Source organism: Thunnus thynnus, chromosome 21 (assembly GCF_963924715.1).
Source record: "Thunnus thynnus chromosome 21, fThuThy2.1, whole genome shotgun sequence".
Lineage (NCBI taxonomy): Eukaryota > Metazoa > Chordata > Actinopteri > Scombriformes > Scombridae > Thunnus > Thunnus thynnus.
This window is the reverse complement of record NC_089537.1, coordinates 6,305,657-6,872,207: the sequence shown is the minus strand read 5'-3', so window position 1 is coordinate 6,872,207 and position 566,551 is coordinate 6,305,657. Positions and strand designations below refer to the sequence as shown.

At 39.7% G+C, this 566,551-nt stretch overlaps 12 protein-coding genes and 1 long non-coding RNA gene across 21 annotated transcripts; 6 read left to right on the top strand and 7 right to left on the bottom strand.

The window, feature by feature from the left end:
* Positions 1 to 3,462: 3,462 nt before the first annotated feature.
* On the bottom strand, positions 3,463 to 18,158 carry smpx (small muscle protein X-linked). Of its 2 annotated transcripts, none has more exons than XM_067578668.1 (5): positions 18,064 to 18,158; positions 12,309 to 12,368; positions 8,363 to 8,449; positions 7,858 to 8,010; positions 3,463 to 4,254 (listed from the first exon to the last, which is right to left on the bottom strand). In XM_067578668.1, the coding sequence occupies exons 2-4, from the start codon at positions 12,342 to 12,344 to the stop codon at positions 7,861 to 7,863; spliced, it is 273 nt and encodes a 90-aa protein (XP_067434769.1). In that variant the 5' UTR covers positions 12,345 to 12,368; positions 18,064 to 18,158; the 3' UTR covers positions 3,463 to 4,254; positions 7,858 to 7,860. The 2 variants fall into 2 exon arrangements, with proteins under 2 accessions (XP_067434769.1, XP_067434768.1); XM_067578667.1 differs by lacking the exon at positions 18,064 to 18,158 and adding an exon at positions 17,222 to 17,380.
* A 5,208-nt stretch (positions 18,159 to 23,366) lies between these two features.
* mbtps2 (membrane-bound transcription factor peptidase, site 2) lies at positions 23,367 to 40,181 on the top strand. Its single transcript, XM_067578842.1, has 11 exons — positions 23,367 to 23,698; positions 25,918 to 26,066; positions 27,008 to 27,146; positions 27,853 to 27,956; positions 29,443 to 29,570; positions 32,120 to 32,238; positions 33,159 to 33,339; positions 33,741 to 33,847; positions 35,099 to 35,297; positions 37,717 to 37,792; positions 39,109 to 40,181. The coding sequence occupies exons 1-11, from the start codon at positions 23,624 to 23,626 to the stop codon at positions 39,329 to 39,331; spliced, it is 1,500 nt and encodes a 499-aa protein (XP_067434943.1). The 5' UTR covers positions 23,367 to 23,623; the 3' UTR covers positions 39,332 to 40,181.
* A 2,248-nt stretch (positions 40,182 to 42,429) lies between these two features.
* Positions 42,430 to 61,993, top strand: phex (phosphate regulating endopeptidase homolog, X-linked). Its single transcript, XM_067578841.1, has 22 exons — positions 42,430 to 42,870; positions 46,320 to 46,376; positions 46,571 to 46,732; positions 47,107 to 47,190; positions 47,649 to 47,875; positions 49,401 to 49,469; positions 51,829 to 51,945; positions 52,126 to 52,209; positions 53,007 to 53,149; positions 53,362 to 53,455; positions 54,745 to 54,873; positions 55,055 to 55,156; positions 56,119 to 56,196; positions 56,844 to 56,947; positions 57,043 to 57,101; positions 57,567 to 57,621; positions 58,212 to 58,279; positions 58,374 to 58,504; positions 58,757 to 58,822; positions 59,107 to 59,211; positions 59,913 to 59,989; positions 60,100 to 61,993. The coding sequence occupies exons 1-22, from the start codon at positions 42,747 to 42,749 to the stop codon at positions 60,200 to 60,202; spliced, it is 2,238 nt and encodes a 745-aa protein (XP_067434942.1). The 5' UTR covers positions 42,430 to 42,746; the 3' UTR covers positions 60,203 to 61,993.
* Positions 61,994 to 72,293: 10,300 nt separating this feature from the next.
* ptchd1 (patched domain containing 1) lies at positions 72,294 to 85,701 on the top strand. Its single transcript, XM_067578398.1, has 5 exons — positions 72,294 to 72,746; positions 73,053 to 73,638; positions 76,545 to 77,259; positions 81,608 to 82,332; positions 84,040 to 85,701. Exons 2-5 carry the CDS (start codon positions 73,225 to 73,227, stop codon positions 85,138 to 85,140), a joined length of 2,955 nt encoding a protein of 984 aa, XP_067434499.1. The 5' UTR covers positions 72,294 to 72,746; positions 73,053 to 73,224; the 3' UTR covers positions 85,141 to 85,701.
* Positions 85,702 to 95,728: 10,027 nt separating this feature from the next.
* On the top strand, positions 95,729 to 119,482 carry adgrg2a (adhesion G protein-coupled receptor G2a). The gene is made up of 30 exons (XM_067578870.1): positions 95,729 to 95,822; positions 96,665 to 96,990; positions 97,561 to 97,819; positions 98,627 to 98,686; positions 99,281 to 99,361; positions 100,875 to 101,213; positions 101,321 to 101,368; positions 101,462 to 101,535; positions 104,088 to 104,121; positions 104,304 to 104,549; positions 105,166 to 105,277; positions 106,244 to 106,286; positions 106,387 to 106,421; positions 106,744 to 106,871; positions 106,967 to 107,086; positions 109,564 to 112,725; positions 113,375 to 113,493; positions 113,964 to 114,100; positions 114,194 to 114,350; positions 114,591 to 114,746; positions 115,022 to 115,144; positions 115,489 to 115,534; positions 115,623 to 115,726; positions 115,959 to 116,083; positions 116,288 to 116,556; positions 116,804 to 116,903; positions 117,412 to 117,698; positions 117,847 to 117,948; positions 118,074 to 118,193; positions 118,298 to 119,482. Exons 1-30 carry the CDS (start codon positions 95,729 to 95,731, stop codon positions 118,396 to 118,398), a joined length of 7,107 nt encoding a protein of 2,368 aa, XP_067434971.1. The 3' UTR covers positions 118,399 to 119,482.
* Positions 119,483 to 179,838: 60,356 nt separating this feature from the next.
* On the top strand, positions 179,839 to 377,925 carry dpp6a (dipeptidyl-peptidase 6a). Of its 4 annotated transcripts, none has more exons than XM_067578403.1 (28): positions 179,839 to 179,971; positions 180,183 to 180,224; positions 180,332 to 180,399; positions 322,051 to 322,165; positions 333,638 to 333,736; positions 348,862 to 348,956; positions 349,427 to 349,501; positions 351,113 to 351,165; positions 352,289 to 352,370; positions 356,814 to 356,934; positions 363,207 to 363,361; positions 363,461 to 363,558; positions 364,103 to 364,226; positions 364,335 to 364,373; positions 364,760 to 364,867; positions 365,396 to 365,487; positions 366,837 to 366,884; positions 367,007 to 367,125; positions 368,871 to 368,942; positions 371,498 to 371,605; positions 371,946 to 372,015; positions 372,942 to 373,136; positions 373,860 to 373,914; positions 374,125 to 374,224; positions 374,991 to 375,049; positions 375,143 to 375,215; positions 375,341 to 375,414; positions 376,193 to 377,925. In XM_067578403.1, exons 1-28 carry the CDS (start codon positions 179,914 to 179,916, stop codon positions 376,340 to 376,342), a joined length of 2,547 nt encoding a protein of 848 aa, XP_067434504.1. In that variant the 5' UTR covers positions 179,839 to 179,913; the 3' UTR covers positions 376,343 to 377,925. The 4 variants fall into 4 exon arrangements, with proteins under 4 accessions (XP_067434504.1, XP_067434505.1, XP_067434507.1 ...); XM_067578404.1 differs by having other exon boundaries at positions 179,883 to 179,971; positions 180,057 to 180,224; XM_067578406.1 differs by lacking the exons at positions 179,839 to 179,971; positions 180,183 to 180,224; positions 180,332 to 180,399 and adding an exon at positions 197,931 to 198,425.
* A 736-nt stretch (positions 377,926 to 378,661) lies between these two features.
* ggh (gamma-glutamyl hydrolase (conjugase, folylpolygammaglutamyl hydrolase)) lies at positions 378,662 to 382,516 on the bottom strand. Its single transcript, XM_067578407.1, has 9 exons — positions 382,285 to 382,516; positions 381,974 to 382,082; positions 381,794 to 381,844; positions 381,152 to 381,236; positions 380,936 to 381,074; positions 380,273 to 380,379; positions 380,002 to 380,092; positions 379,764 to 379,898; positions 378,662 to 379,670 (listed from the first exon to the last, which is right to left on the bottom strand). Exons 1-9 carry the CDS (start codon positions 382,409 to 382,411, stop codon positions 379,552 to 379,554), a joined length of 963 nt encoding a protein of 320 aa, XP_067434508.1. The 5' UTR covers positions 382,412 to 382,516; the 3' UTR covers positions 378,662 to 379,551.
* Positions 382,517 to 382,626: 110 nt separating this feature from the next.
* LOC137173529 (uncharacterized) lies at positions 382,627 to 384,190 on the top strand. Its single transcript, XR_010925196.1, has 3 exons — positions 382,627 to 382,793; positions 383,463 to 383,609; positions 383,710 to 384,190. It is a non-coding gene; the product is annotated as an uncharacterized lncRNA (long non-coding RNA).
* On the bottom strand, positions 383,961 to 386,078 carry LOC137173528 (apolipoprotein D-like). Its single transcript, XM_067578410.1, has 6 exons — positions 385,990 to 386,078; positions 385,594 to 385,733; positions 385,332 to 385,436; positions 385,030 to 385,151; positions 384,809 to 384,897; positions 383,961 to 384,629 (listed from the first exon to the last, which is right to left on the bottom strand). Exons 2-6 carry the CDS (start codon positions 385,606 to 385,608, stop codon positions 384,394 to 384,396), a joined length of 567 nt encoding a protein of 188 aa, XP_067434511.1. The 5' UTR covers positions 385,609 to 385,733; positions 385,990 to 386,078; the 3' UTR covers positions 383,961 to 384,393.
* Positions 386,079 to 386,112: 34 nt separating this feature from the next.
* LOC137173525 (collagen alpha-1(XVIII) chain-like) lies at positions 386,113 to 446,767 on the bottom strand. Of its 3 annotated transcripts, XM_067578400.1 has the most exons (45): positions 446,455 to 446,767; positions 446,277 to 446,359; positions 411,352 to 411,599; positions 411,074 to 411,244; positions 410,053 to 410,184; positions 404,492 to 404,566; positions 403,398 to 403,490; positions 401,603 to 401,741; positions 401,092 to 401,135; positions 400,622 to 400,819; positions 400,424 to 400,450; positions 400,009 to 400,071; positions 399,734 to 399,814; positions 398,918 to 398,971; positions 398,425 to 398,571; positions 396,954 to 397,007; positions 396,418 to 396,453; positions 395,986 to 396,120; positions 395,515 to 395,574; positions 395,328 to 395,363; positions 395,020 to 395,064; positions 394,512 to 394,574; positions 394,143 to 394,178; positions 393,921 to 394,004; positions 393,646 to 393,711; positions 393,453 to 393,515; positions 393,129 to 393,218; positions 392,904 to 392,939; positions 392,700 to 392,753; positions 392,308 to 392,364; positions 392,026 to 392,085; positions 391,873 to 391,914; positions 391,265 to 391,351; positions 391,065 to 391,092; positions 390,824 to 390,892; positions 390,429 to 390,454; positions 390,195 to 390,293; positions 389,957 to 390,110; positions 389,742 to 389,815; positions 389,410 to 389,538; positions 388,806 to 388,853; positions 388,595 to 388,657; positions 388,130 to 388,327; positions 387,901 to 388,016; positions 386,113 to 387,815 (listed from the first exon to the last, which is right to left on the bottom strand). In XM_067578400.1, exons 1-45 carry the CDS (start codon positions 446,463 to 446,465, stop codon positions 387,614 to 387,616), a joined length of 3,876 nt encoding a protein of 1,291 aa, XP_067434501.1. In that variant the 5' UTR covers positions 446,466 to 446,767; the 3' UTR covers positions 386,113 to 387,613. The 3 variants fall into 3 exon arrangements, with proteins under 3 accessions (XP_067434501.1, XP_067434502.1, XP_067434503.1); XM_067578401.1 differs by lacking the exon at positions 391,265 to 391,351 and having other exon boundaries at positions 446,455 to 446,766; XM_067578402.1 differs by lacking the exons at positions 391,265 to 391,351; positions 391,873 to 391,914 and having other exon boundaries at positions 446,455 to 446,766.
* A 63,663-nt stretch (positions 446,768 to 510,430) lies between these two features.
* Positions 510,431 to 542,203, bottom strand: LOC137172969 (enhancer of polycomb homolog 1-like). Of its 3 annotated transcripts, XM_067577621.1 has the most exons (15): positions 541,825 to 542,203; positions 540,915 to 541,035; positions 528,190 to 528,349; positions 525,778 to 525,923; positions 525,320 to 525,526; positions 524,792 to 524,940; positions 523,450 to 523,603; positions 522,414 to 522,572; positions 522,093 to 522,182; positions 521,718 to 521,866; positions 519,688 to 520,133; positions 514,852 to 514,973; positions 514,187 to 514,328; positions 513,087 to 513,519; positions 510,431 to 512,147 (listed from the first exon to the last, which is right to left on the bottom strand). In XM_067577621.1, the coding sequence occupies exons 3-15, from the start codon at positions 528,287 to 528,289 to the stop codon at positions 512,075 to 512,077; spliced, it is 2,370 nt and encodes a 789-aa protein (XP_067433722.1). In that variant the 5' UTR covers positions 528,290 to 528,349; positions 540,915 to 541,035; positions 541,825 to 542,203; the 3' UTR covers positions 510,431 to 512,074. The 3 variants fall into 3 exon arrangements, 2 of the variants coding, with proteins under 2 accessions (XP_067433722.1, XP_067433721.1); XR_010925093.1 differs by lacking the exons at positions 540,915 to 541,035; positions 541,825 to 542,203 and adding an exon at positions 537,102 to 537,626 and having other exon boundaries at positions 513,021 to 513,519; XM_067577620.1 differs by lacking the exons at positions 540,915 to 541,035; positions 541,825 to 542,203 and adding an exon at positions 537,102 to 537,622.
* Positions 542,204 to 542,384: 181 nt separating this feature from the next.
* On the bottom strand, positions 542,385 to 551,715 carry LOC137173483 (integrin beta-1-like). Its single transcript, XM_067578356.1, has 13 exons — positions 551,483 to 551,715; positions 550,764 to 550,934; positions 550,189 to 550,433; positions 549,626 to 549,781; positions 547,904 to 547,999; positions 546,576 to 546,665; positions 546,330 to 546,470; positions 545,966 to 546,171; positions 545,645 to 545,886; positions 545,313 to 545,535; positions 544,792 to 545,027; positions 544,191 to 544,357; positions 542,385 to 543,773 (listed from the first exon to the last, which is right to left on the bottom strand). The coding sequence occupies exons 2-13, from the start codon at positions 550,864 to 550,866 to the stop codon at positions 543,708 to 543,710; spliced, it is 1,971 nt and encodes a 656-aa protein (XP_067434457.1). The 5' UTR covers positions 550,867 to 550,934; positions 551,483 to 551,715; the 3' UTR covers positions 542,385 to 543,707.
* Positions 551,716 to 557,587: 5,872 nt separating this feature from the next.
* LOC137173794 (serine/threonine-protein kinase H1-like) lies at positions 557,588 to 566,286 on the bottom strand. Its single transcript, XM_067578868.1, has 3 exons — positions 566,012 to 566,286; positions 564,335 to 565,037; positions 557,588 to 557,980 (listed from the first exon to the last, which is right to left on the bottom strand). Exons 1-3 carry the CDS (start codon positions 566,284 to 566,286, stop codon positions 557,588 to 557,590), a joined length of 1,371 nt encoding a protein of 456 aa, XP_067434969.1.
* Between the last annotated feature and the right edge of the window lie 265 nt (positions 566,287 to 566,551).

Below are 566,551 nucleotides of genomic sequence, written 5' to 3'. Positions count from 1 at the left end.
AAGGAAGGAGTAGATGTACTTGCAGTATCAGGCTTCAAGTTGTAAAGTGTGTTTACAGTCGTCTGATTAATGTTGAGCTGCTGTGTGTGCTACTGCTATGTCTGATGCACTCACGCTTACACGAAAAACACACGCGCATCAGTATGCAAACGTATTGTTTTACCGTGCACTTAAAAGTTGTTGCAGTATTCTCTGCAGCGTACATTTCGCAGTGAGTTATGATCATCGTCTCTGAATAGATGCTGGCTCACACTCAGAGAGATGAGTGTGTAGTTGTGTGTGTGCGAGTGTTTGGTTTATGGAAAGGTTACACTAGTTCAAAATCCAGCGTGCAGGCTACTCGCAAAAAGAAAAAAAACAAACTCACACCTTTTTGAAACTGCAGAGTGTTTTTAATCTTTCCCACACAATGTCAAATCCTCCCATATGGTTTGTTAAAACACCAGCAGCGAATATTCCACCATGACCTGATGGAGGCTAAACTTAGCTACAGCTGCTCCGTGTGTGTGTGTGTGTGTGTGTGTGTGTGTGTGTTTGTCTGTGTGCATGAGGACATGTGATGTGTTGATGGATACGTGCTGTAATGGGGTCGGGATGTGGGGGGTATCAGGGCTTATGGTGTGTATCATGGCATGTGTGTAATGTTGCATTCCTTCCTGAAACAGATGGATTTGGAGGTTTAGGTCGGGATCAAAGTGATTCCATGCACACAGACACCCCTGACTCCTAACTAAAACCCTATAACATATGGCATATAATACAAGAATATTACACTTACAGATATCAGGGCTCTTTCTTTGCTCTTCAGGGTTTACCAGTAATATGAAAATGAACTCCAAGCTCTATTATCCATCACAGTGAATATGAAGTTGTAATTTGTTTTTGTCAGAGTTTCAGGTTATTTAATTTTCCCTGAATGGAGTCATTCTCATGTATTACAGCACATTCTGTTTACTGTCAGTCTCCTGACACCCACAGGAAAAGAATATAATCCCCTTTAAACATGTCACTTTAAAAAATGTGTGCTGTCTCATCCTGTCTTCCTATGTGGTGTCTTTGTTATCTCATACACCCCGATGATGATGTTTCCTTTCTTTCAAAATGACATAAACCAGGAAATCTTATTACATAAAGCAAGTGTTCTAAAATTGAGCAGGACAAATACAAAAAAAAGCAAAGATTATTCAGTGTTTGTCAACCAAAAGACCAAAACCAACAATGCGTTGGTCCATCTCTTTGTACTTTCTGACTTCCATATCCTGTCTGTGGCTGTCAGTTCCAAGTCCATTCACTGCTGCAGTCTCACAAATACAGTATATACTTTCTTATAAAAAAATAAAGAAGCTCAGTAATTTCCTAAAACAACTTGTCACTGTAGTTTTTAGCAAACATTACTAAAACAGAAGTAAGTAGGGCTTTCGTTGGGGACTATTTTCAGCTCTAGTGAGTATTTCTGGCAACAGGGTGGTTGATGCAGGATCGAGTCAAAATAGACTTCAGTGCCAGTGTTTATTGTAATGAAAGAACATGTCACTCAGTGCAACAGTGACTCATTGATGTATTTTTGATTGGACAACAAGTTTCAACCACCACAGACGGCTGCTAGAAGCTGGCTCCAAACGACCTCTGGCTCCAGTGGACTCCTGTTCAAAAATCAACTTTTCGCTAGAAATACTAAGTCAATCATTTTTTTCAATGAGTCATTATTAGCTTTGATGTCTGCCGCGTTGGCGTTGATTGACATCTATGATTGACAGTTGCCTCACGTACTGCTCTCCCCGGCTACGGGACTCGCACTGAGTCGGACTATTGTCACAATATTTTGGTAAGTTTAATGTTACTTGATAACGATACCTTACCTGTTAGCACAATTTAACTAAAGTGGCTGACGTTAGCCCAAGTGTGCGCCGCTTGGTTGGTTTGCCAACTTCCTGAAATGGAAATACAGAACGGCGGTGGGGGGTGGGGGTGCGAGTATATGACGTTAGACTGAGGAGCTCCAACCACTGTGGACCTTTAACAGATATTTGATTACTGAATAATGCTCATTTTGTCCCAAATGATGGGTCTTGCACCTGCATTACCCTTCCATAGTGTTATATCTTCAGATATAACATAAAAATGCCCACATACTTGGTTGTGAGGAGTCCTATCCATATTATACACAATCACTGCAATGGCTTCAACCATTTACCACAACAACTCTGGCTCTACAATGAGCAGTCACGTTAGCGAATAATAGGCAAATGAAATGACAGCCCTGCACCTCAAACAATTAACATTTATTTTTAGATACTCAACACATCATATGCAATTGGCCACATATTTAACTGTGGGATTCATAGGTTCACACTCCAAATAATTTCTGTTTTGCAATCATCTATGCAAATATTTATTCAGATCTACTTATCCCAGCAGAGATACGCTATAGAATTACAGAGTATGCTGACACATTTACAAACAAAACTCATGCTTACCTTGTCTAATTTCCAAAATAGTCCCCACAACGGCCATGTTCTCCTGTCTATCCTCCCTCATGTTTTACTCGGTTTGTCTATGACGGTTCTGTCCTTTGGCACTCCAGCGATTAGCCTGCAACTGGTTATTCTCTGCTTGAAGTACCACCCTAACGTTAGCTTGTTTAATGTCATTTTCACCACCTTGTTGGTTTTCTGGAGGTTTAAATTTGAAATTTACCATAACATACTCAACTTTACCGAGCAGTTAACTGGGTGAGTGATGTGTTTACTATGCTCTTGCCATCATCAGGGAAATGGGACGCCATATTGGTTTGACGCAAAAGACACCAATTGGCTGAGCATGTTCCTTATCCAGACTCCTACCAATGATGTAGTGACGTTACCTTCTGAGAATTATGGGAAGTAGCCGAAAGTAGAAAGTAAAAATGGCTTCATTCATGTAAATGGGAAAGAGCGCACATGCTCCCATCGACCTGCACTAAACTGATTCTCAGAAATATGGAACAAAGCACGTCCCGCATCAGTTCAATACGGAACACGTCTTTTAGATTCCAAATACGGGACAATTCTGTATTTTACAGTGTTCCCGTATTTAACGGTGTTCCCAGTAAGCTAGCGTTCACCTCCACACTCCTTATTTGGAAGGTCCTGGTTTCAAATGGAAAACATGGCGCCGACCATAAGCTACAACTCTGAGCTTCAAACAAGCTCCAATGCAAACCAAAGGGTGACGTCACACCTCAATATGTCCATCTTTTTATACAGTCAGTGTTGGATAACAATGGGAGCTCTATTGGACAGACAATAAAGGACAATAAATTATATCAGGATCAGTGTTGGTTTTGGTCTTTTTATGGGATTTGTTGATAATAGAGAAAAATATAGAATATCATCAGACTTATCCTTTAACTCTAAAAGACATCGCCGTTCTCCTTTACTTTAATAGCAGATGCAACCAGTAATAAATTGAAGAGTTTGGTGATTATTTGAACCATCTTGATTTATTGCAGTATTTTCCTGAAGATAGCAGTTTCTGGGAATCATAACAATGAAACAACAAAAATATTATAATTTCAAAACCAAAAAAGAAGTACAGTTGAACTTATATCCTGTCACCTGTTGTGAACAACATTTAGAAATGAATAATTTAATAGAAAGCATCAGTATAAATCAGTGCTGAATAGTTTGAAAGTACGGAAAAGAAGTGTCTTCATGTTGTTCATCACAGAGTTAGAAGGGGAATCACAGTTTTTGCTTTTGTCAAGGTGGATTCCTTGAATTCATGTCGATTGTCAACAAATGTCCATCGGATTTAAGATATTGCTTTTGTTAAAACAACCTCTAAAGCAAAAGTAGCAAAGAATATCCCTTTATTGCAATCCAACTTGCTTACTTCTAAAAGTCCAAGTAAAGTGGAGGCTCACCTGCAGTAGGAAGAAGTCAGATTATCTTGCTTTATCTCTACAGTACTTTTTATTTAAATGATGATTTAAATTTGGATTTAGAGACAAAACAACATCAACTGACACGGTAAGATAAACTGTATTTAGTGTTTCAACCTGTTAGAGTACTGATTGAAAGAGAGTTTGTGGATGTCTGCTTCCCGGTAGTTTTATAGGCTGAATCTTGAACACTTCCTGCAGACGTTGGCTTCACAGAGAGCTGTTGCCGAACATGTTGGGATTAGACTGTAGTTTGCTATTCTTCGGTGGCAGTGGGCAAGTCTGTGTCTATGAAGATTATCTGCCTTCCTCTCTCCGCCTGGCTGGGGCTCCTAGAAGAAAAAAAGACAGACAAAGACACTGTGAGGGCTTTTCACCATCTGTGTTCAGCTTTTTTGGACCCGAGAGACACAGCAGGACTGGGACAAGGAGAGGGCCGGGTCACTGATGCAGACCTTCTGTTAAGAAATATAAGATCTGGTTCTCTCTGTTCTTATCTCTCTCTTGACCCTTTTCCTCCCCCTCTGTCTGCCACATTTTCTGTTTATTTCTATCTCAAAGACTCAAGTTTTAGTCATACAAACACTTGTGCGAGGCATGCCTCCAGGCTTCAAGTTAAACATCAGTGCATGAGGCCAGCTATTGATATTACACTGAAGCCCAGTGGAAAAGACAAGAGGTTAACAGAGAAGCTAATAAAATGAGGCATAGGGTGCTCATTGGTTGCTGAGAAATCAATCATATTCCCATGCTAAATGATGTGTTAGTTAACTTAGCTGACCCTCCTAATTTGAAGCAGTTAAGCTAGCCTGCAGCTAAGTAGGTCCTCTGTATAATCAATATATATGGATTACATTGCCCTTTGTCTTAAATATTTAAGTTTTTTAGCTAATGATGGTTCAAAAATCTGCTTTTTAGCTCAAACATTAGCTTTGTACTACTATATACTACCAGTATAATACTAATTTTCATGGTAAACTCTTGTTGCAGTTAGTGTACTTTTTTGTTTTGTACTAACAGGAAGTGATACTCTATGATCAAAAGCATGTGGACACCCTTGCTCACATACTTTTGTGTACTTTTGGTTTGGGGTTGGGTTTTCAGTTAAAGGAGAATTTTAATACTACGGTATAAAAACAAAATTTTAGACAGTGATGTGCCTCCAACTTTGTGGCAACAGTTTGAAGAAGGCTCTTTCCTGTTTCAACGTGACAAAGCCAGGTCCATAAAGAAAAAAATTTTCCCAATTTGGTGAGGAAGAACTTTACTGGCCTGTACAGAACAACACCGACTGCGAGCCAGGCCTTCAACAACAGTTCCCAGAGTGCAGATCCCTGCAACCAGGTTCCATAGTCTTATGGAAAGCCCCCACAGAGGAGTGATCGAGGCTCTTGATTAATGCTTATGGTTTTGGAATATGTTCAACAACAACATATGGGTGTATTAATGTAGTGTCTGCATAGTTTTGGCTATGTAGTGAAGAAAATAAGAGCTGATGGACGGAATAGCTATGCCAGTTAAACTCCCCTAAAAGAAAACAAAATGTTTTTCCAATTTTTAATGTTTTCTGAGATCTTCCTCAAGCTTTTTTTATTGTATTTTTTTTTTTTTTTACAGCTGCTCCTTTTCCTTTGTGCACTGGATTGTGGGAAAAGCAGTATCCATTAAAAGCACACTCAAAAATCCACTGGTTTAGTGTGCATACTCATTTTTTGGAATATATCTAATTTTGTCACTTGTCCGGTGTGAACACACTCTTAACCTGCTTAAAATGAGTATGAACAGTCGTGTTATTTCTCTTTCCAGAGCAGCTCAGCCTGAGAGAAATGTGTCCATAACTAAAACTTCAATCATCAGCGTCTTCTTTTCTTTTTCCATCTCTGTCTCTCTCTCATTTATCTCCTACACAGCACTCCCACGTGGTTTGAGCAGGGCAGAACAACCACAGTGTTTGGATATTGCGGTTTTCGTGTCCCGCTGAGAAAGTCACAGCACAGACCTGCCCTTCAATGCACACACACACACACACACGTTTTTACTAAAACACACACACTCCTATAAAGTATAAATAGAGCCTGACTCAACCCCCTCCTGCCCACACACAGCGGCATCAACACACTCTGCTTGACCTAAACAAAGCAGCGCAGCCCACACTGACTCCCTGTGGCGGACTCCGACCACTGCATGTTATTATTGTAGAGATGAGATACTGATACCATCCAGTATCTGAAAGCATCATACTGTAACACAGATATAATGACACTGACATTGGCGTCTCATGGTTTGGTGTCTTTTATCTCATAAAATTTCAAACAGCTGTAATTCACCTAATATGCAGAGTTAAAAACATTTCTCTTTTTCATAAGTATCCCATCCCAAAGACACATAACTCCAGATTTTAGTCAAGACAGTAGGAGTCATGAAAGCGTGAACAAATATGTGTCCCTTTTCACTCACTCACTATGAACTTAGACCCTATGAAACGTGTTAACACGCCTTAATTAGTAACAGCTCCTATTTAAATGGTTTATAACACACTATAATGTAGTTGTGAACAGATGTAAGTATTTAATAATGTATTTTACAACAACTCCTCCTGTGGGCACCCATAAGTGGAAGCTGGTGTTTAAACAGATGACTAATGACAATATAGTAAAACACAGTTGTAATGATATAAAACATATCTTCATTGGAGAAGTTGTAAGTGCAGACAAATACTGTATATTATTAAACACTTTCACAACTGTTTATGGTGTCTTATAAATCATTTATGAAATATTTGTATACTGCATATGGATGTTAAATAGGAAAATGACTTATGGCTTATTTTGGCCCCGTACTGTGAGTACAGTAGGTCCCGGCTTTAAACATGACCTGGACAGCTGGGGTTTTTCTAGTTTGCATGTCGTCCCAATGTCTGAGTGGTTTCCTCCCACAATCTAATGACATGCAGGTTGGGTGGATTTGAAACTCTGAAATGCTTGTAGACAACTTCATCTCCTAGAAGTTACATTTATACGCTACTAATTTGCAACAAATTAGCATATTTTAAAAGAAAACACATAATACCGCCCAGATGTGTGTTTACAACCTTTCTATTCTTAACTTTTATCAGTAACTCTGAACAAAAGCTACTCTCTGTGTACTGTGTACATGTGGACCTGTGTTTGTAGAGTACTGTTTTAATATACATGGATTTGCATCATTCACAAAGAACCAGTGACTCAAATTGTAAACTGAGCTCTGTGCCTCTGTAGTTTGGTTCTGATTTGCATTTTTCTCTTTGGACTCTTTAAGCCCGAGGTGTCAGCACTGGACAACACTCAACAGAGTCGTGGCACAAAATTCCAATTAAGCTGTTATCATCGATGGATCAGCGGTGTGTCCAGATACCGACGATGATAAATACACAAATTACCTCAGGATTAGTTTGCACCTGTACAATCTAATGCAATCCAAACAGTGGTGGAAAAAATCCTACCTTTGTAAAGGTTATGATGTTCAGTTTTCTAACAAGTTAAATGTGTCAAAATTTTAAAAAAAGGACTCAGCATAAATAAAATATCATCAAACTCTTTGCAGTTTGTTTTTCTTAAATAGATCCTCATTAAAACCACAAAAAATACTTTTTTAATTGTTTTATCACCTTGATTCTTCTTGATTTTGCCTAATTTTTATGAGAATTGCTTATAAACATGATCAAAACAATGCATTTCTTCTGTTTAGGGACTCCATTGTGGTTAAATACAATGGATTTTCACATTATGTAAAGTATGTGATTGGTGTTGACAGAACTTTCTACGCAGGAATCCCAATTCCCAAATAAGTCTATTTGAAATTCTGTTAGAGCTTTATAACAGCTGTCGATAACTCATTTACCCCCAAAGAAAAAAAAAACCCAAATGATGTGGAAAACAGGATTCATGACCACCGACCTGTTAATCCTTGGTGACCCATCGTAGTTCGCTCTTGACGTTCTGCAGCTCTGATAGGTTAACGGCAGGCCCAGGCAGTTTCACTGCACCCGGCAACGCCTTCTTTTCCTCCGGCGTCTGGGGAGCATCCCTCTGCTGCTCTGGCGAATGAGCCTGAGGAAAAATAAATAAATAAAATCAGAATACAAACAGAGGTACATACTGTCATGGAGCTGCATGTGTCAACAAATATGTCTTCAAAATAAAATGTGTACAATGTGCATCATGGTTCTTTAAATCATCTCTCTACACTAAATATTATACATCGAGGAGGGTATTCAGTGTATGTGTGTGTGCTTTTTAGCTGCTTGAAAACATTACTTGCAATTACAAGTTACTCCATTAAAACTTATGAATATGAACAAAGTAAAATAGTGCAAAGGAAATGAGTTTGCATACAAAATAATCTATATTTTATAAATCTATAGAAACTGTATAAGTGTGTGTGTCTCCTGTGTTGTCTCACCTCCTCTGTGTCTACTGTCTCCTCTCTCCTCTTGACAGGATGTCCCGCCCCTGGACGCAGAGCTCCCATCGGGATGTTCAAATTAGCCTGACGGACAGCAAGACTAGCCAATGAGATACTTTCAACACTTACACAAATAAAGTTTCCTGTCTCTGCGTCTGTGCATGTGCGTGTGTCTGTGCGTGTGTATACTCATGCTATTTCTTAAAAACCTCTTGTTTTGATTATCACCATTACTTCCCGGTATCATCGTATCCCTAAAAGGGACTTGTGTCTTTATGAAAATAGGGACACACACACACACACCCACACACACACACACACACACACACACACACACACACGCAAATAAATACACTCACAGAGCTCAGAGATCTGCCTGCTAACTTGATGTTCTAATGCTGCCTGCCCTGAAGCCCTGTCACTTGGATTTGATTTGTGTTTTGTATTGTACTGTACTGTAATGTATTGTATATATGCTCATATTGTACAGCTGTACAGAGAGGGAGTGTGGTGTGTGTGTTACTGAGGATTCTGGCTGTTGTTTCATGAGAGAGTTTTATTTTTTTTTCCCCCAGAAGATTAAAGTTAGAAGGTTGGAAGGAAAGTTCTGGAAAAAAAAAAAAAAATCACCTCATTCACAGCATGTTTGCTAAGATTTGTATCACTGTAATGTTGCTTTGGCTGGGATTGTTTACTGTCTTACGCTTAGCGTGCTCACAGACACCTTCTGACATTTCAACAGGCGCAACCAAAGATTACTGTAAAGGAATATTTCATCCTAAATTGAAAATTCAATCATTATACTCACCCGTATGTCTGTTCAAATCCAATTAACACACCAAAAAAAAGCCCCTAAACTCTTAAGTCCATCTCAGTCTCCCCCCACATTATTAAAGGGTTATTACAACTTGTGTTGCCATTGGTTTTACTGGTTATCACAAGCAGTCAGAAAGCCACAAAGGTTAATCAAATGTATTTCCATAAGAAAATTAAAAAGATGTAATTAAAACTATCGTAAACATTCAGGTCAACTGACAGACCAACCTCTCAACTCCTGGGATTATTAGGAGCATTGTTTCTGCACTCACTTGTAGTTTTATCTCCAAATAAAGTGGTTAAGATGATCTGAATAAACTGGTCACTGGTTTACAACCTGTGTCATCCTCTGACTGCTTGTGTTTGTTGCCCCGTTGGACAGATTTTTAGCAGTGTTGCCACAATCTCAGCAGTTACTTTGGTGTTTTTATAAACAGTTGAACTGATTGCCAGAGCTACAAAAATGAGGCTCAAGTTGTAATAAGCATTCCCTCAAAGGACCGTGCCAGTGTATTTGCGAGTTTTAGTTCTTTAAAGGGGCATTCCAGCAATTTAGTAGTGCACTTACACACCATAAAGTTAGGAGACTCACAAGAGAGAGGGGGTTAAAGCTTCCCTAACCCTACATTTCCCATAATGCAAGTGGATTTTCAAGATTCTGATATGAATGAAAAGCAACAGATGCCTGGCTGAAACAATAAAAGATGTACATTCAAATTCCTCACATCACCATGGTTTAGCTGCTATGTAAAGTATATGTGATTTGCATTCTTCTAAAAATGTTTCCAAACAGCGCACAGTGTTTTATAGCCAAACAAACTGCATCGAGGGCCTAAATATCTGGTATTATTTATCATATTCATCTTCACTCCTCTCACCAGTAATGCACACGCCCGGTTAGACTCTCTTGTTGTGTGTATATTTTACTGCCAGAGCAATGTCAGTGAAAAGTAGGTGTTAGAGTGGTAAATATTGGACTTTGGCACCCGTACTGGAAACACTGGTTACAAAATGTCTCAGTGGTGCTTCTCAAACTGTTTGGATGAATTGAATGGGCTCTTTATGCTTGCTTTTTGGGGGCTATAAAAAGATGACCATTAATCTGGTGGAGGCTGAGATGGAACAGAAGAGTCTAACTGGTCAGCCAGTCCTACCAGAGCTTTTGAGTGACATGAGGGTTGAGAAAAAAAAAGTTTATTTGGAAGGTGAACTAATCCTTTAAGCTCGCCTCTTGAGTAAACTTGTTTAAAGTGTTGTGTGAACATGTGGGGAAAGGCTAGATAAGGAGGGGGAGGCTCCAGACATTTAGGAGCAACAGGGCGTGAAAAAAAAACAACAACCTTTCAATCAGGCTTTTATCCAATATTCAAGTGTTGAAAAGCGTTTTCTTCTGCCGCAGTGTCCTTGAGCAAGACACTTAATCCCTATATGTATTTAGTTAAGCAAGCAGATGATTTATCCTGCTTATTCTTTGGCCTAGATGTGATATTACCAACTCATGGCCAAACAGCTTTAATGTACTTGTGCAGTACATTTGCCAATTCTAACAGCCACTCTGGCTGCGACTCAACAATGTCAGTCTGGCACCTGTTTTCTATTTTATAGCAGTGTCTAATTTAAAATGGGGATCTATAGGAGCCATAAGCCTCTGTGGCCAACAGTGGAATCAATTTTTTTTGTTCTGCACAGGCCAAACGATAGAGGACCATACTGGTGTTTGTGCAAGTTTTAGTCCAAATTAGACGTAACTGTTTTGGCTAATTTCCTGCTTTCCAGCCAATGATTGCACTAGTTTCCATTTATTTAAGTGCAGTATAAGAAGCAAACTGCAAATACGTAATTCTAAATCAAAAAAAGGTAATGCACTAATGCACTTTTGTTGCTTCTTTAAGGGTCTAAGTTGTACTATCGCTGCATGTCAGTGTGATCATAATGAAAATCCTCACTCATGGTGTGTTCAAGAAGGCTCCGACACCCAATAATTGAGAATTGGCTGCCAAAACTTTAAATTAATCCTTATGTTTGTGCTACTGTATGTTGTAAGAAAATCAAACCCCTGATACAAACAATAAGGAAACACGGACATTGTGAATGGTATCATGTAAATTCGGTCAATTCAGCAGCCGACTCTCTAATTTTGGGATTTTCCGAGCTGTTGTGAATATAACAATGACAAAAAAAGATCCCATTTGAAACTGCATTACCACACTACAATAATATACTGATTTTCATAGTGTAGTGATTAAATGAAAACCAACACCTGTCTGGAAAAACAATCCCTTCTTACAAAGATATGGTTCATTTTTAAAAATGTTAAAGAATAGAGGTAATTTTTTGATTATTGTAATAATAATTTGTAATGACATTCAATGTGCAAAGCCACTGGCATGGTGATTAAAAGAAAGCTTTTTTTTCCTTCTTTTTGTTGAAAATGTTTTTACTGTGAAGCTGTTCTGCTGTTCTTTGCGATTAACTTAAATGTACGACAGAGTGCCGAGACTGATTCTTTGACTGTCTGCCGCAAGTGTCGGAACTAAAAAACCTCATGTTTGTTTTGTACCGATATTTCAAAATCCGCTGTCCTGATGCCTAACTCATGGTTAGACAAGAAAATGAGCACAAGGTGAAGAGAGACGACGGACAAAACCCTCTCTGACATGCACACGCAAAGCCATTAACACACACACACACACACACACACACGACACACACACATTTACAAATACAGACGGCTCCTGCATCCTTTGCCTCGCTAAAAACTCTGCACTAATAAAGCCTTGATACTGTATATGCACAGTCTGAACTGTAAAGTAAAGAACTGTATTTGCCTTTGCCAATAAATACTTAAATGTGCCATGTGGAGTCTTTATTTTAAAGAGGAGGGAAGGTTGTTTATAAGATGCTTTTATCCGATTTTATCCATGCAGAGAAGAAATCAAACCCATGCAGTGTTATTGACTAGTTGTGCCCACAGCAAGATCATGGACAAGATGTTTTGAAAGTAGTAAAGGGTTTTACAGAATTCTGCCTTCAACAAAGTTACACACACACACATATTCACACTCTGCACAACTACACCCACCAATGCAAACACTTTATTGTGCACACACAGAGGAAATTCTTTTACCTGAAGGGCCTTAACGTTGGACGATGGTTTGGACATAATCGCCCCGGTAAGTCCACTGACCTGGAGGAAGCACAGATCACAGACATTCAGCTGTGTGTGTGAGAGAGAGAGTGTGTGTGTGTGTGTGTATGTGTGCACTTCGGGGGACACTGCCACTCTGTTTCTGTGGGTTTTCAAGGCCCGGGATAGCATTTCAGTTGCTTAGCGACTCTTACAGAGAGAGGCAGGTAGAGGAACTGTTCTCTGAATCATTCATGAGAGGGACACAGAGGGACAGCAGGGAAATGACAAAATAAAAGTGTAACAGCATGTGTGTGTGTGTGTGAGAGAGAGAGAGAAAACACTTGAATTAAATATGGTGATGTATAGGTGTACGGCAGGATAACTGGGAAATGTGACTCTAAATGCTTTCCACCTTCCTTTATTGACATTCGTTCCCTCTGAGCAGGAACAGCAGCAACAGGATCTAAATTGGCTTATCGATCACACCGACTGGCCTCAGTTCAAATCTCGACAAATGAGCTTGTCCTTCCAAAAAAAACATCACTGCAGGTCGTAAATTCAGCTGCCAAAAACGACCTATAGTTATGGCTAGATAGTTGGTTAGATGGAAAAAAGTAGCAAAAGCTGCAGGAAACCGCGAGTCTCATGTGCGAGTGTCAGTTATTTTTTAACAGTGACTTGTAATGATTTTGGAAAGCGGCGTATTACGCTCCAATGGATCATTCTGGAGTGCAGGTACAAACGAAATTTACAGTTATTTATCATTATAAATACTGTATTTAGTGCTATATTTTTATGATAGTCAACAAATCCAATGAAGACCAAAACCGACAATGTGTTAGTCCATCTCTCCCCTAACTTGTCTGCAGCATCCATCCATGAAGCCAATTCATTCCTACTGGATATGTAAATCTTTAAAAATGGGTCACAAATATATAGTTTCATCTCTATAAAAGGCTCACTAATTTGCTTAACCAGCTAGCTTTTAGCAAATGTTAAAGGTATACTATGCAGGATTTGTCAGTCGGTGTTTGTAAACACGCAGCATTCAAAGTTGGCCCCTCCTCCCTGGCTCAACTAGCGAAAGAGAGAGAGCAGCGTGGGTCGAGTGAGCTAGAGAGTGAATGAAGAGAGGGAGTGGCAGTAACGAGAACAAAGCCGTGAATCAGATAAATAAAACGTTATTTTCTGATTGTTGCACAAATAAACACGCCCACACCTCTGCACAACCCTGCAGGACAGTGTCGCATTGCTGGATTTTGTGTGAATGAAGCTTCATCCCGTCCGCTGCGGCCTCTCTGCTCTGCATGTGTGTAACTCAGCCCCGCCCTCGGTCAACAGACACACAGACCTGCAGCTCCTTATATATCCATGACACAGAGAGCAAAGACGGAGACAGCGATGTAATCTGCTCGCTACACTACCAGTCCTGACCTCACACCCTGCACGTTGTTATTGGCTGCTGGCTACACGCCCAGAAGCTTCCTGAACACAGCAAAATAATAAGAAAATACAGGCAGAGGGCAGAGTCTGCAGATAAATACACCAGCACACACTTCTAGTGGGTCATAAGTGATGATTGAGAGGGATCACTTTGTCATTTTGTTGTGAGTCTATACCTTGTTTTTTTTTGGGAAAATCTTGCATAGTATACCTTTAACCAAACAGGAGTAAATAATGCATTTTTCTGTGGCATTATACCATGTGCTAGTGATAAAATTTGGTTTTGGTCAAGTCATGGGATTTGTTTACAATAAAAAAGATATACTCATGTCTGAAATCACTCCCTTGTTCACTTATGCTCATTATATCATTTACAATCAATGGTTTACTGTATAATGAGCAGCTGTAATTTAACAGGTCACTAACTTTTGGCCTCAGTCTTTAAGCATAATATGTAGCCATCAGCTGATATTAAGCTAACGGTATTCGGTGCTACCGTTAGCTTAATATTGGCTTAATATTAGCCACAATTGATAAAATCTTAAAGCAACAGTTGTCATTTCAGCTGGCTAGAAATGTGAAGCCTGTTTTTGTTTTTGAAATCAAGAACCCATTCTTTCAAAAAATAAAAAATCTAAAAATGTTCAGTGGTAACTGTTAAATCTGCCACCATTATCATTGTAATCTAAATACTGTTGCACAAAAATGGAAATCTAAACAGCCGAGGCTTAGGGAACAATCAATTGAGAAGGTTTCTGATAAAATAAAATAAAAGATTTCCTAATTTCCTGTAAATCCCTCACTGTGTGCCCACCCTTCCTCATTTCCTCTCTGTCTCTTTTCAGTTATTTTCTACTCTATCTTCTGCCACTTCACAGATCAACACTGACCCAAGTGGCTTCTAATCGTAGAAGTTTCCATGGCCTATTTAGCTTATCTACCAGTCGCTCAGAGCGGAGTGAGTGGAGGACCAGAGAAACAGAGTGTGCCTCCCTCAGGCTCTGCGGCTGCTGCATTCAGTGGCAGCGCTTAGATACTGTTTCCAAGGTGCTGTTTGTACAACAACATACAGTAAGGGCTTTGCTGTCCTTGACATGAAAGCAAAAGCCTGGACACCACACTGCACAACCGCAGACATGCACACACAGGCTCATGCATACGCACAACGTGATGATATTTATGTTGGCCATGAGTAGCAGCTGCCCCCCCCTGACGCCACACAGCAAAGCCTGACAAGCCCTTTCACTTTCACACACACACTCTGTCACACACACACACATACACACACACACACAGACGCTACGGAAGCCAAGAACGGCCGTGCTTGCATTTTTTTTTTTTTTTAATATCAATATCTGTCACGAGATCAAAAGTTAATTATTTCGTTATCTCGAGAAAACGAGCTTTGTTATCGCGAGATAGCGAGATAATCAACACCTTATCATGAGAAAACAAAAGGTCGTTTCCTCTTATTACTTATAATGTTTATCAGAGATCAGGAGCGCCATGCCAGCGTGTGTAGATGGCATCTTGACAACAGTAGCAACCAATTTAAGCTGAAAATGTCAGATCATTACGTACCCATTGTTATTGACACCACTTTTATCATCTGTGTCATGGCTAAATGGCAGGTTGATTATAATATGATGGGATGTTTCAAGTACCAAACAAAACCTTTCAAGCATTTTCATTCTATGAGACTTAATGAGAGAAAGGAAAGTGGGTTGGCGATAGGGAATAAGAACAAACATTATTTGAACCCACGTCATTAAGAGCCACCTGTAGGTTTCTTGAGCTTTATCTAAATAGTTGAGCTTTCCACGTGAGGGAGACATGGAGAGGCGAAGACAAATGGGAACGAGCTCCACCCGTGATAAATCTTGTGATGAATTATCTCGAGAAATCCGCCTTTTGTTTTCTCAAGATAACGAGATCATCAACCCATTATCACCAGAAAACAAAAGGTCATTTCCTCTTATTACTTATAATGTTTATCAGAGATCAGGAGTGCTATGCCAGCATGCAAAGATGGCGTCTTGACAACAGTAGCAACTGATTTAAACAGAAAATGTCAGATCATTAAAAGCCACCTGTAACGTTCACGTGCTTGTTCTAAATAGTAGAGCTATCCATGTGAGGGAAACAACTCGAGATAATGAGATAAACTAACTTGTGATCTCAAGATAACGACATTCAAAACAACAATTGCAAGCATGGCCGTTCTCGGCTTCCGTACAAACACAACTATTCCACTTATTCCACTATACTTTCAACTATTCAAATTTCCAAATGTTGAAACCTTTTAAATCTCTGTGCAGATGACCTTACAAAAATGCTCTTTGACGTGCATTGTGTCTGTGGGTGTGTGAACGAGTGTGTGCAGGCATCAGTGCGTGAAGTTATTACTGTACTTCAGGAACATCAACAAGAGGACATGTTTAGAGAGCTGAAGCTGCATGTACAGTATGGAAAAAAATGCATGAGTAAAAAAAAAAGAGATTTGCTCCTTTGTTGATCAATTAGCTTAAAGGATAATAAGATTGAGGATATTTTATATTCTTTTTATCGTCAGCAAATCTCAATTAATTTATCACACTAACACGTACTTTCTATTATGCTAAAGTCTGATATAGCTTATTTCTCCGTGCCATCAACCTCCATTGTCGTCCATTGTTGTCGACTGTTCCACTGTTCATTTATTACCATTAACATGACACAACAAAGCACAACAAAACTCTATGATTGTCCACCTCTTTTTAAAGCAATATTCTGATGTTTTGGGGAGTATTTTTATCCACTTTGTTGCCAAGAGACACTAGAGCCAGCAGCCGATTAGCTTAGCTTAGCATAAAGACTGGAAACAAGGATTAACAGCTAGCCTAGCTCTGTACAAAAGTAAAAAAAAATAAAATAAAATAAAAAAACAGCACCGCTAAAGTTCACCATGTTATATCTGTGTTGTTTAATTTGTGCAAAAACTTAAATTTAAACATAAGACGTTATGGTTTTAAAGGGGATCATGTGCAGAAATATAGCTAGTTTTTATGCTAAGCTAAGCTAACTGTTTCCTGGATTTGGCTTTATGTTTAGTGTACAAGTCAATCTTCTCATCTAAGAAAGGGAATAAGCACACAGGGAAGCTATAAAATACTGCTAAAATGGACTGACACATTTTTGATTTGTTGACAAACAGTAAAAATTACAGAATAATGCCAACTTCACAAGTTATTATTTGTTGAAAAAGGACTAAATCGGTATTTTGAGGTGTAAATTTGTAAAAATATGGACACAAATAGTTTTCAGCTAAACATTGTATGGTCCTGCAATTTATCTTATATTTAACTTCCACACTGCTCCATTGAAAAACTACAAAATGCTGAATGGATATTACATTGAAGGTCTAAATCTACCTGCCAATCAAACACACAGCACCTTTAAAACACATAAGCAAAGCAAATGTAACTTACCTGTTGATGGCACAGTACTGTATCGTCTAATGGTCAATTCTATACTCTTGGACCTCTCTCGTTTGTTCACTTAAACTTTCTATCTATCTCTCATACATTCGTTTCCTCTCGACTCTCCATCTCTTTCTTTTTTCTTTCTCTTTTCTTCTTCTCCCCACCCTCTCTCTCTCTCTCTTTCTCCCTGCCTCTAAGTGGTAGAAGGATTCCTCTCATATCTGGGATTTGTTCTCACTATAAATAGAAGAGTGATACACAGAAGGGACCTGCTTTCTATCCACACACACGCACACACACACACACACACACATACACACACTTTCAGGCACACATGGACACACACAGAGACGGACCAAAACATAGCCAAACAGGAGCACAGGGCACTTGAATCTCCCTAACTTCAACATCTTTTTTAAGGTTTTTGAGCTATAATTAACGTAAAAATGTTCTGATGACTGAAATAATTTAACAGTAAAACCAAACTTCATTCAAAAAAATGGAAAAGTTATGTAAGTAAACTCTTAGCTAAAGATACTTACAAATGTTAGTGATATTCACATGCACATATCTGACATATATAGTAATTTTTTTGCTTGCAGTCCTGAAAAAAACCCTTCCTAATTTAAGTGACTAAAATGGCACTGCCCTATTTCTGATCTGACACTCATTCAAACATGCTCACACGCTCATACGCAGTGAAGTAGTTCTGCTGGTATATCTACATTTATACGCAGATGCACAAGCACAAGCCCAGACGGGAACTGTGATCTCACAGAGTTAAAGGTGTGTGTGTGTGTGTGTGTGTGAATGTGTGTGTGTGTGGGTGTGTGTGTCTGCTCTCTTACCTCCTGGCGTGTGTGTCTGCTCTGCCCTGCCTGCGCTCTCTCTGAGGTCCTCTTCAGCTACCTGACCTGTTTCCGCTCGTCCTGATTGGCTCGGAGAGACACGAAACTCCCTGAGTGGAACCCGACCCAGCGTTAAAAAAGTAGAATGAGTTTTAAGCCTATGTGTGTGTGTGTGTGTGCGTGTGTGTGTGTGTGTACCTTTCTACGCATGTGTTCATCTGTTCATCATCTCATCTGTTTTTATATGTTTGAAGTCCTTCAGGAGTGTGTGTGTGTGTGTATGTGAGTGTGTGTGTAGATTCCACCTACCTTTCTCTCAGGATTTTACTGAACTTTTCCTCAAATTAAGCTTTCCACCTTCATTGCATCCAAACACAGTGAACCCTTTTCTGTCTCTACTTCTAGTTGACTGTGTGCCCAGGTAGTAAAATAAAGCAACTCAGACTGTAGGCTTGTTATATATTTCAGACTATGCAAATACAACCCACGCATACACTGGTCTTACCTGTTGGCGAGGACAACCCTGGCCTATTACAGATAAACACCTTCATCTCTGAATGTGTTTATTGTATTTCTTTTACATCATGTACCTGTATGTCATGGAACAGTTTCTTCAATGGGTAGTTTAAGTTTTGTAATAAGCCCGGGCCGGAAATAACAACATGTGAAGGTTGAAACTGCACTACTGTGTAGCTGCTCTGCAGGTCTGTGGGTGTTCTAGCATGAGATAATATGCCTGATTGTTTTGCACACTTCCTCAGGATATGCAGATGCGGATGAAGTTTTGACATCTCTTGGCTCTATGGGCATGGCTGGATTACCAATCTGGGAATGAGAACTACCTCCTGGACCCAAATCCCCAGCAGCCTTAAAGGTCCCAGGATGGCTGTGTAACATTTAGTGTGTGGACATTTGAGTAAATGCAAATTTCTTTGGTAATACTCACCACTAAAGCCAAAATATGTATTAAAATGTCAAAGGGCTTAAGGTGGCTTGTGCATTTTTACCAAATTTTAGGGCCCTGTACTGAAAACTTTAAAAAAAACTATATTATTTCAGTTAACCTTGTGCTTAAGTGGTGCAAATGTATGTTTAATTAAATCACCACAAACCACCTGATCCACAGCAAACCTGCAGTTTGTGTAATCTGCTGTGTGCACTGTACAGTACATGATGAGCATTTAAAGATTGTTGGATACACACACTATAAGCAGAGACTGGGAAGGGGCCCACTGCTGCGGGCCCCCCCAGATGGGTTTACCCGGCCCTGCCATAGGAAAAGACAGACTTATGACCTCAGTGAGGACAATGAGACCATTTTAGCCTGATTGCACTTCCTCAAAGAGCTTTTTAGGACTAGAAGTTTAAGTTTGGGACAGCTCAGGTAGGTGTGCGTTAGCCGTAGGTTTGGGGCAAGGACCGAGATAGTAATTTAAATGAGGTAATAATGACTAATGCATGATGAGGCTAGTCAAATGAGTGATGAGTCCACCCTCTGATGTTTTCATCAGAGGTCAGATAATAGTTTTCACTGTCTGACAGTTTGTCTCTCTTGTCCGCAGGCAGCTGTTGAGTTGGCAGGAAATGAGAGGTTGGAGGCCACACGTTCGCGAGGGCATCTGTCCTCTGTTTGTCTGTGCAGGCTGCTCGTGTTGTTACACCACCTCGGCGGATAGCTGACATTTTTCACTTTTATTTTGGACATTTGCCTCACTGGCTGTGAGCAAACAGATCAGGTTTTTGGTGTCTCCTCGTTGTATTTACAGCATACGAGGCTCCTGACGAACATGTTTGTCGCACAGAATGACTGATTAAATTCAAATTTCTGTCACCAGCGCTGACTGTCCACAGCAATATTGTCAATAAATAAAGAAGCGGATCAAAAGAAAAGAAAGAAAGAAGTGAGTTCCAGATATTTGTAACATGAGTCATCACATTTCTTCTATAAAACATTTATATGCTGGCAGGCTTGAGGCTCTGTGGACGGTGAATTGTGTCGATATTCATTTGCATAAACACACAAGGCTTTATTCACAAGCAGTTTTATGTTCCCTTGGCCACATTTATGGCCAAATGAGTCAGACTAGGTGCTTGTCTCCCTGTTGTCTCTGAATCGGGGCCATCAACATTTATTGGAGTCCTTTTGACCTCCTGGCCTTTTGGCAGGGTGAAATCCAATATCCAGACACTCACTTTCATTTATATTGCTGCAGCTCGGCCAAAGTATCTCTCCAAACCCTGTGATCCTGATCGATTATTCTGTGCTCCATTTTAAGGGCTGGTGCTGCCTTAAGGTGCTTTTGGTAAACTCATGCTTCAAACATATGGAGTTTTATTTCTTTTTAAATATATTTTTTCCCCTTTGAAGTCATTAAAAATGAAAAGTGAAAAGTAGCAAATGTGCATCACTTATCCATGATATAAATATACTGTACAATACAATTGATTTAATGTATAGGAAACAATAACATGATAATAGAATACATAATCTACCACTACCAGTTAAAGTGTACACAGCTTGCAGGTTGAAGCATATTGAAAAACAATCTGACATATTCACAACTTCACACAATGACTTATTTTAATGTTGACAGACAAAAGTGCCTTTCAAATGAATGTAAACTGATCGCAGTCACAACCAGGATGATTTCTCTCTGCACAAGGACACACCGGTTGTCTCGCCTCCCTGGGTTTAATATTGGAATTACACGTTGACAGTTATAAATCACATTAAACGCATCACTGAAAACATAATAATGCAATAACATTGAATTTGCTTGATTTACCACCTTGATAAGTCATTTATGAGCATTCAAATGAGCTATCAAATGAGAAGTGCAAAGTCCAAGTGCAAACTGTGATAGATAGATAGATAGAGAGATAGAGAGATAGATAGATAGATAGATGGATAGAGAGATAGATAGAGAGATAGATGGATAGAGAGATAGATAGATAGATAGATGGCTAGATGGATAGATGGATAGATGGATAGATAGATAGATAGATTAAAGGAAAAATTATATACAAGAACTTTATAGACTCATTTAAAATAGAATAAATACAATTAGAATACAGACTTGAATGTACTATTTGCAGAAAATACACCCTTTGATGATATAAATGTACGATAATACACTGTACATTTAGAATAAAACATTTATACAATCTAATGCAACAGCTCTTCCATAAATTCTACTTTTATGAAGCTTATACATTTTCAGTTTTTGTTGACATTGTCAGAAAGGTGATAGTTCTAGTTTGTTATTGAGGTCGTAGTGGCAGGTGGTCGTGGTTTACTGGAGTGAATTATATTGAAAAGTGTTCCTAATATTTTGCTACCCTCATGTATCTTAGTGTGGTGGACAAAATATTAGGAACATCTTTCAGTATAATGCACTCCAGTTCACCACCACTCACTATGACCTCAATAACAAAGATAAAGTAGAATTATCACTTTTCTGACAACGTAAACAAAAACTGAAAAACGTATAATTGCTTCATAAACCTAGAATGTATAGCAGAGCTGTTGAATTGTATGGGTGTTCCTAATAAAGTGCTTGGCGTGAATGTATGGAGATTATACTAGTAACAAATTATTAACTGACTGAGCTCACAGGTTTTAAAATCTTCTAAAACAGCTCACAAGATGCAATTTTCACAAATATTTTCCTTTTCTTAAAAGGGTTTTTACAAGGAATGTTCTGTCGTTCAACACTTGGTGGCGTTAGTGCTCTGTTTGGTTGCACTTTGTTATAAGAACACAAAGAAGTATAAGAGGAGGCACCAGAAATGGGTGGAGGAAAACAATCAAAATAATGCATTAATTGCTTCTGATGGTTTGTCAGCACTCACAAGCATCAGGCTCAGGAAATCATGCAGATAAGATATTCTGTTTGAAGTACATCATATAATACACAGATTACACAATAAGGGTTTGACAGTTTGCTTTATTTGGGTTCTTTTAGGTGTGGAAGGAAACGAGGGTGTGGATATAATGGCTAAATAATCACTTAAATCACAGTCAGTCAGTATGAAGGTTCCTTTGATTAAAACTGAGGTCAAATCTATCATTAAGAGTCAAATGCAAAAGGTGTGGCAAGAATACTGGGACATCAATGACACAGGAAGACATCTCTATAATATACAGAAACATGCTGGTACTGGAAGGAAGCTGGGCAGGAGGAGAAGGGGAGAAGCATTTCTTTCCCATCTAAGGATAAGGCACACAGGACTTAATCAAGCACTTCATAAAATAGGTAAATACTCAACTGGATACAACTGGATACTCAACCGCATTGTAATCAGCCTGAATCAGTTCAACATGTGGAGGAAAAAAAAAGTATCAGCATTAAAAAAAGCAAAGCATAATATCACATTAGAATCACAATCAGAGGAATCAGATTTATTTGCCAAGTACAAGGAATTCAATGTGGTCCAGATGTCAACAGAAAAAGCAATAAACATGAACATTAAACAGTAAACATAAACACAAACATAACAGTGTAAGAAAGGGGACAGTAATCTACATTTCTGTGTAGGCGTACTATCATGCATGCATATTGATATGATAAAAACTGTGTGTGTAAAAAAGCAGAATATAAATAGAAGTATGGATACAGATGTTGATATAAATATAAAATTGAGTGTAAATAAACTATGTGTGTGTATTAACAGGATGCATATGTACAGTTAAATAAATTAAAGTCCCCCTCCACTCAAAAATGTGTTTTTCTTCTTGTCCCTACAGATGGATGTTTGAACTTCACTGTGCAGAATGATGTACAGTATGTGCAGAGTTTGACACTGGAAAGCTGTTTTCACATTTGTCTGCTGAAGAGGGAAAATTTTTCTGTGCTCACTGAAAATCTGACTTTAAGAGGCGGGCTTACAAGCATGATTTGTGACATCACAACTAGTTTGGTAGCCAATACATGGCCAATATTCAATTTACATAAGTGTGATGTGGGAACTTGAAGCCTCCAGTGCACAAACACTGAGAATGCATTTTACAGTAAAGTATTAGAAATCTTGTATCCAGCAGTTAAACTTCTGAAATAAAATATAGAGTCTAGATTAAGGATTTTAACATGTTAATTATACTTTTTTTGTGGAAAATCAATATCAGACACACATTATTGTTCCAAGAAGAATATTTTTTAGATGTAATACATGTCTGGAGGGGATCTATAAGGAAACAGGTTTAATAGAGAGAATTTGATCTTTTTTATTTGTTTGTTGTTGTCTGCCAATCGATTATTCCACACTCCTTTCCAGCAGGTGGCGGTAATGCGCCTTTAAGCTCGTAGAAGAAGAAGAACAACCAGGAAGTGTGTGTACTGACAAGGCTAACGGGTCTTTCCCATCTTCCATTCACGGCATCTCTGTAAACAAACCCTATATCGTATTACCTCACATTTAGTGTAAAACAATATTTACACAGTAATGAAATGTTAAACATGTGTACCGGCGGTTAACTGCGGGACAAACAGCGGGCGGACGGGGCAATGGAGACGGCGCAGTTTTGGTTTCATCGTCTCCGCGGAGTGACTGTTGATGCACCATGATCCCTGTGCCTCTGCTGGTGTGTGTGGTGGCAGCCTGGTGTGCAGTGTATCTCGCCGACACACTGCTGAGGGTGAATACATGTTTTTGGTCTTAAATAAGCTGCAAGCAGCCCTACATGGGGGGAGTGTAACTTTAAAGAGATACAGAGGCTGCCTCAAGTAGCCTTAGCTAACGCAGTGATGCAACAAGATGTGCTACGTTGCCATAGGGGGGATGTAACAGGTTTAATCACCTGTATATATAAATTAGTACAATTTTGAAGGTAATTGTACTTTACTTGAGTATTTCTGCTACTTTAAATGTCCACTCCACTACATTTCAGAGGGAAATATTGTACTTTCATTCTCCACTACATTTATTTGACAGCTTTAGTTACTTTTCAGATGAAGATTTGACACACTGGATAATATAACAAGCTTTTAAAATACAACACATCATTAAAGATGAAACCAGTGGTTTCCAACCTTTTTGGCTTTTGACATCTTACAAAAAGCAGTGTGTAGTCGGGGTCACATTTCACATGTCTATGAGTTGTTAACAGCTCCACCAAATAATGATTTTTCCCTCTAAACTTCTCACATGCTTTCATTTCAATAAATGTTCAAGTGATCCAATATTTCACCAAAAAATCAAAGATTAGAGAAAAAGTCCAAAAACTGAAAACAGATTTATGTATCAGAACTGTTTTTTCTTCTTTTCTCTCCCATTAATCATCTCACGACCCCTCAGATTTATCTGCTGACCCTTTGGAGGGGCCCGACCCCTAGGTTGGGAACCACTGGACTAAACTAGCTAACTGTATATAAAGTGGTTGAAACTAGCTCCACCTCCAGCAGCTACAACAGTAACATGCTGCTCTAACACTGATGCTTCACTATTAATACTCTAATGATGTCATATTTAATAATATATCAGTCAGAGGGACCAAACCACTACTTTTATTTTTACATTGCTTTATTGGTTCTTTTACTTAAGTAAAGGATCCAAATACTTCTTTCACCACTGGTAACCAGTGTCCACCTTTTGAGGCCTTCTGTAGTTTCCCACTCAGTATACATACCTTGGTCACAAATCTTTAATAAGGCAAGTTTATTTGTGTTGCACATTTCAACAACAAGGCAATTCAAAGTGCTTTACATAGAGCATAAAAGGCATTAAAATAGAATATAAAAGCAACACAAGTAAAAAGACATATAAAAACAGTTAAAAAGTGTTAAGTTTGGAAATAAGAAAGAAGCTAAAAAGGGAATAAGACAGATAAAACTTTTTTAGGGAGACCTGTGAAGACAGCGTTACAGTAGTCAAGTCTACTGAAGATAAACGCATGGACAAGTTTTTCCAAATCCTGCTGAGAAATAAGTCCTTTAATTCTTGATATATTCTTCAGGTGATAGTAGGCTGACTTTGTAATTGTCTTAATGTTGAAATTCAGGTCTGAGTCCATGACTACACCAAGATTTCTGGCTCGGTTTGTGGTTTTTAACATCATTGATTGAAGCTGACTTTTAAACATTCTTCCTTGGCTCCAAAAAACAATTACTTCAGTTTTGTCTTTGTTTAACCGAAGAAAATTCTGGCACGTCCAATCATTGATATGTTCAATGCGCTTACTCAGCGCTTGTATTGGACCATAGTCCCCTGGTGATACGGTCATGTAAATTTGTGTGTCATCTGCATAACTGTGGTAACGTATTTTATTGTTTCCCGTAATCTGAGCTAGTGGGAGCATGTAGATGTTGAACAGAAAACCAACAGTCCACAACCCCAAAAAATACCCAGTCAACTATCATAGAGGACTAAATAAACCAGGAAATAGACCAGAATATTAATTGATTTTCAAAATAGTTGATGATTAATTTAAACAGTCAGTTTTTACATCTTTAAATTGCTTATTTTGTCCAAACAACAGTCCAAAACCCAAATATATTATGTTTACTATCATGTATGACAAAGAAAAGCATAACATTATCACATTTTAGAAGCCAAAACCAGCACATTTCTTAGCATATTTGCTTCAAAAATCATCAGTATTGCAGATTAATTTTCTGTCTATTGACTAATTGATTAATAGACCAATTGTTACAGCTCTAATAAAAAATACGTTCTAGTTTTATGTGTATATGTTAAAAAAAAGAACATCAGCTATACATTATTAACAGGAATTTTAAACTCTTAAATAGAAATCCAGTATTGATGGGGTTTTAATCACAACACTGACCTCCAGGAATGCATTGACTCAGAGAATGTGCTTTTCAATGACATTTTCCACTTTTCCATCGACTGCCGCAGTCGTCATCGACACACCGGATCAGCTACGAGTCATGGCTGGCGAGTCGAGGTCTGATGCTGTCCCCTTTCCACGTGAGATGGCAGACCACCATGTTCAACCGGCTTTTCGCGTACTGCGCACGCATCAACCCCCGAGCCCTCTACCTGTGGTGAGGATCACTCTGTAACGACTCCTTAACGAACACTTACTACTCCCAACTGTTTTTGCTTTTTTTACTGCACCTTCACTGAGGTTTTTATGCTCCTTTAGAGAGAAGTTTTAGATATTTTTAACCCTTATTCAGCAGCAGACATTTCGACTTATCGTACACAGGAGATGCGGCAGTATAACCAGAACGTTGTAAGGATTGAACCCCTTCAACTTTTATATTGTCATCTATTTTTATGTTGTATTTATTGCTGGTTTACATGTCTGTATTTATTTACTGAGTGTTGGTAATCAGCAGCGGTTGATAAGGACATGGAGGCGCTGTAACTTCCATCCTTTTATGGTTGAATAAATTGAACCTTTGAACCTTTGTAATAATCGACAAGACTGCCCTGAAGATGGCAAATTTAAAAAGATTCAAGATTTTATCAGAAAGAAAAAACAACATGTCAAGTTGAAGAATGACAGATTTCTGACAGGAAAGACAATAGTTAGACTGTATTAGAATAAAAAGTTATTGAAACATTATCATTGAGGAATCAGTCGTCAAAGTGCCCAGCATGGAAAACATTTTAAATGGTAGCCAGTCCAGTATAAAAGTCAAAACTGCCAAGTATCACACAGAGTTGCTTCAAATTTAGTCGTAGAGCTGCTGGAAACTTTTCTCACCTATGAAGTAATTCTAACGGCCGACTTATCTTCTCCAGACCCCTCTTCCTTTAATATCTCACCACTATTTGATCGTCTTTTATTGTAGAGTTTTATGAAAAAAAAAAGCCTTTATAACCTTTGAGTTGTGGATTCCATGTCTACGTCTTTTGCGCACTTGCACTTAATTTTGTTTTTCAGATGATTATATCACATTTATAGCGTAATAAAGTTCGGCTAGATTACACCTCTTGGGATAATTGCTCTGTTACATCGATTCTATCTCTCCTCCAGGTTCAGCAGCGGTCTGGTGTTCGGTATAGTTGCCATGCTGGGGTCAGTGGTGCTGCTGATAAAGACGCTGCAGCAGACGCTGGCTCAGATGACCACAGACAACCCTCGCATGGGAGGTCAGCAGACCCTGCAGGTGGTGGTACGTACACACGGTTACGCGCATTTGTGAGCATATTTTAAGTTTGTAGATTTACATGAAACATCCAACAAATTGTTCTTTCGAGCAAATATTCAGTTAAAATGGTATTATAAGGGTTTTGCGGTTGTTTTCAGTGCGCAGGGTCAGAGACTAACAGCAGCTCAGAGCAGAAATGCCTTTCAAAGTTCAAACCTATTCAATTCAAACGAGGGGGGGGCGAAAAATGCCCCCAGTTATGAGTAGGGCTCTTATTTAGCATTTCCCTCCTGTTCACTTTTTATTCATTGAGGTGTCAAATAGCCGCACATTAACATGAGCACTATCCCCATCGGACCACTGCAGGTGATTCATGGGAAGCTATTACGAGGCCATTTATAACTAAGTATTCATCCTGCAGCACACAGCCAGCAGCGGAGGAAAAACCACACAGAAACCACAGCTTCAGCAAAACATGAAACAATTAATATGGAAGAGGAGACAAAAAAAAAGGGTGGAAAGGAAAGATTTAAATACAGATTAGTCATACAAACAGAGTGTTTATTTGCCAAATCTGCAGGGCAGATAAATTACGTCATAATATGATAACAGGAAAAGATAAAATCACATCAAGAAGGTTAAAAAAAATCTCTGAAATAAGCAAAAATGTCCTCTTGAAGACGGTGATGAAGGATGTTTGTCTTGTCGTCTCGATGTTTCTCCTCTTTAGGTCCCAGGTGTCAATCTGCCAACCAGTCAGCTGGCCTACTTCTTCATCGCCCTGCTGCTCAGCGGAGTTATACATGAGCTGGGCCACGCGGTGGCAGCATTGAGGTAAAACACACACACACGTCATAACACAATCTGTTGCCTTGTCAACAAGCAGGGTGAAGAGCCTCCACCGTCCATTAAGACAGAAAAATAGGACAGAGGTGACCGATGCCAGTGCATGTAAATAAAGAAGGGGATTAAAGGGTTTTAGCTATTTTGTGAGCTTTTTTAGGTGACTATCGGGAGCAGCTACAGCAGGGAACAACTCTAAAGCTGATCTCATCCCTCATAGCTCTGTGTGTTTATTTCTCAAAACAGTCTAATTAATTAAAACACTGCGACTACTACTAGTGCACAACTGCTACTAATATTGCAAAAATGTCATGAAATGTAATTAAAAATAGCAGCTGCAGCACAAACACTCTGTAGTTTATGTGTTTATTGCTTTTGTAGTCAGACAGAACATAACTGTGGGATCTGGGAAGTAGTAAATTTCATTTTTCACTGTTTTCTGACATTGTTAGTCATGAGTTGCGTGACCAGCAGCTTTTATGTGTTTTCTCTTCATTTTTCTTTTTATTATTGTATATTATTATATCCTGTCATCACACAGGAGCTTCTTAACTTTGAACTGTAGTGATCAGTGTCCACTTATAGCAGGAAACATAACAACTGAAAACAAGTCTTAAAAGAGATGTTCCTTTCCTTTTCTTTTAATAATAATATAGACGGGTAATTAGTCTGTTCAGGCTGACAGCTCCCATCCTCTACATATACATCCAGAGTTTCAGATCTTACCTTCTGCTTCTCTTTTTAGAGTCTAATTAGCAAAAACTAACAGAAACTAAAACTCTTTCATCCTCTCGGCCGTCTCTCAGCTCTGTGAGGAGAAGAAACCTCCTCAGGACCCGAATCTTTTATTATTATGTCTATATTTATATTGTTTTAATGCGTTTTAATGTGTGTACTCTGCTTTCTTTTGTATTCTGATATTTTTATATTCATATGTTGAGTTAATGTGCTTTGTCTTGTTATCCTGTGTTACACTGTCGCACGACCGATTGCCCCTCAGGGACAAATAAAGTGATTAATTGATTGATTAAAAGCAGTAAAATATAATTACACTAAAAGCTGTACTAGCACTGATTTGTCATTTGGTTCATTTAAACTGGGAACAAGGCTCATTAGCTGCACACTCAAGTGTTTTGCAGATGTGTCACTGGTGTGTAAATAATAGTGCTGTCAAAATTAACGCGTTCATTTTGGAAATATTTAACACGTAAAAAAAAATTAATGCGATTAACACATTACTGCTTTTCAAAGGCTGTAGCGGGCTCATTTATATTAGCGCATGTAAGAAATTATTGCCTTGTAAGCTAATATCTAATTTTTAATGGCCTTGATGGTTTTGAAATTCAGAAATTAAGAAGAAAAAACTTAATTAATCGCTATTAATCGTAGCAAATTGTGCGATGAATCAGTTTTTTTAGTAAATAAACACATCCTCATCCTGCACACTTGTGCTTAACGTCCTCTCATGTTCCTCCAGGGAGCAGGTGCGTGTGAATGGCTTCGGGATGTTTGTGTTCGTGGTGTATCCCGGTGCGTTCGTGGACCTCTTCACCACACATCTCAACCTTATATCACCCACTCAGCAGCTGCGCATCTTCTGTGCCGGTGAGTTGTTTCTATGCAGATCCCTCCTGATAACTCCTCACAGCACAGACCATAATCCTGATTGTTTCGCAAGCAAATGTGATCACAACTATTAATCACAATTATTATGAGCGTTTTGTTAAATACTTACTGTTTTGCCTGTGAAGGTCACTCCAAGGTCTTTTATTTCTGACAGCTGCTTCACATCAAATCATTTCAGTCTGCAATTAAGAAAATTTGATTTTGATGAATTGATCGGTAGAGATGGCAGTTATTCATGCATGAATGTGACTTATGTCCCCTACAGGCCAACGTAGGTAACTGGCCAGTAATGGTTGATTACTTCCAGTGGTGTCTGTAAAAGAAAACTGCTGCAGTTTTTCATCAGAAAGCTTTCAAGTAGGCAGCTTGAAGAAGCAGCAGGAAAAAAATCACATCATATAAACATCCTTGAGGACCAGTATTGTTAAAACTCAGCAGTCAATTTAGTGAAAGATCAAAGAGGAAAACACCAGTACTGTCTTCTTGTGACAGTTTCCAGAAGTGGAAAAGAAATTAAAAACCTTAGTGCTGCAAACTGAGTGTTGATTTGTCAATATTGAGTTAAAAGTTGAGTAAAATCACCTGAAAAGTGAGAAAAAGCTGCCTGAAAGAGGCAAAAAGTACCCTCTGTGAAAAGTGAATTTCTTACCATTGATGGTAAACAGTTTGCTCGTTATGTGTTATGCATATTGTGGACATGTGTTCTGTTAATTGTCAACACATTTTTGTATTTTTTTTTCTCCCTCGTTAAAAATTCCATAATCTATAAATGCACAAATATTTTTCATTTCAAAAGTTTAACCGCTGGATACAACATGTCTCTCTACTGAACTGGAAAGTTCATTCTCAGTGTTTGTTTACTGGAAGCTTCAAGTTTCCACATCACACTCATGTAAGTCGAACGTCGGACCAGAATCGTCTCCAAACGAGCTGTGATGTCACCAATCACGCTCGTAGGCGCCTTAAACGCCTCAAACTCAGATTTTCAGTGAACACAGAGAAACTTTCCACTTTCAACAGATAAATGTGAAAACAAACATCCAACTGAAGTAACAATAAGCAAAAAACACATTTTTGAGTGGAGAGAGACTTTAAAGGTGCAGTGTGCAGAATTTAGTGGCATCTAGTGGAACGGACTCGGCAGAAATGGAATATAATATTCATAAGTGTGTTTTAATTAGTGTATAATCACCTGAAAATAACAATCATTATGTTTTCGTTACCTTAGAATGAGCCCTTTATATCACTGCCATGTTTCTACAGTAAGCCGGAATGGACAAACCAGCTCTAGAGAGGGTCTTTTGCGTGTTTCGTGAGTTTCATAGCCACTGTAGGTTCTTCTACCCACTTTGAAGGGGAGGGGGGTGGGGATATTTAGTTGGTTGCAATCTATAACCTCACTGCTAGATGCCATAAATCTTACACACTGCACCTTTAATTAAAAAGCAATACAATTGAAGTTCCCCTTTGCGGTCAGAAGCCTTCAGAGGGCAGTGAAGGGCTGCTGTGAAAAGCATCTGTATCTTTAGTCAGAGACTTTACTTTCCTCCAGGCTTTTCCTTTCCTTAATACAACAAGAAAATAACTCTGCTGGTGACTGCAGGCATAAAACCGAGACGTCCTATCAAGTCATATGACAAACGAGAGAGAGACAGATAGAGAGAGAGAGAAAGAGAGAGAGAGAGAGAGATGCTGTTCCCATGGGGGAGTGGTGACATAACAGCATGCTGTGTTTATTTATCAGTCTCTGTCTCCGTCCTCCTCTCTCCACAGCGGAGATCGTGCCATACGCAGGGGGGTTCTCTCACATAACATGTTTATTATTTCTTCTGGTAGAGACGGATGACGCAACTTTTAATAGTTTTGTTTACCTTATAAAGTAAATATCACACATACACATTATGTTTTATGCTGCCCTTTATGCCCTAAAATTAAAAAAACCTTTAAATCATTCTTTTTTTTTTTCCACTGTAATTTGTATGTAGTAACCAGCAGACTGAAAAAAAGTACAGTCTTTCCCAAGAGGAAAGAGTTTCCTCAAGATATCTTCAACTATTCATTTTCTTCTTACCAGATATTCTCGTCCAGCCCGGCGCCCGTTGCTGCTGTCACCGTGTTTGTATGGCGGATTTGCACCAAATCCTGTAGAAATAAGAACTAAAAGTTGTGCCTTGACTTCAGCAGGCAATTAGATTTCCCCCTCATGGTTTTTTTGGAGAGCGACTGTGTCGTCCTGTATAATTGAGATGGTATATACAGTTATTTTTAGTGAGCAGTGAGCAGTTTTTTCCATAACATCCTACTGTCCAGATATGTGGAGAACACACATAATGGTTGTTACAACAGTATACATGGACTCTATCATACAATCTCAGTGTGTTTGGCTTTTGAAGTGGTAACTTTACAGGTTATAATTCTTAACAGATGTTTTAAAAGGTCAGAAATGTCAATCCAAACAAAGAATTTAATTAAACTTAAAGCAAAAATGTGAAGATTTTAAAGAAGTTTTCTTTCCTCTCTCTCTCCAGGAGTGTGGCACAACTTCGTTCTGTGTGTGGCAGCGTTAGCCGTCCTCTTCCTGTTGCCTCTCTTTCTGTTCCCCATGTACTCCACCGGTGCTGGGGCGCTGGTCACTGAGGTCGTGCAGGTCAGTGTAACAGGTTTTTTCTTATTGTCACGTGCAGAATCAAACCAACAATGAATACTTACAAGTATTGTGTGTGTGCATATCCAAAACCTGATCCTCTGTGCTGTAGACCTCCGTCGTTGTTCAAAAACTATTAAAAACACATCAACGAGCCACACGGTTACACTGGTTAACATGTTCCTTCACCTCAAAAGGCTTTTGAGGACGCTAGTTTGTTTAGAAACGGCTCCAAAGATAAATACCAGTAATCACATCTTCAGTCCTTCTAAGACAGACGCCGCTGAACATGTGCTGGAATGCGGTTCAGTTTACAGAGCTTCATTAGCTTGTCGCGCTACTTATCGCAACCTCTCGACTTTGTACTGAAGTTCTTTGAGAAATGTAGCACAAAAACAAATATTTAGATAATTGTCGGTTTTGCTCTGCACTTGAGATTTGTTGACAATAAGAAAAATATAGAAAACCACCATCCTTTAACCCAGTGAGTCACACTGTGAGGAACATTTTATTTTCAGGTTGACATTGTGTCAAAATGTCATTTTCAGCTCCTGTGTGAGTATTACATTCCACTGCTTCACTGTTTTCTCATGTTTTTTTTTTCCTCCCAGTGTTGCAGTGATATATTATTTATTTTCTAACCTTGATCCTGGCTAGGTTTAGCAGGCACGAATGCGCATTTTCATCTTTGCACAAGCATGCACTCAGTAATTCACACAGCCACACAGAAGTAGTCCGGTGTTGCTCAAGGACTCTTTGGCAGCAGTTGGCGAGGGGGAAAAGCGTGTTTGTCAGTTCCCCGTCTACAACAGAATTTTTTTCCCCAGCGTTGCAAGATTGCAGGATTCAAACCATAAAAACAATGCTTTTTTTATTTTTTGTGACCTTTTTTGACATTTTTCTGTTCGTGTGGGTCGGACCAGGGCTCTGCGGCTGACGGTCCCAGGGGCCTATCAGTCGGGGACATAGTGACGGGGCTGGAGGACTGTCCGGTCAAAGGAGTGGAGGACTGGAGCAGCTGCCTGTCTCACCTCTCCCACACCCCGCAGACCGGATACTGTGTCCCCGTCGCCAGCCTGCAGCCCAGCTGGGCTCACGGACGAGGTGGGTGTACTGTTTGTACAGCACAAAGGTCTGGAGTGTATATATATAGACTATGCATAGACTATGTAAACCTTAATAAAAATGACAACATCTGCATATTAATAGTATATAATCAGCAAAGTCAGTTTGTGTGACTTCCTGTAACGCCTGAGGTCATATCAGAAGTCAGCAGAATAATCTGAGTAATGTCATAACGTGTGTGATTCTCTGTTCTTCTCTAATCATCAGCTGCGACTATATTTACCTAAAAAAAGAAAGAAACATCATCAGTGACATTTATCTTTTCGTGTCTGATATTTGTTTTCCAGCCCGACACACAAATCTAATCAATCCGCTACCCTCTCTCTCTCTCTCTCTCTCCTCCATCCATCTTTTTTCTCTCTCTCTCTCTCTCTCTGTAGCTTTCAAGCGATTGGATGGAACGATGGACTGCTGCAGCAACAACAGCCTGACAGACCTCTGCTTCTCTTACATCAAACCACAGAGCAGGAACAACAGAGAGAGAGAGGTGACACACACACAAACACACACACACACACAGACTGGGGCTTTTTTTGTGACTGACTTATCATATGAGCAGGTTTCCAACCCTGTTTAGACAAAAGTATATTTATATTACTTCCTTTATTCAGTGCACTTTGTGCCACTTTGTATGCAACTATGTGGATTTAATGCACAGAAAAAAAAACAATTATGACAAAATCAAATTTAAACAACACAAAGTCTTAATACTAGAAGAAAGTAAAACAAATGTCCTTCCATTGACTTTGATTTATTTATGCTTTCCTGTATGTTGGCTGCAAAATATCCCACATTTTTGTGTGACAGTGTTGCAAATGTGCTTTAAAAACATGTCAGGGTCATTGAAAAAGATAACCACAGTCATAGTCATGAAAACATAAATTAGTGTGACATTAAAACAATGGACTATTATGGATGTAGATAATGTAAAAAAGAGAAAACAAGATAGCAAACATCATGAAGAGATAAAGAGACACAAGTACAAGAAACCAGAAAACAAGAAAGTTAACAACAGGAACAATAATTTAATATAATAGCTTTTTTCATATTGTGCTTTTCAAAACAAGGTGCAAAGTGCTTTACGTACAATTTAAAAAAAACAAAAAAAAAACATACAAAACAAAAAAACAAAACAATCCAAATCAATAAAAAGCCTAAAATAGTGGGGTTTTAACGTTAAAGTGACTTAAAAGAGGACAATGTCTTAGCTTCCCTCCACAGCTGAGGCCCGCTCACCTTCAGTTTTAAGGTTTGACTGACCAGGATCGACCTACCAGAGAATCTCAGATTGCATTGAGACCAGTAGGGGGTCAGGTCAGCTATACATTCTGGAGCTAACCCCCCCCTACGAGCCTTTAACGCTATCATTAAAAATTTAAAATCCATTCTAAAACTGACTGGGAGCCAATGAAGTGATTCTAAAACCAGCGTGATGTGTTCCCCCCTGTTAGACCTGGTTATGAGTCTGTCTGCTACATTTTGAATTTATTGAGTTTATTGAGGTTTTGTTGTGTGAGGCATGAGAAGAGTGCATTTCAGTTATCTAACTGGGATGAAATGAATGCATGAGTTACTGTTTCTAAGTTCTGCAGATAAAATAACCTTTTTTCTATCCATTTTTTTTTTAGTTGGGGGGAAAAAACATTATTGGACAACAGAATTTATATGTTGGTTATCAAAGTCTCCCGCTGATCTGATTGGTTCAATTTACCTTCTTTCTGTAATCCTGTGGCCGCAGTATGCCTGTATGCCGGTGCGTAAGATGGTGACGGGGACGCGAGTGTGCCGTACCGACAGCGAGTGCGCCTCACACTCCCACGCCGCCAGCGTTTGCGTCACCCCCTCTCTGGAGAACCAGACTCGCTTCATCCGCGTCACGCACCTCCCCAACACACAAATGCTGTTTGTAGGGTATCCGCCGCACCTTCAGTACGCAGGTAAGTGTATATGTATATGTATGAGTGGTAAGAAATGATTGTTATCGTTATATTGGAGCCACAAAATAAGATCTAAAATACACCGATCAGCCACAACATGAAAACCTCTTGCCTGATATTGTGTTGGTCCCCCTTGTGCTGCTAAAACAGCTCAGACCTGTTGAGGCATGGACTCTGAAGGTGTCCTCTGGTATCTGGCACCGACATTAGCAACAGATCCTTTAAGTCCTGTAGGTTGCCAGGAGGGGCCTCTGTGGATTGGACTTGTTTTTCCAGCACATCCCACAGATCTGAGGAATTTAGAGGCCAAGGCAACACCTTGAACTCTTTGTCATGATTCTCAAACCATTTCTAAACAATTTTTGCAGTGTGGCAGGGCGCATTATCCCGCTGAAAGAAGCCGCTGCTATCAGGGAATACCGTTGCCATGACAGGGTGTACTCAGTCTTCTGTTTAGGTAAGGTGTATACGTGTCAAAGTAACATCCACATGGATGCCAGGACACAAGGTTTCCCAGCAGAACATCACCCAGAGCATCACACCGCCTCTGCTGGCCTGCGTTATTCATCAGACCAGGCCACCTTCTTCCATCGCTCCATGGTCTCCAGTTATGATGCTCATGGGCTCATTCTAGGTGCTTTTGGCGTCCCCAGCAAGAAAAAAAAATACACACCACCCAACCTCTTGGATTAAGTCAAGAAACAGCCACCTGCACTAGTCTAGATATTGAGAGTGCTGTGAAACCCAAGAATTCATCAAGAACAGTGTATAATTGGGTGGATCAGGACAGGAAATGATTATTAGAAGAATGACTGTTTCATATTTGAAATTATATTCATAAAAACATTATGTAGCCTAAAATGTTAGTAGGTTGCAGGCTCCTCAGGGTTAAACGAGGACAAACAATCTACATAAATGACATATTTGTGTAATTAAACCTGGTTAAACAATGTTAAACCTGAGGGCTGCTATTCTCAATATTGCTACGATAGCTACTCAATACAATAAGTCAACAAACAAACACTCTGGATGAATGCAATGGCCTCACAACGACTATCTAATAACAAACTAACTATCTAATTCTAATCCCACACACTGGTTCTACTGGGAGCTATTAGCACCACCAGCTGATGTAGCTGTAATGTTATACAGGAATGAATAATCATAACTTTTAACCTACATTTTCTCAAATCAAGGACTATTTTAATGCACAACTCAGAAGGTGATTTTTGCTCCTTAAGACTTAAAGTGGCTGTTTTAGTTGAGGACAGGACCTTACTTCTCCTCAGAGTAAACTTGTATGAGGAAGTCAGAGAATAATCATAATGAAAGCACAGCAGCTGGTTGACAGATCATTACACGAAGTGATGCATCATCATATTTAAAAATAATTCCACCCTAAATCTGACTTACACTAAAACTAACGCAGAGTATTCTGCAGAAGTCTAAACGAGTTACTTTCCACCGCTGAGCATTTAACTGTTTGTTAATTCAGACAGTTTGCCGCTGTGAGGAAAAGCTGTGTTCTCTCTCTCTCTCACGACGGTTTGGACTGAACCAACTCAAAGGCTGGTCTGAAAACATCAGATTACTGAAAATAGTAAAATGATCATTGATAGAGGCTGCTTAAATACAATCACCTGATCGTGGTGGACTGTATGATGAGAAGTTTATTCTTAAAAAGACAAAAAGTGAGCAAAACCATAACTTTGCTCCCCCTCGTTGAATCATGGGGATGCATTTGCTCCACTTGCTTCATCGCTCCGGCGCCTCTGCATCATTGTACCAGAGGCAGTGCAACCTTGTGGGCTTCTTTTTTTTTTTACATTGCACATCAAAATAAATCAATCAAATCAACATGTATCATGATCCTGTAGTTAAAACGATCTAGTTCATTCATTCAGTACCATTTCATGTAGCCTACACTTCCAAACCCTGCAAAACCAACTGCATTATCATTTGGCTAAACTCAATGGCTGGTACGCAACCACACGCTACAAAGACCCCGCTCTGCCCCATCCTACATGACACATGGTGTCCGTGCCTACTGTGTTTCGGCTGTTAGGCTTACACTTTTTTCAGTGTTGTGGCTGGTAGGTGTATGATTAAGTATCTGAGGTCTGAATTTTTTTTTGAGAGCTAAAAATAAAATAAAACAACTTTTATTTTCAGCGTCGAAGTTGCAACTAGATGCTTTTTTTCTGACGGTCCCACCCTTGAAGGAGGCACGAGCATGTACATGTGTAATATTCATGTAATTACTGTTTACAGTGTAGCTGTTGAGCTGACTCACCGTTCATGAACAGTGAGCGAGCAGGAAGAGGCTTGTTGTCTTGTTTGCCGACAGTCTCATGAACTGATGAACGGATTAAAACGCTGTTTATATAAACTCCTCCTGTGTTTTTTTTTTCGTTCCCAGTGAGTCTGACAAACTTCGTCCCCCGCTTCGGTTTCCTCCACCTGGATCTGCCCGTCTTCTTGGAGACCTTCTGCAAGTATCCTTTCATGTTTAAAGGATTTGGCCTCGGTCGTAATCAGATGATGGACGATGACGAGGTGGTTTTTCGAAAAAGCGAACACGACTCTTCAAAGTCACTCACCCAAAATTTAAACAAATGATGTTACTTTTTAAAGGAGAGAAGGATAATATAATCTATGTCCTTGGCTACTGCCTGTTGAATGCAAACGGCTTACTTCAAAAATGGATACATTTGTTGAATACATAATGTTGAAGGGCCTTTGAACATTATTATTTTTGAATGTCAGGCTCCTGTTTCCCATCTAATCATCTTGCTTCAGTCGAGGAACCAGATGTACTTCAAGGCTGATGATGGCTCATCACAGCCTGAATGGCTGGATGTAACCCTTAATTGCTAGCTGTGGACATTTCTGATTGCAGCCGTGCTGCAGCACTTAAAACACTTTTTGAACCATTTTTCTGTGTCAGTTACTACAGTTACTGTTTAGATATGTTTTGCACTTCTTCTCCTTTATGCACCTAATAGAGAACACACATTCACACATGTGTCCTGTGAGCTGCTGGCTGGAGCTCACTGTTAAGGTTATATTTAGTTTGATGGCAAGATTTTTGTGAGTTAAGGTGATGAGTTCAGTTTAAACATGTGTTGTATAAATACAAGTCACTGTGAGGTGAATGTTAAGTTTATAGAAAGGGTTGTAATATGGCAGAAACAAAGGCATGGGTTATATAAAGAATATTCTGTGTCAGCATGATTAGCAATTATAATGAGAGACAAAATATAAAGGGAGACGATGCAGCACTGCAGGTTTGTATAATCTCATGTAGAGTCTGTAGCATAAATACATCAAGACTTTAGAGGAATACATACATGTAACAAGTACAACTCCCAGTATAGAGCCCTAATCTTTATCCCAGTTCACTGATGATGTCATGAAAGTTACTGCAGTTTAGAGCTGACTCTGTAATCAGTGCATAAGCATGGTGCCTTCATGGTGACTCTTTTGTTTAAAATATGTTGAGTGATGAATGACGAGCAACCATTCCTACATCTGCTGCTCAGTGATGTTAAGTTGTACACAATCTCTCAATCCACAACCAAACTCACTGTCTATGTAAAGAGCATGTAAGACCTTGTTCTTCTAAACAGGCTGTTTTTTATTGTTTGTTTTTGTTAGTTTTACAAATTAGCACAAAACTAATCAAATTATCTATGTTCGTTGCCTCCTGTGACTCAGCAAAGTGTATTCAAAGGTCAGAAAGAGGTCAAACCTCTAAGATGTGAATAATGAATAATCCGTCCTTATTGTCCTTAGCCCTGCTGTCTCTCAGATACGTGGTTTCCCTCTCCGGAGCTTTAGCCGTAGTCAACTCCGTACCGTGCTTCGCCCTCGACGGTCAGTGGATGCTCAACGCCTTGCTGGAGGCCACGCTGGTTACTGTGGTAACGGACCGTCAAAAGCGGGAGCTGATTGGTTTCTTCCTGCTGCTGGCGGGCAGCGCCCTGCTGGCAGCCAACGTGGCACTGGGCCTGTGGATGGTCACGGCACGGTAGCCGCAGCGGTTAGCTAAAGTAAATGAATGGAAAAAAAAAAAAAAAACCCATGTGGACCGACAGTCGTTCTCTCAGGATGTGTCTGAGACGTGCGGACCATTAAACTGTGAACATACAGCGAGCAGACTGCGTTACCCAAAAGTGCTGCCCAATTTCCGGGGACTGTTGAGCAGAACATTAATCTGCCTTTAAGCCGTTAACTGGACCACAAGGAAAACAATAAACAACTTTTTTTTTCTTCTTCTTCTTAATACCGCCATATACACACAAAAAGCACATATAGAAATAAAAATGCACTTGCTGTTAAGCCCTGTCACATGTGACTGTTTACAAAGACTGCACAATCTTTCCAAAATTTGAACAGTATAATGTGTTTGAAGTTTGAAGGGGAAAAAAAAAAAAATGTTCCAAAACGCCATATTGTCTGGCTCCAGTGTGTTGAAGAGAAGTTAGGCTATTCTGAACTCAAGAGAATAATCCGAGACATCTGTGGAAACTGGGGGGGGGATGGGGAGTTTTTAAAAAAAGCCCTTCATTTTATTGGCGAACGCATGGCAATACCTCACTCTTTTTACTCCATATCACTGTTGAAAGAACACCGCTACCTAATATTCATGTCTCAAAAGAACTGCCTCCTCCAAAGTAAATATGTTAATTAATCAATTAAACAGACTCCTGTTCATTTCAACTTTTTTTAAATGGTCGGCATCCTATTTAGAAAACAGATGTATTCAAGTCAAGTGTCTTTCTCTTCCTCGGGCATTACAGTGGGGGAAATTTACTTTCTCTGTGCTCATGTTGTAAAAGTTGATTTGTCTAACTTGTTGAATAAAAGACTGATTTTATTTAAGTGCTGTCTTTCAAGCAGTTTAATAAGTTTCCTGTTTCATTGGATCAGAAGGTCCTATTGTGTGGTGTTAAAATAATTTGCTTATTGTAGGAAATGAAAGGTCACTATCCCATCTATCGATCCATTTTTCTATCTGCTGTTCTGCCTGTGGTCACAGTAGGTTGGAGTCGATCCCAGAATGCATTGGGCAAGAGGCTGAGTGTTCACCCCGAATGGGTCACCAGACTGAAGAGGTCACTATATTGACACATACCAATGAAAAGTTGCACTTTACCATCCCTTTAAATGAGGAAGTGTGTCCAAACTTTTGACTGCTGCTGAAGACAAATGAACAAAAACATTCACATCTGCAGGACATTTGCTGAAGAGTTCCAGTTGTCTTTGGCCTTTATTAGGTAGTTTTTTGTTCAAATCCTCAGTAGGTCACATTGACACTCTGTGAGGAATGTTGCTGTTTTTTTTTTTCTGTAGATTTTGGATTACATTCAGTTTTATTGTCATTGTTCGTTCGTCAGAGTAAGCAGCAGTAAAAATGCATCCAACAAGAAAGTGAAAACATTAGCAAAGTGCATGTAGATAAGTTATAAATGGACAGAGTGATTATAATGATACGTATTATATAAATGATGAGCTATTATGTTAGTGTAAAAGAAGCCTTTGTGCACAGTTAAATACAGATCAGAGGTAAATACAATATTTCTTTTGGTCACCATGCAATTAAAGCCCACTCACTGACACAGAGGAGGGTTAGTAGAACAAAACCATATGTTCTTCCTTCCTTTCCTGGTAATTTTTCTAATATCGCACACTCCCACTTTCTAGTATTTAGCCTTGAAGACTGTGAAACTCTGTGAAACATCCCGGTACCCTGACGTTCCTCTGGGGAAACTCGCAGAGCAGAGCACCTTTCTAATTTTATACCCGGCGCACCGGCACATCGTCTTCCTCAAGACTACACTTTTAGTAACAACTCCAGACCACAGTGTTACTTTAGTGTTTTCAATGAGTTGTGCACTGATTACGCTTCCTGAGTGTGTGAGCAAGAGAAACGACACGTTGTAATTTGGAAGGGTGTTTCCCACAGACGTATAAATATTGAATGGCCTTAAGCTCAGCCGCAGAGGTGTGTATGTGTGTGTGTTTACCATCAGAGACGAGCAGACACCTCTGTCAGCAGGTTCAAAATTGTTGCCGTTTCGGAGACTTCGTCATCGAGTAAGTATGCACGGGGGGTCGAACCCTGCTGCGTTCAGGCGTTGGCCTCTTTTGTCGTGTGTGGTTTCGCTCATGCATCCTTGCATGTTGTGTGTTTCGGTTGCTTATCTTGCACTAATGACAGCCTGGAGGCATGTTTATGTAAACAGACATGGGAGGATGATGAAGAGGAGGAGGAGAGGGCATGTCATGACTGTTTCCTACTGAGATATGGGCCCGAAATCAAATGAATCAACTCCCTCCTCTGTGTGAGGAATTAGAGTCTAAAAGAGGAGCTGAGACAGTTAAAACTTGAGCAAAGTGTCCCAGTTAAGATTTAAAAGAATAAAAATAACGACAGGACACGAGTGATTGTGAGTCAAAAACGGTGAACAATAGCATCGTGGTTGACGTGTCTGAGTGATGAATGGGTGTTTTAAGCAGCACAGGAAGTCAGGTCTATATAAGGACTTTGTGGCTGACGCCCCAAACCCTAATGAGCACCTGCAGAAAGAGTTTTCACCACAGTAGGGGGGAGGTTGAAGACCAATCAGGAGCCTCGGTGTCATTTTCATCACCACCTCTGTCTCCAGTTCTCCTCAAAGAAACTATTGATGCATTCTGACAAAAAACACTGATGTGTTTTTACAGGCAGGCGACATCATCATCATCATCATCATCATCAGATTAATCGATTGTAATCAGTGTCCTGTGTGTGTGTGTGTGAGTCTAATTTTGTTCTGGTCTACTGACTGTCTGATCTGATAAATGTTTCGAGCAGAGCACCCTGCTGTTTTGTACATGAGATTACACACACACACATTTCACATGTATGCCACTAACAAGGTCCGCAGGCTTTAATGTCACACGGATCAGGTTCTGGTTTTAGTCAATGATTTTAATAAATGATCTCTGTTTGGGTCATCACCGGGACGCCTGGTCCCTTCTTTCCTAATGGTGGAGAGGAGAGGAGAGAGGAGAGGAGAGGAGGAGTGTTGGAGCAGAGGAGGAGTGATGAGGGAGGGAGGAAGGGAGGGAGGAACAGTTTGAAGAGTCAGGGTGAAGTTAGAGTAGCTACAGACAGACAGATAGCAGCAGAGAAAGATAGATTAGGAAAGAAGTTTGTGCTGTTAAATTGGGAAAGAAGCAGAGGATAGAGAGGCAGTGTGTAAAAGAGGAAGTAGAGCTTTTTTTTTTTAATTTCAGGGAGATGTTACTGTAACTTTTTGGATTACATTTTGTAATCCACAATGATTTTTTGTTAGAATTCTTCTACTGTAGATAGTTGTGTTTTGCTCGGTGTGTTTACCCACCTGAGAGTTAGACTTTAGATTGTGTGATTGAGTGTGTGTGTGTGTGTTGTAATAAGTCATGGAACTGGAGCGTTTAGGTGGCAGCGGGGTTAAACCTGAGCGGGGCAACAGTCGTTTCTACAGGATAGCGCTGGCCATGTGTGTGTGTGTCTGTGCCGCTCTGCTGCTCGCACTCATACTGGGTAAGTCCACACACACACACACACACACACACACACACACACAGACATTCACAGAGATCCACACTTTTCTCCTTCAGTCATGCTGCATTATAATTTGTAAGGAATTCTGTGGAAACGTATCACACAGTACGCACACTGCCTCAGATTATAGTACACGCAGACTGTAAATAACACACAGAAGCGTGCTGGTGGGAGCAAAGGTCTTTGTGGAGGACTCGCGGGTAACTTGTGTCAAACTATTTTTGGTTCATATAAGGTTTCATACACGCCCACGTGCACATGCATAGTATTTGCTCTCCATAGCTCCATAGTGCACTGCGGGTGTCAAATTGAACTCTAGGAAAATAGAAAAGAATGTTTGTGTTGTCACTTTTGTGGGCTCATGTCCTGCAGGATGTGAAATTAATTAGCAGTGAATTGTGTGGCAGAGTCATGGGGTGAATAATAATTAACAGTGACATTAAAAAAAAAAAACAAATTAAAAAAAATAGATGTGCCAGGGTAAAATAAACCAGTAATTTGCATTCATAATCTGAACAATAAACAACAAAAAACATGCAAAACAGAGATCGATATTACACATTTAATGATAAAAGAGTGAAAATGAAAGTTTTACAATGCTATGTCTTGGTGTACTGAATTAAAAAATGTTGAAAGAATCAAATTTTACAGGTTTTAACCATATATTATACAGTTTTATAGTGCGTGCTGTGTCCAATGTGTAATATTTGAAATGCTGTCATAAAGAAGGATGATTGTTTAATCCTACTGTGTCTGATTGGAGCAATGCAATCACTTCTGGTAACTTTCTTATTTTTTCCTGGAATTACTGTCCATGAGCTTCAACAGACTAGCGTCAGAAAGGAAGAGCAAAATCAGATAAGAGACACAAGTATATACAAATGCTTGTGTAAAGACAGATGGCGTAGCCTAGCATACAGACTGGAAACAGCTAGCTTAATTCTGTCCAAAGGTTAAAAAAGAATCTGCATATGAGTGGCTCAAAAGGTCGCTGATTAACACATTATATCTTTTGTTTGTTTAATCCATACAAAAACCAAAGTGTTACAGTAACAAGGTGTGGTTTGTGCTGATTTTTCTTGGCTGGGCACAGTAACTTCCTCGATAATTAACACGTACAACTGTACTGTTGGATTAACCAGGCTAGCTGGTTCCCCGTGCTAGCTAACCATCTCCTGGCTCTAGCTTCATATTTAACAGACAGATATGAGAGTGGCATCAATTTTCCCCATCTAACTCTCTGTAAGGTGTGAATATATGCATTTCCCAAAATGTTGAACTATTCCTTTAAAAGTCCTTTTTGCAGACAGTTTTAAGGATTCAGTAGTTTCAGTTGTGCGTGATTGTGAGGACGGTCATGGCCGGGAGGGCTGTATGTGTGCCTCGAGTGGGATAAGTATTGTTGTTTTGTTATTGAGGGAAGGCAACATTCTTGTGGTGGCATTGAAGTGTAATTATGTTATGTGCCTATGTATGCATTACATTTCACCCACACACCCACTCTAATGGAAACTCTCTAGTCTCCAGCCATGTGAATGACCAGACATAGGAATGTCAAGTGGTTGCTTTGATTTTTTTTTTGACTTTTTCATGAGCTTAGAGAGTTCTTAAATGTTTTTTGAATGTGTGTCTGTGTACATGAATGTTTATATCAGTGGCCTGTTTGGTATCTCAGTAATGAACGTGATATCTGTATTAGCAGTGACACTTGAACCTCAAACATCAGTGTGTGTTAAACCCTTGTTTATGTGTTTCTGAAGGAGCAGTCGGGTTGGGGTTGATGAGGTTGTTCCAGGCCAAGTAGGTCGTGCAGGGTTGAAATTGTGAGTGTGTGCATTTCTACTAAAAGTGGACACAACATTAAGCAACCCTGACAAGCTGCTCTAACTAGACAACAAGACCAGTCAACCTCAGAGGTCAGACATTGCGGCGCAACTCCGTAACGCTCCAATCACCCGTGCACAATAGGGATTTGGTTTCTAAATCTGTCAGCTCACTTCATGGGCTTCTGTTCTCCACAGAGCCACATAACTGTGGTTTCTGCCATGAAGTTAGAGAAGCAGGCTTGTAAACCGGACTTTCATTCACCTTCTAGGAACGGAAGTGAACGGGTAAACCTGTGGTCACACTGAGTAAACAGTGGGTCCCTCTATTCTATCATCTTGTCACGTTCTGGTCGCCTCTTTCAGAAGTGTGTACTCAAGTAATTACAGCAGAAGTTAAAGTCAAAAATCTGATGAGGTTTGCTTGTGATTCAATAAATGATTGCTCTCAAGTGGTATTACAAAGCTGTGGGGCAATAGTAGGCGGTGACAATGTGAATTTCCTCAGTGCAGGCAGTCATATGGTTAAAAAATGAAACCACTTACTGTTTGCTCTGTATGAGTGCTCTCCAGCTGTATCAACTGCACTTTGATCTGTACTTGTCCCATTTTGATAGCTAGTAGATTGTGAGAACGTACCTATTACACCTCCGTTTGATAACCAGTATAACCTGAAGCCTGATGGAAATATGATTGCCATGACACTTTCAGTTGTCTGATTTTGGTTTATTGATTGTGTGTATTTTAAACAATTAATAGAGAATTACTTGTGTTGCAGCCTCAGGGTCACAATGTAAAAATACAGTTTTCTAAAAGCAAGACTGGTGACTAAATGGATTGTTGCGGATTTAAGATGTCAGTTAGGTCTTCTAGGCATGGTAGTTCCTTGTACATTGTAAATAGTTGCACCAATTTAGGTAGCGGTCAAAGTTAGTAGGAGTGAGAAGCCCCTTTTCTCCTGTTTTTGTTGATTAGGAGTTAGGTTATACTGTGTCTTTTGTTTCTATTTTATTTTTCGTTAGGGAAGTTTAGGATGGGGGTTTAGTTTACTTTTGTTTGTTGTTTTGGGCATTGCTCAACCGCGAAGTCTGTAAAATAAATTGCCACAGTGAACTTTGATGGTTGTTGGGCTGACCATTGGAAGAGTGGACTGCGGACGTAACAGTACTCGTAAACATGTTCCTGTCTTTTGATCTCCCTCCAGAAAATTAAGTTTATGTCCATTCTGCACTTTTCACTTTTCGTGTTTTGTGATAAAATATTCTCAATTTGAGGTCCACTTACTAGCCTTTCCCTGACCTTTTAGACTGTATTTCATAATCTTCAGTACTGGATGCTCAGCTTGTAAATGAGATCACTTTGCTGGGAAATAAGAAGCAAGAAAATCTGACTACCTTTTGGTGGCTGATCACCTTATTTCACCAATGTTTCTTGGGCGGTTTGTTGGTCTACTGTACTCATCAAGTTTCACTTTCACACAAGAATAGCGGCAGCACCGACAACTGTTTACTGTCTCAAAGCACCTTTAATGTTCTACAAAGAATAAAAAACAGCCGTTTCCGTCAAATTGTATGTTGCATCATCAGCTCTTTTCATCTTCTTCAGTTGCTCAAAGAACCAAGCAGGAGGAGTTCTGCCTGACCCCAGAATGCATTGAAGCAGGTGAGGGCAACTTTTCCATTCAACTGTAGGTTTATGCATTGTAGCTCTGAGCTTCCACTATTGTTTGCACGGTAGCTGGTTTGAGATATTTCTATTGTAACTTGATATTTCAGTTGTAAAAATACGTGTTGCTCAACAGTTATTATTTGGACTCACTGTTTTTTATTTGTTCTGTCTCTTTCTCCTGACTGTAGCGGGGTCTATTCTGAGTAAAATTGACCGGTCCGTTAACCCCTGCGAGGATTTTTATAGTTTCTCCTGTGGGGGTTGGCTAAAGGAGAACCCGATCCCTGAGGATTCCTCCTCGTATGGCATCTACCCCTGGCTGCGACAGCATGTTGACATCAGACTCAAAGGTATGTTTGCCCTTAAATTTCCCATCAGCACCTGACTTACTATCAACATTGATGAGGGCTGAGGTAACTCAAAGTACATTTATAAAGACTCTAAAAAGAGCCCTACTTCGATAGCCACAAGAAAGAGCTAAGGCCTGAATTCTTTTGCAATTGAATTTTCAATAGAGGCTATAAACGACAAGGTCGAAGGCATTTTTTATTTTCAAACTCAAGTGGCTTGGTTTATTGAACACTTTGACTCTAGCTTGGTAGAATATTATTACTGTATGTCAGTGCTACTGAAGCAAGAAGTAATATCACATATTTTTGTCTTAACAAAAGATGTGTGCAGATCAATTTCAATGTGAGGACACAAACGTTTTTTTCTCCTTTAGAGTTACTCGAAGCTCCTTCAGACCCTGATGAACTGACGGCAGTGTCCAAGGCAAAGATCCTCTACCGCTCCTGTTTGAATGAGAGTAAGTCTGACACACAGGCACACACATTTGGTTTTGTCACTAGGAGGACATTGCATTGACTAACCTTGACCATAACAACCACATGTTTAACCTTAACCCCAGCTGTAGCCCTAACCCCAACTCTTACTCTAACCTGAACCCTAAAGCAAAATCTTGACCCTCAAACAATCCTTTAGTGCCACCAACCAAAATGTCCCCACAATCCAAAAATGTCCTCACTCTGCAGGTCTACAAATCAGTCCTCACAAGGACAGATGTGCAAGAGCACACACATACACACACAATGATAGGATAAACAGGACATGATGAGATTTTATTGATCCCCATGACAGATTTAGGTCATCGCAGAAGCCAAAGCTATAAAAAAGGAAAAAGGTATCTAATCACAAAGGTGGACGAAATAGAACAAAAAAAGAAAAATAATACTATTCTTAATTGTTGCGTGTTTATTTACATAGGCACACTGGAGCGGTTGGACTCCAAACCGATGCTGAAAACACTTAAACAGCCGGAGTTTCGGTGGCCCGTTGTGGGGGAAGGGCTCGGCGGGGAGTACGAGTGGTCTGAGGGTCAATGGAACCTGCTGAAGACGGTGGCCGAGATGAGGAACCAGCACAGTAAGAGCGTCCTGATTCGCCTGTACGTCTCCCCAGATGACAAAAACTCCTCCCACTACATCATCAAGGTCAGACTTCCAAAATTATTGACAATTATTGTTGTGTCATGGAATACTTTGCATTACTGCCGATCAACGTCGTAAACTGTTCATCGCAGAATTTTTTAGTTGATTTTCTACCTTCCAGGCATTGGTTTTAGTTGATGCCAGTACAGTACAAAGACTTGCAGAGACCTGACACATTATGAGCTATAGTATGTAATCCATCACAGTAATCATCTGCTGTAGTCACCTTTTATTTTTGTTAGTTACACTGTCATTAGTTCCCAGCGGGGGCGGGAACCTTTTCCTGTCGGTGTTTTCAAGATAGCTGCAACATTTTGAAACTCGGAATATCTTAGTGTACTTGAACTTATCATCAAGGACACTTCTCAGAATGGTCCTCACGAAAATAAAATTATCCTTGACTCAACATAAAAATAATGTAATGAGTCACATCAGTTTGATTAATCTAACTGAAACATTTATTTTAAGACAAACCATTTTAATAGAATTGGGTAAATTACTAATTTAAAATGTAAAAGGTCATCTCTTTATTTTAGACCACGTACCACCAACTGTTTGATGGATGGCCTATATACTCTTGACCCTGAATCACTTTACTACATGCACTCACATTCAGCGTTTGTGAATATTTTTGTTGCAACCACATTTACTCTCAACAACTACAACAACATTGCAATTGTGGAAATCGTGGAAACATTATATAGCACAATGTAAAACACAATCACTCCAGGGCAACACGTAAAATTTGATTTGTGTTCATGAGTCTGTTGCCCTGGTGCATGATGGGAGGTTTCCTCGGGATGCTATACAATATACTGCACACGTAAACTCATACAGAGTATTAATTTGAGGTTGACTCCAATAAAGCAATACTACCAGTATCCACTATCACTACTGGCCAGTTATAGAAAGTATTGTTCATTCTCCACAAGAAGAGTTGGACAAATGACCAACCGTATTGTTTTTCACTGCCGTTTACCGCATCACCAGGAGACATTAATGTATGTTTATTAAAAAAATATTGAAATAACAAAATGTACACTGTGATAGATTACCTACCTTAAACTCCCAATCCTGTATTAGTGTTTGGTGCCATTTCTGGCCACCATTGGTCCACATGGTCCACATTCTGATTTTGGTTCATGTAGTTGAGGTTACGCAACCAGTATTCAACTGGGAACTGACCACGTGGGCTCATACACATGAGCCGAAATGGCAACTGACAAATCTAGGTTGTTAGAGCCTCATTTGACACACAAGGAAAAGGTTTTCAAAACAAGTTTTTGTCTTTGCATGTTGATTTTTATGCCACAGTGAAAAGAATAGAAGGCAGGAAACCAATTCACAAAACTTCCATGTTTGGAAAATTAGGTGCTAACGTGGGGGCTAAAAGATGCAAAACCACTGTTATGGACAGATTCAGTGCCTCGGTCATTTTTCAAATTTTTATAGCTGCAGCAAAAGTAACAAGATTAACAAGCATAAAAAGCAGCAGACACTAACCTATACTCTCTTTGTGTCCATGTAGCTGGATCAGGCATCCTTGTCTCTGCCCTCCAGGGAGGACTACATCACCAACACTTCCTCTGCCCAGGCGGTGAGTCTCTGCTTCATCTTTCACCTCTCTTACCTGTCATCGAAAAAGTCCTCTTCCTACAGCAGCAGCTGTTTCCTTCCTGTTTGAGTGATAAATTATAGTAAAAAAAAAAATGTGGCCACTTGACATATTAACAGTAATTTTCATTTTTTTGTATCAACATCTTAGAATCAGAACAAGAGCTTCCCTCCAGACTGAGAAAGCACAAATACTCAACAATCATAATGCAAACATTAATTTAATAGGAGGCAGCAGACATCGATCGCTCCGCTAATAGCTGCCTCATTAGACCAGCGTGAAAAAAGTGCAGTGAGTTTGCAGTGACTATTTTTTCTCAGCTGGAGAAACTATTGTCTCACTGTTGATGCAATATGAATAGCAGTTGTGGGGGAGACAGATATGCCTAACAATCAGTTATATTAGTAATTGTGCAAAGATAACATTTATGTCAGCAAGAGACAGTTCCCAAAGGAATTTGGGAGGGGATGGTCAGTAATGTCACAATTTTGATTTTCTGTGTGCAATAAGTGAAGGCCACTAGGCCATGTGTGTTGTGAGAAATGTGGAAATTTGCCAGGTACAATTGATACATGTTAGAGAAGTTTGAGACACCGTTTTTTTCCGAGATGAGTCATGTCTGGATTATTAGTGTCAAGGTCAAGCAAGGTGGCGTTCAGAAAATAAGCTCCACATTAGGAGAGGTTATGAGAGGTATATAATTTAATGTTTTATGATTTTTCATTAGGTTATTTGTCCCGGGTCAAAGCCTCGGTTTGCTCTGTATTTCACTTTAATGCACAGTAAACCAATTCACTTTGAACCCTCTCAGCTTCCAGTGTATTCTTTCAAGTCTTTTTCAACACAGTGTTGCTCCCTTCACCCTAAAGAGAATACTGTATCTAAAGCCCAAATATAAAAGGGCCTACATTTAGTTCTTTGGAAAATGTACACCATCTTAGTTTAGTGTGTTAGCATGCTAATATTTGTTAATTAGCATTGAACACAAAGTACGGCTGATGTTTTTTTTTTATGTATTTGGTCAATAAAGCATTGGACAAACTGACATTTTTACCTGATAAAGAGTTAAGGGAAATTTATTACGATTCATCCTAAAAGGAGTATAAATGTCTATACCTTCATGGAACACCTTCCAATAGTAGTCAAGATATTTCACTTAAAACCAAGTGACAACCTGCTGGAGAGGATCACCAAAATCAGTAGGAGTTGTCCTCTGGGAACCATGAATCTGTACAAACTATCACAGCGATCCATTCAATAGTTGCTGAAATATTTTAGTTTGGACCAAAGTGGTGGACAGACTGACTTGATTATGATCCCTAGATCCATGCTGCTAGCATGGCTAAAACATATATTAACATATAAACACATTAACATATAGTAACTGTATCTGTAAACTTGTTTTATGCTTTAGTTTTACACGTATTTTTATATCGGATTTACCTTTGTGTATCTTCATTTTGACACAAGCATTTGAACAAAGCTTAGGCTATAAATGCAAAGAAAATAAATAAATATTATTTGCTGTGTATCTGTCCCTATACAAATTATATTTATATAAAATCATACATATAATACATAAATAACTCATACTGATATAACTGTACAAAAGTGTCTGTGTGTGGATCTAAGTCCTTGTATAATGCCTGCTGATGTTTGGTAGTGATAGTCGACAGTAGCTTAAAGCAATGAAAGAGTAAGTGACATTGGTCTTTTTCTGCCTCTCTCTCTCTCTCTCTCAAATTCAAAGCTCATAAGCTGAGTAATGAATGTATAATTATCAACAATCATATTAAACACAATCAGGCATTTTTTTAACAGATGTAATCACTCAGAAACATTTACTACAGAGCTTGTTTCTCTTAGTGTATGACAACACTTCACATATTTTGCAGCTATTAGCACACTCTGACTTTTCTCTCCACATTGATACAACAGTTTCTGAGGATCAAGGAGATGAATAAACCCAGGATATATATTTATTTTTTCAAAGAAAACCTCTCTTAAATCCTTATATTTCTCACAGTATAATAGGAAGTGAGATTCTGTCTCAACCTCTCTTTTATGACAAAATGAACACACCCCGGCCTCTCCGGGTCGCCTGTTCCGCCTGTGACGACCTGTTTCTGTGGCCAGGCTGTGTGTCCACTCAGTCTCTACAATGTCAACGTTTTCCTTAGTTTTCTATCAGTCACGGTGGTCAGGTACTCTGCCGCCATGTACTCTCTGTTTAGGGTCAAACAGAATTCTAATTTACTTTGTGATTTGGTGGTTTTGTTCCAATATTTGATATAATTTTCTCTTTCTCTCTCTCTCTCTCTCTCTCTCTCTCTCTCTCCAGTATCGTGCAGCCTTGCTGAGTTTGATGGTGGATACAGCCGTCATGCTGGGCGCTCCAGAGAAAGCAGCACTGACCCAGATGGAAAAGGCTCTTGCCTTCGAGACCAAACTGGCTCATGTAAAGATGTCATGTCAGATAAATATAATCCCACTCAATGTATGGAAACGGCTTCACAGGCCTCCGTGTTTCTGGAGCTAATTACAACAAGGGATTATTATCAACCATGAAATATGAAATTAATTAGTCAACTTCACCAACAGTTGAAATGGAAACATTGCTTTCTCATCGTGCCTGCAGATCCTGATTCCCTATGAAAACCGCACCAGTGAAAACATGTACAACAAATACACACTCTCCCGCCTGCAGCGCCACATACCACAGGTACTTCAAACAGGAACTGTAAAGAAAAATCATAATACAAAAAAAATGTATAGACACTTACTTTGTTCTTGCCCTTTCTTTTCAGAAGTCTTAACATGTGTCAGTCCAGTTATGGGTGTGTACACGTTTAAAGCAAAAAAATACCACAAAACGGAGACATTAGCTCCTAAAAACAATCTGAGGAAGTGACATTCATACTCATTAAATGACTGACAGTACAGAAATGAAAGCAAATTATATACTAGGCTGATTTGGGCATTTAATTACAAAGAATATTTATGATTGATTTGATTGTTATGATGCTGTCTATTAGATTTAATAGACAATTTTGCTGCCACATGCTTTGAATATGATTTCAGATGCTTCTCTACCCTGAGAACGAGATGATAAAGGAGGCGACTTGTGTCATTCTTGTATTTTTTTGGCAGCAGAATGATAAAACTTAAAGATGACAAGAGCCCAAAATGTATAAAAATAGTTTGAGATTTAAATCCCTTCAAAAAAAACATGTGGATTCTGTTGAAAGAAATTGCAAACTAACGATTATGATCTTTATTTATTGAGCAGTTTTCAAAAGTTCCTCCCAAGGGCAGCAAAATAAAATCATAAAATCATTAGATATTAAAAAACAGATAAATCCAATTGAGTGTAAGATATAATAAGAGAGAATTTAAAAGAAATAAAAAACAGAAGGCGATAGGGGTTTGATTTAAGAAGAGATTATAGAGAGGTCACTGACTTCTGAAAATGTTTTATATGTTAAACCTTCACATGTCTCTTCCTCCATCTGTCTGTAGTTTGACTGGTTGGGTTTTGTGAGGACTGTGGTGGAGTCTAAAGGCGACCCGGCTCGGTCCATCTCCTCCTCCGAGCCCATCATCGTCCGAGCTCCGCAGTACTTCAAGGAACTTTTCAAACTCATTAATGCCACAGAGCCCAGGTACACACACACACACACACATGCACACACACATGCACACACATGCACACACACATGCACGGCCAGACAGAGAACACACACAGACAGATGAGCGCACACTGGGGCTTGAGGGCTTCTGTCTCTCATTATAAGTATATTATAGTGTATAATGAGATTACATGTAGGCATTTAATTAATGTCCCTCCTCTCTCTCTCTCTTTATCTTTATCCAGGACTGTTGCTAACTACGTACAATGGAGGACAGTTTTTTCCAGGATCACCACTCTGAGCCGCCGTTTCCTCTACAGATACCTCGACTACGCTCGGGTCGGTACAGAAAGCATCTTGCAAAATCTATGTCCATAATTGGTGATTTTTTAATGTTTTTGGATGAACTGAAGGATTAAAAACTCCTTTATGGGATTGAGAATTCTCCTATTTCATGTAAAGATGACATTTTGTTCCACTATAACTTTCTTTCTGTCATTTCTTAAATTCTTCAATGAGCTGTTTCCTAAATCCATAATTCACTCTACAGTATGTGGTACTGTATGTACACTAATTTACTACCGCTGAGGACGCAGAGGCCATGTCCTCTGTGCTGCTTTTAAGAATTTGTGGTTTAACAATGTGAGGGAGTTTAGTGGATATTTTATAGGCTGATGATATTTTAGACTCAGTATAATTAAATTTGATTACTTTTAGGGCCAACAGATAAATAAATCAATGAAGAATTTAGTACTTTCCCACCAGATTCCTTTTCATTCCTGGCATCTACTATTCAGGCCTCCATGCTGGTATAAAATGTATATATATTTGAATAAATAATAGAGTATTAAAATCCAAATATTAATTTAAAATATGAGGTTTTTATCCTGTAAGTGGGGAGAGTGAGGGAGGATTCTTGGATATATGACCTCAGTTGTTTGACAATCTTGGCTACAGCCCTGCTTGTACTGTTTTATACAACTAGAAAATAATACAAGAGTGATGCTGCCAATTTAATGTCACAAAGAGAAACCAAAATGTTTTTTGTTTTTTTCCAGAGATATAATATTTAAGCTTTTAATTTTCTGGGACTGCTCCGGAGCTTTTGTCAGTTTTGTAGTCATAATTACCTTTGTGTATTTCAAGGTTCTTCATCCACACACTCAAGAATCTAACAGACTTAGTATGCGTATATATATATTCTTACTGTTCCTGTTTGAACAGATTTTGAATTAGTATTAGTAGACACAGCTTGAGCCTCATACATACATAGATACATACTTTTTTTATCTGAGCCCTAATCAACATTGTAAATGAGGTTAAAGGTTAAAAGTTCTCAAAATGTAACAGTGACACACTCTCAAATCCTGTTTATATGTCCCAAAACTCTCATTACAGTAATTAGAAAGCAGGAAAAAATATGTTACTTTGAATACTGTGGCATACAGTATACCTTAGATACAAATAATGATCTCAAACAAATTTGTTATAATTCAAAATATATCAAATATCAGTATAAAACCACAAGTGACCCTTAAAGGCATCTTGACCATACGGTTTAGAACCTGGCTCTCTGTGGAGGAAGACACAATGTCACCTTGCATCTCCGTCTCTCACACCCCCACCAGGTAACCACGGGAACCACCTCTCTGACCCCGCGCTGGGATAAGTGTGTTAATTATGTCGAGAACTCGCTGGTTTATGCCACTGGGCGCCTTTTTGTCAACACACACTTCCAGGAGGACAAGAAACATATGGTGCGTGTGTTTTTATGTGTGTGTGTTCTAGAAATGATATCAAGCAGTAAATCTTTAATAAAAGTAAAAGTGTTTAATTGATGATTTTGGTATATATTTAGTTGTATTTTTTAATATTTCCTCCTGAAGTCACATTTAACTCTCTGACGGCTTCTGTGTCATTCGTTCATTTGTGACTCAGATGGAGGAGCTGATTCAGGGCGTTCGCTGGGCGTTCATCGACATGCTGAAGAAAGAGAACGACTGGATGGATGAACCAACGAAGAAGAGAGCCATAGAAAAGGCAAGAACGGCTGACCGCTTCGTCACGACTCATCAGTTCCTCTGTCCCATCTCACTCTGGACAATAACTCTGCTCCAATCTCCAAAACTACTTTCTTCCCTCTTCCTTACTCTCATCTCTAAATTGTCATCTACAATCAACACATTTTGCTTTAAACTTAAAGCTGCATTCATGTTTTTTTCTTTTGGCCACTTGGGGGCAGCACTGTTTTGTTTTTCACCACCTGAGGGAAAATATCTTTCTTTAGCTGCTCGACTAGATGTTCGACTTTCTGCACCAGCTAGCTGCTAACTGTATTTGTCTGCCATTTGGTGTTAGGCAGGCTGAAACCAAAACAATGAACTTAAAGAGGCTACAAAGCTCAGTAGAGATGTTGAATTAGATGATAAATCACCTAAAAGTGTCATTAATTTATTCTTAAAAGAAAACTATTGATTATTGCAGCTTTAAACCAGAATATTGACCAGTTTGTAAGTAAAATATGCTTTTGATATCTTTGGGATTCTGATTGATCCCATTTTATCATGTAGGCTCACACATTTGTACCTTTTTTTCTGTCTTCAGTACAGCAATGCCACGCCGTCCTTCACTTCACTGTTTTTGTAACCGGAGAACCATTGATCTTTAAAATGCTCCTCCTCATCATCATCTCTCACGGAGTAGTTTTCTCCTTGAACCAAACTATTCCTCATTGGGCAGCCTTCCAATAACGACAATCACATTTAGATGCTAACTCTTTATTGTCCCCAGTGTCTCTTTATTTCTTATGTAACATTTCAGTCCCATTTTAAGGACTTGGGAGCATTTTTTTTTTTTTGTCAGAGTACTGTAGCTGTGACTCTCACGGCCCTCGCTCCTTATTGCTTATATTATATTCTATCTTAGATGGCTGATAAATATATTTATGATTATGTAAAAGTCTGTTTAAACTCTCTTTAACAATGACTCTGTCGTCTCTCCAGGCTCACGCAGTGCTGGCTAAGGTCGGCTACCCTGAGTTTATTCTGAATGACACCTACCTCAATGAAGATTTAAAGCAGGTTAGTGCAACAGTGAACTGCTGTAGGCTAGTTCTATAGCGTAACTTGGGTAAAACAGAGGTTAATGGGGGAAAAATGACAAAAAACAAACAAAAAAAGAGAATAAACGAGCAAAAAAACATCTCAGCTAGTTTATTTATTAATGTGACTGTCTAACACATTGTCCTCTGTGAACCACTCTGCATTTAACTGCACATACTGTATGAGCATGTGACAAATGAAACATATGTATCTTGAATCTGTAAGTAATTTATAGGCCCAAAGCATCGAAAGAACCTCACCATCAAAACTGACAGTCAGCCACCGCATACCAGCATAATGAAGCAGAGCAGTAGGTTCAGTGGCAGGTTGCTGTCACACAGCCATTAGGCTCTTTAACTCTTCCCAACGGGGGCGGGCAGGGCGGGGGCGCTGGCGGGGGCGAGGGGGGGGGGAGTTGAGAGTTGAGTGCTAGGCCCGATGCTCTGCTCTTCTCCTCTGCTTACTATGATAGTCACTTTAATTACCGTCATAGTCTCTTCATGCACTGTTGGACACTTTATCACTTTATTTGCTGTCAGTCACTCTGTTTACGGTTTAGGCTTACTCTGAGAAGTACTTTTAAATAAGAGCGTGTGTGTGTATTTGTGTGTGTGTGTGTGTTACAGCTAGAGTTCAGTGAGACAGACTACTACGGGAATGTGATGCAGACGTTGAAGTTTATCGCCCAATCTGACATCGGCTGGCTCCGAAAGAGCGTCCCACGCACCGAGTGAGTGGTCGGACCGATCTGTACCGCGTTTTACTTCCTGTTATTCCTCGTTGTCACGGCAACAATGTGTGTATGTGTGTGTGTTTGTGTTCCAGGTGGTTCACAAACCCCACGACCGTGAACGCCTTCTACAGTTCCTCCACCAATCAAATCAGTAAGATTGATCTCTGAGACGGATTCATTACATGAGTTGATTTTTTTTTTTATCATCCGGGTATTAATGACTTATAGAGTTATGTCCAGAGAGGATGAAGCTCCACTGCACTCCAGTGATTTCAATTAAGGATCTGCCTGGGATACATTTTTTTTGGGATTATTGCTCCCTTAAAATCGCTGAGTAGGCATTTCAGTTTCAAAAGTAATTGGAAATTTGCATGAAACACGAGCTAAAACTGCTAGCGGAGGATGGAGGAGTTCTTTTTTTTTTTTTTTTTTTTAAAATAGGTCAAATGTGATCTGTTTCTACTTCCCTAAGAAAACACACTTTTTAATCACAAATATCTTTGCCTCACACAGGAAATAGAAAAACCTTCTGCAGTAAATGAATTCTGTCTGGACAGAGCTGTAGACACGCAAACAAAACAACAAAAAAAAAAACTATTTCATTCTTCTCATTCAGGATTCCCTGCCGGTGAGCTTCAGAAACCTTTCTTTTGGGGGAAGGAGTATCCGAGGTGAGATTAAAGAAATGTGACATGCTCTACTAACAGACCATGAAAATGCCACCTCACGCTTTGCTCAGCAGAACTGTGAAGCTCTGAAATAATTACAGGATTTTTCTGACATGAACCTCTGGATAGAAAAGCACAGAGAGGAGTCTAGTGGTAAGGCCTGTGGAAAAACGGCGTGATTTAATACCTCACGCTCCACAGATCATGAAATTACAAGAGGTCATTAGTGATTCGTTTTTTGAATAATAAGTTACGTTGGCTTCATTTCATCAATTTTACAATAAAGTCTTATAGCAACTGTAGAAATAATCCTCAGTTTTTTAATACATAATGAAAGATATGTCTTCAGTTTGATTGATTTGTAAAGTACAAACATTTTGCCAAACAAATAATAAAATTATTCACCATCGTTGAAGTAATTTCTAAAACTGTTTCTTTTAAATGGAGGTTCAAGCAAATCCCTGTCTGGCACCATACTGTGCTTTTATTAATACAATAAATTTAAATGACATTCCTAAAAAACAGAGCTTAGATTTCAAAGAAGCTGCCTTTTCTATCAGTCACATGACCAAACCTCATTCCCTCGTTTCCAGGTCTTTGAGTTACGGCGCCATCGGGGTGATAGTCGGACACGAGTTGACACACGGCTTCGACAATAACGGTAAATACTGACCTCAGAAAACAGCCATGATGATGAGGTGAGAGATTTCTTTTTTTTTATGTGCGTGTGCGTTTTATGTTTTTTTTCTGCACAGGTCGCAAGTACGACAAGAACGGAAACCTTGACCAGTGGTGGAGCAACTCGTCCGTAACAGCCTTCAATGAGAAGACTCAGTGTATGATTGATCAGTATAATGGCTACCACTGGGAGGAGGCGAGGTTGAACGTAAGACCTAGAGTTTGAATCCACAGATTGATCCACAGCATCAAAACTGCCCATTCAGATAATGATCAAGTCAAGAATAGTCTATAGTAATATTGTATATATTGCTTGTATGTATTCTAAATGTGTTTCAATAGTAAGGAGTACATTTTAGAACCAGGGTTGCCTGATTTAGAATTACCTGGCATCATATGAACCTTTATGAAAGAAGAAGAGATGAGGATATATGTGGATTGTGATTTTTCTCTCCTGTAGGTGCGGGGTAAGAGGACGCTGGCAGAGAACATAGCAGACAACGGAGGAATAAGAGAAGCTTTTAGGGTACAATGTCTCTCTCACTCTGTGTCTACTACATCTTTTGGCAAAAAAAAAGGCCTTTCTCGTGGCAGAAAAATACAGATGTGACTAATAACATCAATGACGGTTATATTGCATTTAGGTGTGCCTGAAAACCACTGCAGTGAGCTAGCGTGAACAATACCAGCGCCCCCGGCACTGTTTATTATTAGTTACACCTGCGTCTCACATCTCAAAATGTACTCAGTGAGAAAAGTTTACTTTCAAAACTTTCAAGATGTTGTGTTAAGAAGTCTGTTTCTGTGCAGGCGTACAGGCGGTGGATAGATGAGACCAGAGGAGGCGTGGAGGAGCCTCTGCTGCCTGGAGTCGGACTGAACAACAATCAACTCTTCTTCCTCAGCTACGCACATGTAAGGACAAAGGCGGCAGCTGTTTCTGCTGCGCTGCTGATGTTTTTCTTTAGATGATTAGAGCTTTTAAGGCTCGACGTGGTTATAGGTTTAAGTAAGAACAGGTACAAATGTCTAGACTGAGGTGTTATTAATTATAATGCTTATTAGGAGTTTCATGTTTTGTTTTATGATGCAAAAGTGCATGCATCTCACCTGTAAACTACAGTAAAAATCTAACGCAGTATGACATTAGATTTGTCCTTAATTGTCTTTTGAGTTAAATGTAGCTGAACTTATTTTAGGATTTAGTACAAAAATTGGAAATGTTCTGTGGGAGCCAGTGGCGAAATAAACCATAATGTAGCCATTATCACTGCTGCAATCTATTACCTAACTAATTGTACTCCATTTGGGTCTTGAACTGTTAATGAAGAAAATGCTGCAGGGTAGTTTAAGCAGATCTGCTTCTTGGTACTGCAGCACAGTTTTGGTTACACATTTATGAAAGTCTTTTTTACTAGACAGTACATACTTATATATACATACTGCATTCATATATTTACCATTCTGCTAATGCTGAGCACCACTACCCTCCAGTAATATGAGTGTTGTATTGCTTGGTAAGGCGGCGAAGGGTAAAAACACACATGTACACATATTTTTATGACACTCACCGTAAAAGCATCTGTTTAATGGGCTTGTAATGTGCTGATCTGCAGGTGAGATGTAACTCATACAGACCAGAGGCAGCCAGGGACCAGATACAGAGTGGAGCCCACAGTCCACCAAAATACAGGTGAGCACATACACACACACACACACACACACTCACACACACACACACACACACACACACACACACAACCCTTACAACCTGACCTTGACCATCACTGTTTCCTCCCGCAGAGTCATCGGAGCGATGAGTAACTTCGAAGAGTTCCGCAAAACGTTCAGCTGTTCCGAGTCGTCGGTCATGAACAGAGGCGCACACTCCTGCCGGGTGTGGTGACCTTTGACCTCAGCTTGACTCTGAACCAGGCCGGAGCTGTCGGCAGGGCGTCTGTCGAAAAAAAGGCTGATAGCGCCTGACTTAGCCGACACAGTTTACATGATACGGGAGCAAACGAAGCAAACGAGTTGTGCTCACAGAAATATAAACCCTAACATATAGACATGTTAGAGTAAGAGTGGAAACATTTAGAGACTGAACCCATTTTTAAAGGGTTATTGTATATTGTTTCAACAAATTAGTGACTTTTTTTTACTGGTACATTTACTGCAGATATTGCAGCTAATGCGTAAATTATGACTGAAGCCATTTGTGAAGGACCAGAGGTTATGGATGATGGAAATGTTGGGAAAAAAAAGTATTTGTTACAGGCTGTTTTTGTAAAAACTGACCCTTTTTACAACAACACACCAGTATGTACTATAAGTGTCACTAGAGAAAGCTAAAGCCTTTCTTATGGGAATAAAGAGTTTTTATATCACAGTAAAGCTGCAAAGACCAGAACTTTTTTTTCTTTTTTTTTTTAAGAGGAACATATATTCCAGATGTTACGGTAACTGTGGGAAGCACAAAATATCACAGGATAAGATCCGCATATATTCATTAGCATCTTTGTTGATGAATTTCCAACACCCCAAACCAAAGATGAATTCATATTTGTGCATAAATATGACCAAAAAAAAAGCAAAATAGAATACAAACAATAAAGTTAGATATTTACCTTCAAATTCTATCTGATAATAAGTCTCGAATCCTCATATTTCTTGAGATAATTGTGAAAGTCAGTGTCGTATTTTGTACTGCAGTTCAACAAGTAAAATTATATCAACTTGGCTCCTCTGCTACTTGTTAAGATGTGTATGTTTCGTACTGTGTGTGTGTGTTTGTGTGTGTGTGGAGGCTCTCCTTCCATAAGTCTGGGTCCTGTCTCAGTTCCTGTCCCACTTTGTTTCAATCTGGTTTTCGTGTCAGACATTTATATTCATTCTGCCTCAGTTCAGCCCGAGGCAAATAAGCTCACGGAATTACAAGCACTCAAACTACAAGATGCACTCTGTCCATTTGTCTTTCTGTCTGTGTTACTCGGCCGCGCTGCCCAGATGCACTCACGCATCAGTCCGTGGTAGTATTTGAGATCGCTGCGGGATAAAAGGGAGTATTATACAAGGCAGGATTAACAAGTAAAAGTGTGAACAGCTTTAGGGAACATCCGCCGACATGTTGTTTATTGTTGTACAGTTATCGTGGTGAAAGACATATCTGAATCATGAACCTAAATCCGATATTCAGGTTGTGTTTTATAGGTTTTAAATGAAATTTCATAACCCTTTTTACACATTTAACTTTTTTTTATTGTGCTTTTTGAAATACCCTGATAGTTTTGACATGTACTGTATAAAAGCAATCTGGAATCTGAAGATCCACCAAAGCACATAAATGTCAAAACTAGCATTATAGCATCATTTTAAAACCATCTTTGGATTATTATTTACAGGTTCCAAGTTATATTTCATGTTTTATTTACAAGATATCAACCCTTCCTCATCCACAAAGTTAATTTTTAAAAGCCGAATAATAAATATACAGAGTATAAAACCTTCAAGGTGCAAATGATTAAACTGATTTTATTTTATTATTTGCAAATGTTTTCGCTTGATATACATTTTTAACTTAATGAGATGATTTATCATTTTTACATGCTGTGATGGTGTTTCACTGTGTCACTGTTGTTTTGGCTGTGCTTCTCTCTGTCCGATTCTAATAAAACTATGAGGCTGTTCCTCCCCCCCCCCCCCCCCCCCCCGTGTAACTTTGCTGTAATTGATAAGGTGAGTTGGAAGATGTGTGTGTGTGAGAGAGTGAGTGAGAGAGAGAGAGAGAGAGAGAGAGAGAGAGAGGTGGCAGACAGTGGATGGAGGGTGCTGATGGATGGAGGACAAAGGACAAAGAGAGATATAAAGAGATTGGGATTGCATCTGAAAGCATGTCCATTTATCAATTTTTTCTTTGGACCTGCTATTACACACACACACATATCATATCTCATTCATTGATGTCAGCAGTTCCCATGGCAACTTATTCTGTGTTCCAACAGGAGGCTCTTGAACCTGACACTGTATGTGCGTGTGTGTGTGTGTGTGTCTTTTAGCTTGTCTTACATTACCAGGCAGGGGGTAACATTAATGACTTGTATCTGTGGCAACACCAGTGGCAGTCTCATCAATACACACCAATTAGACAAACAGTCCAGTGCCTGAGTCTATCATAGTGTCTGTGTGTGTGTGTGTGTGTGTGTGAGAGAGAGAGAGAGAGATGGATGATAATGAGTTAAGATCTTTTACATGATGTGTAAGCAGCATCATACAGCAGGCCCCCTGGCAACCATTCTTTCACTCAGACATTTATTATTAATAGCAGGTTCGACCACTGATAAGATAAAGACGAAACAACCGTTGTTTACTTCCTGCTTCTTGTTTGTTTTAAAAAATTACACTTAATTGTACTTAATTATAGTATAATTATATTTCCATATGCACTCATGATTAATGTACTTTAAGTGTGATGTGCCAACATTGTGCATAATGTATTAACTATATAATCAGTACATCTTAACATATGCTTAATTGCACTTACTGTGAGTGCACTTGACAATGCAATTTTGAGTTGTAATTAAGTGTAATTAAGTATTTTTTGTAGACTTGGTTTACTGTGTACCAAGTAGAAAATCAATATGTCAGAAATAGCACACTTTCAAGTACAATAAAAATAATTTTTTTACATCATTTAAGGATATTTAAATAACACATTTGGCATGAATTTGAGTAGATTCAAGCTTTACTTCCAGTATGTGTACATCTGATGTTTGGAGACCCTGCAGGCAGCCGTATGAGAATCAGTTCCTGCAGCTATCTCGATGCTCCGCGTTGTTACAGCAGTTAATAATGAGCAACCGCCTGACTTTGTGCCATTACATCATTGAATTGTGATAATTTTGCTTTAGTGGCCTGTGTAAAAATGACAACTAAGGCGATTAAACCCCTGATTTGTCTCCCGGATCTAGTCTCTGTTTAACATGGCCACACCAATCTGCACACAACTGATAAATCAAGTCACACAGAGGGGCAAATATTGACCCCGAAAATCGCTTAACAAAGAGTCGGAAGCGATTTGTGGCGCCGGGGAACTGGGATAATTTAGGTGTTCTTCTTTGAACTTAGATTTGTATCTTACCCTGCTTTAAAGAGTCCATGAAGTCAAAAAATTGTATGTCAAAATGTATTTTTATAAAATATTTTTCATTTATGATTACTTAAAAGATCTGAATAATCATATTACTTATCACTTTAAAGCTGTTAACTGATTTTTTCCGGCTGCTTGGGGGTTTTAGAACAAGCTGTAAACATAACATTGACAAATTATCGCTTTATAAAATTGTTACAGTGAACTTGTCAGCAAACAGTTGCCTATTTACTCCTGCATGCTTCAGGAGTAAATAGGCGCAAGGAGGAGCAACAGGAGCAAGATTAGTCTTTGTGGAAACCTGACAAATTCACTCTCCTTTCAGCTCTGTTTAACTGACAATATTATCTGGTTCTATACTTGCTAACTACGTCTGCAGTTGGCAGTTTGGTGCTGAGCAGGAAGCACATGGTGGGTTTAACTGCTAAAAAACAGCTACGAATGGAAATTGTTGATGAGAGCTGTGAGAGTGAATCAAAACAGTAAATTTCGGGCTATAAAACCAAAACAATGAGCTCAAAGATGCCAAAAAGGTGACCGTGTTGGTTTGGTGTTGGTTTGTCACTATGAACAATTATTTTCCAATCCATTGATAATATAAAAATATGGACTAGTGCAGCTTTAAGTTCTCATACAGCTTCTTCTTTTTTTTAGCAAGAGAAATTAAAAAGATACACACATTTGGCTGGATTTTAATATGAACCTCATACTACAGGTTGAGTTTGCTGAGGTATTTGAGAGATTAAGAACCCACACTTTACGACTGCTTTCCTGATGTTTGTGCAATATTTCCACATCATTTTATCACTTCAGACTACGATGTCCTGCTCGGCCTCTGGTGTTGATTTATCTTCAGCTTCTGCGATATTGAATTTGCAGAGTTTCTTATGTATTTTGGACTTTAGGATCTTGGGAACTGCGGTTGTGAACTGCATGACAAAGCACAGGTGTTCTCTGTTTGATGTCATTATGAGCTCTGGGACTCCCGTTTGTCAAACGTTTGCCCTGATGAAGGTCTGCTGACTGCTCGGATTTAATTATAAATATTTATAAATCTAATCTTTATCTCCATATCAACGTCAACATGAATTCTAACATAAAGCGTCAGCGTTTTGTCGACTCACCCTGCAATCATGGATGGGATGTAAAAAAATAATATAACCTGATTGTGGCCACTTGTTCTCATACTGTATAAAATGATGAGAGAGTTGTAGATACTTTGATACACCATAACCATCCTTAAGTATCTCTGCTTGTATTTGGCCATTATGAATTATGAGGACTACTTTATGGTTATATTGAATTTATAGGCTTGCAGCATTAATGTGGTGTATTAACCTGAGCATTTATTTCACTGGAGTAGCCAAAAACAGACATTCAAATCAATGAAAATGTACTATGTCACAATATTGTGTACAGTACAGCATATATCACTACTGTAATATATAATTGCATTGACTTGCCCACCCCTCACATTACGTAACCCCCACAGATCCACCAAACCAAGCGCCAAAAGGCCAGACAGTGTATTTGGATGCAGCAACATCAGCTCACAACACTGTATTTATTTCTGTTGTCAAAGGCTAAAACGCAGTCTGATGCCCAGACTTGTCTGTGGTGTCCTGCAAATTTTCCCTAAGTGGAGGTGACAGCAAAGGTGAAGGATCCTCAGCGGAAACATACTGAATCATTGTGGCTTTACGAATTGCTGTCAAAGAAAATCCCCAGCATACACAAACACTCACAGTCTCGCTTGGGGTTTAGAAAGTCATGCAGTTCTGTTTCTGTCCATTAGAGGGCAGGAAAAACATGCCTGGGGGGCCTTTTCTGTGGTGGTGTACAGATTACAGATGGGCCCGGTAATCACAAAGATTAAATTTAGCTTTCTGAGAGGTGAAAATGGCTCTTCTCAGATATCACACTCTGACCTTTTAGCAAATCTGGTTTTCCTCAGGCACTGCTGAAGTCATTTGGCCTCTCCCAGTTTTTTTTATCAAGCTTTGGGTTTTATCTTTTTCTCTGACTCCTTCTCCTGCGATTGTGTATGTGAAAGACAGTGTGTGTGATACGCTTTTTATCTGCATCTGTCTGCATTTGTCTTCTCTGTCTCTGGCGTGTAACTAATCAAATCTTTGAGTCTCTAAGAGGCCATGAAGATGACTTTACTGTATTCCTCCTCCCCTGCCCCTCCCAATGACCCACCTCTTACGTCACCGCCCCACCCCCCCCCCCCACCCCCCCACTTACAGCATCCTTCCTGGCCTCATGAGCTAATGTCCAAATGACATTTAGAAATTATGAACGCTGCTGACCACCGTGAAGATGCAGAAGATAGATGGGCATAAATAGCAGAAGGAAATAAAGATGGATAAATGAATAGATAGAAGTAGATGGCGATACAAAGGGTGGGAAGGGTGGAGCTGTGGACACTCAGACTATATATGAGTAAGGAGAGTCTGATGCCTTGACATTCTGGAAAGCAACTTGCAAAAACGTGCATAGAATAGGCACGAATAGGTATAATTGTTTTGGTAGATGTTCAGTCTCCTTTAAAGGACAGGTTTGTAATTTTTCAAGTAGGTCTTAAAACAATAGTCTGGAGCCCAAATGAAGATTGAAATAGGTTTTTCTTGCCATAATCGTTCCACCTGTTCATACTGACCATTAGAAGATCCCTTTATAATGCACTTACAATGTAAGTGATGGGGGACAAAATCCACAGTCCTCCTTCTGTGCAAAAATGTATTGAAAGTTTATCTGAAGCTGATATGAAGCCATCTAATGAGTCAAATCAAGTAGATATCTTTCAACGTTACAGTCTTTTTAGTTGCAAAGTCCCTCTTTTTGTTACTATACTTCCACCGCAGCTCAACAGGGAAACACTGTCTGAGGAAACACAAAGGGGGAATTTGATGCTAAAAAGACTGTAAATGTGGCAGATATCCACTTGATATGACTAACTCAGACTGCTGAAGACTCATATAAGCTTCAGATCATCAGCGTTTTTGCACAAAATGACTGTGTGGACACATGGTGGATTTTGGCTCCCATCACTTACATTGAAAGCATATTTGAAGGGGAACTTTTAATAGTCAGTATGTATAGGAGGAATGATTACAGAGAAGAAAACCTCTTTCACCGTTTAAATGGGCACCTGACTGTTGTTTAAGGTAGATTTGGAAAGCTGTGAACCTCCTTTAACTCCAACCATTTTGGTCCAAGTCATACTAAACCCTTTTTGGCAATGACTTCTACTGTAACACTGAACTAAACACTAAGTAAACTTTTCAAGTTTAGTGAGTCTTTAGTACATCCTGGAAAAAAAAAAACAGTTCAGACACTATCATAATTAAATATTTTCTTAAGCAGTAACCAAAGATGTGTCTGTTGCTCTTTCTTAAAACTGCTCTAAAAAATATTTTATATCAACAAGGGTGGAAATTACCATGTGGAAGGGGTCGCTCAAAGAGAGAATTCTTATGCAAATCTGCACATTTTACGCATTTTTCAGCTCGTTTTGATCTTATGACCCACTACATTATTGTTTTGGTTAACTCTCAACACTGTAATCAAGGTTGTTTTCAGCTACAGCAGGCAGCTGGTTTCAACAAACATGCTCTAAAAACCAACTTTACACAGAACTATTTAACATTTAGCAGCTAAAGAACCAGATATTTCCTTCAAGAGATGGTGGAGACCAAAACAGAGCTAAAAGAAGCGTTAATATTGGACTTACATTCATCTCAACTCTTAGCTAACAACAAGTTGACAACGTGATAGAACTCTTTGCTAACATGTTTACCACATCTACTTTATAAGGTGATAATATGTCAATGTTGTGTTACAGTTTGTTATGCAGTTCTGCCCACAAGTGGCCAAAAAAAGCAATCGATTAATGGATGTTTGGCTATAATCTCAACCAACACAAAAAACATGACAAAACCTGGACTCCATCCTACAATTAGACTGCTAATGCATTCATTTATATTATTTATCATTTAAAATTGCATTTTCTACTTGAACTTTATCCTTAAACATCAAGAACCATAATGGAAAGAAGCCTGTTTATAAAAGTTGTATACACCTACTAAACTAAGACTGGAAAAAGGGAACCATTGATATTGTAGGATGTAAAAAAAAGCACATAAATCAATTATATTTGGACCTTTTTTGAGAGCCGATATTTGGGTTAAATGCTTCTGTCTGAGAAATGATTGGCTTCTTAAATGAGCTCTATTGTAGCATTTACTCAAACTTTTGTAAAGATATTTAAGGGGGAGACAGTTTTAATGTGAGTAGTTAATTACTGTTATTGGCATCTTTAAAAGAAAACAACAAAAAAAACCTTTTACCATCTCTTAGCCATCTTCTGACTAACTCCGACCAGCACATTATGACTCTTCGGGGCTGGAGTGTAAAACTCCCTCTAATCAGGCAGGTTTGCTGCATTTGAACCGTCTCAGTCCGTGTAACACCTGCCCTCAGCAAATTTATGTCATTTAAATTACTGGAGCTGCCAATCAGCATCTCTTCTGAATGTTACTGAGGCAATTTAAAAGGTTTAAATCAGACATATTCAATTATAAACATCTGTGGATTATTTTTTCCCCCAACATCTGGAGTAGAACCCGAAGAAGTTGGCATGAAATTAAGTTTTAATTTCTCATCCTGGGCGAGGTTCCTTAGGATTTTTCTCAGTTTTCATATGCTGCATCCCAATCGGGCAACCATGGCTGCTCACCATAACTGGGGATAGATGGGTAAATAAATAATACAGAAGGAAGGGAAATAGAAATGAAAGGACAGACTCTTTATTAATGGATGGCCTCCACCAAAACAGATGGATTGGGGGATGGGAGGGGCGGAGTGGAAAAGGAGGGTGGGCAGGTTCGGAGGAGCCTTATTCACAAATATCTGCCCTCGACCATCACTGCGTCCATATAGCTGTCTTTAATAATGGAGGGAAGATGTCACGCAGATGGACAAACAGGAAAGCGAATGAAATGTGAATGGAAATATGGATTCACAGACTGACAGCCTGTTAAGTAATAAAAAGTGCTCTACTGCACATCGCCTATACTATTCCCCTCGTCTGTCCATTCTTATATGTGTGTGTGTGTGTGAATGTTAAAGTGTGTGTGTCTATTTGTTGGCCGCAGTTTTTAACCCCTGGAGTATTTTCCCTCGTCTCGCCCTCTTTCGACTGTGTAGGTGCAGAAAATAGCTCGGCAAAAATGGGCAAGCTTTCAAAGGACTCCATTTCTCATTCATTTTCTGCACCTTCTTCTGTCTTCCACATACACATACATGCGCACACACACACACACACACACACACTATTCTTATTTCTATAAATCATTTAGCGACACTAATTAGTACTTTTGTTATCAGAAACTGCCCCGAGCCCCCTATATCTTTGCAGTCTTTCATTTTGTATTCTGCTCTTCCTTCCTCCCCGGGGAGACACTTACTCATTCATTTCTTCAACGCTCTTCCCTCACTGGACTGGTAATGGGGATTAAAGGCTAATTGAGGTATAATTGAATAATGAATTAGAACATGCATACACACGACCATAAGCACATGCATGCAGATGTTTTTTTTTCAGTTTTTATGTATTTTTTTTTCTAGGAAATGTTGATCATCTGCATGTCGTTTATCTCACCACATTGATTCACCTACAGCTGCTTGTGTATGTTCACACCTCGTGGGTTGGGGTTGTTACTCCAGACCTTTCAAACAGTTATTATTAGAGCCGTATTTACTGTATTAGAGAGCAAGCAAGTATTAGCTTTACTTGTTTCCTTTCCATGTTTTGAGATCCTTGAATTGAATTGATTTGTTGATTCATTGAATTTCTTGTCTTACATTCTTCAGTCTTCCTGATTGCACTGTCAAATATACAATTGTTTCAGCTATAAATAATACTCTTTATATTTTTCCTGTTTATTTTTAGTTAACGCTTACTGTATCTGTTGAACTGACATGTACCAGAAAACCAAACCTTCTCTGCAGACCTTGGAGGGAAACAGAGACATGAGGATGTCTTGCCGTTTAACAGGATAATTAGATTATCTTTATTAAATTAATGTAATATACTAGCTAATTACCAATGGATAATAAAGATGTATGTGTGCACTGACTGAAACAAAATCAGATTTTGTCATATTTATAACAATTACGCTTATTGCTGCATGATAATTCCAATATCACTGCAATAAAATGATTTTAGTAATTTAGCTGATAATATATGGATGGGTGAAAAATAAATAATGGATGTTTGAAAATACAAAAGCCTAACTTATTAAAATCATAATGACCAAGAGTCTACAGCCAAGCTAGCAGCTCTGTGAGGCTATACTTAGTGCTTAGAACTAAATGCTAACACCAGTATGCTAAAATGCTCAATCATAATGCTAACACGCTGATGCTAATTACCATGATCACATTCGTAGTTTAGCTTTTCAGCATGCTAAACACTAAAATACAAAATTATCAAATGCACAAATTGATAATTTGTTTGGACAAATGAATAATTTGACCAGATGACGGTACTAGAAGAAAAGTTTAAGACATTTCACTTAAAACCACAAACGTCAACTTCATGGTGGCACTGGAGGAAAAGTCAGGTGATCACTGAAGTCATTAGGATTTATGCTCTGGAAACCGTGAATGTTTGTGGCAATCTAACAATGTTGAGATATTTGACAATATTACAAAATGTAAACTTTGACCCATCGATGGTGCTACATAAAAAAAATTAGTGGTTCACCAAAGTTTTTGAGATATTTCTAAGTGTTGGACTGATGGACGGGTCAGCAGCAGACTGATTTTGCCGTCCCCTAGAGCCGTAGCGTGTCTGAAAATACAAAAGTTTTTCTTTTCCATAAATCCAAACATATTGTCATTTGAAGGGAGCAAAAAAAAAAAGTAATTTTGTTCCTGTTTTTGATCCAAACAGCCTTGATTTATGATATCAGGGGAGAGGAGAGCCATTAGTGGTCTCATGCAAACAGAACAAAGGCTTTTTGGCTATTTGATTTCATGGATCTGGATAAAAAGACAGACAGAAAGGAAGAGTGTGATGTTCATCTGTCTGCACTCAATATTATCTCCACATCTCTTCCACTCCCTGTTCAGTGTGTGTGTCTCTTTTGCTTTTAATGCCACTGCATCAGACACCTCCACACCATAAGCAGATTGGGAGACAGCAGGTGTGTGTTTTGTGTGTGTGTGTGTGTGAAAGAGAGAGAGAGAGAGAAAGAGAGAGAGAGAGAGGGAGTGTGTGTAGTGTGGGTGCACCACTGTGTACGTGTGTGTGTTTATGTGTGTTTTGGGGGATGGGTGGCATCACCATCACCATGGGAACCAGAGCTTGTAAAAAAGAAAGTAATTTGTCTGGTTTCTGTGGCAACGTGCTACACAACAGTAAAACCCAGGAGCTGCTTCATGCATCTGCAAGGATACTTATATACACTGTATGTATATAATTAATGTGAGCAAAATCAAAAAGTTGCATCGGTCACATGACGTCACAGAATAAGACGTGGATTTTTATATGGCAAGAGGGAAACAGCTGGTCATAATAATCCTGACAACAGATTTTCATGTATCCACTCCCACTGGATATTATGTAAAATATTTATAATAATTCTAAAATCACTTCTCAGGTTTTTAAAGCATACGGATGGTGATTTTATATATTTTTTTCTTATTGTCAACAAATCTCATGTGCAGAACTATGAATGAATTGATGAATGAATTGATGAAACAATGAATTGATCTACTTACAAGAAACGTGTGTGTATCCAAAGCTTGATAGGATCTTATTCCTCTGTGCTGTAGACCTCCGTTCTTGTCCAAAAACTATTAAAGACATCTCAATGAGCCACACTGTTGCACTGGGGGACATGTTCCTTCACCAAGAAGATTACGGTCACAGTATTTTTTATTTGAAACGGCTCCAAAGACTAATAACAGCGATCACGTTTTCAGTCTTCGGAGAGTAGTTCTGTGTAAGGCAGACATCACTAGAGCTTTACTAGCTTGTTGTGCTACGTATCACAACCTCTCGAGTTTATACTGAAGTTATTTACAATGTACAATAAAGTCAACAGGTTGTGATATGTAGCACAACAAGCTAGCAAAGCTGTAAACGGAACCGCCTTCTGCACGTGCTCACGTGTTTACACAGAACTACTCTCCGGAGACTGAAAATGTGATCACTGTAATTAGTCTTTGGAGCCGTTTCAAATAAAAAAAATACTGTGACCGTAATGTTCTTGGTGAAGGAACATGTCCCTCAGTGCAGCAGTGTGGTTCATTGATGGGAATTTAATAGTTTTTGGACAACAACAGAGGTCTACAGCACAGATGAATGAGATATATCTGGCTTTGAATGCACACACACACACACACACACACACACACACACACACACACAATACTTGTAAGTAGATCAATTCATTGTTGTTTTGGCTCTGCCCATGAGATTTGTTGACATTAAAGACAAATACAGAAAATTGCCAGCCTTATTCTTTAAGTCAACCATATATCATAGAAAGGAAAAAAGTGCCATATAATCATTATTACAGACTACTGTTAAAGGAATATTACAGAGTAACTTAAAAACTCACCATTAATGTCTCTATACAATTTTAGTATATTACATTTCTAAGAATATCATTATCTCTCTCTCTCTGTCACACACAAGCTGCCACTCACTCGCTGTGGAATGACTGTGTTTGTTTCTCTGCATTGTAGCGGCGCGGAACCGGGAGAGGCGGGGCAGAAAAGGGGGCTCAGTGCGGGTCGTGAGGGCGGTGCAAAAGAGAAAAAAAAGGCAGAGAAAAGGAGAAAGAGAGAGAGAGAGAGAGAGAGAGAGAGAAACGGTCCCTGTACTGAAAGACTGTAATTAGTGACGTGCCTCCCAACAGGAGAGCAGTCAGTCGCTGAGAGAGCGGCCCGGTGGCAGATGATGAGGGGATCCGCCAAAACACCGGGGCGATGAGGAGAGGAGAGGACGGACGACAGAAAGCCTTCTGCCGCAGAGGAAACCCAGATTAGGCTGATTTGACAAACATCTCTACCGGCATCCCCGGTGCGTGCACACAGCGTCAACTATCCTGCGACTCCCACTTTCCAACCCACCCACCCACCCAACGACCACCGCTCAGGTTGTGTGGTGACTTGGTGATGTAGGGCGGAGCTGGACGCACGGACAACCGGCTGGATCTTGGTGTGAATGCGCTTTTAGATGATCACCGTGATCACCGAGTCGGTCTCCCCCCGTTCCCCTCTTTAGGTATGTACATACAGTTTCAGTTTAGTGCAACTACTGTGTGTCTTCTCTGCAACCTGTCCGAGTGCACAAACAGAACTACTGGCATCATTAGTCAGTTTTAGGGGGATGCTTAACAAGTCTAATGATGACACCACTTTGGTTCTGCGATTTTTCTGTTGCGCACAGAGCCATGCAGCTTGCAGAAGGCACTGAACGCAGCAGGGTTGTGGCTATTAAATGTAAAGTAGGCTATCAATATGCTTTCTAACTGCAGAGCGGAGAAATGCTGCCTCATTTATCAGCTTTCTGTCCTTTGCGCTATTCCAGTGGATGAGAGAACCCCAGGGAAAGGGGCGCCCCTGTGACCGGAGGAGGGTTGGATTCTCCCCCGGCTGGTGACCTCCTGCTCCGGGGGACAAAACCTCCCATCACCCGGCGTCACCTCTCCTCCCCCAAGTCTGAGAACGACGGCGCCCACCGATGCGTCCGGCAGCCCCTGATGCTCGGCAGTGCTCCGGGGCTTTCCGGTCGGTGGGAGAGGCTCGAGCCGCGGCCGCGCGCTAGGATGCTGCGCCAGGTGTTGCACGCGGGCCTGAGGACCTCCTTCCACGCGCTGGGCCGGTTCGTGGCGAGCCACCCGGTGTTCTTCGCCTCGGCGCCTGTGCTCCTCTCCATCCTGCTCGGGGCCAGCTTCAGTCGGTACCGCGTGGAGGAGGACGTGGAGAGCCTGCTCGCGCCCAAGCACAGCCTGGCCAAGATAGAGGGCAACTTGGTGGACAGCCTGTTCCCAGTGAACCGCTCCAAGCACGCGCTCTACTCTGACCTGCAGACGCCGGGTCGCTACGGGCGCGTAATCGTCACCACCCGAAAAGGGAGCGTGCTGGACCCGGTTCATCTGGACACCATACTGAAGGTATGCACGCCCGGCACGCGCACACACAACATACGGACACATTTCCAAACAATTTCTATCAAGTTAATGAGCCTCTAAGAGCAAATTAAGTAATAAATACAATGAAATACACGAAAAGTTCTCCAAGTGACATCAACAGATGTTTACAGTTAATCAAAAGTAAATTAAAGTAAATGAGTGAGTTAAAAAAATACCTACATAACCTATATGAGAGACACCAGGACAGATAATTATTGACTTGAACATTGTAGAAGACTCTCCTGTAAGCTTTACTTCATTTATGAATGAATGAAGGCCAAATTATGTCATGTACGTGTGATGTACATTTTGTGAGCCTATAAGGTGTTTCTAGGTCATAGTTATTGGGATTTACATGAGCCTTGTGTTTATATAGTTACCTACTGTAGATCTATGAAGAGTAATGTAAAAGCTTTGATTTAAACTATATAAGAGAGAACTACAGCTTTCGTTGTGGCGCCAAATATCTGTGTTGAGGGGCCAGATTTGGCTCACGGGCCGCTATTTGCGTACCTCTGTCCTATGGGATAACACAGACTAAAAGACTAAAAGACTCTCGTACACTGCAGCTTCAGTGCCCTTTACCTTTGCAATGCATCTTCAGAATCCACCTTTAAAAACAAATCAATTTCCTAGTTTCAGAAACACACACACACACACACACACAGAGGTCAATAACTGGAGGCCAGTGCACATACGCAGCCTGTCTTCCTCCCCTTTTCTCAATGATTGATAGTCATTTAGTGGAACAACATAGTCCCATTTCAAATAACCCTCACGACCCCTGTAGTTATGAAGCAGAGCATCTTAATTACAAAGTGGAGTCATCTGGAGCTTGGAGGCCTTTGTCTCTAAGTTGGTTATTCCTAAATGGATTTATAAGTATTAGACACCCCTGGAGCAATTAGCCAAATGATTTCATGAAGTTATGGTTGTAATCATAGTGCGCTGGCCAATAAGCCTAAGATCCCCATCGTGCCGGCTGTGCATGCACATGTTTGTATATGCCCTGTCCACATATGTTTCTGTGTGTGTATTACTATGTCAAAGACGGTTATTGTGACCCATTTTGCTTATACCTAGAACACAGTACTGGTCCGTAGAGGACTGCCACAGTTAGAGACAGGCTAGTTTAGGGCTGCGCATCATTTACTGCTAAAGGGCTGTGAGAGAGAAACAGGTTAGTGCATGCATAAAATATACTGCTGTGAAAGGCACTGTTACATAATGTTACACTGCTAAATATCATCTATAATTTTCCTTTTTTCTTGTGTCTCCACTTGCTCCCAGCTTGTTTTGTTTACCTCTACTTTAGTTTTTAAGGTCCTACATTTCTCACAATGTCTTTCATCAACCCTCCTGAAAACGGATGTGAACATGTAGCATGCAGTTGGCTGTGTGTCAATGGAGGAAGTCATATTAGTCATAGCCAGAATGAGAATTAAACACGTTTCAACTTGCAAAAAGAGTAAAATCTGTGAGTCACATCCATTGACTGCATTGCATCCTAGACTATTTATGTTTCTGTTGGTGAAGAAATCAGTAACTCTGCCAGATAAAACGGTGAATATCAGTGCAAAGTAGTAAACTCTACAGATGGTCTTTGATTATATTTGATTATTTTTGAAGTGAAAATACCATCTGAGGTTGGCCTCAGGTGTTTCAAAGAGCTGATGTTCTTGGCCCGATGAGACCCCTTTGCAGTAGCTGGCAATGTCACATTGGAGCCAGTTATCCACAAGAACAGGAAACCGCTGCCAAACAACAACAGGGGCTCAGAAATGCAAGACGTTAAATGTTAAATTAAAAGCTATGACGCACAGATTCAGAGCTTTTAAAACTGAGACAAAAACAGGTTTGTTTACATCAATAATATACAGAAATGAAACAGAAGTGGTCTTTATTTTCAGTTATAATCAGCTGACAAACACCAGAAGGTTTATATATTTAATATAAAGTCAATATGTAATTTATATGGTGAAATAGTTACTGATTATTGGGCCATTAAGTCAAATCAATGATCTGAGGTACTGTGGTCTAGGGCAGACTAGCCTCCAACTAACAATTACATTCATAATTGATTAATCTGTTGATTATGTCAGAAAATAGCGCAAAATGTTGATCACTGAGGTGGCGTCCTTAAATGTTTTGTTTTGTCCCGTCCAGCAGTCCACAAGCTAAAGATATTCAGTTAACTATCATAGAAACCAGAAAATATTCACATCTGAGAAGCTCGAATCAGACAATTTGGATATTTTTTCTTAAAAAATGACTCAAAACGATTGATTGATTATCAGAATAGCGACAAATAGTGACAAAAAATAATTTTACAAATGCATTGATCAATCTCACAACCAGCCAGTGCAATGAAGAGACTTTCAAATCCATTTTCAAGAGACACTTACACACACACACACACGCACACACACACACACCCTCACACCCTCCCTCTCTTAAGTCAATGCACCACTCTGAGATGGGAGACAGCTCTGCCCATGTACGTTGTGGCAGAGACTGGCATCAGGCCTGTTGCTAAGTAACCGGCTCTGTAGATGCTGGCACTGTTGTCCTCTTGCCATAGAAACGGAGGAGGATTCTGAGACCACTTTTGTCGAGTAAGACATACACACACACACACACACGCGCACACTCCCCCACACGCTTCTCTGTCTTATTCACACAAACAAACAGCTATAAAGTGGAGGCACACAAAGTAGCCCAATGAGCCTCACACACTCTGTTTTGCTGTGCGGCACAGCGAGGAACTTTGATGGAACTTTTATTGCTCTTGCCACAGTTTCTTCTGGAAAACTGGGCCACTGGGAAGCTGACTTAATACACTTCTCTCTTTGTGTGTGTGTGTGTGTGTGTGTTTTGTCTGCACGTAGCTCCACAGGCGGATATACCAGATGCAGGTGACAGTCCCGGCGACAGGCTTTAACAGCTTCAACTACTCCTTCTCCTACCTCTGTCTCCCCGATGACAAGAACGTCTGCATCATTGATGACATCATCCGTGCCATGGAGGAGATCCAGTCGGCTCGCACCTCCAACCGCTCCGTCCCAGTCCTGCGGTACCCGATCACGCAACTGGCAGATGGGCGGCAGGCATACATCGGCCACCAGCTGGGCGGCGTGCAGGGCTGGGGTCCCAGCGGGGCGGTGCGTGGTCCGGGGACAGGAGCCAGGGGAGAAGGTGTACGTTCTGCCAGGGCGTTGCAGCTCACCTACTACCTCCAAGCCCGTGGTAGCCTGATGGACCGGGTGGCCAGCCAATGGGAAAAGGCCTTTTGTGCTGAGTTACAACACTTTGCAGCGTTGCACCCTAAGCTGGGGCTGTACCCCTCCGCGTCCTCTTCTTTGAGGACGGACTTCCAGTTCTCGTCAGTTCTGGCACGCCGCCCACTGTTGGCCAGCTTGGGGGTGTGTGGTGTGCTGGCTGTCCTCTGCTGCTCTATGAGGGACTGTGTGAGGTCTAAGCCATGGTTAGGACTGCTGGCTTTGCTGTCAATCACACTGTCGGGTCTCACTGCTGCTGGGATCCTCAACCTGACCGGAGCCACCTACAACTCCACATACCTGGGCATCCCTTTCGTCATGCTTGGTAGGTTTATTTTATCAGTCTGTTTATGCTCATGCCTTCGTCCTCATATTTGTCTGGAACTGGTGTTTTCAGAAAAGTTCGGAACATTTTTGGAAGCACACTTTTTGAGTAAGTTATACTGTAGTGTTGTCAAGCACAGTGCAGCCTTGGAAACAACAGTGATGGGTAAAAGCAGAGAAATCAAAGACGAGTGAAGCTAATGCACTGCAGGAGGGAGCCACGGTGAACACTGCCATTGCTTTTATATTGCAGAATGCCCGTGTTCACCGTCTGCTTTTTCACTACTTGTGATGGGTTTTGCAGTTGCCAGCCTCAGGCTGAATGCCATTTCAAAGTAGACGGATCACCAAAACGACTGACAAGTGCTGGGGCGTGAACTTAGCTTACTGAGGGGTAGGATGAAGGCTTAAACAACACATTTTCTGGCTGGGGGCAAGAATTAAAACTAAAGCCTCTGATAAAGTAAGTTGGGCGTAGTGTTAGGATTCTTGAAATGGAGTCTGGAACAAATCAGAGCTGGTGCCCAAGGATTTCATATGATTTTAGAATGATAAGTATCCAAGCTGAGTTCTTGACCATTTAAATAAAAGGATACTCTCAAGGGGTCAGCTTGCTTCGAAATGATTGGGGGGGGGCCTGCGTCAGACATTTTTTGTAACTCTCTAAAACTGACAATCACAAAGCAATTGGCCAGGTGTGGAGGTGAGAAAATATTCAGGGTCTCAACTTCATGCTTTTTGCATAAATGAGTGCAACACTATGAATGCCTCCTAGAAAAAACTGTCCCAAAGCGTGAACCAGTATTCACCCATTTTCATGATTATTGTGTTGCCTTTAGACGTGATTGTATGAACTAGTTAGTTTCAAGCATACCCCGACCTTTACATGATTTCCTAAAATGACAAAAAACAAACCCAAAAAACAACAATAAGATATTTGTTGACAACTTCAATACTTAAACCATCCGTCCATCCACTTTTCAAACGACTTATACCATAAAGGGTTGTAATCTATGGCTGAGTCCTGGATTTCTCCATCATTGCAGACTTTATGGGCTCTTTTCTGAGAAGTCTGCAGTACAAGCTCCTGTCAAAATCCACTATTCATCACAGCCCCAGTGCATTTTCAGCAGATTTCCAGAGACTCCGTACCTGGGGCAGACCTCACCAGACTTTGTTTAGTAGAAGAATTTGTAGCGACATCGCAGACGTGACTTGATGAACACAACAAAATGTATGACTGAAGTCCATGAGGGCTCAGTCCCAGTTGGGAATAAACTTTGTTTCTGAGGAATTTCAGTCAAGTCTTCTTACACGTCTTTTTGTTTATATAGTTATATGTTGATGAGTGAAAAATCTATCAGCAGCTTAACAAACCATCTCTGCTGTTGAAGCTACAGTGACAGTTTCAGCAGTTTAATGCGATTGCCTCATTATGCAGCAGCTTGCATGTAGAATAGGGATGATAAAATCAGTGTCAGAGCATTTGTGTGTTTTATTCAGTATTAAGATGAAGACCACAAAGATAAAATGTACAGTAAGATACAGCAAATGAAAAATGAACAAACTAGGAACAAAATGAAAATGCACAGCGTATATGTGAAGGCGTACAGGTAGTTTATCTTGTCTGCGTGCGCGCTGGATACTGCGGGGTGTACTGTACGTAACCAGTCATGCACGCATATATAGCCTATACCATACTCTGTAATGTGGAGGAGGAAAGGCTGCTGTTAGGCTTAAAATAACAGCTGAGAGAATAGAAGAGACGGGGGAATAGAGACAGAGAGGGGGTTCTAAGAAATATCACTCCAAATGGGGGTTGAGATAAGGATTCTCTTAGCAGAAAATGAAGTTAAACTGTAGTTAGAAGGAAGGAAGGCAGGAGGTTTTGTCAGGATATAAGTGGGCAGATTAAAAAAAAAAAAAAAAAAAAAAGGTGGGAGGACGTGTGAGGAGAGAAAAAATTATGTGGCTACACAGTACGGAGGGAGATAGCATGGGTGTGTGTGTGTGTGTGTTGGAGGGGGAAGCATATTTCTATCAGAGCTAAGAAGCTGTGTAACATCGGGCTTCACTAAAGACAAGCGATGTATTGATGGTGGAAATTGTTGCCTGATGGGGGGTGTTTTTTTGTACAAAAGGAGTAAATTAATACTGAAAATATTTTAGTTTGTTTTCTGGGTTATGGGACGAAATTTAAATATATTTCAGTCATCTGTGAATTAATTTACTTACAACAATGTCCCTTTTAAAAACATTTAAATCGATAAGATCCAAGAGTTTTTAAGGCTGTGATGCTTTTTAAGAATTGATCAAAATGTGTCAGTAGCATTGAGTATGAAGTACAGAAGCTTAGTCTGGTCGACTCATTTAAATAATATTTTTACTCATTTTAGCCATTTTTTGAGGTCAAGTTTCTTTATTTTTTGTTTTTATTTTTATTTTATTAATAACTAGCCCAGAGCTGAAACAATTCATCACTCAGTCGACTGTAATGAAATTAACTGGCAACTATTAAATAGCTGAATAATCGTTTTAGTCAAATTTCCAGTGAAAATGCCAAAATTTCACTGTCAAATGTGACTATTTGATGCTTTTGTTCGTAATATATGAGAATAAATGGAATATTTTGGGTTTTGGACTTTTGGGAGAATAAAACAACACTTTGGTTTTTGGAAAATTGTGACGGCATTTTTCACTTTTTCCTGACATTTTATACAGTAAAAGATTAATCGATTAATCAACAAAGCACCCTAAACTAGAACTAGTGTTTACATGTCTGGATGTGTGCGTGAATCCGAGCACAGTATGATTAAACTGAGAATTTTCAGTATGTGAAATCCACTTTATGACACAACAGTAAAATCGAGGGACTGTGATGATCCTGGCTAAGGACACATCCATACCTCATGTATATTTCCTCATATCTTAGTGCCCGAATGTGTGTGTGTTTGTGTGTCCGTGAGTGCACATCCAGGCTCCGGTTAATGTCTAAATCCTTGGGCAAGTGCTGTGTCCTGCCTCTCTTTCTACTCTCATCTTCTCTCTCTGCAGCATTAACCTCTCCACCTCTTTCCCTGTCATTCACTCTCTAATTCTCTCTCTGTCAAATATGCACACACACACACACACACACACACACGCACACGCTACAGATCAACAGACTTTCTCAGTAGCACCCACGCCTGGAGTGTCGGTGCGTTATGCCTTTGCTGAGGTGTTAAGTGTTTCGCCATGCTGAGGTCACTGGAGAGAGAGGGCGGTGGGGTGCTGGTGGGGTGAGGAGGAAATTCTTGTGTCACTGGTGACTCACTGGTGCCATGGCAACCACGGAAGAGAAAACCATTAAAAACCATCTGCTGCATGTACATAAACATGTAGGTGCATGCATACTGTATGAGACTGGACATGCACATGAAGGTGGTGCACTCAGTCACCTCAAATGGACATAGATGTGTATTATTGAATACATGCACATCAACAAAAAATGTATTGTAACCTTATTTTTTACGTTATACCTGCTTTGAAGCTATACATCTATTTAGTTAAGATGCTTTATTGTTATGCATCTGCTGGATTATTCTAACTAACTTGTTCTATTCTCAGTTTTTTTAAAATAAGTTTTAATTAGTTATTTTCTGTCTTGAGATCTGTATAAGTTGTACTCTCTCTGGATGCAGTGCAATCCAGTTTCTCAACTAGAATTGTTATAGTTAAAAGAAAACCGTATGTCCATGGTGTCTTAAATCTGTCATCTCACATATTTCATGTTCACTCAGGACTGAGATGGAACATTATGCAGAGACGGACTGTTCAACAGCAGGCAGGCTGAATTATTACATTTCTTTGTGCAACATGCTGATTCCTCAAAACGAATAAAGTGAAGCCTCCAGGGTACAATCAAAGAATCCTAAGAAAAAGGAAACAGAGGGGGGGCTGAAAACTTGAAAGTTTTATGGTACAGTGACTTTAAAGGAATTTTGTTTTAGAGGAACCACTTGGATAAGCCAATGGATGACTTCTGGAGTCTCTGTGTGCCGTTTGGATACGTTGAGCAATGAGATTAGCCTAATTTAGCTAGAGCAGCCACTCTAACAAAACTTAATTTTGTGATTTAAGCATTTATAATTTTGCTTAAGTCACTGCTAAAATAAAATTATCTGCACCATGTGGTTTCTATTTATATGCACCCACCAGCACACTGAACAGCCCTTCAGCCTTAGACATAAAAAAAAGTTATTCTTGAGTTTGTCTGATAGCACAAATCTCTTACAATCAGTCTAGATCTTCAAGGTTTCATTTACAATCTACTGTGAAATAAACCCTCCATATCTATTTCTGTCTACCAGGTCACGGGCTCTTCGGCTCGTTTGAGATGCTGTCGTCATGGAGGCGAACACGGGAGGACCAGCACGTGAAGGAGCGAGTGGCGAGCGTTTTCGAGGACGTCATGCTGAGATTCTCCGGTTCCACCATGCTCCACCTGATGACCCTGGGCCTGGCCGCCTCGCCGCTCACAAACATGGAGGCTGTCCGACTCTTCTGTCGCACCGCCGCTTTGGCGGTCACCATCAGCTACGTTTACATGCTGTCCTTCTACAGTTCCTGTCTGGTGTTCACCGGATACTTAGAGACTGGATACAGACACGGCTGCTTTTGCCGGCGAGTTCCCAAACCGGACCGGCTGGACTCTAAACCGGCCTGGTACAGGTGTCTCATGTATACACGTTACCAGGACGAGACACAAACAACCAACACGTCGCACACTGTTGGTCACAGTCACGCTCACACGCCGAACCCTAGCCTAACTCACACGCATACGCACACGCACCCACATACAGCAAACAACCCTGCAGCGCATGCGCACGCACATGTGGCTAACTCCACGCACTCACATCCACACCCTCTTCCGCATCCGACGCCTACCACGGACCCTCATCCTCAGGACTCTCACCTGCTGCTGGGGTGTGTGAGACGTTGCTATGGAGACTGGATCACTAACACCTATGTCAAACCCTTTGTGGTTCTGTTGTATCTGGTTTACATCTCCTTTGGATTGATGGGATTCCTGCAGGTGAGGCACACACACACCATTGACTATATATAAATATGGACGTCATGACAGCTTCCCAAAAGTGAAGCCAAAACATCTCCATTGCCCCCTGGTGGCTGGCCGCAATATAGGTCATAAATCCCGCCCCCTCCGTGTTAGCGGATGGGACATGAGCCAAACTAAAAAATCATTTTACTAAAAAGTCATTTTAGGTGGTTCTTATCACGCTTTTGTTTGTTCAAGTGCTCATTTTTCTAAAAATTTTTAATGATTTATTTGACGATATAAAAAGGGGGTGTGATGTCATGATTGACAGCTGTGACAGCTGCTCTCAAACTTCCGTCAGGTGGCGGGACGGCTGAGAGGGTGTGTTACACAAGCAAGATGGGAGCAGCTCCAAGGAAGGAGATATTAAGGCTTCACTTTTGCATAGCTGCAAGGAAGTGGAGACATGTCATCCATATTTATATACAGACATTTACAGACACACACACACACACACACCACAACAATGATGACTAGAGGGTATGCATGCAATGTCACGTGGTCAGCATCTGTCATCACGCATTCACATGAAGAACAAAAACAAAAAAAAAAAAGTAAAACACTGTTGAAATGTTAAAAGTCGTTATGCAATCACTGCAATTACACACACTGCCGACGGCTAAACAGAAGAGAAGCTACATGAAGCGATACTTTCTGAAGCCTCTGGGAATATCCGCTTCATCTCTCTCATGCTCTGCAGCCGAAACTCATGTGACTGTTTAATTAAATGACGTGTGTGTTTGCATGATCAGTCAATAGAAACAATGATTTATGTAGTGTTTTTTTTTAAAAAAAAGTAATTATTCTGGCATTTATTATTATTCTAATGCCACTGCCTCCACCTTGTTTAGTACAGTATTATGCTTCCAGATGACAAACTGCAGCATTGCTTCATTGCGGATTGTTTATTAGTGCTATACTCAATATTTAATTATTATCCACTTTGGATCTGTGACATCATATCCTTTTTTGAGGCGATTTGGTTGGACAATAGACTATTGTGACCATATTTTAAGGGGCTGTGTAACATTAACTAATAAATCCCACAATTTATCTGAATGAAACATGTATGAATCTGCAGAAATTCATCAGATTAAAGCTGCATGTCTATGAATATAAACTATCTAAGACACTTATATTTTACACAAAAACTGCATTAATTGTAGCATTTGGAAATATAATTTGTGAAATAACCATTAGACTGTATGTAATATAGATGCAGACTCACTGATTGACAGATGATTATGTGTATAATAGCTCCTGCAGTTAAAAAGGGTGAATAAGTATATATTATATATTGTCCCTATTTTCTTTCACTGCTGTCTTTCACTTCAATTTTTTTTTATTTTAGCTACATATTTGTGTCATGAAACTCAATTTCTGTCCACATTTCCACTGAGAAAACCACTGAATATCTGGTACATCGTACAGATTGTTGTTGATTCTGATATTTTCCAATAGTTTTTAAGATACTTGTTTGTTTTCCTTTCAGTAATGCAGTTGTTCTTATTCATAGCTGCACAGGGGCAAGTTTACTTGGTCACTAAGTGATGTGTGGGCTGGTATTATTTGTAAAAGAGATGCAAGTGCACAGCCTCTATATCATTCAGTTGTCTTTACATTACAGACATACACACAAACGCACAGTTTAATCTTTAACAAATATCATTCTTTTGTTGACAGGTGACCCAGGGTTCTGACCCCAGTGCACTGGTTGCCATGGATACAGCGACGGTATTATACACCCGTGCCCAGCAGCGTTACTTCAGCTCATACTCTCCTGTCATTGGATTCTACATTTATGAAAGTGCCCCCTACTGGAATGCCTCAGTACAGCGGGACCTGCTGGAATACGCTAAAGGCTTCCAGCGAATCAGCTGGCTGGAAGCTTACCTGAACTACCTATCAGAACACAACCAGTCCACCAGCCAGCCGCGGGAAAACTTCACCCGCACGCTCCGCCACTCCTTCCTCCGCGAGCCGCAGTTTGCCCACTTCGCGGATGACATCATATTTGCAGAACGTGGCCAGGGTGAGGAGCCCGACGTGGCGGCGTCCCGCATCTTCCTGGTCGCCAAGACGACGGAGAACAAACGCGAGGAGATGTCAGTGCTGCTGGACACGCTGCGACGCCTGTCGCTGACTTCACGAGTCCGCTTCTTAATCTTCAACCCCTCTTTTGTCTACCTGGACCGCTACGCCGCAGCGGTCAGCTCCCCGCTCAGACACTCACTGCTGGCGGTGCTCTTCCTGTTGGGTCTGTCCTCTCTGGCCGTCGTGGAGCCGCTGGTCTCTGTGTGGCTGGGCCTCACCCTGCTGTCTGTCCAGTTCGGGGTGCTGGGTTTCATGACTTTATGGGGCGTGGAGCTGGACTGCATGTCTGTTTTATGTCTTATCTCGGCCCTGGGACACTCGGCGGACTGCAGCGGCCCCCTCCTCTGCGGCTTCGCGTCAGGCCGGGGCGAAAGCAGGACTCGCTGGGTGAGAGTGGCGCTGGAGAGACACGGGGTGCCCTCTCTACAGACGCTCATCTGCTACAGCGCCGCTCTGGTGCCTGTGGGCTCTGTACGCTCCAACCTCACACGCACACTCTTTCGCTGCCTCACCCTCACGGCTGGCTGCTCGGCCCTGCACACGCTGGCGTTCCTGCCCACCCTCCTCACCTTCCTGCCCCCCTCGAAGAGCCGGGGTCACCGGCCCGGAGGAGAGGGGCAGAGGCAGGAGGTGGAGTGCGTGGAGATGAATGACAGCACTCGGGTGGTTGACCAGATCACTACTGTCTGAGTATGGGGTGATGTTGTTTGTTCGGCCCTTTGGTTACCATGGTGACCACCGGCTAGGAATTGGCTCATTGTAGTCTGAGCAGCCACTGTGCATGCTGCAGACAAGGATGCTGATACTTGCGAAGAGAGGGGGAAAAAAAGAGAGTGTAACAGAGAGAAGAATAGCAAGAAAAATAGAGGGGGAAGGTCAAGAGAAAACATTTAAACAAGTAAACAGAGAGTGGGAAGCTAGTAAAGACAAGGAGAAAGAAAGATGGATATCCAGTGTAGTGTATCCATGGTTACCTGCTTGTTGCTAGTGCTGTGTGGCATGTGAATGAGCTCTTTACCAAACAGCCAACTAGGAGTGGAGGATCAGCTGAGGTCAGGCCTGACTGTGACGTTATTAGAGAGGAGCGCCACACTTTTCACATCTCCAAAATTTGCTTTAGATCTGATCACATTGTTTGGCTACTGCTATCTGTTTGCCATATCAAGTTGCACAACTACAGCTACAATGACATGAGGCAATCATCTGTATGACTCAAGTATTTCTACTTTAATGCTGGACAAATAAAGTCAAATTAAGAAAACATGGTCTTAAGTGGTTTTGGCTTTGATGCAGATACTACATTTTTTTATATAGTAATGGGGGAAATGATTATTTTCTCTATTATTTGATCGATTGTTTCATCTGTAAAATGTCTGAAAATAGTGAAAAACATCCATAATAATTGAAAGATAATTGGTGTACTATCCTGCACGGTAAAGAAAAGCATTACATCCTCACATTGGAGAAGTCAAAGCTAGCAATTGTTTAGCATTTTTGCTTAAAAAATGACTAAAACAGATTATTTTAATATTAAAATAGTTGGCAGTACATTTTCTGTGGAACAACTAACTGAGTAATTGACTAATGCAGCTCTACTTGTGTCTGTAACTCAAATATCATCAAGTCAAAACTGTCAAAAGGTGTCAAATGGATTTTTAATGTGTTGAAAGATCTGAAGGGAAACATGATGTTAGAGGTTAACCTTTCCAGAATACTCCGTCTACAAGGTGGAAGCTTATTGACACTAAAAGTACGAGTGCAGCTAGTTTGATTCAAACTGTGATATTAGGGTCATCTGTATGTTTTGAGTGCAAAGTGGAAGAAAACATCACAAGACTATTTTATTTATTTCTTACAGTTGGTTTTGAGCCTGAATTCTCGCTGTAAAGATTAGAAGTTCACATAAATTTCAAACCTGTTTGCTGTATCTGCTGAGGTCATGTCTCCAAGACTTCTTTTCCACTTCAATTCAGTGGAAACGAATGGATTTCTTTTTTTTCTTCACAGCACTGAAAATATTCTCTTTCCAGAAATAGTTTTACATAGCACATGGTGTCAACAGCTTCCTACAGAAGTTGTACTTCCCATGAAAACTCTTGACAGGGAGTTCTGGGCTATTTGTACTCACTGCTTTAACCATAATGCTACCAAACACAGGATGAATCTTTAAGCTCTGTTTTCTCAGTTGTGTTTCCCGACACTGACGATGCTGCACGTGGTTTTTCTCCCTTCTCCCTTCTTGGACCAGAAAGGTGGTTGAGCACCGTATGAAATTTTGACACTAGTCTCATCAGGTTTGAGTCATTCTGGCTGAACTCGACCCAAGCCAGACAGTTTTGTACAATAATGCAATGAAAACATGATCAGCTGGTTAACAGATAGCATCGATGAGCCAACATCAGTCGTCTGACAACAGAAATATGTGAAATTAGAACTGAATTGTGAGTTTTTGCTATATAGAAGAAGTAGTATGTAATCATGTGGACAGAGAACTTTACAAAACAACAGGAAAACGAGTGGTCAAATACATAACTTTCATACCTAAACTGCATTTTTACAGTGTATTTGCCAGATATGGATATAGTGTAAGATAAATTCAAGGTAGACAAAGCTCTAAAACCACAATTACAACAACTAAAATTAGTAGTGGCTAAAACAAGCATAATATAGTAGATTACAAAGTAAATTATTTAGTAAAACAAAGTAAAATCTGTCCAAGAATGTGAATATTCAGAAACTCACTCTGACAAAATACTTATAATAAAGCCCTCCCAGTAAAAGATGATTTAAAATAATTGCATCTACTAACAGGAAGCAACTGCTTCATCAATGAAAACTGAAACTACTTGATGTGACATAATATAATAATAAGCAGCACACTCAAAAAACAACATAATTCTGTTCACTGGAAGATGAATTTTCAATCAGTGCTAAAAGCATCACTATTATAATGGCTTTGAGAGCAGTTTCTTTGGGAAATGATGTCAGCACCTAAACTGGTGTTTCCTCTGTCTTTCTGATCCATAAATCAGTTTGATTGAAAGTATTGTTCTCTTTCAACCTTCTGTGATTCTCTCTCCTGAAGGGAAAGCGCTTGCTGCCTTTCCTCTTTTCTTCTTCAATTCATCTCTATGGTTGAAGGTCTGTGTGTGGGAGGGCTCGCTATTGTTAATCCACGCTCCTCTCTGACACTCGCCTGAATGAAAGTATTGTTCAGCCTCTGTTCGCACGCCGAAACCATCAGTGAGATCAGTAAGGATACGTTCTCTCACTTCCCACCACGAAAACAGCCAATTGGTTTTTCTTTTGAACACACGACCGAGCTGGAGGTACAACTAACGAGAAATTGTACTCACACAATTACAGCGCTGAATACAGATCTTCCTAAATATGAGCCGAGTATACTGCTCTGCTGCACGTAGACATGGTAGATTGTGGGAAATTTATAAAACTTGAACTTCCTGGAAAACAGGAAACAGCTACTTCAATTCTTCAGTGGTGTTCTCATACAACACCAGTGGGTGTAACTAAAAAGTTCAACTGGAGGTGATCAATCCAGCCTTTCTGCCAGCCTCTGTCCTATAAAACAGTTTTTCTTTTCATAACTGATAGCCCATTGGTGCCCACCTATTGTAAGATCAATCCCTCATTGTAGAAGCACACAGCACACAATGTGGCTGTCAAGAACCATAAACACCTTTCACACTTTGTCACCTGTGGGCAGATCAACTGTGCTTTCAATCCAAATGCGATTTATTACGGCTTCAGCTGTTGCTGCCGTTTAGGTTCACAGGTAAAATAGTTCAGTGTAGCTTTATGTCATATTATGTTGATATTAATGGACTGCAGGTAGTTCATTCATTTAGACTTTGCCCTTTGCAATGCCTGCATTCCCAGCCAGTTTGTCACGTTGGGTGTGTTTCTACTCTGAATGTCTAATGTCCCAAGAAGCCTGTTTCAAAAGGAAATGTATTACTTGAAGGATGTAATGATTCCAGTTTTATGGGACCTTTAAAAAAAGAACTACTGTCTCCTCTGTGGTCTTTTAGGTGTACTCAATTGAGTGTTAAATTATTGTACTCTGAAACAAGAATCTACCACAGTGGTGCTTTGAGCTAAAGGTATTAGTGTGCTCACATGCTCACAATAACAATTCTAACATGCTGATGGTTAGAAGATATAATGTTTATCATGGTCACCATCTTAGTTAATAGCATGCTAACATTTGTTAATTAGCAATAAACATTAAGTACAGCAGAGGCTGAGGGGAATGTCATTAGTTTTGCAGGTATAAACCAAAATACTGGAGAAATTAAAATTTTGATCTGATGATGGTGCAAGATGACTGTATATACTGTATAAACTGTATGGAAAGATGGAAGTAGCGAGGTGTGACATCACCCATTGCTTTGCATTGGAGCCGGTTTGAATCCCACAGTTGCTGCTTATGGCTCCATCTTTCCCATCTGGAGCTAAATAAGGAATGTGGGGTGTTGCATTTCACGCTCTGGAAATGCGCCCTGCCACCTCGGACCGAAGTGAATGCTAGCTTTTTGCTAACAGGGCAGGGATCATAATCGAGTAACAGTAAACTTACTGAAATGTTGCAACAATAGTCCAACTCACTGCGAGTCCTGGAACGAGGGAGAGCAGCAGGTGAGCCAACTATCAGTCAACACCCACACTGAAGACATCAAAGCTTCTATAAGTCTTCAATCTTATTAACAGAGCAATAATTTCCAAAATGACCACCAGCACATTTATTAGAGAGCAATTAAGAACATAATTATAGTATTTCTAGAAAGAAACTGATGCTTGAGCCAGCATCTAGTGGCCGTGGTAGATGCCACTTGGGGGTAACCAAAGTTTGCATCCTGTTGAATGTTTGTACCAAATTTCCTGCCAATACTTCCATTAGTTGTCAAGGCATTTAAAACCACAAATGTAAACCACATGGCGGCAACTTAAGATAACATCAGAGTCAAGTCATGTTGTGTTTGTGTAGCCCAGTATCACAAATCACAAATTTGCCTCAGGCGGCTTATCAAGAGGATCAACAAAGTTATTAAGATTCATCCTCTGTGCACCATGGATATCTGTAACAAATGTCATGAAAGCCCCAGTCTGTCATTTCCATCCATAGAGCTACACTGCTGGGGCGACAAAAAATGTTGAAAATGTTGCAAATACAAATAGTAAAAGCAACATATAGTACCACATTATATACATCAAACATCAGTTTCTCTATTAGGTTCAATACTGCAATCAGTTACCAGTTCCTGACCTTGTTAACTTCAGTTTTCTCCACAATATGTTACTGAGACCTAAAACAATTGCAGATGTCTTACGTGCTAAAACCTATTTTTTCCCCGACTTTTCTCTTTCAGCCCTTACACTTTGTTCAACATGTACTCTTTGGTATCATGACCCTCTGCTACAAGGTAACTTAAAATATTGAGAGTGTAGGTGGTAGGCTCTCTCTCAGGGAGATTTTGGCAGGACATGCAGGTGTTTGTCAGATGCTCCGAATTCCTCCTTTGAGAAGCGAGCGCCGTCTTCGCACCCTATTTTTACCAAGATGTGGTGAATTTTCAGTTCGAATAATTTGTTGTCTCCCGCCGGACCATGTGACAAGCACACATTCATGGTTTCCAACCTCTCTCCCTCTCTCTCATACACACACACAGGCACAGGTGAGTGAAAAAGAATTATTCAGTGGTTTGATGTAGCTGAAAAAAAAGACAAGAGAAGAGAAAGAAGGGCTTGAGCTTGAGTTTGAACTGTACTCTCTCTCTTTCTGTCTCTCTCTCTCACACACACACACACACATTGGCAAGTAACTCATCCAAAAGTGCTGTGTCACTGAAGAAGAGCAGTAACATGCTGCAGTTCTGCTTTGCTCCACTGATCTGGTCCTGTCTTGTTACCCATAAGTAAAAATGAACAAGGGGGGACACTTGATCCTTAGTGGTAAAAATCGCTCTAGTCTTTATTGCCCCCTTGTGGTCACTGGTTAACCACTAAGATGCCTCACGCACATCCACGCACATACACGGTACCGACAAGTGTAGACACACTGAGACTTGAAGAGCTGTGTCACCCCTGAGGCTGCTCTTGTCTTGTTTGGATTCATTTTATGTCTGACGTCAGATGCCATTCCTCAAATTCACAGCCCTGCCATCAGTGTGTGTGTGTGTGTGTGTGTGTGTGTGTGTGTGTGTGTGCGCGTGTGTGTGTGAGTAAGAGAGTGAAAGACAGGGAGTGAGAGAAGATGTCTGACCGGTTTGTCAACCCGAATCCAACATTTCATACATGAGCCTACCGTGTAATTTTTTGCCTGTTTTTGCAATTTGCTGCTCATCCCACATTCTTTAGTGTGGACGCACACACTCGTGCACACACCTAGACACACACTCACCAGATAAAGGCTAATACTCTGTCCAGGAACTGTCTGGCCCTGCATCCTGTAATACCAGCTGCTGCCCTCGAGGCTTACTGAGATAGAAAAAACAGTCATAGATGGACAGATAGACAGATAGACAGATAGATACATAGATACATATAAACATAGATACATAGATAGATACATAGATAGATAGATTATGTGTCCAGGTTTGTTTATTATCTCTCACTCTGTCTCTTCCCGCCTCCTCCTCTGTGGGGGTGTGTCATTATTTGGTGTTGTGTCTCCTGCTGGCCGACCTCACATTTCAGGAATTCTGATTTCCTGATTGCACCTCAACACACACACAGACACACGCACACACACACACACACACTCTGGCACCTGAGACGATGCTCTTGTGTAAGAGACAGGAGGATATTAGAGGAGCAAGGGAGAGCAACTGAGAACAGAGAGAGGAGCAGAGAAGAGACAAGAGGAGAAGAGAAACGACGACGAGAGGATATCGTAAGAAGTTTTGAAAGATATTTCAGTTGTGGCGATTTAGGAATTATGAAAGACGGATGAGTGAGAATCCTGGAATGATGGAGAGACACATGCCCTGTGTGACCAGAGTGAAGAGGGCAAGTCCTCCTCCTTAGGACACACGCTACATATATTCAAACACAAAAAGCACAGGCAGACTCTGCAGATGCTTTTGAAAAGCATCAGGTAAGTCATTTCAAGATTCCTATCAAAAAGTTATTACTTTCTACAGTTGTTAATCCCTTTAAATGTATTTCTAATTGAAATAATCTGCTCATTTTGGTCACACGATTTACATAAATGACTTGATTATGATGTTCACATTTTGTCTGTAACATGAATTGTACGAAAGGTTGTGGATGACACACGCAAACAGGTTTAACACTTGTAACCAAAGTCAAAGTCAAGGCCCTGACAATAAAGGAGTGGGAGAGTGATGAGCGTAACTAAAAATGTCTGGGTGCCCTTTTGTCGTCTGTGGGAACGTAGGAATAACAATAGCAGCACTGCTTCTGTGTAGCCTCGAGGCTTAAACAGGTACTGTTTCCTTCACTGACATGACACAGGACAGTCACATTCAATGAGGTAAATGCAAATACAGTATCATGTATGTATGAACAGTTTTGTTAAACTGTACATTACAGTTTAAAGTTTTGACAGAAATTACCGTAGGATATTCTATTTGTATCTAATGGAACAAGGAAAACAGTTTATCCCTATTTTAAGATTTAATCTCCAACTCTGTTATTAGGCTTTAATCCATCTTCTATTTCAGAAAAGTCTATGAACAAAAATAAATGACACTGTTGTGGTGTGAAGAATGATATGGATTAACACTATTAAACATAGATGAACTTATAAAGAGTTATGATTAGATTTTTATCTGTGCTGTTACTGTGTATACAGTTTCACTCATTATGCTCATGCTACATACTTGTGCCAGTAAACCCTGTGGATCAACATTTTTTTTTATAATCACGTTCCGAGTAATTGCAGACACTCCCTGTATTACAGTACAATCAAGACACAATAATGTGTACGTGTATGAAGGTGCACACCGACACATAATGAGACTGTATTTTGTAATTAATCTGAGGTGGTGGAGTCTAAAAATAGGACTCCACAAAAGCGAAAATTATTCCTTTTCATAAATCACCGCTCGAGCTAACTATTGTTGTAGCTGAAGTGCCGGCAGTAGATAAGTTAATGTTGTGAGAACACACGAGTGGTTTAGCTGACTGGTTTTACCCAGGATGACTTAAAGAAGAGAGATACGTGACTTGGAAAATGTTTCTCTTTATGTAACAAAAATCCTATAATAATAAGTAATAATAATATAACCCAGTGATTTGCAAAATTGTTAATAGGATGAAATGTATATAGCAACAAATAACATCTCTAGAATAATAAATAAAATACAAGAATGTGCAAACAGCAAGAGAATAATAATAAAGAAACATCCTCTTACTAAAATGAATCCTACATTCACCTCACAGACACACAACTCAAATACAGATACAGACAGAAAAAACACAACTAAACATGAGAACATTTGAACGTGGACACAGTTGTGACAAATCTCTGGGAATCAAGCAGTTTGCTCCACAGACTAGAACCAAAGAAACCATTATTTCATTTCTTATTTCATTGATTATTTAACAGGGACTAATCACGATACATTTATGGCAGCAGATGCAGCTAAAAGCTCATTTTTATCTGTCGTCTCCGGGCCGAGGCCGACAGTGATGTGTTGACTGACGTCGTCAAAGATTAAACAGTAACAGTCATGGTGAATTAAAACATGTCACCTTGGAAACAATGACAATACAAAATCACTATGACAACCAAAATTAAACCATCAGTAATTTATACGTTATTAAAAACAAAGGATGCCCAGCCACTCATTTGATACTCTCTATACTATAAAACAGAGACTGGATAGTTTACTAAGTAGTTATCAGCAAATTGAGATTTCTCTGAGATTTTTCTGGCAGGTGTGGAGTCGCACAACCGTAATTTTCACCTCTTTAAAATGCGGGGCATTGCATTGTGGGATTATTAGCAGAAAGTAGTGTACATTATATTTTTTTCATTTTGTTGTGGGAATTTTTGAGGGCTGGTGGACACCTTTACACACATAAATTAAATAAAATAGTGGACATTAAATATGGTGCACTGTGTAGTAAATAGTGAGAAGTGATTTAGTGCTTTAAAGACTGTTAGTAGACATTTGAAGTTGATTCTATATTGCACTGGGAGCCAATGAGGTGAAAGTACTGGAGTAATATGTCCGGCTTTGCATGTGCGGATAAGGATTCATGACTGTTTTCTGGTGACTTATGTATTTCAGTCAGGATACTTGCATTAAGATTTTAACCCTTTATTGTTACAATGTGCATTTTAGTTGGGCAGTGTGGGTGAGCTCACAACCCCCCCCTCTGGCAGAGCCTGAGATACAAGACGTTTTGACGAGCATGAACACATTAAAAAGTTAAGACAAGTCAATTTCATTTACGTGGCGCCGAATCACAACAGAAGTTATCTCAGGCCGCTTTTCACATAGAGCGGGTGTTGACTGTATTCTTTATTTTACAGAGACCTAAAATTCCCCCATGAGTAAGCACTTGGCAGCAAGGAAACCAGAAAAATAAAAAAAAACAACATTCAAAATCACAAACAACTGAATGCTAATACAGTAGTAAGCTGTTGAAGTGGAGGAAGTTAAATTCTGAAGCAGGAAGCGGTGCAGCAGAACTCAGCGTTGTTGCGTGCAGACTGTTGAGTGTTTATATGGACTGCGTGCTGAGAGAAGCAGGTCATGGAAGAACATTATTGGAGGGTGTTTGGGACTTTAAACTGACTTCCATGCCTGCCTGAACTACTGTGAGGCTCCATTGTTTTTATGTACTGAGCATAATCAGTAGACTCTTTCCCCCCTTCAAAGATGATGAGACCAAATGCGGCTAATTATGTCATGAGACAGTAAAACCAAAACGACTTTTCCCTCAAAAAGACTGCTGGAACATTTCTGCATAAAACCTGCTAATTTGAGACCATAATGAGTAGATTCAGTGGGAACGGTTTACAATTACACTGTTATGCATTTTATCAAAAAGCTTAAATACCTAAATCTGGTTTATGACTGATGCCATTAGGGGAAAACCCTATTTCGCTGATATTAAAGCTGATTAATGCTGATATTAAAGCTGCACTAATCAACATTTTACATTAACGATGGATGAAATGACTATGTTTAATGTGAAAGGGGTCACTCGTCTGAGAATTAGCACCTGGTGCAGAATTCAGTGATAATTCGATTTACTCAATAAAGCTCTGATAAACCCCTGTATGCTACTATACCAAGCACCAAACAGCAGACAAACAAAGTTAGCAACTAGGTGATGAATTTGGTGGAGCATTTAGCAGCTTAAAAGCCAGTCCTTGCCTTTATTGTTGTACTCTTATGAGCTCATTGAAAGCAAACCCCTGACAACCATATGATGATATGACAAAATAAATATGGAATCTTGAGATATTTTATTCAGGAGTTAAACCAAAACTTAAAGGAGAGTGAATATTGGGCTTAGATTCACCTGTTGGCCATAAACACAACTCTAAATAAATGCTAATGTTGTTCTGTGTAAATAGGCAACTCTTTCCTAACTCACTGGCCATAACAACTTTATTAGTGTTGTGTTTTCAGCTTGCTGCACTGCTGTCAAGTGGGTGAAATCTAATTATGCTGCTTTAGGAATAAGGGTAACATAAACATAACAGTGTTACATCAGGATTTTCTTACTATGGATGCTTTGAATTTTCCTTTTTGAGCCATTATATAACAAAGTACTGTATGTAGTTGGTGGTTTGACTAAACTGGGATGTATCAATAACATCAAAACACAACAAGACGCAACAAAAACCTGGAAGTTAGGAGGGTGTGGATGTGGTGAGGTGTAATCTAGTCTGATGTGACGGCCCTTGCCCTGCAGTCAGTCCGTCAGTGCAGACAAAGCCGCAGATAATATCAGCTCGTTTTAGTTTACAGAAGTTTTAGTATAGCAGAATTTTGGTGTAATCGTATGACTGGAGCAATCAGATGCTATGATCATATGCAAATCTAGAAACACAGACTGCACAGAAGGGGAGAGGATTACAGGAATATGGGAAGAGGAAGCTGGCAAAAAAACCTTTTTGTTCTCTCTAAAAATAATATGAATGAAATTTGAATATTTTGGTTAAGCCATCAGTGAATGATAGAGAAGTAGCCAACACAAATAACAATGTAAAGGCAAATAATCCCAAATTAAACTGAAAGGAGGATGATGTGTCATTTCTTGTGTTTCCAGGAGGATGTATGGCCTTTGCTCTGGAGGCCAGTGGAGATGGGCGCATCATTTCCTTCTAGCCATCTGGCTTTCACTGCTGGCAACCACTCCACCCAGAGGTAATTAGTGACTCACATATCAAGAGAAAAAAATCAAAGTAAGGCAAGGCAAGTCAAGGCGAGGGAAAGCAAATTTATTTTTTGTAGCACATCTTGTACACAGAGGCACACAGAGTTTATAGTTTTAAATTATGATTTTACTTCAGGGAAATGGAAATTTTTTGCACCTGTCAGCATGCAAATAAGTTTGTTAACATGCAGAATAGGTAATATTCCATGTACCATGGTCACTGTCTTAGTTTAGCATGCAAACATTAGCTAAATTTAGAGATATAAAGTGCATCGCTGAGGCTGGTGGGAATGTCATTAGTTTTGCAGATATGTGGTCATAAACTAAAGTAAAGGACTGCTGGTGGCACTAGAGGAACAGTCAGGGGATCACCACAGTCATTAAGATTCATGCTCTCTGGAACATGAATATCTGTGTCAAATTTCATGGCAGTCAGACCAACATTGTCATCCCTAGAGCCAGGCTGCTAGCATAGCTACAAACTAATAACCTACAATATACTTTATTTTACTCTGGGACTAATAATCCATACTTTTTGGAAAAGCTGTGATCCAAAATTCTATGTCAGAAACAAAAGTGTAACAAATGATCAGTTTTTGTCAAAGTGGTCACATTTATGAAAGTTAAAAAAAGGAATTGATGATGATACTGTAGCTGTGTTGAATCTTTTATGCTAACTAACTAGCATTAATAGTTGTACTGAAGCTTAGCCTTTGTGGATTTACTGTAAGCACTTCCTCTTTTCCCCTTTGTACTTTGCATAGTGCTAAAAGGAGTTTCTAAACAATGAGATTTAACTCAACCATATCTCTCTTCACTTCTTTAACTTCAGCGTTTGGCTATTTCCTGGGAGACACAAAGGCAGTATTAAATGGCTGTAAGGACCACTGGACCCTGCAGGACAGGGCCGCCATGCCACTGCTTTTTCAGATGACTGTGTGTGTGGACATCCGTGTGGTCGTCCCAGGAGCCTGGGTGGCCTTCTCTTACAGCTCGGTCCACGCACCCCGGCCTGAGCTGGGTCTGGAGGGAGACGATGGGGCTCTGTACGGATGGCTGCTAAGGGTCCGACATCGATTCCCTCTCCGGCTGTCCCCAACACACTGGCATAGGGTGTGCCTGAGGAGAGATGTACTGGGCAACTCATTTAGCCTGGAGGTAATACCTGTGGTGTGCTATTGCAGGCTACACAAAAACAATACATAAAAATAGATACTGTACTGTTGTGGTACAGCGGTTCTGCCCCACTGTACAGTCACTATTTAGTCAGATTATTAACCACTTTTTTTGAAGGTAAAATGGCAAGTAAGGCAGGTCACAGGTGAATCATGAAGTCGGTTTAAAAAGTATGATGTTTACAACCAAATTTTGGTTAATAATTTTACCATTTGGCTTTGTTTTCTCTTCGAAGTAAGTTTGGCTCATGTGGGGTTTGTTTAAAACCCATCTGATCATGTGAATGCTTGTTTCTTGCCTCTTTGGATTACATTTGAGCAATGTGGCCATATTACCCAGATTTCAGCAAATAACTTGGTGAGTGCAGTCTTACTGGTAGGGATGAAGACCAAAACTACAAAAATAAGACACAAGTTGTAATAAACTGGAATGAGGTAGAGCAGATTTGTGCAAGAGTGAACTGGTTCAAACTTTAGAGCCTTTATTTACTTTGTTGCTCAACACTTTCTGTTTCTGCAATAATAGTGATAGGAGCTGTGTGTGATGTTTCAGGTCGATGGGAAAATGGTCGCAGAGAGGACAGTCATCGCTCAGGCCATCCCTCCATCTGGCTCCCTGTGGCTGGGCTGTCGTCCTAGAGACAGACCCCCGGGAGTCGTGCTCGGAGAAGTGGAGGTGTACCTGTTCCGCATATGGCCGGACCTCAGTAATCATGGTCTCTGCGAGGATGGCACTGTGATTGGCTGGAATGCTCAGTTTTGGGGCCTGACCAGCCCAAATGCCAGACAGAGAGACCCCAACCTCATGTGTGGTGAGACAGACGTGTTAAAAACAGCTTGATCCTAATTGTAGATATTTGTTTTAACTTTGATCAAGCTCTTAGTCTTGTGCATATAGCATGGCATGTTTGCAGTAGTTGTTAAAGGACCAGTATGTGGGATTTAGTGGCATCTAATAGTGAGGTTGCAAATTGCAACCAGCTGAATACCCCTCCCCCTCTCTCTCCCATTCCAAGAGGGTAAACGAACCTACAATGGCTGCAAAACTCGTGAAAAACACAAAGGCCCTCTCTAGAGCCAGTGTTTGGTTTGTCTGTTCTGGGCTACTGTAGAAACATGGCGTTGCAACATGGCATCCTCTGTGGAAGAGGACCCACTCCCTTTGTAGATATAAAGGGCTCATTCTAAGGTAACAAGAACATGATTCTTATTTTCAGGTGATTATACACTAAGTAAAACGTACCTATGAATATTATATTCCATTACTGCCGAGTCCGTCCCACTAGATGCCACTAAATTCTACACACTGCACCTTTAACATAGAAGTCCTCCAGCATTCATCCTGCATTACAGCAGTCTCTACTGCAGCCTGTTCTTTCACAAATGTATCTGACTGTTGGGACATGAATTTCTCACCTGACCCTCTCTTGTAGTGCCAGAGGAACCTAGAAACATTTTTAATTCCTTTTGGGGTTTAAAGGAATGTCAACATTGCATTTCAAATGGGATTTTTGTGTTGTTGTCATCTCTAGTATTTGTTTACACTACACTATTGTAGTTGTGCATGTAGTTAGAGCATGGTGGATGTTGAATGTTGCATGTTTTTATGTGTCTTGTAGACCACAGGCGGTTGAAACGTTCGGCTTCTGGTTACGGAATCAAAAAAGCGGTGTCGTCAGGTGACTTACACATTTACATGCATGTTGTGTATATTAGTCAGAGTGTATATACTTGGGTTAGAGGAACAGATAACAAACAAACAAACTAAAAACCCATACTATAAATGTTTATTTGGTGTTTTATTTGACCTTTATTTAACCAAGTTGGCTTCTCCACATCTAAATCTGCTTTTTAAGAGAGTCATGACTAAAATTGTAAGTACAGTTAATAGTAGAAAGGGGAGGATTAAGCTGTAAAACTTCCATAAGGCTACTAAAAAATGAGTAGGTTAATTGCTAGGGAAAAATTACCTTCTGAAAGTTTACACAACTGTAATAAAAGTCAGTGAAACAGATAAATGGAGACAACAAGAGTGAAAAAAGAGAACAGAGGTACACCACATGCTTGAAGTGCAGGGATAAAATCTTAATGACCACATTTATTTTTTCAGCAACTACAACTTCATCTGGACGGTTACTCCCACCTTCAACTGGTAAGCATCTCTCTTTTTAGAGAATAATATCTAATAAAACAATATTTCTAATTTTCTGAACAGCAATGCTTCCTCCTGATTATCACTTAATACTCTCTCTACCTACTTTCACTTTTTTCAGGTTCACCTTCACCCAGTACTACCTCACGTCCTGTCATAGCAACACCTGTTACTGACACTAGAAACCAGACAGAGTTCACAGGTAAGTGATGCTGACAGTGACTTCTTATTTAGGGGGCCATTACATAATGCCACTTTAGTACAAGTGATGGTACAACTATAATGACAACTAACCCAAACAACTGTACATTAATTTATATTACTGCACAAGTTATACTTATATACATTTAAAATAGCCTGTTTTCATGGAATAGTGCCATTTTCCCAATCTGTTAAGGCTTGGCTAATGAACCCAGAGGCAGTGAGTAAGTTAGAAAGATAGTTTATTAGTGGGTTGGTAGCTAGGAGACTGGAGCACACGCTTAGGTGTGGGCTAGACCAAGCAGGGCAGAGGGAATGCTGAGGGGAGCCAGGCGGAAGCTGGAGCCAAGCAAAGCAGGGGAAATGCCAAGGAGAGCCAGAGCAGAGTGGTATCCAGGGAGCAGGGAGTGTGCTGAGCTGCTGACAAAGGCAGGCGAGGCGAGATGACTGGAGACAGGGCCGGAGTCAGGCTGAGGTCTTCTACAGGCACGGAGAGACAAGACTTAGGCAAATGCTGTATACTGACAGAACTGTAACGAATTCAGCTGGAAACGTGACTGACTGTGTGAATAGAGTCTATGATCTAGAGGGTATTGAGGTAGAAACCAGGTATATGAAGCAGAGCAGGATGATGATGACAACCGGCAGCTGGTGACCTGACTCCACTCCCGCAATCAAGCACACACACACAGAGGCAGAGGGGGAAAGGGAGGGGGAGAGAGAGGCTGCCAGCATGTTACTGAGGTGCAGATGTAATACGATCTAAAGTTGTTTTGGATACATTTTGTGCAGATGTTCAGAGAAGAACAAACTGATACTGGTACCTTTTTACTTTTGGTTGGTTCTGCTGATGAGTTTTTGTTCCTAGTGCTTGTTTGTTTATCTTTTCAGTCATGGCTATCAGAAGCCATTTTGTGCTCCTTTTGGCACTGATACTCCTGTGAATGAGAGCATTTTTCTTTGGAGAGGCGTATCAGACACTGAATTATTAGAACAAAGAATGTCATGTCAGTAAATGATCAAAAAGAAACAGAAATTTAAGGTTAATTTCAGTTTGGGTCTTGTTTTTGTAGTTTTGTCCATAATTTCTGTCAGTTATGATAAAATTATAATCACTGAAATAACTGCTATGATCTGGGAACATAGCGACATCCTACAGCCAATAGTTTAACCAGGTAATATAAAACTTCCTGTAAACTGTGATGGCTGTGAACAGATAGTTTGGTTTATAATTTCACTGTTCATGTTTGTTTTCTCTTCCAAATACATTTTGTGAACTTGGGGGTTTCAAAACCTGTATTATCATTTTGTTTTTAGCCTCAAATTTCTTTTAAGTGAGGTCGCCATGTCCCCAGATCCCACGTTTATGACACCAATACAAATATTAGTAGTCAAACCAGAATTGTGCTGTTAATTATGTCTTGGATATTTACTTGAGGTATTATACCCAAATACAATTAAAGCCACTGTGTGTCCTTCACTTTAAGTATCAACATCTCCTGGTGGCACCACAGTCTACAGCAGTCAGTCAGAGCCTCCGTCAGTCAAACCCTCAACAAATGTCACCTCACCCACCACCACACTGAGCACGCTCAACCCGACCACAGCTTCCAGTACAGATTCAACAACAGCCCAAGGCCCTGCCACTGGAGAGAAAACTAACAGCGATCCAGCTCCAGTTTCACCTGTAGCCAGTCATCAAACAGCTACTACAGACGCCATGTCTCCAACTGCGAGATCTACTCCGCCCTCTACTGCCAGTCCGTCCAATCAGATCTCAACTAGCACCAAAACTTCTTTAATCAAAACTCTGCTTGACAAGCAAACCACACCCAGAAGATCACTCACAACAGGTTAGTCTGACACATCTGACACATACACATTTGGTACATATTTGTGTGGGTGTATAATTAAAGAGTCAGTATAAGTAGTGTGTTACTAAACTTAAATTTTCTTTTAGGATCCTCACCAGTAAACTGTGACATCAGCAAACTCTGTTCCAATGAGAGTAAGCTATATTCACCTTTTGTTCCATCTGCTTGTTTGATTTGATGCATACTTGTACGCTTACCACCTTCTTACGACATATTCTCTTCTGCAGATGCTTACTTTTGGATGACTATAAGTGTGGAGGCTGAAAGAGGCACTAAGACTGAGAGAGATGTCCAAAACTTGGTGAGAGTGAAAATTTCTTAGGTTTCTCATAAACCTTTAAGCCTCGACCTCTACACCGTGTCATTCATCTAATGGCTTTAAATGTCACCTTGTCATAAACAAGTCTTGCTGGCAGAAGATTAGTTTGTTAGAGCAGCAACAAATTCCTGCCAAAAATTGCTGCACATTCCAACCCCATGATGCACCTGAAATTTAATTTTGACTTGGATTGTCAACCATCCATCGCTATTTAACACGGTGTAATTAAGAAACCTGGATGACGTGTTGATATAAACTTTTGACCTTTAACAATCTCTCCTTCTTTCCTGGTTCCAACCAGTTCAACTTAGTGTGCGTTAGCATCAAAAATGGTAGTAATGCTGATTTTTCCTTTTCTACCAGAGGTGCATATGCACAGTATATTAAGTTAACTCCATAAAAAGTAGGACACTAACATCCTTTCATTGTTTTTCACTTACAACTCCAGCACAACAGTTTTGAAATTAAACAACTGCTTTGAGGTGTTTAAGTGCTGACTTTCAGCCTTTTAGGTATTTAGGGTGTTTATATATACATATATATATATGTATATAGGAATTATAGCCCTTTTATATGTACTTTAAAACAATATAATGCAGTAGGACTAGGGTATTTTTAGGGTCAAACTGGAGGACAAAATTATAAATTCCTTTGCTGATTCAAATCATTTGTCTCAATCAAAGATTCATTTCAAAAATTCATCATCAAGTTACACAATCACATCTTAGTTCAAATGTACATCAGTAAGTGATTTTTCTGATTACATCAAGTGCTGCCTCTGTCCTCAGTTCAGCTTTTTGCTTCAGTTCAACACAAATCAACGCCTACATAAGCATGTTTTTTAAGGTTAAGAGTTGTCAGATTGTCTTTGGCTTCTCTGACTGTCTTCTTTCGCTTTTAATCAGGAAGTAATGTACTGTATATCATACAGTATCAACAGAACTGACAGTGATTTTCAGTCACCAGTGGGTGGAGCTCCCTTGCTAAAAACTATACTAATTCAGGCAGAGACACTGATATTCAATTGAGGATTTTGTGCTGCACCTCTTGGCAAAAGAGTGGAATGTTCCTGACCCACCAAGTCAGTCAAAAGACAAATGTTTCACAAACTGAGGGCAAAAAGGCCTTCAAAACAAATAAAAAGTGAAGATGGCTGCAGTGCAACCTGGCAGTAACTCACCAGTGATCTCACCATTGATCAGTTGATTACTGAGGATCACAGACTTTAAACATTTGTTGATTGCAAATTAAATCTATAGTATTAAAACATATTTTGAGTTCTGATGAAAGAGTTTGAAATTTGTTTAGAGACCCTCCTCTTTTTGCATACAAGAGGCAAAAATCTTCAGATTTGAGAAGTCGCACCAAAGTCCATGATAACCCGAGTTCTCCTTGTCATGCACTCATTGCAATAACACAACCCTAATCCCCATTCAGGACAGATCTTTAATGTGCTACTTGTGCCACCGGTGGGGTTGTTTACATGCTGTAATGCCCATGAGGCTTGATGTACAGTATGTGGGGAGGACAAAGTGACAACTGAAAATTCAGATTTCAGAACACAAAGGCACCATTAGGAGACAGGATCCAACTTCTCCTGCAGCAAAACCTTTTTCTGGAACACAGCCACACAATTTATAGTCTGCACTTTCAAGGTAGTTAGAAAGTGAATTGCAAGAAGCAAATTGACTATCTGGATCTAATGTGAAGCGTTTTGGATACATAAATTAAACACACTATCGCATCATGAACTGCAGAGCAAGACTTGAGGTATTTCCTTACAAGCTAAGTTGAACTGTTATTATTTACTTTTTGTGACTATTTGTTGGAAATTATGTTGGAATTTGATTTTTTGTTTGTTCTTTTGGCTGGATTGATTTGATTGAACCACTACTGGTACTACAATGTGTAAAGCAAAGACAGGTAACAATATAGGTGACACAGATGATTACTGAGCAATGCCTTACGTGATGTTTGAATTGTTCATTGTTCCTGTTTGGCCCCTCATGAAGGCGTAAGCTTAAACTTTCAGCTTTGATTCAGCACACTACTGCATCAGCACAAATCTGATGGGGTTGAGCTGCTTCCTAATTTGTAAAGGATTTACTAACAAGAAAAAAAAAAGAAAAACAACAAAAAACAAAAGCAAAACCCCATGGTCCTGACTTAGGGACACTTAGAATAAAGGGCTGAAAACAAGACAGACAGCACCAATTTTCAATGTGATTTATTTATTTATTATTTTAACAAACAAAAGCTGTCTGAATAATTAAAAAAAAAGACACGATTCAACCCATAATAGTCCATTATATTTTGGTGCCCTATGTATAACAAGGGTGACACTTCCCAAACATCTACAAATTCAAGCTGAAAGTCTGCACTTTAACCTCAGTCACTGTATTTATTTCTGGCATACAGAGCGAATAAAATGTGTCATTCTTTTCATGCTCAAACTGTATGTATGTCTTTAGCTCTCATCACCTCCCACACAGTAACGGTATCTCTCTGCCTCTGTTTCTCCATCTTTCACTCAGGTGTCAAAAGCGTTTGGTTGCAGCAGTAACAAAGGTGAGGCAACGGAAACAGGCTTTTTAGATCTCTGTCAGGGTAACACAGAAGCTCAGGTGAGTCTGTCCCGGAAATAACTCTTCACTTATTTAGAGTAAAGTTTCTCCTGTAAGGCAGGCAAATGACTACAACTTTCCCCATCTCTCTTTGCAGGTAATAAAGGTGAACTGTGGTGTAAAAAGCACAATCAGGTAACAGCACATTAGTAGCAATTGTGTGTAACTGCTACATACATACTTCAGATTGTACCTCCTCACAGTGGTGTGAATATTTTGTTTCTGTTTCCAGCAAAACAAACTGCTACGTGCTGTTGAAGCTCACAAATGCCGTCTCAGCGTGTGAACTGCAGCAGGCTGGAATCTCTGCACTGCAGCGAGCTGGAGTTAAAGAAATAAAAGCAACAATCATGGGAGAGGTGGAGAGAGTCGGTGAGCAGCTATCAATCAGTCATTGTATCTACCTGCCTATATATAGTTATCTTCACCCAAACAACATGCACACTCCATCACTAATACCCAGTTATTTGAGCATATAAACTGCTTGACATGTAAAAGAACTGCATCAGAAAACATTACAAACTTACAAACGTGTATTTCAAGACCTGCTACTCAATTTGAGGTGAAACCATGTTTCATATCTATACTTTTAATTACATTTGAATTACAAATTGTGGCTTCAAACCCACTCTCAAAGTCACGTGTAATAGTGCAGACTTACAGTAAACACACACAGTTACAGTGTACTGTATGAGCATAAACACACGTAGTATTTTCCAAACATGCAAAATGCACCCACGCTTAAAACACATGCAAAACACTGACAGATCAAAACACATACAAATATTGTAGACACGAACATTCAAAAATTCACGAACAAACACAGTTGCATTGTACCTCAGTACCTGCAAGCATTCCTTAACCTCTAACCTTAACTTTAACCATCACATCTAACCTCTATCCTAACCTTAGACTTACCCTAAACCTAAACATAAATCTGAACCTGAATTTAAAAGTAATAATAACCATTTAATTTTGTCCACATCAGGTCTAGATCTGTGTGGGGATATGGAGTCCTCTAGTGGCGGCTTTATGAGGTGCATGTCCTCATCTTCACTAGATGATATCTGTCAGGAAAAGCAATACTCCGATCTTACATGGTGAGCAGCCCTTTTGTTTTTCTCTATACACTCGGTGTACATGAGCATGTGTGAATCTGTATCTTACCAAAGTTTATTCACTAGCTCCCTCATAGAGCCCGACTACATTCCAGCTACACAACCTCAGACAGAACCCTGTGGCAGTGAGTACCAAAAACACAGAAACCAATAAAATCACCAGAATTCAGTATTGCATCTGCTGCTGTAATCGTGTTTGTCGTTGCCTCAGGGGAAGCACCTCGGTTCTGTAACTGCACTGCTTTCTGCAATTCTGCAAGTACGAAATTGTCTGCTTGTCTGTCTGCATATGTCTGCTCTGTAATGTCAAGAGAAACATATTTTTGCATATGTTTGTGTTCCTTTCACCCCCACACACTGCTAAATGTTAAATGTGATAAGTGAGTGTGTGCTTTGACTATATGGGATGTTATTACAATTTAAAGTGATATGTACAAGTATGAGATACCTTGTTTTCTCTTTCTTATTGTTATTTGTTTTCTCTTCAGGCCAGTTTTTTGCCATAAGAATCAATATTATCAGTGATACTGTTAATCTTGACTCCCTAAATGAAATGGTATGTACAGCCCAGTATGGTTGAACTTTTTTCCCTGATGTATGTATGTATATTGACTTTGTGTCCTTATTTGACAGTTGTCAAATCCTGTAAGTCATGTATGCGCCGCAGGGGGAGGGTAAGTCTCTATCTACTTTGAATCACTTACACCATACATGTAGACCATGTTGAAATTCAGTATTTTTGCCAGTATTATTGTACTGTGCTGTAATTGGCTCTTTACCATTTACAAATGGTAAAGAGCCAATGAGCAGTACAAAGCTAACTAAATTAGCCAAACTGTACTCATTAGTAGACTTGTTCACTCTAAATGATCTAAACATCGAATGATACCTCAATACTGAATATAAGAGCGTTTTGGTGGTAATAATTGGACAATTCTTTGTTTCTAGGTCAGAGTGCCAAGAATATTCAGAGATTTCAAAGCACTACAAGGTAAATCATGCTGCACCATGATAACGACACCATTTTATTTTATCCTCTGCTCAGAAGTAGAACTGTCAATCATGTTTCATAAATCATTTTCTTTATGCAGGTTGCTCATCTGGAATGCCATGGGACACAAGACCGGTAGAACATTATCCACTGTTCTTTGCATTTAAAGGAATTCTGTAGAAAACTGAACTGAAAATGAAAACACTACTGATTTAAAGTAAAGTTCTAGGGCCCACTTTTTGGTGGTGATGTTTTACGTATCATTATTTTATAACTGATGATAGATGCAACAGGGATTAGGGAAGACATTAGGGAAGTACAAGGGCTCAGATGACAGAAATTCGGCACACTGTTGAAGAAAATCATTAATCTTGGAATGCACTACAAACAGTAATGTAATGTATTTGATAATGAATATCGATGTAAGATTTTTTAACCCCTCTGCTGCTGGTTGTAGGTTGCACAGCTGTATGGTGATACTGGAGATGTCTGGACCTGTCAATGGTTGCTCCCTTAGTAAACTTCTGCAACAACTCATTGACAGAACGAATGACTTCGAAAATGAAGGGCCACTTACTCGCATGGGTCAGTCTGCATGTTTGAGGTTTTTTTTTACCAATATTACTGCATATTTCTTCCTGTTATGAAACCTGTATCATGTATCATATGTCTGTCCTCAGTGGTATGTGGTCCTCCTGGTTTGTCTGTTCATACTTTGTTGGCGTCCAACCTGACCTGGGTTGCCAGTGACCTGCTGACTTCTGATATCTGCCAACCTGACCGTACTCTGCTTAAATGGTAAGGAAATATTTCTATAATGATGGCTTTAGAAAACTGATATTGTAATATTTTTCTTGGGTTCTGAACCATGCACATTGTTTGTCCAAAGCTGTATTTAGAGAACAGTCTGCAGTTCTTTTATTGAAGAAGGGCACGTGAAAAACAAAGGGTGCCTCTGAAGATATTTATGATCATTCTGGAAAATTTAGGAACTCACATACTGAACTAAATTTATAGATAAAGCAGGCTAAGGGAGGATGTGAATTACAAAAAAGGACCAGCTGGAATGCATGGAACAACAGATGGATGTCACCTAAGGCTCTAAGAAGGATATTTGAAGGTGGATTTCTCTTTGTGAGACAGTCTGCAGAATGGAAACTGCATACTGGGCTCACAACAAACAAGATGAATACAACTACAAGCTACACCTACTCCACTTATGAAGCACAGAAACATTGACTGACTGTACATAGACAGTAGAAAAAATCATTTTTATTGTTTTCTAATAAATGAATTATCCTAAACTGACTAAACTGACTTGAGAAACATAGTTTGTTCATTCATTATCTATAAATTATATCCAGTAAGTTATCATCGTATCAGCCAAAGAATGTTTGAGAAATACCCATAACCTATAAAAATGTTTTGTCAGTTATTTTTTTCTGTGTTTTTTCCTCCCAAAAATTGTGAATACATGGGTCAAATGGAGACAAGTTTCCTAGTGGGAGTTAATTCATCATAACTTAATATGACTTTTATAATATTTTTCTGTTCTTTCATAGTGAGGCCAGTGAAACTCTTGCTGTGCTTCTGAGTGACAGCTGCCCTCTGAAGCCTCTCACAACCAGGCCAAGCACAATGCATCCTTCCACTCAGACCAAAAGCGACATCACTACAGCTACTAAAGCCACACCACCAACTGTGACTAATACCACCCAACAAACTAACGCAACATCTGAAAATACTCCTGCAACTCAACGAGAAAATGCATCAAAAGGAACAACTCAGCTTAACAAGACAACTCCATTTACAGTGTTTAGTAGTACACAGTCCTCGACAGCACAACCTGTCCTCCAAACCAGCTCTCAGAACACAACTGTGACTGTCTCTGATAACACAACACCACAAAAGACAACTTCATCTGATAACACAACATTGCTGACACCCACTGAAAACACAAAACTTCAAAAAACAACCACAGCACAACAAAACACATCAGAGTCTATCACGTTATCCTCCATGAACTCTAAACTACCAACCACCACAACTTCAGCCAGCAACCTAACATTACAAAACGCTACAACTATTCGCATTACGTCAACACTAAACACAACTACACTGTCTCCCAATCACACTATAGAGTACAATGTTACCACAGCTGACACTTTTGCAACTTCTCCAAATAACACAACACTGTACAATGCAACTACAGTTGATTCATTTACACCCTCTCCCAATGACACAATGGTGTACAATGTAACTACAGCTGACACATCAACACTTACTCCCAATGCCACAACAGAGTACACTATAACTACAGCTGATTCATTTACACCCTCTCCCAATGACACAATGGTGTACAATGTAACTACAGCCGACACAACAACACTTACTCCCAATACCACAACAAAGTACAATGTAACTGCAATCAATGCATTTACACTTTCTCCAAATGACACAACACTGTACAATATAACTACAGCTGATTCATTTACACCCTCTCCCAATGACACAATGGTGTACAATGTAACTACAGCCGACACAACAACACTTACTCCCAATACCACAACAAAGTACAATGTAACTGCAATCAATGCATTTACACTTTCTCCAAATGACACAACACTGTACAATATAACTACAGCTGACAAATTTACACCTACTACCAATCACACTACAGAGTACAATGCAACTACAGCCAACACACTTACACCCTCTCCACATGACACAACAGTGTACAATGTAACTACAGCTAATTCTTTTACACCTACTCCCAATGACACAACAGAGTACAATGCAACTACAGCTAATTCTTTTACACCTACTCCCAATGACACAACAGTGTACAATATAACTACAACTGACACATTTACACCTTCTCCAAATGGTACAACACTGCACAATGCAACCACAGCCGACACATTTACACCTTCTCCCAGTGCCACAACAGAGTACAATGAAACTACAGCCGGCATATTTACACCTTCTCCAAATCACACCACTACAGCTGACACTTTTACACCTTCTCCAAATGATACAACAGTGTACAATTCGACTACAGCTGATTCATTTACACCCACTCCCAATGTCACAAGGGTGTACAATGTAAGTACAGCCAAAGCATATACACCGTCCTACAATCACACAACAGAGTACAACCTAACTACAGCCAACACATTTACTCTGGCTCCCAATAACAAAACTATGTACAACATGACAACAGCTGATACGTTTACACCTTCCGCAAATCACACAACAATGTATAATGAAACTACAGCCATCAACAATGGAAAACTGCACAACAGTACAAATTCAACTGGAAATCCAATGGTTAGTGCATTTACAACATCCCCCAATTACACAACAGAGTATAATGTAACCACAGCCTCCAACAATTACACAACAGAGTACAATCTAACCTCAGCCCCCAACAATAACACAACAGAGTACAATGTGACCACAACCTACAACAATTACACAACAGAGTACAATGTGTCCACAGTCTCCAACAATTACACAACAGAGTACAATGTGTCCACAGCCTCCAACAATTACACAACAGAGTACAATATGACCACAGCCTCCAACAATTACACAACAGAGTACAATGTGACCACAGCTTCCAACAATTACACAACAGAGTACAATATGACCACAGCCTCCAACAATTACACAACAGAGTACAATATGACCACAGCCCCCAACAATTACACAACAGAGTATAATGTGACCACAGCCTCCAACAATTACAAAACAGAGTACAATGTGACCACAGCTTCCAACAATTACACAACAGAGTACAATATGACCACAGCCCCCAACAATTACACAGCAGAGTACAATATGACCACAGCTTCCAACAATTACACAACAGAGTACAATATGACCACAGCTTCCAACAATTACACAACAGAGTACAATGTGACCACAGCTTCCAACAATTACACAACAGAGCACAATATGACCACAGCCCCCAACAATTACACAAAAGAGTACAATATGACCACAGCTTCCAACAATTACACAACAGAGTACAATATGACCACAGCTTCCAACAATTACACAACAGAGTACAATATGACCACAGCCTCCAACAATTACACAACAGAGCACAATATGACCACAGCCCCCAACAATTACACAACAGAGTACAATGTGACCACAGCCTCCAACAATTACACAACAGAGTACAATGTGACCACAGCCTCCAACAATTACACAAAAGAGTACAATGTGACCACAGCTTCCAACAATTACACAACAGAGAACAATGTGACCACAGCCTCCAACAATTACACAGCAGGGTACAATGTGACCACAGCTTCCAACAATTATACAACAGGGTACAATGTGACCACAGCCTCCAACAATTACACAACAGGATACAATGTGACCACAGCCTCCAACAATTACACAACAGAGTACAATCTAACCACGGCCCCCAACAATTACACAACAGAGTACAATGTGACCACAGCCTCCAACAATTACACAACAGAGTACAATCTAACCACGGCCCCCAACAATTACACAACAGAGTACAATGTGACTACAGCCTCCAACAATTACACAACAGAGTACAATCTAACCACAGCCCCCAACAATTACACAACAGAGTACAATGTGACCACAGCCTCCAACAATTACACAAAAGAGTACAATGTGACCACAGCCTCCAACAATTACACAACAGAGTACAATATGACCACAGCCCCCAACAATTACACAACAGAGTATAATGTGACCACAGCCTCCAACAATTACACAGCAGAGTACAATGTGACCACAGCTTCCAACAATTACACAACAGAGTACAATATGACCACAGCCCCCAACAATTACACAACAGGGTACGATGTGACCACAGCCTCCAACAATAACACAACAGAGTACAATCTAACCACAGCCCCCAACAATTACACAACAGAGTACAATGTGACCACAGCCTCCAACAATTACACAACAGAGTACAATCTAACCACAGCCCCCAACAATTACACAACAGAGTACAATATGACCACAGCCTCCAACAATCACACAACAGAGTATAATGTAACCACAGCCTCTAACAATTACACAAAAGAGTATAATGTCACCACAGCTTCCAACAATTACACAACAGAGTACAATATGACCACAGCCTCCAACAATTACACAACAGAGTACAATATGACCACAGCCTCCAACAATTACACAACAGAGTACAATATGACCACAGCCCCCAACAATTACACAACAGAGTACAATATGACCACAGCCTCCAACAATTACACAACAGAGTACAATATGACCACAGCCTCCAACAATTACACAACAGAGTACAATATGACCACAGCCTCCAACAATTACACAGCAGAGTACAATATGACCACAGCCCCCAACAATTACACAACAGAGTACAATATGACCACAGCCTCCAACAATTACACAACAGAGTACAATATGACCACAGCCTCCAACAATTACACAACAGAGTACAATATGACCACAGCCTCCAACAATTACACAACAGAGTATAATGTAACCACAGCCTCCAACAATTACACAACAGTGGAAAACAAAACTGCAGCCATCGGTAAACTACACAACAGTACAAGTACCACAACAATTAGCACTTTCACAACATCTCCCAATTACACAACAGTGTCAAATGTAACTACAGCTGGCGACAACATGAATTTACACAACGTTACGATTACAAGTAACACGACGAATAGCACAGTAACAACATCCACCAATTACACAATGATGAGCAATGAAACCACAGCCTCTAACAATTACACAACAGCAGAGAATATAACCACTACTTCTATATCACAAAACAATACCACCTCAGACCATGTAACCACCGTACCCATTAGGGGAACACAACAGAACACAGCTGTTCCTTATAAAAACATCACTGTGTCTACCACAGCTAGACAAGTTAATGAAACTCTTTACAATGCAACAACATCTACAAAAACCTCAACTGTGGACAATATGACTTTTACTGTCGACAACACCACTAAAACCACAGTAACTCCACTGAACAACCAGACAACACATTACACCACAGTGAGTGTCCCTCACAACAGTATGACAACCAACAGAAAAGACACCAACTCCACTACGGCCGCCAGAGGCTTCAGTCCCATGTCCAATCTCAACACAACTGCAGGAACCAGCTTCAATCTGAGCTCAACTGCAAGCAGTTTAACAATTAATTTCACTGTAACAGCAAAAGCACCGGGAGTCAATTTAACTACAGCAGCAAATACCTTGCTTGAACAAACATCTACAACTTCAACTTCAACCACGACCACCACAGTTACTACTGCACATGGTCCACTTCCAGGTCAGGATAACACCACAACTGCTATGGTTTCCTTGCCTTCTACAACAACTACAACAACTCTCCAAACCACCACCCTCACCAGCACAACCAACACAATAGCTGGTATGTAATGTAAAAAAATCCTCTATTTTTATTACTAATTTGACTGAAGTTGCCGAGGAAGATTTGGTGGATCCAAATGAAATGGCTGGAAAAGCAACTCAGTGTAATTATTTTTAAGGTTTAAAGGTCCAGTGTGTAGAATTTAGTAGCATCTAGTGGAACGGACAAACCAAACATTGGCTCTAAAGAGGGTCTTTCACATTTTTCACAAGTTTTACGGCCACTGTAGATGAGGGGAGGGACATTCATTTTGTTGCAATCTACAACTTCACCACTAGATGCCACTAAATCTTACACACAGGTCCTTCAAAAGACTTCTGACAGCATTCTATGGACTTAAATGTAATCCTGTCTGTTAATGACTTTGTAGGGATGGAGAGTGGAGAGTGTAAAAGCCATTCTTTTAATAACATTTTCTTCTTGTTGTTTATGAAGATGTTGTGTATGTTGCTCTTTAGTTTTTATCATCATGGATGGGACACTTTTCTGTTCAGCAGCTCCTGGATATTTATGCTAATAATACAAGTGAATGTTTTATTACAAGGTTAGACCAATGCAGCGTTGACCTTAGTTTTGATTTGTTAAACCAATAACACAATCCTACACCAAAAACTAAGACATATGACTATTTCCTGTGCTCCTTGTCAAGGCACTGGAATTACTTCCAGAACCACAAAGGAGACAACAACCAGTCAATTGGCAAAGGAAGAACAAGTGGACCTGCTGCTGAATGAAACACAGGATGCATCTCAGCTCAACTCCTCACAGGTGAAGCTACTGATCTATTGCATTATGAACTATTAGATGAAGTTAGCATAAAACCATCTCCAATTTTTGGATACTTATTGAAGGTATGAGTGTAAGACTAGTTAGTATTTAGAAACAAACCAAACTGACATGAATTAATCACAGAGTTCTGGATTTCAAGTAACTATTACAGTATTTGGATATGTCTCTATTCTACTCAGTCATTCAGCAAGCTCCAATGTAAGAAAAAAAACCTTAAACCATCAATTATCAATAGATAAGTCTGTAGTTTAAATAATAGAAATATGAATATAGTTGTAAAAGTATAATTTTGCCAAACTAGAACATCTGTCAAGTACTTAAACTTCACTAGTGAATTCATTTGTTTCCTCTGAAATGTGTGTTGAATACTGTGTTATTGTAGTTACCACTCCTTTTGAATGGCAGATCTGTCATTTTGGAGGTAAACTCTAATCAAACCGATGTTACAGGTAGTGCAAGTGGTGTGGGATTTGGAGAAGCTTGTGGAAGGCCCCGCAGTATCTCAGAAAGTGGGAAAGAAAACCATTAACATAGTCAGCAACCTGATGCAGGTTGACTCAGAGGTCCTCTCAGCATCTGCAAACAGGTACAAATCACACAAACCCCACCTACATACAACCATGTAATTCCACATGTTTCAGATTTTTCCAAATCGCTTTGTCTTCTTTCCTACCAACAGGCTCATTCGAGTGGTGGATAACCTGGGTCTTAAGCTGGCTCTCACTGGTGACAGAGTGATCCTTTCTTCAGATTCTGTGGTTCTGGCAGTCCAAAGAGTGGATGGGACCAACTTTCCAACAATCTCTGTCAACATTTTCAACACCAATAATGTTCAGGTATCCCAAGCTTAGTTTAGTTCAGGTGCAAATGCATTACATAGATAGAAGTTTCCAAAAAACAATACAAAAACAGATACATCATGAACATAGTGTCTTTAAATGTTGAGGGCACTTTAAAATATTTTAAAATTCACTCAGAAAGTTAGAAAACTGCATTGCCCAACTTTAAATAAGGAGATGACAAAAAACAAGAAACATTTAATTCATTAACCATTTATTAACATTTTGTGTGTCCAGCTCCGTGGCTTAAGCAGGTCCCAGTCCAGGAGCTCAGAGCCTGCCATGGGGTCTGTATTCTTACCCTCCTCCATCACAGAGGGCCTGAGTCCTGAGGAGCAGCAGCAGGCCAACAGGGTCCAGTTCACCTTCTTCACCAAATCTGCATTCTTCAAGGTGCTTCCTCAATGTCACATTTGTAGTAATTTTGTAATGAGTCATCACCTTCAGATTTTTACACAGACTATTTACTCACGTTCATGTGTATACTGATATGCATTATTTCCTCATTTATCCCAACACTCTTGCTTCATTTATACCCTGATATAGTTCCATAGACATTATATAATGTACAAAAATATGATTTATATTAGATCAATTACTGCATTGTAATAAAACGTGAAAACAATATAGCAACTTTGTTGAAAATGATTTCATCTATCTCCTTGCAGGATGCAGCATTAAAAAATGAAACTCTTGTCAGTCCGGTTCTGGGCGCCAGTATAGCCAACATGTCAATAAGCAACCTGAAAGAAAACATTCAGTTTACCATCCGAAACACCAACCCCATACATGTGAGTGTGCACACAAAATTGTTCTTACTTTCATGAGCCTATTTATCCAGAAAAGAGTAACACATAGCTTGAATGCCACAAGTAATCTATTAAATAATTAAATTGCCAACATTTAGATTATCTAGTCTTTATGTCCTCCACTTACTGAATTCATAATGCTGAAAAGTCACAATAAAACTGTAAAACACAAGGGAAAATCTGTCATTTTTAAAGTGATTAAAAAAAAAACAGTTACCTGAAAATCACATGTGAATAAATACAAATACATGCTTTAAAATCAATCAAACTTCCTGTTTGATGCTTCTTGCCTTTACCACGACTTCTGATTTGTTCTTGCATCACAGGCAAACTTCATGGCCTCCTGTGTATTTTGGGACTTCACTCTGAATGGTGAGTACACGTGTGCCTGATTGAGTTGGTTAAGAGCCAGATTTCCACAGGTATGAATATTCCTGTTTGTTGGGGTTCTGTTGTTTAGGTGGTGGAGGAGGCTGGAGCTCTGCCGGCTGCTCTCTTGTCAATGCTACTCCGGAGGATACAACCTGCAGCTGCAACCATCTCACCTCTTTTGCAATACTGCTGGTCAGTGTCTGTTTATGTTGGTGTGAAGCTGTGATCACAACTATAACTCATTATTATCTATATACTGCTTTTCAAATGAAAATTTCAGACTGTTCTACGATGATTTACATAAACAAATGAAACGCACAGCTTATTTTTTGAGGAATTTAAAGGAGAATCCCTACAGCAGCCCACAGCTGTATAATATATGTTCATTATATTTGTGTATTTGTGTGCTCTGTCATAAATACAGGATATGTCCAGAGAAGGAATGACTAACCGTCAGCAGGCACAGGTTCTCACTTTCATCACCTACATCGGCTGTGGCGTCTCGGCTATTTTTCTCGCTGTCACCATATTGACATATCTCTCATTTCAGTAAGACTCAAGATCTCTTTACTAAGCCAAAACTAGCTTCATTCAACAAACTTTATAACCATGATAGCTTTCTAGCATTTTCAAAACTAAAATAAACTGAAAAATAATCTTCCAGAGATACAAATCACAAGATGCAGTGCAAAAAATTAATATTTACCCCAGTTTCTATTCCTTGTAGTTTTTTAACAAACTCTTTCCATGCAGAAAACTGCTCAGGGATATTCCTGCCAAGATCCTGGTTCAGCTCTGCATGTCCCTCTTCCTCCTTAACCTGGTCTTCTTGCTGGACGGCTGGCTGGCACTCTACCCAGCCACTGGGCTGTGTATTAGCACTGCCTTTTTCTTGCACTACTTTATGCTGACATCGTTCACCTGGGCAGGGCTTGAGGCCCTGCATATGTACCTGAGCATCGTCCAGGTGTTCACTCCCTACCTCAGCAGATACATGCTCAAGTTCTCACTGATGGGCTGGGGTGGGTATCTGAACACTGACCTCCAAAATGCCACTAAATGTTTAACTGAGAAGGTTACAAATATCAGAACATAAGAACATTATCTTACCATTTATAAACAACACTTTACTTTTAATGTGTGATGAGGTTATAGATAGACAAATGTATGAATCAATATACTTTTAAACTGGTTTGAAGCAACAATTTCTTCTTCACGTTTACTTTTGTTATTTAGTTGTCCTGCTGATAAATATCCTGGTGTTTGCAGGTATTCCTCTTATTGTGGTGATCATTGTAATATCAGTGGACAAAGATAACTATGGTCTGGTATCGTATGGAAAATACAGAGATGGCACTACAGATGACTTGTAAGTAACAGTTAAATCTTTATGGCCCTCTTTAAAATGACTCTTTTTGCATGTTTTGAGCATATCTGCAAATATACCAGCTCTGTTTACAGATCATATTCATGTAGTTCAAAGGGTAGAGCAGTGATACAACTGGGGCCAAGCAAAAATTTCATACTGTACTTAACTGAAAAAAATAAGTAAATTCAAAACTTTTTTTCATTAAGAAGAAACCTAAATTACAAGAACCATATCAACATGACATTCATATTTTATACATCTCTTCCTATGTTGACTATTTAACATGGAAAGTATTTTGCTGGAATAATGGGACTGACAGACAAGAAATTATCCTTTTCTTCCTGTCATTAAGACATTTGACCACTGGATGATGAAATAATCATCTTCACTGTGAGGGCTCTGTCTTTGGTGCTGAATCAGCAAAACTGAAATGTCTGTTTGTGTCTCTCTCCATGGTGCTGAAACTCAGTCTCCATCTTGTTCTAAATGAGTTTGTGTCTTCCTGTAGCTGTTGGCTGCGAAATGACATAGCCTTCTATGTGGGCGTGGTGGCCTACTTCATCCTGATCTTTGTGCTGTGCCTGCTTGTCTTCATCATCGTTATGGTCCAGCTGGCCCGGATCAAGAAGCAGAACCCCCAAAACCAGTCTCCCAACAGGGGAGTGATGACTGACCTGCGCAGCATCGCTGGCCTCATCCTCCTGCTTGGCCTCACCTGGGGGTTCGCTCTGTTCGCCTGGGGACCCCTCTACTTACCCTTTGTTTATCTTTTCTCCATATTCAACTCTTTGCAAGGTGAGACACATGAGTTTGTACACCAACATTTTAGAAAACAATATTTATTTTGAGAAAATTTACATGAGTTTACCCATATTATCCGAACCATAATGCATGACTGTGTCCTTAAAGTTTATTTATGTCTTATTTATTTTGTCCTCCATAGGTTTCTTCATCTTTGTTTTCCACTGTGCCGTTAAGGAGAACGTCCGCAGGCAGTGGAGGACTTATCTCTGCTGTGGGAAACTGCGACTGGCTGAAAACTCAGGTGGGCACCTAAAGGTCTCCATGTAGTTGTTAAAATTTGATTTGACAGATTAGACCAAATAAAAACAGCAGTATTCAGCACATTAAGAAACTCACACAAGCTCGGTCATTTACACTGTTCTGCAGAATGGAGTCGGACGGCCACCCAGAACAACAGGAATATGTCCGTCACCACAGCAACCACCTCAGCTCTCCCTCTCACCTCTCGAAGCTCCTCCGTCATCAGCGACGGCACCAATAGCAGCGGTACATTCTTAAGTTGCAATCTGCAATTTCTGACATGTTGATGTCAAAATACATACATACAATTTGTATATAATTTATACCACATCTTATTTCTCTCCCCACAGGCTCTGTGTTTATGGACAGTGGGATATCCGACGGCTCGAACAGCGACGTTGTCCTCAATGAGCTTCACAGGCGAAATCAGTCACCGCAAGGCGAGGCCTGACAGCTGTGTCAAGCATTCGTTTGTGATTACTGTAATTATCTACTCTGAGTGAGCTGAGAGGACGGTCAGAGATGGGTGATGTCTTGCGGCTTGAGGAAAACAAAAAACTAATAACAAGAGTAGATGTTAATGGGGTTCCAGGAAATCCTTGTTGTTAGACAGGATGGAGGAGGCATAAAAGGTGTTATGAAGGACAAAAGACTGAAGAGGTGAAAATGAAGTACCTTTAGCGAAGATGAGAACAGTGTGATCAATTATTGCTTGAATGCAACAATTGATATTTTCTCTACATTGACAGTAGAATGTATGTACACAGTGATAAGAGTTGTACTGTAAGTGTACAGTAGATGTGTTTTTGACTGAAAAATGCAATTATTTCACTGTTATACCGGATTGTTTGTAGACTGTGTAGCTTATTTCCAAGCTCTGCAAACTGCTAGTCTAAACATTAAATATGATGTTTACATTATCTTCAGTCTGTGAAGAAGGTTGCGGCATGTTGAAGATGCAAAATTGCATTTAATTAGTAGCCTAGAACAGACAGCTGTCTACACTGTATAGACTATTGTGAGGCTATTTTGCTGTCTTTTGGTATATTTTTCTTATTCACTAACATCAATGGAAAACATGAAGATATTCTCAATGTGTTTACAATGCTCCACTGACTGTTACCTTTATATTTTAATAAAGAGTCCAATTCCCAACTTTACAACCCACATCCAGGGGACATGAGAAGGCACTTTGGGAAGGGATTCCCAATGTATAATAGAGACAAGGTGGATTGAAGGAAACTGTATTCACCGCAAAATGAAGGAATTTGTTGATAACAAATTGATCATATATATCTTTATTAGAGTATTTAAAGTGGCATTCCTCCTTTAATGTGGATACAGTTTTATTTCACTAAAGTTCAGTGTTGATATTAGGCTCAGAGTTGTTACATTATGCGTATACATTAGATATTTTTTAAGGGTAAAAGACACGAAGTATGGTCATGCAGCATACTGATGTGAGGATTTATTTCCTGTCCTTTTTAATACGGACAGATATGGCTAATGTCCTTGTGCAAGAACATGCCATGAAAGAGAGGATAATAAAACTTCAACCCATTACCTGTCCAGTTGGTCTTTTTGAAGTCACAGCTTCACATCTGCATGACATCTTTACATCTTTAATCAAACCTATTCAACGGAAACCCACCAATTACCATCCCAGCGCACCCTCCTCTCATCACAGTGTTGTGTAACCTTCACCAGCACCGATTCAATCACAGCCTGTGAAGGTCGGCCCCAGAGGCTGACAGCAGTTAGCTATTAAAAGTTTTACATGAGTTCAAATCCCAGAACAGTGTGACCTCTAACATGAACTAAATAAGAGAGCACACTGTGTGAATAATGGAAAGAGAGAGACACAGATGTTACACTGATGAGCATGAATCGCATGAATTAATGTTATTTCTGAATCCAATGCCAGAGAAATTTCTGCAACCACTAGAATTCCATGTCAATAAATAATCAGTGTGACCTTTATTGATAACCCTGATGTTTTGTTTGGGATCCTGGAGAAAAAAACAACACTTTATTTTATCACCTTGATACTTCATGACCTTTCATAATTGTCTGAGAATTGCTTATAAACTTGATTTTGAAGTGATGATGTTGCAGAAAATAAGGATTTTCATACAGTATATCTGGGATTTGTGTTGCCACTTCTTTTTTAAGCTGCACCACCCCTCTCAGATTTCTGTTATTGGAATTTTTATTGGTAACATCATATGTAGGATATCATACTGTGTTTTTTGTTTTTTTTTTAAATCTGTGAATGAGTTTTTGGCTGAAAAAGGAATATATTTTTCATGCATACGCAAAACAACATATAAAACATGGATTATTGCTTTATTTTGTGTGATAACAGTGCTTAATGGACATTTCCATATTTAGTCACATTCATCAAATGTGCAAGCCAAGTTTATGTCAAAGGGAAGCGTTGCTACTGCAATACTTTACCGCATATTGGGTTTTAATAAGGTCAGAAGAACAGAGAAAGGAAGATGAAAAGAAACATTTCATGTAAAAAAAAAAAAGGGCTAATTTTGCAATTACACATACAGCAGTGGGATCTTTGGAACCCCCTCAAAATGAGGAAGTTAAGCCAATATCAACACAACACAAGGGTTGAATGTGAGGTGTTAAGGCATCTAATATAATATAATCTTGTGTATGAATAATGACATCATTGATAGATGGATAATTTGACTGAACTCTGCAAGCCTGAGCATCCTCCACCAGATGTCAGTGTAAGTCCATATTTTAAAATACATTTACAGGCTCAAATAAGAAAAGCATTCTGGGCACTTTTGCCTTTATAAGCATTATTCTACTCATAATTCCCACAGTTTAAAAGATTCACATGTGGGATTTGTTCAGCACAACAATGGTCGTCAGGGCACTGAGCAGCTTTTGTTCAGCAATTTGATGTTTGGTTTTCGCTTAGTGAAATAATAGTCATTGAAGAGGGAGAGGAATTTAAATCAGCAAAGCATCCCAGTTACAAGCCTGTTTCCCTAAATTTTTGGTTACTGCCACCTCATATTAAACAATAATATCGCTAAAACAAATACATGCAGATAACTACCTGAAGAAACTGACTTGCATAATCCTTCAATTTCCTGTGCTCCTGTTGGGTTCAGTATCACAGCAGCCACCTCTTGACATGAGTGTGGATGCAGAATAAATTTGTCTTTGTCTGGGTCACTTGCAGATTTTACTAACTAATCACACATCAGTCAAGGAGGGATCTCTTTTTCTTGTCAGAGTTGTAATTAGATTTGAAGTTAAACTTTTAGTGCAGCTAAGTGCTGCAAGAGGGTTTTACATGTTTTTACAACCTCACCAATAATAGGAAAAAACAAACAAACATATGCAGCAGAATCGAATAACATTTCATTTCCAAATGGAGAATTTAAGACCCATCTCAGGCAAGGAAAAAACAAACAGACAAACATAAATACATTTCCTCCTTTAGTTCATTAAGAAGGGATTGACCCCCTCATAACTGTGACTTAGAGCTGAGCCTTCAGCTCAGCCAAAACTTTGTTTTTAACAATGCAATAGCCTCAGAAAGACTAAATAAGAACAACATAAGGTTTCAAAATCAAAGACATTTATTAATCAGAGCACTCACATAAGAACGTAGCACTAGCAGAGCGCTACACATTTTTTTAATTTATGAATGATATTCTGTCAAAATCAGCAGAGGGAGGTGCGTAAAAACAGCTGTTTGCAGCTTGGAGCTCTCTCTCTCTCTCAGACAAACAAAACTACAAACAATCATGCGTGCTGTTATTATTCATGTACAAATGGAAGAAAAATACATATTTGACTCCAAATTTGTTTGGCCTGCTGCTTAGAGATTTAAAAATGCACTGCTATTTGCAAATACGTTTCCAGCTGGACTGGCTGACAGGACAGTAATCCTCGCTTAGCATGATGCTAACAGCATATTAAAGGACCAGTGTGTAAGATTTAGTGGCATCTAGTGGTGAGGTTGCAGATTGCAACCAAATGAATAGGCCTCCCCCTCCCCTTCCAAGCATGTAGGATAATCTATGATGGCCGCGAAACTCACAAAAGGCCCTCTCTAGAGCCAATGTTTGGTTTGTCCATTCTGGGCTACTGTAGAAACATGGCAGTGCAACATGGCGGGCTCTGTGGAAGAGGACCTGCTCCCTATGTAGATATAAAGGGCTCATTCTAAAGTAACAAAAACTTTTCATATTTTCATCGGATTATACACTAATTAAAACATACTTATGAATATTACATTCAATTTCTGCCAAGTCCATTGTGCTAGATGCCACTAAATTCTGTAACAGGAGCATTACCAAACAAACAATACGACAAGGGGGCCTTGAATTAAGACCTGATGAACAGAACTACAGCATGTGTGGTGAGTTCAGCTACAAGCAACATAGCTCTGGCCTGTTTTTTTGGGATGATTTTTGATCCCACCCACTATAAATCAAAATGTGATTGGAAGACACGCAGCTATGGGGGCTATGGCCTTCTGTCATGGTTATGAAGTCCTAACCAACGAATGAGCCACCCAACCTTGTCTCTGCTTAGAGACAAAAAAAGAAAGAAAAAAAATCTGATTGGATAACTATTTTCATGGTTTAAGGACAATAACTCTTTCATTTCTGAACTGACTAAAATTAGAATTATTAAAGTATAATTATTAAATGAAAGAGATTAAATAGAACATTTAAAATGCTGATATGTTTGGCCTTCTCTTAGGGTATAAAAGTCCCTAAGGGTTCCCCTCTGCCTATCCTCTATTATCGCAAGCCATCAATATTTAATCCAGGTCAGATGAAAGGTCTGTCTCTCCCTGGGGGTTGGTTGCTCAGCTTAACACCTGACCTTCATTTTCATGCAAGTCATAGCAGCACTCTTTCATTTTATTTGAAGAAAAGTGTGTAAAACTTAAAGTTCATAGATGTAAGGAATCTGATGTGAATTTTCCACTTCTGTTTTTTTTTTTACTTAGTTTTTAAGTTTAAGGATAAAGGTTGAAGTGTATTGCAGCTGTTCGTTGTTAAGCACGAGCGGAGATCTTCTACCTCAACTCTGATTTGGTGGTGGTCTGAAGTTCACTCCTCACAAAACTTATCACATATCACAATGTAGTCCACCACAGCCATTTAAGTCATGCTGGATGTCCTTTTAAGGCCAAACCTGGCCTCAGACACACAGTAACATGTCCTTTAAATGGATGTGAGGTGTACTGTTGGATAGATTGTGACTTCAGACGGTGGAGAGTGTGCTATTAGATCTGTTTTCAGTAACTTACCTATAACATTCATAACCTCTATAACCTGAGCTCACATTATTAAGTCTGAGTTATTGCAAGCTGAGGGCCAAAGATTGCATTATTTCATCTTACGTCACTTAGCTCACTTGACACACTGAGTTATGGAGTTTTTCAAGTAAAATAAGGGATCACTGGTACTCTGCATTCATAAGATATATTTAGATTGCTTCCTGATATTGCCAGACTATGGAAGCTGTAGTGGGAGTCTTAAGATTCATTTTTGACTGTCTGATTGTGTTTCTAATGTATATATTCAACATATATATATAGTATTGTATATATAGTATTATACTATTGTAGCTGTCAGGTTAGCTGCATTGTCCTTCATGGCAGAGATTATCACCAGAGGAAGAATAACATCAAGTCTCCACAGGAAGACAGTAATTAATCTAATAAACATACACATACAGTCCACAAGAGTAAAAGTCAAATTAGGACTGCAACTAATTATTTTCATTATCGATTAATCTACAGATTATATTGTTAATTAATCGATTTATTGTTGTCTGTAAAATATCAGAAAATAGTAAAAAATCCCTGTTATAATGTCCCAGAGTCAAAGGCGTCTTGTTTTGTTTGATTAACAGTCAAAAATCCCAACGAAAATCAGATTACTATCATGTTTGACAAAGAAAAACATGAAATCATCACATGTGAGAAGCTGAAACCAGCAAAAATTTGGCATTTTTGCAACAGTAACAAAAAGTTACTTCAAATGTTGTATTAGTAACATTAGCTCCAGCCAGCTAGTAGACTCACTAGCTTGGTTAGAAGAAACTGATCTTTAAAAAACTAAATTAACAAATCAACAATAACAATAATAAAAGAACCACACAGCCTCTCTTTTTTGAGGTGATTTATGATTTGTAAGAATTGTATTAAATTGATCATGTGACATCATTATGGACCTCGTCCCAGGGTGAAAAAGTGAGAATAGAATAGTGACATCTGTGGGTTTTCCATTTTCCCTATAATTAGTCACTTGTCCCTAATTTTGGTTCATCTAATACACAAAAACATTTTCATTAATGGGGACATATCATGCACATTTCCAGGTCTATGTTTATATTCTGGGGCTCCACTGGAATATCTTACTTTTGTAACATTTACTGGCCCTTTATGCAGCCCCCCAGTTCAGTCTCTGTCTGAAACAGGCCGTTTTAGCTCCTCCCGGTGAGCCCACTCTGTTCTGATTGGCCAGATGCACCTCGGCAGACTTCCAGTGGTTCCAGTGGAGGCTATGTAAACAAGCAATAGTGGCAGGATTTCACTATTTTATTTCGTTCTTTATTTGAAATTGAAACTTCTCAAATACACTTGTAGGCCTACGTGTTTGAGCTTGAATCTGAACTGATCCGAAATATGCAACATGAACAACATGGAACAACGTTGGCAACAAAGCTACCAACGGACTGCTGTTTGTGGATACATGTGTAAAATCTGATGTCATCACGAGGAGGAAGTAGAGGTAACATTGCTAACGAAGCGGCTTTTGACTTTCATGGAGCATTTTCATATACAGTCACCTCAAGCTTTAGACCTTTGACCTTTTTTTTAACATCCAACATCATGACAGTATAAAAATGACAAATCACAAAAAGCATGATGTCTCCCCTTTAATTATCACCAAACATATGACTATATTAGTAATAGTATACTCATGATATTGCTAATATATGATGTATTATTGTAATACACTTCTTTGTAACTGACACAGACACAATCTTAAAAGATCTCTAGCTGGTGAAGAATAATAAGTGACCCTATACTGTTTTTATGTGAATCTTCCAAGCATGGCTTATTTTCATTGATGCGGAGGCTGTATAATAAAGGAATTGTGTCTGAGTTACTGGCTGAGGAACAATCTGTACAAAATTATGTGGCAATGGAGGGCAGTAAAACACAAGAAACTGGAACTCAGGCAACAGAAGCTTTGATTTTTGGTGTGTCATGTTTTTTGTGGGTGTGAGCTGTGTGTGTACATCCAAAAATATATATATTTTATTTCATATCGCTTTTCTAAAGATGTCAGAGACCTCAATACTAGAACACTTTGTACCTTCCTCGATAAAGCTGGAGGTACACTTTGATATTTTAATCAGCGTTGTCCCATCTCTACCAACTTTTAGCATAAAAGCTGTAAACTGTTATCCAACCAGCATAAATAGCAGTGTCTTATTTGAAACCAAACAGAATGGCTAATAACCTCTGCACTCCCTGGCATCAGCAGAAATAAAAGTCTCCTCCGGGAACCATCAGATCAATGAGGCAAACCTTTCAATCAGATGTTGATTGAAGGGAGTCACTGAATCAGCAGGATCTTTATTGTGGAGCAAATTGGGAATTTTAAGTTGTGTTTATGAGCTTATTGTCCTCCATCTATTACAGGCCTTTTTAAATTCATTGAGATGTAGCATGTGCGTTCAAGTGTGTTAAGTTGCCCTCAAGGTTATTTAGTTTCACACAGCTCAATTTGACAAGAAAATGAGAGCTTGTAAACATATGTCAAATGGATTCCTCAAATAGCTAATTTAGAGATTTGGCAATCTGTATTTCCATGTTATCAGACATTTTGGCAGCTAAAAAGTCAGGAAAGGAAAGTCTAAACAAATTGCATTTCTTTAGCTGAGTATGATGCTTATCATATCTTTTCACAAGCCATAAAAATAAAGCTGAACAAGAGCTGAAACGCTCTTGTTCTATTTCCTATGAGTAACAGCATACTCACACAGCTGAATGTTCTGTCAACCTCTCTGGACAGATGTAGACTAGACAGTGCGGTGAAAAGATAAGAACTAAAAAGAGACAGACAGGATAGGGGTGGAAACACGGTTACACAATACATTAAGAAACAAGAAAAGTGTTGCCTAGACCCAGGGGAAGTCTTATTCAATACCTATTTGTCCGGCTTGCACCAGCAGAAGGGAGGCTGTTCATCATCAGGGCAAGAGAAATACTCAAGAAGATACTGTAGTACCTAGTCTCAGTTATGGGTTCTATTCAGAGATGGTGTTCTAGCTTTTTCGATGTCACTTCATGAGATACGTATTGTTAATAACCAGATGAGACCAAAGCAAAAAGGACAGACATGAATAGTGTCTCAAGGAGGAGGAAATGTGAATGGTCACATACATGCAGACAAATGGAAGTGCCTCCTGTTGCAGAAAACCATGTATCTCCAAAATGCCAATTTTTAATGAGATGAGAAAACTCTCCTGTTTTTAGCCCTGTGACAGTGCATTTTTAGGTAATCTAATGGGTTTTTTAACAGTTGTAAAATAAGAGAAGAAGAGACGTTTCTCAGCATGAAAACATTAAAAATCACCGAATTTGTAGATGCATGATATGCACTATGATCTTTAGTTCAAACTGTTCACTGTGTAAGGGATTTCATAAGGGACAATCATTAACATTTCTAATCATTAATTAATATTCTGCAATTGTAACAGTTTCCTAATAAAACCTTAAAGTTGCAACAGACAGCAGACTACAAACCTTTTTAAAGTCTGACAAATAACCAATCAAAGTCCAAAACAAAGGCCTCAGCAGGGGAGCTAAAGGAAATATTCAGACAGCTACATTAGCATTCCTCCTGTACAGTACTTCATGTTGTAAATAAACATGTTTTCCTCAGTCATAACAGCTACTGTGGCTACGCATCTCTGAGAAAAGCTGTTGAATTTTTTATCACACGCTTGGAAGCACCTCATGTTTAGTCAGAAAGTAAAAGATCAGCTATGTTTTCTCCAAAAAATGTGACAGTAAAACTTCGAGTTACTCAAGCCAAGCCACTACAAATAATCCAATAACGGTGAGGGTGCTGCTAGATTGGCACTCTCTCCCTGTGAGAACACACACACACACACGCACGCACTTATAATCAGAGGTTGACATTCAAATCAAGCAAAATACACTCAGCAGGAGATATGATGAACGAGCTTATAAGGAATCCATGGCTCTTAAGCGGAAACTTTGGCACTAAATTGAGAAAATAATACTTGGATAAGAACTCCTACTTCCAGAGACGGCTCTGTTAGTTCTAATCTGTACTTTTAATGAGCCGAATCTGAATGGAGAGTCACTTGATGTCAAGCAGCACTGTGGTCAGACGCTGTTTCTGCGAGCGAGCCACTTAGGCTACTGCAAAAATGGTAAAGTAATTAATTAGCAGTAAGAAAAAAAACCCATTATAAATAAACCATTGTCCATTATTTTATTTTTTTTCTTAGCCAAAAAAATCTGTTTTGTTGGTGCTGCCTGTTAAAATTTGGCTCAGCAAATGAAATATAATGATGAATATAACAAAAATTCTAGTTTATGATGAAGACAGCTCACATGATATACTGGAAAGTTTATCAATTTCAATTCTAAGGTCAATGGCAACGTCTCCTGATACAAGAAATGCTTCCAAATCCAGCACAAAGATAATAAAAAAGCCATGATCTGGGGCTCAAAAATGTATAGAAGCAGAATCAGCCTCAAAATTACCTTTTTAAGATTGGGATCATCCGTCACAACAATAACATGATTATGAATTAGGTGTAAACCTCATCAAACATCTCTTATAGAGCAAATTGTTCATTTTGTGTTGTAACTTTTCTAGGTAAATCTACAAAATACTCAAAACACAACTCAAATTACTGCACAGCTTTTAACAAGGACCCAGATTTGTTTTGGTTGTACTCTTGTCAGCTCTTTTCATCACTTAAGTGATTTATTCTCTTTTTACTAAATATTGTATCTGCAGAAAAAAAGTATAATTTGGAATAATAAAAGTACCGACTCCTTAAGCTCTACTTAATAGTTAACTTTGACATTTCAGAGAAGTCAAAACACGTTTTCTTTAAAGGACAAATTATGAAAAGAGTCTGGTTCTCTGACAAGCTGGCTCATTTAAAGTTGAGTCGGAGACGAGGGAAATTGCATCCCTCTTAGTGCTAGCTGTCAGCCGTCCTGGGGAGGGGATGTGCCGTATACTGTTGTGGCAGGATGATAAAGAGACATTTGAAATGCAGATATTAAAACGACATCAATTGTGTGTGAAAACGCAATCTGACTGCGTGTTTGTGTATTGATCAGCCTTCAAGATCTGTGGCGTGGTAGCGTCCACTGACACTGCCATTTTAACACAGTGGGATGTGCTTTGCCAGTACAATGCAGACTAAATGGTGCTCTGTAAACAGAACCAGTGGGGTTCCATGAGGACAAAATTAAGTTATTTGGCAAATAAGCAACAGAAATTGTTGTTTAACATGGTCACATTAAATGTCCAATAGCTGTAAAATTCTGGCACAGTAATCCCTGACAAAACTATGGTATTGATTTGGTGTTGAGTAAATATTAATGAAACCTTAAAAGGAGCCTCTTTCTCTTTAGAATGCATCAGATGAATTGCATGATCATGTGTTCGTGATCATAAAAAACACTCAACATATATATATTGCACCAGATATTGAAAGACAGCACTTCAGAGGCACAAATATTTATGGATGTGATGGTGATCTGTCACTGGTCCTTTTTCCAGCATAATTTACATTCCCACTTAGATGAAAGAGAGCCTCTCTCTGTCATCACACTGACATCTCAGCCCTGCAGTGAGGGCTTATGAATGTCTGACCTCTTCCTTCAGACACCCAATATGCTCTTTTAGAGAAAGCAGAAGGTCATATCAGGGACAACATTGAAAAAAGGGGGTTGACACTTTCACCGCAGAAGAAAATGTGGAAAAAACGTGACTTGAAATCTATCAGACAACGATTCTGTCAAACTATCAAAAAAGAGTTTTTCCATTTGCGAATGTCTCAAAGTGACCCCAAACTTCAGTGGTAACACATAATGTGCTTAAAGGAGATGTATTGTGCACATTTCTTGGTCTATATTTTTATACTGGGGCTCCACTGGAATATCTTTGCATGATTTACAGTTTGATAACTCCTTATTTATCTTATACTTGCCCTTTATACAGCCCCTCAGTTTAGCTCCCGTCTTTTTAAGGCCCCTCTCCCAATGAGCCCACTTTGTTCTGATTGGTTAGTTTCCAGGAAGCAGACTATGGAAACAAACAGTAGTAGTAGGATTTCACTTCCTTTTCCAGTTCTTTAATAGAAGTATAAACTTCTAAAAGACATCCATATATGTTCAAGACCGAATTTGATCCAAAATAAGCCCTGGCTTTTGACTTGAAGTTGGCATTTTTACATATGTTCACCCCAGTTTTGGAACTTTGACTATGTTTGACATTCTAACAGTATATAAATGACAGAAAACTACAAAAAGCATGATATGTCCCCATGAAGTTTCATGCTAGCAGTAAATCTAGGAGAGTATATGGATAACATATTTCCATTTAAGTTCAGTAAGGAAACACATTGTACCAAGGGGCAATGGAAAATGAACCCATTTATATAAAGAAATAATTACCTACTTTTCAAATCTACTCCATACTGAAATAGATTGTAAAGCAAATCAACTTAACAGCATGCAATCATTTTACAGTGTCCAATGATTTAATTGTGTGAGTGCTGCACAGTGTGTGAAACTGAAGAAACTGTAGACCAGTTTTGAAATATATAAATATATATATACAAAGACTTGTATGTTTGAAAAGTAAAATCAATATAAAACAGCTTGAAAACATACACATGGGCTAACCAGTGGCTTGGAAGACCAGCTATATTGACAATAAAGAACTGCAGGCAGCTATGCATTTCTGTGTTGACTTCTAAGCCTAATTGAGTCCAAGTTCAACTCAGACAAAATAAAGAAAACAAATAACTAAAACTGCTTAAATCTCTCCTATAGAAAACAGTTGCATTATCTGTCCCGTGAAAGCCTTACCTTCAGGCGAGGCTTTTATAAATGGACTTTGTCCCCTCCCTTGCGCTTTGCTTTTGGGATAAAAATAGCCCATCAATTTGACATGCTTACCATGTCAGTTAGCAGCAGATGTCTTACTTTTTAATGCGGAGAGAAGGAGCGACAGACGAGAGACAGAGAGAGAGACAGGCAAGAGAAGGGAGGGAGAGGTTAATGTGGAAGTCGATTTGGATTGTGGGGCTGAAGCAGCATCTGCTTATGTAAACTTGACTTACTCTGGCATTGGTTTTAGAACAAATTTTGGCCTCAACATGCTTGCTTCAGTATCTTGGTAGAGACACTAAAATATTTCTACAGTTTTGAGTTGAGATTTTAGAGATCCATGTACTCATTATTTCCCAAAGAAGACAGGATAATATGACATACAAAACTCCTGTGTCAGGATGATGCAAGTGTTTCATTCTCCCTCCACTGCCTCTTACGGCACACTGTGAGCTAGTTGGTCGCCCCTGACAACTGTGTGTGTGTGAGTGCTGCCGTCATGAAAATCACTCTGAGACATATTGATTTATTCTGTTCAATCAGCCATATCTGTGCCAAAAATAATGGGGAGCCGTGTCTTTATGGGTTTATAACATTTCTAATTAAGAAGAGAATCAATATGTTAACAGTTGCATTCATAATTATAACTAATGGCATTTACAGAACATAGAAAAGGGCACCAATCCAGGCAGGTGTCGCCTCGATAGAATCCACACCTGACAGTCTGCAAGAAACTTTTAATCAATGTTGAGTGAATATATAATTAGCTGGCGCTCTATTGATTAAGAGCAATTTCTCTACAGCCTCAAGCTGATTAAAGCAATTAATTTAATTAAATCTTGTGGTACATTTACTGTAGGTGCTGAACTGAAGCTGTCATTATATGGCATAGAGAGCAATAGGAAGTCATAATCTTTTGTTCTCTTGCAACATTAGCAGGATATTGTGATAGTGCAGACATGTCACAGCTTCACTGTCTCATCTAGATAAGCACTTTCACTCAGCACTTCAGTTTTGATGACTAATCTTTATGCAGATGACAGTTTCGTTTACGTTCTTTACTGCATATCTTTCCTTTCGACCGTCACACCCTTCCATCCAACCTTGCAATATCAAATGGCATATTTCTGATGAATCAAATGGCGAGCTGAAGTGTGCATAATATTGCGTGCATAAAGCAGAGCCCCTGTGTTGGGCACAGTGCCAAAAAAGAAAGGGCGAGATAAATTTGACTCTTCAACACCATTAAATCAAATAGCTTATTGGAAAAAATAAAACCTAAACATGTTCTAAAATGAGATTGTTACATGTGCTGCCACAAGGCAACAGTAGTGGTAGGACAATACCATGCTCAATGATGGAGATAATGTAAAATGATGACCTTGGCCAATGTTTTTTGTTATGATACTCATTATGATCTGTGCAATAATGGACACATATGCATTTTATGGTAGAGTGACCTTGAGGACAGCGACAGCAAGTGAGAATGGATTCCACAATTAGGTTTGAGAGACAGCTCTATGGGTTTCAGCACAGAAACCACACATTCTCTGCATTTATAGAATTAGATATTTATTTAGAAAAAAAATTATCCCTATTTGCCAATTATGATAGCACGAACAGCATTTTACAAAGGGTGAAATAGGATGGAAGTAAGCAAAAGGAGAGAATGACAAGTAGTCACACAAATATATTAAATTTGTTAGGCTTTATATTTCTTATGCAAAGGTGGATTACAGAAAATGTGATACCCACCTCAAAAAGCAACTGTTTCCTGAGGTTCCACACAGAATAAGAAAACAGAAAATGATGGCTGTGGTTAATAAAATGTATTTTAAAATATGCTGAAAGTGTTACACAAAGAAAACAAGGGGCCATAGGTATGTTATGTGTGTATGCATATGTATGTTCCATTATCGATTGCATACGTACATACTTGATTTCACCTAATAATGGTTCCATCACTGAGTAGCTTTAATATTCATTATTTAACAATCATTGCCTAATTTTTATGGGGTTTTTTTCTATGCGTGTATGATGAGAACAATAGGTTTTTTCAGTTAAATTCAAAGGTTTAAGTATAAATTTATAGTATATATATATATATATATATATATATATATATATATATATCTATATATATATGTATAGTAAAAGTCTACATTTGTAACAATATTAACTTTTTCTTTAACTTCTTGCTTTTTCTGCCTGACTCACTGTTGCTGACCACTTGCACTTTGCAGTGAGTGAAAGTCAAATAGACAGAACAAGTGGAGTGTTACTACGGTGAGACTATCCATTAATGTCTGTTCGTGTTTCAGCTTGTCTTCACAAGAAAACCAAGATCAGCACATTGCCAAGTTCAACACTGACCCGTCTTTTAGTTCTCCTTCATTCGCCTCGCCAGCTTTTACTTTTGGGCTGTCACACTTATTATGCAATCAGTTCAGTCTTGATTTCCCAAGGCCAGAAATACTGTTGATAAAAGGTGTAAGATAGGGACACATGTGCTTTGTGATAAGAGGCTCATCAGTTACACAACATGAAACATATCACAACTCCTGATCTGATATAAGAAAACAGTGTTGCAGAGATGCTCTGGATGTGTGTGATGATTTTCCCAAGACAGTTAATTAGGTCAAGTAACTGTTCATTAAAAGGAAGTAATTATGCCATCACTGGTTGATTATGGCACATCGTATTTGTTGTTTTGCTGTCACAAGGTTCATTAGCAACTCATTATCTGTCTTTGGGTATGTCCTCAACTACTCAAAAGAACTATACATATTTAAGTGTGACATCTGCTCAAGAAGATAGTGTTGAATTAAAAAAAAAGATATGTATATCGTGTTGTCATCATGTATGTCATGTTGCTGAGCAGATTTCTGTGTCAGATCAAGCATTAACTGAAAACATGTCTCTTTAAATTTCCACTGCAGATAGTTACTAATTGTAATGCTAATTATATGAAGAGAGAGTATACACTATATGTTGTAATGGTTGAATTAATCAAAAGAAGATTTGGTGAGTGGACTCTTTAAAGCCACTTCTGAATCTACAGTAGTACACATTCCAACCCAGTATATAGCCTACTTCTAATTTGTATTAATAATTAATTTTTGTTTTTAAGGAAAGTTAATGCTGCCCAGATTAGTGTGTTTTTAATGAATGCCTCTGGAAAGTTGCAAAACATTCATGCTGAACATAGCTATTATTCGAAGTATTTCATTTATTTTCCCTACAATATCCAATTGTAGTAACTAAAGGATAATTTGAACTTTTATGGTTATGTTAGGAGCTCAAAAGCACTTGGTTATTGTATCATTGTCTGAGTAAATACTGAAAAGGTCAACAGTGACTTGAGGATGGATACTGGATGTGTTTACAGTTTTTTAAACATTTAACTGAAAATATAATCTCTTCCTAACCTGAACCAAAGTGCTATTGTTGCCTAAACCTAACCACTCGCGGGAGTCAGGATGCAGACTTTGATTTCCGGTGTCCTGTGTGTGCCCACCACCCACCGATGACGTCTGCGGTCCAAGATGTAACATTTAATTAGGGAAAAAAAAAACCCAAGTTATCAGAGAACATAATCCATGCAGCAAATGGGTTTCCTTCTAAATGTATTTGGCAAATGAATTAGTAGTATATACAGTAAACATATTTTCTATGAGACAGGGTACCTATTCTAATGTCCACCTATGACCCACCAAACTTCTAACACCATTAAAAGTAAAAATCCAGAGTGATCTGGAGCACACATTATACTTTACTCACTGCTGCATCTCCTGGCTCAATTGTCCTTTCTGTGCTCCTAGTGGGCTGATGCACTCATCCACCATTAAAAGTAAATTTATACAAGTGCGAAAAAAGGTTAGAATATATACGATCAAAACAATATAACAACCATGCATATTAAGCAAAAGCTACATGCAGAAGCCAAATATGATTAGTTGCATAAATAAGAACTGATATTCTTATTTTGGCTATAGAGGTTGGCAGACTCAATCACATTGCATGATCTACTCATTTGAAAATGTATGCACTGCCTACATAACCCTGACCCTAAAGGCATCTCTGTACACACAGTGCACATCCACCTCACAAACACATCTCATATATCCTTTTATCGGTAGCCTCAAATCCTTTTATAGATTTGCCAAATCGCTGTCGGCTCTACCTTTTTAATCTGCAGTAACGAATCATTGTGACCTATGGCAAAGAAAGGAGAAACAGGTAAAGGCTAGCCATTGATTAGACTACAAACAGTCATTGTCTGTGCTATCTCTGTCGCATGTTCAATAACAATGGAGCATTTCAAATGTGAACCCAAGGTCATCTGGATGGCTCTATGTGAAGTTCAAAGTCTGTCTCATGTTGCTTTGATTTGGTGTGAGGTTACAACCTAGGATCTATATGACCCAGATTGGCTCTCATTCCTAATCTGATCACTGCTATCTGAAATATTTAAAAGCATGTTCAAAGGGTCTGACCAACTTTGTTCTCTGAATCCTCCACCAAAGCTGTCCTTTCAGTGGAGGGCATATGCAAGCCATGTGGTCAATTAAACAATATACTTAAATACATGGAAGAGTGGTTAATATTTTAAACATTACATTATAACATAACAGACGTCCTCAATGGGAATTAAAGGTTATTGTGAGAGAGCAGATTTGATTCTGGTCAGGTTTGAACCAAATTAGCTTTGTTTTTGATTCACTCTGATCCTTCTCCATCACAGTGTTTGACTTTTGATGTTTTCTGTGTGTAGATTCTCCTTGCATTGGTTCTTTTAGATGGCACAGGAAAGAATTGAACATTTGTTGTTGGTCAGTTTCAAATTAAATAAATAATGATTATCAGAAACTTAGGATGAAGTTGGACATAAGGCTTTCAAGGATTTATGACATTGTTTGTCTGCCAGACTGCTTGGAAGGTGGGGAGACACCATATAATTAAAGAGGACATAATATGCTTATTTCCAGGTGTATATTTTTATTCTGGGACTCTACTGGAATATCTTTGCATGATTGACAGTTCAAAAAACTCCTTATTTATTTTATACTGGTCCTTTTGAAAGCCTCTCAATTCAGCCTCTCTCTGAAACAGGCTGTTTTAGCTACTGTCTCCTTAAGGCCTCTCTCCGGATGAGCTCACTCTGTTCTGATTGGTTAGCTGCCCCTCAGCAGACATCCAGTGGCTCTAGAGGCTAAGTCAACAAACGATAGTAGTCAGATTTTGTTTCTTTTTCAAATTCTTTACCTGAAAAACAAAACAAAAACTTCTCAAATACCTCTATACATGTTTGAGCTCAAATCTGATCCGAAATATGCAGGTGGAAAATGAACAACCCGTGGAACATCCTTAGCAACAAAGGCTACCCAACAGACGGCTGTTTGTGTGCACTTGCAAATGTTTTGATGTCAGTGCATTGTGGATGCAGAGGTAACTTTGCAATCCAAGAGCAGGCTGAAGCCCTGGCTTTTGACTCGAGGGCAGCATTTTTACATACATGTATTGGTACTTTGACCATGTTTAACACAGACATATGACATAATAACAGTATATAAATAACAGAAAATCACAAAAAGCACAATACATCCCCTTTAAAGTTGCAGTTGTATATTTTGCTGTGTATTGTTCCCGGATTATTATTATTAACAGGACCTTCTTTTTGAAAATGACAACAATGGCCAAAAAGACATATAATATGTATATTATCATATAATCATATCATATAATATCTTGGCATTAGCAGCAGGCCGTCTTGGGGGGCCCCAGATCAAAATGTGAGCTGTGGAATCATATTTACCTTATTTGGATAAAAGTTTACTAAATACAGTTTTTTAAAGAATATATACTACAGTATGTAAGCATGACAGCAACTGAAATATTAAAGGAATTAAAAGATTTTGACACAGGGCCCCTACAAGACAGTGCCCTAAACATTTAGTACAAATGCAGGAGTCACCTTAAAGCTGTTTTTTTCAAAAAAACAAATGAATCAAATTACCACAAATTAATTGCCAAACAGTGAACAGGACGCCTGAAGGACTCCTGGGTGTTCGTATCCTGCTCTGTCCAGTTGATAATCCAGCTTTGGATATTGTGCTTTACTGGTGCATAACCCCAAACAAATTTTTAATTATATTACCACAATCACAACATAACCAAAATTACCAAATGTTTTTGAAAAACCTGGAGCTTTTAGAGCCCCTGGAGTTCTGGGGCCCCAAGGCAATTGTCTGCTTTGCCTGGTTGGTTATCCAGCCTTGGCTAGCACTCTGTGAAAGATCTGTAGTGCAAGCACCTGCGGAGGGAACAGTGGCTGGTCAAAGATAATTAATCATCATACACAGTTTGTGAAATCAAAGACCATTATTTTCCAACAGATAAAAACTAGTAGCTACTACTGTCCAACATATCGATTAATTTCTAATATGCTTTTCATTGTTTGATTCCTGACATTTTCATGACATGCAGCTAAGTTTAAAGCAGATTGTTGCTGCAGCCACTTCTTCTACTGAGTATTTATGCTGAGGAAAAACTAAAAGTCTAAAACAATCATGGCGGGAGAAGTTTAGCATTCGTAGAGTGCACATAGGCTGACTGCATTCTTAATGTACATGAATAGACAGATGTTCGGTGGACTGAATACATACTCAAACTGTCAGATTGATAACCTTGTACATGTCAGCCTCCATCAACTCATTCCTCAAAGGATGAAACAAGTTGATTCTATACCTGCAGCATGACATACTGTTCACAGCTCCCACTGACGGCAATGGTTCCTCTCCTCTAAGGAAGGTACAGTATATTACTGAAAGTGGTTGTGTTTCTTCTAGTGATTCAACAAAATTTGTAGTTGCTCTTGGTTGCAAACTGTATAGGAGTAAAAACTATTGTCGCACTTCTACACTGAAGGTTTGTAGTTTGCAGTGGAAGTAAAAAACTTCAGGATGCTTTCACATAGACATATTGTGGGTTTCTTTTATTTGTATGTCTAACTTCAGCAGGAAAAGATCCCCTTTCTCTTGATCAAAGAGTCTTTCACAAAGTTAATTGTGGTAATGTGAAATGAAGGGCAAATATTTCACAATAATCATATCAACTTGAGTATCTCCAAAGGCACATTTTAGGTTAATTACAGTTTAATGAAGCCAGAATGTACTAATCATATAGACCTTGCCATTGGCTGCAATTTCATTTTGCGTGCGCAAACAGCCAAATTATTTATTGTTTCCTCATTGCTTTCATTCAATATGACCTGGAGGTTAGATATCAAAACTTTCCCCAAAATTGCTGTGTTTGCCTGTGTTTTGGACTGCTTCTTGTATAATACATTATTTTCAATGGATTCAGCTCCTAGGGGAGCACTTGACCTGCAATTTGAAGAGGAATCATCTTTTAGACAAGAAAATGTACAGGTTCTCCTTCTTGACTGGTTGATTCTGGGCGCCTGTCTTCAAATGCAAATTGCTTAGTAAACAGGTTTTTCATACTGAATAAAAAATATGTTTATATGAAAACATAATTGAAGGAACTTTTGTGTATTTTTAGACCTAAAAGGGCACAGGCTGCTTGGTTACCTTTAATCAGTTTTGGGTGCTCTCAACTCCTGAGTTGGCTGTCTGTCTGACTAAGTTCAGCAATTCACTTGATTATTTTAGACAAAACTTTTCTATTTATTTAAAGCTTTGAGAAGTAATGAAGCTGTAGAATTGAATAAGTTTGGTCACAGTGTCCCCATGAAAATATATCAGGTTTTGATGATCAAGGGTATATAACTTCAGCTCGCCCAGAGAGGTGATTTCATATTCGTAGCCATGCACCCACCATGCACTCATCTGTATTCTAGCTTTTATCACCTGGCTTCATAAGAGTTATTCCACTCTTTGAAAAGACTGCTTTTATAAGTTTCTCGATATTGAGCAGACATCTTTTCAGCTTTTTTCATCCTTTCCATCCATCTATGACTGTTTTTATCATTCTGTCTATGCATACCCGTTCAATTCTTTCTCTGTCTGTGGTCTATAAACCGTTGATGACTGGGGAAGGATGTGTGGACAGAATTGACGAGTAAGAGCATGATGGACTGCGTACGTATCTTGTGTGAGATCTGCTGGAGATCATTTGAAGGTAAAGCTTCATCTCATCAGGTATCATCAGTCCCTGAGAGAGAGACTGCAAGTGAAGGCCAGCAGACTGAGGGGACAGACATGGACAAGGACAGTGAGAGATAAAAGCAGAATTCAGTTTCAAACCATGCATCTGTGAACTCAGTATCTACCATGGCTCAATAATCAGCAGTCAAAATACAATAGAACAAAGTGAAGATAGAGGTTGTATTAACAGATTCAGAAATTCTGATAACATATTTTATCAGCACTCTCCTCTAAGCACCCTGCCAATATATAGCACTTTGTTTGCCAACTTCAGATTTCACTGCCATCCCTCTCAGTGTGGGATTTTGTTTTGAGTGTCCCTGCTACAGTACAATATTTGTTTAACTAGCAGAGTCAGATAGAAAGTCAAAAGTGTTTTAAAATGTTATATCACATTTGACTTTGTCAAGTAATGACAAAACTCCAGGAAGTCAACAAGAACCCCCATAAAATCATAACATTTTTATACTTTTTTGTGTAGATTAGACAAACAAGATATAATGTAAAGCTCACTTTAATGTATAAAGTGGGGAGCTGGTACACAAGAAAGCATATAAGCATATTTTCCAAAACGTCTAACCATTCCTTCCAGGAAAAAGGGAAAGCACAGTGTCTGCCTTTGTTAAGCCTCAAGAGACAAAGTGTGTTGTAGTGCGTTATGCTTGAAAAAGCAAAAGAAACACCTTCCTGAAAAAGGTCTCACCACCACACACATACTTACACACACACATTTTCTTGATTCATGTTTTCCTCATGAATCCACCATCACGGTTGACTTGCCTCATATTGTCGACTCAGCAAGCCTGAAATCCAATGACTGACAACAAGATTCCTTGAGACGGCTTGCCACTGGCATCTTTTATCACAAGAGGGAAGCCAAAGTATTTTGTTCATGAATAAAGAAAGGTGTAATTCCTTGTATAATTGCTTCAAGTCTGATGAAACAGTGGCCATTTTATTCTCCAAAGTGTAGCCCTCTTGTAGGGGAAAGGTTCTCCTTGAAGTATCCCTTTGACTGGCATTTTAACCTCCAATTTGCAGTGATGCGTAATGGCATGCAAATGAAAAAAAACGGTTTCTAATCTGGCATTGGGGAAAACGCTGTCAGGTGGAATTGTAGGAAGATTGATGATGGAGGATGTGACTGCAGTCAGCCATTAACATCCATTTGAGGCTGCAGCAGTTAGTTTTCGTACTAAAGCAGCCTGGGTCTATATAACTTTTAATATGACAATCAAGCATTCTCAGACTATATTTGCTTAAAATTATGGCAGTTTTGATTGGCTTGAAGATTTTCCAGAGACTTTATTTCAGTTATTAACAATGGAGATGTTCATCTTCTGAGGAGTGAGAACAAATGCTGGTTGGGATTGTTAGAATGTGTGTGATCTTGCATCCACAATATCAAATTCAGGGAGACGCTAAAAGTAAGCCAACATAAACAGATAAATCTATAGGAGCTATAGTTCATCTATTATTCATGGCCTTTCCATAGGTCTCAGACCAAAGGCCAAACCATACATATTTTAGCATCCTCTTCCTGATCTGTCAGACTACATACCTCAGCACGGACAAAATCCCTCGTTTGTCAGCGTGTTCTTTTTCACCTTGAGACATCATCAACTGGAGTATATTTGCTGGAAATCAAACGATTTCTTCAAGAAATCTTTCACTCTGTGTGTTTCTCAGAATTGTTGTTTCATTTTTACCACAATCCTCTGTGGTCAGTCTGCTTCCAGGAATCTATAAATCTGTCCTCAGAGAGGTAAAGTAGGTTTAATGGCCATTGTTTGGTTGTAGGGTCACTGACCCCTAGATTTTGACCATTCCTGGTTCATGTAGGCCCCCAGTGGAAATGAAATGATACGAACCCAATGCTGTGGTTGGCATTTTTCCCACTATTTGTTACAACATATTCATTACAACATGTTCTGGAAGTAAAGGTTTAAAACAGGCTCACACCTTGACGGGATTCTTTTCAGTCCTCTAGTACATCATAGAAAGGCTGATTGTAGCCCCAATTTCACCATGATGGTTGATTTTTAAGATTGAGGAGGTATTGGTTGGTGGAAAGTAGGGCAGGACACCATGGACAGTAAACACACGTTGGTTTTTAGGGTGCTGGGGTTTCAGCTAAAAACACAAGACTAGTTTCAAACTACAGAGACTAAACAAACCGCACCAACATGCACAGATCGTTTTAGTTTTTACAAGTGGAAATAATTACATGTGGGATGACTGAACCACTAAAAACAGCAGACAACAGAGCATGATTATGGTCATAGTTGTGTCTCTAGGCAACACCCCAAATCCCAAGATAACATGCTCATTTATGGTACAATTTGCACAGAAAAGGCAAAGAAAAATCAAAATTTGGGTTAAATGGTTGATGAAGGTGTGGGACTTGGGCAGGACAGACTACAAAATCTACAGAGCGAGTTGGAGATGAAAAGGTCAACTTCAAATGAGCTGGATCAACTGAATTATAAAACAAAAATCATGTCATACAGTACTATTTTTACAGCGATCTTATTATTGTTGTTTCTCCAATGTTATGTCTCCCTTGTTATGTCTACTGTCCTGCGTTCAGCCATAAAAGTGACTAATTCTTGAGGTGAGAACAACCATTAGTGACTGTCCATGTAGGATTAAAATTGTACTGGGTACAAGTTAGCACTGTGCATGTAGTTTTTCCTAATTTTGTGCAGATTATTGTCACCCAGCACCTGCAAAAATTTATTGATGGCAAGTAACTCCTGTTGATTGCCTTTTAACATGATAAAACCATAACAGATTGCACTCCAAAGCCACCTTTACTGCTTTGTACTGCATTTTGTATCACAACTCAAAAAGATAAATTTTCTTCAGTGTACTGTACCACCTTAATTTGGTAAAGTGCCCAGTCTACATCATTATCACACAAATCTGGAGTCCTTGCTTTGAAGTCTCTTTTAATTTTGCTCCAGGAGACTTTTTATTACTTTAGGCTGTCAGTTGAAAAGGTTGACCCACAAGTGGCCTAATTATCAGATCACCGTAATTTGGAGCATCCAAATTGGTTCTGTGAGACGCTTTGTAGGTATTCAATAAAATATCTATCTATCTATCTATCTATCTATCTATCTATCTATCTATCTATCTATCTATCTATCCATCTATCTATCCATCTATCTATATAATAACAATAGACAATATCACTGTTGTTCCATAACTGCCCATTTTAAGTCATTAGGAGCCCTCATATGGATCTCAAATATACTCTGTATTGGGGTTTAGAAGATAAACCACACACATGATGGGTCACTTCTGGGTTCACCACTCTCCAATTCACTTAATTAGCAAACATGAGAATCAATGCAGCCTCAACAGAGTCAAATTGATTGGTCAACACAAACGCAATAACTGACTTTTAAAAAATTTAAACCTATTTTGGTCAAAGGGGTTTTTGTTGGGTATTTTTGCTAGTTCAATAAAAATCCACATCAGTAAATATATTTTTGCCTTGCTCTTTCGTGACTATACTAACAAGAATTTAAAAAATTCAAGTCCTTTGATAGAGTAAGAACAAAGTAGAGGCTTTAAGTTAACATGCTTATCACACTGTCAGAAGCTGATCAATTATATTCTGTCCTGAAGGTGTTTGAAATTTTTTCACAAAGCTTGTCGGAACAGAAGCTGCAGACAAACAGAAGACATCTCTATCATTATTCTGGTTTAATGTCTGTTCAATGATTCAACTTATTTTGGACACAATTTCCCCCCTGCTGCAGTTAGTAATGGGAACTGTCAGATGTGTTCTTTGAAAACAGAGCTTATCTGTATCAGACGAGATACAAATACACTAGTAGACCACATGTTAAGCCTTTTAAACATATAGAAGGCAGATGTAACTGTAATAATATAACATATGATGACATGAAGGTGACATTCAACCAATGTCTTTGTGGTTCTAGGGACGCAATGTTAGCCGGTCAGTCCATGAGGGAATATCTCAACACATATTTGATGGATTGCCATGAAATTTTGTACAGACATGTTCCCCACAGGATGAATTCTTTTGGTCACCCTAATTTTGTGGATTTGGGAAAAATGTCTTGACAACTATTGGATAGATTATCATGAAATCTGAGATATTCAAATTCAGATATTCAAGGTCCCCAGAGGATGAATGATGCCCTGATTTTTTTCTCAAGCACCACCAGAATGTCAGACTTTTCACACATCCAGTGAATTATCTCAACATCTACAAGATGGATTAGCACAGACATTCATGGTCCCCAGAGGATGTATCATACATAATGACAATGGGTATCCCATGAATTTTCATCTAGCGCCACCAGCACGTTGGAATTTATGATTCAAAGTGAAATATCTTTACTACTAATGGACAGATTAGCATTAGCATTAGATTAGCATTGGTACAGGCATTCATGTTCCCCACAGGATGAATTGTGATAACTTTGGTAATGATATCATACCATCTCACGATGGACATAAAATTTCAGCCTTTCTGCTTGCACCAAAAACTATGGTTCATTTTTACAGTTATACATTTCACCATGACTGCTAAGGAAAACAAATTGCAAACCTAAACCTTTATCCATCTCGTAATAATGTTTTCCTACAGTATCACAGAACTGCGAGAAAAGCTGTAGTCCTATTTTTTTTAGTAAAGTTAAAGTAGTGTAACAAAGCGCAAATTCATAAAATTATGATGCCACTGCAACTATTGATTCAAATCATCAATAATTGATACACCTTACAGAGAATCAATTCATTAAAAAACAGAATCACCACAAAGTCTCACATTATTTTTTTGGTACAAAAGTTGAATGTAGTGAAAAGCGTACAGTAGTATATATTATATAGTATTCCCTATACAACAAGCACTCATCCTCATCCTAAAAGTAGCATCGGTTGGATATAGTTTATTGAAAATATTGTTTATGTGTATGTGAGGGGGTTGCATTTTTAATCTGCTGCAGGACTTTATTTGGAGTTTCACAAGAAAATATGAGGGAAAATACAATCCAGCTGCTACTGTATCTGATTCCATGAAATGCTCTTGTTTTCCACCATATCTTGCTAATTTTATTTCTTGTGCATAATCCATCTCTAAAGTGGGCTAATTGAATTTTCATGAGATTATAGCTCCCTTCCCAAGTGTGCTTAATTCCTTGATACTCCATTCTCTGTGTACTGTTTGCAAACGTGCTTTGTGCCATCACTCATTTCTTATTAATGCCTATTAAGATGGTAATCTCAGGCCTCATTATCTGTGAAAAAACAGCACTGGGCTCCAAAGTGGCTCAGCAGAGGCTGCTAGTAAACAAAAGATTGCAGTTTGAACCAATATTTGACCAATCAAAGCAGTTTCACTTACACTGAAAGATAAAAGGGTCAAAATTGTTAGATATAAATTTACATAATAGCTTCTGAAAAAAAAAAGACAAGGTCTTTTGAATGGCAGTTTCAGTTGTAATGTGTAATTCATGAGGAAACAGTTTGGTTGAGGGATAGGTGTAAGCCCACTAGCTAATATCACCAGAGGACAAAAATACAATGTGCTTTTATACTGTTAGTGGCACAAATAATGATTACTGATCTCCTCTGGGCTGCTTTCTGTGACATTTCCAGAATTAATGAAGCAAAATGTGAAGCGTATTGAAATTACCGCACCTGCAATGACTGTAGTCCTTTCTGATGATAATAATTTTGGGAAGCAGTTGGGATGGTGTATGTGTGTGCTGTATTGCACACACTGTAGTTTAGTACAGAACACAGCAATCCAATATTATCTTGGAAAAAACTACAATTATGCCAGTTTATATACTTTTTATGAGAAATTCTGAATAGTCTTGTTGAAAAGCATGTTTTGAGCTTAAAAATAGAATGTGTTGTCAAAGTACGGACTACCTCATCCTTACCTCATTGTTCATAGTTCCCTGCTGTTTCTAGGATGATAGCTGAATTGGTTTGCACTAGAGAGTACTTTTGGATTACCTATGTCCTATGCTTTTAAAGATTTATTTCTCAACTATTTTTCAAACCAGCATGTACACTTTCTCCTGCTTGCATCTGGCAGTGGTTGAGCACAGCAGGGGACTGTAGATGAACGGTCCAAACTCTGAGATCACAATACATCTGAGTCTTGGAGATATACCAACAACATTTCCAGTTTCAATTGGAAATTTTACAATGACTGTAATAATGATGCACTAGTAAGGAGTTTTCAATACTTTTTCTTCAACCTATTTAACACATCTACAGGAAATGAATGTATGTGAATAAAAACGATTTATCATGCAATTTATTATATGATTATTTAGCTAAATTGATCTCAGATAATTATGAGGAAATCTACATGGGCGGGAACCTGAGCAATGGAGCAAGTGGAGCAAATGCAGCCCCATTATTCAATAATGTCTTTTTAAAAATAAACTTATCATCATACAGTCCCTGCAATCAGGTAATTATATTTAAGCAGCCTATATCAATGATCATTTTACTATTTTCAGCAACTGACAAAAACAAGTAATAAAAAAATCACACATTATTGGACCACCCTTTGAGTTGGTTTACTCTAACTCGTCACTCATTGTTTGCCACAGCAAGTCTGACTGTTTACAAAGGTGAGAAACAAGCCATTTAACTTAACTTCGATCAATGACTGGAAATAGAATATAGGAAAAGAAAGGCTAGCGTATGTTGAATGAACCTTCTTGACACACTGACTCCCGCCAAACATTAAATTAGCTATAAGTGGGATTGCACTGTCACCGAAATGCCGAACTGATTTGTGAGTCATCATTAAGCTAACTTTGCCAGCCCGTCCACCTAAAGTTAGCTCGCTGATTGGACAGGATTCAGCTGTGGAGATGGGATGTTCGTGAAGGAGCTGAATCCAAGTCGGCTCTTTTAAGTGCTGTTTGGTCAGTTGTTTGACATTGCCTTCCAAAATGACACATATGATCACTTTCTGATCTGGCTCCCCTATCAGCAGCAAGATGTTTTTTGTCAGTGTTCTCCTAAACCATCAGAAATGACAGTTACAAATATGATAAGTGTGACTGTTTCCATTCTGCCACCTTTGTTATTGAAGTTTGGTTATGTTTAGCAAATAACACTACTTGGTTAGGGCTCGGAAACTGTGATGAGAAAACCCCGCAGTTGTAGAGAGAGGCAATAATCATTCAAGAGGGGATAACAGTGCACACTTCACTGGAATTCACTGTGTTTGTGTCACACAAAAATGGACAAAGTATATAAGAGTGAGAGCTTTAAAGAACATTTAACAGTCCTGCAATTCCAACATGGAAAATTTGAACAAACAACCAATGCTCGTGTTTTTCTGGGTGTCAGACTTTTCCAAATGAAACAATACTTATACATATAAACATATTCAGGCAATACGTATGATACAAGGGGGAAAAGACATAAATAATCATGAATGTAGTTTATTGTCAAGTAAAGAATTGGCAGGCATGACTTTTAAAGTCTGCAGTATGCCCTTAAAATCACCTCAGAGAATTTAGTCCTTCAGCTAAATTTCTATAGCCTTTATTGAAGGGTGAGAGTGAAGGAAAGCGCAAAGCTTTAAGTGGTAAGTGTTCCAACTGAAAAGGCATTATAAATAGCCTGGGAGAGTCCTTTAATGTCTTTATAAATAAGGATGTGCCAATGAAGCCATCTCTGGTATCATAAAGAAGCCAGACCTGCCTACAGAAAAGCAGTTGTAGCTGAAATAGATCCAGCAGCCAGAGTTCCTTTTCAGGGAAGTGAAAATGAAACACATTTAATTGAACTCTGAAAATTCAGTCTGCTCCCCTGCTGACCTCCCCTCCTTCATTTTTTTTTTCTTCACACATGATCAGTTTACAATAATGTGAATAATGTAATTACTGCTTTCCTGGCTAAGGTTTCCACCGCAGTGTTCAATTCTCCACTATAGCAGTGAGACAGGAAACGACATTTGCATTTCCTGTGGTATGGATTAGTAAACGAGCAGGGCTTGGTGGTATAAAAGCTGAGCATTTTCCGATACATCAAGCTAAAGCCATCTAATTACTGGGACCACAATTATCTTTGGCGTCTATGGGTTTCCTCTTTTGTTTTAAATAAAGTATACTGCCTCAGGCTCAGAGCTGGGGGTTTAGAAGCAGCATTAACAGCAAGTTAGTTACAGATACAGTTCATCAGGAGATTTACGCAGCTTTGGAGTAATACGCTCATGTAAAAACTCATCCTGATGAGTATGTAATGCATTCATGTGTTCTACGTGTTTACACATGTAGCATATGTACAGTAAGAGCATGTATTGCATGCTAACTTTTGTGACTTATATCTTGTGTGATGAACAGGCTTACTGTATGAACTATTCAAGTTCCTCATATAACAACCAGCACAGACTGCAGCAATTCTCATTATTAGGTCACAGCCTGTATATTGTTACAACCCAGAGGTTAACTGGGTAACATTGTTTGTATGTTTGTGTATTTGTTTGTGTAGTTTGTGCCTTAACCCCCTCTGTGTGTGTACTTGTGGATCTCTCTCTCACTCTCTTTGGTAAACCTGCTGTGGTGGCTCGTCATGTATAATGGGCTGCAGATGATTAGCTGTGTGAGTGATCGTCTGATTGAGTGTGTTGGTTGTTCTGGGAAGCTGATTGTTTCCAGCCTCGAGGCTTGAGGTTTAAATGCCGGCTTCCTCAAACTCCTGTGGGCTCTCTTCTCTCCTCTCCCAACCAGCCAGCAAAGGTGTTATGAACTATTCCCTAGTAAAATATAGTAAATAGCATCCTGCAAGTATCTATAGCAGTCCTAGGATCCATAACGGAAGGTAGCTCCTGTTAGTTAATTAAGTTTGTAGTTTTAGTAAGAGATTTGTATTTTTGTTTTTGTTTGCTTTTAGGTTGATTCATTTAGCTTTTGTTTTTCTTTTGTTTTTTTGCTGTTAACCCACCCCGAAGCTAAAATGTTCCCAAATAGTTGTCTGACATAAATACTTTTGAGAGCTGTAATCTGTGTTGTTGGTGGTTCTTGGGCGCCGGGAAGAGTGGGAGGTTTCAGTTTCATGTTGCACCAGGGCTTCCCCAAGGCCAGATAACATAACATAACATAACGATGTGACAAGTAAAACAACTTCCAAATGTTCAGTTACTCTTGTCCCCCATTGCAGCACAGTACTTTAGCTGTATTTTTAATTTCTGTAATTTATTTACTTCTGAAATGCATGTTTGCTTATAAATAATAATAATAATAAACATATATAAACTTGTTTCAATGTCAAATAAAGTTGATGATGGTGTTAGATGAAAAGTCAGAGATCCCCAAATTTATTGGTGACATGAATGCCAAATGACATGAAGACATTTCACCCCCCTGTTGTCACTAAAGGAAAAGTCAGGGGGTCACCAAAGTCAGTAGGATACATCATACATCATGTAGGATCTGTGAATGTCTGTACAAAATTTCATGGCCATCCATCTAATAATTGTTGAGATATTTCAGACTGACAAAAGTGGTGGACTGACCAGATGACCGACTGACCAATAACCCGATGTTGCCATCCCTAAAGCCAACGCTGCTACAGTGGCTGAAAAGGACAAGGGATGAAGATCCCTCTACTTACCGTGTTGCTGTATAATGAATAGATCACATAAACTGAGATTTCCAGGCATCCACATATTGTACAGTGAGGGCAATATGGTCACTTTGTTAACTTGTCATTTATGTTGTAAAGAACTTCCTTTTTATGGGTATCAGACGTCAACACTGCACTGATATATGTACATCCTTTACCATCACTATCCCGAGAGTTTCATCTTGGCGATGAGGAAAGATTCAATTTGTCTGAGTAAAATAAACCTCAGTAGAGAGCTGTAAACTCTGGCTCTCTTAAATAAAAGTGAAAAAGGCATCTGCTTCGCCAGAATCACTAAATAGGATGATGCCACCAGCTGTCACACATCTGTGTGAGGTTTTACAATCCATTGTGCAATATTATGGGTGAGAGTGTCTACACAGCCCCAAGCAATGAATTAAATATTAATCTGAGGAATGTGAAGTGTAACAAAAAATCTGTCCAAAACCAAAAAGCAGGGTGCAACAAGCAGTATTTCATTAACCAAGTCCAGTATTCAGTGATAATGATAATTTTCATACACCGCCTGTTTTCATATTCTACGTCTTGTACCTCAGTGGAAAGAGTTGTTTATCGATAGCAGATTAAGATATGTTAATGTCATAAACTGAATTTCTGTGAAACGACTTAATCTATCCAGAAAACACTGTTTACTCTTTTAGACTGATAGTAATGATCTGAGCGTTTCTCCTACAGTGTGTAAACTTAATATCAGTTTCTGAAATTTCAATCAAGGCCTGTCATGTCTGTTTGGATAAATATAAACTGGCACAAACCAGAAGCTGCAGTTTTCAAACATTTTCTCTCAAATGTAAATTCAGCTTCCTTCAAGCTGCGCTGAAGATACCACAAACTGCTGTTGTATGAAGTACGAGTTCAGTATCTGCTAATTCACCACACGCCATGCTGGGAATGTTCTTACCATAAGATTACTGTTCTGTGATAATGCTTCCAAAGCATCCTTGATGTCCTTGCTGCATCAATTTTGTATATACAGATAGGAGATGTCTCTAGAATTGAGAGGATTTGATGAATTTTAGCTGCACAAGCAATGTAGCTTCTGTTACTCGCAATTTTGACTCTATTATTTCTACTTCTAAAAAACTGTCATAGATTCCCAAACAATCCAAGGCAATACACTGCTATTGGAGCTTGAAACACACTGAAGAAGATCATTGTATGATTGTTTCCATACAGTGTTTCCATTTTGTGTGAGTATTAACAATGTAAGTTTACTATTATTTTGATTTGCGTTTTATTCGACTGGGCTAGTATTTATTGGCTGGTTTAAAAGAAACTTCAGACAGTTTTTCTGACAAGCGTCTTCCATTACCAAGCTTGTCAGAGTTGTTACAGTAAACATACTGTAATCCAGCCTTAGTCAGAATATTTTCTGACAGACGTTTCTTACAGCAGACAGTTTGACTTCAAAAAGCAGAAGTGTAACGAATAACAATGATTGCTGTGCTCCATTTATGTGTCCCAGTAAACACATACACTTCTTTCTCACGGCAAACATTTTGACTTGTCAGACATAGGTGTGACTAATAACATTAATGACGAGTCTGTTCTATTTGTGTGTCTGAGTATGTCTTGACAGTGTGCAGCATGTACATCTTTACATGTTAGACATGTTGACTTGTCATAGCGTAAAATGCACAGGTGTAACTACTAACATTCATCATGGTTCTATCCCATGTACTTTAAGTTTCCAAGTAAGTCATACCAGTAAGCAAGTACTGAGTCCTTGATCTGAAACGCTTAATGGAATGTAGTTACTATCAATGCTATTAATTACACCTGTGTTTGATGAGTCAAAATGTCTGTTATGAGAAAGGTGTAAGGATAACATCACTGTTGAATGGATCATTTGTATCTCAAGATGCCAATTCTGTAAGAAAAATATAATTTTTTATGAACAAAAACATATATTGCATCAGATTACAAATGCTTTTGTCTAAAGTGATTTCCAATCCATACATGCTGGGGTTCAATGTCTTACTGAAGGTCAGTTTGACACAAACCTATATCGCCAGACAAGGACATCAATATTGGACGATTCTGCAAAACCCTGGATTCAATTATACCTTTTTCTTCTCCTTCTTTTTTTTTTTTTTTTTTACATGCAATACATAATGCAAAGTCCAATTAAAGTTAGGAAATGATTGTGATTATGGGAAATGAACTGTGCTCAAGGTATGGTTAGGGTCTGGCAACTACAAGACTTGATAAAGTTCAGGGAACGATAATAATTATGGTTAAAAAAAAAACGCTGCAAATATGAATTACAGGTCTGTGATGGAATGCAAACTCCACACCCTTTCTTTCCACCTCACCACACACTGTATAGGCCACACTATTTCCTGTACTGGTACTTAAACCTGCAGGGTGGAACTATAAATAAACGTCTGTTACTTTCAAGCCCTTGCCAAATGAGTTCACACAATGCTGATTAAGCCTATCACCGCCAGATAAATCTCTCTGTATTTCACAGTATACTGGAGTTTTTAATCTGGTGTCGGGTTTGAAGTTACCACACTGGCTGGATGAATGCATGAATGCAGACTTCAGCTAACTTCCAGTTAGCTCTCTGCTAACTTGAAGGGAGATAAAATCTCCTAGACTTTCCAAATGTTATCAGACTGAATGGGTCAATTATTGATAGTGAAACGAGTAATTTCAAAGGGGTCATGTGATGCTCAAAACAATTTATCCACCGTTTTACAGCTGCAACAGCAGCCACGGAGTAGGCTACGGAGCCTTTGACATAAGGACGTGTTGACAGTGTTTTTCTAATTACTCTCACTGCCAGAAGGGGGAGACAAAAGTTACACACTCCAGCTTTAACACTGGCATTAGACATAAATCATGATGTGCAAAATCAACCACTATGAATGCAATTCCTTGGGATGGGATAGTATTGACTTTTTCTCCAAATACAAATAGCTTATGCAAAGTGCTAGTAGGTAATTTAATTCATTATTTTATGCCAATGAGATTTTCTTCTTCTTTTATTTTCTTTCATCAATGTACACCATGCTATCCAATCAACTCCCTCCACTTTACATTTGTTGTAATTGAAATACTTCTAAGGTTTGTTCATTTACAGCCAATTGTTGTAAAGTTAATCTAAAGCTCATAAGATTTTATCGGTTGCAGTATTGTTCACTACTAAAGTAATTGTCCATCCCGATAAAGTGTATGGAAATTAACTTTGCTCACAGCACTGCATCTCCGCATCTCTGATCACTTAACATCAGCTTTGGCCAGCAATGTGAAGGTTCAGGTGTTTTGCATAGGCTGCCAAAAGTGAAAATAAAGACAGACTATATTGGTTTTTAATTAATTTTGGTGCTTCTCTGCTAATCTCTGCTAATCGATAATAATGCTTTAATATGCCCACAGGAAAGGTAAGGGGGAAAGCGAGTTAGCTGGTCCATACACCCACAAAGATGCAAAGACAGTCAGTGTTTCCCAGCTTTGGTGAGCACTGAAACATGAGCAGAGTATAGACTAAATCCATGATTATTTGATAAATTATGGTCCTTAGAGGTCTGAGGTCTTACATCTTGAGTGCTCTTCACTGGTAATTTAGGAAGGAGGTGGTTAGATGTGCAATGTATGGCAGAGGGGAGGGGGTAACACATGACCAGTGCATACACCTCAGGGAAATGCCCCGTCCACTCACCCTTCTTCTCAATGTAGGTCATACTTTTATTTTCTTTGGGATGTAAGCTCCATTATGGTGTTTGGCTGAGGGGTTAGAAACAGGAACACTGCCACAAAAGCCCCAAAGAAAATGTTACACACTTAAAACACTATAGCTACTTTTATATGAGGGCAGAAAATATGAGCTGAGGTACAATATAAACCAGGGCATCCTGTGAAAATGAACCAAGAGCACAAAGAGTATTTCTTACTGTAAGCTCTCTGAAACTATTGCTTGGTCTTGCACTCATAATCTCTCTTTTTCTTCTGCTTCATTGTCAGCCTTAAAATGATATTTTCCATTTTGTTACAACTTGTACAATCTTTTTCTTATTTCCAACCTTGCTTCATTGTAGAGATTCAAGAGCCCGGATCACTGCTGGCAATATGTGCACAGGACCAATTCCAAAAAAGTAATTAAACATGTCCTTTCAGCACAATAACACTAACACTGCAGCCAGACCATCCTATAGTACACCCAATGTATATTGCAGAAATATGTGCAGTTTGTTATATAAACAGAAATTAGACAAGAAGTCAATTACATTTACTGGGTGCAGTCTATAATACTGCATAATTGTAATCATAAAAAGTAAGAAATATCTTCTGTAGTTTATTTGGGGTTACTTTTGAATACAGCAATACATAATTTTCAAAGAATGCTCTCAAGCTCAAGCAAAGAAGGTCAATTTTTCTATTTCTGATATAACATGAGGGCTGCAGAAGACTGGCAGATCAAGCAAAGTGTAGAAGGAGATGTTTGAGCAATGAAAATAAGCAAAGTCAAAAAGCTATTATAACTGATTTTGCAGTCACATATCTATTGGAAGATATTATTGAATACTGCATGCTTATTAGAAGATATACAGTGTGTGTTATTGTGTTGAATCAGTTGGGTGTCTGATAGGTAAGGCACTCCAGTGAGGACGTTTTTAACAAAATCAGAAGTCATGATGTCAAAAACATGATTTTGCCCCAGATTGAATATAGATGGATCCATCCTTTAAATATTTACTGTAGCCTCAAACATTTACTTTGGGCCAGCCTCTGACTAATGAGTGTGGTTTAGGCTCAATGGGAGCCCCTCTAATGAATGCTAAATGAGCCATGTCTCCACCGATTGGCTTCACAACAAGTTTCCTGGAATAATGGGATATTTGGCTTAACTGGCTCACTTGAAAGTTTGAAAGGATCATAGAGGATGAGTGTTGATTGGTTTCTTTAGAAGAAACACCATGCACTGAAAGTAGTTAGCCTCTGACCATTTAGTTTAGCCATTTTGCTAATTCAGCATCGTTCCAAAACCCTCATGAAATGCTTAAATTAGATGGTACATTAATGATACAAATCCAGGCAGGGGTTGTTGTTCACTTTGGTCCTGAATCTGTGATGTTTTATTTACACACAGCCTCTGGATCTTCCAGACCTTCTTTCAGACTTCTGTTTACCAAGCAAACCCAGTGCTGACTGCTCTTAATATAGCTTCAAACCGACGCCATAAAAATAAGAAAAATTACTCACATCCACTGCTGGCAGATCCCAAACATTGTCTGCAGTCTGGGAAGAATAAAGCGTGTGAAATAAATCAAAGTTGTTTTGCATGGATAAAAATATGCTGTTATCTGACTCCTCAGTTGCACTCTTTGACCTGTGGGATATTTACACTTCAAACACATCCACCTTCCAACAGCCTTTATTCCAGGTGGGGGTGAGTCCTGTGAGTACAGGTTAGACCCTCGAAGAAAATAAACCTGAACTGTTTGGATCATCCATACTCCCTCTTGGAGGAATGGATGACTGGTGGGAAATGGGATACACAAAGTGCACAGGTATGTGGAAAGGATAATCATGGAAATAGCAACCGGTAAAACACTTTCTACTGCATTTAATGGGAAAATTTACGAAATTTTCAATTTTATAATGCATGTCATTAGTATTTCTTCTGCAAAGGTTCTGCTCGTATAGAAGATCTCTGTGCAGGGCCTAAAATGTCACTCCTGTTCCCATAAGTAACAAAGAGATGAGAGTATTAGCAGTCGACTGCCCATCTCAGTTGCCATTGTGGCTCTCAGAGGAGCCATTACGGGATGGAGAGAGAAACAGCAACGGAGGGGAAGATTGCCATTACTCACCTCAAACAGCAGTAAGTGAGGAACATCAATTACACTGACAGAGGTTCAGTCGTCTCAATGTAATTCAAATAGATGGCTAACAGGGACGAATTGTTAGCCTATTTGAGACTATTAATGATATTCACCTTACAAGTGGCTAAATATAAAGAAGCACATTTCAATCTATTCTCCGGAGCCGCTTGTTTTCTATGTATTCCAGCTCCATGTGGAAAGCCATTAGCTATTAAGGCTTTTTTTTTTTTTGCATTATTCATTCATAAAGCAGTTCTCAGTTTCATTGGGGACAGTAACATAGAAATATGAAGTATGAGAGTGCTTGTAATGGAAAGTTTGGCAGTTAGAATCCCTAACCACCTTTTTTAATTTGAATAAAAAGCACTCTGACTATCTTTAAAATGCACTGTAAAACTCATTTTTTAATCATTAAATCAGTGAATGTGTGTCTCAGAAAGAAAAAAAAGTTTCTACAGTTTAGTTATAGTTTTCTACTTCATTTTGAGTTCATGGCAATCCATCTAAAAGCATGTCAAGATATTTCACAAACAGACTGACCCACAGTGCGATCCCTTAAGCCACATTGCCGATAGAGAAGAGAAAAAAAGAAGACAGAAAAAAATGGAAGAATGTTTTAAGATTTCACTGAACTGTTCAGATACTGTAACACGTTTGCAGACCTCCCAGCATGCATATTTGCAGGTCACTCTCCAGAAACCTTTCCTTCATCACTTTAGATTCCTCGCCTCACAGAGCCGCTAGCGGGGGTGCAGACTCTCAGTATGTCCACACTAAGCTGGTTAAATTTGTAACTGCATCTTTTTCTCTCGATGTCAGCCCTCCATCCAAGCTAAAATTTTTCTCCCCTCAAAACGGAGCTTTTCAAAACTGCCTCGAGTGTGTAATTCTTAAAACATCGGCTTCAGGGTGTCCGGGCTAAATGAAGCTTCTGTTAAACAATCATGTAAGCTGCTCAGTGTAGGTCGTGGCTGTGTGACGACAGAACTTGGCTGTATTAACAGACAGTAAAAGTGATCACAGAGAGCGGCAGGAGGTTGAACAGAGGTTGAACAGGCTGGCACTCAAGAGAGTAACCGGCTGTGTCTGTAACTGCTCAGCCACAGGCGGGAGCTGTAGGGCAGTACACTTAAGAAGATAGTTTTTCTATATTCACACATTTTAAACATCAATACAGCCAAACACACAGCATAGCTGTTGTCATCAACATGTACTTATGTTGATTTTGTCAGACTTACAGGCTTACTGTCTGTCCCACTCTTTAGCGGATGTTGGCTGTGATGCAGTGTTATTGTTTGCCAACTGAAAATAGGACAAAGAAAATGAGATTTAGCCATGTTAATGTTGTATTGTGGGTCTTCAAAAATGACCTTGAAATGCTAGTGTGGATGCAAATCGTTTTCACACCGCTGCTGATTCCTGCCTGACTGATTCTCGGAAGCACAGGATACATACAGTGATTTACTCCCCATGTCAAGCTGCTTTTAGTCTAATGTGGCTTCATGGTGCTTAGTTTTGGATATCCTTAAGCCACCAGGTTCTTTTTCTGCATAACACTCTAGGGACTACTTCTAACTCTAATGGAAGTAGCTGCAAAAAAGACTACAGCAGATCCACTGTGGTTACAGTCAATGTTTGGATCCCTGTCTGGAGCACAGTAGCCTACAGCAGGTGCATAATTCCCTCATCAATAATACACCCCAAGACAAATTGGGCATGAAGGAGCCATGTTTTTATTTTTAAAATCTGCCCTCTCAATGCACTGGTGGTAAGTACAAAAGGTTGGCTTTGGGTAGATTTTTGTCTGGGGAGTTCCTTTGGGAATAACAACAAAAGCTTTCATCCATACACCAGGGAGCGCCTTCAGAGTATCCAGAGAGGGGAAAGCTCTCAGGGGAAATAAGAAATAAAGGAAGGGGAATCTTAAAATTGTAGTCAGCACCGTGTAGTCCGAATTCAAGAGGTTATAGAGAATGAACTACCGCCTCTTCGGGTTTTCAAATCAAAGGATGGGGTACCTTTGCCAGCTGTGTGTCTTCATGTGTGTTCATGGCAGTGTTTGTGCGTCTCTGTCGGGAAATGTATGCATGTGGGAGGTGAATCCTCTTTGATACTGAATGGATCTGAAAGCACGAACCTTGAATGCCACTCTTCTGTCATCCGCGGAGCAGAACATCCTTGACATTATAACATCACTCACATTAAAGTTATCATCATCAGAACGAAATGTCAAATTGGGAAGAGCAACAATCCCTGTAAAACGTGTAACCTTTTTGCTGCGCGCGCCGAGTGTTCTTGCTGAGTCCCCCGTGAGCCTTTCCTCTGTAGTTGTTTGGTCACATAGGCCCCTCTCTTGCAAATTTTCCTGACATTTATGGAATGCGATTAGGTGGGATTTTTGCCATCCATGCCAAACATACCTCTAAATCACATTATGTATGAAAGAGTAAACAAGCCTCCACGTTAGACCTGAAGATCAGCAGCGGAAAAGAACATCGATGCATTTTGATGTCCACATCTTGCCCCATTTTTTTTTTGCAGGTAGAGTGATAATAAAAGGATGTCGAGATTGAGTCCCCTTTTTCTGACACTACAGTGGCGTATGGTAAACAAATCTCTATCTAAAATCTGAAGTTCACACCTTACACTCCTGCTGATCTGAGAGTCAAAGAGACACAATATCAAAGGCCCACAAGAACTGGGGTGCACCACGGCTTTAAAAAAAAGACTTGAAAAGAATTTGTAGGCAAAAATTCAAAGGCGAATGTTCCCTCCCTTTTTTTTTTCTGAAAACTGTTCTGTGGGAACCCAACTTTACCCTGCTATAGTTGAGATTTCTATATTTAGATTGCTCCTGCCATTACTAATCAAGGGATATGTTGAACCCAGCTTTTTTTGTTTTGCCAATTTAAACCAAATCAAAAAATAGATGATCGAGGAGTCCAATAAGCACACAATCCATTAGGAGCAAGGCAAGGGCAGCTTCATCCCTCCACAAATAGGATCACTAATGACAGATAAATAGATGAATTTATAATTAAATGGGAAAAAAAAGGTGGTGATGATGACAGCTTTCCCTTTGTGTTTTATATTCAACACCAACAGAGCATCTTGTGAGGAGACAAAAGCTTAATTGGCATCCAGATGTGTATTGGCATTGTTTCCTCTGTGATCCATTTTATTGATAAAAGACAGCACGTAAGCCTCTGATGCACAGATCAATGGGCTCCCAGATGGACTAATTAGGAGTGGCTTGTTATTCACATGTATACTTGTGTAGATACCAGATTAATCCCACAACATCATTGTAGAATGGGACAAAAGTGTAGTGTACTCCATTTGTCATATATATCATATGTGTATAAGTCTTAGAGAGATATGTGGAAAAGAAAACCCTGTACACCTTCATTTGTTCTCTAGAGTCCTAAAATACTATAAAATACTAATCATTTTATCTTCCATGTACAGTAAACAGAGAGAGTTTATTTACTGTTGACTTTGGTGCAGAGTATTTCTCCATCTTAGTAATTAAGCCATTTAAAAAAATCCAAACAAGGATGATAAATTTCCATGTTGCCATTACAAATTCACTTTTTGGTGATTGGTCTAATGAAAAACAAAGTGTGCGATCCAGCAGTTCTGGAACTTGACCCATATAGGGTCTAAAAATAAGGATATCTCAGCCTCTGCTGCATCAGTTTCGATCCCTCTTTTATTTGTCTCCTGTGAGTCCCCCCTACTTTATAGAAGTTTAATACTACATCTCTGGAGTACCTCTTTCACCAAAACTTAACCATAAAGGAAGTAGATCAGGAAATGCTCATGTGAGTGGTTTTGGAGTACAAACAACAAAGTGTTTTCTGATCTGATGCTTCTCTCAAGAAGAAGACATTATTTGTATGTGCCCAACCAAATCACAAATCACTAATGATCTAACAACCCCACGTTCAAGGTTTGGTTATATTTAGGCACAAAAACAACTTTGATTTAGGGGGAGATTGTGGTTTAGGTTATTGCTGCTTCGTTAAGGTTTGGGGACCTTTGTCATTATGGTTGGAGTACTAAAAACTTGGTTAAGGTCATGGTTAAAAGAAACCAATGTTGACCGTCAGTAGGGAAGCAAACAGCAGTCTCTCGTATTAAAAGTCCAGCATTTGTTGACCCCAACCTCCTTCCTTTGTCGACTTTGTGGCTCTATAACATCACTCTACTTCCTCCTTTGAGTTTACCTATTTTGTTGTTTAGGTATGAAGACTTAAAATCATGTAACTTTTCTTTGTGTTAGTATGTATGATGACATGCCTGAAATGACTTTAAATCAGTGGCTCATGTGCTTCATGAAAAATAAAACTTATTTTTTCTTTTTGATTCTATTACAGACTTCCTTAAGTTTACATAATTATAGTCAATAACTTTCCAACAGACTAAAATACAACAATACATCATTTTTGAAACATATTTGTTCATACTTATACATCTTACTAATCCTTTTTATATACAATTTAAGTGCAAATTATATACTATACACTGTAAATACTGTATGTGCATGCTTGGTTGGACAATAAAGATAATATTTGATTTTCAGAGACAATAATTTTGTTCATCATTTAAATACTTCCAAATCCTCATGGCTAAAGTGATTACAAAACATCAAGTGATGATCCTTTATTTTCCACTTGAATATAAAACCATGATCTGCCAGACTCCGGGGTATGCAGTCTTTCTCTCTCACACACACACAACGCAGCAGGTGATGACACACTTAAGTATGCTGGTTGTTTGCTTTTAGAACATAACAGTAATAGCCTCCAAGCAGTGTTAATGTGTTTCCTATATATAAAATATGCTTGACTTTTTTCTCTCTCTCTCTCTCTTTTTCTCTTTTTTTTTTTTTGTCTGCCACAGAGAGAACCCACACAGCCCCATGAATATATTCTATTTGATATTCTCTAGGCTGCTTGATCTTGATCCTCTGCCTGTTTTCCTGTGCTATGAATATATTACAAGGACACAAAAGAAAATAATTTTATTTGGGGGGAAAAACACATGGCTGGATAGTGAGGGAGGAGAGGATAAGAATGGCTGAGGAAGGCCATGGTATTATCAAACAGTACTTTCCATAAGTAGTTTTTCGAAGAGAGAGAGAGAGAGAAAAAAAAGTGAAAGTAGGACATAGTTTTATTATTTTGTCCCAAAGCTGGCAGCTGTGACAGTGGTTGCCGGCAGTTATCAAGCCGCTACCAACTAAATATACTGTACATAACATTCTGGCGTCGTCTCAGTGCTGTTTTTATTCCACCAACTCCCAGACGAAGAAGGTCTCGTCTTTGATCACGTGTGTCCACGAGGAGGTGTATGAGGTATTTGTGTAAACATTTCATTTAAGCTCCCACATGTCAATTCAGAAACATCTCACACGCAGAAAAAAAACATTATGTAAAATAGAGTTTTCCACATTCCTGCCCACAGCTGTACGCTAATCCTATCAAAGTGAGTGTGACAGAGGATGTTTCCACGGTGATTGAGGCCATGAACACAGAAACAGTGTACTACAGCTCAGGGGGACAGTATGAAACCCATGACGTATTTGGATCATAGTATTGAGCCTAAACTCGCCAGGCAAGGGACAAAATATCAACGTTACATAAGCAGAATTTAATCTAGTACTGAATATTTATATATAATTAATTGATGAAAATGACGTGAGATACGTGAGGTACACTGTATGACGTGAGGTAGGAATGACACTCCTACTACTGGTAGTAATCAATTGAAGGTAATATAAACATTAACATGTTTTTTGGGGATTTTACTGATAATTCAAGTTGCATGACTATAAAATCTGTCTGGTGTTTTATGAAATTCTTACAAAAATAAATCAAAATATGTTGCGATGCCCCAATAAAACTAATGTTCAGCAGAAATATAAATGTGTTAATGAAGTTATACATTAATTAGTTTATTAGTCAGTAGCCACGCTTAGCTAGAATAAGTACAGTCAAATACAAAAACAAAAACAAAAACCCTGCAATAAACCCTACCTACATTAAGATTCATATGTTTCAGAGAGCTCTTGATTCAACTTTATGGCAATTTCAGAGTATTGGCTTAAGATCTGATTATCTTTCCTCTGTGTGCATATAAAGTCATCAAGAGATAATGACATGTTGATGAGGTAATGATCCCATATTATCTTGGTATGGACCACTGGATATGTTTTACATGCCTGTAGAATGTTGTTTTTAACACGGGGACTCATATATCCTACTTTTTGTCGATGCATGTGAACATCGTAACCCAGCTGATCCCCTGATATGAGAAACCTTATTGAAATGACTGTTTTTTCCCATAATAAGCAGGTTACTGTGACATTCAAATCTCCTCTCAGCTGCCACCTGCGTGCACTCGTAGTCACACAGTGTTGTAGTGAAGTACATTTCAGTTCCAACAGAAACTATTGCACAAATTATTGCATCGTCATCATTCAGTGAAAATTCCCTCAATTAGGACAGATTTTGTGTCACTTGTTTTAAGAGAGAGTAATTACTCGCTTCACATTCAGGGATCAACCGGAAATCTACAATTTATAGATTGGCTTGCAAAACAACACTTCAAAAGCTTGACACAATTTGTTATTCTGCTATTTGATTTTCTACAAACGCTCCATTTAAAACACACCACTGTCTTCTGTATTCTCTGGTTAAATGGCTCTCTCTATATAAAACTCTTCTTGGATACTCAGCCCCCTATTTAGGTCATTTATTGCAGCCAATATTTGTGGCCAAGTACAATACGCGGTCTTCCTCTTACATCAGAGTAAGTGCCTCTAAATCCAACACATCCTTTGGCCTGTTGTCATTCCAGTCAGCTGCTGTTAATGATTCAAATTTGTTACAAAAAAACACTAAAACTGGATAAGTTTATCTCAGTCTTTGCTTTTAAGGGCCTACTTATGGATATTTTTAATGATACTTGTAAATGTTTTTCTTCTATTTGATTAGTCATGTATATGTTTTACTTGTAATTGTGTACTTGTGTACTACAAATTGTGTGTAATTGTGTTTGATTAGTTGTTCTTCTTTTTGTTGTTGTTATTGTCTCCTTTCAAGTGTCTTCTGGCACTCATGCCAGGCCGTCATTGTAAATGAGAAACTGTTCTTAAAGTCTTGCCTAGTCAAATAAAGGTTAGTTTAAAAAAAAAATCTAATTTGGGAGAGAAGGGAGTGTAAGTGATAATGAATAATGAGATACACACACAAATAAAAAAAAACCCAAACAAAAAGAAAAAGCAGACAAAGTTAGGAGGTATTTACTAAAGATCAACAGCTAACATTAGCTTAGCCTGGGTGACTGACAGCACACCAGAGAAGTTCTTTTCTCTAGCTATCAAAGCTACTGGTGGCCATCTGGCAGCTAAAAGGATACAACATATAAATAGGACAACTTTTGAGTTGCCGGGAGGTACTTGTCTCCTCTTTTGATAGAGGCTAACCGATTGCCCACACCTCCAGTCCATGCACCATGCTGATGCTTCCCACAGTAGTCCTCTGAACACATAGAGAACATATTGATATACCCTCATTTAAACTCCAGCTAACAGTGAAGACCCACTGGAACCGAACAAATCACATAACAGTGCCTCCGCCACTTATCACTGGTCGCTATGGGTGTGTCAACGGCTGACAAGGATGCAGACATATTTGTGTCACAATCTCAACAAGAAAGGACCAATGAATGTTTCCTGCTAATATTTGAATTTTAGTAGATTCGAAACAGATTATATACAGTACTGTGCAAAAGTTTTAGGCACCCTAGATGTTTAGATTCTTATCCGTTATGCAATACCATCAGGGAGGTGTCTGATCGGTCCCAAATTTATTCATGACATGACAATGACCCCAAGCATACAGCTAGAGTCATAAAGAACTATTTTCAGCATGAAGAAGAATGATGAGTCCTGCAACAGATGGTATGGTTTGGCCCCCACAGAGCCCTGATCTCAACATCATGGAGTCAATCTGGGAAGACATGAAGAAGCACCTGAGACGGCCTAAATAATAAATCCACAGAAGAAGGAACATCTTTCTCCAGGATGGTGACAACAACCTACCTGCAAGTTAAGTTTTAAGCCGTAAGCTGTTTTAAAGGCAAAGCTGCTCACAGCAAATATTGATTTCATTTAGGTTTCTGCTGTTTACTCAACTTTGTGAGAAGTTAATTGATATATTAAAACAATTTATAGCAATATTTTTGTAAGCATTCTCACTTTACTTTTAGTGCCTAAAACTTTTGCACAGTACTGTGTGTTTGGAATCAGTCGTGTTTGACTCCACCAGGAGAAGATCTTTGCTGTTGCTCTGTTGTAGCTTTGTCATTTTGTTTGTCTTTGTCCCTGAGGTCTGGAAGGGAAGGGTCATATAACAGTGATTATGTCCACCAGGAACATCTTCCCAGATCATCCCGGTACTAAAATCGACAAAGTCGCTTGGTGGTTGACCAGGAAGCTATGGGAATATGTTTGTGGAACTGAAAATAACTGTTTCGGAAATTCCACTTTTATACAACCGTTCCCTACCAGATTACAAGGACAAGGACAAAATAAATGCACATGTAGATTGTCGTAGAAAGCGGTGAGTTGTTTATTTATACAATGCCTGCTCAGAAATGGCTAAAAACATAGTTTACACATATGCAGTGGCCCTTCCTTGTTGACATTGTGACATAAATATCTCTGCACCCTTGTCAGCCAATGTCGACACATCCATAGCAATGAGCGAGAAGGAGCAGAGGCGATGTTCCTCGCCTCCAGTGTTTCTTCACTGTTACAGGGATTAGTAACTGTAATTACTGACTTTCACATTGTAATCCCTTATACTACTTGTTACCGCAAAAAGTAATTGCATTACTGTAACTGTTACTAGATAATGCTTTATGGCCTAATACTGATTATTTTACTGCAGAGACTGAAATGAGATGAATTGCCAAGTGGGTCATGAGAAGTTCCCATGTGGGTGGATGGAAAAGCAATAAAACAACTTCCGCACACTCAGAGATATTCTGCTGAGAGAATAATTTCTGGAATTGATGGTATCACTTGGCATAATTTCACTTCACTGCACAGACAGACAAGTGCTGGAAAAAAAACAACATTCTCCCCTACTTGAAATCTGTTGTATCTCTTGCATTAAAACAGACTAGATGAAAATCGACTCTAGTTCTTCAACAGGAAATCTTTTTGAAAACATCCGTTCAGAATTACACAGAGAAATGTGTCTGATTGCCAGTCTTTGACGTTTCTTTTCCTGTTTTTCTGCAAGATTTATGAATGTTTCCCCAGGGTTTCATTCCCGCACTGCTTTCACATTAGCATGTGTGCACAGAGATGCATATTCAGGTTCATCATTATGATTTGCCAATAAAGTGGTCACCCTGGTAACAACTCTGCAGCAGCCAGTGGCTATTCATCTTGCTGGCAAGGCTGTTTAATTTAACCCCTCGTCTGGTAGAGAGCTTTCTGAGTGCAATCCATCACTGTTACAGTACAGATGACATTGTGACGTGATTTCTCATCAGTATCATACATGAGAACTGCTGAGCCATTTAAACGCCATGATAGGAGATATCACAGCTGAAGGGATGGGGAGAGAGAGGCTGCAAGGAGTTTAGAGGAAGAGCCCTTCTGTCTTTATCTTGAAAAACTCTTTTCAGGCACTGATAACATAATGTTTCAATTTCAGAAATGGGAGCCATTAAGTCTTGCAAGGGTCTACTTGTTAAAAAAAAAACTCACAAAAGTGCAATTTGCTTTTTCCAACTCTGACAGTTTAATAAGGAACACACTGGCAATCTATAAATGTGTAGAATGGGGCTAAAAATGTACGCCTTGTTTACATTTTTACCACAATAAAGTCACTAAAAGCACACTTTCCAAGATGCTGGAATGATTTTTATCCTTCAGGCAATGTGGGATAAGTCAGACACACTTTTATCTCCTTTCACACTGTCTTTCTATCAGCCATCAAAAGCCTCTCTGTCACATCTCTGCTAATGCAAACGGCAGGAAAAAGGCATCATATGCTCCTCATTTCAGTGTCAGTACATCTGTTGTCACTTACATTGAAAGCTGATTTTTGGACTGTAAGGTCACATATTTTTAATGTACTGAGGTTTATGAGCAAAGTTGCAGCAACACATTTAAGCTTAATTTTTATAAGCATTTCTTTAAACATACATAACATTGTTTTTTTTAAAATGTAGACTACCTTTTTCTGATCTTAGGGTGATTATTCTTGACTTGTGGTTGTAGAAACAAACACTTCCATTGCTAGACACTGGAGGATTTTCAGTCAAGGGTTGCACTACATTACACTACTGGTAGAAGAACTTCAGGGGTTTTGGGGAGTTTCTCCTTATGCACTGCAAGAGTCTAAGGTTAGACGGTATTCATATTGTACCAGTTATATTCTTATATCCTTTATTTAACCAGGTAAAAGTCTCATTTCAACCTATTTTTTAAGAGTGACTTGGCCAAGAGAGCAGCATAAACACTATTACAACAATAAATACAAACAACATAATCAGACATGCAATACAAGATTATGGACAAAATCCAGTTATGATGCCTAAAAAGGTACAATTTCCGGAGACTATTTCAGCGAAACCTTTAAGAGCAATCACACTGACTGACAGTACTATTTTCTCCATCCTTTACAGTTGACTTAAATTCCCCCATAGTAATCAGCTCTGACAACTTCAGGTCCGTCTGTTCATTATTCCAGAAAGAAGGGGAGGCACATTTAAACGTTTTTTCGCCTAATTAGGTTCTAACCGTGGGGACCAACATCTGAAGAATATCGTGAGAGTGCAGGCCATATTGATTTTTCTTTTTACACATGTATGTACACAGATAAGGAGGAACCAACCCCAGGAGAGATTTATATATAAAAGCAAACCAATGCAAAGAGTTTGACACATCTAGTAATAAAACATAAAGCACAGTGGTGTAAAGTATCCAGCTTCTTTAGGCACTGGTCAGATGCATTCATAAAGACCAGATCACTGTAGTCTAATAAAGGTAAAAAAGTCACCAAAATCAAGTGTTTCCTTGTCTGGAGGGAGAAACAGGATTCATTCCTAAACAAGAAATTTAATTTAAGTTTCAGCTTGGAGACAAGGTTTTCAATATGTGATGTGAATGGCAAGTTTTGATCAATAATAATACCTAAATACTTACACTCAAAACTGTGATTTGAGTCTATATTGTATACTAAGTTATAAATATAAATAAACTAATTACCTAATAAGTTAACCCAATAGTTATTTTACCTAATAAAATTGTGTTAAACATATTTTTCATGATGAGTTTGGTAAACATCCATTATAGAAAGAATCTAATGTACTATGTTTCTAACAAACTAATCTGATATTTCACCTTGATGCTTTCCATGCCTGAAACATTTTCTGGTGTTAAACTCAATTGTAGCTGTGAAGGAAATGTGAATTTGTCTAAATATGATCAACTCCTCTTGGGGAAAAGAGAAACCAGAAATGCAGGGTGCATTGTTTATCTCTCTCACACTCTCTTTATTTTTTGTGCTATAATCGTATGCTGTTTGATACCTTTGTTTCTCACGAGAAAGAGGTGTTAAAGAGAAAACCTGAAAGCCAAAAGCTCTCTCTCCCTGTGAAAAGAATTCCCACCCACAACACATGTAACACATGCACGTACCTCCAAAGCACACAATTCCCACACACACACACACAATCCAGTTACCCCTCAACAAAACAGATGCTTCCTCCACACTGACAGCTGTCAGTGACAGCAAATTAGGAGGTGTTCTTTTGAATGTTTTTTGCTCCAAAGAGATGATCTGAAGACCTGCTGGACACTGAGCTACATATGAAGACAAACAGTGGACACATGTAACTACAAACCAGTCTCCCTACCCCCCTTATAGTGACTGACATTAAATTAGGACCCATGGCAAATATGAACTCAATAAACAGCTCCATCTATTAAAACTGCATAGGTGGAATTGGGTGCTTTTGTCTAGGGTCCCTCAGGACCTCAATACATTGGTATTTTTTATAAAAAGCACAAATCAGAACAGAAACATTTTATTTTTATGCTGTTATGATATTGGATATCTATGTTAAACATGGCCAAAGGTCTGAAACTTGAGGTGAATGTATGTAAAAATGCTCCCTGAAATTCAAAAGCCCAGGCTTCAGCGTGCTCTCAACACTTTGTTTGCACCTCTACTTCCTCCTTGTGATGACATCAGATTGTTCTCGTACACCCACAAACAACCCTGCTTCCATTATCTTTGTTACTAAGGTTGTTCCATAGGCTGTTCGCATTGTCCACTCGCATATTTCAGATCAGATTCAGGCTCTAACATGTACGGATGTATTTGAGGAGTTTCCATTTTAAGTAAAGAATGAGAAAAAGAAGTGAAACTCTACTTCTACTGTTTGTTTACATAGCCTCCTGAACCGATGGAAGTCTGCTAAGAGGCAGCTTGTGGAAGCTAACCAATCAGAACCGAGTGGGCTCATCAGGAGGGGGGGGTCTTAAAGAGACAGGAGCTAAAACTGCCCATTTCAGGCATAAAGAGCGAGTATATTATAAATAAGGAATTTTTTGAATTGTAAATGACGCAAAGATATTCCAGTAGAGCCCCAGGATGTAAATATAGACCTGGAAATGTGCATGTTATGTCCCCTTTAATAGTCAAATTCACATGTGCCTCAGGTTGGATTTAAAGCAAAATGGATCGAAAAGGGCAAAGTTTAAAAAATCCAGAATGCAGAATGCAGCTCAGTGCACAAAACAATGAGGATGTCTCATGTATAAAAAAATCTGCTATCAGAGACAGTAATGATAAACATAATACTGCTGATAACGATGATGAAGATGATGATAGATTGAGAGGTTGGAACAAAACTGAGATATATTGTAAGTTAGGCTGTTTTTTTTGCTGTTAAATAATTTGTCTGAAAGAGCAGTGTTTCCCATTTTCAACAGTAAAATTGTTACCATATGGTACAATAACTGACTCAACAGTGCATTGACTTTGCAAAGCTGTTAATGATCTGTATCATGGCACTCTGCAATTCTCATATGTTTTTTTTTTTTTCTCCCCCTTTTCTTTCGGTTTGCCAGCTGGCAAAGTCACTGATGAAGCAGAGACAGAGGAAGCCTGACAGCTCAGCTGGTAACAGTGTCTTAGAGTGCAACACAAGTGCAATGCAAACTGCAGAAAGACGTATCATCAGAGCTGCTGCCGCCTCTGCTGGGGTATCAAGTCATCATGTTGACATCTGTATTTCTCTATTTCTTGACATATTCTTGTGAATAACTCATGAACACGTGATAGAAGTGCCATATTTGCACCTGCAGGTTCCCCCTACAGAGCAGATGATCTGAATTCCAAAGTTTTATTGAAATCTCAGATTGTCAACAAATCTTGTGCTTTGGCAGCATATATGAAGGTCTTTTTTGCACCCTAACTTCGATATAAATAAAAATCTATCATCAAACAGTTGTTGTCCTGAGACCTGAAAGTGCTAAGGACAAATATTCACACCACATACTTATAAAATACATCACGCTGCTCTAATCTATCGATGGCAAACACATGCTATTGTTGATGTAAAGACTGCCTTGAATAAACTTAGTTTTCCCCATACTACTCGTACTGATAAACCAAGTGACCTGATTCCTAGCTGGAGCTTTATCTGCGCAAACTGAGGCTTTCATTGTTCCCGTGTTGTGTCACACATTCCCTGTCTCTGTCACACAGAATCGAGAAAATAAATGTGACCTCAAAAAGAAACTTTTGAATCATTTTTATGCAAATTATGCAAACAAAATTGGATTAGCTTCTCAGTGAAATCTGTGCATGTCTGAAGATCTTAACACAGATTTAACACATCTTCCGGCAGCATAAAAAATAAATAACATCAATTTAATGCTTTTGGAAACACTGCTATCTCATGTTGAGTGATTGTTTTATCGTAGGTGTAACTGTGAAAGTATAAAATATTAAACAGTATGTTTATTGCTGCCTGATACTATTTATAAAAGTCTTCATTATTTGCTAGATCCAGAAGGGGATTTCTAGACTCCCTAGCACAGAAAAAGGCTTACTAACAATATTCTGCCATTGAAGTTTCCATTTAAAACCTAAACTGTGAGCTAATAGGCTGCAATGTGAAATCTTTAGCACCTCTTCCATTGAATTAGAAATCACTGTATCTCCTTGTCCAGGGCTGTTATTTCATTTCCTCTCTCAAGTCAATCAATACACTGTATTTTAAAGCTTAATCTCTTAATCTTGATTTAATCTTAAACTGCAGTGCAGCATATCTTCCCTTTGAGTAGAACTAATTCTGGGCATTTTCAATAGCTCTCCATTGTTGGATGTCATTGAGGACTGATGTGAAAGCTCGATTATCCTCAATCATATCTTTCCAGGATTTCTCTTTGCTCAGTCACCACTCTCTTATCTCATGCTTTTGGATCTCAGATATCAAGAATCTGTCTTACCCTTATTGTATTGTCTGCACATTAGTGCTAAATGTATTTAAGGGAATAGAAAAGCAGCAAGAGATGCCATTTCTGCCTGTTAACAGAAGCAAAAGGAGGGGAACTTTTCAAATCAATCAATTTTCTTGACATATAGATGTTGGTGAGTACTATTAGTTGCATAAAGTCTTCTGTGGCTTTGGAAGGAGCTATCTAAGCTCTTTTTTTTAACAGAAAGCCTCTGTTACAAACGGGGAGCATGGTGGTCAAAAGACATGCATGTTTAAGAGGCAGGGAGGGTCTGACAAAAAGACACCACCCAGTTGCATTATGGAAAATATACAGGATCCAGTGTTTTTGTACCTTGACCCATATAAGGGACTAAAAGTCAGGACATTGCAGGCCTCTATTTTGATCTGTCTCTGGGAAGTCCTCCAACTTTAGACATACTAGACATCACTCGAGTACCTTTTTAAGTCTCTTTATATCTGTTACATCCTACCAAATATATCTCACCTCCAATTACAGTGAAAACTCACACACTGACAAGCACAAGTCTGGCCACCAGCTAATGCTAAATGCCAAAATCATCTGTACCCTAGAAACTAGTAGTATAATTTCAGTCAAATTACATAATGCTGCTACTACTCATGGTCAAAGTTGATAGAAGCCTTTATTTACAAGTATAAATTACGGTACGCAATTACCATCATTAGCTTCCCTTTTTAGCAATTGCTGACTGACAGGTTCCACAATAAAAACGTACCTGCAATAAGATTTGGCACACAGTGGCAGCTTTGGTGTCACATCAGGCCATGAAGCTTAAATGGAGCTTCCTTGCAAAAGTTTTCTGGATGAAATTGTAAAACCTCTATTGTCCAAAACATGTGCTGCAGTTGCTAGTTTTGTTGTGAACAGTTGTTAACTCACCAACATTTTTTTTCATCTTTTTATCTTTACCATGTAAGTGAAAAAAATAAGTATGAAGTAAACAAATGAGCAAAGGAAAGGTGGAAGTAAAAGAAAGGATTCACCAAACTAAATAACTGTCGTAATATTGTAGTAATATTAAAAAAGCCCATTTCAAATACCAGCGCACAGGTCGGTTACATCACTATCTCAGTCTCTCTCCTCTGCTCCGCTGTTCCGTAAATCAGCAGGTCTCAATGAGGGGAGTCACATCCACCCGCTACATGACGCACATTTCCTAATTTGGACATCACTCTCGGAGTTGGTTGTGTTCCCCAGAGATAAAGCTGAGCTACTGACACAAGCGAAGTGCTCTCAAGAGACTCTCCATAACCTGTTGTTCCCCTTCTCTTTTCCACAAAGAAGAGGAGAGAGACTGAGATAGCGATGTAATCGACTTGCACGCTGGTATTTGACTTTTTTTTCTTACTTCCGGAAAACAAATAATTTTAAAAATATTTGTATAATATAAATATTTGAAAAAAAACAAAAAAAAACCCCATTATTTGTGCTTTGCCAAACAACATATTTTCATTCAGGCACACACCTGCTGGGACCCCACAGTTTACAGTAAGAACATGATTGAAAATATATGTTTTCGGGGCCTTTAAATACCCACACCAAGCATAGTATACAATATAATATGCAAATCCAGAGACAGATAAAGATTGCAGCCCATCCATCCTGATGTCATTTCGCTCTGTCAACCACTCATGTGTGAAGGTAGTTATCACCAATAATGTGTGTTGACAATTCACGAGATGTTCCATCAATGGAATTGAAAAGGCTGACTGATCTGAAGTAATAACTAGCCTTCTGCAGGAACGCCGCAGATTGATGGTGCTGATAACAGTGTGTCATGGAGTGGAAAAGCAAATTATGACTCTCAGCATATTGGGTGAAATTGGCGAATCTGCACCTGGATGTGAGTACCGTATGATAATGACGAGACTGCAGTCTGAGATGTGATAGAGTTGTTAGCATTCCTGTTAACAACATCTTCACACATGCACAGGTTTATTCTTATGCGCTTTTGAAAACATGCCTCCTGTTATCAGTGGCATGCATCTAATAATGCTACAACAGGTCGTTTTCAATCCTGTTACACTGACGTGTCTTGGATTAATGATAGAAGAACACAGATGTGATTGTCTCTGCACTTGGAAATAAAAGACAGCTCAGGTAGTATCTGCTGTTTGTCTGAACTACAGGGCCACTGAATTATTTCCTTCCCTGCCAGAGAACAATGTTAGACTCAGATCTAAAAACGGCAGCATGCAGACTAAAATAATACAATTATTGTGAAGTGATAATGTAGAAAATCAGACATGTTTGTTATCATGATTCTGATGTGCATGTTTTCATCCTAACTCCATATGTATTTGCTCTGGGTGAGAGCTGATATAGCTCAGAAATCACTGATAGCACAGATGATAAAGAAGCAAGCTTAAAAAAAAGAGAGATTGTGGGTTTTAATCCCATCTGGACCATTAAATGTGTAATTTGACTCTTAGAAAAAAGATATTTTACACATTCAGATCCAACTTTAATCTAGTCTCTGTTCAGCATCATATTTACATCCAGTTTATTCATTTATCATCCCATTTATGCAGTGTATAGTATATGCACATGCATAGTATACCATTACAAACATGACAATCTCATTAGGGAAGACTATAGAATAAACAGTAGTTAAATTAAAGTGAATTAGATGCACATGTTGCTGCTATATTTGTTCCCTCCAAATAACCATTAGCCAGTATTTTCATTGCACCCATAATGACAAGTAATGACCCACAAACTGAATTGTTTTGGACTCGGTTTAGCTGCAAACAAATATCCCCTCATTGTAAATAGCAGTCAAATAGCTTTTCCACCTGAGAGAATGGGATTGTCCCCTTCCAGCATACCGGGGCCAAGATCAAAATAAGATCAAATAGCTCATTTCCATATATTATGGTAGAGGGACCTTGGGCTCCAAATCACTCACTTTTCTGCCAATCTTCCACAGACACGGCTTCCAATTCTCATTTATGACAATTTGATAGTGACATAGATTACATTTCCTGCAACTATGGAAATATATCCAGCAAAGATGGAGGGTTTCTTGCTTAGACATTATTGCAATTCTCAGGAGTCATCTATTATAAAACTGTTATACTCTACAATGACATAGACCAGGGAGCAGGGAGGAGATTGAATTTCCTCTATTGTTGCAAACCGTATTCTCTGCTTAATGTTTTTAATTAGTGCTTTTCTTTTTTAAACAATGTAAACAGCATGTAAAATACAATATCTACTCTCACAAAATGGCGGATTATACAAAATCTACCAATTCGCTACCCACATAACTTAGTGAGGTACTTCCTAAAATTTTGTTTGTCTACTGTTACTGAATTTTCAAGAACGTCGTCATATTAAAATGCAATTTTGAAGCTCCTCTCTCACTGGGAAGTTGCAAAATTTCTTCAAGTTTGGCAGGGATCCAGCATGTGAATTTTCCACCCCACTATTATCTCCAGTCATGGTGTAGATGAAAACAAATCATGATAACTTAATTATATGCCATCTTCAAGTCCTTGTTTTGTAACTGACAAGCCATCCCAGTCACTGATTCAGGTTCAATAAGTGCTTTATCACAGTGGTTCCCAACCTTTTTTGGCTTGTGTCCCTTTCAATCTCATCACATGTTAAATATCATATGTCTATGAGCAGCAGTGGTGGTTCAACCAAAGTGTTTTTGCTTTTGAATTAATTTAGAGGTCAGGAAGGCTCAAACTATTCAGTATTTCACAAGAAAAAAACAAAAAAAACACAAAGCCAAGCAAAGACGATATGATATCATGATATAAAGACGATGTCATAGAAACACCCATTCATGAAACCACCACCAAGTGGAATATAAATCTGCTGTCCATAAACTGGTTCAGAATTAATTGGCATCTGATGCGTTGCCGAGCAGCCAGAGGAGTGTTAGCGGGCAGGAAGGCAGGAAGCAGATGTGTACTGGGAGTCGCCCAGCAGCTGCTCTAATCCCTAAATCTATGGGACGACATTTTCCTCCTCTGCATTCATTTCAAAGTCATACACTCAAAATTTAATACTTTTTCTAGTGAGTTTCACTTCATCTTTCATTAATACAGTTGACCTATTTTCATTGGATGAATGCTTTACATTATCTACTTGTTTTTAACTTATTTTAAAGGGGTAATTTGTGTTTTTTTTTGTTGATGTCACACTGTCTCTGGCTGTTGCTCTTTGCCTGATCAGTGATGGTGGCTTTTCATATTCATGGGAGCTAATTTAATGAATTTCAACAAATTAAAAAAAAAAAAAAAAAGAATCCTGCACACTGTCCATCACTTGTACTCAGATACATTTCATGAATTCAAAACAAGCTACTGTGTCAAAAAATCATTACTTACTTTTTTTTTTTTAAGAAACGACCCTCTCAAAACCTGGTAAATGCAAATTCTTTCATGAACTGGGCACCGGCTTAATCACTGTTCTGTTGCGTCCATCATTCACAGCAAGAAGCAAAAAAAATTGATTTACTTTGCATGAAATTATTCTGATTATTGATTTAAAACTGAACTGTGCTGAATAACCTTCAGAAAATCACCTTGTTATTTGTAAACAGGATTAATATCCTCAATATTTTAAATTATTTATTATTTGCTTAAGTGAAGGAATTACACACTGAAGTGGCACGGAATAACCTTAATTTGCTCTACTAAAGCAATTTTATGCTAACTTAAAAGTAGGAAGCTGCTTTCTAGAACAATGACTCTGACAGTCAGTTTAAACATCTAATAACACTCTACAATGTACAGTATATCACATTAATGTATGACTTTTTAACAGGTAATTACGGGTTTCAGCTTTGAAGTTAAAGTTTGTAACCTCAAATGATTACCATTCATTAGAAGTATTTACAAAAATCAATTATTGCATTTTGCAACAATCAATGCCGCAGTCTCAGAAACAGGTAGCCCCGTTCTTCTGCTCATATTTAAGCTAAATGGATGTAATCCATCCAAACAATGCAAGGACATGCAGTGCAGTCATACTGTTGTTTTGGGAGATATTGACACATAACTTAGCCAAAAAGTTAAAATTGGGCTAAAACATTGCACAACAAACACATTTCTATTTTAGATATATTTAATTATTTCCTGTGCTCTTGTATGTGTGTGTGTGTGTGTAGGCACCCGCTGTGGAGTTCCCACTACATGTGCAGTCATTCTCTAATTTCTCCCGGCTGAAAAATTGAGCACTAGCACATAGGATACCTGTCGGTTTATTGTCTAACATGTAAACTGAATAATAATAAGTAATGCAAGTGTTTTAAATTTAAAGAATGAGTGTTAAGTTGAAGGAGATTTCACAAACACAACTTAAAATAAAATAAAACCAGAAATAGCAAGTACATTAACTTGGATATTTTGGTCTTAATTTAACCTGTCCAGCATCATGGCGATAACAAAGTCTAACATGGATTTCTGATTTTCTTTTCACTTGTTAGTACAACCTGAAAATATTGGAATGAAAATAACTTAAAAGTGGGAAAAAAAATAGACAAACCATTTGCACAAATTGAACCCAGAAATAATATTTAAACAAAACAAAAAAACCCTACATAATCTGAAAATATCAGTATTGTAGTCTGAAATGCCGGTTTATGGCATCTACATCAGTTCAAATTAAACTCGTTTGATCTTCGTCTCTGAAGAATCCGCAAAGCTTTTATTGCACAGAGTTTGGAGGAGCAGAAGAAAAGCATCTTTAATAACAAGGATGCTATCAGGGAAAAAAAAAAAAAAAGAGCAGCCTCCAAAATGAGATTATCCCCACTGAACATTATTATGCACAAGTCCATTATCTGGTTACAGCAACACAGAAAGTAGCACCCCGGCATTAACATTCACAATATACAGTAGGAATGAGGAGCGTAGACATAAATCTCTGAGGACCTGCATACCAAAAGTTTAACAAATCAAGATAATCTCTGCCATGTTGATGCAGAGGCTTTGGAGAAAAAAAAGGATTCCTGTATGAAAGCCACCCACCCATTTCATTAAAGCCACACACAGAATTTTACCTCTTGACATTTAAAACTTTAATGAGAGTTAATATTTACCACTCAATATCTTTTTTGATGGGTTTTGGGATATGGATTGCTTTTTTCAGATACACATGCATCAGGGTGAATACAGCATCCCAATGAATTAAAGATACTGAAGAGGCAGCTCTCGATTGATGTCAAATGTGTTGTTTATTCCTAAAGACAGTCTTGTTTTCCCCCATCACTGCTCAGGCTTGTGATTTAGATTTTGAGTCGATTCAACTGCTGCCAGGCTGTTAAAGATGTGAAAACTGCTGTAGCTTCTCCAGTGCCTAAAGGATATTTTGTGATAAGTTTTCATAAGTTTTTTGAATATGAACGATTGTTTCTCAGCCCTAAAAAACCTTTGCAAGTAAATGAAGCAAAACAATGAACGTATGTTTGATACACCTACAGAGGAAAAAGGGGCTTTTAATCTTTCTGGCTGGAAGTTGGATGGAAGCACACTAGCTGAGACTGAAAGGGAAGTTAATTTTCACATTTCTTAATCTGTGCAAATTTGAATGCTGCAGTGTTTTTGCAGTCTGTCTTTATTTGCCAACAACATCAAATAAAGGGATTACACCCATATCGGAGGATTCTGCAATGTGCAATTTAAGTCTAATGCCACCCATTCGGTGCCAAATCAGGAAGTAGTGCTCCCTTTATGTAGCTAAGAGGAAAGTGTGGGAAGTCAAGATGGTAGATGGATGTTTATTTGTATTTGCATGATCTTTTCCCAACCCTTTACCATACCACATATGCCATGCAAATATATCGTAGGAAGAAGTGTTTTTTTTCATGTGGGCAGTGAGGGGTTTTGCTGATTCTGCCAATGTCAAAGTTCTGTTTGGCAATAAGGTTGAGATGTTGGCCCTAGCAAGCTAATGATAAGCAGTAACTGTGTATACATCTGTGTGACAACAGAGCCTCAGACAGACAGTAAAACTTACCAGGAATATAATTTATTTCTGTTATTTTCTTCCAGTTTTTCTCATTTTTCTTTTTGCCTCTGGTCATTCTTAAAGTAGAGTCCCACAGATTTGGGACTCTTGTCAAATTGTTGTTAGTTAAAACACTGTCAACTTGCACAAATGCACTTTCATTAGTTTATGCAGCCAAGAGAAAAGTTGTGCCCCCTCTAACATTCAATTCAGGTTCAGTCTGAAAACACCTTAAACACCGACTCTAATGAACACCTTCACAGATCCAAACCCAGCAGCAACTACCACGGCTTGATGTGGAAGTACTTTAATGTGCGATGCCACTGATGGCCGCTAGATACTGGCTCCAAAACATCTCTGGCGCCAATAGATTCCCATTCAAAAACATTCAATTTCTCTCTAGAAATACTAATTTCAATGAGTCATTTTGGTCTCAATCTCTAAATATAGGCTCTCTAATAAGTGTGCTAGTGGTCATTTTGGAAATTATTGCTCTGTTAATAAAATTTGAAGACTTATAGTAGCTTTGATGTCTGCCGTGTGAGTGTTGATTGACAGCTGTGATTGACAGTTGCCTCACCTGCTGTTCTTCCCAGCTCCTGGACTCACACTGAGTCGGACAATTGTCACAACATTTCAGTAAGTTGAATATTTCTTGATAATGATACATGCCCTGTTAGCACAATTTAGCTAAAGTAGCTAACATCTGCCTAAGTGCGCACCACTTGGGGATCCCAGTAAGCTGGCGTTCGCTTCAGTCCAAGGTAGCGGGGCGTGTTACCAGAGCGTGAAAGGCAACACCCTGCACTCCTTATTAGGAAGGTCCTGGCTCCAAATGGAAAAAAATGCTACAACTCTGGGCTTCAAACCGGCTCCAATGCAAACCAATGGGTGACGTCACACCTCAATACGTCCATCTATATATATAGTCTCCAAGCTGATCAATAAGTTTAACTTATGAAAAAGCATTTTACCACTCAGCATTGTTCCTTCTCCTACTTGAGTGCCTAAAGTTTGCTTCCACATACCAAACACTTCTCTAAGAGCCAGGGAGTTGAATGTTTGAGCACACTGCTGCTTTGTTGACTCTTTACATTTAGTTGGCCTGTTGTTGCATTCATCATTTTTTTCATTTGAGCACAGTCTATTCTATGGGGTTCATTTAAAATCCCTTCATATGCTGTGAGGTAGGAATACAGTCGAATGCACACAAGTTTCTGTGAACAGACTGGAGTTTAATTAAATCCAGTGGCTTCACACGGCACCTGCTGATTTCACACTAAAATCTGCACACAAACATTATAAGCTATGCAATCAATAAGGCTGTAATGGAGGTTCCCATTCACTACCATGAATAGGAATACCAAGCAGGCAAACTATTGTGAGTCAGTAGTTGTGCCGAATGAAGCATAAACACAACACAACAAAAGTGCAGCTCTTCAATGTGACCTCAAGTTGAGCTTTGACACAAATGTTTTGATTTAGAAATAATTTACTTAATATTTAAAGTTGCAAGACATGACGTTCAGCCACTAGATGTCGCACTATAGCACCAGCATCTCAGACCAAAACAAACGTGTCATTTACTTAATAAAGTTAGGATGAAATTCAGATCAAACTGTCAGACTAGGAAGTACTGATCAAATAGTGCATTTCCTGTTTTCTTTTAGTGTACTGTTCAGCTGTAATTTGAGAAACTTTGTGACGCAGCTTCCATCTTAGAAACAGATGTGAAGGACACAGAGGGACTCATGCACTAACATGCACGCTCACATGCACTAACATGCACGCGTGGGCATGCGGCTACCAAAACAAACAAACAGAGAAGCTCGGACAACAACACACACAGAAGGAGCGTGACTTCACTGCTCAGGTCGCCATTACTCCACTATATCCTTACGTAGCAGATAGTTGTTTGCTGACATCCAGTGAGGCTCAATGTCATTTATCATTTATTGCACCTTTAACATTTAGTTTGTATCTCTCTGTCTGAGCCCCTGTGGGGAAAAAAACTGGTGGTGAAATTAATTAATGTAAAACTAAGACCTCCCTCTGAGACCATCTATAAGGCTCAAGTGTAGAGGTGAACCTGAGTCCTTACCTGTCAGTGTGGGTCAGCACTGTTCACATACTGACAACTGGACTTCCAGGCTGACTGATGGTCCCGAGATAGATTATGTCAACAGGGTGATTTAAAGGGGAGAGAGATGTTCTGTAACCAGGACGATAGAGGTCTGAGATCCCTGACACAGTCAAGGTCAAGGTCTGACTATCAACAGTCAGGTATTCTATTAACGTGTCCTTGAGCAAGAGAGTGAAAGCTATCTATCTATCTATCTATCTATCTATCTATCTATCTATCTTTCTATCTTTCTATCTATCTATCTACTTTATATATATGTATATTTATACTGCATATATTGTATATATTACAATAACACAAACAACATGCATGTTTTTGATAAAAACTCACCTGCATTTTATAATAATGGTTATTATGATCTTACTGTGTTTTGATATTTATATTCAAAATGTTCTGATTGGTACAATCAAATGTATTTTCAAAAAGTATAGTATGACTCGGATCATTTTAGAAAAATACCATTTTAACAGTTAAAAGAGCAGCTTTTAAAGTTTGTATTTTTATGTATTTTTGTGCAGCTTTTAAAGTTTGTATTTTTATTGTAATTTTGTATTGTATGTATTATTGAGTTGTATTTTGTAAAAAAGCACATTTGGATCTTATAAATGCAGTTGTATATGACACTGGTTCATGCTATAGTATGTTATATAGTATGTCCTAAAACAAACATTAATAAATAATTGATCATAATTGTAATTAATTAAATATGAGATACACAAATTAAGACACATTTCCAGCTCACAGGATATAACTGAGAGATGACGCATATTGGCATAGGTGAAAAAAAAACAAAAAACCCCACACTTCACATCCAGCTACCTTTACAGATTACACTGAAGGTGGTACAGTTAATCAATTCACACTTCACACAGAATAATGAAAGGCAGCAATGCAGTTTTGATGCAAATTGTAGGGGTGATGCAGTTCGTGTGGTGTTTGCTCCTTTAAATACACCAATTACTGTATAATAGGCTGCTGGTGTTAAAAGTCCTTTCTTTAAAAGGCATGACTAAACCCACTTTTATTAAATCTAACAACAGACCCTTATACCTAAACAACAGATTAGACTGTTTAGTGAATTTTGAAAACTCCCATATGAACATTTTGATGATCTGGTAACCCCATTGACAGGAGGAGAACACACCAGTCCAGCAGTAGTTTTTTTTCACATTCTGACAGCTCTAATTATTCAGTGAAGCTTAGGGAAATACACCCATCCATCTACCTTTACTGCATACATAAGACATTTTGCAGTGGTGCTACAACATCAAGCCTAATGAAACAACCAGTGCTGTCATTTTTTTCTAGTGAGGATGGTCTAAAATCTAGAGCATTAATATATGTTGCTATTGTTTGTTTGGAGGATTGTCTACATCATTCATTTTCTATGATATTCTATGTTGAATTACAGTGTTAGACTTATGATCATTTGTTAATGTGTTGGATATTTTCTTTGTATCGATAGATATGTCATGAATTGAAGAACAAACATAACCAATGATGCTTTCATACAGCGCAGGGGAGGTGTTGGGAGTCACTGACTGGTTTGATGAATATGATCATGTGCTACGGCCTTCACAGTCACCAGATCCCAACACAAATGGACACCTATGAGAGATTCTGAGAGACTGAATTGTTAAACAATGCATTATCAAAAACACCAAATAATAGAATATCTTTTTGAGAGATTCATGTCCAATGACTTTTAAACCGCTTTGATGGAACAACTTTTGTCTAAAACATATTTTTGTCATTTGAACGCGTAAACAAAGTAATCAGCTATCTCTAATTGTTGAATCCTCTCAACGCCGCAAAACCCTTTACAAAGTGAGTGACAACAACTTTGCCACAGCTCATCACCACCCTGTCCATCTAATTGTCACACCTCAGTGGAAGCATGCCCCTGGAACACTCATTTATTATGCTATAATTGAAGCTAAACAAACTCACTTCCTCGTGTTGAGATAATGATTGTAATTGTCACAAATAATTTGTCACTTCTAATTGTCGGAGTCAGTTGATAGATGCGACTCTGAGTTGGCGTTTTGTCTACTTTGAGAGGAGTGGGACACATTTATTTGATAAGAAAAAAAGCTTTTAAAATGAAAATGACAGTTGAGACACTTTACAGAAACATACAGTATCAGTGGAAACATGACGACAAGCTTTTGTTGTTTTCAATAAACACATCTGCACAGTCTAGTATTATGTTTTTCCTCATGAAGCATGATTATGGTGTACCTTGCAGTCCCTACTGCTGTTTCTGCACTGGAGTGGGCGAGCAATGTTGACAGACTCTTTCTACAAACCCCATGTAGTCAAGCTGTCAGAAGGGGGATGCGCTTGCGCAATTGCTGCGCTCTCTCTCACACTCACTCACACACACACACACACACACACACAAACATACGGCTCCGTCAGTCTGCGCAGGTTATGTTCAAAATCAACGTGGAACTGCTTGTATACAAAGGGATTCATGTCCTTAAATACAGTAAGTGGATTTTAATCAACCAGTTTTACCAGTTGATTTGATGGGAGGAAAAAAAAAGTTCTCAGCGGATTTACATTTGACTTAGTGACAATCAGCAGCACTTTCTGGAACAACAAACAGGAGATCTCGTTAAAACCTCTGGACTACATCTAGGGAAACATTTAGTCAATTAAATGCATCTCTGAATACCAAACAAGCTCTTTCCCAAAAGCCGATAACGAGGAGCGACAGCGAGGACGATCCGGCGCACCAGGTAAAGCAAACACTCATCAGCAGCTCGCCTGTGCAACCTATTTGACTCCAACTTTGAGCCCGTCAGAAAGAAAAAAAAAAGCTTTATCACTTTATGTCTTTTTACAGAAGTTTCCACCATGAACCAAACCGCAGGAGCCACGAACGCGTACCGCAGATGCTCCAAGGGAGGAAAGGTAATAAAGAGTTATTCGGGGGGTGAAGTTGTGATTTGGAAACAGTGTCGCCCGAGCACGGTGCAGCACTGGAGGCAGCATGGCTGAAATGTTGGATGTGTGAAAGATTTGTACAGCTGTTTTTTTTTTCTTCTTTTTTTTAGCATTTTGAGTTATTGTGTGTCTTTGAGCGGTTGTAAAATCTTTTAATTGGCTGGAATAATCATCTTAATTAAAGTGAGGCTTTGGGGCTAGAATTAGTTTTGTCCACACTGCTAAGAAATAATTCATTTTTGCAAGATTTTTTTTTTTTTTTTTAAGCAACTGAGAAATGATGCAGGACAAGTGGGTTGATGCTCACTTGCAGTTTTTCCCTCCCCACCCCTGATATAATTTCCTGCTCTAACCACTTCATCAGTGACTTGATTGTCATCTGCTGCTCTCAGCTTCAACATGATGACACTGTGCCACACCAAGCCTGTGACCCACATTACGAGGCTGCTGCTGCTGCTGCTGTGTGGATGTAGTGTAGTCAAAAGGGAAGAGAGGAGAAGAGGGGAGGGGGGGGGGGGGGGGCTTGAGGATGAGAGTGGGAGAGTGGAGGTGGAGAGAGAGAGAGAGGATGAAAGCGAGGCTGGGGGGGGGGGGGAGCTGGAGAAGGAAAAGGGGACTGCATGATAGTCTTTTCAGTGAAACTATTGGAGGGGGGGGGCTGCTCTCATTCCCCACACATCTGGATCTGTCAACATGAACAATCATTTGAGATGAAGTATGCAAGCTTATTTATCACCAGCAGCTATGGAACATGGAATATCCACAGCAGATTTCCCAGCATTTGCAAATATTGATTTTTTTTTTTCAGCTGCAAATATTTCAAATTGATGTGTATTGATTGATGAAGCGCTTGTTCTCTCATAGAGGTGTTTGGAATGATCCTGTAAATGAGCTCTGATGGGTGTGAATGGGAATTAACACACTCTGTTGTACTGTGTTTGTTTACACTCTTAGTTTAACCAACACTGACAGCTTCTGTTTTTCTTCTTTTGTAGTGTTAATCTGTGCTTGTGTGGGTGTTAATCGAGGTAATGTCGCTGCCCATACTTTAGTATTTATGCTGTCCTTTCACTCACTGCTTGGTCTAATTTGGGGTTGTTTCATCTATACTTACGCATCAACTTTGAGAGAGAAAATAGATTCTGACTAAACACCTCTACAGACACTTTTGTCTCCAGACGGCAGTGTGTCCGTTTCATTATCCGTCCCATAGCCGCTTTTAGCCAATCGTCTGCAATTTCAAACTGTTTGGGTTTGTATTTGTGCCCATTTAAAGCTCAGCGCGGGGCAGGATTTCTCTTTGATGAGTCTGTCTCTCGCTCTCTCGGCGGACTTTCTATTTCCAGTCATGTTGACAGTCGGCCACAGAGACGTTTCAGCGTGGATTAATGACACTCTGATTAGGTCTGCATGTGTTCTCCAGGCCTCCCTACAGAATAAGCCCCACATGGTCATGGTCATCAGCTTGTGACAAGCTCTGACAGGTTTATAAACACCTGAAATGAGAGGAGAGCAAGTGCGCTGTGTTTTGAGATTATTTTTAGGATCCTTGAGAATTCCATCTAATCCAATTTCTGTAGTTTTCATTTCCTGTTTTTAAAAGGAAAAAATCTACCCTAAAACATTTAATTGAAGCTGTTGGCCATGTATCCTGCGCTCACGTTGTGTTGTATTTTTGTCATTCCCACATCAGCTGATTGACTAAATGGAGACAATGGAAGGAACGCTGCAGTGAGATATTTCCAGTGCAGCTTTAAGGGGCTTTGATAGCAAAAAAAAAAAAATCTGCTCTTATCTGAAATACCAACAGTATTTTTTTGTCCTTATCACAGATCAACAGCTTTTCACAAAGCTCAGGGAGAATCACAGAGGCAGACAGACCAGTTTCTCTATTGACAGTAGTCTCTATTGACCATCATGCAGTGCAGCAGCGTCTGTGAGCTCCTCCTGTACCTCAGCTGCTCCTTCCGGTAGCTTTTTTAGTAAGTTGCACTGTTCTGTTTGTACTCACTTTTCACATTTATCGCTCTCATCTACCTGCACTCGTATAGCACACAGGAACTCCCTTCTCATGGGATTGTCCAAAGCCCTTCTGGGAAATGTAGGAAGTCATTAGAAGTAGTAGAGACGAGTGATGCTGGGCACATAAAAAGAAAGAAGCTTAATCTCAAAATAATTCTTCAAAAATAACAAATTGATGATATTTAAGAATATCTAAGGGTGGAGTTTCTCTTAAGTCTGTGATGCATTCGACTGTTGACTTTTCCTTTTTATGCATAAATCCCTTAGAAAGACAACATTTTGCCTGTGATGCTCAATTAATATTCAGAGCTTCTATTTTGGATTATTCTGATTATGTAGAAGTTTATAAAAAGCATTTATGGTAGTTCATAGTCATATATAGAAAGAAAGAAGAAATCAAGGAAACTTCCATGTAAATTAATCAGCATATCATACCTCAATGATGCACAGTCACCTCTTATTTTTATCTTTTGGCACTGACACTTTTCGGGAAATCTGACTGAGGAGGATGAATCTTTATAACTCTTTTGCCATGATGAAAATAGTGTCTGGACATGGATTACCCACTAGAGGGCAGTGTGGTACTGTAATACACCTATATGTAAAGGAGTCTTGCTGTGATTTAGTAGAATATATTTTAAAAAGTGTATCATTTGGAAACAGTTCATTATTTTATTTTCTAAAATCTTGCTTGATTGGCTTGGAAAAATATCAGTCTAATAAAATCAGTGTTTTCCAGCCAAGAGCCGTTTGACTCCATGATTTATTTTGCACTGTTGTTCCACTGCCTTAATCCTTTACTGTCTCTTCTTTGGCTGAGCTTGATCAACCATTTATAACACTTTTTAGTAATAATATGCAATAGTTACACATTGGTTCTGTAAAGATTTGCGCTCTAGTTCTGTAACATTGAATATATTTTGGATTTTCTCAGTTTATAGGATTCATAGTGCTTTGAGATCAATTCAGGGCTTAACTTCCCCCCCCCCCCTCTCTCTCTCTCTACAGTTCCTGCTGCTCTTTTCTTTTTGTCTTGTCTCGGTCACAGCAGGCTAGTTTGATTATCTTGGCCCTTGACAGCCCCGCAGTCCTGCGTGTGCACACCACACTAAATCCCAATTAGCTTGCCCAGTTTCAGAGCCATTTGGAACTTTGCTAATCTCTGCATCTGCAAAGCCCAGAAAATCCCCAAATTCTTCTGATTACAGTTCCATAATGAGAATATGAATGTTTAATTTGTGTGACTCAGTTGAGACACGGGGGGAAAAAAAAACTAAACTAAATTGATGGTCCCATGCGATGAATATGTATTAACTGCTGCTGCCCAAATATAAATTGATCACTTCACGGAATCTGTGACTTGAAAGTATTGGGAGTTTTGTCCTGTCAAATAATTGAAAGTACCCTGAAGTATATTTGTACATCTCATTATTTTGTGTGTGTGTGTGTGTGTGTTAACAAAAACCCATTTGTTTTTGCAATCATGGAGCTCACATCAGAATACAAATAACCAAGTCATCCAGTTATTGCAGAGAGCAAATGTGCTAAACGGGTATTTCAAGGAGCACAGGAGCTAAGCTGAAAGGTATTTGGATTGAGGGTAGACTTCTTAATTACTGTGGCTTTGTTGGCCAACAGCGGGGCAAACACCAGTAGAAATGTGCCAAGTATTGATCCTTGCTCTCATTACACTGCGGGCCCATTGTAATGCACGTTTATCACCCCAACTCCCTCACTGGAGTCTATGGAAATGATCATTGATTTTTTTTTCTCTTCTTTTTTTTGCACTCTTGGTAAAATGGCAGGAGAACGCCTGTCTCAATCATCTTTGCACTTTGAATTTCTGTACTCGAGGCCCTCTCCCACTCTTTTTTTTTTTTTTTTTTTCTCATCCTGATGACTCTCGAAAACGGGGCCACGCCATTGGTCAATCTCAGTTTATCCCTGCTATACAGTAGTGGCTTTGCAAGGCTGCATCTTTGCTTTTGAAGTCGCTCTTTCATGCTGGTTCTCAACACATAAAAGCTGCTGTCGAGCACCGGTGTGATCAAGACTGTCTTAACTCTGTCTGGAAAAAAACAACAACACACCTTGTGCCTTTCTCTGTATTTGTTTGGGAACTTCAGCTGCTTGTTTAGAGCGTACACAATGAAATTACATTTGGAGCCACATCAGAAAGCTCTACCCGTGTGAAATGAATAATGCAATAAGAAGATGGAATACATTTTCTCAGTTTTAGCACCAGTAGGTGAAGTGTGTTTTTTTTTTCCATAGACCATACATGGGTCTATGGGTTTTCCTACAGTAAAATGTGTTACAGATTGCTCTTTCTGCTGTAGTGGCATTTCTGTTTGTAATAGCCTACTGGTGTGTGTGCACTTATTCATCAGATGCTGCAGCCATGCTCCCCTTCCTGAGCTCCTTCTACACCCCTGAAGAAACTGTAGCTTTATAACTGTGTGTCAGCACAGGGAAAAAACATGCAAACACAATATGATGCTTACACGCATGCATATCTGAGCCAAGTCGAGCACTGTGTTGGTGTCACTCGGCTGCAGCGACTCGGCTGTGGCTCTGTGCTTCCCGGGGATGATTGACACCGCAGGGAGTGTAATTGCATGAGTCACCGAGACCTTCCTGGCCCTTTTGAGTGAGCGGTTGGCTCGGCAAAATGCTTGGGTCATGACAGCCCATCTGGTGGCATATGACAAGCAAGTCAACAAGCCCCAACGAGACAAATGGCGCCACAACAGTAAACAGACGCCCGTGGTTGGGAGATAGACACTTGAGCCATATCTAAAATCACAAGCATATCCACTATGTGCCCCCAGAGGCCTCAGTACCCATCAAACTAGACTGCACTCACTGCATCCAAAGTATGGTGGTGTCTGAGCCTGCTGCAATAGCTTGAAAACACTTTCATTTCCTTTGTGTACATCTGTCACGGTCATGTAATGCAAATGAGTCTCTTTTAACAGAGGAGTCTCAGTAGGATGTTGCAATGTGCTGACATGCAGGAGTTGAGGGGCTGCAGGTCAAGTTTAAGTTTGCCCTCTGCTGGATGAAAGAGTTCATGATCTTCAGTGTGAGAGTCCCACGTCTTACTCAGCAAAGTGAGCTGGTGCATAATGAGGCAAATGAAATGGTGAAACCATTAAATTAATAGTCTGTTAATGGTGTGACTTAAAAGAAGTGGTTTGCAGAGGCTGTTTTTTTATTTTTTTTTAGAAAGATTGCAAAAATGATATGACTGTAGCAGGAAAGATAACTGTTTATAGGCTTCAAAGTGTTTCATAAAGTGACAGTCTAGCATCATTCTGCTGTCTAAGAGACACACAGCGAGACTCCCCATCTCATCATGTAAGACAGCAGGACCTCAGTTACTCTAAATAAACAATCATTTTATTCATGCTGTCCCTGTGTTGTTCTTCCTTGTACTTGAAAGGGAATATAAAAATAAAAAGAACAAAGATCCTTCGTGTTGGTGTGTTTGATTCTGCTGTTTAACTTATGTATGTACTCGAGATCCTGATGAAAAAGAAAAGGCCATTTTCTGCTTTCTCCAGTGGCGCTGTTTATCCTTATATATCCTAAACCCACGCACCAGTGCTCAGGGCTGACTTATGTGTTCAGTGGCCTTGGTCAGATATCCAGAGAGATGTATACAAATAGCTGTATCTCTTCATGGGTTTATTCTGCCTTTGTTCTCATGCTGAAGTTACCAATATTCTTTTGTTTTATAATAGACTCACACATTGTAAAAGGTTTTACTATACTGCCAACATAATTCATCTTAAGTCTTTATTGAGTCTTAAAACCTAGTGATGTAAATTGTATCATTTAATGTTATGTATCTAGAATGACCTGCTTCATATTGGAGCTTTGTGAACATTTTCTGTTATCAGTGATACCAACATTGGAAAAGAATGAAAATTTCCACTAGTGACTTGATTTTTCATTTGCATTTTTGCAAGGTGACAGACTTCGAAGACAATTAATTCCACAGTCTGTCACATTTTCAACATGTCAACATGTTAGTCTATAGATATTCAATGAGTATGAGCGCTGATAGTGTTATTCCAGGATACTCGTTCTTTCAGCCATTCAATCTTGATTGATTTGTCTGTGTGCATCATAAGCAGATATTGAATCAAACTGGATCATTTTGCAGGGAACAGCAGGTTTTCTTTCCAAAATGTTTTTAGTATTTTGAGATGTTATTCTTCCACTCTGTCATGACTCTTTCCAGTCCAGAGTTTGTCTCTGTCACCACTAAACTCAAGACTCCTGAAACATACAGATGGCTGACAAATTCAAGAAAAACTTTCTCCAAGTCTCTGGAACTCTACTACTACTACTCTAAATATATTCTTTCATTTGGTGTTTTAGGGCACTGTCTAACACATCCCACCAAAGTGTCCCAATGGTCTTCAGCTGGGTTAAGATTTGGTGACTACAAAAACCATAGCAAACCCTTTAGTGGTTTCCTGTATGGAAGCATCTGAATTTGTTATGTTTCCCCACTAATTTTTTCAGGTTTTTCCTTTAAAGGGGACATATTATGCTTTTTTGTTGATGTATGATGTTGGATGCTAATGTTAAACATAGTCAAAGGTCCAAAACTTGAGGTGTACATATGTAAAAAGTCTTCCTAAAAGGGCTTCAGTCTGCTCTGAACGCTCTGTTTGCAAAGTTACCTCTACTTCCTCCTCGTGATGATGTCAGATCGTTCCTGCATGCCCACAAACGGCTGTCCGTTAGTCTTTGTAGCGAAAGGTTGGGCACGTTGTCCACTTGCATATTTCGGATTGGGTTCGGGCTCAAACACATATGGATGTATTTGAAAAGTTTCCATTTTGTGTAAAGAACAAGAAGTGAAATTCTACTACTACCTGTTTTTTTTTCTTAAAATTGTAAATCATGCAAATATATTCCACTAGAGCCCCAGAATAAAAATAAAGACCTGGAAATGCGCATGATACTTTAATTTATCATCTGTCTGTCTTATAGGAATTCAAACCTAAAACTTCCTCCTAAAAAAATCCAATATATTTGCTGTCTTGCTTGGGGACTACGCTGTTCTATTACTAAATATATGATATTTACAACAGTTTCTTTTTTTAATTTTTTAATTTATATTCCTTAAGAAACATTCATTGGGGTGATTGTAGGTTATACTTTGTGGTTTTTTACAACAAAAATAGGTCGTAAAAAAGTAAGACATTCTAGGGTGGCAATCAGTATTGTAACTAAGTACATGTATATGTCACAGAAAGAGTGGCAGATATATCTTTATTGCAATGCCAATATGGGTCTGGAATGTATCACAGTAATGGAAACTGGTACCAGGACATGTTTGTGTTTACTGTTATTGTGATTATTTCCACCTTACAGTACCATAGCTACTATATATATGCTTGTAGATATACATTTATCATCTGAAATAACTGGTTAGAGAATAATGTAAATTCTTTGTGTGGGTGGATTCTCCTTTATAACCTTCAGATTTGGCAGTCGAATCATAGCACTTCTGCCTATCGTCCCTGCGGGATCCATAATCTAGCCTGTAACTTATTAAACACATGCACAATGAGCCTTTCCAGACCACAATGACTGAAGTGAAATGTGTGGGCTGGCATTTTAAAGCTACAGACAGATACTTCAGTAAATACATTCGTCTAGATAGTTGATCAAGGACTTCCTCTGAAACAAAATGCCTTTCATGCTGCTTGTGTGCTTTTGCAAACATTAGCCAGCCTGGTATTATAGAAGAAAAGAATCCATATAGCCAATTTATCCTCCATGGCATTTCAAGATGAGTCTGTTATTTAATATTGTTATTAGCTGATTTATTGTTATTGATCAGAGGAAATTTGGCCCATAAATCATACAAGCATGCGGGCAGTGACTTTTACAGGCTTCTGATGTTGTTTTAGTCAAGGCAGAGGAAATGGATTAATTTGATTTATTTCTAATACAACTACTTTTCCACTTCTCTTTGATTTAAAGTTGTTATGAGGGCACTGAGTGTCCTCTTTAAGAACTGCAAGGACTCGTTACAAAGCTGCAAAAACTTTTTTCACATAGACCTGTTATATGGAACCTTTTTTTGGTGATGCCATAATTCCTCCTCTTCTTCATTATAGTCCTAAGGGTGTTTCAGGGAATATCTAGTTTCTTTTTTTTTTATATCCTTTTATATCCCTCTCCTAAGCTGAGCCTTTAGGCAGTAAGCTTTTCAAGACCTTATGTTAGCTCCTGGTTGCCCATGCGTGTCTCTGCACACTGACATACACTGAGCAACAAAGAAACCTTTGGGTCAAACCCTTTAATTAGAATCACTTCACTTGATTTCAGGTGAAAGCATATTAGCTTCGTACATGCTCTGAATGTGATCTGTTAAACCCCCTGCACACTTGCAACGCTCCAATTTCCAAGGGTGTTGCACAATCAAGCAATTTAAGTTTCCCAGTATTAATACAAAGGAGCAGCCTTTTGTTTGTGTCTTGATCTCGTTCTTTTCTAGAATTAAATGACTTTCCATTTTTATGCGAACATGTATTTTTAACATTTGAAACATTTTGAAATGGTTGAGATATGTTTTTGGTCCTTTTGTAAAATACACTTTGAATGTGTCTCATGATGTCGTGCCACTATATGGGTTTGAACTGTAATTTTTGAACAGGGAATTCCATTACCACCTTTAGATGTGGGTTTAAACCCTGCTGTATTCGCTGCACATAGTCATTTGAACCAAGGCAGTCATTTACCCCTATTTGGCCTGATTGCTTGGCAGCCTGTTGGCTTGGCCATGACTTTACGTATTGTTTTCCGAGCTCTGTCCTTGTCTCACTGCACTTCCAGTGTGCAGCCTTTATTGAAATGTATAGCATGGCCCTGCCATGGCCCATTTTCATATAACTGGTGGAGGCAATTTTATTGACTTATTGCAAAAAGCTGGTGCATAACCGATCACACAAGCTTCATCTGTCCCTGTGTCCCTGGCAGTTAAAAAGAGATGATTTGTCGTGTTAACTCGCATTGCCCTAAAACAAGATGCTGTTCCCCTTGACAATGAACACTCGCCGCCTGAACATAAACAACAGTTTTATTGTGCTCCAGTCTGTGAGCCTCCAAATCAATGCTTTGTAAATCATCCTCGGGAGGCATGCAAACACAGATCCATTCTGTGTAGCCAAAACATCTATGGACACACTGGTACATTAATACAGATGGATGAAGAGCAAAGGGCCACTGCCATGTACTGTCAGCCAATAATAATGAGTTGTTTTTGTGGCAAAATGGCAGGGAATCAGAGATGAGAGGATCAGTAAAGCCATCAACCGTCTTTTCAACTCAATCCAAACCTTGAGCCATCATTAAAGTTAAACAAAAGCATAATACTTTCTGATATTTCACTACTGCTGAACCTCACCTTGCTGCCTGTTTGTATTAGTTTCACTTAATGGGTTTTGTGCCTCCAGAGAGTATGCGATCTAAAATGAGCAGCAAGCTGTAGACAACAGAAAGTGGGACAGATATGCAGGTGCAATGTTGGGGAAAAAGCCTACTCAGCCCTGTCCTTTAGGCTAACCCAATTTGGGTGTGTAGATATGGACCTGCAGTACATGCAGTGTGTTGCATGATATTCCTCATAAAGCTGATGGTCCAGGGATCATTAACTCTTCTCTTAATGATAAAGATAAATATATCTCTTAATGGGTGCACTGTGGCGCCAGAACTGTGGAGTTTAAAGTTATATTCCTTAAGATTTCCACCATATGAAAACCCATTTTTGTTCATAAGTATGGCTGGTATGTTATTTTACACGATAGTCATTCAGTGTAATTTGAATTCTGCAGCTGCCTTTCTGCAAGTTACACCTTATTACCTGGTTTCACAGGAAACTAAGCACTGGAGTACTGGAGGTGATGCAGACCTCCATTATTAAAACACATTATTGCTACAAGCGGGACTGCAATCTTAAGGATTACAAATTAGTGCACTTTAAGGTACTTCTACATTGGCTTCAGTCTCAAGCCATGGTAGTTTCTGCTTGTATGAATGTCTGACCATGCTGATGCTTGTGTCAAGGAAACTTGTCCAATTTGTGCCCTGCCACATTTTCTTTGGTCTGTAATGTGCCTTCACTTTTATTCCTTTTAACGATAGATCCAGTTTTACACTTTTATTTACCAGACATTTTCCAATTTATCTGTAATGTACACAGAGGCAGTGTGTGAAATGTGACACTAATTTGCATGCTGACAACGATTTCTAGTGAGATTACACCCAGCTGATTGATGGCCGCACTGTTGCCCCAGAAACCACCTTGGGCGATGTGATATGACTCTCCCGTTATCAGACACTAAAGCATATTCCTGTAGTTAATCTTCCCAAATGGGCGTTCACAGAAGATATCCAGCATCCACAGGCCTTGACTGGTAATGAAAGACAGCCTTTTCCAGCAGCACGTCTGAATGCAGCTCTTTTCACAGCAGTAAAAATTATAAAGAGGACGACAGGAAGGAAGCTTTACTGGCATGTTTCATTATTCACTGATGTACCATAGAAAAAACCTTGTAAGATCCAGGTATGGCTGTATGTGATAGAGGAAATTAGTGTTGCTGTTTAAGTGAATTAAATCCATTGATAAATCATAGTGTCAGGCAGGAATGCTGCAGATCTAATCTGGTGCAAAGGCATCATGAGAGGACAGAATGACTACAGACAAAGGTATTGTTTGACAATGACAATGATTTTATTCTATAACAACCTCTCAAGGAGGTAAATGGATACATAAAAAAGTTACATATGACAGAATAAAAACAACATACTCGTTAGGGGTGTGCCCACGTACGAATACATTATTCGGCAAAGCACAAATAGTGGGTTTTTTTTTTTTTTTACGAATATTTGTTTCATACAAATATTTTAAAAATTATGTTTTAAGGAAGAAAAAAAGTCAAATATCAGCGCGCAGGTTGGTTACATCACTATCTCAGTCTCTCTCCTCTGCTCCACTGTTACGCCTATCAGCAGGTCTCAATGAGGAGAGTCACATCCACCTGCTACATGATGCGCATTTCCTAATATGAACATCACTCCCGGAGTTGGGGGTGTTCCCCAGAGATAAAGCTGAGCTACTGACACACAAAGTACTGCCACTGGAGACTCCATAACCTGTTGTTCCCCTTCTCCTTTCCACAAAGTTACGTTGTAAAAAATAGGCAGTATATGAAAAGTGCAAAGCAAAGAATCACCTTTGAAGTTCTTCCCTACACGTTACACAGTGTGCTGTCTCTGTGTTATGGGTGTATAAATAGGTAGAGGTCTGTCTGCAATGAGGCGATGAGTAAAGTTTCATTTTCAGCTCAGTCATCTGTGATCTGGGAGACTCGTGTTCGGTCCCCAGTGTAGGGACCTCCTTCATAAGGTTTAGTTTATTCATGAACACTTATTGTAACACTTTTTTTTAATTTTCTAAAATTAAAAGCATAATAAAAACAAAAACAGGATTTTTAAGCCTCTTTCCACTTTTATTTGAATACAAATACTGCCTCAACAAATACAGATAAAAACACAAATACTGGGCTCTCTGCACATCCCTAGTTCTCGTGTATATTTTCTTTTTGTGACTCATTTAAGGCTCTTCGCTGTTTCAACATGACACTGCCCCCCTGTGCACAAAGCTGGGTCAATTAAAAAAAAAAAGGAAAAAAAGGAGGTTTCTTGACCTTGACTGGCCTGCACAGAGCCCTGACCTCACCCCTATCTGACACCTTTTGGATGAATTGGCACAAATCCCTGCAGCCAGGTTCCAAAATGTTGTGGAAAGCCTTACCAGAAAAGCTGAGGCTGGTGGTGTATTTGTGTCCTCAACAGCAATGAGGACAAACAAGAATATATTGACACTCATCTCCTTGATCAGCTGTCAAACATACATAAATACAGTCTTGGCACCTAATCACGCATATGTCGAAGACAAAATCCATCTTCGGCATGGATTTTGGTTGCATCCTTCTGCTGCAGATCAGTGAATCCACCATGTCTGAAGGCATGAAAGGAAAAGAAAAGTAGAGGTGCTGTGAAAATCTGCGGGCTATATGATTCCCTGATGGATAAACATGAGCCACCCAGGCATGTGCAGGGTACAGCCAACTCCACAGTGCCATCAGTCAACCTTAATGGTTGTTAGCATTACAGAGAAACCAGGTTTAATCGTTTTACAGTCTGTTGACAGTGGAGTTGGACATATATGTAAATGTTGATGAAGCTGAGATTCTAACAGGCCAACAGGGACTGTGTTTACTCTCTGTGAGAAGTGTGTCTTTTTTCCACGTTTCCACTCAGCGTGTGTAATGTACCTGAAGGGAGATAGTGAATAGGAACTGCTGAGAAACCATGAATATGAATCATTTGCAGATTCTGTTGATCCATACTGTAATGTATCATCATCTTCATTAAGAAGGCACCTATTGACTGCAGTCACATGACCAGTTTTCAGTGAACATTTCTTACTTGTCAACATGATACAAGGTTTTAATAACCAGTAACCCTCTCAAAGCAAAGTTCACATGTGTCAAAACAGCAACTACTGTTTCTGCTAGAAATGTTTTATTGCTAAGAAGATTCTTCTGGGAAAGGTCCCACCAGACCTCCTTAAAAAAAACAAACACATTTTGTTTCATGGACAAGATTTCAGTTGAATCATTGGACAGAGAGTAAAAAATGGCTGAAAAATAGAGAAGCAAGCCTCTACTATATATATATATATATTAAAAAAATTTGGAATAATTTATGCATGCATTTATTGATTTTCTTTTCCCGTACTTTCACTATACACTCACTACACACATCCTTTTGAACTGCTGGAGTGCGAGGTTGTGAAGCTGAAGCCAGCTGCTGTGCTGTGGGAACTCATCATCCATCCCTGAGCGGAGCAGAGCAGGTTAAAGTGATGAATCTGATCCAAGTTCCTGACAAACGCCTGCTGTTCAAGGCAACTGTTCCATTAATATTCAGATGTGCTTACTGGCTCTGTCACGGGGTGGAGGGAAGCAAAAGTCCCCTTAAGTTGGAAAATAATTACAGTAACTTTTTCCATCTTGTACTGCCAACCACTACTAAGAGGGAATTATGTCTACAGTTTACAATTTAGTGTATATCATATTTTATTAGGATGTGTTCAAGTCAGACAGAGTTTACAGAACTGCAGGATTCTGAATTTAAGCCATCGTAGTGCTTTTCACCAAAAAAGGGATCCAATAAGTATCGACCAGGGTTTCAGTATCTACTTAAAAGCTCAAATAAAAAAGTAAAAACTGTTTTTTTTTTTTTAAGGTAAAAACAGCGAAAATTGTGGCATTTTTCAAACCAAGCCCCACGTTAGTTCACGGTCTTTCTAGCTCTGTATGTGGCAGTGATACCGCTAATAGACCTCCTGCATCGAGGCTGCAAGATTAATGTACGCTTTACATGCCATGTGTGCCATTTTTTTTCCTGCTCCTGAATTCATTAGAGATGGTAATGATCTGTCGTCTTGACAGTCCGGGGTGGGGAAGGTCAGCACAAACCTCTTATCTAGATTATGGAGCTCCCCACCAGCGGAGAAGTGTGCTGAACGTTTTTTTTGAGAGAAATTCACAGAAAGATGTTTGAGATGCAAATCAGCTGATAGCCTACATACTGAGATCGTCGCTTCCCGCTGCTCAGTAATGGTCACAATTTCAAATGCAGCTGTTTCTGGTTTGCTTATCATTTATTACTCTTAACCTGTAGCTGAAACCTTGAGCTGCATTTGAACAAAAAAAAACCCATTTAGCACTTTTTACAATTAATCTGGGATAAGAAACTAGAGCACCTGTTCTTACTATTTTCTTGAAATGATAGAATTTACTTAAACACAATCCAGTTATATCAGGAAAGGATTTAGTTTCCTAGATTCAACTCAGCCTGGCGGTGATGTTGCTTACAGTAATTTTATTCCTATTTGAAACGAGTCCAGTACCTCTCAGGCTGTCATTAAAACAGCAAAACACAACAGTGACAGAGGTGTTGAGGATATCATGGTATCAAGTAATTAAGTTGATAATGAAACCATCGATTTGTCCTCCGAAGGTCTCGGTTGAGTTTATTGTGCTGGATGATTGCCATCACAAGAATGAAGCTTGTTCTCTGGACTCACTCCACTGGGGATCCGGGCCAATCAATCCTGGATTTGGGTGAGTTTTAATCACTTTTGTCTGAAAGGCTCACCGGCTCGTCAGAGAGTCTTGGCTTGGAAGACGCCCAGTAGTCCTAGAGACACCGAGACAAATCCTTACAAACATGCAGAGTTGTACTGTAGACACACAGCACACACTATGGGATAAAGAGATGGCATGTATACGATGTCTTACTTATCCAGTTTGGTGTTTGTGCTTAAAACAAGATTTATTTCCAGGACATAATTTAGAAGATAATATCAATAATATTGAGCTAATTTACCGCAAGTGTTGGATTTTCTCTTCATGCAGAAAGTTGCCAGTAGCAGCTTGGTGACCTCTTAATGGCTAAATTAACTGGATGGACTAATAAATGTATCAAGGTCTAACTATCTATCTAACAACACAACTCAACATATATGGATATGTTGAGTTGCGGTGCTCCAAACAATTTCAGTTTACTTTTATTTAGTCATTTGACGATGCTAATGTTCACATCAGTCATATACAAGTAAAACAGCAACACATTCTTTCATACATCATTCTGACTGTATTATGTACACAGTATATAAATAAATATAAGCTGAGCTCTTCTTGGCTGCTTTAGTTTCTGTCCTGTCTGGTTACCTGTTGTCCTGACAGCATTCTTTCAGCAAATACAGAGCCTGGTCGCTGACTTACTTACATACTAAAAGCGGGGTAATATTTCAGATTCATCGCTCAAATACGCCTTAGTTATTCAATATGAATTCTGTTTCACAAAGTTCACAAAACAAAACATTATTGTAGATTAATCTGAGAAACTAGCAGCTAATGTTAATGTTATCTCTTTTGTGTTCATTGTCTGGCTAGAAAGGAATAAATACTTCCCCTTTTGACTCTTGTCAGTCATCTCGTTGTGCGTAGTGTTTGTGTCTGCAGCTTCATTTCTGCTTTACATTTATATAAGACTAGAAAGAGTCGTCCTTTGTCCTGTTAACTGTTAAATGTGTCCAGACTTATTGTAAAATAATGCAGCTTACCAGGAAGAAGAATAGTGGGATTTACAGATTCTTTTTGTGGGTATTAATTTATTTGTGCACGCACTTGTTTGCAGTTTTTGTTAAAGAAATAATGCAACATTTTGAGAGTTAGGCCCGTTGCTTCTCAGGACACCACAAATATGTACATGGCTGAAAACCTCCAAAACCAATTACGTGGAGTTGGCACACAAGCAATGCTCAATACCAATCTAATGTCTGTACGGCAGCAGCCAGTTACCTTAGCGGTGTCTTGAGACGGCGGGAAGTTAGTGCTCCTAGCCAAGAAATAGTGCAGCACATAAACTCCTGTAAAAACACAACATGCTGTTTTTACACTTCGATTTTTGTACGGAATAAACAGATTAGTGAGCTCTAGAGATGGATAGACTTTATTGTCCCCAAAGATATTTGTTTTCACACAGCGTGAATTAGGTTGTGCTGGTACTGTAGCAGTAACAGTCCCCCCCGCCCCACCCCCCTGTTTCCAGTCTTTCTGCTAAGCTAACCGTGTCCGCAGCAGTTCACTTATTCCAGCCTTTTATTGTGGTTTTATATATTGGAGTCGGGCAGCAGCCGTCCACACTCCAGCAGATTTTCACTCCCCAGCAGAGCTCCCATGCAGCTCCATAGCTTTGGCTGCTGTCTGCTCTGTGACACTTAACTGCCTTTTTTTTTTCTTCCAGAGCTTTGAAGCACTTAACCATCCCTGGCCAGCCATTTTCTCTCTGAGTCTTACCATCAGGCAGCTGCTGTCTGCTTCTGCCTGGCCAACATTGTTGTTACAGATGTCCTTGGCCGCCACACCTGTACATGATGAATTTCAACTTGGCCCGTTTTGTCTGGTAGGGGAATAAACAACATGGTGAATCCAATATTGCGTGTAGTACAGGCCAGCTTGTGGGGTCGAGAGGAGTTTATACGCCATGTTTGATACATGAACTCTGATTAAATGTGGCGCTATTAGCAAAGCGTAAAGCTGTCATTTACGGGAGTTACGTACCATGAGTTTAAATTATGTGTGTCCTTTAAGCATGCTTTTGACAGTACAACTCGGAGTGTTTATGAAGAGAATCGGTAAAAAAATGCCGACACAGTAAAGAAGCAGTGCAGCCAGCTACCTTTCTTTGCAACTGCTATGTTCTCCCTCTGTCAGCAGTCCAACTGGAGTCTAGGGAGCCCAATGCCCCCATTAGGTTGTTTTGACAGCCTTATCCATGGTAATTAATACCAGAGACTTTTAAATGAGATTTATGTGAGACATGCTGTTTGCACTTCCCAGTTGGGCTAACCTGCTCTCTGTGCTGTGAGTTTAGGACACTCTGGTTGCCTGGATGCATCATCAGTGTACAGTTTTTTTTTTTAATCGCTTTGAGTCTAAATTCAGAAGGTACACTTTCCGAGTGATATTGATTTATGAAGCTTGTGAGAGAGAGCGGGAGCTAAGGGAGCTTCCATTCCCAAAGTTGGTAAGTAATTCAAAGGACTCGGTGTATTTCAGCTAAAAATTTACTTACACTTCTGGATGTACAAAATATTAGGAACACCTGATGATATAGAGCTGCAGGCCCTTTCACACAATCCACCTCTCAATGGTCTAAATGCATGAACATCTGCAAAATATCTCCCTCTGTCTACAGTCCCTCGAAGCGCCCATCCACTTTGCAAATTTGCAACAACTACAAGCTTTTTCCCCCTTCTTTCCTTCTTGATTAGAAGGTTTAATTCATTTATGCCACTCTTCTAAAAAAAAAAAAAAGACAGTAGGACAGACACAGCAAGCTGGAGACTGGAGCAGTTTGATCATCTCAGGGTGATATTTTAGTGCTATAAATCCCTTTTGAATATAATCAGAAGTAAAGCTGACAGTGAAAAGTTTTTTTTGGAGAGTTGGCTGTAGACAGTGAGTTACTAAAAGGACAAAAATTTGCACTCAGTAATGTGACAAGTATTCAGGAAGCTCACCACAGATCCTCACTTGCTCTCGGGATATAATTCTCCTCCAACATGACCTTTTAAGGTTTTATATTTATTACGAATTCAAATCCACCATTCATGATGTAATTTACATTCTTGGGGGTAAAAAAAACCCTCCATATCTGAGGTTATCTTTGATCAATCCATTGCATGATCGGATTTTTCCATGACTCTGTTAAATGTGCAGCTGATTACAGCTGAACTGGCGTCAGATATTCTGCATGTTATCCAGCCACACCGTCAGTTTACGCGCTGTCCATCACAGTTCAAATGATTACTTGCAGCAGCTTGGACAACACGCACCGACTCTCAATTACCCACTGACGAACGTAGGAAAAAGGGAGATATTCTGTCACTTTTTCTTTTTTTTTTTAACAGAAATAAAAACATCTACTGCGCACCAGGAAAAAGCGTTCATCTGGGCTGTTCAAACTCATCTCCCTCCTCGCTTCACGTATCGTTTTATTCTGTTGGATTTGCTGTTTTGTATGCAAGGAGGGAGAGCCCGTCCGATACACATTTTCAACACCACATCGAGGAGAGCCCCCGTTGTTTTCCCTTTTTTTTTTTTTTTTAATCAATCCGTTAGGTTGTAAGCCCACCCACTTATGAACTGGCTCACTACCCAAGGGTCTGGCTGGGAGCTGACAGAAGCTGTCCAAAAGTCTACAAATTGAACCTTTCCAGAGCAGATCTGAGCCGCGGAGCGAGAGAAAAAATGAAGGAAAAGAGTCTGATTGAGACAGCAAAAATGCAAGGCAACGTTTTGGTAAGCTGGCTTTTGATTTGCTCATATTGCATGACGCCGATTAAATGATTTTGTTCCTTATTAAAAAAAATCTTTAGGAAGTATCCCGTTTCCGTTATCCACTTGCGCTTTGACGCACGTCAGGAGCTTTTGGAAATAAGCGTATTTACCTTTTGGATTCTGCATCTGTAACGTTAATTATCTGCAACCCGGTGAGGGGATATCTGATAGTTCACGCCCTTTTTGATTTCACGTGTCCTTCCCTCTTTGCAAGTGCAGCCGATCTAAAAGACTCAGGAAGGATGTGAATCAAAGGAGTTGGAAAGTTTTGTCCTGTTTTTATGGGGCCGATTATAATGTCTGCTGAGTTTTGGCTTTGTCTCCTTTTACCTCGTGAAGCTTCTGAGGGCAGAGGTAACCTTTTGCCCAAGGAGGGTCCCATTAATATTTTACTGCATCTCAACCTGTGAGGTGCAGGATATATTACCCTGTCCGTCCTTCTGCTGGGAGCTGCAGGCAGCTATATGGATGTATGTATGAGGGGAGTTAATACCAAATGTCCTTTGGGACCCTTTCAGATATTGAAGGCCAGAATCATGACTCTTTCAGATTCTTTAAATTTTTGATTTAGGGAATATTATAGTTTATTATGCATTTCCACTTTTATTTCATGCCTTAAGACCTTCCGCTGATGTTATCCTAACATGGGCGTCTCACTGATTTTCTGATCAGCCCAACTTTGTTCCTGGGCAATTTAGTTTGATGTTAATTTTCGATTTTCCCCATGATTGCTTTATTTATAGCTGAATAAGCCATGCTCTGCACACACTCAAGGCCATTTTGGAAGATATGGGACACAGCTGTGTGGAGTCAGGCTTTTCTAAAAGACAGTCTTTTCCTCCCCATGGCCTTATTTTGTGCGGAGATGTGCAGAGTTTGTTTATCTCTTTTATCCCTGCATAATGAAAAGTAAAGACGGATGTTTATCGTGAGGATTTTGTTCAATTTCCATATAAGAAAGGGGCTTGTGCTAAGTGAGATATAAAGCGAATACTTTCGTTTTCGTTGGCAATTGTGCTGCACTTCTGTTTTGCAAAGTTTTGAATATGGCGGAGAATCTGAAGCCTGGAGCAGGAAGTGAAACCAAATCTGAAGATTCATCAGAAAGGCAGAGAAATTGTGGTGCTGATAGATCCAGGCTCTTGAAAGTTACCACTCTTTCATTTTAATCCTCAGAATGTACGAGGAGCTCAATTATAGTTTAGTAATTTTCTTATATAATGTTTTTCTCACAGTTGAGGGTGAGCGTGATGGCGTGTTGGCCTGCAGTAGCTAACACGGCTCATTCCTGAAAGAATAGTTTGACATTTTAGAAAACTTCCTGCCGACAGTTATGAGATGATCGATACCGCTCTCATATCTGTCTGTTAAATATTAAACTACAGCCAGCAGTAGATTAGCTGAGCTTAGCACAAAGACTGGAGGCACAGAGGAAACAGCTAGCCAGCCTCTGTCCAAAGGTAAGAAAATCCACCTACTAGCATCTCTGAAGCTCACTAATTAACAAAAATGTTTGTTTAATCTGTGCAAATTGTAGTTTTACAGGAGGATATGTGCAGAAGCCTTTCTTCTTCTTTGATTTATTGTTTGTTCTTTTGACTGGAGTGATTAATTTTGATTTAATTACAAGATGGTGCCATAATGTGTAAAGCAAATACAGGTATGATGAAACGATGAAAATATCCTATAGGATGCCTTGTGAGATGTTTGAAAATGTTGTTCCTGTTTGGCCTCTGATGAAGGCGTAAGCTGAAACGTTGGACTTTGATTCAGCACAATGCTGTTTGAATAAAGAAGAAGTTGATGAAATGAGCGAGTCTGTGTGCGCTCCTCCTCCTCCGAGCGTTTAAGAGTTCCCAAGGTTACCAGCACCAGCATACATTTGATAGGGTTGCTTCTTCAAACAGGACTATTTCCTGACTAGCTCCTCTGCAGCTGAAAACAAAATTTTCCGAGATGGAACAACAACACAGCAGAAATACAGTGAGCCTGCAGTGATAATGCACCTGCTGAAAATAATTGCTTTATCTCTGAAAAGGGTCTGCCTCTCAGACTCTTGACATTTGTTGTTCCATTTTGACCTCCTCAGTGTGCTCTTCAACCTGTCAGTTCAGTTTACTGACTAAATTCTGCAGGAAGACATGTCAGAAGTACACGTATTTAGCCCAGAGCCCAAGCCCAAGCCTTTCTGTAGCTCTCTAATAGCTTGTGTTGCCCCTGGATAAAACGCTTCACACACATCTTTCATTTTCTGTCTTTGGATATTGATTGATTGTTTCCATCGCTTTATTGATGTATTCATATCCGACATGCAGTATATGTGTCTCTAAATGCGTTGTTTGATTTACTGACTCAATCAGCTGTAAAATTATTTGACCTCTAGAGTCAGATTTAGCAGGTGGCGACATGGAAAGTACCTGACAGCAAAGCAGACAGTGTAGTCTGGCTTCAACATGACAGGTTTATTGCACCAAGTGATTGCTTCCTGCACAATAAGCGCGCACTCATGGGACAGAGACCAACTGTTGTGTCTCAGTGGGAAGTCATCTCAATAACAGGGAGAAATCTGCACAGCGTGATTTCTGACCACCTAACATGCCAGTCGGACAACGTCGTCGCCCGTTGGGGATCCTGTCTGCGATTGAAACAGGTAGTGCTTGAAAACGGGTGCCAAAACATCCCCGAGGCGTTGCGACTGTACAGGAAATTGCACCTAATCAAGTCTGCATTCAGACGCCTGAGGGGTAATGACAGCAAAGACGCTATCATGGGATACGCAGGCTATTATATTAGCCGTTAACTTGCAGTAGAGCGTGGTGTCGGTACCTCGTTATGTTTGATGCCTGTAAATGTATGAGTTTCTGACACAAGTGCGAAACCATTCTAAACCGCTCAGACGCTCGCCGTCCTTTATGATATTACAAGGCCTGTAAATCTTTTTAGGGTTGCTACTGTGAAGGTTTTCTACCACATGACATGTGGTGACATCATTAGTTCAATTTCTGCAAAGTTCATTTCAGGTCTGTGTCACTAGGTGTTTAAGGAACTAGGGCTTGGAGATATGTTACAAATCAATATCATTCATTACAATATGGCTCCAATATTGATAGAGTTTTTCAATATAATAACAGAGTTTCCCTGCAGATAGCGAAACAATAACACCCCTCTTATACCTTAGTGCAGTGGGTTGTGGAGATGCATCTGATGGGTTGTGAGATGATTGAAAGGATGGGAACTAGGAGAAACATATTTCTGAAACACAACATTAGGTTTATTTTCAGACTTTCCCCTAATGTTCCCAGTTTTCCAGTGAACTACTTAGTTCTTCAGGCGGCTAAAAATAATAATAGACAAAAATCGCTTTTTGGTTGAAGTGGTTACAACCGAAATTCACACATATGCAACCCAGTTATGATGGTTTTCAAGTAGACAATGTTTGTTTTTTTTGCAAAATAAAACCTTTCATTGCATCAGGATTGAATAATAAATAACTTTGCCTACATAGAATATAGTTATAAAACATTCCTGATTTATTTTAGGAATCATCTAATCAAAGAATAAGTGAACAAACCTCAGCAAACTATTAATACTTGACATCTTTGGGTTGATATCATCAGATATATAGATAATATGTATCACAATATGGTAATTGTGTGCAAAATTATATATAAAATAATCAAAGTAATGTTGAATATGATGAATCTTGTTCTACTGCTATGGATTATGTCAGACAAAACTCTTCCGACATGTTAAACAAAAACATTAATAAATCATTTTGTCAGTTTTCAATTGTAATTTACTTGAAGAATTTTTAAAAAATAACACTTTTCATGCTGTTACATAATCATATTGTCACAATACGACTCCAGTATACGTCAATATAAATGACAATACGGTGTTATTGCACAGTCCCATAGGAAAACTTCTAAAAACTCACAGAAGTCCAAAAAGCCTAAACCAAGACTATCCTTCATACTTGTTGAACAGCTGACATCATAAAGATAAGATTATTTCCTTCAGACTACAGCGATAAGCTCAGTGTACAAACTGTCACCTTTATTGAAGATCAACCTAATTTGCTGCCTGTTATCTTTTCCCCAGAGCTCAGACTGGAAGCAGATGTGTTCCTGTTTACATACCGAAGAATGCTTATGTTTTGCACCTGAAGCAGCTGTTTGGCAGGTTACAACTGCTTGCTTCAGGCTGATGAATGCATTTTGATAGAGGACCATCCTGCATGATTTGGTGCTCCGCTACACAGTTAATGTGTTTTCAATACAAACTTCATGGCTGCGGGCCATCTTGTAGGTGGTATGTCAATAGCTCACTTCACTTGTTTTCATGCCTTGCCGTTTTAAAACCACGTGAAGAAGAAGTGAAATCACAGCGCTGTTTGTCCACCTCCGCATGCACGCTGCTTTATTGATTGCTGTGCAATGCCTGCTGCACCCTGCACCATGATTTTCCAGACATCTGGTATCTGTGCACCTGTTACCCACTGTCTTGTAGTGAGTGAGTCAGCATTACCGTCGTAGCTCTTTTGACACTGTTGTTGCTGCATTCTGAGGCTTTCAGATATATCAAACAGGGTCTGAAATAAGGAGTGAGACATGTAGTAAAGACATTCTGGATAGCACTGGGATGAAAGAAAAGCACATACTGTTGCAGATCATATTTATTATCACTAAATCCACTGTCTAGTTTTTCAATTAATGGATTAAGTGTTTAATTTGTGTGAAAAATGTCCATCACCAGTTGTCCGAGCCCACAATGACGTCTTTAGATTTCTTATTTTATCTGACCAACAGTTTAAAACCTTTAGATATCCAATTGACAGTGATATAAAACTGAGAAAAGCACCAAAATCTCAATATTGAAAAGCTACTGTAAGTAGTGTAATGTAAATATAATGTAAAAACAATCAATGAAATGTCCTGTCAGTTGACTAATGGTTTGATTTTTTTGTGCCGTCTTTGCATATTACTCAAAAGTATAATGATGCAGAGTCATACTTTTGTAAAGCATTAAGTAGAAAGATATTCAACAGGTAATAAGTATAAAGCAGATAAGGAAACTTTCCCAAACACATGGTGCAAACTGAGGTGTTGTGGGATGTTTACGTACTTGATTGGGGTCAGCTTTTTTTTTTGCAAAATCAGAAATGTGTGGGATGCTCTGATGAAGGGGGTTGATTTATAGTGACCTTTATGCAGACCACCGTTTTTCAGCGGTGCCAGTGCACATTTCAGGCGGCATTTCATTAGGGCGCGCTGGAATCCATCATACTGAGTGTTTCCCCCTTCGGCTACATTTGTTTGTCGAGCAATCAAGCGCGACTGGCAGATGGCTAGAGTTATCAGCGTTTGCAGCAGAGGAGTCTTATGACAGGGCTAGTTAGTTAGTTGATTTTATTTTGTCTCATGTGAAGCCGTCTCGTGTGAAACAGGCTCTTTTACCTGTTCGTCTTTTTTGCGAGGCGTTGCGTCGCAGAGGACAATTGAAGAAACAAAATGATTGCACGTTGCGTTCAAGGATCACTTTTTTTTTGGCATTGAAATTTCTTAACTTTCAAAACTCATTTTTGTGCATATACTCATGAAAATACAGCAGTCAGGAGCTTTTGCAGAAAGCAACCAGCTTTCCAACACATTTATTTCTCAAACCAAGAAAAGCAATGACAGAATAAGTTTTGTAATTACACCTCAGTACTATAAATCACACTCTTCTTGAGACATTTTTGTCAGATCTCTGCTTGAATGAGCCAGCTTAAACATTTCTAATTTGGAAAATGGGACTCATGGACAAGGCTTATAGACGAGACAAATCATTGATTGCCAATACAGGTTAATAAATGTAAACTCAATAGCACTTTTATTGTATCCTTGGCCTTCTGTATAATTGAAATCACCTCTAAGGAGTTCACAAAGGTTGATCACTATCTCCCAGAGATTTCTTTATGTACGTCTAGTCCTTGCAGTGGTATTCAGTTCAAGGTATTCATTTTCCTAATGCACCAAGTAGTTGTAGAAGGTGGTGTTCTTTTTTTGCTTGTACCTTTTTGTAAAATATTGGATAACAGAAGATGAGAACTGCCCACTGCTGATTTAATGAAAGTTCCTCCTTGACCACAGCTACATAAAACCTCCCTACAGTGAAATCTGATTTAATTCCCACATTTCATAAATTCACTTAAAATTCAAAAAATATGTTTTTCTTCTTGTTCCCTCACTTGGGTGTTTGAGCTCCGGCGTGCAGAATGAAGTATGTGCAGAGTTTGACACTAGAAGGCTGTTTTCACATTCATCTGCTGAAAGTGGGAAGTTTCTCTGCACGCTCACTGAAAATCTGATTTTTAAGGGGATATGAGTAGGGTTTTTGACACCACAACTAGTGTGGAAGCCAATGGTGGTCCAATATACAACTTACACAAATGTGATGTGGTAACTTGAAGCCTGCAGTGTGCATTTACACAGAGAATGGACTTTACAGTGAAATAGGAGACATGTTGTGTGCAGCAGTTAAACTTGAAACTGAAGTGAAAAAATATTTGCATATTCATATATTCTGGAATTTTTAATGAGGGAGAAGAGGGAGATGCCATTTTAAGGATTTTAACATGCTAATTATGTTTTTTTTTGTTGGAAAAACCTTATCAGACACACATTATTGTTCAAAGCAGGGTATTTTTATAAGTCTTAATACATGTCTGGGGGGGAAGTGTTTTTTTTTGTGTGAACATTTATTATTTCAATTAAAATGTGTTCAAAGTGTTGTTCTTTCATCCTGGCTTAAAGAGCTGATAACAATTAATTGATTTTTGTTAGTTTGGGTTTTAAGTCTGACATGATGGTCTGTTTCAGTTGCTTTTACACCCTGCCAATAGTAGGATTCCAGAGAAAACAATGAGTGTTTGTATTATTTTGGCATGGAAAGGCAGCCATTCAATGCCATTTGAAGATTTGTTCACAATAACTGGCAATCAAACCCATGTTGTAGAAGCCCAGTATACTGTACTGGCTTTTATTGTCGCTCTACTTCTTTTATTCACACCACAAAGATAATTGAATTTCTTAAACCAGTGCTAGTGTCTTGTTTTCACTGCCTCTTGCATGGAAATGCCTCACATAAAATCCTGGAGATATTCAGAAGCGTTTTCCCCTCTTTGTGCATACAGTGTCTGCTGCCTCTGTCTGTTTTCCCCTCTCCCTGGCCCTGAGCAATCAATCACCACTTAGCCAGGCTACACCATGCTGAGTGCTCCAGCGAAATAATGAGTATACTGTAGCTGAATATTTCATACAGCCCGCCCCATCCATCCCTACATTGTTTGCATCTTGAGATTAAGGACCCGTGCTAGTTAAGGTCTGATTGCTACAATGTTCGTCTTTTATGAGGAGACGTAGTAATTGGGCTTGTTCAAGTAGCCGTGTTGATTTCTTTCTCCTCTGTTTTTATGTGTGGTTATTCATCATAGTGAAACTGAGATAGTCCCAGTCTGCTCAGTGTACACTGAATATGCAATATAATATATGAGTGACACATACTCTTTTTTTTTTTAATGAATGTATACTAATGAGGTAAATCCAGGTAAAAGCCATTATCTCTTACTGATTTCCATAATTAGTTAGATAAGTGTTTTGAAGTTCCATACTAGTAGTTTGCATACTTCCAATTTATATCACTACTGACAATTTTCCCAAGAATACCACAGGATATATACAGTATGTACTGTTTGCAGTAAAGTGAGGATGCTTTCGATAAATAATGCCATGAACAGCTTACTCTTTGTCTTGAAAACAGCACCAGTTCTCCTCTTGTCTCAGTTGCTTCTGTCTCTTCATGTTAATCCCAGACTGACTCCATGATGTTGAGATCAGGGCTCTGTGGAGGCCAAACCATCTGTTGCAGGACTCCTTGTTCTTCTTGTTCTTTATGACTAGTTGTACTTTATGACTAGACTTCTTTATGTTCTACTCCTTTATGACTCTGGCTGTATGTTTTGGGGTCATTGTCATGCTGCTGACCCAGTGGTATTGTGTGATAGATAAAAATCTAAACATCAAAAGTGCCTGAAGGCTTTGCACAGTACTGTAGATCCAAAAAAAAAAGCCAAATCAATTATCAGTGGAATGTGTGGAAATCAATTATCCTCACAATGCCCGCCCAAGATAAAGGTAAATGTCAAGTAGTCTGTCTAATTGGATGATTGAATTTACACATAATTTGTGCAGTTTATTGGACAAATGTACCACCAGCTGGGCTGCCATTGGTCTTACAAACTAGAAAAACATGACAGACCAAGCCTGTAAAATGTAAAACAATAATCAATTGTTCTACTGACAATATTTGGCAATTTGGCACCTTTACTACTGTTGAGAGTGACTTTATTTTCTTGTGGTAATGTGAGCAATAACTGTTTAAAAGTACATGTTTGTATAGTGGCATCTTTGTTAATTTTTAAAGTTTCCCAGTGAGCTCATAAATCCAAACTTTCTTCATAAATCTAAGATGTCAGGTGTCCAAGCTTTCTTAAATGCACCACTAAGGACCGTTCACAAAATAGTTGTAATGAGATAACTACAGCAATATAGGAAGGGAAGGAAGGTAGACAGGTAGAAGGTCTCTGCTTGCATTTAAAGCTGCCTGGGTCCAGACCTTTGAATCCGCCCGCTCCGCCGAGTCAACAGAGTGTAACGAGTTGACGATTCTGTCTGATATCAGCAAAGTAGAGACGGCTTTGAAAACTGTACATGTAGGTACATTCAAAAATGCTTCAAGAGATTTGAGTCAGCAAGCAAACACCTTCACATTCATGCAGCATGTTGTCAGAAACATAAACTCAGACAAAATTCTCAGCAAACAAGAACGTTGTGCGAAAAAGCAAAATGTAAATTTTCCGTTTCTCACATTATTATACGTGCTGGTATCAGAATGTGCTGCTACATGTCAGTGTAAATGTTCCAAACAAACACATTACTACATAACCTTGACAAAAAATAAAGGTGAATAAACATTCAGTGTGATGGATTACCCATCTCGAGCAAGTTTAAAATCTTTGCAAGTTGATTTTCACATAGTGCACTAAATTACTGGAAACTGCCTGCAAGGAAGGAAATTAATCTAAAAGCATTTGGTATAATTTGGAAGGTGGACAGCAATAACTGTATATGCAATTTGTATCTAATGGGCTAAATAACCCAAAGTACAGTATGGTCCCTTAAGCTTGAGACAATCAGCTGAGATGTGGATTATGCAAAAGTTGCTGCAATTTAACATCAGGACGATGAATATTTTGTACTTTAAGGCTGGTATAGTGAGTTCAGGCTGTGTTTCTGGAGAGGAAATGTTCTGATAGTGGTCTGGACAAGCAGACTTCATATAAAAAATAGACTGCATTGTAATTGGAGGCAAATCTGGCAGTCTGTTTTGGTGATGCAGGCTAGGTTATAAGGGTCGAGACCGAAGCAAAAAAGTGTGCAGAGATGGATACACACGTACAGGGGAAGTGAGAGGTGAGCCTCTGTTTCTCTAACTGTAATTATCCCAACCTGCGACGAGAAGGAAGGTCTCAGGATAATGAAAACAAAAGAGAACTGGTTTGTTTCATGAAGGCCTGTTTCCTGCCTTGCAGAGGATCTCTGTCTTTGTGCTCAACGTTAATGATGATTTCCCTCAGTAACACTCGTTAGGACTCTGACATGATAAGCTGGTTTCCACCACTTACTCATGGCGCATGAGTGTAATTGCATTTTACAGGCAGACTGTGCACGCGGAATGAGCAAGCGGACAACTCGATGACTCAATTTTTCTGAAATAACTACATCTCATTACACTGTTTACCTTCTCATGCATACAGTATGTACAGTAGGTACTGCCTCTATTTATATACCATATATAGGTATATAAAGAGAGTGGGTGAAGTGTCCTGATGCAATAATAGTTTAAACATGAGGAGAATGTATGTGAGTGATAGAGACAGGCAGAAAGAGTGAAGCGAACCGACAGACAGAGGGGCAGATGGAGAGAGAGAGCGAAAAAATATGCAATGCCAAGTTTGTGACTTTCAGATTGGACCACACAGTCCAACATGAGGAGGAAGTGTGGAAACCTATTAAAAACTAAGCTGTAGAAAACAATGTGGCTAAAGTTGTGCCAAGATTAGCTGCATGCTGTTAGACCGGGCAAATAAACATCTTTCCGACTCGGACCCTGACTTGAATCCACAACAGCGAAAGGTAGCGGAATCAGGCACGCCATGCTTACAACGGTGTATACACAGGCGCAGGCAAAACAGAGCAGGGATGAAAAATCATCCTGTCATGAATTTGCACATGGAAATCTTCCAGCTGGAACGTGTTTGGGATATTAACCTTCAAATGACATTCAAATTTCATAGTTATCATTTCCTGAATGTCCTCAAACTAGGCTGTTTTATTTTGTGCATTAGTGGATGCGAACACATTATTTCTCTTTTTCTTGCATTCTTAAATGAGCCAATACAGTATCTATTATTAATGACGTTGGGAAATAAGTAAATGTGTATCATCTTAAGAATCTTTTTTGTAATTTACAATGATGAGGTTGAATGTAAACATATAGCACTCCGTAAAAAAACAACCTTTCTGTGCATTTACCTGCAAAAGAAGATTCAAAGCTTTGCTCTGAAGTGAAGGTTGTGTTATGTGCTTTTCTGCTGCGGGGGAGTCTGTTGTAGAAGCTGTATGATCAGCCCATAGGACCATTTTCCTCTCCTCCTTTCACTATCAGGCAACCTATGATTAATCTGTGCCATTTGATTCCTGGCAGAGGATGTTGGAGGGGGGGGGGAACTGCCGGCTAGAATTCTGGGTAATGATGTACAACTCAGTCTAACAGGGTTCTTAGCTTGCCACTCTAGTCTCTGTGCAGCAGGGAGGGCTTTGTGCACGACCGTACACAGGGAATTCAATTAGCCTTTCTAGTACGCTCTCACAGTCTTGTCCATCTTGTAAGTAAGCAGCTTCTGTTACAGCTGTGACATCAGACAGATGCCCGGCCTCCCTGTTCTGCACTGTTGTTGTACTCCCTGTCGTGTGGCAAAGATGCCATAGGCAGTTCCCCGGTTAGAGTGGCTGTCTAATGAGATCATTAAAGCTAGCCAGACAGAAAATGAAAAAGCACCTGTTGTAGAGGGGAATGTTGTGTATTCCCTAAACATTAGAAGAATATTACCTCACGGTGCATTGGGAGAACGCTCTGCACTGCTAAATTAACTTTTGTGCATGGTAGCTGATGTTATGATATGGATGTTAGGGATTCGTTTGAATTAATTGGAGGCCTCTTGAATGCCTCACGGACCGCCTTATTCTCTACACAGATGTAACACTAAAGGCACAATCATGCAATTCGTATTTGAAGTTTTTTTAAACTCCGGAGAATTTGCTGCTTTAGTTTTGTTTTTTTCTTCAGAACAACTAAAAAAGATGCCTGAGATTCACTCATCTTACAAGTGAGAATCATTAGAATAGAAATAAAGAATCCCAAAACGACAAGAGTAAAATGTTTCGTGGGTATAAAACAGATGCATCTGATAGCCAGCAGTGTCTCACGGTTTCAAAGGCTGTACTACCGGAACGAATCGAGGGGGAACGTGGAGTCAAAATGAGGTGAAATGCCTCCTCATTGTAGGCAGATACATCTCTTTCAGGATTTATTATGACTCCCCCCCCCCCACTGCCAGAGTCTGCAACTTTGCAAGGCTGAGGTTATCAAAACTCTGGCACATAAAACAGCTACAGCGAGTCTGTGCAACTTTAAGGTCTGCTTGATTTACAATATTTCAGAAAGTTGTACAGTCAATACTAATAAAACACGGGGAAATGAAGTGAATTTGTGAGCTTATTTAACAGCAATTATCTTAACTGATGAAATTTGGAGTTATTTGGAGAGTGCTCCGACAGTCGCTACACACCCACGTACAGCAGCTGAAATGTTATGTTTCTGCTCAGCTACCGTTGTCTGTGTCTGACTGTATATTACACACAGATCCAGTCAGCATCATCCACACACACACACACACATACACACACTGTGTTGTAGTGTTTCATGCAGGCAGCTCAGTGAAGCTGAAATAATGGATTACAGTAGCATCCCAGGCTCATTTGCCAGTCCCTACTGATTGGGCAGATGCTCACTGGCAGGTACCCACACCAGCAGTACAATGCAGGTGGTGCATCTTGCACTCACACACACACACCTATTTACACAGGTCCAATAGAACAAGATGAAAGATTTACAGTAGCTGCATTAGGCCGGGATGTTAAAGTGTTTTCAATACTAATGCCAAGAATCTCTTAACTGTTCCTCTTTGGCTTCTGGCAACATGTTTTGTAAAAGCTTCCTCGTGTAAAATCAAGCTTCGCACATGCCCGGTGAGTGATTTTTTTTTTCCAGGATGATGCAGAGCCAAGAGGGGTGATCATTGTTCTCATGAGTGCACCCTTAAGGATGTTGCTTTGAAAAAACGCTACCCTTCACCTGAACAATTGGATCCGTCGTGCTGCTCAGTGTGCAAACATCAACGTCAGAGTTCGACATTGTGTTTTTACATCGTTGGTAACACATAGAGAGAGGTTTGACTGCATTATTGCTATATTAAAAAAATTTTGGCCACTTTTGGGCAGCAGAAACAAGCTGTAAGCACATATTATCACCTTTTAGATTGATATGGCAAACTTATTTGTGTACATGTCCAGCAGACATGGAGGAATATTATCATCCATTTGGATATGTGTATCTGTAGGCATGGTGAATGTAATTATATAATATTCACTCATCTTTTAGCTCTGTTTTTAGTCCCAACCAACTATCAAGGGAAATATCTGGTTCTTTAGTGGCTTAATTCTTCACTATGTTCACCAGTTGGTCGCTTACTTTGCCTGTCTGCTGTTTGCTGCTGAGCAGGTAGTGTACAGTTGGTTAATCAGAGCTTTTGGGCTGAAAACAGCTGACAGCTGCACCTGGAAATGTGTTTGATGAAAGCGGTGAGCCTGAGCCAAAACAGTAAAGTTGTAGAGTGTAAAAACCAAAAGTTGGGTGATCATTTGCAGTGTTTCACATACAAGTACATATCGATTAAAGCGGCTTTTAAATTCAATTTCAGCAGATCACGTCATGTTGACTTCTAGTTGTCAAGGAGATGTGATTGCAGTAGAAATCATTATGATGCTCTGGTCCGCATTCATAGTGTAAAAAAAAAAGGTCTTCGATGACTTTTGTTTGTGTTACTGTCCATCTTTTCTCTGTGATTATAAACTATAACTGGACTCAGCAGCATTCGTGTCAGTACGTATTGATTGTAAAGGAAATAGTCTGACATGGCCAATTTGTCATGAACAGTAGAGGCACACACCCAATGCCACTATACAGGTTCAATTCATCACACCGTATTGACTCGCCTCTGCTTCTTCCTGGCCATCAATTATAATCTTAGGTAAAGGGATCAGCACTGTGCTCAGAGGATTCTTTTACGTTTATCATAGAAGCTATGAAAGTAGTTTGAGCTTCTAGTTATCGACTGATCTGTGTTTTAGAGCTGGTCAGTCAGTCTCAGGATATATTTCACAATAATAGCGTCGAGAGGCTGTAGCAGTAGTAATGGGTTACTGCAGAAACGCACTACATCTCACCCTGTATCATCTCCTCCTCTCATCCTGTCTCCTTTTTTTTCCTCCCTCGCTTACAGAGTTAACCTCATAACATACCTTCCAATATTCTGCATTTACCCCTAGACACTTTCCTTTCAATGACAACTTCCTCAAAGCGTACTTTTCATGGCATTGGCATTTAATTTTTTTTTTCCTGGAGAACAAGACAGAAAATCTCCAGAGTAGATTGATAGATTTGGGCCATAATGAGAAGGCTCTGACTCGCAGGCTGTCAGGTGAGAGCGTATCTCAGCGCCCCCTGGAGCCTCGGAAAGGTCAACGTGCCTCTTAATCAAACATCAGGCAGGCCAGCTCCACTGTCAGCTGGACGTTGCTGCTCGCTCCCCGCTGAGTTTAAAGTTCACTCCCATCTGCTCCCTGAAACTTACCCCGAGCTACAAAATGGCGGCGGTTATGCTCTCATAAAGCTGTCGTTGAGGTAGATTTGATAGCCGTTTATGGTTGGGGCCCGGTGATGAAGAGGCTTTATGCTTTTAAAATGAGCCCATCTCGGCTAAACGGGATAGTGCATGTCAGTGATGCTCAAGGAGGTTTTTTTCTCTTTACTTACTTTCATAAGCTATGCTTTATTTGCAGGGTGTCATTGCACATTATGATTTGAATATTATGAAAGCTTGAAGCACATGAGACATACGGGGGAGGTAGGTGGATGCAGTCTATCAGCTCATCCTTTTGTTCTGAAACCTTGAGAGGAATTTTTCTACCATTTCTCTCGGATAAACAAACATCAGGTTGCTTTTCTTTTTCTCAGCCAGGCATCAAAAGGTTTTTTATAAAGAATTGTTACTTTTTTTTCAATATTTGTAACAACCAGAGTTTTTTACTCGTGATAATGTGATGTACCGTCTCAAACCAAACAGCCGCAGCCTCAGGACTGCCTCTTTTCGAAACTCAAACTTTAAACGCCTTCCTGAGGAGTGTCTCAATAGCCTTGACTGGGCACGTGGAACTCATTACTCATTTATCTTTTGACACATTATTCTCTGCCAGAGCGAGCCTCCTCAAAGAGATTTTTTTTGAAAATGAGTCCACTCCAGTCTCTAGCCCTTCCCAGATAGAGCGTTTAATATGAAGACAAGTCGTTCATCTACAAAGCCTGGCCAGGAGGAATGATACATTACTATGAGGCCTAATCAAGTTTGGTGTGGCTCATTGGTCCTCTGTGGGCTGCGGCACACTCAAGCACTACTATTTTCCGAAGGCAAATTGGTCGTGGGGATGATGTCCCTCTAATGATTGTTTCTAATGTAAAGCTAATGTACTGGTGATCAAAGCTTGCCTCTGGAATTTAAATAGTGTGTGTCTGTGTGTGTGTGTGTGTGTGTGTGTGAGGTGGAGAGAAGAAGAAGATAATTGCCTCTCAAAGTTTACGGGAAAGTAATTAGGAGGAAAAGTTAAAAATGTGTAGATGTTTTGAATATTAGCTGTGGTTGGTGACAATGAATGCATAGAGAGGAAAAAATGTCATGAAGGTAGCTGACGGAAATACAGAAATATGTGCTTTCAGATTGTGCTTTATTTTAATGAGATAACTTTTGTGTGTTTTGGGTGTGTCTTTTCATGTCAAAGTCGAAGTGACCACTGCCAGGGACGGCAGCCACATTTCTCAGCTGGCACTCTGGCTGCAGTGAAATGAGTTAATGCCAAGTCTCTCTCTCTCTCTCTCTCTCTCTCTCTCTCTCTCTCTTTCTCTGTCTGTCTCTCTCTTGTCCTCCATCATATCCTCTCTCTCTATCTCTCCAGTGTTCCCCAAACCCATCCCCCTCTATGTAAATAGCTCCTTTTATTTCTCCTTGCTTCCTTGGTCTGCTTAAAGAAGCATATCATGCTTTTTGTGATTTTCTGTCATGTATATACAGTTATAATGTCAGATGTCTATGTTAAACGTGGTGAAAGTTTTAAAACCTGACATGAATGTATGTAAAAATGCTCCCTGAAAGTCAAAAGCCAGGGCTTCGTTTGCAAACTTACCTCTACTTCCTCCTCATGATGGCGTCAGATTGTTCATGCATGCCCACACACGGTTGTCCATACCATACACATCTGCTAAGGCTGTCCCACAGGCTGTTCACATTGTCCACTTGCATGTTTCGGATCAGATTCAGGCTTATATTTTGAGTAAAGAATGAAAAAAGAAGTGAAATCCAACTACTATTGTTTGTTTTCCGAGCCTTCAGACAGAGGCTGAACTGAGGGGCTGCATAAAGAGCTAGTAGTAAGAAAAATGAAGAGTTTTTTGAACTTTAAATCAAGCAAAGATATTCCAGCAGAGCCCCAGAATACAAATATAGACCTGGAAATGTGCACGATACGCCCCTTTTAAAGTCGTAGCATGGACAGTTAGCACACTCGACCATGTGTAATCATATAATCACAGTTGCAGCGGCCAAAATAATATGTAAATGCAACCTTTAGACATCTTCGTGTCCTTATATACACTACATTGCCAAAAGTATGTGGTAAACCCTGTCCACACACATTTATGCATCTTTTCCTTGAGCTGTTTTTCATGATTTGGTTTAGACCCCTTAGCTAAGTTAAATGCTACAACATAAAATTATATTTCATTGATGTTACAACTTTGTGGCAACATTTTGCTGAAGGCTGGTTTATGTTTCACAAAAGCAGTGCCCCCATGTATAAAGTGAGGTCCATATGTTTTTCCCAGTTTGGTGTGGAAGTACTTGACTGGCCTGCACCAGAGCCCTGACCTCAACCCCATCCAACACCTTCGGGATGAACTGGGATGCTGACTATGAGCCAAACATCACAAATGCTCTTGTAACTGACTGTTTTGGCCATGTGATTTATCATCTGTCTGGTAACCTGTCTTCATGGTTTGTGTTTTGTTCAAATCCCCCAAATCATAATAAGAATAAAGTGGAAAAGAAAGGTATAACAACAGGCAACAGCAAGAGAGCTGTCTGTCTGTTTAAGCCAAAAGTTAGTGGCGCCCTCTGAAGCAGGGCGCCGCTGAGAGAGACGTTGTTTACACAGCTGGTTCTTCATAGATAAGCAGACATTAAGAGGAACTCATAAAGATGAGGTTTATGAGTCATATAATCACAATATCTTGCAAAATATTCAGGATTTTTTTTTTTTTTGCATAATTGTGCAGCCAATTTGTTCAGCCCTGGTAACATCAAAAGATAATATAGGAAGAGAAATTGACTAATTTGCACCAGCATCCTGCACGTAAGTAAATAAAAAGGGAAACAAAGGCATTTACTGTTGAACAATAATAATTGCTTATAATGAATTTAATCACTTAATTGAGGTTTGATGGATGTTTGTTCAGACCGTGTGTGTCAGGTCCCAAAAGAGGATGTGTGAAGTGAAGTTTGCCTCTGCTGTGGGCGGCTGTACCTCTTCCAGGCCAATCAGCTGCACTGTAATTATTGGAAACGCCAGGTTCTGCAACACAACAACTTCCCTGAAAACTGCTGACATCTCAGAGGACAGACCAAAGCAAAAGGAAAAAAAAAAATAATTCCCTCCTCTCAGAAAAGAAAAAAAAAAGTTTACCTCACTGAACACAAACTCAATGGAAAGTTGTTTTGGCATAATGGGCTTACTGTAGATGTGTTTTTTTTTAATTAGGTTATGCAAATGCTTATTTCTGTCAGTGTTTGTTTTGTTTTCATCCACTAAATAGCTCAATGCTTAACAGTTGTACTTGTCAAAATGCTTTCTTAATTGTGATTAAATCTAAACTTAGTATTTTCCCTTGTTTTAATTCATTCATACCGTAAAATGAAAATAATTTAAGTTCAAGAAAGTAGTCAAACTAATAAGCAGAATCCAAATTTTCTACCTAGAACTTTGTTAATTGGGGCTTGTTTTAAGCATTTTACGAAACTATGGACCTTAATGAAGCGAAACATCTGTCCATACAGGAAGTGAGACATTTATAGTGAAATCCTCACTTTTGTGTATAGCCTACTAATTAGCCTCCAGTTTAGACTGAAACATAACTTCAGAATTGGCTCTTATTTCCATGTAACTTAGGCACTCATTGAAATTCACAGACTGGGAAGTGAATTTTGGCACTGTGCTACTTCATCGTTAAATTGAGTAAAATGTGTTCTCTGAAAGGATCTATGCAGTAAAGAAAGCCACCCTGTCCCCAGGGAAATATATCAACATGACTGTGGTGTTCCTGCTAAAATGTAGCTATGGGCTCCCATACTCCGCCTCACTATGGCTCTGTGGTGGAATTCAGACCGAGATAATGGCGTCTAGACAAATTTGTCATTGACATTTTGCATGTCCCTCTCACACAGAAAGGAATACAAATGAATATGGCCGCCGTGTGAAGGCGATGTTTGCGCAGCGGTGACTGGTGTCTGAGGAGTTTGTCAACTGCGCCAGCTCTCAGTTATCATTAAGAAGGTGCTGTATGCCTTCGGTTTATTGTGTGTATTTATAACTGAGATATATAGTGACACCTGGAGTGAGGGATGGTGTTGAAACTCTGGAGTATCATTTCTGCAGCATGTTTATTCAGTTCCTTATCAAAAGAGAGAGAAGGCTGCGGGTTGAAAGGGGTGGAATAGTTAATCAGATGTATTGAAGTATTACAGACTGCTTTAATAAAATTCAGGATGAGGAATCTTTTATATGGGACTTGGCAAATATTTGCCTTGTTTATATTGTTTATTTAAGATATTAACTTTCACAAAATACCAAACATCTAAGGCCTGTCATGCAAATCTCCAGGGAGAGAGGAGAGTGATTTCAAACTGTCAAGTTTATCTCATGCATAATCGCTTGCACAGATAATGAATGATAAGACGAGAGCACCGACAGGGCTTCATATCTGCAAATGAAATGCTTGCCTCTGCGGTACTGTGAAAGAAAATAGATGGAGGAAAACCACAGTAACCTCTACAGGGACAAACTTTGTTAGAGCTTCATAAACAATAGCAAATAAGCATGTGTCTTTATGGCCTGGTAGAGCCACAAATAGCTTGTCAGAAGTGTGAACAGAGCAGTTGCCTTTTATTGCCTTCGGTGGTGTTACGGTGCCTTTGAGTCTCTCTCTCTCGCTCCACAATAAACGAGGAGCTGCTTGCTAACTCAGACCACGTTTACCTTTGGGGCCTGTGTGACTGAAATGCCCCTTTCATCTAGGAGGGATATGTCTGTCTCAATATCCCCATGGTGCTTATGGCGCTGTGCACACAGAGGAAGGGGTAGAGGAAGAGGAGAGATAGAGGGATGTGCTATTTCTTTGTCCACTATAGCGTATCCCCATTTGTGTACCTTCTCCCACCCTCCTTCTAATCTCTGGGGAAAAAGTCTGTAGAATGCAATCAGGACAGGGGGGGACATCTGGACCTGTCTACAAGGAAACAAGGGGATGGTTGACTGGCAGCGCCTCCAACCCTCCTCCACTACCTTCTGTTGAGCGTCACCCCCCCCTCCCCTTCCTCCACTTGTACCTGTCAACGGTGCAGTGGTTGAGATCTCCGAGGTTCGCTTGTGCTATCCGCTCGCTGCTCGCACAATATCTCTTTATCCTACGCCCCAGTGGCCCTAAAGATCGAGCTCACAGAGCGGAGCCACATTTGATATGCTACGTCAACACTTTCTGTATTCTCAAAGGCTCAACTCTGAAGTTTTGACATTGTTTAACTTGCAGCCAATTTTCTAAAACACACCCAATCAGTTTAGAAGTGCATCTGATCCATTTTAAAAGGAAGGTTCCACCTAAAAAACACTACACAGTAATACAGCTTTTAGTGAAATCCTTTGTGATCCAAAGGCTATGTTGTTGTTTATCCTAAAAGCCAAATCTAAAAGATGAGTCATGACATCGAGATACTTCCAAGAGAGCTAATATAGTTGGATTACAGAACAGATCAGATTGTGGTGTCAGTCCTACAGATTTAAAGAGCAATGCTTCTTTATGTGTCTAGTTTCTCCAGCATTCACAAATCTCTGATTAAAGTGGTCTTTAGGATGATGAAAGGGAAATCATAGAAATTCATCCTGCAACAGCCTCAACAGATCATAATTATTACAACCACAAGTTGCGAGATGCATTTCAAGTTGTCTGAATGATCTTTTCATTTACTGGAAAAGCTGCATCTCACATTACTTAGCGACATTTTACAGTAATGTGATAACCTTTTTCCAGAATGAGTAGTGCCAGTCAGTAATGCTCTGTTACTTTGACATTTGGGGTTTGGCTTGCAGTCTTACTGGGAGTTTGGAGGGTTGGGGGGCTGGAGGTGTGTGGAGGTAGATAACCTCTACCAAAAGAGCAGAAACATGATGTCTGGTAACTCCAAGGTTGTCTAATTTACATGTTGTGTGTTAACTACTGTTAAACCTAGATTCAGACATCTGGTTTTGTTCAGGGTTGGAGGGTATGTCAACCCTGCAGCTCCATTGTGAGGAATGCTGCAAGCTAATTGTTGAACTTAACATTATAGATAGTCAGTGAATCCCTTTAAATTTAGGTTGGCTGCTTTAACCAAAATGTCTCATTTTCTTTATGCACTATACATGTTAAATACAGAATACGCAACATATGGTTGTCAAGGCTTTGGTGTCATCAAGTATCTTGCCCACAGCTGCTTATAACAAACCTATAAAGACACCAACTGCAATAGTATAAGATGAGACTGGTTGAGAGAAAGTGGGAGGAAAATCCATCATTACTCCTGGTGTGAGAGGTATCTAAGGGTTGAAAATTCCCTTCACTTATTTTTCATCCCCAGGATTTGTAGCTCTCCATCCTGGATAGATGACTATTGTGCAGCTGGTGGCCAGAAGGTAGCCCTGAAAGGCTGAGGGTTTATGACACGAAGGTCATGGTCACAGGGCGACAGAAACAAAATTAAATTATAGCTGCAAGCAGTAATATGAAGACCGGGCTCCAGTCTGGAAATTAAAGGTAAAAAAGAATGTTTAATGTAAGAATTATTAGATAGATATGAAACAATTAATCATCTCATAAAGGGTTTTAAAAAAGGTTGCCATAGCTGTCTGCATCAGTTTCACTAATATCAGACCCTTCGCCCTTGCATTTTAAGTCATAGGGAGAAGAAAATAATAATAGAGATGGTTTAGTGAGAGGAAATAAAACAAGAAAAATACAAAAAGAAAGTAAAAAACCGCAAGCTGTTGGTCCTACAAACCAGTATACAGTAGTTGGCACAAGCAGCTGTTCTTGGATAATGTTGTATTTTCCAGCTATAAGTTACCTCATGAACTTTTGCTGATGTCCTCATCACTATTCTGCTGTACAAACTAAACTTTTTCCTCTGCCATTGTTTTTTAATCCTCTGGAAAGTTGGACACAGTCCATTTATCTGCCCAGCATGCAGCTGATCTGATGGTGAAGCAGAACAAATGCAGGAAACGGCATCAGCAGGTAGTGTCTGACGTTATTGTAGGAAATTACATTCCGCCTCCTGGTCCTCCTGTCATTTACCTTGAGTCACTATATGACGAGCCTTTACATTATTAACACAGTGCACATGCTCCTCCATCTGTCACCATATTGGCTTCTCCTGCCTGTACTAGCTGATTGGCTGAGGTTGTCATCAATCATATGCCGCTGAATTGGCCTTATGTTCAGATCAATGGCCAGACCGAGTGGTTCTGACCTTGGACTCATCCCTCCCACACAAACCAAACTCCATGGTGGAAGGAGGAATTCAATTCCAAAACTGAGTATTTATGAGTGCTGTAAAGTCCTCGACCTAAAGCGTTTACTCTCTGCCCATCCCTGTCTCTCTTCAGCATGGCATGAAATTAACTATATGCCAGTGAGTGGGCTTTTCTCGCTCCAATTTCACTTCTGACAAGCTGGGGCTAATGGAGGAGGTGCCTTGGATTAATGTCTCTGTGTTTTGGTTAAAACACCCTCTCAGCTGAGTGAATGGTTGAGTTGTTTGTTGATGTCAGTGAATTACTTTGCCCTTTTGCGTCAGGCAGAAGTCAGCTTAAAAGGCAATTAGTCAAAAGGGGGCATTGTCCCTCACCTATTCTGTCCAAGACAGATTTTTGTCTTGAACACAGTATTTGGTTAAGTTAATCTCTCTCTGCAGACTTCTCTCGAAATGAATATTTTGTAACCGCTGAGCTTTTTTGTTGTTTAACTGGAGCATAATCTTCCACTAAAGATTTACTTTGACAAATTGAGGTTCATTTTACCTGTGAGAAATCAAAGAGAAATTGTAGTTTTCTGCAGTTTAAAACAGTTTGTTCAGTCACATTGTCTACCGCTGATATAACAGAGATATCTCTCTAAAGCTACACACACATGCTATTTACCAAATCCACACTGACATTTTACATCCGTACCACATTTGACTTATCGTTTTCTAATGTGTTTTTGTTAGTTAATGTTTTATTTCAAGGCATGACGAGACTCAATTTTTGGCTCTACGTAGGTTTAAGATATTGGTATTGACTGTGTCTTTTAAAATTCCCAACCCCCATAGGATAGAACATGCAAGGTAACCCTGTTTAAAATGTCAAACATCCCCTCTTCTCTTACACTTGGTTCTTCAGTCATTAATTTTTTCCTGAGTATGAAATTGGGAGGGGAAAAAACGTAAATAATACAAACATTTGGTAATAAGTTGGACTCTGAGCACAGTCTGCAAAGTATAACTGTATTATGAAACATATTCAGAAATGCCAACAACCTTGTGTGAACACATAAATCAGTGTGAAAATCAATTTAAACCAACATCCTCCAGGTATTTTTAAGCAGCTCTGTGGGGCTGTACTTACCCCATGTCTACACAGAAAGCATAGCATGAGCAGCACTTTTAGCAGAGGAGCAGCAGCAGCGAGTGCTCCATCTGTGTGTCTATACGGGAGGCGTTCAGGTACAGAGTACTAAGCGTACCATGTTTATCATCTTAGTTAAGTGTGTAAGCATGATAACAATATTAGTGCTAATCAGCACCAAACATATTACAGCTGAAGGTGACTGGAATGTCAATACTTTTGCACATATTTGATCATCAAACAAATTTAAATTTGACCAGATGACGGTGCTCGATGTAAAGTTAAGGGATCTCCAATCAAGGGTGAAATCCTCAGTCATACACTGGGGGGGACCAAGTGGGTATGGGGTGGTGAATGGTGGGGGTGCATTAGGTTATTCATCGTAACCATATTTTGCTTAGAAAATCAACCTAGTTAACAATTAAGTTTGTTGTTGTTGTTAACTTTCGGAATGGAGAGATGCTACTGGAGGTTTGGGAGAAAAAAGGGGTGAACTGACCCTTTAAATGGACCAGTAGGAAAGAGGCACAGGTTTATCTGAGCAGCTAAAAAGTTCACCTCTGCAACTCCAGTCCCACAACACAATTAAAACTCCATTTCATGCGTAATGATAGGCTTATCTTGGACGTCTACTTTAAAAAAAAGTCCTGACAGCACTGATGGAGGTCAGGATTCATCCAGACCTCCATTGTTTTCTTACAAACAATTCCACTGTATAAACCTTGAATCTGTGTGTAACAGGGAACCTATCGGATGTATAGAAAGACACAGAACATTAATTACCGTTATATCCTGACTGATCCTGTTGGCGTGTTAATGAAGTTGGCGCTGCTGTGCCACATGCATAAATGCACACATCACTCTCTCAATTTGGAGACGCACTTATCGTTTCAGCTGCTGTGTGGTGCTGCAGGTATTTAATAAGCTCAAAGGAAAGAATCTGACACACAGCTAGATGTGTGCAACAAGCAGAACATCAGCGGGTCTATTTTTCCATTAAACTAACACATTTCAGACCTGCCTGAGTCACATTAATAGCTGATGGGCATTTCAATAATTTGTTATAGATGCGATACGTGAGACAAGAAACAAAATACCTGAATTTTGATTTTTGTTCAACAGAATTATGTGTGCGCACCTCTGCAAACTAAAGCCACTCAAACTGTGGCGTTTGCTTTCAGCAATTATCATTATGGACCAATCTCTGTGCTAAGATGTGGAGAAAAGACTGAAACGCTAGAAACTGCTCGGCTCGCTGTATAAAGGAACTTTACTGCCTGTGATACATCCAAAGCCTCTATGCACCTGGTTCAGCACCATATTTTTCCTCCTCCCTCGGACGCTCCACAGTGAGTTCTGCTCTGTTATATTAAACTACCAGTTTTGTGGCCCAAAAACATTCAGGGCTGAAGCAGTGGCGGCCCTCAGGATCTACAGAATGGACCCGAAGCTTTGGCGTGCACGCTCATGAATCATGCTCACAGCTGTTATGTTCACTGTCGCTGGTCGACGTGAACACAAACGAGATGCAGGAGGTTTTCTGTGAATGATACACATTCAATAAGTTCTGAAGTGAGTTAAACATTGAATATTGAGGAGATCAAATAAGATTTCTTTTACAAATTAACAGCTTTTGGGGGAGACTGATGTCCTGTCAATTACAAATACTAAGGGGGGGGGATCTCCATGTTTCATATATTGGGGGAACATGACCCCCCACCCCCATGGAAGTCTTTCATGGCAATCCATCCAATAGTTGGACCTCATGGTGGCGCTAGAGAAAAGGTCAGGGAATCATTACAGTCACTGGGATACATCATCTGGGCAACACATATGTCTGTACCTACTTTCATGTTAATCCATACAATAGTTAAGATATTTCAGTCTGGACCCAAGTAGTCACTGGACCAACAGACCGTCACTACCGCTAGAGCTTTGCTGCTAGCATGGCTAAAAAATATAGGAAATTAAGGCGGTGCAGTTTGAATATTTAAAATGGGGAAAAATAATAAATGAAACAAATCTATGGAGGAAAAGGAGACTAAAAGTATGAGTAAGCACCATTAAGTGCTTACTTTAATAATTTCTTTTTTCTCCTCTCATCTTTTTCTAAATTATCTGTGAACAGAAGCGTAGTCTGAACTTTACTCATAGCAAATGGGTCTCATTAGTGTAAACTGCAGCGAATTGTGTCTTACAACAGAAAACACTAATACTTTGTATAATATACAATACACTACAAACACACACTGTACAATCGATATAAAAGTAAGTTTAATCCGTACTCCTTCTTTCAAAAACTTTAGGCATTTTTTTTTTTCTGTGAAAAATAATTAAAACAAAAAAATGTTGAGCTATAAGATTTGCACTGGAACCAAAGTGGTCACAAGAATGAAGGACAGAATCGTTTCTTTCTCCTCTTAAACATGAGAGCATACAGAGTTTTATCTGCTGTGAGGCTATTGCTCTCCAGCCGTGATTGATTGAAGTGCTTCGTGACATTGGAGCACTTTTTTTTTTTTTTTTTTATAACACTCGGCACAGTGGAAAATGTAGGTTGAGCCTCCATATTGTGATGTTATATTGTGTTTAGGGATCTTTGTCTCTTTCTGAAGTGTCAGTCATTGTCATCCATGTATTCGAAATGAGAAATTTCCTTGAGCGTTCCACTTCGTCTCCTCTTTAGAGTGTGCTTACTGACTCTGTTCTCCTCCAAGCCGCCTCTATAGTAATTGAGATGAGCCACAAGAGAGAAGAAACTTGGAGCCAAGTCAAAACTTTCATCTTTTATTCACAAGCCGTGGCATGAATGCCATTTCAGGATTCCTTCATCTCCTCAAATCCCCCCCAAAGATTCGTCTTGGAATCTCTACATTCGGACCCAGCATTATATTCTGATAGTCCTATTAATAACAATTCCAATAAAATATAACAGCAGCGAGTCTTTCAGACACAGGTTTTATTATGAGCAATGGGGCAATTTGGCATAGAAGCATGTGGGTGTTCAAAGTAGGCCCATCACTTATCTAAATAGCACAGAGTCATATGCTGAATGTCAAGTTATTAACTATGGCTGTAATACAAATTCAATTCAGAGGCCAGATTAAATTAGCAAAATGCTGAACCGCTTCCTAATCAAAAAAATGGAAAGCTATTTTGAAATGGATTTGTGGTACATCATAGTCATTTTTCATCGAGATGACTCCGAGCAATATGTTTTGCTTCCTGTTTTTCACCAAATGATGCTCGGATTAAATTTGCCAGTCGCCCTATTAAAAGCATTCACAGCGGCCTACTGCACATGTTTTTTCTCACCCGAGTTTAACAGTTGTTTCACCGTTTTGATTCTTGATTATGATTTTTTTATTTATTTCAGGCCTTTCCTCACTACGGAGGGTAGCAATGAGTCTTACCTGGCTGCTCCAGCTCCATCCAACCTCATCCTAGTAGACAATATGTTGGAATTGCCTCCAGACCTGAGGGACTTTTTTTTTTTTTTTTTTTTTTTCATTTTGTCTCCTCGCTCCTTTCTTGTGATCTGGTGGAATTGAAAAGTCAGTGCTCAATAATGGAATAAATGTCTGTAAAGGGTTGAGGTGGAGAACCGTGTCCTTATCGAGATAACAGCCCAGACACAATATCAGGCTCCGTGTTTGATACTGGATCCTTCGCCAACTGCATATTTGTCACTCCATTGCACGTTTCCTATTATTTTTCATCTTTAAACAAGTCTTGGTACATGTTCAACTATTTCTGTTGTATTTAATGTTAATTAGTTTGTCACATAAGTTTGCACAGACAAAAAAAATGTATCCTGTATTAATTAACTAATAATCTAAAATATAACCAATTAAGCTAAAAAAAATAAATTAAAAAAAAGTGCAATAATTAATGTGTTTAGCTCTGATTAAACTCCAACACAAAGACATAAAGGAAGTTCACATGTTTGTATCGATCAAATGTTATCTCATCCTCATCAAAAGTCTGAAAAGGCTTTGGACAGCATTTGATGCACAGTCGACACATTTAATTACCTCTTTTGTTTATTCCTCAACGTAATTCAATACACAAACACATAACCCGACTAGAAAATCAATCCAGCGAATTCATTTTGTTGCTTTAGCTTTCATGATTGGAACGCAACTAATCACATGGTCTGTTGAATCTGTGAATCACAGAATCTAAGAAATTTAAATCAAAGTAGGACTTGATGCTTTTTTTCTGTGTTGCGGCAACAGTAACCGGCAGTGTGGAGTAAAACATCTGACGTCAAGGTGAAAAATGCTCAGCCAGCACCTGAGCCAGGTTTCACAATGGACCAGATGGACCTGCTGAGTTTTTACACATGATTTCCTGAAATGTCTCTCAGATATTGCTGATCTTACAGTAGGTTTTATAACTGAATATAAACTCTACAATCGTGCCCTGGGCTTTTGTTTATCTCAACTGAGTAGAGAGTCGAGATTTTACTGGAGGCTTTTATTTCAAATTTTCTGTTTTCTGTTTATTTGGTCATATTTTAGTAAGAAACCTGCCACTTTTTGTGCCAGATTTGTTCCTGTTTGCAGTTGCTGTTGCTGCTTTTGTTTTTAATGCATACTCAACCCTTTTTTTTCCCTTAATTTGTTTCACATTAATAGCCTTTGAGTGGTTAAGAGTGCATCATTTCTTCAATTTACTAGAAGACTTTTATTGTAAAACATCTGCTGGAAGCGTTGAGTTTCTTCAACAGTAACTTAAAACAAGAAAATGCAAAGTTGAATGATCTTAATTAATTAATCAGTGCATAAGAAAAACAATTCTGTAGTGTAAAGTAGGCTAAATTTAATGCTATTTTAGTGCTACTGTTTTATTTATTTATTTTATTCTTATTGTGAAATGCCTTGACATTGGACCAGCTTTTAGGGCTCTAAAGGCAAAAGAGTTTATAGCAGTTTTGATGGCTACACTTGAAGGTGGGGCGAAATACCTGCTGTCATAGCGGCCATCCCCTGACTGCATCACACCGCCTTCCTGATTTCCTCTCCTTGAGTTCTCTTTCTTTTGCATATCTTTGTAGTCCTGACACAGTGAATCATTCAGATTGTAGTGTAGTTGTGTGAAGAATGAAAAAAGGCAGCAGAGAAGTTCAAAACCTGCCTTCTCTTTCACCTCTGCCCACCTGACATTGCTGTGTGAAGTGGGTGTGATTGTCAGACTGTCTGTTTCAGAGAATTGCAAAAATTGACTGAAAAAGCCCCGATTCTGACAACAGAAAGGGGATTTTGGATAGGTAGCTATGCACCAATTGTTATCGGTGCTGATACTGAGCCATCATGTGATGGCTATTACCAGATCTTTGTATTTGAACAGTTTATGTGTCTCTGCTATCAGCTAAATTCATTCAATCAACTTTTGGTGCCACAGAAATCCCTGGCCTTATGTTAACTTAGATAAAAGTGATTCCCATGACTTCCCAGTCCTTATTAGGAGGAGGCAGGTTGGGTGGGTGGCTAGATAAATAGAATTCCCATCTCCAACCACAAGAGTCACATTTCCAGCCCTGAGTCAAGACAGTTTTTAAAAAAGTGTAACTATTATTGTCGTGGTGTTTACTGTTGCCATGACAATGAAGGTTACCTAACTTCAAGGAAGTAACTGTAACTGTAACACACACCACAATCAAAATGATCATTTTAACCCAAACCATGATATTTCTCTCACCCAAACCAAGTGCCTAAACCTAACCAGACATTAACCACAGCGCTGTCACACCATAAAATTATTTTCACTCTTAATGTGGTGCGAGCACGAAATATACTCAAGTGTACTTTTCACGCCTACACGAGGCAAAATGTGACACTGACATGGTGGACCAGTGTGTGTTTTACACACTTTGGCATACACCTGATTGCAATAGCAGCCAGTTTGTTGTTCCCTCTCTTTTCTAGACCAAATAAAGTCACCTTTGAAAGTTTGCAGCGTGGGACCAATATTGACCAAGCAAATTAAACTTGATAGAAAACTTCCAGAACTTTCTTATCACAAAAGTTTGTTCTGCCTGGAGTTAAACCATTCAATCATTTCCAGTCCCGGGCCAGTGCCACTGTTGTAGTCGTTCACTGTTTCTTTTTCATTTACTAGCCGCTGCCCTGACCAGTGTTGGCCTAGTGTACAACTGGTCGTTCCACTTTGGCACTTTGGCTCACCGCGCTGTAGCTGTAAACGCTACATAAATTTAGATTGGTCCTGGGCAAGACGCAGGACCAATCTTCCAGAGAGGTGGGGGTGATTTACGAGGTGAAATTCGTGGCACGTATATACCACCGCTTTATTACAGCCCATCACAGGACTGATTAAATTGATCTGCAGATTGGTGGACAGCGACAGAGACCTCATTCAACTGGGGACCTGCAGAATCACCAACTCTAGTATAAGCCACACAGAAAACATGTTCAATATCCAATAACTTCCACTGTAACAATTTCTATACATGTAGTTTTTTTTATATTACAGGCATTTCTGCCGTTTATTTTATCAGCACAGACATTTTTGTTGCATGTCTGTTATTCCGTTTCCCTCGCTTTCCCTTCCTCTGTCTGTCTGTCTCTTTGCCCACCTGCCAACTCCAAGCACACACACACACACAAACCTTTGCCTTACAAAACCTGTGATGGAGATGTAAAGAACGCTTCTTGGCTGTGTTTACTGGCAGATGCCTCTCCCATAGCCAACCTGACAGATTACGCTTAAACCTCCAATTTAGTTCAGGTGCTGAACCCGCCAAAAAAGAAAACAAAAAAAAAACCAACCACCCAGCCTCTTGTCAGGAAGAGCTTAGCAAGGAGGGGAGCAAGGTAGGGATAAGGCTGAGAATGAATCAGGGGAGAGAGAAAGAGAGAGAGAGAGAGAGAGAGAGAGAGTAGCCAAACACAGACTGTCTGCAGCTACTACAAGTGAGAGTTGGAGAAGATGACTTGTCTTGGAGAGTCAAAGACTGATAAACCCTAAAAGGGAGCCGAGTCAATGAGAAAGATCGAGAGGCTGCGAAAAGTCAAAGAGGGATAGGCAGAACGCTGGGGAGTGAAGAGGGGAGTAAGGGGGGGGAGAGAGACAGCCAGAGCGAGTGAAGCTGGGGAGCACACATTTCTAAAGAACCCATCCTGGCGAATGGATCACCGCGCATCAGACCGAAACCTTGTCGCTATGTGATTGATTGGCTAACGTGGAAGTGGGCTCGGAGTGTACTAGTCAGATGATGGGGGGGGCTTCACTAATCCTCCCACTTTAGGTGAAGACTCCCACTCGTTCTGCACTTGTCCAGAGGACTTTTCACGTATTGAGGGAAAAGGAGAGAAGAAGAGTATTTGAGGAGCTTTCGCTGTCACTTCAGCCATGTCAATGCTAATTGCCACCCATCAGATCGATACCACCACCTCCAAAATGGTAAGGATGAAGCTGTACTCACTATAGTTTGCATATTGAAGAACTGTTGAAGCGGATCTTTGGCTGTGACTGGAGCTTAGCGCTTGTGAGCCATGTCTCCTCTTAATTAGTGCTGTTAAGCCCATGTGGTTTGCATGATACTAATTTACTCTTAACAAGCTATGCATCCCTGCTCTTCTGTCATATTTTTGCTGAATTGTTTTGTCAGTTTACTTCATAAAATACATTTCTAAGTATTCTCTGGCATGACTCTCATTAATTGCAATCTGCAATCTTAAGTGTGTATTTGGATCATCCTGTCAGCTTGCATGAGTAGCCAGACTGGACTGTGAGCGTTATATTGTCCTGGAAAATGACAGAGGGGCTGCTTTGTTGATGGGCTAGCGCTGCCCCCGGGGCTCTCCTTCATAACTCACTCACCGTCTCTCAAGGCTCCTGGGCTAAGGTGCGAGTTAAATCAGACTCTCCACCTGTCTCGTTAAATCTGCCTCCCTCCGCTTGTGATTTTCTCTTCTTTATTTGCTTATTCGACCCCCTCATTTGAACCCTTGGAAATCCATCAAAGTTTTGTCACATCAGCAGTTCTGATATAATGTTGCTTGGGCCAAAAGTGACTGTTTTATTGCTTTCATTTACTTGTTTGGGGGTGAAATGTAACACACTACTGCAACACACTTGTCAAGTGGCCTTGGCTGCAGTGACTTGTTTTTGGACTTACATGAGTTTCAGATAACAGAGAATGTATGAGTATAATGACAAAGTTTTTCACTACAAACCTGGAGTTTCAGGGTTGTGCAGTGGTTCACTACACTCCGCAAAAAGAAATTCAACAGTTTGATCCCTTTACAAACTAAATGCCTAGAGGCACTGTGTATTAAAATGTGACTGCAATGCATTTAAGACATCAGTGCATCAAAGCGAAGTAGCTATATTAACATGTGCTGCACTCACAAAATACATTTGCATTTTTAAAACTTAATAAAGTCACCTCTTGGTGCCGTTTGTTGAACTGTTCTTCAAGTGTAGTCTGTAATGAGCTAGAACAACATTTCAGGTGATAGGAGCTGGCACTGTGGGAGCACTAAAGAGACAGTTTACTGTCACATCATATCATATTGGCCATATCATGTCAGTTCACATCAGCCAAAACACTAATAGCTGCATTTTTAGATGAGTCACAGGAAAGGAAATGTGAAGAAGGTGCTTTTGTCAGAACAACTGTAAAAGTTATGTAGTTATTGTTAAATCGTTGGAGGCTACAAACCAACAACAGACTGTGGTTTGATAAAAAATAATACAGGAATATATTAATGTTGGAGGTGGTCCCCCACTGGTCTGGTTGTACTTGTCCTGACTGCCTGATGATACTGGTAAAGTCAGTTTAAATCGAATCTTCACACTGTAATTTATGCATTTCATACTTTACGTTTTACCTTTTTACCTTTAAATAAACCAAGTTACACTTCACTATCTGGTGCATTTTCTTTGTCTTGCAATGGCCCTCCAGCCTTATACAACAAACAACAATTGCATCTTTGCTGTAGACCTCATGCCTCGTGACAAGTTACAGATTTTAGCTGTAATGTAGAGAACATGAACTTGTTTTTTCATTTTGGCAATAAAATCTCTTTTAATCAGCATATTATGTAAACAGGACTGTTATGGGGAATTGTCACATCATGGAAAGAAGATAATTGAACTTTTGCCTTATTAACATGGTAATAGGTAAATTATGTTAAGTTTGTCCATCAGCCGAATGTAAAACCATAAAATTTAAATATCAGCTTTTTAAAATAGGACCCAATTTCACTTAACTCATTTCTTTCCGTCACCTTCTTTCCCATACTATTCTTGTCATCTAAGCCATCGCTTACTGGCTTGGCTTGAACCTCAGTCTATAAATAACTATACTATCTTAACTCAGATATCAACAACAGGCAGGTTAGAAAAGAGCAATGTACATTTTACAGTGGGCAACGTGGTTACTACTGGTCAAAAATGTATTTATTTTTTGCTTCATTGACATTTTGTGATATCATAAACTAAAAAATAATGGACGTAGGCACCAGGATGTGACCCACTAGTTTGTGGATTCCTGTGTTGAAGCCTCGAGTTTGCATTTTGATCGTCGCTATCTTGGATTTTTGGAGCCAGAAGGGACCATATTTGGACGAGAGGGTGGAGCTGACCCTAACACTAGCTGTTAGCTTAGTTACCATGGTGCATTTATAGTCCATGGTCAACTGTGATAATGCTAATGCTAATTTTTTCTAGCGAAAAAACAGGCTTAAAACCATTAAAATACATTACATTACCATTGCAAAATGTACCTACCAAAAAAAAACTGAACAACCGACTCCTTAAAGGGTCTTTTAGTACAACCAAATGCTGAACAAGACTTTTTTAGGCCACCAAAATGTTACAGTCACTCAAAGCGGACGCGCCCTTAATTATGCATAACTTTAAGCCTTACTAAAATTTAAACAGGTGAGTTATATAAAAATTCACCCCCCGTACAGTTGTCATGAAAGGGGAAATTAGCTATAGAGACCAAAACTGTTTTGTTTTTTTGTTTTTTACTATTTCTGCTGTAAAGCTGGGCATTTTAATATGGGGGTCTATGAGGATGGACTCGCTTTTGGAGCCAGCCTCATGTGGACATTTGAGGAACTACAGTTTTTGGCCTCATTTTTCAGCCCTGGAGGTTGCATCTTGGATAATACATGGTCAGTATTTTATCATTTGAAGGAAGCTTCATGCTTTATATCTTTACTGGTCTCCCTTCCAGCTTTTCTTTCTGTCTTTCAGCTTGAATCCATCTGTATCTGTACATACTGTTTCATTAAGCAGTCACCACCAATGCACTTTAACAATGATGTACTGGATCCAGTGGTCTCCTCCCTCGTGTCCCGGAGCCCAGGGTCAGGCCTTTCATGCTTGCAGATCACATGGTTTCCAGTCCAGTAGCTGCAGCCAGGCCTTTCTGGGGTTTTTGATGTGGCAGATTTAATACAAAGCTCCCACAGTTCCCTTCATACCTCCCCAGGCAGACAGCACACATCACTACTCTATGTTAAGATGTCTCATTTCCCAGCTAATGTGTCTAATTCCAATCACTCTGTTACATTAAAATGGTTTCCACCTCATGAACTATTATCCCTGATGTCAATTCCTCACTTTAAACACTAGTAGTGCTTTACTTGCTAAGTAAGGAATGGAGACTGAGTGTGTAGAGGAGTGTAGGAATGTATTTTAAGGGCATTTTGACACAAATGTTATCGGAAAAACACTTGAATTGGTTTATGTTACAAATTCTACTCAGGTTTCATCCCAGCGTGAAGAAATATCTATGTGCTATGTGGCAGATTAGTTCTGTAAAAATGGGGGATATATTATAGAAAAAAAAAGCTAGATTCAATATTGATTCTTTTTGAAATGACAGATGATTGACTGCAACACACAGCAAAGGCTGAAATATGAATAAGTGATTTTCTCTGTGGACATTTGTCTTTGGCGCAACTCCTCTATGACATTTAAGTCCTACTTTTCTTCAAATAAATCAATAATTACTTTAAATCCACAGTTTTCCATTTTTTTTCGTCATTCACACAACCTTTTCACTTTTCAAGCCAGAATACCAAACCACAAAAAAAAGGTGAGTGGAGAAATGACTAATGTGGGATAGAATGTATTGATTCTTGTTTTTTGTGCTAATTAAAACCCTGGCTAACGCGTTCTGGCCAGTTCACTTGGCCTTGAGTCAAAATTGTGACTGAAATCCTCTAGTAAAACAAATTAAAAAGCCATCAGATAATGACAGCAGGTTCTTGTAATAACAACGCATTTTCACAGTCATGGGTTTGAAGTTTGTGTGTGTACTGTACATGAGTGGGAAGTTTAAATGCCAACAGTCCAGGTGAGGCAAGTTTTTTCCTCTTTAAATTCTGTCCTTTTATTCCTAGGGATTTATTCATTTCCTGTCCTCTCTGCTCTTCCTTCACCTTTTTTTTTTTCCTCCACCCCGACCTTGCCTTCTGTAAACCTCTCACAGTTATAATTTGAGGACATCTGGTGGTACAAATAAACAGAGGGCTCGGGGTGTGTGTCGTGCTGCAGTCAGCAGTGCTTGCAGCAAAACACAATTTAGAAGATTGAGTAATAAGCGAAGGAGCCGCAGCCAGACACCTGAATTCTTACTGTTTTTTTTTAATGCTTCTCACCTGGTCCAGATAACTCTTCTTCTCTTCTTATAAAGTGGTTGGTATAGTAGAAACTCCTTAACAAACAGCAGCAAACTCATACTGCACAGCCTAACATTCTGCAACCCTGCAAAACTTTTTTTAAAATTCTAGTTAAGAACTTAAATGTTCCAAAGACATGGAATATAGTGGACCGAATTTCGGTGAAAGGTGTATAAACAACAGTCCAAGGCCATGCTAGCACAACAGTGGCACAACAGTGCTTTCAGCATGCTAATATCCTCGCAATGACAATGCTTTAATGTTGATAGTTAGCAAGAATAATATTTACCATGTTCATCATTGTAGTTTAACATGTTAGTATGCTAACATTTGCTAATTACAGTAGCACTAAACACAAAGTACAGCTGTGCAGATGAGAATGTGATTAGTATTCAAACATAAACTAAAGTATTGGGCAAATTGGAATTTTTATCCAATGATGGTGCCAAATAAGAGGTGAAGGGGTCGACAAAGTTATTATTCTGAGGGGGATATGAATATCAAATTGTATAGTGATGCCTCCAATAGTTGGTGAGACATTTCACTCAAAACCACATACGTCAACCTCATGGTGGTACTGGAGAAAAAAAATCAGCCAAAATCATTGGTATACATCATCTTAAAACCATAAATGTCTTTATGAAATTTTGTGACAATCCATCAGGTATAGTTGATGTTGAGATATTTCACTGGATAAGAGAAAACCTTGACCTGCTAGAGGCATGAGAGGAAAAGTCAGACAATTACTAGACAAGTACAAGTCAGCCTCTTCAATAAATGTCATCGCAATTTCATCACAATCCATCCAGCAGTTGTTGAGATAGTTCAGTCTGGACCAAAATAGTGCACTAATTGACCAAACATCAGACCAATATTGCCATCCTTAGAGGTACTAGCATGGTTTGAAAAATGTGTCTTGAATATTTCACTCATATACTTTCAAAGAAGGAACAAGCTTATACAGAATATATGTCAAACCATGTAAATAAGATGATTTTAACACCGTTAAGATAAAGAAAACGAGACACTGAATGTTAAGTTTAAAAAAATATGCAGTTTTATGTTAATTACACACATTGTGTAGAATAATGGTGTGATTCAAGGCATTTGCTTTAAAAAGCAGTAACAGATTCAACACCCAGGCTATTTATCAACCTTGCACAGTAGCAACTCACCTCAGGATTTCACTTGCTTTTTCAGTCCACGCTACTGGATTTGTTGGGTTATTGCTGAGCCACCAGAATGACAAATCAACCCACAGCAAACAGACTTTTTCTACTTGGACCACCATCTCCACCATACGTGAAATTATTCTGCTGTCCCTGTCTGGGAAATGGGATCCAAGTCAACAGAGAAGCATGAGATAACTGAAATGCATTTTTTTTTCCTCCCCAGTTCTCTCCCAGCCTTGTATCTGCAAATTACCTTTGTGCCTCTTACACTTTATATGTGCTCGATGTTTCACCCACCGTTACAGCTCACGCCCGCTCACAACTCCTGGCTCTTTTCTGTTTCTCCCCTTCAACCCTCCTCCTTGCTCATTCTGTCCCTCTAAATTTCCAGGGGACTTTATCTCACCCATTTCAAATAGGATTGGGACTCAATTTGCCATGCTTCATGTCACTTTGCTGGAGAATTCCACAGTCGATATGGACACATCATAAAACTGCAGAATGAGCAAAATATGGTTTGTCAAAACTTTCCCCCACCTCTTACTATTTGTCATTTCTAAGATTTGTTTCTCCTTCATAACGCTTTGATTCGTCATGAGAGATTGGCACCGTGGCATTGGACAGATGGAGGTGTCGATCAAAAAATAGGTACCGTCGTCAGATTGGTGTTGAGGCGAGTAGGTGGTTTCACAGCAGCAAGTGACAGCACCTATTAATTTGGCCATTTAATTTTAAGTCCAACAGCGTCAGGCTCCAGCACCTTCAATCTCCCCCTGTCATTCAAAACAAGCCTCTAGCCAGCGGCCACAAACACACGCACACACTCTCACACAAGCAAAAAGCTTTTAATCTAAAGCTGAAACTTAGCCTGGTCCTTTCTGAAGAATGCAAGAAGCCTTTAAATCAATCAGACTTATATTCTACCACATTTTAAATTGCAGCAGCGACATCTGGGCGACACTTAGGGACAGATGTAAGGGTGTGTAAAACGACTGCAGTTGCAAATTGGGTTCTCTTGTCATAAAGCAGGGGTCCAACAGACCCAAATATCTCGGGTAATGGCCAAATTGATCCTCCCTCTGAGAAGCTCGGGTATGAAGGTGGAGGTTTATGACAGTATTCTCAGTGAGAAATGGACTGCAACAGAGAAATGTGACACCACAGTATAAATTCATGAGTTCTTGCTCTCTCTCTCTCTCTCCTGAAAGTCCAAAACTTTTCCCTTGCCGCAAACGCCCACTCCCATCACAGCTTCAATAGTAGGATTTTCTTTGCTTCTGACAAGGTCAAACTTCTCTTTTTACCTCACATATACGTATATCTTTCAGGTTTATCAGGTGAATTAATTGCACAAGTCTCCAGTGTGCACATGCAGTCAGAGAAGCTACACCATATGACTTCCCTCGAATTAAGTTTTTTCATTTTTTTATTCAATTTAAACAGCCTGTTTGGCAAAATTACAAACAATACTTATTTATATTTAATGGTATGTAGCCATGCAAATAGTTTTGGTTGAATTTGGCCAGATATTGTTTTCAGTGGAACTACTTGACACTGATAAATACATTTCTGTGTATTTTTGAGATGTAATTTTTCAATGCCGTGAGCATAAAAAATGGAATTCCATGTCCCTCCATTGTGTTGAGGTCGAACCAGAAATCCGAGACAGTAAAACCAAAACTATCTGCATGGCGAGAGCAAAACCCTTAACAAGTAGCAACCTGCAGGTGAATTTATCATCTGTCATGCTGTGCAGTGGATTTTTGGGTTTGTGTAAACACCATATGGCTTCGAAAAGTCGGGACAAGTGGTTCTAAATATTGTATATGAAAGTGTCTGACTGTAGGACAAGATTATTTTTCCCCAACTTTAACCGACATAGAGTGTAATAATAGGAAGAAACTGCAAAAAAAAAATGCTCAGGGAAAAAAATACATTGTTTTGTTTTAATGTGGGTGAAACAGCCCTTTAAATCTGTTTAAAATTTTAGCATTTTTTTATTGTTCATAACCTTTATTTAATCTCAAGAGTCAAGTTAACAACAGCACAATAAATAACAGTAAGATAGCAATGCATACACACACAAACATGTAAATAGTTGATAAAAGACATCAATCAATTAAAACAAGTACAACTTGAAATACAGTGATTCAGGATCATGGTTTCAAATCGCCCAGTAGATACATGTGTATCAAGCCTCAGGGTGTGCTGAAATTTATTCCAGGTGCTTGAGGCACAAGAATTAAAAGCTAACTTTCCCATTTCAGAATAGACACGTGAAACCTTGAGCATAAGCTGATCATTAGAACGTGCATGATAAGCACCGAGGTTCCAGCCCAGCTGTAATGTAATGTAGGGTGGTAGTTTCCCAAGAAGTACCTCACAGATACACAGATATGCTACCTAGTATCAAAGATAGTGATCATCTTGTTTAATTCATGTTACTTAATGCATGTAAGGATGATTGATCACCTCCTTATGACCCACATGATTTGCTTTCTGGCAGCCCCGCACTAAAAAATGTATTGGCAATGACACAGCTTTTTGGAGATACTTTGACCTGACAACTCCCTCTGCAACCTTGCTGTGGCAGCTGCTTCTACGCTACCTTCATTTTTATGATGGAGGAAAGGATTTAGAGACTGGAGCCCTCCAGAGTAGTTCCAGTCCGGGGAGAGACATGCGGTTTGATAAGCACAGCTCTCGCACAGTGGCATGAAATGAGAAACTATCCATCATAAATCATGTTGGTCGGCTGACAGAATGGGATGCGCCGGTAAATGTGAAGTTTATTACATGAAAGCATATTTGCCTAAATGTTTAGGGGGGGGGGGGTTCCCCCACAAGCAAAACAATAAGAACTTATTCTGAAATAAATACACATAAATGACGCTATCCACTAGATGCCAGTGTTGATTCTGTTTCAGAGAATTTCATGTCCACTGTTTCCACATTAGCCGTATTGACTATCTGTGTATGGAGTTGTACAGTAGTTTGTGTGTTTGTGGTGTTTGATGTTTGGCTTTGGCCTGAAATGGCTTTGATGTGAGTGAAATATATTTGTGCATAACAGGGGAAATAAGGTAAAATACAGACACAGTTCCCTTTCACTGGCTTCCAGGAATCCCCTACAGCGGCCCATTGAGAGAAAGTTGCAGCATGCATGATTACATGACAACTCAACGATAATTGCGAGTCAAATAAAACATAAGTGAAGTTAAGTAAAAATTATCAAGAGCAAATTTTACTAAAAACTTTTCAGACGTTTTCAGTAAACTGACTTTTTTTCTCCTCTTTCATCCTCTGGAAGTTTGTAATGTTCCACATGAGCGATATCAGGCAATCCTTTCCAGCAGACAGAAGCTTCTGCCTGGGATTAAACCACACAGCTCTGCCCTCTGCTGCCCAGCTGCAGGGCTGATCTGTTGCGGATTCCACACAGTCTGTCGTATTTAACTCTTCATCTAACTATAAGGGAGCCTCCACAAATAATCATATTTAATGTTTTCTATTCTATCTTAATCACTATGATGGGGTGCTCTAATAAGGGTGAGAAGGCAAGACAGACCTCACAGCAGGCCAGGGAAATGTGTTGCCTTTCTTTTTTTTTTTTTTTAACCAAATAAATAATCAAGTTGAGGATGTTCCACATATTCAGTCCACCTTAAATTGTACCACATCAGTCCCCTCAGGATTTCCTGCAGTTTGACAAATCTTGCTACCCAGCCTTTTTTTCTTCTTAATCACATCACTACAGTGCCTGAAAATTGAATTGCATTTCTGGGTGCTGTGCCAGAGTCTAAGATGAATATGATGTGCAGAAACACACATGGAAGCGTTTTTGTTTTTTTTTCTTTATAAAACCTTTCCTGAAAATCAATGGTAAAATGTTTTGCAGAGCCACGGCAGAGCAAGGAGTCTGTACTATCTGTATATGTGGGTTTGCAGCTGAGTAATCAAGTTATGCAGTGGTGGGGTGTGCTTTAATCTTTTTAGGAAGTCATCTTAATTGAAAGGTAAATCTGAACAGATGTGAGTTGTTTTCTGTTGAGCTGTTGGTAGGCTGTGAATATATAGGAGGAGGATGTTTGCATTTCATGAGGCTTTAAGCTTATCCTCAGAGTAGTTGCACCTGTTCCTGGAAACTTGTCTGTTATGTGGGCTGTGATGAGTGGATGAGTTATTCTGTGTTTTTTTTTACCTCTGTGAGGCTAAAATCCCAGCATGCTCAGCTCGTTAGGTACACAGAGGGAGGTGCTCTGTATCTTGTGAGGTTACACAAGATCAGATTATAGATTTGGGATCTGTTGTGTGGAAAATTACTTTTCCCTTTGCTGGATTACAAATAAAGCCGAGTGATGTAATATGAGTTCCTAGGTCAGTCATCAGTTTGATTGTCTTTTTGTGTTTTATTCTGTTGCTCATGGACATACAGTGTTTAGTGATAGAGGACGGATTCAGATCCTTCACTAAAGTACCACCATGTAAAAATACTTAATTATAAGTAAAGATCATTTAATCAAAATCCCACTTAGGTAAAAGTACAGTAGTGTAATCAGTACTCATTATGCAGAAAAATTGCGCCTGTGAGTGATATATTATTATTTATATAATTATATATTACATAACTTGATTGTAATCAGATGAATCAATATATATTTTACTGCACATGTACTGTTTTAATTCAATCTATATCCATTAATTGTATTTTATAAGCTTAACATGTTTTTTTTTTATACTCAAATATAATACATTACACTACTATAAGGTACCTCGAATCTGTGCTTAAATACATAACTCGAGTAAATGTACTTTTACCAATGATACATTTATTATTTAAAGTAAATCTGATTTAACTTAAGTTTTGCATTACTCATTTCCAAAACATGATGTGTTTGGCTTCAGTTTAGTTTTATTTTAAAGATGGCAAAAAAAAAAAAAAGTCTCATGCATGTTGCAACACAATAACTGTACGTGCTAAACATTTTTTTGATTGAATTTAAACACTAAAGTATGGTATGGGTGGAATTACTGGAAGAAAACAACCAATTTCGTTTAATTAAAACACAAATGACTTGTCAACTGTCACATAAAACCTGAAAAGAAAGAATAAATTATGGAAAGTCTTAGTGTAGGATGCCAGACAAATTAATCTTCTTATAATAGGATCTATAAAAATCTGTCCCCCTGAAAATGTGCCATGCTTGTCAACTTTTCTCTGTGGTTTTTCTCCACATGGAGGCACTCTTGTTCTCTGCATGACACCTCCATAGACTCAAACGAGGGGAAAAAAAAAAGATAGGTAACTAATAGAAAGACTTGAGCCCATTACATCTGCAAAGTCACGATAAGTTTCGACCGCAAGCCTCTGATATCTAATCTGTTAATGTTGCGTTGTGTCGTTTGTGGCTGTTTGGTACAACAGCAGGTCTCTGAGCTCACTTGTAAGGCAAAGACCTATTAGTCTGTGAACGTTTGTCAGCGGTCACTTTCTTTCCTACCACGAGGGAGGGAAAGAGAGACACGGGATATCGCTGAGGCTGGTGTCTCCGTCTTTCGGGTCCGGATTATGATCGCTCTATTCAGTCTCTTTTGACTTGTTTTTACATCAAGTTGGGAAAGTGTGGAAACTGCGTCGCTGCAGCATCGTTGAGACCCGGATCAGTGAGCCTGAAAGTACGTGCTGTGAATCCTGACCACAGCTTGGAGTGATTTTTTTTTTTTTTTTTTTTTTTTTTTGAACTGAACTAGAGCATCGTCTAATCGAATTACTTCAGCCATTACTCATTTACCTCCTCTAACTTGAAGCCAGTTTGGGTGTTTTTTTGCATTTATTGATTGAGAACAGAATAGACTCGCCAAGTTATTTATTTATTTACTTTTTTTTTTTGGGACAAATAGTCGAAATGGCGTCACTGTATCAGAGATTCACCGGCAAGATCAACACAAACAAATCCTTCCCTAACCCTCCAGAGGCGAGCCATCTCCTCGGGCAAGGTGTCGAGGGGGAGAGGACGGTGGAGAACCAGCGACCCCGGCTTCAGCATCAGTACCGTCGGCACTCCGAGGACGAGGATGTAAGAAACTTACCCTGTCATCACATTTGCTTGTCCGATTAGTTAACGCCGAACCAATGTGCTTTAATACACAGTCACTGACTTTGAAATGACAAGATATATTAATCGCAGAGCCAATAAAAGAATGACTGTACTTAATGCCCTTTGCAGTTAATTACAACTCCCCCTTTTAAAGGTAAAGTTGTCAAACTTGTGCGTCATTGTCTCAATTGGCTGGCTTGTCTGTCAATGAATGACGCGTCGGTTACGTCTATCTCTAAAGGAATATACGCTCAGTGGCGCTGTCTGGTCACTTAATAAATCTAACAAATGTTAGGTCACGTCAGCATTTTAACTACATACTGCTTTTACTTTATAATCGGCTGCTAGTTAAGCATTTTGCTGTTTTAATCCGAGTCCGCCTTGAAATTAGATTCGTCAGTGGAATTAATGCTGTCATACAAAATTCTCACGAGGATCTATTAATCATATTCATCCTTTGTGGGGTTTTTCCCCACCAAACATGCTCAATACGTGTTCGCTGTCAGCAGAAATCCCCATCTTGCATGTTTACCCTCGATGTTGTGTTACCAAATTGCAACGTAAACTGTACAGCACAAGTGAATATGACTCAGACACTGCGTTTGTTTACCCCAGATGATCTATTTTTGGAGGGATTTTAGTACATTTCAACGGGGTCACCTTGGCTCTTTATAGTGGCGGTGTTACAGTCCTTATTTGGCTGTTGGAAGCATCTGCCTGAGCCTGAAACGTTGCCAAATGCTCAGGTGGAACGAGATGACTCACGGCGCTGTCCGTGGTGCTGAAACACAGACTGACTGGCGTTACCCGCTGTTGTCTCTGTCCATGGTGCTGAAACACTAACTCAGGAAAGTAGCTTTCAGTACGGGGCTGTGTTTATTTGTCTGTTTACTTCAGTCATATAAAATACTATATATGTTGTTTTTATTGAGAATGCATTTGCATCATTTGGTGTCTTATTTGTCATCAACTGATGTAATTGACCTTGAAATAATAAGTTTCTATCTTCAAACTGAGTGGTTTTTGAGAAATTGTGTTTCAAAGCTTTCACATTCAAGATAGCAAAACTGATATAGGCTACAGGAAAGTTCTTTTATTAAGGTTTCATAGATCAGGTGGATAGATGCTACTGTACCTCTGTCTGCTGTTGTCAGCACTCTCCTGGTGTCTTTTCTGCTCCCAAATAAGCTTCTCTTTTTCCTTGATCAGCTTGTGTCATCACTGTTAGTATCTGAGTATATGGTCATTGTGTCTCCTGCAGTATACTGATTATAAACAGACATAAACCCAGTTAGGAGTGCAGTAAGTTCTCAGATTCCTGCAATATGTTTTGGCTTTATTGCTTTCATCTTTGAGGTAGCCACAGTAACTTTTAGTTATTACTAATAACTATTATAATAACTATTAACACTTGCAGTAGTATGAGCTGTGAGATTATCATTAGCAAACTAGCTGCATGGTAGCTATTGCACCGATTGGTGCAACTGGCTTCCATGCTCCTGAAATAGAAGGATATACAACCTTCTTTTTTTGTAAATTTGACCATTAATTCGTAAAAGTCTAAATAAACTGAACATTTGACAAAAAAGTCAGAGAGCACCTCAGAACCTCAGAATTCAGAATGTTTTCATGTTTAAAGTGCTTTCTTCCCAAATATCTTTGTGTCTGAAGTAGCTGGTGCAGTACAGTAAGGTGCAGGAGGTAAAACAGTGGTTGAGGTTTGCATGAATATAACATGAAGTTGATTTATTGACCGTTGGTCCTGTCTTTGTGTTTGTTGGTGCAGTGAACTCCAACATGATCTGAAATCAATACCAACAGTGATGTATGGTCCCTATTCATCAACCTGAGTGCGTGACGGGAGATACTGCATACAGGAAGAGCTTTATCAGATACAAAGAGTTTTTGTGCAGTGATTATGTTTGCAGAATGAAAGCTCCGCTCCATTGTTCCACTGGTGTTTGTTACATACTCTATCTGTTTAATATACAGTATATACACTTATATATGTGCAGGGCAGACAGGTGAAGGATCCAAGTGCAGACTCAAGAGGCAGATAAGTTTAATGAGGGGTTTTAATACTCGAACTCAGCCTTACAGGTCTCAACAGGAACAGACAAGGTTGACTAGAACGCAAATGTCCATGGAAGCAACAACGACGAACTGGCAGAGAACAAAGGAAATGTACCGTTATAAGTAGTGTGTCTGATGGGGGAAAGAGTTGCAGGTGAGGAGTGTGCCAGGTATCTGAAGGGCTGATGAGAAGTGGGAACAGGTGTGTAGATGGGGAAAGGAGGGAAAGTCCGAGGGCATCTGGTGCTTAAGGATGGCAGGTATGGCGAGTAAGAGGAAAGAACATGGCCTGGGAAAATGAGCAGGGACTGGAAACAGAGACATAGAGCAGTGCAGAGGGCTGGGGATGAGAGAGTGTGCCTGCAGAGAGGGACTGAGGAGCAGATTATATAATAATAATATAATAATATACTGTATTTATATAGCACCCTTATCCTATCCTGTACTAGTACTGGCAAGGGCTCTGTTTTTAATGTCAATCCAAGCTTTGGAGTCTATCCAGCTGTGTGGCCTTAATGAGTGTGTCTGGTGGAGGTGACATTTACATCATGCTGTGTGGATGAGAACTGGAGCCCACTGGGATGAAGAGCTCATCCATGACACAGCCTCCCCACAGGGCCACCACACAGGCGTGCTCTGCCACTTCAAAACTTTATCCACCCTTTTTCCCTCAGCTGCTACTCCCTCCTTACACAGCACTTCTCTGTCTCACATGACAATTTTATGCCAAAACTATATTCCCTAAGAATGGCATTGTTTTATCTAATTTTGGAACAAAAGCCGCATTTCACTGGAACATGTTTTCTGTTATCATACTGTGTCACTGATTGATGCTTGCTTGTGAAGTTCATTACACCTTTTGTACTCACTGTAAGTCTCTCTGGAAGTGTCAGTTAAACCCCTTAATTGTTACCTCCATGGTCTCAACACCTCCTTTTGTTTCTAACACCCCCCCCCCCCCCACCCCCCCATCTCCCTGCTGCCTTTCACTCTCTGCTGTATTAGTTTCCCTCCATATTTCCAACTTTTACATTTAGCTTAAGGTTGAATCCAGGACCAGATAGAGTGTGGGGAGCAGCTGGGGGTTTACTGTCCGGCTAAAGGATACGTTGTTATTGATGGACACCTTCACTGTGCCAGGGATCGAATGAGTGACCTTTTTAGTTGCAGAACTACTCGGATAGCCCAAAGCCAAGTTCCTCATGCCAAAATCGGCTATTCCCATACTGAGCCAGTGGTGGAGGAAGTATTCACATCCATTACTTAAGCAACAGTACAAACACATCAATGTTAAAATACTGTATTATAGGTACAAGTAATGTATTCAAAGTCTTACTTAACTGAAAGTTCTATTTGCAACATGTACTTAAAGTATCAAAAGTTAAAGTAGTTCAGCACAGAAATGTCCCCTGTCTTACTGATATACAGTATTGTTAATATAATGATAAACTTAAAATATACTTATTAATTTATTTATTTGACATTTATTTATATTTATATGACTATTAGATTGGAAATACAGATGCATCAATGCATAAGCATATTTTTGCTGTTGTAGCTGCTTGAGGTGGATCTTAACTCTTTTATATATACACTTGGTTAGTTTAATCCAGTTTCTGGGCCCTTTCCAAAGGGTCAGAAGATACATCTTGGGGGTCATGAGACAGGGTACTGGGCTTAGAAAGAAGAAAGACTAACTTCTGCTACACAAGTTTGTATTTATTTTTGACTGTTTTTTTTCTCCTTTTTTTGCAACATTGGATAATGCTACATCTTTGAGCCTCAAACAGTGATTTAAATGAAACCATTTCAGAAGTCTAGAGGTGATACCACTAACAACTCAGACATCTGAAATGTGACAAGGGGCCCCTGTTAGACACTGCTTTTTTGTAAGGGATCACTAATCAAAAAGGTTGGAGACTACTGGTTGAATCTTTGACAATATATTGTATTTTACAAAAGTATTACATGATTTTTATGTAAAATCTTAATCTGAAAAGTAACTTGTAACTATATCTGTTAGATAAAGGAAGTGTAAAAAGTACAACATTTCCCCCTGAAATCTATAAGAGTAGAAGCATCAAGTGAAGTACAAGACCCTCAGGGCTGCACTGAAATACTTTAATAAATGTAATTAGTTACTTAGCCACTGTGTATAGATATACATATATACATACATAATGTTAGCTTATACCCTCTAGGACATAGTTTTATCTCTCCATTTTACCTGTTGCATGCTACAGGCTCCAGCCCTTCCATTAGTCTTGATACATGGGAGTAAAAGATTAAAGGGGAGATGGATTGAAATATATATATGGTCAGTATATAACACATATAAGTATGGATTAATTACAGAAATCAAACTCTGTCATGCTTCTATTGTGATAAAGGCAACCGAAGTGATGCTGCAGCAATGAATTAACACCATCAGAGGCACTGAACTACAATATTATGATATTAGATTAGTTTAAACTCTCAGTCATATGATAGGTTACTGCTCAGTGTTTGTTCTAAGAATGAGGAATCCAGACAGGAATTAGTCTCCCTCAGACAGACAATGCATTTAAAACAACCCATTATCGCTTTTGTTTGGCATGAGCTTGACTTATTCTCCATTGCGGGCTAAATCCTTCTCTGTCAATACATTTGATAGTGATCTTAGTCTGAAATCCTCTCTGATGATGATTCCCCGGCTGGTGAAACAACTCATTACAATCTAATCAAACATGTTTTTTTGTCAAAGCTTTCACTCTGAAAGTCTATGTTATCTGCATCTTCTCTGGGTGTTCAATTATGATTGTTGGAGTTAGTTCCACTGACATCTTATCTGTTGACTTTCACAGTTCAGTAGGAATTTGAGGAGTTTAGCATCCGATATTGTGTAGCTTTTCACCCTCCTTTGGTCCAGTCCAAATCTATCTAGATAGTGATATTATGTAAAGCCTTTTGGTTCCTACTTGAGCCTTTGCTTTCCCCGGCAGCTTAATTTTAAAGCGTAAAGTCCGTGCAGTCTCACATTTCAGCCTCATTAGTTTGATATCCTCTCCAATGGCATTTACACCAGTGAGAAGATGGTGAAAAAGCAGAAATGGCTCTTTACTTCCACTATCAAAGGTTTGTCCCTGTGGTGTAATTTTGTTTTTCTCTGCAGACGCTATTACAAGAGTAAACATCTCTTTTTCTTCTGTCTCTGTCTAGTATGATCAGCACAATTGTAATGAGACTCAGGAGATATCTGGCTAGAAATACTAAGATTCAGACAGAGAGGTGAAAGTGTTTGTGTGATTGTGTGTGTGTGTGTGTGTGGTTTGAGTCACGTATTCCCATAGTTCTCCTCTTTACACTTTCCCAACTCATCTCACTTATTCTGCTGTCTAATGGCTTTACGCCTCCACTTTGCATTAAGAAGGATGAGGGGGGAAAAAAAGATAAATCCACAGCCACACATTAATACACACTCCCTTTCTCCTTTTTTGCTTTATCTCTCTGTCAAACACACACACACAGATGCACACACAGACAAAAAGATATTTTTTCTGTGTATGGATTATGAGACAATGGAGCCCTGAAATGCCCTTTTAATAAGCTGGCCAATATCAGATTTGGGTTTTATGATAACACAAATGATAATGATGAAGAGCGATGAAAATAAAACAGTAAAAATACAATATATAGTCGAATATTATGCTTTTATATCCTTTTTCACTGCGTCAGCAGATGTAGAGGTTATTTTGGGGTATAATAGGGCTCTGAATAAGTCATGGGAATCTTTTTTTTTTTTCCCCTCACTCAGCAGATAAAATTCATTGTTTCTTACATTATACTGCCCTGTTTTTAATTTGTATGTGTGTCTTTATTATTCTAAAAAGCTAGCACAGTGATGGCTCTGTTTTATTGGCACTGTCATTAACACAATGCAAACCCCCCCCCCTGAGGCCATTACTTTCATTCAGAGATTATGGTCCTTTTTTATCACCACACACACTAGTATGTGTGTAGTACTAGTACTGGAGTTAATGTATGTTTAACTTATTTTGTTCTGTTTCGGTTGCCAACACTAATATACTCGAATACTTATGTCTTTTAAATGTTGTTGATAATCACAAACCCTATTATACTGAGTAGCATTAATTGAATCTACTCGCCTGTATATATTTGTTGTCTGTTAGTTTTTTTGGTTTCGTTTAGTTTAACATGTAAGATGCTCTATTTATTGTTTTCATTCTGTTTCAGTTGTTTTACATTAACCTTAAGCCCTCTGCAACATATCCTCTCTCACTGTTTACTGTCAGATCTAATCATTTTAGTTTACATTGGCTCCAGTGCACCATTGGCTATGAGAGCATTGCAACATAACAATATTACAGAGTAGTTGTGTGAGTAAACATACTGTCCAGTAATGCACACAACTGTCATGGTACTGTATACAACTGACAACAGCACAAATCACTAATATATCAATATTGAGATGAGTACTTAGTGTTGTATCATCCACTTAATAATGTCACCTTTGCTAACTTGCTCATGCCCTGATCACCATCTTACTCTGGTTTTGAGAGACCCTGATCAGAATATCTCCCAGGAGCAGCCCAGATTCTGACACATAGAAAGTAAATATTATATTTCATAAAAGTGTATAAATATTTAATACAGAGATATTAGCAGAGGTTGTCTTTGTTATAGACAAAGTGGCCCAACTCTTCTATAAACACCAGGAAACCCTGCAGTTTCCACAACATTGTGAGTACATTTGGAAACACAGGGAGGTCATGTATTTGTAGTACCAGAGAGAGCAAACATTGTCATAGATTTGAACACCTTCTATGCGTGGACTTTTCTGCCTGTAGTTGTGACACAAGAGGCAGACGGCGGTGTTCTTCAATGTGTTAACTAGATTAAGTTAATACTTCATGTAAGCAGCTTAATTTATATGAGGTTAACAGCCAGGTGAATGCATGCATACTATGGTAACCACTGACTGTCTTCTATTCCCAGTAAACTTGTCTTAATTAGTTTGTAATAATGAACTGCTACTTGTCTAATTCTGCTGTGATTACAGAAACCATCTTTGCCAAGTTTTGCTTTTTTTTTGTGTCGATTAGTGAATAGTAAGTGAGTGATCAATATAGGCACTTGAAGGATAGAGTTATCACTCTACACACTCAATTCAGGGTGGCATCTGGAGCCCTGTTTGATGATGTGAGTCAGTATCTTGCAGTATCTCCTTACAAAGAAAGAAAGAAGACTGGATGAGAGCCAAGGGAATCACCGGCAATAGAGACTTGTCCAATCAGAAAACAGCAAATTGAACTGTTTCCTCTCGTTTAACAACAATAACAGAATTCATCCCTCACCTGGTTACTGTCATACTGTAAATCTTCAGTGACAAGCCCTTTTGACCCCCAGCTCTGTTTCCTCATCCAGCTAATTTCCCCTACATCAACAAATCCTCAAACACTTCATGTTGATCAAACATGACAGGCTCATATGTGCACCATTTTCCCCAGTGATTAATTATGCAGCCAGCGGGGCGTAAAACAGCGGTATGGTTTATTTATCATCAGGAAGCTCTTACTAACCAAATCAGGTACACATTAAGGAGGGGTGAAACTGTACATCGCTAAGCTGGCATACTCACGCTGGGACCAATCACAGCTGGCAGACGGAGGTCACGTGATTAGATGGAACATAGTTTGGAGGTGATTTTAATGTGTTTCGTGTCAAAGTTGTTCTATATATATATGTATGCACATTTACAGGCATGTGTCTGGAAATATCTATAATGTATAGCAGAGTACAGAAATAGTTTTGTGATGATTGCTGCAGCATTTGGAGAACATTACGCGGACAGATGAAAAGTAATGAAATGTAGAGAATTTGCCAAAATATCCCTCGTATTCTCTCTGCTTTCTCTTTAAATCTGTCCAGCAGCGATTAAACATGCACAGAGGGAGGGTTAGCAACATGAGATAATCCTGTGCCGCTCACTGAAGGGATTTACTAAATAATGGCAGTTCAGAATCAATTTTGTCCTTTCCAAAGGCTATCAAAAATAAGAAATTGCTGAATCAGAGCAACATTTCTCCTGTCTTCCCTATCTCTGTTAGACTTTTGTCATGTCTCTTGCAACTCGTGTTTTGCAGAAATGGGGAAACAAATGCTCAGTAAATAGAAGATAGGCTATAGATAACTCCAGAAAAAGGCTATTCATCAATACCAAGGTGGCATCATGTGTCTGACTGTTGACGTCTGCAACTCTCCAACTGGTGTTGTATTCCTCTTTGTGTTGCCGCTGCTTGTCTGGCAGCTCACTGACGATAACAGATGGTGGGCATTAATAACTTCATCTCAGCGTAAAATGAATTCATATCCGGCCTCTTCACAGGGCATTTTCACCGTAGGGAGAGGCAGGCTACAGAGGAGGAGGAGGACGGGGAGGCAGTCACCAAAAATGCTCCTCCACTGGGTTTTAAGCAAAGCTCTTCCTCCTCTTCCTATCCATCTCTCTGACACATGCACATAGCTGTACACTAATGCACACAAAAACACACAAGCACAGGCTTTAAGAGCTGCGCGCTGCGTTTTATGGGTCAGAAAACCAGAGTGCTGATTTAGTCATTATTTATGACCGGACGCAGTATTTCTAAGATTAGGGAGGAAACAGCAGAGAGGCAAATAACTCTGAAACATTCCTACTGGTAAACAACAAGCATGTGATTTACATGCAACTCTGTGGATCACTGATCATGAACATCAAACTGATCTCAATGTATAGATTACAGTTATCAGATGTGTTTTGGTATGGCTTATTGTGGTATTTGCTAAAAATCCTCCTATGGGGAGTCAAGTCAGCTTCTTTATGAGTTTGCAAAATTGGGCCAAAATTTAATTCTACAGGCGTGTTTACCTCTGCAGGTGTGGTTTGGTCTTTAGATGTGTATTGATGTGTTTTTCTTTGAGAACTTATATTGATATAGAAATCTGTTTCATGTGATTTGACACAAAGTTAGAGCGTATTGCAGGGAATCAAAGGTGATTTTTCAAAGCATACTGAGAAACCAAAATAGACTTCTTACAGCCCTCTAAATGTTGAAAACACCCTTTGGATTGAATCTTAATGGCTCACTTGCATATGAAATGTAACATTTTCTAATGGGTTTGTTTGCATCTGTCATTATCTCTGTTACTGTTGAGCATTATGCATCCCAGTAGGTTTGAGGACAAAAAAAAAAGCATCACTTGAAGTTTCCCCGGTGCACCACTAGAGGCTGTCCTGTTCCTGTCTCAGAGTTTGGCGTATCGTTTTTAAGGTGCAAGTGAGAAGGCTGAAACACATTGTACTGAAAGGAGGCAGGGTGTGCGGGGACTGAAGGCCAGTCATACAAAGTGAGGTTAAATCAATGATACAGGGATGAGGGATGATGAAAGGAAAGTACAGAGACAGTGGGACAAAGGTAGGAAGGGACAGCAGTAGACGAAATAAAGCATTTTGCCTTGAAGGCAGAGGGGCCACCGGAGAAAGACGCTTGATCAAAACCAGAGGGAGATAATTGAATAGTATATTATATAATAAAGGATGAACAGTGTATCTAAAGGACAATAAAGGGAGGATGTGACCCAGCCTGCTCAGACTGGAGGATCACAGCAGAGGCCTGATCTTTGCAACTGGATGAAGGGAACTACGTCACCTGATTCCCTGCCTCATGGTACCTCGGTCAATTGGAAGAAGCAGTATAATAACACCAGCAGGGTTTCACACTGGGGTCACCCCCTCCTAATAATGTAACTATACTGCAGTAGTTATCTATAGGTGTTTATTAGTCTTTTGTACTCTGCATTCAATCATGGGATGTATTTATGTACAGGATTTGAATGTGTCCTTCAACATTATAGTGTCTGTTGAATCTTGCACTGTTAATGTAGTTTTTTGGGAAATAGTTTAGTCAGAAATAGTTGTTTAGTTCAGTAGCTACAGTTATTAATTTTGTCAAGTCAAAGTCCTACTTGCAGCGAGAGTATTATCTGTAAAATACCAGCATTTGTTTATCAGCACCTTGAGAGAAGCTTATATCTCCCCAACTTTTAGCAGAAACAGACACCCAGAAATCGATCATTGAAGTAGCAGAGATGATTTCTCTTTCTAGTTTCAACAGGCTAAAATATACATCAAATATCTAATAGTGTCAACCTGAGAGTTATTTTAACACTGTGAGATTGATTTAAACACCTGTTCCAGAGCCATATCCACTGTATGTGTCTAAAAACAACCCTATTTAACACATATTGACTGAAAATGACAATAAAACATGAAAACATACCAGCAGTAGTAAATGTACTTTGTGTATTTGAAGCCTTAGCTTTAATAGTGAAATTATATTATCCGCTCAATAATGTCACTTGTACCCCTGTAATTTTACCGTGTACATGTTAATCTGGGTGGCACGGTGGTACAGTGGTTAAGTCGCCTCACAGCAAGAGAGTTTGAACCCACCAGCCAGCTGAGGCCTTTCTGTGTGGAGTTCTCTTGGGCTTCCTCTGATAGACCAAAAACATGCATGTTAGGTTAACTGGTGACTGTAATTTGCAATATTGCAGCAAGCTAAAGCTTCTACTATTGACTGGTATTTAGGTGAGTAGCTGTTGTAATAGATACACCTCCTTGCATGTAAGTTACCAATGAATGTGAGTGTGAATGGTTGTCTGTATACTGTATGTCAACCCTGTGATTGACGAGTGACCTGCCCAGGGTGTATCCCCGCCTCCCACCCAATGTCAGCTGAAATTGGTTCCAGCACCTACATGACCCTCTAGAGGATAAGCGGTAAAGAAAATGGATGGATGGAGAGGTAACTTACATGTAAGGAGGCGTATCACTATTAAAACAGCTACTCACCTAAATACCTGTCAGTAGCAGAAGCTTTAGCTTGCTGCTATATTGCAGATTTGATACAGTGTGTTGTGTCCTGGTTGCACAACCTATTGAGATGCCTCACAGAAATGAATATTTCCAGATACTGTATCTACACTACAGCTTCTGAAACAAATATTAATAGTTGCACAGTTTGCTAATGTACTCTGCAGTTTCACCTATTAAACTAATTGCTTTTGCCGTGCCATCATTGCTCTCATGTTGCGCCCTCTACCCACACGTTCTGTACAACTAACAGCTAATAACAAAAGCTTTTGTGGGAGTTGTTTAAACTTATTCTGGAAAATGTAGAAAACTTATTGGCGTTTGAGGAAGATGAAGCAAGTAGGTGGACAGTGATCACAGTAAAAAAGTTCATTCCAACACTTATATATGAATAACCTTTGCAATGCATTTTAGATCCACTTACACAGTTTTCATCAGACCACTTATCTTTCTGGACATCCTCCTGCAACATGATTCCATAACAGCTGCAGATCTAGCGTACCGTCCTTCCTCGAGTCTAGACGGTATCTGTGGAGATGGAGATGATAAAATATTTGCAGAATATGATGTACAGGCTTTAAATATGTGGGATGGTAATAGGATTGTTATTGATTTTTATCATTAATAATGTTCATAGTCGTCAATGCATTCTGTTGAGCACAGAAGCAAACTGATCAGAATTCCACAAGACACACTGTAGAGGGCAGAGTTTCCTTGCAGGTAATGACTGGTGACAGGTACAGAGGTTTACACAACAGCTCACAACAATCCACAACTGAACAAAGCATGTCTCGATGCTGTTATTTCTGCACTTTTCAGAGAACAAAAAACACTTTTCTGTTGTCTCTTCCAAACTTTGCTTTTTCAGGTGGATCCAGTCTGCCAGGCGTTGGCTGAAACACTTTCAACCACCCCGCCTTCAAAAATCTCATGGTGGGGGGTGGGGGGGGGGGGTTGGCTTTGACACGTTCTTTGATGTTGAAATGGAGAAGGGCTGCAGTTTACCTCTCAGTTCAGAGGTAGGTTAGGAATAGGAAATAGCGTGTCTCTGATTGTCAGGCTGCTCTGAGTCGACGAACATGGCAGTTCTGTATTCATCTGTGATGGAGAGGAGTGCGATTGTGCATTATTAATGCAGGGCGTCTGAAGAAACAAAATGTTGAGGATCGTATACAGACAGCGAAGGATTTTGATTGTCACTGATGAGGCCACATGCTTGTGGTGCATGTGTGAGGGAAAATACAGCTGATATTTTTCCCCCTCATGATCTGAAGTTAATTCAATTTCAGTCATGTATTTTGCCTTTCTTGCTTTAAATCGATCTGTTCATTATCTTTTCCTCTATAGCTACTTGTTCACCAATAGAGATGTTGCTTTCAGCCTCCACATACAGTAACCCTCCCCCAGTTTGCATTGCTATTTTAAGAGCATAATCATTCCTCCCCACCTTTCACTTCTCTTCTATCTTTATGTTAGCAATTACACATCATAAACATCACGATTAGACTCATCTGCTCCTCCTAGTTTTGTTACCCTTGGTGCTGTTGACCAGCAGAGCTTCAAATGTTTCTGATTTTTCCAACCAACAATAACCAATAAACCAACACCCTGGAGGTAAGTGTCCACTTGAGCTCAGAAATAATAACACAAAAACAACATCTCTCCATGTTTTCTTGTTACAGTGGTACACAAATAAAGCTGTACTAACATACAGTGATAGTTAACAGGCCCCATTTTGTTACCTAACAGATCCTTTCAATATTTGTCCTTTGATCCATCACTGATTTAGAGTTTTTTCTGGAGTTCTTCACAAACTCGAATTGCTTTCTTTTCCTTTTCACTGACCTTTTGAGAGCTTCTGAATAGAACCGAGCCCCTGGCCACCACCACCGCCGCCGCCCCTTCCTTCCTCTTCTGATCTATTTCCTTTTTTTTCTCCCCCTTCTCATTGCTCGCCATTTTGACCTGGTGTCCTGTTGAATGGCGTCGGCCCACCGAAGCGTAACATTACATCAGCAACCTTGTCTCCTGTCTCCGACACATTGCTCGGGTCGCGGCTGTGTTGTCCGCGCTTACACATCTTTGTCTTTTCGGCTGAAATGAGTTGCAATGACGTGAATGTCTATGTTTAAACCTTGTTATGCTGGGTGAGGTGAGGCTGGGCAGCTACGTTTCTTCCAGTTAGTGGACACCCAACCATCATCCGGAGGTCTTATTTTGTTTAGTTTGAAAATTAGCAGTACAGTTTCTCTTTTGGACCAATCAGCACACTTTTTTTTAATTTTAGTCATGTGTATCAAGGTAAACAGTAAGTCTCTGGAGGTCTAAGTGGTAGATGGACACGTTAAGTCTGATTTTCACACCCGCAGTTAATATTGGCTTTATTTGAATCATAACCTTAACTTAGCCCAACCCCAACCCTACTTTAACCATTACTTTAATCTATTTACTTTATCTTAACTATATCATAACCACGCTTTTAGTTCAGTTACCTAACCTTAAATCAAATACTTGTAATATATGTTGCCTAACTCTAACTGTACCTAAACAATACTGTAGTTGCTGTATGCATTTATTGTTAATGAATGAAATGAAAATGAAATGAAAAGCCACTGGAATTTAATATTTAAAAAAAAAAATGATATGGAACTTTGTAGAATTGGTCTGGGAAGAGGATTGGACAGCATCATCCCTCCAGATTGTGTAAAAATCATTCTGGTAGTTGGCAAGATATATTTAACAGATGATACAACCAAATCCTAATCCCATCTGGCACGGCATACAGCAAGAAGGAAGCACACTCAGTTCTCAGCTGTTTGGGTGGAGTTTGCATGCTTTCTCTTTGTTCGCTGTCCAAAATTTAGACAGTCCATTGGAATGGAGACACCGCATACACTTCACTATCTCATGTAAAATAGCTAAATTTTATTGCCAGACATTTATATACAAATGGGACACAAATAGTGGATTCCCTAAGGCTGGTTTCAAATCTGATTTCTCCAAACACCCTGCTTAGTTACAAACTGGGATGGTTTGAGAAAACATTTTTATGACAAAGCATTGGGTGGATGCAGTTGGATTTCTGTCTGGCTAACAAAGACACATTCATCATGCTAAGTATAATGTACACTGAATAAAATGTAATCGAATTTGGTCTGACATAATGTGATTTAAGCTGAAATTTCCCATGGGTATAAATGTGATATTAGTCAGTCAATCAATCAATCAATCAAAGACTCTATTGCAACACAAAGTGCTTAACACAATAAAAAATAAAACAATCAATAACACCACTACCACCCCATCCCATCCACGCACATGTTATAAATAAAGAAAGAATAAATAAAGGACTCAATAAAACCACGTACTATCATAGCTCTCATGAATTTGTAATGAGGAAACACCAGAGGTAGGATAAAAAATTAAAATTTAGAATAGCCATGTAAAAAAATGAATAAATAAATAAAATTGAAGTGTGAGAAAAGATAATAAAATACTAAAAGAAAGTGATGTATCAAAGTGAGTCAAGCCAGGGATGTACAGAAGGGTATTAACAAATATAAAGATAAAATAGAGATAAAGTAATATATAATAATAATAAAATACTAAAAGATAGGAAATGTGTTGAAATAAAACCAGAAATAAAAAGTAGGTTATGAAAAGGGGAACAATCATAAAAAATAAAATAAAATAAATAAATTAAATAAAATAAAAGGATATACCAAGTAGTAAAAGAGGCTAAAACATATAAATAAAAGATGAAATAAAGTTCAATTAAAAGGCAGACTGAAAAGATTGTTCTTAAGTTTGCTTTTAAAGATTCATTAAGTCATTTCAGTTTTATCAGCAGTGCCTGTTCCTGCCTCTACAGCTAAACAATGATGTTGTATTATTTTCACATTTGCACCAGTCATAGATCAAGATCGTATATGGCCTCTAATCAAAAATTGATTTTTTTTTTTTCTTCCCCCCATAAACATCATCTCTCTGGATGTTCGCCGCCTTCGAACCAGCTTTTAATACAACAACTTCATGACTGCCTCTCTGCTTCTCTCAGATAGTTCTCACATTTAGACAACATCTGCTCCTCACTGTACCCCTCACCTACTGCAGAGATCGTCCACAACTCAACTGCGCGCAGACACACATGGCATGTAGAGAGCAAGGACACGCGTTGTGAGTCACAGTCCGTAACAAATGACCTCAGCTCTTTTTATTTGTTTCAAATCCATACAGCCATTACAGGACATTGTGGGGCCGCGACTGGGCCTCACGATAAATGCGCCTCCCTCGATGTGTGTGAAGAATTACTTTCAGATATGAACTGAGGGGAATGGAAAAAATGTTCGTTTTTATTTTCAACCAACTATATTGGTTTTCTGTGGCTGTAGAGATGTATGTGCTTAGAGTGGAACTGCCGAGAAAACGACTTTATTTGAACAATAGAAATGGAGAATAATTTGATAGAGTGGTAGACAGTATTGTGATATGAGTTCATTTTCTAAGAGGTTCTACTGGATGCTGTTTGTGAAAAGAATGAAAGGCAGAAGAAAGCTTATAATGTAAGTTCATGGACTGTTCATAGACTGTCTGGCGTATGTGAAAAGCAATAAAAGGATTGCAATATTTCAAAAGTGGCTCACAATAACAAATGTACATCTATGTCGGATGTCCTGTCACAGGAAGTTCATTCAGTTTTCTAGTCCAACATAATGGTATGAAAGGTTTTCTTTCCTGCAAAGAACTCATTGTCATGTTTGTATACCATTGAATCCTAAATATCTTTGTTTGTCTGTGCCACAAAAAGGTAATATTAACTGGTTTCTAGTATCAACATGTTTCAAGATTTCTTCTGGAAATGAGTTTTGGTATCTTGGATGCCAATGGCTTGAAGAGCAAGATAGCAGCATGTGTAAACACAGCGGTCCCTACGGGTCCGACTATATATATGTTTGACTTACACTGGAACCTGTAGAGAAAACGTTTCATTCAACTATATGTGTGAATTCATGTGTGGTTGAGTGACAAATAAACTTGAACTTAAAATAAGACAGGATGAGGCAAACCCCTGCATTAGAATAGAAAAAAAAATTGGTAACATGATTTTAATAGTTTTTTAAGACTTCATAAGCTGTCAGTATGCTTTTTCAGAAGTGGTTGGTCGAGTAGCTTCAGAAACCACCTCCCATCACATATTTCTGACACCAGATTAGGGGGACTGTGTCCAACCATTTCTGTTACTTTCTGAAACTGACAATCAGACATTCACACCCACTTTCATGCCGTGGTTGTCCAGGTGTGCAGAGCTTAGAAAGGAACCAGGGTTTGAACTTCTTTCTAACTCTTTTTTTTTTCCATCTTTGCACAACTATTTCTGCCATTTTTCACATCAACAACAACAGAATAACAGAGTGCAACAATATGAATGCCCTCCAGGAGAGACTGTCTGAAAATGTGCCATTATCCCCATATCATGCCCCCCCAAACTCCCCTCTATAATGGCCTGCTTTTCACTCTGCCTTCAAATGTAGCCATTTGGAACAACCACCAACACTTCTACTTTCTGACATGGTTGGACAACACGTTGTATGAGCTAGCTCTGATTAAGCATAACTCGACCTGTCATCCCACCAATTAACTACTTAACATTAACTCCTGACCACTGGCCAAACCCTAATAGATAATGTTCTTAGACTTACAATATTTTCTACTGTATCTTCAAGGGAGATTTCGATTAACTGTAACCTTTTTAATGCTTAAAATAACTCCCAGTATACTTTCCACAATGTCCTTGTTTGCTTTTGGTTCATGGTCTGGATTTCATTTTCCACCAACATAGTTCACAATAACAATGCTAGTAAGCAGCCCAACCCTCAAATATTGTATGTTGGAGTGTCCTTGAATGCACCTCCAAGGACAGTTAGCAGAATGATCCCTTCCGGCAACTGCATTACCACACAACAACAATAACACAATCATGACAATACAGAGGACCAAATTAAATTTTCTTTTTTAATAGTTTTTATTAAAGTATTTCAAAAGTCATTCCGTTATTACACCATAGGCCTTTCTCATCATTACGCTTTCATATATTTTATGATATATTAAAAAAATATTATAATGTAATATTAAAAGAGAAAAAGTAAAGCAAAGAAAAAACAAACAAGCAGACAATACAAAAGAAACAGACCAAATAATAAATAAACTGGTAAGGCGAGGGAACAAACTGGAATAATGACAAGTTATTTACAGCACAAAAAAACATCATTTTAGATTTTAGATGATAGTGGTAGGGGAATTATTTATACCCTTGTTTACACCCTAAAAATATAAAACAAAACAGCCAGGTTTAATGGCACAGTAGTATTGTATCCATTTAACCCAATTTGACTGAAATCTTGCAGCTTTAAAGGTCAATTTCTCTCATTCATTTCTTCTCTCTTGCATAAGTATCCTTCATAATTTCAATATAGTCTTGTAGTATAGTAGTAGAAGTCAGGCTGTAACCATTTTCTTGTTAATTTTTTTCTTACTTGCAGCCAAAATTATTTTAAACAAGTACTTATGTCTTACTTAAATATAGTACATCAAACCTAAATATAGTACATCAAACCTAAATGGAATATTAATATCATGTACCCTCTATAACCTTATGTACTGTACATCCTGCCCAAAGGAATTAATTACATTGCAGGCCCAGAAAATCATTATCAAAATCATTAATGATTCACTAAACCACATCTGAAACATGTTTTTTTTTTTTTTTCCTGAGCTGGTGTGATAAAAAAGCATATCACAGACCCCCATGCTTCCTCTGACAGTGTTAAAGTACATATAATTTTTCTTTCACATGTGCCATAGAGATCGTTTTCTGGCTCAAAAATCCATTGTAGAGTCTAGAAATATTTTTTATTGGGCTTTGTGATCCATATTCTGAGTAAAATACATTCATTATGCCATTCTTTTGTGTTTCTTATGCATATCCACCTTTGATTACTAGATAGAAATTATGTCTCATTTCTAAATATCAATAAAAATCCTTCGTTCCAGTTGGAAGTTATCTTTTAGGGTTTGAAAATCTTGAAGTTCCCCATTAGTCATAATTGTACAGTGGGCTGAGAGCCCCTCCTTTTGTCCCAATTTTTAAATCTACTGTGGAAAGTATTAAGGGTAACATCAATGTCATAGAGACACCATCACAGATATTTTCCCACAGTTTTTAAATTAGCATTTTCACCACATCATCTCCATATTTTGGATGTCCTTATCTGTTAGGTGTGCATTTAACCTTTTATTTGGTATCATAGCTTGAATTTGGGTATTGTCTGCAGTCTCAATATCTTTCCATCGTGAAATATACTTGGGATGACACCAATAAATAAGTTCTCTTATTTGGGCAGCCCCGATAGTCCCTCAGGCATGGCAGTGCTTGACCCCCCTTATTTATTGGCAGTTGGAGTGTGCTGCAGCTCCTCTTTGGTTTTTTTTGGCCTGCTGCAGGTACTTTGAGATAAGTCTTTTTGAGTTCAGGGAATCAGTTGATGGGTCTGAATCTGTCCAAACTTTTAGGCAAATCCACCCCAAGATATTTCATTGATTCTGCCTGCCAATCAAGGTTATAATCAGACTTTGTTACCTGGAGGGCCAGATTTACAGGCTAGCACCTGGGTCTTCTGTATATTTATTTTATACCCTGACAAAGGTCTAAATACTAGAAGTGAATTCATTAAATTGGGAGAGAGGAAGAGGGGTTGTTCAAATAAACCAGGACATCATCAGCAAAAAGGCAAAAAGGCCAATTTTATGTGAAGAGGAGTGGAGAACAGGAACACCCCTGAGGGCAACCACCCTCAGGAGTGAAACTTTTTGTTAAATTCCCTTTAATTTTAATTCTAGCAGATGGCTTATTGTATAGATTATTGATTATATTATTTACATCATCATGAAATCCAAATTTTCCCTAAAACCTTGTATAAATATGACCAGACCACCGAATCAAAAGCCTTTTCGGCATCCAACCCAAAAATAACTGCACTAATTTTATGTTTTTGTCTTATAACATGTAAGATCCTCTGTACATTTTCCTGAGTCTGCCTTTCCCTAATGAAACCGGTTTGGTCATGTGAAATAAGATCTGGCAATAGAGACTCTGTTCTCCTTGTTATTATAGATGCATACCGTTTATAGTCCACATTTAGGACAGAAATTGTCTATAATTGGCACATTCAAGTTTGTCCTTGCCCTGTTTTACGATCACTGATATTATAACTTCTCTCCAAGAGGACAGGATTTTACCCAATTACATGCTGAAAGCAAGCCCGGTGTAAGTTGCTCTTTAAATATTTGATACCATTCTGAGTTAAATCCATCCGTGCCACTAGATTTGTCTAGCACTGCCCTCATGTAGCTCCTCTACTGTTATTTTTGACTTAAGCATTTAATTTTGACCTGCAGTGATTGAGGGAAGATTTATTGAATGTAAAAAAGAAACTGTATCCCTGTCTCATTGCTCATGTGGTTTAGCATAAAGTTGATTGCAATAAGATTCAAATATAATTTTGAATTTCCTGTAACTTGTAATGATTTGTTTTAGTTATTGGATCACATATTTTATAGATATAGATCCTTGTCAACAGCTGCGTAGAATGATGACCAACTTCATAGTGTCTATATTTCAAAAGAATGATCTTCTTTTCTACATATTGGGTATGTAAATTAGCAGTCTCATTTCTAACTCTTTTGATATCTTAAAGAACATCCTGGTTAATTTTCTGTTGTTCTTTTTCTAGACATTTTAGTTGAGACTGCAAATTACACAACCTCTTTGTTTCTTCAGAAAATAAGAGAATAATCTTCCCTCTCAGCACTACCTTACCAGCATGCCATAGCACAGATGGATTCACCACCATTCACCTTCCCGTTATCACTTTGTTCCATATACAGCTTAATCTCTTTTTTAATTTTTTTATTTAATTTGTGGATTGTTTAATATACTTGACTTGAGTCTCCAAAGAGTAGATTGGTTACCCAAACAGGTGACTGACAGTGGCGCATGATCTGAAATGTCTATTGTTCCTATTTCACGATCAGTTATCCTGAGCCTGTTTCTCCCAAAAACAAAGAAATAGTCGATTCTGGAGTAAACTGCAAAGGGGTGAGAGTAATATAGTCTTGATTTGTGAGGAGGAAGTGCCTCCATACAGCTACAGTATAATCCCTCTATCTTGCATCAGGTAATTTATTCTAACAATTGATAGTGTCTGGTGAATACATAATTTAGAAGAATATAATTAAGGGTTCAGACGGACCTTCAGATCACCTCCAGAAATTAATATACCTTTGGTTTCAGAAGCCATAATGTTGGAAATATTTTGGCAAAAACTAAAATCGCAACAAGGTGGGGCATAAACATTAAATAATGTTAGTAGGGTCCCCTCTATTTGCCTTCTTATCAAAATAAACCTTCCCTCCTTGTCTTTAATTTCTGAGGCATGTTCATAGTTTATCCTATCAGAAATTAATATAAGCACTGCTCTTCTGCAGCCAGAGTTATATGCTGAGGAAAAAATAAACATGAAGCCCATCCTATTCAGTTTATGTTCTACTTGGGAGAGGTGGGTTTCCTGTAAATACACTGTGTCTGATTTGTCTCTCTTTAATCTGGTCAGAATTTTAGCCCATTTAATAGGATTTGGGATTCCATTGACCTTAAAGGAAGTTACTCTAATTTGCTTTATTCTATTCCCTTGAAGCATAAACTGTAATAGCTCCCATCCATACTCCAAACAAAGACCCAAAAGTTGCCCAACATCACCCTCATCACTAGTATAAACCATAAAACATTAGTAAATAAACCAAAAGAACAAATGAAAAGTCTTCCAAACAAAAACATAGTAGTGACTCCCACAGTGGTCCTTCCAAGCGGACCTTGATAGAGCTTAAGTGGCAAATGAACTCTGAAGGGTAGTTCTCTCTCACTGGTGCAGAGACAGCCTTCAGAGATGCCGTCCAAAACTGTGAGATTTCTTCAATATGAAAAAGAAAATGCTAGGAAGTAAGTACATCAGACCCATCTTATATGTTGCTCCTCTTTTCTCATATTCAATCCACCTCCCGTCGTGTTTCAAATCTCGGCTGAGGATGGTGAGTGTCTGAAAGGCTGGAGCCTCTCCCTGTAGCTTGGAGCCATAAACTGTTTTTCCACGTCCAGTTTTCCCGGTCGCTGCATGCCAGGTTAGTTGTTGTATCTGCTACCACAGTGATCCAGGTGGATTAGTCACGGCAAGCCTGTATTTTCTTGCTGCCATATCTTTTTTCGCTTCCTCTGCAGCGTTGTATACTTTCATTCCATCTTGATAATTGACTCGCAGCCTCATGAGAAACAGTGTTCTAAAATGAACGTTGTTGTCTTTTAACAATCTCTTCGCCTCGGAGTACTTCTTGCGTTCCATTAAAACTCCATTAAAAATCATATTCAATATTTATTCTGTTACCTTGCCAGGTAAAGCCCTTCTTAGCCCAGGATAACCTCACAATTCCCTCTTTGACTCTAAAGCTTGCAAACCGAGCTACGATAGATCAGGCTCTAGCCGCATCCATAGATCTCTTGGTGAGCGCTTTGTGAGCCCTCTCAATTCGCAGGTTAGGAGAGGCATTGAAATCCAAATTCGATTTCAGGAGGTTCTCCAAAATGTTGTCATGGTTGCGCCATCTTCTGAGCCTTCTGGTACTCAGTAAACTCTGATATTCTTGCATCTGGCTCACCCTTCCTGGTCAGTTAGCTTAGAACTAACACTCCTCTTGCACCATTCTGATTGATGGGACTTTTTCTTTTGCTTTCCCCCCCTTGTCATCGTTTCCCTCTTTTTTTTCAACATGTAACAGATATAGCTTATTAATCAGTTTTGGTGCTTCTTTTAAATGGTCGTCGAGAGAGCGTGTTCTATGCTGCCATATTTTTGCTCGGTTCAAACCAGAAGCCCACAAAATTAAATTTTCATAGCATATTAAATTGACTGTCTGAAATGTTGAGATTGACTAGGCTATAAAAATGGTATGGTATGCTCTTGATAATGGTCAGCTTTAATGCAAAGCATATCCAGAAATTGATCTTGGCAAATGAGTAGAGGGGAAAGGATGCTGTTCCCTCGTGCTTCTAGGAGCAAACACTGAAAGGGTCAAATTAGTAGAGAGATATTTCATTTAAATCCTTTGCCGTGGAGGATTTGAGGCCTACAAATGAGTCAGTTATTAACTGGTTATAGCATCCTGTCTGTGTGGTACAAGGGATACCAGGGGATGAGGATTTGTAAATGAGCTTTGTGCAACTTGGGTCTGCAGGAGTTCAGATCATTACACTGCTGACACTCCCATGTGATGGGCGTTTGGCTTGTGTCAGCACAATCAACAAAGCAACTCAGCATGAAACGCACAGGGACTCAGAGGCACATATGTGTGTGTATACAAAAGCCGTACGAATACACACACATTCACACACTCTTGCTTACAAGTGCTTTCCACATACAAGTTTTGAATTGCTGTATGGCCTTAAGGAAGCAGTTCTCTCATCACCTCTGAACTGACAAGAAATGAATAAGCAGAGACAAGACATTAATGGCTCTTTTCGAGCGCTGGAGTTTTGTGCTTACAGTGATGGTAATACTTCAGAAGCATCAATGTGCTGCCGTCTGTCATCTCTGGCAGGGCGGAGGAAAATACACACTTCCTCTCTGCTTTGTCCCAGCAGATATTTCTCCCTGAGGGCTACCAACCCGTGCATTCACTGGACCGTTCCTCAAAATTGCCTTTGAGTTTTACAAAAGTGTCACTTTCTCATGGCTTCCTATTCATTTTCTCCTCCTCTTCCCGTCTCTGTTGCTCTCCTCTCTCATTCTGTCCCTCCCCGGCTCTCACCGTGCCCTCTTTCCTCTCTCTCTCACTAAGCCCCTATCTTTATTTCGCCTCTCTCTCCTTCTCTCTCTCGTCAAACAGACAGGTAGCAGCCTCCCCAGCGTTCCCCCCCCTCCTCCCCTCCTCCACCTCCCTCTTGCGGTAGTTTGTCTTTTTTGCTCCATCTGATCCATTAGTAATCCATTTCAGGGGCTGTCAGCCATATAGCAGTCTCAGAATGTAGCCTGCACAGTTTATCTGCACTGACTGGTGAAGACCTTGAATGGGTCTGCAACAGTGGTTGGACACAGCCTAAATTATACACACTGCTGATAAATACTGTAATGTCGTGTATGTCAAAGAGAAGGAGATAGACAGGGCTTCTTCAGGGGTTTGGTGTGAGGAACGATGTTCTGAAAGTGTACTTTTGTTTCGGTGCTGGGAACCTGAGATAGTGTTGAAACAAGAAAGAAACAAAAACTTTTGACTTTTCCAAACAACATTGCAATGCCTTCAATGTATTTCAAGGTAATTTGATCGTGACTCTAAAAGCTTTTTGCTGTGTTTCAGACATTCTGTTGTCTCTCTTCCATTTAACTCACTTTGAAAAGGACTTGGTGTACTCATTTCAGCCAAGAGACTGTACATTGAATAAATTAAGCTACAATGCCAGATTAAGCTAAACTAAAATGCACTACAACAAGTAAGCAACACCTACACTGTCTGCTGCAATTTGTACCTCGCCTTTCACTTGCTGTAATCATGCTGGCTTTTGTTTTGTAAGTTTTGGTTCTTGTGTTTTGTCTTATTTCTTTTTATTGGTTTCTCTTTTTTCTCTTGTACCGTGTTCAGTTCCAAAACAACCTTTTTAAGAAATGCAGAAGCCATATTGCTCAATCAGTTTCACATGCAGTAAATCCACACAATCTGTAATACTAGCACTTACTAGTAAAGTACTCTAGTAAAGTACTCTAGTACTTTACTAGAGTACGTCACAGATGACTGTGTCTTTAAAGCAGCTGACTCAAATGGCGGCTGTTCAACAAAAGTTTACATGGTCTCACTTTAATGTGCTTTTATAGATAAAACAATTGGTCTTTATTATTTCAGCCCTGATAAAGACCCTATGAGGCCTAAAACCAGTTGCATTTGTAGCCATGAATATGCCCGACTAAATAAATGCTTTTCACATGCATTACATGTTTTTCCTTTAAAAAACAACCTTATTGCTCATGACAGTATGTGAGCTTTAATCCTGGTTGCTGTAACAGTTTAGCTTGGTTGGTAAACAGGTTTGTGAAGCCTCAGATTCCAGGTTGTAATCCCGACTGAGCCCATTTAGCACACCGCTTATTATGAATTACAGGCTCTTTTTTTGTTGTGGATTTTTTTTTTCTTTTGCCTGTTTTGCATTTATTGCACATCCCAAAATAATTATTGCTAATCTGTAAAGAACACATTTTTCACACTAAGTTGTTTAATGGCAGAGTTTCAAGTGACTCCTAGAAAAAAAAAGAATGCTTTGTTTGTAACAGTGCATAAGTCAAAAAGTATATCTTTATACTTCTAGACTGTTTTTGCATTACAGGCGAGTATGCATAAATGTGTTTACTGTTGTTAGAAGCTTTATTTAATAATTATTGCAAACTGATTAAATGTGTCTTATTGTTATCAGGAGTAGCCTCTCAGCTAGAAGAGTCCCTAATGAAATATGCAAACTTCAAATCAAATCAGCAGTGTTAACACATCAACAAGGTTGCATTAGATTCATGTTATCTAGGCTCCACCAATATTAGCAGCTCAAGCTTTGATCATAAAAGATATTGTTTTAAACATCTATTCATGTGTGGGAAGCCGACGCAAATCAGACTACTTCGAATAAATGTGTGGGGTTTCATTAACTGTGATCAAGTATTCCCCGAGTGGGCAAATATTGTACTAGTGCACACACCCACGCATTAGTGCACACACATAGACACACATGTACACATAAGTTAACACAGATGTGCAGCACATGCAGGGGTCCAGCTGGATCAAGTGCCCTCCAAGCTCATAGAACATGTGAAGAGCCTCACCTCTTACTCATGTGGGCAATTTAAGGATGATTGCAGTAGACATCAAAAGAAGATCTGTCATATTTTATTTGGCTATGTCAATGTCAGAGATCAGATCCCGACAAGGATGAAATTGTTATTATTAGGCTTCTGTTGAGATCAATCATGTGTGCTTTAATTGATTTAATTGTATATTATATGTAATATTGATTTTCTATTTATTCTGTCCATTATTTTTGGTGATGTTTTGGTTAAAGAACCAGTGTTTAAGATTTAGTGGCATCTAGCAGTGAGGTTGCAGATTGCAAAAAACTGAATACCCCTCCCCTCCTGGTCCCCTTCCAAGCATGTAGGAGAACCTACATTAGCCACAAAACTCACAAAAAATGCGAAAGGCCCTCTCTAGAGCCAGTGTTTGGTTTGTCCAGTCTGGGCTACTATAGAAACATTCAAGGGCCCTTTATATCTACATGGTGGCCTCTCTGGAAGAGGCCACCATGTAGATATAAAGGGCCAGAGAGGCTACATGGTGGCCTCTCTGGAAGACGCCACCATGTAGATATAAAGGGCTGATTCTAAGCTAATGAAAAAAGTACAATTCTTTTTTCAGGTAATTATACACTAATTAAAACATACTTATGAATATCATATTCCATTTCTGCCAGTCTGTTCCACTAAATGCCACTAAATCTTAAACACCGGTCTTTTAAGTGTCAAAGTCTTAAGTGCTTATTTATCTTTAATGTGTCTTTAAATTAGCCCTTAATTATTTAATTTGCCTTGGACTATTATGAATACTTTAATGTTCTGTGTGGATGCCAGAAAGACAAGCTGGTACATCAGTTGTACCCAACAGGAGTCCTGAAAACTAAACTAGAAATTTTGGACTGTCTCTCACTCTGGTACAGCTTGCACTCTGCAAACGCCTCCGCTCCCAACCGCAGACTTATGATCTCAAATCAGCCACTTACCTGTTGGTACACCCCATCATGCTGTGGCTCTAATGGCTGAATAAACAGTTTAGCACTGATTGTTCCCTCAGTGGCATCTCATACAGAGGTGTTGAATTACCTCTGCTCACCCTCCATCACCCTTCTACACTCCCTCTGCATCCATATCTCCAAATTCTTCTTGCTCATTAGCTTAAGCCCTCTAATCGTATTGTTACACTGATAAGGGTAAGCATCATGCAATTTAAATAAGTGAAGTTGCTGTTTATAAGGACTCTCTTGGCAAAGGTTGTCTGAGCATAAAGTGAGAGCTAATCTTGGCCGTGACTGTCTCCGGCCTCCATTAGGGCCGGTTAATGTGCGGACCGTGCAGCAGGGTTTGGAGACAGAGGGACTGGGGGTTGTTTTGTTTACATGCAGTTGCTGGGAAATGCAGTGTAATGGCTCTGGGTGTGGCAGCTGCTTCGTAATGGGAAAGGCTGGTGGGCTGTCAAAGCAGACAGTGGCTTGTTGGCAGAGCAGCTGTAGCATCCCCAGGACAGTAAGTGGCGAGCTTAGCGGGTAGCGAGAAGCTAACTAGCTGCCACGGGCTCTTTCAAAATGATGTTCGAACATCCACTGGTGACACCGTTGGGCCTTCACAGGAAGCCCTCCAGGGTGGAAACGGCCAAGAGATTCTTGAGGGTGAGTTGTGGATTAAGTCCGATTTTGATAGATTGAAAGGAGCTTCTGCCAGTGTGTGTGTGTGCGGCTGCGTGTGTGTATGGAAGTATCGAGTGAGAACGCTGAGATATTTTGTATGCAGTGTGAAGAGCATGTAGCCTGTTAGAGAATATAAAGTGCATCACCGTTAAAGAGCTTTGTGTGATCGATTGTAGACTCACAACTCCACTAGAAGCTTTCAGAACAATTGGTGAAACACATATGTAGCATATCGAAAGAAAGAAAGGTTAAGCATGATGGAGCTTTAAATGCATTTAAATGAAGATTAAAGTAAAGATATGGTGCGTTTGGTTTTTATCTTCATCTCTTATACATGATTTGAGAAGGAAAGGATCGCTATTAGGGCAGGTTTCTGGTGTTTTAAAAGAAAGATCACTGCGGTACATGTTCTTTAAATGTCTTTCAAGTCCCGTTAAAATCTTTACTGTCGTATAGAGAGCCGTTCTATCTTGCTGATAAAGACTTGTCCTTATCGCACCCAGCAAATCAGTCTAATGAGCCTGTAAAAGACCAACTTCTGGTTCCTTTGAAAAGCTGTCCTCAGAAAAAGAAAAGTATCCCTCAGATCAGACTCGCCTCGGAGAGAAGCCAGACTCAAAGTTTGTCCATTTCTTTAAAAGTTATCCCAGGAGAGGAGAGAACCTAATGAAACTCTGCGCTGTCTGGAGGTAGGACCAAAATGCTACAGAGGGTGTTTGGAGCACCTGCTGGAGCCAGTCAATATTGCGTTCCCCCAGGATGATGGTTTTAAAAGGGTAAAGGCAGACTCTTTTTGCTCGAGGCGGGCACTGAATACAGATGCTTGCGGTTTAGGCGACTCGGCCGGGTGGCTCCTCGGAATGAAATCTAGAGTTGAATCAGGAGTATGTCTTGATCCCCGTTGTCTCACTTGCTTTGTTTTCTTTTCTTCTAGCCTACATCAATCTTGCCGTCTTCCAATACCCAGGAGCTTTCCCTTCTCTTTAATCTCTTTCACTCATCATGTGTGCGCAGGCTAAACTCTCCCCATCTCATACTGTCGACCTTTACTCTCCACTATTTGATCTGCACTATGTAGTGCTCCACCCCACTTGACTCCACTCTGTTGAGTGTCAATCAGGACAGGTCTGCACGGACACCTGGCTTAGCCCGCTAGCTCAGACCTCCTTCCCACGTGTTAGACGTGCACATTTCACATTTCTGTAAATCTGAAGAGGTGGATTTTTATTTTATAAAAAAGGAATTTATTATTTATTTATTTATTCTCACAAAAAACGCTGTGCTAGAAATCCTTGGTTTACAACACATATTTGTGTTTGGGAAACTTTCTCCTTTCACTTGAACAAAATTGGATCCTTTTGACTCTCAAACTTTTTCAAGGGCTGAAAAAAATGTACAAAATACAACCTGTGTTCACGGATGGTGTTAAGACCCGGCTCAAGTGGCCACCACAAAAGGGAAACACACCATGTCAATGTTCAACAAATGATAATTTATTAAATCAAACAAATTAACGATATATGTACAGTATGGGATGTGGATGTCAGTATCATCAGTAGCGTAGTGTGCATGAGTGGAAGATGTGTGTGGGAGTGTTGTGCAGTGCATAAAAGCAAAGACAAAGAACTAAAGCAATACAACCAAATCGAAAAGGTGTCTGTGGGGAAAAAGGGAGAGCTGGAGCAGCAGCCAAGTGCTAGAGGGTCAGCCAGAGAGAGAGAGCTGTGCTGCAGCCCAGAATTAAATAACCTGGGAATACCCTCAGGTGTTCCCAGTTGTGTTAAAGATCACCTGCAAATACAAAGTGGACAACAACCAGGTAAATTGCACAGCAAACACAGCACACAACAGGTGACACCGCAGGGGTCATCACAATGGTGAGCTCTGTATTAAAAAGAAGAATTAATATCATGCATTCTTGATTTTTAGTTTCTGTCTCATTCGCACATATGTGGTTTCTTGCAGTAAGCTTCAACTCAAGGCTAGCTGGCTACTTGGGGAAACCCAAGGCTGTTGATTGGCACATTTTTCCATGTTGTAGAGTGACGAATTGTGCAGTTCATCTGCATTTTATTGTGCAGTTGGCCTTTATATTGTTGGCAACAGCTGCAACTTAAAGGTCCAGTGTGCAGAATTTAGTGGCATCTAGTGGAACAGACTTGGCAGAAATGGAATATAATATTCATAAGTATGTTTTGATTAGTGTATAATCACCTGAAAATAAGAATTGTTGTGTTTTCATTACCTCAGAATGAGCCCTTTATATCTACATAGGGAGCAGGTCCTCTTCCACATATCCTGCCATGTTGCACCGCCATGTTTCTACAGTAGCCCAGAGCGGACAAACCAAACAATGGCTCTAGAGAGGGCCTGCTGTGTTTTTCGCGAATTTCGCAGCCACCGTACGTTCTTCTACGCGCTCGGAAGGGGAGGGTGAAGGGAGGTGTATTCAGTTGGTTGCAATCTGCTAGATGCCACTAAATCCTACACACTGGACTTTTAATATCTTATCTTGTACCTTGTTTTCTTCCTCAGTTTCCCTATAAATGTTCATAGATGTAAGCTTTTCAATTTGAGCATTTCCATTTAAACCTTTCCAGGTTTTTAAAATTTTACCTTTCATTTTCCATTTCTTTTATCTCTTTTTAACATTAAAATTTGCCCTGATTATCCTAACAAATATCAAATAATCATCAAGCATTTCCTGTTTTAAGTTCCAATTTTCTTTTAAAATGTTATTTCTGGGTAAAACTACTGTCCATATTGCAGTACTCTTCATGCCACATTTCCGATTGATTATGCAAGCCAAATCCATCATGATGATGATTACAGTCGCTCTAGGCTCTTGACAGGAAAATTACCGAGTACTGTGAAAATCCATACTTGTAACAAAGATGACTCTCAAAGTCTGGGAGAAAAACAGTTGAGACTTCAAACTTCCTCGTGTGCTCATACACCCTCCATTGTCCTCGGTTCTTTAAAGCAGCAACTTCTCCACCCATCTCAGTCAATCCACCACAACATCTTTCTCTTATCATAACAGATTAACCTCCCGCTGTCATCTTCTTCAGAATGAGAGGCTGTATTAGTCAGTGATTAGCAGAGTCCTTTCTTCTGTTACCAAATCTCCCAAGGTGTAATTCCGAGGTTTTTGATATGCCTGTATGAATTTAGACAGGGATATTGCATCTTGCTGATCCAGTAAGTCTCTTTGTTTCCTTTGGCAGTTCATAAAGTCAGCGAGGTAGAATACAAGTCATTTCAGGGTCAGTCGAGTTCTCCCAACTTCATCCCTCAGAGTTGTTGTTGTTCTCCCCCAAACTGCTTCCTCTGTTACCAGTCAAAGGCAATTTTGCACATATCCTACCGACAATCTGTTGTTACTTTTGATTATATTTAATGTTGACGAGGCAACAAGCAAAGTCATTCAAGGGTCATCCAAGTTTTCTTGTGTATTGAAGTTAGTGCTTGAAGCAGGCTTTCCCCATCATTACGTTGAACCAGTCAGCAGCAATTTTTGTTATGTGCACAGTTTGCAATAATTCTCTTGTGGTTTCATGAAAAAAATAAATAAATAAAATAAACCATTTTTTTTCCTCCAATGCATCCCATTTCAGGGTCTTTTATCATCATTTCTGTAGCCTTGAAGATGTCAGCTCGCTACAGGAGAAAACAGTGCTGATACAGTATCTGTGTAGAGCAGCGGGGTGGCTGTGTGATGCACTGTCGCAGAACAGAAAGGTTACAAGTTCAGTCCTCACAGCAGCCAATCTGTGTCAATCAACAGCTGGATACAACCTGCTACTTTTTCATTTGTTGTAAGAAGTACAGTTATGGATTTCTTACGTGTAGCTTGTCGCCTTCTGAAGCTGATTCGCTCATGTATTGAACAGTGCTGGTTGCCTGTCATTACAACTGCAGTTTTATTTTGTTAGTAGGCTCCAATGAACTTTGCATAATCTGAAAGTTTGTCCTTGGTGTATTTTGCTTTGCTAGACTTTCCAGTCAAGTCCAATGCTGCATATCAAAATTTTTCCCACTCCAAGGGAACTGTGGTTACCTTGGAAGAGAAACAAGAGCTGAATTTGAGGTCGAATAGAGTTCAACAGGTATAGTTCTTACCTGAACCAGAGTAGTAAAAGCCCTCCAGAGTTCAAAAAGTCCAGTCTGAAGTTGCTGAATGATATACAATTTGTCTGAGTTTTGGCAGGTTGATAGAGAAACCAGAATAATTGTACCCAGTCAACATGTAAGGCAGGTAAGTGTGTCACCAGAGCTCGAACCCGCCCTTCCACTCTCCATCTCCTTACAGGAGACTGGTTAGCTCACCTTTAAAGACGTGAAGGTAAGACACATTTGAAATCATAGCATGACTTGGGGTCAAAATATTGGGGCGGAAAATTACCAGTCTACCAAAGCCCCACCTTTTTTCTCAGCAAAAACAGAAATAGCATACTCTGAGATTTACTGTAGCTTTAGTATTTTTAGAGCTACTTCTTATCTGAGCAAAGAGACCAATATTACCTTAGATGTGTATTGTATTCAGTGGATGATCCGAGATATACTGATTTGCAATTCCAACTTGTTTTTCACCATTTTTCTCCCCAGTTGTATGCGTTTTATGCATGACTGCGCTCGGTAATTTGACTGTAGCTGAGAGTGGTGCAGTCTGCCTTGTACCTTGTCTTGTCTTTTTTCATCAGCTCATGAAACAGGAACAATACATTTCTCCTCATTTATCAATGCCTCCCCATACCCTCCACTCTCATTCTCCCTCTCTGGCTCTCTTTCTTCATAACTCTCCTTTTCTTTTGTCAGAGCTGGGGACGTGACAGGAAGGTTTTTTGTGTCTGATTGCAAGGAAATCTGGCAAATGTCATTTCAGTATGTCTTTGGGTTTTTTTTGTATTTTTTTCCTGTGCTAGACTCTGTGCTAATTGTTGAACAAATGGAAACCTGATGAAAATAATGAAAAATAAATAATAGCGCTGAAATAATTAGTCAGTTAATCGAGTTGTTGATCTGTAGAAAATTAACAGCAGTTTTGGTAATTGACTAATCAGTGAAGCAATTTCTCTAGCAAAAATGCCCAAAGAACAGTATCTGTTTCCAGATTCTAGACTGAGGGGATTTGCTGCCTTTTCACCTTAAATATCATAATAAATTATAAATCAGCAATTGACATTTTTTTAAAATCGATAAACAATAATATTGAATTCACCCAGCCTTAATCGATAGATTAATTAATAATGAAAATAATCCTTAGTTGCTGCCATCATGAATAAATACTATAAAGCGTTACACATAGCTACTATACCTTATAATATTCAACATTATCTTCACCAAGCTGTTGTTTTACAATAACTACAACACTGCTTTTCCAGTGGTTATCCATCATGTTTTAGCTGTAAGGATTGTAGGCTGTTGTCCTTCCTCCGGTTTTGAATTAGAGGCCATAACTCAGCTGATATGGGTCTGAGAATTAATGTGTACAGGTAATTTATGACCCACTTAGACAAGGTGCTTTATAGCCTCATACAGTATTTAGATACACTGTATATTCAACCTCACTTTAAGGATATGGTCAGATAGGGGAACCCATATGACAGTGTGTGTGAGTACTGATGGAGCTATAACGAGGAGGCAGACCTTTTTAAGAATTCACCTTTGGCTGAATCTGTCTTTGTTTTTTTTCAAAGGGGTTTGAATCAAACTGTACTCGTGCTCCATCTGATGCCACATAGCCGGGCTGTGGTACTGTAGATATTGAGCAAAATGTACATTTCCACCACACAACAACAAAGTCTCCGTATTGGAAAATTTTCCAATTGCTTCTACTTTGCCGTTCTTTCATCCAGTGTTAAGTTACTGTCAATGAAAATCAACGTTTCCTGCAAAGATTTCACATTAAAAACCAACCAGGAAAAGACGGAATCATGCTCATAAAGCTTAATATGAAACAAGTGTGTGGGAAGTGTTGAGTTTCATTGGCAGTAGCTTAAAATAGATAAAATAAATTAGAATTAACTGCAATTAATTTGTGACTGACAACAGTGTTTTATGTAAAAAAAAAACCCAAAAAACCAAAGTCAGAGCAGCAGAATGGTGACTGTGGCAAGACTCTTGTTGCACTGATGGAATTAGTGATATGGAAACTGATATTATTGTGATTGTATTAAGACAACAGGTAAACATAGAATATATGGAAGAAGTTTGCATTGCATTCAAATCACTCCTGAAATAGTTTAGGTTAGACCACTATATTAGAATCTAGAGTACTTTGAAAGATTTAGGTGACTGTCTTAAGTTCACTTTTATGTGGATCACAATGCTCTCTTATTTTATTCCAACAACCATGTCTCTACAAACCAGACAGACAAGTAGACTATGTGAAAGTAAATTAATTTACTATCACTTTGCCTGGTAGGTGACACCACAAAGAAAAACTTAGTTTAATGTGACTCCATTTGTGCCGTGTGCGAGTCTGAAACGCAGGTTCTGGTGGTGCGCTCTGTCGAGAGTAATATTGCAGTGTCAAATGTTAGATGAGATGGACGTCTGAGTGAAGAATGGGATCAGAGCAACTCCTTTATTATTCATGAGCGGGAGACTCTGGTCACTGCAGAGAAATTTATTAGAGGGCAACCTTTAAACAGAGAGCACGAGCCATTCAGGCTGTGCATCATGTCTAGTCATTCCACCAGCCAGATGTGAGCCTGGCTCTGTGTGTTAATGCAAAATGCAGGTGATGGGGGGGCATTAACACCAAACCAATATGAATGTCTTTTAGTACTTGTGGCATGTTTCTGACTGTGTGCTTTCCTTGCAAAATTACAATTTTTCACAATCTGAGTGTTCTTTTTTTGCAGTGGTGTGGATATCATTCCTATCTAATCTGAAGATAATTACCTATGTTGTTGCTGAGATCTGAGAAAAGACAGCAATTAGCACAGCTTTAGGGCTGTACCGTTTGATTACTGTAACTCATTACTTAATCTGTTGGTTATTTTTTCATGAACTGATTAATCTCTTAGATGTTAAACAAGTGAAAAATGTCCATCACATGTTATAAGGAGCCTAAGGTGTGCCTAAATGTCTTTTTTTGTCCAACTAACCATCCAAAACCCAAAGGTATTCAGTTCACTCCGATATAGAGGAAAAACAAGCAGAAATCTCTGATATTTAAAAAGCTTGGAACAGAATCCGTTAGTCAACTACAGGTTTCTGTACTAGTTGGTGGTTGTTGTTTTGTAACAGTAATGGGAATGTAAAGGATTGGCTTTGTTATCGTTGAGAGGCTCCACTGGCCTTCTCCATCCTGTTTCATGCTCAAGAAGGTCATATTCTGAGTCCTGGAGTAAACATGACATGTTAAGGGGTCAAAGGCCACATATAGCTTGGAGCTCTTCCCTGATTTGTGTCTTTAGGCGATGTAGCTCTTATCTAACATACATGTGCATGTAAATGTATATCTTGTGGCTGTTTGCCATTGGCTGTAATCCATAAGTTTGTATGATTTGACCAATCACAGATCATTTCTATGTTCCTTATGTAACTATAAAAGATTAGGGTTGTTTTTTGTTCAGTGAGACGAACTGATGCAAATATTTGTGTGTTCTGTCTCCTTATTGTACAATAATAATTCTTAATCTTCAACCCAGCAGTGTTTTGTGTATTATTTCATACGTGTTTAGTGTTTTCAAACAATTTCCATGACAATTTATGTTGTTATTATGACATAGTCTTCCATTATTCGTTTATATCACTGATCTGCAGAAAGATGTCCCTTCATGTCCTTCTCAAGGTGTTTTCCATTGTTATTCCCATGCCTAGTCCTTGACCTGACTCTGTTTAAGAAAAAAAGTGGTAAAAATGATTGTTGTTATTAATATCAGCATCTATTTGTATCAGATTTCAGTATAGGTCAAAGTTGAACCAACAAGTACTGTATGTTTTGAAGATGTGTTTATTTATAATGGACATTTTAGGTAGATCTTTAATCATTACCTTCATTTTCACCTCCAAATAAGGTGCTCAGATACCGTTTTGTAAGAGTTGCTGTGTCCCAGTGATGGTGATGTGTTGAATATTATCATAACAAGCAGGCATGATGGACAAAGCATCTGCATTTCTGCGTGTGTTTTTTTTTTTTTTTCCCTCCTTTTTGATAAGGCGCTAATGAGATTCTTTGTGAACACGCCATGATAATGATGAGTGTGAGTTTCACCGCCTTTGAATGCTGCATGTTGATCGTTGCGTGGTTCATTTAAAAAAAAAGAAAAGAAATTTGCTTCACTGGCTGTACTTCTGAGATGCATGATGTTCGTGTGAGTGTGTATCGTGTTTCATTTTGTATTCATAACATACACAGCAAAAGCAGCACAAGATGTGGACATCAGAAATTGATGAATACTCCCAATTCTGCTGTTACGCTCTCATTAGGCATTGTGCGCTAGCACAGATTTTAAGGCTCTACACTGCAGTAATCAGTGTAGATTATAAGGTTTAGGAACAGCATTTTTAATATTTAATGAGCACCAAAGAACACATTGATTTCATGCTGATCTAAAATTGTTTGACCCACTGTGGTGTACAGACATACTAAGACTTAAATCCCCTCTTTGTATGCATGGCCAGGCTAACTTACAAGAGAGACCTTTTATGTTGTGATCAAATATTTATGTTATAATGGTTTAGATGACAAGGCCTCTTTCTTTCTGCAGTGTTAATGGCACATTTGTCTGTTCCCCAGCCTCTGTTATATGAAAATTAGACAAGCTATATAAAAGTTAGAGAACATATTGTGAGATAGGGGAATGACACTTTAAAATGTCTGGTTTACAATGGCAACACTGCAGCGTGATGGGAACAATATTATAAAAGGGACTTAAGCAGAGCTTGTAAACAACACTGTTTACAAAATCGCAAAGTGTTTGGTGTAGATTGCTGTAGTTTTGCTGAAAGCTCCACCGGCTCCCCGTGTCTGAGCTCTGTCATCAAATGTCAGCGTCATCCGGAGCGGAAGGGGTCTTTGGCACAAATCGAAGCTCTGTAGGGGTTTGTTTTGTACTAATTTTAGCTAACTCTGAGAGGTGCTGCTGAGTGCATCTGGCTCTGACTGGAAAGTGTTTGTACATCTGTGCATGTGTTGGAATAAATTAAAGGAATATTACATTTATCTCATGTCATCTGATCTTCATATCATCAAAAATGCATAGAAACATATCTACTCACTCTCCATCACCAACTTCCCCATATGTTCCAGACGGTTATCATCTTCCATAAAAAAAAATCTTTAAATAGATATCTTTTGGCAGAACATTGGAGTTACTGTACTGTAGCAGGAGGCGATTGCATGATCCCGAATAGTGCACAAATGTAGTAGAGAAACTTCAGTGATTGGAAAAATTCAGCAGTGGAAGAAGAAGTTTATATAGATGTTTTAAAAGCCCATGACACCTTTTTTGTTTCTGTTTGAATCTGTTTTAACTCCTGTAAATTCCCTTAGCATTGGTTCTGGAAGATTTTACAGATAACTACAACTATTAACTGTTAAAGTTGCTCATCATCGACGTTGCCAATTTCCAGAGTTCCATGCAGATACAAAGGATCTTAGTAGTACAGTATTCTGTGCCTCCTGCAGGTTTGTGCTCTGAGCAGGGTGGAAAAAATAGATTTTTAAAGCCTCAAAAACTTGATTTCAGATCTGCTGATTGGAAAAATATATAGGCTATATATATATTTATATATATATATATTTCAGGGCCTTTAATAGAACTTAACCCACGTTACCTTTCTAATACTAGAAAGATTTTTTGATTGAACCTTTTAATGAAAGACAACGAATAAAAACCACAAAAACATTTCAACAGTTCTAAATGAGTTTTCTAGACTGTTTTGATGTTGCTAAGGTCTTGCAACCTCCATCATCCACTACTTTTTTTTTTTTTTTTTTTTTATATAAAGCCCATTATCAGCCTGAAATGTTGGCAAACAGATACAGCACTGTAACCCACTGTGTGAGTATGTGTGTGCATGTGCAGGTGTTAGGTCCTGGCTGCTGACTGTGCTGTAGCAGATAACAGCAGAATTACTGAAGGCCGACAGCTGTAAAGGCCTGTTGATGAAACCGCTGAGAGGTGATAAGACAGTGACCTCAGATGGGCGGTTGGGAATCAAACAGATAGAATGCAGGGGGAGGGCTCCCTTGATGATAACAGGATGCCGTGGTTCATTGTTGAATGCTGCTGCGCCTAATGGAAAGATGAGTCAAATTGGACAGATTTGTTGTTCTCTTTCATGCTGTCTCAGAATTGAAGGCCATACAGGATGGAAAGGTTTTCTATTGGATTTCCTTTTTTTTTATTTCGATTTTATCTGTTGCTTTAGGCTTAAATCCATATGTGTGCACAACATTGCACTAGCAGAAAGAAAGGTATTCATACCTCCTCTCTATACTGTGAGAACTGTGTACACGAAGACTCAGTTGTCATCTAAGAGCTAATCCACTACCTTTGTTTACTCTGGGAATCTATTTCCCCTCTGATCCTCTAGCACAGCTGCAGCCTGTGCGTCTAGGGTATGATATGTACAATTGGCCCAACGCCTCCCAATAACTCCATTATGCACTCTGTCTTTGGCACCAATGGCCACTAATTATTAGTCTCCCGCTGTTGCTGTGCATCCATTTGATGGAAAGGGGAGCAAGGGAGTCGGATGTGGACTTCCTGCCTCGGTGGTGCCACTGAATCAATCCGTAAACTCTGGTAGATTATTCCTCCTCAAACTTACTCTCGGCTTCAATTTGGAAGAGGATTTTTTTTTTTTTTTGTCTTGATTACAGTATCACAGCTGTCTAATGGCATTTTCATAATTACATCAATGATAAGTCGTCGTTGTCAGGGCAATCAAGGCAGAAGTCTTTTCAGCCAGGCTCAGGGAGAGCAGTTTGTCTAGCTTGCATGTCAGAACACGAAATTATTTTTGTCTCAGTGATGTAAATGGGTGCCATATTTCACTACGTCAGGCCAGGTGCTCCTGTTAGTTCTTGCCTCTCTGTGGCACAAAATCAGCTTATCTCTCCCTACGCCAAACTAACCGAGGATCTGTGAGACGGGGTATCAGGTGAGGCGTTAAATCAGGATTTATTTGAATGTTAATTGCAGCGCAGGAACCAATACTAAAACCGGATACTCACAGAATCTTCCATAAAGTTCATATTTCACGCATTGTGTGGAGTCCAAATCATTTTGCTGTAGACAGGAGGCAATAGCTACGCAGCGTACGAGTACGATTTAATGAAAACACAGCAGCACAATCACAACAGCATCGAATCTGAACCCTTCATGTGATAAATAATAAACAAGAACAGCATAATCTTTTCCATCTCCTCCCTAGCCATTATTCTGTATTGTTGCTGGAAAACATTTACTGTCTGTCCTCCCTAGATGCCTGCGTCTTCTATCAAACAGCTTGTATTTCTGCTCAGCAGGAAGCGGCAGAGTCTCAGAGGTCCTCATTGACACTTTGATCAGCCGACCATGCACTGTTTTGATTTCCCTTTGATTTGACAGTCTGAGTGCACCGTCCCCCCCCCCCTTTCTCCCCCCACCTCACCCTCCCTAGAAGCACACCTTGCTCACTCACACTGTGCACTGGTATTTCCAAACTGTCATTCACAGCAGATGGTGGGCAAAGCTGTCCAAATGCAACAGAAGTTGTCATTTTAGTTTCAAATACTGGTTTCTGATTTATGACCATCATTTTTTTTCTCTCTTGAAAGCTCAGACCTGCCAGACTGTGATGTGTGAACCGTACTGTGTCATTCTGTCAGCAGCCCAGACACACACAGCGAGAGCTGGTAGAAAAAATAAAATGTTTCAAACTAATTGTTGGTCTCTGGTGTTAATCCACTCAGGGGCAGATATTCACTCTTTCTGATCAATATTTACTTAAAAAATCTCATATATGTTAACTTGGCCCTCCTTTACTTATTTTGTATTTCATCTGTATTCATCGGTATGAACAGTATCAACTAATACTGCCGTGGATGCAGCATTTCACTTTTGTGTCTGGTTCTCTGACAAACAGTTGCTCACTAGTTCCCGTTGCACAAAGAGCTGTTCTGGGGCTTTGTTTTGTATCCCTAAAAGTGAGAGGAGAATGATACAGTGGAATACAGTGCAAAGGAAACAAAAAATTGTAATCTAATCCTTGCTAGCAGCGCTAGCGTTGTTTTCAGTTACCTTTTTACTTTGATTTTTTTTGCTTTGCTTTCCTTTTTATGTCCCTTCAGATAACCTTGTCCTTTTGTCCAGTGCACAAAGCGAGGTCCATAAAGAAATGTTTTTTTTTTTTCCAGTTTGTTGTGAAAGAAATTGCCTGGCTTCAAACCCGCCCGATACCTTTTTAGATGAACTGGAACACCGCCTGCGAGCCAGGCCTTATCCCCAACATCAGTGCCCGACCTCACTAGTGCTCTTGTAGTTGAATGTGAGCAAATCCCTGCAGCCAGGTTCCAAAAATCTAGTGGAAAGCCTTCCTGGAAGAGCAATGGCTCTTACAGCAGCATGTTAATGTCTATGATTTTGTCTATGAGATGGTCAGCAATCACATATGGGGTTAGCTGTCCAGATAGTTTGTACCCTGTAGTATATTTCCCCTTAATGTGTTATTTATTGCACAGTGTCTTCCTGAAATACTTCAGACACTCATTTGTATTCACGCCATAAAAATCATGCCATTCATACATGCTATAAAAATCACTCACATTTTATGGGCCTTTTGTGGGACCATAAACTACCTTTAGCCTAATTGAAAAGTCTGCCCATGAATTCAAGACCCCGGTAACAGTACATTAGCTACAGTAAGCTTTCTTTCTTTTTTCCTCTCTTGTTATCTGTCTTTCATTCTTTCTCCTGAGCCACCTCCTGATGTCAGACTTTGTTCCCATCCCTAACAGCCTGCCAGACTTGATATTTGTCGCAGAATGCATTTGCTCACAAATCCGTTTCAAGTAAATTAGTTAGGCAGGTTTTGCCCCGGCCAATCGGAAATCCTTCTGCAGCTCGTGTCCCTTGTCGGGGAACAGTAGAAGGTCAAGTCATCCACCCCGGGCAATTGAGCAGCTGGCCTGTTGCTTGATAGGAGGACGAGTACTGCCAGAGAGAGAGAGCATGAGAGAGCTGGCTTCTGGCAGTCAGATTTCCACTCTCCTTTACCATCTCCCCTGTGTTCTCTCCTGCTGCAAACAAAGCAGGTCGTTATGTTCAATTATATTGGGCAACCATACAGCAATTAACCATCAGATCAAACGTACCTTCACCCAGATCTTATCCAACGATCTTAAGCACTAGCTGGAAGTGTGTGAAGTCGTACGTTTGACGGGCGGCTGTGGCTCAGGAGGTAGAGCGGGTCATCCGCTAATCGGAAGATCAGCGGTTCGATCCCCGGCTCCGCCAGTCCGTATGTCGAAGTGTCCTTGGGCAAGATACCGAACCTTCAAATTGCTCCCAATGGCTTCACCACCTGTGTGTGAGTATGTGTGTGACTGTGCATTAGATTAGATCCTGATGAGCAGGTTGGCACCTTGCATGGCAGCCTCTGCCATCAGTGTATGAATGTATGTGTGAATGTTGTTGGTGGGAAGATTAGAAAGGCGTTATAGAAATGAAGTCCATTTACCATTTAAAGGCTGTAAATAATATGTTAAAACTAGTCTGTGTGACACTGCAGGGTGCTTTGTTTCCGCTTATTTGAAAAATAATACAGATGATATCGGAGCTCATTTTCTTGCCTTCAGAGAGGTTATTTGCTGCCATTCAATTTTGTTCACAATGGAAAACAACTTCTATTGACAAAGATAACTCATCCCAGACATGTTTTTTTAAATAAATTATTGTCATATAAATGTCTTTTTCTCAGGATGTTGGAACCAAAGTGTTTGTGTAGCCAACAAACTCTATTTAAATGTTTCCAACCCGCAGTAATCTGTTGATTTTACTGACAATTTAACATTGACAGAGATGCTGACTTTGGATTTCCTTTGGTTGGCAATGATATTTGTCACAAAAACTATTTTAAATCCAAACATCAATGCATACATACATTATTTAGGATTAATTAGTTAACCTCTCAACCACTAAAGCTATAGATATGCAATAAATCTCCATTTTCCAGTAAATAATAGTGACTCAAGATCCTGAAGTCATTCATTTCAACAGGGTCAAAGATTCAGGTGAAACTGTTTTTTTTTTTTTTTGTTGCAGTGATTTATTTGCACCACTTTTCTTTCTTTTTTTTCTCTCCAGAAGGAGGTTTGAAGTTGTGTAAAGTCGTAACGCAGTCTTTGTGAGAAATTGTATTTAGAGTAGTTTGCAAGAGGCCACACATTCCTTGGAATGGACATCTTAGTTTGACATCTAACCAAACATCAGTCTCCTTAAGTTCACAGAATACTCAAGACAAAATCTTAAAAAACAAACAAACAAACAAACTGTAAGACCTTTGAAATCCTTGGGCAATCATTTTCTGCTTCAACTTTTAAAATATCTCCTGAAACAGCACCTCTGGTAGGGCAGTTTTGTTGTTATGTATAACAACAGCCCACCATGGCTCTGCTTTTTTGTGCTTGAAATTTTCTAGACCTCTTTGAGTTTGACAAGACCGAAGTCTGGCTATAAGTCAAAAATCAAACACACACACACACACACCTGGAGACCTACCCTAACCCTAACCATAGCCACTACTTTCCTAACCCTAACCCTAACCCTAACCTTAACTACTGACCCAAAAATCGTCTTTTTCCCAATTGGGGACATGGCTTTTGTCCCCAATTGGACAAGCCGTCCCCAGTTAGCTGGTCCTAAGACTGAAATTTGTCCCCACAAGTAGCCTATGACAGACCACAGATGCATGTCAACTAATTTAACGATTGTAAATGGATGTCACGCTGTCATGGTTACATCATATATTATCCTTACCGAACCTAAAATTGGTTTTCATTGGTATTAATTGTCCCTGTCTACATTGGCCTTTGCTGCTATGCAGTTCAGGGTCAATACTTCATGTAAGAGGGCTTTTCAATTTCCAGTGCTCAACATTTACAGAGTGCTGCGTAGAAAATGTTGTTTCGAATATGCAGCCTCTGCACACACTTTCGTTATCATCCGCACTTCATAATCAACTCCATTCAGGCAAAATCCTTGTTATTAAAAATCCATGTCATTACTGATATGCATTGGGCTTTGACATTGAATCAGAAAAGCTCGATAAAAGGGGTGATTTTGATAACGAATCTCTGCCGTTGAGGTTATTTGGTTTGTCTTTGTCAGAATCCACCCTCTCTACCCAGTTGCTTATCTTCTGTCTTAGGAGACGAGAAGTTTTAATGAGTTATTTTATTGCCTGCTTCGAGGAAGTATCCCCCTGCTTGCAATCTCACCTTTAATATTTCGAATCATCCTCACCTCATCCTCATACAAAAGAATACTCCACGGGTATAAGCCACGTATCTGAAATACTTTTACTTCTATAATTAGCTCTTAAATCAGCTTGAGATCTAGGCTGATTTTTCTCATCTTCAAAGCTCCAGACAAAGTCATTGACTTTTAAATGTAACAGTATGGATCTGTTTTGACTTTTGCCTTTGGGATGCAGACAGAAACCAGTTTGCCAGTTTTACTTCAAAACCTCACTTCCTTCATGATGCTTTGTTACTCCGCTGCATTATTGAAGTGAAATAACAAGACACATATAGTATATCACATCAAGGGCAGTTTTTGTTAGTTTCGGTACTCGGAGGGATGTGTCAAGTAAAATATACCAGAGCCTATAAAAGAAGATCCAATTACAGCATTTCCCTGCTTGGGCCTCACTAAGTCTTCCTCGTCTTCAGGGCCCATTGTACACTTTTTATTCATCTCTCTACAGCACTCATTACACATACTGTATGTCAAGCACCATTTCAATATGGCGTGTGTCCGTAAAGTCACTGTATTCAAATTTTTCCCTGTGGCAGCCGTGTCCTACCTGTCAGAAACCTCGCCGCATAACCGTCTATTCTTCATCTGGCTGGGTTAGCGAGCACCCCACCGAGCTCCACTTCTATCTCAGAGCCACCATGCGCTGCTGGCCCTATTAGAAACCCAAGGGCATGGCTAACACAGAGGCTCAGGCAGTGACAAATTCACAACAAAGCTTTTCTGTGAGGAATGAAACTACCATGGAGGTTGAAGGAATGAGAGGCGAGTGGGAGAGTGAGAACGAGTGAGGGGAGGGGGGAAAGAGAGAGAGACCTGGTGTGATGAAAGGACATGTGGCCCACTGTGACAAATGTTCTCCCGACTTGTGATTTATCATGGTCTAGAGACTGAGAGAGCAAGACACACGGCAGCTCCAGCTCAACCATTGCAGTTGTGGATAATACAGATGACTTCTCATAGAAAAAAAGTATTGTTTTTTTGGTTTTTGTGTGTGCTGTATAAGTTTATTTATTTGAGTCCACAACTTCACAAACTGCTTTAAAGGTCATAAGGAGGTAAAACATGATTGCAGTTAAACACCAATCACCCTCCGTAATTTGGGGGACACTGGGTACTATCTTAATGCTCGGTGGTGTTTACACCATTTGGAGTCACAGTTTCCATTTCTCATTCAGGCAGAAGAACAAAACTGCTGAACCGCACATTTGGTGGCTCACTGTTATTAAATAAGCTTTAATGGAGCACACTGCCATAACGCTGGACCAGTTGCATATAATTAAGAGGCAGCTTGTGTTTTTTCTTTGTTTATGCTTTCTCTGAACCACATTATGTTAAAAAATGTTATGGAAAAAAAAACACATTTTTTTTCTATGTAGATATTTCCCAATCAAGTGAATTATGATGTGAGCAAAATGGACCGGTTGGCTTGTGACCCCTTCTGTGCTTATACTTCCAACCCCTCGTCACTGGTTGCCTATGTCTGTGTTATGAGTTAAACGAAAGAAAGTATAAAAACATAAACATAACTTGGTGCTGTAGAAATAGGTTTTTTTCTCCTTCCCCACCCATTTAATCATCTCGTGACCCTTTAGATTAGCATTGCGACCTGTTCTTGGGGTTCTGACCCTGAACCGCTGCCTTAGACAGTGAATGTCAGACTCTGTAACCTCCTTATGATTGGTTTTGGGAGGGCTGTGGGGTATTTGTGGAAGGATTTTTTTTTTAAAATTTTAAAAAAAGCTGATTTAATTGTGGTAGTAATAATTTTTTTAGCAGAATTAAAAGCTACCACTTTGCTATCAAATGTATTTTAATTAACTTTTCTGAAACGAACTCAGAAAAAAATTGTTTCTTTTTCTGCCAAGAGAGAAAGAAAACACATTATCATGCCATTAATATCTGAGTCAGGACAGCATGCTCATTCAGGAGGGTCATGTTGTCCCCTCTATTCAGTCTCTTCAGCTTCTCGGCTTGCCTTTCTTTTACCTCCTCAATCGCTGCGCCATTAGGAACGAGACGTTCCCTTTTGACAATATAGGAAATTATGGGACATATTCAAATTGTTGGTCATCACTGTCACTTCTCGGCAACTCTAAACACATTTACAATCAGTCCATATAAGGAATGTAGGCTGAAGTAATGTAATAAAGTAACTAAGTACTGTAGGAACAATTTGTAGGTACTTTGTGCTTCTTTATACTTATATCCACTACATTTAATGGGGAAATATTGCACTTTTTACTCCACCACATTTATTTAGCAGCTAGTTAATGGTTATTTTACTGACAAAACATATGATACAAGCCCTGCATACCGACACAGGTCTTTGCAGTTACTGTGCCTAATTAGACCTGCCTTGCTGGAGTTGTGCAAAGTTATGCTGGGTTTTTACACAGGGTCAAGAAACTCCATGTACTAATGAGAATGATAAAATGAACGCTGAAGTTGTAAGTTGTAATTCTGCAATAAAACTAACAGGGGTGAAAGTGATGTTTCTCAAACCTGAAATATTAAATATCATCTTGTGCAGCTGAGATCTAAAAGATCATCTTTTGGAATTTTTGGGGCATTTTGCTGATGATATTTCTGTATAATAACACAGTTTGTGAATTTTTTCTTTTGCTGATCTTTGGATCCAATTTTGAACATTTCACACTCACCTTGGACTTGTTTTGGGAATTTAGCCAAATCTTTCTGTGCTGAACTATTTATTTATTAGTTTTGGCAGATACTTAAATATTAATTGGCACTGACTTCCAGTATATATAAGAACTGTAAGCTGCAACCTTTTCATAACATATACTCTGCTATATATTGTCTCAATCCTCAAATATGTTGCTGTCAACTTGGCGTTTGCCTCTGATGTATCAGTAAAAATTTAGTTTTAGGCTTATTGCCCAGAATATTACAGCAGCTTTGGGATGTGAAGTAAACTATAGAGAATATAAAGCTTTAGATATGGTAAAAAACACATATTTTACCCTAATAACTACCTTCTTCTCCTTTTAGTAAAACTGTCAGCCTGTAGTAATCACTGCAATTAAGAATAATGAGGTGTTATTATTAAGAAACTGTCATATGAATGAATCTTTTTTCTAGACATATCAATTTATTATAATGATAGGACCCTAATGACATTTGATTCCTATTGAAGATCATTTCTCTGTGGCTTCAGCACTCACCATCTTCTGTAAAGGGGAAAAAGCCCATTGTGCTGGTATTTTTCTCTTCAGGTTTCCTTTTCTCAGTGAAAGGAGTCCTGGATGTGGCAGTGAAATGCTCCGCTGGAGCTGTCCATTACGTGGTGCTGAAATCTATTTCAGCACAGTGAGGCTTTTGATGGTGTCTGGATCAGTATTGGGAGCTGTCTTTTTTCCTGGTGCTGAAATGTGTTATAGAAGGCCTATGCTGGCCTTTTAGCAGGGTCCTAAATGTGTTAGCAGGTGCGGTTTGGAGGTGTGCTGTTATTCTAGGTGCAGCGGGAAGTGTTAGTCCTTGAAGGAGTGATAGTGCGCTGAATCAGCCGTTTGTAATCTCCTCAAAGAGCAGGTGATTGGTTTGATTTTTTTTTTTTTTTTTGTGCTGCATTCTCAAGTCAAGTCATATTCCATCAATAATATTTTCTGTTGATTTTCTTTTCCAAATGGGCTTGAAGATGACTTAAAAAAAAAAAAAAGCCATCCACTGTCAGCTCAGTTTTAAAACATTATGTGATGCAAAACACAAAAGAACTGACTTAAAGCAATCCTATGATGAAGTTGTTATTATAACACACAAAAAAGTTAAAGTGATGAATGTGTTGCTGATTGTTCTTCTTTTGTGATCTTATTCTCAGGGTCTGAGCGGTTTGGATGGGTTAACAAGCCATCCACAGTCAGCTCAGTTTTAAAACATTATGTGATGCAAAACACAAAAAGAACTGACTTAAAGCAATCCTGAATAAACCCCATTTAATGCATGAAGCAACCGCTGTTGTCATGACAATGGAGCCTTTTCAAAAACAAGATGATGATGTCCATGCGACACCTGTTAAGAATATGTCATTAGTTCAGGGAGAAAAACAGGATTGTAAAGTGAAACAGAGAGTAAAACTTTAACAATGAAATAAAAAAAAGCCAAATAAAATTCACATTTTTGGCTTTTCACTGTACAACAGAAGCCTGTACGGTGTTCCTACCACAAAATGCCACATGTGTATCTAAATATGAGCAGTTTTTAAAGCATCACTAGACAAGATGGCACAATTTGAAGAACCGGATTGGCTTCTGCTTCTGTCTTTGTCAGCAGGGAGGACATACTGTACACAGACAGTATGCTAATAAGGACAAGGCTGAAAACTCATTCACCACTATAGACGTGCTCATCAGCCCAGCACTGGAAATGCAGGCATGCTTGTGGAATCTGGCTCTGTTGACATTTCACGGCTGAGTGGTGTGAAGGCTGATGAGTCACACCTGGCATAAAGTGCTGTATGCCGGCAAGAGGAGAAACTGCATCCTGATGCGTCCCGCCTCTGTCAGGATGATGGGTCCGATCTGTATTTATGTAAGGACCTCACATAGAGTATTCGGAGGGAGTGGGAGCAGGAGGGAGAGATGGAAAAGCAATTACTTTTTTTTTTCCAATATCCCAATGCTTGCCATCATGTGTCAGACAAATAAGAACGGAAAAATTGAGGCACACAGTCCTACATCCCACCATCTGTTGGGAAGCAGAGTCTCAGAGTGTGAATCCCAGACCTTTGGTCTTGCTCCGTGTCAACACCAGAGTAATCACTTACCCATCCTCGACCTCTCTCTAAGGCGATATTGGTCTTATTTTATGTGCAAGCTTCCTCCATCATATACTATATAAGATTTGTCCGTATCAAAATTTACGTCCCAGGAAATAACACTGCAGCCCACAAGGGAAGGGATACCTCCATAAAGTATTTAATCAAAACAAGTCATGGGGTGTTACAGCACTGAACAACTTTTGTTTTCGAAACATACCATTACACTTGTTCCCCTGGCTATTCTACGCACTGGGGGCTTGCTGCATTGAAGGGTTTGATATAGGAATTAATGTAACACTGATAGATGACTTTGGCCATATGCAATGACAGAATATGTTCTGGGAGAGTGGAGCTGACTATAACTCAGGAAATACGTTTTGGTTTTTTTTTTTCCATTTTCTCCACAAATGGTTGTGTTGGGACACATTTTATGGACGTGGATGTGTGCGCGCATAAGCTTAAAACCGAAGAAGTTGTGCCGATTTTATGCATGCGTGTGCAGATACTGAAGAAAAAACAAACATAGCATAATTGGTTCATATATTTAATAAGTCAAAGTCTTATCTTATTTGAACTTAAGGTTTTGTTTTGTCAGAACGTACTGCTCCGTTCTGTCTGGGTATGATTTTTATGAGTTTCAGCAAGAGACTTAATCACAAACACACCAGATTTCCATGTAATGTGCATGATCCCCCTCGCACCCGATGGTGTTAACGGGGATTTTACGCTTTAGCTCTCCAAATATCTCAATTAAAAAGCTGCACAGCCCAAGAACTCGAGGAAACAACTGTTTGCTTTAAGCAAACTAAAACTCTTGGACATACTTTGCTTTTGGTTTCTACTTCTAAAATTAAACTGAGCAAAGATTCCATTTGTATGACAATTCTGTTTGCTATTAGAGGAATGTCAGAGGAATGTCGGCTCATTTTAATTAATTAATTAATGGAAGATATGATGGAAGACTCAAAATTTGCAGGGCTAATTGGAGACAGCTCTTTAACTGTAGCAATTATTTTTTATCTACATAATCATCACCCAGTAGCCAGGATTTTGTTTCCAGTAATTACACAGCTAAAATCACTGCCAAAATAATGCATCAGTGTATAGTATTTTAAAATTACAGCATTTATTGATTTTGTTGAAGTTTTAATTGGGCAAAAGTACTTCCACTTCATTATGTTGGCTTCTAGCTTGGCGTTGGCAGTGGGATGTTTGGGCAGGAGTGAGCGGATGGCTCCATTAGTTTCGGCAGGTTGGCACTGTCAGTCAGTTAATTCCTGACTTCCCAGGAATGTGTATTTAAACAGAGCCACTCCCAGGAGCATTCATCACTGCCGTCTCCTGTCCATTTGTCAACATCATGAGACATGAGGTTTGTACACTCACTCTGTAACACAGCCACAGTAAGGTAGTTATTGTGTTCTCGGCTGCCGCGGTCCGACCACATACAGTAGCATCCGTCAACAGCCAATAGGGCTTTGGCCCGGAGTGGCCGTCATTCGTTTGGAGCTGATTGATTGGCTGTTGAGGAGTCGTTTCAGTTTCATACATCATTCTTTTGATGGTAAACACAGGCTGAGTTGGTGGAGGAGACTTCTAATGTAGTTTTGAGTCACAAGTGGATGGTGTTGCGAACACCGGGTGGGCTTTCATTTCATTTTTCATGAACAGGTTGGCTTTGTTTGATGAGAAAATTTGTCAAAAATTACACATTTTTCATTTTTAACATTTTGAAGAACCAGGAATGTCCTAGGGGTCTTAAGGGTATCCAACTGTGGATTTCTTTCACTGAGGCTACTTTATTGAAGGACAGGCCTTTCTCTGCCTGTTGCGCTCTGCTGGTCACATGAACAACACTGCAGACTTCATTTGGGATTCCAGGTTAATTGACTTCATCAAGCTGCCACCTGATTTTAATTAACAGCGCAGCACATTCGGTTGCAAACTGAGAATATAAAGAGTCAAACTGGGAACTAAGGTATTAATTAACAATAAATACATCTCTGAGCAAATCAAAGTAAGTCATGTCCTTGCTGTGTTTAATAGGGACAGTACAACACTCATGTGGATGTAATTAATTGAACAAGTCCATGAAAGGAAATTTGGTTCTTATTGTTAAATGTAGATGACATGAGAGGTCCATCTCAGCACTGCTGCAATAAACTGAATATGCCCTTTCCCTGCTAATTATATATATACTTTTTTAGATTTAGTTAAAATCTCAGAACCTCTCTCTGAACCTTTTGCCTCAGTCTTAACAAGTTCCAGTTTATTGCAGCTATTTTATCCCTGGATCATATTTTTTTAGAACCACTCATGTCTTAAACATAATAACGTTCTCACTATTGACTCTCTGTGTTATTACTTCTGCAGCTCCTGTATGAATACAAGATTTAAGCCTGTTACATTACATTCAGCCCACTTAGTGTTTCAGTACCATCACTAATGCATGAATGCAGCAGAGCATCAATGTTTTGTTTCTAATTACAGCAAGAAAGTTATGTAAAGCAAAAATTGTTATATTCACTACAGGAATTCACCGCCGGTGGATGGAAATTCAGTTTCACTTAAGTAAAAATACTAATACATTACTCAGAGTAGCTAGACTGTCTTGCTAAAATCTGCATTCCTGCGATCATTGGTAGTGATGTGATAACGTGCACGTGTCACATGATTGGCTACTTCAGATGGTTTTCTGTGTATTGGATCCTCTTTAAATTTCCCATTATTTATTTATTTATTTATTTTGGTGTTGTCCCTCCTCGATTCTTTTAATATTGTTTTACTGCTGTAAAGTGTATTGAGACACCCTGGTATGATTTTACACTTTAAATGAGTAAACTTTGAATTTGACTTTACTTAAGTAAAAGATACCTTACTTGGGTAAAAGTACTAATGCATCAATGTATTACATTAATGTAAAAACACTCCATCACAGGTAAAGTACTGTGTTCAATCATACTTAACTAAAAGCAGCATTTTAATTTTGAAGCTTGTTGACATTGAGCTAGTCTTAACCATATACAGTGTATATATATATATATATATATATATACATATACATATACATATACATATACATAAAGTTCTGCTACAAAAAATGTGTTAATTCTTTGGACCCAGATCTGTGCTTTTTTGTGGAATCATGAATAATTTAAACTAATTCTTTGGCCACTGAGTGATTATTAAAATGAAACCAAATGAGAAGTTTAGAGGAGAAATCACTCTTTGTTCAAACTCTCAGCATCTCATCATGATGAAGAGCTTTTCTTTCTGGAATGGGTCACAATCCAAATAGACTGGAAACCAATGGTTTAATCTTGAATGACGTTATTTGATTTGCTTATTATACGGTTTCATGTTAAACCTTAATCTGAACACGTAACTACAGCTGTCAAACAAAGGAAGTGATGTAAAAAGAACAAAATGAAATCGTACAGTGCTTGAGTAAATTTACTTTCCAACACTGCTGCTCGCCCAGTTTACCAGCAGCTTTACCACAGCATTACTGAAAACCAAAGTGGGAAGGGACTTGTCTTAACAAGATACGCCTTTATGCTGCAATAAATATGAATAAACATTGTAAAGCCTGGATATCTGATACTGTTATGATTGAAATCGGAGTGTTAGAATGTCTTTCTGCTTGCAGATGCATATTTTATGAGCTTATATTCCTCATGAATTCAGCATTAAAGTTTCAGTACTTAATTTCAATGCGCATTTTTAATTGATATCCACTCACTCTGCAACGCATACCCACCCTGCGCTGAAATGCAAGCCAAGCAAGTGCCTTTGGAATATTGAATGGCTCACGCGGAGTCCCGCAATCAAGAGATGCGATGCTTCTCTCTCCCTCTCCCTCTCTCACATGTCTCCTCCTCCTCCTCCTCTTCTCTTTCGCTTCCACTGAAAAATCTTCTGCCTTTTCTCATCCTGAGCAGCGCGTCCTTCCACCACTTGTTATTTCACACCTTGGCCGCTGCAAACGCAGCCTGTAGGCGCTGTGAATAGACCTTTTTTTTTTCTTCTTCTTCTTGTGCCCACCGGTTATCTGCTGCACCGGTATACATTTCTGCATTTTTTTTCCTCTCCTGCCGGGGAAACAACAGTTTCTCCCAGCTGTAGAGAATCATGACCACGGCGAAAGAAGGCAATGCACCGTCGAAAGCGGCTCAACAAGACCAGGTACAGCTTTTCTCTCACCCCTCTCTGCCCTGGCATATTAACATAGAGCATTAACCTGTGTGTCGCCCTGCTTTGGTTGGCCAACACTGATTAATATTTGCATGCAGCGCTGCGGTGACTTTTCTTTTGACCGCGCATGTTGGTGTTGGAGGGGAGAAAATAATTTGTCCGTGATAGAGGTTTGCACTCGGAGTCAATTGTGAAAGTGATAGCCGGTGCCGTGCAGCCAGTTCATATCACGACTGGAGGATTTTTTTTTTTTTTTTTTTTTTTTTTTTTTTTTAAAGACAGCCTCGTGCTCCGTTGTGATCATCATCATTATTATGCAGTGATCAATATTCAAGTGACTTTACGCACAGGAGACAACGAGCAGTTTGTGTTTTCCATTACATCCAGTAGCGCTTCACCTTGCAGTAGGACACGCAAATCAGCTCAATTAGCCCACCGGGTAACTTGAATCAGATTGTGCACGACGAAAGGCCTGCAAAAAGTGCCTCTGATATTCATACCAACACTTTTAAACGCATTCAAATCATCATATCACGGCCACGCTTTATCTCAGATGGGGATTGGAAAAAAAAAAAACCCTTCAAAGCCTCTGACCTCTCCTGAAATGCGTGAGTTTAACTGTCTCTCCAGACTGGAGGCTGAGAGAACACTGTTGCATTTTAGTGTGGTGAAAGGTGGCTCTGCTGTGTTTCTTTGTCAACCTCCATCAGTCTCTCAGTGATGATGAAGCATCTGCTGACCCGTCTCCGTAGAGGTACAAGAGCCCAGACAGGAGGATACAGTTTTTATTTTTGAGTATCAATATTTCATGATTTGACTATTCATTTTCCGTTGTGCTGTGTTAATGTCAGGGTTGTCAAAATGATGCAACAGCTCCTCAGTCTACCTCCTATATGAGAGTAACAGTAAATCTGAGCAAGAATACAAGTCTGCACTGAGTGTCACTGTTTACATTGGGGGCATTAGAGATATTTGAGGGTTTGTGGATAAGAAGAAACACAAATATAACTTTTAAAACTTTTGAAAATCTTTTTTCTTCTTGTATGTTAAAAGATAGCAGTTATATTGAACAATATACCACAATATTCTCTTTTCATAGCATCACTTATTAACATTTTGAGGAGAAACGCTCCTCAGCAGCAGCTTTTTGTTGTGTCATTCAATTTTATTTTGACGTCTTTGTATTTAATAATAACAATTAAGAAAAGTCATCTCCTTTTGGCCACTATCATGTTTCCCCCAAGGGTGATCATGTTTTCAGAACTTCCTCTAAACCAGACAAGACCTTGAATGTCTGGGAAAGTAAGAATGTGCCACTTAAGGTCACATGCAATAATACGGTTTTAGTTTGTCAAGTTTGTAAGTCATACCGCTGGTTTTTTTTTTCTCCACGCTTCAAGCGGCTCTATCAACACAATCTGAAACTTTAGACGGCATCTGTCACTGGCAGCCTCCACCTGTGCGCTGCACCTGTCTAAAGATGACAGAAAAGGTGAGAGGGACACTTGGCTTTATCCTGCCAAGCAGACAATCTTCCCCTGCTGTGATTTAGCTGCAGACTGTCAGTCTCACCCTTGGAGACGGGCAAAGGTCCGACAGTCCCACCCTGCTTATTCTGAACACAGAGTGCAGGCTACGTTTGAACAAACATCAACATAAGCAACTGATGGACTTTAAAGTGATATTACATGGTGTTGAAAGGATTTATAGATTAATAAATGACGGAAATTTAATATTCTTTTGAATTTTAGACCAAAAACAAGTTAAATTATAACAGGCATTTGTTGCTGTTGAACCTTTTTGGAATAGATCTTCCTTATTAGCATACACACACATTTATACTTTGATGAATACTTAGTTACCAGTATTGGCTTCACTATGTAATGTAATCTTAATTGAATCACTTGATTTCATTGAGAATTTCATGCAACAGATGTATTTATTTTTAAACCTTTGCATATATTTTTTTTCCCCATTTCATTTGAAAGGTGTTTGTAATTACTGATGAGATTAGAGACCTGGTAATGCTGGAATACCAGTAAATAGTAGATGGCGGCTGTCAGTGGATATTCCTGAGGCGTGACGCTCCAGCAAAGTGAAAAATTGCTTCAAGCATATTAGGTTGTAAAATCAGCAGTGTAACATAGACATGCATGCTTGCACACGTAAGCACACATCTGGTGTATTCTCACACACACACACACAAACATACACACACAAACATACACACACTAGCTGTGATTACGTGAGGTCCTGTTGTGGCCTTCTGATTGATGGTCTGCTAGCAGGGCTTATGGTCCAGGGACAGAGGACGGAGATAGAGGGCAACTCACCAGAGATAGCAACAGCAGCAACAGCTCTCCAGTAATCAGTTAGCCACAGAACAGAAAGAGAGAGAGAGAGTCACATCACTAACCCTCATTACTGCAACAGGGTGGAGGTTGTGAAGGTGTGAAAGGTCGTGTTTGGGCTGGGGCAGTAATGCACTCACACAAGGGAGACACTTTTGGACTAATTTAAAGCTACAGTAGCACTTCTTCGTTGTCAAAATACATTAATCTTTGGATAATCGCAAAGATGGTGCTGCAACAGACAGTCCAAATGTTTGAAACCCTACAAATCTGGCACTTGAGAGAGAGAGAGAGAGCACTTGCCCATATTGGATTCTGGTACTTGAAATGAACGCTACAAGACAGTCCTGTGTCCAGAGAAAACCGTCCCCGTCCTTTTGTATCCTTCATTTCATAGACGACCTGGGTTGGTAAACATGAGTGTGCTGTGTTGAATGGGTAATTGGCATTCTCTAAGTTCAGATTCCTCAGTTACTCCTCACAGCCATTTGCAGCCCGGTGCAGCGTTCAAGCAGGATCACAGCATCCAACATTTAATGGGGAAAACTTCAGCGGAGACGTCTACCGCCATCCAGCTCCCAATAATCAGCCTTTTACCGCTTTTTTCGCATTCTGTGTGACTCGCAAACCCGGGAAGCCTTAGTGGGTAATGCATGCTAAAGGGGGGAAGACTTACATTACTGTCAGAGCTAAAGCTGAAAAGCGAGGTCTGCCCTGTTAAAGTTGAATCTGTAGCTTCTCATACTAGCAAAGCAGTAAAGGACTTTGTGGCGGAGGGGAAGGGGGAAGGGGGAGGGTGGGAGGGGGTCAAAGTCAAAGTCAAAACCTTAGATCAGGGGCCATGGAGGAAGCTTGAGAAACAGATGATTGGAGTAGCCTGTGGGTGTTCCTTAAGAAAATAGGCAACCAAGGGCCAAAAGAGGAAATAAATTCCAGACAAGCTATAGCACTGGTAGCATGATAGTGCTTAGTTCTTACTCACTTTGCAGCCTTTTGCTGGTTCCAAATCTTTTTTTTTTTCAAAATTGCTCTTAGTATTTGTGATACATGAATGTGCCTGAAAGAATTGTAGCTGTTTTTGCCCTTTTGAGCTCTTTGCTGGGAGATGATGGTGGCTGGTGTCATTATATGTAGCCTACTGGAGGAAGCAGGTGGCTGTCACATCCTCCAAAAAAAGTGCAGGGCTACTTAGCTGCATGTTGTTCAGTGCTTAGTTATTTATATACTTATCTTCCCTATAAGATACTCTGACCCCAGCTTAGTAACATGAATGTACTCAGTGTCATATACATCTCAAGTTATGAGCTCTGGTCAAATATTGATAAAATGCTATTTATTCGAAAAGGTGTCCGTCTTCTGTGAGCTGATAAATTCGAGCATAAAATGTGAAGACGCTCTCCTGAAAGTCAAACCAAAATATCGACAAAAAAGTCAGACAGGAACGTGCTCTTTTAAGACGGTGAAAGCTTTAAATATTGTAGAATTGATAATATTTGACAAGTGTGGTTTTAATCAGCCATGTTTTTGTTTCATCCACCTCGCCGTGGTAGAGCTGCCGCTTCACTGGCCTGCTGATGAATAGCTCGAGTGATAAGTGCTTTAACAGATGTTAATTAAACCAGCAACTTGCACACAAAACACAGGGGTACGAGGAGGAATCATCTGCGCGGCACCTGCTACAGCTTTGGTGTTTTTTAGCAGGAGAACTCGACTGCAGAACTGTATGAATGTGCTATATACAGCATTGCTGCAGTGATGTGTCTCAGTGCCCTGTAGGTCTGTCTTTTCAAAATCAGTGCCTCTGTATAAACACTCGCCTAATGTTGTTAACATGAATCAATCTCTATTCTAATATCCATTTCACGGTTAACACGATGAGCTTTTAATGGTGAAAGCGACCTAAACGTATTGCCAAGGTGACCTGTTGATCAGGCAGAAGCCCTCATATCTGGATGGTCACAGATTACATCACACTGAATGCAAATTTGCTCAGCCTGTCATCGCGTGTGGGAGGAAAAGACCGGCTCGCCTTTTGCTCCCTCGGTGTGAGAAATTCTGCAAAAACAAGTGTAAGCAAAATGCTTAAAATGTAAAGTGCAAAAAATAACCACCTCCCAAAAGACAGTATCTCACATGAATGAGGTTATACTAAACTCCTCCCTGTATATTCTCCTTATAATTAGATTTGTCCTCCTCCTGTCATGTCCTATAACAGTCATATTAAAGTATATTCTCTTCAGGCAGATTTTATTTGAAACCACACGATGCATCTTACACACCACACTCATTGCACTTTCTGTCTTTCGTGCACATCTCCTGTTGTGAATCGGTGGCTCGGGTGGTATTAGGTCATCCGCTGTTGTCACGCACACTTAAGCTCTTTTGCTTATTTTCCATCTGACTGTGTTGTACCTCTTTCCAGCTCAGCCACTTCTTAATGAGACAGATAAGCAGTAAGGCCAAAATAGGTTTTTAGAAAAGCAAAGAGTGACGAGATGATTCACTTTCGGAATGCAAATAGATAATAGGCCTAACTTCTCCTGTTTGCTGAGTGCTCTTGACTGACAAGAGGGGAATGGAAGATGGATTTAGAGGAGAATTGGATGCCCCTAATGTTTGTGCCATAGTTCATCTTAAGGGCAATTATGAACAATTGAGCCGTGATGTTGGGGTCTGAAGTGGAGATTAGAGGCGAGATTGCCAGGCATCCACAACAGCGATTCATCATGATTGTTGTCATGATTTAAATGTTCTTTGCCGAAATGGCTTATAACGCCGGGGAGGGGAAGGGAGAGGAGGGAGGGGGGGGGGTTGCGCTTTAATACGGCAATAAATATTCAGTGTTTGGAACAACGGTCAACTAAATGTCATGACAATCCTCTATCTCACTAATAGTGGGTGTAGACATCAGTTGTGTGCATCTGTTTGTGTGTGTGTCTGTGTGTGTGTGTGTGTGTGTGTGTTTGTGTGGCTGCGTTAAAAAAAACCTCAGGAGGAGATTCCAAACCGTGTGTAAAACCGGATCATTTAGGAAAAGGTCAGCATTTCTTTCCGTCAGGTGTTAAAAAAGAAAAGAAAAAAAAAAAGGTTTTCTTGCTTTGTTATATTCTAATTGTGTCTCTAAGCTACGGGAGTCAGCACAGTCTTTGCATACAGATCCCATTAAACACTGTTGAGCTTTTTCTATATCACCCTGAATGGTCATATTTCCATAAATGAAGCATCTCGCTAAGGATTTTAAACTATTTCTTTCTCTCCTTGTTGCCTTGCGTTCAGGTGAAAAGCATGGTTTTTACAAGAAGGTAAATAAGCTGAATGCATTTCGAATAACTTATGTCAGAATATATATTTTTTAGATGAACTACATGAGGTTTTTAAAGCAGAAATTTCCTGTTTCTATGGTTGCAGATGCATTTTGTATGCATAACAAAAACAGTGAGCATTCCTTGTATTTTTAAGTCAGATAAGCTGTCGGAGGTGTATCAGTCTGTATCTGTGTGTGTGTGTGTGTGTGTGTGCAAATATATAGCATGAGTGGATTAGTGTGTAAGTTAATATGTCTTTGAATTCTTGTCTTTGTTTGCGTGTGTTTATCTGTGCCTCGCCTCAGTCCGTTCGAGCTGTGTTTTCTGGCCTTATCGACCTGCTGTAATTAGGGGCTCAGAGCTGTAGAGCAGGAAGGCGATCAGAAGCCGCCATGTTCTGCCGAGCCTCTAATTGAAACGTTGAGCGTTGCCAGGTTCACCGTCGGCCCCCCTCGGGTCCCGCTGTCGTCTCTATGCCACCTCCACATCGGTGACAAACATTCTAAAGAGCGAGTGCTAGTCACGAACGATAAGCAGGTAATTGCCTGTAGGCTCAGATGCGAATTAGGAGAAGCTGGTGCTCTAGCTTCATTGGACATGCTGCCAGGGGTTGTTTGTGCCAGTGTCGGGGAAGTGTGACAGCTCAAAGTGATACACACAGCTGAGGTGAGCTCGGAATGTCATTAGCTTTGTCTTATTTAAGCTCCGGTTTCAGACTTTGTCCTTAACATCTGGTATAGGTTGTTAAAGTCCTTGTTTCTCAGAGTTGTAATTTTTCCTTTTAAAAATAGACACAAATGAACGACAAATTCCTCTTTCCTTCCTCCTCCTCACTTCCTTTAGTAACAGCAAATTGCCCTATGAAGCAGCACATAGAGACACCCGGTAGCCTGCAGGGGGCTAAAGGCTGTGCCCAAATCTTGGCATCTGGCTGCTCAGCCTGGCACAGGCCTAGAGGAATGAGCTTGCTTTTCAAAGCCTGGCCCTGTCTTCCAACCAGTGTTCCTGCTGACATTTATCGCCTCGAACCTTTAGTGTTATTGTTATGGCTGCAATAATTCTCGCCACAGGGGAATACTGATGGCGCTCCAAATTGACCAACTCGAGGATTTTAATGTGACAGCTCATCACATTATGGTGATGGGAGCGTGAAAGTAGGCAGCCTGCTGCAATATCATCTTTCTCTACTTGAAAAGCACGCATCCCTGTCATCTGTCTGACAGTCATGTTGTCAGCTCTGTCTTGGACTGCCTATCTGCTGGCATGCATCCTACTCCTGTTTCCTCTAGCTATATAAAAAAAAAATAAGTCTGGGTGGGAGGGAATCGGTCAGTGGCGACAATGTCAACCCCCTGCTGATTTTTCCACGTTCAAAATATTGGCAGCCGTTACATGTTTCCTCAGTGGTGTTTAGTGCCCATCCCTGAAACACTGACTTTCATCATGACATTTGCTGGGTACACTCCAAACGCCCAGTGGCAGCCTAGTTTCTATGGAGATGCTGTAGCTCAATGCGGCTTTGTACAAAGAAATCACGCACAGATTAAAACAGACAAAGTGAGTGGGGGAAAAAAATAATATTGGTCATTAATTGTGTTGCCATCTTGTTTATGCTTTTCCTTTGTTAACCGGCTACTGAAATGGAATCAAATGCTCAGCTAATGTGCGTCTCATTCTGGCAAATGAGCATGCAGTCCTAATTTCAGAGTGTTCCAGTAAATGAGGGTCCGACTTTGTTCCAACATCAAACACCGCAGGAGGCTTGATTGGGGCTTTTGATTCTGCTATTGTTCTGCTGATATGAAAATGTGGTACATTGGCACTTTGCTGGAATTGGCATTCAATGCAGGGTGCTAATTACTACAGAAAGTCTGTCCCACACACATTTTAAAGTGTTTTCATAATCTATTCATTCCCTGGGAATGCTGCAATTCATAGCCCTATGGAATATACATGTGGATGTTTTTTGTGCTATTCCATAGAGTTTGCTTGTTTTATAATCAAGAGTATTCGAAAATAGCCTACTTAAGTAATCACCCTGACGAAATTTATCATTTATTTGCACCATACAACCAAGCAGAGATACTAAAAGACCTTAAGTGGCAGTTACACAGCATGATTGAATCTTCCTTCTTTACCATTTGAGAGATTAGAAGTTCACACAGTCCCTGGGTTTGCACTCTGGAGTTTATTATCTCATTTCAGTGATCCTCAGGGTGCTGTCAATTGTCACTGAGTTATATGCTCTACCCCTACTTATAACGGTGAAATACAGGTTCTACCCCACTCAGTCATTTGCAGTCTTTTCAGAGAAGAAGAAAAAAATGACACTCCTGGGTAATCTCTGGGTCTGAATGAAGCCTTGGAAGCTATTGAGTGGTTTTTTATCACTTATTTATATCAGTTGTCACTGACCCTTGAGTCCTGGCCAATAAGATATCAAAATTAACAGTAATTTTTTCGCTTGAGTGATTCCAATATGAGTTGGGAACACTTGCTTCTTGAAGTTATTGGTCTTTCAGACCTAAAGGTGCTCATTCTACTACCTTTTACATTTTATCTACATTTCAAAGATAAAATTATTTCATGTTCAATTATGGCATGTACCGAAAGTGAAAATTATGTGTATCTTTAACATTTTACGAAGGACTTAAGCTCTTAAGTAACAAATAAAATACTCATACAGTGAATCTATGCCATACTCAGACTTAATGAACCAAGACAACGGAACAAAAATTTAAATTAACCAACAGAAACTTACAGTACTGGTCTCCCTAACCCCTAACGCCAGAGATCTGTCAAGCAAAAGTCCATTAATGCTCCTTGGGACCCAAGGTTAGCTAAATTGGTGATTATAGCTGTTCCAAGTTTGGATTAAACACCATTTTAAGGTTAAGTTTGTGTGAATTTTAGTTTAAGGGCAAGATTGCATCAACTTTAACGTCAATTCAGGATTAAGTTAAATTTAAGGTTTAGTTTTGTGATTAGTTTATAATCCCAATGGCAATTAGGAATTTAGTCGGCTGTAGTGGGGTTCTTTGTTAGTTGTTTTGTTGTGGAGCCAACATGGGTACATGTTTTTAAGGTTGTGGTATAAGATTTGGATGGGGGGGCACACTCTTATAAGAGCGAACAATTGGCTTCAACAAGAAAACAGCATCTTAGAGCCTCTCTGATGGGTTTTTGCCAATAGAGTACAAAGAACATGTTAGAAATCAATTTCATCACACTGAGAAAGTGTATGCCAACGTCTGCTTTGTGGTAACAGAATGCATTAGAGAGCATTAATGCATTAAGACCATTGAACAGAGGCTTTATTCATGTGTTCACATTGACGTGATGTACAAAGACAATTTTCAATGCAGCTTTAAAAAAAGGTATTCTCTCAATCTGTGTTTCTTCTGGTGCTGCAGCTTTTGTTTATATGTTTTAGCTAGAGCTAGCTAGTAGAGTAAGTGTGTGAAAATGCTTTCCATAGCTGTGTGCTCTAAAGAAAGCAAGCAAGAGTGATGGCATGACAAAAAAACAGCAGAGTGTGAGTCATAACTGTTTATGCCAAGACATAATGATATCGTTCCGTTTCAGTGCTAGAGGGGAACATGGAGCATGATGCTTTTGCAGCACAGGAAAGCGTGACGTCTAGACCACAGTGACGAACACTCACCTTCCTGTTCATTAGTCTTTTCCCTCTGGCCCCTGCTAGCATGGCTGCAAAGCTACGCTATCTGTGGCCACCAGGTCCTAAGTTTAATTTGGAACATGATATCTGAATGAGGAAGCTTTTATCTCCCTTTTTATGATACAGTGTGCATGCCTTCTGTCTTCATGTTTTAAGGCACTGAGATTAATAATATGATAGGCCGATGCAAGCTTGGCTTTTCATCACACCTACACTCAGAACAAATAAAGAAGTTGAAATGATCGCAGGCATATTGAAAGCCTTATCGTTTTTTCCTCAATAATGCTGAACTGAAAATGGCACCTAAAGTTTGAAAGAGTTTTCACATCTAAACATATAAAGTCTAATTTAATTGATGAAAAATACATTTAAATTATAACATACAATCAAGACATTATAATTTCCAGATACACCTTTGTAGTTATGCTCTTATTTATTTGTTGTATTGGTACAAAATATCCTGAGGTTTGGCAAGGACATGTTTTATTGAACAGCACACCTTTTCAGGTGTCAAAGGGACAGCGTGTCATACATTTTATAATTTCTGCATTTTCACATTTTTCGACATTTGCCTATTGGCACAAGCTAAGAGTATAAATAAAGGATAGATCTGTTGAGAGAAACATTAACATTTTTTGGCTGTATTTTTAATTATTGATTTCCCCTTGGCTCTCATACGTCTGTCGAGGTCGAAGGGGGCCAGTGTGCTTAAGCCAAAAACCACCCAAATGTTCCTGCCTGAGAAAGTTTCCTTAGTAAACTTTTCTTACTCTCGGTTGACTCTGTACTGATCACACTTGGGATGAACTCGCAGAACACCTGAGCTACATTTTAATGGGGCTGCACATATTTCAGTAGTGGTAGAGAGGCAATGAAAACACAAATAAGACTCTCTTTATATTCAGAGTTGTTGAGCACCAGGCCAGTGCTGGTTTTTATGATCCTGTACCCAGTATTATTTCCTAAAATGCATTACATGGACATTTGATAATAACAAATCAGTTATTTCTCATGTGCTTGTGTGGACAAAAATTTAATTCTATGATACTTTGTGCTGAACGGTGCAGCGAATGATTGTTGCTGCTTCTCTGAAATGAAACAATGCAGCGAAAGTAATATAACCTCATGAAGTTTTCCACCTTATGTTAACCCACGAATGCACCGAACCAGCCCTGTGCTCTCATGTGATGATAAGCCCCTGCAGTGCAGAAAGTCAAACTCTCTCCATCCACCCCACATATCAGAACAGGGTCACTGCTTTACTGCCTGGGGATTCTTATTGGACAATAATAGTGTCTGAGATACCCAGCAGGTGCCTGAATAAACCCTCTAATAGAGCAATTATTCTCAAACAAAAGGTCACCTCAGGCGTGACGACAGGCCCGGAAATCAATAAAGCTCCCAATTACGACTGAAGCACCGGGCCTATATTTGGTCTCCAGCCGCCAGCCATTCAGGAGAAGATCAGATTTCAAGGCAGCCTCATTCCCTCAGTACGTCTTTGAGATTAAGTTACCAAATTTTATTTCAGGAGTCTTTGCCTCACCCCCTTTAAAAATGCATAAATGATTCGGGCCCTACTGAAGTGGTCCCCTTGGCAGCAGACGCCCTGGGAGTCATGTGGCCTCTCTTTTCTTAGCTCACATGAAAGATTACAATTCCTTGTCCTTAGTTGGAAATATTTAAGCTTTGTGAGCAGTGATATGAGCAATTAAAACTCATAAAATAGTTTTGAATCCTGCAACGCCTGAAACATTTTAGTTGCTGTCAGAAAAGATGCTCAAATTCACGCTTGAATTAAGGTTGAAAAGCGGATGATGAGTTCTTTGATGGTGCTTTTGGAGGACATTGGGCATCATGCAGCAACATTCTCTGAAATTTCTCTAAATTTCTGATCAGAGATAAAGAAAAGAATACAACCTCAGATGCAACAAATATTCTTAACCATCCAAATCTGCTCTTACCCAGGTGTGCTGAAAGATGAATCCCACTTGAGCATAAATTGGAGGCTTGTGGCCGATTGTTTGGTATTAGCATAAGTAACACCCCCTAAACACTACATAATGGCAGGTGTTGTGCTGTGTGCAAATACTCTGGCACATGCCCAAGAATTGGAGAGATGCCACCAAAGAAAGGCTGTAAGAAGAAGAACTTCAGCAGTAGTTAAATCAACATATGGTTAAATAAACTTAAACAATAAACAAAGTAAACGTGTGATTTTCCAGAGTGTCAGTACTGGTGTTACTGGAAAATCAAGAACCCTGCAATGGCAAAACATATACCGTGTCAGCAGAAGGGTGCACAGTAGTTACTGACGTGAAAATAGAAGCAAAAAAAACACAGAAGCAAAGCGCTCCATGATGACAACTGGAGGCGGACAGGAGGAGGTGATGTTCTCGCAAGTAGACCTAAGAATTAAAGAAGGAGGTGGCACTGACAGGTGTCCAGTTAGACGCTCCACTTGACAGCAATGCCGCTCCAGGTGCATCGGTTTTATGAGGGCTTCCGACACAGACAATGATCCACTGCCAGGGACTCAGACCCCCACCAGCATGAATTTACAGACACACCAGCCGCTGAAGGTACATTTTGCATGTTCATGTTGGAGATCTACTGTACAAACGCCTTAAAATTAATATATACATATAACTTTTTTTCTACCTGTGGTAGTTTATAGGCTTTTTTGCTGTTATTTCAGTGATGACTCAAATGTTCCTCAAATTTAAAACTTGTGTTTCCTCGAGTTGGACAAACAATCTGTTGACTGTGAAAATTAGATGTTTTTTTCTTGTCTTCTTAAGAGACCACTTGACCACTCGTAATTTTTTCTGTTACCTGAGAGAAGATTGAAAATAAGAAAACACTGGTGAATCGTGGAAATCAATGGGTACTAACAAAATAAGAGCAAATTAAAAATAAGAGGACATTTGTCGTAAATCGCTTCCCACATGAGGCCCATTGTTACTGAATGTGCATAAATGTTCTGAAACAAAACAATGTTCTCTCATTGCCATTTTGAGGCTGATGACGACAGTCTCCCACTTTATTACCTATAATTTCACTGTTAGTGTTTTCTCAATACAGACATCAACCTGACAGTAAAACAAGGTGTATTGTCTACACAGACCTGAAACTGGATGCATCTCCTTGACTGCCTGAGCACATCACAATGTGTGTGATTCTGAACCGTTGGACGTAATGTACTCTCCCCCCTATTGCTGGGGCAACATTGATTTTGAGAGAATGGTTTGTGGGCTGGCTGGTTGAACAAGCTATTAGAGTTTAGTGCAAACCTTTTCATTCAAGGTCATGGCCAGACTAAATTTGTACCGGACTAAATCAGAGGAATTGCTGCACTTACTCCAAGGATATGTCAGAAGGCTACATAATCATTAAATTGGCAACCAAAGTCCATGCTTGGTTCATAATTCAGTGCGGGACTTCTCTGCATGCTCTAATTCTAAAGACCTTCTCTGAACAAAAATAATGCATATTTCAGTTTTAAGGCATATCTCAGTATCAATACCCACCCTTGTATACTCTTCAGTGTGTAGCTTCTCATTTCCAACAGTTTTAAAATCCAGCCGACAGCTGTCTTGAAGAGGAGTAATCCATCTTTATGAGATCAATGGTGTCTTTTGTGTTTGGAGAAATAGTTATCTTGTTCCTCTCAGACAGCGAGTTTGACAACTGGTTGACAACTTTCCAATTAGTAGTTTGCATGTCTGTGTGCCTCACAAAGAAAAGTAGAATGTATGTAAAAGTTCATATTCTGTCATTTCACTAATAACAGTGTATATTATTTTCTGATGGTGCTGTCACACCACTGCTTAAACGTGTCAAAAGCTTCATTACTTTTTAAGTACCTGCTAACAAACTTCATCATGGTTGACAACACGCAACAAGTTCACAATTATGAACCACATCTTATTGTTACATCATTGTATACATTGTACATTACAATATATATTCAATTTCATATATAATTACCTACATTTAGAACTGGGGATGTTGCAGTTATGTGGCATGTGAAGTAACCATTTGGCTATTTTGGGCACTCCCATAATGTTTTCAACTATTTTATCTAATACTGAAATAACCAGAAAACTAATACATTTGAGGACTGCCAGTTAAAAATATAATTAACAAAATTAAGTCTTTTTTTTTTTTCTTTAATCCCAACAAGTCAACATAACTCTGTTTAATTATGACTTGGCTGTAAGTTTGAACAGTGCATTGGAGTCTTGGCATAATTAGATGACAAATTGACAAAGCAACATCGATAGTTTCACCCTCTAGTAATTGACATACACTATTGACTCCGGTGCAAGAGGCATTCTGCATGAGCAAAATCCTTGTTAGCCATTTTTTTTTTCTGTGCATATTGACATCAGCGTGTGCATGAGTGCGTAAATCGCTACCGGCTTCAATGTAATTGAAGGCCATGCGCAAAACTCAGTGTCACACTCTTCACTTCACTTCAGCTATATGTTTTCTCCTTTACCTCCCCCTCCGCCCCAACACCTGCAATTCACTACCTACCCTGCAATTCTCCTCTCACCTCTACCACTCTTTTTATTGTAGTAAAACAGGGGTGGAGGAGGAGAGTCAACACACCCCAACTCAATGACAAGCAACTCTTAGATTTCTGAAAATACATTATTGAGGCTACAGTATAGTAGTTGCCTCCTCAGTCTGTGCAAGAGAGTAAGAAATCCCATCTTCATTCTACAGATGCCAGTAACCTATGTTTGAGAAATTAATACACATGTAATAGATTGTATTCTGCAGATATCTAATTCTAGTAGTGGACAAGTGAGTGTAGCATATAGCAGAAAGTCCTTTCTATACTCCTCCTATACTGTAGCACACACAGCTACACACTTATCAATGTCCTCACACCTATACAGTGCCTATAGTTAAGTATAGCTAAGTTTAGGTTTCTAAAACTTCTTGGTTGAGGTGAGAGAAGGATCGTGGTCATGTTTAAGGTTAGAGAAAGACTGCCCTCATGGTTAAAAGAAACCAACAGTGACTCTCCATAACTCCTCCCCATGATTTTTTGCGGTAGCCATGTCATGGAAATACGCTTCTTCACATGAGAATATCCCTACTACTCTCAACTATGTGCTATAAGTACAGAGCTGAAGCCAGGAGGTGACTATTTTAGCTCTGCATGGAGCTTAATTGCAGGGTGGAAACAGCTAACCTTGCTCTTTCAAAGCTAAAACAATAGGCCTTCCGACACCTTTAAAGCTCACTAATGAACTCATTTTATCTTTTTTTTGTATAATATTAATACAAATATACATGTAAAAATGACTAGTTGTGGTTTAAGGGACAATTACATGTTTTAAGTGTTTCTTGATGAACAACAGCAGGGCGCAGTAATTTCCTGGAGTCTAGTTGTCACAGTGACGTTGCCAGGGAACCGTAGCTGTAGCCAGAGATGCTCTACACAGAAACACTAAGCAGATGGATAAACTCTTTATCAAGAGTTACTTACAGAATGCAACTCCACCGGCTAGCCTAGGCTAATCACCCGCAAGCTCAAACTCACTGAGTGGTGTCTGTCTCCTTACCTCAGATTATTACCCAAAACATCGAACCGTTTATTTAAGCGTTTAAAAAAATGCTTTTGTTTTCCTGGTGAGAACAGTTTCATGTTAAGGCATCCTCAAAGCCCCCATGACAGTGTGTGCTTACCTTTTATTTACTTTATTGACGAACACATTATCTTCATTATAAAGAGACTGACGACCACTCCCGTCTCTCGGTTCAGATTTGATGCACTCACAGAGGCTAATGCACACATTTCTTTGCTACCTGACAGTCTCGCAGGAGACACACCATCGACCTTTCTCTCCACTGTAGCTTGACAGGAGAGCAAACTGCTCACTGCTTGTCAGAGAAGAGAGCACTTTCTCTGGGCTATTTTCAGGTGGAGGCAGCAGAAAGGTAGAGGGAGGAGGGAACAAGGCGGGTAGCAAAGCAAGGACGCCAGAGAATGCATGTTTTTCTTCATTGAAAAATCCATTTGGCTTCTCAGTAATATAACAGTAAATAATAAAAGGTTGCTGCGTCAGAACTGTAAAGCACTTTAGTTTTTGAGCTTCATTTATACTTTGTTGTGTGACTGCGGTTGTGTGACTTCAGTCTTGCAAGCAATACATGTCCACTTGTGGCAAATTACACGAATAAAGCTTCTCTTCGACTATGAGGCGGTGAGTGCAGTTTTCCAAGTGAAGCCGAATGTCGTTCTTGCACGATTATGCGTGAATGTGTTACTCATCCATCTGCAACAGGTCAACTCTACAGCTTCACTTGCAATCCCCCAAGCCTCGGCATCAGGGCTCATTAGCTGTGGCCCACTAAGCGTGTCCATTAGAAACGACTGCCACCTCCGTCTCCTCGATCACAGCGACTGTTTTTTTTGTGCACCTGAGGATTCGTTCAGGATCACCGATTGTTTCATTTAATGTTGTTTTTTAGAGAATTGTCCTTATTTCAGTGCGTTCTCTTTGCCAGTATTTGTCTCCTCTGCAGCTGAGGTGCCAGCCTTGAATTGAAATGTCAAGCTTTTTATCCAGGAAGATGTTATGAAAAGACTCTATGGGGGAGCGTTATGCTGTATTGATGAGAGTGGTTGAAAGCTTTTGAAACCATTTGATTGAAACCATGATTAATATAACCGGATGTAAGTATCATTGTAGACTGAAGGATGCATCAAGCAAAGTAAATGGCCTTCTGATTGTCTGTACCATGAGACGTTTACCACTATCTAAACACAGTGTGCTTCTGTAAACACATTATAGAGATATCAATCAGAATACAACGCCTTGTACTCTGTAGAGAAACTTTCCGGCACATTTCATGCCTCCTCTACTTGCATAATTTTCTTCTTAATGAATGTACTGTTTCTCAACGCATGCCACCCTTTATCTCATGCATGAAGTAAAGCAGCTCGCAACAAGGTGTCCAGTAACACGGCCCTGTTGTTTAGCTAATTGATAGGAAAATATGAATTTAAATCATTAATAGCTGACATGCAGAGAATCTCATCTGATAGGTTGATTAGATTAAACGAGTATATAGATTCTAGATATGGTCCATTTTCTTAAAAACACATTTGATTTCACATTTTCAGAAGCTAAATATGTTGGAAGAATCTCATGATTTTCATTTCATTCTAAGTATGAAGGGCAAATTTTTCTACTGCACTGTAACTTGAAGCCAAAACTGCATTTTTCTTCACCAGATCCTCACCAGATACGAAGATTACAAAATTCCAACCTTGTCTTCTTTCATATAGAGTCCAACAGCCTTGTATATTCAAAAGTTATGAAATAAAAAGGCAAAAGGTTTGTTAATATGTCACAGAAAGTCACAGTTTAATTTTCTTTAAGTATTTTTCTTTGTTGCTGGAAAAACCACTGAAATTCCATGTTAAATCAGATCTAATCAAAATGAGTTTTGCAGCCAGTGGTTTCCTACTGTATATATATGTGGTTGGATACTTGTCTTTAATCTTTATTGAACCACAGCAGAAGGTTGACATTGACAGTATAACTCCTGCTCTTCAGCCCGGCTGTGATTCGCATTCACACCATTTGAACACTCTTTACTCATGGGAGCTGCCTAGTATACTGTGCACTTCTACAGACTGTGGCTGTACTACAGTCAGCAGGAGCTGTCGGGGGTTAAGTGCCTTGCCCTTCGCTGTCTTGGCCGCAGTTCTTGATGGTGAGGAGGTCATTTTGATATTACTGTCTCTACCCTGATTTCTCAGCCAGTCTGGACTTTGATATGGCAAATTGTTAGTTATGATCCATCCATCCGTTTTCTTTACCGCTTATCCTCTAGAGGGTCGCAGGGGAACTGGTGGGGTACACCCTGGACAGGTCACCAGTCAATCACAGGGCTAACATACAGTATAGAGACAGACAACCATTCACACTCACATTAAGACCTACGGGCAATTTTAGAGTCACCAATTAACCTATTGTGTGTTTTTGGTCTGTGGGGGGAAGCTAGGTTACCCCGAGAGAACATGCAAACTCCACACAGAAGGGCTTCAGCCATCTGGTGGGTTCAAACTTGACGATTGGTGATCTGTGGATGTTTTTTTGTTTTTTTCCCTCAGTGAAAACTTTCAATTATTGGAGTATACAGCCTCTGTTCTCTGTCAAGAAGCAAACTAGAAAAGAGCGACCTTTCAAGTCCACAGGGGGCGAGTGTTTCATACTCACAACGGCCAGATCTTAAAAAAAATAGCTATTTCATTATTTGTGTAATGTTCCAAACATTTTAAAGAAAGCTTATCAGGAAAAAACAGCTTTAGAGGAATTCTGTTATGAGCGAGAAAAACAAAAAAACCCCACTTTGGTAGATTTAAAGTTAACCTTTACAACTTTACCCCTTGTGGCAACAGTCAGTGTATTGGTAGTCCTGCTCTCCTCCCCCTCAGTTGGTCAAGTTCATGCCCCGAAAACTTGATGAGCTATCCACCTTCAAACAGCATATATCCTGAGACTACGGGAACCAGCATCTATAAAACCTCCACAGGCACTGAAACAGCAGACACACCCTGCTTTTGTTACTGCATTCCCTCCACTGTCCGCCATTTCCACCTTGTTGTTGCTCTGACTTGTTTGGTTAATACAAACATACCATACCTAAAGCAAATGGCACATGCCTGTTAACACCCCTAATGTCAATGAAAATGTAAAGACGTACAGATAATGTGTATTTTACCAAAACGGACATGCTATAGCTTTAAAAGCAGACAGTTGAGGGGCGAAAGAAATGGGGAATGACATGCAAGAAATGCATGCAACAAAAGCGTTTAAACGCCTAGGTCACCAGGGCAACCAAAGGAATATTTTTCATGCATCTTAAATTGTGTCTAGCCATCAATATAGTTCATCTGTCGCTGAGATTTCTGCTTCCATCCTAATACTGTGTTCTATCATTTCATTTGTGGTGCTTACAGCATAAAACAGACAGACCGACTTCTCTTTTAACTGTTTTCATAGTGGCTATTTGTTCCAAAGAAAGTAGTTCCAATGAAAACTTTTCAGAGAAATCTACTTGTAGCTTATGTAAAGTAATGGGCTTTATCATACAGGCTGTGCAAAATCAAAGCAGAACGATTTGAAAATACGTTTTGGAGGTCAATTGTAATGTCCATGATCTGAGAGCTTATTACTAGTTATGGAAGTCCCTTCCTGAAACCACAATGACACGCAAGCTTTCAGGTGACTGTGGAGTTTCTCTGTGAACAGCTGATTTTTTTTTTTTTGGTTATTGCACAGTTTCTCTTACAAAAGAACTAAACTGACCTTGTATTGTTATTGTTTGTCCAACACTAATTGTTCACCAGACCATTATGGCACTCAGTGTGGTTGCTAGGCGATCGGTGATGCTACTGCAGAGCCTGTACAGTTTTAAGCAAACATACAGGTATTTTCCTTGGTGACGTTCTTACAGGAAGACTCATGGGTAAATGAATTCCATACAAGGGCACAATTTAGACAGTCTGTATATACAAAAAGCACTTTACACAATATGTGCATACATGCTGTACTGAGTGCAGAAGGCTGTAATCATAGGTAAGAGTTCCTATAATGGAACAAAAAAAACAAAGCCTCTTTTCCAGATGGAGTTCATTTCGGTCACACATGTACTACACACGTGCCTCAGCAAGCATTTAGAACTGTATTGAATAAGTGCTCATGTAATATGCAGCTATATGGTATATTGAATGTGGAGCACAAAAGCCTTAACCACCAATTATTCAATATAATACTTACAAACCTGTTAAATCATTCAGCGGCCACTCTGACATGCAAAGCACGCTCTCTCTCCCATTTTCAGCTGAATAGCATGAACAGTTGGGTTGTGGCAGTAACAACAGGTGGCCAGATGAGGGTAAGCGGTGAATTTTTTTTTTTTTTTTGCGCCTTTGACAGGGTTGCCATGGAGACCCAACAAGAGGCCACACAAACAAAGTGGATGGATGGGTGGAAATACCTCATGTACATAATAGCGGTACACATATTTTGATTTATTATTCCGAATGAATTATTTTTTTTTATTTTTTTGAGTCCACTGTGCCTTTATGGAGAACTCACTGAGTGTATTTGAGCATCCACTGGGCAGAGACTGGGGTGCTATTGTGTTCATAATACATGAAAGCACCCATCAATGTCCTGCTTCTTCTGTCTCACACAGCGACAGTGGCTGTGTTTGCAAGTGAAGTAGCTGCCCCAAGCAGTTGATTTTTTTTCTTTCCCTCGGAGAGAGTTGAAATTAGGTGATTCTACTTTCTTTTTTTCTTCTGAAAAAAAAAAGATTGCTCTTAACTATCAGACATTTTTCATTGTGAGAGCACTTCAGCCAAACATTATGCCAATTATAAGAGGCTGGGAGTCTATTCTTTCAACATGAATGTTCATATTTTGTCTGCGACAGCGATAAAAAACAGCAGGCCAGAATACATTAGCCTGGGCAAACATCAACAGGAGCAGCAGCCTCTTTTTATTAGACCCCTGCGCCTGGAAGCAGTGGGTTGTGGGGCATTTCATTTCCAGGAAGCGTGTGCGTCTGCCGGTGCATATTGTTTCCATGACGGCAATTTATTTTGCTGGAGTGGCGCGACAAGTGTGCGTTATGGAATGAAGGCTGATAGATAAGAACAATAGGAAATATACTTTTCAATTCTTAATGTTCCTGAGAGATGCAGCACACACTGGCACTGCCGCCTGGCCACAGTGAATACCAATCGCTCTGGGTGTGGGCTGAGGGGACATGCTGCTCTGCAGTGAAATCTTCCTGCCTGACTTTCTCTCTGCTTCCCTTTTCTTCTGGCTTTCTGTATTCTCCCCAACTCTCCTCACCACAGCGGCTCAGATGACTTTCTAGTTAGTTTTCTAGCTGCAAAGATTCCATGCAAAAACACGCTACGGGCTTTTTGACAATGCTAAGTAAGACTGAGCAGCAAACATGCATCTCATAAAACTCAAGTAAGTCAGGCAGGTGCTATTTCTGTAACAGACAGCAGCACACAGCTTAATAATGTAACATGAAATTGAAACTTTGCTGGTTTATTAGGTCTTAAATATTGAGACTTCCTGACAAGAGACTACTTGAGGTCACACAAACAGTGACATTCTCCTCTCAGAAGCAAAAGCAGAAGTAACATGACATTTTTATATCACCACAAAACCTCTTAGAGAGAAAGATGCTCGGGATGAAAGTGTCTTTAACAGTGTAGATTGCGGTTTGCATACCATCTCCCAGCAGCACAGGTTAAGTCTTACAGTGACCACAATCTTTCCCTTATTTTAACCAAGTAGTTTTAGTCACCAAATCTAAAAGCGGCTATAATCAATATTTTCATAACAACAATGGATCAAGTCAACTCTTATAATGATAATTGCACAGGGGATTGTGTGACTCTGCAGTTCCACTCAGCTCTATGGAGCTTCTTTCAGCTCATTGTTTTGATTTGTCAGAAGTGCAAATATGCAACTGTTTGCCATATTAACTTAAAGGTGCAGTGTGTAGAATTTAGTGGCATGTAGCGGAACAGAGTGGGTAGAAATGGAATATAATATTCATAAGTATGTTTTAATGAGTGTGTAATCTAATGAAAATAAGAATCATTATGTTTTCATCACCTTAGAAGGAGCCTTTTAAATCTACATTGGGAGCTGGTCCCCTTCCACGGAGCCCGCCATGTTGCACCGCCATGTTTCTACAGTAACCTAGAGTGGACAAACCAAACACTGGCTCTAGAGAGCATTTCTCACAAGTTTTGCAGCCAATGTAGGTTCTCCTACTCGCTTGTAAAGGGAGGGGGAGGGGAGATGTTGTCACTTGGTTGCAATCTGTAACCTCACTATTAGATGCCACTAAATCTTACACACTGATCCCTTAAAAGGTAATAATACGTCAATGTTATGTTTCCAATTTTTTGCCACTGCCCCCATGTGGCCAGAAAAATAAATTGCAGGTTTAACAAACTTTAATAGAGACGGCAGATGGAAAACCCTCATATGAATCAATTTTGTAAAACTATATTAGTCTGTTTTAAAGGGCACACGCAAACTACCTTTTTTTGTTAGTTAGGTTTGAGGACTTTTTTCTCTCACTCTGTTTTTTCTGTGACTGTTTTTGTGGTTATTTTTACGATTGATGTGTAGTTTGATTTTTTGGCATTTCGTCCTTACTTAACAGAAGTAACAGACTGGAAACACTGGAAGAGAGTGAAGGGGAAGACATGTAACAAAGGTCCCCAACCAGGGATGTTGCAGTTACATGGTTTACATCTTTGACCACTAGGCCACAGGGACAACCATGTCCTTTGTTTTTGAAAGGAGGTACAGGATCTAAGAGACTGGCCATTTATGTTTTTACTTCTCTGCTGGATAAGGCTATCTTTTGGTGTATAGAAATAGGCTTTGCTTTTACCCACTCTGTAAATCTCACTGGTAAAGTTTAGTTATTGATGATTAGTTCTTTCTCATATTCAGTTCTTTTGTTAGTTGAGCACCTACTTGCCTCATGAAGTAGTGACAGCACACTCTTTCCGCAACTTAGCTGAAGTTGACACTGGAATTAGCCACTAATTTCATACAGAACATTAAAATGTGTGTATATTCCGTGTGAACAGGGATCAATGTGTACGTGACTTCCAGGAGGTCGTCCAGTCAAACAGAAATAAAGGATAATGAACTGATCTGACTGTGAGGCAGGTTTCTGAAAGTGTTAAATTAACTCTTCAGAGCGGTGACATGTACCAACGATCACCTACCGTTGATTTCTACACACATTCACAGCAAACGAACACTTTAGTTTTGCTTCCTAAAGTGAATTCAGACTGAAAAGATTGTGAAGGCAATGCTACACGGCGCATTTGCAGAGTTTGTCACTGAAATTCTACACAGATCCAATTTAAGTCAGAGGTCTGGAACTTGCTTTTGCTTCACAGAGTCAGCACATCACACATTTGCACACAAGAGTAAAGCTTGAGATCCTCGGCTAATTATACGCTGGAACATTTCCCGGTGCCGCCTTTGAACAGACATCTGTCGTTAAAGCAGCAGTAACATACAACAGACAAAAGGATGACCACACAACTCATTTTCTACCTGCACAATACTCCGAACAGATCTCTGCCTCCACTAGAAGTCATTTTTACATTTGTGTGCACTTGTATCACCGCTGAAGTTAAAAGATGAAGGTAAATCTCTGATTCTGCGGAGCCGCGGCAACATTTGTGGATACATTTCGCCTCCCTTGACAGATGTGTAGGCACACACTGCCACAGCAAAAGTGATGAAATGGGGAGAAACTCTGGCTCTATTCTGTATTGTTCTCATTTCCTAAAGAAGACTTATGTGACTGACTGGCAAAAAAGCAAAGAAATATATTTGCCCTCATGCATTACACATGAGAGTCAGGTAGGAAATGCTTTTTCCCTCATGTGAGTGCCTCATCACATGTTTATCCACATCATAATGCATGTTTAAGAAGCAGAAGAGCTATAGCTAAAGGGGACTCTTGTTTCCATAGTGGCGAAACAGGAAAATGATATAGAATAGATAGGATTAATTGCCTATGCAGAATGTGCACTTGCATATAAATGGGCATTTTGTCTATCGCTGCATCAGAAATATATAAAGTACATATATATTATCAAGTATGGGATTAATGATGAGCCCCAGGGTTTTGTTGGTTATTACTTTCATCCTATGCAAATCATGTCAAAGTGTACTCTGTATCCTAAGGACCATTCCCACAAGTTTATTTCCACTATGTTTTAGCAGCTCTGTGCCACACACACACACACACACACACACACACACACACTGTTTCATCCTCTGGCTATGTGTATTCTATATGGCATTTTATAGAGATGTGATTTAGTGCAAACTCTGTAGAGAGAGGTCAGCTGGGGGTGGCGCCCTCCCAGTATCTCTCTAATGGACTGGAAGAGATTCACTCGCAAATCAAACAAACCAGGCGGAAGAAGCTCAAGAACAACACGTGTGCACACATACACGCACACACACATACACGCACACACATACACGCACAATGGCCAGTTGGAAATTAGTTCTCCCGCTGTGAGTAACAAACAAGCCCGCTTGTTTATGTACAGCCCTATCTTTGCACCTCGATGTATGACAGCAACAACATTGTCCAAATGGGTGTAGATGCAATTATTGCATTGACGTTCTTTGACCAGTGAAGCACAGAGCTGGAAGAGGCGTTTTGGAATCTTTTATTCAAAGATTAAAATTCTAATCGAGGAAGATATAAAGGAAAATCCATCTGTACTAAAAACCACTTAAACAATAGGAGAGGATTTGGATTTTGAGATTAATCCAGTCATATTTTTGTAACAATGAAGTTGGTTTGAGGAGGATGAAAGAAGCAGAGACTCCAAATCACTATATTTAAGGATTAAACTCACATTTCTGCACTGTAAAAAGGAGCTGAAATGATACCTTTACTTTCTTGTCTTGTTACAGCAGTAATTAAAACTAAAACTGATAAGGATATTTATCAAGCATCATTACCAAAACCAGTACCATTAGCATTCTTTATCAGTTTCATCTTCTTTTTTTTTTCAACAAACAAAACTTTTCGTGCAGAGAGACAGGGGCATAATTGTTTTGTTATTTGCATTTAATTTTTATCATTTATACTGTATACTTTTAATGTCGGATGTCTATGTTAAACATGGTTAAAGTTACAAAACATGAGGTGAATGTATGGAAAGTCAGCCTGCTCTGAACGCTCCTTTTATAAAGTTACCTCTACTTTCACGTCAAACTGACGTCAGGTCGTTTGCACATGCACAGAAACGGCTGTCCGTTACGTAGCCTTTGTTTCTAAGGTTGTTCCACGAGCTGTTCGCGTTGTTCACCCACATATATTTCATATTGGATGTGGGCTCGAGCATGCACAGATGTATTTAAGAAGTTCATATTTTGAGTAAATAAATGGGGTAAAAAGATGGTAAAATCAGAGTACTACTGTTTGTTTACATAGCCTCGGGAGCTGGCAGAAGCTGGCCAATCAGAGCAGAGTGTGCTCATCGGGAGGGGGGCCTTAAAGAGACAGGAGCTAAAACTGCCTGTTTCAGACAGAGGCTGAACTGAGGGGCTGCATAAAGAACCAGTATAAGATAGATGTAAATCATGCAAAGATATTCCAGTAGAGCCCCAGAATAAAAATATAGACCTAGAAATGTCTTTGTCTCACCTGTTGAAACAGATCTGCATCTTTCATCTTTTCATCATTTTTTTTTTCTCTTCAGGTGTTCATTTTCGTCAATTTAAGTTAATTTTATTATATTTCTTTCTTATTTAATGTACAGTAATCTACACATAATTCTGTTGTGTTACAGCTGTTGATATTGCAAGGTTTTTGTTGAGCAAGAGCAAAACAGTCTCAAATAACTTAAAGTTTCAACTAAATTCTTAATGATGAATGTGTCTCGGTGGTTGCTGTTAATAACTTCTGTTGCCACCTGCTGCATCAAACATAATAATAATGAAACCTCGTCATACTGAGAGACGTCACTCTCATTATTTTATGATTTGCATCTGTTGTTGGAGAGTCTGTACCCGACCTGAGGTTACAGGTTTGATCCACTTAGTTGCCGCCTTTGTTCCTGTGAACAGCTTGTGCCATATTGAGTCTGTCAAGGTGTCAGTGAACAAGCCACTGAACCTCCGGCTGCTTGTCTGGGTCTCTTTCTGGATAAGTGCATGAATTAAAAGCATATTATCAGCTAAATGCTGACTTACTCAATACTGACTGACTCATTACATTCTGTTACTGTGATCAGTTTGATTTTAGCAAAAAAAAAATACACTTCTTCGCTTGCTGCAGTCTGTCAGTATTCCTCCTCTGCTTCTTCATGATGCATTCAGCCTCTTCAGCTCTTTCCTCCTATATTTCCAATGGCACTGTGCTATCAGTGAATAGAGATCCATGCCTATTAAACAATGTGGTATTTTTGGCAACACTATTCATTTTCCATATTGTATAATTAAACAGATGGAATAATGCATGAAAGTACAGAAAAATATGCACATGCATGCACTAGCATACGGGCCCTTAAATAACAGATACCCTGCTATAGCTTTAGCGTGTTCATTGAGAGTCTGAATTAATGACCTACACCATTGCTAATGCTGGAGGCCTAAGACATTATCATTTTGTCCTCAGGGAGAATACATGTAGCTCACACACGCATAAGACATTTTAGTTTGGGCTATTAAAACACCAAAGGGAGATGGGCCTAGCCTTCATCTCCACTTCAGCATCCAATAAAGCTAGCATGAATGGAACAGTTACTCATGCTATAGAGCTTTATTCATAACTAGTTTCTTGCCATTATGCTCATAAATTTAGATCAAATAGCTCAGTTTCATAAAAAAAGAAGTGCAGAGTGCTTTACAGGGTGATTAAAACTTAGATACAGACAGATATATGAGCTAAACTCAACAGAAATGTATTGAGAAGATAGTGTTGGTGCTAACTTCAAATTAGCAGGCTGCCTGTGCTTTCGTTGCTGAATGCTCTATCATCAGATATAAAAATGAGTTCTGGAAATGTGAAGTAAACAACTGTTGGGTTGATGAACTGGAAGCATGTCAGATAATCAAAGACCAGAGTTTCACAAACCAGGAGCAGGATCTTAAAATCAATGCTGTAATGAACAGGTACGGTAGCCAGAGGAGGTGTTTGAGAGTGGAGAGATGGTACTGTAGGCGTCTGTATTTTGAATCAGCCGACGCTTTATATACACACAAGGCTTTCACAGTAATCTAGCCCGGTGATGACAAAGGCTTGGACAAGTGTGTCTGAATCAGCCCGGCACAGAAAGCGTTGCGTTTTTTGAGAGACTCCTGAGAAGACGGAAGGCTACCTTGGACTCGTTCTTGTGAATAGAAATTAAAGGTGACCATCAGTAACAACTCCTGTGTTCCTGACCTGGTGAGCGTCCTTGAAGGAAAAATACCCAAATTGATTTATTTTGCCATTTCAGTGTCTTTTTTTGTTGTTTTTTTTTTTGTGTGGAATGAAAAAACTTAACTTTGGTAGTTGTTTACTTTGTGAGACACTGGCAGAGTGTTGAGTTTTACACTCTCAGGGAGGAATCAACACTGATGATTTCTGTGCATGCTCTGCAGATTTCAACATGACAGCTACTGAAAGCTAGAAAACTACCAGGATCTTGTTTTTATTCCGGTTTGGACCTGAATCTATCTATAGTGTCCCATCCTTTTTTTTTTCTCCCTGTCTGTCATGTTTCGGTCACGCTTCAAGCTTTCCTGTCAGTGGATTTTCCTGCAAGCCTCCCAACACGTTATTTATTTACTGTTCCTGCAAACTCTGATGCCTGCCTCCTCTTATACCTCATCTCTCTTCTGCCATAGTCACTTGTAATCACCCCGTCATTACTTCAGCACATAAGGTCTAGCTAATTAGTCCAATCATTATCATAATTACAGATCACAGAGGCATGATCAAGAAGGTTAGGGAAGGATTTTTCAGCCTGTGTCTGCACCCTTATCCGGACTGAATAAGTGACTACCGTTATTCCCCCAGAGCCCGGGGAAACAGGAAAGAGATGTCACAAGTTGGTGTGTTATTGGTGAGGTTTCCGTCCTGTGCTCTTTTTGACTAAATCGTTTGTGGTCCAATTGTCAGTATGCTTCACTCCCAGCAAGATATGGATCCCGCTGCTCATTCTCTCTGTCTGTCTCTCTCTCTCAGAGGGAGCTTCGGAGGATTTTTATCTCCACCAGGAGGACGCTCGGTTACAACGCCATTACACTATTCGATGCATCTTAAAGAAATCTGAGACTATACATGCCCCCAGACACACCTGGCTGAGATCTGCTGCACTCCACTGAGGGCACTCTTCTAGTTATATATATATATTTTTTTTTTGGATAGCTTCCAATGTCAATATGTTCCCACAGAGATGCTGATCTATATGGAAATGCTGTTTGACATTGACTCTTTAGTCATTGTAACAGTGCAATAGATCTTTCAGCATGCTGGATGTTTCTGTAGCAGGAAGTGGAGAGAAAATAAGAAGTGATTTCTGTTACTGTAGACTTGCAGCCTCTATCCAATGTATGTGTGTGTGTGTGTGTGTGTGTGTGTGTGTGTGTTGGCTTGTTCTACAGCAGTAGAGTTAAGTATTTACTGTGATTGGACAGCCCCATTAACTTTTCTACTTTTTTTCTTCAACTAGAAGGAAGTACAATTGAGAGCGCAGATGATCTCTGTCTCCGTTGTCTGTCTACTAAAACAGAAAGGTCACTCATTTTTTGATAAAAACTTCCTCCAACCGCAGTCGGAAAGGTTGAGTGAATTCAAAGAAAAAATTTGCTGGAAATTGTTGGCCTGGGACACGCTGTGAGATTTGAAGCTTCAATGAGCAGCTGCGTTGATTCTTGTATAACAGATAATGGAACAAAATTGCTTGGACCTTTTTGATGGGCCCTTTACCTTTTAGCAAATCACTTTAGCTACACTCTGGAGCTTAACACACAGTGTGAGACATGCTGTAGCCCAACCAGCAAGATACTGACTGATTGATTTTATGGACATAGAAGACAATGAAACAGAGGGATGTAAATATGAGAACACTTGTTTCCAGCATGGTCCCTGATGTCAGAAAAACAGGACATATCTTCTTTAGTTTAGGATGCCCTCCAGTATATCTGAATATACACACATACACACACAGATATGAGTGTTATATTTAAGACGTTGTGATGGGATCATGCTCAGCTTCAGATTGATAGTTATCTATAGTGCAGAAATGTTTGAATAGCACTCATAACAAACAGTCATTACTCAGCATTGTCTTCTCTTTTATTGTGCATTACGCAGCTTGAGATTGCCGTCTTGCTCGCTTTACATCCCATTATTGCCTGTAAGACAAGTAGTTTCTCTCTATAGAGCCGTTTTTTTTTTCTCCAATTCTGTCACCATTTTTACATTTGTAAATCCCACTCACGCCTCCCTGCAGTCACACACTATATTGACCACAACGATCAGCAGTAGGCTCCATGCCGCTCTCATAAAAATCTCCAGTCGGATTTTCATTTCTTTTAGAAAAAAAATAAAAATAAAGATGGTTCCGGAGCGATGGCTCAGCACAGAATTGGAGAAAATAAATCATATTGTAGACTGTCAGCTCATAACCTAACTCGCTGTGGATCTGTGAAACGATCACAGCTCAACAGAAACAATTGAACTCATGAGTGAGCAAGTTTGTTGTGTAGGTTTATAGATGGTTTCATTTTGCAATAATCTGCCCCGATCACCTCGGTTACATCAAAGACTTTTGCTGTTTGTCAGTTTGATTGTGTACCTGTAGGAAAGTTGATTTAATGTTGAGTTTTATGAAGCAGAGCTGAAAGTAATTTTCATTCTCATTCAGCCTTGGTTGACTTTTTTTACTTTCTAAGAGGTTGTTGTAATGTATAAAGTTTCTGATTGAGTTCAAGTTCAAGTTTGTTTTTTGTTTTTTTCTGGTATTATTCAAAGTTATTTCTTAAACTTGTGCTGTAGATTAGCAAAGTTGAAGTTTAGGTGTAAAAAAGTCCTCCGTCTGTCCTGAAACTCTGACGGTTAAACCATCGGTACAAAAGGTGAACAACTGTGTTTGAAGAAATCTGCTTCTTTGGTTTAAAAATGTCAACAGTACAAGCCTGTGAATGTAGGACATTAAAATCAAGTACAACTCCCAAGAAGAATCTTGAAACATCCAATTACCGAGCTTAAAACGCCGTTGTATCTCCTTCTATCAGCTTTGTAGAAATCTGACAATATATTAAATCAGCTCACTTCTGGATTCTTGGTCAATTTTTGTGCCACTGTCTTCTTGTCCATATCAACGGTGGCTGTCACTCATGGGTATTGCAGTATTTAGAGCCATTCTCTATGCAATTCAGTTCATACTGGTGGCCATAACGTACAATAAACCTTATATTGTTTTGTTACCCAGAAGACTCCAGTGTTTACTGTCTGATGGAACATTAAGGATATCATTGAAAGTAAAATTTCAAAAGGGGAAACTAGTAAAACACTTTCCACTCTTTCCACTTTGAAGCTCTTTAAATATGTTTACCCTACTCAACCTGTATCATAAGCCCAGTAAATCCCACCTATTGAGAGTAAATCCTCAGCACACCTTAGCTCACTAAACCGAGCGCTGCATCCAAAGCAACATGTGAAAGTTTTCTTAATCTTTTCCGTCTCGTCTCTGCCTGAGGTGTCCTTCCTCGTAGCCGTCACGGCTCTGCAATGTGACCGTACAGCTAACTAACAGGTTTCCTGTTTTAATGAATTTAGGTAATGGGCAGTCTAGTAAATAGCTCCTATTGGTCTTATCTGCAGGCTAATGATGTCTTGGGCTCCTTTCAATTAAGGTGGGATCGAGGTCACTCAAAGGTTTGCTTCATAGCTCATCCATTCGGCTTCATTAAAGCCGTAGTGTGTATTCATTAACGACCCGGCCACAGGTCCCTGAAGCACATGCTCGGCTTCTCTTTTTATCCCCCATAAACTAATTAAGAACATATAATCCTCCACTAACAGTTTGGGCTTTGGACCCTTTCTGCAGAGTCCCTCTTGGTTAGGGTTTTTTTTTTTGGCGCTGGGTATCTGTGTGGTAGCCAATCAGGGCTGAGGTGAGAAACTTTCAGGGCTGCTTTGTTTTGAAAGTCATACATTGAACCATTTTTAATCCATCTGAGTGCTTTATTGGCTAAACTGTTTGTGTCTCATTTTCTTTCAGAATTCAAGACAATTTAACAAGATCTAATAGCGGTGTAGATATATGGCCAATCCTGGTTTTAGCATCTCTTGCAGTGTTTGCTACCATAATATATTGTGAAAAATTTGTGCTCATTAATTTGTTTTTCTGAACGCAGCCACCTGCTGCAACTCGCCATGTGATAAATGCGTTTCACCTGCACGTTATTTGATTCAGGAACGAACAAGAAGCCAGAAGCTGCTTTTCACTCCTGTATTGTTCAATTTCATATCCTGCGGTGATACTTTGTCTAGTGCCATATTCATTCTTTAAAATTCAGTTTTCACTTATAACAATATTAAACTGAAATAAGTTCATTTGTTTCTTGCTTTGTCAGTCGGCCCCAAAAAAAAAAAAAAAAAAAAAAAAAAAATCGCCTCAAGGTTTCTCATAACTCAGACTTGTTTTCCCAACCCCGGAGCCCCTCTCTACGCTATTGTCAAGCATGCAATTCAGCAACGTGTCGTGGGCTCCATTTTTATCTGTCACATTCGTTTGCGGGTGATGGCCGCTGATGCTCGGCTCATTAAGAATTCTCCCCCTCCTCCTCCTCCTCCTCCTCCCCCTCCTCCTCCTCCTCCTCCTCCTCCTGCTGCTGCTGCTGTTGCTGGTGTGTCTCCTTGAGAGCCGAGGGGCTGCGACTCTGACTCACGTTCGTCCTTGACTGACACCCCCCCCACCCAACACACACACACATCTTTTCTTTTCTTGAGTTTGCTATTATACTTCCTCTGATTCTTTCCCTTTTCCTCACTTCATTCTTGTTAGATATGGCTTGTCTCTCTTTTTTCTCATTCCCCCACGTTCCCACATATTGTTCTTTTCAATTTTCTTTCATTTGGTCCTCATCTCTTCGTCGTAAATTGTACTCTGATTCACTTCCATGATAGTCTTTTTTTACTCTTTCTAACCGTGTCTTTCTTCTCCTCTCTGTCTCTCTCTCTCTCTCTCTCTCTGTAGGAGCTGGTGGGCAGTAACCCTCCGCAGAGGAACTGGAAGGGAATAGCGATCGCCCTTCTTGTCATTCTGGTCATCTGCTCGCTGATCGTCACCTCCGTCATCCTGTTGACACCAGGTACACGGCGCAGGAAAGAGGAGGGGGGGGCGGCAGCAGGAGGAGCCGCGACACCATACACCACACATCGCTCTGTTTACACGGCTATTATTATGCACAGACATGCCCATTAGGTTTTACAATCAATCTCACCATGAACAATGCAAAGAATAATGTGTATGTGTGTGTGTGTCTCCGTCCTTGTGTGTGGTCTACGCTCTCATGCGATATTTGCAGTGTCACCCACTGTAATGTCACAGTTTACTTCCACATGGACACACTCGGTCTAACGACCACTTCAGTGAAGGTCAGTAAACCTCATTGAAGTCAGCTTGCGCAACATTGCTTTCTTTATAAATGCAGTCCCCATCTGTCTCCTCCACTTAGTCCTCCTTTTCTCTTTTACACACGCAGCGCACACATTCGCCTTAGTTATTTTTTAAGGCATCTGAGTTTCGTTTCAGAATGACCTTCAGGTTTTCTGTTTGCGGATTTACATGAAAGTTTAATCAATAGGCCATCTGTTTATATTCAAGCTCGTAAAGCCCTTTGATATGATTTTCTGCTCTGCCAGAGCCAAATCAGTCAATATAACTGCCAATGTACTATAATTCAGTTACAAAGACAGTAATCACTGTGCCCTTGTTTATGATTTCTTGTCACAGAAAATTGCAGGTAATGCTTCCCCTGAAGCCAGGGGCATGGTGGCAAAGCAGGGTCAGAGATTATAAAAAATACAGACTTTTGATGTTTTTGTTTTTCTACATAATCCTCCGAGATCTAGACAGGTGTCTGAGCGAAAATATCGCCTGCGTAGACCTTAGCACAGCAGCAGGTGTCAAAGCAGCAAGGCTTAAAACACCTTGTCACCTCCTGCCTGTGACCTGTTCCTATCCCGGGGTGTTTGTTATGGACTCAGATGAACTTGAGCTGTTTAATGTGCCACTTCTAAACAACGCGGGGCCAGTGGGAGTCGGGCAGAAAGTGAAGACCGGGCAGGTGGTGTCTCCAGCTTGTACCTCGCCCTAATCCGTCCCCTCCCCGCAGCGACTCTGTGTGCTCAAGCAGAACTACTGTTCCGCTCCGAGTCTCAACACGGGCCGGGTCTTTGCAGAAGCTCCGGGGCCTCAAGCAGACTTCCCATAATAAGGCTGTTTGTAGAAGATGTTTGGTATTTTAGAGCCTTTTGGGATATTAAAATATGTTCTGCCCTCATAAAATGCAGGTCTGAAAGTTGGTGCAGATTAATTAGGTATCTCGAGCAACGGAGATGAGCTTCAGGATGATGTAGCTCGATAAATCATTCCTCAAGGACAGAAGTTTGTTTGCACAAAGACAGTTTCTTTTATTCTTTCTTGGGGTTATCGTTGTCTGGATAGACTGTTAATTGAATCCCTGGATTCTTCAAAGTCGATTGTATTTTCTGTACTCGTTGTATGAACTTAAAGGAAACGTTTACCCTTAAATACTCTTGTGCTGTCACAGATCTTCAATCTGGGATGTTCAGCACACAAAATAGAATCATTTAAATATTTCAGACTTTTAAGATTTGATGAAACGTTCAGAGAAATGGGAATTGGTGTAATGTTGATACTCTTGATACAGATTTTACCCAGAACATCCTGTCAACATATTTTTTATATGCTTGTGGTTTGGGGCTGTTTTTCATGGTTTGGTCTTGGCCCTTTAGTTCAAAACAAGGGAAATCTTCATGCCATATCTGACATTGATGTTTTAGACAGTAGTGTGCAACTTTGTGGCAACACTTGAGGCTCTTTTTTTTGTTTCAACATGACAATGCTCCCCATGCTCAAAGCAAAGTCCATGAAGGAACAGTTTTCCTAGTTTGGTGTGAAAAATACTTGACTGACCTGCACAGAGCCCTGACCTCAACCCCATCCAACACCTTTGGGATGATGTAGAGATTATAAACCAGGCCTGGTATCCCAATGTTGGGCAGCAACATTGGGATACCAATGTTACCAATGGGAGCAAATCCCTGCAGCCAGGTCCCAAAATCTTGAGAGGAGTTGATGCAATTATATAATTATATTCTCAAATATCACATGGGTGCAATGTTAGGGGTTAGGATTGGGGGTTAGGTTAGGGGTGGCCATTAGGTATATTAACGGAACATCTTCCCTTTTTGATCCACATTATCTTTTGAACAAATCACATCTGAGTCATGAATGATACAGATTTAATCATTGAGTGGATACTGGATTCTACATAATGTACTTAAATTTCCATAGTATTTGTATAATGTTTTCACACACATGGAGGCCGCAACATTAACTTTTTCCTGTCAAGAAAAAACACTCGGAGAGAGAATTCTATAATGTGCTTTAACTGTCTATTCAAATTACAAATAACCATTGAAAAGTGTATTGTATTTCACACACCATTGATGATGGTCTTCAAAGATGCAGGTTGTGGATCTGTTGCACTCTGTGTTGTGTTGTACTGCAGACTATTGAGGCTGCTGTCTGTGGAGAAACTGCTACCTCTTAAGCATCACTTAAGACTCTGAACCAAATAGTGAGTCGAGCAGGAAGGCCTTCATTTTCAGGAACTAATATCAAAACAGACTTTTTTTTTCTGAAAAAATCTCAATTATTAAAACTTCTACTGAAGCTGCTGTGAATCATTTAAAGAATGTTTGGCCACTTATAAGTTAGAATAAGAAAAAATGTACACTGCAAAAAAAAAGAAAACTATGTAAGTCTATGATTTAGTCTCAAATCATGTCATTTTTTCAGAAACCAATCTTTATCTCGAAACAACATAAAGGAAAAAGGACAGGTTGATTTACTGGAATCAAGAGAAATAAAGCTTGATAAATACATGAAACAACAAGCTGATTTTCACTGTGTTTAAGAAAGTAATACTGTAAGGACTTAATTAGAGACAGAAAATGATAGAAAGGAATTTGTTTTGCAGTGCAAATGGGCCCAGGAGTGCAAGATACATCACTAGCATTTTTGCAACACTGTTTAAGTGCTTTAGGGAGGATTTACCTATTAAAATCCAGCAGTAAATCAGAACAACTTATTCTGCTGTAATTACACATCAAGGAGAAACATTTCGGAAACAAAAGCATCCTCCTCTAAGCAACAAACTGTTGCAATGTGAGGAGTTATGAGATAGCATGTTGTTTCCACTCAGTTAGGTGAGTTTGTTGATTGATGTTCCCCTGCCAGACAGGCCAGACAGTTTCTAACTGCTCCTGACAAGCACTTTGTTCTCACACACATGCACGCACACACACACACACACAGACACACACACACACTCAGAGTTTCGGTCTCATTCTCCTTTTTCCTTCTCTGACAACCTGTGTCTGCTGTAACTGATAGCTCCATATTACTAAGAGGTTGCTCTGTTCTCTACATCAATACAACTAGGTCAGATGTTCACTATTGGCATCTGGATATTCCTCAGACTGAAGGATGTCAGGCTGACTGACAGAGTGACAGCCCTGTGTGAAAGTTAATTCAACCCTGTCTCCTTGAAATTACAGGATTATGTTCACAGGCAACATTTTTTCAAACGAATTAAGCGCTTACTGTATATATATCGCACTGAGGTCAGGGTGAATGGTGGGTGTACGAGACGCTGGACTCTGACACCAGAGAACATTGTTCACATCCTGAGTCACATGTGGTTGTTTAGGTTTAGGCAACTGAATATCATGGTTTTGCTTACATATTGATATACATGTTATGCTTCAAGTCATTGCGGACCTTTTTCTGTATTAAACCAAGACTATGATCTTTCTCTAACCTTAACCGAGTGCTGCCAGTTCTTAAACATAACCATTAAAAGTGTAATATCACTGTAGTTTCTACTAGCTGATATTGTACAGCAACATCAGATATGCTGTTAGAAAAAGAAAAAAGAACCACGTTGTCTCTGAACAACATAATTCAGGGAGCGTTACATTTCTAGCAATTACTGTTGCTGATTGATTGATTGATTGAATTGTTTATTGCACTTTTCTGGTGCCCGGCCCATATGGGCTTACAAGACACCAGACAAAAATAACCAAGATGGCCACATGACGTATCGTAATGTACAGTTCCACAGAACATTAAGTTTACATGGAGGAAATGTCCCGTTATGATGGATACAATGTTCTCTGTCTTAGCCGCCAAGCGTCTCTTATAAATCTCGCTACGATAAAAATTTCCATATTAGAAAGCCAACTCAACACCTCAGCATCGGATAACCAAAACAAATCAGGGTTTTTCAACTACCCAATTACCAGTGGTAAAGTACCAGTTCTTAACTGAGCACACAAAGACCTCTGCCTTCTCTCTAAGTTTAGCTTTATATATGGTTCTGTATAATAATCGTCTTTAATTTGAATGTAGTTTCTAAGCTTTGTCTTCCTACAAATGTCCTCCTTCCATTGTTCCTTATAAATCTTTAATAATTTTTGTTTAATTTAGTCGTATATGAGCGCAAAAAGCCAACTGATACATCCTGTCAATCTGGTCGCACGTCCCAATGTGGAATGTGACATATGAGATATACTGTACTGTAGGTATTATTTGGATCCCTGTATACATCATTCTAACATTACTCAGTTTTCAGATCATCGGATCAGCATAGAGTGGTGTCTTTGATTCAGTGGCACCCTCGCCAACACACCCCTTAAAAATCTTTTATAATTAGTTTTTTTCATATTTTTTCCCATTTAAACACTGCCAGGACTAAAATTCTGGGGGAGAAATTAATTTGTTCATTATTTTGATGGACTTCTAAGTAGTAAAAATTAAACATATTGAGTCTAAAATTGCTGGAATCTTCTCATAAAATAGATAGGATTACCTTTTTTTTTTTAAATATATATTCAGCACTGCAGACTTACAGTATTTGACTTGGTCACATAAAGACACTCAAATTATCTTTCAAATTGCCGGGTTCAATGTTGGATCGAAGCTCCGTCTGCCATTGCATTGTGTTGAAAAGAGGTTGCGCCACATTAGCATATAAACTGCTCATGTGAGCTGACCCTGCTCGGGCTGACAGTTACTTTTTTATTTTTTTTCCAGACTAATTCAAAGTTTCAGCCTGTGATCACAGTACTCTGTGAGGGAGACATAAAGACATACTTAACTACAGGAAATGGATTTGCCTTTTAAGAGACTGTGAAATGTATAAAAATGTAAATTTAAATGTAAACTCTCACATGTATAACTTCATCTCTTCACTGACTGCCTCTGTGTTCATTCCTTAAAGTATCATAACTAATTAAAATAAGTATTTATTCCTCTTTTAAACCTCACCATCTGATGGGAGGCTACAACTTATGTGCACTATTACATCTCCCTGCAGCCCATACACAGTCTGGTAACTCTGATAATCACACTCAAAACTCACAGAGCAGATGCCTTCAAAGGTGTTTTTGTCCCCCGATGATGAAATTGTGGGAGGAACTGATTATCAGTCGGTGTCAGTCCATCTGTTAGGCACAATATGCCACATACGCAAACATGACGAACGAGTTTGATGCAAGTCATTTGTTGTTTGCTTTAATTAGGGAATCTACTGTATACTTCGTTGTCAGTGTTAGTTTACTTCCCGGATGTTGCTTTTCATTGGGTCACACACAAACCACTGATCCCAGTATGAGAGCGTTTGGTGTTGACTGTGACAGGGAAAAACTTTGTCATTCATAGAAGATTGCTTACACTTACTGTCGTCTTCTTTTATGGGGAAACAGATGCATGAAATTAATGCCAGGTAAAGTCTTTAACGCCAGCTGATGCGTTCTGCTTGAGCTAAACCAAGACAGTAAACTTCTACTGTCATAAAAAAATATATATATTTATTATTTAATCGTTTCATTTTTCTTGAGAAATACTTTTTTAGTATGGTTTTTAGTTTTTCTTCCATTTCAGTTTGATTTAATCTTCTATTGTTTTCATTTAAACTCTGTTTATGCGTCTTTTTTATTGCCTTATGTTAATTTTATATCTTGTCATAATACCTTTTTTTCTTGTTTTATGTTGAGCGCTTTGAATTGTCTTGTTGTTGAAAGGTGCAACACAAATAAACTTGCTTCTCTGAATACTATTAAATAAGGTAAAAAATAAAAAAACAACAACACAAAAACACAACGGATAGACGTGCACCCCGTGATGAGGGGTTGCAAGTGAAGTGCTCAGAATTAAAGCGTCACGACCAAAAAAAGCATTCAGAGGAAATTTAATAACAACAATTATGATAATCTTTTAAGCTTTCTGTCATTTATTAAGCAAAAGTGCAAAACATTCACTGGTTCCAGCGTTTCAGAAGGGAGGGATTTGCTAAGAGATGGTCGAATAAAACAAGCAATTTAAGGACATTACTTTGGGCTTTGGGACCTTTTCCCAGACATGTTTCACTATTTTCTGATATTTTAAAGACTAAAGGATTAATGAATTACTTGCTGCTTTAATGCATTAGAGTTGAATGCCTGAAGTGGAAATGTGTGTAAGATTTCAAGACACAAACAATCTCTTATAAATATTCCAGATACTCTTGGGACATTTAGCTGTCATTAAAGTGTGAATATTGCTCTTTGGTGTTATTTTTCTGATGTACAATTTCTTATGATCACATCCAGTTGTGGAGATCTCACGCTGATCCCGAAGGCTGACATTAAACAGTTTTTTTGTTTTTTTCAGCAGTGTGTAATGTGATGTTGTTAACATGACAAGAGGGAGATGTTTAGTGTTCTTCTGTGTCGCCAGCCTCCGTCTGAACCTCCCTTTTCTTTCCGTCCATCTGCTTTTTAAAGATGATTTCTCCGACAGCTGTGAAACACGGATCAAAGCATGTCTCAGATTAAAAATTAGGGGACGCGGTCACAGTTAAGCTTTGCTGAGGAAACGTTTTTGAGAGCTCTTCCTCCAGTGTTGTAGCCGGCAGGAAGCTTGTCCCAGTGTGTCCATCATCGACATGTTTTATTGATGTTGAGACCCGACTGTCTCCACCTCATGTCAGTATGGTTTTCAAATCAATTTTAAAATACTTTAAGATATTTGTTTTATTGTCAGTTGTCCACAGTGGACTTATGACCCTCATGTGAAGAAGACTTTTGGATTAGAGGTGAAGTGTCTTCAAGAATCTAAAGCAAGTCCAGCTTCCCTTGAATTAGATACACCATAACATGAATGAATCTTCACTTGAGAATTAAGATTTGGTTGTCAAATGTCACTCTTTTTAAAGGAATAATCAATAGTCAAGATCAATGTTACTTTCATGTCTGCATAGAGAATATGCAGCTAGCTTCAGTTAGCTTGTCTTAGCATTAAAACTGGAACTGGAGGAAACAGCTAGCCTGGTTCTTTCCAAAGGTAACAAAATCTACCAACCAGCACCTCTAAAGTTCACCAATTAACATGTTATAGCTTGTTTGTTTAATCAATACAAAAACCAAAGAAATGGTTTGCTATTGTACTGGACCATTTCTTGTCTGGGACTACTTCCTTTGTTTAGTTGTTAAGTTTAGTTAGTTGATATTTCGATCAGTTGTCAACTATTAAATTAGTCACCGACCATTTTAATAATCGATCGATTGTTTGGAGGCCTTTTTTAAGACAAAAATCTCCAATTCCAGCTTCTCAAATGTGAATATTTTCAAGTTTCTTCAGTATTCTGTGACTGTAAACTGAATTTCTTTGGGTTGTGGACTGTTTGTCAGCACAAAACAAGATTGAAGCATTTGAGGATGTCATCTTAGGCTTTGGGAAACAGTGATCAATATGACACCATTTATGGACCAAACCAACTAATCAATTAATCAACTAATTAATTAGATCAATCAGTAATGAAAATAATTGTTAGTTGCAGCCCTATATCGTTGTTGGGTAGACGACTCTGAAATTCTTCTAAATGCGTTAACATGACGAAGTTTTTAAGAAGCCAGATTTTCACCTGGAGGCGATATCACAAGCTTCGTGTTCCAACAACTTGAACATACTGTACAAATAATACATACAAGGTCATACTTGTACGAGGTGAAAAAACCTGGCTGCCTGGGAGGAAGCAAAAAGCATTCACAAATCTGAAGGCCTATAGAGCAGTACAATTTTTAAAAATGGCCAGCTGTGAAGTAAAGTGTTTGCAATTATATTTCACTGCCAGCTAAAACATGCAAAATACCAGTATGGCCTTTTGATTGCTCAGTTCTAGAGTTTCCTCTGCCACCGAACAGGCACAGGCACCTTATGGAGCTTCAAACTCACCTAAAAGCTTTTTCATTATTCTGGGTTTCAATAGACACTTTAAGTGTCACATAATAGTCTGCCCCCTGATACGCTCCCTCTCTTGGAACTTTCTTCTGTGCAAGGTTGAAAAGCTTCTTAGCTCTGGTCACTTTTGGCATGAAAATGGTCACATTTTATCAGGAGATACGGTTGAAAAAATAGACTTTCTTTGCTTTTATGTTTTTTTTTTTCTTTGAAAACAAAATCAGTTGAACCCTGCGGTGGTTTGAATAGAAGTAAACCATTTTCACTCTGCTTCTTGTCTTCTATGTTTTTCAATGCATAATTTGTATATATGCATTATTTATCAAAACAACCCCCGAGTATACAGCTCTTTTTATTAATTTATTTTAATATTATGATGTCATTCTAAACATTAAATGTTTTCTTTTTCTATTTAAATAGATAATACCACCTATTTCTTATTGCTTTCACTCCTTTTTTTCTCATTTCAGTACTTAAAAGGGTTTTTGAGCTATGTTCTTTTTATGAAGAGTGCAAGATAATTACCATTATTATTATAATTAATAACAGTACTGCTGTTGTTATTGTAGTAGTAGTAATTGTACTAGTGCCAGAGATATGTGCATGAAACTGGCACGTTACTGTAGTTGCTTAATCCTTGTGTCAAAGCACAAATAATCAAATTTAAACATACAGTTTACATAAACAATAGACACATTAGCTCCATAGGAATAAGAGGCATTTATTGCAAATGAATAAGTTGTTTGCAACTCATTCCATTTGTAAGGAGCATACTTTATAATACTGGAGAAGTTCCAGAAATACTTGTAAACAGATTGGTAAGGCTGATGTGTTTTGTTATATAGTTCATTCCTCTGCTGTCTCAGTTCTCTATACAGCCCACCTCCACTGTCTCCAACCTCCTGTAAAGTACAGGGTTACAGATTTTTTTTTTTTTTTTTTAATTCTTTGCTGTCTGTATAGACATCTTGTGAAGGAATGTAATAACCTCGGTAATCACAGAAATATTCCTGCCGTTTTCAATTCAGCAGCCGCTGCACTGTATGTTCTTTTTTTCTTTTTTTTTTATCTGACTTTACCTTTTGATCTTGTCTCTTTTTTTTTCTTATACTGTAGGTGAAAAAAATACTTCAGATGTTGTTGCAGCCAAAACTGTTGCCTCACATAGAACATGACAGCTGCAGCACGGACATAGACCAGTTTAGATTAAACATCATACATCCGATAGAGAGTCATGTAGCTAAAACATCACAGCTTTGATTCCCGTAGCAACCAAAATTTCCATCAAATAACAATTTATAAGTCACTTTTAAAGTACATTTGTACTTTTGTAAGTGCAAAATATAAGTTGAAGGTGAGAAACAAAGAAGCTCATCATAATGTTGCCTTTTTGCTTTTTATCCTCCCACCACGTGTTATGGGAGTGAAATGAGTCATATTATGAATCAAGAGATGATATGATGAGCATTGATGGATGAAATTAAGCTGAAATGAATTGCACGAGGCATCTGCTGTAAATATGCACGTCTGGTCTGATGATCAGAGGCTGCACTAGCCTTAATCAAAGCCCTGCGGGTGTTAAGACGATGCTTTGCTTTGTTATTTTCATGTTTTTTTTTTCTGTCTTTTCCCGTCTGTCACAGCTGCGCTTTCTTTGCAAGGTGAACATTTGCAGCCTACAGGAAGACGTTGTTAAGATGCTGTTGGAGATCAAAACGTTTCAAAGGATAATATATATTCTCTCCCATTTTTGTTTGTCAGAAGTAGCAAAAGAAACAAGGTTATCTGAAACTTCTTTTTTTTATTGATGGCATCTAGTTTTATTTAACTTTCACGTATTTATTTCATGATATGTGTGATATATTTCTGCCATAATATACTTTAAGCTTACAAAAGACAAAGTTTTATAATATAATGGTGAGTTGGGAAACAATCACTCTGTTTTTCTTTATATGTCACATATTGATAAGATACATTGTGTTACTGCAGCTTAAATGTAGTGCCTACAGTAACTCTCATATAGTCCTGCTGTCATCAGAACAGCCAACCTGTCGTTTTTCATCAAAATCTGAAAACTCTACTATACATGTACTATACTATACATTACCATATTGTCTCCTTTAGGTGTCCTCAATCATTGAAAATCATCCACACTTTGCTCAGGTTAAATATGGTCTGTCATGATACTTCTGGTGAAATACTCAAGATATAATTTTGATATACTGCAGTTTCCTGTCAGACAAGCTAACAACAGGTTTGGTGTGACATTATGTAGCAGTGAAACCACAGTGGCAGTGTCTTGATTACCCTCAAAACACCCTTTCAGGTGTTTTTTTATTATTATTTTGAAGAAAAAGCTTCCATTTTTCCAGAAAGAAAAAGAGCCAATTATGATGGAACAAAACTCAGTAAAAGTTTTTAAAGATACTCTGGAGTCATTGACCTCTAGAAGCACTATGGTGCACTTTTAATAACTGGTCATGATTGTTTGCCTCTTGTACATGCAAGTGATGCGATACACAGTCCTACCAATGGTTTCACACAATGTAACTAATCAACAGGTGGTGTTAATGAGCTAAGAAACACAGTAATGCACCAGCAAAGCCAAGGAAAACTTAAGTAAATATGTATAAACAAAGCAGGTTACAAAAAATCAGTTTTGGAAATGTTTCATAAAGAAGAAAACGCATTCATCAGGTTTATTTTTAGACCTCAAGAATACACAAGGTTCATTTTGGTGAGAAACATACAACAAACTGAATATAAACATGAATATAAACATAAAACTCCACAGGGAATCTTCAACTGTTGTTCATAAATGATTGTTGCTCCTTTGGTTATCGCTGTTCTGTTGCGACAAGTTTGTTGTACCGAGCAAACCAGCGCTCCTGTGGATTCTTTGAAATGTGGAGGCCATGAACAGTTAAAGGTCCAGACATGAGGTTTGGCCTTGGGAAACAAATTCTAACATGATTTTAATATAACATCCATGTTTTGATGTTTTCAGAAATTACAGTAATTGCTCTGAAGATAACTCCAAACACAGAGTTCAACACTTTAGTCTGTTATTCATAATTAGTCCGTAACGGCTTCAACATTAGTGGGATTTTGACTCAAATAATGGGGGCTTGACTAGAAGCATCAGCACAAACATGACCTTCCTGACATGTAATTGCTAAACACAGGTGCCTCTGTTTGCCTCTATTTTTAATTTTTTGTATGTTAATGTGTTTTTTTTTTCTCTTTGCAGGCGAGGATGACCGCCTGGCTCTTAAGGGCAAGGTGACTGTTGGAGACCTCTTTAGAAAAGACTTCAAGGTTCATGACCCCAACGCCAAATGGATAAGCAGTAAGTAATCCACTGAAATATACAGGTTGTGCACAGTTCAGTGAATCAGATGCTTGTTTATTTTGTTTTGTGATTATGAAATGACTGTTTATCCCACTGAGAATCAACACCAGTCTGTAGCCGTACGCAGCTTTCAGGCTCTTTTAGCTAATTGATTTGGTTTGTTGGTCAATGTAGTTGAGTACCAGCAGCTCACATAAGCAAATTCTACACTATCTAACAAGAGATTAATGGTTGAAAACCAAGATCTGAACATTAAGCGGGACAGATATTGTTTCTTAACATTGGCTGACCAAACCAGGGCTTCAGTGGAGCATGAGAAAGATGACTCCAGTAGGACGTCCATGCTGCACTCTTTCTGTTGGATGTATAAACAGTCACTTAGAAACTGCATCAAAAGCTCTGATGAGTTTGTTTCTGCTTATTCTATACAAAAAAGGCATTTTAAAACTAACTTGTTAGGCTTATAAACAACTCTAAAATCCTATTTTGCATTAGGCAGAGAGTTGGAAGATACTTTTATTGGCCAGCTAGAGGCCTCTTCGCCATCTGTTGACCAATCATAATCCAGAAGGGCTGCGTCAGTCGGAGTGAGAGGATACTCAGATACAGGGAAACAGTGAGAATAAATTACTCCTGAAAAAGAACTGATGTCAGTGAGACCAGATGTACTGTAGCACAGACAAAGTAAAAAAAAAGGTTGTGATGACAAAACTACACAGCCAATCTGTTCCAACACCTCAGGAAAGCATGGAGGGAGTTCAATAGAGAATAAAATACCAATAATCCAGTTCATCTTCAAAACCTGACAACACCTCATAAAACAGCTTCAATCAATAATAATATAAATTAGTGAGAATATTGTGCTTATTAAAGGTATTGATTGGTTATTATACTGAGAATATCACCACTTAATGGTATATTTCTGCTTTATATTTACTAAAATGATCACTGTTGTTTGTTCTTTTTTCTTCTTTTACACCATCTGTCCTTCCTTTGTCTTTGTGAAACTGCATTTCTGCACGTTGTGTATGTGTGTGTGTGTGTGTGTGTGTGTGTGTGTGTGTGTATATTTGTGTTTGTGTGTGTACCTTCTGTCTGGCGTTCCTCCAAAGGATTTATTCTATATGCTTCAATAGCTACTCAATTACCTGTAACCACGACCCTCATTTTTCTTTGATCAATGACAGTGTGTGGATGCTGCTATTGTTAAAATTCATCACCACCAATTTCAAAATGCTTGTTTTTTTTAAATGGCGGGACGGTGACAGTATAAACACACTCGCGTCGCCGCGGGAACCAATGAGAGGAAATTATATACTTTATTTGGTATCAAGGTAAAACAGAGACGTGACGCCGCCTCACATGTGTCAGAGCGGCATTGAAGAGAATGATCACAGCTCGGAGATGTGAGGAATCTGTACAGCTGAAGGATTAATGAGGTGGATTTTGTCTTCTCTCGTGCCCGACGAAGCTGTCTCCTCCAATCACAGCATCTAAGATGGCTCCGAGTAACGGTGCAGCTGTGAAATCTTGTCTCAAATCCTGAAATTGCACGCTTTCCCCTCCGTGATTGGCTATAATTAGAAAGCTGAAAGCCCATATTTATTATATTAGCGGCAGGAAGATGCCATTCCTCTGTTATCTCAGATGATACGGGCTGGGTAATCATCTGGCCTGATATGAGTGTTTCTTTTAGCTACAAGTCCCCATATGTGCTTAAGTATGAGGCATCTCTCATGTGGCCGATTTGTCGCCGCGACCCATAAAGGTTGTAAACAAATCGATTGCGCGTGAACGAGCCTCGGTGAACATCACAAACCGCTGTAGTGCTATACACATCTGGAAGCTGACATCTGTTCTGTAGCGTTCTCAGCAATACATCAAACAATGAATAGAAGTGTTTTTTTCCAAGCGATGAAGAGGATGAATTATATAAGATCATTATGAAAATTAATTTATTTGTTATAAAACATCCCCTTAAACTAAGAGTGTTATAAAGATGCACAAAAACAAAGAGAGGTGCTGTGACAAAGGAACTCTTTAATAATCTATACATACAGCAGCAGCATCCACCGAGAAACAAGACTTGTCATTAGGAAAGCAGCTTGCTCTCTTTCATCTCTTCCTTTTTGTGCTGTTGACAGTACCATCCTTGATCTCGAGGTATTTTTAGTGTATCATTAGATACAGCTGACAAGGAGGAGAGAAAAAAGGGGAGAAAGAGAGAGAGAGAGAGAGAGAGAGATCCATCAGCTGATTATTTAGTCTTCGTCGGTGTGTCATTTTTACTAGACTCAGGGCTCTACCCAACGCGCACGCTTTCAGAGCTGTCTATAGGATTTGCAATTACGGTTGGTGGGAGGCTGAAATTGAAATTTTATTTATTTTTTTAAAACCTAATTTAGCTTAGCTTTATGTTTTCTGTATCCCTGTCTGTCTCCACCTATCAATCAATTTCCAGGAGACACACTAAATACAACCTCTGGAATCCTTAATGATCATATATTAGGCTATTTTCTCCTGGCAGAATCGCTTCCTCGTGCTACTTCCTTCTTGTCCGACAGTATTAGAATAAATATACTTAAGGATCATTAGGTGCTCTTTATCTGCTCTTCACAAAAAAAAAAAAGTTTCTAGAGATTACAAATGACTGTTTGTGCAGCCAATGGATCATCGTTTAGAAGGATCATTTTGGTTGATTACAACGTGGGTCTTATTTTATTAGTTATGGGTATCATTACTAAAAAACATTATACTCATCAAGTCGATACTGAGACGCAGCAGTGACAAGCACGAGCGATCACACAATCAAATACTGGGCGTTCACACTGAATGCCAGAGGCCCGGTGTTATAAAGATGCACAGCGCTGCGTTGGTGGGGATGTGTTGCTTCAAATACAAAATACAATCTAGGAAAGATGTGTTTGATTAATAGAGCGATGAGTTTGAAGGGTTATCAGACACCAAAAATACTGCAGGGTAGTTTTAAATGATATGAGGAAGACACTCTCCAACGTTATCGCAGAGGCAATTACAGTAATTAACTCTTGTTACAAAGAATATCTCCTGTTCATGTTAAATAGTGATCTACCAGGAATGTGTACTTACATGTATTTGATTGGCCACTAGCCAGGCTCAACAGTTGCTGTCGTCTGTCAGACTTATTTAGAGAAAACAAAGGCGACAGTCGATAATCCATCACAGTTTACTGACTGACTTCCTGGTTTTAACTTTGATCTAACATGCTTAACATAGTGCCGCACACACACACACACAGTTTTCCATTGTAATGAGGGATTATTTCTGGCAGTCGGGGTGTTTTAGGCTGCGTTCAGACCAAAGACGGCACACTGCATTAAAACAACACAAGGGGTTGCATCGGTGCGGCGGTGTTTTAGGTACTGGTGAGAATGAAATGTGATCCAGGAAGTTGGAGCTGCAGATTAATTCATTTTAAAGGCTTATCAGACATCAAAAGAGAGCTGAGCTGACAGGATTTTACAGCTCCGGAAAGTTGTCACGGAGGCGACTGTTTTATCTTTCGTCACGAGGATCGCGAGGTAAACATCCAGCGTTCACGTCACACAAAGTGATCCACCGGGGATGTCCGCCTGCGTGTACGCGATTGGCCGGCGCGGCACCTCGCCAGATGACGTCGCAGCGAGTTGCAGTGAGAGTCGAACCAGGTACAGCTTGTTTACAGGACGACCCTGCTCTGTTATGCCAGAGGTCTCTGCGTCGGCAATCCCCACTGCATCACTTCCCTGCTCCCGCTCAAATGAATGTTTCATGAATGCATTGTTGAATCTGAAGTGGTTCAGGTAATCTGGCCGAACTGCTGCCCTGTTTCAGATCATCAGATCAGTCGTTTCTCTCCCTTTTAGACTTTGCTGTACCATGTTGCCCACTTTCTACATCTTAGCGATCGCTATGATGAGTATGAAATTCTCATCATAGCGATCGCTACTTACTAAACTGTCGATTAGTTCTATAATATATATAAATCAAACTCTGTAAACTACTTTACTCTTCATCAGTATTCTGATCATGTACTGAAGCCATCACTATACTGTAGGTCTCCCTGGTTAGTTAATTGCACCATTAGCAGAAACTGCAGATATCTCACAAACACATTTTTTTTTTTTTTTACCCACTCAGTCTGAATCAAACAGACACAGCATCAACATCATTCTCACACCAACGAGGTGAAGCCAGCCTTCTGGGACGCAACGCAGGCGCCTCCGAGCAGCTGCTCGCCATTTTAATGGCCGTGTTCCTCTTGTTCGCTGCTCCAGGATGCCTCTCGTCTCGCTGATTAAATATGACGAAGGGGGAGCCATTTGTAAAACGGTCGACCAATTGGGACTCCCTAAAAGTGTTATCGCCGTGACTTTGAGAGGGTCTTGTGACTGTGATTTAGATAAGAGTGAAGCATAGTGAAGTTTTGTTTTGTCAGTATGTGTGTGAGTCTACACAGAGAATTACCTTGTTTCTGTATGATGCACAGCCTCTCATCTCTAATGTGTATGTATAGCAATCACTTTGGAGAAGATTAGCCAGTTGTCTCACTCCCTTATTGACTTTTCATAGCTGCGCTCCCATGACGCAACATGAGTAATGATGTGAATGTCATTTGTTAATGGAGTTCTGCAATGGGTCTTTTTCTCACCAACGAAACGTATCAAATTAGCACGTACACTCACTGTTAGCATCCGGTGTTCATTCAGTGTCACAGGCAATCAGCGTTTTTTAAATGGTAACATTATATGAAGCAGTAGGTGCAAATATACCCTTTTGAGATGGCCCAGTTTTTTACTGCAAGCATGATTGATGTTTTATCCAAAAGGACATCTTGGCACAAACCTCCAGAAAGCAGCAAAAAGTGGTGCGACAACTAGTCTTTTGACAGAAACAAGCTGTCACTGATATACTGATGTTGTGCAGTGTTTTAATACCCAGATAAGGGACAGAACTGAGGAGCGGAAGGACACTGTGGAATTACACAGTTGCTTCAGCGCGTCTCATGACAAATTCAGCAGTCTCTTAGCTCCTTAGCTGCTAACGTCGAGGCAACATCTGAAAATTGAGACGTCATCTTTGATCCAAGTTTCAAGCAACAAAAAAATGTAGAAAAAAAAAAACAGCTGTGTTTTAAAACAGTTTTGTCCAACTTGAGAATCTTGCCAGAATTAGATTACTCTGTTCTTTCAGTGACACAAAGACAATCATACATGCTTTCATGATTCTTGTGTTGATCAGCGTATTTTGATGTTTCCTTTTTTATTATTTTCATTTAATCAGAGATCAAGCTGCTCTCATTTTGGCAAACTCGCCTTCGGTTTTTAGAATTTAATTCAAGTTCAGTTTTAAAGATGAACCTTTAAAACCTTTTATGAGCCGGAGTTTAGCCTCAGGAAGTCAGAACAGGTCTCCTTGCAGTTTGCAGGGTCAACAGTTAAATAGAGAACATGACCTTCAGGTTTTCAGTGGCCGGCGTCCAAGGTCTTAAAATGTCCTGTCTGCGGGTCTCAGACTGGCTTTATCACAGTGCAAAACTCACTGACTAGCGATTGACCGCTCATAAAGCCCAGCCGCACACAGTTATTGTCGCTAGCTCTGAATTATTGTGTGAAATACATTGATAGGGCTGAGTATCAAATCTCAATATGTCCAACATGTGTCAGTGGTGGTCAGTGTTGACATTGATTGTCTTATCAGATTTAAAGTTCTTCTTAGTTTTCTTTTTCTTTTCATTTTTTAATCAGATAGTGATTTAAATGATGCTTTTTCCAGTTTAACACTGTATTCAGAGCATTTAGATTATAGTCTTGTGTTCATCTCAACATGTTCATGATCCTCAAAACAAGATATTGAAAATAAAATGTTGTGTTAATACCAAAAGTCAAATATTATAATACAAGTTCATGGTAGCATATTTGTCATAGAAACTGGTCATAGTTTTTGGAACAATGGCTACTTGGTTTCAGACAGAATCATTATTCTCATTTTAGTCAGTCAACCTCAATTTCGCTATCAGTAGCCTAAAATAATGACTATCGTTGTTGTTTCCAGCTGTCTCTTTTTAATATTATTTTATCTCACGCCATTTATTTCTCTACTCCCACCTAAAATCATTTCCACTATTAATTCTAGTATAGCGGCGGCGCTAGTTGTAGTAGTAGTATTAATAGGATTTTCATGCGTTTAGCAATCTTTTACAGCCTGCCAGTGTAGTCCCACAGCACCATGGTCCCACATAATAGTAGCGAGCAAATGAGCTTGAAAAGCACCAATTGTGCTGTCTGGCTCTGCCTGCAGAGAGGAGAGAAGACAGGAATGGTGTTAATTAACAGCAGAAGTACACCACCCACACACACTCACACACAGAAAAACAGACATATGCTCCCACATGCACGTTGACATATAAACACACGTGCGGGGGATAGTTGTGTTTTGTCTTCTGCTAACTAGTTTGTCTAGTGTCCGTATGTGATACCCTCATGGATTCACAGCTCTGTGCACATGTGTTGTTAAGGCGTAGATGCAGTAAATGCATGATGGTATGTTTCTGCAGAATCCGCCAACTGTGTTGAGAGAGACACGTCTCTACTGCAGTCGAATGTCCAGCAAGCACGTTGACAATCCACATCCCTATTATGCCTACTGCACATGGCATTCACATCTAATCCATGAAATGGACTTACAGTCCTTTGAATTCACTTTAGCTGCCTTATCACTCAGAATTCACAGCTTAACTGTGTTTGTGTAACACAGCAGAAAGGCTGTGAGCATCCCCTCACAACAAGAGCCCCTCTGGATAATTTCCTTTCAGAGATTCTACAAACTCATTTGTTTATTCTTGTATTTTTCTAAAGAATCCACATGCAAATATTGTGCGCTCGTAGACGTTTTTAGATTCAAACGGTTGTATTATTTGGGTTGAGAATTATGAATAATTATTACAAATAATATGGAAGTATGTGTCCGGTGAGGTAACTCCTCAGAGAGTTGTATAATAATCAGCCTTCCGAACAAGAGAGCCCGATCACCGCTGTGATGTTTATTGTTGTTATAATTGCTATTTTATGGGTGCAAGCATCTCTAATGATCTTAATTATTATGAGCGGGTGCAGGTCTTTTCAAGTTTAGTGATTGGTTTGTAAGCCTGAGAAAAAACACAGCTGTGCTGCACTAACATACAGAGAGAAAAAGGGGGAAACCGGTGCACCTGAAGACTGTGGATGTTGCATCAAGCAGCGACAGGGTTAATGGATTTATGAGAAGTATATGAACAACTGGTAGATAAAATGTCACCTAAGAGGTGAGTCAAATTGAGGTTACGGATTACATAAAGCATAGTGGTTATAACAAGTTTGTGAGAGTATTTACTTCTTCTGTATTAGTCTTCTTGGAGGGAAGATGGAGTTGGATGAGCAGTGGATGACTCTTCGATGACCTTATTTTACACTTGAAATCTATTTTTTTTGTGTTTTATGCACGTAGTTAGAGCACCGCCAAAGAGCCACACAATACTAAGCCTGAGAGCAACCTGTCCTTAAATGCACCTGTGCTACTCAACAAATCTTGGCGCTTTTTAAAATTGTTACATCATTACCTTCTGCAGCTCCTTTTGCTGTGTCCTCCAGTTTTGGCGCCGACTTGCTGTTTATACCTTATTCAAGTGGTGATCATCTTGGGTTCTGTCGTCCTGTATTTGAATTTAAAGGAGGCATACATTCATGTAAGGTTTCATTTGTATGCAAGCTGACCTGTGTGCATGGCTTGATGTCAAAGGAAGGTTTTAACACAGAGTGGGCTTTGCAGTCCACAATAAGGGATAAATTGAATTGTTCTTTGTGGCGAGCTCTTCACTCTACAGGGTTGGAACATCAAAGGTGTTTGAGTCAGTCTCATCTAAATGAAAGAGGTATTCTTATTTTGAAGCTTTCCAAAAATCCAGTGGAGAGTCTGACTTGTATTTTTCCCAGCACATCGGGGGTCTTTGAACATGGTTCCGGTCCCGTGGAGATGTGTCAACAGCTTCTCTTGCACCTCTGATGCTATAAAGTATGTAAGGTCCAAGTAATAAACATTACTTGTATATCAGGAGTTAAACAGCATAAACAGCAACAGAAAATAGGAGACATATTTTCAAGTTTGTTTGTTTTTTTTTTTTCAACCGTAATGGTGAATTCAGAAACAGAAGAGGCAGTGAGTAATGAAGCCAGCAGGCACCGCTGATTGGCATCCGTGATAAACATAAATGACTTCCACAGTGAAAACTGGCCAGCAGCAGGTTGGCTGTAGCCCTGGGTGATTTCATATTCTCCCAGCAAGTTCATTCTCAAGGCTTTTGCTCATTTATTAGCACTGCCATTCATTTGCTCGCTCGCTCATTTATCAAGTCCGTCAGAAAAAGGATTCAAATTCCACTGTGCTGCCACTATAGCTTTGCAACAGTAGGCTAAAGTAAAGTACGCTAAGCTATTATATGGAATTCCTGTTCAAGAGCCACACACCAATGAAACTAAAATACTAGAAATATAAAGGGGGGGGGGGGGGGGGGGGATTTTTAATTAAAACTCCTATTGAATTTTTTATGAGCCCACTGTATATTTTACTGCACATCTAAGCTGATGGGTGGCAAAGATTTAAGACTGTATTACTGCATTGGAGACTTCATTTTATTTAGCCACAGACAGACACCATAATTCTCCCTCAGCAGCTTGTGTTGCTTTTTATCAGACCAGTCATCATCCACAGCCTTGGGCATGGACAAATGACCTGGAACCGACAAGAAAAATCCCATTTCATCCAAAACTTAACATTACAACCCCGGCTCACCTCGCAGCTAATAATATAGCCCACAGAAACTATCTATTTCTATTGCCGGAGTGGGTTTTGTAATCACATGATGATGTATTATGTGAAGGTTAGGGTTCCAGGAGAGGACCATTAAAGCAGTATCTACATTGCTGTGTTGGTGCCTACTTTTAATGTAAATGATTTTTATCTGAGACAAAAAAAGAAGAAGTTGAAGAAGAGAAAAACATATAAGAGAAGGTATTTTTCTCCTCACTTATCCATCCGATCAACCTGTTATGACTTATTCTACCAGAACATGACTGTTGAGGACTCTCACAGTGCTCACTTGGAGTGTTTCAATCCTCTCAACTGTGGAAAAAAAAACACACTCAAGAGAATATTGAATGCTGTGAACGAAGCAACTTAAGTTGTGCCATAAAGACAGGGTTGAGTGGGAATAGATATGGAAGATTGAGAAGACTGTGGAATGAGAGACATTTAAAAAAAAAAAGTCTAAATCTGAACAATTACAGAGCGGGAGAAGGCAATTTAACTTGGTCTAAAGACACTAGAATATCTTCTTCTTGAAGTAGTATTAGTTTTTCTGCACTATTCCTTCTTTTCTAATCAAATGGTGAGCTCAGTTAAAGCTTTAATGAAGCCTGCAGTACAATGAAGCCATTGAAGTACTGGAGAAAAAAAAAGGTATTTCCAAGTGAGGAGACAGAGGTAGTGTAAGAACATGTTAAAGGATAATTTAGTACAATGAGAGTCTCATTTTTATCACTGCTGAAAAATCAACTGGCCAAGAAACAGGAACAGTCAGACGATCCATACAAGTTTTGAACAAACTCAGAAGTTATCCAAACTTAAACAGAACGGTCAAATTATTAGCTGAACAATCATTTGTAAAAAATCCATCACAATTTACAGACTTTATGTTCAGTTTTGACCTGCTGTACTTATTTGTACTTGAGGGATTATAAAGGTTCTTTTCCTAAAACACAGCTCAGGTTTTTAAAGATAATCTCTCCATAACAACTCATCAGAACGAGAGATGTTTTCCAAAAAAAAAAAAAGGGTAGCCCTTACATCATCATATAATGAGCAGCAAAACATGACTTTGTCTTCAATTTCACCTAAATCACCTAACAAACAAACCCTTTTCTCTTCAGGGAGACCATTAAAAGTGCCTGTTTCTGTAGCTAATGGTAACATAACTGTGTGTACACAAAGATCCTTGACTTTTGGCTAAATTCTGCTTCACATAAGGCTCTACACTGTAGTTGTTTTTCATTATAAAATACCACCTTTATAATTGTCAGGTGAGTATATTCTTATTGCAAACAATAGAAATATACTCCAAAAAATGAGACCCAAGTTGCAGAAAAAACTGAACTATGTGGCTGTTTTCTTGGTAAATGTCTGCTGAATACCCTTCTATAAGAGGAAGTCCATGTAGCTAAATTATACAAATGGAATATATGCCATCGGTCCTTCTCTCTCACTTCCTCAGCGTGTCGCCTTGTAACTCTGCCTCGTTCTCTCACCCCTTCTCTGGCGCTCCCTGCGCCTCCCTGGAGTGAGGCTGGATTAGGGCTGTGCTCAGGGCAGGAGGTTGTATTAATAAGACATACTGCCATGGAAAGGTATAGATCAGAGGAGAAAACAGTGCCCTGGGCTAATGCACAGCAAGTGAAGACAGAGGGGGAAAGAGAAAGAGAGTGAAAGGGAAGAGAGGGAGAGAGAGCAAGAAAGAGATAGATTGAAGGGAAGTCATAATGCCTAGGGTACTGTGAAAGAATAGATGGCTCTCAGTCTTTGAAAGAGCAGAAAACAAAGAGTTGGAGAGGTGAAGGAGGGATGATAAGGTCTAAAATGATGAACTCAGCAGGAGGGCTCATAAAAGGGCAGTGATGGGAAGGATTTGAGAGATCTGAGGTGTATCTGAGGTGTCTTGGGGCGTGTGGATAAAGGAGAAGAAGATCAGCGATTCGGTGAGGAATAAAGATGAAAAAGGTGTTTTTGAAGAGATGCAGGTCTAAGTTTTTTTAAATGAAACCCCGCTATGAAAACAGAGTAAGTTGGGTATCAAAATAAAATTGAGTCCATCTCTTCTCTTCACTGATTTATCACCATATCGTCTTCTTCTTTTTACCCATTCAAGCCCCATCATCTGCAATTACCATTTCATGTATAAAAATAGACTGTTTATCAAGATGCCAAACAGAGTCAAACTAAAATAATGGAGCATGGTGGGAAAAAAAAAGCTGCACCCTTTTATATAGCGCCATGATTTCCATGAAGTAGTCCATTTTTATACCCTTGTTAGTATGCTGATGGTTTTTAACAAGGAGACAAAAGTCTGAAACTGCTCTACCAAGCACATTTTGAATTAAAGCCATTGTAATGGTAATTTTGTCACCTCTAATGGACAATTAGATATGCTAGCAGATAGGGAGCACTCTGCATAACAATCTCTGGGTTCTAATTACCTCGCCAAATGGCGTGGTTGCTTGTGTGCCTATGGATCACTAAAGCAATAAGACAGAGGAGCGTAGATAGATTGAAGGTGAAAGGGGGCAGTTGCTGTATTAAACCTATCCTTCCCTGATAAAAGCCTGATGGATGAGGAGCTGTATGAACTTTCATATATCTGTCAAATAATGGCTCCCTTCAAGGGTTTCCTGTAGCAGCATTAACTTACTGTGTTTGTGCAGGGCACTCTTGTATACAGGCGTGTTGAAAGCTGTGACTTTTCAATGGTATCATTACACACAGTTTAAAAATCCTCCTTCAAAATAACATCTTTATTTAGGGGGAAATGTTGGTCTATGTAGGTAAATGTGTATTAAAGGCCCTGAAAACCTATTTTCTAGATCCTACGTGAACACACAGTTTTCTGCCAAATTTATAAGTTTTAGTTATGTCACATTAGAAATGTCTTTGTTTGTTTTTTTTTGTCTTAGCTCGAAAAAGGTGATACTTCCATGCACCAATCGGGATTTAGCATTTGAATCAAAAATCTGATGACTGATGCTCTGGAGTCATTTACGTCTGATCAAACCACGTCCACACAGTCCTGATGAAGATTAGCATCTTTTCACTGTTAAAGTTTTAATAAATAATGTTGCTTTTTCCAAACTTTAACCTGTGTTGTTGCTTATTGAGTCATAAATAGTTAATGCGCTTAATACTGTACTTAGGATTAGTAAAATTTTAAGTTTCCAGAGTCTTTAAGTACATTTTTACAGTCTGTTGTAGCTTTAACTTATTGTATATCTGCAGCACAATTGATAGGGTGGTTGATCAATAGTAGTCAATACTATTTATGTTATTTCGCTTGCTGGACATTGCAGTAACATGCTTAAAATGGTTTTATTACCCTTGAACAGTTCAAATTTGACATTGTACCTCATGAACATATGACTAGGAGGCTCAATCACATCTTTAACTCGCCTCATATCAAACTAATATTTTGGGAGATGTCCCTGTAGCCTTTGATTCTGACTGGGGACCTTTGTTGCATGTCATCCACTTCTCTCTCCCCATGTTTATTGTCAAAAAGAGGATAAAATGCCAAAAAAAAACAAAGAAACAAAACAGTATCTTCTGTAAAGCTAAATATGAGGCAAATTGGGCTTGAATTGTGCTAATAAATATCATCAAACATTCCATCACACTTGACCTGCAGCTGCAACAGTGTTTGGGGGAGCAGGCAGTGTTTAATCACAGTGTGCTTCAAACAAAAGCCTGTTAATGGCCAGACGGTTTATGATTGAGTAGGGAGCGCTTGATTTGACGTACCAGAGCAAACGCGTTAAACATAACAAGGCTTCCAATAAAGCTTGATTAATTTTTGAGACTAAAATCGTGAGCACAATCACTGTACAGCTAAATGGGCAGCCCAGACATCAAATTGATAAGTGACCTTTTTGATATGGTTATACTTTTTTTTTGGTTGCTGATAAAACTTGAAATGATTTATTATGCTTTTTTATATTAAAAAGGTAATAAATTGTAGCATCTCCGACGATGTAATTATGCTGTCAACAAATGACACAAGACAGCTGCTAACTTCATTGAACATTATCTTTTTTTTGTTTCTCATGTCGACAGCTATAAGTCAAGTCAAACTTTATTTATATAGCACATTTCATACACAGGGCAAGACAATGTGCTTTACATAAAATGGCGATACAAGAGCAACACAATCATACAAGTGCAGAAGATAAATATGCATCAACAGGTTTTACTGCAGTCATACAAGAATCAGTGCAAATATACAGCACACACACACACACACACATATACACACACAAACAGAGCCATAGACTGTTGTGGAAAGTAATGTTTTTAACCTGCTTTTAAAAGTGTTCAGTGTGGGGTCTCTCTCAGGTCCTCAGGCAGGGCGATCCATCTGCTTGGGGCATAAATACCAAAGGCAGCTTAACCTGCCTCAGAGTCAGTACGAAGAATGGTAAAAAAAAAAGACCACTGCCTGTGGACCTGAGAGTTCTTGCTGGTTTGTATCTAATTAGCATGTCTTTTATATACTGAGGTGCAAGGCCATTTACAGCTTTGTGTACAAGTAGCAGAATTTTAAAATGGGTTCTAGTTTTGATAGGGAGCCAATGCAGAGATTTAAGGACAGGTGTAATGTGTTTGGATTCTTAGTTCCAGGAGAAATCTCTCATTCTGAAGCCAGACATTCACTTTGTACTGCCACTTTATATATGCAGGAAAGCTGACAAGTTGCTGTTTTACTTCTGACATTATTGAGCAGGGTTCAACCAAACATTTTTTCCCCACTTGGCCGGTAGATGAGAGTTTTACTGGCCCCTTGTGTGTTTTCATTGGCCCGGCAGCCAAAAAATAAAAATAACTTTTCTCCCATAATTTTAGTGATTTATTCATTGTATACATAATACATACAACAGTGACGTTCCCTTTAGATTTGGTTGTTTTCCTGTAGTTATTGATATGTAATGCTGATATATTACACACATATGCAAAATATGAAATTAGGCACATATTGGATCCGTGAATGAATGGTGTATAATTGTAGGTTACTCCATATTTTGTGTAAAACCAGACAGTGTGGAATACATAAAGAGAAGAGAACAGAATTTATAATAATGTTTAGGCGAGTAACATTTCAACCTTGATTGTATTTATTTATTGGGACAGTGTACAGTTTTTAACATAAAAGATGCACTGCACCGGAGTTAGCTAAAAGCTAATTTACATCCGCAGTCCCCCACAATCAAAACATACAACAGCACAACAACAAAAAGTTGTTGATAATAAAGTCAATTAAACAAATTAACCTTAACAACATCAACATTAACAATGAAATAAATGCTGAGAGATCTGCAGAAATGTACAGCAAACAGTGAACAGTGAGAGAAAGAACATAATGGCATTTGTGTTCACTCTGGGTTAAACCTCAGGTTAGTTACTTCAGGTTTACATATTAACTGCAGTTAATTAAACCGACAGAGCAACAGCTGTAACATCTGTACTTTAGGAGAGATTTCTGCGGTAGATGTAGACAAAGCTGGCAGGACCCACAGAGATGAAGGCTACACCTCAATAATGTCATAAAAAACACTCTTGGTGATCAGCAGCAAGCCTTTTAACTAACATTTTAACTAAACTGCATATGTTGTAATTTATAAACCTTGGTGATTAACACTTAAACAGAGAGCAGTGTGTCTCCTGCAGAAGCTGCTGCTGTCAAAGTCACACAGAAGACATGCACATAACTACACAGTGAGGATGCTAACCGGCTAGCGAGTTAGCCGGTGGCAAACTGTACAAAACATGCCACAGTCACTGTTGCCACCCAGGAGTATTGTTACTTCCATAAAAGTAGAAAGCCCCTCTTTCTTTTCGTAGCCTCATTGCCTTGCAAAAACTTTAACTGGCCCCGGGCCATGGGGCCATGGATTATATTGAACCCTGGATCCGAAGGCCAAGTTCATAACTTACTCAGCTAAAATATGCCTCGCTTCCACTGTCTCGTGTCAATGACTTAATTATCGCTCTTGTGTGTTCTGTCTGCAAAAGGGCAATGAGTGCACCTTCCCGTTCGTGTGACCCACATACCACATTTTAAGATATTGGCCTACAGACTCTGTTGTGTATTTCTACTGGGAGTAATTTGGCTTATTTTTTAAGAGTTGGGGACTACACAAGGCAATACTGTGTGATCAGCAAGGGGAATCTGTTGTATGTTGGTACGTTTTTGTCATGATTCATTAAAGAACATCCAAAATAAAATCTTTCTTTCCTTCCCCTCTCCTACTTCACAGGTAACGAGTTATTGTACCGCAATCGTGAAGGGGATGTCGTCAAGTTCAATGTCGACACCGATGACAAGACCATATTGGTGCATAACAAGAAGTTTGTAAGTCTTTTGTCATCTCCTCTCTTTATTTCTCTCTCACAATCACAGGACTAAAAGCCTGACCATGGTTGCCCACGAATTAAATTAAAACTTTTCTTATAGTGTCAGCAAATCAAAGAACCCAAAGCTCTTTTTTATTACAAAGTTTAATCAAATGATCCATTATTGCTGTGAAATGTGAACTGCATAGTTAACACTTGGGGCTCGGTTATGCTGGAGACGTCGAAATGGAGATGTAGAGCTGCGGCGGCTTGGGTGACGACACACAACATTATGTCCACCATCAAATCACCAAGCCCTGGTGCAAAGATTAATGCAACTCCCATTTGCTTCAAGAGCCGAGCAATCCGTCAAACGCAGTCATTTAAGGACTAGTTTAATGAAAAAATAGCACGCATGGTTAAAGGTTTCATCTTTTTGTCTGTTTTCTTTTTTTTTCTTCTTCTCTTACATCTGCCTGTGCTTCTCAGGAAATGTACAAAGCCAGCAAGTACGAGGTGTCTCCTGACATGAAGCATGTGCTGCTGGCCTACAACGTTGCACCGGTGAGCTTCTCATTTGTTTGCTTGTTTTTTGAATTAGCAAACTGACAGCCAAATATGTCAGCCGCCTCCGTTGGGGTGGGGGGGGGGGTAGGAGGGGTAGGGTATAGGCTCATAGTGCAGCAAAGGCAGAGGAAAGAGAGGGAGGGAGAAAGTAATCATGGCGGGGTGTGAAGGCCTGTCGCACACCGCTGCCTGTCAGCAATGGCGGCGGGGGCCAGCACAGCCGAGTGGAACTGTAGCAAGGGAGGCAGAAACACAAACAAACCCCTCGGCTGCACAAGCTTGCGGGGAGATGAGATCGACAGTAGAAACAGGAAGTAATGGCCGCCACGCTGTTGGATGTGTTGGGAACTGTGGCACCATGTTCACCTACAGCTATGCTCTTAAACGATTTCTCCGGCAGCTGAGAAGATGCTGGCTATCCACTGGAAACCTCCTCACACACTTACATGTACACAATGGCTAAACACCTTTATTGATGTGATTGTTATAGAGTTCTTAGTGGGAGGTGGGGGATATAATGTTTGCACATATTGTACATCCTCTGTATTATATGTGTATTACTTGTAATTCCCTTGAACTCCTGTAAAAAAAAAAAAAACAACCAAACATTTGATCACAAAAAAAGGAAGTATTGACTGAATTTATCATTTCTGTACAATTCTAAAGTGTCCCTTGACTACATCAACTCTGCCAGCACCTTGACATCAGAGCGTTTCAGCTCCTAATGTAGGTAGATCAAATATATTGAATTATTTTGCTAGCTGATATCTGAGTGTTTACTTCATTCTGCTCCACCACTCAGACAGAGCTTGTGCCTATTGTTAGTGTGTGAAGGATGCTGGCAGAGGAATAACCTTGTATTATTGCCTGAGATGAATAGAAAATATTATGACACACTAGAGAAGTCTGGTGTGTTGCGTGCCGCATGTGTTTGAATTTGTTATTCCAACCGAACCTCCATCACGTTGATAGATGACAGTCATTCCTCCTATAGCGCTCGCTGTAGCAGCACACGATTACACACTCGCAGATGGACGTTCACGCACACACACACACATCGGCTCCATATGACACTGTATGGAGTGTTCATGATAAACACAGTGTTTTCATGCAAACACATATTATACGAGCTGTTCTACTGTGAATGTTAATGTGTCTCTAGTGGGCAGTGACTTACTACCTTCCTGCACTTAGCAAGGTGCTATGCGTACTTTCATTAACATTCACAAGCAGTTTTTCTTTATAGAAAAGCAAGAACACAGAAAACTCTGGTGATTATTCCATATTTATGTATGAATATGTGCTCTGATATCGGCCAATATGGCTTTTGGATGCCAATACTACACCGATTATTATTCTGCAGATATTTGTGGTCTTGATGTGTGGCAGTACTCAAGATTCTTTCATTGTTGACTTCAAAAGATTCATTATAGTCAATGCTGTGAAACCTTTTTATATGATTGATTCTTCAAAAACACATTAGTATTATTTAACTGTGATATCTACATTTATTTTAATAAATAATAGAATAATAATTCTGTATAAAGCCAGATGTCAAGGGTTAGCCATACATTGTTGTGAGTCCTGCCCTGCTGTCTCTTCTTCCAGGTGTACCAGCATTCATACACGGCCTTCTACATCATCTGCAGTCTGGAGACTCCGTAAGTAGGCGACAGAGCTGCAGTGCTCCATTTGCATTGTATTTCATTATCTTATCCTGTAATATCTCACCTGACCTCCACTAACCAAAAAGAGAGAGACGCATTCCCACATCTTTTCACATCCACCTACAAGAAAGCGTCTCTTATTATGTTAACGTCACAACTTTCAAGCGTAACGCTGCGCCAGGGTATCAAGTAATCTGTGACCTCCAATGGCAGCCAGAGTTACCACAGCATCGGCAGATCTTATCCACTTCTGACTTCTTAGGTAACCCTTTAACAATAGACTTTAAATGAAAATGAAGCCACATTTGCACAATTACATCCAACATTGGCTGATAAGAGGGGGGAGATCTCACAGGGGCTACAATGCACTGCAGATTGATAATAATTATATTGCTTTGTCATTTGATTTGATGTATGAAGCTTTTTGCAACGTCAGTGTGTCTCTTGTAGCTCTCTTGTCCTTCACTGTTGAACAGTTGCCTGGAGAAAGGAACAAGCATTAGTGAACCATGACGAGTTGGCAATCACAGCCGCGATTTAATCTCTCTGATGTCGGTTTCTTTGTGTTTAAAAACACACGCGTGGCCAAAAAAACCTCCATTATGACTTCTCATTATGGTCTCACTCATGAGAACTTACACCATGTTTGATTAAAATGGAAATCATGACACACATTTTCAAAATAGTACATTTAAAAAGCCAGAAAAATGAGAACCTGGTGAAGTAACAATTAATTAATGAGTACTGACCGGCAGCCAAGACATATTATGGTTATTTTGTTGTAGAAAACCTCATTATTTCCCTTTTAAATTACTTGCACACCAGTATGACAGCACTGTCAGCAGCTCTCCTGATCAAATCTATTTGCGTGCTGCCACCCAGTGGTAACCTCTCAGAAAACCACCACAGTTGATGACCTCATTCATCCACAGCTACAGACAAAGACATAGAGGCAGTGGCACCTCTAATTCAGCAGCCTGCACTGCGCAGCACTTTTCTTAATAAGGAGAGGTGACACTGTTATAGAGCGTGGTATTTATGAATACACTTCAGTCATTCAGTGTATGTGTCTGCACTTCCATCTGATAGCATTGTTTCCTCTGTCTGTGCACCCCAGGGAGACGTGGAACCTGAACCCTCCAGAAGTGCGAAATGCTCAGCTGCAGTACGCAGGCTGGGGACCCCAGGGTCAGCAACTGGTAAGAACTACAATACCCATGAATCCCCCTGCCTCGTTTCTGCCTGCTGACCAATGATGTTTCAGCTTCTGATTTATACAAACGTTATCGCCCACCACAAAGCCAGTGTCATGATTATGTTAAAAACTGTGCAAAAAAGTAAAAGTGGACATGCAAGTAACAAACTTCAATGTGTGCAAAGTATTAGCATGCAATGTCATTGAGTGAAAGTGGGAATTAATGAGTTTTTGATGGTGTTGTTGTCCAGGGGGACTTTATATCAACTACCTAATGGGAGGAGTCGGGATGACTGATGGAGGAGGTGTGAAGGGACCTTTCTGTATCCCACGTTTGAGGCTATTTGGTCTTTACACGTGTCAATCACTGTGTAGATACTAAATCTTTCAGAGGATGCGGAAGAAAGTGTGTCCTTTAGAGGAAAGAGAGAGAGGGAGGGAGAAAGTAATCATGGCGGGGTGTGAAGGCCTGTCGCACACCGCTGACTGTCAGCAATGGCGGTGGGGGCCAACACAGCCGAGTGGAACTGTAGCAAGGGAGGCAGAAACACAAACAAACCCCTCGGCGCCGCACAAGCTTGCAGGGAGGGAAATGAGATCAACAGTAGAAACGGAAAACACTGTCAGACGTGTTGGGAACTGTAGTACCATGTTCACCTACAGCCATGCTCCTAAATGCACAAAGTTCAGTGTGTGCAAAGTATTAGCATGCAATGTCATTGAGTGAAATTGGGAATTAATGAGTTTTTGATGGTGTTGTTGGCCAGAGGGACTTTATATCAACTACCTAATGGGAGGAGTCGGGATGACTGATGGACGAGGTGTGAAGGGACATTTCTGTATCCCATGTTTGGGGCTATTTGGTCTTTACACGTGTCAATCACTGTGTTGATGCTAATAAATCTTTCAGAGGATGTGGAAGAAGGTATGTCCTTTAGAGGACCTGAAGGCTGGGTTGAACCTGCTCTTCTCCAAATTACAGTGATGCCTTATAGGAAACAAAACTAATGCTGCGTTCAGGTGCTCAAATTGCACAGTTAAATATTAAGCACATGAAGTTTGGACAAGTTCCATCATAACCAAACTTTAGATTTATTCAGTTCACTTTTTACTTAAACACATGATAGAAAACAAAAATGGCAAATGTATCCATATAACTTCTGTTTTCCTGTCTGCTAGCAAGAACAAACAGTGGATTTATGCTGACTTCCATTACTCAAATCCTGTAGTGGCTTTTTCACTGATTCACGTCATTGTGGTAGATTTACAAGTGATTGATGACCAGATGAACACCTGAGAAATATGACACGGTCACATCGCATATCCTGACTATACAAGTTGACCGAGATCGCCTGAACGCTCCATTACATTACCCAATTGACTGTTGCACAATGGATTATGGGGTGCTGAGGGCTGGAAAGGGCGTGCTGGTTGTGTCCTCCAAATCTTTGGCAAAACAAGGCAATTGAAACGGAACAGGCCTTGTTGGCCCGTTATGACAAATTCAGTCTATTGAGAATTGCGAAGCAGATAGTCTTTATCTTCCATACACAGCATTTTCCTCGAGTCAATGGTATCACATTAGTTTCTGTCAAAACAGTGCACGCAAGTCACCCTCAGGGTGTAAGTCATCATAATGATTCACTGTGATTTCCCAGTAAACAAATTTCAAATCAAATACTGTTGTTCCAGTCTCGAGAAGCAATGGTCCTTTGCAACTCTTCCAAGATGAGTCATCCGCCGCCTCCATCATCACACAATCTAACTTGTCAAATCATTAATGAGCTTCAGTCTGTTGGTTTGCAGGGCAGACAGACTATAAGTGATTACATCCTGCAGCACAATGCTATTAATTACCTGTTATCTCGTCAGTGGATTAATTAACACAGTCGCTAGATTGATATAGCCTCAAGTTTCCCACCATTAGTCATGAAGTGGTTTTACTTCCAGCAGGAAAGTTATGTTAGCGTGAAACTGAACAGCAGCTGGTCTCCCTGAAGGTTCAGATGTCCTCCGTTGAAGAGGTAGAGGTTGAAGTGAGAGATGTCCATCCGTTTAAACAAGCACGCACTTCGCAAGCTCAGGCATGTGTCGTCATATTTAGACGTCTAATACACATAAATTAGTCCACCTGTTATCCTTTTCCCAAATCCCGTATGTGCTTGATTAAATCCTTTACTTTCCCGTAGAGACATGTGCAAATGAGCACATAGATGCCCGTATTTACACTCACAAACACAGCTGTCCAGCCACATGTTGAGCCATTTGTTAGGCTAAAAAGTCAATGTAATTTGGCAAGTAAGTGGCATCCCTTTTTTCACAGAGGCATGTTTCTGTACAAAGATGTCCTTTATTGTGGAAAATTAATCCCCCAATGAAAGGAAAAGGCTTATTTTATTCATGCTCCCTGTGGGTGGCTAATCTTTTAACATGTAGCTGACACACATTCAAAGTTTGGACGCTCAGCCCCAGGACGCCTTGAGAGGGACTGTGTATGTATGTGTGTCTGTAAGATTAATGTGTAACCAAGTCCAAATCATTTAGGAGCAGAATTTGTAGTCTTTCCTCCAGAAAATTGTTGAAATATTGATTTGGGGCTTTCACTTTACCATAAAGCAACTTGCTAGCATCTTTTGTTAGACACATCCACCTGCCTGGTAAATGCACATGGCTTTTCAAACTCCCACCGTCCATTTGTAACACTGTTTTTCCGTTACAAATTTGTCGCCTCCATGTCGAGATTCCATAAAAGTTGTCGTTCTGACCTCACAAAGCTTCTCCAGAGCCGCAGAAGACATTACAGAACTGTATTCATGGGCAAAGTAGCACACCACATACTGAATAAACTGACTCTGACATGTAAAATTGGTGGAGTGCCCCTTTAAGACCAGTTAAGAACACATTAATATATTTCTAAACCCTTACAGTTTCCTTTAGTTTTTTTCAGATTCCATACTCATACCTAAACAGCACGACAATTCATCTATTTTGTAAAAGAGCCAAATATTGATGAATAAGAATTTTCTCATTGTGTTGGTGCAGTTTCAGTTGCGTTCAAGCATCGTTCTCACCAACCGAAACAAACCAAACTAGGTAGCAAACTCTGCATAGTTTGTGTAATCTGCTCCACATATTCTGGGTGAGGGTAAATGTGGATACCAGCCATCAGTGGCAGTGTTCAACCTTCCTTCAGAGAACGGGGCCAGGTCTTCTGTCTGTGCTGTGGCCTAGATTAGCTGCTATACAGAGACTCCATTTGCACCGATGTGACATCAAACCACATTGGCCCGCAGCTCACGTCTCCTCAAGAGAAACTAATTGTGGCAGATTCTGTGTTACCTTTTAAAGGGATGCAGGGTTTGCTGGAGGAACTTTAAGATAACTAGTTCTCACTGTGTGTTATAAATGCCACTTCGCTGTCACGTTTTGTATAACAAAAAATGATAAAAAATTGCAAGTTCATGAGGTAGATATGGTAGCTCCCTTGTAGCATTTGATCCTGTTTATACTGTGAAGAGAAGTAAAAAAAAAATCTACATGCAGCACGAGCATCAGTATTGGATTTCCTACTCTACATCGCCATCATTTTGTCTGCTCAAAAAAGAATATTTTTCAGGAAAATCATGCACAAACTGATACTGCGATACCAGCTTGAGGCCAAGAGTTTCCATAATCCTTGAGATACTGAGCGAACCCTTTTCTGTAATAGCCTAAGATTGATTTCAGCATGGCATTAAGGCTGTAACATTTTAAAAATCCAACCCCAAGAGCCTCCCCGCCCTGCCACGCTCACCGTTGGTGCTGATGATCTATTATTCTCTGTAATGAAAGAGTTGACCTTCAGTTATCTGGAAAGCCCCGCAGGCCTCTCCCAACATAGCACACAATGTGGAGGAGAGCGTCAAAGTCAAAATCTGGTCCCAAGGTTTGCTGTCTTATCAGAAATTGAAAAGACTTCTCCTTTTTTTTTTTCCTCTTAGGCTTTTGTCAAATTCGGACATCTTCAAATAAAAAAAGGTGCTATTGCCAATATGTGCACTGATATCTTGTGCCTGGCAGGTGAAAAAGCATCGTGCTAATGTGTGTTTCGACCCCAAGGTTGATCACGCCTGTGATACGACGACTTCTACCTAACCGAGGTCTCCCACCTGTGATATAATGAGTCAGTATAAATATCTTTAGGTTTCTTCTTGTGCATGCTGATAATAATAGTAAGGTACAGCTTATTTAATGTAAGGAAAATCCCTGTAGGAAGGCAGCAGTCAAGGTCAGCTACAGATATTTTCCTTTAGAGCTGAAAGGAATTCTGTGTCTTGCACAAAGACACCTCAGCAGGTTGAAAAGAGGCTCTCATCCTGGATTTTCCAGTTTAAAGATGGTTAGTGTCCTGTCTTGCTGTTCCCAAACTGGATTAAATTTGTTTCCTTTTTTGTTTTGGTTCCTGTAGATCTTCATTTTTGAGAACAATATCTACTATCGCTCTACGGTGGAGAGCCGCTCCATTCGCCTGGTGTCCACTGGCAAGGAGGGCGTCATCTTCAACGGGCTCAGTGATTGGCTGTATGAAGGTAAGGCAGAAAAAAAAGTGTTGCCATTAAAGGAATAGTTTCGACATTTTGGGAAAAACACTTATTTGTTTTCTTACCAAGAATTAGATGGGAAGACTGATACCTCTCTCATATCTGTAAACATGAAGCTAAAACCAGGAAATGGTTAGCTTAGCTTAGCATAATGACTGAAAGCAGGTGAAACAGCAAGATGGGTTTAAACCAAACACTTCATATCAGAAACTTTTCTTGAATATTTTATTGTGTCTTTTAAATAAAACAGCAGAGGAAAATCACTCTTTGGTGGAACTACTCACAAATCATGACACATGCAACATAGGGTCACAAGTAGACAATGCTTTATTTTAAGGGGTAAAAATGTTGGGAACCACTGACTTGTAGTCATGACGACCAATATGAAACACTACATAAAACGCATCTCTTTCTGCTCTCCATCTCCTCCCATTCCTATAATCTGAATACTCTGCAGGAACACATGTATTAGCAAGTAATGACATGAGACAGTATGACTCCCCAGTGTTTGCAGCCACATTAGTATTTTCGGCGTGTACCACTTTATTTCCTGCAGGTAAATTAAAATGGAAACTCTGTCAATTTGCTTTTGCTTTACACAGCCCCGAAAATGAATGAATGTTCTACATCAGTTGATTTGCATTAATTCAGCGGTGGTGTGCGTCGTACACACTCTGATACAGATGTCATGTTGCTCTCCGAGCGTCAACGCCACCGATCAAAGCTCACTTATGTGCCTTGAAGTAAAAAAAGGGACAGGTACTGTGTTAGCATTCAACTAATGAATTTATATCTGCCGCTCTGGGTGCACTCTCCGCTCCAGTGGAACAGTGTTTTAATAACGGCGCAAGAGGGAGATGGGGAGTGCCAGATATAGAGATAGAAAAAAAAGAGAGACAGCTTATGATATACAACAAGCTGTTACATATCTGTCTGATAATGTGACTGAATGCCACCTAGGAGGATTTAGTAGCTGTGACACGGAGGTTATCTGAGGTTACCAGAGCACCAGGACAAGAGCCGTGTGGCTGCTTTTCCCTGCAGGACCTGGTCTGTTTTTATTTAGTTGTCTACTTACAGCTCCTCTTATCTGTGCATTAGCCAAGCTGACATTTGAAACCATGTCCATCCTTCAGGAGCAATATTTATTCTCGGCCAGTTAAACATTAATCAGCGCGATATTGCAGCGTCTGACCTCCTGACTCATATTTATGCTCTGCTGAAGGCCTGGTAATTTACACTCATCATTTACTGACCGGATAAATCTTTCACTGAGAGATAAAATATAGAATGTGCTGGTTAATGTTTAGATAAGAGCGTGCTGTGGGACAACTGAATTGTGTTTTGCTTATGCGATGGTGTGATAAACTTTAAGTCCTCCTTTAGTTTGATAACAGAGGAGAAAGTTATTTTATTATCTCAAGATAACACACAATGTTTGATATTACGATTTACTGTACAGCATATCTGGATACTCCTGTGTGGTGTGGGGCTGTTTTTTTTATGGTTTTGGCCACTGGTTTGGTGTGGAAGAAAGCGAGCCCTGACCTTGACCCCATCCGATGCCTTTGGGATGAACTACAATGCCGACTCCAAGCCCCTTATCGCCCAACATCTGTGTATGACCTCGCTAATGCTCTTGTGGCTGAAGGGGAGCAAATATCTGCAGCCAGGTTCCAAAATCTGGTGGAAAGCCCTCCCAGAAGAGTGGAGGCTGTTATAGCATCATGGTAACACCAGTGGTTTGGAAATGAAATGTTCAACAATTACATGCTGATGGCATTTTGGGAGTTAAAATGCCAAAATGCATTCCAAGCAGCTGATGATGATGTCTTCATTTATTTTTATCTGGTGTTATTTCTTTATTTTTTGCTAATACACTAAAAGTCTGTTTCATTCATTTTAGATAAATCCCTTTTCAAAAAAAAAAAAAAAGGTCTATAAGCCAGTAAATAGATTTGGCAACAGCCCAGTGGTGATGCTAGCATCTGCAGGGGAGCTTAGAAGTCGTGCCAGGTTGTGTAATGTTTACATTCATCAGTGAGACTGCAAGGCAGAAGATTTTCCATGCTAATGATTCGGGCTCTGCTCTGGCCAAGGTCAAGCTGAGGCTCAGACTGCCGCTGAGGAGAAATGAGGTCTTAAGCTCTGCCTGTCGCTGCGCGGCAGATTTGATGCCAAAGGGTGAAAGGTTGGCAAATAATCTCCCTGGCTTGAATATCCTCTGGTTTGCATTTCTGTCTTAATCCTTGAATATGTGTGTGTGTGTGTGTGTGTGTGTGCATGTTTGTAGCGTGTGCACGCAGGAAATAAAGAAAGAGACGAGAGAAAAGAAAAAAAAATTAAAAGCAAAAATTTTTAAAAAGCGGAGACACAGCCAAGAGCCCCATCAGCTGTGTGTAATCGTCCGCAGCGCCTCAGGAGAGTCTCAAGTGTTCTGTCATCTGTCGGCTGTCTGATTATTGAGGCTGTACTGATACTGACACATCCTGCAGTGTGACGCAGCCCGAGGAAACAGCTGTTTATTGGGCTCTGGTGCGCTGAGATAAAAAAAAAAAAAAAACCCAGTGTTGCTTTGAGTCATGTTTGCCCCATAGATGTTTGGCTAGATGACTGTTTGCATCAAGAGGCTTGTTCGTAGGGTTGTTTCTGTTTATCACTCTGTTTGTGGCTGAGCCTGCAGGGCATTAAGTAACCACATAATCAACACTTGTGTATGCTGGAAAGGAAAAGATTAATAAAGGGAATACAAATGTTTTGGTTTTGGTGGGAATACAAGTTGAAACTGACGTGAGACACGGCACACAGTTGCAAATTGGTTTGTAGAACTTTTGGAGAACTAGTGTTTCCATGTCGCCGTACTCGTAGCTTGTCAAAATCAGGCAAGCTACAAGTAAGGATACTGATTTTAAACAATGGGAAAACAGAATCGTCTCCAGTATCTGTAAGAATATTCATAAGTTCTGCCATATTTTCCGATTTTAGGACTAATGTTTTAAAAAAATGCATTGATAGTTTAATTAACATATATAACATCTTAAAGGCAAAAACAAATTTATAGTTTTTCCAACTCTGCACAATGTTTCAGCCTGGACAGGAAGTGATGTGTTGTTGTTCATTTGTGGCATCACCTGAAAAGAGAAACGTTCAACACTAAAGAAAAACCCTAACCCTAACCCTAACCATAACCCTAAAAAAAAACATTAAAAATCTGCCACTGTAAGTACAATTTGTCTGCAGTGCTACTGCAGGATAAATACATACTGTACATGAGAGCTAAATCCTCTCATTTACTTTCTTCTCCTCCTCTGTTTGCTTAATATAGACCTGCAGAAACAAGTTACTGTAATAGCTGTTTTCATCCTTAAACATTTATGAGTGTTCTCTTCAGAGTGAAACTGAGGCGTTGTAGGCGCTCAGCAAAATCTCACCTCGCTTTATCATATGCTTCTCTGTTCTTGCTCAATTATCACTTGCACTGTCACCTCAGTCAGCACAATGGTAACTGTACTGTATTTATAGCGACAGCTGTTTCACTTGCATGTTTTTTTTGGGGGGCATGTTGGCTGTAAATCTACAGTAGATGTCTGATCATCTAAACAACTTAAGTCTCCTTGTCAGTGAGCCAGGCGGAGGGTGTGACTCTGCTGTCAACTTGAGAAAATTAGTGACATACATATTTCCCCGTGACGAGCAGATTTAGTAACATTTGATGTGATTTCATATGGTAAATGGTTTAAATTAAGCAGTTGCTGTAATTAAGTCAAGCCAGATTTTCTTGGATTTAGTTTTGTCTCATCTTCTAGTTGGCAGAGGTGACCACAGAATTGATCCAAGTGTTACTTTGGGATCGGTGAGGTGGACTACAGGCTGTAAATGTCCAGAATGCAAGAAGTTAGACAAAGAAAACACACATCTTAGTGACCTAAAACCTGCATCAGACACTAACAACTCAGAGAAAAAGCAACATTTCTTTCTGTACTTGCTCTGCTGCTCTGTTTTGTGTTTTTCAGCATGTGACACTGCTGCCCTCTGTTGGAAAGACGATGATATAGGAACAGTCATCTTAATCATCTGCTACAGTAGTATTGTACCATACGACCAATATCTCCAATATGCATTTTTTTCACATCTTTTTCGCATTTCTACTAATGGCAAGAAATTAAGAAAATACCTACTGGGACTTTTTGATTATCTTTTCTTTTTCTCATTAGTTCAGTCTGCCTGAATCAGTCACCTTGCATTCATTATTTCCCATTAGCCACTTGACTCCATGGTATTTCATGCATTAATAATATCCTTCACTCAGTGAATAATATAGTCTGCACAGCTGGATGGAGAACATGGAGAGAGAGGAGATGAGCCTGCAACAGCTCACCTGGTAATCATCACGATGAGGCGACTGGAAGAAAGAAGGGAGATCGGATCATATGACTTAAGAGAAAGAAAATGAGTCAGCTCATCAAAAGTGGTTCATTTACACTCCCTTCTCTTACTGTTACTCCCTCTCTCTTTTGTCCATTCAGTTTCTTTTATTACCACATACAGTACATATCCATAAGCTTCTAGGAATTTAACTACTTTGTCCTTGACTAGCGGATCCCACAGCCCAGCTGTTCCACTCCACATGGGAGGCTTTTTAAGCTGCTGGTGGTGAAGTCAGCAGTCAGCAGCCAGCAGCGGAACCAGCCATGCAGGAAATCATTTTCATATTATTTTTTATTTTTTTTCATTATTAGCAAATGCAGCATAATGCTGTGCTGTGTTGCTCTGTTCATCATCAGACAGTGGGATGCAACCATTAGCTCTGTTTCTTTTTATGTCACTTGCATAGAGATGCCTGGCATTATGATTAGTTTAAGGCTGTCATACAGTGGAAAGGTACTGTATGATAAACAGTGCTCTGCTGCCTTTACAGAATTGCATTAGAGAACAAATGTACATAAGTGTATGTACTGAGGGTGTTTGTCAAATGATGCTGCATATCAAGTAATTCCACCAAGCGTGCACAGTTAATGAAAATGCTAATTGGTAGTTGATGTCTGTTAATTCCCTGAAGCCAGCACCCAGTCCTTCAGATAAACAGCATTAATGAAATTTTAATTGCAAAAGTTGATATAAACGTAGCTAATGGCACGCTGTAACAATAAGCCGAACAGTTTCGATGCCGTCTGCGTTGTCGCCACAGACTTAATAATGAAGTAGAATTGTCGTGGCCATGCTTTATGCTGTCAAAAGTTCCCTCAGTGAGCTTTTATTTGCATAATTTCTTAATGACTCTGTGTGTTGACAGAGGCATTTGTGTGTGTTTGTGTGTAGCAGCAGAAATGAAGGGGCCTAGATTGCTCTTGTCCCCCATTATTTTCTCTCTGTCTAGTGTGTGTGTGTGTGTGTGTGTGTGTGTGATGGCTCCATAATTACAAACACACACACCTGTACAGGGTATCTCAAGGGAACCCTCTCGGTTGCAAGTCGTCTGAAATGATTTAAAGTGAGTTTCAGTGTTGTAGCTGAAAATGGTATTTATGCATACACACACACACACACACACACACACACACACACACATACACACAGAGAGAGAGTTAACAACAACCCAAAAACCACCGTTATCTGGTAAAGTACACCGTGTAGTTGTGAAAAATAGCTGTTTGGTTCATTTCTAGGAAATTTTGCAGAGTTCTTTTTTGGTCGATAGGCTGTACTGAGATTAAAAGCTGTTGTGATTTATGACCTCAACATTTGGTACTTTGTGTGTGTGTGTGTGTGTGTGTAGGTTTAAGAGTGAGAGAGAGAGAAAGAGAAAGCGAGTGTCCAAATATAGCAAACAGGTCAGGCAAGAGTAAGTTGAGTGTATTGCTGAAAGGGCAGAGTTTAACTTTTTGCAAGGAAGTTTTGCTAATATTCATTTGTATCAGTCCTATTTGTTGATGAAATTGTTTGTGAAAAGCTACTTTTAATGCTCGGTACTGTGGTGTTTGGCACTTTAAAACATAAAATGTTGGCCAGTTGGAGACAGCATGAACAATTGTATGAGTTTCCTTTGATGGTGAGTACGAAACAAAATGTACTTCTAATGATACAGCGTTTAATTCATTTTAGAGGATATTTTTCCCAGAACACCTATTAACCCCGGCAGATAACAGCAGTATGATTGTGTTGGCCTGCAGCCATGTTATTAACTTGCTTCTGCTGTTTGAGTTTTTATTCGCTGTCTTTATGATTGATGGCCTTTTTTTTTTTTTCTCTGATTATTTCAGAGGAGATTTTCCAGTCCCATATTGCCCACTGGTGGTCTCCAGATGGTGCCAGGTTGGCATACGCCACGATCAACGACACCCTGGTGCCAAGGATGGAGTTGCCCATGTTCACAGGCACGCCCTACCCGATAGGGAAAGAGTACCACTACCCTAAGGTTGGATTAGTTATTTTCTTTCATTTTTACTTTTTTCTAGAAGTGACTATATGGGTCTAATTTATAGCTCACTAAAAACATTTTCCTCGTCGTGTTCAGGCTGGTGAGGAGAACCCAGTCATCACTCTGTATGTCGTGAACCTTAACGGTCCTCTTCACACCATCGAGATGAGGAGACCTGATGATCCCAGGATAGGGTGAGGAGTGCAAACTGGAAAATCTATCTAGTCTATCTTGAATTCAGATATTTTGTTGATATTCATATGTTTGCTCATGTGTGTAATATCTCTCCATTAAATCATTTTCTATTGCCATATAAGTTGGCATATTGTTTTAATGTTCTTTCTACGAGTGCATTCAGCTCCTGCCGTTTTGCATATTCTGTATAGATACTGATACATTTTGGCTTAATGTGGTCCCGTGTTTAGTTTCATTAAGTCTAATGTCCCCATTTGCTCTAATTGTATTAATACACTATTTTTCCTCATCCTCCTTCGCAGTGGCTCATTATACTGAACGCTCCAATATCTCAATTTCTCTGCAAGACATTATTAAAGTTTCATCCCTTTTGAAAATTATATCATACTTTACAATTAGTAAATGGAAATATTTTGGCACTTTTTAAAGTCATTTTCTAATATTTCTGTCTCACTAATTTTACCCACTCACAATCCTAATGCTGCTGCAAACATTGCATTGTAAATTAAGTTAATTGTCGAATAATTTCTCTCTGTTTTTCAGTGAGTACTACGTGACCATGGTGAAATGGGCCACCACTACTAAACTGGCCATCAACTGGCTGAACAGAGCCCAGAACATCTCTATACTCACACTGTGTGAGGCTACAACGGGAGTCTGTACAAAGGTACGCCTCAGTCCGGTGTGTGTATGTTGTGTGTGGTGTACTGTATGGATCAGAGACCCTGTGCTTTCTTTCATGTGCAAACTGAAAACTGGCAACTTGTCTTCACAGAAACATGAGGATGAAAGTGAAGGGTGGCTCCATAGGCAGGTGAGAGTGATGACACATCCAAATATAAGTTGCAAAAGGTCTGTTTTTTAAAGGTAACTTTTTATTTGTGGAACAGAATTTACTTTTTGGTGGACAGTTTTTAAGACATGGATTCATTGTGGACATTGTTATTTTTATCAAAATGACATATTGTAAGATATATAAGGATGTAATCATCACATGTTTTTGTTGTTTTTAATGGAATTTGTTTGGTGAAATTGTTATTTGCTATATGATGCTCCTCAACTACATAACATGCAACTTAGCATGTCATTACTAATTGTAGCTTATGGCATTTTTATGGTCTTTAGTTGTGGGGGGGACTTTTTATGACTTTTTATATTGTACTAAGTAAATTATTTTAATCATCTTGTCTGTGTCTTTAGAATGAGAGGCCTCTTTTTTCCAAAGATGGACTGAAGCTGTTTTTCACCCGCGCCATTCCTCAAGGAGGCAGGGGAAAGTTCTTCCACATCTCCATGTCCATCTCCCAGGTACGATACTATCCATGTGTCCTGTATTACATAGAATTAGTGAACAGGGATGAAACTTTGAACTGATAAAGGAGGAAGGCTAATGTGAAACATCATTGAGTTTGTCATTGAGAAATATAAAATTATGATGAAACAAGAATATGACTTCAACTTTCACTCCAAAACGCTCTCGATTTATGTTGGATTAGAACATTTTAATATCATTTTTATCACACATTTTTCAAGTAGTCATTACTTAGAATAGAATAAATATTCTTTATGATAGCCAGTGCCCTGAATGATAATTAATAGTGTGTTTTATGTTCTTGTCAGCAACAACGTTACAAGAATAAATGTCATATTTTTCATTTGAGAAATGTTTTTTCAACCTAACTTCATTTAATCTTGGAAACGCAAACTTAGTATTGGGCGATAGCCTGTGCTATGTGATATTGACTTTAGAAAATGCAATCTTTTATTGTCTTAAGAACTTGTCATTATATGTAAAATTACCACATTATTTTTCTGTTTATCTCTCTGCACACAAAGCCCAACACCAGTACAGACACGCTGCAGTCCATCACGTCTGGAGACTGGGATGTCACCCAAGTCCTGGCGTACAATGAGGACAGCCAGCTGATGTGAGCACCAACACACCACCCAAACCAACACCACCCCACTCACAGCAAAGAGCTGCAGTTAATCACACTTTTACAGTATTTTTATGCAGGTCCACATTGTTTACTTACAAGCAAACAAAAGTCATATGGATGCAGCATTATCTTGTTGGACATTTATCAGGTTTTCTCAAGCTGTCCTCCTGTTACAGATTTTGCATGCAGGGGCATCAAAGTTATCCCAGTTTCTGTAACTTTAGCTAAACCCTTTTAAGGTAACACATGCAGAAAAAGCTAGCATGAGCAGCACACAGTTTGAACACTAAAGATTATTATTGGAATAATTTTGCATCAGAAAACATCTTTTAAACTTGTTTTTATTGTAAATCCTGTAAAATATGTTTTGGACATTACAAAATATCTGCTTTAACAAAATACTAATTAGCTACATGTGATGAGAAAAAGGAAAAAAAAAAAAAGTTAAAACTTAAAAGGAAGAAAATGTACATGTGTTTACTGCTTCAGTAAAGCTTTTCTAAAAGAGAGAATGGGTTGGATGTTTCAGCACCATGGACAGAGACAGAGAGGGAGACGCTTCACACTTGAATGCAGAGGTTCTCTCTGTCTCTCTCCATGGTGCTGAAACTTTCATATAGAGTTTCAACACCATGAACAGATCACAGTGAAGCTGACTGTTGCTGTCCAGCAGCCAAATGACCACTCATGTTTATCGTCAAGTTGCATAATCCTAATAAACTATGACTTGTGTGTATTCTGAGACAGGATTTTGCGACAAATGCTTGTGTATTGTTGCAGGTTTCATGGTGTGTTACCTACCCATACAATCCCACACAATACACCACTCTGAATGTGCTTGGTATAAAAGAGCGCTGCGTCTCTGTTGCACCCATGAGGAATGTGACTCATCCCCATCACTCCCAGATAATTTCACACCCACACATCAGGCCACAAGGCAACTGTGATCAAACTGCGAGCTAACATGTACACACCTGCTCTCACACGCTCAAAGACATGCAGAAACTCTTTGTACCCGGCGCTGAAGTGGCTTCACAAACTCATACCCAAAAACCTCTTCCCTAAGGGTGTAAAATTTGGCCTACTTCTGTTCTAAAAGGATTCATCCCCTTTTTTTTGCTCCATCATTCATTTATGAAACATTTATTCTAGTGAGCAGCTGGGTCAGTGCATGTATGTTCCAGATGCTTTTTTCTATCCCGCAAGCTGAGTGGTGAACACAGCTCTGTTAAACTCATAAATATGACCAAACAAACTACTGTGATTTGTACTGTGCATATATACATTGCTGTTTTAACATTACATCCTTGTTTTTTTGTTTGTTTCATTCGTCATAGATACTTCTTGAGCACTGAAGATGGTCCAAAGCGAAGGCATCTGTACAGGTAATGTTTGTCCCAATGTTTTCTATACTGTATCAGCAGTTGACTTTTTGGGATTGAAATAGGTGTACAGTTTGCTTATTCGGATGAAAAATAAGTTAAATGTCTTTTTTTTGTTTCCATAGTGCGGACACATTTGGTTCATTCAACCGTCGCTGTCTGTCATGTGCCTTGTCTGACAGCTGTGGCTACATCAGCGGCTCTTTCAGCCAAAATATGAGCTACTTCTTGCTCAACTGCCAAGGTAACCACTTTATGTAGACACATGGGGGCTCTATTTCAATAGCACAGTCATAAAGTTCTTGTGTGCAAGGTCAGCAAACAGGGATATGTGCAAAAAAGGTTGGCTAAAGCAGAGCACACAAATCAGAAGGATGTGGTTATCCTCTCATCCAGTCACAATAGTTGTCTCATATCTTTTTAAGAGCCAAGTGAGCAGTTTTCCATTTTCAAGTGGGAAGATATTCATAATAAACCTCAACACAATAATCACTCAATAATGTTTAGCTCAGAATAAACAGGATTACTGACAATCTTGCCATGGTTGCATTACACATATATTTGTTATTATATTATTGTCTCAATTAATCAATTTGTTGTTTGGTCTATGAAATGTCAGAAATTAGTGAAAAAGTCCAAGGTGACGTCTTCAAATGTTGTTATGTCCCAACCAACAACACAAAAGATGTTTAGTTTAACAGAAGACTAAAGAAACCAGAAAATATTTACATTTGAGAAGCTGGAATCAGAGAATTTGGATATTTTTTCTCTAAAAATCACTCAAAACTATTAATCGATTATCAGAGTAGTTGGATTAATTTTCTGTTAATCAACTAATCATTGCATCTCTATTTGTTATGTCACTGCTTTTGATGTCTACTGTTTGAAGAGTTAATTTACTCTACTGTACTTAGCATTGTTCTGTAGTAGCTGCACATTTCTGTAAAGTCTGCATTAACTGGAGGAATCAAAGTGACATTGTGCTGAAAACAGCAGTTTCAAAGAGCTGACTTTTACCAGAAAGAAAGGTAAAACTCCCATCTTGCTGTGCCTCTCCATCCACCTTTTATCAATGTGCGGTATCTTGGGCTTGAAAATACCAAATGACCAAGCAAAGCACTTTTAAATATCAGGGAAATATTAAAATGTCATAGCATGGCCCATAGTATCAGAAAGTTTCTGCGATTTAAGCCTGACTTGAAGCCCGATATCTTGAATATTTAATCACTGACCCAACAACTGTCTCAATCACCTACGGACCTTACTATGAACTCAATAAACTGAGATCAAACCAAACTCTCACCGCTGCCCCAGACATCACCGCTGTGCACTGATGGTCAGTGATCCTCTACCTCATACTTTTTTAATCCAGCTCTCTCCTCACAGCCTGCCTGCAAGAATTTATTCGATATATCATTACCACAAGAAGTGAGAGTGGGAAGAAGAAATGGGGGGAGTGAGCTGGAGGCTGCTGTATTTCTCAGCATACGCAAACCACATTGTTCCTGTACTGTGTTCCCAATTTGCTAAGTGCATCAATCACTTCATTTGCAGTCCCTCCTCCCCCCCTTGTTTTGAGGTTTTAGGACTTAGCTTGAGGGACTTGTTTCTGTTTGTGGCCTAGATTTGGAAAAGCTATTCCAGCTATTGCATTACATAAATCGAATAAGCAAAGAATTGCCTCTTTGTCTGCCAGACAAAAGATCTGGGATGTCTCTCTCTGGATTTTACTTTTTTTTTTTTTTCTTATTGTGTGTCATCACTGGAAAACTCTTAGGCGTTAGTCTGCATTTGATGATGAATGCAGACTTTGCTGATGCCTAAACAGTCACAAAATATAGCAGTGCACAGTAGTTTATATAAAAAAAAACCTTCAACAGAGAAGTTGAAATTGTGCAGAAAGTTTCCCAGTCACTGGTGACTTTGAAATAAAAACAATACCTAATAGAGCAGCACCACTTATTTTAAACTTTCTGATGTTTCCCTCAGGCCCGGACATCCCATTTGTGTCCATTTACAAGACACAGAGAGACGGAGAAAGTGAGACACAAGACCGAGAGAGTGAGTATTACCACCATCTAATATATGCGCATCTACAAGACTCTAAATTATATTAAAAGACATTACAAGTAACCTTGTACACATAAGCATAATAAATGCACTGAAAATGACCTTGTCAAAATGGGGCTGCTGTGTTTCCACTGTTGCACACAATGACCACCTGACTCACTGTTTGTCTATGAGCCAAGTCCAGCATGATGGCGGTAATCACATTACTCTTCACAAAGGATGCGCTCATTAAATTATGACCTGCCCATTGGCAATATCAGCCTACTGTAATGTGATTACTGCACTGTGTGTGTGCGCCAGTCAGTGTCATCTTTTTACCAATATGACGGCCCCTCCCTGACCACGGCTGCATTAAAACAAGTCTGTAAATGCAGTGTGAGAGACCTCTTGACTTCCTCTCCTCTTTGTCCTCCCCTTGAGCCGGGCTGTGACAGCAGCAATTAAATTTTGTTACTGCGGCTTATGTTGATGTATTTAACCATTTAACAGTGTTATTGTAAGTGCAGTGATGTTTCCCAGATTTTTTTGGCCACCATTTAAAGGGAAACTTTAATTCACTCTTTTGCTGGCAAAAGTCCAATTTGCCTTAGACTAGAAACTACATTTCCTCATTTTCTGTAGTGGTGCTTTCAAGAACTGTCAAATGTGGGTCTCCCAAAACACTCCGCCTACAGTCTTACACCAGCAATAGGGAAAAGCAGACTCTAAAATATCATACGACTACATACTTTAAAATATCAGCATATTTGGAAGAAAACTATGGTTTCATGATACAAGGTCGAATATCGTGCTGTGGGGTTCAGATAACAGTGTGGAGGAAGAAGCTACCACCACTGGAGCTACGTTACAGCAGCAGCCGAAAGGCGCTGCAACCGGGGTAGCTTTGCAGCATCGACCAGTGACCAGTGAGGATCGTCAGAGAGAATGAAGACAGACTGAAAACTCCATGCTTCAGCAAACAGCAACAGTGTTAAGTTAGCTATAAGTTAAGTTTTGCAGCTGCATCCAGCTTGAGCACAATCAAAATAGATAAAAAATTGTCAAAAATAGGTAAAAGAAACAGTGTTTGGTTGCAGTCTTTCACCCCTTCATCTATCCCAACATCCCAAAACAAGTTCAAATGGAGACAGCAGAGGTGTTATGACAGCTGTGCAGCTCAACTGACTCCAGCGTGCCATTTGTTTTATGATCTTTGCATGCTGGTACGATATATCCAGACTCGATGAGGAAAAATGTTTTGTAAATGAAAATAAGCCTCAGTTAAGAGATATAACGCTGCTCAGTCTTTGCTAACGGCTGCTCTGCTGGCTGTAAACACCTCAGTAGAGTCAGTCAGTCTGATTGGACGGGACGCACGCAAAGCATTCTGGTTGTTATAGGGTGAGATTCCCCGTACCCTTAAGAGCTGTATGGGGAGTCTTTTTCTCAGTTTTCTCTAGTCATAGGGCACCAATTTCAAAAATAATTGCACATTTCTACTACATAGGTGACCTAGTTTTATGAAATCATCATATTCACAGCGGTGTTCTTTCTTAAAGGCTTTTTCTACCTTAACAGGGCTAAAATTCTACTGAAATTAGCATGACTGACTCATAATATATATAAAATATGCTAAGTGCCATCAATGATCACAAAATGTCTTGTTTAAACTTTTAAAATGACATCAGACTATGACAGGTGAAATAACACTAATAAATTGTTTGCTACACTCACAGCAATAGACCGAGACATCGTCATATCAGAATTAGTCTTTACATTCAAACAGAAATGATTCTTGTGTACGGCTCCTGTCAGTAATCCAAGCAGAGTCCCTCTTCATCTCCTCCCTTTCAGAAGGTTTAATTGAAGTTTTCCTCTGGAAGCCTGACAGGTTTTATCTGAGTTTGTCAGAATGGCCGGCCCTGGTAGCCGTCTGTTGATTTCCCTCCTGGATGCTGCCTTTTGACCGCTTACACAAACCGTTCCCAACATACAATGTTTACTGATTCTTCTTTGACTACAGCAGTCATAGCAGCCAAGGATGATAAGTAAGTGCTGCGCAAACCAGCTGTCGCTGTTAAGTACATCTGGTTTGCTTTTTTAGGACAACCTCTCGAGACATGAAGTTTGCCTTAAGAGAATCCAGGTCACAGTATCAGCAGCAGTCATGTCTCTCTTTTTTTTTCATGCTGAAAGTTTGGGAGGATGAAAGGTTCTGATATTCTGTGGAGCTGTTTTATGTATTTTAGTGCACAGCTCCACACATATTCCCAAATGACCTAATTTAAATTAATAGATGAATATAATTTTGAAATATTTATTTTAAATCCAGTAATAATCATATTCAGTGTCAACGCAGTGCAGTCAGGTTTTAATTTCCAGATTTTTCAAGTGAACAGGGGAATATGAGAATGCCAAATTTAATTTTCTTTAAACCTGCCAGAAGCTTTTTTTTGCCATAATTGGGTTGCCAGAGATAACAAGAATAATTTTCACAGATAAACGTTCATACATGAAGACTCTCTAAATGGTAAACTGATCATCGGTCGATCATTTGCTGTCTACAGGTATTGCAGAGGTATATAAACTGGAGAGCAATGAGAACCTGAGGCTGACCCTGGACTCTATGCAGATGCCTATTGTGGAGTACAAGGAGATCAACATGGATGACTACAGTATGTTTCACAGTCACGATAACAGACACACAATGTACAGTAGTTGGTTGACAGCTGGAGAAAATTCCAAAACCCTAAAAGCAAATGCAGTGCTTTACATTATGCTTAACTATAATGTTATAATTACAGTATAATATCAATTTAGCTTCCTCTATCACACTTCATCATGATTTTCTACCACTCAAACATGTTCTTTATAGAGCAGCACTTCCATTAAATGAAGTACATACAATATATACTTTTATGCTCATGAATAATGACTGTAAATATATTCAGATAACAATATACATCATAGTTTGTCTGAACCTAAAAAAATAGTTGTTTCGTATCTGCGTTACAGCCTTATCGATGCAGATCCTCAAACCTGCCGGCTTCATGGACACATCACACTACCCGCTGCTCCTGCTTGTGTATGTATGAGCACACTTTTTCCACACACTCACGCAAAGGAAAAAGTTTTGAGTCGGTTAGAAGTGTCAACCTGTATCCACGCTTTCCTTTGAGTAATATGAGGATGGAGTTTTAATCAGACATATTAATCTAACACAGAGACACGCTGCTTTGTCCTCTACTCTAGCTGGGTAATAATTACGCTGCGAATGAGGAAACTTATCCTCTCCACCCCCATCCTTTCATTAGCATTCTCTTTCCTCAAGCCTGTGACTTATCTTTTACTCTAATCTAGGCTTTGCAGAATCTGGCCCATAATGCTCTGCCTGCACATTTTAGGAAAACTAAAAAAAAAAACACAATTTCCTGTATGCACATTTTCCAATCCTACGCAAGTGATCATGACAGCTTATCTATGAACATTGTCCCTTTAGTCTTACAGTTAACTGGAATACAGTTAACTTTTCAACTTAAGTGTTTTATTCAGAGGCCTGTCCCTCTTTCTCTTTGCTTCTTCCTTATACTGCAGTTTAAGCACAACAGTGGTTTAAGTCTTAAAATTATCAGTAAGATCCATAAAAGCACCAAAGACTTTGAATGACAAGACATTAAACACACTGCAATGCTAAAAAAATGTCAAATTTAACTGTTTTTTAACGATATGTCTGCTCTATGTTCAGATTTCCTTCATCCTCTGAATTAGCCTGCATATTATAGCTCACTGCCAGACATGCCCATAGAAAATTACACACACACACACAAAAACAATCAAAAATATCATTGAAAAGCAATTTTCAGCGAGGGGATGATTTTCTGTGCCCACAGAGTCCCACACAGACACATTAAACTCATAATATATCGAAATCTATTTCACTGATGTTATGAAAAAGCATTATATTGTGTTTGGAAGCCTTATTGTACTGCTGTGGTTGTTGCATGTTTGCAGCGATGGGACACCTGGTGGCCAGATGGTGTCGGAGCAGTTTCACATGGACTGGGCCACGGTGCTGGTCAGCAGCTTCGGCGCCATCGTGGTGCAATGCGATGGACGAGGCAGCGGCTTCCACGGCACCAACCTCCTGCACCGGATCCAGAAGAAGCTGGGCGTGTTCGAGGAACAGGATCAGAAGGATGCGATCAAGTATGTGCAGCGGGACACTCAATGAGAAATTAAAAAAATATATATGTAGCTTCTTACTGCAAACCAAAAGTCACTCTTGAGTCCCTTCGATGTGTTTTGAACCCTTTCTCCACATGCTTTTGGGACATTAAATGGGTTACTTATCTCTAGACATCTGAACTTTCTGGAAAGCCAATAAAATTAAGTACATTTTTATTTAAATGTTAATAGGATGATAGATTAATCAGACTGTATTCTGGCTTATTAAACAGTATCTGTGTTTACATACTGTACATTCCAACAGAAAAACACTCAATCAGGATGCAAATTAGCAAATATTTTTTAATTCTCGTTCAAACAAGTGGCTTAAGCCTCTCAAAACCCATTCAACAAATGAAAAATACGCCATGCAGACACTCTCATTACTATACAGAATGTCTGTACTCTTCATGAGCAAGCTCACCCACATGGTAATTAGTAGTTTCAGGGTGAATAAATATGGAGGGTCATTGAGGTGGTTCAACGTTTAATAACTGTAGGAGTAATAAAATAGTTTCTTCAGCATTAAAACGATAACAGCAGCATCTGAGCTGTTGTGAGTTTTTATCCCTTCTGTGGAAGTGGTGGTAGTAGTGGGATTTCTTGTAAATACTGCTATAATGTAATAAACACCTTGCTTCAGTCTATACAAAAGTTAAAATGGAAAATATCTACCTAACCGTAAGCAATGTTTCTCTTTTGCAGTATGATTCTGAAAGAGCCCTACATTGACAAAACCAGAGTTGGAGCTTTTGGAAAGGTAAGAATAGTCTCCGTCCTTCGCTGAAAGAATCATGTATGTCTTTGTTAACATCCGAACTGCACTATTTTATTCTAGGAGTGTCTGCTCAGGAACCTGACAGGTTGCAGCGAGTCCAAAAATCTCCCTAAATAGACCACTCTATGCTCCTGTGTCAACACCGGATGTTCAGTTACTAAAATAAAACATCATGCTTTTATTGTATCTCAGGTGTACGGTGGCTATGTGACCAGTTTGTTGCTCAGTGGGGAGGAATCTCCTGTAAAATGTGGTGCTGTCCTCTCACCCATCACCGACTTTGAATTATATGGTAAGGCTTGTTTGTACCTGCAGTGAATCTTGAATATAAAAATTATAGACTCTGCTGTACAGTAGGTAGAAAACAAAGAATAGTCTCTGCATAATCATTAAGGCTCCACGGTGTTGTCAGAAAGTAATAAAATGGGGAAAAAAAAGAAAGAAATCTAGCACCTTTACCTCTATAGCTATTTCAGTGTCTACATATATGTACAATATGTATGTGAGAAAGAGAGATGAGCTTGTTCACCTTATCGGTGCGATGGCGCAGATGCAGCCAGACCCCAATCATAACAGTTCCAGACAAAGTTAACTACACCAGCCTCACCTCGGCTACCGAAGGAATAAAAATGTGTGAAATGTAGGATTGTGTATACCAGGACAGTGACAGAGAGAGAGGCAGCTGTAGCTGTAGGCGCACTGAGTCAGGAAACTGCAAATTAAGGAGGAGCCGGGCGTCGCGGTGTGACTGATTTCTCATCTGTTTGATTTCTCTCGCTTTGCCAGAGGGGGTGGGAGACACGCCATGACACTGTATAAGTTTAGAATTGCAAATGAAGACGGTGCGCAACAGCTTCGAGACTAAAGCATATGTAGATGGGTGAATATATTTGAATATGGAGGGGGAAAAAAAAAAACTTGGAAAGAAATATGGAAAAATCCTTCATGACTCAAAACATCCATACAAGCAGATATAAATTACATATCAGTCTTGTTATTAATATGATTTTATTTTGACGTCGAGACAAGTATGAATTGAAACCCTCTTTCCTCTCCAGCCTCTGCTTTTTCAGAGAGATATCTCGGACTTCCCAAACCTGATCCAAGGGCATACACAGTAAGATTTGATTGCATTTGTTACGTTTCAAATTCCAGCTGTGATAGTTATTGCAGTATCCACTTGATTTATTGTAATTGAATTTCTCCTCAGATGGCAAATTTAGCACACAGAGCGTCTCAGTTCATGGACAAGAAATTTCTTATTATCCATCCAACAGCTGATGGTAGGAAAATCATTTTTGATGCATTACAAAAAAAAAAAAAAAAGTTCTGTTTTTTAAATCTTACATGAAGATAACAGACATCCAATAGCTGATATTTTGGCATCTGTTTCATTCTCTTTTCCCAGAAAAAGTCCATTTCCAACATACAGCGAAATTCATCGCCCAGCTTATCAATGAAAGGGCCAACTACACCTTACAGGTACGTGGTTTTACATTCACTCCTATTTACAACCTGCTGCTGCTGATCCATTTTCACTGCTCGTCTTTCTCTTCCTGGTTCAGTTATTCTCCAACCTTTGGGAGCTCTGTGATCTCAGTGGGATACCACAGCAGGCAGAGGATTAGCCCACACAATGCCTTTATTTCCCATAATGAGATTATCAGACCTTCTTGGGCATCCTGTATTAACACTAGGACTAATCCAATTAACATACAATACGCTGCAGCTGAATATTCATTGTAGTTTATTACTGACCGATAGACAGGTTACTGTGCACACATGCCTTAACCTGGTTTCTCAAGTAGCCTCTAATACGTTTTAGGTCAACACATTTGAACATGACACAGTTAAAATATCCTCATTAAGCTTAAATGCCAAAAGTTCACTTACTGCTTAGTTGATCAACAGAAGAAGGAAAAAAATGCATTTCCTGTTTTTCAGCACTGAAAATGTAATCTATTTGGTTTTGGACTGTTGGTCAGACAAAACAAGACTTCACCTTGGGCACCTCTGGTGACTTGCAACTCTTTTCTGGAGCAAACAACATATTTTGCATGCATCTTCTTTATGCTATGACACTGAGAAAACATCTAGAGATCTTGTGTGGAGTGAGACCTCAACAGTGATTTTTCTCACTTGTTGACAGCCTCCTATTAATGAATTCTAACCATTTGTGCAAGAAATGAACCTGTATCCCCTTCGATTGTGGCTAAAGCTGCATCTCACTAATGTTCACACCTTATTTTTTGTGTCTTAGATCTACCCAGATGAAGGCCACTTCATTCACAGTGAAGCAACAAGGCAGCACCTCAGCCAGTCCCTGGTGAACTTCTTCGAAGAATGCTTCAGGCTACCTGAAAGAGTGTTTGAGGAGACACTGGAAGAAGAGAGTGAAGACGAGGGTTAGCTTGGCCTCGTTGGGCCCCCCCCAAGTCCTTCCTGCCCATCCATCCGACCAACCGCCACTCCGTCCACATGCCCCAAGCACAACACTGGTGTCCAGTCGTCCACGATATGCAACTGTCATTTGTTCTTGCTCCATTTGTTTTGGTTCGACTCACTGCATTTGGACTCCCCGTGTCCGCATGCTGAACCCTGAGACTGCCTTTCCAGCAGACGACAGATCGACTCCTTTGCCCATCCTCATTCCTCATCTTCTGCTCCGAGTTCCGATCCAAAAGGCCCTCTAGAGAGCCAACAAAGACTGATGACCTGACATGATGTTTTGGAATATACTGATTGATTTAACAGGAAGCTGTCTCCCGTACAGCAGGATGGACCAGCTCCTCAACAGCAGTGGAGAGAAAGCATCAGCTCTCACACAGACTATCAAGCTGTAAGGAGAAGGAACACCTTATAGCACATAACTCGTGGGCTTGTATATTAATGAAAATCAGACGCCTGATGAAAAACACTGGTCGGCAGTGTTCATAAGGGGTGTCTGGAATTGTGTGGATACAGGAAATGTTACTATTTTTAAAGTTGTGAAGAACTTTTCATGTTGGACTGTGGTTGTGTCGATTGTTCTTACAGTATGTAAAATAGCACACAAACATTCACTCGGCTATTACGTATACATTTCTCCTTTGGTACATATGTTCGCCCTGATGTTGGTTTCATCTCGTTGCCTCGTTTTATGTATTTCAGTGATGCTGACAGAATTCTCCAACTGGCAAAATGTTTGGAAGACATAAGAAAAATTGCCATGGGTTTGTTATTGTCCTTTTGAGACAGTTTTATCGTGACGCTTCAGTTTTATCACGTCCTTCAAGAAAAAACAAAACAAAAGCATTAACTTGTTTTAGTCACCTTACTGCCTTACTTTGTCAGAAAAAACATCCTGCTGCGGGACTGCATTTATACACTTCAACAAGGCTATCCAACTCTATAAATATCAAGCTGCAGCTAGAAGCTGATTAGTTTAACTTAGCATAAAATCTGTCCAAATTTAAGAAAATCTGCCTTCCAGCACCTCTAAAATTATCACATTATATGTCGTTTGTTTAATACTTTCAAAAAAAAAGTGGAGAAAAAAAAAGACAAGTGGTGCTTTCACAGAGGGATATGTGCTGGAATTTCCTGGACGTCAGATTTTCTTGCCTTTGAACAGAGCCAGGGTAGCTGCCCCCCCCCCCTCCGCTTCTAGTCTGCACACTAAGCTAAGCTAATGGCCAACTCCCAGCAACAAAGCATATAGGCATACTTCCTGAATCTCAAACTATTCCTTAAAATCTATAGCTTGAAACATCTTATACATCTTTCTAGCACAAGTCAAAAAAAAGAAAAAAAAAGATATTTTCAAAAGTTAACACTTGATTTGGAAACTGTGAATGGTTTTTAAAAAATTCACTGAAAAAAACTACTTTGGACCTTCAAGCCCCTGCCCCCTTGTATAACCAATGACATCATTACACCAAGCTAAAATGTACAGAATCTGCATGCATAATTGTTTAAAAGACATTATTGAATGGTAAGTAAAGAAAATTTATACCCAGAGTCAAGACAGGAGTGTTCGTTGTCAGTGCTGTGTCACTTACTCTCGGCATAAATCAGTAAATATATTGTACAAGGGTGAAGGCAAGAGGCCATTGGGATTAGAGTTGTACCCCGAGAAATTATACGATCGTATATAAAGGGGGGAAAATGATGTTAAGAGTCATATCATACGAAACGAAGAATTCTCGAGGCACAAGTGTAATTTTCCATTTAATTTATTTTTTTTCTTTTTAATTTGAATGACCATTTGTGTTACGTTTCAGTGCATGTTAAGAGGTTATTTGCAGCACTATCCCTGATAGCTCAGTTCCACATGGTAATTTTGACATCTTGAATGTTTCCTTACTGGATTGCATAAATTACATTTCCAGTAGTATTGTGATTGAGATCCCAGTCTCGTCAGCTTGATGTGTAAATGTTATTCAAATATCATTTTATTCTAAAGAAAAAAAAAAAAAATAACAAAACAATATTACCTGAGTGTTATTTGTGCATAAAGCATTTTGGAAGTTACATTTGACTACTCATTTCTGTTCTCCTGTTGCTGTCCTTGAATTGAAAGTGGACTTTATAAATGCCAATGGCAACATCAAACTTTCTTGCCGGCGGTTGAGGACTTTTTCCAAGATGCTCAACTTTGTTATCCAAAGCATAGAAAGAGACTGATGGCAGATTGTGGCATGAAGGTAAATGTTAGAATAAAAAAAATAGATATTTTATCAGCCTTCAATGTTTTTGGTCATTTGTTTTATTGCTCTCATACATTTTAAAGCTGTATTGATGGGATTTTTTTTTTTGGCAAGCATACAGACTTACAGTATTATCACAGTAGAAACATATTAAACACTAGCAAACCATTCCCTATAGCACATACAGATAAACATCAGTGTTCGTTAGGAGTCTTTGGAACGTTTCTAGTGAAGTCCAACTCTCTTTTTTTTTTTTGGATGTTCTGGCTCTAGTCTGAGCTGCTAAATGCTCCTCGATGTTCACAAGCTAGGTGCCAACTGTTTGAGGTTCGGTGCTGAGCGGGTAGTTGGATTATCAGAGCTTTTTCACTGAAATACAGTCACATAAAACCAAACAATGAGCTGAAAAATTATAAAATGCTCCATGCAACTGAGGGGAACTTCTTCTCTGTGGGTTCATCACAACGAGCAACCCTTTACATTACACACAGTAATTTGATCCATTGTTGATAAAAAAAATATTGATTTGCATAGATTTAAGAAATTCTGCAAATTAATGTTGATTATTGTACATTTAATCAAAATGCAGACAATAAATATTCATATAAAACCAGGCAAAATGCCATAAAATATCACTATCTGCAGTGTCTGCAATGGCATTAAATGTATCATCTAAACTCAGCTACAGCATCCATAAAGCATGATCTTTTTTTTTTTTTTTAAATCCTGCACTGCATTAAAATGTGTGCTGAATGTTACAATCTATTCTATTTCCAGTTTACTTCTTGTCCGAATGCATTTTCAACAGATGGAGAGAGCAGCAAAATGCAAAATCAAACGAGTCAAATGATCATTCGTAAACATTCGTAAGTCACGTGACCGAAACAGCCAATCAGCAGTTGAAAAGGGAAAAGCACTGTACAAACAGGCATCAGAAAAAATACATTTGCTCAAAGGCACTCTTGATCCCGGTGTAAACAGGACTGTAGTTGTATATCAGCGCTTTGCCCTCTCCCTCCTCTGTTTCAAATCTGTGAAAGTTCTTTCTGGCTGTAGGGAGAGAAAACAATGGCAGATTTACAGGTCACAAAGATCTGGACCATGTAGCTACTGACTAGAAGTAGAGTTTGCTGTGTTTCTTACCTTCACTGACAAAGAATTCAGCCATATAGAAAGTGGTTTTGATTGCTGATGGGGAGTGTGGAATATAAGGCCTTGTCCATTCAAATGCATTTTTCTCTGGATGCCACTGTGTCCCGTAAATCGGATAATCATACGCTGCCAAGAGATAAGAGAAGAGAGAGTACTCATTAAAACAGATCCCTACAGTATTATTTTGCTGTAAACTTTTACCAATAAAGTGAAGATGATTTATAGCTACCTTCCACTGTTGACACAAACTCTATTTTTCCATCTGTATTTGTGGAGAGAACTTTGTAAAACATCTTCAGTTCCTCATTTGTGTTAAAAGTCTGAAAGAAATAAAAAAAAATAGTTTCAGTGCACCTTTGCTGTCTATGTTTACATAAACTTATTTTCATTTCTTAATGTATCTTTGCACTTTAGACTCTGCACCCTTTGCTACATGATAATAGTTATGTTGATGAGTGAAACCTACAGTATTCTCATTATAATTTTGGTGGATGACGTACCTCCACTGCCATACTCCACTTATGAGAGTTTTCTGTCAGCGGCTCAGAAGCCAGAGCTTCCATAAGTTCAGCTGGGAAGCCTTTAAACAACCTGCTTTCTTTGGTTTCTGGAAATGAGTCAAAGCATTATGGTCATTAATAAAAACAAATTAGTTGAGTGGCAATAAGATCTGTAAATCTGTTGTAGATATATTCAGTTTAAATGCATCTGGATATTCTTGCTTGATATTACAAGATATTTAAAGCAGCTAATGAAAAGGAGGTCCACTGTTGTCTGTGCCGCTACAACCTTGACATGAAAACAGATTTTAGGAGACTTGTTATTTTTAAGATGCAAAAATGTGTCTTTTTTACTATGGCATTTCCACATCTTCACTACAGTTGCCAGTGTATTTGTTATGTTTAGATAACTCTCTAAGATCATGGATACTGACTGAAAGACTGAAAGAAATTAGGTGTAGCTTATGGTTACTTTTAGGTGTCTTAAACAAAAGATTATAAAACTTTTCCTCAACAATGAACACTCCACTCATTGTAGACAGTTCTTCAAAAGTTGTGACTTGAACCTGAATGGTCAGAGCTCATCCATACATTGCTGTTTAAATGTGATGATTTCCATCAAGATAAGAAAACATGAGTATATTCATTAAGAGGAATGCATACCATTAGTGAAGTTCAGAGGCAATGCAACACTGGTGGTATTGGTACGTGTGAGTAGCGTCTTTCCACTCGTCAAATAGGTCAGCTGTTCAAATCCAAGACAGGTGCCCCACACAGGAAAATAGTCACCTTTCTGGTTTGCCTGAAACACGATAAACAGCATGCTGCGTAATCTGTAATCAGCACAGAAAAGCTTGTTTGTGTGGTTTACACTTTTACCTCAATAGCAAGATCATAAAAGATCTTTGCAGCCCTTGCATAACCAGATGAGATAATACTGACACCTCCGCCAGGGTAAAGGATTCTGTTAACAAAACACAAGAATGAAGTCTCCATTAGCAAAGAAACAAAGAGGTCACGACCAAAACACATACAGATTGGACAAAATAACAGGAAACCCTACAACATACTATCAATTTAGGTAGTTAGGTAGAGTCTTGTCCATCATTAAATAGCCTAATGTTGCCTTAAAAATAGCAGGATAAAAAATATGATTGTCATACCACTATTATTGGTGGTGCACATCACAAATTGCAGATTATTACATAATTTATGTTTCACTTGAGATTCACTGGTGATTTACTGTAGTTGCAGCCGGTGCATTAGTCATAAATCACGCCATATTATGTAAGATTGCAATGGTGAAATACATGTCCACTGAGTTGACCTCATGCTCATGCATGAGAATGAACATTGTGGACTTCTTCAAACAACTGCAGTGCTATGACGGCATCTTAAAGTTTCTGTTACTTTGTCCACACCTGTACATGAAACTCGTCATCCACATAATCAATATCATCAGCATACAGAGGCTTACTGCTTAACTGGTTACTTCAGCAGACTATATTGTATCACATTTACCCATTAATGGAGTTGAAGAGTGTCTTATATTCCTCCAGTGTCTGGTTAATCCTGCAGAAACGAGAAAGGGGAGGTTTTAGGTTTCAGTTAAACTGTTTTTAAACGGTGTGGGTGTTGTAAAAAGTTCTTATCACCTGAAGGAATGACAGTTATGAAGTTGGTTAGACAATAACAACTCACAGAACAGGGACAACCCTCGCTCCTGCTGACTCCAGGTACTTGACATATGAGGCAGCTATATAAGATGTTTGATGCGGTTTAGGTGAATAGACTTCTTGAGTCAGTACGCCTTTTTGGAGAAAAACACAACCAGTTTAAAATGTCTACCGTGATTTTATTGGCTTGACAGTTATGTTCGACTGTCAAGAAAGAACTTTAACATAAAAAAACTAAAACACCTCTGAAATCCTTGAATATAAAGCTAATAAAGACTTCAGGTAAGTTAGCTTAACTTCATTTTGCAGTACACACCATGTCAATAATAAACTTACCAATAATAGGTCTGTCGTTTTTCTTGGCTGAAGAATAAAACGGTAGACACGAAAGGGAAACGCAAAACAATAAGAAGAGGATTTTTCTAAAGGCAAAACATACTGTTGTACGGCTGAGTATCGCCATTCTGCCGCCGGCTGTGTTTTTGTGTTGTTGTTCACAACACTTCCGGTCCAACGTCTTCAGAACAACGACGTGTGGCTGGTGTTGTTCGGCTGCTGCCTGTAGACCAGGGGGCGTGGCGCGAGCCTCCTGTTAAACCATCGGATGTAATTCCCCCTCTGACCACAGCGTGGGTTACAATGGCAGAGTGGCGCTGTTCGCATTTCTGCTCGTTGACTCCGCGGGAAGTGAAGACTGCAGAAGCAGTGATTTAAAGTTTCGCTGAAAACTTTAGCCGAATTATGAGATATTCGTGACTTTTTTATGTTTGTAGTGAATGAGACTCACAAGACCTCTCTTTGTTCGAGCCGTTATTCATTCGCTCGCCTTCAGTAAGCGATGAACGGTGAGAGACAGTGTTATTTCCTGTTGTTCTGATTTTTTTTTCATAGTCATCTGTGGTCGTAATATAACGTATAACGTTACGTAACGTGTAAAACGTAACGTCAAACAATAACAAATGATGGTGCTGTTCTATCTTCCGTATTTGTGACTGACAGTAAACCACTGTAGCATTATTGTCTCTGCTGTAGTCAGGCAGATAAGCTGACTCAGATAAACACAGCGACGCCAGGCTTTGTCAGATAAACAGACACGCGTGTGCACGATGTAGGCCTAACTCAGTAACTAAATGATAATGATAACTTAGTAATATTTAACGTGTGAGTTATATAAATGGCTTGTGTGGGAATTCTGCACCTTGTTATCTGAGCTGTCAGAAATTGATATAGAAACTTTCCAGACTGATATTAACACAAAACAGTGTTAGTTTGTTTTTCCTTTTTTTTGGAATAACGTTAGATGTGCACATAGGGCTGGGCAATATATTATATCATATTAGATTTCTCTGCAGGTTCAGTAAATCCAGATTTCTTTAGTTTTGCCTTTCTCTGTCTGAAATCAGTGCAGTTCAGGTCCATTCTATGAGGCAGCATGTGGAGCAGCAGGACTGATAGATGTGTCTGTGAATGTATTAATGTATTGTATATCTGTGATTATATGTTGTCTCGGTAAGGGCAGAGTCACAGACAGCAGGATGAAGTAGCTGCAACTGGAGCTACAGAAACAGACAGCTTGGTCACCTCTGACCCTCAGCAGTGGCCTTCACTCAGGCCTTTAATCCTCCAGGTCTGATGGCTCCGGGATGAGAATGGCACACTGGGTGAGGACATAGTTTCAGTTCAGCATCATGCTTTATTCACAGCCGATCTGTGCTGATGAGTGCCAGTAATCTCACTGGGTTCTGCATATTTTCTTTACAGTCACTAGACACCCAGCCTGATCTGAATTGAAAGGTTCTGTGATCACAGCAAATGGATACGCCTATAACCCAGTGACATCATCAGGAGATCTGGATCAATGGATTCTGCTGCTTGTTAAGTAAATATGTGCTTGTGTTTATTTCATAGTGCAATGTTTGTTTGTTTGTTTTTTTTAGCTTGGTAAAAGCTCCTGTGTCCCCATGAACTGGTCTCATTTTCAGGTATATATATACAAATAATTTAAAACATAATTAAAACATCAATTACTTTATTGTTTTGTGAGATAATGCAAATTGTCAACTTATATTCAGGGCTAAAATTTTTCTATGAAAAACATGATCTCACTTGTACATCCCTGTGTATGTTTTTAATACTGTATTAAAATCTGCCAAACACCACTTTATCTTACATGTGCATTAAAACAAACACTAATGAGACCATGAGAAGCCACAAAAATATTAATTATGAGCAGTAAACAGAATGTCCTTAATGATTTTATAATGTTTAACATCAAAACAATAAATGATGACACATGTTGATCCAGTGAATCATTGATTTTGTTGAACTCCATATCCAACAATAAACAAACAGTATTATGCCATCTCAAAGCATATTGGTGTTTACGCCACAGTTCAAAACAGATAATCAGCATTTTGTTGCCCTTTTCACTTTGCTGACCTTATCTCAGGTCATGATGTCACAGCCGCTCTGGTTGGTGACTGTAAGGCGGTTAATGTTTACACCAGCAGCAGCCAGCTTATCATGTAACTGGATAATTATGGCATCAGTCAGCACGCGAGTGCGAGCCAGGATCCACGCAAAGTCAACGTGAAGAAGGCCAAAATAGTCAGAACAAGAGTAGACCAGAGCGTATGACTGGTAGTCTGTGGAGAGTACCCAGTAGGGAGCATCTGGAACACCTGGATACAGATACATAAAAAAATATAAAAACATATGCTATATTATATTGTGATAGTAAAGTGTACTAGCTTGATTTTCACACTTTATACTGCTATGCACTTCTTATTAACTCCAGAATATAAGCGATTTAAATAGTCACTACACCTTTCTAAAGGATGTGTCCAGATTATAATATTACCTTTAAAGAAGCTGACACTCAGAATTGCAGGTTGAGATGGGTCTTTCACTTTGGCAGTTCCCTCAATGGAACTTATCTTCCCATTAGACCTGTATAGAGAAAAGGAGAAAAGGACAACTAATGTAAAAATGGGATTTCACTTGAATAGTAAGAGAAATGCAAATCCATCCATATATTCCTGTGTTTCTGAGTGGCATTCATTGGGGCAGTTAAATCCTTACAGCAGCTCTGCGTTGCGAACATTGACCGTCCCATCAGTGAGAAGACTGTATGTAGCTTGGTTACATTTTCCTTTTTCAAACGCAGCTGGCAGCCTCTCTATTTCATACCATGTACCCATATACTAGAGGAAAAGGAGAACAAAGGTTGTTAATGAACCTGTTGGTGCGGCAGCATCTCCTTCAGTAAGAGATTAAACATCTACCTGTCTACCTTGGTAACAGTGCACACATGACCAGTGTAAACAAAATACATACCACATGCCAAAAAAATCATCAGAATGGACATTCCCTCAATATTTTACCTTTGTGACATTAAAGTCCTCTTGAACAGATGGCCTGGGGCAAACACCAAGATGGAAAGACTGACCGTCAGCTGCCGCAGCAGCCAGATACAGCACAAACAACACCTTAACACCAAAGTTAGAACAGTTAATGTGGTTAAACTGGGTCCAGTCTTGGGGTTAAAAACAAAATAAGAGCCCAATGCCAGTGGATTTATACATATTATGACTAAGATGATTTTGCGTATTACAAATGTCATTAAATGAAAAATCCTCACAGTACCTGGAATGCCTTCATGTCTCAGTGACCTTATGATTGTGTTCACTCTCACTCTTCACAACTCTGTCATGTACTCTTATCTATTCAGTGCAAACTGAGCACTGATTGGTTTGTTGGATGTTTTTTTTCTTTCAATGCCAGACCTTTGGAAGTAAAATGTGTTTGAAGAGTTATAGTTGGATCCTGTTTACAAAACCTTTAACCTTCAGTACAAGACCAAGTTAAGAATACAGTAGAATACATATAATACAATGACTCACAAAAGGTGTAGTACAGTACAATTCTACTAGTACCGCTGCTGGCTACAGTACTAGTAGAGGTGCAACTATGATTTCTGACAAAGAAGAAGAGTGCATTGTATAAAAGTGATTCTGTGGCTCTGCTGGATGATTTTCTTACTTTTTTTTAACACTCCATCATGACTCCAACAATGTTACAGAAGTTCAATGCTTAATCGGTGCAGTATTTTTTCAGGTGAGAGGTATTTCTGTTGTACTGCGCTGAAAATGAAACAAACACAGGTTATGAAAAGAGAAAACTTTATTCAACAAAGCACCAATATTTATACAAAACATGTGCTCTCACTTTTGCCCTTGGAATTTTTTTTTTCTACATTTTTTCAACACAAAAATGTATTTCTTGTTTGAATGGCATTTCTCTACTAGATGGAATTTAATTCAGACTGTTGTCAACATTCTCCAGAAATCTCTGAATTTAATAAAAAAAAAAAAACTGTACAAAAAAAGATAGAAAAAGAGGCAAAAAGTGAAAAGAAACAGTCATTTGACAAACAACAAACGATAAATTACATTCTTAAATTTATTCATCTGATTTCATGTTATGTGCTGTGACGGTATAAATAAATCAATGAATTTAAATTAAATAGCCTATTGAGACAAAGAGCTGCTAAGAAGTGAGTTCACCGTCGGAAAAAAAAAATACAACACAAACACCGCGTTCAAGGATGAAAATGTTGAACTAGAAAATATTTTTTTAAAAAATGAAGTACAGTGCATCAAAAATTACTTTGGTGGCAACACTGGTTGTCTGGTGGAGGGAAAATTGTGGAAACAATGTTCTGGCCCTTAAAAGTTTGAGTAAACTTCTGAAATTTTCAAAACTCTTAAAAATAAATCTCCATGACAACCTGTAAACAAAACAGTGAAAGTAGCCCTTTATGCATCACAAATGTCTTTGGAAATTTGTAAAAACTGCCACATTTCCTGTGGCCATTGTGTCCTCGGTCTCTACTTTCAGTCTAATAAACAACAAAGACACATTTAACACATCTGGGTGACAATTTGGGGACGCCGCCATAAATACAACACACGTTATTATGCTTGTTTCTTGTAAAGTGGCACACGTGTGTCACTGCAGTTGCAGTTTAGCCCACTTCTCTCAAATAAAGGTTAAAGGTGCTGCGTATACGTATTTTAACATTGATAAATCATTACCACATTTACTTTGAGACATTAGCATTATTGCCACAAATAAATATGACTATTGCTAAGAACACTGGCAGCCTCCATCAGCCTCCATGCTGCATTTTATATTATGTGCCACCAAGTTGGAATCAATGGGAAACCTTCTTTATTGCTTTACATTGCAAAGGGAAATTCAAAGGGTTGTGAATCTGCTTTGCAAGCAACCCACAACATTATCCCAGTTCCACAGTGTAGCATCGACTTCATGTTAGCTGACCTTAGATATTGGCTGTTGTCAAGAGTTTGTTACTGCCTCTTTACCATCTTCTCACTCTTCAGAAAGAACACAGATCAGAAGAGCGAGGAGGGAGACAAGTAGTAACATCCTCTTTGCGAAAGAAAGCAACAGGGTGTCAAAATGTGGTCTTGTGTTTTTAAAACCACAAAATGCTACACGTAGCACCAATGGAGACGTCCTTTTCTAAAAGCGTGGAATTTCCATATCAAAAGACACTCAATTTTTCATCCCCGAGTGTTTAATATTTAAGGTGGCTGGGAGGGGCTCCATGGTAGAGTGGTATTGGGAGGGGGGGGGGGATTTAAAGGGTTTTGTGGGTCTCGATGCAAAGGACAATGTACTGGCTGGAACAACTCCTCGTCTGCTGGCCCAGAAGCAGACCTGAGGTCAGGCTCGATGACTGGCCCATGACAGACATGTGGTTCGCCCGCCACGTCTCGCAATGTTTGTCCACCACTCTAAGACCCCTGCTGCTGGAGCCGTGCCAGATGCTCTTCTGAGGCCTGTCAGATGGAGGATAAAAAAATGTCAACATGGCTAACAGACACAAAGAAACAAACAAGTAGGGAGCCAATCAAGTTTACTGACCAGAAGGGATCAGCTAAAACATCCCGGCCGTCAAAGGAGTATATGGGTATCCTGGCACCAATTGGCCCCCCGTCGCCGCTGAAAATTGAACGCCAATTCCTAAACATCACGTCTCCCTGAAAGGAGATATCAAGGGTTAGGCACAGTAAGAAATCCTCTGTCTGTGGAGGATTCATGCATGATAAAATAACGTGATTATTTCACAGTAAAAAAAAAAAAGTAGACTCACCCTAAGGTTTGTAATTGGCAAAGTATCCCTGAAACCAGGAGAGACCACATGGACCAGGTCTTGCCTGTGGGAAGAAACGAAGGCTCGGTAGTTTGGAGCCAAGCCCATCGCCTTGGCCTGCTCATAACACATCCGGTCAGCGGTGTCGAGCCCCATCATGTCCCCTGAGTGGGGCTGGTTCAAGGCCACCAGGTTGAGCTGGAGGTAGAGGAGGCAAAAGATCAGTTAGTGGTATCGTCTACTTTGAACATTAAATTTGTCAGAAAGCAATTTATAGACATGACATCGAAATGCATCATTTAGAGATAAGAAATAAACTTATTTATTTAGTAAATAAACATAAAGTACATGAAAAATGTACAGAAACACTCCAAACTAAACTGAATTTGTTTATTATGGAGTCAAATCATGTACGTCATCTAAAATAATATAATGAATACTGCTTAGAGTCTGATTATCACTCACCCTTTCTTTAACTGATTGTACTCGTTCCATTGTGTTTCCTCTTGTCTGATATGCAACTCGAGGCTAAAAGAATAGTTGAACAGAGGTGTGAATATAATATTCCATAACATTTACACATTTAATTACATTAAATAGTTGGTAGTAGTAATAATGGTCATTAAATAAGTCATTAAGTTGTAGTCTTAAAGTAATAAAAATAAGAATTACGTACCTCATCTTGTGGTATAATGTTATTGGAGAGGTAAATCAGACTGCCAAGCTGTGGGGACAAACAGAAAAATCAAGACTGTAGATTCCACATGTGTTATTTGTGCTCATGTCGTCGTCAATCTATAAAAAACCTGATTTTTATCAGTCAAAATCATTTCATGAAAACTCTTGAAACACTGTTGTACATTGATTGAACAGTCATTATCTTCAGGAACAGAGAGACCGTTTGGCTGTTCGCTAAAATGATTTCAGTGACTGATATTGGAGTGCTGATGCAACGCCAGCGAATAAATCACAAACGTCACACTACAAGAACCAGCAGCACTTGTTCCTCAGTGCTTGCTGTTGAAGTACATATTTTTAATGCCAATGTAATTTTTAATTAGAATTGGATTTTGGCAAGATTAAAAATCAAATCATGAAACTATCTCAATGCTTCGCTGACCATGAAAACTTCCAAGTAACAAACAAAAGCAATTAAACTGCTGTTACACCATTTTATTTGCCACATCTGTTAAGCTTTGACCTACATGTATGAGAGTCCTTTAATGTGGGATTTACCAACCTAAAGATACAACACCAGTGTACCTGTATACAGTCTGTACCTGTATCTCTTTCCATCCCTGGGAAACCTTAAGGAAGAGACTTCCTGTCGCTGTGACGTACGTCAGAGTTCCCTCTGCATCCCTGGCGGTCTGCTGCATCATACTCTCACGGGTAGAAAATGTTTTCAGCTGAAAAACAATTACAAGATAATCAAGAAAACTTTTGACATTTCTACAGTTTTGTTTTTACAGAAATGGTGTCTGTTGAAGAACGATTCCCCAAATGCAGTTTGTGTTCTAAAGCTAAATATAATCCTCACCAGTTTATGGCATACTGTTGTAATATGTTCGTGTATAAATCCTATATGGCCTGCAGAATTCAGTGAACTTACAGATGCTGAGCTACCCGAAGTTCCAGGAGGTCCAGGAGGTCCAGGTGGTCCAGGGGGGCCAGCGATGGTCACAGCTGCCATAACAAAATCATCATCATTCACATCTGTTCATTAAAAGCTGTTGTTTCTGCCTTAATATATTAATATATTTTGAGTCCCTATTATATGAAATTTAGCTGTAAGGATATGACAGAAATACAACTGACGAGTTGTACCTGAGCCATATCTTGGGAATGACCCTGGGAGTCCTGGAGGCCCTGGTGGCCCAGGAGGGCCAACAGGACCTGGTCTGCCATAACCTGGGATTCCTGGTGAGCCTGGCACTCCAGGGTGGCCTTGAGGGCCGACTACCGACTCTCCTTTGGGTCCCTGAAACATGTCAGAAAGAAGTTGCTGAATCAAGTTTTTGTCACAAAGATGACATGTCCGTGTATCCATGGAACGTTGACTCACCACAGGTCCTGGTCTCCCAGGGATACCTGGTCGCCCGGGTAACCCAGCCTCCCCCTTGTCTCCCTTCTCTCCTTTGATGCCTTGTTCACCTCTCTCCCCCTGAGATTACAATGCACAGGCAAGTCAAACACACAACACACACATAAAACTTGAGTGTCATGGCACATAAAGTCAGCATGTCTCAGAACAAAAGAGAATAAAACAAACAAGAAAAAGCTTTAATTTGAAACTTACCCAGCCTCCTCTGGGCTGAAATGGGTCTAAAATAAAGAAAATAAAGACAATAAGTGCTAAAAAAATACTGAACAAAAAGACTAAAATGAAAAAACATGACCAAAAAAAAAACACAAAGTCCTAAGATATTCAAAAAACATGTTTAATATTAGAAGTGAGACCACATCTTTATTATTTATTTATTTATTTATTTATTTATTACAGGGAAATGCTAAGATATTAAATGAGTATGTAAGCGTGTTCATTTTTCCTCATTATTTTTGCATTAATTTTTCATGTTTTTTGTATTATGTTTCATTGTTTTTATTCTCATTGTTTATACACTGGGAGCACTGTTATGCTCTTCAATCGGATTTGAATGAATTTGAGTCAAAAATTCTGAAGCGTTGACTCACTTGATTGTGCCGGCACCCCAGGAAGTCCTCTCTCTCCCTTTTCTCCCTTTAGTCCCATCTGACAGTTGCCTTGAAGACCAAAAAAAACACTTGAGTTGATTGCTTTTACTTATATTTGACTTGAAGATACTACCCTGAAAATTCTGTAATGTTTTATATGTTGAAACATTTTGATAAACATGGTTAAAACAGACTTCAAGATTTATAATGCATATCAAACAAAAGAGATAACCAAACCTACCAATTGCAATAGTTCCATTGGGATTAAGCTGAAATAACAGAGCACAAACACGTTAACAGCAGTCAGTGATGACTGGGAATTATCCAAGAACAGAAAAAATGCCAGCTTATATCCCATTATGAAATATTAAATGATCCAATCTGCAATGTTAATATTGTAACATGCAGATATCACGTGCAGATATGTGATTATAGTAATACCTCATATCGGTTTTGGCAATATGCCTTCACCTTTCCAGACTGGACATGCAGCATGCAGGAATATTTTAGAGCCATCCTCGAAAAATTCTGAGTGATGAAAGGTTTGGTGGTAACAACATGCACTTTGTACAAAGATGGAAAAGAGGGTGAGAAGTGTGAAAGTGTGTTTGTGAGTAGGAGAGGGGTCTGAATGTGATCTACACAAAAACAGCCAGTGAATTAACTTTACTGTAGCTACATAAATTAAGTTTATGTAGGCAACTAAGGTTTAATTAGAACAGACAGGTAACTGGGAGCTGCACTCTAAAGACCTGCAGATAATACATCTGAACCTTTATAGAGCCTGCGCCAAAGGAAATGAAACATCCATCATAGCCAATCTGCCAGACTCCTATGTGTCTTTTTTGACCTTTAGGCCATCATGTGTAAACTGAATATATGATTTGGAATATAGACAAAACAGGAGGATGACAGATTGTATGAGATTTCATTTGCCAATAGAAAAAAATGGCAGTTAATAAAAAAACAAAAGAATGCGCACTTATACAGGCTGTAATAAAATATTTTTTTAAGACATTGTTTTATCAGCAATATGGTCATAAACTTACAGCCATTTTGCAGTGGGGTCTGGGAGGGATGGGGAACACTGTCTTCAGGAATCAGAGGAGGGGAGAGGATACAGTTAGTACAAAAGACATTAAACTCAGGTGATGACTGAGAAAAGTTGAGTTAGAACTGCGCGTTTGTGAGCGTGTGCTTACTCCTTTGGGACAGTTGAATATTCCTGGGCGGCCCGGTGGCCCAGGAGGGCCAGGAAGTCCCTAAAAAGAGTAGAAAGAAGAAAACATGAATATAAACCCGTAAGAAACAAAGAGAAAAAGATGAGCTATTTAGTCTAAAGAAGGTATACAGTAATTAAAGAAGCAGGTAAACAACTAAAAGCCCAGAGTTTAGATTTGATTTATATAAAGTATGAATTCCTTACATTTAAACGCACTTCCATGTTCCACTTTCATGTTAATGTGTTTAGATGTATGACTCACCGGCATGCCAAAAGAGTCCCCTCTCTCTCCTTTAGGTCCCATCAGGCCTGGACGACCCTACAAAGATATATACTTGTAAAAAATGTCACTATTAAGTTACAACAACAACAAAAGTATGGGAAGTTAGATTGGATTAAACCTTAATGATTCCTCCTGGGAAATTTGGGAAATTGGGTAGTTTGGCGTAAATGTGTGATTCAGTTTATCGTAAAACTAATCAAACAGCAGTTATATTGCACTTAAAAAATGGGTTAAATGCTGCGTTTTTCATGGCAGAAGACAAAAGAATTCTTTCTCCTGATTAAGGAACTAACAGTCAACACAAGGAATTGTTGAGTTTTTCTATGTCCTTTAATCAATTTGGCGATGTTTGGTGAGTTAATGGTACTTACAGGTCTTCCAGGAAAGCCATATTCTCCCTTGGGTCCTTGTGGTCCCATAGGCCCCTGTTGGGAACAAAACAGTTTCTTAAACATGCATCTACTGCATTCTTCATCCATAAAACTGGAAACAACTGAAGTTAACAGTGTTAAAAAAAACATCTTAAAATTACATTTTTGTGGTATTTGCATTTGTTGCTTGCTTTCAATACTTACTGGAATTCCAGGGGGTCCAGTTATACCGATATCTCCCTGAAAACAAATATATATTTACATTTATTTGTACAGTTCTATTGAAAATGTTTTCGGATCATGGTTAAGCTGTCTTACTGATACTCTAATATCCTGAGTAATTTCATGCAAACAAAACTTCCTAAGAAGAGGAATATGAGGAAAATTTATTTGGATCTAGAAAACAAAAACTGTGATGGGAAATATCACCTTCGCTCCTGTGGGTCCCATTGGACCAGGCAGGCCTGACATCGTGGATCCATCTGCTGCGACGACAAATCCTGGCTCACCCTTTTCACCCTGCACATACACACAAGTAAATAAACAGAGGTAGAATACATGAACGTGGGAAACATTATACCTGCTAAGCATCAGCATGTTAGTATTGTCATTTTAAGCACGTTAGCACGCTGACGTTATATGAGTAGGAGATTGGATTGCTAGCCTTCTGTTAGCAAGGCTGTAGATTCTTTGTCTTATTGCTAATATTTCCTATAGTTTGTTTGTGCATGAGAATGGAGACAAGTCACTTACCTTCAGCCCTGGTGGCCCTTGAACACCTGGCAACCCAATGTCACCCTTTGGACCCTGTGGTCCCTGCAAGCATTAAAGGAAGTAAAACATAAGGACAAGCAGGACATCACTTAACACACTAACTGGAATAGCAAATCTGACAGCTGAAACACAGGACTGTTTCTCTGATCCAAGTTTTCTGTCTGATACTCACAGCGAGTCCCTGAGCCTCAAAAATCCCTGAGAAGTTGAAGGTACCATCTGTGTCATTAAGAAGAAGCTGAGGAAGAGGCAGAAGGAGAATATTGTCATAATATAATCAAACTGAACAGATCAATCAAAATCACAAGGAATCAAATCTACAAGGGATGTACAGATGGTTTGTGTGTCCATGTTCTCATCATTCAACAGGTTGGCAGAAAGTGGCTCACTCCCCTTTAGTCTAAACAAGCCTTGCATTAGGTATAGCTATGGTCAGATGCTACTTACATCCTGGATGTTGACAATGGGTCCTGGGGGTCCAGGTGGCCCTGGAGGACCAGGTAGACTGAACCCATCCTGTCCAGCCTCCCCCTGAAAAACAAGTTTGATATTTTAGCATTTCATTCGGTAAATACCATCACAGAATGCTCTAAAAGGTCAGATATGTACAGATGTGCATGTGTGAGTGTGGTCACATCATACAACATATCCACTCTCTGCTGGTTTTACCTTTTGTCCTGGGTCACCTGTGTCCCCCTTTGGTCCCTGTAGATCACACAAGGTAAAACGCAGATAATCAAAGTTAAACATCCAGTTATTGTTGTGTGTTTCATGGCTGTATACTTTAATCTTGTCCTTTTGTTTTGTCTTCATATGGCTGACAATGTTAAAATAAGCCATGTGTTAAAATGTGTGTTCGTGTGTGTGTGTGTGCTGTTATTCAAACTCTAGTTTTTAAAACAGGCTTGCCTGTTACTTATTTCACAGAAAGACACTATAGGAGCCAGTTGCAATTGGTGTGAAGCATATGGAGAAGTTAACATTTTAATGAAATCTTTACTTTGTTCATGTATCCACCGAGTCCATCAATTTACTGACCTCTTCCCCTTTTACTCCCTGCAGCCCTGGAAGCCCTGGTGGTCCTGTAACACCTGCTTCCCCCTGCAGAAACCATGAAGGTTAATAATCATGCTTCACACATCGCTTCACACATATTTTCTGTACTTTTCTAGTGCTAAAATGTGAGGGAGTAAAAACTGAAACAAATTGTCTTGGTTTCTGCCTTCTGCTTGCATAAAGACATTTCTATAAATGAGTTTTAGTGATGTAAAGTCAAATTAGAGATAACATTGGGTGGTCAGGTCAGATTCAGTAAGAGCTACAACCTCCAGATCCTGAACCTGCTGAGTAGACAATGTCTCTGCTCTCTAGAATACCTTGCTGCCAAAAGCTTTCATGCCTTGTGGCCATGTGGCCTTTCACTTTACAGCTGTTCACTTTGACCTCAAGGGTCCAGACTTTTAAGAAGTGTGTCTGATTCATGCTAATATAACACCAGCATCTGAAAAAAGCAATCAGAAGGAGCTAAACATGATAGCAGACTCACCTTTTGCCCTGGCACTCCCGCAGAGCCCTTCAAACCATCTTCGCCCTATGAGAGGACCAAAAAAATCATGTTCAACATCAAATCAAAACTATCACTTACCTGAATCGTATAATTGCATATAAAAAATATATAATATACTCAATTTTGAGAGAAATTGTTAAAGTTAATTCCCTGTAAGCTTACCCAAATCTCAACCATAACATTGCCCCTAGCTCCAAACCAAATCTTAACCCTGATTTAAAGCATTAACGTTGTGGGCACCAGCCTTAAGTACCGAACACAAACACACACACACACAAATGTCATACCTTGGATCCTGGAAGTCCAGGTATTCCTGGAGGACCCTGTTGAAAACAGAGAAATTGAATATCTGAGATGACACAATGAGCTGTTGATAATGTGATGAAATGATAACGTGACTGATATGATAAAAAATAAAAGAAAACAAAAAAATGTTGTTGTGCAGAACACTCCTCATGTTAACACACTGTGTACCTGTGGGCCTCTGGACAGCACAGGTCCAAATCCACTCTGAATACCAGATCCTTCCAGGTCCTAAGAAAAAAGGACATGTAATGATCAAATTGTGAATATCTAACATATAATTGTCTCCACACACTATTCCATAAAATCCAAAAGATCTACAGTCCTCGCGCATATTTACACTGAAAAAGCAGACAACTTCAGATTTGTCCAACGATTACTTAAGACACAGGTTCCATGCTGATACCAAGCAGATATGGAGTGGGATATTGTGTGGATATCATGCTAAAATAACTGCCAGGGTCATACTCTGCTTACAGGGACCAAGCAGAAACAGCCAACAACCTCTAATCCCTCAACAACAGTAGCACTGATGTTAGCCAACTTTCCATATCATTATTTATTCATTCCTTAGGATTACAATCATACTAATATTCTTTAATTGTAAGTCACCCGGTCATGAAGCAGTGAAACAGGATGTACCTCAAAGTCAAAGGCCAAGCCTCTTGCAGGGGGGCCTGGGGGCCCAGGAGGGCCAGGTGCACCCCTAGGACCAGGCTGCCCTTCTGGTCCCTCTGACCCTGGAAGGCCTGGAAACCCTGGAGGACCCTGATCTCCCTGGGTGAGAAATATGATATTGTTTGTATTCAAAAGGATCATAAGATCATCTTAATAACAGAACTGGTAGTACAGGTAAAAGACCATAAACGAGAGTAGGTGACAACTTGAAAAGATAAAGAGAAATAATGGTGAGGTAGAGGGAAAAAAGTTAAAAAAAAAAAAAAAAAAACATACTTTGGGTATAATAACAATATAAAGGGACAGTGTAATACAGTATGACTATTAATACCATAGTTCATACCGTAGTTCATTATCCAGTTAAGGATGACAAGCAATAAAATAATCAGATTTTACCTTTGTTCCTGGTGGGCCGCTCACACCAGGCTCTCCCTGTTAAACAAATAAAAGACAATAAAATTGCGTTAGCTCCAGCAATGACTGAAGAGGGACTGCAGTGTCTGTTTTGCACAGAAAGGCAGAGCAGCTATTGCAACACAGACTTGTTTACACTCGAGCCCCTTAGCTTTATTATTCTGAGGGGTCACCTCATTAAGCGCTTGGCTCTTTGTATTAGGTGGTTATTTGCTTTGTGGTTAATTGTTTTTGCTAACAGAGAACTAAGAGATCTGCTCGAGGGAAATCAGAGTGGGATCATACAAAAGATAGCATGGTAGAAATCACATAAGCAAGAGCCAGGTCAAGGTTGGTGTGCTGTATATTCACATGTGAGGAAAAAAACACTTATTAAGCCTTTGTATGAATTCAATGTTTTGAAAGAGCAGTGTGATGAGAGCACTTTAGGGTTAACAGGCGACCTCTTAACCTTAGTATTAAGACATTGTGATGATGTACTCTATGCTATATTGTAAACTAATATCCAGTAGCCTCACCTTGTCTCCCTTTTCCCCGGCAGACCCTGGATCCCCATCTTTTCCATCGACTCCCTGCAAGAGTGACAGGGCTATTTACTGTACATTTCAGATTTTAGATGTCAGATACTTGATAACAGTTGGATTTTTTCTTTGTATATTCATTTCACAGTTTGCAGTGGTTGTTTAAATTTTTTATTTTTGAACAGAGGTGGATGCTAAGTGGAAGCTAACAAGGGTGAACTGAGAACAAATTAAGCAAAACTAATGAGCTCTTCTGAACTTTAATGAACTAAAACAGTGCTGCAATAAATATTGGAAATCTGTGAGTAGTCCATTCACACAGTTAGTTAAAGCCTCTGACATTTTTAAGAGAAAAGACACATTTCCCCCAACAAATACCGTAGCTTAGACCATGTTCTGAAGCTCTATCAGTAGTTTCTGCTAAAATGCTGTTAGCTTCCTATGCTATCTGGAATAATGGGAAAAGACTTGATCTATTGTAACTGTTGAAACGTTGGTGCATATAGTTTGTGCTGTGCTGTGGAGCTGTAATGTGAGGCAGAAACATTTACAAATGAACACAGGCACACATATCGATGTACGGTACCAGTAGGGGCACACTTTCTCTTTCAAGGGAATGGGAAGGTGTGTCCAAACTGTACTTCATACATCAATATATTCACACATGTCCAAAATTTCACACACACACCCAATATGATAATGTGATCAATACTGTGCAGCAAGCAATGACAGGAAAGCAGTGAATGAACATGGGGTTTTCAAATAAAGTTGGGGGAAATACTGTCTTTTTGGCCCCTTAGATTTGATGGGACCGATTGTTAATACCTGACCAGACCCTGAACCAGAACCAGACCAAGAATCAGAACCAGAGCCACTAAACCACTCCTCAATCACCTGAAAAAAGAGGCTGGGTCAGCAGTGCAAGGTTTCTGGACACCAGAGAGGCTTAATCTCATTCGGTAAACTTCCAGTTGCTGAAATAAAGCTTTCACATGTCCTCTATACAAATACCTGCTGGATTTTCATCTCGCAAATTCTGCCTTATATTCATCTGTTCCACTTTGGCTAATTAAGTTCAGGTGTAAACTAAATTTGAAAAACATTTTTCAACCTACTATACGTCTCCCCTGCTTTACTAAAGGTAAAATGAGCAAATGATAAAATCAGTCGTTCAAATACAGTTGACATCATGAAGGATATACTGTAGTTTTATTATTGTTGACATATTATTAGCCACAATTAAGAAATTATTTGCATTTATGCACAAATCATTGTTACATCCTCCCTCATTTGCAGTCGGTCCTTAGGAACCACTTAGATGAGAAACATACCATAATTGTTTGAAAAGTTAGGTATGGTCTACATAAACATGTGAAGAATGTACAATTTCTGTGGTATTTTTGAAACATTACATTTAAATTTTGCTTTAATTGATAAACTAGGAAATAGGAAAGAACATTGAACTTACGGGGAGTCCAGGTTCACCATTCTCTCCATCTTTCCCAGGAGCCCCAGGTGGTCCAGGAAAGATCTCCCCAGATGAGGCTCCAGATGAGGCTCCTGAGGACCCCGGCTCCCCTGGGGGGCCAGGAGGCCCTGGAGGCCCTGGAGGCCCCTGTTAACACAAGTCAATATATGTCAGTCACAAAGTGGAAATTTGATACGTTCCATGTGTCCAGCTCATGTTGTTAATAAGTGTCCTGCTGGGTCAGCATGCAGCGAGTGTACCTTTATATCAAAAAGGTGAGGCATTGTACAGTCACATGACAATAAAATAATACATATGCATATTTTTTAAATAGTGTAATATCTGTGTACTGTAATATCTTTAAAAAATAACATGATAGCAGTGGAATGATGGTATGAATGTTGAAGCACGTTAACAATTAGCCAGAAAGTAAAGAAAGTTGATGCAACATGATGCAAAATATGATCTGATGTCCTTTCTGAAGGTCACTCACCCTAATAATCTCTCTCTCCTCATCACCGTCAAAGTCTTCAAATCCTGACCCCTCCTGGTGAACACATAACACAACACCAGAAATCAGTTAATAAGAAATCAAATAAACCAGCTAATTAATAAACTGACAGATGGCCTCAGATAGATAGAATTGAAGAGTCTCATTACAAAATACATAAAAAATACATTTCTTAGGTATTGATTTAGGTCTAGAAATTTATAACTAAATATTTCCAAAACATAAATGCTTCAATCAGCAAAAAAATAAATATAATATCTTCAGCTGTGTTTCACTTTTATGCCAGAAGACTTATCATCAAGGCAACTGTCAGTCATTTCAGATGATGAATATGTAGTTTTTTTTTATCAGTTTATATGTCAATTAACCAACTTAAACGACTGCTAAATAAGCTAAACTGGGCAAATAATACAAAAAGGTCAATGAATGTAATGAGTTTACCTAAAAATGTAACTTCACCTAAAACCAAAACATACCAGAATTATCCAGAAGCTCAAACATGACTAAACAGGACTAAAAGCTCAAAGTAGCAATCCACAACTTCCACTTACAATACTAACTTCAGCAAAAATAACTCAGCGTCTACGTTTCAGACATGTTCTAACCAACAAATCAAATCGTCTCAATAGCAGAATAAGTAAAGTATCTAGCCAATAAATGCGCTGTTTGTATTGCTAAATCTACATTGACCCTTTATATTACCAATTTTTAGCTTAAGATTGGACTTAAATATTGATTTCTGGAAGTCAAATTTTCTGAGAACCTTGTAAAGGTCAAAGAACATATTTAACAACCTACCATGAACATGGCAGACTTGCTAGGTCGACCTGGAGGTCCAGGTGGCCCTGGAGGGCCTGGTAATCCAACACCAGGATCACCCTGCAAGAGACAGCATTGAGATATTTATGCATGTATTTGTACATTCAGTGATCTACATAATTACTGATTTATCCATTGGGTCATTTTATTAGTCCATAACAGTCTTTGCAATAGCAATGAGTCTGCCAGCATATTAAATGTAATGAGCCAAATGTACATCCAAGTATCACATTTTTTTTAAAAACAGTGTGTACCTTGTCTCCTTTAGGTCCAGGCTCTCCCTGAAGCCCTGGAAATCCTGGAATCCCACTCTCTCCCTGAGAACAAGACAATCACAGCTCAATATCAGAGGTTCAATTTCAGCACACTGACACTTAATCCTGGACACAGAGTCTCCAGCAGTGAGCAGTGAAAGCAGGAATGTTACAGATACCGAGGCCTAGACTGTAACTTGCTCTGATGTTTCGATGTGACCCCAACTTATAGTGGCATAACAGTATACTGTTCAGTAAAGGTTAATGGTTGGGTCAGCATTCAGTATCAGCTAGTTCTCTGAATCGGTATATGTTTGTTGACAATAGGTATAATCCAGCAAATAGTTTTCTCCTCTAAAAATTGACTCCTAAAAGAAAGAACTAATATCTGCAAGACAGGAAACACTTTACTTACTGGGACACCAGTTTCACCTTTGCTTCCCTGTAAAGACAAAAATGGAAAAACAATCCATTATTTTATCTGTTGACCTGTAGGACTGACATAAACAACTGAATGCGCTTTAAATAGTTTATCTGATGTTCTATGATATCTACATGGTTTTTAGAAAGAATTCTTTGAATAAATCAAAACAAGTGAGCATATAAATCTTACAGTCTGTCCATCTTTTCCAGGAACTCCAGGTGGGCCTGGATTCCCCTGTGGTCCCTGTGGGCCCCGGGGTCCCGGCTCCCCTCCATCTCCCCCATCTCCCCCTCCTGAGGATCGTCCTGGAGGGCCGGGGGCTCCTGGGGGACCTGCTGGACCTGGCTCACCTCGCTCCCCTTTCTGTCCCTGAGACACCTGGAGGGACTGAGTGTTGGATGGACTCATTAGTAACTAATTTATTTATTCAATCACTAGCATATAGAAAGGCATCTAACATAGAGGATTTGGGTTCATAGATGAGTGTATTTTTATAGTAAATCTTGGCTAGTGGTACTCTGATTAAACATTAAATGAAGCCATTGTTAATGTATCTTCAATATTACTGAACAGCCATACAAATGCATGTATTAACTAGGTAAAAAGTCAAATATGTACTGTCCATCATGCATCCAAATTATGAAGGAATCACTACTTACAGTGTCAAGTATGGAGGCTGGAGTAGCTGTCTGAGGTGATATTACTATAACAAAGAGACAAAGTGAGCAAATAAAAACATTAGCCAGTTCAGTTTGCAACAAAATAAGATGGTGCTAGTCAGAATGGTTACCTATATTATTAGAATATGTAATCTTAATTTATGGCAGGTCAGAAAAGGTGTTTCTATTAGGGAGACTGCAGCAGCAGCAACATCTGCTGGTGAATTTATGAACTACAACACAGAAGGTGCAGCCTTGGACATGTATAATATACAGATGGGTGAAAAATTAAAGGAAAAACCAACATAAAGTGTCTTAGTAAGATGTTCCTTTAATTTGTCACCCATCTGTAGTATATCACCACGCACCTGTCCATGTGTGCGACATAGTGATAGGTGTGCGTTTTGCTAAATTTCTGCAAGGCAAAGGTCAGAAGCCGAATCACTGCAATCTGCTGGCAACAAAGACAGTTTCCCTAAAATAATGTAGTGATCAACAAACTTTTCTTCACCTGTAACTGTGGTCATCTCCATCCCCTGTCCAGACATCTCCTCTATATCTTCATCATCATCATCATCATAACCTATTGGCATCTCAGTGGGCGGAGCTTGGACTGGGGGGCTGTAAATTGGGTCCGACTCAGGGAAGGGCTAAAAAAAAAAAAAAAAAGGGAAATAATGTGGAAAAAAAAAATAGAAATTTAACATCTGTCCTCTAAAAAAAAACTGCTACTTGAAGGCTAGATTTTTTTCTGCATGGCCTTTTTTCTATTTATGTATTTATCTTTCATAAAATGTGAATAACAACATTGTTATTCATTTTTTTTTTTTGGCAAAGACAATTATTATGTAAAACTTTCTGCAACCATTAAATGGGTGGATGTGTAATGGGTGGATTTAGGATGTGTAAATAATAATATTTTAGCTTTTGGCTTTTTGACATATTCATAAACAGCTGCTTAGAATGTAAAAAAGAAAAAAAAAGAGGGAGAGAAAGTGAGTGTTTGCCACAGATGGTAGGAAATGTTTTCTCTCAGAGCAGATCCAGCTACAGTGTCAGACTGAGATTGAAAGCAACATTCCACATATTGCACCAAGATGGCTCAGAGCACCACATTATTTCAACATTTTGAAATCTTTTTTTTTTTATTATTATTTTTGAAAGTTCTGCTGTGGTGATAAATGTCTTGACCTTGTGCCCCAGAAAAGCCATGCTGTCCTGTTTATGAATGATCCATGAATATGACTGCCAATGAAAAAGCAATGGATCTTCTCTTTCCTCGGAAAGGTGCTGAATTGGATTTGAATCCGTCATCTTACTGCCCTGATGTGTCTGAGGGAGACATTTTTCAAATAGCACAGAGCTGGCTAAGAGCTGCACACATCTGGATAAGAGCTATCACAAAAAACACCTCAAGGATCCATATTTTCAAACCTTTGTGACATTAAAAATAAAAATCAGTCAGGTAAAATCAACAAAGTCAGAGCAAAAATATTTCATTTGGACAAATAGTGACCTGATTTAGAGAAAGAAAGTCTTTGGTAAAGAAAAAAGAATCACTCTCCTCTAACAGTTTCTAATCTAATCTATGTGTCCATAAGTGTGTGACTGACTAGGCTCAGATCCTCTCCAGTTTAAATTAATAGTAGAAAAAAAAGTAATTAAAAGTGGGACCTGTAAAGCAGTCAGAGAAATGACAAATTACTTTCACCAAACTTCAGTAATAAGAGTAATTATTAGTTAGAAGCCTCTACATAGATGTGACGTAACTATATACAAGCACTCGTTGCTGTAAATGAGTAGCTTTTTGTTTACAGTCTACAACAACTTTACTACAGTACACTTCTGATTGTATTTAGGCAAGAATACCAGAGTAGCTCCAGCTCAGCTAATAAGTCAGAAAGATAGTTCTTTTAAATTTGTTTGTTTAACCTCTGAATCTGTGAAAAAAGAGGTGGACAAATTTGAGGAGGACATTCAGACAGCAGAGGGATTCTATCTTGGCCATTCTCTTATAATTAAAGTTAGCAACATCATCGTATATTAAGTAATATAATCTGGTCCTCTTTCCACCCCGGCCTCTTTCCTGTCGCCCTGTTGGTTGTTTTTCCTCTTCCTTTCAGAGAGCAGCACATATATCACCGCACTCCAGTCTCCTCCAGGCCTGTGAGGATAAGAGCTGTTTTCTTTGGTCCAAGTCCAGCCCAGCTAAACGGGAAGGGCAGAAGGCCAGTGTGCCGCGTGTGTGCCATGTGTGTGTGTGTGTGTGTGTGTGTGTGTGTGTGTGTGTGTGTGTATGTACGCACCATGTTATACTCTCTCTCCTCTACAATCTTCTTTACTTCGTCTTTTCCCTCAACGTCTTCATAAGCATCATCACCGCTTCCGTATCCAGAGGCCTGATAAGAAAATCGGAGCAAGGAAGAAGTGAGTCAGTAGATAAACAGAGATAGGCAGAAATAATTAAACGCTCTTTTACAGTCAAATCCCATCTGAGTTCAAGCTGTGGGAATGAGAAAGTAGAATGAGAAAACAAACCATAAAAATGTGTGTTCTCCTTATTTAAGCAAAAAAACAAAAAAAAAACTGCTTGCATGCCCTGATTTTTGGTTCCCAGATGTTGTGTCATGATGCTGGCTGTAATTAGTTTATAATAAAAACTCTCCAAACAATGTTAGAAAAGGAGAGATAGAGAAAAGGGGAGGGGAGAAAGGAGTGCAGAATAGAGAAAGAGAGGTAGAAACCAATGCAACAAAATCAACATTTCTTTCAAGCATATTAAATCGTGTGGAATGATCAGTACTGACTGTGAAATACACACCATTTAAGATGTTTATCCTCGTATCAAAACAACAGCTAATCTATTCTGATTCAAGCCATCGGGAGACACTGTGGTGATTTAGTTTTAAGGACAACAGAGTTGGATAAAATGCATGAAATTTGGATCACAAACAGCAAACAAAAGATGCATGAAATTTGGATACCGGACGCATTCAGCCATAACACTAAACAACAGATGTGAGTAATGCAGAAGAGACTTGTGTAACTTTATCAGACGTATATCTACTGTGGTAAATGATTTACCTTTAAAGCAGTGTACATAAGAACTGATAGACTGAGAGGTGAAATGAAGAAATATAGACATAACCATGCATTATATATATTAAGCAGTTCCTTATATGCATAATTACACTATCTTAATGTAGCGAAAAATACTCTATATGACCAAAAGTATGTGGACAACCACAGGCATCAATATCCTGCTGTTACAGCCATGACCTTGGAACCTGTAGTGCACTTTTTACACCAGCAGAGGGAGCAATAGTTCCAGGTTTAGACTGCTGAGGCTCTGAAAGATGTTTTGGTTGTACCCAGGCTGCGTTTTTTCATGCTCACTCACATAAGGATCGTCCTCCTCACACTGGTCATCTGGGGCCGTGGGATCGGACTTTAACACCAGCTGCTGAATGGAGCCCTGGAGAAAGAAAGAGAGGAGTGGAGGAAGAGGGGAGTATGTGTTATGTTTCATGGTAATTTAGTTCATTAGTTCTTAGTGTACTTTTCCCACACACCAGCATACAACTTTTGTCTTTCTGTCTCAGTCATTACCCCACACATAATTTGGCTATTAACACAAACGCTCAAATGGACATTCACACACTACAACAAACATCTGGCAGTGAACAGCTGCCTCTTGTTCAAACTGTCTCTGCACCAAAGACTATTTTCACATCAACCTTAAAGCACCAGATTATATTTTATATGTAATAAGATATAATATTATATATATATAGCTTTGAAGAGCAGTACAGTGACTAAAACAATAATAGTTGGACCATCTTTGGGCCAATTTCACACTGGTACAGTTTACCAGTGTTTAAGTTGACAGCACAGAAATCTCTGATTCAATTGGCCGTGATTGATGGGTGGATTCTCCCTCAATGCTGCGTTTGAGTTCATCCCATCAAGTTGATAGCAGAGTTTTGTGGTCATCATTATTATCTTTTCCCCTGAATGTTCTTCAAAGTGTCCCTGGATCGCTACAGCGAGCATCGTTCTTGTTCATAAGTGCTCATTCCCAGTGCATTAGAGCTGCAAAGATGAGGTCTTGATCAATGAAAATTAATCGGAAACTACTTTAACAATAAAATAACCATTTCAGTTATTTTTTTAAGTATAAATGCCAAATTTAATGGTTGCAGCTTCTCAAATGTGAGAATTTGATTGTTTTCTGACAGTAAACTGAATATCTTTGTTTTTTGGACTGTTGGTCATTAAAAAACAAGACATTTGAAGATGTCAGCTTGGGTTTTTTTTCACTATTTTCTGACGTTTTATTGAAGAAATATTCAGCATCAGGAAATTGGAATATATTGATGGTGACAATAGCTGTTGCAGCCCTAGAGTCTATGATGTGTGCAATGAAAAACAGTCACAGCAGGACCTGTTTTGTTGCAATGTCACGGTACATTCTGGCATCAAAGTGTCAATACATGGCTGTTGATGGACCCAATATATGCCAGTTGAATGCCCCCCTAAACCACTTTATCATGCAGAGTTGTAACCCTGCTTATGTTGACCAAAAACTTCTTTGATTAACCATGACAAACATTCTTCCCCTCCACTACATTTTCTGATATTGGGACACCTTGTACATTATTGCCTAGATTACTCTTTAAAGCTCTGGTGCCACACAGAAAATCATACATTATTTGTTACAATTAACATTATATAAATGTTTCTCAATCCACCATTATCAAGCATCAGTCAGCACACATGTTTAAGCCAACTAATCTGTTCCTAAATGTAGAAATATCTGGTCCATGCAGCTGTTTACTCACGCCAATGAACAGGGGGGGGGCTCACGTCATCCGCAAAGGCGAGGTGTATTTTTCCAATTATTAAGTGTATGAATGAGCGTGTACGATTGTGAATGATCCTTTAAATCTGGGAGCCAATGAGTGTGTCATCTTGTTAGATCAGTAAAGACTTGCGAAAGGCAACGTCAGCCAAATTTATTGATAGTGAGTCTAGGCCAGAGGAAAACACCTGTTTTTAATGGAATGAAGCACGGTTTATGAAATGTAACGGTGGTGAAGGAGTGAGATATGGAGAGGGAGGGAGAGGAGCTAAATCAGAGACATCTGTTTGTGCAGTAAACAACACGTGTGAAACAAACAAAGATTGCACCACACAAACCTTTTTCTGCTTCTTTTAAACATTTTAGTGTGTGAATTCCCCCTTAAAATAAACCGCAACCTCAGTTTATAAAACTCAATTCAATGATACAAATGTAAACACTTGGACAGCGGAACGATTTGTCAGTGCCAGTTTGTTTGACTGAAACATTTATTCTTCCATGCTAAAAAAGCTTGCTAACACACACACACAGAGCTAGGGCCATAACACAAATGACTGTGTGGAGATGTAATGCTACCAGTCTGTCTACTCGCTAAAAATAAAAGTGTCAGGGGACCTACTAAAGTATCTAAGACCTCAACCTCTAAGTGTCTATGTGTGACATATGCTGAATGGTTGCTATGCATGTACTGTAAATCACTTTCTAAAGTTTTTAAGAACAATATGCTTCTTTATCTATGAGAATGTAATTTAAAAACGTTCTGAAGTTGTACAATAGTGATGTTTCCTCATACCTTCCATCTAAGAAGCTCCTCATTTACAGTTCGTTAAAACAAATCAGCCTCTGGTTGTCGTCCCACAGCTTGGAAATAAAGACTGTTTGTGTATATTTTGTAAGTCTGACTCATGTCCACAGATTAGTAATCAGGAGTTTTTAGATGCCCGGGACGCCTGAGTAGAAGGTTAAGTACTTCCAAGGCACTGTTCTGTGTTTGCAGTTACTGGCAGTCACCATGTTGAGGAAAATGTTGTTGCCAAAGCAACAGAGAGCAAGTCACTTCAGCTGCTGCTGGTCAAATGCTTATGAATGGATGCCATCACCGCTGTGGCTGAGGTCGAGCCACTTTTAATTGATTTTTTTTTAGATAATTAAAGAAGCTGTGACACATTCATGTTTATTTCAACGTAGTCAATGTCTGTATGAGATAATGTGCTGAGAACCTCTTTTTGCCACAAGGTGTCGCCAGTTAATTTGATTACAAATCAAAAAATGTATCATGACTAATGGACTATGAAAAACACATATATGCAGGGATGTCATTCAGGGTATCTAATCTCACATAATAGTGTTTTTCAGCATCACTGGCAAATCTAAATTGAGCATACATACATATATGTTTGATCTGATTTTCCAAAACTAATGACCCAAGACCAATTTGTCCTTCCAACTCTGCCCCTTTAAAAAGGATATCGCCATCTCTTGGGAAATAAACTTGCCATGGTGATGAAAGGAAAGCAAGTTGTGGTTTTAAAGTCTATAGCAAACATTAATTTATCTCAATATCAGCTTGTTTAAATCTGTAGCGAGAGATACTCAAGACAAACTGTGTGATCATAAACATACTTGACAGTGTTTAACATTAAGATTACGGGTAAAGAATACAAATTTAGTTCCTCTGGTAGAGTCAAAAGACTCATAAAACTCTTTCTGTTTTTTCTCTTTCTCACAAACACACACACATCTACAGACGGTGCCAGCCACACACAAACATTTCCCAACACCGAACATGGGGTGCGTTCAGGGAAACCGAGGAAAGCAAAAAAAAAGACGAGTGAATAAGTCACTGTGGGAGAAGATATTTCGGTAAATTTGTTTGCATGTGTGTGTTCATGTGGAGCCGTGTGTGTAAGTGTACTGCAGCAGAGAGCTACTGCTGCTGCTGCTGCTGCTGCTGCTGCTGCTGCGTGGCTGTTATTGCTCTCCCCGGGTTGAGATGCAGGATCTCTGACGGAGCTGCCAGTTCAAACACTGAACAGCTGGAAACAGACGGCCACTACTGGTCCTCTTTCTCTGAGAGAGAGAGAGAGGGAAGATGGGTGCGAGCAGGCGAAGCGCTGTATGAAGAGAGGGAAGGGAGCAATAAAGGAGATGGAGCTTGTTGGAAGATAAAGTGAAGAGGGAGGAGAGAGAAAGCTCTCGAGAGTTTCTGGTTGATGTCACTCAACCACTTGTAGCCAAATACGATATCTACAATGTTTGAACAATGGTGACTACAGTGTTTGGGGTTTTTTATACTATGAGTAGTATAAGGGGACTAAACTGTTTTCTTGCCAAGAGTTAGATGATAAGATTGTTACCATTCATTTATAGAGTGGAGTTATTAATTTCATCTGTCTTTCTGAAAAGCTAAAGTATGTTGCCGGGGTTTTCTGTCTGTGATCTAAGAAATTGCTATCAGCTCATTTTAACTACTTAGTTCCCACAAGGTTTGAAAGCATGACAATAGATAAGATTCATGAGGTAAAATGATAGTAATTTCATCTTGGTTAAAATGATCCCAAATTGAATTGTAACACTATGCGGAAAAGCAATTTTAAAAGTATTAACCTGCTGAGGTCTTAAAATGAAGTCATCACTTATGCTCTACAAGGTGGCCACAGGATATTTCTAAGAGTTTAAAAAGGGCTACAGTGAGTTAATTCTGGTCTGAAAAAGAGACTCTTTGTGATGGAAATACCCACGTCATATTTGGTTTTAAACCACAGTAGGTAGACAAACCTATTGGATATATTCTTCCAGCAACAAAATAGACTCCCCTCTGAGACCATGAATTCACGAATAAACACGCGCCCTCCCTCCCTTGGATTTGTTTGAAACTCTACTCAGATTTCTCCAATAAAAGCTTAATGAGAGGGAGGAAAAAAGCTCAGCAATAAGAACTTTCCACTGTCCTGGAAACTAGACATCTTGTAGTTTGTCCGTCATGTGGACTTACATAACAACGAGTCAGTGAAGAAAAGGACAAAAGGTTGCAATGCAGCAGGCCTGGTTCTTGTTTTTAGAGGTCACAGATCTTTTATTTTGTTTGTTTAGCTACCGGTCACAAGCTGATTTATTCAGAAAAAAAATATTTATTGGCATGTTTTATAGTACAGGATGTGCTTAGCTCTTCTCTTATTCAAATTTATTATTCTGTGGTTTCAGATTTAACGTTTTGATGAAACTAAAAACTCATAAAAATTCAGGCTGAGATTAATATCTCTTACTTGCTTATACCGTCCAGATAGCACATTACTTAATGCTTTTGCCTTTACACCAAACTATTTTCCTCTCATCATCCATCCTGTTACACCAGGACAAACACAGCCATTTCTTGCAATTACAAATGAGCAAATCATGGATGATTGGGAGGAAACCGCTGAAGCATTTACCAGTTTATTTTCTTTTACAAGAGCACTGAGAACAGAATATAACATGGCATGTGTTACTACCTCTTCTCCTGGATTTGATTCGTCAGCACTTCTCTATCACATACCCTCATTATAACCACACAGGAATATTTTATTTTATTAACAATTGTGTGAGGTTGGAACCTGAACCCTTGCATACTTGCTGTTGTTTACTGATACTCTTAAATGAAAGATTTGGCAAGTGCACCAACAGTTGCACTCAGATTAAGTCGTTCAAGATGAGAGACTATCAGCCATGTTCCAAAAATGTAAATCATATACAGCTCGTCATTTATGAGCTCTCATGGGACAAGGCAGTGCTCATAAACATATGCGGTCATTCATTCCTTGTCTCCTGTGGAGGTCATGAAGCTGCCAACAAAGACTATTGTGTTCATGTCTCAAATAGGCAATCACTAAATGCCATGTTTGTTTCTGCCAGTGGATTTGACATCTATCCTCCACTCATTGGTCCAAACCAAATGATGGGGAGAACAGGGAATAATGTATGTTGAAATGCAGCTCCCATATAGGAAAGACTGAGACACAAAGGAGGAAGTAGTGGAGAAACCCTCAAGTGCTGATCATGCAGGAGATAACCATACACACTTGTGCACACACAACAGTAAATCTAGTACCATCCAGACTCACCACAAACCTCGCCAGGCCTGTACCCCCAGCGTTTCCTACAAAGATCCCTGAGCTGGCCTCGAAGGTCAGAGGCCGACGGCTTCTGATGAAGTCAACTCGGTGGTATTCCTCACAGTCCATGTAGAGACGCACCTGAGGAACAAGCACAGATACACACATATACATCTTCAGTTTGACAGAAAACCATGATCAAATTGATAACAAATGGAAGACTTGCAGAGAATAGAACATAGAGGAAACCTTATCCACTGCATGTATACATGGACAGATTGTATTATATTATATAAGGTGCATGCATATCTATCTATCTATCTATCTATCTATGTATCCATCTGTCTGTCTTTCTGCCTGTCTGTCTGTCCGTCTATCCATCTATCTATCCAAGCTCTCAGCTTAGTTTCAATTTATGAGGAGATCCTCATAAATTATAGAAACATCTGTAAGAGATAAAAGTGCCACATGTAGCCTATTTAAAGCCCCCGTGCGTAAGATCTGAAAAGTTCTGACTTTGGCGTCTCCTCGTTGTAGAGTGAAATTGCCAGACATGTAGGGTAAAAACATGGCTTAAAGCAACACAGATTCAATAAATTTTCACTGGGAATGCACATTTTTTTCTACAAACACAATCTTATTGCATCAGAATAATGTTGAAAAAGCAAGATTTTTTTTCATACTGCATAAGTAATCCCATGAAATATATATATATATAGCTCATTCCTCTGTGTTATAGAGCTCCAGTGTTGACCAAGAACTATTAAAAATACATCAATAAGCCACACTATTGCACTGGATGACATGCTCTGTTTTTACAATGAAGACAGGGACTGTAGTGTATTTTGACACTACCATGCTGTTCACTAAACCCGCGGCTGAAAATAGCCCCTCCAAAAATTAGCTATTTGCGAATTCCATGCAAAGTTGTTTAAATGCAGTGCAGGAGTTGGTAGATGCAGCCAATCTTTGTTGAAATGTGACAAATACTGTATCTTCCAGACACTACAGTGCACTACACTACACCCACCTCAGCTCCCTGTACAGTCAGGGTAAACCTCGCCCATCTTCCTGTCAGGTCTCCCATCTTGAAGGAAGCAGCTTCCTGGGTTCCATCTGTCGTTCCTGGTTCAGTGTAGTACAATACGACTCTCTGGGAACCATCCTCCACTTCAGACAACGCTATACCCAAGTGTACAATCTTAACAAAAAACAATAATAATAATCAAGTGATGCAGAGAACTCTCTTTTACTTTCCTTGTGTTTATATGTGGTAGGAAATTCGGTAATGGAACTACAGTGTCTTACTTTTTGGTAAGCATCCGTAATGGCGAACAGCACGCCACCATGTCTCGTGGTGGGTTTAGCCGTGACTGTGATGGCAAAGTCATAGTGGAATGGATCAGGGATGAATGACTTGGTGAGGCGGCCAACATTGGCATCCGGGCCGAAGCTGTAGGCAGGGTAACCCTCGAAGCCCGTAACAAAGGAAACGGAGGGGGGTAGGGGAACGCCGATCAACTCTGTCAGGTCCAAGGATCCCTGAGAACCACGGTCTGAAAAACACAGAGGTGGAAAACATGTTAGTGGAGGGGGAAAGAAAATACATTTTTCATCCAACAAGCGTATCACAGTGCATCACTGAACTACTGACACATTTACCAAACTACATGACATGAAAAATCAAACAAAAAGGAAAAACACATGGAAACAACAAGAGTTCAGTTGAATTTCACTGGTGCAGAATTTGGCCATCATGCATTTCCTGTCTATCGGTGCCTGGAGCCTCCTTTATTTCAATCCCTGCAATTACTGTATTAATGATTTATTGATCTTGTTTGTCTGAGAGAAACTGCAACCTGCAGCTAGATCTCCTCTGTAGCTGTCGTCTCATCTGAAGTGAAAATCAACTGGTTTCAGAGCTCTGAGTGTTAAAATGTCTGTCTGTATGCTCTCCCTCTTTGATGAGTACTTGAAAGTGACAGGGTACATACACAATGTACAGAGCAGGAGGAGTGGGAGGGGGCAGCGGGGGAGGCGTACAGCTAATGTTTCCCTCCAGAGCCCCCTAGTGGGTTAATTGAGCAATGAGTCAGAAGACTGAAACACTTCTCCACAGAGACAGTGTGGGAGTTGCAATCATCTCATAATTCCCCACTGCACTGAAAATAAAAAGAAAGTAACTGATTAAATTTTCACTAGATGGTGAAAACTTCAGGAATCCCCTAAATATGTTTTATACATGCTAATATTGGTTGAGCATGGAGTTTTAGCATACCCTAAAGGCTGTAAATCCCCTCTGATTTTCTACACAGCTTTTCTCAATGAGCCTTCTGGATCCAGTCTGGAAGGTTACAGCATCCCTGCCTGTGTCTTTAGACATTTTGATGTTTGACAGCTTGTCAGATACACCCCATAAAATTTGCCAAGAGGTTGTGAAAGGCCTCCATCTATCTATGTCATCTCACTCTGTAAACTTACTATTACTGTGTGCATGCCTGAATGCACATTTGCTTGCTCTGTCTGTCACGCATGCACAGATAAAAGCACACACAAGTTCTCTCAACAGGCCAGAATGCATGGACATGTCTCTTATTCTCTCTCTCTGATAGACATGCAAGCACTTCCTGAATGCCAACCTACCACAACATCTCTTTTCTTCACTTCTTACACTTTGTCTTTCTGTCCGTCACACACACACAGTCATGCACACACACACACACACACACACTATCCTCTCCACACCTGGTTCTCCTTAGTGGGAAGACCCCAGGAACAATCGTCTGTTCTTTTAGTGCGTATGGGCAGCGGGGTACAGAGGCTGGGCATCTGGAAGGCATTAGGCTAGACTAATACACACGTGCTGCGCAGTGGCAGCTCCTGTAAATTAGGCTTACCGCGTGGCGTGTGTGTGTGTGTGTGTGTGTGTGTGTGTGTGTGTGTGTGTGTGTGTGTGTGTGTGTGTAGGCTCGACAAAAACAAAAAGAGGAAAAGAAAGAGAGAGAGAGCGAGATGGAGAGCGCAAACATTCATGAATGCATTGCGAGTGTGTGTGTGGTCAGTAAGGCTTCTCACAGGAAGAGAGGCACACTCCTTCCCCCCCGTGCATTAATTGGATTGAAAGCCCGAAAGGCTGCGGCAATTAAAAAATAACAATGAAATGCAACTCACACCATTCTGCTGTATATCCTCCACTGTAGCTGGATTGTAGTTTAGAGCTGCTTCTGTTGAAACGCTGTCTCTGGGGCACTTTTAAAAAAAGTTGGCTGATATTGTTTTAGCTATCGGGGATTTTGGATGTTATAGTCATGTTTTGAGAGCTATCCTTCACCCTCTGGAGTTGTTATCTTAGACTACATCCACAGACAACTAAATCTGAAAACAGCTGCAAAATGGCTACAGTAAATCTCTTCTTCTTTATCTTTCTGGCTACGTAGACACTTAAGATGAGTGATACTGGAGTGCGTTAGAGTCAACAGAAAGCTCGCTAAGCCTTGTGTCTGTGTGGGCGTATATGAGTTTCTAAAAGCTTGGTTTTGATAGCCAAAATCTGAATGTGATTGTGATAAACACAGCTTTCAGTCCCAGTCCCCCCCCTCCTTTTGGAAGAAGCATTTGTCCACAGTGAATGCGTTCAGTGCAGGTGTTTAGTTTTTGTTTCTATAAGAATTTAACTGAGAGTAGGTCTGAGTTTAGTAAAATAGAGTTAGTAAAAAGTTCAGGTAAACTCTGAATTGTCAAAAAAATTGTTTTCACTTTCAGGCAGTTGCTGTATTGAGCTGATGCAGTGAAATCTAATCACACTAAAACAAGCTCAAAGCAAGCAAGAAATATTTTCCAAACACTCTTTGACCCACTTCTGATTCCAAAGAATCCTGGAATCAGAGATTAGAGATTAGCTCATTGGCGGCCTTGCCTCTAGACGCAGACTTCGCCGTGTTGTCAGTGGTGAACTCCTGCCAAAGTGTATCGGCCAACATTCCCATAGCTCAGCCTGTCACTTCTCTCTGTCTTTGCCTAAAAAGTGACATCACCGCAGATGTGCCTCCACCGGGTCAGAGACTTCACATTAGGACAGATCGCCATGGAAACTAAGACTCTGTCCCCACTCAAGTTCTCATGATGCAGCAGGAACATACAAGAGCGACATCCAATCGGTGTTTGTCCTGTGTCAGGTGTCATCTCATCACTGTGTTTGTAAGCTGATCATGTTGAAGGAATTTGGCTTTATTGATAAGTTATGCACGTGTTTATCTTAACAAGGCTGTGAATGATGAAATTAGAGCAGCGAAAATGTAAAACATCCCAGCGTAGGAAGAAGTCAGCAGTGTGAAACTTCTGAGTAATTCCGGTCAGGGTGTGACTTCTCAATGTAATCAGTCTTGGCTGAGTCTGAATCCCACCTGCACTGAAACAGGGCAAGAAAACAAGAGAGCAGGGAAGAGGAGGAAGGCTCAGGAGATACAGTGCATGTACTAGCTAGCGTTCACACTAATAACTTCAAGGTGTGTAAAAAAAAAAATATACAAGATGCTGCCATGTGATTAAGTCTTTGAGTGATTGAGATATAACACTGATGTGAAAGGTGAACTCTTTTCCAAGTAAGATGATGATGTATTGGACATCATCACAGGCTATCAGAATACAGAGTTTTGAGTTTGTAATTTAAGTGACACAATAGGGACAATGTAAATTCTCACTGAGTACTCTGAGTACATCCAGACAACACGATAGCATATTCAGTGGAAAGCAAAGGGAAATAAATCACCATATTCAGCATGTGTCACTATGAATCCCTCTGTTCTGGGAGATATATTTCATTTATGGGATTATGATATTTTATTATTTCATTACCACTTCAATAAGAAATTTCCTTCAGCAGAAATAGTAAATCAGTCAGATTATAGTGCGACTTCCTCGGAAAGACAGAGCAAGTGTTTTTATGAAAAAACGCGTTAGATGATAAATAGATATTGACGGTGACATTAGCCTCAATAGACCATGATGCTACTGGGCTCGCCTGCATTATGGGAAAGGACACGGCTATTTGAGGTGGAATCAACCAGAGTGAAGGAAAATCTAAATTACAACACTCCAGGAATAATAGGAATATTTTATTTTATATACAGTAACCATTTACTATAAAACCACAGTACTCCCACATAACAACACTGTCTGTTTATGTCTGATGTTTGAATATCTGCTCTCTGTCCAAACTCCGCTCTCTCCCTCCGCAGGACTGTTTCCTAAACGGGTCACTGGGTTGGAGTGGGTGTCTCTGACTGCAACGTCCAGTTGCGACACGCCGCTATGGCTAAATCCAGACTGTTATGAATAGCAAGAGAAGATGTACCCTGCTCCCACTTAAGCAGCACTTGAGATGCACGAGGACTGCCATTTCAAAATGAATCTCGTTTGCTGCTTCAAATCAGAAAAAAAATGTTATTTGGAAGATAAATTTAAAGCTCAACTGTACGACAGCGAAACGGCAGTTCGCATCGATTGAAAACAGATGAAGTCGACACCACAGCACTCACTGCATGGATGAAAAAAATGAACAAATGTTGTATTTATTATAATATTAGGGCAGACAGCTAAGGGCAAAACTCTTAATGCACCGCAACTGATGCACACACACACACAGCTGCACAAATACACATGTAACTTATGATGGACAGGACGGTGTCTCCTGCACAGACTGTGTACTTTTTCTGACATGCAATAGAATATGATTGTAAATTTAATGTTATTGATTAAAGCTGCTGAACTTTTCTATATTTGGACACATTATGGGAACGATGGGCCCTTGTTGCATTAATAGTGACCACCACTTCAGGCAATATGAATAACTTGTACTGTACTGTAGGTCTGGTTAGGGTGAATAAACCATAGTATACAGTATAACAGCACCAGTCAGTTATGAGCTTTAAAAACTTGCACTTTGCTACTTGTACTTGGCTAGGATCTCAAGATGTTAGGGTCTGACCATAAAGAAAAGGAAGAAAGAAGGGTCTTAATAACGTGGTGATGATGGATAAATTATTTGGACAGCTCTAAACGTTGCCGGCCAAAGTCGCTCAGCTGCAAGTCGGTCTACAGCAGTTTGTAATGAAATCAGTCAAATCTAATGAGAGACTGAGTCTGGAATCTGATTAAACTTCAATCCTCTATAACTCTGCATCATCACTGATACTGAGATAGGCACAGACTTGTTCACTTTACAATACCAGTTCACCTCTGTGTTGTATTTACACACACACAACGAAGAGGAGGAAGGCTCAGGAGATACAGTGCATGTACTAGCTAGCGTTCACAGTAATAACTTCAAGGTGTGTAAAAAAAAAATACAAGATGCCGCCATGTGATTAAGTCTTTGAGTGATTGAGAAATAACACTGATGTCAAAGGTGAACTCCCTTTTCCTAGGAAGATGATGATGTGGGACAATGTGAATTCTCACTAAGTACTCTGAGTACATCCAGACAACACGATAGCATATTCAGTGGAAAGCAAAGGGAAATTAATCACCATACTCAGCATGTGTCACTATGAAACCCTTTGTTCTGGGAGATATATTTCATTTATGGGATTATGATATAATTTTATTATTTCATTACCACTTCAATAAGAAATTTCCTTCAGCAGAAACGGTAAATCAGTCAGATTTTAATGCGACTTCCTTGGAAAGACAGAGCAAGTGTTTTTATGAAAAAATGCATTAGATAATAAATAGATATTGACGGTGACATTAGCCTCAGTAGACCATGATGCTACTGGGCTCGCCTGCATTATGAGGAAAGGAAACCGCTATTTGAGGTGGAATCAACCAGAGTGAAAGAAAATCTAAATAACAACACTCCAGGAATAATAAGAATATTTTATTTTATATACAGTAACCATTTACTATAAAACCACAGTCCTCCCACATAACAACACTGTCTGTTTATGTCTAATGTTTGCATGTCTGCTCTCTGTCCAAACTCCGCTCTCTCCGCAGGACTGTTTCCTAAACGGGTCACTGGGTTGGAGTGGGTGTCTCACACACACACTGCTATGGCAATAGCAGCGTTTACAATACCAGTTCACCTCTGTATTGTATTTACACACACAAAACCTTGTTTTAGCACAAACAATACAGAGTAAATGGCTGATAAACTTTATCCAAGTGTTTGGAGATGCAAAACCCCACTGTTAGGCTGCATTCACACCAAAGCTGGCAATGCGACACCTTCCCACAGGGTTGTGCGGAGGTGTGGGCAAGTTTATTTGTGCTTTAGAACCGCTGCTCCCTCTCTTCATTCACTCTCTAGCTCGCTCGACCACCGCTGCTCTCTCTCTCTCTCTCTTTTTCCCTGGTCTTTTTTAAAATGAGTCAGGAAGCCGACAGCAAAGCTTAACTTCACTTTTAACGTTATCAAATGAAGATAAATGTCCTCTTGCACAGTTTTGCTACTCGGTAAACAAAGTTCTTCTTCCCGTGGGAGCCTTCGGTCTTATCGCCAGTTTACGTGATTGGCCACCACAGTGTGACGTCAGGTTGCGTTTCAGCAAAAGTTGATTCTGGTTCAACTTCTTCCTGCACAGCCGCTGCAGTTATTTGCTGCACCCCATGCGGTCACCACTCCTGCAGACTAAACACACTACCTCCAGTCAAATGAATGGCAGGACTGGCGTTTTTTCCGCATTGCCGGATTTGGTGTGAATGCGACCTTACACAGCAAATCCTCTGAGGCTGTGGTCACATCACATCTTGCAAATACACTGTTTTCTCTCTCCCAGGCTGCATTCACTGGGTAATCACGTCAACCTTCATCTGTTTCCACATATTGTCTAGACTGACTTGAACTCTGAACTTAAAAAAAGGCCCATTTGCCAAAAAATGTTTAATCACTGTAAAATGCGCAATCAAGACAAGAGACAGCTCTGAAAAAAAAAAAAAGGATTTCAGTAATAGAGCTACGGAAAATTACACCCAGACAACAAAGATTACAGAAAAACTGATGTAACAATAATGTGAATTTGTTCATTTATTCCACAAAAATGTTCTTTTCTTGTCAGCCAACTTTGAAATATTAAACGTCTGAATGTCGCTGAATGCAACAGCAGGGAGGACACCTGCTAAGAATTACATTATTAGGCAATAATAAACTAAAAGCTAACAAAAAGCTCATGTGAACGATTGGTTCCAAAAGCTGATTAGAAGGTAGGAATCAAAGACCCATATCAGTTTTGAAAGTGATTAGTGGTTTTATTCAGCACGTGTAGTCAAAAGGCTAAAACATCATAAAACCACAGACACAGGTCTTTAAGTTATTATGGACCACACCAGTTATTCAACACCTGTTTAACTTGGCAGATAACTACATGTCTTCATATCTGCGTGATGCCAAATCATTTTAATAATCAGACTAAAAACAAGGATTTCCTCTCTATTCTGTTCCACGCTACAAGTACAGAATGACTCTTTTTCTGCCAGGTGTCGAAAGGGCCTCATGTGCTTTATTCACAAAAACAAAACAATACACTCCACATCCTTTCATTTAAAAAGGCAGCGCTTGATTGACAGAGCAGAAGTGATGTCAGCCATGTGTTTGTCGTGAAAGGCAGGAAGTTCTAGGTAGATCGCTAAGACCACACAGTCTGTATTTAACTTGTGACGCTATACATGCATGTGTGTGACCAGGTGAGGCTACAGGCCTCCCATTTAGCACAAAGCTGGTCTGTTAGTGTTGAGTTAAAGCGTCAAGTCGGCGCAGTCATTAAAAAGAGAAGCAGAGCTAAGTGTTAACGCTCTGACTATGATCAAAGGCTCACATTGCTCAGCTCAGCAATGAATGGAGCTTGTTTAATGTGATGTCAGAAAGTCACTTTTTTTCCCACACGCATGAACATCTGATAGGAGATACTGAACGTGTCTTTGTTAGCATTACGTATGGAGAAACAGACCTAAGGCACTCAAATTAATGATGCTTTTTTATCTTATTTTACTTTGGGGGAGCATATGGATTCAGTTTTGATATGTCACACTCGCTAAAACAATATTATTTGTATGTCTAAGAGAGAGGGGAAGATTCTAATAAAGATATAAGTAAATCTAATTCTTGGCCTTAAAAAAATATACTTTGACAATCTCTCTGAATAGATTATACAAACTAACAAGCGTAGCACAGTATATTTTCATTATCACTTATGTAAGCAAGAACAGAAGGGAACCCCACAAGTCCATTGACTGTGATGGTCCCAGTAGGTATATGACTAAGAATGAGATAGAAAAGTGATAACTGCATTGTGGGAGTGTGGCTGTCATACATATATCTTAGGAATGAGGTAGCACCTGCGTATGTGACTCTCCTGTATGTTAAGAATGTGATGCTCAGATAGGAATAAGAGGCCTGAATAGTATAATGTGCAAAAAAGAGAGAGAGTCCAATACACAAAGAATTTCTCATAAGTCAACAAGCTACCAGATTTGTTCAATTTGATGCAGCTTTTCAGAGCAGTTTTATCTAAAACAGAGTTTGTGGTTGATAATGCTTGAACTACAAATGACATAATGTTGCAAGCACCTTACTGCAGTAACTGAAACATATGAGCCACACATGGAGACAAATATGGGAAAGATGCACCAAGAATGATTTGTATGGGAAAGTCTTTCCGACTGTTTTAAGGGTCAGCTCACCCTAATTACAAATACAAATCTTCTCATGTCCATTGGTATCTTGCCATGCAGACAGTTTTGTTTTTCAGGTTTCAAGATACACTGTATGGCCTTAAGTTTGTGGACACCCCTGTCCACATACTGACAAACACAGATGCTTTTGATCTGGGGCTGACGGTTTGGGCAAGGCCACTTCCGTCCAATTAAGTGAAATCTTAATGTTAAAGAACACAATAATATTTTTGACATTAGAGAGCTTTCAACTTTGTGTTAGCGTGCTTCCAAATTAGTGGTAATAGTTTGGGGAAGGCCCTTTCCTGTTTCAACATGACAAGGCCGCCATGCACGAAAGAGGTCCATGAAGAAACTCAAGTTCTGTGAAGTTAGAACTGTCCTAGATATTATATGAGGTAAGTGAGAAAACATTTTTACTTTTTTCTTTTTTGATTATTGGGTGGACACACCGAAAACACAAATTAGGGCTGCAACAGAGAACTGTAAAATCACTCTAGATACAACTATTTAGTCCTTAGAACAGTTACAGTGGAGCCCTTCATATGTTTGGAAATGCAAATAGATATCTGGAGCTGCCATGTGGGATTTCCAAAGTGGGAAGTTGTAGTTGAAGTAGTGCCGCTTTAATGTACAGCAGTAGTATAAAGGGGGCTTGTTCTCAGTTTGGTCCAATCCCGAAAATGTCAGAGTGTCCAGTAAGCTTACCTACAGTAGGTTCCTTTGAAGTAAGTTTGTTGTGACCTCCCAAAAATCTTTGCAAGAGTCCAGTGTATATGCACAAGAACATAACTTATATAAAAAATGTACATTATTAAATATGTTTGTTTTTGTCACACCGTGAGTACAAACAGTTGGCTCTAGCAGTTCTTGTTAACTGGAAGAACATTTTCCACATTAAAGCCAACATGAGTTCATGCTCTAATAGCCATCCAACAGGACATCAACACAACACAGCAAAGCTGATTATCCCGTAAAATGGAATCAGCTTTTATAGCCATTTAAATTCGAACTGCTTTTGAGATGAACCAGATGGTTTACGGGAATCTGAATAAGCCATTTCAAACCTCACCATCCTTGCTGCTGGAAGAGAGCCATGCATATTTCCACAGGTATTTTAAGTCATATTTGGGTAAATCCTGCTCTACCTCCCAGTTCTCTTTTCAACAAACATTTGACCATGCTTATCAGGTCAATGGCAGTTAAAAAAACGACAAAAAAAAAAACATACAGGACTAATTTGTGGAGCCAATCAGTCTCCACTCATCAAGCCATGAGTGTTTTTGGCCGATTTCCTACTCAAACTTTATGAGATCATAACGTTTGGGAACATTTGAAATGACAGAATTTAGTTAAAAAATAACTTTCACAAGAGCCTGTTTTATTGTTGCATACCACATTTATCAGTGTTGATGCAGAGTAGGTGTGCTCTGCAAATTTATTCCCAATAGTTAGTTTTATAAACAAAGAACTCCTGGTGAGGCTGCTGAGAACAGGAACCACACTGAAATGCGCAATAGTTGGTGACCGGATAAGAAAAGAAATCCTGTCTGCCGTTACCAACAACATCACCACCAATCACATCTAAATTCTAACTGCAGGACCTCATAACCTATTCGTTTTCTATGACACATTATGTTCTTGGCTCACCAACGCTGCTCTACAAAGTCTCAGTGCCAAGTCTGACTCAACCAAAAACTTTATCCATGTCCCCAGTTAGCCCCTGTACAGAGCTGTAGTCTCCACTGAGAAAAAATGGCAACTTCAGCATTGTGTAGGAGTTTGATTATTCAGGCACGAGCGATTAGTTCCCAGAGTGGAGAAATAAATAAATAAAAGAAAATGGAAATAATTTGGTAAAGGGAAACAAATCTTAAACATTCAATGTTTTCTGGGAAATTCCACAGTAGCCAAAACCAGTATAAATAATACATGATCCCGCAGGGAGGTAGCGATAAGCTGAATGGAGAGCTGACATTAAGTGGCTTTGGTCACAGACTGAGCAATCCAAATCTTTGTGGTTAGTATCTTCAAAAGTCAAGTATTCAGGAAATTTCTCAAACAAACAGTTAAAGAGTGGGAACAATGCTCCTTTGAGTATTTCTAATCAGATTTTGAACATGTTTTATTAGCTATCAGTTTATTAACTTGTCTTTTCTTACAGGACCATCCAAATATTTAATTATTGTTACTGTATTATTACTGTAAGAATTATTTGTCTAATGAGTGACTATGCTTTTCTTAAGAGTGCAGCCACACTTTATAAAATCAACCCCTCTGCAAAAGGACTGACCTCTGACGCTTTCAAATTTGTTTCACTTGACTCAATTTGTCAGATGCTGCCTTGAAATTAAGTGGAAACACTACAATGTAATTGTGGCCCAAACAGACACACCTCTTTGTGTTGTTATTGAACTAGTGAAATGTATCTAGCTCCGATCTGCCAATTTCTGCTCCAAGAAATGACTCGCTGTACCCGCCGCAGCAAAATGAGGTAGTGCACACTGTCTCATCCTTATTGATGCCAGCTGCAGGATTGAAACCACCAAACACGGCTCGCAGATGTTAAGAGATGGGACTTGTTATTGTAGAGACTGTGGGCTTTGTCAGCAATTCTGTTTGTGATTTCCATGGATGGCATTTAAAGGTGTAGACAAGAAGTGGAAGCGACCAGTTCAGTGACCCCAAGATTGCAGTTCTGGTGGACTTCTATTGGATTCGTCGGACTGTGACATCCAGTGTTCGCTGTACATAAATCAGCTGGGATGAAAGTGGGCATTGTTATCTGCCAGAAAATGGCGCATTGCCACCTTCAGGTTGGAAACAAGTTTCTGCCCCCTTTGAAGGGGTGCAACTATCTTGGGGTAGTGTTTATGACTGAAGGTAAGATACAGTCTGAGATTGACAGACTCTCTTTATCAGTCAGTCTTCCTCAGTCACGGTCAGGGACGGGGCAGGAACCTCAGACATGAGGGACAATGCCTCTTTGCACTAAAAGGAGCCAGTTGAGATTGTTCAGGCATCTGTTCATGATGTCTTCTTCCCCAAGAGGAGCAAAAAGACATCACTAGGGAGAGGGACACCTGGGGTACCTTGCTGAACCTGCTGCCACTACAATTGGGCCCTGATAAGTGGCAGAAAATGAATGGTTGGAATTTATAATCAACATACTGTACATGTCGAAGTTCCATCTTTTGTGGATTCTTCTTCTTTTTGGTTCAAGCTTAAGAGGAATACACCAGTTAGATTCCAATGAACAAGAGTCAGTAACTACAGTTTCTACAGTGGCTGTCGTCATGGAAGTTTTGCTGGTATTATAGCAGTGTAGAGGCAGTATGGAGATTGTGACAGTAACTCCCACTGCTGAGTAATCTTATATTTAAACCAGCTGAGCTAAACCACTGTGCTGCAGGGTTAAGGAATCATTTATCACCAAGGTCGGTTTATTCTCTTCTTCGTGATAGTTAGTGACGGTGGATTTAAACTTCATTCATCATTTTTAGATCCAGTTTTCTCTGGAATGAGTGCTTTGTATTTTGCCATTAAACTTTCAGTTTGTCACTTGTGTGCCAAGAGGATTTTCAGCCTGTGGCCAAACCCTGCACCAAATTTTTATCTGGGGAAATGGGGCGAATGTACAGCAAATTATAGGCAGGATCAATCTTCATTACAAGATTTAAGTCGCGACAACGAATGTTATTACATGAAAATCTCTCTTAATGCAGCTTTGAACGGACTCTCTCTTTCTAGCTCTCTCACACTGAACTACACACAGACACACATGCACACACAACGGGAGCCTTATGTGCAACAGGTAAAGTGAGGTCTGGGCTGGGGTAAAAGGGGCTACGCGGTAAAGCGGAGCGCATTCTTGTGTTTCTTCCAACATTCATCTCAGGGAGCAAGGTTGACTGTTTCTCAGTGAGGTGGGACCAGCTTCTTCTCAGCCGGTGGTCTTACAGACTACTGTCCAATTAATATATGATAATGTATGCAGTGGAAAGATCTTAAAGAAATACACTGACTTTTTATGTAAATATGCTCTTTGATCAATTTTCTCTTCTGTGCAAAAAGAGTTAGTTGCAGTTTTGTGTACTTATCACATAGTATGCACCAGAACTAATTAAATACTGGAAATTCAAAGATGAAATATGGAAAGTTTTCTGACTTTGAAGCTCCATCAAAGTTCAAAACTTTTATTGTTTTGGTAACTTGTATTCCCAAAATAGCCACAATGTGATATCACTGACTTCTTCCGTCTTTGCTTCTGAGTTCTGAGTATGTCTTGGGGAAAAAAGTAGAAGTTTGCCAGGAAACCCTGGCTGATGATACATTGCGGTTTAATGGTTGCGCTGTTGTAGGTTTCACAAGAGGTTAAAGGTCTCTGTGTGATTCCAGCAGACCGTGGAGGAGAAGCATATAATGACTTCCTAGTGACAACACTGTAATTGTAGCATCCAAGAGGAGAGAGGTCTCTGCAGGTCAGGGTAGAATAAGCTTGTATTGCCATCAATTATGTCTGTGATGTTTTCCTTTCCTTTTTTTTTTAAATATCATTGCTAAACATGGTGAGCTGGCTCAACTTTTTTGGTGCAAACTGGGTATTTCATGTTACAAATAGCTCATGAATTGCTTAATTTATATCCCACCTGCTGTACTTTCCATACTCTTTTCACGTCACACCCAAAGAACCTTTGAGTGTATTCTTTGTTACACTCAAAGAATAATTTCTTTCTACTAAAATGCCAAATTGGGCAACAACATGGGTAAAAATCAAGTTCAGGAATCTATTTGGCTCTTAGGAATTCAGGCTGTCCCTGCAGATTTATAGTTGCTTTGTTATAAGTCTGGACCAGTGATTCAAAGCTCTGGAGTGTGCCCATATAAGCCAAAACTGGACAGGAGTCGGGTCACTGATAAGGGTCTTTTTTCTCCGTGCCTTTACAAGCTGGCATGTCCAAGGCTGCAGAGAGCCAAAGGCCAAATAGTTTAGTTGGTTAGGTCAGTGGAGCCAAGTACCCCTCCCGTCTGTCTCACCAGAGACACACACACAAACACACATCTATACACACACACACACACACACACACACACACACACACACACACAGCCGACAGTTCCCTGCTCCTTCTGAATTCTTATCTTCCATCTCAATATGGGGTACCGACTTGGCAGCATCAGCAAGAGAACAGTATCACCTTTGTAAAGCGGAATATTTGCCGTATTTTTCTTAATTTTTCACTTAAAGCCCCTCAGGTCATTTTTCAGCAGAATATAAGAGTTACATGCAGGTTTGAGGTGCATGTTTTTTGCTGTTTGAAAACACAAAAAGAGTTTAAACTTAACAGAAAATGCTTACTCCTTTACTCAGGTATACAGGTAAACACATCATCTATAGAACAGCGGGTCCACCATGTCCCAGTCCTGTATATTAATCATGCTTACTCTCAGAATTCAAAGATTGAATGTTTCCAATGTTTGCTTATTCAAGAGAACCTCAAATATACAAGAAATACTTAATAGTTGGACTGAAATTTTATTAAGCTTAAAGATGCTGGTTCAGACATTTTTATGAAATAAAAACCTATCACAATATTATAAATGACACAAGAGGACCAAACACAACAGAACTTTGTCCTTCTAGACATCCTGTTTTGCACCCTAACAGTCTTCCTCTAGACATTGAGTTTATTGCAAGAGTAATTCTAGTGACTCTTGAGGAAATAAAAACATCAAAAGGACGCTGAATGACAGTAAAAAGGTATTTAGACTCACAGGTCAAATGGCAAAACATCAGAGTAGCATATAAAGAGTCCACGCAGCAAGAAAAAGCCGCATCAAAGAAACCATTGTCAAGTTTGATTCTTTTTACCTCTAATTACCATTGGATCATCATTCATTGGATCTTTAAATATATTGAGTGTTGCCTAATAATGTGTTGTTGTTTTTTTAAGGCAGTCTCTCTTACTCTGCCTTCAAGTTAATTAAAGCAGCTAGAGGCTGGTGGTAAAAGCGGATGTCCGCAGGGTTCAGATGTCATGGGGCTCCATGTAAACGGCACATTGTTTAGGCTTACCCCAAGCTGTGTTTAACCAGCTGTAGAAACTGCTCTCTGACCAAAGTGTCAGAGGAATGATGGTCAAGCTAAAAAACCTCAAAAAAAACACTGCCTGTTATTGGCAGTTTGCCGGCACAATGTCCAGCCTTCAGCATAGAGCTTTCCGAGAGAGGGTGCAAAGCCTCCCTCTCCTTCCATCGTGAAAAAGATGGGAAGAAGATCGATTGCTTATTTCTCGATTTAAATTTGACAAATGTGCAAGAGAGGAGAGGAGAGAGAATGGGAGCGAGGAGAGGCAACGGTGTGTATGGGAAGGATAGAAGTGATCAATCAACAATTAACAGAGGTTAACGAGAGGCAGGTGCAAAGCTACTTTCCACTTAATCAACCAAACAATCGGGACCTTTTGACATGTGGTTTAACATGGCTCCTGCCAGAAGAAGAAAAAAACGAAGATGAAGAAAAGGAGTAGAAAAATGCTGACTGCTTGAGTGAGAGAAAGAATGCAAGTGAGACAGGGAAATAAAAAAAAAGTGAAAAAGAGCGAGAAAAACTATAACCATAGAAAATGCACTAAGGTGCAAAGGATCAACATCTGCAACTGAACATTGCCCTGTGACCTTTTCATCGTCATCTATCTCAGTTCCTCAAGCCATAAAGAAATCCCTTAAGATCTCCTTTCCTTCTTTTCCAGTGATGAATGCCAAAGCTTTGCAGTCAGGCGAAGGTTTGGCATGTTTGTATTCATCACATAGGAGATACTCGTGTAGCTTATCCAAACTGTTCTTACGGAGGGAGGGAGGAGAAGGGGGTCTGAGTGATACCATCTGCTTTGGCTCTGCAGCGTGAGTTGTTCCCTACAGTTTGAGGGGCGGGCTCTCGGCCAATCCACTTGCAGTAAGGTGCATTCATTGACTCAAGTGTGGCCGCTTATATGGTGCCAGTCCATTGTCACTGTTTAAAGAGTTTTGACCGGCCTCACTGATCCAGATGAGAATGACCTGGATGACCTGAGTGCAATGTGCTCATTTTCTTTCATTCTATTCATAAGAGCTCCCATTAGTCATACAGACAAGGGGAAAAAAACTTTGTCTTTCAAAAGGTCGACAAAATCTGAAATGTAATCATCTTGTATCTTGCAAATATGTGAATGCATCATATGTAGAAAAATACTTTCCTTTGGTGAAGCAGATTATAGACTGTAGGATGCAGATGGCAGGAAGATTAAATAGTTGATTAATTTAGACCTTCTCTATTGTCATTTCCCAGGACTCAGTTACATTGAAATGAAATTTATCCTCTGCATTTGACCCATCCTATACACCAGAAGCAGTGGGCAGCACCCGGGGACCAACTCAAGTTCTTTTTGCCAGTGCCAGTGGTCAGGGGGCACTGACAGGACGATTAACCCTAACATACATGTCTTTGATAGTGGGAGGAAACTGGAGCATCTGGCGGAAACCCACACAAACACAGAGAGAACAGGGAAACTCCACACAGAAAGGCCTTGGGACCTTCTTGCTGTGAGGCAACAGTGCTAACCACTGAGCCACCGTGCAGTGCAGTGCTTGATGCTACCTGACTGTATGAATAGTGCCAACTATAAAGCTTGATGGAGGGGGAAGTTTGTGGACAACCCCATCCAAAAAGTTAGAGGTTGTTTAAATTAAGGAAAATCTTAATGCTGCAGCATGCAATAAGATTTTAGACAAAATTGTCTCCAAATTAGTGGCAACAGCTTGGGGAAGCTCCTTTCCTGTTTCAACATGACAATGTACACATGCACAAAGTGAGGTCCATAAAGAAATGGTTTTCTGAGTTTGGTGTGGAGGAACTTTAACAACCTTGACCTCACCACCTTCCAACACTTTTGGGATGAACTGGAGTGCTCACTGCAAAGCAGGCCTTATCAGCCAGCATTGTGCCCTACCTCACTAATGTTCTTGTGGCTGGAAGCCAGCAAATCCCTGCAGCCAGGTTCATGTGCAAAGTCTTTCCAGAAGAGTGGAGGCTGCAGTGGCATTGCAATGCTCATGGTTTGGGAATGAGATGTTTAACAGCCGCAAATGGGTGTAATATATGGGTGGCTACATACATGTATTGTACACTATATTTGCATTTTATAGCCTTGTAATTTGAACCATACCTGGCTCTCCAAGGAGCAGACGTCTCTCTGGATAACATTTTGTTATTCCTTCCTTTTTTGTATTTCCCTCTTTTTTGGTTTTTCTTTGTTTTCTAAGGAACCAAGAACCATGGCTATTATGAACCTGAAAGGCCAGTTCAGAATCTGTAGGTGGTATTGTTGTCTATATACATAATTTGTATTTCTAATTGATACAAATTAAAAGTAATTCAGCCATTTCAGCCCTTTTCTGACTGTTGTAAACACAGGTAGGTCTTTCAAGGGAAAGTCCTGGCACAGAGGAGGTATTTTACATTTTTTGGCAGCAACAGCAATATGTTGGAATAGAGGAAGAACTGTCAGCCACTGCTACCCAGGTGAAACTTTCTCTACCATTTCTTTCTGTTAGTGCACTGTTCTAATGATTTCTGCTCGACTGCCAAGTGATCTCTTGAGAAGTATGGTGAAATAACACCACTGCAATTACCCCTCATCACCAAATACATTGCCAAGATGGTGTAGATTACCACTGTAGGCAAAAGTGCTGCTTCAGAAAACCTCTCAGCAAATCAAGTAGCAGTCTTCTTGTAACCCAACTGTCTCAAAATGCACTGGTCAATTAGCTGCTAAATTGGGTCAAAATGCAGTCTGGGTTCACCCTGGGGAGGAAATGACCCCAATCCTTGACCCTAGTGTCCTACAACAACTCAGAACATTCAGCAGCTGTTAGCATCATTTATCAGGTCAGAAACAGGTCAAGCTCATCGGCTTGTTATTTTAAACTTGAAATTCCTCTTGTCTCCCAAGCAATTCGAGTGTTGTGGCCAAAACAAAGGCCGAGCCTTTTAAAGACTCCTTTGGAGGTGGACAGGCATTTATTTAATAAGTTTACAGAGTGGCTCTTTTTTTTTTCTTTTTGGGGGAGCAGGATATGGGGTGGTTCTCATTTCCATTTGTCTGGGCAAACTCAGAAGAATAAGTGAAATGGTCTAATCTGCGGGATTTAGACAGCACAGTGTGTGTTGAACTTGGCCTGCATTTGACATGCAAGAAGAAGAGGACTGAAGAAGAAGTAAGAGAGGTAGAAATCAAGGAGACTGGATTGAGAGCAAGACAAATGAAAGAGAAATAAATGAAGTACATGAGCATGAAAGACAGAGGAGGTGCAAAAGATTCCTAACCTTCACTGAGGGCAATAAAAATACTGTCGGGTAAACACTCCAATCTGCCAGTTCTTATTCACCTTTTAATCAGATATTGAAACAGAACTGAAACAGTTACGCTGTTTATATCACATGTTCCTCTTTGCCTCTGGTCTTGACTTAGTGAAGAAAACACACATTTCAATTCAGAGAGGAGCCGAAAGGGTATTGGTTTTAAAACACACAAAGATAACAAACAGCTACATGTCTCTCAGCTTCATAACCAAGATCCCAACAGTGCAGTTACTTATAATATGCACTGTAACGGTCCAGCTCCTCGGAGCCCCAAAGCCTGTGATGTCTGGTGGAAACCTTCAACCTTGTTTTTATAGTCAAGGCTAGTAGCTTCAAACATGTTTCTACTTGCCATATTCACTGTGTATCCATATTACTCCACAGAGAATATCTAGTGTATCTCTATAATGTCAGCTTGTCAATGTAAAATTCGCTTTGTCTAAAGCTTAAGCTTGATGACAGTTTTTGATCTAATGCCAGGGGTGTTGGCCCAACAAATCGAAAAACTGGAGAGAAAATCAAAGCTATGAGGTCTTCACTTCAACTGTTTGATACATTTACAGAGGAGATGAAACAAATAGAGTAAAAGCTATTATTCTGTTATTACTGGCCCTATAACCTGGCACTTCACACCGTTAAGCTAACATTGTGAAATAAGTTTCAGAAATGGAAAGAAGCCAGTGAGGTCTGCTTCGCGAGGGCTGTTTTTATACTTTATTTGATGTTACAAAGAAAAGACAGATGATAAAGAAGGGGATGAGAGGGGGGCCATAAAGGGAATTTCAATATGAGACATCAGAAGTGAGTATTGCATCCTTCCCGTTTCTCCTTCTACGCACAAATTGTATTGGCATACCTTTGACCAAAGCACCAATAGCCCCAAGTGCAGAAGACTGATTGTAGTTAGTCAGGCAACCACAAGTGTCAAAGTCTTAAGTTCTTAATGTGAAGCAGATCCATGCTAAAAAAAGCAAAAGTACTGAACATGAAAATCAGCTTCTTCAGTTGCGCCTGGACTCGATTTCTTGGTTTGATTTATCGTCAATAAAATGTAAGGACAAAGGCCAACAGCAAGTTCCCAGAGCGTGAGGTGCCATCTTCAGTTGTGTGTTTTATCTGATCAACAGTGGAATCCATAAACAGTTGACATTTTCATTTGATAAATGGAGATGGCAACTCTTTGATGGCATTACTTGGTGACAAGAGAAAATATTGTATCGTAGCAGGGGGTTTCATACTCATCCAAGGTCTCTACTGAACAAACTCTATCCAGTGTATGATCTGCATCTCTTTTCCTTAAATAAACTGACTATAAGTGGTTAATCCAAACTAAAATTTGTCACTGTAATAATAGTTTTATAACCATGAACCCTGCTGTATATGCACACAACGCACAACCATGAAACTAGAGATGAAGCTGCTATTCTGAACTACTGAAACACACACACACGCACACATGCACGCAGGCACACACACACAAACACACACACACTGAGAGAGAGCTGCAACCTTTTTTTCCTTTTTCTGTAATAATGAATAGACTCAGCTCTTTCCAAAATGAGCACTTTGATTTACAGAGCCATTGTTGAGGTAACTTAATCCAGAAGCAAATGTTGCAACTCAACCGCAGTTCAGCAGGTCTGAAGCTCTGTGTGTGTGTGCGTGTGTGTGTCCATGAGCATGACTGTGTGAGTGTGTGTGTATGGAGGGAGGGGGGTAGTTTTTGCATGGGTGTAAAGCTTTCCAGATTTAGAAGCTGGCTTCTCTCTTTGCTAACAGTCATCCTATAACAGGGGAGATTGCACATAGCTGTTAGCCTCCATAAAAATCCTCAACAAGTACCTGCTGGCACCTTGACAGCTTCTTTGATCCTCAACATCTGACCATTTCCTCATTCAAGAGATAAACTGACAGCGTGAAAATCTTGTCCTCTGCACGCATAAAATCTCTAAAAAAGTAATAATCAGGATTTCAAGCTCTCTGATGTCATTTACAGCTCATGATGAATCACATCGGCTAGTGTTTTAGTTTTGGAGGTATTAGAAATTGTCAATTTTGTTTTGTTTTATTATTAACCATTGCTCTAAAATAATCACAGATGCATTTCTGCTCTCCCTCAGACTGTTTCCAAACTTTTTGCTCAAACAGTTTACTACATGTACTGTATATAAATATAATTTTTCAAAGTAAATCCATTCCAGCTGCTCTGCCTTGTACTGACATTACATACAAATTGTTAACAAATGCTGGAAAAAGCAAAACACCTGTCAGGACAGTTTGGGATCGATTGGCCACACGTCCTGAACGGTGAGAAATGATCAAGATGCTTCTCCTTTCTGCTTATATACAGTTCTTATTCCGAGACGCTCTAATGTAAATATGTTTATGTTTCCGTGTGTTTCTTTGCCAAAGTCGTGCTCATCTCTCAACAGTCTCACCTGACCTGATGAGGCAAGAAAAAAAAAGTAACTGGATGTCTGTCTGTAAAGATTGGGGTCAATTTAGCAACTATTTTATCACCAGTGAAACTTCATTATCAATTCTACCTTTACAGATTTCATTATAGAAGAAAAAATATTTTTCTTTTTTATAATTATTGTTTCCTCGCTACTGTGTTTCTCTGTACATTAGACTTTCTTGACCCTGTTTCTTCAAAATCACCTTATTCTGGGATGACATTACACAATATTAGCTCAAAAATGGCCCAATCCAACAGATGGGAGGTCAGGGAAAGACGACTCATTCTACATCTAAGATGCCTCACTAACATGTCAGAATGTTTTTGCTTTCTCTCACTTAATTTGACTTTGTCTTCAACACTTGAACATGCTGTCATGCTTCAAACGCCCTTGTTGTTGATATTCCTGATCTTGAAAGTCTCTTTTTGGCCCCTATTATCACTTTTGCTAATCATGCAGGTAATGAAAGACTAAGAGATATATTAGTCAGGGTTCATTGTGTAGCCTGAAATCTTTTGGCCAAGTTAGGGTGGGACCATGATCACCTCATCCGATGCAATAACCATTTTCAAAGACAGATGTGCAGTCAGATCCCAGCATCACTATTATGAAATATAAGTCTTTTTTACATTTCTCATCAGTTTCTTTCTTCTATGGCAGGTAGTGATGGAAAGGGAATAAATTTGTCTCTGTCGACACTCTTATGGTTCCATCAAGATTCCATGATTCGGTATTTAAAGACCATTTTATCGCTGGAGGGTTCAGTTCTTTGGTTCAAACCTGCACACCAGATACCGAACTACCAAACTGCCTGAAAAGCAGGTTCTGATATTGAGTCGGGCTGCAACTAACAATCATTTTCATTGTCAATTCATCTATAGATTATTTTCTCGATTTATCAATTATTCGCGCGGTTTGTAAAATGTCAATAAATTGTTAAAATGTCCATCCAATGTTCCCAGAGCCCATGATTAATTCTGAAAATGTCTTGTTTTGTCTGACCATAGTCCAAAACCCAAAAATAAAATCGGTTTATAATCATAGAGTACAAAACCCAGAAAATATTCACATTTGGGAAGCTGGAACCAGTGAATATTCGTAATTTTTGCTCAAAAAACAGCATGGACACATTATTCGATTATCAAATTCATTGCAGATAAATTTTCTGTTGATTCAGTAATGGCTGCAGCAAGAATGTTATCCAAACAAACTGCTGGAAACATTGTCAAAATGGAGATTTTATGAAAATCGGAGGACATATTCTTGGATTTGCTTGGATTTCAAGCAAACCAAACAACCCAAAAATAGCCAGGTGTGGACACCAGAAAAGGTCATCTGTTCAGAATGATCACACTTAAATTGAGCTTCAAGTCCACATCGTTTTTTTAAGTGAATAATAAATCCACTTTATTTTTTCCCAGACAGCCTCTAAGTTACGGTTGACCACAGCAGCTGAATGAACATGGAAGAAACATGTATTTGAAGCCACAATCTATTGCCATCATAAACTAGAGGAAAGACCTCATTCATAACCCTGAGGAACACCATGTTACCCTCCACTTCCACGACGTGGGGTTACAAGACGAGCTGTTCTGTAAGCCAAGGCTGTAATAATAATAATAACGATGCTGCCTGTCCGCCTCTTCTTGTTCCAGATCATTACACATATATTGCATCATCTATTGGCAACTTCACAGGAAGACCTTGAAGCCACTCAGCAGACTTCATCTTGTACGAAACAACACGGCCGATAGGGGCAGGGGGCTAATTGTCAGGTTTAAAATCTTGCCATCTAAAACATGGCTTTAGGAGTGAGATGAAGAAAAAAGGAGGATGAAAGGAAACTAATACAGAGTTTGCAACTATAGCAACAAATTCATTTGAAATTAATGATAGTCTGCAAAAAAACATGTGGAGTCAATAATTTCTACATCTGTAATTCACTCCTATTTAATTTTCTTCAAGGACACTGCTTTTTTTGTTTGTTTGTTATGTTTCTTTTTTTAGTTTTTGCCTTTATTAATAGCGGGCAGTGAAGACGCAGACAGGAAACAAAGGGAGAGAGAGATGGGTATGACATGTAACAAAGGTCCCTGGTTGGATTCAAACCAGTGACGTTGAGGTTATGTGGTACGCGCAGTAACCTTTCAGCTACTGGGGTACTCCAGTGGCCTGTATTTTTAAACCACATATCCTATGTTTTCTTAATGCATTTCTTACTTCAAAATGCCTGACCACAAAATCCTGAAGGAAAACTGACAAACGTCTGAGGTTTCCTCTTGGTAGCCCACAACCAAAAAGGGGAGGACTGCTTCTTCTTAGTGGCTGTGATTGACAAAAGTTGACTTTTACGGCTCTGATCTCTGGCAAAGATTCTCACACTCCACAGATACTGGGTTCATTAGCTTACAAGTTTTGCTTGGTTGTGTTCAGCTAAGCCACAAGGAAGAAAAGGAAAATATCAAAACAAAAGACAGAACTTATGCCAAAAGTGGAATTCTTGCCACGAGTGTTTTGCAGTCAGGTTATACACAATAATGCATCAAAAGCAAAAAGCGATTTCCCAGTTGGTGTTATTTGCTGAGAGGAAATTGGGGTAGAGTTCATGTTTCATATCTGCTGGCAATGGGGGAGTTATCAAAAGTCGTCTCCGGCAACCACAACATCACATTAAATTGCTTCTCTTCCCCTTGGCCACATTGCCAGGTTTGACTCAGCTGTTTAAGTTTGATGATGAGGGGATAAAAAGAGCATTGTTCAAATGGAATGAGACAAGACTTTTTTATTCTGAGAGGGGAGCGGATTGAGTAGCAGATTTGTGAGCAGGGACTTCGGAAAATTGTGTTTTTTTGCCGCCGATTTTATCAGAACTAGACTGTACATCTATAAAAACAGTTATTAAAGTAATAGAAAATAGATCCATTTCCAAATTTCAACTTTTTGCCATGACAATATATCAATGAAAGACGCATTTTACTGCTGACAACATCTATTAGAGGAAATGAGAGATTAGAACAGAAAATTATTGCGTTAAAAAAACCAAGGACGCCAAAGAGCAAATTGTTGACAGCTGTAATAGATTAAAAAATACAGCATAATAGAATAGACTAGTTAAAAACCGTGCAACTCTCTACCAAATAGACCGCTAGATTTGCCAGACAAACCATCATTTCACTGTTTTACCTCAATTAATTTCAGGCCCTGCTTTCCAGATACATCCTGCTAACCACCATGATTTTCCATTAAACCTACTGCCTTCAGCTCCCCTACGGTACCTTGCCAGGTTTTATTCAGTTTTAATGGATAAGATGTCACTGAACCATGAGGGAAGTAGCTGTGTTTGGGAAGGCAAATTACTTCATACCATGACCACTTATGCAAAATAAACAGAAAAAGTCTGCTGATTATTTAATTCCAATGGAAGCAGCTCAATGATTGCAAAAAAAAAGAAAAAGCAGCAAAACAGGGCTGATGTCAAATCTAAAAAAAAAAAAAAAAAAAAAGAATTGCCCTTTGTTCTAAATCCAACAGTTTGCGTTGCCAGATTTGACTCAGGAGATGCTGGGAGCTGCTGAAACAGCAAGGAAACGGAGATTTTTGGAGGATGATGGTTAAATAAGGACTCCCCTTTGCTCTAATTATCTGTTTTTCTCCACACTTTTTTTTGGAAGCTGTTGAAAAGTTTATAGCATAAGTCTGAGCGCCACATTGGGACATCCCGTCTCCTGACCGTGACAAAAACACATATCTATCTGGCTCCAAATCGGATATCTAATCTCTTGATGCCAATAAATTGTTTTTGCTCCTTGTTGATCAAAAGCCAGACCTATTATATATATAATAACCAGAGGTCTCCAATGAAGTGTAATGAATACATCAGGACTATTTTAAGCCGCTGAATAGGTGTTGAATTTGTTCAAGTCTGAAAGCTTTTTGGAAAACAGATCTGTTTTTCTCTCCACTCACTGTTCAAAAAAGGCTGCTGAAAGCTTTACGGGCTTGAGCACCAGATTGGGATGTCTGGTTTTGCCTGAGGGACGGAGTGATGACAGCATTGTTCAACCAGGGCTCGAAGGAGAAGAAATGTTCTCTGCACTTGCCAAGTTCACCTACAATAATAATTTGCTTGAGTCGAAGCCAATAGATGTCCAGGCTTTGTTCCTGCATTCTCAAATGCTACGATAGGTTTAGGAAAGTTTTTCCTTTCTTAAGAAAGAAGTCCTCCGTTTACACATAAGATTGGTTGTTTTCAATAATTGCATTGGGTGTTTGTTAAAAATGCTTCATAGCTACATAAATGCATTTTTGAAGCAGATCCCCAAACACTGGCAGGATTAGTACAATGTTCATCCAATTAAACCGCTTACTTGTCAACTTTGGTACATGAATCTGGTTCTCATTTTAAACTGGGCAGCTACCAAATGTGAGTGTGCACAAATATATCTCTTAATGAAGTAAAGACTCAACAGAACTGGACCAACATATTTTACCTCTAACAGGCAAGTGATAGACTTAGCTTGGATTAGTGCACCTGGTAAGTTTTTCTTATCTCACTCTGTGTTTACTATGATCAATCATATGATGGTTAAGTTTTATGTGTTACATATTAATTGAAAACTGCACTGCACTAGAAGCTGAAGTGAGATCCAACTTTGACAAGAGAGAGCAGAAAAATGGAAATAAAAAAAAAACACCTCACACTTTGTCTGGTCCACACTGAAGCAGTTTGCATGGTTACTTAGGAGTCCTTTAAGAAATTCTTGAGAGCTGTTTTGACCATGTCAATAACATTTTATGAGTATAATTACAGAGACCTCAACTTAAAACACATCATGACTTTCATGATGCTGCATGCCATGAAGACATATTACAGTATAAAACCATAAAAAAACAGACTTTTCTGTGACCACACACACTTTGGTCAGTGTTTGCAGCCTTTTTGCCAGCCTGCAAAATGTTGCTAAATTCTGCAACTAGATTCAATTGTATTGATGATACAACTAATTAAATCAGCCACTATGACTCCCACAAGTGGCATGAACTCCTGATTGAATTAAGTCTGATATAATAAAAACAGATTTAAATCATTGGGGTTTTTCCCCCTTTTTTTTTGATGGAAAGGTGCCACATACTTATGGTTTTGGAGTCTAAGTGTGGCAGTTTACTACATGCACGAACATAATAGCTGGTAGTGCTAATGAGAGGCCAACAGCAGGAACAGCAGCGGCGTTAACCACAAACCAAAATGAGGAATTGAGTTGCCGATTTGTTATTATTTCCTGCATGAATTTCCAGGATAGCAACACAATAAACAGCGTTCTGCTAAAGCAAAGAAAGCAAATAAATAAGGGGAAAAGAATATTTATTTATTATATTTGTTTCATGTGATAAGTGAGAAAAACATGAACTGATAACGTGAAAAAAGAAGACATATGTAAGAAACAAAGACATAAGAGGAGGAAGATTTAAAGTGAGTGAAACTGAAAGACAGAGGAGACAGAAAGAGACAGATGTTTGTTGGTGTTTACTAGCCAGCAGTGGGGAAACAATCAGGTAAACTGAGACCAAACTATTAATTAGATCTGTGGTGGGATTTTCTGGAAGTGAGTCGACACTTGTGCACAAAAACAACGCAGCTGCAGACCAGCTGAGCACACACACACACACACACACACACACACACACACACCAAAAAACGACCATCAGCACCACCACTAATCCCACTTCCCTCCGTGAGATAATCAAGATCCCACTACAGATGCTCTTCAGGGAATATCTTCCAATCTGTCTCTCTCCAGCTATCGTCATATCGATCTCTCCCTTTCTTATACTTGAAGCTGCCAAAGAAAAACAGCTATCCCTCAGGAATTACAAGTAGCTTGCCAGAAAGATTTACATCATACAAGAATCTCCTAATTACAGTAGGAGTCAAGCAGGTGGTCTTCAGATAAGTATTCCCACTATGACAACATGACAAACTGGTTTGAGAAAAAATACAAAGTTCAACTTTATGTGTTTAAATGTTCAAACTCTAAGAAAAACAAGAACTTTCTTTGAACTTTTTTATCTGGTTTATCTGACCAGAAGTCATCCATTAACTGGACAGGAGACAAAACCAGAGCCATAAGGGTTCATGGTTGCGTTAGCTGAACTGTGACCCGGTGTAACCTTGTGGAAGACTGTCCACTATGAGCACAGACGTTGACACAGTTTTATTAAAAGAGAAGCAGTTATTTTCATATTTACCAATGACCAACATCAAAGACATTCACTTGCTTAATTTGCACAACCTTACATTATATGACCAAAAGTATGTGGACACCTTTGTCTACGTCTTAATCTTACGGCATCAAATTTTATTTCAAACGTGGCAGCCAGAACACTGAACTTAACCTCATCCAACACCTTTGTGATGAATTTTAACACTACCAGACCTTTTCACCCAACATCAGAGGCCCCACATCTGTTTTGCTCCTGTGGCTGAATGGGAACAAATCTCTTCAGCCAGGTTCTAAAATGTTGTAGTAAACCTTCCCAGAAGACTGGAGGCTGTTGAAATGAAGCTGTTCCACCATTTGAAGATGATTAGCTAAACTTCAAATAAAGATAATCTGAGTACAAATAAAGTGTTACCCTCAGTCATGTAGCAATTAGTCTAACCGGGACAAAACATCCTTATCTTCAACACTAACATCCTGGTAGAGGCGACGGACAGATGAAACAGATCAGAGGGTGAAAGAGGGTAAAGGTGATATTTCAGAATGAAGAAGGAAAAAGGAAACCTTCATAAATCTCTTCTCACTGCTGACGGCTCTGTCATTAGTGGAGACCCCCTCCTGTGACGCAAATACAAAACACACATCCACATGCATGAACATAATTTAGGGGGGCATAAATATAAAATAATCTTTTAATTCTTTTTTTTCTACTGAAAAATGTCATTTAAGGATTCTGATGTCTTCATTTCTCACAGGCATGCATGTTCTCGAAGCCACACACGCTGCAGCTCTGCACTCCGTGACCCCATTAGACTCTCAGATGCTCTGTTGTTGTATGACAGGACATGTCCTCTCTCTCTCTGTGGTCTCCACAGCTGCACAGACACCTGCTTGTTTCAACTCTATCTTTCCGTCTGACCGACACTTTCCAGACTGTTAGAAATTCCATGTTTTCACCCAATGGGCAAAAGCCAGGAAGCCGGCCGCTCCCAGAAAAATAAACACTCTAATTCAGACCACTTTACATTATCGTAAATTGCAGATTTGATGCACCTCTAAGCCCTTCTGACAGCAACCTATGAGCGTGCAATTTCGTACAGGAATGCGGGAGGACTCACAAGTTATATCATGTATCACATTTTATTCAGTATAATGCCCTCATAGTATACAGGATGCACTGTTAGTCACTCACAACTCCGCCCTTTACAGCTGTAACCGTGTTTACATGCTGAAATATTCCAACATTCTGCTACAAAGAGAATTCCTCTTTTCATCCTGCTCCACATTTAAAGTTAGACTCACTCAAACCATTTACAGCCAGTCTTACTGTTGACCTTCAAACAGCTCTGAAGGAGCAATTGGGAATTTAGGAGGAGACTTTCATCAGCTTGTGAGGGGATAGAGAGTGAAGAAACGCTGAAACACTGTAAGAAGTCCAATCACAACTTCCGCTTCCGAACTTAAGCGCAACAAGGGAGCTTGACCTATGACCTACTGTAAGTTTGGATGCTCAGCAAGCTTAAGACTACAGCAGTAACATGTCAAAAATGATGCATGGAAGTAATTGGATGGATTGCTGGGGTAGATAATACATTTGAAATTTGAAAAACATAGATATAGATGTTTTATGCATTGTTCTACCTAATTAGCATTAGCTGTTGTGCTGTTACATTATGAAAGCAAGGACAGATTACATGCCAATAAAGCAGAGGCCCAAAGGTCAAAGGGTCAGTGGGTCCTGACCTCTGTGTGAAGTAATTGTCCTCATTGCAAAGTGAAAGGGCATAAAGTCTGAAAAACTGAAGAATGGCTCAAGGATTCGCTTTAAGAAGAAGAAAGAATCCATCATGACTCCTTCAAAGTGAGCGTTTATTCCCTCAAGTTTTACAAAGCACAGTCAGTTTAGGTTCAGTATTGACGCAGTGCAAATGGGGCCTCAGAATCTGCTGAAAGAAATCATAAAACTCTCCAACTGCATGGCCACTTGACCACCAAAGACGGCAAGTGGGAGTGGGAGTTTTTAAAACACCCATGCCCATGAGCCCATTATTTCATAATTCATCCATGTATGAAAGGCAATACCGAAGCTGGCATTTGCAATTGCTGTTCCATCTGGTCTGCCTGACTTCCAACATTATAATGGCAGCCAAGCAGAGAAAACAGTTGACCTCATCAAACAAAGTGCTCATGTGGTATAAAAGCTCTTTGATGGCTTAAGCTTTGATTTCATTGAGTGACAACTGATGTTCAGATAAAGAGGAATTAATTAGAGGTTAAACAAAGACATGTTATCTCAAATTTGTTAACAACACACTATCAAACTTTCTCACAAAAACTGCTGATTATGATGAAAAGCTGTTGGTATTTAGAAACAGTATTCAGATTATGCCGCTGTATCTGCTAACAAGGTCATTATAAATTAACCTGTGAAGGTTTTTTTCAACAACGCTACAAAAGACGGGGGTCAAGGTAACATTTGACGTTACCGCCTTCCCACAGAGAGACTTTCCAAAGCTTAACACATCCTGTGTTTGTCTACTGGGTTTCATGCTTTGAAGAGAGTCATCTATCTCATCTAACACCGTCTGTGCTCCCACTGTGTCCATGACTTAAAATAGTGGTTTGTTTTGTCCAGGACAAATTTAGTTATTCCTGTTTACCCTACAGGATAGCGCATATGGTTTTAGTTTAGGGTTTGTTTTGGTTTAGATTATTCACAGATACAAGTGTCGAGGCCCGGAGCCTGTGGAGCAGCTTCTCTCAAACTGTCATGTCTGCAGAATCCTAAGTCGTCTATTAAATTTGACAGTGAGCTCTTTACTGCTTTGACATCGTCTTCTGTTTCCTTTTCAAAGTTTTTCCATCGGTTTATCCAAACTCCTCATCAAGTCACAATAACAACAAACTGCATGACAGAGAAATTAAATGGGAGCCAGATGAAGATAATAACAGGTGTCATATTGGACCAAATTTGGCATCTGGTGGATGTCAAGAGGAATATTCTGGAATGCAGAGACATGTGCACCACACACACACACACCCTCCAGTACATCTTGAAGCAGTTTGAGCTTGCTGACACATGAAAGTGTAAATGGCCACAAGAAGTACTTGTGTCACTGTAACAAACAAACAAACAAATCCATAAATATGGATGCAGTGAAATGATGAATTAATAATCATTTCAGCAGTCTCCAATGGCAGGACTTTTTTTTCCCTGAAGGTTTAATAACCTCATGATAGAAATGTCAACTGCATGCTCCTAGAACATTATGGCATTTTTTGCTGTTTGGTGGCAATGGAAATGATGGGACATTTGTAGAAGTTAATAGCAGATAAATGGGCATATTTTTTACACCTAACGTTTGCTCAGTTCTGCATTTGTTGACTTATTTTTTTATTTTATTTGTCCAACTGGTTAAAGAGACTAAGAATCCTGATGTGTCTTGCCAAAAGTGTACTTGAGCCAAAACAGATTTGTTATGGTTTTTGCATTCAACAGTAAATTACTTATGCATCCAAACATCTGCTTAATGTCTGAAATGTAAACTCATACTCATACAACCCACTTGTGCATTTGACTCAGGAAACGTAAACACATCTGCATGGTTAAAGGAAACATCTGGCCACTCTTAGCATTATGTGTAATAGCATAGTGATATCCCTTTTTTTTATTGGTTGGTTTTTTTTTTAATGTGGTGACAGCTTTGGTGCTCAGAGCTCATTGGAAAGACCTGCATAACTTCATGCGTCTCAAGCACAAAAAAAAAAGAAAACTGTTCATGAACTGGATATAAGTTGATGCACTTTTGTGTTACATGATGTGGTGGATGGAAATAAAGTGTCACAGAATAGCCAGAACTTTATGTGTGTTTTTTTTCTTGCTCATTCATGAAATCATTGTTGGATGTGACTGAGGATCTTACTGTACTGGAGTTGAAATGACACTTTATTTAAAAGATGACATGTTAACTCTGTGCAGGGCTGTGGTCCCGATGACCTACATCAAACTGAAACCAAACCAAGGTCTTGTTAAGTTGAAATAGATGCGGTAAGTATTGTGCTTTGGAGAGATTTACACTGGACTATTTCCTTAAACCCAAAGTCTTCTCATTTCAAGTGGTGGACAGATGATGAATCTGCACGTATTATTGATAATTAGTGCAAGTAGTTTATGGATATTCACAGACAATGATGAATCCATAGATTAGCCACGTTCAGCTGGACTTACAATCAATTTTGGATGAATTTGACGTTAGATAAAAAGTTTATATTTTTGATTTTAAAAAAGGTTTCTGTCTATTTTATAACCATTGCCTGTAAGTTTTCTCCACAGCTTTTGTTTGGACACAGCATCTTCTTGTTCATTTAGAAATGAGCACTCTCTCTCTCTCCCTAATGCTTTCCAGAATTTGGAAAAAGACATTGTTTCAACTTTCAAAAACACAGAACAGTCACTACAGCAGCCAAGCCCACAACTCAGAATTTCAGTCCAATACACCAAATGACAAAGACTTTCTATAATATGATATATAAAAACTGTTTAATGACAGTTTGCAGCAATATTTAATCAGTCAATACCTACTTTTAGAAGATGCTTCATATTAACTTGAGCTAATGGTTTATGACTAACTCTTGCCATAGCTATTCTTGATGTTGACCAGAGTGAGTCACAGGGTTTTGAGTGTAAGAGATTCCCCATTCATAAATCAACAAAACATGCTTAGTCATCCAACTGTGAGCCAATAATTAACAATCACACCCAAATCTTCCTCTTTAGACCAAAGCATTCATTTATAAAACTGACTGGTTTCATTCCAAAGTAGAAACATTTTGGGAAAGTTGTGGTATTAAATTAATCTTTCTTCGCTTAAAAAAAGAAGCTGTAGCCAGTATAAACCACCAGTTCTGTTGTATAAAAATTGTTGTGTGGAGAAGGACCAAACAAGCCAGTTGGCTTGTTTGTGACATGAGGATCCTGTAGTGGCTTGACCCTCACAACAGCAGGAAAATGGAAAAAAATGAGGGGTGGGGAATTGAAAGAAAAGAGCAAATGTACTCAGTTGACCTTCCCTGAACAAACAAAAGATAAAAAGAAGAAAACAATGAGTCCTGCCTTGATAGTAGACCAGATTGCGTTTAACTTTAAAGTCAATTAAAACTGTGTGCATCAGTGTTTATTTTCCAAATGGTATCCATTTAGTTTAGGGATGAATTTATTCAAATGTACTTGAAGTCCATCTATGACTCAAGTGATTCGAAACAGCATCAACATGTATGAAGTCAGTCCAGCATGTTTACGACATCTGTGTTGGTAATGTAAACCATTTAACAAGTTTTCAGCAACACCCTATATAGACTTATACTGATCGCCAAGGACTTGCATCATAATCGTCTTTGTCTTTCTCATCATCATCATCATCATATACATTATCCTCATCACCACTCCCAATGTAATCATCATAACCACATTCTCTGAGACTTACATCATCATCATCCACATCATCTTATCATTATGCTTAATAGCACAACTGTGTCCTGGTTATTCATGTTGTTCCATCGAGTTAATTAAGAGCATTATTATTTGTGAATAATTCCCATGTGTATAGCAGATGGAGCAACAGGAATGAGCTGCATGTTTGTATGTGTGTATTCTTTGTGTAGGTGTGGTATAGAGGCGTATGCAAGCGTGTGAGTTTGCACAGTACAACGCACAATGAGTGTGTGAGTGTTAAATTCATTATGAAGTGTAACTGCTGATCCACCTGTGCACACCAGGCTGGTGATGTTGATTTGTATACTATGTTTGTTTACATGTTGCTCATTAGTAAAGCTTCAAAGCAGCTAATTCCCAGAAGGAATGCTTTTATGATCACTCTGTTGAATGAAGACCATAACTATAGCACAAAGGGGTATACTTAAGCTTAATCACATCTGGATCCTTCACAACTGGATTCAAAGCCAATTTATTGCTTTTTGTGGGTTTGTTTACTTGTTTGTGTAGTTTATAGACTTGTTTATTCATTCATTTACTCATTTATGTGCCCATTCACTCATTCAACCCCTTTTCTGTCAAATAACATTCGCTCACTCATTTACTCCCTGATCTAACCATTAATCCATCCATCTGATTATTCATTAATTCATTCACCCGTACTTTTGCTTAGTCAGGAACCTTCTGAAAACTTCACCCACACATGTGTTAATTAACTCATCCATGCATGACTTTACTAGTTTATTAGACAATTAACTTTCTCATTAATTTGTCCAGTCATTGTTTCACTTTTTGTCATCATCTCTGAATCATCAGAAAATGTGCGTTACTAAGTTTGTAATAAATCTGTTCCTTATTTACAAATGTGTTCGTGGACCTAAAATCTAGCCTGCATAGTCATAAGACTCATGAATAGAATTCATTATTCCTGTTAAATTGAAAGTATGAGTCGACAAGAGAGATCCCATGAATGGAAGATCAGTGTCCTGCCAGCTCACTTCTGCTGCATCCACCTAACGACATCAGGATACACTCGTAAAAGACACAGTCGAAGGAAACAGTGTGCACTACTTCACACTGAGGAGAAGAATTATATCAGCGTCATTTCAACAAAACGTGCACAGAAATGTGAATGTTGCCACAGCGACAGCTCTGTTTTCAAGAATATTTACAGCCTGGAAATATTTGTCCCTGGTGCTCTTTCAGGCAAGCCAGCCAATGTGCGCGTGCACACTCACACACACACACACACACAAAACTCTTTTTTTCCCCTTCTTGAAAAAAATGAATCATGGCAGATTATGAATATGGCAAAAGCACAAACAGAGAGAGTGAGAGAGAGAGAGAGAGACAGCCTCTGTAGGATCTACAGTAGAGGAGCATTAAATCACACTTTAAAAAAAAACTTTTATTTAGAAACACTGACATCAACCCAACTCCACCCACATCTTCACACAGATTCATTGTCAAGTTCTGCGGAGTTGCAAACATTAATTTCACACATTTAAAAACTTATTCTGAATCAAATCTCATTCCTACAAGATCGTATTTTAACCCTAACCTAACCCTACACCTTATCTTGAAACTAGGGACAGTGTTTTATTGCAGAGTGGTTACACTTTTTAGCCACCAGCAGCCAGAGTGGTGTTTAATTGAAAATGTCAGACTTTGACAATTAAGCTCCGTAGAGCCACACTAGCTAGAGAGACCCCCTAATTATTTGACTGGGTCCAGACAATGCTGCTTTTGTGACATGGAGGTCCTTGAGGAGATCATAGGTCATGATATCCACACAGACACACACACACACACACGCGCACATACGGCTACAAATGCCAATCTGGATTCCAGCACACTGACGGAGGCGGTGATGGCATATTAGCCTGTCTGTCTGAGGAGCAGCATGAAAACTAATAAAATGAAGCCCGCTGACATAATTGACATCGACCTTCATCTCTGACGAGCACCTTCCAAGACACACACTCAAAAGTCAGTAGCTACGGCATTACATCACCTTAATTATGCGGTGCTACTGATTGCAAAGCCTGTCTGTCAATGTGCACATTGTTTCCAACTGCAATGGAAAAAGAAAAAGTCTGCAGTTCTTTCAGCACTAATTGGTAACATGTTTAAATGCCTGATTGATCCATTAATCATGGAAAAAAAAGTCGAGGTTTGAGCTGTGAAAACAGTCTGCAGAGACAGAAAAGCACTGCACAGAGACGCAGGGAAACGTATCAGTCGAGAGAATAATTGAAATCATCATACAGCCCAGAAGCCGACAGGTATCTCCTCTCATGCACTGTGATGTCATGTAGCAGTGGTTCCAAAAGTGGAGGTTGGGGACTTCCATGTTTTCCTCATTGCATTGTTACCACCCTACTTGTGGTATAAACAGTGTACAATGACTCTGGACCCAGGGCAGTCCGACATGAAGCATCCCATGGGATTTACTGATCTTATCAGATGTGGGTCTAATGCAAATAAGCCGTCAAAACTCAGACTGAAAACCCCTCAAGACTTTCTCAGGGTCTTTAATATATAGGCACTTTAGTAGAGAGCCAAGATGATGTGCAGTGAATGCAGGAAAAAAAAAACCCTGGTATTGCTTTGATGTTACTGTCATATTATATCATAGGGACTTCAAATGTTGATTTAAAATGTGCAACTCAGTATTGACTTTACAGACTTTATTTTGTCTCTCTGAATAATATATCACTATTTCCATATGACTAACTTAATTAAATATGTTCATAATGTCCTAAAGTAATAGTATAGTATTCATATTATCTTCCAAAAAGAGCACACTGGCCTTGCTGTAATATTTAAGCACTTTTATCAGTGTAACTCTTATTACATTCCTGGACAAGAGTGCAACAGTTTCACCATTCATATTCAGCAGATGAAAACTCCTGAGCCAGCAGAAAGTTCACCAACAGCAAAAAGAAACACTTGCTCCAGCAACATGCAATCAACAGACAGGAGAGGGCACATACCGTCCAGTAGCTGATAGGCAGAGGAACGTCGGCAGCAGAGCCGGAGGACTAGTAGAAATAATCCAACAAACCAGGGAGGAATGCTGCATAAAAGACAGAACTGAAGAGTGAGAAAACAGTCTAAAAAGTTGACTTAAAAATAACTTGTTCATTCATAAACACAGTGTCTTTCATTTACCGTGAAGTCATCTTCAGTGACGGTGAGCTTAGATCCAAACTAAAGTCGTCCTGTTCATGTGTGATAGTGATAGTAAAAGAGGGAGAGAGAGATGGAGCCCACTCTGCCTCCCTCTCACACACGCTCCAAACTAAAAGCCTCTGACTCTCCTCCTCCTCCTCTCTTGCTCGCTCTCTCTCTCTCTCTCTCTCTCTCTCTCTCTCTCTCTCTCTCTCTGGTTCCCAGTCAAACAAAGGCAGCTCAGTACGTCGGGACTCAAGGGGCCCCCGCAAAGCTGAAACCCGACTCCTCGCGTCTCCCTCTACGGACCACCGCTTACTAATCCAGTCCTCCCCTCAGACATCACCACCCCAGATACAAATTAACACACTCCAGTTAAGTCGCCCCCCTCCCCCCCGTCCTTTGCTCCTCCTGCTCCTCCTCACTGGTGTGGTTTCTCTCACTTTGCCTGAGCTTTAAAGCACTACTCTTGTGTGACCTTGACCTGTTGGGGGAGATGCTTCAAGAGCTGCAGCATCAAGTTCAAAACTTCCTTTTAAGTATAGTGAAGACAAGAAGTTATCATTGGATCAAAGAAAATATTTAAACAGCTAAACCCAAAGCTCACACTATCAAAGCCATTACCTTCTTTGTCATTCTGTTAAAGTTATAATCTTTAAGATATTGATTTCATGAAATCCAACATTTATGGTAGTCATTTTTTTCTGAAATACCCATTCAATGTATTTGCATTCAATAGTTATGCCTCTATATAATAGTTTTTATTGGTAGTGGCGGAGTCCGCTATTCTCGCGGTGGATCAAACTCGCCTACCAAAAGCACAAGGGATTCACATCCGGCACAATTTTATCTCATTAAAAAAAGAGCCTCACGGTTTACCATTTGCTCTTTTTACACCATGTCAGAGTAGTAATAAGTTACTTCCTTTCAATGCGCCAAGCTCTTCATCCTGTCCCTAAGGGCTGAGGCCAGCCACCCTGCAAGGAAACTAATTTCAGCCGCTTGTATCCCCAATCAAATATTTTCTCTCACTAACCAGAGTGTATGACCATGCGTGAAGGTTCTCCTTCACTTCCCTCTTCAACAGGACTATACAAGTAAAATACTCACATCACTGTCAATAACTCACCAATCCATCTATTGATCTCAAACTCCATTTCAACCATCCCATCTTGAGACTTTGAGGTACTTGAACTACTACAATTATAATTCACTCCCAACCCATAAAAAGTGCTCAGAGCCGTGGACCTTTGTTGCATGTCATACCCTCAATGTCGAATAAAGGCAAAAATGCCAAAAAAAGAGAGATTTCCATTTCTTCTTTGATTATAAAGTAGGTCTAGGTGTTATATAAATACTGTGAAAGTATCAAAATGCTCAGTCCACAGAGATTCAGAAACCATATTCAGAAACTGCATTTAAATGAGCCGTTTGGACTTCCATAAGGTTGTGATGCCACAACTATACCCTTAGTGTTTCCCCCAGTCATTCCCCTGGAGGGCCCGCCCTCCTGAAAGAATCATGCTATTTCCCTAATTTATGTGCACTCGCTTCATTTCAGCGCAGAGTCTCTACTGCATTTTGCTGTCATTTTTGATCTCACTAGTTTCTCTCCTCTGCTCTCTATGTGCTATGATCCATTACCTGTGGTTGGCCTGGATATGCCTCACTCAGGAAACAGTCAGCCAATCAGAAGAGAGGAGCACTGAGCAGACAAAAAACAGCCCGTTTCAGGCTGAGTGAGACAGAGGGGCTGAATCCATAGCTTGTACAGCTGTAACTTGTTGCTTTTTGGCCATAAAAACATGCACATATTTGTAAATAGACCACAAAAATGAAAATATTAAACTGAGTAAGAGGCATAACATGACCTCCTTGAAGAAAAAAAAAAAAGATATGTAGCTGCTGACTCTCAAACTGCCCCTTAGTGTGCGATGGGGGTCACAATCTGATGTAACTAACAGAACTACATCATCAGCAAAGAAAAGTACTCCTGAGATCTCCAAACTACACTTTTCAGCTGCTCATAGACATTCAGTCCATGAATATTACAAACGGAATTGGTGGCAAATGATAATGATGATCTCGGCACACACCACAAATGTATTTACTCAATTAGAAATGTAGTTTTGAAGAATTAAGGGAATATCGTTCAACTGTTGCTTGATGCGCATGGGACTTTTTCTCCCAAATTCACCTCTGCTGGTGATGATGTCATCGGTGGTGTTTCATCTGCCACAATGTCTGGACTCAAGAGCATTCGGCGGCGGTGCCAAATGGAATCTGCCTAGAACAAACAGAAACACACAGCACTCTAGCTGCAGGAGCCAGTAGAGGGGAGGACAGATAAAGATGTGTTCAGACCTTGAATCTGACAGCTAAAACAGATAAGAACCATCACGGCCTGTCAGTGATGCTGTTAAAGGCGACATCAGTGATAAGCCGTCCTCACTTCACCAACCTTGTGCAAACTGACCAATGGTGCTGGCAGGAAAAATTCCTCCAAACATTGTTTTGTTGCAAGTCTGTAAAATGCTGATATTAACTAAATCTTTATTCATATCGCCTTCTTTGTAGTCAGTCATACTAGGTCAGGCCCAGACTGTCGTCTTAAATCAAACCAACGTCTTTTGGCCTCTTCATGTCTTTTTTATTATGTTCAGTTTCTAAGAAGGTACGTTTTGGGGAAACCGAAGTGCAAATCTGAGCTTAATCTTGCAGGAACAATACATATTGTACACGAGGAATTTAAAAACCACAAATCGCAAAAAACCATGTCCTGTTAAATGGTGCAGAGACATACCTGTCTCAATAGCATATAAAGATTTACAATGGGAAACATACTTACACGCACATTCTGCAATATTCATCTTAAACTAGAACATTTCGCCATCACCTCAAAATTCCTGACAGATGTATTTTTTTCTCTTTTTGTGAGTGCCTTGCCTGCTGTATGTCAGGTTTTCATACTGGATAATCATTTTCAGGGGCTCCTCTTCTGAAGCAAAGGGTTGTAGTGTTGAAGTGGAGTTCATATGTCATGTTTTACTTTGACTTGTTTAGATACTGCAGCTCCAGCAATAAGCTATTCTGGGAAAGTTACGTTTAGTTTAGTTAGAAGAACATTTTCAGAAAATGCACCCGGGTGGTCACTTTGCCGCACAAGTGTCCAATTTAGTCAGTGTATCTCAGAGCAGATGGTGATGGTCTGTTCTGGTAAAGACAAGCTTTCAACTAAGAAGTTTACATGTTAGAGGAGACAGTGTTTGTTTTAGTTAATTGACCCTTAACGCAGAACGTCCGTTCAGTTCTTGGAAGCTGCACGTTGGGAGACTTTCGCAGGCTCCAGATGCCATGAAATAAACTATAGTAGTAGGATTTCACTACTTTTTCTCGTTTTTTATTCAAAACATCAACTTCTATAATACATCCGTACATGTTTGAGCCAGGATCCAATCCAAAATATGAGCTTGGATAAGGCAAATGACACATGGAAAAACCTTAGCAACAACCTTAGCAACAAAGGCTATGGACTGTGGACATGTGCGACGAGCTGACGTCAACATAGCGGTAAGCTAAAAAAACCATCACAAATGAAGCGTTCAGAGCAGGTTGAAGCCCTGGCTTTTGACTTGCAGGGAGCATTTCTACATACGTTAATCTCAAGTTTTGAAACTTTGACCATGTTTAGCATAGATATCTGACCTCATAACAGTACATAAATAACAGAAAATCACCAAAAGCATAATATTTCTGGTTTAGGTTTCTTATTTAGGTTTTGGTGCTTCATTGACCCAAGCCTAACCATCCCAAGACATGGGATGTGAATCCGTCTCTGGTGTCAAAGTCATGTGCTGTGTACACTCAACCATCAAGGGCTTGGCTGCAGTATACGAACATCATGATGCCAGTTAAACATAATACAGGCGGCAGTTGTTTCCACAAGACAACAGCAACAGAAACTAATGAATCACCAATCCATAAATATGTGAAGGCAATTTCTTTAATGGATGTTTGTTTTTGGCAAAATCTTAAGTGAACAAAAAACATTTTGTGGTTGCCAAGATTACTGTACGCCTACTTTACACCCACACTAAGATTTTTGGGAGAGTGTCCTGAGATCACCATAGTAGTCTGTGTATTTGGAGGTAAACAAAGTCCACTCTTTTTTGATGAGAGACAAGGAGACAAAGAGCAACAGGCTTGTGTTTCTATGCAAAGAAAACACAGTAACACAGAGAAGAGGGGGAGAGAAGATATTTCAGCCTGTGGGTGGCTGCAGATTAGAAAGGGGTCCATTCCTGTGTCTTACTGGTATGAGTCAGTGAGATACCAGATCGTCATCGCTCTTTAGCTGACGGCTGGGAGAAACCAGGCTGAGCTGCCCCAGCTGACATCAAAAAGCGCCAGAGAACAAAAAGAAAACACATCTGCTAGCAGTGCATGGCTTTGAATCTGAAACGGGGGCATTTTTTTAAGGGAATTTCCATGTTGTGAACCTAAGCTACTTGTGGCTGTAAGAGATTGCACTGCTGCCGAAAGACACTCAGAGATGTAGGGTAGAACAAACACCAAGAATAAATTTTATTAATTTCTATTTTTCTCTGACTGAAAATCATTTGGGTTCTCTTAACCCTGGCATTGTGGTCTCAGTTGATGTAGAGGGGAGATTAAGGCCAAGTTTTGTCAAATGGAGCAGAAAAAGAGTAGAGGAAGTTGGACTGGGGCCCCAAAAAGTCTACCGCACTACAGATAAGCAGGATTTTGTGCAGCTCATACTTTGAATATTTCTTATCATGGAGGCCAGGATTCCTCGCAGCACCTCTGACCCAGTGTAGGGTATCTATTAACCTTCAGCCAGCAATGAAAGGAAGAGTGATAAATGCTGTGTGAGTTGAATGAACACAGGGATGTTGAGTAGAAGTGTGTTTATATGTACATCAATCTACAGCTTGTTCAAGTAGTCTCATTATTATCTGTTAACTCGTGCAAACATCACGTTCTGGTCACCATCACACTTTGTCATCCTCACCTTCCTACTGCTGTCATGCAGCTTCACAGTAAAAGTTGCATGAAAGTCAACGAAATGTTTCCTAATTAATTCTTATTTCATTCATTCATCTGTTTCTTGTTAAAGATCAATTGCACTCGCAATAAATTTGCCTTGAGATGATGATGTGCCTTAAGATGACAGAGTGAAGATTCATTCATTTCACAGCTGGAACTCATTTAGTGACTAACTCCCTTGTGTTTCCCATTAGGTTAGATTTACAGCTTTGATGCCAACACTGCCAGGTGCCACAAACCAGATAACTGGACAAAGACTCTAGATTTATGATGTTTCAGGGCAAACTATTATACATTTAAATCCACGCTGCTACATATCTATAACTGACTTTATATGAATCTGTGCCACAGTTCACATCAAGTTGATGGAATGGACTCTGACTACAGGACATTATGCGGGGGACAGGACAAACTATATATCATTATATGTAAGAAAATACTGTATATTACAGTATTTTTGAACAATATTCCATACCAAACAAAACTTAAGTCAGGCAGACTGTGCGTTTTTTTTATTAATCGTGTACATTGTGTTAACGTTTCAATTGGGCATTAATCCTACGACTTCTGTACTCACACTGTGCTCAAACGATATGTTTGGTCAACCAGTCGTGATGTGAGTGCTCACACTGAACATTTACACGGAACCCTAAACAGGTTATTCTTCTTCTTTGTATGGATTTCCGCAAACTAGATGCCTTGTGCCACATTGCTGCCTCTCACAGGGGGACCAAACAGGTTTGTCCACTGACACTTCCTTGATCTATTCAAACAAGATGGACGCATCCTCAAAGTTGTTGTCAACAAAGAGAAAGGCAGCTTTACTTTTAGCCATTTTACTCTGTATGGAAACCACCCCAGAGCTTGAATAACCATGTCTCCATAGATTCTGTCCACACAACTTGCTCTCATGTTTGTAATTGGTTACTTCTATCTACTCTCTAGAATCTACTTCTATTCACGCAAGCACATTGAGGTAACTGTATGCTGAAATATGGGAAACTGGACGATGGAACTGTTCAAACTGCAAGACAGCCGACCAAAATTCCTGACATGCCAGAAATCCAACCGATCGTCCGAGAGCCAGATTGTTGATTGTTCGGGTAATTAATCCGGCGTCATGACCCTCCGCAAACTACACGCGAAATGACAACCGATCTGGCAGAAATTTGGCCTACTTCACTCGGGGGTGACCAGTTCAGTGATACAATTGGCCTAAAATCTGTCCAGTGTCCGTCTGGATTGAAGGATAACCATTCCAGATGAACATCTGACATTTAAACAATACCAAATGAAAGTTGTGAAATACAATCACAAAGAGGCTGTTAGTAGCAATGTGGACTGTCTAACAGGAACTAAGCAAAGATGTGACATAATCATCTATGGCAGATCGGGGGTCTGTTTGCACTAATTCAATTTACGATGCATAACAACACTGGTTCCAAATCAGCTCCATACTATTTCTAAAAAATAAAAAACTGACATGTTGTAATTATCAAACTTTTCTAACACATGTTCCAATTTTGTGAAACACGCAGAAATAAGGTAACTTCTTTGTGTTTTTCGCCATTCTTCTACCCCTCCTTTTTGTTTTGTTTTTTCCCCTTCACTTTCACTCCCTTCAATCTCTCCTATGACTGACGTGGACTCCCAGCCCTCAGGTTGGAGAGTAGGGATCTGCAGCCTTATGAAGCCTCTTCACAAAGCCGGGGGGCGTGTTGTGAGTTCAAAGGTCGTACTACGTCTCTGAGGGTGGGATGGCGGTAGGTCTGCAGTATGCTGCCGTGCAAATAACAAGTGCTTCTGGTGTTTTTTTAAGCTGAAATCCAAACACAATGTTAACAAAGGGAAGCCCCACTACTGAAAACAAGTGAGGGGTTCACTATTCAGCCTCAGAGTGATTGACAGGGACGTGAGCCTCGAGGTCAAACTGCTTTTTAAAAGTGAAAGATGAGCTTCAAATGGATTTAGGCCCTGAATAGTCTAGATCCAGACCACAAATGCACACATGAATAAAATGGGCTGTACATGGACATCAAAAACCACTATAAGACATTTGTCAATCTAGCCTTTTTTTAGTGTTTATCTAATAAAAATAGACGTCACAGAGTTTTCTCTACTTCCAGATTTCATGCCACGCTCTAATTCATCTAAATTTTATAAACTAATTTTATTTCCAAAGTTGGAGTTACGCTGTTTTCCTCCAAGACATAGAGAGCACCGGTCTAACTCAAATGAAAGGACACTTGCCACAGCTCTGATGGTTACACATGCAGCTAATGCCTTTTGATTATTAAATGAGAACGTTCTCATGGAATTATGGAAGCTGACACTTTATGAAATAATGTAAAAGGCTTTACTGTACATAAACCTTCCACGGTGAAAATACAGCCAATAGGGCATCCTAAAAAGGTACAAAAAAAATCCTAGTTTTGGCTCAAAAATACAAATTTACTCCGATTTAAGATTTCCTTTCCGTTCTCGTTATTTATAGGAATGTGGTTATACTTACAGATGTTTAAGCTGCTGGATCAGAGAGCATGCCAAGCAGTAAGAGATGCCAGTGTTGTCAAGTTGCATTTTAAATCCCATTTATCTTTAGATTTACGGCTCCAGTTTGAAGGCAATTATTGTACCCAGGTGTAATCATCCTTACAGGTGTTCTGTAAGGATAATTACTGCCAAACTCCAGCAGATTTACTGTGAAGTGCCAAAAGTTTGACCTCTGAGCTGGCTGTCCTTGAAACGAGAAATATACACATTGCTTACTTACTGTATGTAAACCTGGCTGATGATCGGATCCATTGCATGTTTAAGAGAGACTGGGCTGCAGTCTGCATGGTAATTATGATGTTAAATTGTCATACCGTGTTAACGTTTTGTTTGGAATTTAAAGAGTAAATGTAAGCAGTCTGAATGTAATGGAACCATCCGTCAGGGGAGGATTCAGTAGCAGCAGCAGCCAGATATTGTTCATTCATCCTGCACTCGGCTGCAGCTGCAGCTAGGAGGGAAAAAACCAAGTGGAAAAAATATGGGTGGAAATTGCAGCATACACAGTATATATACCTACAGTACAGGACTGCAGTTGACATGAGGGGAGAAACAGCAATTAGTTGATGTGAAATATTCAAAAGGATCTTGTCCAAGGATGTCAGTTACTTATGTTGTCACTTATTCATCACTTTTTGTTTTAAAGTGGATGTTACTTAGAAAGAAAATCCTAAAATGTAGTTACATTACCTACCATATGACTCATTTCTGTCCTGATGTTTTTGTGGATACTACCTGGCATTAAATCCTTGTTCTAGCTCCCATTTATTTCTGCTCACTTACTACTGGAACACATGATGCCTGGTTCATCCAAAAAAACCCAACCTTACTGTTGCAAATGTTATTTTCTGTGCACTAATCATACTAAAGTGATGGACACTGTCCTCTTCTCCACTGGTGTACCATTGTAGAAGTTGGGAAAAAGGAAGGCCATGGTGTTTTTGAGGACCCTGCGGAACAGTTATTCAGGTGCTTCTGGGCACCAAGAGTTAATATTGGACTTTGGGAGAAGTCAAGATCCTATTTTGCTATTTTATTTAACGCATGTGATTGTGAGTGTGATGTGAGTGGCTTGCAATGAGCATGAGACAGGATAGATAGTTAAATTACAATATGTTATCTGACATTTGAGACAAACATGTCAGGTAAAATTCAAGGAGGAATGTAGGGAGTCTTTCACCTTAAGCATTGGATACAGATACAGTGCAGGTAATCTTGGGTGAGCAACAGCTGGTTTCAATGAGCAGCGAAGGATTAGGTGCATTCCAGCGCTGCCCGCCCACCTGATCCACTAAAAGTGTTTTTTTTTTTTTTTTTACACAATTTTAAGTGTGTAAAATGAATTGTCACAGAGGAGATGTTTAGCATTATGCTTGGAGGTCATACTTAATGGAAATTACCATATTAATGAGAGACTGGCTCAGACTGGTTCTAATCTGATTACGTGAGGAAAATATTGTAGATCAGCACTCATGGTGCACAATTTGTCATTTTTGACTCTACAAAGAGTTGTCTTAGCTGACATTAGTATAGTGTATTATTCTTGAACAGAAATATGTTCATGACCTCACACAGGATTATCTGGTTATGGAAAATAGATGGATGGATGTTATAAAATGTAACCATATAAAAACATATCTGCAAAAACAGTCAGTAATCTTAAAGAGAGACTTCACTGCTGCAAATATGATGATTTGTTAAATTAGTTCACTTATGTAGTAGAAATGTGCAATTATTTTTTTAAATTGGTGCCCAATGACCAGAGAAAACTAAGAAAAAGGCTGTAAATTCCCCTTTCGTGCTAATGCATTGCGTGCAGTCCTGTCCAATACAACTGATGGTGTGTTTACGAAATGCAGGCAGTGAATGAACGTTTCCCAGCAGAGCGGCCAGTTAGCAGAGACAAAGTTCATAGTTATCAGCATTATCTCTATTTACTGAGGCTGATTTTCATTTGCAATGAAATGTGCAAGAATCATAAAACAAACAGTGCATTGGGGATAGTTATGTGGATCATTGCAAACTTACCAGGAGCTGCACACAAGCCAGAATGCTGCCAGAGCACATCAGTGCCGGTGGACATTCAAATAACCCTCTGAGTCTGCAGGCTCCATTTCAGCTTAGTTTGGGATACAATCGAGGACGAAGAGGTGAAAACCACAACCGAGCGCTGTTTCTTTTACCGTTATGGACGACGAGGAACTGGGAGATGATTGTGCTCAAGCTGGATGTAGCCAAAAGTTACAGGTAACACACAGTCACTGTTGTGCTGTTCTGTATTCAGAGTTGGCAAAGTCCGATATAATATTCGGTGAGAAAACAAAGTCAGGTTTACCAAAGTGCTGCAAAGTTTGTTTGCAGCTCTGTCTTCATTCTCTCTGATGATCTTTACCGAGCACCGATCGACGCTGCAAAAGCCTCTTTTTCAGCTGCGACTGTATCGTAGCTCTAGTGTTGCTTCCTCCTCTGTACTCTGTTGTGTCTGTTTCCACAATATGATATTTGGCCTTTTAACAAGCGCTGTAGTCAATATATGACTCCAACATTATATTGTAAAATCAAAATACATTTTTAGATTAAGCTTTTCTGTTCACCTGAGGCTCAAAATTCTCTGGGTCGCTTTCAGCAGAATCGCAGAGTTTATCCAAAAGAAACTAAGCAGCTGAAGTTTGTGTGTGAGGCTGTAGCTGATGCTTCCTCCTCCATACTCTGTTGTTTCTGATTCCACAGCCTGATATTTGGCCTCGTAACAGTAGCGCCACATCTCTGATATTTTAGTGTCTGCTTTTCCCTATTGCTTGTGAGGAAAAACAACATGGCAGATGGAGTGTTTTGGAAGATGTCTCTTTGACAGTCCTTGAAGGCATCACTACAAAAAAAATGGAAAAACGTAGTTTGTAGTCCAAGGCAGAACTCCAACACCTTTTGCAGCTGGATGGAAAAAGGATATTTTATTGCAGGGAAGACAGAGGAACATTTATTATCATTCATATTCATATATAACTCTACCCACATAGGAATCAACTAAAATGGAAATGTTGTTCATCCTGTACTACAAAACACGCTGATTGTTCTTGCTCGGGTTATCTGACTAAACTGAGTGTAAAGGTGTTTTCAAATCGATTTGTTTGCTCTGGTCCGAATCAGTGCATGAGTTGGTAAACTTGGTGCATTTTCCCCTTGGTTCAGTTTCTTTTCATAGAGAAATCCAAGCGAACCAAAATGCATGTAAACACAGGAAGAAGGTTCTGAAGAAAGTCTGTCCAAATATCAAAAATGCAACGTACTTAGTTGTGCTAGTCCAGGTTGACCTCGACCTCGATTCACTCTCCGGCTAACAGCTAGCATCTCATCCGCATTCCAGTATGCAAAGCGCACCTGGCTACAGGCGCCGTTTAGCTTAAACTTGCAGACTATGCCTTGTATGTTTGCCCAAATTAATCGCACAAAGGGGGGGAAAAAGAACCAGTCTGGTTCAACCGGACTCAACAGCACAAGTTTGAAAACGCCCTTACTGTATGTTTTGGCTAGCTTATTAGCCAGAGAGCTATTTTATAAAAGCAGTGCATGTGAACCCTACTGCTTACCACTAACACTTGCTCTGCTAGATAAATGCTATCCAAACACAAAACTTGATCCTATGTAAAATAATCAGTTCCTGCTCAAACAGCTACAGCACAAATTCATCATGTGCATCGCGTGGAAATTCAGAAGACCTCCAATATGGCTGCCAGATGATGTGTATCACTATATGAAGGCTCTCCAGACAGAGGAAGACTAATTAGTAAAATCCGGTATGAAAACCATTAGAGAATGGCAGTTTGTGTGTTATTTAAATTTTGGAGTACATGTATGTGCATGTGCATATTCATGAGTGTGTATGCACAGGTGTTGCTGACATTGACATTCTTCTGATGTTAAAGAAAACACGGCTGGTAAACACAGAGACGTGGTCAGGCTTTAAGCCATAAGTCTACCTCTGCAATATTTCACTCCCTGGACAGGAGGATATATTCACTGGGTTTTCTCACATACTGTCATCTGTCTGCCAAGAAGCTCTACATATCCTCAATGATTTTTTTTTTTTTTTTCATAAAAGAAAAGACTGTTCAAACATTTTTGTACATCATCACCTTCCTGGGTCTTGTGATGTGAGAAACAGGGTCAAGAAGTTTGTTGAAAACCACTTTGTTGAATTAAACTATACTTATATTTCATTTCTCTGCAGGTTTCTCTCTTTTTTTTTATCATGTTCTCTACAAGATGATTTACAAATGAAACATATCTTGCATATATCTACAGCTGTACCTCGCCCTTTTTGGTTTGAGTTTATTTCTACATCTGCAGAAGTAAACATCCTCATTAACAAGTTTGGGCTGCTGGGATTTCTGTCACTCATGAACATGTACACACTGCAATCAAAGAGTTTACTCTGAATTGCAGTACATGTTCTAACGCCCAAAACATTCCCTATTTTCAAAACAAAACAAGAGTCCATAATTACAACTAGTGCATCAAGAGAAATGAGCTATAAAAGTTTATATTTTAGAAAGGTTTAGAGGAAAATCCCTCAGTATGTTTTCTCCTCTGCTTAGAATCAAAATGCTCAGTGACATACATACATGTATCTGAAGGGAGACACGAGGAATCAATTATCTACAGAACAATGTTGAGATTACAACAACTGTCTTGAGAGAAAAGCTGTCCTTATGTGCACGGTTTGGAGGAAAGGTTTAGGAGAAAATATGTTTTGCGAAAATTTAAGACAATTATTCATTGCTTGTCAATCAGGGTTGGCAAATGTCTCACGCATGTCGCTCGTACACAAATTTAAAAGACAAAATGCTCTCAAGAGGAAGAATTGTCATCAGGGAGCTTTTTTTTTTTTTTTTTACTTGCGAGCGTGCAAGTGTGAGTACTGGGTGGCGTCTCATCCAAAAGTCTGGTATTAACATCTGATTTAGGACAATCCAGTCTCTTCTCCTCCATGTTTGTGGCCCCAACGAAAGCCCTTCGGACCATAAATAATCTCCATCACTCCATCCAGTATTTCCATTCTGACTTCGGACAACAGACGTCTCAGTTGTGGGTGGATCGCATTTTTGAGTATCGATCAAAAGTCACTTTTCCAGATGGGGAGGTAAATTTCAAAAAAAAAAATTCCTACACGCCTGCTTTTCACTGAATTCCGTATATGTTCTCTCCTATCATGTTGCAGAAAGCACGCATGGAGAAAAGCTTTGTTTGGGCCAAATTCAGAGTTCGACTTCAACACCATGCAGTCATGTGTGAGAAGAAGCTATGTGTTGAATGACAGAGGGGGCAGACCACAGACACAAGCCTATACAGAGTGCTCATGAGAGTTTCAGTCTACTGTGTCCAATGCAATTGTTATCAATGAGAACTAGATATTAGGGTTACAACTAACAGTTATTTTCATTATGGATTTCATTTTTGATGTATTAAACATCTGAAAACAGTGAAAAATGTCCGTCAGTTTCCTAAAATCCAAGGTGACTCCTTCAAAATGCCTAGTTTGCTAAAACAGTCCAAAACCCAAACATATTCAATTTCAGCCAAGTTGCCAGAAAATGTTGGCATTGTACGTTTCTGCAAACCATGGATAAGTTGAATCTCTGTGTTTCAATACGTTTAATACCCGTAGCATATCAACATTTCTACAATACATATTATAGGAATAATGACGTAGTTCAGATGACATTTATATGAGCTCACTTCCATGTTAGGAGGAGACGGGCTGGGTGGTTGGCTAGACAGTTAGTTCCATGGCACAAAGTTGCAAAAGCATCAAAGCAGACCGCTGTTCGAGACCACTGCTCGTTTCCCGTTTCAACTGACAAAACCCAAACCATAATCCTTTCCTAACCCTAACCAAGTGGTTTTTGTGCCTAAACCTAACCAGACCTTAACCACAGTGCTGTCACACCATAAAACATCATTATTCAACTGATAACAGCAATTTAACATGGCGTTAAATGATGCATGAAAAGCTTAAAATGCGATCAGCATCGAAACGTAGAGATTCAATGAATCCATGGTTTGCAGAAATGTACAATTCCAACGTTTCATTCTGGCGATGCGGTTTTCAATTTACTATCACAGAAGACTAAGAAACACAGCAAATCCTCACAAATGACTGGATGGAAGAATGTTTGACATTTTGGCTCTCAAAATGACAAACTATTCATTGATTATCAAAATACTTGCTGATTATTTTTCTGTTGATATGCTAATCATTGCAGCTCCACTGGATATTGTGTGAATTTGTGACATATCAAAAAAAAATCTTATCTAATGTCTTTTGTGTTCATTGCCCTTTAAATGAAAACTTCAATTGAAATGCATAAAAACATTTTTTTTGTTTCAAAGTTTCACAGATGTTGGTTATTGCTCTTCTGGTATTACTTCTTGTAACATTACATGACATTGTGCTAATATTGTTAAGCTAGCAAGCAAATGTCTTCAGAGATTGACATTGAGCCCAGCAATGGATGCAACCAATCTTTATGCTTTCTTTAAGAAATGTCAATCACTTTGGTCTTTCAAAGTTCTAGTTAGCTGGTATAATTTATATTACTACAATTACTTCCATGTCAAGTCTGCATTAAGAAAGAGTCAAGGATATGTATAAACTAACTACTTCACTCTTGGGCACCTATCAGTGCACTGGCATATTTCTGGGATCTTTCCGAAGTGATGTAAGGGACTGCTTTAGCTCAATTCAGTACAAACCAACACCCTTTACCTCATGGAAGACTTCGATGTTTATGCAGAATTTAGACTGGAAAGAATATTTAAATAACACTCCGTCTCTCCTCATACAATTGTGTAAGATTTGTTGTTACTGATTTTATCATAACTTATTTAAACTCTGAAAACTTTTACTCTTAAATGGGGTCAGAGTTTCTTTTTCTGCCAAGCATTAAGGTCCTTGTAGACATGATCACCAGCAGCAACGCCAGCTGAGGTCATTCATAAAGTCTGTCCCAGATATCCTCACCGCATCTACGTCTTTCTGGTTGGTTTTCACTGCTGGAAAGGCGTTATGTGGTGGTACATAAATCTTGGTGAGAAAGGAACTACATTTCCAAGTAAAAAGGCGTGATGTTAACTGAGGGTGGATGAATATGATTTTTTTTATTGAACAAATTCTTGGCCTAATCAGTTCCAGAGGTGCCATACATGATACATTTTCTAAACTGCTGTCATAAAGTGTTTTTGCAGATCTGATGGGACTTTCATGACAATTTCTGTGGAATGTTTTAATTGAGGCTAATTTTTTTTTGACAATCTGGAAATGTGTGATGACCCAGATATGACTAAGATGCTGAGAAACAGAGAAACAAAAAACTGTTAAAAAAAAAAATTGGAGAAGAGAAGAGAAGCTCATGGTTGGATAGTGGTTAGACATTAATGTCTGACAAAGGCTTGCCTAAGCATGCAGACACATGTACAGAACCACACACACACACCTGGTCACCCAATGATGACACTGGCAAATACCCCAAAACAAAGAGCTCTCTACTCTTAACCGCCCCGACTGATGGCTTCTTTGTTCTTTGTGTGTTGAGTAACTCTACAATCCTTGACCACCATTCAGCTTACTGTCACCACTATATTGCAGCCTATTATCTCTACAGCCCTCTTCAAGGACATGCCTGAGTACATATGGTGGTGTGTTATTGTATAAGCTGTGAGGTAAGGCGTGACGAATCTAACTCTGAACTCGCCAAACACACTCAGCTTTCAGCGAGGATCTCCGACTCAGTCAAGGCTGCAGATTGACTCACGTCTATCTCCTAAAAACAGCAGGTGAAGACGTTTCCAGCTTTCAACTTTGGCAGCCAATAAAAGCTGGATGTCTGATTACAAGAAGATTAGACAAAGGTTTCTTTCTTAACAAAGGTCACTACTAGGTCATAGTTTTCATCAGTGCAGCTGACTTGGTTCATTAGCACAGAACAACAGATATTCAATTTGATTATTTAAAGCAAATATACTTCCATTAGGGCTGGTATTCACAGTAACTCACAGTATAATGCTATAGCAACGGGAGATTATCTTGCAAGGAAATCATTTTCAATATACCCGCATATCTGTACCTGAAGAGCAAAGCAGAGCACTTTCACTAGCAAGAATCACGCCACAATAATATGTCATTTAAAGGTTTGATGGAATTCAGGAGGTATTGAATGTTGAGGATAGATGAATGGATGTGGGTGAAGGTAGAAGGTAGATGTCGTCTGTCAGGCTGGTCTGGGAGGATGTACTGAAGACCTGGAGGAGGGAGAGTCAGTGTGGGGGTTCAGTCTCAGGCATATTTCAGCCCGAGCCGATCACTGGCCCCCCAGACAGTGCCTAGAATGAGATGTGGGAGAGGTATACACCGGCTTGAAAGGATGGGGGAAGGAGGAGGAGAGGATGAAGGGATGAGGTAGGAAGATGAAAGGATGAATAGGGTAGGATGGGTTGACCAGGTATAAGTAGGCTTGACAGGTGATTAGAGGTTTGGTTGAGGCGTGGTTCTGCTCCCGAACCCAAGTTAACAACATATAAAAGGAAAACTTATTTTGACAAAACAAACTTCTACTGGATTTTTTCACTCCATTGTAAAAAAAAAAAAAAGTTTCACATTGTTATAAAAGACAGTAAGACTGAAACAGCTTGTAACAAAGTGGAAAGAATCTGAGCCTTTTTAATATCCACAGCAACATGTACCATCACTTCAATGTCAAACAGCTGGTAGGGTTCAAATGTCTGCAGGGAGAGAGAGATATCTCTGCCTCAAGAAGACAGCCGTTTCCAACTCCATGAATACCATTAGTGTGTTCTTAAAGCATGCCCCTTAAAGCTCACAAAAACTATTACATTACCAATCACAGTCTATTTTAATGAATACAGTAGTATTCCTCAGTACAGTAAGAATGAGTTAACCCTAACTTATATCAAGAAGGCATCACCAAGACTTTGCACTGTAAGATACCACTATCCTCCCTCTGCACATGCACTTTCATTTATTTATATAAGTCTATTCAAAGTTATCAATACAGCACAATCAACACACACACTTACACATATTTACATAGTGAAACTCTTTTGCCTTGTTTGTCTTTAAAAAGTTGATGTCCTGAACAGATCATCAGCATTAATTGTTGATTAAAGTTGTTTGTCTAATAAGGAGAACTATGCAATTTCAAAGGAAATGATTTTCTGCAGAGAAAATCACTCTTACTCCCACTACCTTCAGCTTTGTGGGAGGTCTGATAAGTTGGACTGGAACTTCCAAAAAAAAAATAAAAAATAAAAAACACAAAACCGCAGACTTGACCAAGACTTTCAGAGCAGGAAATGTGGAATGAAACTATTGTTGAAATAATAGATTTCACAGCATGCCTGTGAATTGTTTATTCACTTTCATCCTGATCTAAAGATAAAAGAACACTGCATTTGGGCTCCATCTCCATTCAAGGAAACCTTTTTGAAACTAGTCAATATCGAGCAGAGAAGTGTCTGCAGCACCAGAGACTAGACTTATGGGAAAATGTGTCCTATGAAGTGATGTCGTATTTGTGTACTTTAACTCCCTGTTCTTTCCCACAGTAGAGAGCTAATTTTCTTTTATGTTACAGTGTGACCAATATAGTACCATATTAGTCATCTACTTCATCCTGTGGTGGTGGGAGGGATGGGGTACAGGGTCAACTAGAAGAGTTTTTTTTTTTTAAATGTTTTCTTGCACATTTAATGAATTTTGCTTTGAATTTTTATTTATGTTTTGAATTTATTTGTATTATCACTGGGTGTTAATAGGAAGGTAGGGAGGGAGGGAGGATGTATCATCGGTGTGGTCATGTACTGTAATGGACCAAAAAGAGATACATTACACTCTGGAAAGCATTTTCACAATTTATTATGACTTTAGGCCATTTTTATATGGAAAAATCAAATAGTAACAACTAACTGTCACATTTATAAATCACTTTTCAACATTGTTTCTATTCACAGCAGCCCTAAACATCACATCTTGGCAACCTACAGTATGCATCATAACATTTTCCACTTTGTTAGGTTGTTAATTTACTCACTTGCGCTTTTCTGACAGCACTTGAAGGCAGCATCAGACTACTTTGTTCTCAAAGGAATCTCTATAAACCTCTGAGTTACACTGCAGGTCATCATTCTCCATCAGGAGTTCTCCTTTGGCCTGCTGCTTTCAGATTAAGCCCTTTTCCAGAGGAGCTCAGTCTCTGACTGGCCTCTTTGCACCAACATGTGTCCTGTGTTGCCTGTGTTGGGTTTGGGATTAAACTTGGCGTATTTTTCCAAACAATCACAATCAATCCACGCTACTGTTTTTCCAGGTATTATGCTTCTGCCAGGTATTATGTAAATCTATTTCCACTAAATCTCTGGGTTGCTCGGATTTGGATCTAGCTGAGTGTTTTCTCTGGGGATGAAAGGTTGTGCGCCTCTGTGCTGGCAGATACGTCTGCTTTTGGCGAAGTCATTTCCACCAAACGTCTTTGGATTTTGAGATCATTTTTCAGGTTGTAACAAGAGGAGCACCCGGATTGCCAGGTCTAAAGCTGCGGACTCTTTCAGCAGGAACCCCTGATGCTTTTTTCTGTGTTGATCAAACGACATGCCTGTGGCTGCCGTTGTTTGACATGGAACACACATGGGCCCACTTAGTGAGCAGCAATTCACACAGACCCATAGAAAAATAACAATCAATGAGTTCTGGTTCTCTTTTTTTTTCCTTTTCATTTTCCTCTACTTCTTAGAGTAACAGTGAATGTTAACTGGTGCAAAGACGACTTTTCACCAACTGTGCTCCGCTGTTAAATTATCTGTTTCCACCTGCAGACCTTGAAAATTTTTGGGTTTTTTGCTGGAAATCTTTTCTTCTTTCCCCTTGAAGTGATGCAATTGCACAGTAACTTTCTGATTTTGGTCGATCAAAGCTCAAAGTGAACACTGAGTAAAAATCTAGTTTCACCTTCCAAAACAGCCTTGTGTTCATTATATAAACTGTGACTTTGATTGTATAATCCTCTATAAGTGGAAAGAGATTTAAAACTTAATTAATTCAATTTGAAGGAGGGCATTAGTTGAGTCATGGATACAGATGGTTATTCAGTACAGTACAGTAATTGTTGCTGGTGTGACCCAGACTTTCCGCTGCTTTAACAACAACAGAGTCATTAATCTCCTGTATCCCATCTTATCTCTCACACCAGAGGCATGAAGCTAATACCTCAGTGGATGTGTCACTGTCCACATCCTGGTCTGTGTGTGTGTGAAGGGAAAGATGGGGTAGAGGGGCTCCCTGCTGTTGTAACTGCAGGCTATTTATCTACATTAGCCAGGAACTATATCATCAGTCAGTGTTATCTTCATATTGAGACAGATGTTTAACATGTCCTTCTGATCACATAATCTACTGTGTGTATTAGGACATAAACTGATGCCACTGACTTGTGTGCTTGTCCAGTAAGTAAAAAAAAAAGTGTAAATATCCTTTATTTAACTAGGTTAAAGTCTCATTGTGATTAAAATCTCTTTTCCAAGAGTGACCTGGCCAAGAGAGCAGCATAAACACTGTTACAACAATAAATACAAATACAAACACCAAAATACAACTGTTACACATTACAAACAAGTGAACACAATATCCAGTTAATATGTAATACAAGGTCAAGGACAGAAATCCAGTTATGATGCATGAACAGGTACAATTTTCTAAAATGATTTCAGTGAAAATTTAGGAGCAATCACATTTACGTGGAGTACTATTTTCTCACTCCTTTAAAATTGACTTAAATTCCCCCACAGTAATCAGCTCTGACAATTTCAGGCCCTTTTGTAAATTTTTCCAGGAAGAAGGGGCAGCACATTTAAAAGTTTTTTCCGCCTAATTAGGTTCTAACTGTGGGGACCAACATCTGTAGAATATCGTGAGAGTGCAGGCCATATTGATTTGGGTTTTTACGCATGCATGTACACAGATAAGGAGGAACCAAACCCTGGACAGTTTATATATAAAAGCCAACCAATGCAAAAGTCTACGAACATACAGATGGCCACTTAGCAGCAACATACAGAGTACAGGGCTGTACAAGATTGCCACAGCCAGTAATAAAATCTAAATCACAGTGGTATAAAGTATCCAACTTGTTTAGGCACTAGTCATGTGCATTCATAAAGAACAGATCACTGTAGTCCAATAAAAAGGTAAAAAAAAAAAAAAAGCTGCTGAAATCAAGTTTTTTCTTGCCTGGAGGGAGAAACAGGATTTATCCTTAAAAAAGACACTGAATTTAATGGTTCTATATGTAGAATTGTGAAGAATTTACATGTATTAAATCGTTTTTTATTGCCAATGAGTGAACAGGTAGTAATGTAACGTAAAAAAAATGAGACCTTCAACTTTCTGTTTGTTGCCTTCAACAGCCTGTGGACTGATTTCTTTGCGAAGGCCCCAGGCCGGATTTTCTAACGACCAGCATAACAACACAACAAAAACTGTGCTATCTGACTAGAAACACCCTGCAGATATTAGCTCTCCAGCTAATGAAATAGTTAGCTGCCTCTGTCGACCACTACACACTTCACAACAAAACAGCTGTAATTACAAGTCGCCCACTCCCAAGCACACTCAAAACAAGCTCCACAGCAATAGCAGAACATAGCTTACCCCTTTTGGTTTTCCTGTTGGCAGTCCAAAGGTCATAATAAGCACACATTTTACAACAAAACCACAGCCTTTTGCTCCCTGATCACGGTTCATTGCTGCCCGGCCACAGCGCGCTGTTCCCCTACCATAGCTCGTTGCTCCCTGGCCATGGCTTGTTGCTGCTCGACCACAGCACGCTTCTCCCCAATCACAGCTCATTGCTCCCTGGCCACAGCCTGTTGCTCCCTGACTATGGCTTGTTGCTGCTCGACCACAGCACGCTTCTACCCAACTACAGCTCATTGCTTCCTGGCCACAGCCTGTTGCTCCCTGAGCACAGCTTGTTGCTGCCCAGCCACAGCACGCTGCTCCCCGATCACAGCTCATTGCTTCCTGGCCACAGCCTGTTGTTCCCCAACCACAGCTTGTTGCTGCCCTACAACAGCGTGTTGCTCCCCAGATACGGCGCATTACTCCCAACCACAGCTCATTGCTCCGACCACAGCTTGTTGCTGCCCGACAACAGCGCATTGCTCCCTGGCCACTGCTCACTGAGCCTGCTGGTGTTTAAACATGGTTGGCAGTGTGTGGGTCAGGTAAGGTTCAGGTTGATTAACGTATATTTGTGCGAGTTGGGTGGTGTGGATTGGCTGGGGGGCTAAGTTACTGGGAGTGAGAGATGCTTTGCTGAAACACGGTGCAAAACTCACGAGCATGCGAGCGCCAGCATCAGGATGTTGACTACAGCTTATTTAACAGCCACAGGTGTCACTAATGAGAAGGAATTTCTGATTCCCACATACAAAGCCTTCAACTTTCAGCTTGGAAACAAAGTTTTCAATGTGTGATTTGAATGACTAGTTCTGATCAATAATAATAACTAAATACTTATATGTTATCATTTCAATTTCATCCCCTTGAGCAGTTGAGATCTTAGGAAGATTTGATGGTAACTCTGCCATTTGAAAAATAGCATGAATTTCCCTGCATTTAACACCAACTTAAGTTAAGTCGTTAAATGAAGACAAATCCAAATTCACGCCGTAGTATCAGTACAAAGTATTTCCTGAAGGAAATTCAGTGTGATTGCAGGCAGCTGCTGCTCAAAGCATGAATGTTGACCAAAAGACATGTGTTGAAGAAGTATGAACAGATGAAGCATTTTAAAACTATTACCATCGGTGTGGTCATGTACTGTAATAGACCAAAAAGAGATACCTTACAATCTGGAAAACATTTTCACAATTTATTATGACCTTAGGCCATTTTTACATGGAAAATCAAATAGTAACAACTAACTGTCAAATCAGTTTAACATTTTTTCTATTCACAGCAGCACTAAACATCACATCTTGGCAACCTACAGTATACATCGTAACATTTTCCACTTTGTTGAGTTGTTAATTTAACCACTTGCAGTTTTCTGACAGCACTTGAAAGTAGCATCAGACTACTTGGTTATCAGAGGAATCAGCACAGGGATACTCTAATAAACCTCTGGGTTACACTGCAGGTCATCAGTCTCCATCAGGAGTTCTCCTTTGGCCTGCTGCTTTCTTATTAAGCCCTTTTCCAGAGAAGCTCAGTCATTGACTGGGCTCTTTGTACGAACATATGTCCTGTGTTGCCTGTGTTGGGTTTGGGATTCAACTTGGCTCATTTTTCCAAACAATCACAATCAACCCACACTACTGTTTTTCCAGGTATTATGCTTCAGCCAGGCATTATGGAAATCTATTTCCACTAAACTTCTGGAGTGTTTTCTCGGAGGATGAGAGGTGAGAGCCTCCGTGCTGGCAGATACATCTGCTTTTGGTGACTTCATTTCCACCAAACTTCTTCAGAATTTGAGATCATTCAATAGGTTGTAACAAGAGGAGTCCCTGATGCTTTTTTCTGTGTTGATCAAACAACATGCCTTTCACTGCTGTTGTTTGACATGGAACACACATGGGCCCACTTAATGAACAGCAATTCACACTAGGGGTGAGCAATATGGCAAAAATATATCAACATTTTTTTCCGACAGGATCACAATTCACGATCTGCTCATGATTCATTTTCATGATGGTTTTTAAGACTATTTGCAAGTTACTGTACAGTACAATCAAACTAATAAGAAAACAGAATAACAGACCATCTAGGCCAAAGTTTGCACAAGTCATGTGCTTCCACATAACGATACACTGTTGTTTCTGGAACAGTCTGAGAAGTCTGAAAATCAGCACTGAACTCATAGCAACGTACCATAAACACTGGCGGGACACAAATAGTTCTAGGTCTGCATGAACATAGTTAAGAGTAAAGAGAGACCAAAACAAGGCTTTAATAAATGGAAATGCCCATTTATGGCTAGTTAACACTAGCTAACTAGCTGCTACTAGTTGGTGAGCTGTCTTGTTTGGTAAGGTTGACTCAGCCTGTGTTGGCAAAGACAGCTCATATACCTAGCATGCCCCCCTGCCAGCTAATGTTAGATGTCAATTAAATAATATTTCAAGGAGCTAGCTAACTGGCTAGCTCGCTGGCGTTGGCCTTTCCATCAGTTGCTAAAATCCTGTCTCCTCCAAGTGTTGACACTTCCTGTGAGCCCACATACACACTTCTGGAACGCCGGAGTAGCAACCCTACAGCGTGCCCAACGTTAGCCAGTGCAGGAGCAGCCAATTCCACACTTATACTACCTTATATTTATTCAAATGTCCGACTAAACTACCACTTTTTGTTTTCACACATCTTTCCATTTACTGTTCTGTAAGAGGGTTTTATAAAAATAAGTAATAAAAATTTACTTCTAATCAATGCCGAGGCCGGACGAGTGTATAAGCCATAGAGCAGCAACTGATAAAATGTGCATTGTGGCACGATACTAACAATCTCTCTGTAAAGGCAGATCATGGAGACATTTTAATAGTTCAGGATCTGATATCATCACATCTCACACCCTTAATTCACACAGATTCATAAAAAAAAAGAACAATCAATGAGTTCTGGATCTCTTTTTTTTTCTTTTCAATTTCTTGTCCTTCCTAGAGTAACACCAGAGAGGATGTTAACTGGTGCAAAGGTGACTTCTCACCACCAGCTTTGTTAAATTATCTGTTTCCACCTGCAGACCTTGAATTGATTTTTTTTAAGTGGAAATCTTTTCTTCTTTCCCCTCCAAGTGATGTAATTGTGCAGTAACTTTCTTATTGTTGCCAATTTAAGCTCAAAGTGAACATCAAGTAGTAGTAGTTTCACCTTCCAAATCAGCCTTGTGTTCATTATATAAAATGTGACTTCGATTATATAATCCTCTATATGAGGAGAGAGATTTAAAACTTAACTAATTCGATTTGAAGGAGGGCATTAGTTGAGTTAGGGATAAAGATGATTATTCAGTACAGTAGAGTACTTGTTCCCGGTATGACCCAGACTTTACACCGCTTTAACAATACCAGAGTCATGAATCTCCTGTATCCCTTCTTATCTCTCGCACCAGAGACTAGAAGCTAATACCTCAGTGGATCTGTCACTGTCCACATCCTGGTCTGTGTGTGTGTGAAGGGAAAAATGGGGTAGTGGGGCTGTCTGCTATTGTAACTGCAGGCTATTTATCTACATTAGCCAGGAATGTTATCTTCATATTGAGACAGATGTTTAACATGTCCTTCTGTTCACATAGCCTACTGTGTGTACTAGGACCTAAACTGCTGCTACTGACTGGTGTGCTCCTCAGATGTGTAAAAAAATTAATATTGGTAAAAAGTATTTCCTGAAGGAAATGCAGTGTGATTGCAGGCAGTTGCTGCTTAAAGCATGAATATTAACCTAAAGACCTGTGATGAAGAAGTATCAACACATGAATCTTTTTAAAACTATTACTTAACCAAATTATGGCGAGACATCCCATTGTTTCTGAGCATAACTGCAATGCCATCCGTTGGCTGATGTCTTCCAAATTTTTCACAGTATTTCAAGATCCACACTTTAGAAAGAAAAAAACATAACACTTAAAGAGTCAGAGTTGTGGCCGGTTGAAGTTATGATGCTGCCACAATGACAGATATCGACAAAATAGCAGAGAAAATGGCAAGAAGGCTCATAGTTCATACAAGGTTCGTTGCAAAACAGAGTGGCCGCAATAAACCAAATTAAAAATGGCTGAAAATCTAGCAAGATGCAAATAGTCATAATCTAAACAGAGACAGGAAGACCACATGGTAGCATTAGTGATGTCACTTTTAAATAATAGAAGTGGCGGCCAGTTATGTAGACACTTGCCAAATATGTTTGCTGTTAGTCATTGAGATTTTGTGAGTTTTTAACGCAAATCCCCACTGAGAACCATTGCAATTTATTGTGACATCTTTCACAAACCAGTACAGATACCAGAACAAATAGCAATAACAGGATGTCCCTTAAGATTCTGCACATTTGATTTACTTGCTCAAACTGTTTGTCTGCCATTAAGTTCCACAAAATGCATAAAAGGCAAAATAATAAAGAGCTAAAAGAACATAAGGACAAAGGAGAGACAAATAGAAGAATAGAAGAAAATGGGAGGAAAGCTGTAGAAAACAAGCAACAAAGATCATATGTGTGTTCCCACGACTTCGTATTTTACAGTCAATTACAGTTCATCCCACACTGAGGGCTACATTTGCTCCTTTAATGGCAAGATTACCCATAATTCTCGACCTCCCCGGTGTATGATCCATTCCTCCAGGGTTCCTACCTACTGTACTGCAAGGCAACTGTTTACGGTTTAATATTTAAAGAAGAGACCCCAAATCCACTCCTTGGAGACTTTTACCTACTCTGTGCTGCATTTCAAATCCTCCTGGGTTTATTAAAGTTGAGAGCCAAAGACATCAAATCAATGTCAACGTACAGTAAGTTTATCATTGCTTTATAGCTCAAATTTAGGGTAACAGGCACTATAATATACTAACACAAAGTATATATGAAAGCTGCATTATATATGGCATGTTCTCAAGATGAATCATTTCCAGATGATCCGACATTAAAAAAAATAAATTAAAAAGACTACAGTAAAAACCAGAGTTAGACTAAAATCAGGTCAATAGTTCAATCTGAGAAACTCTAAGGAATCATGAGGAGATTTTGAGTTGGAGCCTAATCAAATATATGAGATGTTATCACTTGGTGTTCATCATGGAGTCACTCCTCCTACATCTGTAGCAAGACACCTCATCACGTCAGGAGGCACCTCAGGTTCATCTCCCCCTTATGAATCTTCCTTTCCAAAAGACACTCTTTCCTTGGAAAACAAAACATGTTCCATCTTTTCAATTATTTATTTCCCTGCACTTCTTTGTTGCATGGTCATCCCTCAAAAGGCTCAAAGGAATATTGTCAGGTCAAGTGATGACCACTTTAGCCAGATGATGTATATCACTTTATTTGGAGATAAATCTGGAGGTGAGCACATCTGAAATGTTGATAACAATCTCTCATTACACTGGAAAACTGCCCATGCACAACTATAGCAAGTATGGTAGGTCAAAGTTGAACCATGCCATTGGTTTGAAACAAATGTGATGAATGTTTAGAACTGACAGTCTGGATAATCTTTTACTGTTCACCTTCATTTCTCTTCCAAATAAATTTGGCTTAAATTGGGGGAGACGTCATGTTCTGGGATCTTAGCTATTGACTTAGTCAGTACAGCATTATTATTGCCAATAATAACAGTGGTCACAATTACAAATAAAAAGACCCAACCTGTAATAAACCAGAATTTCCTTTTAATTGGAATCCTATGGTACATTGAGAAGAGATGGGACACGTAGCAGAAGGCATGGGATTACATTTGGATGCAATGTCATGGGACAAAACTTGAGTCCAACTACATTATTTATGCCTTGATTTTCCAAAATGCATCCACTTCTTTTTTTTAGAGGTTCAAATTCAAATGTGTGACTTAAAGGACAAGTAGAGGCTCTGTACTGTAAATCTCTTTTTACAGCTGAATCAGAAAATATCCTTGTGCTTTCTTAAAGAGGACATAACATGCTTTTTGAGATTTTCTGTTATTTACATACTGTTATGGCTTTGTTAAACATAGTCAAAGTTCCAAAACTTGAGGTGAACGTATGTAAAAATGCTCCTGCAAGTCGAAGGCCAGGGCTTTGGCCTGCTGTAAACACTCCACTTGTAAAGTTACCTCGACTTCCCCATCGAACAGACGTCAGATTGTTCACAAATGCCTACAAATGGCCATGTGTTACGTAGTCTTTGTTGCTATGGTTGTTGCTAAGGCTGTTCCATGGGTTGTTTGCATTGTACGCTCACATATTCCATGTCGGATTCAGGCTTGACCATGTACGGATGTATTTGAAAAAAAGTTTAAGGTTTATATTTTGAGTAAATATTGGGAAAAAGAAGCAAAATACGACCACCATTATGCTTACGGAAGCCTTTGTGAACTAAACATTTAGAACGAGTGGGCTCATAAGGAGGGGGGGCCTTAAAGAGATAGGAGCTAAAACAGCCTGTTTCAAACAGAGGCTGAACTGAGGGGCTGCATAAAGAGCCAGTATAAGATAAGTAAGGAGTTTTTTTTAACTGTAAATCATACAAAGATGTTCCAGTAGAGCCCCAGAATATAAATATAGACCTTGAACTGTACATACTATATGTCCTCTTTAATGACATCCTCAGGCATTCTCATGTAAGCACAGTATGATTATGTGACTTCATAAACTCACTGTCAATCACCCTAAAAGTTATGATTAACCTCTCTATCTCTTTTCTTGCACACACAAATGCAGCAAAACACACACACACTGCAAGTCTCACAGGAATGCAAGCTTTACAGGCACAATAAATTCCTGCACATACAGTCATATGTAGGACGCCGCTGGTGCCAACTGTCATCTGAAAACCTTGAGCTTTTCCAGACTGAAAGCATTCCTCTGGACTGAGGACTGCACACGCCTTCACATTTACTATCTTAAAAAGGTACGAATATCACTGCATCTGATATTGCTGCAATGAGGAGCATTTTGTTGTGTTTAAAACTGTGTTCAACAAGACCTTTATGTAGAAATAAACCTTTGCTTACGTGTGTGTGTGTATGTGTATTCCCCATATCAACAGAACTAAGTGGCATGGGTCTCCTTAGTGGGGGTTTTAGTGAGGATTTTAGGAAGCTGTTACCATGAACAAACACACTCCCTACTGTTGAGAACACCAGGGATTCTGCACACACACACATACACACACCTTTGTGTAAGGCCTGCAATGGTAGTGGCACACAGATGTAAACCAGACCTCAGCGTGGAGGGGGGGGGGGGGGGGGGGGACGCTTTTCCGGCAAATGAAAACATGAGTTTAATGTGTGTTTTACTCCGCTTTGATGTAAAATCTTGATGAGGCAAAGAGAAAAGGGAATGAGACTGGCGATTAAGAAAGCTATGATTAAGAGGCAGTCAGTCTCACGGGTTTTGGGAGCTTTTAGATTAAAACCTTTTTTGGTGAGGCAGTAGCTCACCAAACAGATAACTATTTAATTTGAGCTGATTCACCCTCCCTTTTTTTGCCCTGCTATCCATATGACACTCATTTCTTTTGCCTTCATCATGTTGTATAAATTCTCTGGATGGGGCAGTCCACCAATTTTACCCATCAAGATCGGTTCACATCACAAGGAATCAGCCTGCGAAAACAGTTGTATAATGTCTTCTACGGCTCTGGAGGAGCTTTGTCAAGGCTGAGAAAGTAATTGATGACATCATAAAGGGGTTTATCTCAGCTTGGGTTTAGAGATTTTTATCAGGAAAGCCTGTGTTGCCAACTCGAGACAAAGAGTTTAAAAGACCTGCAATTTACCAGCAGGGAGACTCTAACAAAGTCACTACTTAGTTGCATTTAGATCCAGTGTTTTTGAGCTTGCATACATTTTTTATCATTATTAATTGTTGGAGGAAGGGCTTTTAAATTATCACAAAAAAATCTGTTTTACCTATTAAAATTGTATAACAGACAAACATTTTAAAACACACACATTGTTCTAAATCAGTGTACAAAGGCCTATTACACTCCAGTTTCAATACAGTTCTATCAACTATTAATGAGAAACATTGCAGGTATCATCTTTATCCAGTCCAAAAATCAAAGAAAATTTGGTTCCAAACGATATTTATGTACCGTTTTTGTGCTCAGTTCCACTTTCCTCACAATATCTGTGGACTTTAATGGATAAAAAAAGGGGACATAATTGGTAACAGAGCAGAGAAGCCTACAGTCACCATGTTTCTGTCCCAGATGAATGACACTGAAACTGATTCACAATGTCAACACAGTCCTGTCAAATCCAAGGACTGAAAGACACTCATCAAATAACATGTGCCAGCTGATGATTCTAAGGGATATTGGGTTTGGTTTTTTTTTGTTGTTTTTTTTAAAAAGGGGATTCTTGATGTCTACTACTGCTTTGTTTCACTAGATGAAGATGGAAATCCTGACACTTTTATGTGCCGTTAATCTACATTTCATGGAAATTCACACAGACGTTGATAATTGTTTGGCAGAACTAATAATGACATGAATTCAAATGTCAGAAAACACTATTACTTCTATTTGGCTCGGTGTAAAACAGATCTGTCTTGATCTTGTGGATCATTGTGTTTGAAACCGTGAGTCAAAGCCACAAACTGGCCTTAAAACGTTTCCTGGTGGGTCAGGACCAGTGATGTGGTTGGAAATTTGATTGTGGGAAAACGTTGACATCTGAAACAACTGTAAATTCAAGTCATACAGATTTATGAGACTCAAAATGAAGGTAAAATCTAGTAAAGTGAAAGACATCCTGGAAACTAATGTACTTATAAGCTGAATTTTTCACTTTTGGTTCCCTATAAAAAAACAATCCAAATGACCCACCAACAGAGAAGTGTTTGTTCATTCACAAACAAGCATCAACACAGTATCTAATCATCTTCATATAGTTTTAGAAAGTAAATCTTCTCAGATGTGAACTTAAAAGTAGAAAAGCAGCTGGTTTGACTCATCAAGACTTGCTCTATTAAAAGAAGAGCAATCTGTTCTAATAGGAAGCTGTACTCCGATGACCTCTTGCTTCATTGTCAGCCTGTGAGACTCATGTTTTTCTGAACATTTTTTCCAGTCCACCTTTGACAGGAAACAGCAGCAGGAAAAGTAGGAGCTGCAGCTGATAGGAACAGAGTGGGATGAAACAGGTGGTCCTTCCATCTCACTGGGGGTGGAAACAATGTACAAAAGCACATGTAGATATGTTCTTTTGTTATTGCGCTGACTACATTCATTCCATAACCTCTCAACCTAAACTCAATCTCGGTTGTTAAACTCATATCATAACCATAACGCACACATGTAAGACACACTATTAATACAGCCTTTTCCATGACGTAAAAGCTGTGGCTAAACATTAATCTAAATAATTATTTTAGGAGTGGAATAATGTGAGAAAAATTGTCAGGGAGCCAAGTCAGACTATCCCCCTTTCAAAAACAAAGTGAGAAACTGACAAAAGACAAAAGATTTTTGGTGGAACAACAACAAACCAAAAGATAACATTTAGACAAGGGATGTAACTACTTTAATTACTGATTAATGTGTTAGTTAATCATTTAGTCATAAAATGTGGGGAAAATAGTGAAAAGTTAACATCAGAAGTCATCAGAGCCTTCAAATTGCTTGCTTTGTCCGATCAATAGTCCACAGCCCAAAGATAATCAATTAACAATGATAACAACCATGAAAAAGCTGCAAATCTTCACGTTTCAGAAGGTAGAAAAAGTGAATGTTTGGTATATTTGGTATGTACTAATTGTTTTGACACCAAAACAAACAGTCTTGCAAATACAAGACTTACACATGTTCACCATCTGTCTCCTGAAAATACAAAACTATATACAGTACTGCAAAGCTTATACTCAAGTACATGTCAGTCGTCGAATACCAAAAATACATGACTACATTTACATTAAAACATGACTTAAACACTCTTCATCTCCAAATTTGACACATAAAAAATAACCTACAAAGTCTACAAGCAACTACCAGACCAACCTCAGTGTCCACACATACAGTGAAGCAATACAACCTACATAAACTCAACAACTGACTGTACAGCAAAAAAAATACATCCACAGCAGAATGCAGGAAAGCCACCAACACAGGGACACAGACAGAAAACCAGAAGACATATTTAACTCACGTTATTTGAAGATGAAGGCCATTTCCTGTCCATTATGGTCCATATCGTCAATATCCATGTCATATAACTTCCCTCTGCACTTGTTGCTTATAGAGTTTTTCCACCAGGAACTCAGTGTCCACCGTTTACTGCTGTTACTTAATTAGTATCACAAAAACTAACTAACCCCACTCTCCTGGTTGTTTCTTATGATAGACATGACTTACTTTCTATTATTTGCTTGGTGTGAGGCCAGAGTGTGCCTAACTTCACAGTCTTGCAGTAGCATGACAGCGTCAACATCTGATTGGTTGATACCTTAATGAAAGGATATCAGCTTCACCTGGCCTCTCCTCAGCACACTGACATGTGTCACCCATTACAAACCAGAGGGGCGCTGTTTCACCTCAATCACACGGGGGGGGGGAAGACGGCTGTGTTGCTGAACTACAAATTCACTTTTACGTGACAAAACACAAAATAGTGGTTATTTTTAAAGATAAAAAGATGCTCATTTTAATAAGAACCGTTTTTTCCCTGCAGGAAAATTCATTGTAAAACAGTGTTGGGCAACTGTTGGCTGCGGTCTGTGCTGTGTGTGTGTGTGACTGTTTTGCAGACCAAACTGGTTGAATCAGTGGCAGTTGTAACTTTTTAATGACATATTCTCATGAAAATTGTTTAGTTCATGAATAATGGCCCGTATCCATACCCATGTCTTCATTTTTAAGATCCGACCCCAATGAACCCTCATAGTACAGACAAAATTGAGACTGAACTTGACCAAATTTAAGATTAAAGGTTATCTATTTGCTATATTTTATTCATAACTGATCCTCAGTTCACCAGAGTAATGCAACAAATTTACCACACTGTCTCTGTCCCACCACTCACTGAGCATTACGTATCTACTTATAACACATGACATGTAAGGATGCTGATGATAGCTACAGTTAGAGAGAGAACATGTATTAATGCATAAAAAATAGATAACCATGCACTTTACACAACAAAATGACCTGAATCTGTCCTGAAACTGACCGGTCACAACAGAGTCTTGGGTTTTAGGTCAGGTATGCACCGTTTTGTTGGGTAGGGCTTCAAAGCCTGGGCTGTTTGGGGTTGCAAGACTCTTCTTTTAACTTGGTTTTTACTCCCACACAGCCACAGAACAAATGTGCACGCTGGTGGTCAGCTGGATGTCGGCTTTAGTCTTTGAGTTGTGTTCAAGTAAAACTTTTAACAGAGGATATGAGGTGACACAGAGCTTTTGATTAGATAGCTGTTAACAGTGCTTATTCTATGAAGTGAACTTGATGTGTCTGGGTCCTTGCATTTTATAAATTTCACAACATGTGTGTGCATATGTTTATGCCATGTGCATACGAAGATGTTTGCAAACATTGGATTGGATGTGTTCTTATGCATGCATGAAAACGTGCAGGAGGTTTTAGTGTGTGTTTCAGTGTGTGTCTGTGTAGCTGTCAGTGTGATAAGCCTCTGGCTTTCTTTCTTTCATTCATTTTGTTTGTTCCTGTTTACTCTCTGAGCAGCTCCAAAGTGAGGACCATTAAAGGCTGGCGGAACTGTTACAAACATCATTACAAAACTCAGGAAAACAGATAAAAAAAACGCCATCTTCCTGTCCAAAATCAGAGAAAAATGTTTTCTTATTGAGACCAGTCTGGTTTCCCAAATGTATCACAGCACTCTGATACCTTTTAAGGAAGCAGCAGCAGCAGCATTATCAAACAGCACAGGCCTGATACAGGACACAGTGACTTTTTAATTCTACTTCGTGTGGACAATTCTCTGTTTTCTCTGCATCTTCAAGATATTGCTTGCTAATCAAATGGCATCCAGCGCTGTAATGAATTTTTTTTTTCTTTGATAGTTTCTTCTCTTTAAAACATCATAGTTAAGTTCATGGTGGTTTAACTAAACCAGAGGGTTTTGACCAACTTTAAATCAAACACAGCAGTTCTTGTATTTATTCAAAACAAACTGTGGTTGCTGCTGCTAAATATTTAAAACTCTGCAGTAAGTTTCTCTAAAGCTTACACCTTCTTTCCCCTGCAACTCCCTTCAGCCACTGGAGTACATTAAAAAAAAAAAACAGATAGCATAGCGTGGTGGGGTGGGTGGGTGGGTAGGTGGAAGCACTTACAATTAAATACACAGTGAGCTCTAATGAATGGAATCAGGAAGCCCATTAGAGATTGTTTTACTCATACAGTGACAGAGCAGGAAAATGCCAGGAAGCGTAGCATCTCTGGAGTGTTGGAGCCATTTACATCCTGCTGGTCTTCGTATCAGTTGACCTGTTTCCTTGTGTTAACGTTTTCCAAAAGTGTACTCCCTAACCTAATTTCCATACAGGGATCATTTAAGTTCCCTTGAAACTTTCTCAAAATAAAGGCTTTTTTCTTGCACCTCTCTCTGTTTTTTTTCTTCTTCCTTATCAGCAGGTCATGCTGTCAGAGAATCAGGATATAGAGGACATCAGGACAGGCTGCCCTACTCACCTCGTTGAAACGCTTGCCAAGCTCGGAGCACACTTACATAAGCTCCTACTTGAAGTGAATCAAGGTGAAAGCATGCGAGGAGCACAAGGGAAGGAATCCTTCAAGAGAAACAGTCTCCAGAGCTGGCTCTTTTTCAGAGAGTCTAATGAAGCAACTGGCTGTGATCCAGACAGTTTATAAAACTGTGGAAGTTGGAGGGGGGGGGGGGGCTGATAACTTATCACATCTTGACGTTAATGCACTTGATGTTTAAGTGCAGCATTTTCCTCTTGTGTGTAGATTCTTCACAAGTTTTAGGCAGTTTTTTAAAAAAAGGATCTAATTTGTTGATGAGAAATGTGAAAAAAAACAACTCTCCGGCTTCTGGTATCTTAATGATAATCTCCTTCCTCGTTCTGAGACAATGTGCGGTTACCAGCAGACATTACAAAGTGCCTGTGTGGCTGCTCTGCTCAGGTTCTGGGGGATATCACTTACATGTAATGAATGCTCCCCCTATCTCCCAAAACCTCCGCACAAACCCCTACCGCCTTTCCCACAGGGATTACTCTGCCTGTGTGTGTCCATGATTGTGCGTTTTTTTGGGAGGGTTTTTTTGCCTGTCTTGTGTGTGTGAGTAAGTAGATCCATGTGTGTATCTATCGGCTATATGGCGAACATCACGGCAGAGTTATCTCCAAGGTAACAGTGAAGGACTTAGCTGTGAGGTAAATGATGTGTGGCAGCTGATAGATTCCCTCACATTCGTTTTTCTGTAAACAAAAGAGGAGAAGTGAAACATTGAATATTTTATGCGCTGTATCACTTGTGCTCATGTTTTATTTGCTGCTTTCTTACTAGAGATGTCCATTAATCTAGACATTCAGTGGCATCTATTAGAAAACAAAAACGACACGTGTATGTACAAAACCAATAATCTCATGGACAACTTTTTTTTTCTGTATTGTAATCATAATGGAAGGTTGGATAGAGATTTTATATAAACAATACGCTCAGCAAGCGACCCAAGAGAACAAAAAACATGATCCCAGCGCTCGAATTTTGCCAATTTTCACAGTTATTGGATGGTTCTGTCAGAGTTATGATTCTGTTTCCAGCCAAATAAGCCCCTAAAAACAGATTTCATGTCTAAACTGCATCATCATCATTCAGCTAATTCGAAACAGATTTTTCTGTTCTTGAAACTTTAAATTTGGCATCTCGAAAATCACTGCAACACGTTTCAGGTCAAGTGGCACACATTTAAAAAGCCATAGTTTTCAGCTCTTAACCAGCAGTGGCAGGAAACCCGCTGATTGCAATGCAGTAGTTTTAGTGTCTTAACAGTAGACATGGTTGATTTTTGTAATGTTTTTAATTTGGGGTCTAGTCAACCCAGATAAATAATGTCAGGTTATTTTCTAGGAAAGTATCTGGTAATCATTTCTGGAACTTGCACGCACATATTTACCTGATGAAGCTGTTTTTGTGCTTTTGAGTACAGTGTTTTTATGCCAAAGTGAGATTTCTCTGACCTTAATTTAAATGTCAGAACAAATTTAAATGTAAAAGAATATTCACCAATATCTCATTTGCTTTCTCGGTGAGTTAGAAGAGAAAATTGACTTATGTTGATACCTTTATGTATTCTTCTCTTTTTCTAGCGTCCTATTGAGGTATTTGGATATTATTTCCATGGTATTCAGGATGAAAATAAGGTTGCTCTGTGATTCCAGACATGGCTAAACAACCTCTCCCTGAGGTGAACAGCCACAGTCTCCCTTTGTCTTTTCTTTCACATATGTTTTCTCAATCAGATTAACCTTGGCAAGTTAATATACACACACACACACGCACACACAGAGAATATCACTCTGAGAATGATATCAACATGTAAGCACCCACACTAAGAGAGCATAACTATCACCTCAGCTAACTATGATCTAAAGAAACTGAAACCTGAGCACACACGCAGTCACACACTATTCACATTGTAAATTAAATTCGAGTGTGTCAAGACGCCTGCGGGGGCTCACTCCCAGTTCCGATGTTCTCTGATTACAGGGACGCGTGGGTGCTCTCACCCCATCAGACCTAAAACGGACGTCCTCTCCGGCAGCTGATGACATCGGCAGGGAGTCGCCCACCGGTGTTACTCTACTCAGGTTCCTTCACCTGGAAATCCAATGTTTGTATCATAAAACGTCCAATTGATGTGGTGGATTAAAACCTCAAATCTGTAAAGGAAATCTGTGACCATGTCCAACAAGCTCACTGCCTAATTGATGCCTGATGTGAATTATATCATAGGTTTGAATCATTTTGATAGTTTGTACATCCAACAACATGTGCAATAAATACAAATAATCATTTCTGCTAAATCCAAAATGGTCACACTTTGCCTGATGTTGTCACCGTGAGCGTTGATTGTGAGGAGTTTTGAAGGACATCCTCATGACTCACAACTCTCGACTTTCAGATATTCACAATGTCAACTGTTTACACAGTCTGTTGTGTTCTGCTCTACACCATTCATGTCTGGTCTGCATTGAATACTGGACAGTAATATTGTAACAGAGGCCTCTGAGCTTCTCATATCTTTACATGCAAATTTCATTTCATGGGAATGGTCAGCTGAAGCAGAATAATCCATTCAATACATTGCTTAAAGGCACATTGGAAGATTGTTTTCTGGATTTGTTGTATTTTTTGCCTGTTATTTCTACCAGATGCGATGTGTTTGTAATTTTGCAATATGTTTGATTTCAAGGTGGCTCAAAAAATAAAACTCATCGTCTGTGAATTAGAAAGAAAATAGAGAGGAAATTTAAACAGGACACAGATTATACAGTATAATCAAATAAGTCCTATATTATGGTTTGTGTAGAATGTTTATACATTTGATTTAATTTGATTTTTTTGTAATTGCTTACACAAAAACAGCAAAATATTTACAAGAATATAGAGATGATGCATCGTTTACACTGCACAATGAACCTTTTTAAAGTTTCTAATCTCTAATGAAGATCATGAACCAATGAGGGATCTGATATTTGAGGATTTGCAGCAACTCAACACTGTGGATATGTGTTAGAAAGCCGCTTCCTTCCAGAGGCCAGCTCTGCAGAAAGTCTGGAGAAGACAAACCTCCCTTTTAAAATGCCAAGATCCTCAGAGGGACGCCAAGCGGTGGAATATCCTCCCTGCCCTCCAGGCCAATATCCTGATATAGTAGTGTTTACTCTAAATGTTGCTCCTGGAGAAGCCTTTGAATAGCATTTATACCGTTATGACAATGAAATCCTCCACTTAAGCCAAATAAAAAATAAATTGCTGTTTATGTGACGTCTTTAAGCAGTGTGGCTCAGCAGCTCATTTATGTAATGTCAGAAAAAATACTGTAATATACACTGACAGCATCAGAGGAACATTCAACATAATGGGGTGGACAAAATATTAGAAATACCTCTACCTCTTGCAAATGAGTGCATGTGAGTTGTAAAAAGTGGCAATATTGTTAAAAGCACTTTTAAAACTTTAGATATGGGTTTGGTTGACAGTGGTTTATTTCATCAGGGTCATACACTGTCTCCTCTTACATTCAACCTGCAGCGCAATGACCTTCCTGTCAGCCTCAACAGCTTTGAAGGTCAGAAGTTTCAATGCCTTGCACATACCAACCCTGAATCCTTTGAATTCCAGAGGGGCGATATTGTGTAATAGTGACCATCAAATGCAAGATCAAAGTCAGTCCAGCTCATTTTTGTTGGTGACAGACTCAGTGTTCATTCCATCCTCTCTGCTTCAGAACAAGCATTTTGTTTTCTTAGTTGTTTCACACACAAAAGTGTTTGTAACAAATATCAAATAAAATTGTGATATCTAAAATAAAACTAGATTTCTTGGTTGTTATTTGCCATTAAATAAAATTTATAAAAGTTGGTTTGAAAAAATCTTTCTAATTTCTAAAAAAAATGTCATTAGCTTTTTAGTATTGCATATTGACTTTTCCTTTTCATTTACTCATAAACACAAACAGGAAATAAGCAGTCTGACGATCAGTCCTGAAGCCTTATGCTGATTCGGTCCCTGCATTTTGCCAAAATTTGATTGATGTTTTAAAAAAGGAACTTTTTTTCAACACAAACTTGTACAAAATGTGTAGCAACTAAATAGGTGTCATGGCCTTCTTATGTAATGTCTCTGTTTTGCAGCTCTTATTAAAAAACAAATATTAGAAAAAAAAGTTACAAATTAGTTTAGTTTTTTTGTTATCTTCTTCTTCTTCTTCTCTTCTATCATGTTAATGATCTCATGACCATCTAATGGCCCTTAAGATTTACATTGGGACCCTTTGGGAGCCACAGAAACATTACCTGGTTAACAATTAATCTAGTATTTCCACCAGCTGTGGTGCACATGATGTAATGACTGTAAAGTCTTTCCTATAATGGCTAAGGCTCAGTGAAAGTCAGAGTGTATCCTATAAGTAGAAAGTATTTTGTCAGTATTTTGTAACATTAAGTCTGTGCTTTGGCCTTATAATAGGAGGTCATAGTAAATGAGCTCCCTTAGAGCAGGGAATGATGAAAACTGTGAACATCACAAGACCAAACTGTTCCAATCTCGAGTCTGAGCTTGATTAAAGAAAGTTGCATCAAACGAGCTTTTCTGCACTTCATCTTTCCTCTCTATCCCTCCTTCACCTTCTCTGCATATCTTTCTCTTTGTCCTCCCTGAGTTTTTCTCCCTCCCCTCCTTGCATCCCCTCTCAGGAGAAACAACCATGACAAGCCAACTCTGATGTGAAGTTTTTCATTACATCCCATCCTGTGCTCCAACACTGATCTCCAAAGGACCACTGCTTTGAATTTTGTTATTATTGCATCATGTGGCTTTCATAATGAAACTAGAAATGCATTTCCTGCGGAAAATACGTGTGAATGCTGACAGCTGAAATAACATGCAAAGCATTGCTGCAAACACACTTGTTCAGCATCCCCATCAGTACAACTTTGCAGAATTTGGGTACCATGTTATATTACATTTCAGAGATATGGCAGTTAATAAGTAGTATGGTGGTGTTTTACTCATGACCACAGGGTGGAGCTATTGGTGCCATGATTCAGTATATCGTGCAGATTCTCATGAAGAACTTGTGTACCAAGTTTCATTTAATTAAAGACAGCAGAATTACAGAAATATCTTGTTATAATGTTACTTTACTGTGGGTAGTGTGGCTTTATGTACAACATTCCCAAATTTGGTTGCAATCCAATTCAGCATTGAAGAGTTCTGGCCTGTTAAGGGCGTCATCCGCACCTTCAAAAGTTTGGCAACCAATTACAGACAAACGGTAAGTTATACCCAGAAATGAGCTCATAAGTTTTGTCCTAGGTTTGGTGAAGATTAGATGAAATATGTGCCAATAGAAGCAAACAATCCTAAATGGCGGAAAATATTTCCAGGCGCAAATGGGCATGGCATATATCAGTTGAATCAGCATTGTCCAAGGAACACACTGTGCAAATGATTTGATTTGATATGCCTCACGGTTCACAAGTTATGCAAAACACATAATAATGGTGGTGCTATTCATCCCATGTTGAAATATGTTAACCATTTCCACATGGGACACCTGTCCATGTAGTATGACTATGTTAGCACTTTTAGTTTTTGAGAAACCACCTTGCAAACATTCCTCCCATAGATTTTCTGCCATGGACTGTGTTTTTGGACTTTTTGTGTTTTGGCATTTCTGGACTTTTTGTGTTTTGGGATTTTTGGTTTTGTTTGTTGCAGATGAGAGATTGTAGTGTTGCTTGGGTATTTGAGTTGTATTCATGTTTATTCTGTGGCAGTTCTCCGCAGGTCGGTTTATTATGAAGAGTTTTGTGTTTTCTGGGTGTTGGGTTTTTTGCTTTGTTCCCTCCTACATTCCTGTGCTTGCTTTGGCCATCTACACACCTGTCCTGCCACCTGGAAGTGGTGTTCTGGTGGCTCCACCAGCATGGACCAGAGCTGTAGCCCAAAAAGTGCCACCTGTTCCAGCGAGAGGTGACCTACCTGGGACATGTTATCAGTGAGAAAGGGATGACTATGGATCCAGCAAAGACAGCAGCAATGAGGGACTGGCCAGCACCCCAGACAGTGAAGCAGGTAAAACCTTTTCTTGGCTTTGCTGGGTATTATCGTCATTTCATACCTGCTTTCTCCAAGATCGCAGCGCCATTGAATGCCCTGACACATGGTACCAATGCACAGGAAAAAAAGACAGCTCTCATTAATTCGTCCCCAAAATGCCAGCAGGTTTTTGACCAATTGAAAGGAGCCCTGTTGAATGCACCCGTCTTGGCCCTATGTAGACTTCTCTCGAGGGTCTGGGAGCAGTGCTGACCCAGGTACAAGCAGGGCAAGAGCAAGTAATCGCCTATGCCAGCTGTAGCCTCCACCCAGCGGAGTGCATGCAACAATTACAGCTAGAACTACAGCTCCTTCAAGCTGGACCTGTTGGCCCTGAAATGGGCAGTCACCAAGAAGATCAAAGACTATCTCTATGGTGCAGAATTCAATGTCTGCACAGACAACAAACCAAGAGCCAAGACCTCTCCCAGATACAACAATGGAAAATCTTACTGAAAAATGGTGTACTGAGAAGAGTGTGTGAAGAGACTGAGGCTTTCCAGGTGATTGTTCCAAAGCAGGAAGTCAAGGATGTGTGGAGAACATACCACGATGGAATGGGCCACCCTAGCAGCAAAAGAGTTTTGGCAGCTCTGCGACAGCACTGCTATTGGCCCAAGATGACCCAGGATATAAAAGAGTGGACTGAAACCTGCCTATAGTGCGTGTATACTAAGGCTGGACCTAAGGTGCGAGCCCCTTTATTACCCATTACTAAATCATATTCATTCGAAGTTGTTGGGTTGGACTACCTCTCTCTGGGACTTCCAGATGACCAGTATCCCTATATCATGGTGATGACTGACTTGTTCTCAAAGTATGCTCTTGCAGTGCCTAGATGGACCACAGAACCATTTATAGTGGTGACTCAGCTGCAGGAGAGCCACCCAGTTTATGTCCTTCGGCCGGAGGGTAAGGAAGCACCAAAACGTACAGTGCATTGCAATAACCTCCGACCATGCCCTTTAAATATGTTACAGGAGAGCAGGGAGCCGGTAGGAGAACTGGAACCTCCAGTTATAAAAAATAAAAAGTAATAGCATAAATGTCCTTAAAGAGCTGAACGTATTGATATATGATTCTGTAAATGAAAGTATGCAGAAGAAGTTAGGCAGCAAAAAACGTACAGAAGAAAAACAATAATAAAGCTTTGGATAAATGAAAATGAAATAAATAAAATAAATCACCTTTTGACCAAAATTGGCCAATTCAGCCCCTGAAAGAGGCATCTTATCAGGAGGGCCAAAGGAAAGTTGACCCCAAGATGGGTCCCAGAACCATTAAAAGTAGTGACTCAGCTGCATAAGAGCCACCCACTTTATATCCTTCGGCCGAAGGGTAAGGAAGTACCAACATGTACAGTGCATTGCAATAACCTCTGACCATGCCCTTTAAATATGTTACAGGACAGCAGGGGGCCGACTACATACCTTTTTGCTGAAATGACCTTTTTTTAACCAAAAATGGTCATTTCAGCCCCCGAAAGAGGCATCTCTGACTGTGCAGCATCATGCATTTAAAAAGCGGGTATTTCCCAGCACTGGTCAGAGTTTTTCACACATGATTCACCCTCTTGTTTAACATTTCCACACTAATATCCTTAAGAAATCAGGACTGTGCTGCAGGGGGGAACAAACGTAAGAACAATGGAATTTTGATGGAGTGACACAATCTTCCCATTGATTGTACAGTGAGGAAAGCTGCTTCCTGTGGAGTGCTGCACAGACAACAATATGGCCATGGCAGTAAAAACAGAGATTGGAGGGATTTTAATAGCTAACAATTAAAGTCAAATCCCCCTAAATATTGCACCACATCAACTCACAATACCTGGTCACACAACATGTTTAAAGTGAAGGTTAAATAAGGAGTGCACCAAGGCTCATAGTCTGTGTTGTCATATCATGTTCCTTCGTGAAATTCTTTTTATTTTAGAGCTTTCTTTAGAATAGTAAACTTAAACCTATTTACTCAAACTGTTTATACTTGAGATGACTCCTTGTTTTTTCCTGTTTGGGACATATAACACTGTGGAGTTTGTTTTCCTGTGAAGAGCTACAGAGTAAACATTAAATTGGGGCTGTATACATTTGATAACTCTTTCAGAAACAGCTCAGTGTTGGCAGGAGGTTCGTATCCTAATCAAAGTGTAATGTTTGATTCTGTTGCTGTAATGGTGCAGTAAGTGTAACTCTAAACCTGAATCCAAGCACCTCATGGATTTAATCATTATATACTGGAGGTTGGCAGTCACATGCACATCACAGAGGATCGTAAATGTCTTATGACATGAAAAACAAACCCAAGAGCGTAAAGGAAATAGGTCTGATTCCAATATCTTGCTTTTTTATTTGGTAAGTATTTTTATATGTAATTTTGTTCTTGATATTTTAATGGAAGCTGAGTGGTACGGAAAGACTTCCATCCCAGTGGGGCAACTTCATTGCTGGACAATGTTTGAGCAAGTCACTGAATCTGTTGGCCTGGTGTTTGTAACGTCTTACTTTAAAGGCTGAGTCCAGGTTAACAGCAGAAATTAAATATTTTGTGATCTTTATGTGGTACTATCAATAACGAAAAAGGTGGTCATTTAAAACCTAGTTGTACATTTGCGTCAATTTATGGACAACAACCAGCTGAACCTTCTGAAGAGGAAAAAAAATTGCACAGTGAATTTTGTTTGTTGTTTTTTTGTTGTTGTTTTTTTAACACTCTCAAAAACTGTCTCTCAGCATTTAATTGAAATTGCGATAATACTCATGAAGGAGCATCGACTCTTGCAATATATCTTCTGGCCACCAGTGGCAGCACTGCGCAATGCTTTCTCAATTGCACTCCTATGAAAATCAGAATTCACATTAAAAAATGTAAATTATGTTTAATTCGTAACATGCTTGGACTCAATGCAACATTTCTAAAACACCCTGTTTATAAAAAGACTTTAAAACATCAAAAAAAATCTGAATATATATTATACTTACTGAGATTTGGCATTGTTTATAACTGTAATGCTTTTAGAGCAACCCAGTCCAGTCAGTTCCTCTGTAGGGTGGGGCATCAAAGTAACTGATTTTAAGCAAGCATGAAAAAAGGCCCTCTCTCAGGGCTAATTATGTGTCAGATAAGGTCAGTGGAAGATAACGGTCAACTGCATGTTGGTTTTTTCTCGTGGTTTCTCATACGGTTTGCCAGAGGAGAGTGAGGGAGCAGAACCACTTACAGGAAATCCACAACCTTTAGGGGCTTCCCAGTGTTGCTATGACACTAATGACCACAAATATATTTTGACCCCAGAGAAGTGAGTGTATGTTTGTGTGTGTGATGGAGGAAACTGCACATCAGATGTGACTGGTGTCCAAAATTGCTTATTGGCCAGAAAAAGATGGTTTTGGCCTCTACATTTGTGTGTCTGTGTTTCTGTGCACTCACTTGATACTGGATATGTTCATGACTGTCTTTGCTGCTGGCTTGCATGTGTAGCTTTGTCTTCCCCACCCAGCTGAATCAGTGTTTATCCCCCTGTGAAATGAAGCAACAGTTTGGGGGTCTGTCCATGTGTGAATGTGTTTTGTTTTTTGCTTTTTTTTAATTCCTGGTCCACAGAGAGAAATTCAAGTTTATGAGTTTTCAGTATGACCAACCATCATACCACTGAGTCAGTTTTTCCGAGTTTCGAGTTCAGAATCAACTGAGCTTAAATGTTTAAAGGTGAACATGAAAGATTTGTTGATAGAAAACTAACATTTTTAAGTTTTATGTACAATCAGAACCTCACATAAAAGAGAAACATCATGTACAGTAGGGGTGTGCCCGAATACAAATACGTTATTTGGCAAAGCACAAATAGTGGGTTTTTTTGTGAATATTTGTTTCATACAAATATTTAAAAAAATATTTGTTTTTGGGAAGAAAAAAAAACCATGTCAAATACCAGTGCGCAGGTTGGTTACATCACTATCTCAGTCTCTCTCCTCTGCTCCGCTGTTACGTCTATCAGCAGGTCTCAATGAGAGGAGTCACATCCACCTGCTGCATGACGCACATTTCCTTGGACATCACTCCTGGAGTTGGGGGTGTTCCCCAGAGATAAAACTGAGCTACTGATACACGCAAAGTGCTCCCAAGGGACTCTCTATAACCTGTTGTTGCCCTTCTCCTTTCCACAAAGTTAGGTTGTAAAAAAATAAATGAAAAGTGCAAAGCAAGAATCACCTTTGAAGTTCTTCCCTACACGTTACACAGTGTGTTGTCTCTATGTTATGGGTGTATAAATAGGTAGAGGTTTGTCTGCAATGAGGCGATGAGTAAAGTTTTAGCTCAGTAGTCAGCGCAGTCATCTATGATCTGGGAGACTCCAGTTTGAGACCCGGCACAGGGACTATGGGCCTTTTTCTTTCTTTCAAAAGATTTCAACATTTTAAACAAGAATTCCCCTAAAGACATCAAAACCACAATGGCAAACGTGTACACATGCAGGAATTTCTACAACTTATCATTCCCACCTCTTTCCCAGCACCCGCCACTTCCTTTACCCACGTAACTGAGTTTTTTGTTCATTTGTCATCGAATGTGGGGCTAACACGGCTCTGTTCATGTCTCACAAGGGTCACACAAGGTTAAAACATCCACTGTAGACGCTCAGTCACTTTATGGACGAAAATAACCAAGATTTCGGAACAAAGGGGAGTCTACAGCCCCACTTGCAGCTATGTGAGGCTCATTGTAAAGAAAACCAAACTGTTAGATTGATAAAAGTTCCAAAATTTGATCTTTAGCAGTTGTGAAGTCAATGTAATAATTGACTAGAGGGTGGTATTGCTGCAAATAGTTTTGAAGATACAGAAACCAATGTACTGGACAAATAGAAATTTTAATGTGCTAGTGGCACTAGAGGAAAAGTCAAGGATCCTCTGGAAACCATGAATGTCTGTACCAAATTTCTTGGCAATCCATCCAATAGTTGTTGAGATATTTAGTCTGGACTACAGCTGCAGACCAACCAAACTGATATTATCATCCATACAGCCACACTGCTAGTGTGGCTAAAAAACAAAAACTGAAAAGCCTCAAAACACAGCACAGCAGCTTTTATTGACCATGTGAATCCACTTATTAATCTAAACCCTCACGTCATGCTGAGCCAGCTCTTCACACATGTTTTAGTGGCAACGCAAGGGACATCAGCTTTGTGTGGTTTAAATTACAGCTGAAGCATGCCAAGCATGAAGATCATCTGTTCAGAAAATAAAATGTATTACGGAATAACAGAGCAGAGACATGCACAAAATTCATCATAAGACATCCGCCGCCACCAGAATTCATAGTAAGAACCTCCCAGCATGCTGACACAATATCGTCATCTCTCTCTGTGTCTTGCCTGCATCATTTATTTGTGGAAACTGTGAGCCGCCACAGAACCGAAGGCCAGCAGCTTGCCAAGCCACATGATAAGAGCCTCCCGAACAAGCTGGGAGTGAAACCTCATGTGGGAAGTCACAGCCTGGCCATGCTGCATGGTGCAGAGGAGACAAACTCTTACTTCACTGCTCTCACCATGTCTTCCCATGTGTCATAATTTAAGTAATTGTCTATGAAATCTGTGCTTCTTCCCACATCGGTGACTCCGCTGGGTTTTCACCCCGTCATTCAAAATGTGTAAAACAGAACGATGACATTTCTTCTTTAGATTTTCAGGGGGTTTTCCAAAAAAATCCTGTGTGTGAACGCAAGGTTTTTGCTTTGTCTGTTCACCCAATTCTCGTTTGAAATGTAAAATATGTAACTTTCTGTGAACTAGAAGATTTTTTCTTGGAAAATACCTCCCCAATATTGAGTGTTTACAGCTGACAATGCAAACGCTTTCAAGGTGAGGTGAACTGGGTGTGGGCTGAATCTTGTATTAAATCTATGGCACCGAGAAACAAAACACACTTTGTGAACTATTAAATAAAATGTCACATTTTTCTTTAGACATTGACCAAAATACCTCATTTAGCTAGAAAACAGAATGTTCTCTTACTCTTCAGTATGATCATTGACAGGAGACACCATATCTATGTCAACAGTGGAGAAAAAGCCCGACTCAGGCCAGCAGTTTAAATGAATCCAGACAAAGAGCTCGCTGGCAGAGCGGGAGAGGGGTCTCTATATTCCTGGGTGGCATTCAATGCTCTGTGAACACTTAGTGTCACAGTGGATACTCTGACTGTCTGCAGACAACACAAAACACTTCCAAATGGAGCAGGGGCAACAAAGCTGGAGACAGAAACTTATAGTGTTGCAGATAGGGAAAAAAAAAAAAACGAATGAGCACAAATACAATATTAAGCAATGACAGGTAAAGGTTAAAACTGGTCGTCAAGGTAATCTTTCGAAGGTAGGAAAGATGAAAATTGGAAACACTTAAATTAACCATGTTAGAATGATTCTGTTGTTCACACAGGCAGAAGGACACAAAACTGGACTTGAAAATACCACATCATAATTGTATAGGTTGAATACTTGCCTACGATTGGCTCCAAATTAGTGTGATGTCACAAATCATATTTTTGTCGGGAGTGGAGGAACTTTCCCCTGTCAGCAGATTAATTTGACATCAGCTTTCCAGTGTCAAACTCTGCGCATACTGTTCATCATTCTGCACAGCGAAGCTTAAACAACCAACTGAAGGAACAAGAAGAAAAACACATGTTTTACTGGAGGGAGACTTCAACCTTTTTGTGGTAACAAAATATTGAATCTGCAACACCACATTCTAAAATTATATTGCTTTTTTGTTTGTAGTAGCCCGAAAGTAAATGCAGAGTCTCAACTCAGGGTTACAAAGCACCCGTTTCAATGTCTGTGTGTGAAAATGTGGTTACGACCAGAATCATTTCAATGTTTGTACATAAAAATAGTTCAACATAGTAGAATACATGGCAGCATTAATACAACACACCAAATCTAGATACGGTAGTGTCATTTTGCAACCACTAGAGGGAGCCACCTTGCAGGATAAAGGCTCCTAAATCAACATTTTCACAGTTGTGATGTAAGGAAATGTATTGTTAATGCCAGAATCAGCATTTTTAAATTAATCTTGCAGTCTATGATGGCTCCGTTGGAGAGAAGAGGGCTGATCCACAAATTCGTACAGGTTATCTTGGTATATCTTGTGTTCAAGATATGTATTTAGTTCATTCTGATTGGCTTGAGGGTGTGAAATCATTTAGTAAATTGCCTGAAATATGTTCTTTGTGGGAGCATCTTTCACCAGCTAGCAGTTTTGTGCAATGTTTTGGCACCACTGACAAAACAAATCCATGACTTATGTTTTAAATTGCTCACATGGTTGTGAGATGTAGCATCTGGATGATCTGCACAATATTAGTTATTCCCATGTCAGATGTAGATGTACTAATAAGTCCAACCCCCCCACCCCCAATGTTAACACCGATGCATGATGAGGAAAAATAACACAGAAGATTTGAGGATGAGTCATAGCCTGGAGAGAATGAGAGGAAGATGAGGAGAGAGGAAAGGCGTCAGTAGCGTTTGGAAGAGGCATAACCAACACACAGACAGGGATAAAAGGATGGAAGAAAGACATCTGGAGAAACTGAGAGGTTGATGGAGAGCACTTGATGAGTCATATTCATTATCTGATGAAAAGGGGAGACAGGGAGAGCTGACAGAAGAAGATGAGTCCAAGAGACGGGAGAGAAAAAAATAAGGGCGATGAGTCAGAGTGCTGGAGCGAAAGAAAAGGGTGAGGAAGGGAACAGAGTAACTGAGGAGTGAGAGTAAAAAAAAAAAAAGGGATAAGACAGGATTTAAGGAGTGAAAGAGGGGAAAGTGGAACAAATAAGATGAGATTTCTTTGAGCAAAGTGAGAGGAAGGAAGATAATTAGCTAGTCGGAGCGTGGAAATAAATAAACCTGGATAAACAAATAGATGGAAAGTTAATGAGAATGATAGTAAAGAGAAAGGGGACAGAAAGAAGGAGTCGTGATCTGAGTATAGGCAGGGTGAGGAATAAAAGAATGAGACAGAGAGGTGATGAAGAGGAGGCCGGGCGTTAACACAACACATAAACTGCATAAATAGAATAGAAGGAGGAATTAATGTGTCATGATTAGCTGTGAAATGAGCAGATCCTTAGCGTTAAAGAGGATATGTCTATGCTGATTGGTTGATTGGCAGCCATCAGTCACTGTGATTTTGTGTTGTGGGAAGGTCTGTAATGACTTCCAGAAAGCATATAGTGTACAGAAACATGCAGAGGCTGATTAATGCCTTCCAATTAGATTAACATATTCACAGTCTGGTGTTGTTGCATCATTTAAAATTCACAGCAAAGTAGTTTTAACGTCATATAGATTCATGTGTCCTGTTGTGTGTGTGTTTGCCATTTATGTGTTTGTCAGGAAGGAACAAATTTTAATGTACACGTCCGTATTTGCACTTGATATATGATATAACAGGGACATAGTAGGATTGGACAAGTAGTTCGTGTGTCTAAATGTGAAACAGCATCTCCCTCTGCTGCCTAGAAAACACACACTCTTCAGACAGCATAATGTGTGTAGGAGCTCCTGCTATGCAGCAAGCTAAACACACTTCCAAAAAGGGTTGAAGACAGGAGTTAGCCTTTAAAGTGTGAAAACAGTATACTGGACAAACTAATTCAATGATAGTGAGAAAAAGATGAGATACCATAAAGTTAAACTAAAAGGTATAGTAAAGATGATTTAGCACAAAACTTAAGTAAAGATTAGCTGCCAGATTAGTTACAGTGTCCCTCATGGCAGGAAGAAACACAGTATCAACAATGAAAGATCATCAATTAAACCCCCATAGGGAGTCCAAGACAGAAGCTAGTAGTTGAAGTAAATTTCTAATGAAATGTTAGCAAAAAAGTATCCAACTCAGGGCACAGTGACGTCAGAAACTGAATTACATTTTTACCAGAATGTTAGCAGAAAGTGTCAAACTCTAGACGCAGTGACGTTAGTAGCTGAAGTGCATTTTTAACAGAATGTTAGCAAAAAAGTATCTGACTCGGAACATAGTGATGCTAATTAATCTAGTGAAGCCACAGGAATAAACATGAAAAAAAAAAAAAAAAAAAAAAAATAGAAAACAATTTAGCCCAACTGTTAATCAACAGTTTCTTTATAACGTTTCATTGGCAACACATTAGCCTGAATCAGCTAACGCCACAGTGGTAGGATGAATGGCTTGGTTAGCAAGAAACTGATTTACAGTCAGACAGACTAAATTAACAGGTAACAAATCAACAATTACAAAATTATAACACTAAAATAGTAATTAAAGATGATGCTACAGCAAGGACATTTTAGGAACAGATAGAAGATGCCTGTCAGTGTTTGGTCATAGATGTGGTTGTAAAAGGCCGACTGTAACACTGTAACACTGTAACTATGGAAATCGGTTGCTACTAGCAACAGAATGTTCACCTGAAGCCACCTGCTGGCTGCAGAATACACACATACAGTAACAGACATCATAAAAATCACTTTACTGACTTTATAACTCTTAAAAAAGGCAAGTGTGATACTGCTGATGTCATTCTACAAACTGAATTAACATATTTTGATGGTAGTATATTTGCACGATGGTGCTCTATTTCATTATGTGACTGATTTTTGTGTTTCTTCATTGACTGAATCTAATTTTATTTGTCAAAGAAAAGTATTAAATCCTTTATGATAGCTAGTTTTAATAATACAGGGAGTCCTGTCTTTCTATGTGTTCCTGGGAGGAAAACATTGCATTTTTGGGGGGGCAGCATGAATATTATGTGCTGTAACGTTACATAGATAACACTGTGTAACATATACTGTGCAATATTAAAATATATGGGCCATTCTGATGTTTAACATGATGTGTAATGCCCCATTTCTCCACATGGTGGAGCTACAAATCTGTGCTACCACAGACTGATACTTTGTGAATGGAATAAAACACCAAGGGATTTAAATGTGTCAAAGACATTTCTACTCCAAATCGTAGACTTGTGAATAATCTCGGATTTGTTTTGAAAACTGGAACATGACTGGGACTATTTTGTTGTATTCTAGCCATAAAATAGTTTTATTAAATAATAAGGACACTTACTTTTTAAATAATTAAATTCATGTTATGCATAATTGCTTTTGAGTTTTATATTGTAGCTCATAAAAGAAATAACATAATGTGTTTTGTTTGTTTAAACAATCACTGTAGATTATGAATGGCTTTCATGCTTAGTGTGTTTATGTGTGTGTGTCTCAGCCCAGTCCTGTAATGACGCCCAGTAAGGCATCGATTGGGCAACCTGTTGTGATATTAAGAGGTCACTAGAGGTCATTCTCAATCTCTTAGCAGCCCTGCCATTGGTCAATCCTGCCTGCAGTTTGTGCCAGCATAAGATTAGCCTTTAGGCCGGGACTGTCTTAGTGCAATGGGCATAAGGTGGCCCAAGATTAGTGTTAAGTAGTTTGTGAAGATAGTGCTCAGACTGGAACAGATTGGAGTTTAACATAACTAAGAGGCAGAGTTGCTGTCTTGGCAAAAATAATCTCATTGGTTGAGTTCAATTTCAGGAGGTGGAGATAAATCTGCCTGAATCCTGGTGAAAAGACAAGAGGTAACTGTGAAGCCCACTCATTGTTATTAATTAATAAACAAGGTTTAATCTACAGCCAACCTAGTGGCTCTGCAAGGCTGCATTTAGGCACAGCGGTGCTTTGAGATAAAAGTGCTAACATGTTCACAATGGGAATGCTAACATCCTGATTTTTTTTTAACAGGTTAACCATGTTTACCATTTTGGCTTGGCCTGTTAGCATTCTGTGCTAACCGCAGCCCTAAATACAAAGTACAGATGAGGTTGCTGGGAATGTCATTCATTTTGAAGGTATTTGGTCATAAACCACAGTATTGAATGATTGAGAATTTGACCCTATTATGGCGCTAGATAAAGATACATTTGTGTGCACATAATCCCCTTGTAAAACCACAATTTGACATTTTAGTTATTGTTTGAATTAAGCCAACAAAACATGGTGGTTGAAAGATTTTGTTACCTTTGGACAGAGCCAGCTCAGCTGTTCCCCGTCGTCTCCATTCTTTATGCTAAGCAAAGATAAGTGGTTTTTGTGTTAAATGAACAGTCATGAAAGTGGTATTGATCTTATTCTCATCTAACTCTCAGCAAGAAAACCAATGAATGTATTTTCCAAAATGTCAAACTGCTGCTGTGAGAAAAAGAAAAAAAATGAAAATATATATATATATATTATATCTCACTTCATCAGCCACAAGATGAGGTCATATTGGTTTCAAAAAAAATTATTCCAGGAAAACAATATTTTCAGACTCAATACCAGACTCAGTGACTAAGCCTGAATTTTTTTGCAGTGTAGGAAAAATGCTCAGCTGGATTGTATGTCACGCTGACTGCGAGGCTCAAACTATTGAGACGTAGAACAAAGATGAGGGGCTGATGAAGACTCCACTGGAGAGGCTCTACAGCAGTGAATAGGAAGTTGGATGAATAGGATTTGGAAGGGTGACAAATCGAACGAGGGATTAGGTGTATGTGTGTGTGTGTGAGTGTGTGTGTGTGTGTGCGTGTGCGCGCACGTGTTTGTGTGTGTAAGCTACACCAGCTGGCTGAGTTCTCTTTCCCATTAACTGAGGAGGCGTGTGTGAATACGTGTGTGTGTGTGTGTGTGTGTGTGTGTGTGAGGCATGCTCCTCATCCGTTTGTGCTGAGACACATAACCGCGAATAAGCACAATTTGGATGATCCCCTCAAACATATGTACATTTCAGAGGTTAGTGCATAGTTACTGAAACTGTAGTCTGTTCAAAACTATGTGCAGTATAGTATTTGCATATTAAAAAGTACAATAATTCATAATATTAGTATATTTTTATACTTTAAATTGATTTCATGTTGGCGACTGATCATCATTGCCTTGCTGACTTCCAACTACATTTCCCCTGGCAAAGTAATTAAGTTGACATTTCATATATTCTATCAGTCTCAGCCACCTTCACTGCATAAAAATCAGCAAAATAACTACCAATATATGATTTTCTTTGCAACAATTTTCAACAATATGAATTTTTATATTGCATTCAGCTAAGATTATAATAAGAAATAAAATATTGCATACTAATTCATGATGCAAAGGAACATTTTTTTTTACTTTTATGAATATATTTTCTGTAAAATAAGTCAGATTTTAAGAATCAGAACAAGAATATCAGTTTTGTATGTTTCTAGCTGCATGTAGTTGTTATTCCCAGTAGAAGCCCCCCAAAAAAACAGAGTGGATGCTGTCATGGTTGCAGGCTATGAAACATGCATGTTACTTAGGCCGCGGTGCCAAATGATGTGGGCGCAAGTGAGCAAAGAGAACTTTCTGTCTCCACAAATAGATTTACACCCTTTAAATCATGAGGCGTTTTTTTTTTTTAGTATTTAGGTTGTGATACATTAATAAACAGTCTTTGCTGCTGCCAAACCCAGTGAAAGAGTACAACACACATCACACCTTTTTCACAGCAGACTCTCTGACATGTCATCACAGAAGCACAGGTGTAGCTAATACCGTTAATGAAGGCTGCTTCCCATTTAGTCTTGCCAGTTCCAGGGCCATGTGGCTCATTTGTATGGCTTACTGGGACACTTGAATTAGTGTTGTTAGTTCCACCTGTGCTTTCCTGCTCTGACAAGTCGCAATGTCTGATTGTGAAAAAGATCTGTAGCCGTCTAATTGTTTCATCCTTCCTCACTGTTGCTATGCCTGTAAAGCTTTCCGTTCTCACACGGAACAATAAAGGTGGCAGATTTTACACGAAAATTCTTCTTCTTCTCATTTCTAGCCTGCGACTTAATGATTTTGCCAGTTGAAATGATGACTGTCGATAGCATGTTTTATTAGTTGCAGATCAGTTGTAGCTAACTAGCTAACTAAACTAACATTAGCTCCATAAGGGTCTAAAATATGCACCCAATGGCGACATGGCTAGTGGATATGCTAGTCAGTAAGCTAATTGGCCAGATATACTGATCTAAACATGCTAACAACACACTGTTACATGAATCCTCGCACTTGTGTTTTTGGTTTTTAAAGTATTTTTGGGGGGTTTTGAAAAGACTAAAAAAATAATAGTAAAATAAAACACACAAACCATCCTCCAAACTTTAACAAATGCCAAGAATTACTCTTATCTGAGCCCCCATTTGACACAGAAATCCAAAGCTTGGCAGGCCTGCCGTGCCTTATTGTTGCACATTTAAAGGCTAATCTCTCCAAAGTCACTGAAGACAGAAAAAGTAAAAAGCAACTTGACAATAAGTGTAGGCTGTTAAACATGGATTTCAACCATAAGAAGAGTGAATGTCATGTTCTAAGATGGTACCCCATTTATGAAGGTTGTTCACCAGGTGCATACAGACATGTGGCTCAAATTGTGATAATGTTGACACAAAAAACTTGATGCTCAGAAAAATGGCTGGCTTTCAACATGGCTTTTCCTGCCAAATCGGAAAAGTTGTCTTCGGCTTTTCGAATTCATTGGTATTCATTCAAAACTGAGAAGTTTGTTTGTGCAGTAGCATTGAATGCAAGGATATGGTCAGAGCCTGCATCGGACATGACATTTTTATATTTATTATATAGCTTTTGGTCATTATTTTCCCATTTTTATTTTCCCTGGTTATGCTTTAATGCACCACTGTTCATGAAGTCTTACAGCCAAAGTGGTCTGGCCTGAACATACAGGAAAACACACACACATATTTCCCAGAATCCCAGCAGCAATGCTCAAAAGACACTTTTTAAGCTGCAGTTAAGATTAAAAGACAGAGAATGTTACTAGTCGTATATTCTTGGACAGCAGTAGCTTTCACTAATGCATCCAAATCAGCAAGCCAATTATCTTCAGCATAATTATTTGCAACAGGCGGTATGAAAAGACTCAGCTTGTCATTGATTGACCATTGACTGACAGGATTCGCCCTTGTGGCAAATTGCTTTTCAAAAATTCTTCTGCCTCCTTGCATTGATTTTCAACGGACAATGGGGGAAGTCAATAACAAATCTAAGGTTTTACCACCACTGATTTAAACTGATGCCGAGGCACATAATGGAGTTTTTCAGTCTAACCTTGCCCAAGCAAGCTTAAATCTCACAAGGTCGGTATTTGTTAAAGAATATTAGTCTGGAGAGCTTCTGTTGAGAATCGATTGAGGCTGGCAGCTGAAAGCAAGACCTATCAGCAGACTGTGTTGGGTTGTATGACAACAACGAAAAGCAAGGCTGTAGTTTTGAGACAATGGATGAGCCTGAAGAGGTCGGGATCAGATCAATGTAGCTGCAGAGTTATCAACATTTATTTTAGTGGAATAAAATGATTGTGGGCTGGTTTTGTGAGGCAGTTTTGGCAAGTGTTTAGGACGTTCAGTACCATCATGCCACTTTTTTTTTTCTCAAATTTTGGAATTGACTGTGAGCTACACAAACAGCAGTTCTCCAATCCGTCTGAAATCAAGGACTCATTGATTCAAAGAATTCAGTGTGGTAAATCTGCCTTGGTTGTAATTTTAAATTGCATTACACACAGTGTAAGAAGCTCGACAGGCCCAGCAACAAAAAGGGGGGCAGAGCTTAGTGGACAGTCAATTAACTCCACATTAGGGGTGTGCCTGAATACAAATACGTTATTCAGCAAAGCACAAATAGTGTTTTTTTATGAATATTTGTTTCATACAAATATTTGTTTTTGGGAAGAAAAAAAAAGAAAAACATGTCAAATTCCAGCATGCAGGTTGGTTATGTCGCTATCTCAGTCTCTCTTCTCTGCTCCGCTGTTACGTCTACCAGCAGGTCTCAACGAGGGGAGTCACATCCACCTGCTACATGACGCACATTTCCTAATTTGGACATCACTCAAGTGCTCCCAATGGACTCTTCATAACCTGTTGTTCCCCTTCTCCTTTCCACAAAGTTAGGTTGTGAAAAATAAATAAATAAATGCAATAAATGAAAAGTGTGAAGCAATAATCTCCTTTGAAGTTCCTCCTACACGTTACATGCTGTGCTCGCTCTGTGTTATGGGTGTATAAATAGGTAGAGGTCTGCCTGCAATGAGGTGATGAGTAAAGCTGTAGCTCAGTCGTCTGTGATCTGGGAGACTCCAGTTTGGGACTCGGTGTGGGGACCTCCTTCATAAGGTAATTTATTCATGAACACTTATTGTAACACGTGAATTTTAAGCCTCTTTCCACTCTTATTAAAATACAAATACAAATACTGGGCTCTCTGCACATCCCTACTCCTCATAGTGTGTCAGTGAAAATCGTTGGAGACGTTTATATAGGACGATAAAAGCTAGTATTTTGTGAATGAGATTCTCCCAGTTTAGGTCCAGTGGAGGAAGATGAGGTGGGGGAAGGAAGTACCTGGCAGAATATGTCTGTGTGGACAGTAAAAGACCTTCTTTGTGATGTAACACACACACACGCACACTCTTTTGCACGGTAAGCACACACACACGTATAACCATCCCCCCCACCCTTAGAATTCTCCATGCACTGGCCTTAAGAGGAATTCTGTTGCCGGGTAATGAAGAGGAGGGAGGCGGCGAGGCAGGTGCTGCTGCCGGGGAACAGTGGGCCACTTGTGGCTCCTTTGAGTGTCTCTCTACACGCCTCCATCTCTCTACCTCCTCCCTCTCCCCCCCCAACCTCTACCAACATTCACTTCATCTCACACTGTTTCACTCCCACCATCATCAGAAACAGGTGTGAGTGTGATTCCTTGCCTCCTGCCTGTCAATTCACCCACTCCTCTTCATCATTTTCTCTTTTTCTTCCTCCCCTCTCTCCCTCTAGTTTATTTATGCCTGAAAATATTCAAGTTCTGATTTGTTTATTGCTTCAAAAAGCCACTCTGACTATATGTCATATCCTGAGGTGTGCAACCTATGTGTGACTCAGCCTCTGTTCGCAGGTTGTTAATGTTTTTTGTCTGCTTAGCTACATGTTAGCGGGGAAGATGAGACACAACAAAGGAACAAATGACAAAACAGCTTTAAAATATAAGAGATATTTTTTGTGCAAACGTAAATACTTTTTTTTTTTTGCCGTTTCATTGTCTTCTGACACCACCATCAATGTGAACAACAGATGCTCTGCAGATGAGTCTCTCCCTGCCATGACGATTCTCTCAAGGGTAATGGGCTCTGAAAGGGACGATGAACTATTAAAAAGTGATCCAACTCCCATTTAGGCCATCAGTACGGCTCATTTTTCTGTGCTTTGTCTCACCACAGACAGGTGACTCTGCAGAAACAAAACCAATGAAAACCTCTGATTTCAACCCGTATATGAAGTCTTAGTTTTTTTGGTTTATTTTCCTCAATCGTGCTGTTTGACATTTAAACAGCAAATCAATATCACATATTTTGTGTCGACTGCGTTTTGAAACCACGCTGAAATATGTGTAATACCCTCCAGAATTTCATAAACATACAGTATGTGTAGTATTTATGAAATATTTATACATTTAATTATTACAATAAAATATTCATGATTTATTTCTGACCTTCATTAAATCAGCTTAAATACACAAGGGCACCAACATCGACTATGAACTTTCATCCAATTATACCACATATGCTTATGCATTAACAATGCAATATTAAAACAATGAAGGTACATTATTTCAGCTTGAATATTTCAACCCGGCTGTGAATCTACTCAGCTCAGTCGTCTTTAGAAACAACAATAGCATGTCACACATTTCACACTTCATCCATTAATGATTATGTGCTCGTGTAAATTATACACCACCTAGAAATTTGTTCCAAGGTTGACATTTGTTCAAACTGTTCCTACTAGATGAGTCAGGAAGGCTGGAGAACAATCTTTATATATTTACCATGATAAAATGTGTGTTGTTAACCTTTTATCACCTACTGCTAGTATGCTACCACAATATAGAACTCTTACAGACTGCAAATGCCATGAAAAGTTACATGTATATAAAAAAAGGGAATTTACTATATGTATTAGTAGATAAGACTTTTGTCTTTTCAATAATTGTGGTCATTTTCAAAAAGATTGACCTGTTGTTAAAAAATAACTGAGCTACAATACACAGAAGAGCATACAAATGTAACCTTAAAAATGTGGTGTATCCCTAGATAAAACAGTCTGGCACTTCATAAATAATACATCCTTGAAATCATTATGTTCAAATTCATCTCAACAGTCTAACAATCAAAAATAGTCAATTTGTTTTAAATTAGGAAGAGCACAAGAAGCTGTCAAAGGGTAAAATTGGAGAATTAGCCCTCTAATCATCTAATAAGCCAGCAGAGCACAGATAGACTTTTTTTCTTTGCCCCTTTGTGGACATAAATTAGTAATCAAAGGTGGAAAAAAGTCAGAATATGTTGGTCTAACTTATTAAATAGATATTTGTCTTCAAAGCTCCCATTAGATATTCTTCACTGAATTAAATCAGTAATACAAATTAAAGTTTGGACAAAACATCCGTTCTTTTTAATAAGGGTTTAACATTCTGGGCGCCATTCTGCCTCATCGGGACTGTGAGGGTGTGGTTTGATCAAATTTAAATAAACAGCAACAACCTACAACTGTCATCACACTTTGATTCAAATACTATATTGCTAAATGCTGATTGGCTCACAGAAGAATGGGACGTTACCTTCTTCAAATTAAGCCCTGACTACTTCAAACCAGTGAGAAGTGAACAGACAAAAACGCAAATGTCTTATGTGAAAAAACTATTATTGTGTGAGTGCTGCACCTGCACTTTGTTGCAGCTCTCACACTATTGTTCTTCGTTTTTTTTATTCCGTCGTCATTCTCTCTACAGCTAGAGACACGGTTCCAATTTTAATGTTGTGCATGTTTCCACTATGTGTGCTATTATTTTTATTATCTTGCATATTCCAGTGATTTATTACGCGTTCCTTGGATGAAGCTGATTCAACTGCTATAGGCCACGCCCATTTGATGATGTCATGATTTGATTGGTTTAAAGTCGATTTTATTAAAAATAGTCGTGATATGATGAAAACGGAGCCATGTTTCATCATTTTCTGTCTTACATTCATCATTCACAACACAAAATTGCCATTTATCATTTTAAAAAGTTAAATATTTATTTATTAGAGTCTTTAATAGAGTGATAAATTGACAATTGATTTGATGAATTTGATTGACATTTTATGTGAAACAGTGTTGCTCTGATAATCAGCTGGACCGTGTTCATCATTCACAAAACCCCAATGACATTTGTCGTTTACAGCGAGCAATTTTTGTTACTTCAGGCAAAAATGTCAATCAAAAACCACATCCACTGACTAACTGATTTGGCTCTAAGCTTTAGCTCTGGCCCGCTCGTTAGCTCATAGATATCGCGTTCGCAATTTGACATACGACTGTGTGGTCGCCATATCTGGTCCAGATCCGCTAGTAAACAAATATATTGTGTATAATATTTGCTTACTGGGTGACTAGGTTTGATCCCACCTGCAAGCAGCGTTAATCTTGGTAGAATTTTAACACCATTCAGCTTTCAGCAATGCAACACAATCAATTTCAGCTTTCAGCAATCACACACAATTTCTTCCCAAATTGCATTTTCTAATTTTATTAAGATGTCAAGAAGAAGATTGAAAAAAATGTTTTTAGGCCCTTTGAGGCGGCTCTTTGACTGCATTGCCATCTCTTTTGAAGAAAAAAAGGAGAAAACTACACCATTACCACCCACAACTTTAAAATTCAAGCCACATTGCACTCCGCTAATTATTGTCTCATCAGTCATCCAGGATGTACAATTAAGTCCCTTCCATTCTCCGTCAGCCGATACAAAATTGTCTTGATTGTGTTTTCTACATGGCCAACACTTGAGATGACTCATCCTAAAGTAATTTGAAGGTTGTCTGCCATTGAGGAGAAATGACAATTAAAGGCGTGACGTTACAGAAAGAGCACGTCCGTGAACGTCGCCTCCTAACAGCCGAGCACCGAGGCGAGGCTCGTGCGTGGCGAGGAGCTCACGCAGCAGCCATGAATCAAATGCCCTCTCATCTCCAGCGACCAGGCGCAATCTATTTCTCATTCTCTTCTCATTGTTGACACACTGTCATTGCGGGGCCTCGCTGCCTAGCAACAAAATCCAGCCAGACGTTTTTTCCAATCTTCTATCAGGGTGGGGAAGCTCCGCCCCTTTCTGTCCCTGGAGGAATGATTGAAAGGTCACTTCACTCCTCGCCTTGTCTGACAGCACACAGATTGTCTTTTCTGAAAACTCTGAAGTGTGCGTGTGTGTATGTTAGTGAGGAGGAGGAGGGGGGTGAGTGGGCAGAGCGGCAGCAGTTTGCTCTCCACAGACCTCCAGTTGATCGAAGCGGTGAAGGGCTGGTTTGCTTCCAGATCGATGATGCCACACTTTCTTCATCACAGGCTTGAATGTGACCCCCATTGGATTGCTCCATTGTTGTTCTCAGAGAGGTCAGAGGCCCCGCAGAGTGGTGTTGAAGGCAAAGTGTCTTTTTCTTTTTTTTTTTTCTGTTACAAAGTGGGTCATAGTATTGTATTTTTGGCAATCTTATATATCAGACTTCATGCTGAGATGTGGGGAACAAGCAGGGCCCCTCCTGAAAGAGCTTTATAACGGATCCCACCAGACAGACAACATGAGAGATCAGGCAAATATAGAATCTGCAATGTTTTATGCTCTCAAAATAATTTTGATTATGTGTTACCAGTGCTGTGTTTTGGCTTGTTGTGGATTTTCATCAGGTACAAAACACTCTACATCATTAAATACACATGTTAAGAGAAAGCAAATAAAACCCTTTACACATGATCAGCAGAAGCTTTGCACCATTGTTTTCTTATGCTCAACCTCACAGCACCATGCTCAAATTGCTACACAGATCGTACGTGTAAGTTCAATCATTTTCACCTTTGACCTTAAGTTGCAGGTGACCTTTCAATGTGCAAGCAATGAGATAACAGCTGCCCAGATTGCTACCTGAAATGATGAATAATGGATGAATAACTCATTCTCTGTTTGTCGCTATCTTAGAAAGACTATAACATAGCAGATCGTCTGCCTTCAGATGGGGATATTAGGTTTGTGAACAAACAGATAGTAAGACGTAGTAGAAAAGTATCTACCACAAGTACGTGACACGACACTCTGTCACACTCCTGTGCTGTTTCTAGCCCTGTGGTGAGACAGTTTCAAAAAAAAAAGGATCAAATTCGATACAGCAGAATCAGAGATACTGTCTGTCTTTTTATTCCACGCGTTCTTCTTCATTGTTAGAAGCTGGTGCCTACATTATCAACGACGCATCTCAACCGGCACCGGTTTGGTTGGACATTCGGGGTCGTTATGCTATAGCGGCTACAGCTGCTAGCCTCGAGCAGAGATGAGGAGCTTCAGTAGTTCTCAGCACAACAAAAGGCAACCATGAATTCATTTTTTGAAGAAAATGCCTGCAGCAGAAACCACATTTTCTGAACAACTTATTTGGAAGTGAACATGAAGGTGAAAGACTAAAGACTCAGGTGCCTACAAGTGATTGTCCACCGCTAAAGAACTTGAAACTTGAAAAGGCAACAACATAGCAGAGGTCAAACACATTTTATCATTTGTTTTTTTTCATAACATCCTATACAATAGTTAGAATATGATCATTCTTGATAAAATAACTGGTGTTAATAATAATCGTTACCAACAGGTACAACTGGACACAGCGCCATGATCTATTACTGTCCCTGTCAGGTTTTTTCTTTCTTGTTTTACTTCATATATTTTGTGTATTGATTCAAAACTTGTCTTGTCTAAACTGATGTGGAACCTGCTCAAACAGTTTCCAAACCTGACTGGAACTTGTCTTGAATGTTTTACGACTCGCTCAGACAAACCCGAGACTTGACCTGGACTTGTCTCGAATGAGTTAAAACTTGTTGATTTGATCGAAACTTTCCTCAAATCACTTGAGACTTACTCAAACAGAATCGTGACTCGGATCCGTCTCAAACGACCAATTAAGAAACGCTTAAAAATTTTGCCCAATACATGTATTTTTCATATTTTCATTACAAACTGAGCATCCGCATTATTAAAAAGTTTCATTTAAGCCACTTTTTGTCAGTGTTTCCCCTCGTTCTCCAGATCTGATCGCTACTGTTTCAAATTATCATCACACGAGGAACAAAGCAGACAAAAGCCACAGACAACCCTCAAAGCTACAGGATGCATAATGGAAGAGAACTAAAGAGCCCGTCTCTCATTAACATTCCCCGCAGTCACCTTCCACAATACATTTTTTCCTGACTGCGAGTGGCAGCACTCAGCGGGGAGATGTATTCCTCTGTTCTTGTGTCAGAATATTTTAATGTGTCATCAAAGTGGCAGCTCATTTCTGGCACAGCGAAATAACTAAAGCCCGAGCCAAACACTGGAACAAGAAGTCTGTCTGAAGGATAATATTAGCATACTGCCTCTGTGGTTTGATACGAGAACCAATTCAGGCAAGACTTTATTGACTCTGAGGCAGGCTGAATTGTGCAGTGATTGTGGACCTTTGTGCCAGTGGCATGAAATAGAGATTGCAGCACAGGCTGTGGATGCATGTAGTGTGAGTGTGAGTACAAGAAGGTGAGTTCTTCTCTCTGATTCAGTCTCTTCAATCCCGGTTCCATTTAAACAAACTCTGATTTATCAGGTCCGTACTCCTCGGAGCATCCGAGAAGCATTTCAACCTGCACATGGAAACCGCAAAAAGATTTAGATGTAGTCAGAAAGTTAGAAGAACAATTTGACATTTGGGACATCAGCGTGAGATGAGAGGATGGATATTTATTTAATCTTTGAGCTTTCAGCACAGAAATTGGTCTGGAGAGTGTTTAGATTTGCTTAGCACAAAGAGTGGAAGCAGAGAGAAACTATTTAAAAAGGAGCATCATAGAAAGCAGAAAAAAATCCACTTCAACAACTCTTCATTTTTCACATGTTGTATCTTGTTTAGTCAACCTGTGAAATCTTAAAATAAGACATGCAGCGTTTCTTGAATCTAACAAGTCAAAAATTATTTCCTCATCTGGCTCAGGGTGAGATGTTAAAGAGGAGTATTTCCCCGAATGTGGAATTGTTTCCACATTTTTAGAAGATTAGAAGATGATCTATACAATCGTCAACAAATCTCATGTGTGGAGCCAAACCAACAATGAATTGATCTACTAGCAAGATGCATATGGTAGACCTGTGTTATGGTCCAAAAACTACTAAAAACATGTCAGTGAACCACAGTGTTCACTGGGTGACATGTTCCTTCACCACAAGGATTAATGTCACAGTAGTTTGTTTAGAAACAGCTTCAAAGTCTAATAACAGCGATCACGTTTGTAGTCTCCGGAGAGTAGTTCTTTGTAAGGCAAAGTGTGCATGGGAACACAGCTTCGCTAGCTCGTTCTGCAACATATTGCAACCTCTTGACTTTGTACTACATTGTTATTCTCTCAAAGAACTTCACTTATTTGTGGTCAATAAGAAAAACAGAGAAAATTGCAAGCTATGAAGTTACAGCCAGCAGCTGGTTAGCTTAGCTTAGCATAAAGAGTTGAAACAGATGGAGACAGCGAGCTTATCGGCTTATCTATCCAAAAGTAGCAAAATTCAGCTGCCGTTCATATCTCGTTGGTTTAATCTGTGTAAAAAAAACCTGTGAAAACGACGTGTGAAAAGTTGTGGCGAAGTGATTTGGAGTCAGGAAACATAAAACCACAACTTGATGTTTTGACATTTTGGTTTTTTTGCACAGGTTTCTTTGTGCTAAGCTCATATAGAAGATAAAAATCCCTTTAAAACAACCAGAAAAGTTGTCTAAAGCCATAAACAATTAATTCATGAGACTAAAAGCATCTAGATTGTAAAATACATGCAAAGCATCTGCAGCCATAGGTAGTAATGATGAAGAATGGGGAAGAAGGTTTTACTTGGAGGTCATGAAAAGAGCACAGCACACATCTCACCTGTGGTTTAGCGCTTTCACCAGAAGCCTCTTGTTTTCTCTGAACTGCTGTTAGATGCGACTACACTCGTACTTTGGCTGCTTTACACCTCACCATCCACGCTGACTCACTTCCTCTACAGAGGGCCTGAGTTCAGAAGAAGTGGGGGCCACAACCGACGTCACGGCGCTAGAAACACATTTACCACGCTCGGTTGTTCTGACTCGAAAGTGTGCATGTCATTTGCTGTTACTCAGTTACTCTGAAAGCTGGAGTCACCTTACACACCTTACACAGACGCCAGAACTGCTGCCTCCGGCCTCGACACCTGTCGTCTGAGACTGCGGAGACAGACGAAAGTGTGAGCAGTGAGAACAGGCCTGGACTTGCGCCTGACCGATCGCTACCCCTCACTACCCCGGGACATCTGATCTAGCAGTGGCCAACAGCTGCACTGTGTTTTCAACACCGCCACACCTTCGGGCCTCCCCGCTTGACCTCGATGTGTTTAGTTAACTTTCCTTGTGAGAATCTGGCCTGAGAAGACGATTACTCACCGGGGGGAAAAAAAAACGAAACCTGGTCCGCCTGGTCTGCAAGAGCGGACGTTAACTCTCAGGCATGCTTAGCTCCTTTGATAGACTAGCTGAGGGGAAAAGAAAGAACTTGCACGCCACGTTTGCACGTATGTAAGTCGTTTGGGGGGGAGAAATGCGTAGAAATTTAAAGATATGAGCTACAGTTTCAGCTATAGGTGATTCATTTTGGCTGCAAAGCTGCTGTTAACACCAGAAGTTGATGAGAAAAACAGCTTTACTTCAGGTCTGCACTGAAAAATTGGTCACTATAGTAATGAGGAAGCGTGTAGCAGAGTTAACGCCCACCCCAGCAGATCGTGAGGTAGGCCGGATGTCTCGCTGCTGACTGATTTCTCTTCTGCTCCATAAATAATCTGCGGTTGAATAGTGTTGGCAGCGCTCCAGCAGGGCTGAATTGAAAAACTTTCAGAGTAATTTGGTCCCTGATGAGAAAAGGATATCTATACAGCTGAGATGATGTGGGGGAAGCTGTGTTGTTTTTAATTGTCCTGAAACAGTGATGCTGAATAAACTGTTAAGTATGGGAGGCTTTGGAGTCCACCTCGAAGAACTACTGAAGTCTGTGGATTATCCAGTTTAACAGGGACAATGTAGTTTTTCAGTACTTTGAGTATCACAAAATGTTTTCCATTGACTTCTATTGTATTTTGATGAAGGCAGAAATCTTAGAGAAATGTTAAAACCACAACTATTTGCTTGGCTCAATACTATCTGATAAATAAGAACATATGTTTTGTGTTTTGTGTATCTGGGGGACCTACAGACTTGAGTCACCTGAAACTAGTCTGCCTGAAGACTAGAAAGCAAAAACATTCAAGTCTGAAGTTTCGTCTTTAGTAAAAATCACCATATGATTATAGAGACAGACTTTAAACTTGTGTTTGCCCCAAAATACACACAAACAGCTGGTAGCAACTAGGTATCCCACATTCTCTCATCAACTGGTGTATTAATAAAATACATTATTTGTTATAGCGAGTATCAACTCTCAAAGTCCCCACTTTTCACAGCTCCTGTAGTTTCAGATCCTTGCGAGCACACACACACACACATACACACACACACACACACACACACACACACACACAGAGCATAGAAAAGACAACGAGTCAAAACAGTTCACATTTAATGCCCTGGGCTTTATTGTCTTATTTTAGTGAGAGTTCTGTCACATTTTTTTTAGTCTTTTCAGCCTCCAGGTGGGACAAGTAAACCTCAAGGATATATCCTGCCATTGGACTGGGCATTCAGATTCTGACAAAGACGAGAAGCACTACTAAGTAATGCTGCCTTTGTGCCTAACTCTTCACAGAAGAGAGTACATAAAATTCCCCAAAGGAAGGCACCCAATACTTGTGGTTTTTGGCCTTGCAGCCGTCTGGAGATTTCTTTTTTCAAAGAAAAAAAGAACATAAAGAAAAAAAGGGGGAAAAGGAGAGGAGAAAACTGCAGTTTTCCCATGACCCCTCCATCCCCCTCGTTAGCATTTTTTTTTTGTTATTAAAAATTGGAATGATGAAACACGTACAGCAATTACTGCCCATTCACCTCCCTTATCACCTATGCATGAACAAGTAACAAACAAACAAAAGAATGAAGTCTTTCAATAAACGAAAAGCTTACAATCAAGTTTACCACAAGAACAAGAAAAAAAAATTACAAAAATAACTTGAATTTTTGTTTTACAAAAATGTTTGTGGGATAAAACAAATATAAAGGGGACTCCGCTTGCATGAAAATGAAGGACAACCCCTTTAAAAAAAAAAAAAAAAAAAAAAAAAAAAAATACAAAAGCAGCATTGATATTTTATCAAAACCATGAACGAAAAAAAAAAAAAACATCACAAAAAAATAGTGCTTTTAATCAGAAGCAGCAAAGGCTTCTGGGAAGAGACTTCATCCCTGTTTTGTTACTTGTGTTTGGGACAATGTTAATGGAAGCTCCCAGGCAGAGAGGAGCGCCTCTCTTCAAGGGAACCACAGTCACCCGCCAACACACCACCGCCACCGCCACCGCCACCGCCGCCTCCTCGTCATCCTCCTGGTTCTCCTGGCCTCCCGGTCTGTATGTATGTCACCATTGATTTTCACATGATCCACAGAGAGAAGCACAGGGACCCGAAATAAATGTGGGGGGGGAGGGGAGGGGAAGGGGGGAACCTGCTTTGTGTTCACAATATACAAAAATACCCAGGAGTCCGTAGCTACCTAACATTTACTACAGCACAGGAACCAACGAAGGTACAGTGTACAAATAAAAAAACAAAAAAACAAACCCAAAACAAAAAAAAAACAAACAAAAAAAAACTGTAAACACAGCACAATAAATAGATAACAGCAGGCTCCGCACCATGCACATGATGTGATAAAACTCTTCTCTATACAACTCCCACATCTCTCACACTCGCCACAAGTTACTTGGCTTACTTTTTTTTTTTTCCTTTAAGTTTGACTCCCAAGTGCAAAACATCACAAATGGACAGTTCTGTATTCAAGTAATATATACAAGGGGGTGGGGGGATATTACAAATATGTAGTTACTGTACAGATATTAATTTTGCCATATTCATAATTTACAGATGTCAATCTTTTTTTTTCTTTTACTTTTAACAGTAACAAAAGAACAAAACAAAAAAAAAAAGTTTAAAAAGTATGAGAGATGAGTCGTTCTGTCAGTCTGCGTCAGAGTCCTGCTGTCCCTTTTGCATTCCCGATGCTACGATGCACAGCACCTAAAGAGCGGACTCTTCAATGCACCGCTACTACGTCACCTCCATGGCCACTGTGTTGTCTGCTATACTGTTCAGTGCTGGCTTGTCTTCGTCGTGATTATCCCTGCAGAAGAAGCGGGAAAAAAAAGGGGGAGAGAGATTAACGCTGCTGTTCTTTAAAGTTTTTTTTTATCTCCTGTGTGGCGAATTCTTTTGTCATGAATGCATCTTTAACTGTCCCGGATCTCTGTCGATAGATCTCCTGAGTGTGTGTGTGTGTGTGTGTGTGTGTGTGTGTGTGTGTGTGTGTGTGTGTGTGCGCTGTGGAGCTCTGACGTCACATTATCTCTTCTCTTCTTTCAGGTTAATTTATGTGGATTGTCTTTTCTGTGGCAATCGCAGCTACATTATCTCTGGCAGGCAGACGCTGCGTCTGCAATATTAAGATGATATTTGAAAGTTTCAGCTGAATTGTATCAATGCAAAGGTTTTAATTCTTGCTTATCAGCAAACAAACTACGAGGTAACCCATCTGACACTGCTGCTACAAGAACTTCTCTTCTATATATGCATATGTACATTTGTTTTTCTACTGTGCATTTTTCTGTTGTGTCTGGAATGTGGAGGCGTTGTTTGAGACAACAAACGCCGTAACGAGTACAACTTCTGTCTGATCGCCTACACCTGTGTGGAGGTTGACTTTACATTACTGTTGTTCTACTGTAAAGGAATTAAAGCTTGTTTATTCTGCATCAAAATGAAGTCGTTCCAACATTTGCATCATCTTATGTGTGTGTTGTCGAGGTCGTCATGGGTCTACTATGTTCCCAGGAAAGCAGACGTGACTGCAGACCAGTTCTATACCCGAATTAGACATATGACCTCTGATCTCGTGGTGTGTCATAACATTCACAGGACAGAAATGTGTTTTTCAATAGAAGACGGAGACTTTTCACTATAACTAGAAGTCTGGGAAGAAAAGAGGTACTTCCTTTACCCTTTGGCCTCTTTCTGATTCGGTCTCTTTTTCTTTTTTTGCTGCTCCGGCAGAGCAGCGTCTCACCTTGAGCCCATGTCCATGGACGATGCTCCGGTGACTTTGGGCATCTGCAGGTTGGTGGCGGCGGACAGCTTTAAGGCAGAGGGTGGCACGTTGCCGAGGGTCCGGGGGATGTGGCGTCCGGCCAGGCTGGCGGCCGACGGCACGCTCAGACAGATGTTGTTCCCGATGAGGACCTGAGTGGTGGCGGGGGTGGCGCTGGCGGCGCTGCATCCCAGGAGCCCCAGCGCTGCTGCTGCTGCTGCTGTGTGGGCGCTGGGGGTGGAGGCGAGGGAGGTGGGGACGGCGTTGGTTGAGGCGGGCGAAGGGGTGGCCGAGTTGGAGGAGGGCTGGAGCAGAGTCGGGGCGGCGGAGGTGGTGGTGGTGGTGTGTGTCGACTGGTTGGTCTGGTGGAGGGCTGCGGTGGTGCTGGAGAGGTGCAAGCCTTTGAACACACCTGGAGGACACACAGAACCTCTCGTGAGTAAAACAGACGAGAAGATTTTCGGCGTATTCTGTGACGATACAGCAGCTTGTGAGACGCACCTGCACAATCTCATGCAATCCCATACGACAGTCATGCAATAAATCTTATCTTTGTGAGGCTTATAATGTGCGGCTCGTGTTGACGCCGTCAGGGAGGTGTTGATGCAACTCCACGGTAATTTTTGAGGCTGTTAGTGATGTTGTTGTAATAGACTGCATTGTATTGCAAGCTGGATTTTTTTTTTTTCACCTCCATTTACACAGACAAGGAGAGAGGAGTGCAGTAAAACGTTCATAGGTTCAAATTTAGTATTTCAAAAACATTAACTCTTTAATACACAGCTTCACTTGACTTTGAACTTTGCCAGCAGACGTTTTCACACAGTCTGGTTTTGATTTATTTGTTTCATTGTTGATTTAGTGGTGAGTATCTACAGTAAGAGCGCACCACAAATCTGTAGTGATAGAAATACCCTACTGAAGAAGTGGCGACACCTCAGATATATTTTGGGACTCTGAGGGGGGGTTTAAGGATAAAAATAGATCTTCCTTTCCTCAACAAGAATCAGAACAGACGTAATCAAAACCGATTACCCCTCGATTTCAAGGTCTAAATAAGTCATTAATCAAACGCTCACCGGCGCCTGCCAGGACCCCGTTGACTCCGCTCGGCAGCACCAGCTCTTCTTTGGACTTGAAGGCCAGCAGCTGGTCCGTGGTGACGAGGGCCGAAGCGGCGAACTGGGCGCTGGCCTGGTCTAACGTCTTGGATACCAGTGCCTGGATGGAAACGAAAAGAGAGAGAGAGAGAGAGAGAGAGAGAAAACATGTGGGTGTGTGCCAAAGACTCGACCGCTCTGTTAAAATGTATGAAACTTGCAGAAAAGACCCGAGCTCAGCATTTTTGGCTGCCAGATGGGAACTGAGCCAGTGGCGTTAATACAGCTCGTGGGAGTGAGGATGTGTCCCGTTTCCTAAAGGATGGGGGTGATCTGACCTTCAACTGGTAAATGATTTTCATAATCGGGAGAACTCTGGCTCGTTTAGTGCGACAGAGCTTCCGTTTACCTCTGTTTTGGTCAAAACAAGCACATGTGAGAAGAGCCAAAAAATAAATGACTCAGCTGAGAAAAATGGTCCAGTTCAAGTCAAATCTGATTTCCGCGATAGGACATTAACACCTGGCAGATAAAAGGCTTTTCCTCCAATAGTAATTTCACATCCATACTGCTGATCCAATCTGATTTGTTTTTCTGTTAAAGAGTTGTGCAGGCTGGGAGCTGTGTGTCCATCTTTTCCTGACCTGTGCGTTGGTGGTTGTTGCAGAGTTGTTGGCTTGTTGCTGCTGTTGGCTCTGCTCCAGCTGCTGTTTCTGCATGAGGGCCAGCTGCTCCTGGTGCTGCTGGTACTGCTCTGCTGTGAACACTGTGGAGAGGACAAGACACAGGGTTTGGATATTGTTTGCTGCAGTTTCTTCACAGGGAGTTTAGTTTGAGACTCTTCTCTACAGGAAGAGACTCATAGACTCGACTACAGACAGAACAAGTAGGGTTTTTGGTTTGGATAAATATTTTATGAGACCGATACAAGAGCTTTTTTTTTTTTTAGTGAAGATACCAGTGGCTGAAATTTTGTGCAGGCATTCATCATCTTAACATTTTACAAGGTTTTAAACTCAGGGGTTTTCCATACATTCATTTATTTCCAGCAGCCTGTGAAAAGCATGATGCTTGCATCTTTAACATTGGTTTGTCAGTAAAACCAAAGAAGAAGAAGAGGGGTATATATGGTTTTTGGCTTTTCCTGCATCTTCCTCGCAAGAGGACGGCTGTCGGAGATCATGTATGGTTAGTATTATGAACACAAGTCTGCACAAATCTGTCCAAAACTGATGCATCCAAGTTAGTCTATCTATGTTCTGAACATAATCTCAGATAAGTTATTGGCAAGCATGAACATGAGCGGACCTCTCGTTAAATTAATTTTAGGACGAAACTGGAACGAGAGTTGGAAAAAACCAACACAAAAACAAACAAGTCTAACTCCAGACAGCTTTCTCATCGCATTAGCATGTTAGCCTGTGTGTGTGTGTGTGTGTATTAGTGGGTATGAGAACGGGACGGAGAGGAAGGGGGAGGGGAAGCTTCTGAAACATAACAACAGTTATTTTACAGCTGGTTAGAGAGAGACAGAGAGAGAAATCTATATGAAGCCATTATGTGTTTAAATGAAGACTTAAAATAATGACTACACAAACAGCGTTCCTAATCAACAAGCTTCCAGGACGCCCGTCAATGGAAATATACTGCATTGGTCATTGACAGATTGATTGTCTGTAAGTGTGTATAAACACAAAGCCTTAGGGAACACTCAGACAACAGTAGCTCTATGGAAACAACACAAGGGTTTAGTTGGTGTAGGCGTGTTGCTGCAGGGTGTGAAGTAATCACATTCAAAGCAGATAGTTCAGTCTGAACGCTTATCAAACACACAGCGGTTTATACTCCTGTTCACATGTGATTGTACAACTGGAGAAAACACACAGTTACATTACAGTTTACTGCTCTTTTTCAACCAAGAGGCAGTTTGAGGGCTGGTCTGGGGTCTGTGCCTCATGCTGAACAAGTTCTTCACGTTTCAACAGCCAAAATAAAAAGCTCTTGGTCAGGATACTGGTTCCAGAGTGGCTCTGACTCTTTACTGGTCTAGAAGTGAGAACCTCTTAAGTCAAGGGCTGGGGGGGCGGGATTATCATGACCAACCAAAACCAAATCTCTTTTTGAGCCAGGCTAAAAGCTGTTAATACATCACTTCATTAAGCTTCAATATTTTTTCTGGGCAAGAAAGTAATCATTTAGATTCCTGATATGTGGTCAGTTGATCCCAATAACGCCTGTTTGAAAACTTGCTGACTTTGTTTCTGGAGACGTGAGTGGCTGCCTGTCAGTCACAGTCATGCAGCTTTTTACTTGTAAAGCTTTCATTACACTTGCAGTAACATAAAGAGTGTGGTCGTCGCCGTGTTTCTCCTCTGATTCACTGTGTTTGTGGAGCCAGAGACGCTGAGCCCCACCTGCACTGAATCACAGAGCAGATTTTCATTTATCTCAAAGTCTATTAGCTAATGTTGCTAGCGTCATTAGTTTATTATGCTTATTCTAGCAGGTATATCCTCTTGCATGACTTGCAAGCGATCAGACTAAACAAGCCAGTAACTCTTCAGATGACTTGACAACACGATAAATCCAGAACTGTTAACTAAATCCAAAAGCTGATGCAAGTCACTGTTATCTAGAATCCATCTGGTCCAACATCGTTAATGTTACACAGGGGGAAAGAAAGGAAAATACTGCAATCCTAAAATCTGAATGTGGTGAGATTAGGCCCGAGATCAATGCTTCTCTGGAAACTAAACAAAGCTACCTCCAAAATAAAGCAACACTTACTCACGACTCCCAGCTTTGGGCATTCTCTACATCAAATTATATATATTTTTCAAACTCATTTTACTTTAATTACTGAGAGAACCCTCAGGGCGGTAGCTATTATTTCTCCAAATAAAAGGCATTGATCACAAAGATTAAAAAAAAATAAAAGGCCGATACACAATTTTCCACTCCCCAGACACACACAAACTCCAAATCTGTGTGATTTCTCCCTGCCGTGATCGGTTTTGAAGACTTTTATCGGTGTTCAATAAAACGGTTACCTTCAGCAGCATGTCTGTAGTTTGATGAATACATTGCTTGACTATTTTTTTACACAGCAGTTACCAGAGAGTACAACAGTATGTTTACAACCTCTGTCTGTGTGGGAAATACAGATTGCTGACTACAAGGCAACTAATGAAACCACAACATCACAAAAATCCAGTTTCAACTTGCTCAAGTATTGACAGACAGTTTGAGGCGGGTCGGGCTGAGTTTCTGCTCGAATCATATCTGACGTAGTTTGACTGACACCGAGCCGGCCGAACGTGATTCAAATATTCACCCAGTTTCCCGTCTTTACAGTCACCAGACTTCCCAGCACATCTCTTGAATCTATTTATACAAGACCGTTTCTAATTGACTCCCCCGAGCCCGGGGAGGGCAAATCAATGCGTAATATGGAAAACGGGTCTGAGAGCAGAAAGTTCAAGCGATTTACCAGCTGCGTGGGATCCACCTTATCAAAACGTGTTACACAAGAGCAGCGGCGAGCCTCAACCGAACTACGCCCTGCTGGCTTTCAAGTAACACCGCTTTTCTCACTAGTGAATATTCACAATAACAAAATCAATAAAACAATAGCACCATGCATAATTTGATGCATGAGAGACTTTTTTTAAAGTTACACCTCCTCCTCATGCACAGCGCACAGGTACTGAGAGATAACAGGACTGAAGTCTGACAGAGAGGATCCTCTAATGGTCACAGTGGGAAGCCTTCCCCGTCAGGAACTATATGATGAACTTTTTAAGGCTGTCTTCCATTATTTTACCTTTATTAGGATTGGGAGATATAATATATATACCATGAGACAACAGAAGATTGTAAAGATGCTGTTTTACCATTTCTACCCCTTTACTATTCATGCTTCTACTGCAGACAGTGTTGCAGGACTGTGTTATTACTCCAGTGTTTGACAGGATTGTTACATCAATGTGATGAAGTACTTGGATTTTTTAGGTGTTTTATTCACTAAAATTTGCAAATAATTTCCATAAAATGTGCATATATATTGACATTTCAATATAAATATACAAAGATAGAAGATTATATGCATATGGGCTCCACTCCCCAGACCTCTGTTTGAACCATTAGAGCCTCAGAGTTGTTGTTCAGGATGTTTGAGTTTCCTGATCTTAACCCCAGCCAATATTAATAACAATATAAATATCAGACAGATGACACAAAAACAGAATGTGGTTAGATCAGAGTGTGATTGCAGAAGTATTTATCAAGTGCCAATAAAAAAAAAAGATCAGTTCCTAATTTATCAAACAACCAAAGCAGGCCCCACTAGTCACCAACCACGACCTGTAAATGAGCACTGCCTGATTGGGGTTTGATAAACTGGTCAGGTGCACCCAGCTTCACCATAGCACATATTGAACTGGTAGCTGTGCATAAAGAGTCTGCCGATCACCTGCCTATAAACATGCGAGCGGTGTGGCTACTGTCACAGATAATACCATCTGGATGCTAGAGGCAGCTGTTCAGTAACGCGAGGCGGCTTTTGAGTGAGTGTATTCTCGCGTCAGCGGCACCTCGTCCAGGTGCTGGTTAAAAGTTACTGTCACAGGGCTGGTCCGTGCTCTTCATGTAAGACATGCTTAACACACACACACAACTTGCAGTATCCAGATGTATCTGTACTTACATCTTGCAGGCATATAGATAAATTGTTTGTTGCTTAGGTTTGAGTTTGACCATCCTCAACCGTGCTGAGAGGTCTATTTATCTTCTACCACACAGATTAAGAATGCATTATTAAAAATGGTAGATTACAAGTAAACAACACAACTGCGACACACAAGTCCAGTTGTTTTACCCAAACGATGAAAATTATGATTGATAATTGTATATCTGTATACACACTGCACAAAAAAACAAAACAAAAACAAGACATTGCACTGTCAGTGTTTTCAAATATCATGCAGCCCTACCATGTGCACTTTGAAAACATCAATATATCAATTATAACAAACAAGAAATTAATGAGATTAACTAATTCCAGAGTCATGTTAAGTGGCCAAAACACTTACACACAAACAAGTCCCCAGGTAGCTAGAAGACGGTGCTGACATCTTATAACAGATGCTAAAAGAACTGAACTGAAGGCAAACTGTGTTTCTGACTGATACTCAGACTGCATTCAGCGACTTCCTTAATTACAGCACAGCGTGCAGACAGAGCCATCAGGCTCTGCTATATTTACTCAAAGAAATGCCTGCCAGAATCACTAACTTTACATAATGACAGCTAATCAAAACTGTAGAAAATGGGCCCCTTAGGAGTCTAAGAAACCTTCGCTTGCAACACGAAAAGGCAACAAAATTAACTGATCCGCTGAGTGTTCAGACCAAATGTATTTAGCTGAACAACAATTCTGAACATTCCAAGTAAAACACTGACTGAGAAAAACACTGACTCACCATTGACAGGGGCGGGGGCTGGACCGGTGCGGTTCTGGGAGCTGGCTCCTCCAGACAGGGTCCGGGTTAGTCCTGACACTGTCCGGCTAAAATCCTTAAATCCTCTGCGAGACAAGTCTCCACCACCCAAGGGGTGATGGGATAGCGTCCGTGGTCTGAAGTGCCTCCAGCGGCAAGACTTAATGTTCAAAAGAATCTGGCTGAGGTCCATGGGTGTTGGCGATGATGATGATGATGGTGGTGGTGGTGGTGGTGGTGGGGGTGATGAAGAGGAGGGAAGGTGGGAGGAGCTGATTGGGTCCGAGGTATTGGTTTCTGAGGTACTGGCGTTGGAGTTGCGGAGCGGAGAGCTTGGAAGTGGTGAGGCGAGTGGTTCGGGCTCCGGGTCAGAGTCCAGGCTCTGGCAGATGCTGTCTAGGTCTGTGTGAGCTCTGTCCAACAAGATCCTGAAACACAACTCAAGATCAGTACAGAGAAATCCCCCCCCCGACACCGAGCACAAATCAAAGACACGCTGTAGCCGTTATCAGTATGTTACAACATCAGCGTTGCTTTGTTTATCACTAGGGTGTTGCACAAGTGTGGCTATTTCTTGCATAACATTCATGTAATTACAATGTCCAGTTTGCCAGTACCAATATACTGCACAAAAACATGTAGTTCCACCGTGAGTACACAACAGAATACTTATGTAATGGAACAAGACTAAAAGTTTATAGAAACTCTGCAGCCTCATGAAGCTGTAATGAGACTATTTAGCCATTTTTACAATTCTGCAACCTAACAACTAGTAGAGCAAAGAATATAAGTGTACCATGCTGTTACCTAAATCAAAAAGGTCTTCTGCACAGTGGCATTCTTAGGTGACACTTGTTGAAATGTCATTAGAATACACTCATGTACATGCATGTCAGTACAAAATCTGAAAGCAACCCAACCCTAAAGTTGTTGACATATTCCACTTAGAGGATTAGAACAGAAAGACAAACACGCAGACCAACACCGCATCCCTAGTGTGACTTAAACACACAAAGCTCTATGTTCTCTAACATGATCAAGTATCACTATCTTAAGCACACATTGTATTGTGAAGACGACATTTTAATACAGACATCAACCGGTGCTTGGGTCTCCCTCGGGGCGGCTGATAAGTTTGATTGCAGATATAGAAAAAGAACATTGCTTATCTCATGTGTGTCTGTGAAAACGGATCCTGCCAAGTTGTCTCCTCAACAATACCTGGCACTGAGCGAGCCGCTGGCTAAGCCCTCCAGTCAGCCTGCTTTACTAAATCGTCTGTGTAATTACCGAGAAGATATCAGACAAAGCTGCGGGACATGTTTTGCTGTTCTGAACTCAGCTGAAGCAAAACTTTTCTGATTTGTGTACGGGCCGCGGTGGCAGGTGAATCCCGGGATGGGATTGTCATGTTCGACGTTTTAGCAGCCAGCTTGATATTTATGATAGAATGAGCCCGCCAAAACGATGGCCTGGTAACCTGCCAAAGAGCTGGTATGGTAAACAACCTCAGCAGCTACAGCCAACACTTGGCTGAGTTTCCTCTGCTCAGTGTTGGCAGCGTTCCTACACATTTACAGTTGTGCAGAATCTGTAAGATGTGCACCATTCATACTGTCTATAGTTGTGACCATTAAGTTCAATTTTGGTCTCATCACTCTAAATAACTTAGTTCCAGAGGTTTTGAGGGTCGTCTAGGTGCTGTTTGACGTATTGTTAGCGGGCTGTTTTGTGGCATTGGCACACTAACAGCTTTTTTCTGGCAGCTTGACCGTGCAGCCCATTTTTGTTCAAGTACCTCCTTAGTGTTCATCTTCAAACAGCCACATGCAACTTTCAGCTGAAGTAGCTGGGCAAAACCAACTGACCACACTGCACTTATTATTCTTTACATCACAAACATCAGAATTGGAGATGGTGTTCAAGAGCTACACAAAATATAAAGTCATTCATGTGCACCTTCAGAGGAATCCGAGCATTGCTTATCAAATCTAAGCCAGCGTGAAACTCACCTGCCCCCTCTGCCCACACGACGTCGTGCCAAACCTATGCAGCGCCGTGGCATGTTCAACGACGTCAGACAGTAGCGGAAACGTGGGTTGCCGAGCCCGCCCTCCGACGGGCTTACCCAGGGCCAGTTGCCACTCTGGTCTGGACAAGACTGCAAAGGAAAGATGAGCAGGAGACGGAGGATCAGAGACGGAGACATCAGATATTAAAATTTAAAGCAAAGAAAAGACATTGGAAAAGAAAAAAAGGCAAGTCTTCCTTATTGCATTGTTCTGTCCGGGCAGAGTGTGGAAGACTTAACAGCCAGGGCAGCCAGACCGGCCGGCCTGCTGCTGGCACTAAAAATAGAAACACAGGAGTCACAGGAGGGCACTCACAGCGTAGTACTGACAGCCGGCCTTCCTTCTGAACGCAAAGCAGCCATCTGGGTCATTCTCCTCTTCTGCCTCTGAGGAACCTGAATGGATCTATACAGTGAAAACAACTTGAGTAAATTAAGAGCTTAGTAATTGAAACCATATTTTTTTATCCACCTTCCGTAATCAGTGTGTTACAAGCCAAGCCATCTGTCTGTGGCGGCTTTCATCCTCCGTACTTGTCTATTTTTAATATTAGCAGCCGTATCAAACTCCTACTGAACCCAAAAATGTCAAAACAAAAATTAAATTCACATTCATATTGAAACCGAATCATGTTACCTGTGAGAAAGGTTCTTCGTCTGAGCTGGGGAAGTCATACTGGTTGAGGTCCTTGGGATTGAACACGGAGGGCCCTGAATGTTGGGGCACCAACAGAGGAGGGATCTTGGGTTTCTTTTCGTATTTCCTTTTGGTTCGTACTGCCTCCGTCTTCTCCGGCTGAGAGGAGGGGAAACAGTGACAAAAATGTTTACGGGGGTGTCTGCCTAATCAAGAAGGAAACCGAGATGAAAAACATGCCCGATGCTGTTTGTGGTAGTCTAGTGTTGATGGTCTATGCACGGGTGAAGAGTGTGTGTAGAAACAACAGTGAGAAAAAGAGGCATTGATATGCAGATGGAAGCACGTGCCAGATGCCTCTGCCTAGCCAGATGGCTGCTGTCCCCCCCCCTCCCCTCAATCCACCCCCGTGCACCGTTCACCCCGACTTCCCCAGTGGGACGACCCCTCCCCGGCTGAACAGACTCCAACTCTACTGGGGTTAGTCAGATCCTATTCAGCTCTTAGACACGGGGGACAAAGCAAACAGAGAAAGGGACTCTAGAGTGAAGCATCAAATCAGTGCGAGAAATGAGGGAGGAAGGGGCCGAGTTAAACCCAAAATGAGCTTCTGAACTACAAAAGGGAAAAAGTCAACCAGCTGGTGGAGGGGAAAAAAGGGAGAGCGAAAGGAAGGGGGAAATGGTTGTCTCCCTGCAGGCAAAGGGGGGGGACGGGGTGGGGGGACGGTTGTGGGACAGTGGAGCTAATGAAGTTATAATGAGAGGAGGTGACACAGAGTTCACAATACTGCCATGTAATGAAGTGCAACATTATCAAAGCATACGGCAGCTCAGCTTTATGTTAAATGTTTTGGGTTTGAAAGCACATAACCTGCATACCTTACCCCCCCCCGATGACGACTGATTACCAGGCATGAATAGTGATACACACTAAAACTGCGTGCTCATTGGAAAATACTAATATCATTATTATGATGCAGGTATTATACACACATAGCAGCGAGGCAGTGCGTTGTCAATGTGCAAGGCCTTACTTTCTTGTAGTCCTTCATGTCCAAGTGGTCCTGGTGTCTGTACTGGTTGGTGCTCGACGGGGGAATGATAGGGATGGTGTACACGGGTTTCACCATAGCCCGCTGCGCCAGAGCCTCTGCCATGACCTCACTGCCAAAATCTGGCATCGCATTCCTGATAGAGAGATAGAAGATGAGTCAGTGAGCATGGGAGGGAGTATACTTTTATGGTCAAATATGAGTGCAAAGCATAATGGTAACAGATCCCAGAACCTCCTTGTCAGTGCTTTGGAACAGCTCAAGCCACGCTACCAACAGACAACACACACACACACCATGCAGTACCGCTGGGTCACTCTGCACCGGCATAATATTATGAAGTGGACTAGAGAAGCTATCTGCTGAGAATAAGAGTGGTCCAATCTGGGAGTGAACACTGGCAGTGATGCGCAGGCAGAAACCGGGCCAGGATAACAAGAGGAAATTGAAATGTCACTACAAATCAAAAGCACTTCAAGGAGAAGGGTCCAATTTAAGCTCACACTGACAGCTACTTTCACGAGAAATTCATTCTATTCAGATGTCATGTTTAGATGGATCGCAAAGGCTCCACTTGGGGGAAGAAAAAAAAAAAAACAATTCAAAAGAGGAGCTTGGGAAAGAAATTAAAAACGCAAAATAACACAAATATAGTCTAGTGTACTACCTAAAAGACTGGAGGAAGACTCGAGCAGCCACTGACAAGTCAATGAGCTCATTTGCTCCTGACACTACTGGATAAATAGGATGAACTCGAAATTGATAACGCATACAAAACAGTGTCCGCGACTGTAACCCCAATTAGCACGAGCAGCGAAGCCTGACTTTACAGAAAATATGTTGACTCTTTTGTACCATCAATCTTGCAGGCGAGTGTCATATTTACTTTGGATTTTAACTTGACGAGTAAACAAAAGCCTGGATAAACACGTAGGTTAACAACACAAGTCATCCGATACCACCACACATGCAGTAAAAGGTCTGACACTGTCACTTTCTCAGCTTGCAAGGGGCTTAACATTTAGTGTTTTAAAACCTTAGCAGAAACTATTCCCAAAACACTCTGGGAGAGAGACAGAACGAGGGCACGGCAGCAAAACAAAATATTATCCCCCGAAAATATCTGTCACCTTAACAGACGAGTGAAGCATGCATTTATCTCGCTACTGCATCCTAAATCCTTATGAAAAAGGCCTCCCTAATAGCAGCTAGTTGCCTAACAAGGTAGTTGATGCAGTGCAGACAACCCTAACAGCCGCTGCCAGACTCTTTGTGGGATTTGAATGGTGTCTGGGGCCCAATTTCACACGCCGGTCTTTCTCACCGCTTCTCCACGATCTCCAGTGTGAGGTGCAGCAGTTCCCGTTTGCTTTTCTCCCTCCTCTTGATCATCTCCAGGATGGTGACGGCTCGGCTCAGGTCCCTGCGTAGCTTCAGCATCTTCTCGTACGACGCCTCGTCGTTCTTTCGGTTCTGCAAAACGGGGAAACGGTGATAATTCAGTGGTGCGAAAGGCGTAAATGTTCCCCTCTTTGTGTTCAAAGTTTTCCAGACATAAAGTTATTGGAGCTTTTATATCTCTTATTCTAGGGTAATAATAATATCACTGCTGGCCAACGTGGTGGTGCAGCCATCCAAGTACAAATGATTTATTAGGAATATCGGGATAACCCTTCGTGTTTCCACAACCGCTCTGAATTGGCGCTGTGTAATACTTGAAAGTCCCTACCAGATGGATAGTGGATACTTTGTTATGTATGGACAAGTTGGTTTTATACTACTGATCCCAGAGGGAGAACTGATCTTTTTCAAAACCAAAGCTTGAAGATAGAAAACACTTCCATCCTCCTACCTTTCTGGTCTGCATCTTCTCCGTCCGTCTGCGGAAGGCCACGTAGGGGTCACTGGTGCTGGAGCCGTCCCTCTTCTCCTGCTTGACATTGGGGATGAGGGAGCCACCCTTGCAGGTTTTCCTCTTGCGGCTCCAGTAGTCGAACACCTCCTTGATCAGCTCGTCGTCCTCTTTCAGCAACAGTTTGGCCTCTTGAAGACTGACGAGCTGCGGAGCAACAAAAGGTAAACAAAGTCAGCACAATGAAAGGAACTGAGAACTATGCTATCCCAGCAATTATCCACCTCTCAAATGAATAAATCACAGAGCAAAAAAAAAATCAGCATTTTGTTCATTATAAGTAAAGTACAATACTAACTCAGTGGACTTATTTATTCTGTAGAAGTCAAAGCCAGAGATGTGTTTGTGCAAATAATAATATGCAAACCAGTACTTTCCCCACGCAGGGTGACAAATACCTGCTGTCCGCTGCCTTTCTCCAGACGGTCTATCATCTCTTCAAACTGCAGGGCAGTGATTTCCATTTTCTTCTTCAGCTTATTCACAAACGTCTCATCCCCTGAATCTAGGTCGTAGTCTGGCTGCTCCGTATCCAAACTGAAAGCTATGAGATGAAGAAGAGTCGGTTACTGGAGGGTCTGACACAGCTTACAGGAATTTAATAGCAACAGGACTGTTGGAATTAAAGATAAGATCACTGTAAACACTACTATAGCAGGCTGTGCTGTGCATGAACATGATGATGATGATCAAGAAATAACATATTTCAGCATATTAGACATATTTCATTACTCAGCAAAAAAACCTACTCTTTCACATGCTCAACATTATCAGAAGATCTGTCACGTTTGACTAGATATGTTGGACAGACACAGGTGATCTACCAAAGTGAAATAATGCCATGTCATGATTGTTAAATACACGTAATCATATTTTAATTTAGCAGCAGTACATTTAAAGCTAAGTCTAATAACTCTATAGGTGTGAAATGCTGAAACCATTATATTTCAGACAACTTCTGCAAAACTTTTCAAAAACAACACAGCGTTCATCATGACAAAGCACTGTGCTTGGGTTTGGTTCTGTGCCTTCACCAACTCAATAAAGCAGTGCACTTCAGGACAAACGCCAGTATCCAAGCTGGGAACTTAACCAGCCATTTAGGTTTTGTGCCCTACCAGTCAATCTGGCCAGAATCTCCAGCCATGGCCTGGAGATTCTCCAGACAGTGACATATTAGTCTGGTAAAAATGGTGGCTGTCTGTTGTAATCCATCAGCTACTGCGAGCAGCGAGTGAAAGAAAACTATGTTCGCTGGCTTGTCACTATCAGGATCCCACTGTAATCAACACATCAACCTGTCAAAACCTGAAACGTTTGGGAAGGTACGCAGCGCTCGCTCTGTCTGCTCCACATTTTAACTGTTAGATATGATGACAATATCTAACAGTGGTCCTTTAAGTTCACATGCTGCTTATTCAAATACATAGAATCAAACGCAGTATACACTACACAAATGCAATTTATTTGCAGACTGGAGGAGACTGCTCAAATGATTTCAGACATGACATCTCCTGTCAGACACTAACGGGACAACAACAATCATGTTGTCACAGTGTCACCGATGTGTGTCAAGACAGACATACAGGTGTCCCTTTCACACAGGGAATCAACTACTGCAGTGTTGCCTCTGTATGCTTTCAACAGCGGTGCAGCGCCGCCGCTAAATGATCAACGCCAACGCTGAAATCTCACATGGTACACAATCATGACGAATGCAAACCACACGCACATTTTCTACTTCACAGCAGCTGACTGGAGCTAATGATGAGTGAATAGGAATTGGTGTCTGCTCTCTGTGTCCGTGTTTGACCGAGGGCGGGGCTCAGCTCACACACAGACACACACACACAGCAGAGCAGAGAGGCGGCGGTGGAGACGATGAACCAGGTGAAGTGAAAGATAAAGTTTTACTCAAGTTGACGACAACTATGCTCGTTGCTTTAAGTGCAGTAAAACCTTCACGAGTAACAAGCCACTACTTTATCAAACCACTTCTTCAACATGCATAAACATCATAGAAAAGTTTCAAAAATTTTCCAACTGCTTTATTTATTTATATATATATATATATATATATATATATATATATATATATATGTATATACACACACACATGCTGTTTATATAGCAACTTTGCTGTTGTAAACATTACTGTTGCTGCTCTGGAAACAATATTTAGTTCTATTTAAAAGCTCTTCTGAATTAGGATTACTTCAGGACACACTGCTCACTTTTAATGCTTGTTTTTAGTCAAATAGTGTTGAGGCACTTCGTTCTTTGACATTTATTACAACTATGGCCATCTGGGCCTCCAGAGTCCTTCTGGTGTCAAGAATTCCTGTAAATGATTACACACATGGCTCCATGAACATGAATAAACCTATCTGGAACAATTCGAAAGTACCTTTAAGTTATTTCACTGCTGGTGTGCTGGCAACGTGGGCTCTAAGCGCACCACAACAGTACCGCTGCTGAAAAAACATCCTAGGGGGAAACACTGTACTGTGTTCAAGTATCTGCACAAGATACTGATTTAGTGCTCACATGAAAAATCTATTGAATCTTTTATAACAAATTATACATGCTTAACTAGGAGCCAGTTGACAGACCTGACAGACTCGATGATAACCAAATGCTCCTTTAAAAACGCCAAGTCAAACAAACAACGTTGCTCAATCGGCGGCCTAAACCCTCTGAAACCATCAGACACATCTGGTGAATCTGAACGGCAACAACATCTCCACGTGCTGACAGACCGCTAACGCAGCTAAAGACTATAATCCTGTTGCGAGCGGCCTGCTACTCACGCTGTATGTGAATAAGCTGCTTTGGCATCTTGAACTCCCCGGGGTAGAGGGACTCGTAGTGCGTGATGTTGCACTCTGCCTCGGGGACGGGGATAACCATGTTGTCCCGCTTCTCGCCATACACCTGCTGCGCCGAGATGGCCCGCTGGAGATGGTGCTCCTGGAAGAGAGAAGGAAACAGCTGTTTAGAATAGACTTATCTGCGATTTGAGGATGTGAGGAAGATTGAGGAAGTGAGTATCAGTACTATCAAACAATAGACAGAAACTTCATATTTGATTACAGGGTTTTCCTGCTTATCTAACTCTTTGTGTTACTGGCCGCTGCCTTTGTTAAAAAATTCCAGTATGTGATGTTGATGGAACAAAAAAAGGCGGAGCTCGACTGCGAGGGCCAGACAGTTTACGGCGCGCATACACTAGAGTTATCTTGATGTTCATCTTCAAAAACAGGCAGTAGCTGCAAGCATGTTTTGATTTAATGACCAACTAACTGCCTTTACAAGATGAACATTCCTACGCTGTCACTCAGAGACTAACGTTAGTGGAGCAGAGCAGCAAACTCCAGCAGTAACAACCGACACTGGCTGACCAACACACACTGCAGCATTTAACAACTTAAACCAACTCTGAGGTGAAGAAAATAACTCGGTGCTCAGTCCGTTTCACCTCAGAAACCCTGCGCCTGCTCAGCATCTTGAACAGAGAAGGCTTTCCCCGGAGCTGACAGTGCAGCGGAGCGGCTGCTCTCCACTGCTGGAGACACAACGTTAATAACACAGAGGAGCAGTCGCCTTTTTACTCTCGTACAGGCAACAGACTGTAAGATGCTTACAAATTAATTGATTCATTAATTAATGCAGTTAACTTTTTAAAATAAAAAGGCTGTGGAGCATTTATCTTATCTGTCAGTTAGGTTTCATATTGTATTTCAGTGGACTAAAGGACACCAGTGAATGGTTTGACACAGAGTATACTGGACCCTTTTTATTCATTCAATCGAGAATTGGTCTCATGTCAAGAATCGATTCTGAATCCAATCAGCATCAAAGTATCATGACAGTGCTGAGCAGGCCTACAAAATCAACACCGTCATATCTCACAACCTTCATTTGTCATCTTTTTGTTCCATCTTGGTATAAAATTTAAACCCTACGGACACTTTCATCTGTCAAATCATGATTTTTTTCACTTGAGCGCATGACACTCTAAAAAGGTTCACGCACAAACTGTGTACACCACACCACAACCTGGATTACAATATGTGACATGATTATGTTTAAATAAATGTGTATATACTGGTGTATAAAAATGCACAAGATCAATTTAGCTGGTGAAAAACGACTGATTCATCATTACTTTAATCAATTTTCTATCTGTTTCCGGATATACTGTGCACAGGAAGCATGTCTCTGTCAGACGAGGCCGACAGCCACAAACCCAGCAGTCATTCCAGATAACAGCTTTAAAGTACAGGATTTAACAGCACTTGTGGGTTAATGTGTGGTTTTGTAGCAAAAGGATGTTGAGGTCGTTCCACACATCCATCAGCAAAACCACATCAAAATGCTTCAAATACAAAATGACATCTCAGAACGGGAGTACGATACCAAACTCTCATATGACTGTGTAGATTATCAGCGCAAGAAGACACGGAGAGGACAAATGTTTTTAAATGCTGTTTAAGAAATGTTAAACATGTTTTTTACATCTCAGTAATAGTCATAAAGTATGTAAGGGGGGGAATTATAGACTGCCAATGCAAATGAGTGCATAATGTGATGGCAACTGTCCAAAACCAAAACCGTATAGCACTGCCAAATCTGTTTCTTCCCTAAATCTGTTTCAGTTCCTTTTGTTGATTATCTTTCCACATGTCATTTAGGAATTCCTTCAACCTGATCTCCTCTCACTTCTTAAAGCTTGACTAAGCAGGCAGAACATGTATATATATATATCATCATGGTTCCTGATGCTCTTTGCTCTATCTCAGAGAAATGAGTCATCAGTAGTAGGACGGTGTAGGACTTTAGGGCCCCTTCTTCACAAACACAAAGACTATCTGCAACTGTATAGGTGTGTCAATCCTCTGCAAGTACACAGAGGTCAAATTTACAGGCAGCTTTCTGGCAAAGACACAATTTATTTTATACCCTGCCTGCATAGGTAACCTTACTATCACACCAACAGTGATTCATTGTTTACATCTGCTGCAACTCTCAGCTTGAGAGAAAGTTAGTCAAAAGTGTCAAGTTTCCAAAGTTTACAAAAAATGCTGTGTAACATTTTCAGCCACGGAGTCATGAACAAAATACCTGCGAGTTTCTCTCCAGCAGCCGATCTGTTGCTGTAACTAACTTGCCAGCACAAGCAAGGACGTTGGCAAATGAGTCAGACAGTTTGACTCTTGAACTCAGCGGCGAGCACACAATGTTTTTACATTATGTAACCTGAAACAGACACCTAAAAAAAGAAAAAAAACGAACAGTAACATTTTCCTACTGTGATACTAAGCAGAATCCCACACCAACATGAGTCTCTTTCTACAATAAAACAAGCCTAAATAATAAGATTACTGATCAGCCTTCATGAACATCTTTATTACTGAATGGCTAAAGAAAGCATATACCTGCATTAATCCTTGTAAAGAAGTTGATATCAAAGAAGTTGCAGGTTATTACAAATGTATGCTCAGTCTGTAGTACACAGTCCTTGCAGGCCCGTTCTCAGCAGTTGATGCAACAGATGGCCAATCCTGTCAAACTGACTGAGGCCCTTCTTGCTCTAACAAGTATTTTAACAGAACTTTTTTTTTTTTTTTTTTTTTAAATCACAACCACATTTTCTTGGCTGGATTTTGAGATATCGGTCAGTGTTCAGTGACATACCGATTGCGGTTGGCAAATATGACTGTCACCGAAAAACCTATCTGTGCACGGCTAATTTCCATTACCGGAAAACGATGCAATTTTAGACACACACACACACACTTGCGTGGGAGTTGTGAGTACTTAGGGCCTCAAGTATAAACCAAACCCAAGAGGAGTTCTGCGTGGAGTAACGGGAGAACCGTATCGGAGCTGTGAGCTGGCATGAAAGGACGCAGTATGTGTCCAGATCTGAACCATCTGCCCCTGGTAAGCTGATCAACAAGCCCAGTGTTGTACGCTTTCTCTACAACCGACACACAAAGAAAACAGCTTATCATATCAACTGGACCATTGTGAATACAACTTTGAGGAGGGTCATGGGACTAAAGTGAAAGTATTCATCCGATTTGATTCAGGACACAGCCGACGTGCAGTTTGTCCGGCTTCCGCTGACGGCCTACCTGCTCGTTGCTGCCTCTAAATCAGTTTGAGATGTAAACGTACCACAAACAAATGGCCGTTTATTCTAAAAATCACTAGTAATTTGTCGCCAACTTAAGCTGGCATCTTACTCACAATAAAAAAAAACTGAATTTGGCATGTTCACACAGGCAAATCACAGGGTTTGGAATAAAACAAAAGTGCTGCATTTGCATACGATTGTTGAAGCACGCACACACTCTCCAGCCAAACTTGTCGAAATCTTTGCACGGTCTTGTTCACCGCCTACCATCCACGCTTAGTCAACAGATTCATGTGATCCTACAGTTAACATACAGTGACTGAAATTAACTTTTTGACTCATCTGCCAAGACGACTGGTAGATAAACAAATCCACCAGCCGAGCATGTTTTTTACCGGACAAAACAATAAATTGCCTTTTTGTGTCAAGTATACTTACTCCTTGTAAATGTCACCACATAATAGCTATTTAATTAACGCTAGCTAGCAGCAGACTGGCGGCAAGTCACAGTTTCCCTGAGAGCTGCAGTGTTGAGTAGCTGAAGTCCCGCACGGTAAAAAATGCCACGAAACTAGGAGTGCTCAAGCTTGTCTGCGGCTGGCGCTCCTTCGCCTCAGTCTCCAGCACTCCTATAGTTTCACATCACTGTTTAGATGCGTATAAAACACACACAGTGCGCGTGTCTACACTATATAAAGGGACAAACATGAGTAATTTCCTCGGAGCCATCATGCCAGATATTTTAATGCATGACTATTTTGGTACAAACATTTACCCGCCAGTGTGGCAGCCAGCCTTATGAGATTTTCTCGCCAACAGACAATCTCGCCACATTTGGCGCCTGGTGGGTGTTAATTTCGGACCCTGCTAACTAACATAGCTTGTCTTCAACTGTTGGTCTAAAACAGCAGACGCTGTGGTTCTCTGTCCCCTTTCAGCAACTTTGAAACTTCAAATGTAAAAAAATAAAGACAGAAAAAAAAGATTTGGACACCCAGTCAAGTTACAGATACTTGTATTTCCCTCAGCTCTTTATTTAATAGCGGCTTGACAGCTTTTTGAGAACGCAGCAAATTAGATTTTATTTGGCGCACACGGCCAGCCTCAACCAATTATTACAAGCAAAAACCTACTGTACATCTAGGATGAAAGGAGCTGTCCTGAGTTAAGGGACACAGACTGGAAATTAAACATTTTAATAACACTTCTCTACATCCAACTCTCCTAACTTGCATGTCCTGAGATTGAGGGGAAAAAAAATCACAACACCCTGAGGAAAGCAGCGTTTCCTCTACATTCACATTAATAACTGCTGCAGCTTCTCAAGGCCAAGAAAAGTCTTGTCTGTTGTTTCCTCAACTGCTGGGAAAGTGAAGGGAGTTAGCTCTGAAGTTAGCAACAATGGATTAGCCTAACCTGACCAGGGTCACTGAAGGTGGACTGACCTTTAAGGTAGCTATTCTCATTATATCAATATCAGCTGCTCCTAAACAGAGGATTGAGAAACGTCTGGCTGCTGACCCCCACAAAAAAACAGTCAACCTCAGGAAACACTGGAAACCAAACGCCACAGTGTTCTGAAAGTCAAACTGTAAAATATGTTTCTTCCAACATTCATAAATGCTGTCTGTACGCATCATTACTCAGCATCAGTCGGTCTGATGACAAACAAGGATATCTGCTTCATCAAAGACTCGTCTGCCAATGTGACGTGACCTTATGTAAACTCTATGAACCCATGCTTAACCAACGAGATGTAGGGTCTGCTCTCTTATGCAACCTGTAAAACAGATCCTCCAGAATCACCCTCTGTGAACCCCGCTGTCTGACATACTTGTGAACCCAGAGCTTTGTGAGTTAAGGAACCTGTGTAAAAGGAGTGTGTGCATGAGGAACCAATTAAACCTGAGCCTGGCCCAGACCTGTCTTTGCACACTTTCTGTAGAGGATATCGACTTGGCAGATTGAAGCAGGCTACCCTGAGCTGCATCTGACCTAAAGATATCCTGATCTTTCGCAGCTGTGATCCTCACAACCGCCGTTCGCAGCCTGGGATTTCCTCTGCTGAGGAATTGGGCGAGTAGGGATAAAGGACTTCTATGAATGGCACACAGGAATGACTAAAACTCGGTTAACCTAGGACCTCTCGCTAATGTCTGTTTTAAATCAAAACTCAAAGTTGTCACTGGAAAAGCCTCATTTTTAAAAGTCTGTCCATGTTGAAACACTGAGTTTTGTTCATTCTTATTGTTGCAAAACATATATACAAATATAAAAAATGAGAAGGGTCAGGAGTTCAAGAACACTTCACAAGCAAACACAACAGAAAATTAATGTTGGCCGCTAATAGACGTGCAGTGGGCACAGATGCTGAAACCCCTCAGTCACAGAGTAGCTCCTAAACACTTCTACTTCTCTGACGCTGCTGACATTGAACCTCTTACTCCCCTTGTTCTCTCCGCACAACAAAACGTGTGGGAATGTAGATACTTCACAGCGGCGGCGCTGCTTTCCGTCACGGCCGCGGATGCAGATAAAGGAGACAAATGAAAATCTATTTTTCACAGCACCACGCGTTCCTTCCATTAAATGTTCCCAAGAAAAATAGATGACTCCAATAAAAAAAAAGTTGCCATGGCAACTCGAGCGCGGCCTCCGGCACGTGTTCTCAGCTCATGCCGGCTCGGGCGGAAGGTGAGGAAGTCTTGAAGAAGGCGAGACCCGCTCTGCTCAGTGAGACCAGACACGCACCCATCTATAAAAATCCACAAAAACACTGCGATGCATGCCATGAGACCGACCAGCGGGCCAAAAAAACAAGACAGGCTACAAATACACAAAGGATGTGATTCACAGTTCACAGCATCTGTAACTGAATGAAGCATCGGCGTTCCTCTTCATTAACTACCACACAACACCTGAATGGAATAATCACACCGCACACACTGCTGTTGGTGCATAAAAGCAACTGTGCTGTGGATGTGTTGCTTTGATTCAAAGCTCATGTGGTCATTGTGACAAGTTCTTTTTATTCAACTAGGACCTTGGAATCTCTTCTAAAAGATGATTTTACAATTTGAAGAGCCAAAATTTTACTTTTAACTAAAAAAACATTACATATATACAATGCCACTCATTCCCTTGAATGTGTGTGTCCAATCTGAGGAACACAAAATTGAATTACAGCAACTTATCATACTTAAAACATAAGTATACATGAGACACATCAGCTGTTTCTTGTTGTGTACTTCGTCATTTGACAGTGACAGTCTCAAAGTGTAACAGACTACTGTGTTTACTGATGTTCTGACCTCGACTTGCTGAATCTTTACGTATTCAACAGTCAGCGCAAATGTCACAATTAAAAGAAAGCCTGATTGCACGAGGACAAAATGTTCCTATTGGCGACTTTCGCAGCAATGCACATGATATAATTACTCTGCTGCATATCGCATCTACAAAACCGCTATTGAGCGAAGAAATGCAGAGCCTTAAAACCGAACATATACCACTGTGATGTCTGTTAAAAAGCCACAGCGAAGCATAGCACGTTAATGGTTTTATGCTGTGTAGGTCACAGGCTATTAGTGAATGAGGCACCATATTTCCAGTTGCGTTACAGCTACTCATGGTTTATAATTTGTGAGGTTTGGCAGCTTTGACACTGTGAATGCTGATGAAGCAGACATACAAAAGGCACTTGATTGTGGTGAAAAAAGAAGTGCATAAGCTACAGATTCAGCACTAAATGTATTCTTCCTGTCACTCAACCCTACAACCAAAGACAAACTGGCTGTTTAAATGGCGTGTTACAAAAAGAGACACCTTCCTATCCGTTGAAACTAGCGTGCTTCTTTAATTGACATCATTCTGGAGCCGGCGTGTGGTCGGTCAGTCAGCTCGGCGCTGCAACGCTCCCATTGTTGTTGGACAGGATGTGGGTCAGGGAGCTAAGCCATGCGCGGCCTTATAGTGAAACTGTCCTCTTTATCTCTTCTGTCACTGTGTTATGTAACGCCGCTGTGTGTGTGTATGTGTACAGTAGGTGGGGGAATGGCCGACAGAGGGGGGGGGGGGGTAGGATTTCTGCTGACTTCGCGGGACCCCCCGTCTGTGCTTTCCTTGTGTTTGTGTCTGCTGAGGCGTCTCGGCAACGCGGAGGTGGGGGGGGGGCTCTCCTGCTGATGAGGTGACGGTGAAGGAGCGGGCCAGGAAGGGGAAATAAACAACACCTATTGACTTCCTACTACACGTGCTTTCTCAATTACCAGCAGGTATCCGCTGACAGTGATAACACACATTCCACAACAACTTAGAGAACCTACAAGTAGTTCAGATGACAAGTATAAATGTGGAGGGTTAGTTGGAAAGTATAACAACCAGCAGAAGAAAGTGAAGTGAAGAGAGTGACCCTGTTTGACTTATGCTGTAAACCTACATGTTAAACCTAAGCTGTATTCAACCTGACAAGCTGTGGTTCCACTGAGCTATAATTTAGCTTTGCATAATCTGCCTACAAGCACAATGCAAATCATTCCTATATTATTAAAATGTCATATTATACAATTATAAAACAGGACTTAACCAATTAGGATTAAGTAGCACACATTCCACATACTATTAATTCAAAAAAAAGCAGATCTGACATGCTGGGGAATGTTACCCAACCTCAACATTATCCAAAAAAACAGCTGACAGTTACAATCCAAGCATCTAGAGTTGAGTAAAGCCACAAAGCAGCCTTAAAACTCCTCATGACAGTGAGGCTACAACTATCAACGTTTTTAAAACGGGAACTGATAAAACCACAACTGTTTACACACCACACGCTGACAAAAAAAGCACACCAAGATGTGTTACAGTGTATACTTTTTTTGCATCTGTCATTATTGAAGCAATTAAGCAGCTCTTGTCAATTTCCATTAATAAATTCACACACTTTAAATACAGCTATAACAACCTTAAAATCTCATTATGGTGTATCCAGTCAGACAAAACAAGGAGGCATGCTTAACACATGAATTAAGCCGGATATGATCGCAATGACAAGCATGTGTATGATTAAATGGATGGCAGGATCTGCAGGATATTTTTTCCCCGCTCAGACAGAAGTGCAGCCCAGTATGCAGCACACATGGCAGAGCTGGAGCTGTCAACACGCAACACCTAGCTGTCAAAACCGGGTTGAGGCTCAGTGTCTCCCCCTGGCATTTGTTCACGCAAAGTACACCACGTCCAAGGCCTATCCCCGCTCGCCTTTACCAAAGAGAAAGTCAACAAAATGGTGGAACAGATAACAGTCACGTGACTTCTTTGTGCTTTCGGGTGCGATTTCAAGTGAAACGAATGCACACAACACGGCTAACGAATAAAATATCAAACCTTTACCCCCTTATAATAACACTCGTGTTAGAGTTGGGTCGTAAAATGTAGTATTCATCGAGATCCGTCGTGTGCACGAAGGAGTAGATATGGCGGCCATTTTGCACAAGCTTGCGCAGGCAACATAGTGGCGCCCCTCGATATGAAAACACTGCCAAAGTGATCCACCACCAGTCGGGGAGCAATTAAAAAACATACCGATTCCTCCTCTTTTTCCATCCCAGTCGGCATCTGCGGTACTGCCCGGTTGATAGAGGCATATTCGTGCAGGTCAGGCAAATCCTCGCAGCGGAAGACGGGTAGAGGCTTACTAGCATCCAGCGCCCGTGCCCGAAACGACAATTTACTCATTTTTTATATGAAAAGATGCAGCATAAATCTATCTGCTCGGAATAACAGCAGGTCTGCCTCTAGTTCTCATGGATGAATCTGTGACGGTCTCTGGGAGTCAGCCGGTCGGTTGAGGGCAGGCTTGGGTCCGTAGCAGCGCGAACAGAGCCGGGCAGGCCCGGGTCTCGGTCGCTCTCTGTCGGTCTCTTTTTTGTTAGGCTCCGCTGTTCCTCCCCGGTTCAATACGCCATGGCCAACATGGCGGACATTACAAACTCATGCAGCTCTCCGCTCGCTCCGAGCGGCCCAACCCCCTCGATCACACAAACAGCCATTCCCACGCAGTTTCGCACGCGTGCGCGCTCGCGAGACCCTTGGGGTACGAGGGAGGAGGGAGGAGGGGAGGAGGGAGGGTGTAGTGACGGAGGGGGCAAGATGCTGGATGCTGGTGAAGAGGATGTGAACTTCCCAGGCTCGGGATGTTCTCGTCCTGTAATACGCCAGGCTGATGCTGACGTACAAAAATACATTTATTCTGCAAGTGAAAAATGAGAAAAAAAAAACCCAACAGCAAACAAACCTGAACGCCTGTGTGACGCAACACGGATAAAAAAAACAAATAAACATATTTCCGGGTAAAATACAATCACCATTTATAAGCAGGCTATGTGAGGGTTGGGTTTTTTTTTTTTAAATATATTTTTTAACCTTACAAGAACGCAAAGAATTTAAAAACTTAAGTCGTGAGTTCAAATTAATATGCAATATAACCGGTTCTGCCAATTAGACTCGATTGTTTTGCAAATGTCGCCACCCTGTGGTACAAACACAAACACACCGATATTCCCCACTATTATTAGAAGTGAATTGTTTCTGCTTTTATGTTGCTATGTTAAAGGATAGATTCACAATTTTTTTCAAAACTGTCTCAAATCAACAGTCAAGTGTCCTTATGAACACTAAAAGAGGTTTTCCTCGCTGGCTATTAAAACATCCTTTAAATGTGCTTTCAATGTAAATGGTGGAGGCCAAAATCCAGTGTGTCTTTTAAATGCAAAAATGCATTTAAAATTTTTATCTGAAGCTTAAATGAGTTAGTCACATTGATTAGATATCTACCCAATTTCCAGTCTTTTTAGCATAACACTGGTTCCCTGTTGAGCTGTAGTGGAAGTGTAGTAACAAAAAGAGGGACTTTGGCACTAAAATGACTGTAATGTTGAAAGCTATCTACCTGATTTGACTAATTCTGCTGGCTGAAGCTTCATATTAGCTTCAGATAAACTTTTAAATACATGTTTGCACAGAAAGAGGACTGTGGGTTTTGTCCCCCATCGCTTACAATGTAAGTGCATTATGAAGGGATCTTCTAATGGTCAGTAGGAACAGGAGGAATGATTACAGCAAGAAAAACATGTTTCAGTGTTCTGTAGTTTTAAGACAGACTTGAAAGATTGTGAACTCGTCTTTTAATGCTCAAGTCAGATAAACAGAGACAGACAAAAGTATATAAGTGGTTAACGACTAACATTCTCCACAACTGCACTGTAAAAATCAATTGTTTTCATTAAGTTTTTCCATGCGTGAATACAATATTAAGTTCACTCATGGGTGGACAGAACAGCAGAAACACCTTGCTATATAATGGCTGGGCAGGACACAGTAAATGCCAATTTAGGGAATCTCTAATGTTTCATTTATGATAAGAAACACAGCCAAAATTTCATATTTTTGGGTACAACTTGACCCAATTCCACTGGAGAGGAGTATTCCCTTCAAACTGAAAATTAACTGAAATGAAATGCTTACATTAAAGCAATTGACAAAATTATGATTGGCAGGATGGCAAAAGCTACAAACATGTCTAAGCTGAAATACATGGAATACTAACTCATTTACAGCTATTAAAAGACCAAGTCAAGAACTATCAGTACAGAAAATTACTAATGCATAATTATAATTTTGACATAAAGCAGTATCCTTTTGTTGAAAAATGATGTGCGTTGTCATTAACAATGTATATTATGCTATGATGTTGTAATAACTGTAATTAAGGGTCATTACATAGTGTCTCTAACACGACAAGCTGGTACCACTGACACTAGGTCACATCCATGGATTCATCATGCCTTGCTAATATCTAGTCCTGCTATCAACATATTAGCAATAAAGAACGACTGAAACAGGCAACATTCTTTAATATCTCAACTGTCGTTTTTGGTGTTCAGGTAAGGCTTCATCTTCTTGTCAGCACAGGCGTTTGCGGCTGTCGCCCAAAAGCTTCGAGGGGTCGGCAAACTGTGCATCTTGAGAGGTCCTTCTTCACATCACTGTTTACTGAGCTGTTACCTGCATTCATCCTCCTGTTATATGGAGCGTATCTTGCTTTTCTCCTTTTGTCATCTGTCAACAATGTGGCATTTTTTCCCCCCCACAAAACAAGGTTGATAATACCTAAAATGCTGAATGATTAGATCACATTTGAATTGAACTAAATTAAATAGTTTGTCCACTGACATCAACACAGGCCCCACACATGGAGATGTACACACATTGCACAAGTGCATTCATTGTTACTTCAATATTACAGTTACATGCTCATTGCTTTGACTGTAAAAGTTTAAAGCCCATTTGATAGGACTAATTATTAAGTACACTGCATAAGAATCAATACGGGACCTCTGTAAAACCTCACTCAAGACAAACTTCCTCTTTGCAGAACAACAGCAGGCCTCATTATAGACGTTTCAAAGTATTATCTCTGCGTTCAAGCTTTACCACTAATTATCTTCTTTCAACTGTTTGAAATACACACTTCACATAATGTTTTGCGCTTATGATGTAAGAGAACTCGAGCGCTTCTGTCTAGACAGACAAATTCATTAGATATATTCCTCATTACAACAGATCTGTGTCAACATTTTGGCACTACAACAAATGTTTAACATCACATGAATTGTGTAAATACCAATTAACAGGCAACGTTGAGAAATAACAAACGGGTGTGCAGGCATTTTTTTCTGAGAATGGGTAGTCCCAGTGGTGCATCACAACCTTAACCTTGGCTACTTATGCCTCACACTGTGATATACAGGGCCACAACATATGCAAACAATACATGTTTTTATGTCATATCTAAGTGTACAACAAGAACTGTGACAACAGGATAAAACAGCTATTAAGACCCACTACCACCATCTTTATCCCACCTCACACACTCCTCCATATGTAGACATGTATATGTATGTATATACATATTTGTGTATATGTATGTATGTATGTATGTATGAATGCATGTATGGTGCCAGTCGAACATTTGGACACACTTTCTCATTCAAGTGAGTGGTGGTGTGTGTCTGGACTTTTGACTGGTACTGTATGTACATATATAAGTAACACTACTGCATTATTTAATGTATATATATCTATAACTGCATCTACCACAACTATTACTTCTGCACATATTTTCCAAAAGTCAGGTCACGTACATAACCTATGAGTAGGGTAATATGTATAGATTGAATTCCATTTACTTGACTTTTTGTTTTGTTGTGTTTATTACTCCTAGTTCTTTATCTGTTATCTTGTTTCCTGCGCTGCTGTAACATGTGAATTTCCCCCTCAGGGAATCGATAGAAGTCTTATCTTATCTTAAATAGAACGATAAGGAATGCAAATCACCTGTAGGGGCGGGTGAGTATTCTCGTGGGCATGAGGGAATGATCCAGATGTAGGAGGCTGACATGATAATCATCATCCATTTGGGAGCAATAGGCTCACATCTGTAGACCATACTGGAGGCCTGTGAAACAGATAGTGGCAGGAAAGACATATTATTATAAGAAAACACATTATTGATGGTGTCTAATCTATTTAAAATACATGGTTAATATGATTTATTAGTCCCAGAGATGCGCCATATTTCAGCATTCACTGTCACATTGTTTCTATTCTTCTCTACAGGGTATTAATTATAGTAATAATTTGAAATATGTGGTATCACTGGGGAGAAGATTTGGAGCAAGATTTGACAATTATCGGCAATACACACCCACACTAGCCTTCTTAAGTTCACAATGGCTCTTTTTTTCCCACTTCAATGACGGTGTGACTTTATTTTAACAGCGACTGGCATCGGATTGGGTTTAATAATGTAGAGCAAGTTTTGTTGCACATTAGTAAAAACCCATATGTTGGAAGAGTAGGGGGGTAAATAGAACAAGACACGACAGAAAAAAAGAGCAGTGTCATAAATCGTCTTAGCAAATGCGGACGACAAGCATGCACCGCTACGAAGGAGATTACAAAGCAGCTTTTAACGGGTTTATAAGACGCTTCGAGCCGAAGATCAGACACAGCTGTGTTTGCACAAGGAACAGCGACACCGAGGCTAGCTGAAAGGCTGCTAACGCTAGCTTAGCTCAGTTACCCTGACCCTGCGCCATTTACCAGCCAGCTAACAGTTTGCGGACAGACTGCCAACAGTTTAATTTCAACTGGCAACTAACTTGTCTTCAATAGATAGTCGTCCATTTCCATTCCCACGTTGATAACACGGCAAAAACTAGCTGAAGCTTGAGTTGCAACTTACCTGCTGCTAGCAAAGCCACAGGGGAGGATGATGATGATGATGGCAGTTGTTCTGGTTGTCATGCTAGCCCGATGCTAACGGCGGTTAGCTCCCTTCAGGACGCCTCAGAGGGGAAAAAAATGATTTTCAGTGTTTTAGTTTTGAAAGTGTGGTTAACTGACTGCGTGTGGTCCCTGGAAAGAAAAAGCTGTGGTACAGAAAGTGATATCCTCCCTCTCACGGTAAACTTCCCATAGTTCGTTAAGGTTACTTCGACTAAGAAAAAAAAAAAAAAAAAAAGATCCAAACTGACCACCGAGCCACTTTGCAGGCGAATTGTGATTGGAGGGTGAATGCCACCAATCACCTGTGGCGAGCTCGGGGAGGATGAGCTCATTGGTCCCCCGCCCACCCGCTATAATAATAATAATAATAATAATAATAATACTACCACTAATAATAATATCATCTTAACAGCAATGTATGTATTATATAAGTAAAATAGCAAATGCTACACATAAAAAAGCACTCACATAAATAATAAACAAATAAATACACAGACACAAAAAGGCAGCCACAGAGAAAGTGCCATTAATTTATTTCAAATTATTTATTTCACTGGCTAACAAGTGATGAAATGCTACAGGGTTTTTTTTGTGTGTGTGTGTGTTTTGTTTTTTTTCTCCAAAATGGTTGCAGTATTTGTTATGTAACTGTCTCCAGGGCTGGTCACCTCCCTCCACCCCCATCCCTGCCCCCTTCACATGAGTCTTGTCGCAGGGCAGGGCTGCCTCTGCTGCCTCCTCTGATGCTGTAATATTTGCACCGCACATTTTTTTTTTATTTTTTATTTTTTTCATGATCAGACACAGATGAAAGAGAATGCTGCATAGTGGAAGCATATGGAGTCATTTTCTCTGATAATCCACCACCACCTCCCACTGGCTGTTAAAGCTGCATGCACGCCTGCCCAGTGACTCTGGGAGTGGAGGAGGCATCGCTATGATTAATATTACTTTGCTCAACTCTCCCAGCAAGGTCATCAGCAGCCATCTGTAGGCAGTGAAAAAACCCTAATATCCATTTAGATTTGAACATCCCATTGTTTTTTTTCTGCGCTTACACGATTCAGCCCAATGCACTGGTAAAGTGGCTGGCACGTACACTTGCTACTCTTTTTAAAAGTTGTACACTATATTGCGCCGTGTCACATCTGCAATGTTCTGTTTGACGAATTCACGGTGGCCTACAGGAATACAAAAGCACCGAGAGTCTGTGTTTCGTGTCGGTGTCAAAAATAGCATCTTCTCTGACTATGGTGAACTGTAAATGAGTGTGAGGCTGCCTCATCATTTCCATCAAGATGACACTTTCTTCTTTTCTCATCTAGAGGGCAGTGGAGACCCATGTAAAGACATGTGTTTCCAACAGCATTACAGTGCAGAATGCAGAATGCTCACCTCACCATCTCTTGCCTTCTGAGACCTAAGTTACACAGCTGAGCCAACCATCAGCATATATATGGGAGATTTTCCTTATGCCTTACAAGACATTACACTATGCGTAATTATCTTTTTAGGATTTTAATAATGCGAGGCCATTAACTTTGCATGTATCCCACAGACAACTAACCCTGTGTAAGAAGCAGTTTATGTGCTTGATGCTGTTTGAATCTGTGTGCGTGCAGAGCATGCAGGGAAAGGGAAGGGAAGGGTTGGAGACTGGCAGTCCGGGGTTGCATATTGAGATCAAAGGAGAGTAAGTCAGACATCAACATCTGTTTCCCCCTGCTACCAAACAGGTTGGACCAACTGCTGACAACAGTTCAGATGAAGGATGTTGTTTCATTGTGCTGCACAACAGGGATCCTGATTGAAAAGTAGATCTCTTTTCCATAGCTGCTCTCACTGTTCTTTATATTTCGGGTTGACAGTCGTCGTGATGGCACTCCTGTAGATGGGGTTGTCCCTCTGCAACAGGATGGAAACAAGCATCATCCTACACGGTTATTCTTAAACATTCGTTTTGTGTTACATTACTTCTGGTAAATCGAAGGCATAACTGATCAAGCATGATTTCTGTTCATTTTCTGTTGTAATTTTAATATAACAGTTGTTATGATGTGAATGTATACAATGCTGCATATGTGTTTTTAGACAACAACATACTATATTGTCACTGTATGTTGCACACCTTTCCTTTTGCTCTCACTGTTTTCCTGTTTGCCTCTGTACCACATTTACCAGAATGCTGTTGTTTTACTGTGCTGGTCAGACTGTCCCTGCACCAATGTCACCATGACAAATTCCTACATTATTGTCCATTACTATCGAAACAGCATCTGACTGACAGCTGCTGACAGAAAGGTTTGTTTGGGGAAGGCTCACCCTGTTCCAGCGTCTCTGCTCCAGCTCTCTCTGGAAGCGGGCAAACTCCCTGCGGTCATGGATGCTGGTGAGTAGTTTCCATAGCAGCAACAAAGCCACACCCAGCACCACAACAGAGGCTGATAGCACTGCAGTAATCAGGATCACGTTCGGACCTGACGGGCAATCTTGAGAGACAGAGAGGACCATTGTTCTTTATCGAAAATATTGCAAGATTTATTCAAAAATATTTCAGATGGAATTAACAAAATTTGTTCATATTCATGGTGGTTAATACAAAGCAGCAGGAGATAACTTTTATGAAACAAATGGATTATAATACACTGACCTGATGTGAAATTAGTGGACCCCCTGGTTTTTGGTGAACCCAATCAGTCAGTGATCACTTACACAAAGCATGTACAATTTACAAGAGAGGCAAAAGATCTAACACTCACACCCTTTGAATTTCTCTCTTTTATACCCAACTCCATACATTTGCTTGTGCAAACCACACGTCTAGTTTTAGTTGGTCTCCCATTGCTGCTTTAACATACAAAATGTCTTCAATTGGTTTATCATGATATATATTGTTGCAGAAAGAAAGAGAGACTCGGTCTACCTCTTTTAAGATCTACGTGAACGTGTGCAGAGCCTTCTTTTTGTCCTGTCCTCAACAAGAAGTGAACTCTGCAGCCCTCTGCATCCACTTCCATACACCTGTGGAGACCTGGAGAGGGGGTTACTGTTGATAAGCCACCAGCCTGCCTTACTAGAGTGAAGTTCAGATGAGCGCAATTTGCCTCACACTCCCTTGGATTTAAGCCCAGTGAGAAGGCCTTGCACAAGATGCATTCTCTGTGGAAAACAATCATCGAAACTGAGTCAAAACATCAATATCATCTAAAACTGAAATACAGAGTGCTTCCAGGTGATTGCAGCTATATCAGAGTCCTGTAGCTCTTGTATAACAGTTGTTACATTCACCATATACATGTAGAAATATGTATATTTTATGTCCTATTTCACTTCAGCACATTATTTCACCTGTGATATATCTGGTTCAATTTTAAATAACGTCAGCTCTTGAAGAAATCTGCGAAATACCAATTTAATTGAATGAACTTAGAAAGGTCATAGTACCTGTGCAAGGTGCAGATGCTGGGGCAAGAAGGGCAAAGCTCACAAGTTGGACCTTGGAAGCGGTTGTCGTGGCAACTGCATGCGCCACAGTGGCAGACCCCTCTGCCCGCACAAACCTTTCCATTCTGTGACAGACAAGACTCCACGCTGAGAGGGCACTCGCACGCTCGACCACTAAATCCTGGGTGACATTCGCACACCCCGCAGACACACCTGCCCTGCCCTTGAATGGTAAAACAAGTGATAAGTGTTCTGTTATGAAGTGAGATATTCAACTCTTGGAACATGTGATAGATATCATTCTACAGCGGCTGTCTGTGTGTTTCCCATACCTCCACACTGCCGTCCCCGGTACTGATCACAGCTGAAATCGCTGCATTCACAGAACTGCCCATAGTAAGCCTGGTTAGGCTTTTTGCTGCTCTTCCGACAAACACACTTCCCACAAACACACTCTCCTTGTCCACTGCACACTTCTGACGCATTATCATGGCGACAAAGGTATGAGTCAACCACCTCGCCCGACTCTGCTTGATCACACTCACAAAATGTTCCGACTCTCCCCTCTTTACATCTGCAACACAAACAAACATCTGAAGCTTGATTTGTTCTTGAATAACCCAGAATTGATGCCATCAGGCTACTTCACTTACCTGCATGAGCCACACTCCAGAGTGCCGTTCCCATGGCTACATGAAGCACTGTGTGGGACCACATCCTTTTGACACGAGCAGTTGCATATGGGGCTCAGCAGGACCTCAACCTCTTCACTATAGCCTTGGGGCTTAATAACAACACGGGCTGGTCTTTGTGAAGCAGTCACGCACAGAGGTGCTGTAATGCTTACATTAAAGCTCACCTAGAGGGGAGGTGAGAATTCCTTGAGCACAATTATAATGCTCCACTAATGAGGTAATCATAATTAGCATTACCGTCACTTCAGCTGCGAATGGCCACATGCTAACAGCAGTACTTACACAATTTACCACACACAGAGCCAGCCACAAGGCTACACACCTCGTCACCGACGAAGATGTTGGAACACCTCCTCCCCCGCTCCCCCCGCCTCAGCTTGTGGTCCTTACAGTGTGAAGTATAGGAGATGTGATAGCCCGGCGGCAGCTTGCTGTTCTCCATAACAACCTCAGAGGTCAGTGCCTGCAGTCAATACAACAGTTAACCTCTTAAAGATGAGGAGATGTCAGCAGGCTACACACATGAGGCTAATGACCTTTGTACGAGGGGAGTTTCCGCCTCACTTACATTATAGGCTTCGACTATTATCTGCAGGATGTTGTGGGAATTGTTGGAAAGCGTTCCGACTGCACATTTTGGGAAGATGCTTCTTAGGCCCTGCAGCAAAGCAACAGTTTAATGAATATATACTCATTGACAATCCACCATCTGATGAGCTGTGCTACTCGTTCTAGAAACATTTGCATTACTGTGGTGTGATAAACAAACTGAACGCAGTTTCAAGGCTGGATGGGTTTTGTTGTGGTATCAGCTTTGGGAGACCTTAGATGATACCACTTTTGACTGATCTCTACAGGATAGATGTGAATGGTAAAGCATAAATCTGTTAATATTCTATATTTTTCCTTTGACAAAAAAAACCAAAAAAACAACAGCAATGAATTGATTGGCATTTTCTGTGTAGCCAAAACCAGATTTATCTTATTCCTCTGTGCCATAGACCTGCATTGTTGTCCAAAAACGGAGGTCTGGGTGACATGTTCCTTTACGATGAACATGGGCACTGTAGTTGATTTTGATCAGTCCCACACACACCATATCCTGCTGCTGTAAATAATACACCAAATCAGGGAAAATATTCCCCAACAAATTTACTCCTGTTTGAGTAACATTTGTTAAAAACTACAGTTCCCAGCTGTTTTAGGAAAATATTTAGACATTTTTGTGGCCTGTTTTTTTTTTTTTTTTTTAAAGATTTGGCTCTGGGGTGGGCTCTGGGGGATGAGGGGTGAGTGGGCTGATCTGGCATCTGTATGATAAATATTTGCACATTGTTGCATTATCCAGCTCAAGGGCTGTTATGTTACCATAAAGACAAAGTTGAAAAAAAAAGATTTGGATCCAGGAAAGTCATAAGTATTGAGAGACAGACTCTTTGTTGATAATTACAAAAGTATAAAATATCACTAGCCTTGTCATTTAACGTTTGGCCAGGTCACAATGAGTTTTACAACTTTATTCGCAAGTATATGATTAATAAACTGTATTGTAATCACATGAAATACATGTTTACATCCAGGAAACCTATACAAAGCTTCCAGAGCATTAGATAAGGTGAAATCCATTAAAAGTTTTTGAATGAAAGGTTTTAGACAATTATTTTACATATAATCATTATAGCAAGAGCATATTCAACAGGATGACAGGCTGACATTAAGTTAAATAAAAGTGGTTAAAAGGCATAATTGTGCAGGTTCATAACTGAGGTGCCACTGCAGTAATGATGATTTACTTCCGCCCACTTACCTGGAGCAGTCCTTCAGCACCAAAGTGTGCATTTATACAAGAAAGCTGACGAATAATTACACGAATATAGATGCCTCTTTCTGCTGTACCTCGTACAAGTGCGCGACGTCTTCGGTGACAGCGAAGATGATCTGGATGTTCTTCTGTCTTAGTGTTTCGGCGACGTGAGCCACAGAAGGATAATCCTGGCAGAAGGGGAGTCAGGGCAAATGCAAAATGCAATGCATAACACTCAGGCCAGAATATATATGTGTAATCAGTAGTTAAGCACGCTCTCCCTCTTCCCTTTATCGCTGTCCTCCCCCTTTACTTCCCATCTAACAACTCTTTCTATCGCTCATTATATTCACTCTCCCTGACAGACTTTCCATTTCCTCCAAATAGATAAATAAGTACCATTCAGAGAGGAGCGACACCCGCATCTCGCACATCCATTTTCTGCCTTGGGTGGCCATTTATCCAGACAGAAAAAGATTAATAATGTATCTATATTCACTCCACCTGTCAACTGCCTGGACTGCAATGAGGTCAAGACACATAACACTCTCATGAACCTAATGAGAGAGCTATATGGATGTTTAACACACATGAACAAAGACATACACTCGCAAGCAGATAAATAGGCGCACATGCATCCAAGCTCCCTCACAACACACACCTACCCAGCCATCTATACACAAACACAGTGAGATTAAGAGATGAAAGCTTTGGTTTGGATTACTCCACAAACACTCCAGCTGTTTCCCATCAGGGTGTGCCTGTCAGCATCTTCTTTACCCAGGGAACTGTGCTGTTGATTCTGACCTTTAAATCACTGTCTTTGACTTCTGTCTGCAGCAGACTGGACCTCTATTTCACTGCTAGGATTGCAGACGGGAATCAATTTAGTACGCTCTGCAATATCTGGTCCATAGGATAAACATTGTATGCTCCTGCGGACCACAGCTACCAAAAGGATACTGTAAAAAGAGTGTAAAGATGAACACACACACATAGCTGTGATGGCTTTTTCAGTTGAGCTCAAGCTCTGGTTTTTCTCTGTGAATCTAAGCATGTTATATCCCTTTTGTTCTTGAAGCTGCATTAATCAATTTTTGGCCACTTGGGGGAAGATAATTCCAAAACAAGCTGACAGACAACAGCTGATCACCTTATAAAGTTGTTATGGCGAAGAATTACATGCTTGCACAACCAGCACACACACACACAGCATCATTAATATCATGTGTGAATTGTGTAACTGTCCACCTGATGCATGTAAGTCCGATATTTATTTAGATAAAACTCCTTTTATCTCTGGCACAAATATTGTGGTCTTTAACTGCTAGATGTTTGACTTCTTCTCAAGTTAGTTGATAACTGCTTTTGTGTTGATAACAGTTGCCTGCTGTTGCTCGAAATAGGGTCGATAAGAGTGCTGAGTCACTGAACCACACAAGAATCTGCCAGATATCGAATCTCAGACCTCAATACTTGGTATTTAATACTAATACTATTCAGTGCCAAACTGAAAAGCTACTTCTGCTACCACAATTGTTGAGAGTTGGCATCAGATGCCTGACCAGATTTGTGCACTTATGCTTTAATTAGATATTGCCTGATTTAAATAATCATTTTGACCATCTGTATCTTTTCTATGTCCTTCTATGACTGTTTGACTGCTGTCTAAAAAGCTCTGTAAAGTTTAGGTTTGGCTTTGTCACTATAAATGTTTTTTTTTTTTCACTTTTCATGTAGCTTTTTGATTCAATAATATGAAAAAATATCACTAAATGAAGGTTTAAGAAAGCAATTCAAGTTTAATACTAAACCTGTGAATTTCCTCTGGTGTACACATTCTTATACAAGTGACACTTTCCGTCATTGGGAAGTACAATGCCGCCCAGTTTGCCGTCTCCAGCAAAATGGAAGCCAGCATCTGTGGAGAACACCAGCAGACGCGTCACATTCCTCCAGCCGATCTGCTCCTGGAAGTGAAGAACATGAAACAGTCAATTGGCAGCAAATAAATCACCGTGACTGACGTAAATGTTTCTGACAGGCTTTGGAGAAAGAATTACCTTTCTGCTTTTGTATGTAATCAAATGACTGTGGATGAGTAATACTTTATGCCTTCATGCTCTTTAGAGCTTAAATCTAAAACCTGTAATTACGAAATTATTAAAGTAAAATTCTCATATTTGAAGACTCATAATGAGTATAAAATACACCCCAAACTGACTTGTGTTGTTTCCCAAAGGATGCTTAGTATTCTGAAAAACCCCCTTCATCTATTGTCTGCAGTATTTCCACTTCCTCCACATTACGCCCACCTAAACGAAAACAACAATCTCTGTAATGCAGTCCTGCTCCCTGCTGGGCATCCTTACACTACCTCACACAGAGCGGCCTGCATCAGGGCATCCAGTCCTCCCTCTGGTGAGTCCAGGTTGCCAGAGATCCGCATCTTCCCCACCAGCTCCGTGAACAGGGATCCGTTGGCGGTGAGGCTCAGGACATGGCGGTAGCTGAAGGGAGGGGCGCAGGGCCAGGGCTCGGTCCTCTTACAGGGGTTCCTGAGCAAGTCCTCCGCGGTACTGATGTACGGCATCACCGTCTTGTCCACAAATGCACCAAAGCCTTTTGGAGTGAATGGAAATGAGTAAGCAGTAGCATAAAGTTTTGAGAGGGGATTTTGTGACTCTTTTGTAACTAAAGGGTGGAAAGCGAATAACTAATGCACAGCGTTGTCCTTGAGCAAAGTACTTAATCCCCAATCGCTCCAGTGGTGCTGCTCAGTGGCCAATGATAAGATTATGATTGTGCTGGGCAACTCCCAGGTGTGTAACTGTGTGAATGTGACACAAGGGTATTCTATGAAAGGAGTGTGGAGGTGTAAAAAGTTAAGAAAAATAATGTAAGCCTACATTTTAGGTGAGGAGGAAATGGAAATTTGAAAGGCACACAGACCCATTCTGAAGTCACTGGTCGTATTCCTCATCGCTTCCATGAGGTCGGCCCCCAACTTCTTGACGTTGGGTAGGTCGTCCTCCATGGAGAAGGAGAGGTCCATCAGGTAGTACAGGTCTATGGGGTAGTCCTCCACACGTTTGAACTTTACCTCAAAGGTCTGCGGTTTGCCTACAAATGGGCGATACAGTATTGGAATAGCAGTTACCACAATTAAGTTCCAATGCAGTTTATTTTTCCACACTTGATAGCTCCGACTACAGAGACCACGCTGAAATTAAAATCCATTTTAAAAGTCTTGTTTATGGTGACTGCGTACCTTCTATCTACACAAGTAGTGCTACTTTATAATCTAAATCAATACCCAGTTCCCACTAAATCCACTGCTTCTCGTTGCAGTGTGAACTCTTGCGTCCTTGTGCCATTTACAACAACTCTATAAACTTTAGAGCCTGTTTTCATTGGAAGAACAGTGTCCTCCACCTCACTGAAGTCTGGAGGTAATCTCGTTAAAAAAACTGTGATAACAAGACCTTGGAATTCCTGAGGAAGAACAACCCCTGTGCTCGGAAATGACTTCTGAAGAGTTCATTGGTTTTCAACTCCAAATTTACGGATTTTCTGATCTACTGATAGACCTGAAGATGGGAGACATCTCCTTGGGTTGATGAAATAAAAAAACTGTTTTCTTTCGGTGACAGTGATAGTATGACACCCACCTGGTCTGAGGTGCAGTTGGACAGTCTGAGGCTGGAGTTGGGTGACGCCTTGGTGTTGCTGTTGGTGTCTTTGTTCTTTAGGGTGGAAGGTGATCTTTTGGTTTTTCAGAAGGACAGTGGAACCTCTGGGGTCCTCCAGGCGATCAAGAGGACAACCCCTCCTCAGCAGCGCCCTGGCTGTGTCGCAGCGCTCCCATACGTGCTGACCCACTTCTAGAAAATTCTTGACATCGGTTCAGGTTTAGTTCAAGCCCTTATAGAAACACTTTGCCTTGAATATCTCACCCTCAGAGAAAAAAAAAATAATTAAAAAAACCAAATATACCAGGACAGCTAAGATTAAATGACGCCACATATATTCATCTACAGTGCAAAACAGTAATTTGCATGAAGAAATATCAGTGATGCAGTTAATGACAGTGATGTAGAGAGGGTGTGAATGCGATAATGGAAAGCAGCTTGTGTGTGTATTTGTGTGTAGGTTCGCTCTCTGTGTTCACAACACGGCTGCATCTTTCATTATGCAAATAGATGTAATTAAAAATGACACATACATTCAACACTCTTATATATGATGGCCCATTTCAACACAATCTTTGATGGTATTTATGTTGGGACAACATAGCAGGCTTATATTGCTGTTCAAACCCAATATGTAAATATCAACATAAGAAAAATCTTTATTTTTAACATATGGACTTGAGCATATGTCACTAGCAAAACAAGGATGAGGTTTTCCAGGTTTTATATATATATATATATTTTTATAACTAAACAGCATTACTCTCAGTTTGGAATTTTCTGTCATTGCATAAGATGTATTAAGATATATATAGTACTCATAATTACGGTACGCATAATGTATTTGCACAATATACTTAAAATGTCCACAATGTTATTGTTGTCATGGTAGAAAACCCTCTGACACAGCATTTAGTTCATTATGGGAAACTAACTGTTAAACTCTTCATTTCCAACTCCTCAGCATCTCCAAAATACTTATCTCTAATCTGTAGGTCAAATTCAACAATTATATCTATAATTTATATAGTCAAATAACTTACTGATCGGACCTTTAAACAACATAGCATCTCCCAATGAACACCATTCGAATAAAAGAACTGAACTGAGCATCGTGAACTGAAGTCTTCATCGTCCCAAACAATACACAGGGTCGCATGATCCCTACGAAAAAAAAAAGGCAGAGAAAGTTTCTGAGGCCACTCACCTCCTCAGTACACCAAGCACAGTGCGGCCCCGCTGCCAGACACTCTCCACAGCTCCTGACCCCTTGACTTTGGCATTCGTGATCTGAATGGTCTGAATGAGCAGAAACCAGCCAAAAGATATACTTTTCCACCTCTTAAATGCACCATATCATATCTGTTCAGGTGAAGTTTTCTGTGCTTTCACATTCTGGTTTGGTATGTAATGTAAAGGTCCACTTTGGGACCCACTTATTTTTCTTTTTGCTAAGCTAAACTGCCTGTAGCTTCACATTTAACGGACATATCTGACAGTGGCATTGATTTTCTCCTCTTAAATCTCAGCAAGAAAGCGAATAAGCACAATTCCCAAAATGCCGAACTGTTCCTTTATATTATAATTTAAATCCACCCTGTGTCATGTCATTAACATGGCACTCTGCTAAAAAAAAACGCCTCACAGAAGTGACTACATGTCGCATCACGCCTAATTTTACATCGCATTTAAAACAGAGCCGCTGAACCCCGAGGATATGACAGGTGCACATTTTAAGTGGCAAACAACTGGTGGGATCCAGGCTACAATCTAAATGAGAATTTCTGAGTAGGAAGAATAATGAGACAGTTTACTTTCATTGCATCCTCAATGAGAGAAGTATTGACCCACCTCGTGTTCCTGTGGCGCTGTATCTGCAGCACAATAACAGGACAACAGCAAATAGCAGGCTCATCTGGAAAAAAAAAAAAGGGGGGGGGGGGGGGAAGCAATTTACTGACTAAAAATGTGGACCATTCTTTCCTCTCAAATCATTAAGGTGGAGTGGAGTTGTAATTGCTGTTTAAGGAAAATAATCTCTACACCGAGCAGCTCACAAAAGACCCCAATATTTGATCTACTGGGTGTTTGGTTTATACAATAGAAATAAGAGACACTTACTGGGTGCCCCGGTGGCCTAATGGTTAAGGTGCATACCAAATAACCACAACATCCACAGCTTGACTCCTGGCTGTGGAACCCTTGTTGCATATCATACCCTTATTTCTCCCTCCCTGTGTTTCCTGTGTCTCTCCACTGACTGTCAAATAAAGGCAAAATGCCATAAAAATAAAAATCATCTAAAAAAAATGAAATAGAAAAATAAGAGGCACTTACCTTGAGCGAGTCAACCGTACAGAGATAAACATGAAGGGGGAAACGGGTGTCTTCCCTCTAGGGGGGAGGGACCAGATGGTTTCCTCTACCCACCCTGTGCCGGACATGAGCCGGGGGACTCCTCCAGCACTCCCCTCCCTCTGTTATCCTCCTTCTTATAGCAGCCACAAGTGGATCTGTCAGCTTATCTTTCAGGGTCCTGAGCAGCAAATGATCTCTTCAAGTAAGGCCAAAGAAAAAGGGAATAAATCCTTGGTTTTCTGCTGAGAGAAGCTGAAGAAAAGAAAGAAGACACTTTCTGTCATACTTGTCCTCATAGCGCACGGCTGGTGTTAGAGAGCAAACTCTATCGCCTACATTCTTTGCTTCGCTCTGCTTTCTCAATTGTTTGGCCTTGCGTTCCACTGTATGAGACTAAAGCCCATATGGAAAGATATTGACCTGACTGCCACACAAGCTAAATGAGTTTTGAGGACATGTTCCTTACTCAAAATCCACCTGCAGAGGCTTGAGAGTTTCTCTGTGGTCCGAGCCAATGTCCTACTGCTCAAACAAGAGGAGTAAAATGAATAATATGAAAGCTGATCCACAGCTAATGGCCGATTTATTTGCATCTAACTAGTGGGATTGCAGTTTTATCCCACAGAGGAGCCGGTTCCCAGGGCTGTGTGGAAATAAACTACCAAATGATCACATAGCATCACACAGTAAAATAATAGAAGGATTATCTGCAGTACTCTATTAAAGAGTGGAAGTAAATATGCAGTGAATTTCCTCAATATCAAGCAGCTTTCACTGCCCACTCCAAGCCCACTGTAATTGCAAAAGACAATGGAATTAGTTAGTGTGCAGAAATGAGATCGACAATACATCAGAGAGACAGTTGGTTTGTTATTCCCGTTTGAGAGATAATGGCGATGAGAATTGAATCGCAATAGTTAAGGGAAGAAAGGAAAAAAAAAAAAAAAAAACGCTTTCCATTATTGCCTGCTTCTATTTAGTTTAATTCAATTCAAATGTCTTTATCAGTCTGCGGGTGGAATTTTGTTTGCAGACAGAGTTTAAAATAAAAATGCATAACAAATCACCCCTTCCCTCAATCATACAAATATAATTTGATAACACCAGATATGGACTCAATTGCACAACACAATGCACCAAAAAATTCAGTAACAATAGGGAAAAAAAAGTTTTCTCACAGGCACATGCAAAAAAAAAGAAGTTACTGTGACTCATTTTCCAGCAGAATATGGAGCTCTCATCAATGCATGAAGAAAGAAGACCACGCACTGTTAACTCCAGCAATTTAAGGAGATTGCTTCTATGCCCATGCATCAACGTCCTACTGTCAGTACGGTGCTCTCTGTACTTCTACTTGCTGACACATTATTTCCAAAATACACTAGCAGTTCCCTCTCAAAGAGACATTGATCTCAGGACACTGAGAATGAGCAGCCACTGAGAGGTTTTATCAACTCCCCAATGCTCCCTGCTGGAGAAAAAAATGCATGAACCACCTCCGAATGATATCATCCATATTCACTATTCACTAATGCACCAAACAGTATTGAATAAAGTGTTGGTGGTTTAATAGTAACCAGCTAAACTCTATAATACAGCAGCAGCCGCTGTATTTTATCAGCAAGCATAACTGTAGCTCTGCCCAGTCATCCGCAGATAATAAAGACTGTGAAAAAGCAAGTAAGTGGACCTTGAGTTTCCAAAGTCAAGCATGAACTTTCACAGTCTGTTAAACCGCAGTTTATAGTCTTCCACTGATGAAGACGATGGGAAGGGGTTGAAATCCCCGTTTCTTCAACTTTTTTTCCTGATCTTTGAACTGAATTTTGCAGACCTGCAGATGAAGACCATGAGAAGTGGTTGAAAGCTTAGGAAAAAGTAAGTGGACCTTGAGTTTCCAAAGTCAAGCACGAACTTTCACAGTCTGTTAACCGCAAATTATAGCCTTCCACTGATGAAGACGATGGGAAGGGGTTGAAATCCCCGATTATTCAACTTTTTCTGGATCTTTGACCTGCAGCTGAAGACCATGAGAAGTAGCTGAAAGCTTAGGAAAAAGCGAGTAAGTGGACCTTGAGTTTCCAAAGCCAAGCATGAACTTTCACAGTCTATTAACCGCAGTTTATAACCTTTCACTGATGAAGACGATGGGAAGGGGTTGAAATCACCGTTTCTTCAACTTTTTCTGGATCTTTGACCTGCAGCTGAAGACCATGAGAAGCGGTCGAAAGCTTAGGAAAAAAGCGAGTAAGTGGACCTTGAGTTTCCAAAGTCAAACACGAACTTTCACGAACTTTAACTATTATTAATTACAGTATCTGTCCTACATCTCACTCGGTCGATAAAAACACAAAAGAATAATGAGGCTTGCCTCTTTAAAAAATCATCAAGAATAGAACAAAAAAAAAAAAAGCTAAAAAGCTTATTAACATCTTTGACTTGAAAGACTGTTGGTGTAGTACAAAATTGTGTTTCATCTCAGTTTTTGAAAACGCACAACTGGTGCCTTCTTTTATTAGATATGTGATCACACAAAATATTAATAAATTCATGGTCTTCCTAGAAAAGAAGGTAATTTATAATGGTTTTATGTAAAAAAAAAAAAAAAACACTGTTCCAAGTTGTTTTTTTCATGAGATGTGCTTTTTATATAAGCTGTATGTATCCAGATATTGTGTATGTACACTAATCTCCAATACAAGACCTGTCATCTGCAACAGAAAGCATGAATCATAAATGATTAAAACAAAGAGGGAAAGAATCTGCAATATATTATGTGTGATATTGCTAAACAAGAATGAACTTCATTGGTAATTATGTTTAACATCTGCCTTGCATTTTAATGCACTCTCATAACTTTTATTCCCCTCCTGTCGCACACTCGTATTACCATTTTAATTTAAAACTTCTCACTGGAAAAAGAGGTTATTTTGAAGATGCTGTTTGCTATTGTTTACGGCTTACATAATGTTTGGGGGAGGGCACAGAGCTTTTTTTAAATCCCAGAGCTTCATTTTAACTTGATAGAGGCCTGTCACCAAATATCTGGATTGTGCTTTCAGTGGCTACACAGGACTGTGGGTGCTGCCATGTAGGAGGAGTGACAACAAAAGGAAAGACTAGAGCGTTATTGCCTCTTTCTGTCTCAAAATGTAAAAAAAAATAAATAAAAAAAAAGTAAATCTTCCCGCTGTTTGGTGGTGAGGATTTCAAATTCTACTTTTAAAAATCGAAAAAAGATCAGAGCCGAAGGAACAAGTTTTCTTCTACTTTTACATCACCCCTGCTAAGATTAACTCCCATTTCTCAAATGATGAATTTCTCATTTTTTGGAATGAATCTCTTCACAGACAGGTAATGTGGTGACTCATAATGAGCTGAAACACTGAAAACCATTAGTCTGAGCTGTGTGAATAACCAGAGGCGAGAGACCTTGTGCAGGTGGACAGCTCTGTCTCAATATAGGCCTGGACCTAAAAACTGAAGGATATTCACAAACAGCTTAACCTGACCACAAGAAACTAATGGAGGATGGAAGTCAGCCTTCAGGGGAGATGGAGTGATTAGTCTAGTAGGGAAGCCTGACTGAAGTCCACAGAGTGAAGGGAACTTTTTTTGTCACAACATCTGTCCCAGGCACTTTGGCTCCCTGTTTTCAGCGCTGAGGTTTGCGACTGCAGTGCTGATTGAGTTCAGGCAGCTGGTTCCGTCCCTTCATTAGCTTTCTCATGAATCTGACGCTCTAGCTGGATGGCATTGATGCTCCTGGAGCCCTCTGGCTGGATGTTGTATTACTCTCTGAGGCTGAGTCAGTCCAGATGTTCTGCCCTTCTGCTGCTTCTGCTGCTCTTGGGTTTTCTCCAGTGATATTAGCCTTCCCAGGCTGTTGGCGTCGCCGGAGCTCGCGGTGCTGCTTGGGCATCGGGAAGAGCAGCGCGATGCCCGCTGCCTGAGGTTCTGGGAGATGGATTGATGGAGGTTCCTCATTGAAGAACTGGCTGCCATGGTGACCACCCAGGGGTGACGGATGGCTTGGTCGGAAGTCAGGCGAGTGGCTGGGTCCAATGCCAGCAGGCGCTGGATGAAGTCCTTGGCCAGGTTGGACACAGACGGCCAAGGCTGTGGAAAAGAAGGAGCAGAGCAGAGTGATTGCCATCACTATATAAAATAATAGGATACAGAATACAGAATATAAAAGCACTCACTCCAGAAGATGTCAATTCAGCCTACACACACCTCAATGACACACACAGACACTCTGGAACCCACATTCCTCTAAAAGCACCGCCTGGGTATCTAGACGAGGCGCCTGCACAGATTCAAAGCCTCTTCAAAGCGGGATGCAAGATTTCATTCTAACAAAGCAATAAAACTATGATCCCTGTGCTCCGCAGGCCTAACAAGCAGAACTAAACTCAAAGGAAAGCTAAATGTCACTGGGCAAAGGGAAGCAGCAGTCTTGGCTGAATGAATACGAAGCCTGGGAGGTAGGACGGCCCTGCCGTATGTGTGGGATTTAGGCACATGTTTATTCTTAGCTTGCATTAGCTTCACAATAAAGGCACCACGGTTGAGCCTCATTGGGATTTTTCTGCTCTTTGTTAATTCAAATAGCAAATCATTCCCCTTGTCATGACCCAAGCTGACATTCAAGGATACTTTGAAATCCTGCGCCGCCATGTCATCTCTCCGGTGGGAGAGAAGACATCAGAATCATTATCATAATTCAGAATCATTAAATAATTAATCACAGCTTTGGTTCTTTGTCATGGAAACAACACTGTAGAGGCCTGCCTCAGGAAACGGACGACCTTTGGGCTTCCAACTTACCCTAAATATAATATTACTGATACAGACATTGAATTATATTGATTTGGCATCAGATTAAGAAGATGACCAAGACAGCTGGTTGAGCTATAATACACATGCTGTGATAATTCATTCAGTTCATGAAACATAGGCAGTTAAAGACATTGTGACAATAACACAATGACCTTTAACAGTGTCAAAAAGCGAGCATGTCCTTATTTAGCCTACATGATGTTTAGTTGGGATTGTTTGAGTAAAGTCAAGTAATGATAAGCATAATTCAGAAACTGCCTCCTTAATCACCTCTATCTCACTCTCATGTCTTTAAGATGCAAAAACATTTCCACAGTCACCCACCAATTAGCTTGAATATTTCTCAACCGTGTCTGGCTGGGGAGAATAAAAGCTAAATACAGTAAAATCTGTGTGTGCAAAATTCTCTCATTCTCCGCTCAACCTCGCACAGATCTCGCTCTTTAGGGAGGTCTCGCTCTCCATTTTAATCCCGAAATGCATTTCTCGCTCCTTTTTTGTCTCTCGCCGAGTAATGACAATTAATCAAGCATGAAATTGACAATCGTGAGACTGTTGCCGGTGAGAGGAATTCAAAGAAGCAGGGACTCGCTTATTCTCACAGTGCACTGACTGGAGACGAGTGTGTGTGTGTGTGTGAGCACAGTGCAGGGTGCCGACGCCGCCGTACAAGTCGCAAAAATGCTTCTCACTCAAACTTTCTTCTCATTGTGTTGTTATTTCACACCTGAGAGGCAGGCAGAGTGACACTTGGTTTCCCTGGGAAAGAGAGAAAGTGTTTGATTGAGCTCCCACAACTAACAAGTCTGACTTTCATCTTCATCAAGCGCTGCTGGTTACTCAGTCAGGTTCCTTATTTTGGCGCCATGAAGTACACATATGATAGCTGCCGTGGCTAGCAGGTTGAAATGGAATGAGGGGAACACATAAGCTTAGAGCATGATCGCTACGTAGGAGAGACAGTGAAGCCTAGAATAGCTAGGAAAGATGTAGAAAAAAATCTGAAGCCATAGCTGAGAGGTGACAAAAGTTTACCTCCCTCCTACTATCACGACCCAGAATCTGCGTACAAATAACACGACTTTACACTTTTAATTTGCATGCAGTGCAAAAGTCCAATTTTGCATGCAGGTAATACACCAATTTAATGCTGTATTTAACACTTTTGGTTAGGTTTAGGCACAAAAACCACTTGGTTAAGGTTAGGGAAAGATCATGGATTGGGTTAAAACAGTAAAATGTGGTAAAAATGTCCTGATGTGACGCTAAAAATCTGGTTAAAATGCCCCATGTGAAGGTAAAAATCTGCCAACTAATTATCTAGCCATCTACCTAACCTGCCTCCTCCTAATAAGCCACAAATCTCCTTATAAAATAAAAGAAAGTTACATTATATTGACGATTGGCGTATCACCTGCACGCAAAATTGGACTCTTTGCACGCAATTTGAAAGTGTAAAGTCGTGTTATTCGTACGCAGATTGAGACCAGGCTGGCTATCAACATGGTACACCTAAAGAAGAAGAGACGTAACTCTGTTGTCTTCCTGGAACCGAGCCACCGGCAGGAAGTTTATCTCTCCCCCTTATTTCCAACATTTTTCACGTCAAAAAACACCAAGGCTTTATTGTGTTTGGTGGAAAGGGGCGAGAGCCGGTGTTATACATCACTGTTGAGCAGAGCCGAAGAGGAGGGGAGGGGGGTGGGGGGTTGGGAGGTGGTGGTGGTGGTTGGGGGGGGGGGCAAATGGAGTGTGGATATGGCATAAGCAGTAGAGAAACCTACAGGGCTTGGCTTACTGAGCAACATCTTGTTAGAGTGAATGAGAAGCTCCGCTGACTGTGTTTGCGGCGTGCTACATCTTTACCTGACAAAGCCATGATTGCAACAAATGAAGAAAACGCTAGAAGGTTGGATTACACTAATGTGATCACGAGGATAATATACTTTTGAGTAATGATCAACTCCGCACGAGAAACCCCTCCCTCCCCCGCCTTACAATTCACTCAAATCTGATTCACCTGGCAGCATTCCCTCAGCAACAAAGCCAAATTTAAATATGTCTCATCATAATGAGTCCACATGGGAAAGGTGGCCTGTTGTTAATTCAGGTGAACGCCGCAGCTAAACCTCAGTAATCAAAATATCAATACCCGGATGCAGGAGAGATTGGCCTGTCATGTACAATACACTGTGGCCGAGTGGAGGCTGGGTTTGTTCATGTGGTGAGCACTAGGGGGCAGACTGGGCTAACCGTTACCCAGATTGCCCTGCTGCTCCTGCTGCTGCTGCTGCTGCTGCTGCTGAGACATGCAGATGTTTGGGTTGGGTCAGGAAACTGTGGCTTCAATAACACAGCAGCAGAATGCAGAGGAGGTTACAAGGCTAATGCAAGGCTTCATGCTTTACATACAAAAGGCTGCCATGACATAAGCACACATGTATGTACGCTGGCACACACACACACACACACACATGCACGTACACATGAGATGAAATGCCCAGATTTCATCCGATGTGCAGTGAACGGATTGGGTGATAAGGTGCAAACCCCCCCCCCCTGAGGCTACACCTATTCTTCCTCTGCCCTGCTTGTCCTCTGTCCCCTCCTGTCTTTTCCCTCCAGCCCCTCCCTCCCCTGCAACCACCCCCTCTGTTCCCCTTCTTTCCTCCCACTGTTAAGTGAATGCATCAGTGTGAGCCTGCACTACAGGTCTTAAGGCCAGCGGCTGTTGCACCGTTGGGGGAAATGCATGCATGATGTGTGTGTGTGTTGTGCTGTGGGGGGTGGGGGGCTGGGGGATGCAGGGAGAGACAGAGAGACCTAGTTTGTGGGCAGGTGGCAGGTGCCTGGGGCCATTTGCATTACTGAGTGAGTCTCACCTCCATGTTAGCCCACCCACACACACATACACACACACACACACACACATACACACACACACAAACACACATATTTACTGCATGTCCCTATTCAGCTTCAATAAATACAAAAGGTTACTGCTTTTGTAAGAATATCAGTAATTGCAGCCCTTGTGTATTAATTTGCACAGTAGAGAAGAAGAGTAATTTCTGAAATCTTTATATGTCCATCTATAAACATGTCACTACTCGAGGTGAATGCTTTTTCATGGTACTGCTTTGTTGAATACTTATGCATAACCTCCTAGCGACAATATCCTGGTTCTGCTATTAATGAAAAACAAACTAACGTATTACATAACTGTAGGACTGAGAGTCATACGGTTAAAAAACACTTTGTTAAATCATACATAACCAGGTTAGACTTTAAAGACATTAACTGAATAACACTTGTTAATACATGGTTGCAATTTGAAAGTAGATTGATAATTAACCAAAATAAACAGTAGACTTTTGAAAGGAATTTAACAATTCAGCTTTGCAGTTTTTCAAAAGGAAATTACAAGGACTATTACTTTTTTCAATTTGCATCCTGATTTACCAATTGGTTTTCTCATTTACTATTCCATTTACCAAAGCTATTATCATTTATAGGTTCCTTGTTGTGACAAACTGTATTCATTCCATGCATTTCTGCCATCTTGAAGGCACGGAGTGTGAAGCGTCACTAAATTCCAGTTGGATTTTTATGCTTGCTTAAAGTGGTTAGCACTGTTATCTTAAAGTAAGAGGGTCCTGGGTTTGAATTGAGCATCTGGCTGCACTTTACTGCAAGGAGTTTGTTCCAAGAGGCAGATTTACTGAGTTTTCTGATAACTTTTCAGGCTTAAACAGCTCATGTCCATGTTCCTGACTTGAAGGGATAAGATATCCAGATATCCCAGTAAACAGGGCATGAGTAAAATGGGAACTCCATATTGTCCACAGGTGTGAATGTGAATGTGTTTGTCTGTTTAGCCTTACTGGCGACCAGGGTGTAACCTGCCTCTCACCTCATGCATATAAGAATAAACGCCAGCATCCACTGACTCTGAACAGTTTAAATAATGGCTATAATAATCATAAAAAGCTAAACATAACAAATATTCTTGTCTATCAATTACTCCACTGACTAGTAACATCTTCTTACTCCTCATCGCTGGCAAACTAAGCTAAGAGAACCTTACTGGATATGTTTATGTTGCTATAAGTCCAGTTCTGCTTCTTCATTAAAGCATAGCCAGTCAGCGTTATCACTACTCCCCAGAATATAAAAAAACCATTTTGCTTTCGGTGGGTCTACATGTCCCTCTGTTCAATTGGCGGACAGCTCATTTCAAACGAAACTCTTCGAGTCAAGTTTAATATGTGAAGGGAATTACTCCGGCTGTTGAAATTTTCTGGATACTTGAACCTCCATCATACATAACAGCAGTATTATCAGAGTGTGTGTCTGTGTGTAACTGTGTTGTCAGTCTATCAGTGAGGGTGGATACTTGCACACGATGGAGAATAAGCGTCTTGTCAACTTAGAAATGTGATTGATGGCTGATCCATCAAACCCTGGACTGCCACTCAGCCATGTATGATGTCTTCATATTGTCCTCGTATGAATTTAGATTGAAGTTTTTACTGCGTCTCCGGGACAACGTACCATCCTATAAAATGTGGTTTTTCCCGGGGATTTTCCTCCACCAGTGTGGCCTACATATGAGCTGTGTCAAAAGCCACCATGAAAACGTGAAATAAGCCCTTGCATAAACTCTAGAAGGATTTTGCCCTATTGTTCAGTTGGTGGTCAGTGCAGCGGTAAACACAGGGATAATAGTCCAGGGCCTATGTAAGGGAGCCTCTTGTATGCCAGACTAAAATGTCAGACTGCATCCCTGAGAATCAGGCCAGGCTTAAAGCCCAGTGAATAATCCAGCCTTGGGTGTAATCAGCGTGAAAGAACAAGCTCGAACTCACCACTGAGCTCGACAGAATAGGCTGTTAAAAATACCCACTTCAGTCGTATGAATGAGGAAAGTGGAAAAAAAAAAAAAAAACATGCATCCGTTTCTATGCATCCTCGCAGAGCCAAATCAGGAGGAAACTCGAGACACCAAAACAAACTTTCGCATATCCATTCATGTTCTTTACACTGCTGCCGAGGATGAAAACAAGGGAAAAAAATCACTTTGTTACAATACCTGCGCTGGAAAATTCTCAGTCGAAATCTTTCTATTTACACTAGGAAGGGTTTGAATAATGTTGCTATTCCTGGTAGTTCTAATAGTATAATGAGTAGGGTTGGTTCATTCTAGGGTATTGTTTACCAATGTGTTGCTAGGGTTGGATAACTCCAAAGAATGCACATCATACTCAACCAAACCAAAACCATGTCAAAAACTGAAATGGCAGACAGGACCTTTAGTTGAAACTGTTCTTTGTATGCAGAAATACTCTGGAATGCTTTCATCTATTGAGAGAAACCTCAGTCAGCCAAAGAATTACATCTCTTTCAGCTAAATCTGTGAGCTATTACAAAAGGACAACTTCCACCTTTTTCACTTGACTTTTTGTGTTCTGAGCAATTTGAGGTTGCAAATGAGCAAAATTGCACTCTAAAAACCTATTGCTTTTTGGTTATATCCAAAGAACCATAGTTTTTACTATCAATACGCTTCAAATAAACACTTAATATACATAACCAAACTCAAATTTACAATGAAAAGCTCAGAAAACTCACATCTCCATGGAAGCTGTACCTTCCTCTAAGAATGGATCTGTAGAGTCGCACTCGACTGTCGTCCTCAAAGGGCATTGATCCACTTAACATGATGTAGGCAATCACCCCCAAGGCCCACATGTCCACTGCACAAGAATAGGGTCTCCTCAGCAACACTTCAGGAGCCAAGTACTCAGGAGTTCCACAGGTTGTTCTCAAGGAACAGGTATGGTCTGCCCCGATCCCATCAGTGCCCGAAACCTCTGACCCTGTGCCGCCAAAAGTAGCCAGTCCAAAGTCAGTCACCAGCAGCCTGGAGTCAGCCCCGGGGTGGTAGTAGAGAAGATTCTCAGGCTTCAAGTCTCTGTGGATGATACCCAGCGTGTGGAGGTACCCCACCCCAGCCAGCACCATCCGGAGGGCCTGGGTAGCGTCCCGCTCTGTGAAGTGTCCTTTGCTGACGACGCGTTCCAATAATTCCCCACCTGTGGCCAGCTCCAGCACCATGTAGACCCGCTGCGGGAACTGAAACACCTCGATCAGCTGAATCACATTCGCATGGCTCACCCGCGGCAGCACCGCCAGCTCAGAGGCGCACACCTCACGGCCCTCTGGAGCCTCTATCTCCATCATTTTTATGGCGAAGGGCTGGCGAGTCGCCCTGTGTTCCACACGCACAACACGGCTGAAGCTTCCACGACCGATCAGAGCCTTGATGTCATATCTGACAGGGCAGAAGGGGAATGATGACTCATTACAGCATAACTATCTCATGATACACTGTTGCAGAGCACTCAGCGTCTCACACTGCAGCTGCAGCAGTGATGTATGGAGAGATATCTGCACGCTGCAGCAAAGGTGACCAAGGAAATTCATCTATACATCTATACTGTATATGCTGCATTTACTGAATAAAATGATTCTGATGTAGATCACTAATGAAGTTGAAGTTTGACGTTGAAATGTATGTGAACTAACCATTTGAACAAGACAATACTTCATGTGTGCTATGACTAATCAGATGTGGAGGGGAGACTTCAGCTTCCTTTCTTTGTTTCTAAGCTTTCATCTGACAAGTACAGGAAGAGAGTTTTCAGGTATTACAAGTCCTAGTCCTCTCAAATGAGTGTCTAGTATTACTGCTATGCACTAATAAGTTGTATTGCATGAAGGTTGGTGGTGGTGGGCTGAGTAGAATGAGAAAGCTTATTACATTAAAAGGCTCCCATGAACACGGTGAAGAGTCTTAATAAGCCATTTCACCTTGTTATGTGCATAAATGTAAAAAAAATTGGCTGCTCAAGGGGTGAGATAAAATTACTTGTTTGGAATTTCTCTTTTACTTCCTTTTTTTTTTAACACAGTAAGTTACTTGAAATTGGAAAGACAAAGGCAGATAACTTTACTGATATGCACTATGATTAGATCAACAGGTAAATATTGGCATTAAGATATAAGCTATGCAGTCAGTTGCTTGTTTTCCAGCTTTTGAAAGTCTGATGGCTTAAAGTTTCCAAAAATCTTCAAGAATCTAACATAATGGATGTAATAATATATATAGTTTATAAACTGTTAAAATAAGATAATAGTCAGCTTTTTCCCTTAGAAAACAAGTGTCAAGACTTAATATCATGGCTTTTTAAAGATTAATTTTTAGTGTATTGACATTGCTTTTGAATCTTCACTATTAACATTTACCTTGCTGTCACACGTGGATCAAACTTGTCCTTATACTTGGCAACTTTATCCCTCTGTCGTCCGTCTCTGAGTATCCGCTGTTGGCCGTTGGACGTCGGTTGAAGATTCTTACCGCTTGTGGAAAACCACGGCTTCTCCATATGCTTCTTTGGCTCACCATTATCACCATCATCATCATTATTATGTGCTCTGCTGAAAGCCACAAGCGATTGCACCACGCTTACATAGCCCTTCTTGGATGCCTTAGGCAGCACCTTGCTGGTCCCGCAGCCCATCGCTCAGTGTAACCAGCCAGTGGCGGTGGCTTGTTTCTGCTGGAGCATGCAGGTAAGCACAGATGGCAGGTGTTGTGCTTTTGGTGTGTTAACAGTAATAGTAAGCTCCACCCAGCCAGCAAGATGCAGGTGGCAGGTGTGTGAGTTCACCCTCCCGCTCACTCATGTGATAAAAGTGTCACGTAAACAGAAATTGGTTTGAAGCTATTGTCACTCTTCATACAGTCGATTACCACAGTGATTGTAAATTGAGGAAGAACCAAAA

Coding starts and splice junctions, on each gene's coding strand:
- smpx (XM_067578668.1), bottom strand. CDS start 12,344: ATGTCCAAACCATCGTCCAACGTTAAGGCCCTTCAG. Junction 8,450..12,308: donor CCAACGTTAAGGCCCTTCAG/GTAAAAGAATTT, acceptor GCTGTCCGTCAG/GCTAATTTGAACATCCCGAT. Junction 8,011..8,362: donor AGACAGTAGACACAGAGGAG/GTGAGACAACAC, acceptor ATTTTTCCTCAG/GCTCATTCGCCAGAGCAGCA.
- mbtps2 (XM_067578842.1), top strand. CDS start 23,624: ATGATCCCTGTGCCTCTGCTGGTGTGTGTGGTGGCAGCCTGGTGTGCA. Junction 23,699..25,917: donor TCGCCGACACACTGCTGAGG/GTGAATACATGT, acceptor CGACTGCCGCAG/TCGTCATCGACACACCGGAT. Junction 32,239..33,158: donor TGGTCACTGAGGTCGTGCAG/GTCAGTGTAACA, acceptor GGGTCGGACCAG/GGCTCTGCGGCTGACGGTCC.
- phex (XM_067578841.1), top strand. CDS start 42,747: ATGGAACTGGAGCGTTTAGGTGGCAGCGGGGTTAAACCTGAGCGGGGC. Junction 49,470..51,828: donor ACACTTCCTCTGCCCAGGCG/GTGAGTCTCTGC, acceptor CTCTCTCTCCAG/TATCGTGCAGCCTTGCTGAG. Junction 53,456..54,744: donor GATACCTCGACTACGCTCGG/GTCGGTACAGAA, acceptor CACCCCCACCAG/GTAACCACGGGAACCACCTC.
- ptchd1 (XM_067578398.1), top strand. CDS start 73,225: ATGCTCGGCAGTGCTCCGGGGCTTTCCGGTCGGTGGGAGAGGCTCGAG. Junction 73,639..76,544: donor ATCTGGACACCATACTGAAG/GTATGCACGCCC, acceptor GTCTGCACGTAG/CTCCACAGGCGGATATACCA. Junction 77,260..81,607: donor CATCCCTTTCGTCATGCTTG/GTAGGTTTATTT, acceptor TCTGTCTACCAG/GTCACGGGCTCTTCGGCTCG.
- adgrg2a (XM_067578870.1), top strand. CDS start 95,729: ATGTATGGCCTTTGCTCTGGAGGCCAGTGGAGATGGGCGCATCATTTC. Junction 105,278..106,243: donor CAATACTCCGATCTTACATG/GTGAGCAGCCCT, acceptor CTTTGTTTCTAG/GTCAGAGTGCCAAGAATATT. Junction 114,747..115,021: donor CCAAATCTGCATTCTTCAAG/GTGCTTCCTCAA, acceptor ATCTCCTTGCAG/GATGCAGCATTAAAAAATGA.
- dpp6a (XM_067578403.1), top strand. CDS start 179,914: ATGTTCAAAATCAACGTGGAACTGCTTGTATACAAAGGGATTCATGTC. Junction 363,362..363,460: donor AAGAGTACCACTACCCTAAG/GTTGGATTAGTT, acceptor CGTCGTGTTCAG/GCTGGTGAGGAGAACCCAGT. Junction 371,606..371,945: donor GATCAACATGGATGACTACA/GTATGTTTCACA, acceptor TCTGCGTTACAG/CCTTATCGATGCAGATCCTC.
- ggh (XM_067578407.1), bottom strand. CDS start 382,411: ATGGCGATACTCAGCCGTACAACAGTATGTTTTGCCTTTAGAAAAATC. Junction 379,899..380,001: donor GTTTGTGTCAACAGTGGAAG/GTAGCTATAAAT, acceptor ATCTCTTGGCAG/CGTATGATTATCCGATTTAC. Junction 379,671..379,763: donor TGAATTCTTTGTCAGTGAAG/GTAAGAAACACA, acceptor CTCTCCCTACAG/CCAGAAAGAACTTTCACAGA.
- LOC137173528 (XM_067578410.1), bottom strand. Junction 385,152..385,331: donor AGGACTTTAATGTCACAAAG/GTAAAATATTGA, acceptor CTTTTCCTCTAG/TATATGGGTACATGGTATGA. Junction 384,898..385,029: donor GTTCGCAACGCAGAGCTGCT/GTAAGGATTTAA, acceptor TTCTCTATACAG/GTCTAATGGGAAGATAAGTT.
- LOC137173525 (XM_067578400.1), bottom strand. Junction 404,567..410,052: donor CAGGCCTGGCGAGGTTTGTG/GTGAGTCTGGAT, acceptor TTCTTTCTCCAG/GGCTCCATTCAGCAGCTGGT. Junction 398,972..399,733: donor GCAAGTCTGCCATGTTCATG/GTAGGTTGTTAA, acceptor TGTGTTCACCAG/GAGGGGTCAGGATTTGAAGA.
- LOC137172969 (XM_067577620.1), bottom strand. CDS start 537,254: ATGAGTAAATTGTCGTTTCGGGCACGGGCGCTGGATGCTAGTAAGCCT. Junction 523,604..524,791: donor CTGGAGATCGTGGAGAAGCG/GTGAGAAAGACC, acceptor TCTCTCTATCAG/GAATGCGATGCCAGATTTTG. Junction 513,520..514,186: donor CGGGGTCCTGGCAGGCGCCG/GTGAGCGTTTGA, acceptor TGTGTCCTCCAG/GTGTGTTCAAAGGCTTGCAC.
- LOC137173483 (XM_067578356.1), bottom strand. CDS start 550,866: ATGGACCTCTCCTTCTCCATGGAGGACGACCTACCCAACGTCAAGAAG. Junction 549,782..550,188: donor TGCAGGCCGCTCTGTGTGAG/GTAGTGTAAGGA, acceptor CTTCACTTCCAG/GAGCAGATCGGCTGGAGGAA. Junction 548,000..549,625: donor ACACCAGAGGAAATTCACAG/GTTTAGTATTAA, acceptor CCCTTCTGCCAG/GATTATCCTTCTGTGGCTCA.
- LOC137173794 (XM_067578868.1), bottom strand. CDS start 566,286: ATGGGCTGCGGGACCAGCAAGGTGCTGCCTAAGGCATCCAAGAAGGGC. Junction 565,038..566,011: donor GATCCACGTGTGACAGCAAG/GTAAATGTTAAT, acceptor CTGCCCTGTCAG/ATATGACATCAAGGCTCTGA. Junction 557,981..564,334: donor GGTACAGCTTCCATGGAGAT/GTGAGTTTTCTG, acceptor TCTTTTCCACAG/CCTTGGCCGTCTGTGTCCAA.